Source organism: Delphinapterus leucas, chromosome 1 (assembly GCF_059928025.1).
Source record: "Delphinapterus leucas isolate spDelLeu-1000000601 "Yukka" chromosome 1, BTC_Dleu_Yukka2, whole genome shotgun sequence".
Lineage (NCBI taxonomy): Eukaryota > Metazoa > Chordata > Mammalia > Artiodactyla > Monodontidae > Delphinapterus > Delphinapterus leucas.
Window position 1 is genome coordinate 67,865,997 of NC_143129.1, and position 406,504 is coordinate 68,272,500.

Below are 406,504 nucleotides of genomic sequence, written 5' to 3' on the forward strand. Positions count from 1 at the left end.
ATGTGCATGGCAACTCTCCATCCTGGGTTTCCTGGCATACTCCAAGTTCTTTTGTCCGAAAGTCCTTAGAATGGCACGTGTCCTGGCTGGGTAATGAATCCTGCTTTTGAATATGGAAAATATGGTTACAGCAGGCACGTGGAAAGTGCCTTTTATTGCTTCCTGCTGGCAGATCAAAAGCAGAGGGGTTGGACTACCCCAGGAGAGCCTGTTTTACCCAGGGAAAGGGAGGGGCCTCAGGGCTCAAGAGTCTTTTGTTATTCTGTGCAGGTCAGGAAGACAGGGGGAGGCTACTGATAGAGAAAGCCAACCAGGGCTGGAGCAGGGCTGTGTCCTGAGAATTGGGTCCCAGAAAAGGCAAAGAAAGTGGTAACAGGAAAGAAAAGAAGCAGAGGCAGAAACTTCTTTTTTGTTGCACAAAGGAAGGAGGTGACCCAAGGCTCCTTGTGACACAGGAAGAAGCATATTTGGGGAAGTGAGAGTCTCTCTCTGTAGATCCCTTCAGATCAGAGGCCAATTATGGGTGGCCCAGGGCAAGCAAGAGGCTCTTTTGTGGTTCTAGTTCTTTCCACACCCGGATGGGGTCACTTGTGTAAAGGTGCCCCTCATAAGCATGTTGAAACCAAGCCCAAAGCCTATTTGTTTTCCAGGATCAGTCTATTAAGGCCTGCCTCCCCACTCCCAGGTCCTCCCACCCTTCAGCTCCCAGCTGGACGGGGAGGTCCCTAAGGGTTAATTAAGCCTTGGGCTAGTACTCAGGAGACCTAGAGTGAGTCTTATCCTGCTTCCATAATCAGCTCTGAAACCCGGGGAACAACACTTTTCCCCTCTGACCTCTGCTCTCTCAAATGGGGAGAAGAGAAGACTGACAGAATTATAGTGCTTACTACAGACAGACTGGTTACTTTGCCCTGAAGGTGATTCAACTAACTGACTCCACATTTAAAAAGGTTGAAAGTATTCATATTCCTCAGTGCTGTAAAATCTTTGTGATTCTACACATTTCATTCATTCATTCATTCACTTAAACATGTATTAAGCACCATTATATGTCAGCCATGCTAAGCAACAAATAGCGATAACTTCTGCTTACTGAGTCCCTACTATGTGTCACATACCATTAGATGCTTTAGATTGATCGTCCCATTTAATCCTCCCCACAGCTCTATGAGCTACTACTTTCATTATTAGACTAAGAAGAGTTTAAGCAACTTGCTCCAGTTCATTCGTCTTTGATTGTAGGTCAGACTCCAAAGCTGGTGTTTTGATACACTAATTCTGTCACTGCATAGATAAATGAGATGCAGTGGGTCCTGATCTCAAGGAGGTTCCAACCAGCAGCACTGTGGCCAGAAGGCCAGCTTGCAGGCTCTGAAACCCTTGACATTGTTCACTTGGTACATTAGAAGATGTTCCATCCATTTCAGAAAACCTGGTGAACCTGGACCACACAGCAAACCCTTTTCCTCTTCACGCCTCCAGCCATGAGTTCCACAGACCTAGCTTTCTACAGGAATTTCTGTACCATGAATATTATAAACTGAAGAAATAGCGCCCTCAGGTGTCAGGAGTACAACACTCTCCTGCACTCAGGAGAAAGGTACATTAAAAAAAATCTTAATCTATGAAACACTTGTTTTTGTTTTTGTGTTTTTATTTTTGCTTTCTATGACTTTGAAACATGCTGGGGAGAAACACGGGCCTCTCACTGTTGTGACCTCTCCCATTGCGGAGCACAGGCTCCGGACACACAGGCTCAGCGGCCATGGCTCACGGACCCAGGCGCTCCGCGGCACGTGGGAATCTTTCCGGACCGGGGCACGAACCCATGTCCACTGCATCGGCAGGCGGACTCTCAACCACTGCTCCACCAGGGAAGCCCCTGATCCTAGCTTCTTGACATGTTTCTTTTCTTCCTTTCTGTTTCCCCCTGCCCCCATTTCTTTTCTCTTTTTCTTACTTTAATACCTTCATTTGCTTCTCCCCACACAACTCGCCCTACCTGTTCTTAGAAATAGTTATATTTGCTTATAAACAATACCATCTTTATTTCTCTTTTTTATGGGATTTAAAAAATTTACCTCTTCTTTTCTGAGTGTGTACTGGGGGTAGGGGAGGGTATGCAAAGAGGGAAGCACCGATATAACCGAGCATTTAGAAGATCTGGATTTGTCTCCATCCATCCATCCCTTCCTGCTCTTTCCATAAAGGATTAGCAGTCACTTATTAAAACACATACAGTAAAAATGACACAATGTAGAGTTTGAGGGGATATGATGAAGGAAAACATGTGCAATAATAAAAGGTCAGGAGGAAGACCTGCACAAAGTAACGTGCACCATAGAGTCCTGTACGTTTGCTGAAAGTAGGTCACAAGGTATTTCATTGTGGAATCTCTCAGAAACCAAGGAAAAGAGGAAAAAATAATTAGTGATTGTATGTATCATATTCATTAGATGAAAACGATGAATTGTTCTTTGGAAGTATTGTGCTATCTGGTAGTGAGGCCTGACAAATTCTCCCATGGGTACTCATGAGGAAAGGACTGTGTTACAGTGGGAAACACTCCCAGCAGTAGCCCTACAAGAGCTACAGTAACACATTTCCTACAGTTGTTTCTTATAACAATGTTCAAAGGAAGGCTGATAGTGTAACTCCAGGGTACAGTTCAGTACAAACAAATCCAAACAAGGGAGGAAAACAATATAATCCAAGTAGGCAATTCTCTGCTACTCTGATACACTTCAAGGGAAAAATTTAGAAGAGCTAAAAAAAGGAGTGGACTGCATGTTCTTAGGAAATCCATCGCAGATACGACTCCTCCTGACTGGGCTTTTGATAAAACTGAGCAGAGCGTCAGATTAGAGTGTCTGGTTGTAACTTCCCGAAAGAATCTGTGTTGTTGATAAAAGGAAGATCTTGTGATTTTAATAACTGAAAGGGAGAAGAATAAAGTCCTTTAAAGAGCATGTAAGAGTCTATCCAGACATGTGACTGACTGGTGTCCACTTCATCTCAGCAGAGGGTGAATTTAGAGAGTACCTAGAAGCTGAAGCCAAAATCTCTTTAGTAAACAGTTTGGGATCTACTCCAGCTTTTGAAAGAAACAGAGAAGCATAAAAAAAAATTCACAAATTTTAGTGTGCCTAGCACATACTAAGATATTTGTTTAGAAAGCAGAGTCCTGGGGCCCAGCTCCAAAGATTTTGATTCCGTTGTTCTAGAGTGGGCCACTGAATCTACATTTTAAACTCAAGAAACAATTGGGACAGAGATACCACCTTAAAGTGGGGCTATGATAATTCTAATTGGGGAAAAAGAAAAAACAACAACTCAAAGTGGGTGCTAGTGATTGCTCACTTGGACAAAAATCTCTCGGTAAAACACCTTGACTTACACTAATTTAAAACTATAGCTTCCTGGTAAAATCTGTAGTACAAATTAGTTCATAATTGTGCCCCCCTCCCCCTCCCCCACCAAGTAACTAAATGCTCTAACCTGCTGTACAGAATGGCTGCTGCAGGCCAATTTTATGCGGGAAGATGTCTGCCAAAACTGATTTCATTTTAGAGTAAACTCAAGTTATCAGATCAGTTAGGATTAGGTTTGGCTGCATGGAATGGAAAAATCACAGTGGCTTGAACAACATGGAAACTTACATCTGTCTCTCAGAAATGAGTTTCAGAGGTTGGCAGTGCTGAGCAAGTATCCTGCTCTACAATGTCAGGGACCCAGTTTCCTTCCATTGCTCTGATCTTCAGCACGTGGCCTCTACTTCATGCCCAAGATGGTTGCTGCAGCTCCCACCATGGTTCTACACAACAGATAGCAGGAAAGAAGAAGGGCTAAGATGGATGTGCTCCCTCCCTTTAAGGATTTTCCACGTTTATACTGAGCACATCTGCTTACATTTCATTGATACAGAACTTGGTCTCACAGCCATATCTAGCTGCAAGGAGTTGGGGCTCTGGGAAATGTAATCTTCATTTTGCATGGCCACGTGCCCAGGTAAATTTAGGGGCTGATTAAAAAAGGAAGAAAAATAATTGGGTATTGGGGGACATCTACCAATCTCTGCCATAGCCATTTGTGGACATAGATTAGGTGACAAGGTCAGTTGCCAGTTGAAGAAATTCCTAACCAGTAACACCAAAGCCGTGTCACCTCCCTCAGAAAAGAGCCTTTCTGGGTCTTCCCTGGTGGTGTAGTGGTGAAGAATCCGCCTGCCAATGCAGAGGACACGGGTTTGAGCCCTGGTCCGGGAAGATCCCACATGCCGCGGAGCAACTAAGCCCGTGTGCCACAACTACTGAGCCTGCGTGCTGCAACTACTGAAGCCCAGGCACCTAGAGCTTGTGCTCTGCAACAAAGAGAAGCCACCGCAGTGAGAAGCCTGTGCACTGCAACAAAGAGTAGCCCTTGCTCCCCACAACTAGAGAAAGCCCGTGCGCAGCAACGGAGACCCAACGCAGCCAAAAATAAAATTAATTAAAAAAAAAAAAAAAAAAAAAAAGAACAAGCTCCAGAAGTTAAAAAAAAAAAAAAGAGCCTTTCTGATCTCAACACAGATGCTCACGCTTTCTGAAAGCGTGAGCAATTCGTAAGATACACACTGAAAAGAGGATGAGTCAGAATCTCTTTGCTTTTTTCCAACCTTCCTCTTTTGAAAGTTGTACACATGTAATATGTGCTCGTGACAAACCCAAGCAGCATGGAAGAGTAAAAAGCGCAAGTTCCCTCCTGCTGCAGCCCCTACCCCCTAATCCTACCTCAAGGGTAGTCTTGGTTATCATTTTGGGGTATTTCTTTCTGAATAAGATTTGTATCTCCCCTCAAAATTGTTAGCTGATTGATCAGGACCCCATGCTTATCCTGACTTTGTATCTAGCTTTGTTTTGTATCATTGTAGAGTTTACCGCTATCCATTGCAGTAATGCAGTGGGGGGGTCAAACATGACAAATGTTATAAGTTAAAGGGGATGGAGAAATCATAGTGTAATTCTCACAAGTTATTCCTTGGTTTATGTTGAAATGTAAATGGGGTTAGGCTTGCTATATTTTTTTTCCCACTTGACTTATGGAATTTTATTTATTTTTTAAAAATGCTTGATTCATGTGAAAGTAAATATGTAACTTCTCTTGGGGTCTTCAGTAATATAAACCAGAATATTTTCTTTTTTTGCTCTAGTCAGTTTGAGTGTGATTTTGCTGACAGTTAACCAGACAGTGTCCTCGTAGGTAACATCTAAGAGAACATGAAACAAATACAGGGAAAGTGAACCATCCTCCTTTTCTTTTCTTCTTTTAAATTTTTTATTTATTTATTTTTTGGCCACGCTGTGTGGCTTGCAGGATCTTAGTTCCCCAACCAGGGATTGAACCCAGGCCCCCAGGAGTGCAAGCTCAGAATCTTAACCACTGGACCCACAGGGAATTCCCCATCCTCCTTTTCTATCACAGCCTTGAAGGGCTCCAGTGGCACAGAAGATGGCAGAAGCCCTCAGCCAGGAATCATGGGGTCTGCCACGGTGGCCCCCTGTGGATACATCTGAAGGGGTCAGTGGAAGCAGTGATACCCCTCCCAAGGACAGTGGTGTCTGGGGGAGATTCCCCAGCAGAGAGGGCTCTAGCAGGAAGTGGGGAGGACAATGGCCAATGTGGTATAGTATAGTAATTGTCCCAGGCTTAGTTGATGTGCCTCCACCCTTTTTTTCTCTGCTCCACCTGCATCTCCCCCACCCAATTCTCTAGCCCCCTCCACACCTCAGGACCTTGGCTATGTGCTCAACAGAGATCCTCCACCGCTACCACTGTCCTAACAGTGCGAGCTGCCTCAGCCTCCCCCAGGAGAGGGCTTGGCTTCGGCATGGCCTCCGTCATGTTTGTTAGAGCAGTACCAGAGCCCTGATTCTTCCCAAATGCACCCCCAGTGCTATGGCTCCTCTCACACTTCTGGGTCCAGGAGAAGGTCACACTGGAAGGCAGGGGATCTGACTTTCTCAACAACTTCCCAGAAGGTCTGTGTAACTCAGCCCAGAAGTGCAGGGGAATTAATGTTCCATGCGGTGAACTGCAACAATGACAGAGGAGATGAAAGACCTGGTTGACATATCCCTCTCCTTTCCTCCCCAGAGGCACGGTTCTGAGGCACGGTGTTCCCACCTCGCTTGTCTGAATGACAGTCTGCATGACCGAGCAACCAGCTGTCTTTTCTCGTGCAGCTGAGGGCAGCTAATCAATGTGCCACCTTGTATTTGCTTTCACTCCTTCCCTGCTTTTGCCTCCTGCCCTGGGATTTGCAATAAAGCTGCAGCATGTGAGGTTTGCTTCTGGCTTTTTTTCTAGGGAACATGGGCTAGGAGAGTAACTGATGATATTTGTCATGAGCATATGTGAACTGTTCCCTGGAGGGAGGGTTATGAGATTTGGCAAATAGAAATACAGCACTGAATTCAGAAATACTGAATTCCAGGTAAACAGCGAAATATTTTTTTAGTGTGTGTCCCAAAGATTGCCCAAGACTTAGTTATGCTAAAATAATTATTTGCTGTTTATCTGAAATTCAAATTTAAATCTGCATCCTATATTTTATCTGGGAACCCTATCTGAATACACTGAGAAATTCCAGGGGAAGAGGCTTTGCAGGGTTTGAGGTAAGGGAACAGTGTAGGCAAAACTCTACAAAGCTGTACAAAGAATGAAACAACATAGCAAGAATGTAAAATGTGAAGAAGGGGTGCAATGGGAGATAAGAGCTGTGTCACAATGAAGAAACTTAGGTTTTTACATTGTTAGAGGAGAGGTGTGGTCACTTAAAAAAAATAGATCATTCTGACGAAAACTCTGAATGATGAAATTCTGAAGAAAAATTGGTTGAGGGGCAAAATGGAATGAAGGCAAGATGGCCAGTTGAGAGGCTGTTCAGTCATTGACACTGGAGAGATCAAGGGCTTGGACCCAACCTGTGGTGGCTGGGATGGAAGGAAGTTGATGGTTTTGAGAACCTCTGGGGAGATTAAATTTAAAAGTCATGGTGAATAACTAGATGGCATGGGGAGTGGTAAGGAAGAGGAAGGAATCTGCCGTGCATTCCAGCAAAGCATTTCTGCTTAGATAACCAGCATCATCAACGCCAATGAGAAGAACAGATTTGGGGGAAGAAAACCACGAGTTCAGTTTCGTACCCACTGAGTTTGAGAGGGTCTGCAGGCATTGCAGCAGAGAGATCCAAGGAATGGGTGGACATCTGGATTTGGGCTGGGATGGACAGGCCCACTGTACAACTCCAGAGGGCACCATTCACACTGTATACAGTGAGACTGGTGCCCCTGGGTACCTACCATGCTGCATCATACTGATCCTGTGGGTAAGGATGGGAGTGGGTGTGGGGAGATAACTCTCCACGGGTATCTCCCTGCACATCTTGTGGGCAGAGGTATTGGCTGCCTTTGTTCTAGACAATATTTTTAAGGAAGTTTGTTTAGCAAACAGCCTTGAAAGATAGAGAGGGCATCTCCCTCCAAAGTGCAGGGCTGCTTCCTGTCCAGTTATCAAGGATAATGTGTCCCTTAGGCAGACTTACTGCCCATTAGAAAACATTTGGTTCCCTAAACTCAGGGTTCCTTTCCTGTATGCAACCCATTGCGTATGCAGGTGACCTGGCCCTCTTCACATTATCTGGTGGGAATTGAGGCTTGGAGAGCCATCCAAATGCTGCTACTCTGCCCACTGCTATTGCTCTGAGGAATAAAATCCTTTGCCTCTGATTTAAGAATCTTGTGGGTGCTCTGTCAGCATCCATGAAACTATGGCAGGCTCAACTGCTGGTTTGCAGGGAGAGTAAAATGCCAGGTCCTTCACTGTTCTTGACAGTGGGGAGAGAGGAATGGTCAGGGCTGCACACATAAATTAGAAAGTCATCCACCTACACGTAAACATTCAGTGTGTGTCCTCTTATCTTTTTCTTCCTATTTTGTTCACTCTTCTCTATTTGTTTCTTCCTCTAAGTTCTAAGCCCCACTGGGGTGAATTTAGGAAGAAAGATGAGTCAGGCATTACAGGTCAGTTCACCCAGTCTTTCAAATTCCCTTCTCCTGTGTGTTTCTCTTGTTACAGAGGCTGGGGATCTAAATATTAATTTTCTAGTCTTCCTGGTATCTAGAGGTGGTAACTCACTCAGTGCTAGCCAATGAGATTTCAGCAAAAGTCTTCTGGAGGGGCTTGGAGGTGATAGTTCTAGGAAAGTGTTTGTTTTCCAAGTTTAAAGAGAGGAAAATTGACACAGGTGTAGTCATTTTTGTCCTTTGTTCTTCCCCTTCTTCTGGCCTAGAATGCAAATGTGATGCTTGGAGGTAGAGCATCCAACCTGTGACCATGAAGTAAAAATCATAAAAATAAAAACCGATATTCTTTTTTGGCCACGTTGGGTCTTTGTTGCGGTGCGCGGGCTTCTCACTGCGGTGGCTTCTCTTGTGGAGCACGGGCTCTAGGCACGCAGGCTCAGTAGTTGTGGCGCACGGGCTTAGTTGCTCCGCGGCATGTGGGATCTTCCCAGACCAGGGCTTGAACCCGTGTTCCCTGCATTGGCAGGCGGAGTCCTAACTACTGTGCCACCAGGCAAGTCCCATGACAAGGTTTTTAAAACAATCCTGAATGTTTGTTAGGCAAATGACATATGGCCCATGCACTCAAGGTACCAGTTCTGCTTTCAGTCTGCACTTGGATCCTGCTCTAGCTCTCCTCTCCTTAGACCCTCCTGTAGTGGGTGCTGTGGTGTGTTGCCCACATACCCACCCGTCACCCCCTTTCAGGACTGAGACACTCATTTCTTCAATTGCTCAGAGTGTTGGCAACTCACAGTCCCTCCCCGGCGATTGCCCTCAGCTGTGAGCACAGCTGGTCAAGGCAGGGGTATAAATGTCTAGCCCCTCTGCCCCAACCTGGGACAACTTCAGCTCAAAAGTTGGTGGAGCTGGGCCACCCCAGCTCCAAAGGACCTGTGGCAACAGTTGAGGCCTCTGATGTGACTGAATCACAGCTCATCTTCTCTTGCTACCCTATCCTGCTCCCTTCAGGGTTGACTCTAAGAGCACTCCCCAGTAAACTTCTTGTGCTAAGTCTCTATCTCAGAGTCTGATGTCCAGGGAACCTGACCTTTGGCAATTAGTGACAAGACTGGTCCAAGAAAGAAGACTGTTTATAAATTGGGTGCAATTATGGTGATGAACAACAAGGTTGAAGTGGTGGCCATGGGGGCCTGACCTGAGAGAGCTATTGAGACGGTGACTAGAATGTGATGTCCCTAGGGGTACGATGAACAGGCAGTCAGCAAGAGTTTTGCTCAATCTATACAACCAAAAGAAATCAAGAGTGGACGAGAGACTTCTGTTTCCTGGTTCCACATGTGATGAGCTTAGAAGTTGCCACTCTGTCTTGACAACAAGTAAAACAGACTGAAAAATTAACTCTTCTTGGATCTGTACAAGAGGGGAGAACAGGGAAGACAGCTGCCCCCAAGACTGGAGAGGCAGGCAGGTGAATACAGGGAGCCGCAGCTTCCCAGAGCAGAGACTCAGGAGCTGAAACAGCCTCTGGAGCCAGGGTCCAGGTAGGAAAACCTGAACCGTGAGTGATAAGTGCTGGAGACTCAGTGAGGAGAACTCTGAGAGTTAAAAACTCCAAGGGGACCCAGTCATAGGGGCTCCCACAGTACTGTGAGATTACCCTCCAGGAACTCCACTGGCTTCCCACAGTAAATACCAGAGAAAAATCCCCTCTGGCTCCCTGCAGGGGGAGGGAAAAAGGAACCATTTTGAAATATGCCAGAGCATTCTCTTCTTAAAAAGGTCTGCCTTCAGGGGAAACTAGTTAACCAGAGCCTAACCTGCTGGGGTATTATCAGAGCCTAATTCTAGTCCACTCTAGCCATCCTATCCCACCTAAGGGGGGAGGGAAAAACTAATAAACTCTTGTAAAGTTCATAGTCCAGAGACATAGGCTCATTAAAAGCCTGAGAACAGATCATAGGACTATAGGATGCTTCCCCTCCCCCCATACCTCATAACCATATTACTAAAGGCCTATTTACAGCAGTTCCTTTTACCCAGTAATCATGTCCAGCTGACAAGAAAAATTACAAGGAATACTAAAAGGCAAAAAAAACCCCCAAAACCCACCATAATCTGAAGAGACAGAACAAGCATCAGAACCAGACATGACAGGGATGTTGGAATTATCAGACTGGAAATGTAAAACAAATATGACTAATAGGCTAAGGACTGTAATGGATAAAGCAGAGAGCATGCAAGAACAGATGGGCAATGTAAACAGAGAGATGGAAATCCTAAGAAAGAACCAAAAAGAAATACTAGAGATAAAAAAAGGAAAGAATCTCTGAGCCAGAGGATATATCAATAAATCTGCAAAAACTGAAAAGCAAAGAGAATAAAGACTGGAAAAAATATAGAACAGAATATCCAAGGATTGTGGGACAAGAACAAAGGCATAATATATATACAGTGGGAAAAGAAAGAGAGAAAGGAACAGAAGAAATATCTGGAACAATAATGACTGAGAATTTCCCCCAAATTAATGTCAGACACCAAACCACAGATCCAGGAAGCTCAGAGAACACCAAGCAGGATAAACTCCAAAAAACCCTATACCTATGTATATCATTTTTAAACTACAGAAAATCAAAGATAAGGAAAAATCCTGAAAGAAGCCAGACAAAAAAGCAACTTACTATATGGGAGCAAAAATAAGAATTACATCTGACTTCTCTTCAGAAACCAGGCAAGCAAGAAAAGAGTGGAGTGAAATAGTTAAAGTATTGAGAGAAAAAACCCCAGCAACCTAGAATTCTGTAAATTCTATGAAAATATCCTTCAAAAGTGAAGGAGAAATAAAGACTTTCTCAAACAAACAAAAATTGAGGGAATTTGTTGCCAGTAGAGCTGTCTTGCAAGAAATGTTAAAGAAGTTCTTTATAGAGAAGGAAAGTAATATAGGTCAGAATCTTGGATTTACATAAAGTAAGCAAGAACATTGAACAAAGGAATAAGTGAAGGTAAAATAGAAACTTATTTTTCTTATTCTTAATTGATCTAACAGATAAGTTCAAAATAATAACAATGCATTCGATTATGCATACTAATATATATTATATATATGCTTATGTATACTTATATATAAGTGAAATGAATGACAGCAATGCTACAAGGGATGGGAGGGAGGATCGAGGATTATTTACATAGTCTTACCATTCAACTCATAATCACACTCCTTGGTATTTCCCCCAAAAGTTGAAAACTTTTATCCATACAAAAACCTGCACACAGATATTTATAGCAGCTATATTGACACTGCCAAAACTTGGAAGCAACCAAGATTTTCTTCAGTAGGTAAATGGATAAACAAATTATGGCACATCCAGACAGTAGAATATTATTCAGGGCTAGGAAAGAAATGAGCTATCTATAGAATAGATGGACAACAAGCTCCTACCGTAAAGCACCTCAAGGAGACGGTGGGCCAGAGGCTGATGAGAGCACGGTGGCATCTGCAAACAGAAAAACAGAAAGGTGGAGAACAAAGTGAATACCTGTACAGCAGAAATTAACACAACATTGTGAATCAACTATACTTCAATTAAAAAAAAAAAGAAATGAGCTATCAAGCCACGAAAAGACATGGAGGAACCTTAAATGCATACTACTAAGTGAAAGAAGCCAATCCAAAAAGGCTACATACTGTATGATTCAAACTATATGAAATTCTGGGAAAGGCAAAACTATTGAGACAGTAAAAAGATCAGTGGTTGCCAGCAGTTGGGGGGCAGGGACGAGGGGGGCATGAACAGGTGGAGCCCAGGATTTTGAGGGCAGGGAAAGAACTCTGTAGGATACCATAATGACAGTTACATGTTATTATATATTTGTCCAAACCCAAAGAATGTGCAACACCAACAGACATAAGAAGACTCTGGTCTTTGGGTGATTATGATGTGCCAGTGTAGGTTCATCGACTGTAACGAAGGTCCCCCTCTCGTGAGGGATGTTGATGATACGGGAGGCTATGCATGTGTGGCGGTGACAAGTATAGGGGAATCTCTGTACCTTCCACTCAGTCTTGCTGTGAACCTAAAGCTCCTCTAAAAAGATAAAGTTTTAATAACAATAAAAAAGGGTTTACCCCCATTATAGAGTTGACAGATAATTTTTTTTTTTGGGGGGGCTGTGTTGGGTCTTTATTGCTGTGCACTGGCTTTTCTCTAGTTGCGGCAAGTGGGGGCTACTCTTCGTTGCAGTGTGTGGGTTTCTCATTGTGGTGGCTTCTCTTGTTGTGTAGCATGGGCTCTAGGAGCGTGGGCTTCAGTAGTTGGGGCACGAGGGCTCAGTAGTTGGGGCTCACGGGCCCTAGAGCGCAGGTTCTGTAGTTGTGGCGCACGGGCTTAGTTGCTCCGCGGCATGTGAGATTTTCCCAGACCAGGGCTTGAACCCGTGTCTCCTGCATTGGCAGGTGGATTCTTAACCACTGCCCCACCAGGGAAGCCCCCTATAATTTTTTTTAAGTGGATCATTAGGAGACTGAGAGCAGCCACCACAATAAAAAGTTAGAAATCTCTTTTTCAGTTTTCAGACCTGAGCCAGTTTTCAGATCTAGAAACCATTAATTGAGGAGAGGTTGAATCCCTAGGGGGAAGGCCTAATAACCATGGCAAGTTACAAGGTTAAATGGGAATGATCCCTGCAGTCTTTCCCTGGACAAAAATAAGAGCTACTTAGTTAGGCAACTATGGACTGAGAAAAGGGTAGTATCCAAATATTCTGAGGACACGGGGTCCAAGTTGATATTGATACCTGGAAACCTAAAACATTATTGTGGTCTTCCGTTAGAGTAGGGGTGAGTGAGGACTGGGGGTCCTGGCCTCAGTCCAGCTCACAGCTGGTTTCTTGAGGTCCACAGACTGTCCCAGTGGTCATTTCCCCATCCTCAGTAATATAATTTGAAATGGACACTGAGGGTTGGCAGAAACCCCACATTGGCCTGTTCATGGAGAGGTGTCATAGTGGAGATGGCCCAAATCAAACCCCTGAAACTGTCCCCCCACCCCATCCAAATAGTAAATCAAAAACAATGTCACATCCTGGAGGAAGATAGCAGTGATTCATGCCATCTTTAAAAACCTAAAGGATGTGGGTTGGTGGTCACTAACACATGTCTGTTTAATTTATCACTCTGGCTTGAGATAGACCTTGGAGGATAACAGTGGAGTGAGGCGTCCTTTACCAAGTCATACCCTCAACTGTAGCTGCTGTGCCATATGAGCTATCTTTGCTAGAGTGAATTAACACTAATTTGTAGATGGTATGTGGCCATTGGATGTGGATTCCTTTCTAGCCCTATCAGAATGGAGAATCTGAAACAGTTCTCATTCATGTGGAATAGTCAACAGTATATACTCTTGCTGCTATAAAACTTTCCCTCCTTCTGTTATAATATAGTACAGAGGGACCTAGACTTTCTGGCCATGCTGCATGGTCATCACATCGGTCTACCTTATTAATGACATAGTGTTATTCAGACTATGAGAAAGAAATAGCGAATACATTGGAAGAATTCTTAACACACATGAGCCCTACTTTCTGACACTACCCTGATGAGTGTGAGGTGTGGAGTTGTTATGGCCTGGTAAGGGTGAGAAGGCTCCCCACTTGCTTTTGCTGGCATGGGTAGAGCCTTAGTTTTTCTGTGGTATTTGGCTGAGGTAGAGTGATTGTTATCTAAATGTTTTCTGTCTTGCTAGAATGTTCCTTTCATGGTCTTTAACTAAAGAGAACAGATATTTGTTGGGGCTGTTTTGGGTCAATGCCCATTTGTGATTCCAGGTTACCAGTTTCTTGAGCTCCAAGTCTGAGATACATGAAACAGAAAAGAAAACTTGGGAAAATAATAATTAAAAAAAGAAAACTCAGGGAACCCACCACTGTGTTGTTCCTCAGGTCCCATGGTCTCCAACTAGTCATATACCTTTACTCCACCTATCAGAGTCTTCTTATGTCTGAGTTTTTAGTTGTACATAGTGGCAGGAATAGGGAAAATTAATATTTCGTCTTCTGGAAAGTGGAAGTCCACATTTCATCCACAGAAATGAGATCTCCTATAACGTGGCATTGGGCCATGAGGGTCACTTTACAGCACAGGAGATGCAGAAGTGAGCCCATGACCAAAGGATTCACTGATCCTTCACATACAAGAACACTCAGAAAATGCCATCCTGATAGAACAAAGGAATGCCCTCCTGAAGGCACAGGTGAGGTGCTATGCTGGAGTTGATACCATGTGAAGATGGGGTGCTATCCTCCTGGATGGAGTATATACTCCCAACCACCAATCATTACCCATTGCAGCGTCCCCAGCAGGTAGACTACTTGGGTCTGGAGATCATGGAGTAAGAATAAGAGAGGTCTTACTTACCATTATCCCAAGTGGTCCACTTTGGAAACTTGTGCTTCCTGCTCCACAGTTCTGGACTCTGCAGATTTAGAGGTTCTGGCTCTCCCAGAGGGTGAGTGTTTCCGCCCATCTTCTTGAATTTTTTCATGCTGAGAAACCAGCAGGAAAAGACCCTGATCTTTAGGAGAAGATGAGTCTGTTGTTATGCAGTGATGGCAGAAAAGATCGTGGACGGCATGCCAGTGATCCTCTTAGACGTCATTTGGTTCTCCCTTGCCCAATTTTGCTGATAAATGGGCAAATGCAGCAGGCATGGCCTAAGAAGGACATTATAATCAGGGACTCAGACCCCTCAGGGATAAGGGTCTAGGTTACTCCACCATGTATGCCACCTGGACCAGCAAAGATGCTCACGGAGGGTCAGAGGAATCTAGAAGAGACAGTACAAGAAGGAAATTATAAGTAGCAGTTGAGACCAGTTGTAGCAGTAAGTTCTATCATTTGTTCCCACTAATCAACCTCTTCTAAGTTTTCCCCAGGTTAAAAAGGCTCACTAGAAAAATCCTCAGAGAGGGACTTCCTGGTGGCACAGTGGTTAAGGATCCACCTGCCAATGCAGGGGACACGGGTTTGAGCCCTGGTTTGGGAAGATCTCACATGCCGCGGAGCAACTAAGCCTGTGCACCACAACTACTGAGCCCACAAGCCACAACTTCTGAGCCCGCAAGCCACAACTACTGAGCCCATGTGCCACAACTACTGAAGCCCACGCGCCTAGAGCCCCTGCTCCGCAACAAGAGAAGCCACTGCAATGAGAAGCCCACACACCACAACAAAGAGTAGCCCCTGCTCACAGCAACTACAGAAAGCCCGCACGCAGCAACAAAGACACAACGCAGCCAAAAAAAAAAAAAAAATCCTCAAAGAACTGCTTCCAAAGTTTATACAAATTAGGTAGATTCAAGTGGCAAAGGGGTGGACTTTGGTGGATGCACTGTGTGCTGCCCAGATCCCTCCTCCCCCACCCCGGATGAAGCCCTCATTTCCCCAGCTGCTGAGAGGGTTGGCAGCTGACAGCCTGTGTCTGAGTACTGCTTCCAAGATTGCCTTCAGCAGAGAACTGCATCATCCACCGTCCTGTTCCCACATCTAATGACAAGTTGATATGGGTGGCTGTAAAGGCCTGGACAGTCAGGACAATCTGGGAGGCCATCCCAGGTCCAGAGCTCTCCATGGGATCGCCTGAGTGTTTCGTTGTAACTGTATCACACCCAACTTCTCCTTCTGCCCAACCCTGCTTTCTTTACTCCCCATACGTGTTGATTCCCGCGTCGCTCCCAATAACCTTATTGCATGCAAATGTTTGTTTCGGAATCTGCTTCCTGGGAAACCGGACCTGAGACACCTCCACAACACACACAAACAGAGGCTGCCCTGCCTGTGAACTGGCTTGCCCACAGGCTGTTCTTTGGATCTGGGGAGTACCACCAGTCACAGGACGATATCTGGAGGCTCAGAGGTTACACTGAAACACTGCCGAGGAAGGAGTCACTGAAGATTTTGTGAGGAAGGACCTAGGAGGAAGGAAGTACACAAGAAAAGGGAGATGGATATAAATTCAAAGTTTCCATCAAGTTTGGGGCCTGAATCAGCTGCCTGAGAGAGAGGGGTTGCAAGGAATAAAAAGAGGCAAGCCGGGCTTCCCTGGTGGCGCAGTGGTTGAGAGTCCGCCTGCCGATGCAGGGGACGCGGGTTCGTGCCCTGGTCCGGGAAGATCCCACGTGCCGCGCAGCGGCTGGGCCCGTGAGCCATGGCCGCTGAGCCTGCGCGTCCGGAGCCTGTGCTCCGCAACGGGAGAGGCCACAACAGTGAGAGGCCTGCGTACCGCAAAAAAAAAAAAAAAAAAAGAGGCAAGCCAACTTCATCAACTCCCAAAGTCAAGGCATGGGAGGGTCTAAAGCAAGTGGTGCAAGGGCCGCTAAACGGGCTATTGGCTCCTGTGTAGAGAATATCCTAGCGGCTTGGTGCCACTGCTGCCTCTCAGGCCGTGCAGGGTGGGGGACCGTGAGGCAGCCAGCCTTGAAGCCCTGAGCCACCACTCCTGTCCCTCGCCTTCCCTGTTCTCTGAACTGACAATCAGGGTTTTGTGTCCAGCCCCAGAGTGACAGCTTAACCTCATACCCTCCACCTTGTTCCTCTTTTTACGACAGAGTCAAGCCTTGATGACTTTCTCCTCCTCCACCCGTCAAACTTAGATGGAATCTAAGTTGAGAAGATTCTTAACTATAGAACTGGCATGATCTGACTGGGAGGCTGTCGAGCCTATTTTGAACCTTCAGAATACTGAAAAGCATATTTTTGCTCTGGTTGTGCCCAGATATAGAAGAATTAATACTATTTCCAAGGGTTCACAGATCAAGCAGGAACCCAAGGACTCAGGGGAAGAAAACTACCAGTGAGACATTCTTATCTATTCCAGTATGACCTTATTAACTAATTGCATCTGCAATGATCCTATTTCCAAATCAAGTCACATTGTGAAGTACTGGGGGTTAGAACTCCAAGATATGAATTTTTTTTTTTGCACGGGGAGGGACACAATATTCAGTGAGGACTGTCCTTTTCCTGAACCCCTGGTAAAAAGAATAGAAGTATGCTTGGGATGAAATGAGGGGTCAGGATGGCAGGAAATCTAAAGCTGTTTCAGACACATCTGGATGATAGCTCTTTGGGAGTAAGTAAAAAAGAAGAGCTCAAATGTGTTATTAAATACAAATTAAGCAGCAGACGTGTTGGATGATCACAAAACCTGATAAAAAGTCATATCTTCAGAAGACATTATCCTCTAAGTAAGTACTGGCAGCTAGCACCATACCTAAGCTTATGGAAGCAAAATATTTGTTTGATCAAGTCCAGAGGGCTATAACCTACACAGTAAGGGAATGCGCTCATTAGAATTTTTGTCTATGCTCTGCCTTTGGTATACACTTATGTCACAGAAATGTCCTCACACCACATCGGCCTAGAGAGTAAATGTAGTAATAATAACAACTAATGTTTATCAAGTGCTGATTTTGCACCAGGCACTTTTCTAAGAAATTTATCTGTGTATTTCATTCTCACAACAACTCTATTATTGCCGTTTTATAGATGAAGAAATTGAAGGTAGAGAGAGGTTATGCAGCTAGGAAGTGGCAGCATGAACAACAAAAGAAAAAATAGATAAATTGGACTTCCTCAAAACTAAAAACTTTTGTATATCAAAGGACATTATCAAGAAGGCAAAAAGACAATATATAGAATGGGAGAAAATATTTGCAAATCATATACCTGATAAGGGTCTAGTATCCAGAATATATAAAGAACTCTTACATCCCAACAACAAAAAGAAAAACAACATAATTTTTTAAGTTAAATAGGAAAGGCGGAGCAGGCAGAGGCCACTAAGATGTGCCCAAAATAGTGGAAAGCCAAGGAGAGCAAAATCGGGGGGTCAAAGGGAGAGACTGTTTTGAGAAGAATGAAGTGGTCAGGTGTATTGAATACTTCTGAGAAATGACGTGTCTATTGGATTTAGTAGCATGGGAATAGTTGTCAACTTTCCCACTGAAGGGTGGGGATGAAATCAGAGTCACTAATTTGGAGAGTGGGAATTTGATTTCTTCACCCCCTTGACTTCCACTTCACTGCAGGGTTGTCCTAGATTCTGTTCTCCTGACTTATCTTGGTACCCAGTGCCATCAGTGCTGCCCAACGCAGCCCCTATGCAACACCACTGCTGAAGATTTTGCCAGTGACAACAAAATATATACTTCCTTTCCGCCACCTCAGCTACTGATGTTGCTTCTTGCTTCCCCTTATGCTCAAGATCTCATGTCTGGAGAAAGCAGATTTGGGGAAAGTAGGATTGAATTGCTAGGAAGATTTTCCACTATTCATTCCTCATTTCTTCCCTGGATGACTTAATGTCCCTCCCTCTTCTTAAAAGATAACAGACACTATTCCCAGATTGGACATGGAAGCTATGGACAATTTTGTCTGTGGTCCAAGGGTTTGGTTGACCAGAGAACACATTCAACTTTATTTTCCACTCCCTGGTGATAGGGCAAAGGCCACCTCTCATACAAAGTCCCCATCAGTGGAGAGATGATTTACAATCAGCTCTCCAGGGGGAAAAAAGTATCCCTGATTTATAGCATATGCCAATTTCCATGGTGTAAATACTTCCAACACGGGCAATTTCAAGCTGCTGCAAGGTCATTGAACTCAGAGACAAGAGATGTGTAGAATCAGCTCTTACAGGTTGGTATAAAACTGACTCAAACACCAATGCACCCCTTCCTAACTTTAAACTTCTTCCTGGAAACTGGTCATCTTCTTTCTCCTAATTTATTCCTTCCAGAATTTATCAACAGATTTTGTTTAAGAAATGTGCTTGGCACATAGGAACTGCTCAATAAGTATTTGTGGAATGAATGAAAAAATAAATGGAATCATTGTTGGTTGCTTCACTGACCTCATGTTTACAGTGAAGGAAAAGTAGTTGGTTTGAAAGGCACCCTGAATTAGGAAGGGCACTACACTTGAAGTCAGAAAATCTAGGTTCAAGACCTGGCTCTGTCCTGTAATAGCTGTCTCCCTTAGGGAAAGTCCCTTAATGGCTCTGGGCTTCATTTGGATCATCTGTAAAATGAGGCTAAGAAGAACCTGCTGCATAGAGCTGTTGTAAGGATCAAATACAATAACATATAGTAAAAATTCTAGGGGGGCTTCCCCGGTGGCGCAGTGGTTGAGAGTCTGCCTGCCGATGCAGGGGACACGGGTTCGTGCCCCGGTCCGGGAAGATCCCACGTGCCGCGGAGCGGCTGGGCCCGTGAGCCATGGCCGCTGAGCCTGCGCGTCCGGAGCCTGTGCTCCGCAACGGGAGAGGCCACAACAGTGAGAGGCCCGCGTACCGCAAAAAAAAAAAAATAAATAAAACAAAAATTCTATGGTGCTATTTTATTGGCATCACGGCACAGCAGAATCTGAAATTTATAAAAGCTATGAATCAGTTCGTAAGGACACTCATCAGAAAGTAAAGTTTAATAAATGGAACTATAAATACAGGGTAGTGAGCACAGCCATTGGGTCAGACAGATGTGGGTTTGAAAACAGATTCCACCACTTATTTGCTCTGTGACCTGAGGAAATCACATCAATAAAATGGAGATAATTAATACCTACTCCACAGGGTTTTGGCAAGAATTATAATTAGACAGTATATGAGTCAACATAGACTAAGTTATGCTATGAATTCAACCCATAAAAGGTCATTGTTATGTCCCAATCATAATACATGTTCACTGTGTTCACTGCAGATGACCTTGGGGTCGTGTGGCTATGCTCTACAATGCTTCAGGGTCCAGGTGGACAGAGCAGCCACAATCTAGAACATTATCAACTGCCTAGGTAGAGGGAAAGTGGGTCTTGCACCAGTATGGAGATGATACACATCATTTCCACATGTATCTCCTTGGCCAGAACTAGTCACATACCCCCACTAACTCCAATTCGGTCAGGAACTACAGTCCTCCCTGAAATACTGCAGACAGCCTGAAATATTGAGTGGACAGCAAAATGTATACCACAGATGGAATAGATGATAACCCTTGGCCCACTTAAATGTTCCTTCCCACCCTCCTCCTTTCTAGGTATGAAGGAATAAAATGATTTCAACAAAAAAGCTTGAAATTTATTCGATCAGCATACATTGTGTAACTACTTAAGAGTTTCCCTTTGCAGTTTTATGAATGTGAAGGAGGGAGAAAAAAAAAAAAAAAACCCTGCTAGTTTAAAAATAGGCCCCAGAATTTCTTTAGAAAAAGAAGTGTATTTTATTTAACACAATGCTTAGAAAGCCATTTTATTGGGGGAAAATAGCCTCACAGCAGGGTGGCTGGGCTAGGAAAAGACCTCAAGCTAAATTACTGTCCATATTAAAAAAAAAGAATTTAAAGTTTCTTGAAGCAGCCTGGGAAACTTTCTAGAAAAGAGATTCGAATATTCAATTTAAAATAATCTGCTGTGGTACATAGCAAAGTAAATCCACCCCCAAATCTTCAACAAAAACCTGCTACACTTTGGGTAGTGTTTGTTATGAGGTGGAGGATTAAGAGAAAGTGTTTGTTGGGTTAATTTAGGACAAAAAGAAGAGAAAGCTTCAAGCTACATCAATAATTTATCGGACAACTATTACAAGAAACACAACCCCCTGAGGATTCTCAATTATTCTGTGAGGAAATGCTGAGTTTCCCAGCCCAGTAAATAGATATTTTAATTTAAATATTAAAGGGGAAAGTAGTCCCACTAAGATGAAGGAGATGGGGCTCTCCAGGCTGCTGCTATCAGATAAAAAAAAAAAAAAAAAAAAAAATAGTATAGGGACTTCCCTGATGGCTCAGTGGTTGAGAATCCTCCTGCCAATGCAGGGGACACGGGTTCGAGCCCTGGTCCGGGAAGATCCCACATGTCGTGGAGCAACTAAGCCCGCGAGCCACAACTACTGAGCTCGCGTGCCACAACTACTGAAGCCCACGCGCCTAGAGCCCGTGCTCCGCAACAAGAGAAGCCACCGCAGTGAGAAGCCCGCGCACCACAATGAAGAGTAGGCCCCGCTCGCCCCCACTAGAGAAAGCCCACGCGCAGCAACGAAGACTCACAGCCAAAAATAAATAAATTAATTGATTAAAAAAATTTGCATTATAAATTCCATTATGGGTATGAGAAAAATCATAGACCGGAACACGCTATACAAAACAATTCCCATGCTCCTTAAATAATTATAAATCAGAGCATATTCTTTCTTTCCTCACACCCTCCGTGGCTACTCACTGCACTTAATGTACACACTGCTTCGCGTGGCCTGCTGGTCCCACCTGAGCGGTTCCCTGCCTGCCTCTCAAACCACAGCTCCTGCCCTCATTCACCCTGCTCCAGCCACATGTCTCCTTGCCATTCCCCAAACATCTCAAGTCTTTTCCACCTCAGGGGCTTTACACTTGCTCCTCTTTCCTCCAAGAACTTACTTCTGTGAGCTCTTCATGAGTCAGCTTCTTCTCAGCCTTCACAACTAGTAAAGATGACTTCACAGAGATTCTTCCTGACTACCCCATCCAACATAACCATTTCCAGCCATCACTATGGCATTTATTAAGTGCCATGTGCCCATCACTACCATTTCTAGCACCATCACTCTGCTTTACTGTCTTCCTAGCACTTGCAACAATAAATAATCACCTTAGTCCATTCCCTTTGCTGGAATTGAAACTCCCAAGAGAGGAGGACTATCTTGGTCCATTTAGCTGTTATAACAAAATACCAGTTTTTAAGACTGGGTGGCTTAAAAACAATAGAAATTTATTGCTCACATTTCTGGAGGCTGGAAGTCCAAGATCAGGGTACCAGCATGGTCAGGTAAGAGCCCTCTTCTGGGTTAGACTTCTGTGTCCTCACATAGTAGAAGGGGCAAAGGAGCTCGCTCTGTGAGATCTCTTTTACAAGAGCACTAATCTTATCCACGAAGGCGCCACCCTCATGATCTAATCACCTCCCAAAGAACCATCACCCCCCAACCCCCCGCCACCTTCTAACACAGGGTGTTAGGATTCCAACATATAAATTTGGGGAGGGTGTAACCATAGCCAGGACCTTGTCTGTCTGGTTCAGCCCTGAATCCCCAGGGCACAGAACAGTGCCTGGTCCACAGCAAGCACTAAAGCACTCACTGTTAAATGAATCAGTAAATGGATGATTAAATCATGGGAAATACTTTAAATATTTTTGGCTGAGTTTACTTCTATCATGTATTTAACTTGGAGGACAGTTAAAGATCACACTACTCTACATTCCCATGCCTCTATCGAAAGAATTTATTCCTTCCATCTTTGTGCCTTCCCACTCCCAACAGGAAGCCCAAGAATTCTGGGCCACTCTTCAAGCTATGGAGCCGATTCTGTTCCTATTGTCTTATGCAAAAGCAAATAATTTAACAAACGAGAAACCAAAGCCCTCTACAGACAGACTGCATTCAGAGCCTTCATACTGAACTGTTGAGGACACATTGCAAACAGGCAGCCTGGTGCTGGAGTGTAGTTTCTCAGAGTACAGATTTGAGAGGATGCCCTCTCCCATGGTGTTGCCCTAAGCTGTGATCACACTGTGCACCTGTGAAACTGAGCTCCCAAAGTAACAGTTCCTTAGTTACAGAACCGTCTCAGTGTAATCAACATGGCAAATATTTATTAAGTGCCATGTGCCCAGCACTATTCTAAGCACTTTTATATGTATTACAGGCCCTCAATCTCATATCCTCATTTTGAAAATCCAAAACCTCTGAAAACAGGAAGATTTTGTAAGTCACTTGACATCAAACCTTACCTCTGGGAGGTTCTTCATGGTTTTTAGCCACCTTCCTTACTGCAAGTGTCCCTGTGTGTCACATAGAATTCCAGATGTTGTGGAAGGAAGACTTTGTGGTTCCAAAACCTTCCTGAGTGATAGGAGCATCTTTTGTTATAATATTTGATTTAGTCCCTGACTTTTCTACCTTGACCTCCAGGAGGGGAGAGAGACTGGAGACTGAGCTAATCACCGATGGCCAATGGTTTAATCAATCATGCCTATGGAGTGAAATCTCCGTAAGAATCCTAAACAGCAAGGTTCATTCAGAGTTCCCAAACTCCACAGGGACAGAAGCTCCTATGCTCCAGCCCTAGTCCTTGCCTATGTACCTCTTCACCTGGTTGTTCATCTCTATCCTTTATTATATTACTTATAATAAACTAGTAAACATAAGTGTTCTCCTGAGGCCTGTGAGCTGCTGTAGCAAATTATCAAACTTGAGGAGGGGGTCATGGAAACCCCCAATTTGTAGCCAAGTTGGAAAGAAGTGTGGGTAACCTGGGGACCTACTACTTGTGATTAGCATCTAAACTTCTAAAGGAGGGCTGTAGTCTTATGGGACTGAGTGCCTAACCTCTAGGGTCTGAGCAAGCTCTGGGTAGTTGGTGTCAGAATTGAATTGTAGGACACCCATTTGGTGCCAGAGAGTTGAGGTGGTTGATGTGGGAAACCGATACAGACACATTGATGTCAAAAGTGTTGTGAATAGAAGAAAGGTTTTTTTTTCAGCCATTGACAATAATTTAAGGACTTTTTTTTTTGAGGATTATTTAGAATAAATAAAAAGCTGGAATGACTTTTTATTGAAAGTAAAAAGAGAAGTGCTTACAGCAAAGGAAACCATAAACAAAACAAAAAGACAACCCTCAGAAAGGGAGAAAATATTTGCAAATGAAGCAACTGACAAGGGATTAATATCCAAAATATATACAAACAGCTCATGCAGCTCAATATCAAAACAGCAAACAACCCAATCAAAAAATGGGTGGAAGAGCTAAAGAGACATTTCTTTGAAGAAGACATACAGATGGCCAAAAAGCACGTGAAAAGATGCTCAACATCACTAATTATTAGAGAAATGCAAATCAAAACTACAATGAGGTATCACCTCACACCAGTCAGAATGGCCAACATCAAAAAATCTACTAACAATAAATGCTGGAGAGGGTGTGGAAAAAGGGAACCCTCCTACACCATTGGTGGGAATGTAAATTGGTACAGCCACTATGAAGAACAGTATGGAGTTTCCTTAAAAAAACTAAAAATAGAATTACCATATGACCCAGCAATCCCACTCCTGGGCATATACCTGGAGAAAACCATAATTTGAAAAGATACATGCACCCCAATGTTCATTGCAGCACTATTTACAAGAGCCAGGACATGGAAGCAACCTAAACGTCCATCAACAGAGGAATGGATAAAGAAGATGTGGTACATATATACAATGGAATATTACTCAGCCATTAAAAAGAACAAAATAATGCCATTTGCAGCGACATAGATGGACCTAGAGATTGTCATACTGAGTGAAGTAAGTCAGACGCAGAAAGACAAATATCATGTGATATCAATTATATGTGGAATCTTAAAAAAAGGGTACAAATGAACTTACTTATAAAACAGAAGTAGAGTCACAGATATAGAAAACAAACTTATGGTTACCAGGGGATAAGGTGGGGGAGGGATAAATTGGGAGTTTGGGATTGACATATATATACTACTATATATAAAATCAATAACTAAAAAGAACCTGCTCTATAGCAGAGGGAACTCTACTCAATATTCTGTAATGGCCTATATGGGAAAAGAATCTAAATAAAAGAGTGGATATACATATATAAAACTGATTCACTTTGCTGTACACCTGAAACTAACACAACATTGTAAATCAAGTATACTCCAATAAACATTAAAAAAAAAAGAGAGAGAGAGAGAGAGAAGTGCTTAAGGAGGCTAAAGGCTCTGGCCAAGTCCTCAAGGTCTGACAGGGAGGCCAAGGCAGCCTTTTCCCACTGCAGGGCTCCCCTGGCTACACATCTCTGGGGAAGGGCTCCCACTAACAAACCTGCTTTAACTCTCAACAAATTCTCTCAGGACTTCATGGGTAAACATGGGTAAATATTTTTAAAAGCTGGAATGTCACAAAAAATTTAAGTGGATCCCTTCTCAAAAGGGAAAAAAAAACCTCAGGAAGAGTTCCATAAATCTTTATTTTACTGCACCCTCTTCACAGAACCCAGTTCTGTTCTACTTCAACAAAAACAAAAAATAATGCAGGAGGCTACAAATAAGAGTTTATTTGGAGTCTTAAGAATTGTAATTTGGGAGGCATAGATTCAGGTAACTCTGAAAGAGTGTTCTGAGGAAGAGAAAGCATCAGGGACTTACAAAGAAGAACAGCCACCAGGCCGTTAAGAGTTGCCTGGAGAGAACTGTGATTGGCTCTGACTGCAGTCAGGAAATATTTGTCCTTAAGGAATAACAAGTTGTTTTAGTGTAGGGGGTCCCATAAGTAGATAGACTATCACAAATTATTTTAGGGTAAGGGTCCAATAAGTATCTTGAGTTTCTGGCAGGTGTTCTGGATGACATCATCAGGTCAAAAGGTCAGATTCCATCCAGGCTGAGACATGCATAAGTCACACTTTCTTGCTCCATTTTAGAGAGCTCTCTTAGCAACACCGACTCCATTTTGATTTTTCTTTCATACTACAGACAATCTAGTCCTCTCACATTCATCACACCTAAGCTTATTATGACCCTACATTCCACTTGGATTTCAGGAAATGTAATTTTGTTTGACAGGAGGCAGATACATGGCATGTGGAGGTAAATTAACCCCCTTTCATGGTGCTGGCTCCAATGCCCTGGAGGGGCTGTGGGTTATGGAAATAACTGCTAGGAAAGCAAAGGGATGCTCGGGAACAAAGAACACATGCAGAGCTGGCTCCCAGCCTCAGCCCAAGAGAAACATGCCTGACTTCCTAAAACATAATAGACAGAACTGCAGGGAACTCATTTCAATGCTTCATGTGCCAGATCCTTCTTAATAAGATGCTGACATTTCTTGAAGAAATCAACTTCAATTATGATTTTAAAAATATTAACCAATGGCATCCTCAAAGAAACTCATCAATGCTGAAGGTATATGCTATTTTGTTTCTATAAATTTATTTATTTATTTTTGGCTGCGTCAGGTCTTCATTGCTGCGCACAGGCTTTCTCTAGTTGCGGTGAGTGGGGGCTACTCTTCTTTGTGGTATGTGAGCTTCTCCTTGCGGTGGCTTCTCTTGCTGCGGAGCACAGGCTCCAGGCGTGCGGGCTCCAGTAGTTGTGGCACGCAGGCTCAGTAGTTGTGGCGCACGGGCTTAGTTGCTCCGCGGCATGTGGGATCTTCCTGGACCAGGGCTCGAACCCATGTCCCCTGCACTGGCTGGCAGATTCTTAACCACTGCACCACCAGGGAAGCCCCCATAAGGCAAATTTTTAAAGGACTTTTAATTAATTCTAGTTACTGTATCTGGTATTCTAGCAGTCACCCAGGTGACTAACACTGCCTTCAGTCACAATTTAACCTCCAAAACTAAATCATCCCCCATGTTATGAAAGCCTGTGATTATTGGAAATAAGGCACACGATCTAGTAAATGCGGCTTTTCTACTCTGCAAAATATCCTCACATTAAACATATAAATATTCATCAAACACTGGTTTAAGTAATGGTGTGTATGGAGCGAGATCTAAATGACATAAAGCTCTATATGCAAGCCACGTAATATCTTGACAATTCACCTCTATCTGTCACAACTTAGCTTTCATTTCCCTTCTTGCTTTTAGGAAAAACTATTAACAAAAAGCTAGTCCAGGGACTTCCCTGGTGGTCCAGTGGGTAAGACTCTGAGCTCCCAATGCAGGGGGCCCGTGTTTGATCCTGGTGGAGGAACTAGATCTGGCATGCAGGCTGAAACTAAGAATTCCACATGCTGCAATTAAAAAGAAAAAAAAAAGATCCCACATGCCGCAACGAAGATCTGGCGTGCTGCAGCTAAGAACTGGCACAGCCAAAATAAACAAATAAATAAATAGATATTAAAAAAAACAAAAAGCCAAGCCATCCCTATCACCCCACACCTTGCCATGTCACTCCTGCACTTTTTTTTGGGCGCACGGCATGTGGGATCCTAGGTATGTGGGATCTAGTTCCCCAACCAGGGATCGAACCCGTGCCTTCTGCAGTAGAAGCACCGAGTCTTAACCACTGGACTGCCAGGGAAGTCCCAATTCCTGCACTTTTTTGATAAGGGAAGATTTTGACTCCGAGCCTAAGCCTCTCAGAGGTTGTGGAGAAGAAACAAGAGGAACCTAGGAATAGCTGTTCTGAATTCAGTGCATTGCCTGCCACTTTAAGACCTCTGACCACAGTCAACTTCTCATTCACCACAAACTAGCTAGCCAATGATTTTTCCTTCTTTCCAGTGAAAGCTTTACCTACATAGGTAGCTTCTGTTTGCCTGGGAGATAAAACAGGTCACGTTAACATTGAACTCTAGCTCTATGGCCCTCATCTCTACTCAACACAGTGGGACCTCTATTGCTCTCCAAGCTTGTCCTATCACTGAGATGTCTCTCACAGGCTCAAAACAAATGAGCTCAACCTCCAGTGCCTGCTGAAGCCACCTCTGCCTGCACTGCTGCATAAGGGCCCTTCTTCTGTTGTCAGAACCATTAGTCCAGCCACTTTCAGGGGGCGCCACTGTGTTAAGCACTGCAGATCTGCACCAGCCCACAGCTGCTCCACTGTTGCCAAACATTATTGCCACCATATGCACTTCATGTGGTTTTGTTTTTGTTTAGTCACTTCTTCCCCTTTCCATCGTGTTCCATTTTTAGACTAAGGCATGAGACCAGGGGAAAGCACAGAGCTGGTCTGGAGAACAAATATAAATTGTAGATGCTTTTCTGAATTCATAACTGAACACTAATGTTATGTAACTGCACCAATCCCAAATACCCGTCTTTCTCACCTCTTAGTATTTGTGTTCTATGTTAATCACCTCTCTTTGAGTGATGGGATGCCACTCCAAGATTATAAAAAAAAAAAGGTATAAAAAGACTCTGGCTTCTATCTTGCTGGCCTTCTTTCTCCCTCATTTAGTTGCTTCAAGAGAAGCCAATTGCCATGGTGTGAGCTGCCCTACGGAGGGGCCCACGTGGCAAGGAATGGAGGGAGGCTTCCAGCCAGCAGCCAGCAAGAAACTGAGGCCCTCAATCCAACAACACACAAAGGACTGAATCCTACCAACAACCATGTGAGAGAGCTTAGAAGTGGATCCTTTCCCAGTAGATCCCTGGGTTGACTACAGCCCTTGGCGTGATCCATTTCCCCTACACAGCTGAACATGCCTGTCTCCCACCAATGGTCCTTCACACTCCCTTCAACCACAGCTGCCTTCCCAACACATCATGTCTCCGTGCCCACGTACATTCTAGGTCCTCTGTGTAAAACTCTTCCCTTCCTTCTCTCTCTCCCACCTTCACATTGTCTGCCAATCTTCTACCTATCCTTCAATTTTCAACTCAAGAACTGTCTCTGATATGAAGCGTTTCCTTGAGGGTAGGCCTAGGTTCCTTCTTCTGTGTTTCCTTTGCCCCTTGTATAGTCCTCCATATAGCACTAATGACATTGAATTATAATTTTTCTATTTGCTTACCTGCTAATTAACTAGGAAGAAATTTTCCTTAAGGGCAGGGACAATGTCTATTAATATTTGGTTTCTCAGCACCTATCACTGTACCCCCAGGGCTTGGCTAGCACTCAATGTATACTTGTGAAATGCATAAATTTAATACACAAATGCATACATAGTGAAAATTTTGGCATCTGGCAGGCAAAGTGGACATATATCTTGTTATAGGTACTCTTTTATTTGTACTCCTTAAATTATTATGATAATGATGTGAAAGTCTGGCTTTTAGTGTAAAGTCTAATTTAATAATTTTCTTCAGACTCACCGATAACTTCCTTTTCCTATTAATATTAGTAAATCATTGAAATACTAGGAAGATTACTCTTCTAAAGCTTAGTTGATGTGTTTTTGATTTAAAACACTTAATTCAAAAGATATTAGATAATATGTCTTTTTATGTACCAAGCACTATCCAGGCAGGTGGAAAACATGTCCTGTAGACTGACAGGAGTCAAGAATTATTTCCAAAACATCTGGAAAACCATTGTTATTCAAATGTAAGTATGCATGAAAGAGTGAAATACAAAACTTAAGGTAGTCAACAAAAGGGTTGCTTTGTATTACTATTTTTTTAAAGGTATTTTAAAAAAAATTATTTATTTTTGGCTACATTGGGTCTTTGTTGCTGTGCGCAGGCTTCCTCTAGTTACGGTGAGCGGGGGCTACTCTTGGTTGTGGTGTGCGGGCTTCTCATTGTGGTGGCTTCTCTTGTTGCAGAGCACGGGCTCTAGATGCCCGGGCTTCAGGAGTTGTGGCTCGTGGGCTTAGCTGCTCCGCGGCATGTGGGATCTTCCCAGGATAGGGCTCGAACCCGTGTCCCCTGCATTGGCAGGCAGATTCTTAACCTCTGCACCACCAGGGAAGCCCTGTATTACTATGTTTTAAAGTCTGGGAACATTTGATTAAAGTGAGGGTGGATGATAAGAAGTGTGAAGGAAAGGACATCTGATTAATGAAAAATAATATGCATGGGCATTTTCTCCCTGAAAGTAGGTGTAGGCTATGAAACTGCTCAGTAGCTGCTTAAGGAATTCCCAGACATTTTGTAAAGTTATTTTTTCAGAAGGCATGTTTTTTTAAACAGAGGCCACAGTGGAAAGCATTCAATTTCAAAAAGAGATTAAATGAAGCAATCTACAGATTTGCAGCATAGAAAGTAGGAACAGAAAGAGTGGAACAAAAGCTAACAATCACTAAGATAACAACTAGAAATTACTGAGCATTTACTATGTCCCAGGCGCTATGCTGGGTATTTTACATTATTATCTCATTTAATTGCCACAAAATCCAATGAGGTAGGAGGTATTATTTTCTTCTTTTTAATGAGGAGGAACTCATCCTATCACAGTCATGCTTAAGTGGCTGACTCCAAAGCTAGCTCTCTTCACCATGTCACTAAACAACCTACTATTTGAAACACGTATACTGCAAAGCAGAAAGTTCCTGAGCTATTGCAGACAGCCTGAGAACATTCTAAGGTTGGTAAAACTGTTCTGATACAATTCATTTTGTCAATAGCACGTAATGGATGCCTGCTGGATGCCTGGCATTGCACTCAGTGCTGGGATATGGAGATAACGTAGCCACAGCTCCTGAACTAGATGAAACTTGGGCTGGTAGCGACCCAGACAAATAAACAAGGGTAACGCCATGTAAAAGGGTGCGTTCCTCACCAGGATCGAACCCAGATGTAAGGAGAAGAACACTATTTCCCGATGGGTCTGTGGGAGATGGGGATCAGTTCAGGCTGTTCAAATATGGACAGAAAGTCCAGATGAGAAGCAGTGGGATTTGGATGGTTGATCCAGCCACTCCTGGCTAAGGGCTTTTCCCAGTTCTCCAATGTGGAGGGTTTGCTAAGAGCTGAAGCACCTGTTGTTATTCTTGAATGTCTCCATTCAGTTGTCCTCATTGGCTAAATGTTGATTTTATAAGGCTCTATGTGCAAAGAATTCTGTCAGATATTACTCATTAACTCAGTCATTCGATAAATATTTATTGAGTGCCTACTCTGCACTGCGGATATGGAAGTGGACAAGACAGACGACATTCCTCCTTTCCTGGAGCTTACGTTCTGGCAAGGGAGACAATGAACAAATACCTAACTAAATAAATATGGTTGTTGCAGACCGTGATGATTGCTGGTTGTTGGGAGGGGAAAATTTCCCCCTTCCTCTCTTGGTTTTTTTAGCTGGTCAAATAACTAAAATGACATAAGACAGATTAACCGGAGAAAAACAAATTTAATTAAGGACTGTGGGGAATCCACATACCATGAAAGATTCCAAAGACAGTCAGGCTAAATGAGATCTATATGTCATTCCAGACTAAAGAGAAAGGGGTAGAAGTCTGGGACTTCAAAGGGAAAGAAAGCAATTCAGAGGAAGATGAAAAACAGCAAACGTTTGGTAAACAAATGTTTTCTGCACCATACAGAAACAATAGGTTGCAGAGAGGAATTTTAACAAACAGACTTTGCTGGGTTCTGTGAAAGGAAAATAAAAATGGAGTAGGTATTGCTAAGAGAGGTCTCTAAAATGGAGCCAGGAGGCTACTAAAGAAGTATGACTTATGCACATCTCAGCTGGGATGGAATCTGACCTTTTGACGTGATGAAGTCATCCAGACATCCACAACACCTGCCAAATACTCAAAATATTAATTGGATCCTTACCCTAAAATAACTTGTGACAGTCTGTCTATTTGTTGGACCCCTACCCTAAAACAACTTGTGATTCCTTATGGACAAATATTTTCTGACTGCAGTCAAAGTCATCACAATTCTCGCCCAGCTACTTTTAACAACCTCGCGGCTATCTGGGGTTTTCTGGCTTTAACAATCCCTGACTCTTTCTTTTTCTCAGAACACTCTTTCAGGGTTACCCAAATCTGTGTCTCCTGAATTGCAATTCTTAAGACCCCAAATAAACTCTTTCCTTCTTTGCAGCCTCCTGCATTACTTTGTGGTTGACAGCTCTTCCCTGTCTAAAACAACTAGTTCATGTTATACTATAGTTATCTATGGAGATATCTCCCTTCCTGGAACAGGTCCTCTACTACTTTTAGGCAGTTAGGGGGAAGGTCAAAGGTTCTTCTCAAGTCTTTGGGCCTTGGTTGTTTTCAGCTCCAAATAATCCACATGCTTATAGCACTTGAAATCCTGCGCACTGAATTTCAATACAGCTGTCATCACTGCAGTGAATAAAGAAATAGGACAGAAACAGGATGTCCTACAGAATATTCAGAGGGCTCTTAAACTTAGCCAATTTTCTCTCGAAAAAGGATGATAGCTTCATCTTCTCAGCAAAGGTTCTAAATAGTAATGAATCAAATGAATGAATCTTGGCATTGTAACTCCTTTGAATTATCTCATGTTGTTCTATAGTTATGCAGTTAAAAGGCATTTAAAAAATCTTAGATTGGATGATGCAATCATACCAGAGCTTCTTGAAGGGACCAAAGAAGCACCAACATTGTTTACTAGGAAGAAAATGCCTCATGAATAAACAGAAATCTCCAAAAAAAAAAAAAATTCACACGCCAAAGTGGTACATCTTGGGGCAACTTATTCTGAACTACTGCACTATGAAAGAAATAAACAGGGTTGTCCAATGGAGAATAACCAAGGAAGACCTCTTAGAAAGAGTGGTCAGGGAGGCACCTTTAAGAAGTGACATCTGAGTGGAGATCTGGATGTGAATGAGGTAGCCATGCCCTCAGCTGAGGGAGGAGCATTTTGTGCAGACTTAACAGCCAGTGCCAAGACAGACACTGAGGGGAGGTGCTTAAAACTGGAGGTTTGTAGACCTTATTCTCATGCTCAGATGCATAAGACCAAGTTCTAGGCACCTGTGTTGTAATGGGGCTATAATAGGGCTTACTGTTATTTCATAGACTAGCGATAGTGGTATAGCAATAAACAAAAAAGATTTTGTAGTCCTCTTGCAAAAAAAGTATTCATGTTCTAAAACTTACAAAAGGCCCCTGTTTTGCATGTTAACAGAAAAACGGAAGAGAACCAAAAGAGGTATCAGATATCATCTAATCCAACTCATTTTAGAATCGAAAACAGTGGTCCAAAGAGGTGAGATGGAAGTCCCACATTCACATGACTTGATAGTGGCAGAGCTGAGATTAGAACTCCAAATTTGAAACTCCATATGCTTTTTTCCTTAACAGGTTAGGGATGAAATATTTGTAATTGGCAGGCACTCAAATCATTTGTATTAAATATTTTTTTTGAAAATGATAAACCTGATTTTCCTCCTCTCAGATTTCTCCCACTTAGTTTTCCATCTAGCTCGAAGCTCTCCCAAATTCAGTTATTAAAAAGGAAACCAACTTTGACTCAGGTGCTCACCCCCTTACCTAATGTGCAAGCAGTGTGTGTAACACCCTTTGGCCACCAGAGGGAACTGAAGGCTGCTACTCAGAGTAAAAGTTCTCGTTTCTGTACCCAAGTTCTGACGGGGGTAGCCTGAGAATCTTCCTGAGAATGTGGGGAGGCGGAGTTGGAGGCAGGAACTGGAGGCGGGGCTTCGGCTCACACACCTGTGGCCCCCACCTGCTCATGGCCCAGGGCAGCTGAGGGAAGTTACCTCACCTTTGTTGAACATCTCAGCCTCAGAGAGGCAGGTCCGCCAGAGCCAGAGCTGACAAACTCCTGCACCAGCACCAGCACCACCACGCGGCATTTATAACAACGATGAAAATGGGGGTTTGAGGCCAAGCCAAAAAGATGCGGACTCACCCTGAGGAGATGTGACCGAAGCTTATAATTATAAAGACGGCAGATTAGGTGATATGAGCTTACTTACCAATTCCCAGAGTATCAGAAAGAGGAAGCACCCCTGAAGAGAGCTTTGTAGGAGGAACAAAGGGAAATGCCACTTACATGGGGTGAGGGGTCAGCAAGGGCAAGACATTTGTGAAACCACTGCCTCCAAGCCTGATGACTTAGGCCCATAACTGGCTTCCATGAGTTCAAATTCGTGCATGGTGCTAACACATATATGCTGAATCTAAAAAAAAAAAAAAAAAAAAAGGTTCTGAAGAACCTAGGGGCAGGACAGGAATAAAGACGCAGACGTAGAGAATGGACTTGAGGACACGGGGAGGGGGAAGGGTAAGCTGGGACGAAGTGAGACAGTGGCATGGACATATATACACTACCAAATGTAAAATAGATAGCTAGTGGGAAGCAGCCACATAGCACAGGGAGATCAGCTCGGTGCTTTGTGACCGCCTAGAGGGGTGGGATAGGGAGGGTGGGAGGGAGGGAGACTCAAGAGGGAGGGGATATGGGGATATATGTATACCTATAGCTGATTCACTTTGTTATACAGCAGAAACGAATACGACATTGTAAAGCAATTATACTCCAATAAAGATGTTAAAAAACAAACAAATTAGCGCATGGAATCCTGATAATCCCTGAGTGTCTCTGTCTGAGAGACTCCTGGGCCAGGAGTAGTTTATAAGGTGTTAAATTTGGGGGCTTCTATCTGTCCCACTGGGACCCTTCCTGCTCTTCGGTGCGGATATTGAAGTAAACGCATACGTGGAAAACGCAGCATTTCCTCTCAGATGCCAGGTAGTCATATCCAAAGGTATTGAAGGAAGGCGTACGGGTGAAGAGACTGGTCCTTTCCTAGTAGTATGACTTAGACAACTGCTTAATTTCTCTAAGCCTCCGTTTTTCCATCCGTCAAACAAAACAAATCCCATTTAGGACGATTTCCCAGTCCTGACAGCGGCAGGGCGGAACGATAAGAAGGTGAATCAACATTCGGGTCCCAGCAGGCTGAGGAGCAGGCCTAGGGACACGCCCCCCCCGCCCACCACTCCCGTACTCCGATTGGTTCTCTTCGGAGGGGCGGGACTGGCTTGCCCGCGGTGGGCGGGGCCGGTAGCGCTGGTCGAGGCCCGTAACGCTGGGCTAGCCTTGGGCCTCCTAGGTCATAGGGCTCCGGACTCTCGAAGGGGTCACCGCCATGGCCGGGTGTGCCCGCGGGTCCGCGCGTGCAGTTCTCGCCTTCCTGCTGGCGCCTGCACTGGTGGCCCTACTGGTGGCGCCGGCGCGGGGCCGGGGTGGCCAGGGCCACGGGGACTGGGGCGCCGCCGAGCTGCTGCCGCCCCGCGAGAACGCGGCGCTGGTGGCTCGCTTCGTGACAAACGTCTGCGACTGGGGCGCGCTGGCCACCATCTCCACTCAGGAGGGGGTTCGCGGCCGCCCCTTCGCCGACGTCTTATCGCTCAGCGACGGGCCCCCGGCCAAGGGCAGCGGCGTGCCCTACTTCTACCTGAGCCCGATGCAGCAGTCGGTGGGCAACCTGAAGGTGAGCGGGCGGGGCCGTGTGGCTCCGCGGGCCGGAGCGCGAGCCTTTTTACTATAGCTTGAATTCTGCTTGCGAAGGAGAGCCAGCCTTGTAGAGTTAAGAATTTGAACCCAGCCCAAACCCCTGCCTCTTCTCTGCCGCGCTGGCCGGGCTGACACTGCAGCTTTCCAGTTGTTGGGCAACTAAATACCAGGAATTTCACACACGCCCTCGCCACCGCGCCACTCACTTGGGGCGAATTCTTTACCAGCACCTGGAGGACTTCTCAGCCCTGAGTCGTCTTGGGGCACGGTGTCTCATTAACTGGGCTCTAATTATTAAAAGTTTTACCGGGTGTAGAGGCTGTTGGGGAGTTTAGCACTTTGTGTAAGTGGCTTCGGGATTTCTCTTTGACACCAATTCTTTTGAGCTAAGGATTTTCCCTTCAGCAGCATGAAGCGAACAGACAACCTCGTGAATGATTATTGCAGTCTTTAGGCCTCGTGTGCACATGAGCTTCCCTAACACAGGTCATAGAGTGGTGGCCCATGAACTGATCAGGCCCACAAACTGGTTTTCTTTGGCCCACGCAGAGTTCTGTTTTGTTTTTAATAAATCTGAATTAATTATCAACATTCAAAAATGGAGATTGCAACTAAACGTCTAAATTTCTAACTTCTTGAAACATTGGAAGCTCTGTGGCACTGGGGGCCTGCATTCTTTGAGCAGAACCAGAAGCAGCTGCCTCCTTAGCCAAGACACATACACCCCCATTCACCATTTGCTTATTCCCAGCCCACTCTACTCCACTCCCTTAGACATTTGCTCAGAGCAAGCTCATTCCACTCCCACCAGTGCTGTTCAAACTTGGCTGCAAATACAGTCACCTGGGAAGACTTTTAAAAAGGCAATTCCAAAACCTTTTACTAAAAACACATTTTATAAAAAAAAAACCAAAACACCCCAAATCCCTCCCTGATGCTTCTAATATTGGGGGAGGGCAGTGAGAACCACTGCTATACATGAATATATTTAAACTTTTGCTGATACTATCTTCCTCATTTTAGGAAATGTGGAAACTCAAACTCAAAGGTGCAGAGACTCACTTGTGACTAGTCAGCTAATGGCTGTCAGGTGGAACTTGAGCTCAGGTCTTTGACATCTCTAGAAAAAGACAGTGGTGAGGCACTTGCCCAGGTTTTCAGGTTCGTGATTGCAGTGAAAAGGCATGGCCACATCAGAATTAGTCTGACTCTGATGCCATCAATTAACCAGTCAAAGCTGGTTTCTGCTTTCTACTTTTCCCCTCCTTCTGACCTCTGTCTTCTTCCTGTCTGCTCTTGTGTACCCTACCCACCAGATTTAGATGAACAAAATACCACTCAGCATTGCCGTCTGCCCAGAAAGCTTTAACAACATCTGGCTGCCTAGAGCTGCATAGGATTCACCTGGGTGTTTGTTAAAAATGCAGATACCTGGGCTGGGAATGGAGCCCAGAAATCAGCATTTTAACAAGCTCTCCAGTTAAGTGGTTCTTGGAAAGCCCTGACAGATGCCAGCCTATAAAATACAATCTTGGCTCCTTAGCTTGGAGGTGAACCACCCTTACTACCCCCAGCCCCTGACCTCCCCACACCTTGTCCCCAACCCCCTTCCCTCAGAAAACCTTTCTTTCAAGCAAATTGGGTTTTCACTACTCCCAGTTGTGTCTTACACTTTCCCAGTTCTGTGTTTTTGCAGTTACCATTCCCTTTACCTTTAATACGTCTTCCCACTTTTGTGCTGATTTGACTATCTTTTAAGGCTTTCTAGTGTTTCCATATCACTCCAGGCAGTGCTGACATCTTACTCTGAACTTCAAATACACTTAACTGTACCATTCACTTGGCAATTAGTTATGTGCTGCTTTTTGACCTCTTCTATGTCTTTGTGCTACATTTTAAAAATTTTATTTACATCTGACTTTTCAACCAGATTATAAACTTACAGAGAAGGGAAAGACCTTATCTGAGTCTCCCCCTCCCCTATTTTTGGTCTCCTATAGTGCCTTACCTAATAGTTTGTCGACAGCAAATACTTGGCCTAATGATTCCAAAGAGATCTCTTTATGACTCACTGTTTTGATGGGTCACTGTGAGGTGGCACAATTCCCCACACAAGACACTTGGGGTTTAAAACACTAAATACAGCATGTGAATTTTACTGTAATCTGTCAACAATGCCTTTTATGAAGCTGATTTCTGAATAAGAAAGAGTTAGAAATTTTGCTTGCATCACATTTTTGATCTAAGAATTCTCCTATTGCTAGAACAGGAATGAGCAGGTTCTCCAATTTTGAAATCACATGACAGTTTCTGCTAGCACAAGATAACCAAGAAGCATGATTCAGCTACTTTCTTGCTTAAGTTGTACAATTAGCTAGTTGAGCCACTGTGGTATTTTTATGCACTAGTTTCACATTAGTCTAATCCTTTAGTTCTTTCAGTGAAGACTAGAGATCAACCTTGTATTTGGGTGGTACTGTAATTATAATTCCTCTGGTGAATATGGGACAAATTAAGAGTTTAAGAGAAAAAAAGCGTTAAAATAATTCTTACCAAGTCAATTAATTTTAAATATGAAACAACCTCCAACACACCTTTTTTGGAGAGAGGGTAAAGATCAGTCTCTATCCAAGTAGTAATTTTCCCAAGTGGAAGGCGGTATTTTCCAATTCATTTTTTCATGGAAGAATGGTCAAGCTCTGGGGACGGTATGCAACTTGTGAAATCGATTACCTCTCCAGAGACAGTATTTCACATGAGGTCTTCATTTTCTCTCTACAGGAGAATCCATATGCTACGCTGACCATGTCTTTGGCAGAGACTAGTTTCTGCAGGAAATACGGATTTGATCCCCAAAGTCCCCTCTGTGCTCACACAATACTATCAGGAACTGTTATCAAGGTAAATAGTTATCCCACAAGAACAGATACTTGTTTTAGAAGAGCATCATGTTATTAACAATGAAGGAAGAGATATCTTAGAATAAAATAAAATTGATTTGTGGTTGAGATACAGAATTAGACTATATTCTAGTATGTAATTTCATGAAAGCTAACGGTTTTAGTCAGTTGCTTTCACATAGGTGTTCAATAAGATATTTATGAAGAAAATGAACTATCTTTTGAAGCCGAACAGATATAACAGCTATTAAGCGCGTATATGAGGAACACCTGCTCAGCCAAAGTTTCTACTCCTGACCATGTTGTACGTTGTACAATATTTCCCACGTTTGGGTTCCTTGTTTCCATATTTTAACAGTGGCTTAGAGCAGAGAGTGGATTTAGTAGGTTAAAAGGGGAGTACCCATTATTAAATACTAGAAATGAATTTAGACAGTTTGGGGTCAGTGCTAGAGGGCAGAGGTTAAATAAAATCGTGGGAAGGGCAAAGGGCGAGGTGTCATGGGAACTGATCTGATCGCCAAGCAGCAGACCACCTTCTTGACCTTGTCAATCATGAATACCTCATATAAGTTTTATCTGTGGTCTCAAAATTCTATGTGGATGCATCTCTAGAGTTGAGTGTCCTTCACTGGCAAGAGAAAGGGGCAGCAGATACTCTTGAGTTCCATTGTGCTTCTTCTAAAGACTTTTATCCTTTGTGTACCCTCATCTACGTGTTTAACGTGTGCATGTAATGGGATAAAAGTGCTAATGTTACATAGCATAACCACCAGTAGCATTTTATTATAGCACTTTGTGCCAATTACTCTGATAGCTCAAAATTGCTATTTAGCAGTGAAAATTGGTACTCATGATGGTTTCCCACTTTATTATGGTATGTGTTATCACCAACATTTGAAATCTCCATTGTTCTCTGCATTTCTTCAAATTTCCTTTACTTCCTCTTGATTCCTTAAGATCAGAATTTATAGTAGATTTTAAATGTTCTCAGCACGAGGGAAAAAAAAAGAAAAAGAAAAAAGATGAGAAAAAAATTGTGTCTATGTGTGGTGATGGATGTTAACTAAACTTGTGGTGATTATTTTGCAATGTATGCACATATCAAACATTATGTTGTACACCTAAAACTAATACAATGTTATATGTCAATTATAGATCGTTAATTTTAAAAATAAAAATTAAAAAATTAGAATTTATAACTAAATAAACTCTTTAGGATTTGTGGAATGCTAGAATCACACATTCTTAACAGCCAAGAAAACAAAATGTCACTGCTATGAGTAGGTTTATTTTACGTGTGTCTTTTAGGTGAGTGAAGCAGAAATGGATGTTGCAAGGAATTCATTATTCATTCGACACCCTGAGATGAAAACCTGGCCATCCAGCCATAATTGGTTCTTCGCTAAGTTGAATATAACCAATATCTGGGTCCTGGACTACTTTGGTGGACCAAAAATAGTGACGCCTGAAGAATATTATAATGCCACATTTCAGTAAGTATTTACATGTCTTTCATCTTTCTAATATTACAGCCCTTTTAGAAGGTCCTCAACCTTCTAAAGCAAGGGGGTCTTAACCATTTCATGTACCATGGATCCCTTTGGCAAGCTGGTAAGGCCTACAACTCCCCTAGGAATAATATTTTTTAAATGCATGAAGTACACAGGATTACAAAAGAAATCAACTATATTGAAATACCTTTATAAAAATATTTTATAAAATGCGTGGTGTAGTAATATGTTGGCTTTTTAATGAATACGTTAAATAATAAGGTCTAGCGCATCCATAACTTTTCTGCACTTTCAGAGTAGTGAGAACTGAATATATTAAGACATCTGCAGCAACTCTACCATGATGTGAGAGTATCTGCAATTTCTATATTTCTGTTGCTGGCCGTCACAGATACACTGTCACCACTGTGGTTTATTGCCTACATTCATCATTGAAAAGAATGATACATTTCAGTTAGAGCTTAATGAAAATGAAAACTTTTTCCATCCCAGTTTTTTCCCATCACAAACCCCCTGAACTCTATCTACAAACTAGGACACCAGGTGGAGATTCTATTATTTTTTCTTTTTTTTGTCTGCACCCCATGGCTTGAAGGATCTTAGTTCCCTGACCAGGGATTGAACCTGGGCCGTGGCACTTAACGCGTGGAGTCCTAACCACTGGACTGCCAGGGAATTCCTGAGACCCTATTTTAAGGCTATGCTTCTGGGGCCCTGGGTGGAGCCCAGTTCTGACCCGTGATGGCATTTTCTCATGAGAATCAGACCTGGGTGCTTCCAGACCATGAAGGATCCACATCGAGTCCGAGCACGTGACCCCTGTCCCCTCAACCCCGAGTCCTGTGAGCACCTGTGGAGGTGTGTGGTGTATCCCACCAGGAAGTGGATACTTAGAGGGAAGGAGTCATGGGAGAGAATGAACGAAAAGAACATAACCTGAAGATGGGAAAGGGACAGGAAAGAAGGGTCTGATCAGATTCTTTGAAATTAGGTCAGGGTTCAAATGAAGGAATACAGGAACTTCCCTGGTGGTCCAGAGGTTAGAACTTCGCACTTAGTTCCCCAGTTGGGGAACTAAGATCCTGCAAGCTGCGAGGCATGACCAAAAACAAACAAGCAAACAAAACAAAACAACCCCCCCCAAAACAAATGAAGGCATACAAGGGACTGATACTTTTCCCAGGCGACACAGGTCACTGTGGCATGTCTGGCAGCCTCAAGGTCTAGCGGATGGTGATGACAATAACAGTAGCAGTAGCGTTTGTTGAGCATTGCTGGCTGGTGCTGTACTGGCAGCTTTACATGTCTGAACTCACTGAACTCTCACTGCAATCCTATGAGTTAGGTAGTGTTTTTCTTCATTTATGAGATAGAGAGCTGATGCGCAGAAAAGAAAGAAACTGGCCTAAAGCCTTACAGCCAGTAAGCAATGGTGCTGGGATGCAAACCCCAGCATTCTAGCTCCACAGCCCTCAACTTGCTTCTAACCAAGATGTTTTGCTTCCCCTCTGGTTACCTTACTGGCAGCTGGCCAGGCTTCAATTCCAGTGTAATTTAAACACTTTCTACTTGTAACAGACTGACTGCTGTTTGTGGAGATTAGGGTGACATGCTAAGCTAGACCTGTAGGTTGCAGTTCAGGTTTGGGTTTAAATTCGCAGTATTCATTTATTCTGTCTTATTCTATTGTACAACAGTTCTGTGGTGAACTATTGACTTTCCACCATGACTGTAAGTCTCTTCACAGCAAAGCTCAGGTTTTAGTTTTGGTTTTTCATTCCAAACTGGACCTAGGACAGTACATGGCACAGAGCAGGTGTTTAATAAATACTGGCTACTTGTCAGGCTGATCATTTGAGACAAAGATTCTCAACTTCCTTGTTTGAATAAAGAATCTAACAGTCATGGTGTTTATTCCGCTGCCATGCATGCAGGAGAAGAGACCTGGGCCAGTGATTGTCTCCTGGACACGAAAAGCCATCTTACTTTATAGGAAGACAGAGGTAGCAATTACAACATTATGGCAGGGCAACAAATTATCAAGGAGGAAGGCCAGTAAGATAATAGGCCTGCTCTTTGAGGTTAAAGTTCACTTTTACAGGACATAACAATCTCTGAAGTACAGTTATCTTTGTATAAATAATATGCCTGAGGGCAATGCTTGCTTTAATAACAAAATAAAACTGGGTTTTCCCATAAGTCTCCATGCTGAATAAGTGAGTAAAATAGATAAATTTGAGGTTCCCACTTAATTGACACAGACGAGTGGGCCTTTTCTGCAGCTCAGAGTTAAAAGGGAGCACTCTCTCCTGTCCTTCTGAGAGGAGGACAGAAGACTAGCCCAGGGTGTGACCCATCCTGAGACAGGACTCCAGAATCCTAGGAATGGGCAGTGACTTGAAGGTGACCTTCCCAAACAGGTGCCTCTGACTCCATTTCAGAGTCCAGGAGTGGGTGCCCCACCATCCCACCCACCAGGTTTGCCATCAGAACTGTTCAGTAGCCCAAGAGAGTATACAATAGTCCTTGCCTTGCTGGACTCATATTGAATGGAAGGTTGATGTTCACCCAAAGTATTTGCGCTCATGCTTGAGTAAGCAGTTCTCATAAGTACCAGCAATTGCTTCCTCTCTCTGTTAAGTATGAGCAGCAGGCCTCTGGGCTGCCCACGTGTTCCCTGGCAAAGACAGAGGTAATGAGAGGTCACAGCCTACAAGCCTGCCCGCTCTGCCTTATCTGGAGCTGGATTTCCTGATGGCAGTGGTCGGGGCCGCAACAGGAAAATGGGTCAAGGTCACGTCCCCGGCTGGATGCTGGCTGATTGCCGCTCTTTTGCCCTAATGTTCAGGACCCCTTCTGTTCTCGACTGTTTTTGTCTTTTAAACCTTCAGATATTCTTGAATGAGATGATCACAGCAGCCACAGCTGCTGATGAATGTTTCATCCCGGCAGCGTTTGCTAAGTGTGTCAGCATCATACTTGGAGAGGAGGAGTGATGGCCGAGATGAAGATTCCTAGCTAGGCCTGACTCTAAACCAGAACTCAGGAATCTGCATTTTAGCAAACTCAGATGATTCTTTTTTTTTAATTGCAAATCATATATTTGATAAGGGGTTAATATCCAAAATATATAAAGAATTCATACAACTCAATAGCAAATAAAACAAACAATCCAATTACAAATGGGCAGAGGATCCGATTAGACGTTTCTCCAAGAAGACATACATGGCCAGGTACGTGAAAAGATGCTCAGCATCACCGATCATCAGGAAGATGCAAGTCAGAACCTTAATGAGATATCACCTCACATGTGTTAGAATGGCTGTTATCAAAAAGACTAGAAATAACAAGTATTGGTGAGGATGTGGAGAACGGGGAACCCCTATGCACTGTTAATGGGAATGCAAATTGGCGCAGCCACCATGGAAAACAGCATGGAGATTCCTCAAAAACTTAAGAACAGAACTAACATATGTTTCCAGCAATTCCATTTCTGGATATTTATCTGAAGAAAATGAAAACCCTAATTTGAAAAGCTGTATGCACCCCATGTTCATTGCAGCATCATTCGCAATAGCCAAGACAGGGAAACAACCTGTGTCCATTGATGGATGGATAGAAAAAGAAAATGTGATTGCTGTATCTCTCTATATAGATATAGGAATATTATTCAGCCATATAAAAGAAGGAAATCTTGTCATTTGTAACAAAATGGATGTACTTTGAGTGCATTATGCTAATTGAAAAAGTCAGACAGAAAAAAATACCGTATTATATGTGGAATCTAAACAACAAATAAGCAAACCAACAAAAAACCAAAGCAAAGCAAACTCATAGGTACAGAGAACAGATTGGTGGCTACCAGAGGCGGGGTGGGGTGGGGTGGGTGAAACAGGTTAAGGAGGTCAAAAGGTACAAACGTCCTGTTATAAAATAAACAAGTCATGGGAATATAGTATACAGCGTGGTGACTATAGTTTATAATACCATACTGCAGATTTGACGGTTACTGAGTAAATAGATCTTAAAAGTTCTCATCGCAAGAAAAAAAATTTTGTAACTCTGTGTGATGATGGATGTTAACTAGACTCCCGATGATCATTTCTCAGTGTATACAAACGTGGAATCATTATGTTGTACACCTGAAACTAATATGTTATATGTCAATTATACCTCAATTAAAAAAAGAAGTGATTGTATAAGTGTTCAAAAATATAGATGCAGCGTGGCATGTTTTTCTTTTCCTTTTAAATAAATCCTGTATTTAAATCTAAATCTTTTTTTTTTTTTTTTTTCTTGGCTGTGCTGGGTCTGTTGCTGTGCGGGCTTTCTGTCGTTGCGGTGAGCGGGGCTACTCTTCATTGCAGTGTGTGGGCTTCTCATTGCAGTGGCTTCTCTTATTGCAGAGCACAGGCTCTAGGCATGTGGGCTTCAGTAGTTGTGGTGCTTGGGCTCAGTAGTTGTGGCTTGCAGTTTCAGTAGTTGTGGCTTGCAGGCTCTAGAGCACAGGCTCAGTAGTTGTGGCACACGGGCTTTGTTGCTCTGCGGCATGTGGAATCTTCCCAGACCAGGGCTCGAACCCCCGTCCCCTGCATTGGCAGGCAGATTCTTAACCACTGTGCCACCAAGGAATCCCTAAACTTTTTTTTTTTAAAAAATATTTATTTATTTATTTATTTGGCTGCGCTGCGTCTTAGTTGTGGCATGTGGGATCTTTAGTTGCTATGTGCACGATCTTTGTTGTAGCATGTGGGATCTTTAGTTGTGGCATGCTAACTCTTAGTTGCAGCATGTGTGATCTAGTTCCCTGACTAGGGATAGAATCCGGGCCCCCTGCATTGGGAGCACAGAATCTTAGCCACTGGACCACCAGGAAAGTCCCATGGACTTTAATTTAAAGTATTAGATTTTATACTCCAATAAAGATGTTAAAAAAAAAGCATTAAATTTTAGATTATGGAACATTCATATAATGAACCATAAAGCAGTCATTGGAAGTGATGTAATTAGACATAGACATGTAAAGATGATCACAATATATTAAGTTTAAAAAGCAAGTTACAAAATTGTATGTGTCATAAATGCCATTTAAAAACATATAGTAAAAATAACATACTCTAGTAATAGAAAAAAAGTTCTGGCAAGACACATTAAAACCTTACAGTATATAATTCAACAATAAAAATATAGTTAATTCAATTAAAAAACAGGCAAAGGATCTGACATATGTATGAATATTAGTCAGTCATAAAAAAGAAGGGAATCTTGCCATTTGCTACAACATGGCTGGACCTTGAGGGCATTACGTTAAGTGAAAAAAATCAGATGAAGAAAGACAAGTCCTGTATGATCTCACTTATTTGTGGAATCTAAAAATAGAAATAAAAAATTTGAAAAAACCCCAAACCCTGAACTCATAGATACAGAGAACAGATTGGTGGTTGCCAGAGGTGGGAGGTGGGCGGGGGTGGGTGAAATGGGTGAAGGGGGTCAAAAAGTACAAACTTCCAGTTATAAAATAAGTCATGAGGATGTAATGTACAGAATGGTGACTATAGTTAATAATACTGTGTTGTATGTTTGAAAGTTGCTAAGAGAGTAGATCTTAAAAGTTCTCATCACAAGAAAAAAAACGTAACTATGTGCAGTGATAGAAATTAAGTAGCCTGGGGTAATCATTTTACTATACATACATATTTCAAATCTTTATGCTGTGCACCTGAAACTAATGTTACGTGTAAAATAAGCATAATACAAAATATACAGTTAGAAGGAGCAGCAAGAAATATGAAAATCTGAAGGAAGGAGAAATCACTTCAGCATAGTGGGATTAGGGAAGGTTTCATTGGAAGAGTTAGCATATGAGTTGGGCCTTTTAAAGATAGCAATTTGATATGTGTGAAAGGAAGAGACAGTATGCTAGGCAAGGGAATGACATAGAAAAAAAAGAGCAAGGAATTGTGAGATGGGGTCAAAGAATGGTGTTTAGTTTCACTTGGAGGATGGTAGAAGGTAATTTCGGAAGGTAGGTTTGGGCCAGTTTGTAGAAGACGTTGAGTATGAGATTAAAATGCATATATTACTTTGGATTAGAACAGAAGGATGTGTATGCTATTTTATGGTATCAGTGAAATGACCTCACCCACAGCGTTAGTCAGGAGGGTCCAAGTTATGTCTCTTACGTTGTTAAGAGATGACGTTTAAATTTCAGTGGCTTAGGAAAACAAAAGTCAAAGGTTTATTTTTATTTATGCAAATTCTGCCATGGATTTGCGCAATTCTCCAGGACAATTATCCTCTGTGTATTGGTGGCTCCGCAGTCTGGTCTCTGTGGACCCTGTGGAACCTCCATGTTAACACAGGCTTCCACAATGGCTGTTGCAAGAAAAAAGTTCTGAAAGCTTACCCATCTGGAACTAAGTTACTTTGTTCTAGAAGCCACACACGCACTGCTTCTGCTTACAGCTCATTGGCCAGACGAGTACCGTGGCCCTTCCTAATGCATGCGGGGCCTGGGAAGTATGGTCTCTGTGTGTCTGGAAATGGAGAGGACATGGATACTGAGGAGGCCTAGTAATGTCCACCACACCCAGACTGGCAGAAAATCACTGTGATTCAGAACAAGATTGTATTTACAAACAAAATAGAGATACGTAAGGTTTCTAATACTCTATTAACAGAAATTTCCCCATCTGTTGCATTTACAACTTTCAAGTGAAGGAAATATTGTTTACGGTTTATCCACCCACAACACATAATGAGAGGAAGATAGCTACTTATTTCTGTAGTCTGCCTGTTATTATCTCTAGGGCAGCATAAATTGGTGTATGTTGTATGGGGCATAAGCTCTGCCGACACACAGCTGACACCTCACTTGGCTTCAGCTGCAAGCTGCAGTCTAGCCATTATAGACCACATCTTCCAAAGGATGCCTCCTCATCAGAATGTGATGAGAGAGAAGGCCATGCTTAAGGAAAGAAGAACACTGATGTAATGTGTATACACACAGTCGCCTGTATGTGGTGTGAACATGTTACATGATCTACATAAATGGAAGATATTTTGAGAATGGAATGTAGAGCTAGTATGGCTTAGTCAAAAGTGCCTGAGCTTTGGAGTCAGAGATCAATAAGCTACAGTCCTAACTGTATGAACTAATTGCTCTGTGACTTCAAGCCTCAGTTTCTCATCTTTTTTTTTTGTTGTTCACACAAACACACGCTGTATTTTATTTTTACAAGAGATAAATAAACTGACACTGAGCATTGTAAATGGATGACCACAACAAAAGCAACAATGATTGCAATTACCAAACACGAAACACACTCACACTATGTCATAATATTGACATTCAGTCCAGGAATCCTCCACTGTAACAGCTCCTTTACTTTGCAGTGAAAATTGATTTGTATATTTTTTGCCTCTGAGTCCTTGTGGGATTTTTTTTTTTATTCAAACAGAAAGTCACAAAAATTATAATCATCCTCATCAGTTCACTCAGTCCCATGTAATTATTTTTTTTTATCTTGATCTTTTGTTAGCACTTTTATGAATTCATCAGTTTTCCATTAGAGTTCTGAAAATGCTTATTCATTCAGTTCAGCAGTGTAGTCAGTTACCAGAAACCTGTACCTGTCAGAGTCTTTTCCATGAATTCCTTGAAGATGAAACCCTTGTATAGGAACATTTCTGCAAAAGCATCAGAGTACACCCAGAACTGTCTGTAAATGACAAAGACTTAAAAATGACCACGTTAAAGATTTGATGAAAGTTCATAATAATGCAATTGACAAGGAAATTTAGTTATTTCTGAGATATACATTTTAAAGTAATTACCAGAATTATGACTTATAACATTATACCAGAACATATAAGCTTTTTAGAAATTTCATGTAATGTCTGAAACATTTATATTAACATATTTCCGTACAAATAACCCAAAGAAAGTTTAGTATTAGTTGTTTCTTTGTTTGTTTTTTTATACTGCAGGTTCTTATTAGTCATCGATTTTATACACATCAGTGTATACATGTCAATCCCAATCGCCCAATTCAGCACACCACCATCCCTACCCCACCGCGGTTTTCCCCCCTTGGTGTCCATACATTTGTTCTCTACATCTGTGTCTCAACTTCTGCCCTGCAAACCGGTTCATCTATACCATTTTTCTAGGTTCCACATACATGCGTTCATATATGATATTTTTCTCTTTCTGACTTACTTCACTCTGTATGACAGTCTTTAGATCCATCCATGTCTCAACAAATGACTCAGTCTTGTTCCTTTTTGTGGCTGAGTAATATTCCATTTTATATATGTACCACATCTTCTTTATCCACTCGTCTGTCGATGGGCATTTAGGTTGCTTCCATGACCTGGCCATTGCAAATAGTGCTGCAGTGAACATTGGGGTGCATGTGTCTTCTCGAATTATGACCTTCTCTGGGCATATGCTCAGTAGTGGGATTGCTGGATCATATGGTAATTCTATTTCTAGTCTTTTAAGGAACCTCCACACTGTTCTCCACAGTGGCCACACCAATCCACATTCCCACCAACAGTGCAAGAGGGCTCCCTTCTCTCCACACCCTCTCCAGCACCCGTTGTTTGTGGATTTTCTGATGATGCCCATTCCAACTGGTGTGAGGTGATACCTCATTGTGGCCTTGTTCTGCATTTCTGTAATAATCAGTGATGTTAAGCAACCCTTCATGTGCTTCTTGGCCATCTCTATGTCTTCTTTGGAGAAATGTCCACCCAGGTCCTCTGCCCATTTCTGGATTGGGTGGCCTCCTTCTTTAATATTGAGCTGCATGAGCTGTTTATATATTTTGGAGATTAATCCTTTGTCCGTTCATTCATTTGCAAATATTTTCTCCCATTCTGAGGGTTGTCTTTTCGTCTTGTTTATGGTTTCCTTTGCTGTGCAAAAGCATTGAAGTTTCATTAGGTCCCATTTGTTTATTTTTGTTTTTATTTCCATTACTCTAGGAGGTGGATCAAAAAGGATCTTGCTGTGATTTATGTCAAAGAGTGTTCTTCCAATGTTTTCCTGTAAGAGTTTTATACTGTCCGGTCTTAATTTAGGTCTCGAATCCATTTTGAGTTTATTTTTGTGTATGGTGTTAGGGAGTGTTCTGATTTCATTCTTTTACATGTAGCTGTCCAGTTTTCCCAGCACCACTTATTGAAGAGACGGTCCTTTCTCCATTGTATATCTTTGCCTCCTTTATCAAAAATAAGGCAACCATATATGCGTGGGTTTATCTCTGGGCTTTCTATGTTGTTCCATTGATCTATGTTTCTGTTTTTGTGCCAGTACCATATTGTCTTGATCACAGTAGCTTTGTAGTATAGTCTGAAGTCAGGGAGTCTGATTCCTCCAGCTCCGTTTTTTTCCCTCAAGACTGCTTTAGCTATTCAGGGTCTTTTGTGTCTCCATACAAATTTAAAGATGATTTGTTCTAGTTCCGTAAAAAATGCCATTGGTAATTTGATAGGGATTGCATTGAATCTGTAGATTGCTTTGGGTAGTATAGTCATTTTCACAATATTGATTCTTCCAATCCAAGAACATGTTATATCTGTCCATCTGTTGGTATCATCTTTAATTTCTTTCATCAGTGTCTTATAATTTTCTGCATACAGGTCTTTTGTCTCCCTAGGTAGGTTTATTCCTAGGTATTTTATTCTTTTTGTTGCAATGGTAAATGGGAGTGTTTCCATAATTTCTCTTTCAGATTTTTCATCATTAGTGTATAGGAATGCAAGAGATTTCTGTGCATTAGTTTTGTATCCTGCAACTTTACCAAATTCATTGATTAGCTCTAGTAGTTTTCTGGTGGCATCTTTAGGATTCTCTATGTATAGTATCATGTCTTCTGCAAACAATGACAGTTTTACTTCTTTTCCAATTTGTATTCCTTTTATTTCTTTTTCTTCTCTGATTGCCATGGCTAGGACCTCCAAAACTATGTTGAATAATAGTGGTGAGAGTGGACATCCTTGTCTCATTCCTGATCTTAGAGGAAATGCTCTCAGTTTTTCACCATTGAGAATGATGTTTGCTGTGGGTTTGTCATATATGGCCTTTATTATGTTGAGGTAGATTCCCTCTCTGCCCACTTTCTGGAGAGTTTTTATCATAAATGGGTGTTGAATTTTGTCAAAAGCTTTTTCTGCATCTATTGAGATGATCATATGTTTTTTTCCCTTCTGTTTGTTAATATGATGTATCACATTGATTGCTTTGCGTATATTGGAGAATCCTTGCATCCCTGAGATAAATCCTGCTTGATCATGGTGTATGATCCTTTTAATGTGTTGTTGGATTCTGTTTGCTAGTATTTGGTGAGGATTTTTGCATCTATATTCATCAGTGATATTGGTCTGTAATTTTCTTCTTTTGTAGTATCTTTGTCTGGTTTTGCTAGCAGGGTGATGGTGGCCTCATAGAATGAGTTTTTGGAGTGTTCCTTCCTCTGCAATTTTTTGGAAGAGTTTGAAAAGGATGGGTGTTAACTCTTCTCTAAATGTTTTATACAATTCACCTGTGAAGCCATCTGGTCCTGGGCTTTTGTTTGGTGGAAGATTTTTAATCACAGTTTCAATTTCATTACTTGTGATTGGTCTGTTCATATTTTCTGTTTCTTCCTGATTCAGTCTTGGAAGGTTATACCTTTCTAAGAATTTGTCCATTTCTTCCAGGTTGTCCATTTTATTGTCATAGAGTTGCTTGTAGTAGTCTCTTAGGATTCTTTGTATTTCTGCAATGTCTGTTGTAACTTCTCCTTTTTCATTTCTAATTTTATTGATTTGAGTCCTCTCCCTCTTTTTCTTGGTGAGTCTGGCTAATGGTTTATCAATTTTGTTTATCTTTTCAAAGAACCAGCTTTTAGTTTTATTGATCTTTGCTATTGTTTTCTTTGTTTCTATTTCATTTATTTCTGCTCTGATCTTGATGATTTCTTTCCTTCTGCTAACTTTGGGTTTTGTTTGTTCTTTTTTCTCTAGTTCCTTTAGGTGTAAGGTTAGATTGTTTATTTGAGATTTTTCTTGTTTCTTGAGGTGGGCTTGTATAGCTATAAACTTCCCTCTTAGAACTGCTTTTGCTGCATCCCGTAGGTTTTGGATCATTGTGTTTTCATTGTCATTTGTCTCTAGGTATTTTTTGATTTCCTCTTTGATTTCTTCAGTGAACTCTTGGTTATTTAGTAATGTATTGTTTAGCCCTCATGTGGTTGTGTTTTTTACGTTTTTTCCCCTGTAATTCATTTCTAATCTCATAGTGTTGTGGTCAGAAAAGATGCTTGATATGATTTCAGTTTTCTTAAATTTACTGAGGCTTGATTTGTGACCCAAGATGTGATCTATCCTGGAGAATGTTCCGTGCGCACTCGAGAAGAAAGTGTAATCTGCTGTTTTGGGATGTAATGTCCTATAAATATGAATTAAATCTATCTGGTCTGTTGTGTCATTTAAAGCTTCTGTTTCCTTATTTATTTTCATTTTGGATGATCTGTCCATTGGTGTAAGTGAGGTGTTAAAGTCCCCCACTATTATTGTGTTACTGTCGATTTCCTCTTTTACAGCTGTTAGCAGTTGCCTTATGTATTGAGGTGCTCCTATGTTGGGTGCATATATATTTATAATTGTTATATCTTCTTCTTGGATTGATCCCTTGATCATTATGTAGTGTCCTTCCTTGTCTCTTGTAACATTCTTTATTTTAAAGTCTATTTTATCTGATATGAGCTTTCTTTTGATTTCCATTGGCATGGAATATCTTTTTCCATCCCCTCACTTCCAGTTTCTATGTGTCCCTAGGTCTGAAGTAGGTCTCTTGTAGACAGCATATATATGGGTCTTGTTTTTGTATCCATTCAGCAAGCATGTGTCTTTTGGTTGGAGCATTTAATCCATTCACGTTTAAGGTAATTATCGATATGTATGTTTCTGTGACCATTTTCTTAATTGTTTTGGGTTTGTTTTTGTAGGTCCTTTTCTTCTCGTGTGTTTCCCACTTGGAGAAGTTCCTTTAGCATTTGTTGTAGAGCTGGTTTGGTGGTGCTGAATTCTCTTAGCTTTTGCTTGTCTGTAAAGCTTTTGGTTTCTCCATCGAATCTGAATGAGATCCTTGCTGGGTAGAGTAATCTTGGTTGTAGGTTCTTCCGTTTCATCACTTTAAGTATATCATGCCACTCCCTTCTGGCTTGTAGAGTTTCTGCTGAGAAATCAGCTGTTAACCTTATGGGGGTTCCCTTGTATGTTATTTCTCCTTTTTCCCTTGCTGCTTTCAGTAATTTTTCTTTGTCTTTAATTTTTGCCAATTTGATCACTGTGTGTCTCGGCATGTTTCTCCTTGGGTTTATCCTGTACGGGACTCGCTGTGCTTCCTGGACTTAGGTGCTATTTCCTTTCCCATATTAGGGAAGTTTTCGACTATAATCTCTTCAAATATTTTCTCTGGTCCTTTTCTCTCTCTCTTCTCCTTCTGGGACCCCTATAATGCGAATGTTGTTGCGTTTAATGTTGTCCCAGAGGTCTCTTAGGTTGTCCTCATTTCTTTTCATTCTTTTTTCTTTATTCTGTTCCGCAGCAGTGAATTCCACCATTCTGTCTTCCAGGTCACTTATCCATTCTTATGCCTCAGTTATTCTGCTATTGATTCCTTCTAGTGTAGTTTTCATTTCAGTTATTGTATTGTTCATCTCTGTTTGTTTGTTCATTAATTCTTATAGGTCTTTGTTAAACATTTCTTGCATCTTCTCGATCTTTGCCTCCATTCTTTTTCCGAGGTCCTGGATCATCTTCACTATCATTATTCTGAATTCTTTTTCTGGAAGGTTGCCTATCTCCACTTCACTTAGTTGTTTTTCTGGGGTTTTACCTTGTTCCTTTGTCTGGTACATAGCCCTCTGCCTTTTCATCTTGTCTGTCTTTCTGTGAATGTGGTTTTTGTTCCACAGGCTGCAGGGTTGTAGTTCTTCTTCTGCTGTCTGCCCTCTGGTGGATGAGGCTATCTAAGAGGCTTGTGTACGTTTCCTGATGGGAAGGACTGGTGGTTGGGTAGAGCTGACTGTTGCTCTGGGGGCAGAGCTCAGTAAAACTTTAATCCATTTGACTGCTGATGGGTGGGGCTGGGTTCCCTCCCTGTTGGTTGTTTGGCCTGAGGCAACCCAACACTGGAGCCTACCTGGGCTCTTTGGTGGGGCTAATGGCAGACTCTGGGAGGGCTCACACCAAGGAGTACGTCCCAGAACTGCCGCCAGTGTCCCTGTCCCCATGGTGAGCCACAGCCCCCACCCCACCCCACCCCCCGCCTCGGCAGGAGACCCTCCAACACTAGCTGGTAGGTCTGGTTCAGTCTTCCCTGTGGTCACTGCTCCTTCCCCTGGGTCCCGATGCGCACACTACTTTGTGTGTGCCCTCCAGGAGTGGAGTCTCTGTTTCCCCCAGTCCTGTCGAAGTCCTGCAATCAGTTCCCACTAGGCTTCACAGTCTGATTCTCTAGGAATTCCTCCTCCCATTGCCGGACCCCCTGGTTGGGAAGCCTGACGTGGGGCTCAGAACCTTCACTCCAGTGGGTGGACTTCTGTGGTATAAGTGTTCTCCAGTCTGTGAGTCACCCACCCAGCCGTTATGGGATTTGATTTTACTGTGATTGCGCCCCTCCTACCGTCTCATTGTGGCTTCTCCTTTGTCTTTGGATGTGTATCTTTTTTGGTGAGTTCCAGTGTCTTCCTTTCGATGATTGTCCGGCAGGTAGTTGTGATTCTGGTGTTCTCGCAAGAGGGAGTGAGAGCACGTTCTTCTACTCCGCCATCTTGGTTCCTCTCCCAGATGATTCTTTAGTACACTAAAGTGGCTGAAATTAACTTGAGATCTTAAACTTTCAGATCAGAAGTTTCTCTAGTCCTTCCCTGGAATGAATTAACTTTTATGATTTGTCAACTCAGTTTAATGAAATAATTTTTCTTCCCTTCTCTTCCCCTCTCTAGGTGAAGCAGCATATGGCGAATTTAACCTCATGTGCGAAGTTTCTTAGGAAGTTTCATGCAGACTTAAAGCGCTTAATGTTTCTTTATGGAAAGTTTCCCAGAATATTAGACAGTTTTCTTTCCTTGCTTGCATACAGAATTGAGATGGATTGTTACTGCATTTCTTGGAAGATGAGATTGCTGGATATATTTATATATATTTTTGTATTTTGAAGCCATTTTCATAGAGACATGTCATTCATTATGATCAAAGAAGTTTTGTTCCATCAATTCCAAATAGTTTGCCAATGGTGCTCCTTAAAGAGGAGTGGGTACCAGTTTTAGATTGCCCATTGGCATTTGTAAGTACCCAAGTACGTGTTTTTAATTACTGAAAACCACTGTGCTGGGGAGAGGTGTCATGCCTCCACGGCTGCTGCCTTAGCCTGTATTAAGGGCTTGGCTCCTGTTACAGGTGCACCTGAATAAATCTTGCCAAGACAAACAAACTGATGAAACACAAATAGAGCATCCCACTCATGGTCCATTTATGTCTGACAGTCCTGGGTGTTGTTGATCCAACACAGGGCAAGACTATTTCTTTTAAAGAAGTTTAAAAAAAGCTTTTGAAGTCTAAAGTGATAATTATCTAGGACAAAGGAAGTTCATAAAACTTCCTGAATTTGATTTAATCAAGCAAGTTCATAAAATTTTCTGAATTTGATTTCCCCAGCTAGGTGGACACAGTATAATTAGTTTCCTCCACTCAAAATACAGAGATACAAGCACACATTTTTTTTTTTTTTGCCCCAAAATGGGATTGCGAAGAAAGAAAAGAAAGGAGGGGATTTTGTGTGTAAATTGTTTCTGGTGTTCTTTTCTAAGTTAAGTTAACGCAGATATAGACCAGTTTAAACCAGGGCCCAAATCCATCTCCCAACCACTCTTTCTAGCTTTTTTTCTAATGCTACTCTCAAAAATGAACTAAGCCTTCCTCAACTGCTTCAAATCTCTAAATGGCTTCTAATGCTGTTACTACCTAAATCATGTCATCAGAGGGAAAACAACGTGACTTTTAGAAAAGAAATCACATTTCTTCAGAAGGGAAAAAACTGTTTGCTTTTATTACCTATATACATGATTTCAGAAGACTGTATGAGATCCTTCATAAAGAGCTGTGTCAGGAGTCAAGCAACTGAATCCTTAAATGGCTAAGAGAGGAAGTTGAATATGAGTTTGAAGACTACAAAATGAACTTATCTGAAATCGAGCAAACAGCTTCTCTTTAAGAAAAATGATGTATCTTAAACTGGGTAGAGTAGGTTTCTTATTCAAGGCATTAATAATTAAAAGCATTTTTTTCATGAAATATGTTGGATTTATTTTCTTACATAGAGATGTTAATATTTATTACATGTTTTTTCACTGTCCACTGTTGAAACCCTTTTGTGTTTTTATTTTATAATCAACTTCTGGCTGCTTCAGAGCTGAAAATGAACAATTTGACTCTTTCCTATTGGTAAACAGCTCATCATGTCTTAAAATTTGGGAATTGGCCAAAATGCAGCCTTTGTCAAGGATCTTCCCTCAGGGCCTTGGGTGCCAAGGTACCTTGTGATAGAATTAGGTTGAGAGTGTCTATCTGTATTTCTCCCTTTACCCAGTTACTGTGAGTTTTCTCTTCATCATTTGGTACCATGTAAAAACATTTGTATTCAGGTAAGATCCAATTATCCCAGTAGAGTGAACCACTTTTTCACGGAAGGTGCTGCAGATTCCTTCATAATTGAATGTGCAGATTGTCCCCATTATGTTATGATTGACCACCAGAGAGCACTGTGGACCACTTTTTGTGCAGACGCCAGTTCTTGTACAGTAAGAACAAGAACTTACATGCAGGGACACGTTCCAAGACCACCCCTCCCCCCGCCCACCCTCACCGTGGATGCCTGCAACCCAGGATGGTACCAAACCTATATATACTATGTTTTTCCCTATACATACATAAGATAAAGTTTAATTTATAAATTAGGCACAGTAAGAGACTATCTGAATTGCCAGCATCACTACTCTTGTGGTTTGGGACCATTATTAAGTAAAATAAAGGTAACTTGAACGCAAGCACCGTGATGCCAAGACAGTTGATCTGATAACCCCATTTGCTACTAACTGACGGGCAGTATTGATATACACAGTGTGGATTCGCTGGACAAAGGGCTGATTCGTGGTGTAAGATTTCATCATGCTACTCAAAACAGCACACACAATTTAAAACTTATGCATTGTTTGTTTCTGGGATTTTTCATTTAATATTTTAGGACTGAGGTTGACCACTGGTAACTGAAACCGCTGAAAGCAAAACTGGATAAGAGGGGACTACGGTATAGCAGAGCTAATCAAGCCCACCATGGGTTGGGATGGGGGAGATGGCCTCGATGAGATGACCCTGGAGTAAAGGCAGCCCAGCAGGGCAAGAGGAGAAGCTGAGGCCTGGTCTCATGCTGCTGCCGATTGGCTTCCATGGATCTATCCCTCCCTGTCAAGTGCTTCATGACCTGCTGCAGAACTGGGGCAGTGTCCTGACCCGAACCAAGTAGGAGATGAGTGTGTTGGTCGGTGACTAGCATTGGCCCAGAGAGCAAGGCAGGCCCTGATCAAGAAAAGAGAAAATCAGAAGTAGGAAGAGGGAGCAGCCAAGGAACCCTGAGCCGCTGAGTCCAGGGGGCTGTGCTTGGCAGATGTTGTCTTGGCCTTGGATCTGTGCTCAGCTGGTCAAGGCCATTTATTTATTTAAAATTTTATTTTATTTATTTATTTTTGGCTGCGTTGGGTCTTTGTTGCTGCACGTGGGCTTTCTCTAGCCGCAGCAAGTGGCAGCTACTCTTCGTTGCTGTTCGCAGGCTTCTCATTGCGGTGGCTTTTCTTGTTGCAGAGCATGGACTGTAGACACGCGGGCTTCAGTAGTGTGGCACGTGGGCTCAGTAGTTGTGGCACGTGAGCTTCAGTAGTTGTGGCTCGCGGGCTCTAGAGCGCAGGCTCAGTAGTTGTGGCGCACGGGCTTAGTTGCTCCGCAGCACGTGGGATCTTCCCAGACTAGGACTCGAACCTGTGTCCCCTACAGTGGCAGGCGGATTCTTAACCACTGCGACACCAGGGAAGTCTTCAAGGCCATTTATCTTTACCAGGCTGTGGCCAATAGTCATGGTTCATTCTGTCTTTTAGTCCAGGTTCAAATTCCTTTCAAGTATGAGGTGGAGTGGGGAAAAGTCCTTTATGACATGAGGCAGGGCTCCATGAGCCAATGCATACATATTCTGATTGGAGGTTGTTCATGTCATGTTTCCCTTCTTAGTAATATTCGGACTGAAGATCACAAAGTCGTTGAAGAGCAGACTCTACTTTCCTGTGGTGGGGCATGTTTTCAGTTTTAGTACTGAAAAAAATAACGTTCTACTTTGTGTAAAACTGGTAGGTCAATATTTTTAGGGAAATTCCAAACTGTCACTTCAAAACAAGGTGCTCTATATATTTTCATCTGAGAAGACAATGATAACCTTTTTGGAATTAAGGGAGTAACCAGTAAAACTGTATCTTTTCCTTAGTTTTTTTTCCTTACTATTTATTGTAAGATATATATTTTTGTGTGGAAGTTACACAGAATAAAAGTTTAAAACTTAATAATTTCACCAGCCAGCATGACAGCTAATATATATATTTTTTAACTTTTTTTTTGTTTGTTTTTTTAGATGTTGGGGGTAGGAGTTTATTTATTTATTTATTTTTGCTGTGTTGGATCTTAATTTCTGTGCGAGGGCTTTCTCTAGTTGTGGCAAGCGGGGGCCACTCTTCATCGTGGTACGCGGGCCTCTCACTATCATGGCCTCTCTTGTTGCGGAGCACAGGCTCCAGACGCAAAGGCTCAGTAGTTGTGGCTCACCAGTTGCTCCGCGGCATGTGGGATCCTCCCAGACCAGGGCTCGAACCCGTGTCCCCTGCATTAGCAGGCAGATTCTCAACCACTGCGCCCCCAGGGAAGCCGACAGCTGATATTTTGCTGTGTTTTCTTAGAAAACACATCTTTGCTTCCATGAAATGTTTAAATATAATTAAGATCATGCTAAAGTTGATTGTGTATCACGCTTCCTTCACTTAATCATAAGCTTATGTTACAGGAAACCATTCATAAAGATGGCTTAGAATGGCTGCAAATATTTCATCAGGTTGATCTACTTTGGCTACCAAATAATGGTCTATGTTAGCACTCTGTTGCTAGTGACAGAAACCCTAGTCAAAGTAGTTTAAGCAAAAAGAAGAGTTCATTGATCTTAAAATATTCCTTCAGAACTCGCTCTTCATCTCCTGGCTCCTCTTTCCACTGTGCTGGTTTTAACTCCAGTCAGCAATCTTAGAGCAAAGAGGATGCATCTTTCCCAGCCAGGGGAGCCCTTCCTGAATAATCCCTGTGTCTGGGAATGGGGTCCCCTCATTGGCCGAGACTCCATCCTATGTCTTCCCCTGCAGTTGGGGATTCAGCTCAGCCCTCGTCAGAACCATGGGGACTGGGAGAATTTTGAAGTGGAGGTCCTGAAAGGAAAGAAGAAGTTATGTTAACTGAGGTGGTGCAGTGGTTAAGAATCCGCCTGCCAATGCAGGGGACACGGGTTCAAGTCCTAACCCGGGAAGATCCCACATGCTGCGGAGCAACTAAGCCCGTACGCTGCAAGTACTAAGCCTGTGCTCTAGAGCCTGCGAGCCACAACTACTGAAGCCTGCGGGCCTAGAGTCCATGCTTCTCAACAAGAGAAGCCACGATAATGCGAAGCCCGCGCACCGCGACGAAGAGTAGCCCCTGCTCACCGCAACTAGAGAAAGCCCGTGCACAGCAACAAAGACCCAACACAGCCATAAAAAAAAAAAAAAAAAAAAAGTTGGTGAGACCTATTACACATTGCCCTTAAGGCTTTATATCAATGAATAGTCCTGCAAACGGTGTATGAAAGTGCTCACTCTGTACTGAATTTATAGGTAAAAATAATACTGTGTGATTTTAACTGGCAACTCTTAGGTAGTGTTACCACTACCTAAAAAACTCAATGAACGCTAGTTGCTTTTCTTTCCTTTGCTTCAAATATCAGTTGGTAACTATAGGTTGAGTTTTCTAAAAAACTAAAAGTCATGATTGTCATAGGACTTAATTTTATAAAATAGGTTCTTTCACAGCATTTTATCTAATCCTTGCAATAAGTCCAAGAAGTAAGTGGGACACGTTATTTCCCTTACTTTGGGGAGGAGGTTGGAGTCTCCAGATGGTCAGCCTGGGGGAGTACACACAGTTGCCTGTCAGACCCTGTCCTTAAACCTAGCTCTGTCTCCAAGAATCCAATGACCGCTCACCTGCTGGTGACATCTGGGTCCTTTGAAGAAATGTCTTAACATTTGTATTAGAGGTGTGTAGTTTTAAAAAAATGGCAAGGGCCATGTGTAAGAAAACCGTAGGTTTTCACAGGTAGTGTGCTGACATCTTTCAGGGCCACCAGTGGGGCATACAGGAGAGAGTGTGAGCTCTGAAGCCAGGTGGCTGCCTTCAAATCCCAGCTCAAACACAGCCGGCTGGCCTTAGGCAAATGCTTTGCAAGAGGTCCCCTGGGTAGGTAAGTCGGGGATGATACCTAGGGTGGGGGGCTGGTTATTAGCATTGTTTAGTCTGCATCATAATGTGGGATAGCCCAAGGCCCCTCATGACATGGTCAGGCTGTACAGGAGCAAAGGACCAGCCATTTTCTCAGTCATAACACTGCAGGAAGGTCTCCCCTGTCATGTGTCAGTCACTGGTCTCCACTGGGCCTTGGGGGACACCCTCCCCCATCATGTGCTGGGTGCGTGCCATGCAGGAGCAGAGCAGGGGTGGGGAGCTCTGGGGTCCTGTGATGAAACCTGGTCAGAGGTCAGCAGCCAGCTGTGGAGGAGCTGGGGAAACTGTAGTTTGACATGACAGTCGCTAGAGGTCCCTGTGGAACTGCATTGAACTGCCCAGGGAGGGTCAGCCCAGAGCAGAAAAATCCTACCAAATCCTCCCATCGTGGAGCCAGACCAGCTGCACCGCTGGAATTCCAGGCCCCCTTTGTCTTTTAACCATCCTGTGTTCCCCTTAAGCTGGTGACTGTCCTAAGGGACTGTAAAGGTCTAATGTTGGGACCCACCTGTCCCTCTCCAGCAGTCCCTAGAGGTGGGCCCCCTTCAGGCTAGTTTCTGGGGCAAGAAAACACAGGCCTATTTTTGGAGGCGTTGTTCCCCAAGGGCTGGGCTTAGAGAGGATTTCCCAGCCAGCCAGCTGCCTCTGCCCCTGCAAACTCAGTCAGTCCTTCCCCTTTGCAAGTGACAGAAATGCGATCTGCATGAAGTCAGAGCGTCTCAGGCATAATCAGAGCAGAATCCTGCAAACCAACAGCCAGAACCTCTTATGGAAGCCTGGTCACCGGGCCTGCTCCTGGGTCAGTGTGGGTGACCAGCCGGGAGCGGCAGAATCACAGCACCCAGACACACCCTGTGCCTCACCCTGGTCAGGGTTGGGGTGGGTGGGGAGATAACAGCTGGCAGGGCTGAAAGGGAAGGGGGCATTGGAGAGGCAGGAAGAGCGAAACCTAAATGTCAGTTCTGGATAGAAGACAACTTGGGAGGGGCATCTAGTCCAGCTCTTTCATCCCTTTTTTTTGAATGTTTGAATTTTATTTATTTTTTAATTTTCTTTCAGGTTTCTGTCATCTATATTTTATTTTTAAAATTTTTATTGGAGTATAGTTGATTTACAACGTTATGTTAGTTTCAGGTGTACAGCAAAGTGAATCTGTTATACATATACATATAGCCACTCTTCTTTTAGATTCTTTTCCCATATAGACCTTTACAGAATATTGAGTAGAGTTCCCTGTGCTATACAGGAGGTTCTTATTAGTTATCTATTTTATATATATCATTTTTAGGAGGATAAAAGTGTTTTATTTTTTTCATGTTTCAATTACAAATACAAATCAAGACCACTTTTTATGTAACAAATATTTACTGAGCCTCAATAATGTACAAGGCACTGTACCAGGTCTCGTGGGATTAGGTAGCCCTCCAAGAGCTGCTTGTCTGACAAAGGAACCCAAATATCTCTATTTCTCAGGATGTTTTTCAGTCTCAAGTAATGGAAAATCCACCTAAAAATTTAGCCCCTTCGCTTATGGCTGAAGACACCAACACCCAGAGAGGGAAAGCGATTTGGTCAAGGTCACACAGCAAGTTAAGGACAAAGCTGGGAGCAGATCCCGGGTCTGCGGATTCCAATAGCAGCAGCTGTCTGTGGCACCACACTGAGGGAAGACCGTTTAGTAGAGTCAGAAGTGAATCTAATCCACGTCAGAGGCAAAGAAGTTGAGAAAATTCACTGCTTCTAATGTAGTTATAAACCGGGCTCTTGGATGTCCTGGTGTCCCATAGTTTGAAGCTTTCTCATTTCAGAAGATGATTTTGTGTTTTCTCAGATGCCCAGGAGTGGACTTTTTTTAAATTTAATTTTTACTTTATATTGGGGTATAGTTGATTTACAATGTTGTATTAGTTTCAGGTGTACAACAGAGTGATTCAGTTATACATATACATATATCCATTCTTTTTCAGATAGTTTTCCCGTACAGGTTATTACAGAATATTGGGTAGCGTTCCCTGTGCTATGCAGTAGGTCCTTGTTGATTATCTATTTTGTATATAGTGGTATGTATATATTAATCCCAAACTCCTAATTTATCCCTCCTCCCCACCTTTCCCCTTTGGTAACCATAAGTTTGTTTTCGAAGTCTGTGAGTCTGTTTCTGTTTTGTAAATAGGTTCATTTGTATCATCTTTTTCGATTCCACATATAAGTCATGTCATATATTTGTCTTTGTCTGACTTACTTCACTTAGTATGATAATCTCTAGGTCCATCCTTCTTGTTGCAAATGGCATTATTTCATTCTTTTTATGAATGAGTAATATTCTATTTTATATATGTACCACATCTTCTTTATCCATTCATCTGTTGATGGACATTTAGGTTGCTTCCAGGAGTGGATTTTATAAGACTTCTGAAGCTAAACTCATCACCTCCACCAGCCCAGGAACTGGAATCACGTGTTCATAACAAACATGAGGCAGGTGCCCTAAGTTCTGACCTGGTGCTCAAGAGCTGCAGGATCTAAAAGAGGGAGCACACAGGGCCTTGCTCTGGGAGGTGGGGCCTCCCCTCCCAGCTGGAGGGCTTGCCTAACTCATCCCTCATCTGCTCCTCTCCGTCTCCCACCCTCTCCACAGAGGCTGGGACCCACCCCCCATTCCTAGAAAGATTTTGCCCCCAGCATCTGCCCCAAACATTTAACAGCCCTCTGGGGTCCTTTCCCCAGGCAATGATGGAAACTCTCACCTCCTCTGAATGATGTAAAAGGTAATAACTCTTCCCCAAACCTTCTATACCAGGGACATAACAAGTATCATTGTATTTATTCCTCCAATAGTCCAATGAGAAAGGAACTGTTAGCCAGTTTGGAACAAGGAGTTTCAAACATTATTAATGTAGTCAACAGCCAGGGAGTTAGTAAATGGTAGGGCTTGAATTTGAACCTGGGCCTGGCTGGTTTTTTTTTTTTTTTACATCTTTATTGGGGTATAATTGCTTTACAACGGTGTGTTCGTTTCTGCTTTATAACAAAGTGAATCAGTTATACATATGTCCCCATATCTTTTCCCTCTTGCGTCTCCCTCCCTCCCACCCTCCCTATCCCACCCCTCTAGGTGGTCACACAGCACCAAGCTGATCTCCCTGTGTTATGCGGCAGCAAGAGAGTGGCATGGACATATATACACTACCAAACGTAAAATAGATAGCTAGTGGGAAGGGGCCTGGCTGTTTTAAAGCCCATGTTCTTCCACTGCCACGGACCAGCACCCAGAAAAGCTGAGTTCTGGTTTTTTAGCTGATTCACAAAGCTTATTTGGCCACGACCAGCTTTGTGACCTTGGGCAAATTACTTAATCTTTCTGAATCTCAGTTTCCTTAACTATAAGGTGCAAACTGTATACCAGTATTGACTACCTTATTGAGTCACTGTGAAGATTAAATATGACAATGTATGTGAAAGTGACACACAAATGTAAGGCATCCCCAAAGCAGAAAAGGTTCTTTTTCCAGTGGAAGGTCTTTGACCATCAACAGTGATATTTAGTAGGTTATAATTCATCTCAACCCTTAATAGTATATCTTTAATTTTACCCACACCCCAGCTTATTTTTACCATCTCTTGTCATTTTTAAAATCTTTTATATCCTTGTGCAGTCTTTTCATTTATGTTTTTCTTGTGTTTGGACATTAGGCATGCTTTTCCTCCTTAATGTCTCCTTAAAGAAAACTTTGTGACTTAATTTTCTTAAGGACAAATAACCTTTTGAAAGGAAGGGCCCCTTAGGTAAAACTCCCACAAAGTAGACCCAGGCAAGATTGTGAAATTTACAAGTATGTCTTCAATGGCTCTGTAGTTTCAGCATCTGTAATATTCAAGGCCACTTCAATTGCAAGGTACAGGACCAAAGTCAAACAGCTTAAGAAAAAAGTTATCGGCTTATGAAACGGAAGAGCCCGTGGGCAGGCCTTTAGGTATGGCATTATCCAGGTTCTCAATGGATGCAGTAAGTTGTCAACCTGTCTTTACACATTTCTTGCTTTGCTCTCCTCTGGGTTGGATTCATTACTGGGCAAGCTTCCTCCATCTGGTGAGAAAGACGGATACCAGACATCCCTGATCCTCACAGAGAAAGAAGGAAGAAGCATCTTTTCCTGTAGCACTTCTGTGGGAGACAAAATCATGACAGCCTCCAAGATTCCACACTTTGGTGTATATGCCTTGTATATCTCCTTGATTATGGGAAGGACTTGTGAATATGATGAGATATCACTCCTGTGATTATATTATTTTATCCTGGGTGGCCCTGACCAAATCAGGTGAGCCCTTTATTTTTTATTTATTTTTTGTATATTTTTAAATTGGGGTTTAGTTGTTTTACCATGTTGTGTTTCTACTGTACAGCGAAGTGAATCAGCTATATGTATATATATATCCCTCTTTTTTGGATTTCCTTCCCATTTAGGTCACCACAGAGCACTGAGTAGAGTTCCCTGTGCTATACAGCAGGTTCTAATTAGTTATCTGTTTTATACATATTGGTGTACAGGTGAGCCCTTTAAAAGCAGAGTTTTGTCAAGCTGATTGCAGAGGAAGTCAGAGAGATGTGCTCTGGTTGGCCTAGGAGAAAGCAAACATCCATGCTGTGAATTGCCTATGGGGACCACGTAGTAAGGAAATGCAGGTGCTCTCTAGGATCGGAGAAAGTCCCTGGCCAATTGTTAGCAGGAAAATAGAGACCTAGTCCTATATTTGTAAAGAAATAGATTTTGTCAACAACCAGTGACCTTGGAAGAAGACCCTGAGCCTCAGATGAGAACTGTAGCCCCAGCCAACACCTTAATTTCATCTTCATAAGCACCTGAGAAGAGAACCCACTCATGCTGTGCCTGGACTTCTGACCTACATTACTGTGAGATAAATTTGTGTTGTTTTAAGTTACTACATTTGTGATACTCTGTCATGCAGCAATAGAAAGCTAACACAACTTCTGAAAATTCTAATGTATGAGTTAGGATCTTTTGGTTGCAAGCAACACAAAGCAACTCTGGGTGACCTAAGCAAAAAAATTTACCTGAACAGTGTTCATAGAGCCACAGAACATGAACAGTTCTTGGGATGGGTCTAAGCAGGAGAACTGAACAGGGGATGTTTCCAGGTCATTTTTCACTCTCTCGAGATTCAAATTCCAGGGAGAAAGAAGCTTACTGGCTTTACATGACAGCCTCATCAAGACTGTAACCAAGGGTGAATAGTTGGTTCTTTAAAGCAAAATGGGTGGAGTGAAATCAACAATATGGCTGAGTAAGACATCCCTCGTTTATGTTCCACTCTAAACAGCAACAATTTGACTTCCATCCATAGACCGAAGTGCCTTTGTGGCCGTTGTGGGACCCAGCACCATACACCAAAAGATCCAGGAGCCGTCTTGCCCACACATGTGTTGGGTAATAGGCATACAGACCCTGGTCCTGGCTGTGAACCGTACAGTGGCCCATGAACTGGCTCCAGCCCCTCTCAGTCATGGTCTGGGAGACCCTGGAAAACACTCTCTCAGACAATCACCCATAGACAAGAGACCCTTTGTGGAAGTCCAGGTTCCAGAGGAGAAGTTCCAGCACTCTGTTGGAACAACAACAACAAAAATACGAGTTTAGATGCATTGGAGTGGGTAAGAGGAACAGCTTTAATTTACTTGCATCATCCCTCCCCTGAGGTGGCATAGCTAAGGGATAAGTGGTATCTTCTCAGCCCTGTGATTTCTCCTACAGGGCAAAGTGAGAGCATGTGAATTAGCAGCTGGCTCAGAGTACTAAATCATTATCTACATGACTGGGGAGTAGGAAGAAACTGGGAGAGTGGCAGATAGGACTCTTGGGGGGCAATAAAGGGCTGCAGATCCTACTAAGTGCATTGTGGGCTCCATCAAGAAGCCAGTCCATGAACCACTGGGGATGTCTTGCCTGCAGATCCTCCCAACTGGCCCATAAACATCCCAGTGCTCTGTGCACCTCACCCACACACCTGGCTCCCTCTGTGCAATCCTGATGGTGGTGGTAAGAGCAAGCAAGCTAGAGAGCATGCACAGAAAGTCGACTTGAATCTGCAGGCCAGGGAAAGACCAGAAATTTAATCTTTAGTGCCACCCTTGGGAAAGCAAAAGGGAAGCTGTTGGCACTTGGCCTGGTGTGTCGTAAGATTAAGAAAAAGCATACAAGTTTATGAATTCTGCCATGAGAGGAAGCAAGGAGCAAGGAACAGGCATGTCCATGGAAGGTCTGAGAAAGCCTCAGCATCCCTAGCAGTGCTGATGGAAGATATTTCTCTCCCAAAGGTAATTAGTAAAGACTGGAGGAGGTGACTGCTACTTCAAATGTGAAGAGAGCAACACAAAACTTCAAGGAACATGAGAAACCAAGGAAAAACATGACATCACCAAAGGATTACAGTAATCTTCCAGTGTGGATCCTAAAGACATGGAGACTGTGAGTTACTGAATAAAGAATTCAAAACAGCTATTTTAAGTTTTTCTTATAGCTCTCATTGAGCTATAAGAAAACACGGAAAGGCAATTCAACAAAATCAGGAAAATCATACATGAACAAAATGAGAAGTATAACAAAGAGATAGAAATAATTTTTATAAATTATTTATAAATTTTATTATATTATTTATTATTTATAAATTTAATAAAATTCTGGAGCTGAAAAATACAATGAATGAAAAATGTAATAGAAAACATCAACAGCAGAATGAGTCAAGCAGAAAAACGAATCTGTGTGTTAGAAGAGAGGAACTTTGAAATTATCCAGTAGGAGGAGGAGAAAGGAAAAAGAATGAAAAAATAGTGAAGAAAGTCTATGTGATCTATGTGATACCATTAAAAGAAACAATTTGCAAATTATTGGAGTCACAGAAGGAGAAGAGGGGGAGAAGGGAGCAGAAAGATTATTTAAAGAAATAATGGCTGAGAGCTTTCCAGATCTGGAGAGAGAATTGAAAAATCCAAGTTTATGAAGCTCATAGGTCATCAAATTCAAAGAGATATTCTCCAAAACACATTAAAATAAAACTGTAAACATTCAAGGACAAAAAGAGAATCTCAAAAGCAGCAAGATAAAAGAAGCTTGTAACTTAAAAGGGAACCCCATAAGGCTGTCAGTAGATTTCTTAGCAGAAATTTTACAGGCAGGGGGAGAGTGGGATGATACATTCTTCAGGATAGATCACATGATAGGTCACAGAACAGGTCTTAGCAACTGTAAGAAGGTCAAAATTATACCAAGTATCTTTTCTGATGACAACAGTATGAAAGTAGAAATTAACAACAGGAGGAAAACTGGAAAATTCACAAAATGTGTAAACTAAACAACACACTTCTGATCACACAATGGGTCAAAGAAAAAAATTTTTAAATATATCTTGAAGCAAACAAAATGGAAACACAATATAACAAAAGTCATGGGTTGCAGCAAAAGCAGTTCTAAGAGGGAGATTTAGGAATTCCCTGGCAGTCCAGTGGTTAGGACTCAGAGCTTTCACTGCCATGGCCCAGGTTCAATCCCTGGTTGGGGAACTAAGATCCTGCAAGCCAAGTGGCACAGAAAAATAAAGAAGGGAAGTTTATAGTGATAAATACATACATTAAAAAATAAGAAAAAATTCAAATAAACAACCAAGCTTTACATCTCAAGGAACCAGAAAAAAGAAGCCAAAGTTATCAGAAGGAAGAAAACCACAAAGAGCAGAGCAGAAATAAATGAAATAGAGACAGAAAAACAATAGAAAAGATCAATGAAACTAAGAGCTGTTTTTTTTTTAAAAAAAAAAGTAGAACAGAATCAAGAGCCTGGAAATAAACTAACTCTCTCTCTCTCTCTCTCTCTCTCTCTCTCTCTCTCTCTCTATATATATATATATATATACAGTCAACTAATATTTAAGAGTGCCAAGAATACTCAATGGGAAAGAATAGTTTCTTCAACAAATAGTGTTGGGAAAACTGGATAACCAGATGCAAAGGAATGCAACGCTTACACCACTCACTAAAATTAACTTGAAATGGATTAAAGACTTAAGTAGAAGACCTGAAACCATAATACTTCTAGAAGAAAAACATAGGGAAAAATCTCCTTGATATTGGTATTGGCAACAATTTTTTGGATATGACACCAAAAGCCCAAGCAACAAAAGCAAAATTAACAGATTGGACCACATCAATCTAAAAAGCTTCTACACAGCAAAAGAAACAATCAAGAAAATGAAAAGGCAACCTATGGAATGAGAGAAAATATTTGCAAATCATATGTCTGAAAAGGCGTTAATATCCAGAATATATAAGGAACTCATAAAATTCAACAGTAAAGAAACCAAAGAACCTGATTTCAAAATGGGCAAAGGAACTAAATAAATTTTTTCCGAAGAAGACATACAAATGACCAACAGGTACAGGAAAAGATGCTCAATATCACTAATCATCAGGGAAATGCAAATCAAAACCACAATAGATATCACCTCACACATGTTAGAATGGCTATTATCAAAAGGACAAGAGATAACAAATGTTGGCAAAGATGTGGGGAAAAGGAAACCCTCATACACTATTGGTGGGAAAGTAAATTGGTGCAGCCACTATGGAAAACAGTATGGGGGTCCCTCAAAGAATTAAAAATAGAACTACCATCTGATCCAGCAATCACACTTCTAGTTATATATCTGAAAGAAATGAAATCAGGATCTTGAAGAAATATCTACAGTTCCACGTTCATTGCAGCATTATTCACAATAGCCAAGACAGAAAAGACTTAAGTGTCTGCCAACAGGTGAATGGATAAAGAAGATGTGGTATATATACACAATAGAATATTATTCAACCATGAGAAACAAGGACGTTCTGCCATTTGTTAAAACATGGGTGGAACTTGAGGGCATTAGGCTAAGTGAAATAAGTCACCCAGAGAAAGACAAATGTTATTTGATATCACTTACATATGGTATCTAAAAAAGCTGAACTTATAGAAACAGAGAGCAGAATGGTAGTTACCAGGGGCTTGGGGGTGGGAGAAAAAGGGAGATTTTGGTCACAGGTTACAAACTTACAGTTATGAGGTAAATAAGTTTTTGGTACAGCATGGTGAGGCGGCAAAGATGAGGTCCCACATAGGTGTTTGGGTGGGGTCCTGCAGGGATTGGCAGCCATTTCTGCTCCAACGGAGACCCCTCAGGAAACAAGTGCTGGCCTCCAGCTTCTTGTCAGTCCAAGACCAGTCAGCTGAAGAGGGGGTGGGCAGGGCTTGGGTGAGTGCACTGGGTCCTCAAGGCATGGGGAAGTGCTCCTCACTCCAGAGAAACCTTGGGAGTGACTGCCTCTGGAAACCCCAAGGACAGAAGCCAATCCTCCTTTTGTTCTTCTTTCTCTGGTGATCAGGAACCTGGGAACTGCTCCATTCACCAGTTTCTGGATTCCTCTTGTCTTCTTTTCAATAGTTGAGGCAGCGTCCTACTCAGTATTGGCCTTCCTGCCGTCCTGGATGTTACCATTCACCCATTCACCCACCCATCGAAAGTGTACTGAAAACTAGAGATTCAATCATGAGGAATAGCCAGATCTTTCTCACAAAAAAATCACAGCTGCTGGTCATTATGTCCTACCCGGACTTTCTCTCAGCTCCTGACCCTGTCTGTGTCCTTCTCTAGGTCCCAGCCCCATCCCACTGCACTCAACAGAGCAAGGCTGGCAGTAGTGGACAGCTATTGTTTTACACATGCCCAGAATCCTTTCCCTTTCTTTCTTCTATGACAAATGATTCTGGTAGGGCTGTTAATCATAGTGTCCTATCTCCAGTCTTGTCTTGTCTCCCTGGAAACAATGGTTGATCCAAGAGGTGAGCATAAGACCCAAGCTGGGCCAATTAGATCATTTCCTGAGATTTTTTTTTTTTTTTAATTTTTGAATTCTCTTTTATTTATTTTTTTTATACAGCAAGTTCTTATTAGTCATCCATTTTATATACATCAGTGTATACATGTCAATCCCAATCTCCCAATACATCACACCACCACCACCCCCCCACCACTGCTTTCCCCCCTTGGTGTCCATACGTTTGTTCTCTACATCTGTGTCACAGTTTCTGCCCTGCAAACTGGTTCATCTCTACCATTTTTCTAGGTTCTACATATATGTGTTAATATGCAATATTTGTTTTTCTCTTTCTGACTTACTTCACTCTATATGACAGTCTCTAGATTCATCCACATCTCTACAAACGACCCAATTTCGTTCCTTTTTATGGCTGAGTAATATTCCATTGTATATATGTACCACATCTTCTTTATCCTTTCCTTTGTCAATGGGCATTTAGGTTGCTTCCATGACCTGGCTACTGTAAATAGTGCTGCAATGAACATTGGGGTGCATGTGTCTTTTTGAATTATGGTTTTCTCTGAGTATATGCCTAGTAGTGGGATTGCTGGGTCATATGTATGGTAATTCTATTTTGAGTTTTTTAAGGAACCTCCATACTGTTCTCCATAGTGGCTGTATCAATTTACGTTCCCACCAACAGTGCAAGAGGGGTCCCTTTTCTCCACACCCTCTCTAGCATTTGTTGTTTGTAGATTTTCTGATGATACCCATTCTAACTAGTGTGAGGTGATACCTCATTGTAGTTTTGATTTGCATTTCTCTAATAACTAGTGATGTTGAGCAGCTTTTCATGTGCTACTTGGCCATCTGTATGTCCTCTTTGGAGAAATGTCTACTTAGGCCTTCTGCCCATTATTGGGTTGGGTTGTTCATTTTTTTAATATTGAGCTGCATGTGATGTTTATATATTTTGGAGATTAATCCTTTGTCCGTTGATTCATTTGCAAATATTTTTTCACATCTGAGGGTTGTCTTTTCATCTTGTTCGTAGTTTCCTTTGCTTTGCAAAAGCTTTTAAGTTTCATTAGGTCCCATTTGTTTATTTTTACTTCCATTACTCTAGGAGGTGGATCAAAAAAGACCTTGGTGTGATTTATGTCAAAGAGTGTTCTTCCTATGTTTTCCTCTAAGAGTTTTATAGTGTCCGGTCTTACATTTAGGTCTCGAATCCATTTTGAGTTTATTTTTGTGTATGGTGTTAGGGAGTGTTCTAATTTCATTCTTTTACATGTAGCTGTCCAGTTATCCCAGCACCATTTACTGAAAAGACTATTTTTTCTCCATTGTATATCTTTGCCTCCTTTGTCATAGATTAGTTGACCATAGGTGCGTTGGTTTATCTCTGGGCTTTCTATCCTGTTCCATTGATCTGTATTTCTGTTTTTGTGCCAGTACCATATTGTCTTGATTACTGTAGCTTTGTAGTATAGTCTGAAGTCAGGGAGTCTGATTCCTCCAGCTCCGTTTTATTCCCTCAAGACTGCTTTGGCTATTTGGGGTCTTTTGTGGCTCCATACAAATTTTAAGATGATTTGTTCTAGTTCCGTAAAAAATGCCATTGGTAATTTGATAGGGATTGCATTGAATCTGTAGATTGCTTTGGGTAGTATAGTCATTTTCACAATATTGATTCTTCCAATCCAAGAACATGGTATATCTGTCCATCTGTTGGTATCACCTTTAATTTCTTTCAACAGTGTCTTATGGTTTTCTGCATACAGGTCTTTTGTCTCCCTAGGTAGGTTTATTCCTAGGTATTTTATTCTTTTTGTTGCAGTGGTAAATGGGAGTGTTTCCTTAATTTCCTTTTCAGATTTTTCATCATTAGTGTATAGGAATGCAAGAGATTTCTGTGCATTAATTTTGTATCCTGCAACTTTACCAAATTCATTGATTAGCTCTAGTAGTTTTCTGGTGGCATCTTTAGGATTCTCTATGTATAGTATCATGTCATCTGCAAACAGTGACAGTTTTACTTCTTCTTTTCCAATTTGTATTCCTTTTATTTCTTTTCTTCTCTGATTGCCATGGCTAGGACTTCCAAAACTATGTTGAATAATAGGGGTGAGAGTGGACATCTTGTCTTGTTCCTGATCTTAGAAGAAATGCTTTCAGTTTTTCACCATTGAGAATGATGTTTGCTTTGGGTTTGTCATATATGGCCTTTATTATGTTGAGTTAGATTCCCTCTATGCCCACTTTCTGGAGAGTTTTTATCATAAATGGTGTTGAATTTTGTAAAAATTTTTTCTGCATCTATTGAGATGATCATATGGTTTTTATTCTTCAATTTGTTAATATGGTGTATCACATTGATTGCTTTGCATATATTGGAGAATCCTTGCATCCTTGGGATAAATCCCACTCGATCATGGTGTATGACCCTTTTAATGTGTTGTTGGATTCTGTTTGCTAGTGTTTTGTTGAGGATTTTTGCATCTTTATTCATCAGTGATATTCGTTTGTAATTTTCTTCTTTTGCGGTATCTTTGTCTGGTTTTGGTATCAGGGTGATGGTGGCCTCATAGAATGAGTTTGTGAGTGTTCCTTCCTCTGCAAATTTTTGAAAGAGTTTGAGAAGGATGGGTGTTAACTCTTCTCTAAATGTTTGATAGAATTCACCTATGAAGCCATCTGGTCCTGGACTTTTGTTTGTTGGACGATTTTTAATCACAGTTTCAATTTCATTACTTGTGATTATTCTGTTCATATTTTCTATTTCTTCCTGGTTCAGTCTTGGAAGCTTATACCTTTCTAAGAATTTGTCCATTTCTTCCAGGTTGTCCATTTTATTGTCATAGAGTTGCTTGTAGTAGTCTCTTAGGATGCTTTGTATTTCTGCGCTGTCTGTTGTAACTTCTCCTTCTTGAGGAAATGCCACACACATTTTCCACAGGGGCCTCACTATTCCACATTCCCTCCAGCAATGTACAAGAGTTCCAATTTCTTCACATCCTTACCAACACCTTGTGTTTTTAAATTTTAGCTGTCTTAGTGTGTGTGAAGTAATAGTTCACTATAGTTTTGAGTTGCATTTCCCTAATGACCAAAGATATTGTGCAAGTTTTCATGTGCTTATTGGCCATTTGTATATCTCTTTGGAGAAATATCTATTCAGATCTTTGGTAGATTTTTCCTTATTTTTTTTTCTAGTTTAGTTGTAGGAGTTATTTATATATTCTGAATACTATACCCTTATCAATATATGATATGGAAATATTTTTTCTATGGATTGTCTTTTCACTTTGTTGATAGTGTCCTTTATGCACAAAAGTTTCAAATTTTGAGGAAGTCCAATTTACCTATTTTTTCTTTGATTGCTTGTGCTTTTTTGGTGTCCTGGCTATTTTTGTACATTAATTTTTTCATATAAACTTTGGACCCAGATTATCTTGTTCTAAAACTTTTGTTGGCATTTGTCGAGGGATGGGTTGATTAATTTAGAGAGAGGGACTTTCCTGGTGGTCCAGTGGTTAAGAATCCACCTTCTGATTCTGGGGACATGAGTTCAATCCCTGGTCAGGAAATTAAGATACCGTGTGCCATGGGCAACTAAGCCCACACGCCGCAACTACTGAACCCATGTGCCACAACAAAAGTTCCCGCATGCTGCAACAAATATCACGCATGCCACAACTAAGACCTGACACAGGCAAATAAATAAATAAATAAAATAAAAATGTTTTAAAAATTTAGAGAGAATCGTGGTCTTCTTAAAAGGGAGATTTTTATCAAAGACCAGGGTACACCTTTCCATTTACCCAAGTCCTTTCTGTATTCTTCAGTAACACTTTAAGGTTTGTTTCACATAGATCTTACACTTTCTATCAAGTTTCTTTCTTGGTATTAATCTTTTTTTATTATTGTAAATTAGTCTAATGTTTAGATGCTGACAACAAGAGTGTTTGAAGTATTACGTGAGCTATAGTATTTTCTATGGTCCAAATTCAGGCCAAGTTCAGATCTGCAACCACAGATCTACTCCAACACTTTGCTTTATAGGTAAGGACGCTGAGGTCTAGAGATGCTGAGTGACTTACTCAAGGCTGCACAGCAGGTAGGTAGCAGAGATGGCACTATGGCCCAAGTATTCTGTCTCTCCATTTCGCCTGACTCTGAATCCAGAGCTCTGTCATCTTACCAACCGCCATAAAATACATGAATCTAGGAAAGAGGCGAATGTTCTTACATGCACTGGGAACTTGTAGTTGCCTAGGGATTGACTTCACCAATCAAGATAGGAGTTAGACAAAAATTAGACAAAAATTAGGAAAAAAGGAAAATAAAACAACGGTTAAGTGAGAAAAAAAGCAAAAATTCAGACAGACACACACTCGCCTACATGTGTGCACATACACCCCCCCCCCAAACCCTCAAACCTCCAGAGCTTCCTGCCTGTGAACCGAAAGGAGGAGTATGAGTTTCCTGGCCCTGCTGGCAGGTGCCTTCTCAAAGGCCCCATCGTCCTCCACTTCCTGAGGAGGCTGCAGCCAAAGAGACTGCTTTTCTCTTCTTCTTCCAGTCACGGCTGCCTCGGCCTCTGCCCCCAGGCACCATCCTGGGGAAGGACAAGATGAAGTGGATGGCGCTTGTTACGGTGGCCACCCTGCAGGCACACTTCCCAATTACAGGTAAGGCCGGATGTATCGTATGTATCGATGGCAAGGAACTTTTTGGAACCCTTTGTGCGTATGTGTCGGGGGTGGAGGGAGATAGCCGAGGGCTGGTGAGGCGCCAGTGTCTCCTTTAAATCCTGCCCTCCCCAAATCAATGAGCAGCTGAGAGGGGAGGGTCCGGCTTGATGCAGGCATCTGCCTCATTAAGGCCAAGCTGGGCATCAGCTCAGAGCCAGCTGCTCGAAAACACACCTGTGCAAAGTATGGATTTTTCCAGTGATAAAAAGAGAGAGAAAAGTCTGTGGTGGGGAAAGGATGAGGAGAAACTGAGGCAGGCCCCATGTGGACAAGAAGAGAGGGAGTATTTAACAGAAGCCGGGAGGGACCAGAAAATGTCAGCCAGGCCATGTTTCATGCTGAGCCACTTTTCTAGTCTTTATGTATTCTTTCACCCCCTTGCTGGCTCCGTCACTCAGCCCCTTTCCTTCTTCCTTCGCCAACAAAGAACATTGCATTTGTTGTTGGTTAGAGAGGGTCATGGCTGTGGCCCTGGCTGACCTGAAACACCTTGATGGGCCAGAGACTGACTGGGTTAATGAAGGAGGGAAGTGGCCTTCTTCAGGGTCTGTGTCTAGGCTTAGCTCTGACTTGGCCGCCTCTGTACCCTACAGCCAAGGGCTGCCTGATGACACACCCATCCAGGCTCAGTGACTAACCCACCGCCTCGTCTGAGGCCATAAAGCCAGAGATGCTGACAGAATGTAGGGGACAGATGAGAGGATGTGACTTGTTAAGTAGCCACCACGAGGAACAACCAACCAACAAGAGAACCTACTCCTCACTTCATTCCAGCCCTTAGAGTCCGGCTTTTCTAGAATCCTTTTACCCTTACCGTGTTTTCTAGCTCAGATAATAAGAAGTGGAAAGAAGACAAAATGGACTGCCTCTGGGCATTGGCGTCCTGGCATTTTTTACAAAATATGGGACAAGCTGTATTTGAATCTAAAGAAACCAGGAGAGTGGTCACAAACCAATGTCCTTCCTCCACTTGACAGCTCACCTCGGTGTGGGAGGGAGTTTGGCGACAAGGGTGGGAGGGCAGGAAAGGCCATTGGCACTTTTTTTTTTTTTTTTTTTCATTGGCACTTTTGTTCCTGCCAGGGAACGTGGCACAGCTGCCGCCTAGCACCTCGGGGGTTTCAAGGACTAAGAAATTGCGGGGTTTTCTGTAAGATCACAGCTCTCTTCTCAGAAAAGCCTTCTTGGGTATGAGTCACGCGGTGCCATAGGTAAGAACACCAGGGTGAGCCCAGAGCAGCCCATCCTCGTGTGCAGGACACAAGAGGACCCAAGACGTCAAAACGGCCTGTGAATTCAGTGACTTCAGAGGGAACCGCTGACAGCGGTAGATTCAGACCTTGGGCTTCAGGTTTGGGGCACGGCACTTGGTAGATAATTCTACCATGTGAAGTTTCCTCAGGGGTCTATTTGTGTTGGGTCTTGGGGCCAAGGCTGGGGCAATGGAATTAGAAGAGAAAATAAAAGCTGCTTGGGTGCTGGTGGCTGCCAGGAGTGGTAAACAAAACCCCACCCAGAAGACAAGATGGGGGCCATGCCCCATTTCCACAAGGTGTGTACAGAAAGAAAAGCCTTAGATTCATCTTTCAATGCCACTTGCTTTGCTGGTGTGGAGATTGAAATTTCAGCTATTTTTAGATAAGGTTCCTGGACAAAAGTTTTCCAAAGTGTCCTAGCCCTGTTGAGGGAAGGCTGGGGAGGTTTAGAGAGGCCTTTAACACTGAGGGCCACGAATGGCACCCGTGTTGGCTGAGAAGACACACTTTATGATTTCCTTTGGAAGAGAGGCTGCTGACTGATGGAATTCGAGTTGAGGTCTTCCCTCTTTTCTTGCTCAGTTAAGTTACTCATCCCCGAACCCTTTTAAAGCATCTTCTTTTTACTAAGACTTTTCCATTTGCATTTTCTTGCAAATGCCCAGATCATTAAGATCACGGCAAATAACGACCCAGTCCATCTACCTGAGGAGGTCTCCCTGGGTGAGTCTGCCAAGACGGTCAGCCGAGGCTGGAAGAGATTAAGATGGCGTGTCTAATGGCATGGGCAGACTTCTGCCTGCAGAGCCCTCGACTCCTCAGTGCCTCTAACTCCCTGCCTCACAGTGGTCAGTGTGACCTTGGTCCTTCCTTTGTAAGGAAATGCAGCTTTGACACAAAGTCTCAGGAAATGCGTGCTCCTAGGTGTGGTGGGAAGAGTCAGGCCAGTCACATTGCTGCCAATTTCCCAGCTGTGCAACCTTAGGCAAGTTACTTAACCTCTCTGGGCCTCAGTTTTCTCACCTCTAAAGTAAGAATAACCTTCATTGCAGAGCTGTGAAAGTGAGAAGTAAATGTTATGTGCCTGATATGTACTAAACAGTCAATACGTGAAAGTTGTATTAATTATTACATCCTGGCCTGTTTTCTTGTTCTCATTATCCAGGGACAGGAAATGGAAACCCATGTTTAGGATTCTTAATTTGCTCTTGATTGTGTTGTAAAGCAGCACTGGGCATTTCCTCCATCTGTTGAAATGCAGCTCATCCTTCTTTTGGTTTCTGAGCGAAGCTGTAACAGCTCAGGAACATAGCAGTGGTCCCTCCCAGCGGTGGGCCCAATTGTGAACAAGCATCAAAACTTTGCTGGGTCATAGGATGAGCATTACAGCTACCATTTCTATTTTTTTGAGACACTTATTCTGTAAGGGATATTCCCCCAGAGTGAAAACATGACTGACAATACATATAAGTAGTTAGGGGGAGCAAATTAGAGCACAGTCCCCCTGGTCATCACTGGCCAAGGTGGCCATCCAGAATTTGCAGCCAAATGGTTGGTGTGGTGGATGCACAGTGACCAGGGTATTTAAATGAACACTCCTCAAAACCAGACCTTTGCTTAAACTGCTTGAAGCTGGGCTTGAGGGAAGCTTTTGTGTGATGCCAGGAAAAGTTTTTCATCGATGGCGTTTTCACCAATGGTTTATTTTGACCTCTGGTCATCTGGCTCTGCTCATCCAGATGACCTACTTCATTTTCTACCTTGGTGGTTCTTAGATTTGCTGGCCTGTTTACACATTTGCTGTGGCAAAACATCCCCCAGAAACGGTGCTGGGCAACTCTTGTTTAAGTGAATGACCACTGCTGAATTTATTTTAAAATTCTTTTTATTTTTGCCTTTGTCTTTAAAAAATTAGATTTAATTTTTAACTGGATATACACTTTTACTTTGAAGAATCCCTGGGCACTGTATCTTGTTTTATTTTCAAGCATTCAGGCACCGTTAGGGAACTGTCTTGCTTTAGAGTTGTCCAAACACACACTCTGTAATCCTTTTTCTCCTGAGCCTTATTTACCTATGGGTCAGCTAACTGATTAAATAAATAGCAACGATAGTTCAAAATAAATTTCTTCTCTGCTTGGGCCAGGGCTAGTTCTTATTAACATTAAAGCGACGGTAGATTTAATCAATTTGAGCAAACATAAAGTCCATTTGGTTAAAAAATAATCAAACTAGTCATTTGATCTGTTAATTGAAACGAAACAGTCAGTTTAGTCACTGCACATACATAGCCATTCCTTCCAGTCTCAAACACAGTCTATGTTTTCTGAGGGAAAAGACGCTTCAGTCTTGCTCAGGGATGTGTCCTAGCACTTAGCATAGTGCCTGGAGCAGAGATCGCGCACAGTAAATATTTGTTGAGTGAACTGAAAGGTGGGTGAATGAAAGAAATCTAGACCTTTCCATGTGATTAAATTCACTTTAATGGTTTATGGAGGGGGGTTGTATATTGGAGTGGCATTATTTGGACCTTTCTTCTAGAGAACTTAGCATTAAACAAAGTACTTTAAAAAAACACAGAAAGTAAGCTGGTGGAGGGGACAGGGCAGTTTGAGTAAACAGATGGATTCAAAATGATTTACAAGGACAGTTTCAGACAAAATCCTACCGTTGTTAAAATTTTCTGGTTGGACTGTATGAAATTTCCTATATTCATTTATTTGGGACCTACAAAAATGATAATTTCATATGATTCATCTAACACTATATCTTGAAAATTAGACAAAGAAAGATGCTCATTTTTCTGACGTGGCTTTAACACTAGGGAAAAGCAGAAAATAAAGAAGGCTACCACCGTTGGCGATTAACTAATGAATTAATAAACTAATGAAAGGCACCAAGGAGAAAAATAAGAGTTTGTGGATTATAGCATAAATCGCATTCAATTGCCCAACTGCTTCAAAATATAGAAAGAAAAAAAAGAAAAGCAGGATATCTAATCATTATAGTCCAAATTGGTCTAAGTTACTAAGTAAATATCCCAACTAGCTATCATTTTTTTTCTCTCTCTTAATTTGAGGTATTTTACCCAAAATATCATAAAATCAGAGGAAGTTATAAATTTAAAAAATATTCCATTCCAGTATTTTTATGTGTTTAAATATCTTTATATAGTTGTTATTACAAAAACAATTTCAAGTGCTTTTTTTCCTTAATATTTTATTCTGAACATCTTTTTTGATACTTAGCCTTCATGATTGTTTCTAATCGCTATGTAAATGTCCATAGTTTATGCATCGTATTTTCTTTACTATTTCATTATTGTTGGACATTTGGGCTGTCTCTAATTTTTGTTATTATAGCTAATGCTGCAAGAAAATCTTTACATCTGTAGCTTTTAAAATTTCTTTTGAATTACTTCCTTGGGCTAATTTCTCCAGGGCTGACAATTAAAGTAATAGGTTAAAGTAAAGGAACATTTCACAGGATACTTTAGACTTCTGTTGAAGTCTAAACAGTTTTTCTGTCAAGGAAAGAGAGTTTTTTCCCTAACTCTCTGACCATCTGCAAGTGTTTCTTGTCTTTTCTGGAGCAGGCAATAGGGTGGAGGGAGAGAGGAGACCGTGGAACCAGAAAGATCTGGATACAAGTCCTGATCTGTGGCCAGTTGCCTACCTTCGGAGCCCGCTTCTTCCTCTGTGAGATGGCGGTAACCATGTCTACCTCATGCAGAGCACGGTGGAGTGGAGATACTGCTCGGAAGTGCCTACACACCAGAGGTGCTCGAAAAGCAGTAGTCATTATCATGTGTGCCTCAGTTTCCCAACCTACAAAATAAAGGATATCATTTTCCCAGTGGAAGAAAGTGGAAACCCTGGTACTAACATGCTTTCTTTGTCTTCCCTTGTCACTAAATTGCAGTAAACTTGGGCAGGAATCTCTTTAGTTTTCGCATCTGTGAAATGAATTGCGTATGGTCTTATAATTACCAAGTTTTCAAGAACGTTTAAGTTACCTAGCCTCCCACCCCACTGGTATTGGCTCATAGAATTAGGAACCTAAACTTCATTCTTCCCTGAAGCTCCAAATAAACAATAAACTTAAAACTTAAAAAAAAAAATCCGGACTTCCCCCTTACCACAATATTTTTAACTCTCCAGTGGGAGCCTCTGTTGCGAAAAATCCAAGGACAGATTCTAACATTTTCTGCCTTGTCCCTTATGCTTGTGCGTCGGATGCAGATTTATGGCCACACAAGGACTTTGTTGGTGAGCACTGACTTGAAGAGAAAGCAAATTGAGGTCTGAAGCAGCTAAACTGCAGTGGTGGAAATGTTAGAAGCTTCCACTGTCCGCTTTGGTTGCCTGTTATGATTTGTGCTACTCAGCAACTAATTTGCAGGCTCAAGGGGAAAAAAATAAATAGAAAGCATTCAAACAAGGACAGGCAGGATCCTCGCTGGTCCAGACCACTGTTCTGTTAGTACAGTCGTCCCTTTATATTTACAAAATGCTTTCCAGCACCTTCATTCATAACCATCCAATGGCAAGTAGCAGAAAAAGTATTGATTTTAAGATTCTCTTTTTATAAACAAAGAAAATGAGGTTCAGAGGTTTGGTGACTCGCCTCAGAGTAGAACCAGGCTCCGAACATGGTTTCTCTGATCCCTTGTTCAAGGTATGTGCTCTCGAATGTTCTATGCAGCCTGTCTACCAGGCCTGCTGTCAATTTGCAGTATTATACATCAGATGACTGAATTCTGAAGCAGATTTTTGAAGGTATTTCCCCTTAGTAAGCACGTATTATGATTTTCCTCTCAATTTCTGAAGAAATAATTGTTTTGATGCTGAATATTCTCATTTAAATATGTTTTTCTGCTGAGTATGAAGTATTTGGTTGTTAATATAGAATTGCATTTTTCTCTGGCCTATTATTACAGTTCTGAAATCATTTTCTCCCCAATTGGTAAAATCCATATTTTCTGTTTTGCTCTTAATAAAATATACCTATTTTGGAGCTTTTCTTGAGAGGGACCGGCCCCTTTCTGTGCGTGCAGGTACCGCCCCCCTGTCCTCTCTCCCGCCAACCACGTTATGCATAGGTGGAACTCAAATGTGTAAATTAAATCATATTTGAGAAGACTTGTCCTAAATAGTAGCCGTTAACCAATCTGTTTGGTAAGAATGTAACCTCATACAGTGTGTAAGGTTTTGTGGGGTGAGGTTTTCTGAAAGAATAGCACACTATTACACACAGATGCTGGGTTGAGATTTTTTTAATATAAATCCTCAAGGTGTGGGAGAATTACCTTTAAATGACAAATATCTATAATCAATTCTTAATTTCTTTTTTGTTTTTCATAAATTTTATTTATTTATTTATTTACTTTTGGCTGCGTTGGGTCTTCGTTGCTGCACACGGGCTTTCTCTAGTTGTGGCACGCAGCGGCTACTCTTCGTTGTGTTCTCTTGTTGCGGAGCACGGGCTCTAGGTGTGTGGGCTTCAGTAGTTGTGGCTCGTGGGCTCTAAAGCACAGGCTCAGTAGTTGTGGCACACGGGCTTAGTTGCTCTGCAGCATGTGGGATCTTCCCGGACCAGGGCTCGAACCCGTGTCCCCTGCATTGGCAGGCGGATTCTTAGCCACTGCGCCACCAGGAAAGCCCTCAGTTCTTAATTTCTTATGTCATATTTTAGCCTTGAGTCCACTTGCATCTGCCTGGGCTGAGCTCAGGGAGTGCAAACCCTTTTGCTGTTGACTGGAGCAAAGCAAACCAAGATAAGAAATCTGATGCTCAGGGCAGAAGCATTAAATTGCCAGATTGTGAATATCGGTGGCTCTTAGTGGGGCCGCTCCCCAAGCTGACTGGGAGGAGGGCTGGGAAAGGAGAAGTCTCTGAGGGGTTCTCCAGCTATTTGCAGGGCTGCTGGGTTCTAGGTGCATTGCCTTTGCCAAACCCTGGAGTTGGGGAAGATGGCTCAGAGCACAAACCAACACGACTATTTAGGATTAAACAAATCACCACTTCTCTCTGGCGCTGTAGATACTAGAAAGTCAGCTGTGTGTTCCTTCATTTCACCAGGTCCCCAGCATGAGATGTTGCACTGGCTCGAAGCCATCATGTGAATGTCGGCCCTGAGTTAGGACTGCCTTTTCCTCATGCAGGCTGGGAGTGGCAGTGGAGGCTTGGAGGGAGGAAGTATTACAGGCAGAGTAGAAGAGACAGCCTGGGATTGGGGCGGGGGCTTTTGATCTGAAGCTGTGGGAGGCTGACTGGCCAGAGCAGCGTGCTCCCAGGAGAAGGCTGCTGAACGGGGGCTGCAGCGTGGGACCAGCCTGTGCCCAGGCCCCGTCCTGTGGGTTATAGCTCGGCGCGGGTGTGGCACGCACATGTGCTGGTGTGTGTTTACCTGTGTGCTCTGCTGGGGGTACAGATGCCTGTGCCCCAGTGTGCATGTGAAGGTGTGTGTGAGGCTGTGTGTTTGTGCACGTGTTCCAGTGTGTCCCAGCGTGTGGGTGCATTGTGTGTGCACCTGTTTGTATGCAGATGGACGTGCCTTGAGTCTGCAGGTAAGTCTTTCTGTGTGCACCAGTGAGTGGCTTTCTGTGTATAATGTGTACATTTAAGAGGAGGATGGTGGCAGCAGGACAGCTCTGTAGAAGGAAGGGCAAACATTGCTTGAGCTTAGAACTGGCGAGCTAGGCAGGAGAATGGCAGGGCTGAGATTTCACTGAGCCCATTCCAGGCATTCTGTGCAGAAGGGAGTCAAGAAAACTTTTGTCCAAGCTAGAATCTCTAGGATCATGGAGAGGTGGGAGCAGCTCCTTCACAGAGGCAGAGACGTCTCAGGTCTCCCAACTGCCCTCAGAACTCTGCCATCTCCCAAGTAAGCCTGCTGTCTTTCTTTCTTTCCACCTTCCTCCCAGTTCCCTCTACTTAGAATGCCTACCCTACTCCCACCCTGACCTGTGGAAACCCTGTCTTCCCCTTATAACGAAGTCCAGATACCTGGGGATCTCCCAGACCCACTGTTGACATTGTTACCAACGTTGAGGTGACAAAGGAAGGTGGAAAATTGTTGTTCTCATAACTCAAGGTTAAAAACCCAACACAAATAGTTCCCTACGGTGAGCACTTCTCAGAGTGGGGGCCCAGCACACAGAGTTTCAGGAACATGTACCCGTCAGCAGAAAATGTCACCAGCTCCCCAAATTCTCACCTGTTCCTCCCACCGTGGCCATCCTCTGAATTTTGACTACAAGAGTCAAAATACATTTGATGCTTTTCTTTCTTCCTGCCCTCAGAATAGATAAGCAATTCAATAAGGTGGCTTGTGGTGACCTACTCTGGCTGTCGAGAGCTGGTATCACCAGACTGATAGTTATTTTTAATATCTGGTTATTCCAACCATCTGAATGGCACATTTGCCCACAAGGGCCTCCTTGCTCCTCTGTTGGGAAAGAGAGCGTGGAACTGGAAGGAAAAGGGAGGAGGTGCCTGGCAGAAAATGGTGCAAATGGCACATTTTTAGGCCTTACAGACCTTTCTAAGGCGACGAGAATTTAATTCTGTGTCCTTTCTTTTCTTCGCAACACCCAGTTGAAAATATGAATTAAAAAAAAAAAGTTTGCTCCTTTAAAATACTTCTTGATCTGCTGTTCTTGCTAAAGTACTTAGAATTATACATATCTTTGCACCATGGCCACTATCCAAAGGAACCAGCGCAACTGAGAAAACTGTTCATTGGTGGTCCGAGTGCTGAACATTTTGAGAAGTGGGGCACACTCACAGACTGTGTGGTGATGAGAGACCCCCAAACCAAACATCCCAGGGCCTTTGGTTTTGTGACCTACTCTTGTAGTCGCACGAGTGGATGTGGCAATGTGTGCTGGACCACACGAGGCTGATGTGTGTGTGGTGAAGCCAAAGAGAGCTCTTTCTAGAGAGGCTTCTGTAGAGTCCATCTAACAGTGAAGAAAATTGTTCTTGGTGGTATTAAAGAAGATACAGAAGAATTTAATTCGAAAGACTACTTTGAAAAGTATAGCAAGATTGAAATCATAGACGTTATGGAAGACAGGCAGAGTGGAAGAAAAGAGAAAATCTGCTTTTGTGATTTTTGGTGATCATGATACAGTTGCTAAAACTGTTGTTCAGAAACACCACACTCTCAAGGGGCATAACTGTGAAGTGAAAAAGACCTTTTCTAAGCAAGAAATGTGGTCTGTGGGATTGCAAAGAGGTGGAGGTGGATGTGGCAACTTTATGGGTCATGGAGGACACGTTGGCTGAAGAGGAGCCTGTGGTTGTGGAGGTAGGTGGTGGCAGCGGGATGACGGTGGATATCATGGATCTGGAGGTGATGGTGGCAACTATTGTGATGGTCCTGGTTATAGCCTTAGAGGAGGCTAACGTGGTGGTGGACCAGGATATGCAAACCAAGGTGGTAGAAATGCTAGCGGTGGCAGAGGATATCATGATTATAATGAAGGAGGACATTTTGGTTGTGGTAACTATGGTAGTGGAGGATACTATAATGATTTTGGAAATTATAGTGAACAACAGTAATCAAATTATGGGCCCATGAAGGGGGGCAGTTTTGGTGAAAGAAGCTTGAGCAGTCCCTGTGTTGGTGGTTATGGATCTGGTAGTGGAGGGGTGGACATGGAATCAGAAGGTTCTAAAAACTCAGCAGAAAAGGGTTGAAGTTCTTAGCAGGAGAGGGTGAGGAGTCGTCAGGAAAGCTGCAGGTTGCTGTGAGGCAGTCATCCCAAGTGCATTAGAGGAACTGTAAAAATGTGCTACAGAAGGAACAAGCATCTGTGGTCAGAAAAGTTATTGCAGCTTAAACAGGAAAACTTCTTGTTCAGGACTGTCGTAGCCACAACTTGCAAAAAGTGTAGCTGTTGATTACTGCAATGTAGTGTCAATTAGATGTACATTCCTAAGGTCTTTCATGTCTTGTAGATTTGTCTTTTTCATTTCCTTACATCAGGTATATTGTCTTATAAATTGTGATAGTGGTACCAGGAATAAAAATTAAGGAATTTTTAACTTAGACAAAAATAAAACAAGTCATCTGGTAAACCACTTGACTTATCAATGAGTAAATATTTACCAAGCACTCCTCTTGTGCCCCAAGGAAAACAAACAACTCTGCAGATGGTTGGCCCAACCAGTGCACTGATGAGGCCAGTGTCTTGGAGATGGATGTTGAGTGATTGAGAGCCCACAGGTGAAAGAAAGCTTCCCTAGTTCTGTAGGTCATGTTCTCAGGTTTTATGAAAAAGTCTTAATTTCCCTACAGGCTTGCTTCTTTATGGTCTGGTCTAATTTTCATCGTTTTGTGAGCCTGTGCTAATTTCCATGCTGAGTTTAGTAGCAAAGGAGGCGTATGTCAGGAGATACCAACCAAGACTATTTTGAACTAGGCTAGAGAGCTTCAGAAATTCCCCCCTTTGATTTCTTCAGATTAGAGAGAAATCTTTGTCTTTTCTCCCACTTCACTATCAATGCTTCAAAACCCAGACCTATATAAAATACACAAATGCTTTCTGGACAAAATGAATCTTGTCTGTTTTCTTTGGATTTCAGTGGGAACAATAAAGATTGAGCTACAAAAGGTTGGCAAAGAGGCTTATTATTTTTCTTTCTATTAAGTGTAGAGGCTTCAAAAGAACAGCTCAGAAAGTCAAATAATTGTATCCACCGCAGCTCACCCATCCATCTCCCTGCTGACCTGGCCTGTGAAATCCCCTTTAAAAACTTGGCCAGCTCTCACCTGCCCATTGCAAATGCTGTATTGTTAAATGTTCCCATCCATAATTCCACAAGGGAGGCCGCTATAAAGCAATTCCTTCCATTTCAACAGAGTATCTCGTCAGGAATAGCTCTCTGGGGTGAGGGGAAGGGTGCCTCTAATTTTCAAAGCTTTGTAATTTCATCTTGGAGAGGGAGGTACTTGGAAACCAAAAACGGATTGTGAATAAAGTTATAATCACAAACTCTTGCAATCCAAAATGGCCAGTGGGGAGGATGTGAAAGGGAAGGTTTGGAGAGCAGTTTTTTATATTCATGACAATTTCTTGATTTCTTTAGTTTGGAAAAAACACATCTGTTTGTTTCTAGCTATGGCTGTAAACAGAAAGCCTCAGACTCAAAGCTGATCTAATTGCTGGTTGGTTTCAGACCATAGCTTCCTCAGAAAATTCCTGTCAGCCATTTTGAAGAGCACAAAATGGCTCCTCTGTGCCAAGGGATAAACAGAGGATTTGGCTGCTACGGGAGTTAAAAATTTGGAGTGGAATATTTTGCAGCAGCATTCAAGCCTGGAGTAATTTCAACTTAAAAAAGAAAGAAATCTAACCTCAAAACTGGCTAATCATCTCAGATTCAGTGCAGCATGATCACCCAAGGAAGCAGGCATTGTGCCACTGGGTCCTCTCTAGGGAGTCCTCTCTATCGTCCTGGATGCTTTCCGCGTAGAGTTCCTTCAAACCCATGGTCTTTCTCCAAGTTTGACCCTATGACATTATCTTTCTCTCCCATCACCTTCATTCCTTTTCCCTGAAGGTTTTTAAAAAATCCTTTCCAAGGGAATATACAAATCACATGTAATGGGGTTTTGAATTACGTAAATTCAAACTAATACAATCCAAAAACTTAATAAGGTCTCAATTTATGTGCACTCTTTGCAATAATGTGACTCTGATTTTGTATTTATTCCTGTGGGAAATTAACTTGAATTTTGCAGAATCATCAGGAATGCACCTCTCATGTAGTGTAACTACTTCGTAATCAGAAGGGGCCTGTGGTAATATCGTGATTAGCAGAGGTGGGCATGGGGGATGCTGTCAGTGAGTTGTACTTTCAGTGATAAGAACAGTAGACGGAGCCTCTTGGGAAAGATTTTCTGTGACCCAAAGATGTTCTGTGACCTTGCCCTGGTGTGAAAGAATCACGGAATATATGAGCTGGAAAGGATAGATACCTTCAAGTTTCACTTCTGGATTTTACCAGGGAAGAAATGGTGGTCCAAGAGATCAATAAATCAGCCAAATGTCATGTAGCAGAGTCAGCTCTTGAACCCAGGACTTTTGATTCTCGCTCCAGCTATTGTTCCTCTGGGCCGCCAGGCTGCCCTGTTGTAAAGGAATGGTGTTTCCTGAGCTGGGCACTTGGGTCTCAGGTGTGTGGAACGAGGCCTCACATTGGAATGGCAACTGCAAGAGGGCTGCGGCTGGCTGGACCATGTTAGTTCATCCTAGCCATGAGGCCCTGACGGTGGCAGACTGGCCACTTCCATGAGCAGGGAGACAGCCTTCAACTATTTCAGGAGGTGCAAAAAAGCACTGGGTCATCCCTGCCGTGAGGAAACCCCGGATAGGGACAGTTGATGCTGCAGGGGAGCCTCATTTGATCAAGTTCCCATTGTTCTTAAGTTTTTTGCCCGTTAATGCCACAGGCCCTGACCTGCCCACCTACAAGACAGCGGGCTGTCTTGAGGGCCTTGGTTCACAGGACCTACTCTCCTGCAGCCTCTGGGAGAAAATAAAGTCAGCACTCCTCCCAGAATCCTGTCAGGAGCAAGGCAGACAGTAGACAGGCAAAAAGAAAGCTAAACACACACACACACACACACACACACACACACACACAGCCAGAGTGCTTTTTATTGGTATAAAATAAAAGTTTAATGAATGAACAAGTGACCCAAATTCCATATATTATTAGTACATATAGGTTCAGAAAATGCCTTATGTATGTAAATTATGCCTCAACAAAACTGCTTTTTAAAAAAGAAAATATCAGCCACATACAAGGGGACCTTCCCGTGCTAGATGAGGCCCTTGGAAAGTTTTGTGGAAGAGAATATTATAACAACACTTAAAATATACTTAGGAGAGTGTTATTGAATCATTTAGTAATGCAAGCGTTCATTTTCTAATTTAGCTATTTTCATGAGTGTGAATTTTCACTTATTGGATTATCATAGCATAGACAGACACGTTTAATTTTCTTAAGGAGGGATGTGCCCAGATTTTCCTGACAGTTGTTCACCAATGGACCACCTCCCTGGGGTGAGCAGGATTGACCCCTTGGATTTGGAAGAATTTCCTTTTAAGAGCTTTCTGTGATGCAGCTCTACCTGGGTGTCTCACCTCTCTGCCTGGCACCCCATTCATGATTAAGAGAGACAGATAAATTACCTCTTTGGGGCTTCTGTGGTGGCAGAGTGGTTGAGAGTCCACCTGCCGATGCAGGGCACACAGGTTTGTGCCCCGGTCTGCGAGGATCCCACGTGCCGTGGAGCGGCTGGGCCCGTGAGCCATGGCCGCTGAGCCTGCGCGTCTGGAGCCTGTGCTCCGCAACGGGAGAGGCCACAACAGTGAGAGGCCCGTGTACCGCAAAAAAAAAAAAAGAAAAATTACCTCTTTGTGCAGATAAATCAATGGCATCTTAAACATCTCTGCTGTGACTGCCCCGGGGCCATGGTGACCACAAGGACAGTGACCCACTGATCCAATGCCCGGGCAGCCAAACTCACCTCTATTCATGACAGGGCATCTGTTAGGTTAATCTAGCTGGAGAAAGAAGACTAAAACCAGTGAGAGAAAAATCAGGTAATCTTTCTATGAGTGAAGAGGGTATGGTTTTTTCTTTTTTCTTTTTTTTTTTTGCGGTATGCGGGCCTCTCCTGTTGCGGAGCACATGCTCTGGACGCGCAGACTCAGCGGCCATGGCTCACGGGCCTGGCCGCTCCGCAGCATGCGGGATCCTCCAGGACCGGGTCACGAACCCGTGTCCCCTGCATTGGGAGGCGGACTCTCAACCACTGTGCCACCAGGGAAGCCCAAGAGGGTATGTTTTAACGATACATTTCCTTGTCAGAAATTTTATCAGAGGTAGAAATAAAATGCAGAGCATAGCCGTGCCTTAATTCATCCTAAATGTATTTTCTGAGGAAGTACTATTACACGTCGGTGCTGCACCGTGATAAATCCCAGTTGCTGTGCTTGGAGACCTCACAGTTTCGAGGGCTGATAGATGTATCCGAATAGTCTGGTAAAGTGATATGAGCTGCAGTAACAGTTAACACTTGTTGAGAGGAGCTTGTTTTCTGTGTTGTTTACATGCATTAGGTCAGCTAATCCTGTGGGACTTTTATTGGTGTCCTCATTATGCAGGTGGGGAGCTGAGGCCCAGGGGTGCAAAGCTAGCAGAGCTGGACTTTGGCCCCAGTCAACCTGGCCCCCACTGTGAACCACATTGCCTCTGGGTGCGGGATAAGAGCCTACGTTTGTCATAAACTTAGAGGGAGGAGTTGAGGTTTGTTTGCCACAAAAAGTTGGAAAAGGGCAGATCTGGTGTTAGGAACAGGATGTCCTACCTCAGGAAATCAGGAAACACCAGCTAGGGTTCTTAGTAGTCCCCTGCCCATCCCTGGAAACTCATTCCCCACCCTCAGGATGGTTCTGGGTTGAGAGCCTGAGGGCACCTTCCACTCATGGCCCTTGGGACTGAGACACGTAGCCCATCCCCACTCCAGGCCCAGTACTGACTTGCCTCCCTGGGACCAGCTGCTCACATGAACCAACCTTCCTCATCTAAAGGAGCTGACTCCTAAAGGCCTTGTTCACTGAAGTTTATAACAAAGGGATTGTCTCCCAAACTGTGTTCTGCAAGATAGGAATGCTGTACCACAGAAAGAGGGGACAGGAGTATTGGAAACGCTAGTCTGAGCGAACTTAAGGAAGGTTTTGTTTGTTGTTGTTTCACTGCAGGACTTGTCAGAACCTTCTCTCTGCAAATGTGCCTTACACATACATCCCCAGGAGGAAGAGAGGCAGATACAGCATGCAGTGCTGTGCTAATTGATTTGACCCCATTTGGCATTTATTTTTTCAGGGAACCCCTATAAAATGGCCTACAGAATACAGATCAAGAAAAGCTCAATGGAGGACTATATTGAGTGGTTCAAAATGTGAGGGCTATCAGAAAGCTAGGCTGGAGGAGTAAAGGGATGCACTTTGGGGTCAAAGGATTTGAGTGGGTAGGACTTAATGCAAAGCAGAGGAGAGGAAGACACCCCAGGAAAGGGAAGTATATATCAAAGGCATGACAGCAGCATGAGTGCAAATGCCCAGGTAAGGGCTTAGAAGCTCCGTCCCTTTTGAGCAGCTCTCGTGCCCTACTCACACCTCCATGGCAATCAGGACAGGCAAATGATCGGGGGGACATTTTGGGGCACTGATTGGCAGGATTGTTCCAATGAAAAGAGGGGCCAATGATACTTTACTCTTCTTACATAACCTATGTATTAAATTCTGCAGCAGAAACTCCCAACAGCAGAGGAAAGTTTAGCACGTCCTTTGTAGTGGGTGGTGCCTGTTCATACCGCATTGGCCTCCCCCTCAGCACCTGGCCTGCCTTCCAGCTGTTGCCATCTGCACCTCTTGGCCCGAGGCCTAGCTCTGGCCCTGGAGTCTGCTCCACCCTGTGCACCTACAGGCTGCCAGTGCAGGAGAATTAATGCCCTGCTGGAGCAGCCCTCAGCCAGTGACTGAATTCTGACCCAAAAGGCTTTGCCGTCACGTGTGGTAACTCTGCACTCCCTGTTCCATGTTGTGTCCTCGAATTTGCCAGCATGATGAAGCCCTGTTGTTAACAGGGATAGCTAGCCAATAAGGCTTCCTTTATTGAGTTCCTTCCTGTTCCTGCCAGACTCCCATACGTATTTGCAATATCCATTTCCTAGGGCTGCTGTAACCAAGTACCACAAACTGGTTGGCTTAAAAAGCAAATATTGATTCTCTCACAGTTCTGGAGGGTAGAAGTCCAAAATCAGTGTGTTAGCGGAGTTGGTTCCTTCTGAGAGAGACTCTGTTCCACGCCTCTCCCCTAGCTTCTCGCTGTTTCCTGGCAATTTTTGGCACTCCTTGGCTTGTAGATGCATCACCCTGATCTCTGTCTCCATCTCCACATGACCCAGTCTGTCTTTGTGTCCAAACATCCCCTTTTTATAAGGACACAGTCCTATAGGATTAGAGCCCACTCCAGTGACCTCATCTTAACTTGAGCATCTGCCAACACCTTATTTCCAAATAAGATCACATTCACAGGTACTGGGTAGGGGGAGGGGTTTAGGACTTGAACAGTCTTTTACAGGGCACAGTTCAGTCCATAACACCTACCGATGCTTCCTTGGAACATCTCCCAAATAAAGTACCTGTATTCCAATCTTTGTCTCAGGGTCTGCTTCTGGAAGAACCCAAACTAAGACACCCTTTTGAAAACGGTACCTCAGGGGTATAGAGAGATTGTGAAACTTCCCAAGCACCATGTAACAAGTCCCTTGCTGTAATTATGATTTGAGTCATCATTTTAATTTCTTACCTAAATACAAGAAGATACTTCTCAACCTCTCCTAAGACTATCTGGAAGAGTTGTTTCTATGATGGCTCGATTTATTTGTTTTGAACACTGATTGTCATTCTCCATGATGTGGCTCAATGAGGAAGGGAAAGAGACATGTTAAATGCACCGAGGTCTTTGCCATTAGGTATCTCTAAGGGAAAGACACTTTTAGCTCAAGGCATAGGTGTTCGTTTCCAGCCTGGTTGACTGTCAAGCTCCTGCTGAAGTGACTGGTGTAGATGCAGACTGTGGGGTTGCTGAGCCAACTTGGTCCCCTCCCTCCCTCCGGAAGATGGAATAAACATGTCAGAGAGGAGGGTGATTCCCATCTCAGGAGCACCGGGGTTGCCCTTTAGAAAAACATTGCCAGCACATTCTGCAATCTCGAAATGAATCTGAATGGTAATTCAAGAGGCAGGGCTTGTTCTGGATTTTGAGACAGTTCTTCTACCTGCTCCAGACCCTCCTTTCCCAAGCTCCATCTCGACTCCACATAGCAGTGGTCTGGATGGCAGAGGGACCCTGACAGGAGGAAGGGCTAGGGTGGCAGCTGTGGCTGGCACCTCCTGCCTTCTGTGTGGTCTCCTTGGCTGGTGAAGGAAGAACAGATGAATTTGTGTTTCCAGGTAACAGCTGCCGGGGGCCCCAGCTGTGAGGCAGGGTGGTTCCAGTTCAGTTCTGAGTCAAGAAATGCTTCAAACATGTTCTTCTTGGCAAGAGTCACAAGGAATTGGCCATTTCTCTGTAGCTTTCTGCAGTCCATGAGCATTTGAGAAACTGGATGAGGCCCTGACTGCAAGGAAAGGCCTTGTGAGTGTGTTTTAGTTAAGAATAAATTTTGACTCTAGCGAGACATGCTTGTTTACAAACACAGGTATGTAGACCAGGACTAGGGATGACCTTGATTTTCTCTGCTGTTGCAAGAAGATTGTGTGTGTGTTGTGTGTGTGTGTGTGTGTGTGTGTGTGTGTGTGTGTGTGAGAGAGAGAGAGAGAGAGAGAGAGAGAGAGAGAGAGAATTAGGAGGTAGGAAAGGGACAAGAAAATGTATTAAAAGGATATTCAGGGCTTCCCTGGTGGTGCAGTGGTTGATAGTCCGCCTGTCGATGCAGGGGACACAGGTCCGGGAAGATCCCACATGCCACGGAGCGGCTGGGCCCGTGAGCCATGGCCACTGAGCCTGTGCGTCCGGAGCCTGTGCTCCGCAACGGGAGAGGCCACAACAGTGAGAGGCCCGCGTACCGCAAAAAAAAAAAAAAAAAAAAGGATATTCATGGCAAAGAAAGTAATTTCTAGGATTCCTTTTCTCTTCTTGCTAGCAACCAGCACCTCAGGGATCTCTGGGCTGTGGGTGTGGGCGGTTGTGAGAGGAGAGTGTTGACTAGAAGCAGCACAGCTTTTATTCTACTGCTGGAAAATGGCCCCCTCCTTTGTGAGAGACGGCCACTCAGTGAGGTTCACATCGTCAGCAAGGAGTCCTTCTTGCTCAGCTGATTTAGGAGAAAGGGACCACATCCTGAAGCAGAACAGTCTTCATTTATTTCAGATTCTTTCCCTTGTTGCCAACTTTCCATTTACCTTCAACTTCCATCTCTAACGATGTTGATCGCGTGCCTGCCTGCACCCGGTGTTTCCATATAAGGTCCCACCACACAGCCCATTCAGTCTTATGACAGCCCCATGAGGTACTCGGCAGCAGTGCTCCATTTTATGGGTGAGAAAACCAAAGCTCTAAGAGACTAGTCTCAGGACTGTCGTTAGTGAGTGGTGCCGCCTAGGTTTGATGCCTGCCATTCCCAGGGTCCTCACTGTGCTGAGCTCCACCATGAATACGACTGCAGGAAGAGGTGCCATCAGAGGAGGGGGCTATGGTGTGGGATGCTGAGACCAGGTCTGAATCTCTCTCTGGGCGATTAGGGCGCTCCTGACCACATGTTTCCCCATAGGCTTTAAGACAGACCTGCCTCAGGCTCTCTTCCTGGGGCACAGGGACAGCCATGAAGCCACCTGCAGCCTGCGCCTCCTGCCAGCACCATTTGCAGTTGCTCAGGGCCCACCCACTGACGTGTGGTAATGGGGTTGGATGGAATTGATCCAGCAGGGGCTGGAAAAAAAAAAAGAAAGCATGGCGATGTTCCAAAAAACTTTGTTTACAAGCAGGCAGCTACCCAGATTTGGGTCGTAGGCCATATTTTGCCACCCCTGGTTAAGAACAATGGGATCAGAAGTCAGATGCTTGAGTCCAAATCTACCTCCACTACTTCGTATGCCTGGTTTTCCAGCTCTGCGTCTGAAAGGAGGCCCTGTCAGTAAGTGTCTGCCCATCTCGCCTGATCCCAGCCCATAGTACCAGGGAGACACCTGAGGTGCCCTCCTTAGGCAGCTGCCCAGCTGGAGTGGGTGGTTGGCTCCAGTGAGCAGATAGCACAGGTGTGAGCTTAAAACAAAAAATGGCCTACATTTGCCGGGGGAGTATCTTCAAGGTCGATAGCTCTCTCACTAAAGAGAAATGGAAACCCCAATGTGATTTGGCTGGCCTGAGTGATAAATGCACTTGTTATTATTCTCTGATTCGCTCTGTTCATGGAGAGTTTAGTCACAGGAGTTTCTATTCTCAGGAACTCACAGCACATCACAACACACAGCTTAATTGTCCTCATAATAATTCTGCTCTGTATAACAAGCCTTTACAGGCAAGGGGTCGGGGGCAGTTATGAGAAATCATGTGTGTTAGAATTGCTACCCGTGCTTCGAGATGATCATCAGATAAAAGTTAAATAATAACACACGTACGTGTACAGGCCACCTCTCTAATCTTAAATTCAGGTTATAATAAAAGGATGGCATATTCTATTTTCAGCCTTCTTTAACCCTTGAAATTGTGTTGATTTTGAAAGTAAAAATCCAGCATCCTGTTAAGTTAAGGAAAGACAAAAAACAGATGAGAATTATAGAGCAGTAAGAGTCTGGCTCAAAGTGGTAAGAATTATTGTAGGACAAGAAAGCATTGGGACTTCCGGTGGGACCAAAGTGAGGCGGCGGGGCAGGGGCTGGCACCTCTCGCAGCAACCATGGCATATACCGGCTGCACCGTGCCTCTCATCGTGATGATTGTGTTCTGGGGCTTCGTTGGCTTCCTGGTGCCCTGGTTCATCCCTAAGGGCCCCAACCGGGGAGTTATCATCACCATGTTGATGACCTGTTCAGTTTGCTGCTGTCTCTTTTGACTGATTGCAATTCTGGCCCAAATCAACTCTCTCTTTGGACCACAGTTGAAAAACAAAACCATCTGGTACATCAAGCATCACTGGCCTTGAGGAAGAAGACCTGCTCTCCAGTGCTCAGTCATTGAGATCACAAAGAAAACTCGTCTAGATGCAAAATCACCTCCATACCCAGACCACCTTCCTTGAGTCACCCACTTTGGCCGTCAGCTGCCTTAAACGTTCACACAACATTTGAATATTTATTCTACAAAGCAGTACTTTTTCCTCTCACCTGTTTTACACTTTGATGAATGATGTGCCTATTGAATCTCAACTGTGCTGCCTCTATAAAATGTTTATGTAATCTTCCGAGATAGAAAGTGCTGTTCTTCTGAGAAATAACATTACTCTCTCCTTGGGAACTGTGGATCTGAAGATGGCTCCTGCCTGCTTACAATATGAGAATCGGCGACGTGTTTAAAAACTGTTACATGACGATAAGACTCCAGTGGGGCAGTCAGTAGGAGAACATGTTCAGAGGGAAAATCTGTCCCACCAGAACTATACCAAAGCATATTTTCATGTTGAATTTCTTATTTCTGCCCTCTTTTGGAATAAATTATTTTTCTGCTTTCTATGGAGAAAAGAAAAAAAGAAAAGAAAGCATTGGGTGATGTCAAGATCTCATCATCAGGAAAATGGAAAGCTACATCATAAACGTTGTCTGCCTGATCCTAAGCCTTCTCATTGTAAAGGATGTATTGTCTTCTCAGAAGCAGTAATCTCCTTTGGGACATGAGTAAAATAAGTTGAATTCAGTTTCCCTTTCATGATATAATGAGTATTTCTCCAGTGCAGCATAAGAAATAGAATATCACCCAGGAGAAACTTACATAGGCAGTGATAATGTGGAAAAATCTAATAAAGAAAACCCACATGCCCCATGGAGGAGAAGCCCTCTGTGTGTGTGATCGTCATCTTGTGAGTGCTTCGATCACACTTTATAGTTTTGCCAAGTGCTTTAATGTAAATTACTTCAATGAAAAATTCATATCCCTTTGAAATGTATAGGTTAGCCCCCTTTTATTGGTGGGGGCTCTCTTTAAGCTAAAGCTTAAAAAAGATAAGTGATTTGCTCAAGATTAGTTATATTGGTAGAGCTGGAAATTGAATTTCATTCTTCTGGATCCAAATCCAAGTTCTTCTCCCAGGAAGTTAACGTGTGGACAGGTTGTAGGTATATCTGTGGCCTGGAGCAGTGGCATGCAGCGGGGTGAGCAACCTTATAGAAAAGAATACACTCAACTAAAATTTGCATACGAGCTTCCATTATTACACACACTTTCATTTTCTATTTATTTTCCTCTTAGAGGTCAAAATTTCCATTCCTGATTTTAACCCAAAGAAGGGCTAAGTAAATTCCATGGGCCACTCTTGAAGAAGGCAAACTGGAAAAAATATACAATGCCAAATGACTAGCCTAACAGGGTGTGGACACCTTGGTCACCACTAATTCTTGTACAGTTTAACCCTAGTGACAATTTTGCAGGAACAAAATAGCTACTGTTTTTGGTATTTGGCCTCCAGGTGTGTCAAATACCTTTTGATTGAGGTATTTGACAGAGCAGGGCTTTTCAACCTCTGCACTATGGCATATAGGGCTGGATAATTTGCTGTGGGAGGCAGTCCTGTGCCTTGTAGCACATTTAGCAGCATCCCTGCCCTCCACCCACTAGATGCCCATGGCACCTCCAAGTTGTGATAACCCCAAATGTCTGCAGATGTTGCCAAAATCCTAGGGGGTAAAATCTGCCCCTGGTTGAGAATCGGTGGATTAAAGTCATCATTTTTGTAGGTTAATCACTCATTGATGGGTTAGGCCCTGATGGACCATCTAGTCTGACTTCATTTTGGTCATTAAGTTGACCAGCACAGGAGGCTAGCAATAGATCCATTGCTAATCACTTTCCCCGACAGGGCTGTCCTGTGAGAATGGCTTTTTGACAGCTCTTCCCAAGGGCAACAGCTATAAATCATGGAAAGCAGCCACTTGACATTGGGTATCCACAGTTGGCAAGTGCCTCCTTCTGTCTTCCATTTGCATTTCCATCCAGGCGGTGGGACTGAGGGAGGTCAGTTTCAGCAGGAAGTGCATAGATTTAGGAGGCAACCAGACGTAAATCGAAATTCTGGCTTTATCACTACCTAGCTAGGTGACCCTGGGCAAGTGACTAAACCTCTCTGAAACTGTCTGCTCCTTTATAAAATCAAAATAACTCTACCTACCTTAAAGAATTTGGGAATTAAAGGGCTCAGATGGAGCTAGGCACATAGTAGCACTGTAATAAATATTTTCTATTACTATAAATTAAAAGGGAATGAATGCCTGAACAGATAAAGTTAGAAATGTCAAATGGAGTGTCTGCCAGTGGCCAGGTCTGTCTGAGCTAATCTCAAGTGTTTTCTGATGATCTCTGAAGCATGTGCCCATCTCGAGCTCCCTCAAGGCCCTCTCCACCTGTTCCCTTTCCAATGTCCCTGTTCCTCTGACTCTTGAGGGACCTGAGTGTTCTAGAACAAATAGTCAGAAAGGTGTGGATTCATGTAGAGATATGTCAAAGCATTGTTGGTTTTAGCAGCTGATCTGTTCTGGGGTGTGAAAAACAACAAAGTCACTAAGCCACAGAGGGACTGAAATGTGAACAGATGGGCAGATGGGAAGGCAGCTCTTCACCTGAGCAGCACGGAAGTTGCTGCCCTGGCCGGGGCTGGAGGAGAGGCTGGAGGACAGGAAGGGTGGCAGAGAGCTGCCATGGCCAGGATCCCAAGGCCAAGCTGCTAGCACCCATCACACATCTGCAGCAGGGTCTATACTAGGCACCAAGGAGAAAGGGCCAGACCCTCAATAGGATATTTGGTCAGGACAGCCCTGGGTAAAACGACAAAGGAGACTTTTTTAGTACCATCTCTCTTCCCCTCTGCATCATGGAATTTATGCTTGGTAAAGAAGCTAGGAGATCTCCTTTGTCCTAATCCCTTTAGTTCACTGGCCCCAAGAAAGGAGGTAGCAGAATCATGAAGCTGGGGGTTGAGCCAGAAAGATGCTGGAGGTGGAATTCAGGTCATGGATGGGGTTCGGTGCCCCTTCTATAGGGAGTTCTAGGTTTGTTCCAATTGACAGTTTGTGGTTCTAGATCTTCGGCCCAGGATGGACTGCCAGCCCAGTGTTCCTTCTGCTCTGCCAGGCTCCTTCCCCCATCCCTGTGTCTTATTTTAACTCTAAATTCTAGGATAATAGGTATCCAAGGAGATGAGTACTGTTTCTAGATCAAATACCAACAATATGTACAATCTTTGTGTCCTTATTTACTTGATGCTGCCCCTAAAAGTAGTAATTCACCACCAAGAAACGTTCTCCTGTCCTAGAATACTAAAGAAAATGAGAAATAAGCAAAAGATGACTTGGAAGTCAGCAATTCTACTGCATCCTATTTAAAATTGGGTGGATTTTAATACCTGCTTTTAGAACCTACAACACACACACTTTTATTTATTTTATTTTTGGCTGCGTTGGATCTTCGTTGCTGCACACGGGCTTTCTCTAGTTGTGGTGAGCATGGGCTACTCTTCGTTGCGGTGCACATTGCAGTGGCTTCTCTTGTTGCGGCACACGGGCTCAGTAGTTGTGGCTCGCGGGCTCTAGAGCGCAGGCTCAGTAGTTGCGGTGCACGGGCTTTGCTCCCCGGTATGTGGGATCTTCCCGGACCAGGGATCGAACCCGTGTCCCTTGCATTGGCAGGCGGATTCTTAACCACTGGGCCAACAGAGAAGCCCAACACACACACTTTAAAACACAACATTTTTCATATTTTAATGAGTACGAGGTCAAAGCATACTTATTGTGGAAAACTTAGTAAATATAGAAAAGAGAAAACAAAAATCATTTTAAAAAATTTTGCTACCGAGACTCATTAGTATGTTGGTGACTATCCTTCGAGGTTTGAATATGTGCATTTAGTTTTGTAACTTTTTTTTCACTGAACAATAAATCATAGCCATCTTTCCTTCTTGTTAAGTATTTCTCTATATCAATTTTAGTGCCCATAGAGTGCCATAATTTATGCCACCACTGCCTATTGTTGGACATTTAAATGGCTTCACATTTTGATGCATTATGAACAGTGCTGCTGTGGGCATTCGTGTGCATATATCTATACCCACATTTGGGGTTAGCTCCTTGGAATAAATTCCCGGCAGTAGACTTGCTAGGTCTCCCCTCCCCTCAGTGTCCCTGCTTCCTGGAGCCTGCCTCTGGTGCATTCACGGGCCCAAACTTTGCATCACCCACCTTCCTCGTGAAGCTTCCTAAACTCCAGGCCTGTCTCCATCTGTTGGAGATCTCACGTGTGACAGGATACACATCACACCCCTCCTGGCCTGCTCTCCAAAGGGCAGAACTGATGGCCGTTTGTAACCATGGTGGTCAAGACCAAGAAGGGTTTCTCTACCTCTCCTTATCAGTCAGACTTCTCCTCCATTCCCCACTGACACCATTATCATCAAACATACTTCATTAGGAAAAGGAAGGGAAGGCGGAAGTTGTGGAAGAGGAATGAGAGAATGGAAGAGAATTTGCAAAAAAAGTACAGCAACAGAGTGACGAGTCTTGGCTTTGAAGGCAGACCATCAGCATTCGAATGCTGCTCTGCCATATTCTAACTGTGGGACCTTGGACATTTAACTTAACTTCTCAAAGCCTCAGCACCTCTATCCGTAAAATGGGTGCAATAACACCTATCTCATATGGCTGTTGTGAGGATCCAAAGACGTAACCCGTGTTAGCCCTTAACCCAGGGGCAACACTGAGAAAGAGCTCAACTAAGCAACATCTGTCTCTCTTTTTTTTTTTCGCAGCTTTTTATGGAAGTAGAGTTGATTTACAATGCTATGCCAATCTCTGCTGTACAGCAAAGGGACTCAGTGTTACACACATAGACATGCTTTTTTAAATACTCTTTTCCATGATGGTTTATCCCAGGAGATTGGATGTTGTTCCCTGTGCTAGACAGTAGGACTTTGTTGCTTATCTATTCTAAATGTAATACGTAGTTTGTATCTACCAACCCCAAATTCCCAGTCCATCCCTCTCCTTCCCCCCTCCCCCTTGGCAACCACAAGTCTGATCTCTGTGTCGTAACAGCTGTCTCTTGACGCTTACTCTATGAAGCAGAAAGGGGAAAGCTGGAGAAGGAAAGGGGAAGCTGGAAAGAAAAGAGAAGAAAAATTAAGAAAACGGAGGGAGGGGAGGCAGGAAAGGTTTGAGGGTGGCAGTGGAATCATTTTCACCTGCCCAGAAGTGGAATATGTATGGAATCCAAAAAATACCCAACCCCTTCCCCCCACCTGCCATTCCCCATCGCCTTCCTCTCTGCCCCCAGTAGACCCCATGGCATCTGGGGAACGAAGCCTTCTGTAACTGTGGGACCTGCTCCTCCAAGCTGACACCATGCTGGGTGTCCCTGGGCAAGACCGCTGGCTCAGCCTCCTTCCCTCACACCCACCTGCAGCGGGGTCCCTTTGAGATGGATTTGAGTGGTTTCTCACATCCCACTGAGGGCAAAATGAACTGTCAGTTCAAAAAGAGGTTTTGGGGAGATGTGGTGTCCCCCACCTGGGGCTAACCCTGGCCAGGGAGGTTGTCGATGACTTGAAGCTGAAGACGACAGCCTACGTGAAGGGAGAGGAAAATTCCCCTCCCTGCTAGTAAGAGGCTTCACAGAGCTCACCAGCCTGTTGTTTTCTTGGTGTTTCTTTTTCTGGTTTTTTTTTTTTCTTCATACGCATCAGCTTCTGAATTTTACAAGCTGTTGCCCACCTTTATCTCTGAAAGCAGTGGAACATGCTGGACTCGGAAAAGTAAGTGACAGTGAACCGGAGAATAATGGATGGGGTGATAGAGGCAAGGTCTCCTGCTTTCCTCAGCGCTGTGAGGGTTAAGCCTTTCTGTTAAGCCACGATGACTCCTAACCTGCTCACCTCTTCTTTCTCTCCTCCCCCGTCACAGATGTGGAATGTGACAGTCTTAACGCCTAAGACAATTTTAACAGTATGTGCTTCTAAATTCCGCACCCCCCTGCCATTTTTTATTGTGGTAAAATACTCATAAAACTTACCCCCTTAACCATTTTAAGTAGACACTTAGTGGTATTGAGTATATTTGTATCATTGTGCAGCTACCACCATCCATCCATCCACAGAAGTCTTTTCATCTAGCAAAACTGAAACTATACCCATTAAACAATAACCCTCCCTGCTCCCCTCCCCCCACCTCCAGGCCACCACCATTCTACTCTGTGTCTCTATGAATTTGACTGCTCTAGGTACCTCCTATAAGTGGGATCATACCATATTGCTCCTAGTGTATCTGGCATATTTTACTTAGAATAATGTCCTCAAGAGTCACCCATGTTGTAACATGTGTCAGAATTTCCTTCCTTTTAGAGACTGAGTACTGTTCCATTGTATGTATATATCATATTTTGTTTATCCATTCATCTGTTGGTAAATAATTGGGTTGCTTCCACTTTTTGGCTAGTGTGAATAATGCTGTTATGATCATGGGTGTACAAATATCTCTTCTAGACTCTGCTTTCAGTTCTTTTGGGTACATACCCAGAAGTGGAATTGCTGGATCCTGTGGTAGTTCTATTTTTAATTTTCTGAGGAACCACCAAACTGTTTTCCACAGTGGCTGCACCATTTTACATTCCCACCAATAATGCACAAGTGTTCCAATTTCTCTACATCCTCATCAATACTTGTTATTTTCTATTTTTTGATAATAGCCATTTTATTTTATTTATTTATTTTTTGGCTGTGCCACGCAGCCTGTGGGATCTTAGTTCCCCGACCAGGGGTCGAACCCACATCCCCTGCAGTGGAAGCACCGAGTCTTAACCACTGGACCGCCAGGGAAGCCCGATAATAGCCATTTTAATAGAAGTGAGGTGGTCTAAATTTTTTTAAAAGGAAGAGAACCCAAAGCTAGGATTTCAGAATTTATAAATATAGAATAAAATATACTATTTAAAAATGACAAGTTAATTTAACAAATTAATGAGTTTAACACATAAAAATATAATAACTGCTTATATAAGTTCCTTCTGAGATGTCAAAGGAGAAAAGAGAGAAGGAGAGGAGAAAACAGAAAGAATGGGAGAAGAAAAATTAAGTAAAATTGGGGCAAGATGAGGAGAAAAGGTGAAAGGGCTTTGAGGGCAGCATCTAGAATAATCTTTTTGGCATTGTGAGGCCATTGGCCCTCCAGATGCGCCCCAGCCCTCCCGCCTGTATGTACGTATTTTTCTGAGGGACATGGATTGCTTTCTGCAGTGGTTCTCTGTGTTGGGAGGGACACAAAGATGAGCAAGCTACTGTTCCTTACTTGGGCCAGAAGGTCAGAAAAAGGGTGTGGAGACGGGGAGCATCTGGCGGCTACACCGGCTCTGCGTCCAGGCGGAGAGGCCGGCTTCCTCGCTGGGTTGCCTGTGCCAATACCCCAGCGCGGGCACAGATCAGAGGCAGGGCTGGGTGGCATTCAATCTTGTGTTTCATGCACTTATAAAGCCGCTTTTGAAGGAACGAATGCATCACGGTTCTTTCGTTTCAGGGAAAGCGCCTGTGAGAGAGCAGGAGGTGGGGAAAACTCAGAGCTGGGAGGGGCCGCCCTGGGCTTTGGTCCAACAAAGCCGCCGCTGCCCAGCAGCTGGGCTCTTGCCCTTTGAAAACCGATCGGCCAGGAGCCCCTCAGCCTCTTTCCCTCGGGCCAGTCACATCGCATTTTACAGATCCTCAGGAAAGAAGACCCAAGTCCCTGTCCTCTGGGTTTGTGTCCTGGCATCCCCGACGTATCAGTTTTCTGGGCAAACACAGGCTCTAGGTGAACAGCAGCATTTTGCTTCTCTGGTCCCTGAACGGGGTCACGCTTCCATGGAATTCCACGACCAAACCAGATGAATAGAAAGAAAATGAGCAGAGCCGACTAAGTAGACAGGGCATTGCTGGTGTCTCAATGGGAGTGTCACCTATTCACAAAGCAGGCAGGAAATCTTTAATTAACCCTGTTTCCAGACACAAAAGCCCGTGATAACATTTTATCCTATTTGAATACGTATCTTCAAAGAAGGCGATGTGGGAGTGCTTTTATTTTTGTTATTGGACTGCTAATTTAACACCATGTATATTTTAAACTGTCGTACAAGAACACAAAACCTGTACCTATAAACACAGAGGATGGGGGAAAATCCTTCTTGGAACTCTCCCTTCTCTCTTCCATTTTTATTCCACAGTGGCACACTCCTCTTGAGAAAATCCTGCCCTGGATTTTTATTAGTCTTTTGTAGGCAGTCAGGTATTAAAACCTCACAAATCCATTATGTGCTTCTCAGCCCTGCTTTTCAAGTTGCCTCTCCACGAGGTGTGGACTAATGAAATGGAGGGGGAAGCAGCTACTTTCTCCCTCTTAGAAGAGGCTGAGCCCAAAGACAGACCATCCTTCAGAGACCCTCAGGGCAGGCTTCCTCCCTGTACTCACCATATTCTTACTGCCCCAAGTTTTAATTTAGAGCTATTTGAATTACCAGAATATGCTCCCATATGTGGCATAAAAATATGCCTGCACATATAGAAAGGGATATATTGGTTTTGCTCCATCAGAGAGGGTCTTTTTCTATTTTGTAAAAAAAGTCTCAAGATTACCATTATGTCATCTTAGCAATGAAATTGTTTACAAATTTTTGTTAGTACATATGCTAATAATATCTAATATTTTTCTAATATCTAAAAATAGAGCCGTATTCTGATTTCCACTTTACAAGGCACTCTCATAGTACAGCGCCTCATCACAAACCCTTTGAGACAGGGATTGTCATTCCCACTTGACAGATGGGGAAACTGAGGTTCTGGGTGGCTGACTGAGTTCCTTAAGGGAACACAGCTAGAAAGCAATATTGTGGGACAAGGACCTGCATCTTCCAACGCCCGGTCCAGTGCCCGTTCCCTTTGGCCCTGCTGCCTTGTCACAAAAAACACTCGATAAAGCGTTGCTGGAAGGATGGTGGGTCCGGCTCTGTGAGATTAGTGACCGCTTTGGTCAGAATGGCCAAGTGTGGTTATCAGTTTGAGCCCGGACAAAGGCACCAGGCTGAGGCTGCCGGTGGGTCCTGGAAGCTTCCTGTGCCCCCTCACAGTGGGCGCCAAGGAGCACCCACCTGAAGGAGGGGTGTTGATAACCTAGGGCTGGCCTCTGCAGAGATGCCTCTTTCTAACTCATGCAAAAGTGTACAAACAGCTGGCCGTGGCCCGGCGTTAGTGGTCAGAGCTCTTTCACAAGGTGGGAGGGGACTTTCCTGTGCTGACCCTCTCAGTAGGCGGCAGGTCCCACAAGCCAGAGAGAAAGGATGTGGTAGCAGAGACTGGCCTCTGCAGCGTGGGAAACAGATCTGCATGCCATCGGAGGGGTGCCTGCCAGAGTGTACGCTCTGCCCTGAGCTCAAGTCGGGCTCTGGATGGGGGCCTGGGCCTGAGGAGATCAGGGCTCTGGTCCCAGTTCTGCCACAGATCCCTTTCTGTTTTATTTCTGTATTTCTGTTGACACAGTATGTTCACAGAAGCAATCTCTGTGGAGTCCCACCACAACCCTGTGGAGTTGGCCCGTGATGCTCAGAGAGGTTCAGTGACTTGCCCATGGTCCACAGCACTTTGGCCCCCAAGGCCAGGGCACTTGCCACCTCCCTTCGTTGTGTCTCAAGAGCTGCAGTGATTCAGGCAGGTCCTATGTCCCTTCTGAATTGGATTTCTCATATGAAAAATGAGGGAGTCGAGGCCAGAACCAAACCAGTTTCTTGATCTTGCTGTGATCAAAACATGTTTTTCTTTCCACTGACTTTTCCATGTTGCTCATTTCTGTGGCGGACGATGCCTCTTCTCTCGTTATCTCTTGGGAGCAGCAGAGCTGAGGCTACCTGCCCCTCAGAGCATGGCGGTGTGTCCTTGAAGGGGTCCGAGGGGCAGTGTGGACAGGGAGGCAAGGGGAAGGAGGCTCTGGAATGTGGTGGACCACAAATCCTGCCCCTCCCCCATGACAGCCCTCCTGTCATTTTCTTTCTTTTTTTTTTTTTTTTGGCGGTACACGGGCCTCTCACTGTTGTGGCCTCTCCCGTTGCGGAGCAAGGCTCCGGACGCGCAGGCTCAGCGGCCATGGCTCACGGGCCCAGCCGCTCCGCGGCATGTGGGATCTTCCCGGACCGGGGCATGAACCCGTGTCCCCTGCATCGGCAGGCAGGCTCTCAACCACTGCACCACCAGGGAAGCCCTGTCATTTTATTTTTGTTTAATGTCTTGGTTGTTCAACCTTCTTGTCTTCTTTCCCCCATACCCACCCTATGGCCATACTGGTCTCCTCTGGGGCTCAGCCAGAGGGAAGCAGAGAGCAAAATTCATATCGTTCTTGGTGGGAAATCGTTAAATCCCACCCAGAGTGTCTGTGGGGCTTTGGGGCTGGAAGCAGGCCAGAAAGGAGGGCTTCCTGAGCTCCACTCCTCGTGTTCTAGACCCCTGCCCAGGTTTTAACCACCAAGGAAGCCATGCCAGGCGGGAATCCTCCCCACAGGAGCCTGGCACTCCGTGTGCCAGCCAGCCCTGCAGGAGGAATAAGACATGGGCCCTGATTGCGGGGAGCTCCCGGGAGAGGCAGATGTATAAACAGATCATTTTCTTGAGTCTCCAGCAATCCAAGGCCAGGATTGAGTTTCTGCAAGTACAGCTGCTGAATCGTAAATCATTCTACTAGCTGTAGGGCTTCCACCCCGTCATGTCCAGTGAGGAGAGGCAGGCGGGGAGGGACAGGCCCACTCACACCACCCCTGACCCCACTCTGCCGTGGCCCGGGCCATCTGAAGATCTGCTCAGGCAGGGACGTCATCCTTGCAACACTCAGACCCTCGCTTGCCTCTGTTTTCCTGAAGTAGCAACGGTGGGAGTTAAATGTAGGACGTGCTTTCAGGAGGCTCTGGCCAGAGGGCTCCAGGTGGCACCTCATCCTCCGGGACCTCCGCCCTGGCCTCTGGGGTCCCTGAGGGGGAGGGACAAGAAGGGGGGCTGCTGAGAGCCAGGAGCCCTGGCTGTCCCTGAGACTGAGGTGGAAGCTTAAGGGGCCCCCATGCCCACAGGCAGCATGGGGAAGGGGGAAAACAGAGGGAGGACACAGGGCAGGGTGGGCAGGTGGTATCTGAGTGATGACTGAGGGTAAAGGAATCAGAGTCCCGAAGAGCACGCTGCTCTCAGAGAAACAGGAAGAAAATAAAAGCGGGTCACTGGCCGCTGTGCCAGAGCACAAGGAATGAAGACGGGAGAGCTGTGCCTGCAGCCTGCACACTGACCAGCGTAGTCCCCACCTCCCATCCCACTTCTCCACACAGCCCCGGCCCGCCCGCCCCTCAGGCAGAGCTGGGACTGAGGTCCTTTGCCCCCAGTCCCATACACTGGGTGGCGGCAGTGCAGGGCAGAGGGACACTTGCTGTGGGCAGCCCGGGCAGCTGCTGTTTAGGAAACCTCCTGCTGCGGCCAATCCAGTGGGCAAAGGATTTCTCATGTCCCTCGGGAAGTGGCTGAGGTGACTCTGGGCTGGAGGAGGGAAGGGGACCGACACCTCTTCTCTGACTCAGTTCATGCCCCGAATTCAGAGCCGAGGAGCACTGCTGGAAAGTGCTGTGCAAATGTAAAATACTTTCAGTGTCATGGTCAGCATCATGACTGGGCACATCGTGCGCCAACCCTCCAGCTGGCCTCCAGAAGCAGGTGCTCCGCGGCGGGTGATGTGGGCCTTGCCACCTCACAGAGCAGCACCTCTGCCTACCAGCTGTGTGACTTTGGGCAAATAACTTAACCTTCGTGATCCTTGCCTCCTCTCCGTAAGATGGGGAGAATATGACCCATCTCCCTGGTAGGGTTCTGAGGATTAAATACACTTTTATAACCAGTGCTGGGAACATAGGAGATAGTAATAGATACCAGCTCCCTTGTGGGGGAAAAACTAGCATGAATGTTTTAAAGGGCACGAGGACATCCGAGGTTGGTGGGAAAGCAGAGTAGGAAGGAGAGGGTGGCTATTCTTAGGGTCTAGGTGACAAAGCCCCAAGAGGGGCTCGGTCTCCTCCACTGGGCGCTGTAATTGATAAGTTAAAGGTATTCGAATGTTGGCTAGCTGCTCGATGGGTACAGCTGTGGGGAGTATTAGATCAGATTGGGCAGCTCAGAAAGGGCCCAAACCAGGGCTCACCCCAGGCCTCTCCCTCCCCCCATTTTAGCTACTCATCCACCTTGAGGCAAAGTTGGGCTCTGCCCTAAAGGACTGTGGCAGCATGTGTAGGAGAAGCCACTTCCCACTCCCCGCCACCCCACCTTCCCTTCCCAGGCTCTCTCCCAGTAGAAGAGACCCAAGGCCTTTGGGACCTGAGTCCAGAAGGATTCCTTAAAGTCACTCCGGCCCTGCACGATGCTGGGAGGCCTGAAGCCCAGGCCTCCCTGGGCTGCTGCTTCCACAGCAGCTGGGTTTCCTCTGCTGCCTGTCACAGCTCTGCTCTCTTAAAGGTCAGCACCTGGCCCCAGCCTGCAGGGGCTTTGCTTCTGGTCAGGGCAAGAGACGGGAGAGGGATGTGGGCAGAGGAGGGGAAGGAAGGGAGTGCCAACCCAGTGTGCAGAAATGTGTTTGGGAGACACTCACAGAGGAGAGAGGCTCACTCAACCTAGGTACGACCCGAAAGTCAGTGACTTGACAACCAAGCAGCCTCTTGGCTGTCGGTGGGGAGGACCCACCTGCCTTCTTTCTTTATCACCAGTACCTGCAGGAGCTCAACATTTTGTGAGCACAGTTCTGAAAGATCACGAGAGAGAGGAGATGTCATTTTGACCCCTTCATCCCAGAGCAGTGGGGGGTGGGGACTGAAGCTGCTGTGGGTTCAAGATCGTCCTCAAGTCAGGCGACTTTTCAGGGGAAGGCCTCTAAGTCCTGCTGAGACAGTTCAGAGCGCTGAGCCTCTTTCTAAGAGTGGTCCACAGGGTGACTAGGGCAGGTCCCCAGGGAAGCAGGGTGCGTAGGTTGCTTAGGCAGGGCTCACACCCAATGAAAGGTACAGAGAAGCCTGCTGCCAAAGGCCGGAAACCAACTTCAGTGGAGGCCCGTGGTCCTTCTCAGCACCCAGTATAGGGCTTTTCCCCACCTGCCCTGTGCCTTAGTATCCCCTGTAAAATGGACAAGCAGGATTTCCTGATGAGCCTCGTGGGGCTAAATGAAGTGATGATCTTGTGATTCCCTCTGCTTTTCTGGGAGACAGTTGGGACAGTGGTGCCATTTGTGATGTGTCTCCACCTGGAGTACTAAGTATTAGTCAGTTCAATAAGCTACTTTTTCTTTTTCTTTTTTTTTTCTTAATGTATTTATTTATTTATTTGGCTGCGTCAGGTCTTAGTTGCGCGGGCTCTTCTACGTGGCGCGAGGGCTTCTCTCTAGTTGTGGCACGTGGGCTCTACAGTGTGTGCTCAGTAGTTGCGATGCACGGGCTTAGTTGCCCCGTGGCATGTGGGATCTTAGTTTCCCGACCAGGGATCGAACTCTCGTCCCCTGCATTGGAAGGTGGGTTTTTAACCACTGGACCACCAGAGAAGTCCCTCAATGAGCTATTTCTTAAGCCCCTAATGCTCAGTCCTGGATTGCATCATGAACTTACTGCATCTATCCTCAAGAAACTTAGGGTTTCAGAAAGAAATAAGACATTTCACACAAAATAATCAGAGCAGTAATTCTGAATTTTTCTTTCAATCTCAACCCATGTTGGATGACACTGGAATCTGTGCTCCCTGTGGGCTCACAGAAATCCCACTCTCACCCTACTCCCAACTTTCTCCCCTGGTCAAGAAAACTTTTGGAAAGCAAATAAATGAAAATGATTTTAACAAAGGCATAATTTGACTCCACTCTAAATTTTGTAATAGGTGTAAGTAAGTTATTTCCAAGTTTTTGTATTCTATCTATTATAAATAACAATGTTCTTATCACACCTCTTAATGGATAATGGTCGAGAACCAATGCACTAGGCACTGAGTCTCAGGCAATACTATAATTGTGCTTTATACCAGCCTTATTGTTGACTTAAATATTCACATAAATCTTACATGTGAAAACAAGCTATAGGTTGGAGTTTTTTCACATTATAAAAATTGCCAAGAGTGCCTGATAAAAGCCAAATCTTTTTATAGCAAAATAAGTATATATTTTATGGGGAACACAGATGCATCTTCACATTTGATTTGAAGCAGAGTGGGTGGAAGAGTTAAAAGGTTTCAAAAGGTCCGCTTAAACCATTCTCTAAAATGTCTCTATTTTCTCTAAACTTACCTGAGAAGAATATTCCACAGTCGCCCTTGTTTACATGCTCCAGAGCCTACTGTCTTAGGTTTAAGAGGTTCCAGACTAAACTTTTAGAGCTGGGAGAGATCTCGAGGTGGCTCATTGGCTGGCTGAACAGGAAGAGACCTCCAGCGGTGATGGGGGGCTTGACTGGGAAGGGGGGTGGTCTCTGAAAGGTGAAGCAGCACTATAGTGGGCACAGCTGCTACGGTTTTCTTTGTATATTAAAGAGTACCGTGGGGGCCTTCCCTGGTGGCGCAGTGGTTGAGAGTCCACCTGCCAATGCAGGGGACATGGGTTCGAGCCCTGGTCTGGGAAGATCCCACATGCCACGGAGCAACTAGGCCCGTGAGCCACAACTACTGAGCCTGCGCATCTGGAGCCTGTGCTCCGCAACAAGAGAGGCCGCGATAGTGAGAGGCCCTCGCACCGCGATGAAGAGTGACCCCTGCTTGCCACAACTAGAGAAAGCCCTCGCACAGATACGAAGACCCAACACAGCTAAAATAAATAAATTAATTAATAAACTCCTACCCCCAACATCTTCAAAAAAAAAAAGACTAGCGTGGGTTCGTGTCAACTCTTTTTCCAGCTAAATTAACCCTTTTTTCTTTACTCTTTATTCCACTCTTCAAGCTGTTTCCCTTTGTCATTTCCCTACTGAAACTTCTCCAGTTCTTCTCCATTTGGCACACGTTGAGAAGTTCTAAACCAAACACCAAATGTTCAGGGAAATGTGAGAACTGTGTTTCTTTGACTCCAGGGCAGGCTTGTGTCTTAACCATAGGGCTACCCTGACAAATCACCCTTACCTGGCCCAGGTCTACTATCTTTTCAGATCCATTGGATGTCTGCCTAATTGGGTCTTGGCCTGGGCTGGGACTGGGGTGACAGACCACAGGGCAGTGGCCATGGAGTAACATGGTCCAGCCAGTGCGTGCTTCTGGATTCTGAGTAACCTCTCAGCATGGAGCTAGGTGTTTTGGTTTGAGGCATGGGAGACAATGGAGAAGTAGAAAACGTGGCGCCACAGTCAAGAAGCTCACTCCCAAATGGGCAAGGCAAGACCCATGGTCAAGAGCAGTAAAGAATGTAGTCGTGATAAATGGTTTGGTGCAGAACAAGAATTGGCATTTGCAGGCAACCTTGACTGATTGGTAGAACCTGGATCCGTGTACTGACAGGACAGGGGAGGGGTCCCGGGTGAGGGATCAGCTGTGGTCTGGGCATGGAGGAGGTAGGTGTTAGTGAGGCAGCACAGAGGCAGACCTGGCTGGGGGGCAGAGATGTGGACAGGGGACACAGGTGGAAGGTTGGGTGACCAGGGTATGAGGCGCTGAAGCCACATGGCGGCGGGGGGAGTGGGAGTAGGGGTGAGAGGTTTGCAATGTGATGCAAAAGCAAAGCGGAACTTCTAGGCAGGTTTTGAAGGAGAAGGGGAAGGAAGGGGGGCATGACCACCAATGGGCTGCAGTGTGTGGCGGATCGAGGTGGATGTGTCACATCATGTAATTGCCACCGTCTTGTGGTCACAGAAGCATGGTTGTGGAAACTAGATAGGCAGATCTAGGGGGACCTTTGAGCTAATCGAGACTGACCTCCTTTTCTTTTGATTTCTTTCTGGTTTAGTTTTCATTCCAGTTAATGCCCCTCCCCTACCATTTTCAAAGTCATGCATATTTCATTTAGAAAATGTTTAAAGTACAGAGAAGAATAAAGAAACAAACAAACCGCGATCATTATCCATCTTAGTAGAATAATCATTGTTACCAGGGTCATCGATTTCTTTCCAGTCTTTATTTTTATGCCTTAGCTTCTTTACATGGTTGGGATTAAGCAATGTAAATAATGCAACTGTTCATTAGCCATATGGGTTTGAATATTTTTAGGGCCAGGGTGTTTTAAACCCTTTTAGTGACCAGGATCTCATTACATCTTTAAGCATACTATGCCTTTTGAAAAGAGAGATAGCTTTAAAAATGTTTTTCCATTTATGAAGTAATATATGCTCACCTAGAAAATATGCAGAACTTAAAAGTGTAAAAATTTTAATCATCTATAATCCTATTGTCCAGAAATCACCTAACCTATTGTTGATATTTTACAGTATTTCCTCCTAGTATTATTCCAAAATAATGTGCATTTTAAAAACAAAATTGGAATCACATCATACAATTTGGATCTTGCTATCTTCATTTACCATAGCATACAAGTTTCCATTTTCTGACAGTTGTGAACATTATATTAACCTAACATTTATTGAGTACTTGGAAGAAACAAGGCCATTCAAAGCATTTTATATATATTCACTCATTTTAATCTTCACAACAGTCCTTGAAGATAAGTACTATTTTTCATTCCCATTTCACAGACAAGATAACTGAGGCACAGAAGGTGGAATTTGAAGCTGGACATTCTGACTCCACAATCAGCACTTCTGCCCACCATATGGCCTCTCCAACCCGTTCTAAGCGAAGCTTCTTCTGCTGATCAAGTACACACACACACACACACACACACACACACACACACACACAGTGTGTGTGTATCATGGAAACTCTTTTCCATGAGACAGACTTTCAAATATTGAAAGCATCTCTGAGGTCCCCAAGTCTTGCCTTTGCCAACCTTAACATCCTCAGCCGTTCTTCATGGTTTGAAAGTCCTTCGCCATATTCCCCTTCACTCAGGCAGGTCCAAGTTCTTCTGTGTCCCTTTTACTGGGCAACTAGAAACAAAAGTAAGGCTATGAGGTAATCTGCTCAAGGCTGGTTGCAGCCAGCCTCTCAACCTGTGTGCTGGACACTGGACACCTGCCAGCGTAGCCAGAAGTGCATTGGCTTTTACGTATAACACCTGAACTACCATAACAGAGTGCTTTTTCCAAATCCCTTGGCCCCTCACAGCTCCATGGCCTGGCTTGTCCAGCCTTTTGATTCTTTGCCTGGTCCCACAGAGCACATCCCAGAAGAGAGACATCTAGGGATTTACAAGGGCCTTACTGCGGCTGGGTTGAGAACTTCCAGGACAACCTGGCGGGGATCAAAATGACAGTGTCTGGCCGGCCTGGGTCAGTGGGGCGGGAGGGGAGACCCAGATCTGGCGGCAGGGCTGGCAGCTGCCCCAGTAGCACCTGTGGTTCTCCAGACGGCTTCCCAAGAAAGCATCAGCAGTCCCAAGAGCCAGTCTGCGAGAGTCTGAGTGGGTGGGAGGGGGCAGTGAGGAAGGGGTCTTCTGGGTGGGTGCCGGCACAGCACAGATGGCACAGCCAGTAGGGCTCTGCCCCTTCCCTGGGTCTGCGTGAGAACAAGAAACGCAGCTTTGCTTGCCTGTCACCTGGCACTGAGTTGAGGTTGGCGTCAGGACTGGCTCCAGGTAAAATTGCCAAGATCACGGACTTTGTCCTTAATACCTTTTTCCCTTTGGGGTCTCCTGGCCTGGTCAGTCCTCCTTTCTCTCAGGGTCCTGATAGAGGAGAGAGAGCAATGTGATAAACAGTTTCATAGTAAGGCATTCACAGTGCACAGAAGCTTAATGTGTTACCCCTCTCAGGGTCATTTCCGTTCTATCAGAGACCTCTTAGAGACCCAGATGCCTCCATCTGAAGGTATTTTCTGAGAGGGGACTTCCTGCTGTCCCTCAGAGTACAACAGGGTGGCCAGCAGGCTCTTCACCTCTGTGCATTAAGAACAAATATACACACGGGTAGTGATCCTTTATATCCTTGTGCCTTGATTTCCCCATTTGTGAGAAAAGGATAATAATAATGCATCCCTCCTAGGGTTTTCTGAGAATTAAATGAGATGGTGCATGTAAAGCTCTTAGACTTAAAGCTGGAACATAGTTAGCTTTCAATATATGTTAGCTCTTATTATTAATGTGAGTTATTGATCTGATTATAAAGCAGCTTCGCATTTCTTATGCCATTTTATCCCTATGACCACCCTCTGAATTTAGTTTTATTGCTCTGATTTTATAGGTAAAGAAAGGAAATTATGTATGCAGCTAAGTAAGAGTGGAGCAGAGCTGAATGCTCTCTGAAAGGGTTGTTCATTTCCCCTGCTCGGCAGGGTTTAGGGAGAGCCCAGGGGCACAGCCCTGGGCCTGGCACCCTGGAGGCACAGAGAAGCCCCAGAATCAGAGCCCACCTTGGGCAGCTCACCAGAATCTCAGAAAAAGTGCCAGCAGCCTGGGAGAGGTGCCATTTCAACCCATAATATTGTACTTAGCAGTGAAGCTTCACTTCTAACCAGCTCCCTGTCTTCCGAAGGGGGAAACCAGGGTGGCTCTTTCTGTTCCAAACACATATAAAATAGAGAAAATAATATAATGAGCTGTCTGTACATATTTCAGTACGTATCTCTAAAAGTTAGGGACTTTCTAAAAAAACATAACCACAATACCATTATCCTAACTACACAAATTATAATTCCTTAATATAATCAAATATATGGTCAGAGTTTAATTTTCTCCAATCTTTTTTTTTTCCTTTTTCAGCATTACAGTGTGTTTGTTTGAAGGAGGAGCCAGCTGGCTTATATGCTGCTTCATCTTTTATATCTATAGTTTCCTTCCCCATACCCCGTCCTCCCCACAACCCTCTTTATTTCCTTGAACTGAATTGTTGAGGAAGCCAGGTTGTTTATCCCATAGAGTCTCCCACAGTCTGGATTTTGCTGACTGCATCCCTGTGGTGTTGTGTGACATGTTCCTCTGCCTTCATTTATTTGGTGGAGTATTCCTATAAAGTCCTCATTAACTATTTGGTTACCCTGATAAATACCAAGGATAAACGCTTATTTATATTGATTTGTTATCTTTAGATAAAATGATGGATACGATGCTTGTGATTGAATTCAAAATAATCCCAGGAAGGGGGGAGTGGGTAGGCATGTAGAAAAGGAAGAGCCGTGAGTTGATCATTGTTGAGCTCGAGTGATAAGTGCACAGAGGGTTCATTCCACTATTCTACTTTCGTGTGTGTTTGGTATATTTTATAACCAAACGCAGGGTTGTTTTTTTTTTTTTCGGTAAAAAAATATTAAGGAAGGACTTGGTTCCCAAGCATCCTACAAAGGAAAGCAATGAGTGTGTTGGTTGGTTCTAGTGTCATGATGACTGCACGGACTTAAACATATTTACGTGTTTTAATCCATTGCAGCCATTTTCTTATGGATGCTTAAGTGGTTCTATCATTGGCCAGTGAGAGCCTCTTCATGTTGGTGCCTAAGTTCTTTCTGACCCAAGTCCAGTGGTATTTGATAGCATCCTCGCTTTCAGTATGACAAGAGTCCTATTTGCATTGTGCATCTCCTACCCAGACCTGGGCCATATTTCCACGGTAGGGCTCTGTCTTTCCCTAAGAGTCTTTTCTGTGCCTGGCCACTGTTATGAAAAAAGATCTCTTAGAGGCTCCAGTTAGACTCTGTCACCAGTAGCAGAATTTTCCTCTCTACACACCAAACAAGCGTGCCTTTGCCTCCCTTCACCTCCCCACTGCCGCTCCACTCCCACCCCACCCGAGCAGGTGTCTCGGCGATGCGTTGACAGTGCTGGTGGGTGGGTGGAGGGGAAGGGAGATTAAAATCTGACTTTTAAGGCTCAGGCAGTAACTTGCTTGAGGCTGGCTCCCCCTCCCCAGCCTCAGCCCCACCCCCAGACTCAGAACCAGAGGGAAGGAAAGGAGAGCAGTGAGAGTTCAGTATCTCTATCTATCTATCTATCTAATTTAGGCAGGTTTATCTCGCGCAGTAAATCAGAGAGAAACGTTTAGGGAGGAAGCAGTGGGCTACTCCGGTTTACCTAGCTTCATCCAATCTGCTGGGGCAGTTGCGGGGTGTGCAGAGCAGGCAGAGCCCTCCAGAGACAATGTCAGACGAAAGGGCACAGAGAACTAGAGGAGAATCGGCCAAGAACGGCCTTCAGATACGTGAGGTGCCACCAAGTAGAAGACAGCCCATACTGGTTAACGTCCAAGGGCAGAACTAGACCCTGTGGGTCAGTGTGACAGGGAGGCTGGTGACAAGTAGAACCACCCAGTGATGGAGTGAGAAGCTGCCACATGAAGCAGGGAGTTCCCTTCCGAATGAGAGTTCCGAAAGGTCTGTAAGAGCTCCAGTCAGGAATGTTTGGGAAGGGGGTTCCCATATGACGACCGGGCACATACTCAAAGAGAGAAGAACATGGAGTTTTTGTGGCAGAGGAGAAAAGACCCAGGGCTCACGGTTGGACACGCCAGCTGTGTGAACTTGGTCAGTTCCTTCCCACTCTTTTACACAGTGGGGGTAATAATCACACCTCACCCTCAAGGCTACGTTAAAGAAGAGGTGAGCTGAGAAACTCTGGGGATCCCTGGGGGTATGACTGAATGCTTCTCACATCTCTGCTGGGGAACCTGCACATAGGCAAGAAGCAGCTGCATTTGTTTTCAAAACAATGTCCAGGTTGAAACTGCTCCCAGATGAAGTTGCATGATAGAAAGACCCAGCGTGAAGGAGTTGGCTAGCAAAGGGAGGAAGAAGCCAAGCTTGGCCCCCGGGGCAGTGGATGGAGGCTGTGGGGGGAAGCTGGTCATTTCAGAGGATAGAATCACCCAGAGGCCCAAATAGTGAGTCTGAATATGGAAATATTGCTTTTCAAATAGAGGTCTCAGAATAGAGTTCTCTGTAAGACTATAGCTGTGTGTGTGTGTGTGTGTGTGTGTGTGTGTGTGTGTGTGTAAAACTTAAAGGAAACGAATGGAGGCAGCCACCTGAGGAGTCCACACCTGGCACCCTTCCAGGCCTGACCTATAGAATATTTACTTGAGCTGGAGGGTAAAGGCCCGAGGAGCAGACCTGCGGGGAGGCCAAAGGCAGGGGCCAGAGTGGAGGGTTTCCACGCACCGGCGTGCGTCCCATAGCTCTGAGTGCTAGGCTGCACAGGGCGTGGACCAGGCCAACAGGACAGGGAAGTTCTAAGCCGTGGGGCCATCCAAGCCTGTCTAGCAGTTATGCTGTGCGGGAGGGGCATGACCAGACAAGATGGGCAGCAGTCTTTCCCACGAATATGTACATTTAAAGCACTTCCTATACATGCCTCTGTCCCCTTTGATTTTTATTTCTTTGAAAAAAACCATGACAAATTAAATATAAAAGTTGCAGGAGGACCCGATTTTAATGATGGCAAAATCCTAGTAGAAGTGTAATTACATCTTTTCTAACCTGGCTATAAAACAGCGATCTCGGTTATGTTGTTACTGCCCCCTTGACATAAGTCCTAAATTTTTCCTTCTTAATTTTGCTGCATTTCAATAGATAAAGTCAGTTTTGTTAGACTTGCTTTTCCCTGTGTGCACACACTGTGTGTATGGGTGTGTACAGCCACACTTAGCAATAGGTATGGTTCTGCCAACCTGGGCTGCTGCCTAAAACACTTCCTAAGTTTTTTATTGTGAAAGTTTCTCAGAATATCATTGAAAATAGTACTTCCAGGAAAATATAAGTGAATATATATTTGATCTCAAAATGAGGAAACATTTTCTAAGCATATGACTAAAAGCAAAAAAACTGATGTTGTAAATTGCAATTTCTATGTGTCAAAGACACCAAATGAAAAGTAGACGACCAAGTGGAAAAATATCTGCAATATATACAATGGGAAAAGGGTGAACATCTCCAGTATGTAACATGCTTTTAGAACTCACTTAAGAAAGAACATCAAAAAAAAAAAAGGAAGAAAGAAAGCAAAAGTCATCCCCACACCAGTCCTAAAACAAGAAACACACATGAAAAAAAATGTTCAATGTTTAATAATCAAAGAAATGCAAAATGTAAAATTAGAATCTGCTTTTTGCTTACAGGTAGGCTGTTTGGGGTTTTGTTTGTTTAATGATCATACCCAGTGCTGGTGAGACCGCAATGAATTAGAGCCTTTCAAAAACTGCTCAGGGTAAATTGGCACCGCCTTTCTGGAAAGTAATTCAGCCCTAAACTTAAAGAATTTCAAAGATATTTATTCCTGGTGGCTGCATTTTCCTGTGTCTTAATTTATTTCTTAAGAAATAATCAGAGGGATGAAAATATCTATGTTTAAGGATGTGTATTGCAACACTATTTATAATACAAATCAACAATAACCTAATTTCTAATAATAGATAGAGTGGCTAAATAACTGTATATAACAAAAGTAGCCATAAATAAGGTAGTCCTAAGTAAAATCAAACAAACAAAACCCCTAAGGTTTTGAAAAAAATGCATTAGAATAAACATTTAAAAAAATAACAATATGTTAACAGTGATTATGTTTGAGTGCTAGGGTTGTGGGTAAGTTTTCTTTTTCTTTTTCATGCTTTTCTATATTTTCCAATTTTTCTATCATTAACATTTCTATTCCTGTTATCAGAAAAGTTATATAGAATATAAAAATTATTTCTCTCACTTTTGAATTGAGAAATCAAATTCATCCTGATGTTACCCAATGACCTAAGAAAGAGCAGGTTTGGGGCAAGAGAAGTAAGGAGTCCTGCTTAGGACAGGCTAGAACTGACTTGTTCATTAGATCTCCAAGTGGATGTTCAAGTCTAGATTTCGGGGGAGAGTCGGGGTTGTAGATACAAATATTGGGGTCAACAGCATATGGATGGGATTTTAAAGCCCTGAGAATGAATGATGAGATCACAAAAGGAATGAGTTTAAGAAGATTAGAGAAGAGGTCCAAGGCCTTACCCTCAAGACTCTCTAAGACACCTGGGAGACACAGAGGCATCAGCAAAAGAAACGGTGCCCCTGCTACCACCGTGGTGCCCAGAGCAGGCACTTAGAAACATTTCTGCAATGACTAAAGGAACAAACAAATGAACTCCAGGAACTGATTTATTCTAAAACCTCAGATCATTTGCCTGCACCCTTTCCTTTATCTCTCCCTCTCCTTTCAGGCCCAATTCTTGAATAATGGGGGTGGGGGGCATGCATCGTTCTTGAATAAAACCATGTTTGGCTAACAAAAAAATGCCAGATTTAAAAAACGCTGATACAACGCTTATCACCATCAACAGTAGCCACTTCAGCGCACTGGGAAGTAATCCAGCCCTGGAGGCCAGGCTGAGACTTAATTCCTTTCCCCAGTGAATCCCCTTGAGTAAATGTGCAACTGAATCTTACAACCGAGAATCAAGAGTCTCCATCTTCCAGTTAAACTGATTAGTTCTGTGGGCCTTTGGTTTAGAGCCAACACGTTTGGACTATTTAAATGGACTCAGCCCTGCAAAGGGATACATCTTGCTTGCCAAACTTTTTAAAAAAGATTTATTTCCAAACCAGATCACATCTTTTTAGTTTTAGGAACTCCTTCTTTTGTTTTTTTTGTCTTTTTTTTATGTTTATGGCAGCTTTATTTATAAGTGCCAAAACATGGAAGCAACCCAATATCCCTCAGTAGGTGAATGGATAAATAAACTGTGGCATATCTGGAGGATGGAACATTACTCAGTGCTAAAAAAGAAATGCGTTATCAAGCCATGAAAAGACATAGAGGAAACGTAAATGCATATTACCAAGTGAAAGAAGCCAATCTGCTAAGGCTATGTACTGTATGGTTCCAAGTATATAACATTCTGGAAAAGGTAAAAATATGGAGATAATAAAAAGATCAGCAGTTGTCAGGGTTTTCGTGGGGGAAGGGATAAGGGATGAATAGGTGTAGCACAGAGGATTTTTATGGCAGTGAAAACTCTCTGTATGATACTATAATGATGCGTACATGATATTATATTTGCTCAAACCCACAGACTGTCTAGCACCAAGAGTGAACCGTAATGCAAACTATGGATTTCAGATGATTGTAATGTGTCAGTGTAGGTTCATCAACTGTAACAGATGCACCACTCTGCTGGGAGATGTCCATAAGGGGAGAGGCTGTGCATGTATGGGGGCAGGTGATACAAGGGAAGTTTTTTTTGTCTTGTTTTGTTTTTTTGCGGTACGCAGCCCTCTCACTGCTGTGGCCTCTCCCATTGCGGAGCACAGGCTCCGGATGCGCAGGCTCAGCGGCCATGGCTCACGGGCCCAGCCGCTCCGCGGCAGGTAGGATCCTCCCGGACCGGGGCATGAACCCATGTCCCCTGCATCGGCAGGCGGACTCTCAACCACTGCGCCACCAGGGAAGCCCAAGGGAAGTTTTTCAAAAGGAAAAAAGTAAAGAAAGTAAATGTATAGCATTTTATTTATTGCCTTAAGTTTAAAGCACTTTTACATATGATATTAAATTTAGAAAACTGCTTTACGTTAAATTATTATGTAATTTATAGCTGATAAAGCAGTTTGCTTTTTTTCCATGCTTGAGAGAGTGGCTTCCGTCCACTGCTTGGAAGGAAAGAGAATATTTTATTTTTTAATCCCCTTCATTCACAATGGATTAGCTAGGTGGAGGATCTCTGTCTAGGAAAGACCGGTGGACCAGGAACGGAGGTATTAGCTGCTATAGATTTGTTGGTTAGAATTAGCAGAAGGAAGGGCTGGCAGTGGAGGTGGGAAGAGAAAAGGCAGGGTTCCCTAGTCTTGGTTTTACCTGCTTGGGAGCAAGGTAGTGAGGGTGGAAAGATCAGCCCTTTCCCGGGTGTGAGTCCAGCGATGTGGGCTCACTGTGTAAGTCACTGGACTTAATTGAAGGAAGGCAGCTCTAAGACAGCCCTGCTGGGTTACTAGGAGGCTGACTTGGAAGAGTCTTTGCATTAAACTGATTGATAGTCTCTCCGAGTCCGGGAGAGGTGTTTTGGCTTCAGGTCAGAGCTCTCATCAGACGGGCCTGCGCTGTGAGAGGTTTGAAAAACGGTTCGGATGAAAAAATTGACTCTTTAATAATAAATTATAATGATGCTTTGTATTTATAGCGCATCATTCAACTGAGGGAGCTCTAAGTTCTTTATGGATATTAACTCACCTTTCACACAATAGAGAAAAGATAATTTTGTCAATTCAGTATTTTTGTATTTTTTTTTTTTTCTTTTACTGGGGGAAGAGGTAGCTATTACAGGGATGTTTTCCTGTATTAATCTGGAGGCAAGAAGTCTTCCTTTTTTTTTTTTTTTTTTTGCTGGAAATCTTTTCTTATTGGATATCACATAAGAAGTTAAAAATGAATAGTGATGCCTAAAATGTGTGTGTATGTGCATTTATATGTCTATGTGGTTGTAGTATCTATATAAATATTTAATGTTTATGGTCTAAGCCTTCTCTCTCAGTTGTCATGAGCTAGAATTTATTAGTTACTGAACAGGGGGGCTATTATTATTTGCTTTTGCACCTAAATGATTTAAAAGTCAATTATGAATTGGCTGAGGGGATTGGAGAACTATGCCATGTAATGTGGCCTCAGCAATTTCGATTTGCTACCAAATGTCTGGAATGAGGAAGTGTCTGGGGTGGGAAATAGTCCACAGACATACCATATGGGTATTAAACCAACCAGCCAGAGGCCTTAGGTCACTGGGATATAGCAACTCTGCTGAGTTTCATGTGGCTGGGTTAGGAGGCGGGGCCAGAGGGTGCTGGGGCGTATACAGGCGGACCCATAAATCTAGGAATAAAGCAGAACCCCAGGACTGGCCAAAACAATGACCGAAAACCAGGCAAGCCCACAGAGACACTGGTCACAACAAGCCAGCCCTCAACACTTAGGTCTGTACTCTACGCCCCTAGCGACAATTAGAGCAAGCGCCAACCGGCTCTAGGGTCCCCCGGGAAGGGAATGTAAACATTTACTGCATTTCCTATTTATCTGCAAAGTGCCAGTCTTCTGAGTCACTAAGGCAGAGAAGCAGGATGGAAGGCAGTAATAACCCAATGCAACAGAATCATTTGTCGAATGGAAAATTCCCCTAAGGAATTCACGTCCTTTGAACATTCCAAATGGGAGGTGGGAGTTTTCCAGTGGTAAACAGAGGTGGCAAATAGGTGATTCATACACTGGGGCCCTCCACTGGGGACTTTATGGCTTTGTGTTTGCATGAAGGGATGCTGAAAATCAGATTATGTTCACCTCAGAATTAGCCAGGAGCAAAGGGCAAAACTTTCTTAACAGGCTTGGAGTCCACAGTAAATTTTAAAAAGCGAGCGTGCACCACAGTGAGCATTCATCATAAATCTTCGGTTGCCTCTGGGTTCTGGCCTGGGTGCTAAAAAGGATGAAGTACTTTTGGAACAAGAGCCAGGCCTTCTGATGCCTTTGTATGTTAACTAGCTAATCAAGGTGCTCCAGCCTGTCTGGCTCTTGCTATCCAGTTATTACTCAGTTGGTTTAACAGTCCCCACCCTTGAACATTGAAATTGCTGCTCGGCGTATATATATGTATGCGTGTGTATATGTGTATACATGGGTACCTATGTGTGTATATATATGTATGTGTATGTATACATATACATGCACACGCATGTTTTCCCTCATAAATGAATAAATGAAACGGAATTACACTTTATTTTCAGTATCTAGGTGACCCTTAAAACTGAGGGGAAAAGGGGATTGGACAGGCAGGGCAGGGAAATGATTATTTTGTAGGTGAACTCTAAATGAAAATTTCCCCCAAAACATTAGTTCCAAATTCTAATATTAAAAAAAGTCTAAAGTAGTACAACATAAAGATGGACTTAAATTTTTTTTTTTTTTTTTTGCGGTATGCGGGCCTCTCACTGTTGTGGCCTCTCCCATTGCGGAGCACAGGCTCCAGACGCGCAGGCTCAGCGGCCATGGCTCACGGGCCCAGCCGCTCTGCGGCATGTGGGATCTTCCCGGACCGGGGCACGAACCCGCATCCCCTGCATTGGCAGGTGGACTCTCAACCACTGCGCCACCAGGGAAGCCCCTGGACTTAAATTTAATACACAAAACCATGTAGCGCCTTGGGTCAGTCCAAAGACAAACTGATTTTTTTTTTTCTCCTAAAGGCGGTCAAAGTTAACCTCGCAAATGGTCAGAAAAATATGAAGAAGGAGGGTTCTTTTCTTTGTTCATTTGTTTGATTTGAGGTTCTCTAAGTGAAGTGATTGGTACCAGTCGTGAGATCTGTGCTGAGCTGCAAACCCCAAAGCTGCAACCTGAGCCCCCAGTGAAGTTAATTAAGTTTGAGTCTTGGGCTGGTTGATGCCAGAATCAATCTAATGTGTTGTCAGCAGGCTAAGCCAGAAGAGCAGAGCTCCAACGAGGAATTTCTATGCAGTAAATATCACTTAAATTCCACTCAAAGTTGGAGCTGGTGTCAAAGTCCAAGAAAGCAATATTCCCTGGCAACTGCTGTCAGGAGTGTGTTTGTGCCTGGCTACGTATCATCTGAACACTCAAATTAGCAGAGAAGAAGGATAGTGAGTTAATATCATCCAGCTGACTGCTCAAAGAACTGCTTTAACGGTAGCCAGAGAAATGTGGAGAGGGCACAACCAGTCATCAATGACCTCCAAATGACTAGATGCTCATAATTTTCTGGCAGCCTGGGCTAGATAAATAATTCCTGCTGTGAAATAAATAAATTCCCTGAAATATTTCAGGGAAACCAATGCCATCACTTCCCGGTTGCTCAGCTACAAGGAGCTGGAGAAACACTGTAGGAAGAGTAGAGGAAAGGCGGCAGGGAATCTACCCACTGGTAGATGTCTGTCTCACTGCCTGCTTGTTTATGAGGGGCTGGTGAGCCCAGTGAGGTTGGCGTGGTGGGGGGAGTGGGAGGTCTTCCAAGAACTCTGAATATGAGGCTTGTAAACATATTCCGCCTCTGGACAGGTCTTTGGAAGGGAAGGAAGGAGGCTGGGAGAGAAGGAAGGAAGGAAGGAAGGAAGGAGGGACAGGAGAGAGGGACAGAGGGAAGGAGGGATGAAGGAAGGAGGGAAGAGGATATATGGAAAGGGAGATTGGAGATGGGAGGTAGAAGGAGAGAAAAGAGAAAGGCAAGAGACAGTGATATCTATTAAAAAAGGAAATCAACAAAAGATCAGAAGAGAGAGAGCAAGAGGGAGAGAAGGATAGAGGGAGAGAGAGAAAAGAGAAAGGAATGAATACTATGTAGCTCTAAAGTAATAGGCACCTTTTTTTTTTTTTACAGAACACACACTGCAGATAAATACTGCAATCTTCAAACTTTTTCAGTAATTGTATTTCTCTTATTCTTCCCCTCTGCTTTGTTCTTACATTAATTTAAAAATATTTGCTTTTAAAACACAGACAGTTGAAGTTTGGGGTTAGTGCTGTCACCCTCCGTTTCCAGTGGTTTGAAGGTAGAACAACCACAGGCGAAATTCTTCCCTTTCTTCTCCAACTTCCTTCACTTACCCAGCTTCCTGCTTGCCCGACTTTCTTTCTGCTTTCAGAAAAGGGATGAGGGGCTGAGAAAATTAGCTTTGGGGAGTTCCAGGTATTTGGGTTCTTAACTGCTTCAGGAGCCAGCACCCTTGCCCAAAGGAGAGACCGCCAGTCCTGAGCCTGAGAGCCACTTCTCCCAGGGAGTTTGCTAACAGGACTATTTCCAAGCCATTCTTGAGGGAAGCCACACCAAGAGACGTTCAGCACTAGAGCTGAATTCCTCCTCCCCTGAAGAAAAACAGGGGTGTTTAGGAACCCTCACACCCCACGCAGCAGGGAGGCAGCCTGTGTACTTGGCGCTGTTTGTGAAAAGCCAGTCCCAAACACAGGCTGCGGAAATAAATCAGCTGCCTTCCGGGCACAGCACAAATCGAGAACGCAGAAAAACTGTTACTTCATCCTTGTGTGGTTGCACTCCTGGGGTGATTTTGTTCAAGGAGACTGGCATCTGCCAGGGGGAAATAATTATAAACTTATTATTTCCGTTTATAAATTAAGCTTCTCAAAGGAAGGGAATGTAAAAACAGTTTTATTACTGCCCAGTGAAAAGACAATTGCTATCGGCCACAACTGGCACATTCTGGGGAAAAACAATGCACAACCAAACACACGACATAGTCAACTACAGGGGTTTCTTTTTGAGGCAGTTATAAAAGGCCTGTGTCTTATTAGCAGTGTCAGGATTTCTGGGGGTGTCTTGCTGTCCCACGGAATGAGAAGGCCGTCTCCAGGGTGGTGTCCTTCTTAAGTCAGAAAACAAAACATTAAAAACAAACACACAAACAAGCAAACAAACCTTTTCTTTTTCACCATTACTCTGACCATCCCCCTTTAAGTTTGTAGGACTTAGTACTCCTGGAAAAAGAAACTTCTTTAGCTGAAATGAATCACTGGTTTTAATTCTGGCAATAGGGTGACATTCTCCTTTTTTTATTTTATTTTATTTTTGGCTGCTTCAGGTCTTTGTTGCGGGATCCTCATTGTGGCATACAGCTTCTTTCGCTGCAGCATGCGGGCTTCTAATTGTAGCACAGGGGCTCCAGAGGGCATGGACTCTGTAGTTTGCGGCACGCGGCCTCTCTAATTGAGGCCCGTGGGCTCAGTGGTTGTGGTGTGTGGGCTTAGTTGCCCCACGGCATGTGGACTCTTAGTTCGCCGACCAGGGATTGAATCCTCGTCCTCTGCGTTGGAAGGCAGACTCTTAACCACTGGACCACCAGTGAAGTCCCTGGCATTCTCCTTAATTTAATAATTTTAGGAAATAAATTGATGTAGATTCAGATCAAATTTCAACCACTCATTTCAATGGGGTCTATTTTTTTAAGTTTAAAAGTTTGATGTTGTTCCAAAAAATAGTGACTCTTTGAACTTGATGTTCAACTAATAACTTAGTGCAATTTCAAGTTCCCACTAAATTGGAGGCTAAACTGCAGGCTCAAGAGAAAAGAGATGCAAGTTACAAACCTAGATTCTAAATATCCCAGCAGACTATCTCTGTGAAACTGACTTTTTTGGTGTGTGTGTGTGTGTGTGTGTGTGTGTGTGTGTGAATAAGTGTATGTGTGTTACCCTCCCTTTCCTGCTCTCCTTTAAAAAAAATAAATGATGACTTTTTCAGGTCTCTGTTTCCAGGTATGAAGGGCTTTGGCCATTTGAAGTCAGATGAGAGGCAGGAATGCGCGATACTAATTGGGTGCATCCTGGTGTGCTAATAGAAAGGGCAGGCAATGTGACTGCGGGTTTCTGAGTTTGCTGTCTGTACCTGGCCTTTCTGGGGATTGAGAAAGGCTTGCTGGCCTCAGGTCACAGGTTACACTGCAGACTTGACTGCAGTTCCCTGGATGATTCCTGTACCAGAGTGGACAGTGTGGCCTCTATGCTAACCAGCCCAGAGTAGCTCATGCTCAGTGGTCACACAGGAAAGCCGCACACAGACACTAGGAAGGATTGCCAGGATGGCTGGGTGACTGCCCGTCCTCCAGAAAGTTGGATCAAGCAAATGGAGCAGTCCCCAAGTCCTTAGGGCCAGGGCTGCTGGCAACACGTCATGCAAGTCTGTGTGAGGCGACAGGGAATGATGGCACCTTGGGAAGGGACCATTTGATGAAAGATGAAAGGTGGAGAGGTGACAGAGAAACAAAAGCCTGGTGCGGAGAATCAAGGGGAATGCAGGGAGGAGACCACTGAGAGAAAAACCAGAGGGAAGAGGTATATCAGCCTGAGGATAAGATGACACAGGAGAGGGGAAGCAGGAGGAAGGCTGGAAGGGCTTCAGCCCCGCAAGCATGGTGGTCAGACCTTTCCACGGGGAAGAGGCTCGGTCTGGCTGCCTTCTACTTGCTGGTCACATTCTTCTGACAGAGAGAACCTAGGCTGGGAAATGGCCCAGGTGTCTCTTCTCTGTAAATGGGTCTGGAGGGCCCTGGCAAACCTCTCCCAGCAGGGGCTTGGCCCCGGCCCAAAGGAATATTTCACCTCCCTTCCTGGTTTGGACACTTCTGAGAGGCAGGGCGCGCCCTCTCCCATGGGCTCTTGTGCGTGTAGACCCACTCATTGCACATGCAGACACTCCCAGGTCCTGATCCAGGGCGCACCATCTGTGTGTTTGGAAACCCAAGGGACACCATTTTTTCCAGCATTGCCACCCGTTGCTAAGGTTTTGTTCCCTAAACCACACTGGTCCAGCCGCACAGTCAGACTCAGTGCCTGGCACACACAGGCCTCTCCTGTGAGCTGTGTTTTGGGACGGGTTCCAGGAATGCTGGCCTGTGACCCCAGAGCAACCCAAACCCCAGCCTGTCCTCATCCTGGGATGTGAGAGGGGAATGCCAGTCCCTGAGTTGGATGAGCAGACAGATGTGCTCCCATCTGCCTTCTGGGCTTGAAGGGATCCAGGCGGGGAGAGGACCTGGGCTCGGCTCTGACCAGCCTGTGATGGAGACAAGCTCCGTGTGATTTCTACCATGCTAAATGTTCCCTTTCCTCCTGTGGGCTTCTACTACTCTGTGAATTGGCTGGAACTAGGCTTTAACTCCAGGATCCCATCAGCTACCTACCTCCTGTTGGTGTGTGTATGAAGAATGCAGAATAATTTAGATATTCATTGACTTAAAGTGCATCTAAGGGGGGATGGGCACCACGATGGGGAGAAGACTAATAAAAGGCATCAAAAATGTATTTTACTATTTTCTCTTATTTCAAAATTGTATATTCTTATATAATATACTGTAGAACTTGGAAAATAGGGAAAGGCATAAAAAAGATTTAAATTACCCATAATTTTTTTTTTTGGATGTACGCGGGCCTCTCACCGCAGTGGCCTCTCCCGTTGCGGAGCACAGGCTCCTGACGCGCAGGCTCAGCGGCCATGGCTCACGGGACCAGCTGCTCCGCGGCATGTGGGATCTTCCTGGACCGGGGCACAAACCCGTGTCCCTTGCATCGGCAGGCGGACTCTCAACCGCCGCACCACCAGGGAAGCCCTAAATCACCCATAATTTCACAAAACAGAGATGAAGCCACTGTTGACAGTTTGCTCTGTTTTCTTCCGTTTGCTTTTCTATAGTGATATCTGCATCTCTGTCTATATGCTTATAAATCTAGATTTAGAATCAAGTAGGAAGGGCCATAGCGTGCTGCAGGAGCCCCATGGGCTCTGGTAGTAGATCTCATTGATTCCTGGCGGTCCTGGTGAGACGTCCTGAGGACCCAAACTATGGAGTAATTGAGAGAGCAAGAGAGGAGGTGACATCCCAGGTTCCCCCCATCCTGCCCCGCGTACCCACACCGGTACCTCCACCGGAGAGGAGGGAGGGCAGAGGCTGGTTGGAAGCCACAGGGTGAACTCCCTCTCATGGGAGAGAGCCACCGTCAGAGGTGGCAGCCCACGTTTGCGCGCGTCCCCAGCGCAGCAGCTGCAGGGGCGGCAGGCTTTGTGGGGCCTTTGATCCATGAGAACAAAGTACGTCACAGGCGAGTGCTCGCGGGGCGTGGGCAGGGCACACAAGGGTTGCCAAAGTGACAAACACACCTCCAGGAAAGCTTTCCAGCTCTGGCTGTGCTTCAATCCAGGCAGCAGCCCCCCTCTGTCTCATGTAGGACCTGCATAGGAAGCTTGGGAATGCACGTGGCCCTTCCCCCTGGTGCTCCCAGCTCTGACCCAGCTCCAGCTCACAGGAGCTCAGAAATAAGTCGCCCGAGGGCTCCTCGGGACTAGTCGGCAGCCCCTCGAGGTGAGAAGCTGGGCCCTTCCTGTACCTTGCTGCATACAGGGGCGGATTTTTCTGACACCCACTCACGTTTCTTTTGGACAGCTGAGACATAAAGCCCTTAGTCTTTATCTTACTTATTTTTCTTGTCAAAGCTTTCGGGGATTAGAGAGAGACGGTTGAAAACACAGGAATGAGGGCAGGAGCTCACTCTGGGCTCAGCTCCAGAGCAGGGATTGGGGTGAATCCCAGCTGAATTTATCATTTATTCATTCGTCGAACACTTAGGATCACCTGCTTTGTGCTGGCACTCGCTAAGGATTGCAGAGAAAGAAATATAAAGAAGAATATAATACATTCCAGATCTTGTGGAGTTTAATTTTTAACAGGGACAGACCTGTCATCAAATAATTAGTGAAAATGTGTCAAAAGCTAGAGTCTGATAAGTCTGAAACATTACCATAAACTTATTTTAAAACATAATGTTAGCCACATTTTGAAACAATACACTCCATAGGATTTACTTCAACCTCCAGACAACTTATCAGGGAATTCTTCTAAGTTTAAAGCAATGAGTGCAATTGTCAATGTGAAAAAAACACAAGAAATACACTACAGAGTGTCCAGAAAGCTTGGAAACCCTGACAAAGTACTGTATTTCTTGTACCTTTTAAAAACAAGATTAACAATTGGATCTATTTCTTTAATTTAGAAGTATTTCACCTGAACAGGTATCTGAAGGTTGAAGGAGAACATATTGAATGTAATTTTTGAAAATGTAACTGATATTCTGTTTGACAATAAATTTAACTCATGATTCCTGATTTTTCGGGCACCTGTAGATTAGAAACAGGTGCTGTGGCAGGGAGATTAGTTCTGCCTAAAGGAAGCACAGAAGTTTTCCCAGAGGAGGTAACATTTGATCTGAGCCTTGAAAGATGAGTAAAAGTTTTGTTAAGCTGAAGAATTTAGTGGAAGGATGAGCTGGGCAGGCTTGCTGGAAGCCGTTGGCTGGCCCTCCCAGAAGGCTTATCCTTTCTGGGTGAACCTCGGCCTGTTGTTTGCTCAGGTGGCAGTAGGATGCTGCCCTGGGTGGCAGTCCTGCCTGGCAGGGCCTGGGCCCGTCCACAGCCTGGAACCCACCCGTGAGAAAAGGCCCTGGCAGTCTTCCTCCCTCGGAGGCTCTGGGGCTGCAGCATCCCATCCTACTCACTTATGCTCATGCCAAGGCCATGCACGCAGGGACACCAGGGAAGGTGGAGGGCATTTTGGGAATCTGACACTTTGTGACGCCTGCTCATTAAGAAATCTTAAGTAGTTTTCTTCCTGATGACTAGCTTGAACACTGGATCACAGCCGGCAGGAACCACAGAGATTGTTATATAAACACCCTTATTCTGGAGGCGAAGAAACCAGGGGTGAAGTAACTTCCCTAAGGTTGCATACTTTGGGTAATAGCATTAGCCCAGGCTCCCATAAAAACTGTCTACCAGGCTTCTTCCAACTCATAGGTTCTTTGAAATGTAGGGGGCAAAATTCATTCATTTTAAACATTAATGGCCATCAATCAATCAATGGGCCTCTTAATCATCCAAACAATTATGCAATGACTGAGTGCCAGTGATGTCTACCACTAGGCTTCCTACAGTGGTAGAATCTAAAGAACTAGGAGCCAGGCTCTTTCTTTGCCCTTGAGCATCATGCAATCTAGCTGAGTAGGAAAGAACCCCTTAGACACAATGAGAGTAACAAAGTGCGCTTGGTGCTAAAAAATAATTAAAGCAATGGAAGTTGGTGTAGGCTGGAGCTCTAGGAGAAGGAAGCCTTAGGGGAAGGGGAGAGCTGAGAAAGGCTTGGAAAGGATTACTAGAGGGAAGGAGAAAGGCAGGATCCGGGTGGAGAGCTGTGGGAAGCATTTGGGAAAACTCGCGAGTGCCTGTTTATATACAAGCCTACGCTCACTCCTACACTCTCCCAGGCTCCCTGCTTCACCTCACAGTGGTTTTCATTTTCTAGGATTGGTAGGTGGTTTTGCCCCTTCTCCATCCAGGATAAATCAGTGGAGAAATAGAGGGGTGAGATGCCAGCTCCGTTTCGGCTGCAACATTGTTTCTCCTTCGCTGGTCATTCTGGTATGTTTGGAAAATTGGACTTGTTCTCTGGCCAACTAACGCTGCAATAGGAAGTAAAGCATGCTTCAGGGTGCCCAGGCCCCCCATCCTATTTCCACACAGTCCTGAGCAAACCACTCAGAGTCCCTAAATTGCTCAGAGCAGCTGTGGCTCTGGTACCAGGAGCAAAGGCCAATGTTAAGACAGTGCTGATGCGGTGTGAGATGCCCACCCCAGCTCCTGACGCCACCCAGGCTGGTGTCTCACTGCAGCTGTTCAGAGCCTCCCAAGACACAGGTGGAAGCAAGGGCTTCCCGGGGCAGGCCCCAGCACTCAGCAAGCTGGTCCTCAGCAAATGACTGGATGTGAAAAAACCGGAGCCGGAAGGAGAAAAATAAATTATGGGACTGTCCTCGTTAGTATATTTTAAACAGAGCAGAACTCCAGGCAGCCATGTTAGGGACGGCATGATGTCCACGTGAGATCACACATCAACACGACGAAATGTGGGGAATGAACACAAGACGGACCTGCCATGTCGGGGCTGTAATCCCTTGAGTTCCTCTGACAAAAGTGACCGAGTGTGGAGGCACTGGTCGCTGTTGGGTTGCTCTGTGTCTACGACAGGGAGCCTTGGGGCTGCCTTCCTTCAAGGAGCAGCCTGTCTGCAAATGCTCAGGTCGGGGTGGATGCATTCATAGAATCTTCCAGACCCAACCAACCCAGAAGGCAGTGGTGCCGGCAGTGAAGCGTATAAGAGAACATGGAGCAGCATGTTAAAATGCAGATCCCTGGACCCTCCTTTAGAGACTCTAATTCAGCCGCTCTGGGGCGGTGCTGACACCGGCCCCAGACCAACCTGGCAAGCACTGCTGAGGGCTTTGGCTCTGCTGCCAGCCAAGAGGGGTAAAGCAGCCCCTCTTCACCCAGGAACTAGCTCATCTGACTTTTTCGGTCCTTCGCAGTCAAAATTCTCTGCATTGGTATTTTTCATAACACCCTGTTACGCGACCTGGTTCGTTCAAGCCAGAGGAAACCAGGAGAAGCCGACAGGGGTTATCTTCTGGGTCACTCCCCTCCCCACTGTGGCCCCTCACACCTGGGGTGGGTGACAGAGAACACAGCCCAGACACGGCCAGTCCCCGTGCGCCCAGGAGCTCCACAGAGAGCTGCCCCATCAGAGGGGCAGATGAGCTCCAGGGCTCGGTTTCTGCTGGGCGTGAGCACCGGGAAGGCCCTGACACTGAGTGTTCAGGGCTCCAAAACGAAAGCAGCCGTGGATTCTGAGAGCAGCGGCTTTGACATTCGGAGTCCCCCTGTGTGAGAACAGAGAGACCCCTGTGCCTCCTCCTGGCTCTCTGAGAAGGGGAAGTAGCGCTGGTGGGACTGAGGCTCTCCGCGGGGGAGTTTTATGTCTCCAGAAGGGCCTTCGGATGGGAAGGCAGCGGCGTGTCCTCAGGGCCGTGCGGTGGACACGTGTGGGCGTGTGCCGGGACGCACAGAGCCAGGCCTTCTCCTGGTCACTGTCTGTCCCTCCCCGCTCCCCATGCAGGCCCCAGGGCCTGCCTCTCCGGGGGGACCCCTGGACAGTTGTCCCTGGCGTCTGGGAGGTAGCCCCTCAGGCCCCAGCCCCCGAGCCGGCACGGATCCAGCCACCCCCGAGCGCTCCCAGCCCCAGGCCGACGTCCCCGCAGAGGCGGTGGGGCTGGGGAAGGGACCGCAAGCGGGGGCGGGCGCATGAGCGTGTGTGAACAGTTCAAGTTCAGACGGGAGATCTCCGGCGATAACCCAGGCCCTGGATGGCGCCGCTCGACAGGAAACCTCGAGCGAGGAGACAGCTGTGGGCCGAGGGGAGGAGCCGCTGCTCCCGTAACCGCACTGCGAGGCGGTGGGAGCCGGGAGCCCGCCCTGGCCGCGTGGGGAGGAAGGGTCCCAGAGCCCTGCCCTGCGCCCAGGGTTCCTCTCCCTCTGGGGAATTCGGCTGGTGACTTGGGGTGCGGTCTGGCACACCTGGGCTTTGGCTGTGGTTGGACAGAAGAGGCCAGCCTCGGAGTGCACTGGGTGGGTGGGCTGTGACAGCCTAGGCAGGACCCACCTCTGTCGGACGTGGGTGGCCAGGGCCCAGGGGTGTGAGCACGACTACCTCTAGAGAAGCCCCGGAAGCCAACCCCTGCTTCTCCCGTCCCCTTTAAGGGGGACCTCCCCACGTGGAACAGTGAGCTTGGCCTCAGAAAGCTCAAGCTTGCCTCTTTGGGAGTTGTTTACCCCATAAAGTACTTGTGTCTGATTTCCAATCGAAATAGCATGTCCTCCCCAAATCTCGGAGAAGCTGAAGCTTGATGCAGTGCGAAGCTGCTCAGCGGGGCCTCATCCTGGGCTTCACCCCCAGCCTGCCACAGTATAACAAGAGAAGCCCATCACAGGGTCTACAAAGGTGGAGGAGGCATGGCCCCGGATTCAGGGAGCCCTCAGCTGGAGGGGGCATCAGTCAAACAGATAGATACACAGGTTTCTGCTGTGGGTGCTGCCGGAGCCCCGAGGGGGTACCCTCAGTCGTCTGGGGCCAGCAGGATGGTTTCCAGAGGGCGGATGAGGGCTGCAGGGATGGCCCCTCTGCCTCCCTTCTGTCCTATGGTCTTCCTTGGATTGTTCAGGCAGCTCAGCTCCTGATGCCCAGAAACCTGCTTGGCTTCTTGGGTACCCGACTCACAGCGAGCAGTGGTATGGCTGGAGCGAGGCCGTGGGTCAGAGGTGCTTTCACCTGGCTGGGCTGGTGCTCATGTCAGGGATGGGGCAAGGAGGGACTTGCGTATGAAAACATCTCTTTTCTGCAGCACTGGATAATAATAGCAACAATAACGATTGTGCTATTCATTAGCAGTAATTGTTTTGATGTTCATGCATAAATGTATTAAAATTTCCCAAAATGCTACTAGAGTGAAAACTTCTGTATATTTGAAATACTTCCAAATGCCAGCAAGTCATCACTGGAAATGTACTGAGCCACAGCCAAGTTTGAGGTGCTTTGCTAGATGGATGAGTCCCTGTCCCTCCACTTTCTGCTTGTTTAGAACTGTGCCGCACACACGTGGTTTGACTTAAGGGTTCACATTATTTGTTTTTGTTTGGGTCGTTTAATATTATAAATGTAATACACTATCGTAGAGTTTCAAAGAGCACAAAAAGCTGCAAAGTAGAAAATAAGTAAACTTTTCCGGACATCCTCCTCCACTCATTCCTCTCCAGAGTTAACCATGGAAAATATATTTTGTGTATGTAGCTATCCGGATATATAGATAGGTAGATAGATAGATATAGATACTTTTTTACTGTGGTAAGTTATAAATGATATAAAATTCCCATTTAACCATTTCTAAGTGTACGATTCAGTGGCGTGAAGTACGTAATGTTGTCAACCATCATCACTATCTGTTTCCAGAACTTTTTCTTTTCTTTTTTTACTGTCTTATAGACTTCTTATGTTTTAAAGACATTACACACTTAATAGTGATAATAATTAATAATACACTAGTTTTGGTGTGTAGTTCTTTGAGTTTTAAAATTTGGGTAGATTCATGTAGCCATGATCACAAACAGGATACAGAGCAATTTCCCTCCCCAACTTCCTTATGTATTTTAGAGTTTTATATATTCAGAATTCAATCCTCTTTCATGTGTGTGATTCAAAAATATTTTCTCCCGGCCAGTGGCTTCTCCTCAAACAAAGGGAATATACTTAACAAATTATGTGCAAAAACTTGTATGCTGAAAAGCACAAACCATGTTTACAGAAACTAGAGTTCTGAATGGAGAGATTTATCATAATCACAAATGTTTCTGGAACTTTTTCATCTTCCCAAACAGAAACTCCATCCAGATACGTTTTTATGTCTGTATAAGTATACATATGCAGCCTACATAATATACCTCTTGTTTTTTATACACAAATATTAAACACACCATTCCAGAGCTTGCCTTTCACCTAATTATCCTGAAGATCTTTCCACAGCAGCACACACAGAACTATCTGTTGTGTTTGTTTTTTTGAACTACTATACATGAATACACCAAAATTTATTTATCTGGTTTCTGGCTGGTGGACGTTTACCTTGTTTTTCTTCTTTTTTTCTTTTTTCTGCTCCTGCAGATAATGTTGTAATAAATATCTTTGTGCATATATCTCTGCATACCGAAAGGGCTTATCTGCAGAATAAATTCTCAGAGAAATGGCAAAATCCTGCTTGGAATTTTTACGTGAGAGTTTTGCTCTAGAGTGGATTTCTTTTAAACGGTGCTAACGTTCACGAGCCTAATGAGAGGGCTGCGTGCTGTGTGAAAGAACAAAGCCCTGGCGAGACATGGCCTCTCCTCCAGGCTCTGCTCCACGGGCACCTTGGGACCTCAGGAGAGTCACTTCACCTCCTTGACCTTCAGACTCTTTATCTGCAAAGTGGAGCACATAAGATCTGCCTGGCTTCACTTCACTTCACTCTTGTTAGGATCAAATGAAATCAAGAACGTAAAAGAGCTCTGTAACTGGAAAGTGTAGAGCAAATGTTTGGTATGACCACAATTGTTATAGTGTCAATCCCTGGAGTCAACCGGGAAAGCCACGGGTCCAAGCTGGCAGCAAGAGGGAAGAATGAGTCCTTCTTTCTCCCTCTCTCTCGATAGGTATAGATATAGATGTATATGTATACATACATGCATATATGTATATATACACATATACGTATATATTTCTGCGTGTGTGTGTGTGTGTGTGTGTGTGTGTGTATCTTGCTTATAACTGTGCCTGGTACAGAGCAAGTGCTGTCCACTAAAATGAGAGGCTTGTCCGTGGGCCTTGAGGGGCTGCTGGGAAGGTGGAATGAGTGGAAAGAACTGAAACGTGTATTCTGCTCACCAAGGGAGATCACTACCTGTCATTTTTTTACTCCCAGAGCATTGATGAGGGCGTCGTCTCCCTGGGGTCTCCTCAGCGCCCCGTGCATCTCTCCTAATGGGAAGATCCGCTTACGTGCTCACTGCCCTACTCAGCTGTGAGGCTAGATCTGTGTCTACTTGCTCCCCATTGCCTAGCACAGTGCCTGCACCTTCTGCTAATAACGATGGCCTATCACGGTGTTTTGAGTACTTACTATGTATCAGGCACTGTGCTAGGTTCTTGCTTACATGCAATATGCCCCCTCCTTACGATGACTCAGAAGTTAGGAATTATGGTGGCTGTTTTCAGAGAAGGAAACTGTATTAGTCTGCTAGGGCTGCCGTAACAAAGTACCACAGACTTAGTGGCTTAAACAACAGACATTAATTTTCTCACAGTTCTGGAGGCTGGAAAGTCTGAGCTTAAGGTGTCAGCAGGGTTGGTTTCTTCTAAGGGCCTCTGCCCTCGGCTTGTAGGTGGCCGTCTTCTCTCTGTATCTTCACGCGGTCTTCCCTCTGTGCGTGCCTGTGTCCTAATCGCCTCTTCTTATAAGGACACCAGTCATAATGGATTAGCGCCCACCCTAAGACCTCATTTTAACTTACTTTCCTCTTTAAAGACCCTGTCTTCAAATACAATCACATTCTGGGGTACTGGGGGTTAGGGCTTCAGCATACGAATTTTGAGGGGACACAATTCAGCCATAACAGAAACAAAGGCTTGGTGGTCATAGGTGTAATGAACGATGAGCGAGCAAAAGAATGAATGGATTTGCATCCATCCCTTCAGCAGAAATAAACCACTCTCTGCATGGAAACCATAGCTTCGTTTATGGGACGAGGGCAGAAAAAGATAAAGTGACTACATTCGGGTGGATGAAGGCAAATCACGGAAGACCTCACAGAGCAGGCTGGCCCCCTGGGCGTGCAGCTTGGATCTTAGGCCCATCCTGCAGCTCACCTGTCTTGCATCTCCAGCCAACCCAAGGGCCCAAGGCAACTGTGAACCCAATTGGCTTCAATCTTTTTCTTTTAAATTTTATTCATGTTTTTGAAATTACAAAAATAATGTGTATTTGTTGTAAAAAGAGAAAACCCTACAATTTCTCCTCATCTCATGAAGAGTAAAATCCACTGACCAAAGAGGTTCTAACTAATGCCCCCCCCTCTTGCCACCTTCTAACCTCATCTTCTAGCACTATCCCTCTTTCATGCCACCCTGGCCACACCCACTTCCTTTCTGTTCAGACACACCAGGCTTGGGGTCACCACAGGACCTTTGCACCTGCTGTCCCTCTGCCAGGAGTGCCCTTCCTCCCCAAACCCTCACAGCTGTGGTCTTCTAACCAGCTATGAAAAATGGGATCCATCTCTTTGTCATTTTGTACTTTTATTTACCTGACCAGTAGTGAGATTGAGTGTCTTTTTAGATGCTTATAAGCAATTTATTTTTCCTCCTCTGAGAATTGCCTACTTTTATATCTTTAGCTGATTTTTCTCTTGGACCAGTTGTCTTAGCTTTCATTTTTCAAAGTATTACTGACTAAATTCTAAACCTATAAAAAGCTTTAGGAATGAAGCGGTTCATCACAGAATGTTTTACAATGGTGAAAAATTGGAAACAAATGGCCATCCATTGGGGAATGGTTAAATAAACAGTGGAAGGATTATGATGCAACCTTTAAAAAGAATATTCAGTAAAACTATAAAGTAACATGAAATACGAATATGTGAAATAACATGGAAATATAATTTTAAATTATAACACTAACTGAAAAAATGTTTTTTTCAGGGAACAATTTTTTATGTAGGATGATTACAATTTATAAATAACAAACACTTTGGAAGGCAATCTGCCATCATGTTAACAGTAGCTGTGTTTGAATGTGGTATTACGGGTGATTTTGATTTTTTTCTACTTTCCTGCACTTTTATAATGAGTAGATTTACTTGAAAATAAAAAGTGATCTCAGAAAAAAATTTTAAATTATTGCACAAACATAACAAATTTAACGGAAATAAAAATAGAGAAAGGGAGATATTTACTCATAGCCCCGTTATCTCTATGAAATCAAACAGCTCCCTTTTTGCCCCATCCCCTTAGACTCCTTGCCTATGGGGAAATAATTTGTAGATGATTGTGACCAGATGATTAGCTTTACAATGAAACATGAATATTTGAAATGCAGCACTGAGGAGGGAGTTGAGGAGACTGGCAAATTAAAGCGATTAGCGGTACTGATAAATGACATAGACTTGTTCTGCAGGTCAAGGTGATTAGGATGTCTCCAAGTGGGTCAGCCTCTCTGGGCATTGACCAGTGTGGGTCCTGGCCTCACATTTTTTTTTTTTTTTTTTTTGTGGTACGCGGGCCTCTCACTGTTGTGGCCTCTCCCGTTGCGGAGCACAGGCTCCAGACGCGCAGGCTCAGCGGCCATGGCTCACGGGCCCAGCCGCTCCGCTGGCATGTGGGATCCTCCCGGACCGGGGCACGAACCCGTGTCCCCTGCATCGGCAGGCGGACTCTCAACCACTGCGCCAACAGGGAAGACCCCTGACCTCACATTTGACAGCAGGTCAGCTGTACCTGTTAACCCCCTAGGCCTTTCAGCCCCTTGCCTCCTCCAAGAAAGAAGGTCATTTGTAAACTCAGGACATCAACTACTAATATGGATCCTCTGAGAAGGAAGGTCTCCACAGCCTGGTGAGGATCCCTTCTCCCCATCCCTGAAGACCAGTAAGTGGTCCAAGGGTATTACCAAATGGTGGTTAGGACTCTGGACCACATGGTGTCTGGATTATGGATTCAAACAGGCCTGGGTTCAACCCTGGCTCTAGACCTGAGGCACATTATTAAACCTCTCCAAGTCTCAGACTTCCCAGCTGTAAAATCATAGTTGCTGTAAGGAACAAATCAGAAAACTCACACATGCTTCCTGGCACAAAATAACTCTTCAGCTAGTGGTTATAACTATTACCCTGTGTGTCTAGCCTATATTTTTCCTGCTGCAGTGAAAGTTAGTTGCTCAGTGAAAGAGAGCAACTCCCCAGGCCCTCCCCTGGGTGCTTATGAGGCTGCGGTCAACAGGCTGAGCATCACACCCAGCAGAGGTACCCCCTTTGCTCTGCCACTGCCTTCCTGAAAACACATGACTTCCTGTTTTCTAAATTCTTAGCCTGCAATGTCATCACCGATTGTGTCTGAGTCTGGAGATGGGGCTGGGCAGCAGCAGGACCCTGGGCTCAAGGTTGGAGATGCAAAAGGAGATCAGGAGTCTTGGAAGCTGCTCCTACCTGAATCATAGGCTATTAGTATTGATGCCATTAGCTCCTATGTAGTGAGAGCTTACCAGCCCGTCCCATTTACCTCACCCACCCTGGGAGATAGCTATGATTATCCCGTGTTCACACAGCTAGTTAAGCAGCAGAGCCAGGTCTCAAGTTGCCTACCTTCAAAGGATTAACTCTTGCTGTGATGCTAAAGTGCTTCGTATGAAGGCAGAGACAAGCTGGTCATGGGTGGGATTTTAAAGGCCCTATAGACGTGGGAGAATCTGTGTTCTTTGTGCTTCTGGAGGCAGAACTAAGACCAAAGTTGTTTTTTAAAAGCTCCGAAAATTTGAGCTCTTCACCAGTAATTGATGGGTGGTGAGCTCCTGGTCACCTGAGCTATTCAAGCAGAGGCTGGAGGTATTAGAGAAGAAACTCCTGCTAAAGGTAGGAAGCTCTCTGAATGAGAGAAACCCCAGACGCACCGGGATAAAGTGGAGAGACTTTGCATCAGACGAAATTTGGGAACTTTCTAGCTGAGTGATCTTTCTGAGACTCAATTTCCTCCTCTGAATAGAACTGGCAGTCATTCTGCCCATATCATACAGAGTTGTTCTGGGGATTAAACCAGGTAACAGGAGGACAGAGTTCTCTAAACTGGACACAGTGCAAATGTAAGTTACCTCGTTATCATTTGGTGAAGCCAGGAGTTCTCAGGATAGCCACACACTATTGAGCTCCTGTTTTATACCAAGTACTTTATACATATGCATTGTCTGGTTTTATCATATACCCTGAAAGGTGGGTCGTTCCATCTTGAGCTGGGGAAGCTGACCAGGTTCCGTCCCCAACCTTGGCCTGATGGGACATGATGGGGTGGGAAGTCCTGGTCCACTCCTGCTGCTGTTTGTACTTTCAGAGCCTCTATCGTGGCAAAGAAGTTCACCTGAGACCCCTGGGCTCAGCACGTGCCAGCAGGCAGGGCGCTTTCTCCACACACTCTTACTCATTTCATCTGCATAACTATCCTGGAGTCAGTCTTACTATTAAAACCCCTTCTGCAGATGGAGGAATTGAAGCTCAGAGCGGTTAAGAGAGCTGTCCCAAACCACAAAGCCAGTAAGAAGCAGATTCAGAATTTAAATCTTAGCCTTTCTGCTCTAAGGCTTATGTTCTTTCCTCTTCTCAAGTGGCCTCATATGTGTTAGGTGAGAAGGGGAAATAAGCAAGTGAAACCAAAATGCATCATCTGTGCTTTCCAGGGCTTGTCGGGGAGGGAGACACGATGTGAAAAGTTCACAAACTGCTGTGACAGTGTCAAAAGCCAGCAAACAGTAAGGGCTGTGAATTCAGAGCTAGGCGAAAACTCTGTGTCCTACACCTAAAGGTGAGGTGCACCTAAGGCAGAAGGGTTAGACAAGTAACTGGAACTGGGAGACTCAATAATCCCATCCAGCTCTGCTGCTAATCTGCAGGTGTCCTCAGGGGAGGTACTTTGTTCCTCTGGTCTCAGTTTATCAACCTGTGAAATGCACTCAATAATAGCACCCTGCCTACCTTCTGGGATCTCATGAGAATCAAACTTGATCAGGCACAGGAAGTCGTTTTAAAAGTACAGATTGGGGTTCAAATGGGAGGTATCCTTATTAGTTGGATGTGAGGGAGTTCAGCAGATGCTCTGCTCCTAAAAAGGACTTACTGGAGGGGGAGATGGGTACAAGTGTGTGTCTGCAGCTTCGGGCTACAGCAGGGCCAGGTTGATTAAGTCCTGTTCTCTCTGTTCACGGAAGCTTCCAGTCTGCCTGAGAGACAGAAAAACAACACAATTCAAATACATCTCACCCAGAGAAACCAGACCCTGTAAGGGCAGGTGTCTCCTCCAGGCTGCCTTCTGGGGCCCCAGAGTCTTCCTGTTAATGGTCAGTGCCATGAAACTTTCTGAACTCAGGGCTTTTATGAAGATGACAAAAGGGTGTATAGAGGTGGCTGGGCTCACTGTCACTAATAAGACTCATAACGTTTTTGATGGCAATGAACGTATGGACAGATACGCTGTGATCTGACTCCGGTTTCCCCTGGAGTCTCACAGGGCGTGTCCCAGGCATCCTGTGTCAACCAAAAAATAATGCAGGAGGCTGCAAATAAGGAAGGAGTTTATTTGGGGTCTTAAGTACTGAAATTTGGGAGACACGGATTCGGGTAACCCTGAAAGAGTGTTCAGAGGAAGAGAAAGCATCAGGGACTTAGAAAGACGAACAGCCACTAGGCTGTTAAGAGTTGCCTGGAGAGAAGTGTGATTGATTCTGACATGAGTTGGAAATTATTTGTCCTTCAGGAATCTCAAGTTGTTCTAGAGTGCGGGTCCCATAAGAAGATAGACTGTCACGTGTTATTTTAGGGTAAGGGTCCAAAAAGTGTCTTGAGTTTCTGGCAGGTGTTCTGGATGACATCATCAGGTCAAAAGGTCAGATTCCATCCAGGCTGAGACGTGCATAAGTCACACTTTCTTAATGGTCTCCTGGCTCCATTTTAGAGAGCTCTCTTAGCAATGCTGACACAATTTTGATTTTCCTTTCACACCTGCTACCCGGCAGGAAGGCTCCAGCTTATCATGCTGTCGGCCCACTTCACCAGTGCCTACTTGATGGATGACAGTGTGATGACAGGGGGGCTGGGAAACACCTGGAATCCAGGTTCCCGGTTCAGCCAGGCCCTGGCCATCTGGAGCGGCCCCAAGTTTGTGGTGGGGATTGCAGTGAGCATGCTAGCAGGCAGTCTCCTGGCTATGAGCAAACACAAGCTGCAGGCTGGATCCCCTTTTGTCCCCAGTGTTCTAATCTCAGATCCACTGCGGGAAGTACCTGAGTATGCAGGGCCAGCTCTTCTGAAGCTCCAGCCTGCTTTTTCTCCAGGTGACATTAGGGTCGTGCTTTGCCCTGGAGTAACTGGAATCACCTCTAAATCGCCTGTCTCAGCCTGGCCACCTGGTGTGAGGCCTGATCCTGGAGCACCTGTAAGACCACTCCAACCCTGCAGCACCTAGATGTGTTCCAGCCCAGCTGGGCTTCAGTTTCCGTATTTGCCATGTGTCTGTCCGGACGCGGGGGTCCAGGGAGCCTGGGGCTGTGGCCCGTGGATTGGGTCACCCGTTGCACCTGGGTAATGTGGACTGGGGCTGGGGAATTGGGGAAGGATTCCCTTACTCAGCTTTGCTGAGTCTGCCTTGTGCAGGGGCCCACGGAGTGGCTTGTGGAGGCCCAGGTTGGATGGGAAAAGGATCATGGCGTCAGGTTCCACCCCCAGCTCTCACCCTGCAGCTCAGCTGGGAGCATCGCTTTCCTGCTTTGTAAATAGGGTCTCCTGCTTTGTCAGTAGGGTGAGATCCCCTTTCACAAGGTCACCATCATGTCCAGGCCTGGGCTGGGAGGCTACTGCTAGGTTTTGACCCTTTCTTCCTCAAATAAATGTATTGGTGGTGATTTGGGAAAAAAAAATCACGGTGATAACAATGGCTGATGTATGGAGCACTTATTACCTGCCAGGTCCTGCACCCCGTGATAATTATCTTAATTAAGCTTCACCATCACCTAATGAGACAGGTAATATTACTATCCCCATTTTACAGATGAGGAAACTGAGACTTAGAGAAGTTCAATAATACACGGTTCAGAAGTACACAAAAATTACAGTGCATGTGAGTCTTTAATTTTGTTCTTTGTCTCTGTTTGGCATGGAATTTATACTTGTTATAGGGTATGGCTGTATCACTATGGAAGGCTGCACCCGAGTGATGCTGCAGCTCTGAATCTCAACCCTGCTGTGCACTGGCCCATGCTCATGCCCAGGCCCTACCCCAGACCAATTAAATGAGAACCTGGGGGCATAAGGGAGTGGGCTAATTCTAATATGCAGCCAGGATTGAGAGCGAGAACGCTCAATCAGTATCTGGGTACTTGTTCAAATGCTGGGGTTCTCTGGGGTGCTGTGGACTTGGGACAGGGGATGGGGAGCGTGAAGTAAAACAGCTTCTCCACTTGTCTAGGAAAACAGCCACCATATAACGCCATTAAATACCTCTCTTTGGGACCGAATGTGGTGGGGATAGAAACAGCGTGACAAATGGCTCACGGAAGGAGGCGAACAGGTCTCTCTGCTTTGGGGATGGTGGGGGGCTGGGAAGAAGCTGGAACTGGGAGTGTCTGTGGCTCCTGCCTTTGAGTTGTCATTTTGGAAAGCTGCCTGCTGTTCAAGGGAAGCCCCTCCACCCTGGGTGTGGCCTCATGAGCTAAGCCATAAGCTCCATGAGAGCAGGGACTCAGAAGACCCTACCCAAATGCTAGACATCATTAGCCTTATGGAGGAAATTTACAAAAACACCTACCGATACATTCTCTCATTTGATCCTCACCACACCCTCAAGATAGACATGATTATCCACCATTTTACACATGGTGAAACTGAGGCCCAGAGAGGTAAGGGGACTTGCCCAAGACCACACAGCTACTTAGTGGCAGGGGAGGGACTAGAACACATCTGATACCCAATCCAGGGCTCTTTCTATTTCAATATCCCCTGACATCAAGCAAAAGGTCAATAAATATTTAATTAGTCACGTGATTGAACTAGGTCCTGGGTCCCCTCAGGGAGCTTTCTGGATGACCACTGCCTTCCTCAGTCCCGTTCCTCCCTGCACGGGCACAGCTGGACTAGGCAGAGGGAAGCTTCCTACCCTGGGAAGCGTGTGGCTATTAATACCCTTTCCTCGACCAAACGACACACAGCACACCTGTCTTTGGTCATAAAATCATGCTGCTCTTTGAAAAGGAAGAAAGAAAGAAAACCTTTTTCTATTACTTATCTCTGGGGAGGCGCCCAATCCCCTCCCCCACTGCACTGGCTCTGCACAACACCAAGAAATATTTCTTCTGGTTTGTTATAAATTTACTATCCGGTAATTTTTCTCTTCTCATTTTATGTGACAGGCAACTGAGCGATTGTCTCCCAACCCTTTTTCTGAATCTCAGCCACCCCCATAAATTGCCGCTGTCACCTCCTCTCCAGTCCTAAAAGGAAAAACACTCACCCCAGCTTTGGTGGCCTTTGCTGGGGGCTGGCTTGTCTCCTCGAGGACTTCGGACACCCACCTTTGGTCGGCAGGGGCTTCCGGCACTGCCTCAGGGCCGGAAGGCAGGCCAACCTCGTGTAAGGGGCCTGGCATCTTCCCTGAAAATTCCATAGATCTAATGAATGTCTCCCCTGTGCTCTGTGCTCTGATGCTGGGGGTGAAGGAAGAGGCAAGCATGAAGATGCGGCCATTGTTCTCCAGCACTTACTCCAGCCTAGATGGAGGGGAATTTCATGATCCATCAATCCATCAGCACACTGAATTCTCACTAGGGGCTGTGATGGCGGAACCTGAGTCCCATTCCAGCAGCTGAGTGGAGCGGGTGGTGCTAGCAATGGTAGGCGGGGAAGAGGAACCAGCCCCAGCAAAGGCAGGTGGGTAGAGCAGGAGGGGCAGTGTGGGGAGAAGGCGTGCTGGGGCCTGGACCTGGGCTGCTAAGTCAGGGCTGGACTTTGCTCAGGAAGACTGGCTCGTAGATGGTTTCTGAGAAGGGGCTATGGGAAGTTTACAAAGAGATCAGCTGCTCGGCGCCAGGAGGGCCCCAGAGTTAGGGAAGGAGTAAAAGGTTTGAGGACAGAGGGAGTCACGAGGTGGAGGTGGGGACTCTGGAGCAGGCTTGCATCACCTGCTCCCAGGGCTTGTGGCAGAAGCACGTGGGGGAAAGGAGAGGAGACATGCTGCCTGGGCTGTCCTGGGCTGCTTCTCATTTGCTGTGTGCGTGCTCCTGGCGAAAACTGAGCTTCTCTGTGCCTCCGTGTGTCCGTGTGGGGCTGTTGGGAGGATCTGACAAGTTATTACATCAAAGTGGTGTCCGGCACCGAGTAAACACTAAAGAAATGTTACAGTTTTCACCCTGGTCAACAGAAGAGGCAGCTGAAATAGGGTAAATAACCTGCCCCAAGTCACAAAACTAGTAAGGATGAGACCTTGTTCCAGTGCACGTTATCCCATTCCCGTAGCCCCGACGTAGTCCTGCAGGCGGCCATGGGAGGGCGCCCCGGGCCCGGGAGAGACTGTGGCCGCGGGACCGCTGCTTCTCTTGATACCAGGCAGGGGCGGAGTGAGACTCCTACTACGCCCCGTTTTACACCTGAGTTGCTGCACACATACCTGGTAGGAAGAACAGTGTCTCCTCACTCATAGTTCAGTGAGCTTTCAAGTAGAAATGCTAACTTTTATTTAACCAGAATATTTACCGTACCTCTTTCCCCAACTCCATTGTACTCCAGTTTGCATAGGAAAGTTTGACCAAGGTTGTTATGGCAGTAGGGATTAGGGGCCCCTTGGTAATTTGGGGTGGCTTCCGGAATGCATGGTTCAGATGGGGCTCACACCCAGCTGGGCTCCCGTGCCGTGAGGCAGCCGCCCTGTGCACAGTGGACAATTTCACCTTCCATTCACCTTCCTGCCTTCCAGGCTTTGTGGCCCTACCGGGGTGCCATGTCCACTGTTGGGGCAGGTTAGGTTTTCCCAGGGGCTGGTCCAAGGTGGGGAGAGAGGTTGTGCAGGTGGGGTATGGAGAGTGGACCCAGCACCCTGTCGTGGTTTCCTTGACCCTTCAGGGGACCCCTGCCTCCCCGCCCCCCGCCCCCGGGGGTTGTGAGGGCATGTTCCGTCACCTGAGCCTGACTGACCAATCTCATCTCTCGACACAGCGGCACAGAGCTTTGGCCTGCTCGATCCTAAACTATGCTACCTGTTGGATGGGATCCTCTTCATCTACGGTGTCATTGTCACTGCCCTGTTCCTGAGAGCGAAGGTGGGTACCACTGGGTTCTGGGGGGAGGGCATGGGCTCCCCAGCTCGGTGGATGTTCAGAGGGCCTTGGTGCTGGGAAGTCTCAAGCGTGGGTGGTACCTGAGTCTTGGTGTACATGGGCAAAGCAGGGACCAGCCAAGTGTGCCCACTGCGGGGGGGGTGGGGAAGGGGGGGGATGTCTGGCTGAGTGGGACAGAGTGGGATGGTGAGCCTAGTGCTGGCCCCTTAGTGAGGAGACATAGAGATGTGTGAACATCAAAGCGTCCCAGGGCAGGGTTTCTGCTGGCAGGAAAGGGGGTTATGCTTCAGGCAGTGAAGAGCAGGGAGGTGGGGAATCTCTTTCCAGATTCTGCTGTCCAACTTCTGACCCATGCTCGGCCAGCCTTTTCTCTTCAAACCTGTTTGCTTATCAGTACGAGGGAGGGTTGGCCCAGAGCCTGGGTTTTCACCTAGTGCCCTGCAGACCCTGCATTTCTTGGAGGGGCTGGGACTGGGGGTGGCCGTGGCATGGGCAGAGGGTGGAAGGACTTCCTGAACGGAGGCCTCAGTCGTTATGACTTCCGTGCCTCAACCCATTTCTCTTTTGGATTTTGGACTTTGCAAAAGATTTTATTATAAGAAATAGTGTCTTATGGATTTTCTTAAGTTTGAGCAACGCTGCCCTAAATGATCTCTCAGGGGGTTCCCAATGCTCTGAATCTGCAAAACCGCGCAGTTTCAGCTGAGGGGCGTGAACTGAAAACAGATCGAGGCCATGCGCCCGGGGCAGGTCCTCAGGACACAGTGCCACACGGAAAGCACCCTGCTGCAGAGGTCAAGTTAGAAGGTGGGACCTTGCACAGCCACCATCCTCGTCGAGGTGTCCTCCGAGCCCCTGAGAGGAAGGGGCCTGGAGAACCTCCCGGAACCCAGGGGGCGCGGCCCGCGAGCCCGGCGCTTCTGCGCACGCGCGAGGGCGAGGGCCAAAGACCGGAAGCTGCGGCTAGTGCCGCGGGCCAGGGCGGTGGCTACGCATGACCTTCGGGAGGTGTAAGGACAGTTGATCTCAGAAAAGAAGCTGCCGCGCCACCGGCTCCCGCAAGGATCCAGCCCCCCCGCAGGCAGGGCGCGCGCCGTTGGCCGTCGAGGAGCGGAGCGAGGCTGCCTGCGCAGAGAGTAACACGCTCTCTCTCCTCTTCTCCATCCAGTTCAGCAGGAGTGCCGACGTCCCCGCCTACCAGCAGGGCCAGAACCAGGTCTATAATGTAAGTCCGCCTCTCCCGTAGAGCCCGGTCTAGAGAAAGTGCAGTCCTCTGCTGGGACGTGGGGAAAACAGCGGCCGGGGCTCGGTTGTAGGTCTCGTCCGCGGCTGTCAGCCTTGCAAGTTGTTTTAACCTCCCTGGGGCTCAGTTTCCTAACCCCGAAAGCGGGGATAGTCATGGTGCCTGCCTCGGGGGGGTTCTCTGAGGATGCGGCGCGCTAGCGGTGTGATGCACGGCAAGCGCCGGCGTAGTGTAGCGCCTGCCCCTAGCGAGCCCCCGCCTGGCAGCGGTTTCGCAGGCTGGAGGGGTGGAGTGGAGGAGGAAAGTGTAGAAGCTTCCCTTTGGTGGAGAAGCGACTTCACGCCCTCCGTGCAATGGGACTTTGAATCGATGATCCACCCCCGCCGCCATGGTAATAAGTTCTTTGAGATGTTCTCCGAGATGACGGTAGCCGATGGATCTCCCAGTCCGTGCTCCTTTGTGAGCCACCGCCCAGAAGGAACTCCCAGTCCTACTGGCCGCATCCTCCTGAGCTTCTGTTTCCGGTCTCTGACGCTTTTCTCTCTGTTTCAGGAGCTTAATCTAGGACGAAGAGAGGAGTATGACGTCTTGGATAGGAGAGGGGGCCTGGACCCTGAGATGGGGGGGAAACCGGTAGGGCCTTGCTGTTTCTGTGTGTGTGTGTGTGTGTGTGTGTGTGTGTGTGAGTGAGTGAGTGTGTGAGGGCTCTGCTGGGCAGTGAGGAGAGGGCTTCTCAATGCCAGCGCACGCTGCCAGTACGCTGGACCCTGACGTGCGAGAGGCCTGGCCATGCAGACAGATGGGGCCCCGTTTGCCGCTGCCCCTCTCCGCCTTCGCCCTTGGCTCCCTCCTGCATCGTAAGGGGCCTCACACACATTAATGCGGCAAGCAGGCCCTTATGCCGGGCTCCCAGCAACTCTGTCCTTTTCGGCTGTAGACTCCACACCCTGTGGGGAGGGGAGCGGCTGGAGGAGGCCCGAGTGGGGTCTTAAGAGCAGAGCTCAGCCTGGGCGTGAGAGAGCGTGTCCGTGTGCACGAGGGAATCCGAGGCGTGGTATGGCTGTGAGGGCCTGTGAGTGGCAGAGCACAGCTGTGGGAGCACGAGGAGGGCACAGGCGGATGGCAGAGCCCACAGAGAGTGTGGGGAAGGGGCCTGGGGAGGGCGCTGAAACTCTCCTGGCCTGGATCCCTGTTTCCCCATCTCTAACTTCTTCCCCTCGTCTCTCCCGGCAGAGGAAGAAGAATCCCCATGAAGTCGTGTACAATGTGAGTAGAGGACGTGGCACAGTTTGCATTGGAAAGTTGGAGGGTAGGGCTGGAGGAGGGCTCTGGATGAAGGCTTTGCTCCCTTCTCCGTGGTCTTTGCCTGACTTGACCTTCACTTCCCTGGCCAAGTAGTGCCTCACCTGCTTGCTGCCTGCAGTGGCTGCTCGTAGTATGGCCCCTTGGCTTGCCTTCCTTCGGCCCCTAAGCCTGCCGCGGGAGTTCCCGGATCAGCCTGGTGGGACCTGGGGGGACAGTGAGGTCAAGCTGGGCAAGCCCCTCTGCGGGGCTGCTGTTCCTAGGGGCCGGAGGAGTGTCCTGAGTGTGGCCTCTTGTTGAAAACTTCACCATCCTGGGTGTTGATCTGGGTCTGCCACACGGGACCATCACAGAGGGTCAGCCACTGCAAAGAGAGCTACTCTCCCTCCCTCCTGCAGTTGGCCCACGCACAGCCTCGGTGTTGGCTGTGTGAAGAGACAACTTGCTCAAATAGATGCTTCTGGGGGCTCTGGGGTGAACCGTTGCATTGTCCAACGTGCGTGTCCTTTGGCTAGGACTCCACATCTTATCCTTTTGAACCTCTCTTGAGCTTCTGAGCTCAGTGCAAAGGGCTGGCAGCTCAGAGAAGATTCCAGAGGGCTGAGGAGGGGGAGAGGGGGTTGGAGCTGGTTATTGGCAGAAATGTTTGAGTCTCTGGAGCCTTGAATGTGGAACCCCCCCACCAACTGGGGAATCCAGAGGTTTCCTTTTGTAGGGGAGCCCACTGTTTGCTACATCAGTTGGTAACACCGGTGTCTCACGCCCTCTTCTTCAGGAGCTGCGCAAAGACAAGATGGCGGAGGCCTACAGTGAGATCGGGATGAAGGGCGAGGTGAGTGATGCTCTTTCTTCATTCCCAAGGATTGGGTGGTATGGGGGCTGCTCCAAAGAGTCCCATCCCTTCCTCCTATCACCTGCAAAAGCCCACGTGGTGGCTGCCAGGGGCAAAGGTTAGTCCAGCTGTCATCCATTTGATAGTATATTAGGTACTCAGAAAGTGCTGATACCCTTTTAGGATTAAAAACCAAGTTAAATACTAAGATGGTCCATGCTTTGCAAAAACAGGCCAAGTCTGTCAACGTTCATAATAATTATCAGGTGAGTAATGTGTGCCAATGTATGTTCAGCACTTAGGATGGTGGGGCCCCTTGTTCATAAATGATTAAGAATTTCCATTAGTGAGAGCAGAGCTTTGAACCCGTCTAGGTTTGATCTCCGTGTGACTGCATAGGTGGCGTGCCCACAAAGCTGGCCTGGCCAGTGCTTTACCAGGTAGATAGTCTCATTTAATTCTCACAATAACCCAATGGGAAATGTGTACCCGCCAGGCACAGGAGGTCCAACAACTTACCCAAGGTCACGTAGCTGGTGATGAGGGAGCCAGAATTTGAACGGACTCTACAGCCCGAGCTTGTACCCACGACCTAGTTGCCGTTCCCAGTGAGCATTGATGACTAGCCAAGAATTTTCTTAAAGATTTGTTTTATTGAAGTATAGTTGATTTACAATGTGTTAATTTTTTACTTTATAGCAAAGTGATTCATTTATACATATATCTCTATACTCTTTTTTCATCTTCTTTTCCGTTATGGTTCATCACAGGAGATTGAATTCAGTTCCCTGTGCTATACAGTAGGACCTTGTTTATCCATCCTATGCATACTGGTTTACGCCTGCTAATCCCAGACTCCCAGTCCTTTCCTCCCCCACCCCCTCCCCCTTGGCAGCCACAAGCCTGTTGTTCTCCACGTCTGTGTCTGTTTTGTAAATAAGTTCATTTGTATAATTTTTTTAGATTCCATATATAAGTAATATCATATAGTATTTGTCTTTCTTTGTCTGGCTTGCTTCCACGACCTGGCTATTGTAAATAGCGCTGCAGTGAACATCGGGGTCCATGTATCTTTTTGAATTATAGTTTTCTCCAGATATATGCCCAGGAGTGGGATTGCAGGATCGTATGGTAACCCTGTTTTTAGTTTTTTGAGGAACCTCCATACTGTTTTTCCTAGTTATTTTTTTTGGAATGTTTTTCCAAAATTCTCAAGAATTTTGAGAGCTGCACGGAGGCCTGTTTACTCCAAGCAGTGGCAGCGTGGCCAGCTCCAGTGCGGCCCAGATCCAGGAATCTGATGCCTCTGAGGATCTGAGTCAGGCACAGCAAACCCGGGCCCCATCAAAGCCAGGCCTCAGCTTACTCTGCGGAGGCCAAGGTCTGACCAGTGACCTGAGGACCCTTCTCTCCCGGGGCAGGGGTGCTGACTGGGAGACAGTCACCTGTGACTCTCTGGGGGTCCTCTGAGGAGGACTCTTGAGCAGGAAGGCTGCTGCTGGCTCTCTGACCTTCTAGCCTTTTCTTGTCTCACTCCACAGAACCAGCGGCGAAGAGGCAAGGGACATGATGGCCTTTACCAGGTGAGTGCTGCTGGCCCTTCTTCCCGGGGTGGCACCATCTAACCAGAGCCAAGGTCACGCTCCCTTGTTTTGCTGTTGGCAGTGCCAGCTCTTGTCAGCAGCTGGGCTGGGTGAGCCCAGGGCACCCATTCAGGCCTGTGGTGACTCTTCTGCTGGTCAGCCCCTGGGGCGGGGCTGGAATTCAACCATTCAGGCAAATTACTTGGTTCTAGTAAGGAGGCCGTGGGAGCCCCGGGGGGAACTGGGCACAGCAGACAAGCGGCAGCTGCCCAGAGGCTGTGTGGTCTTGAGCAAAGGGCAGATGGAGGCAAAGGACACCACACAAGCCATTTCCTGCCTCTTGCGCCGCTGCTCTGGGCCCTTGCAGAAGCCTTGCTCCGCCTCGTATCCTCACACCTAATAGAATGGGAAGATGGGTGAGAAGATTGAAGTAGACAAGTTAAGAAAAATAACTTTAAATAGAAAATGTAGTCAGGTGCCTAGTTTTTGCAAATCAGGGTGAATAATTATGCACACTAAGCACAGCCAACCTACTTCTCTAAAATATAATCCCCAGTGGGTTCTTACTCGGTTCTTTGTGCCTCACTGGGGCTGTTCACAGCTTGCTTGATTGACTCCGAAGTTTCAGGCTACCTGGCTTCCCTGAGTTCAGAGTGATGGCAAAAGGGCCCCCAAATTTTACTGCGTGTCACTGCTGTTGATCTGTCTCCTGGACCAGAGAGGGAGACGTTCCAGTGAGATTGGGACCAGCCTGCCTGTTCCCTGACAAAGAACATGACTGTAGTAGCATGGCCTGGGAAGGAGGCTCGGGAGGGCGGGGGCCAAGGAGCCACTCTCTCCCCCGTGACAAGTCCCGGCTTCCCGGAGGCCCGGGTGTCAGGGACAGTACGCTGTCTGGAGCAGGTCTGAGGTCTCCCCGCTGATTCCCAGCTCAGTGTCCCAGCTGGGCGACTCTCCTTCCTCTGTGGTCTGACAGGCAACTTTGTTGTAGGGCACAGTACTTGGGAAGCCGGGAGGAGGTGAGAATTTAGCTGGGAAGGAATTGCACCAAGGCCATTCCCAGTGGGACACAGGACCATCTCTGCTGCAGCTGCATGGGCCAAGGCCCCACCTGTGGCATGAGGGGACAGTTCCTGGGCCTCTGAGCTGGGCGGGAGATCACAGGCCAGGCTGCAGCAGGCGCCTGTTGGCCTCCAGGCAGGCTCATGCCCACACAGAGCTCCTGACCCCCTCTTCTGTTCTGATTTGCTTTCCCCAGGGACTCAGCACGGCCACCAAGGACACCTATGCTGCCCTCCGCATGCAGGACCTGCCCCCTCGCTAACAGCACCTGGGATTTCACCACTCACAGGCCAGACCTGCAGATGCCCAGATTGTTAAAGACACAGGATCAAGTATTTACAAACCAGTTCACTCATATTTCTCCACCACCCAAGGATTCTTCTTTATGATCGGGATGCTTCAAGTTGTAACATGTCATATCCAATTGCAAACTGTCACACAGAATTTCCTCCCTGGACACTGGCAGGGAGTGCGTCCCCCAGGCCCTGTCCTAGAGGAGCTTGCTGGGAGTGCAGCATGTTCCGGGGTTTTCTGCTTCCTGGAGGCTGTGGGCAGGCCCCGTCCCCAGTGGCTCTGGGCTCTTACCTGGGGGACGGGCACCCTCCTCCTCCAACACAGCTGAGGAGTTCAGGCTGTGTTCTGTAAAGTCGCCAGAGAAACCACAGATGTTAGCGCGTGTCCTGATGGTCTGCATTGTTCTGTCAGTATTTGAGTGGCTTCGCTCCTGCTGTAAACTTCGCTTCTGTTGTCAGCGTAGCCCATCATTCCACGGTAACTGGTGATGGGCCAGGGAGGCTGTGGTGCCTCCCTGTGAAGGCTGAGGGCACAGGGGAAGGGGGGGGGCTAGGTAGCAGCTGGTGGTGGCTGAAGAGGGGAAGCAGTGGTGGATCAGGGACGGGAGCAGGGCAGCCAGAGGCCTGGGGGCGCAGGAAGGGGCCCTCCTGCAATCAAGCATACGTTCCCCGTGATAGAACTTGAGTGCCAGGGCCTGTGGGGACCAAAACACGAAGAAGCCCAGCCTTGCCTTCCCGGAGCCCACACTCTCACAGGGAAGCGAGCTGTGAAGAGTCCGGTGTGCAAGAACACAGCAGTGTCATGGCTGACTACGAACAAGGTGAGGGGGCAGTGAGACCACATTCTTTGCAGGCACTTGGGCACCTCACACTGAGTGAAAAGACACAGCCGTATTGGGAAAGGCCTCAAAAGAAGACTCCGCTCCACTCAGACCCAGAAAGATCCCAAAGGACAATGGCACGGTGGGAAAAGCCTCAGCTGACTTACCTGGAACAGGGCTGTGTGATAAAAGGGCACACGGCTATGGATGGAAAACCCTCTTTGCTCTGCTCGGTCTTAATTTATACTGGTTTGCTAGAGCCTTACTTTTTTGCATAATAAATGCTTCAGTGAAAATGCTGCTTTACCGTAAGCTTTATTTCGGCAGTCAAGCCTGTAATGGTCATTTAGCGATCAGCCTGCTGCTGGGAGAGAACAGGATGGCTCCTTGGAAAATGCAGGAGAGCCAGGTGCATACAGTGGCCCAAACGGGCTGTGCTTGGGGCAACATGGTGTCCGGATACGCCAGGAGTCCTTATGCAGGAACCAGGAGAAGGTGATGGGGAGCTCCCTGGGTGCAGGGCTCACAGCACTGAGCTAGCTTGTGGCGTGCCGGGAAGAGCAGGAGAGAGGCCAGCTGAGCATTAGGGCATCAGGAAGAGGGAGCATCGTTGTCAGAGGGTGTCTGGGGGTTATGAACAGCTGCTGATGCCACAGCACAAAAACCTCAGTCTGGGGAATTCCCTGGCGGTCTAGTGGTTAGGGCTCTGTGCTTTCCCTGCAGGGGGCCTGGGTTCGATGCCTGGTCAGGGAAGTAAGAACCCCCCCCCCCCCCCCACCAAGCTGCAAGACACGCACGTGGCCAAGAAAACAAAAACAAAAACAGAAACCTTAGTCCGTAGGGTTTGGGGAAGGAGAGGGGACAACAGAGGTCTTTTAGGTCAGGTTCTCCCACAAAAAGTGACCCTGTCCCCAGCAGTATTTCCTCTAACTGCAGTGGCTGTTTATAAGGCCCTAACTCATCAAGCCACCAATTAATATTGGGTAAAGACTTTGAAATCAGAAAAGACTTTGAAATCGAAGGCCACGGCTATTAAAAGCCCCTGAGCATTTGGGATTCCAACAGGAGTGATGTGCATCTCTGCCAGGAGAGAAGGCATTCGATTCATATCCTGGCCCCAGAGGGGAATTCAATTCCATTCACCAAGTATTGACCTAGCACCTTCCTATTCTGTGCCCAGCGCTTGGCAAGCTACCAGGGAAGCTAGAGAAGTATCATGAGTCAGTTAGGGACTTAAAATTTTGTCATTGTATTTCATCCACACCGTGTAAAGAACTCGGCACCACAGTGCACTGTGGTGACACACACAGGACAGGCAGGTGGAAGCGGAGTGAGGGAGGGGTGAGTAGCTGCCAACGAAGGGGTGCGGACAGAGCTCGGCAAGGCATGGGGGAGCTGTGGAAGGTTTCATGGAAGGAACAGGGCTCTGAGGAGGGAGAGAAGGGCTGAAAACTATCAGCCCTAATTCTGTAACCTGGTCATGGGGCAAAGGAATGGGAAAATTACACCATGTTGTTTTAGCTGCCCTTCCACTGACTGAAGTTCACAATGACAAGTGAGAGCCTCATTGTGGCTGCTGCTGCTTTATCGTCTATTCACTGGGCATCTTATAACACGTGAAGTTGGCTTCCTCTATTAGTCAACGTTAAGCCTCAACCTCATACCTAGTTTTAAGGTCAGCTGAGTTTCACACGGGCTGTGTGACCCACATGGCTGGCCTGAAGACAAGAGTTTGACCCAATTCGATCAAGATTTTGACTCAAGAGGTAGGAGGAAAGCTGGCTGTAAGCTATGGGTGTGGGAGCTGGCCCAGGGTGGGTGGGGCAGAGGACTTACTGGGCTCCGTGCAAGACAACTACACAGAGAAGGCCACCAGGAGAGGACTCAGTGGACGTGCTGGCACAACGAAGCCCCAAATCAAGCCGAGAACGGCCCTGGTCTTCGCAGAGAGAAAAGGCTGCAGTTGGAGAATTCATACCCTCTCATGGGTAGTTCCTCTTGGTAGACACCACTGGAGTGGGTTAGAACATAACAACAACCTTTTTACAAAGGACTACAGGGTAACAGAATGGAATCAGTGCTTTTATCCTCATGCCTTAGCCTGTGACAAATGGGTTTTGCCTTCTGAAGTCCTCATGCTTGTGAGCCCGCTGCTGTCTCTACCAAACAGCCAATTCCTGTTAAAACTTGAAATTGTTTTAAGAGTAACTTTACAAACTGAAAAGCAAGTTATAAATACAAGACAGGGTGGAATGGAAAAGAGCGAGGCATTCTTTGACGTAGGAGCAGAGGAGAAAAGGACCCAGTATTTGTCTTCCCATTTTGGGCCCCTTTCAAGACAGCAGCCATACCTTGAGACCATAGCGCAAGCTTTCTCTTTCAGTCTCTCTCCGTCTGCCAATTCAAGGGGGACGCACAGACTCAGTTCATACACACTAGTTAAACAGGATGCCTCCCAGAGCTCTTCAACAAGCTGGTTTTCTCTCTGTGGGAAATTCATTTTAAGATTCAAATTTTCCCTTTTATGCAGTCAACTAATTGCATTCACACACTAAATGTTGGCTACAAGAAGCTATATAGAGGGAGCTAAGTTGTGTACCCTCAGACAGGAGAACCAGAGGGCCAAGTTCAGGATTAGCTTCCTTTCAGAGGACCCCAGAGAATGACTGTTCAGGACCTGGGAGGAAATGCTAGAGGGGCATGGGGGTCTAAACAATAAATTTGGAAAAGTCAATTTCAATGACAGTTCCGCAGTCAAATACACAGTGAGAGGGGGACCTCTGAAGAGTTCTCTCACAGATAATCAACTGATCACACAAAGCCCTGGGGGTCTGAAGGCGACCACTGCTACCAGACTCGGGGGCCCAGGAAGCCACTGGGGCCTGGGGAGAGAGCAGTGTGGTGGCCCCAGCGCCCCACGGAGCACAGGGGGAAGCGTGCCGAAGCCAGGGTACGGGTGGCGGAGGAACCAGTGTGCTTACAGTGATCCTGGGATGCCTGAGAGCACCTGCTGGAAAAAATAAGTTGGAAGGCTTAGTTGAGAAGTCTGTATGGGAATGTGTGAAGCATCCCGAATACCAACGCAACAACTTCAGAGAAACTCAAACAATGTGAAAACACTTGGAAAATGGTTTAATGATGTTTTGCAACAGAAATGAACTGTACAGTTACAGTAAGTTTAATATATATAAAAAATTACAGCAGACAAATGCATCTACACAAAATCTACCATTTTCATTCTGATTCACTGTCACCTACACAACCTCTCCCAAGCCTACAGCCCCCTGCAGGCAGCCCCAGGAGGGGGAATCATATAAAGGGCACTTTTAAAGAGACAGCACCGCTCATATTCCCCACCACCTCCTCAGGCCTCAGGAGGTATCAGCTAATTCCCCCAAATGTAAATTGCTTGTGTTTCGGGTTTTCAAAACCAAGAAAACGTGTGTCTCCCGGGGGCCCAGATAACGAGGCCCCAGACTCCCAAGTTATGGGTTGATTCTTGTAGCATGTTCCTATCCGAGGGGAAATGGCTAACCAGGCGTCTGGGACAGTGAGGCTATACAATAGCCACCAGATTGCAGAGTTATCTAAGGAGAAATGTAAAAGGACTCCCAATAAACTACTTAGGAATTGTCACTGCCTCATTAAAGCTGCTGGACAATTTTGGAAAGAATCATTTACACCACATCTTAAGTTTCCACAAAAGAGAACTCAAACTCACATTTTAAAGTTAAGTACATAAAACAAAAAGTTTTGGGAGGCCAAGGGGTCAATTCCCCCTTGTGTCCCTCCCTTGACAACAGTGGAAAAACACCCCTGAATCAATATTTAAAAAAAAAAAAAAAAAAAAAAAAGGAAGAAAAGAAAAAGGTGGGGGGAGTTAAGATATTTAAAGACAGAGAGAAAGAAAACAGCTTTAGAAAAAAACCCAAAACAACCACTGTCTCTTTAAAACAAAACAAAATCCCAGTTGGGACCGATAATCAGCAAATATTCAATCCAAATTGACCCCGGTGGAAGTTTATTACTGAATATTATGTACACTCAGAACTTTTTTGTTTTCTTTTTTATTATGAACACCTAGGCAGTGAAAACTGTTATGTTACTACATACATAGACACACCCAAAACATACAAAAATACTATTGTTTCAAACTACTAAGAATAGGACAGTTCAGTTATCTTCATGCTATGACTTTAAGAGCATTACACTGAAACAAACAAGAAGTTAAACGACATTTTTTTTTTAATATCCCAGAAATATACCAAAATATACATCTAAGCTTTGGAATTACTGAGGTTAGACTAATGCAAGTGCTGGGTAATCGTACTTAATACACAAGTCTAAGGTTCTGCAGGAAAGAAATTATCTTTGGTATCTGCATCAGGCTAATATTATTAACATTTGGATTTTGCTTTGGGATAGAGCTTGTATGACCCTAGAACCAAATCCCCCCCCTCCCCTAATCAACTGAGATTAAAAAGATCCGTGTAAAAAGTTCCTTCATTTGCACCCACCACCCCCCAAGTTAAAAAGTCACAGGCATCTACCTAGCACAAAAGGTTGTGAAATACAATGCATAGTTGCACAGTGGTGCTGCAAAAAGGAAACTACTGTAAGAAGAAATGAAAAAGCTTGATAATCCTTCTGCGTGTTTTCTCACAAACAGGACAGCCACTTCCAAGCAGTTCCAGTAAAGGAAAAGAGAGAAAAGGCTCAGAAGGGCACCTTGGCGAGTATTCACGGCACGGCCCCAGAGGTTAAAGCACCCGGCAGAGCAGCCAATCCTGCACCAGTGTCTTCAACTTCCCCCACTCTGTGGAGTCCAAGGCGCCCAGCAGCAGCCCCGGGCTCCCCGACCCTGCGCTAAGCCCCTGCAGTGACCATGGCTGTCATAGGGAGGACTATCGTGGTGATGGGCTTCTGCCTACCATTTTGGAAAATCTGAAATGCCAGTTTGTTCCATGGCACGTTCACAGGTTGGCAGGAGCCAAAGCTACCAAGCATGTGCCTCTGCACACCCTGGAACACCGGAAACAGACTCCCTGCCCTTTCAGTGCAGTCAGGGGCCCCCCCTTCCCTGCCCCGGGCCTCGCTCCTCTAAACACCAGGACGCCACAGACTGGATTGACGCTGAAGACTTCCCTTTTCTTTGGTTTTTTTGTTTGTTTTGAGTTTATACAATCATTAAAAAATCTTTGGTTTTGGCTGGAAATTTAAAAAACAAAACAAAACAAAACAAAGAAACCACCCTCCCCTGGCTTATAGCAGCAGTAGTAAGACCTGGCAAAGCTCTTTTTTTCGACATTGGGGGTGGGAATTGAAGGTTGGGAACTACATTCAAAGAAAAGGTGAAGGGCTGGGGGATGCAGCTTCTAGACAGCCCATTGGATATAAGATTGTCAAATAATAATAATATTAATAACAATAAAAACTTAAATATTTGGGTTTCTTTTGGTCACGTCAAAGGAAAAAGAGTGAAATGTGTATGCAGCAGTCAGCTTAAGGGAGCCTTTGGTGTCTTCCCTTCCACCCAAAGTCCTGAAGATAAGCAGAGCCCTGAGGCCTCACAGGGGAAGGGGATGGCCTCCCCGCACCAGGGAGAAGGCAAGTACTGGAGCGGAGGTGTGGCCAGCAGTCAGAGATGGGGGGTGGGGTCGGGGTGTGGCCGGCTGGCCAGCCCCTATGAGCGGGGTGGCAGGGAACAGATGTTAAGAGACCTGGGAAGACCCCCTGCAACAAAAAGAAGGAGAAGATTGCAATTTGCCCTCAGTTTGCAGTAGCTTTTAAAGCAGCGACATTCAGAGGCTTTGGGAGGTCCCACCCTAGGCTACAGGTCCCGTGATGCTATAGGCCAGAGTTCAACATTACTTAGAGGAGGGAGGGCAGACTTGGCAACTCTGTAGGGTTTAGAGAAAGTTTTAAAGCAAGTTACTCAGTCACGAGTTAGAAATGAGGTATACAACAGCTCCTGGACTCGTGGTGGGCGGAAAACCCCACGCTTATTCACCTCGCCTCTGCCACCACCACCACAGCTGCAGGGACTGAACTACGGTCTAACGTGGGGGAGGGCATTTCCTCGGAGTGACACCTCCTGTGGACTGAGTAATGCACACAGGCCCCGCGAGCAGAGGTAAGAAGCCGGAAGAAGTCTGCGTCTCCACTTTGCCCGCACTCAGGGGAGACACGACACACCATTTACGCTGTCAAAAGCCAATGTTATAATACAGTTGCAACGTCTTTGGTTCTCTCCTTTCCCCCTCCCAACTGTTTGCAGTTTTACACGCAACCAGGCTAGTCCACTCTACTCTCATACAGTACGTGCCTTCCGCAGACCCACGCAGGATGAGAACCAAAGACGTGGCACCCCACCTGCCTACAACTACAGCCTTTCCTAACAGGACTGTCTTTCCAGCTTCTGAAAGTGCTTTCCCTTTCCTGCTCTATTGCTCAGACTTAGAGACGCTGAGGGACTGGGTAGGAGTACAGAGTCTTCTCTCTCCTTGGCTCTGTCCTTTTTCATTCGAAGGAGATCCCAATTTTAAAGAAGTGTTTGGATGTCTCATTTTGGAAACAGCACTGTACCCAACTGTCTGCCTGCAGACTTTGGGACATCATGTGAGCGAGCTCAATGCCACTGCCAAGTTACGAAAGAAGCCTTAAGCTGCTTTTGTGAGGTTGTGGCTGACTCCATGAAAACAATGATGAACAAGTAAACAAAGAAAATTCGGGGGAACTTTGCAGCAGACCTCAATAATTTTTTTTTTTTTTTTTTTTACAGTAAATTAGATTTGGGGTCTGAACTTTCTGACAGTGTCCTGGGTTTGAACCGGAAGGTGGCACGGCCCTGTGAGGAGTGGGCTGATTCAGGGACGCAGAAAGAATCGTAAAGGGCACTGGCCCTGCCCTGCCCACCGTGGGAGCTTCACTTCCGGGTGCAGTGGCGGTCCATCATGTATGCCTTGTCTTCCCTCAACTGTTGTTTCAAGTGCTCTTATCTTCAATAGCCTTGATACCTGCTTCCTGACCTACCTAGCGCTTTGAAAAGTCACACAATATTAATACCACTTTTATATAACGTCAGAACAATAAGATTAGTAAAGCTGTCATGAAGTTCTGCAACCTGATCATTTTCTGTCGAGAGCAATAAATTTCTTATCCCTCCCCTCTTTTCCGTGTCTCGTCAATAGTACACCAAAACAGTGAACTACTCAATTCCCCAGAGCCCATATGTAAAAACATTCTGGAACAATACAGCTCTGTGGAAGAATAAAGGAAGGCCTTTTGGATTTCCATGTAATCTTGCTCTTGAAAATGCTTATCCTTCACAAGTGACAGAACAACTAAATATCGTCTGAACTCAAACAGGCTGTACTGGTTCTCTTTATAAGTGTTAGATAAAGGGAAATAAGAAAAGAATTCTACCCCCATCTTTTGCCACCCCCCCTAAATTTCCCAGCAGTTCCAAGAATATCACTGCCACACTTAGCAACTCTATCCATCTTTACAGAGCCAGCAGAGTGAAACTAAATAAATCTCTTTTCCAAAGCCAGGATGACCAATAAGACTTCCTTCAAAAAGTGGGGATGGGGAGGGAGAGGAGAAGGAAAGAGACAAAGGTAAAGCTTTTCCAAATTTCAGCTTTTTGTTCCTATTCCCTCTGCCTGTGTTGAAAACGTAAGGATAAACAATGCAGTGTCTTTGGTATCCAAACCGAACCCCACTTAGGTTCTGTGAGATGGATCACTTATTAAAAAATAGCCTTTCTGGACATAGAGTCTATATCTGAACTCAGGGAGCCGAGAAAGTTTGTCCCAGAGTATGGCCAGAAAGGACTCTTAACTGTGCCTAAACCAGCAACATTTCTCATTCACATCCCCACTAAGAACAATACTCTTCTCAATCTCACTAACTAACCCATCCCTAAAGGTCACACCGTATCACAGGTAAGAGGCGAGCAGGTTGGCTTTCAACTTCTTGATCTGGTTTCCTTCTGTTCGCATTTTTGGTCGAGACAAAATTAGCCTTGGTATGAGAAAAGGAAGTGAGGTTTTAAACTGTTGTGCTACTAGCACAACATTCAGTAACATGACAGAGGGCGACAAAAAAACAAAAAACAAAAAACCTGCTTAATTTTCTTAGATTAAGATGCATCAATCATTCATTTCTCCTTTCCTCTCCAAATTAAATGGTGCTTCTCTACTTCTGCCTCTATTTCTCAACCACACACCCCGACATTCACACACTCATCCTTCTCCTAAGCTCTTGCTACGTACAGAGGTAATGAATCATCAGGAGAGGCTGGCGGGGTATGGGGGGCCTGGGCAGCCACAGGAAGGGATGTAAATGCCTTCGAGGACCCTGAACTGGACAACCCACGTGTAACCTGCACGCCACCACACACTGCACTGCAGGCCAGACCGCAGAGAGGCTGACGAATCCCAAACCCAAACACAGGGATGATCAAGTTTCCTTTGGCAAGACAGAGATAAGGAAAAGCGAACACACACACACACGAGCAATGCAACGTTTTCCTTCTAACATAATCACCTTCTTCTCTCCCCACCCACCCTCCCTAACCCTATAAACTGTAACCTATAAACAGGATCCCAAATGCATACAGCATCAATCATGTTTATCAATCATAATAAACATCAGTTCGACTAAATGCTACAGCTAGAATTATTTCCACTATTTATAAAGTTTTTTCTTTTTACTTATTTATTTGGTTTTTAGTTTAAAACCAGTTCTGTAACAATGCTAAACTATGCTGAGGTATTTTATGGAGGGGCCAGAAGCTAGCTGTTACCCACGAGCATTACCTCCCAGATTAAGGTATCACCATTCAAAGAGAAAAGGAAGAGAAGGAAGAGAGGAAAGGAGATCCAGATTACAGAATCAACGTAAGAGCTGCTAAGGTTTGCTGCTTGGAGCAAAGGCTGAGAGTAGAAGAGCCCACACATGGAACTGCTTCATGAATAAGGATGGTCAGAAGAAAGCAACTTCACAAATCATATGGAAATCTGGGTGTAAACCTGACAACTCTGAGAAAAGACATATTCCCTGCCCTTTGGATGGAATCCTTTCAAATACCTTACTGAAAATTTCAGGCGTGTCCCATTGAATCTCTTTAGATGAAGAAAAGAATGAGGCAGAACAGGATTAGAATCAGCCTTTAATGATGAAAGCAGTTTACTTATCCTATTTCTGACCAAGTTCACATTTGTACTGTGTGCACCATCTATGCAAATAGATGGCCAGGGCTGTGATTAAGCTAAATGCTTTCACTAAATGCCTTTCACACACACATACAAAAATGAACTCATAATGGTTATGATCAAATGAATCCATCAATTCTTGCCCGTTTGAGTAATTTTAAATTTCAAGTTTTGAGTCTTTTTCTCCATTAGTATTGATGGTCTTTTTAACATTTTCAGCTCCAATAAACACGGTCTGAACGAATAAACTTTAAATTCATCAATTTTACATGCCGATTAAGGAGGAAGTACTGGACCAACTCTCATAATTAATTGTTGAGGCCCTTTAACGGAGGGTTCTCAGATCGCAGACTGACTTTTGGGGGCCCCTGCGGGTCCAAGGCCACAGCAGACTGCCGGCAGGAAGTGTGGACCAGGCGCCGCCCCGCCCCGTGCGCTCACGGGCAGCCCTGGCGCTCAGGGCTTGCTGACTGCTCCCTGTGTCCGCTCTCTCTCTTTTCTTCCTACCGTAACGATTTCACTTTTTTCTTGGTAAAGAAAGTTTTGTGAGGATGACATGGTTTGGGAACAACTTTAGACTATGAACAACAAAGAGCTTCTTTTGTAAGCCAAGTGTTTATTATACACTAACTGCAATGTTGACTATCAGGATTTACAACTTTAAAAATCTACATTAATTTCCTACATTTTCAAATGTATCCAGCTCTCCCAGCAATTTTTAAATAGAAAATTTAATGATAAAGATTGGGCTGAATTTAAATATTGTGTCAAGCAAGTATCTGTGCTTCTGAATATAGACAAGGTTTCCTCCCACCTTCCCAAATAAATGAGGGATAATAGAACAAAATAATGTAAAAAAGAGGTACAATTGTGCTTTTCTCCCAAACAATGAATGAACTGTGTAGAACTGGCAAGATAATCTCACTAAAAATCTTTTAATTAATATTATTTGCCCTTGTAAAAAAACGCTAATTTCTAATAATGCTACCATGAAGTACAAATCAGTATGGTCCTACACAAAACGAAAGTTGGATTCCTTTGGTTCCATTCCTCAATAATAAGTTGAGTAAATTAGGATGGTATTGATCTTTCTTACCAAATAAATAAAAGCAAGTGTGTTTTATATCAGGTAATGAATGGATAGGAACAATTTTTTTAATTCTAAAAAGCTGCCTATGTAACTTCAGAAACATTTAAACTAACATAGCACTCAACATATTTCTTAAATCAGGAACAATAATACTGTTCCTCTGAGAAGCCCTTTTCCAGGTCTTTCTGCTGTCCTTTAGATTTATACAGAGTACAAATAAAGTTCACAACCAAATTGCCCCGCTGTGATAAGCAGGATTCAAACAATTACATTCACCACTCCCTAGGGAGGGCCCATTACCATGGGCAAATATAGTATCGCTATAAATGCGTTTAGAATTAGTCTTTGGCTTAATATGTGTTAACCAAATTCAGGGATAAAATAAAACTTGCATAAACATTAAGGGGAAAAAAAGAAGAATGAGACACCTATCTGGCCCTCCCTCTTTGAAATGCAGAAACGCTACCAAACATCTCTAACATCTCTTTTTGGTCAAATGGTCCCTCTTAATTTCCAGACTCTCCCATATGAGGTGACTAAAAGTTAAGTCTGAGTACCTTAGCTTAGGAGATTCATTCAATTCAAAAAGCATTTCTTGAGATGATAAAAAAGATGATATAAAGTAAAAAAGGACTAAAGGCTGAGTCATGACAGAATATGATCAGTAGACTATCTAGGGATGATGATGATGGGAGTCAATTTTAAGTTAAACACCCATCAACAAGCTGTTTTAGTGTTCCATGTGTACATGTGTAAATGTACCTTTCATTTCACAACTTGTTTTTAAATAAGAGAAAAAAAGAGAAAAATTCTAAAAGTTACCTTTGTCTAAGGATTTATTTCTTCTTTTAAACACAGGTTTTTATGCTGGTTTAAATTTTATCTTCATAAAGTGATCCACAACCCCACATACACAGAGGCAGAATCCCCCTCTCCCGAATTAACTCGAGAATATAGACAGGGCAGGGAAGAGAAGACCATCGTACTGACATTTAAAGCTTAGTATCTTCTTTTTTAATATCGAAGTCTCTTGGTGAATCTTATTTGGGAGAGGGAGCATTTGTGAACCACACAGGAGAACAAACAAACACAGCCTTTTCCTTGCTCTTCCTCTTAATCCATTGGGCTTGAGTCCCTTGGGTTTCAACACTTCCTTTGGTAGCGATTTTGGGAAATTAATGCTACAACCTCTAATCCAGTATGGTGGGTATCAGCACTTCCCTCCCTGAATCCTTCCTCCTAACTTACCACTCCCAAGGGAGGGACTCATCATTACGGGCAGCTACAGTATTACTGACAGCCCTAAAATCATTTGCACAGACTAAAATTAGAGATGTCAAATCAGGATAAAAGATTAAATTCAACTACATCAGAGAAACAGTGGGATGAAGAGGAGAAAAATTAGTAACTGACACTGCCATTCTATTTACACACCAAACTAAATAAACTACTTAAAAAATCAAGTTAATGTCTGCCCAGAGGATATTACAACTTACCAACACAAAAGGTTAAAACAAGCAGCAACTTTTATATAAAATTAATAAAGACAAATGAAAAAAGAAATTGTCAGTAGCATCTATCTCCTCAATGTGTCTGAACTGCACGATATAAACTAGTCCATTAGTACAGCAGCTTGCTAAAAATTGACTTTGGTTCAAGCTTAGTCAAAAAAACAACATTAAAAAAAACATACCACACACAAAAACGGTGGATGGACATTTGTTAGTTTCCCTGCTTGCAGTTCATTGATTTTGGAGGGATTTTAGGAAGGTGAAGGGTAGTTAATTAAATACTTTGTGAAATAAAATGGGAAGACAGAAGGAATAGAAGAAAAATTAACAAGGGAACTAAAACATTTCTGGTCTTTTAATATTAATATGCCTGTCTCCCACTTGGATGATCACAAACAAAAATGCACATTGTGTCTGAATCACTGCCTTTCCCAACATCGTGAAGAGACAAATACACAGAATCCAAGCTCCCTTGTGGATATAAGCAGAGCATGCAGAAGAAAAATTACCTGTAAGCTCTCTCTCAGCCCCCAGCTCGAAACGGGGAAAAAGTGCAGTCATAGGACCACTGGAGATGTAAGCAAGCACCCACAAACACCAGATGGGAACCTTTCACTCCAATAAGAAGGGAGCTCAGATGAGCTGCACTGCAGTGATCCAGTCTTTTGGGAACTTTTTGGATACAGATACTATAATAACAGAACACTGACAAAAAGGGAAATCTCATTTCCAAGTTACCCTCATTCCTCTTCATCTACTTCCATAAACACTTCCTTTTCATGGGCTCATTTACATCGTCTAGAAATACCCTGAAAACAGTTATGGAAGCTAATCGCCTTCTACAATGAACAGAGACGTGTACTGCCATTTAGACCTACCTAGCAGGAGCATCACTAACAAACCAAGGAGACACTTGAGGTGTGTGCAAAGTTCCTGCTCAAAGTCTTTCAGAGGTTCTACAGATCCCATGCCCGGCTAATGAGTGCCTTCTCTAGTCAGAGAACCAAGGAGAGCGTCAGGGCTAGAGGAATTGATAAGCCATCTGGTGAAAGTCTGTAGCTAACCTCAGACTCTTCTCATCACACCTCTTTTGGTGATCTATAACCAATGGAAAACAGTCTAGTAGAGTTCCTTCAGAAAACAAAAGAAGGGAAAAGTTTCCCAATTTCAGTAAGTTATTTTGTTCTTTGCCAAGTAAGTTAAAGGAAGTTTGGATGAAAAACTTCCACAAAATGGAAAAAACAAACAAACACACCAACAGTAGAGCATTTCAGGAGATAAGAAGTCAGGAGAACCACCAAGTTAGGTGTCTGCAGTAGTCTTTGCTCTTCGGAACCAAATCCTGCCCTGCAACATGTACAGCCATTCCTGTTGAAAGTAGCAGAAAGCAGCACTGTTGCACCACAGGATCTGGGCCTCAGGTCATTCAATGATTTGGGGTGAGTGAGAGCTACAGTTCAGCAGGAATTCCTTCCTACGCAAAAGTGCTCCAAAGGCACCACCTGATGGGGGGGGAGGGGGCGTGTGTGGAGTGGGAGTGTTTGCACACACTGCCTTCAGCTTCTGCACCAAGCCTCTTGCATAAGTGGCAAAAGAAAATAATTTTCTAGCACCTCTGTAAGAGTCATCAAGGATAAGGAAACCAGCAAGAACATTCCCCGCAATTAAGAACGTTAAGTCCCCCTTACCCTAAAACCCTCCCGCCCCACAGTGTGGGAGCTCACTGAAATAGGATCCAGGAGCAAGAGATAAACATGTCCAAACTATATATATATATATAAAAAACAATAACAACAACAACAACAACAGTAACAATAGAGATACAGTAATACAGGCCTGCCTAAATTGTACCAGTTAAGAAAGGAACCCCCAACACGATACGATTATAAACACCTTGTTATGACTTAATGGCCTGTACAACAGACCCATAAAAATGATTTTTTTTTTAAGAAAAAAAGAAATTTAGACAAACAAGAAATCCCCTTCCTATATTGGAATTGGTAACCCACCTTAACTCGTCATCATGACTGCTGGAAATGATAAGTAGTCCTTTCACTTATTTTTTTGTTTGTTTGTTTTTGATTTTTTGTTTCTGCCTTTTTTTTTTTGTTTTTTTAAAATTTTTGGTTAGAAAGTTCTCCAATCCATGAAGCAATCCTGAAAAGACAGTGTTTTATTACAAAATTAGGCAAATGTTGTCCCATTTCCATCCTTTTTTTCCGGCATGTGTTTTTTCTTCTCTCCCTCCTCTCCCTTGCCCTTGCAACACGGCAAGTGGAAGCCCATCACGTGTTTCAGTCTCAGCCAGGCTGGCAGCCAGTTGCACTCGGAGTGAAGAAGGGGGCTGGTGGTGTCGCTCAGCCCAGCTCACTGTGCCTTGGAGGCGGTGGTGGTGGAGGCAGCCCCGCTGGCAGAGGCCGCTGTGAAGAGAGAGGTCTGGAGGGGCTCAGCTGAGGTGGAGGTGGCATGGAGGCTGGCTACAGGTCCAGTATTCCCTGCAGAGGCTGCAGCGGCAGAGACCAAGCTAACTGGGTTGCTGGTGAGCAGAGAGAGGTTCTGAGGGTTCAGGAACAGAGGGGCAGTCACGATGTTGGGGGCTCCTCCCGCATTGGCAAATACCAGGTTCCCAGTTGCATCCAGTGACGTTATTGGAAGAGAGCCACCAGAAGCAAGAGCTACAGACAAACCCCCCGCAAAACAGGCAGGAAGGAGAACGTTAGCATCATCCCAGAGAAGCCAAACAACACATCAAATGTACTGAGTTTTCCCACAACCCAGATGGAAAAAGCGCATCCCTTAACTGAATTTTTTACCCTTAATTACAGCACTATATTGTCACCAGCTAAAGTTTATTTATAATTTTGAAAGAGCCTAAGGGACTGAAAACTCTAATTTTTTTTTTTTTCCTGCGGTACGCGGGCCCCTCACCGCTGCGGCCCCTCCCGCCGTGGAGCACAGGCTCTGGATGCGCAGGCCCAGCGGCCATGGCCCACGGGCTCAGCTGCTCCGCGGCACGCGGGATCCTCCCAGACGGCACGAATCCGCGCCCCCTTCGTCGGCAGGCAGACCCCCAACCACTGCGCCACCAGGGAAGCCCCCTGAAAACTCTAATTTAATGAGCATGATCAGGATAGGTGAGAGGAGAATCAAAGAGTCATGTTTCTATCTTGAAATCTCAACTTTATTCCATCTACCTAGAAATATTTGTTAAATCCAATAATTTTGTTTTTAATGAAGATCACTGCCTTTAGATTACCTCCATTCAAAAAACAAACTAGCTACAGTGATTAAGGCGTTAAAATATAGTTAGCTTTTATCAAACAAACTGGCATTACTGATAAATTTGAGCACTTTATACTGTGATATACAAGATAAAAACTGTCTTTCGAAAAGACTTTAGTTCTAAAATAAGTTATATATTAACAAATAAACTATAAGGTGTGATTCATTTCTTACTTCAAAACATTTAATTTCTATGACCTGCACAAAGGAGAATGATGAGTCTCTGTAGGAGGAAAGCAGAGCTATACTGATGCAGGTGGGTTCTAAGCTTAGGACTTGCTTTAATACGTAAGAATTTTTCTGTGATGCTGTTGCTTCTCCTTCATCATCAAAATTTTCATTAAAATAATTGGGCACTCTAATATCTTTTCCTGTATCTGACAACCCCCCACAATGCCCTCACTCATATAACCACATCCTCACATGTATATTTGAGGCACATGTATTTCCTAGTGGCATTAAAAATGATTGATTTCTTACATAATATATAAAGAAAGAGAGAGGAGCTGAGGGAATGTCCTTGACTTTGAACATGATGACACAAAGAGTACAGAACAGTGAGTCTTGGTGCAGCTTGGTGTTTTCTGAGATTCCAGGCTTAGGGTCACAGTCCAGTTCTAGATCTTCCCAGACAGTACCTGTTCTGTACTCAGTTATGCCCTATGGAAGGCATCTTGCCTTTTTAGTATCACTACAGCCCAGAGGTACACCGAAATGCAAGAGAAAACGTGATTTATCACAAATCTTACTCCAAAAAGAAATCCTTTTATAATAAAAGCTTTACAGATCTAACCATCAATTTCACATATGATTTAGTCAATGAGAAAGTCAATATAATGTAAGGTAATCTAGGTCATGTTTTAGATTTGTCTGGAACTAATACTGTCTACAGTATACTGTAGAGATATCATCCATGAAACACTAATTTTTTTTTTTTGCAGTACGCAGGCCTCTCACTGTGTGGCCTCTCCTGTTGTGAAGCACAGGCTCTGGACGCGCAGCCTCAGCGGCCATGGCTCACGGGCCCAGCTGCTCCGTGGCATGTGGGATCTTCCCAGACCGGGGCACAAACCCGTGACCCCTGCATCAGCAGGCGGACTCTCAACCACTGTGCCACCAGGGAAGCCCGAAACACTAATCTTTTTTTTTTTTTTTTCATTTCTTAATTTATTTCTTTACTTTTAAAATTTTTTTTATTTCTTAATTTATTTCTTCTTTTATTTATTTATTTTTCATCGAAACACTAATCTTAATTGAAGTTCGCTAACAGCTTATTTTTGGCCCCAAGAACTCTCATTTAAGCCCAAATTATTTTAAGAAAAATTTCTCAGATCAATATAGTGATATCTCAAAGTGTTTCCTTGAATCACGTAACAGCAAGCATCTTCAAACACAAAGCTCAGACGTTAAACAAATCAAACCCTTCAATATATAGAATGAGTGGATTTAGACTCATTTTAGACTGGATAGCATGCTAAGGCCAAAAGGGACCCATCTGGGCTTGGAAAAGAGACATGAAAATCCAAGAGAATATATGCTCTATAATGATGGGGATATAAAAAGGGAAGAACCTACCAAGAATTAAAAGTACTCCTGAAGTCTGCATGATGTGCTCCAATGTTAATTCGTTATAGGGCCTTCTTGTATAAGGCTCTCTTAGGGGCGGGGGTGGGGACTGGAGAATTTTTGTTGGTCAAGTTTGCCTGGGGATGGGTCTTGGATGACTATTTAGATAAATGTAGGAGGAAATTCTGCCTCCAAGTCTATTTACATAAGAAGATAAATATCAGCATTAAAGTCCTTGTTTCTTTCTTTCTTTCTTTCTTTCTTTTTGGCCACACCACGCAGCATGTGGGATCTTAGTTCCCTGACCAGGGACAGGACCCCCCGCGCCCCCTATAGTGGAAGCTCGGAGTCGTAACCACTGGCCTGCCAGGGAAGTCCCAGTCCTGGTTTCTTAATACACCAAACTAGGTATATTTCCTGTTCTTACAGACCGACACCTATATTTCTCTTACAAAGCTGTTTACAAGGACACATTCTTGGTCCTCAGGTTAGCGAGCATTATCAATTCAACTAGCTCTTCCCATCACTTTCACCTCTAGCAAAGCAGACTCCCACCATTAAAAAAAAAAAAAAAAAAAAAAGGCTAAGTAAGGAAAAAAATTCTACTGACCTTGAATAGTTGCCAGTGTACTGTTGCTCATCAGAGCTGGGCTGAGGGCACCACCCAGGGTCCCTGGATTGAGACTGAGTAAGGCGCCTCTGAAAGTACAAAAGAGCAGTCACTTTATCACAATGCAGATGCCTGTGCCAGTCTGACAACATACCCAAATGGATAAGAAAAAGGAAAATACAACTGGGGAAGTATATGGAAATGTGTTACTCTCTTTACACTCTTACATAGTGTGGTTAGTACTTCCAAGTTACTGCTTTCCTTGACGCTCACTTGTACAAAGCAAAACAAGGTTATGGTCCACACAAAATGTAAAACTTGCAGTCATTTTGACTCTTCGAATTACTTCATTCTCCTTTTTTCCAAAACAAAAGGGAAAAAATACCAGAGAAAGGAATATATTTACGAAGTAATTCTTATTTGTTTGATGGTAATATAAAATTAGGAATCCTATTACTGTATCTCTTATTTATGTTTGAGAATTAGAAAGCAGACAGTTCAGGGCTTAATGGAGAAAGCATAAGAATAAGAGTCAGGAATCCTGGGCTTTCTTCCTGGTCCCATCGCTCAGGTATAATCAGTGGCCTGGTGTTCTGTATCTTCATCTAGAAATAAAGGTATGACTACTGTCCTTCCAGAGTGTTAAGAAACTTAATTCCAACCATAATCAAAATCCTTGTGCTACTACTATAGAGCAACCCATTTCAAAGAGATTATGGCTTTAAATGATTTTTTGTTTTTGTTTTTTGTCTTTTTTTGCATTTAAGATAGTGATGAAAAAGTATTCCCTATAAGTTACTCCAGGGATGACCTCCTAGCTGTTTCTCAGATGTAAACAGAATGAGAAAGCACCTTACCCAGCTGCAAACTGTGAGGGTGCCATCAGGCCTGGGTTTAGTCCTGCAGCCGCAGCCATGGCAGCAAGACTGGCATTTGCTGGCAACTGTGCAGCTCCTTGGAGGGCAGCAGCTGCTGCTGTCTGCAACCCTGATGCTGTCACCATCACCTGGCTGGTCCCAAGAGGAGAGGACAAAGGAGTGGAGGTGGTGTGTGTTGTGCTGGTCTCACTGGCACTGGATGCCTCAGAGGTGGAGGCTGAGGCAGAGGGGGAGGGACTCAGAGAAGGGGAAGTGACTGCTGAGGAAGCTGGAGGCGCTGTGGAAATCACGGCTGCGGTGTTGTTGGAGGTGGTGTCTGTAGTGCCTGAAAAGGGAATCATATTAGAAAGTGACCTTCTGTAAATGTTTTTGGAAGAATGGCTGCTTTATTCAACCATAATCTAGAATCAACTGAATAATTAATTTACCATCCAGTAACCTCTAAACGTGTCCTTTTTCATTAACCGAGTTTAGTGTTTCTAGGGAAATTAACCACAAAAACAAACATTTTAAGAACCAAAGCCATGAACCTACTTTAAGAGGCAAGAGCAATAAAGTAACCATAAAACAAACAGGGAACACAGCTTTCCATTTCCAATTTCCTATTAAAAATTAAAAAAACACAGAAGCTCTAACTACAGAACACAACTGCTCTGGGGAAGAAATGTACAAGCAAAAAAATCCAAGCTTCTGAAAAGCATTTTCATTCAGAAATCTCCTTAGTAGTCTCTATAGAAAAATCAAAACAAAGCAATGAAATCAAGAAAAACTAAAAGTTACACATTTTTCTCAAATAAGTATCAATAACATGTACAGAAACAGTACGAAAATAACTAAAGGCATATGTCCAGATGCCTTTTTTTTTAATTTTTAAAAATTTATTAAAAAAAAAAACATAATGGTACAAAAGGTTGAAAGTAAAAGAATTGGAAAAGATATACTGTGCAAATATAAGCTAAAAGGAAATTATATAATAACAGATACAGTAGACTTGAAAGCAAAAGCATTACTAGAAATAAACAAGGGCACTTCGTATCAACAAGACCAATTTACCAGGAAGTTTTAAATTTGTATGTACTTAACTTCAAATTTTATAGAGCAACAGAGCTACAAGGAAAAAATAGACAAATTCACTACCATAATAGGAGATTTAACATACTGCTGTCATTCATTGATAGAGGATAACTCTTTCAGAACCAGTAGACCCCCCCCCAAAATTAGTAAGGATATAAAAAACTTAAATAACGTGAGCAGCAAATTTGATTCAACACACAGATATATAGTCACTACACTCCAAAACTTTAAATTACAAATTATTTTCAAGCACGCTTGGAACATTTTTAAAACTGACCATATTGTGCTATAAGGCAAATTTTAACAAATTTCAAAGTATTAAAATTATACAAAGTGTGTTTCTTGGCTTGTAGTTAAGCTACAAATCAGTAACAAAAAAGTAACTAGAAGTTATGAAATACACTACTTCTAAGTAACTCCCCAAAAAACAAATCACAATTGGAGTTAGAAAATAATCTGAACTGAATGATAATAAAAATATTACATACCAAAACTTGGATGTGACTAAACCTGTGCTTACAGGAAAATGTATAGTCTTTTTTTTCCCCAAGGTAACAGCAGTGTTTTTTTTTTTAATTGCACATATGTCTATAAACCTAATAAATAGGTTTTCTCTATTTTTTTTATACAGCATGTTCTTATTAGTCATCAATTTTATACACATCAGTGTGTACATGTCAATCCCAATCGCCCAACTCATCACACCCCACCCCACCTCCCCCGCTGCTTTCCCCCCTTGGTGTTCCTATGTTTGTTCTCTACATCTGTGTCTCAATTTCTGCCCTGCAAACTGGTTCATCTCTACCATTTTTCTAGGTTCCACATATATGCATTAATATACGATATTTGTTTTTCTCTTTCTGACTTACTTCACTCTGTATGACAGTCTCTAGATCCATCTACGTCTCAACAAATGACCCAATTTCATTCCTTTTTATGGCTGAGTAATATTCCATTGTATATATGTACCACATCTTCTTTATCCATTCATCTGTCAGTGGGCATTTAGGTTGCTTCCATGACCTGGCTATTGTAAATAGTGCTGCAATGAACATTGGGGTGCATGTGTCTTTTTGAATTGTGGTTTTCTCTGGGTATATGCCCAGTAGTGGGACTGCTGGATCATATGGTAATTCTATTTTTAGTTTTTTAAGGAACCTCCATACTGTTTTCCATAGTGGCTGTATCAATTTACATTCCCACCAACAGTGCAAAAGGGGTCCCTTTTCTCCACACCCTCTCCAGCATTTGTTGTTTGTAGATTTTCTGATGATGCCCGTTCTAACTGGTGTGAGCTGATACCTCACTGTAGGTTTGATTTGCATTTCTCTAATAATTAGTGATGTTGAGTAGCTTTTCATGTGCTTCTTGGCCATCTGTATGTCTTCTTTGGAGAAACGTCTGTTTAGGTCTTCTGCCCATTTTTGGATTGGGTTGTTTGTTTTTTTAATATTGAGCTGCATGAATTGTTTATATATTTTGGAGATTAATCCTTTGTCCGTTGATTCGTTTGCAAATATTTTCTGCCATTCTGAGGGTCAGATGCCTTCTTTGCATTAAAAAATTTAAGTGGCTATTGGGTAATGAAAATCAGCTCTCAAAAAGTCTATTGTGGTAAACATTTTCTTCTTCTTTTTTTTTTGGCCGTGCCACACACCTTGTGGGATTTTAGTTCCCCAATCAGGGATTGAATCCGGGGCCCCAGCAGTGAAAGCACCAAGTCCTAACCACTGGACCACCAGAGAATTCCCAACATTTTCTTATTTGAGGGAACAACAACATACAATGATATTATGATTCTCATAAAATTTAGTATGAAAAATGAAGATCTAGAAAATTGTTCTTTGAGAGGCCTAAAAAAAAATCAAAATGCCAAAATTTCTTTTTGCTGTAAGGAGAACAAACATTTGAATACAAATAACTAACTGACATTAAAAATATCACTGACAGCTAAAACACATTCACTGAAATGGTTTACTATTATAGATGAATATTGTCCAACAGAAATACAGTACATATGTAATTAAATTTTCTAGTAGTCCCATTGAAAATAGTAAAAAGAAACAGGTGAAATTAGTTTTAATATTATGCTCTATTTAACCCAGTATATTCCAAATATATTTCAACATAAAATCAATATTTTAAAAATTTAAGGAGTTTTTTTCATACTAAGCTTTGAAAAGCAAATCTCAATTTAAACTAGCCACATCTTACATGTATAAAAGCCATGAGGCTAGTGCTTACCATATTGTATGGCACAGGTCTAAAATATCTCTAGAAGTTAGGCCTAGTGTTATTTAAAGAATATCAAGTCGGGCTTCCCTGGTGGCGCAGTGGTTGAGAGTCCGCCTGCCAATTCAGGGGACAGGGGTTCGTGCCCCGGTCCAGGAAGATCCCACATGCCGCGGAGTGGCTGGGCCCATGAGCCATGGCCGCGGAACCTGGGAGGCCACAACGGTGAGAGGCCCGCGTACCGCAAAAAAAAAAAAAAAAAAAAAAAAGAATATCAAGTCCCTTTGCCTAAAGCAGAAATAACTGATAAGGCATAGGACAGATAAAGAAGATGCCAACTATTCCCAATGAGCTGTAATTTTGATGCTATCTAACATCATCAAAGTACAGAACAGGCCCTCTGACTTCAGTAATCAGTAAATGCTACATACAAAAAAACCGGTTACCTAAACTAGTTGGAACTTCATTTAGCGAAAGTCACTATGTTCTAGGATATAATCAACCACATATATGTGTAGAGCAGAACCTAAGTGGTATTTTCTCAAGATAGAGAACTGAAAAAGACCAAAAACATCTATAAATTTTCAATATAATACTTCTATGAGGTATAAAAGACTTCAGAGATGAAAGAAGAACTACACCAATCAAAATAAGTGTTTCAAACCTATAAGCATATTGGAAAAAAGATCTATGTAAAAGAACTTTCTTTGTGATAAAATCTAACGCTAAGCCGTAGAAGATTCTCTTCTCTCATAATAGCTGTATTAAAAATTCAGGCAGTTTTGTTCTTTTAAAATCTATTTTGAAGCCTTCTTCTGGTCTATACTAAGAATACCTAGAATTCATCTCTCATTTTAACTGTTAAGGAAATGTTTCTTTCACATATTGCAGAGCTGGGAGAAAATTAGACACCATCTATTTCAGTACTGACTCTACTTTTCCCACCTCCTATCATGCTACACAAAAGGGTTATGTGGTCTCTGAATTAATCAGGTAAACATATCTTTCTTACTGTTAAGTGAAAAGGGAGGATTTACTCCTTTTTCTGTCCCTCTCAAAAATATAAATAAGATGATTCCCTCTTTACCGCTGCTGTTCCAAAGTACAATTACATCTTTGTGGATATTATTAATCATAGTTTCATTATTCAGTTCTAAATCTATCAGACCAATTTATATCACTGAGCTATTGATGCTGTGTTGGGTCCTATATGTTTGGCAGATTCATACATACTTTTTCACTTTGACACTCTTTTCCTAAGACCTGCCCCCTGTTCTATAGAAAGGTATATATCTTCTCTCATTTCTCTTCTACTGCTAGTAAATTTCAATATAATTTCAATCTTTTCTTGACCAATTTTTCAGCTTATCTAACCTGATTTCACTTACGGGCACTACTTTCTTTTCAAACTTCTGAAATGAACTTGAGGTCAAAGGCTTAAAGTAGCCTTTTCTTCACTCTCCACTGCCATTTTCAGACCATTCGGTATCACTTTCTTAAAATCCCGCATATATACGAAGAAAATCCCAATAATTTCATCAGTGAATTTAACCTGGGCTAAGAGATGATGACTCCAGAAACCATTCAAAGTAGCTCTTTCTGGTTGTTATCCTCCAACCACATTCTAGGTGTCTTCAACATGAATGTCATATGAGCACTAGAGTATAATAATGGGATCTTCAAATGAATTCTCCCAGTGAATCACCTCTTAATCAATATATATCTTTTATCTATATTCTTGGCAACTTAATTACTTGGGCAACTTTGATCAGGGAAGTGATGCCTGCTGAGCTTTCGCATCCTCAAAACAGAATTAGACGCCATCACCACCTCACAAGGTTAGTAGGAAGTTACGTGCAAGAATATAGTGTGTGGCACAACCTCCTGTTTCCCACCTCATCCTTTTTAATTGAAAAAAAATTTTTTTAATTATTGAAGTATAGTTGATTTACAGTACTGTGTTAGTTTCAGGTGTACAGCAAAGTGACTTAGTTGTATGTGTGTGTATATATATATATTCTTTTCCAGATTCTTTTCCATTATAGTTTATTACAAGATATTGAACATAGTTCCCTGGGCTAGACAGTAAATCGTTGTTGTTTATCTATCCTACATTGGCTTGTATCTGCCAACCCTTTTCTCTGTATCGTTCCAATTTTAGTATATGTGCTGCCAAAGTGAGCACCCACCTCATCCTTTTTAAAAAATAGATTTAGTGAGGTACAATCTGTATGCCATAAAATTCACCCAATTTAAGTGTAAAATTCAATGATTTTTAATATATTGACAGAGTGGTACAGCCACCACCCCAATCTAGTGTATGACTAAAAAAGATCCCTTGTGCCTATTTGCAGTCACACCTGTTCCCACCTACAGCCTCCAGTCACCTGCTTTTTGTATCTGTAGATTTACCTTTCCCAGACATGTCACATAAATGGAATCATACAACTTGCAGTCTTTTGCATCTAGCTTTCTTCAGTTAGCATACTGCTTTCAAGGTTTATCCATGTTGTAGCATGAACCAATACTTCCTTCCGGCTGAAAACTGTTACACTACATGGATAGACCACATGGTGTTTAATTCATTCATCAGTTGATGGGCAATGGCTTGTTTCCAGTTTTGTGGGTTTTTTTTTTTAATTAGTTAATTAAATAATTAATTAATTTTTGCCTATATTGGGTCTTCATTGCTCAGGCTTTCTCTAGTTGCGGCGAGCGGGGGCTACTCTTCGTTGCGGTGCACGGGCTTCTCATTGCAGTGGCTTCTCTTATTGTGGAGCACAGGCTCTAGGTGCGTGGGCTTCAGTAGTTGCGGTACACGGGCTCAGTAGCTGTGGCTCGCGGGCTCTAGAGCACAGGCTCAGTAGTTGTGGCGCATGGGCTTAGTTGCTCCATGGCATGTGGGATCTTCCTGGATTAGGGCTCGAACCGGTGTCCCCTGCATTGGCAGGTGGATTCTTAACCACTGCACCACCAGGGAAGTCTCTCCAGTTTTTGATTATTATGAATAATGCTGTTATGATAATTTGTGTAAAAGTTTTTGTGGAAATGTTTTCACTTCTCTTGGGGGAAATGTCGGGTGGGATGGTAATTTTATGTTTAAAGTTTAAAGACAATGCCGAAGTGTCTTCCAAAGTGGCTGTATCATTTTACATTCCCACCAGCGAAGCATGAAGGTTTCAGTTTCTCCACATCCTTGCCAAGACTTATTATTTTTGGTCTTCTTGATTATAGCCATTCTATTGAGTATGAAGTAGTATCTCATTATGATTTTATTTTTTTATATGAAAACATTTATTATATTCAAAAGATAAATTTATAATATGTTACACATGAAAAACCTACAAAGCTCCTATGTAGGACAGCTTCTTAGAACATAAAGGTAATTTTAAATTACTATGAATGTACAACATTTTATAGTATAAGCTTCTGTCTGTTTGAACAATGTAATGATTGTTCTCTAGGATTAAAACAAGATTCTGCAGTAGTCATCTCTGTAGCTATACAGTAACAGCACTCTGCTGAGCAATAATGTTGAACATCTTTTCATGTGCTTATTAGTCATTCCTATATCTTCTTTTTGGTATAATGTATATTAAAATCTTTTGCCCCTTTACAATACTAAGTTGCCTGTATACTTACTATTGAATTTTAAGAATTCTTTATATGTTCTAGATATAATTCCTTTATCAGATATATGATTTACAAATGGAATATCTCTCCATTCATTTTTCTGGAGAGTTTGAGAGAGTATATTTATTTTGTGTCTTGCAACAACACTGAATTCATTACTAGTTCTAGTAGGCTTTTTGGTGTGTGAATTCCTTGAGAATTTTATACATATAGGATAATGAAAACAAAGTTTTAACTTCTCCCCTTCCAAACTGGATGTTTTAAATTTTTTTCCATTATTAAGCTGACTATAACCTCTACTACAATGCTAATTAGAAGTCTGCTAGAGCAAACATTCTTGCTTTATTCCCAATCTTAGCGGGGGAAAGCATTCAGTCTTTCTGCATTTAGTATGCCATTACCTGGAGGCTTTTTAGTAGATGCTCTTTATCAGGTTAGGAAGTCCCCTTCTATTCCAGGTTTTTATCATGAATGGGTGTTGGATTTTGTCAAATGCTTTTTCTATATCTAGTCAGATGATCATGAGGTTTTGGTCCTTTCTTCTATTACTATGGTGTACTACATTAATTTATGTTCAGTTATTAAATCAACTTTACATTCCTGGGATAACCCCTTGGTCATAATGTATAATCTTTTTTATATGTTGCTGGGTTTGATTTGCTAAGATTTTATTGAGGATTTTTGTGTTCATTTTCATGAGGGATATGGGTTCATAATCTTTTTCTTGTGATAACTTTGTCTGGCTTTAGAATCAAGGTAATATTGACTTCATACAATGAGTTGTTCCTCCTCCTCTATCTTCTGGAAGAGACTGCTAAAGGTTAATTCTTATTTCTTTGTGAAATATCTGATAAGAGTTCACTGCTAAAGCCCTCTGAGTCCAGGAATTTCTTTTTGATCCACTTACTTTACTTGTTTTAGGTCTTTTAAAGGTTTTCTATTTCTTTTTGAGTCAGTTTTGGTAATTTGAGCCTCAGAATTTGTCCATCTCACCTAAGTTGCCTAATTTTGGGGGGCAAAAACTTGTTCATAATATTCCAGAATGCTGCACGAGGTAGCAATTCCATTCTTAAATATATACCCAAGAGAACTGAAAACAAATAACCACATAAAAACTTGTATTGAGCTTTGTGATGACCTAGAGGGTGGGAGGGAGGCTCCAGAGGGAGGGGATATGGGGATATATGTATATGTATAGCTGATTCACTTTGTTGTACAGCAGAAACTAACACAACATTGTAAAGCAATTAGACTCCGGTAAAGATACAAAAAAAAAAACAAACTTGTATTGATACACACATACTCATAGCAACAGTATTCAAAATGGCCCCAAACTGGAAGCAACTCAAATGTCCATCAACTCCAGAATAATAAAGTATGGTATATCCATGGAATGAAATATCACTCAAGTATTAAAAGGAATGAAGTTCCAATATATTCTGCAATATGGATAAACCTTGGAAATATGCTAAATGGAAGAAGCCAGACACAAAGGGTCATATATTACATGATTCCATTTATATGAAATGTCTGAGACAGGTAAATTCATAGAGACAGAGTAAGCAAGGGGAGAAGTGAATGGGGAGAGACTGATAATGGTTATGGGATTGCATACAGTTCACTATGAAATACTACTTTGGAAAAAGAATTGGAGGCAGAGCTTGTTTAGTTGAGTTTTTTTTTTTTTTTTTGGCGGTACGCGGGCCTCTCACTGTTGTGGCGTCTCCCGTTGTGGAGCACAGGCTCCGGACGCGCAGGCTCAGCGGCCATGGTTCACGGGCGCAGCTGCTCCGCGGCATGTGGGATCCTCCCGGACTGGGGCACGAACACGTGTCCCCTGCATTGGCAGGCGGACTCTCAACCACTGCACCACCAGGGGAGCCCTAGCTGAGATTATTAAGGGCTGTGGAATTTTTACAAGTTCTTAAGACACAGAATACATATCTTTCTGGAGCAGTACAGTCATGATCATTCATTTTCTATCGTAGAAAAGTTTACCAGGTACAGCCACTATGAAAAACAGTATGGAGGTTCCTCAGAAAACTAAAATACCATACGATCCAGCAATCCACTCCTGGGAATATACCTAGAGAAAACTATAATTCAAAAAGATACATAGGCTTCCCTGGTGGCGCAGTGGTTGGGAGTCCGCCTGCCAACGCGGGGACACGGGTTCGAGCCCAGGTCAGGGAGGATCCCGCATGCCGCGAAGCAACTAAGCCTGTGCACCACGGCTGCTGAGCCTGCACTCTAGAGCCCATGAGCCACAACTACTGAGCCCGCGTTCCACAACTGCTGAGGCCCGCACACCTAGAGCCCATGCTCCACAACAAGAGAGGCCACCGCAATGAGAAGCCTGCGCACCGCAATGAGGAGTGGCCCCTGCTCACTGCAACTAGAGAGCCCGCGTGCAGCAACAAGGACCCAACTCAGCCAAAAAAAAAAAAAAAAAAAGATACATGCACCCCTGTGTTCATAGATAGCAGCACTGTTCACAATAGCTAAAACATGGAAACAACCTAAATGTCCATTGACAGATGACTGGATAAGGAAGATGTGGTACATATATACAATAGAATACTACTCAGCCATAAAAAGGAATGAAATAATGCCATTTGCAGCAACATGGATGTAACCAGAAATTACCATACTAAGTGAAGTAAGTCAGAAAGAGAAAGACAAATACCATATGATATCACTTACATGTGGAATCTAAAATTTGGCACAAATGAACCTATCTACAAAACAGAAACTGACTCATAGACACAGAGAACAGACTTGTGGTTGCTGAGGGGGAGGTGGGAGGGAGAGGGATGGACTGGGAGTTTGGGGTTGGTAGATGCAAACTATTACATTTAGGATGGATAAACAACAAGGTCCTAATGTAGAGCACAGGGAACTATATTGAATACCCTGTGATAAACCATAATGAAAAAGAATATAAAAAAAGCATGTCTCGGGCTTCCCTGGCGGTGTAGTGGTTGAGAGTCCACCTGCCAATGCAGGGGACACGGGTTTGTGCCCTGGTCCGGGAAGATTCCCACATGCCGCGGAGCGGCTGGGCCCGTGAGCCATGGCCACTGGGCTTGCGCGTCTGGAGCCTGTGCTCCGCAACGGGAGAGGCCACAACAGTGAGAGGTCCGCGTACCACCAAAAAAAAAAAACATGTCTCTATGTGTATAACTGAGTCACTCTGCTGTACAGGAGACTGGCACAACATTGTAAATCAACTATACTATAATAAAAAAAGATTTAAAAAAATTAAAAAAGGGAAAATTTTTACCAAGGACCTATTATGTACCAAGCACTATGATAGATACTGGGAAAATAAAAATGACCATGGCAATCACAAAACATTTCTCTTAGAAGAGGGCAGACTAAGGGTATGTTTATTCCTTCATTTCTAAAATGCTATCCCAAAAGATGGTAAAGTAATAAAAAAAGGGAGTGAGAGCTCTGGGAGTGAGATTTCAGAGAACTTGAGAATTTGATATATTTGCAGAAATGAGAAAGAGGTTAAAATTGGGTTGTAGAGAAACCAACCATAGTCCAGAAGGGCACAGTAGAAGACTATGATAGAGGTGGGAATTATTTACCCCAGTGGAGCCCTGAGGGGATTTCAAGCTCCGCGTTGTCAGTACTGAGGCAGGAGTAGGAAACAAGGGCAGAGAACAGGGTGACCAGTACCTGTTCACACACCAGCTCTGTCAGTGGGACTTTTCCTCCCCCCACCAGACTTATCACCTAAGCACTAACTAATGTCACCTACTACTCTTCAAAGAAAATAAAAATCTGAGTATGGAAGGTTACGAACTTTAGTGTAAGCACTGGCATCCCTCTCATTTGAGGAAGGTGTAGGGTACAGCCTGGTCTGCCTGCCTGCTTTCCACCCACAGGCCCTGAGCAAAGTCTGGCAGTTCTCTCCCCACATTCACAGCTCACAGCTCCCTTCCAATCAGGGGAAAGGATGCTGAGTAACAGAAGCTACACAAGGGCAGAAAAAACCTTACAAGCTACTGATATTAAGTACTAAGGCCTTGCATTCATCGGTATGACTAAATAATCAAAAATTAACAGACAATGAAAAAATCCACAGCACAAAAGAAATGGAACAAAATAAATAAGCAGAATTGAGGCCAGAAGAAGCAACTTAAATACAATTCTAATTTGTACTGTATCTACAAATTAAAAATAGATTGCTATAAAAAGGCAGAATCAGAACAAAGAAACATTCTTAGAAATTAAAAATATGATTCTGGAAAAACATATAAATGACAACAATAAAAAATGAGAACACAGGAACAGTTAGATAAAATTCAGGATATATTTCCAAGAATGAAGTATAAAAAGTTAAAAAATGAAAAACACAAGAGAAAAGTTAGAGATATATAGGATCAATTTAGAGAGTTTAAAGTCTGTTTAAAATACGTTCCAGAAATAAGGAAGAAAAACAAATTACCAGAGTTAAAGAAAGACATTAATTCAAATTGACAATGCCCACTGAAGGCCAAGGAGGACAAATTTAAAAGGCCCATGCCTTGATACCTTCTAGTGAAATTTCAGAACTCAAAGGATAAAAAGATCCTTAAAGTTTACAGAGGGAAAAACAAATGATCAACAAATCGGAGTTAGACTGAAATCAGACTTTTCATTGGCAACACTGGATGCTAAAATACAACAGAGCAATACCTTCTAAGTTCAAAGGAAAAGTAATTTTGTACCTAAAATTCTATTACTGTACAAACTACAAATACTGTGAGGGCAAAATACTTTTCAGTTATGCATGTACTTGGAAATTTTCCCTCCCACATAATCTTTCCAAATAAAGAAAAAAATTACTTGAGAGTGTGCACCAGGCAAAACAAAAAGGAATCAAAGGTAGAGGGAAAAAAAAAAAAAGAAAAAGGTAGAGGGAGACATGGGCTCTCAGAAATATTGGATCTAACTCAGGAACACAGTGAAAAGATTAAAATAAGCAATTATAGGGATTCCAAGGAGAAAGTCTTCAGGAAGAAAGTAGATGCATTAGATAAGCTGTATGATTAAGATACTGGATGTCTTTCATAAATAATATGAGTGAAAGAATATGCTACTTCTGTCAACTGAAAAAAAAAAAAGCAACATAGAAATGTCAGAGGAAAAGAGGCTATAGTAAGGAAGTTATGGTCCAAATAGGAAAAAAATTAAAATGAGGCATGATTTTCAGCAACTGCTGACAAGAGGAAGAAAAGAAAATCCATTTGACACTGACTCTTGTAACCTTCTCTTTCAAGGAGCAAGGTTTAATTGTCATAAGATTACATTTTTCACCCTAATCATATGAGCTGTCCCTGAATGATATTTATACAAATGTAATCTTATTGTATTCATTTTCTATCGCTATTTAACAAAGTACTACAAATTTAGCAGTATAAAACAATTGATTCAACTTTGTTGTACAACAGAAACTAACACAGTATTGTGAAGCAATTACACTCCAATAAAGATCTATTTAAAAAATAAATAAAAAGGAAAAAAAAACCCCACACATTTACTATCTCACAGTTTCTGTGGGTCAGGTGTGCAGGCACAGTCTAGCTGGTCCTCTGCAAGGCCACAATCAAGGGGTCAGCCAGACAGTTCCAGTCAGGAAGCATGACTGGGGAAGAATATGTTGCCAGGCTCACTTGGGTTGCTGGCAGAAATCATTTGGCAGAATTTGCTTGCCGCTCTAGACTAAGCCGCCCAGCTTCTTTTTGGCTGTTGGCTGAAGGCCACCCTCAGCGCCTAGAGGTCATCCTCAGTACCCTGATTTGTGAGCTTCCTAACATGGTTGTTTATTTCTTACTTCATCAAACTGGTGAGGAGGGTCTCTAGAGTAAGTCTGGGAACAAGACGGGGTCTTACAAAATGTAATATAATCATGGAGTGACATCCTATCACCTTTGCCACATTTTATTGATGAGAAGCAAACCAAAGGCTCAGCCCACACTCAAGGGGAAAGGATTACACAAAGGCTGGAACACTAGGAGGTAGACACCATGCTGGGGGAGGGTCACCTTAGACTTTGTCTGTTACAATTATAAAGGCTGATTATTTTTTTCTCTTAATTTAGATTTATCAAGTGTTGAAACTTATTTGCTTCTGATCCAAACATTTTTCATTTTGCAACTTACTTTTTGTGTATACATAAATTATTTTATTTTTTTAAATTTATTTAAAAAATTTTTATTGGAGTATACTTGCTTTACAATGTTGTATTAGTTTCCACTGTACAACAAAGTGAATCAGCTATACGTATACACATATCCCCTCCTTTTCGGATTTCCTTCTCATTTAGGTCACCATAGAGCATCGAGGAGAGTTCTCTGTGCTATACAGTAGGTTCTCATTAGTTACCTATTTTATACATAGTATCAGTAGTGTATATATGTCAATCCCACTCTCGCAATTCATGTTGCCCCCTTCCTTCCCCGTTGGTATCCATACATTTGTTCTCTACGTCTGTGTCTCTAGTTCTGCTTTGCAAATAAGATCATCTATGCCTATAAGCGCTGATCATTAATTTAACATTTTTAGAGACTTCTGCCTTTGACCATAAGAGTAAATGATAGCAAACTTACCCTTACACTATAACAAGAATAGAGAAATATATGAGAAAATGTTTTAGATATGAGAAAATAGGCAGCACAGGGCTGTGATCCCTGAAGAAAAGGAAACAAATGATGTGAGCCCTATAATCACCTGGACTTTATTTGGAAACACTTTCTAAACTGCTGCACCAGAAGAGGAAACTAAGTAGAACGCAGCAATTTCAATGATTTGAGGAGACAAAGACTGTCGCTGGATGCTGAAATGGCTGGAATTTGCAAGGGAGAGTACTGGAAAGGAAGAAACTAATAGAGAAAGAACTCTAGAAATGTGCATAGGGGTTTCCTAGAATCTTTGGTTGAATACTAAATTGCACACGCACAGGGAAACCCCATGAGTCCAGGCAGGGAGGCTGTAAACTGAATGATCCTTGGAATTCATGCAGGACAGGGAGATAGTCCAGTTCCAACTACACAGACAGTAGAGATTATTGAATATCTGGGCATTTATTAGAGACCTCAGAAGAGTCACACCTTAAACTAGTGAAGGCTACTCTAGGGCCAATCTAATAAAGCTTAAAAAATAAGACTTGAAGGGATCAAGCTGATCTGTAGTAACCTATCTGTCTGCCAAAGCAAACTCAAAAACTCTTTAAAGGAAGCCATCAAAATCCAGATGTATAACCCCTTCTCTTGAGTATAGGCAGATCTGTGAATATGACGGGAGATGTGGTAGCCACTCCTTTAATTGGGTTATATCATATGACAAAGGTGAGAGGACTGACTACCTTATATTGCATAAGACCCTCCATAGCAGCTGACTGGAGAGAGATTCTCGTGTTGCCTTTGAAGAAGCTGCCATGTCGTGAGAAGGTCATGAGGCTAGGACTTGGGGTTAGCCTGTAGGAGCTGAGAGTGATCTAGCTGACAGCAGCAGAAAAAATGGGGACTTCAGTCCTATAACCACAAGGAACAGAATTCTGCCAACTAATGAACTTGGAAGATCTTGGGTGTCATATGAGGTCACAGCCCCAGCCAGCATCTTGATTTCAGCCTGGTAAGTCCCTGAGTAGAGGACCCAGCTCTAACCCATGCCTAAACTTCCAACCTACAGAACTGTGGGATAGTAAATGAATATTGGTTTAGGCCACTAAGTTTGTGGTAATTTGTTACACACCAACAGAAAACTAATATGCTTGGAAAGAAGACAATAGTGTCTGCTCTTACCACTTCCCTCAGCTGGAATTTCTAGTCTATGCAATATTTATCAATCAAGGTGAAACAAAACCTATTTCACTGTTATAAATGATGAAAAATAGCCCTTAAGTATATGAAATGATGTTCAACTTCACACGATTAAAAAACTGAAATTTAAAGTACATTGAGATACAATTTCTAACATACCAGGTTGGTAAAAATTAAAAAGTGTAACATTCTGTTGTGGAGGCTATGGGGCAACTGGCCCTCTCATGTATTGTTAGTGGGAATGAAAATAAGTACAATCTTTTTGGAAGGCAATTCGATAGTATCCAACAAAACAACAGTATCCAACAACACATAGGTGTGTACCTTTTGACCCAGCAATTCTACTTTTCGAAATTTACCCTCAAGACACATTTCCAACAGTACAAAAATACATATCCACAAGGTTATTCCTAAAGCATAGTCTATAATTACAAAATACTGGAAACAAACTCAATGTCCATACAACAGGAATGGGGTTAAATAAACTGTAGTACATACACATAATAGTCTACAACAATGAAACAGAATAATTAAGATTTCTATGAACTAACGTGGAGTGATTGTCAGGATATTTTGTTAAGTGAAAAAACTGAAGTGCAGAAGATCACCTAAGTATGATACCTTTAAAGCAACAAACAAGGGTAAATTAAAAAAGAAAAAAATCTCTACTCAATAGTTCAAAACAAACACAGGAAGGGCATAGATAGGAATGGGATGGAAAGGATACAGAGAATTATGATAGAAGGGAACGACATTTTTCTGAGGAGAACTTTTTGTATAGTCTTACCTTTTAAAACCATGTTAATATCTCATATTCTTAAAAAAATCACAAGGATGGGAGGAGAAACACTAACACTGAATACAAACAAAACAAATAAACTGACCTGAATTTCAAATGAATAATGTTACTACACTGAAGAGGATATAAAAAGAACTAACCAAAATAACTTTTGAACACAGTATTTGGGCTTTATGCCTTTAGGCTTAAGACGAGAACTCTAAATTGAACTGAATTAGTAGGTCTTTTCTTTTCAGAGGCATGGGTTAGCAATTTTGAAACCACTTTCTTTTCACTATAGGATTGAACAGTTAAGTAACTTGTATTGTTGATAATGGGAGCCAGGTTACACATTGTCACTGAGAAGGGAGTTAAAATATGGAAAGAGGTTAGGATAGAAAAGAACGAACTACAGGATATTGGATTGGAATTGGAGATATCAGTATGAACTCATGGATTTTAAGGAGGCTGATTCTAGGCCAGAAGCAGAGAAACTTTAAGATGAAGGTGAACATCTTGTGTGCTAAGAAATAAGGAAGCACTCAAAGAATGCTAGGGACATGTCAAAAGGGCACAGGAGCCACCTTGAAGTAGTTCCCATTGGCTAAATCTGGGACAATCTGAATATTACAATAAAAAGTGATAGTAGGATTCTAACCTACTGAATACAGAATGATTTCTGAGTCCATATTGATACAGATAGCCTGGATCTGTTATTACTCATATAATTCCATCATTGCTTCCACATTTATTAGTTGGCTTTCAACTGTAAGGATGAACTTATCCTTTTCCCCTATATTTCTTGTTTATTAAAAAATAGACAGTAAAGTATTCAGGGGAAAAGGGCTTATCTGTAACTTGCTCTTACAACAGTTCAGAAAAAAATCACATACAGAAACACAAAGAGAAAAAGGAGAAAGCAAACATAGTAAGATTTTAATATTTGGAGAATATTAAATTAATATTTGGAGAATTAATATTCTCCAAATATTATATTAATTCTATTAATATTTGGAGAATATTTGGAGAAAGACATTTAGGATTTCTCTGAACTATTCTTATAACTTTTCTGTAAGTTTGAAATTATGTTAAAATAAAAAATTTAAGAAAAAGCTATATGTACGAAGGTGTTCATTATAGCATTATTTGTAACAGTGAAAACTTCATTCATTTAATAATTACTGGGTATCTTACACTCTACGTAGTGTGCTGGACACGAGGAATACAATAGCGAACAAGCAAGACCAGTCACGTGGCTTAGAGACTGAGAGGCTTCCTGGGATGTAATATTTGCAGGGCTCAAACTGCAAGAGTTGGTCACCCTCGGTTGAACTTAACCATGATGGTAACATATGGAAATGGTTATGAAATTACAGTACAACCATTTGATATAAGGGCAAGAGTAGAAAAGTAAAAACTATAATAACAGAGGAAGATACTTATTATTAGATGTTAAGCTAAAAATAAAGGATACAGTATAAATACTATTAGAATCGTACATCTATGTACATATAAAAACAGATATAAAGACAAAATAAAAATAGTACTCATGGTGATTGTGTCTTTCCTATTTGAATTTCCTATGTTAAATATTTTAATGATTAAAGAAAAATTTCATTCCAAAAGTTACTAACATTTCAGAAAACTGTCATAATTAAATCTAAACAAATGGGCCAAGTAATTGAGTTTAAGAAAATCTGACTAGGCAGTTAAGATCACCAAAAAATAAAAAAAATTTTAGCTAGTTTTGAGCATGTATATCTTCTTAAAATTACCTTCTGCCTCAGATTTGTGCCATTTTTTTAAAGAAATCTGCAAACCTATTGCTCTTAATGCCTGAACCATTAGGAATTTTTTTTTGGCAAAAGATGGGTATCTTTAAACCTAATGTAATATGACTTATGATTTGTTTGGAAGGTAAAGTACACAATTTACCAGCCAGTGGCAGTCAGGGTAGACAGTAAGTTCCTCAAAGACAGGAATTTCATGTTCCTGGTGCCCAACACAGCGGCAACCAATCACCAACAGTTTGCTTTTTAAGCTGAGGTGCTGAATACTATACACTCTTGAACAGAGGTTTTTAATTTGCCTCTAAGGCATCCAGAAATGGCAAGGCTTGGTAAGGTGGGGACTGATGAGGTTTGTGATTTATAAACCTCCTTGTAATCTTACTAAAAATTGTGAGTATGTCTACTTTGTGAGGGGAAAAGTTTATAGCTGTCACCAAAGTTTCAAAGAGGTCAAAGACCCAAAAGAGGTCAAAAGTACTGTTCTGAATAAACAAACAATATTATGAAATTTTCTAATGACTTAGAAATTTAGTAACTACATAAAGCCATTTATTCAATTTTTATATCATGGTTAGGTCACTTAAAATATGAGTGAAAAAAACCAAATTCCCCAACTCTAGGTTAAATTTAAGCTTGAATATGAAAGATCAAAAATCTATCCAATGATTTACTAGCATATATCAACCTGGTGAATAATTACAGAATGTCTTCTGCTTTAGGTATCACTAGATAACTTCTGATGACAACACTAATTTATTTTAGATGTATTTGGAAAATGTGCCACGTAAAGGGAAAACATTTATTTATTCATTTTATTGTGAATGTGCCAAGCACTGATATTTCAAAGGGAATATTCAGATCTTTTGAGAAGTACAAGGTCTACTGGAAAAGAGAGAAGTATAAAATATAATTGTTTATAATATAGGCAGGTAGAAACAAATAGTTTCCTGAAGAAGCTAAAGAGTATATCCAAGAAGAGTTGATATCTAAGCTGGAGTAGTTTCATCACTAACAGAAAGAAGTGGAGGCTGGGATGGACAACATTTTACGCTATGGGCATGTTTACAAAGGTAGTAGGAGTCCTCTTTTGTGTTGAGGATGGGATGGAGAAAAGACTAGTGAAAGATAAGGTCCAGGCTGGATATAGTCTATGAATTCATGATACATTTGGACGTTTTCCTGATTGTAAAAAGCTGCAGCTATTAAATGTTTTTAAGGAGAGGAGGAGTTAATTGAAAAAAAGTAACTCTGGGACTTCCCTGGTGGTCCAGTGGTTAAGACTCCATGCTTCTACTGCAGGGGGTGTGAGTTCAATCCCTGGATGGGGAACTAAGATCCTGCATGCCATGCAGTGCGGCCAAAAAAAAAAAAAAAAAGTAACTCAGGAAGCAACGTAGAAGGCAGACTAATGTGGGAAAAAAAAAGATAAAATCTTTATGTGAAAGTATTCTTTCTGGAAAAATGTATTATGCCTGATTTCTTTTTAGAGTTCAGGTTTTCATATATAACTTTTTTTAAAAAAGCAATACATATTTTTAGTTAAAACCTTAATTTACAATTTAATGGCAGATTCTCATAGAAACTTAGCATGGGCCTATCATTTGCCTAACAGCTGCACCGCCTGGCTGCTGCTTACCTGTAACAGAGAGATTAGTTACCGCAGCACTGGTTAAAGGAAGGACTGGATTGACTGTGAGGGTAGTTGCTGCGCTGCTTGTCACAAGGCTTGGCGTGGTTGCCACCTAGAGGTCAGAAGTGAAAATATGCAGAAGCATTTAAAAATCAAAAATTAAAAATTTAAGTCCATATTGTAGATTTATGTTTCCTATAAAATTTTTAAAATTCCAGATACAATAGAATAAAATAAAAGGGGCTAAAAAGAAGTGATTTTATTAATTACTCTTTGATCTTGGAATTGAGAAAACTGGCTTATGTTGAAAGGTTCCTTTTGAATAGATGGTTTTTCACTGATGTTTACTAATGGCTTTGCCCAAGTTTTAAAAAGAAATTAATAAAAACAAATTTCCGTATTTCAATAGTGTTTAGCAAGACAGAAATATTATACCAGTTATAAACTTAATCTAAACAAGAAAACTATTCAAGGAGATCATGGGATCTGGGGTTCTTGCATTGCTTCTATTTTCAACTATGTGGGGACAAGACTGTCTTGGTTTTGTTTTTAATGAAATGATATTAAGGAAAGAATGTAAAACAAATTTTTAAAAACTGACAGTTTGTTTTTGAAATAAGATAAATATTTCTACATTTTTGTAAGAAACACTGCCTTCCTTCTATCCTTCCCTCCTTCTAGAATAAATCCAAAACACAAAATAGTCACCTACATAAAACAAAACTGTACCTAATGACTATCTTTTTTATAACTACTATCTCATGAACTTTATGATTAAAGCCTCACCATTTAACAACCATAGGCTTCACTTAATAAACTAGTAAGTGCTATTAATGATGACCTTAGTTTGAAAAGCCTGCCAGTATAGAATAATATTCAAATAAATTAAAAATCAATTAACAAGAAAGTATCAGAAATGCAAACTCAACAATATTCCCATCTTTGGAATCCTGGTTGGAAATGTGGCATCATATTTACAGTTGTCCTAAAGATCAAGGGAGTCACATGACCACTATATGTCCCTTCAGTCTAGGAATACTTTACTCAGTGAGGTTATAAATAAAAGGCCCACATGTTTGTGAAAATCTGAGACAATTGTTTTAATACAAGTTCAGAGCTAAAGGTTATCTGGGAATTTATTGTCACTTAATCATGTATGTGTAAGTTTAATAAATTGAGCTTTAGAAGCCAACATGAATAAAGTGCAACTAAAGATTTTTTTAGATAACTGGAATTAGCCGCAAATTTACTCCCAGTTACAGAGTAACCTAATAAACTACATCAGAGAAGAGAATAATAGAACTGCAGAGAAACAGGAAAGGATTAAAACTGTTTCCTTTAAAAAAGAAAGATCAGTAAGTTCTTGGGTTAATAATGACAAGACATTTAATTACTTTTGTAACATTTAAAATATAAATTTATATATCTTTTTTCAACATGAATATACACAATAAATTCCTATAATGAAATAAATTCATTTGATAGGGTATTTGTAAAATTGTAAAAATTAACCCTTGAGCATGCCTCCCTATTTTTCATCCTTACCAGTGAGGTCGGGCTGGGGAAAATTGCTTTGATAGGTGAGCTGCTGGTCCCACCACTGCTCGGTGGGTTGATTCTTTTTTCTTTCTGGCGGCGGTTACAAAACCAAACACGTATCACCTCCTTTTCCATATTAAGTTGATCAGCAATCATGGTGATCTCTTCCGAGGTAGGCTTTTGATTCTGAAGAGGGGGAAAAAAAAAATCACCTTTTGGAAAAACTTTTTGAACTACTGACATAACCATGTCATTAAATGAATAAACAAATGGGGAGGAGGAACAATAAGAGAATGAAATTGGGATATACAAGGCCATATTATTCCACTTTTAACAAAGAACTTCTACAGACAGACATTCTAATGAACATGTATTCATTAAATGCAGTCATGTTAACTTAGAATAAGTTATTATTGAATATTTATATATTTTTTATTTTAAGGGCAATTAATCGTGAATGAAACCAATACCTTATTTATTAGTGGGAATTTAAGAACTTCCCCAGTGCTTCATGCACATAATCTCACTTGGACAATGTGAGGCAGGCCATAAGCCTGTGGGGCACGAAAGGCAGTTATTTTACAGATAAAGGGACTTCAGCTTAGGAAACCACGTAACTTGACCAATCACACAGTTCATAAGTGGCAGAGCAGATAAAGACTCCTGTTTCAACGCTCCTTCCATGGTGCTCAAGGCTTTTCTGCATTAGAGAAGTCAAAATTTTGTTGGAAGCTTTGATTGTGATATTCTCTGGTACCAGAAAAACAAACAAACAAACAAAAAAAACCACACCAAAGACCTGTTGAAATAACTTGAACTCTATAGCTCATCAAGGCCTTCAGTGTTCTGGTTCCAAACACTACAGTTTAGCCAAACCAAACTACTTGTGTTTCCCCTGATATATGTCATGGCTTTTCTCTCTGGATGCCTCTGCTGGAAGCGCTTTCCCCTCACCTCTCCCTACCTGTGGAATTCCTATGTATCCTACAGCTGCTGCCTGCCTCTCTCACTTTGAGTGCTCACATGGATCTCTAAGCCTGGTCTCTCCTGAACCCTGAAGCACTCTGGTTTTGTTTCCTTATGTTCAGTAACTTACTTGTTCTCATTGTCTCCAATACGTTTATAAGCATCCATTAGGGCTGAAGCTTATAAGTCCATATTTTATGGTCTACGGCAGCGGTCCCCAACCTTCATGGCACCAGGGGCCAGCTTCATGGAAGACAATCTCTCCACGGACAGGGGTGGAGGGTGTGTGTGTGTGTGTGTGTGTGTGCGTGTGTGTGGATGGCTCAGGTGGTGATGCAAACGATGGGGAGCGGCAGGTGAAGCTTTGCTCACTCGACCGCCACTCACCTCCTGCTGTGCGGCCTGGTTCCTAACAGGGAACCAGGGACCTCTGGGGACGCCTGGTCTACGGCACTTAACAATAGTATTATACAGACAATCCTATGTATATGAAAAGTAAAAACCTCACTAACCTCCAAGAAACTCTTCTCTAAGGCCACACGGATGTTGGTCTCTATGCTGGTGCGTTTCTTCCTCCTACGGTTCAAGCCCTCAATTCCCATCCCTGGAGAATTCAGGGCACTTGGGCTGGAGAGAGCCGAATCAGATGAGAGGTTCTCTGTAAGAAAGAAGAAAACACATAAATCAAATCAGCTGAGCATGATTCATGCACACAATACATGTATTAACAACAACAATAAAACTGACCAAAGTATTTTAGGCTAAAAGCAAGTATGAAAGGTTTTCATAACCTACATTAAAATATTGTTCACTACCATGGATCTTTCTGCTGTTCTTATTGGCATTCTTTGTCTCAGGATGGTTGACCATACTGTCATTGCTATTCTTTGATTCGTTTCTGAGAAAGCAGAAGTTTACTATTCCTATCCTTACTCTCAGCTCTACCTCTTCTGAGTTCTGCTCTTATGTTTTGGTTTTGTTTGCTTATTTATTTATTAGCTCTAGGGATAAAAGAAAGAAAGCTCTTTGGAAATTATCAAATGTTTAACATTTATCTTGCAAATGACCTCTCATTTTATTTCACTGGTATTCCTCCCCTTCCCCACAAACCAAACAAATAATGAAACATTTCTAAACTATTTAAACTTTAAACAAGGTTCTGTCATTTAACAGTTTAATGACCCTGAGCATGTTACAGACATCTCTGAGTTTCCTTCCACTCTCTATATAAAATGAGATGGAGGGGGCAGACCAGTGGTTCTCACCTGTGGAACTCAGAAAGAGTCCAGATGCTGAGGCCATACCCAGAACTACGAAATCAAGACTGTCCAAGGTTGCGAGTTACAGGTTTGTCTTTTCCAAAGACCTGAATTTTGTTCATATCTACGATGAGAACCATAGTCTAGGGGATCTCTAGGGTTTCTTACAGCTCTCATAGTCTATGATTCCGTGACTCAAAATTCAAAATTTCCAAAGGGAAACTTCAGCACAAAACACATTAAGTTAAAACTAACAGCTCAATTTGTGTATAAAATTGGTGGTCATTTTTTAAAAATTGAAGTATAGTTGATTTACAATATTGTGTTAGTTTCACGTATACAGCAAAGTGATTCAGTTACATATATTTTTTCAGATTATATTCCATTATAGGCTATTATAAGATATTGAATATAATTCCCTGTGCAATATAGCAGATCCTTGTTGCTTATCTATTTTATGTATACTAGTAGTTTGCATTTATTAAACTCATACTCCTAATATGTCTCTCCCTCCCTCTCCCATTTTGGTAACCGTAAGTTTGTTTCTATGTCTGAGTCTGTTTCTAAATGTATACAGACTCATTTGTATTATCTTTTAGATTCCACATATAAGTGATATCATATAGTACATGTCTTTGACTTACTAAATTTAATATTCTCTAGGTCCCCTCTTCAACTTCCTTCAACTGTCTCTCACCCTGGGCTCAAATACAAGAAATATTCCAAAGCTAAAAATTATTGCTGATTATGTATCTTGTAATTACTAGCCTACTTAAATGAATTAGTTCTCTGATTTATGTAGTCATAATTTATATTGATCCTCCAAAGATTGTGAGCGTCAAGGTTCTGTAGTACCAATAATGTAATAAGAAATATAAACCCCAATTAATAAAACAATCCCTCCTATACAATTTCAATGAACAATGAGGAAATGTTTTATGCATTCACCCACCTGCATCATTTAGCCACTTCTCCAAAAGTGGCTTTAACTTGCACATGTTCTTAAAGCTGAGGTTCAAGGCTTCAAAACGAGAGATGGTAGTTTGGCTGAAGTCATTTCCATACAGTTTACCCATAGCGAGCCCAACATCGCCCTGCAGAGTAATACAGAAGAGGAGAGGGGAGAGAAAGAGAGGGAGAAACGATTCATCTAATGTTATGGTCTTCACTTGAGGGTGCTGCTTCAATAACTGTTCCAGACAAAGAACCAACAATCATTCCATTTACTGGGTCCTACAAAAACATCCATTCCTAAGCTGAGCACGGTATTCCAGTGAGGACTCTGTTAGTTAGGTCTTGACCGTGACAACATTCAAAACTGTTCCATATTCCCTCCATCTTGAATCTCTTCTTGCTACCTTATGTAATAATTGAGATATCAAGTGTTTCTACTAACTCTCAAAAGGTAGTGCTGAAATTCTACCAAGTCCCTTAATTGATGCAACCAAAGTGATCTAAGTAATCTTTAAAAATCAGTTAACCTGTATCACCTACAGGGTTAATAGATATAACTGTCTGGATAACCTTAGGTATTTCTGAACTAACCAAACTTCCCATAAATCACTTTAAAATTTAGAAATAATGCCTCATTCTTTTATTTTTTTCCTGTAAAGCATTTCTGGAAGCAGTGAAAAAAATCTCCTTTCCACCCTTAGTTTGGATTTCAAAGTTTGTTACAAAAACCAGGTATTCTAAAAAGACTACTTTTGTAACCATTATAGAGATAGAAATTCACAGTAGAGAGGTTTGACCCATTTAGTCAAACCTTTATGGGCACTGGAAACTTGGTAACCTTACAGCAATAGAACAATGATCCCCTGAATATATTACAAAAAATATCTTTCTCTATAAGCCTATAACCTTTGAAATGTATAGAGTGCTTTTCCTCCAGCTGAATCTCTCTTGTTAAAGCTGAAAAAGGCATATCTGAATAGTTATTGTATATATAGATAACAGAAGCTCATGGGGTGGAAATAATTCACGCTCTCATTTCAGTTAGTTCAGTGACAGGGCAGAAAAGCAACATTTCTGGTCCGAAATACGACATAGCTAATTCCACTAGAGACAGCCAACTCCCAACTATCCTGACAACACTCATTTTGAATTAGGATTATCCCAGTCCTTTGATTTCTCTCCCCTACAATCCATCTTTTGGATAGTACATTGTTTATTAGCACCTGCATTAGGGGTTAGTCAGGGAAAAGAAAACATTTCTTTTTAAACTCCAATTTCTTACTGGGGAGCAACTTCTGATAAAAAGTTTAATAGAGGAGAAATGTTAGAACTGTAAGATAAAATGAGACATTGAGAATACCTGAACTCCAACTGATCTATATTCTAATATTTCCCATAGGATAGATGGGCATTTAAATAACCACCAGCCACATGTGGTTATTTAAATTTAAATTAATTCAAAATCAGATAAATTAAAAATTTAGTTCCTTAGCACTACTAGCCACCTTTCAAGTACTCAACAGCCACATGTGGATAGTGGCTATTGTACTGGATGGCACAAATACAGAACATTTCCATCATCACAGAAAGTTTTACTGACACCTCTAAATATACTATCTCACAGAAGTAGAGCAAAAGTAGACTGCTTATTGATTTCCTTCCAATTGTAGTAAAACCCAAAGAACCAGGACAGTGTGAGTAGAGCATAAGTGTTATCCATTATCTCTATATACAAATATATCTATAAATATATTTATAGATTTTATCTACAGCATTATCTCTATACATTTATTAAAGCTGACTTCATTTAGTGAACAAATATTCACTAGGTGCCTACTGCATGTCAGGCATTAAACTATGCTTTGTGTGTCACATATATTCATGTCTTGGTCACTTTATTTGTTTAGATTACAGCTTCCTAGAAAACTAAGGCCAACTAAACCCTGTAACTCTTTGAAGGTAAGACCTGCTGTAGAAGTCAGATGGTAATAAATGTTTTCTGACATTATAATTGCATAATTCACTAAAAATTGTTCACAAACTTCTGTAATACCTTTCTATGAAAAGTAACAATAATGACAATATAAAAAAATGAAATACCTATTCAAAAATCACATCAAAATAAGAAACAATGCCTTCAGTTGGTGGCTGGAAATAAAGCTAGGCCATCAAGTAACTAAAACTATAGCAATAAATGACAAATCCACTTAACTGAGATTTATAATACAATTGTACTTCACACTTAAAGGATTTCATTGACTAAAAATCAACAGGTACCTCAGTTAATATACTAATTTTCACTAATTTGATATAAGCTTGGTTTAGTGCTTTTATAACTCACAACCATCTTAGGTTCTCCCCCTCACAAAAGTAAATGTTTGAATTAGTTGACTCATACCTAATCTGAACTATATTATATCCCTAATCTGAACTATACTGTATCTGAACTATATTACATGTATATATTTTAAAAAGCAAAGGAAAAAAGAAACAAAGACTGGGATTAGGATATAATTAACGTATCACATGTGATGGATGGTGTTAGACTATGGCATGCCTTCTAATTATGTAATGACATCTACAGTAATCCTTAATAACCAATTATAAAGTTAGAAAACAACTACTGTTTAAAACACCTAATAACATGTATATTTACTCAGAGAACAGAGATTTGTTTGTTTGTTTGTTTCAACTAATGACTGGAATGTCTAACTTACCCTCTGTGTGTGTGTATAAATAAATTAGATACAAAGCAATGTTTAAAAAACTATAGTTGAGGTATCTGACTTTAAAAAAAAGGTTGATCTTCCCATTCTGCACCAGTAATTATGTGCCTTAGTCCACACAGTCAAGGCCTGTGAAATGTTGCCACTGCTAAAGTCAAAGTCATTTTGAAAAATAAGGAAGAGCTGTGCCAAATAATAGAATAAAACCATACAGCAGAACACCAGACCATAGGGAAGCTCTTTTATAGAAAAAGAAGAGAGAGAGAGAGAGAAAGAGCAACAACCCTGGCAGTATGTTGGGTCAAATGCCACAAAAAGGCAAACCACTATCTGGGTAAAAGTTAAAGATTTTTAAAGGCCTTAACACCCCTGGCATATCACTCAGGCAACAATCTCCTAGGAAACGTAAGAGTATGCTGTGCTAATAGCCTAAGAGCTGAAGCATTGCTAAACATGCCAACCTTTTACTTATTTAAGCTTATTAATTTACCCCTATTGATCTAGTTCTATCTTTTAGCTTTTTTTTTTTGAAAACAAGCCACATGGTTTAGATGTTTAAAAAGTACTAAAATCTTTCTGAATTGTAATTTGTTCCTTCACAACTGAGACTCCTCACAAATATAAGTGCACTTTCTCTAAAATTACATCTATTAAAAAAAAACATTTTATGTTCTCAATAAATAGTTTCTTTGAGCAAAAATAAATTACCAAAGAAATATAAGGAATAAAAGTCTGTTCTTAAAAACACAGGGATGTCATTTTGGAGGAGCCCAGTGACCGCACTAGGCTCACTAGTGAGTAGGTGGCACACTACTGTACTTTCAACATAAAATAATTTGGATAGTATTTAAGTGGTGGCTTAAATTTCAAACAGTAATTATATTCTCTGCGAAAAAACCATCATGTTTCTCCTGATTCCATTAAAATGCCCAATCCAATCTATACTTCAGTAATTTTATTTCACCTAATGATCCTATATCATTTTACATAAATGTCATTCAGTTTAATTCTTTTCCTGCTTTAAAAAGTATTACTTGTGACAGGTTAATTAAAGAGTGAGTCAGTAGGAGTGCTTGGGCAAAAACCCATATACCCCAACACCTGTTTAAACCATTAAGCTTATTATACTTTAAAAGCCGTCTGCTAGGTGACATTTTAAAAAATTAATTTGGAATTTTCATCTTCAACAGATTCCCATTTGATGAATCAGTCTCAGTTCGGGCTTATTTTGTGTGTGTGTGTGTGTGTGTGTGTGTGTGTGTGTGTGTGTGTGTGTGTGTGTGTGTGTGTGTGTGTGTGTGTGTGTGTGTGTGTGTGTGTGTTTCCACCACCCCTTTCTCTCTTCCAAAAAATGGTTTTAAACAAGTCTTTCAAACATTTCCCCTTTCAGCTACTATAAAAGATCTTGTAATCTTTACTTCGCTCAATCTTACACATATGTAGCACGAAGGTCTAGAACCAGATGTTTTTCAAATAACAAAGCCCTCAGTATAGTTATATCATCCTCCAACATAATCTTTTAAATTCTCACCATGTATTGGTATTATTCTAATTTCAGAGGCCTGTGTTCTGAGAGAAATCTTAACGATTTTAACCTAACAATAAATTATAAATTTATAAATGAATACATACGATGAAAGTCTAAACTTATAAATGCAGAAAATGGCTAACAACAAGTTACAGTCTAAAACTGAAAAAGAAGGCTGAGAAATATATTGTTCCTTAGAAGTCTCTTTGGACATGGAAAGCAAATATTTGGACCCAGCCAAGGAGGGAAATCTAAGTTAAAGGTGGGTTCATCTTACCTGAGTGAATCCAAGTTTGATTCGTCTTTGTTTGAAGGTCTTGGCAAATTGCTCAAGCTCCTCAAGGTCACTGGGCTCCTCCAAGCTGGGAGTATCAATTCGCTTTGGTGTTGACTGGCTCTGTGGAAGTGTCTGAATTGGGGTTGCTGCTATTGTGCGTGTTGGGGTGGCTGGCTGCTAGAGAAGGAACAAAAGAATAAGAACAAACATACACCAAGATATTTAAGTTTATATCTGGAATGGCTGCAAGTAAACAATTTAAGGAAATGGCTGTATTCAAGAACTATGAAGACCATGTGTCACTGTAGAAGGTACAACATAATACCCAGTGAGAAAAGCAGAGTGTGATGCTATATACACTACAGTTACAGTTAAGGTTAAACATGTAAGTCTATGGAAAAGACTTGAATACACAAAAATGAAATCCATTGTCTTTGGGTTTTCAAATGGCTTGAATACATGCATCTCATGCCATTTAATAAATCAGTCTTTATTTTTAAGAATCTATATCATAATAAACATGCCACTTAAACTATAAGTTTCAAAACAGCAGAGACCATACCCATCTTATCACTATCATATCTCCAACTTGTAACACAATATTATAAAAAACATATAAGATTATTAAAACTATTTTAAGGGGGAAAAGTAAATCACCCACAGTTTAAATAACAATAGCTTCACTTCAGTCTACTTGTTCAAGTTTTCATCCATAGAGCTACATTTTTTATGCTGTTTTTAATTTGTTGCACTAAATTTAATCTGTAAATGTTTCTCACAAATTACAATTTTCAAATCTCTACTAACAAGGCATACATCCCACAGATCGGAGTAATTTTTAAAATATGATCAATACATTGGAATGGACCATAGGGCATAAAATCGAAGAGTAAACTTTTTTTATTTAATTGAGGTATGACTGACATACAAAAAAGTTGTACACGTATAATGTATACATCTTGATGAGTTTGAAGATAAATAAACATCCATGAATATATACCATCACCATATACAATGCCCTAAATTTATCCATTACCCCTAGAAGTTTTCATCCTCCCTCAGATCTACGTTCTTAACCTTAACTGTAATTATGGTAACATAATTTTATACTCTGCTTTTCTCACTTAACATTATGTTTTAATTTTTTTCCCTATGTTGTTTCAATCATCGTAATTATCATTTTCAAAGGCTGACTGAAAGGCAATATTATCATAATTTATTTAACAATTTCTTCATTGCTAGGCACTTTTTCATTTGTTTTCACTAACAGGTAACACCACAATGAAAAACTCTTGTGCATACAGTTCTTTTTTCCACCTTTGTAATTAGTTCTTTGAGATAAATTTACAAAGGATTTTCTATAACTGGATAAAGAGTTCACCATAAACAATTTCATGGCTTTTGGTATACATCATACATAATGCTGGTTCTCACTATACCATGTTCTCCACATGATTTGTTTTAGCAGTTTTAAAAAATGTTTTGCTAACTCAGGGAGTAAATTGTACTTTGCTGTTTCCTTAATTCATATTTCTCTTATTACTTAAAGCCAAATTTTCCCCACATGTTATTATCTGTATTTCGTTTCATGTGAATTGAACTTACATCTGTAACCCATTTGTAATGACATCCTTATTCTCACCCTTATCCTTAAAGAGCTCAATCAAATGTTATAGATAAAGCCTTTGTCTGTTGTATTAATACAAGTAATTTTCCCAATCTGCTTTTTTCCTTTTATTTTTCAGTGTACATAAGTCTTAAATTATAATTTGGGTGAACTTTTGTTTTTTTCCTTTCTAATATCTTCTGTTGCTTCAAATCTGAGAAAGCTTTCACTTATTTCTAACTTGGATAAAATTCCTTTTAATATTCTGCTAGCTTCTTCTATGTCTTTTAAAATATTTAATTATTGAAATCCATCTAAAGTTTATTTGCAGACATGAGGGTATAATCTATTTTTTTTTTAAAGAAAATATTAAATCTCCTTATTACACAAACACAAGGCTACACTGTTTTACTCACAACCCCTGAGTAGAACCCACCCTTCTGAGTATTCACTACTGGGATGTGCTGCCCTGACTCTGCATCATAACTGCTCAGTTAACCCTTCCTGTGAACAGAAACCCAGGTGAGAGATTATAGGACAAGATTACAGATGAAGTCCATGGCTATGTGCTTTTCTCTTGTAATTTAAATGGGTCATATACCCCTAACTCTGACCCCATTAGTAATATGCTTTCTCCAACTGAACTAACTGGCCCTGAAAACTGCACAAGAGGAATTACACAGGCCTACACCTCGGGTAAGCTCCTCTCTATCATCCTGCTTCAATGAAGACAACAAAATTTATCTCTCTGGCATGTTGACAGTGAGAAAACTTTAATATGACCATCTGGAGGAGCCCAAAACTGTACCAACCATACTAGAGTCCTATGTGGTTGTAACTTCCCACTGAAACTGGTTGATAAGTAGAGGTGAGTCTCAACTATCAGATGGTTGCTTCATTTCTAGGCTTGAAGTAGGCCCGTTCTCAAATAATATAGGACTAAAAATAGCCTGGGTATCTTTTGGTGGGGTGGTTACACATAAGTTACCCCAACTCCAGAAACCTCAGGCTGGACTGGGCCAGAGCTAGAAATAGTCAGTGAGCAGGAGTCCGGATGAAGCTACAACAGCCCTGCCACTGTTTACAAAGCTCATAGGCCAGGAAGGAATTGCTGGTACAGGCTTTTTTCCAACATCATTTTTATAATTCAGCTTATTCACAGTTAAGTGCACCATTTAAAAGTGTACAGTTTGATGTGTTTTGACTACTATATAGTCATATAACTGCTACCACAATTAAGATTCAGAAAATTTCCATCACCCCCAAAAGTTTCATTGTGTCCTTTGCTGCCAATCCCCACCCCTAGCCCCCATCCCCTGGCAACCACTGACATGATTTCTGTCCCTATAGTTTTGTCTGCTGTAAAATGCCATATAAATTGAATCACAGAGTATACAGTCTTTTATGTTTGGCTTCTTTCACTTAGCATAATGCCTCTGAAATTCATACATGACGTTGAATGTATCAGAAGTACATTTCCTTCTATGGCTGAGTAGCATTCCATCATATAGATATGCCAAAATTCATGTTATCTATTCACCAGCTGATGAATGTTTAGGCTGTTTCCACTTTGGGGTGATTACAAATAAAACTGCTATGAACAGTCAGTCACACACAGGTCTTTGTGTGGACAAATGCATTCATTTCTACGAGTAGAACTGCTGAGTCATAAGGTACATGTATATTTAACTTTATAAGAAACTGCCAAGATGTTTTCCAAAGTGTCTGTACCAATTTGCAACCCCACAGGCAATATATAAGAGCTGTAGTTGCTTTATATTCTCATCAACACTTGGTATTATTATAGTCTTTTTAATTTTGCCCATTCTAATGGGTGTGTAGTGATATTTCTTTTGCATTTTCCTGATGACTAATAATTTTGAGCATCTTTTCATATGCTTATTGGGTATTTACGTGCCTTCTTTGGTGAAGTATCTTCAAATATTTTGCATACACTCCCTTTTAAAAAAAACCACGTTGTCTTATTGAGTTGTATGAGTTCTTTATATATTCTGGATACAAGTCTTTTATTAGATAAAAGTTTTAAGAATATTTTCTTCCAGTCTGTGGCTTTTCTTTTTGTTTTTTCAACAGAAGCTTTTAATTTTTATGAAATTTATCATTTGTTTTCTTTTACAGTTAGCGCTTTTTTTGTTTTTTCAACAGAAGCTTTTTTTTGTTTTTTCAACAGAAGCTTTTAATTTTTATGAAATTTATCATTTTTTTTCTTTTACAGTTAGCACTTAAGAAACCACTATCTTACACAAGGATACAAAGATTTTCCCCTAAGTTTTCTTCTACAATTTAGGTCTGCAACCCTTTTCAAATTAATCTTTGTGTATCATTGTGAAATAAGGAGTAAGGTTCATTTTTTTTTTTTTTTGCCTATGGCTAGCAAATTGTTTCAGCACCTGAAACAAGACTTTCCTTTTCCCACTGAAATCCTTAGGCACCTTAGTGGGAAATCAGTTGGCTCTATGTGTGTGAGTGTCCTGGACTTCTGTTCCATTTCTATTCATATGCCATTACCACACTGTCTTTATTACTGTATTTTATAATAATTCTTGACATCAACTTTCTTAATTTTCAAAATTGTTTGGCTATTCTATGTCCTCTACAATCCTGTACAAATGTTAGAAACACCATGCAAACTTCTACAAAGAAAGCCTGTAGATATTAATTGGGACTGTGTTGAATTTATAGATCAGTTTGGAGAGAACTCACATTTTAACAACCAAAGTCTTCATGAACACATTATATCTCTCCATTTATTTAGGTCTTCTTCAATTTCACCCAGCAAGATTTTGTAGTTTTCAATATACAGGTTTTACAAATGTTCTGTTAAATTTATCCCTAATTACTGTAAATATTTTTCTTCTTAATTTAAATTTCCAAATGCCTGTTGTTAGTATATAGATTTTTGTATATTGACTTTGTATCCTACATACTTGCTAAACTCAACTATTAATTCCAGCAACTTTTTTGTAGATTCCTTGGATTTGGATTCCTTGGATTTGGATTTTCTACATAGACAATCATGTCATCTACCAATTAAGACACTTTACTTTTTCCTTTCTAATCTATATGTCCTTTATTTATTTTTCTTGTCTTATTGCCTTGCTAGGCCCTTCAGTGCAATGCTGAATAAAAGTGGTAACAGTGGACATCCTTGTTCCTGATCTTAGGGAGAAAGTATTCAGTCTTTATGATGGTTTATTTGTAGATGCCTTTTAGCAGGCTGGGAAAGTTACCTCCTAATTCCTAGAAGAGTTGTTATCATAAACAGTTGTTGAATTTTGTCAAATCTAGTAATTTGTTAGTATTAACTGATAACTTCCACGATTATGGACAAAGAGAATCAGAGATGGAAGGGGAATTCAGGATCAGCTAGTTCAATCACCTAATTTACCTATGAAGAAACAGAGGTGCAGAGAGGTGAAATGACATGCTCAAAGTCACAGCTAGGAAAGAAACAGAACTAGATCTAAAGCTTAAACCTCTAGACGCCTAGACCTGCCTAGACCCTCTAGATGCCTTAAACTCTGGTAAAAATTAGCTAAAGCAACATCTAAAAGTTGAGATGGAATAAAACACAGAGATAAGAGCTTCTTTGCAGTTTCTGAGAAGGAGCAAAGGGCAATGATGGGCTTTAACTCAGGCTCTAGGTCTAGCTCAAGCGGTAATCTCTACTGCCAAATATCAGGGTGGGGAGGGTGGTCAAACAGCCAGAACTCATTAATCATTTGGTGCTAACACAGTTATTCTTTATGAAAATATAAGAAAATAGGGACTCCTTGAAGATTTTCAAAGACTACATCAATTTGGTAGCACTGCTTTATCAAGCTGATAAGCCTAGCTTTGAAATTTTGGTGAGTTTTTGAAAACTATTTGAATTATTTTTATTAAGGGGTTGTGGTTTTAAGTTAAACAAATCCCCAAAGAGTCTCAAGACAACAGGATAAAAGAAAGCAACCCTCATGGAAGAAAACCGACCTGGGAGGTGAGGGTGATGCTTGGCTGCGACTGTAGGAGGTTGGCTTGGCTTTGCTGAGGTAGTTGCGTTAAAAGATTTTGCGCTTGCAGGAGACCTGTAAAACACAAACATGTTATGTCAAACATTAAAGATTACCTTGAACAAATGGCAAAAGAAAAAATGAGAAAGTGAAGTGAAAATTTCCAACTGATCCCCAGATAGTCTTACTGGTCTTAAAACTCTTAATGTCTTATTTGCCTAAAATTCAGTCTTGTTAAATACAATTTGGGCAAGAAGATATGGAACAAACTAAAACTGGTAGATGTCTTTAGCGTAACCTCTCTGATTGGCAAGTTCTTTATTTTACCAAGGAATGGATGAAAGTGAAGAAGCATTCTAAATGGAAGCAGCTTGAAACTCCAAAAAAAAAAAAAAAAAAAAAAAAAACTCAACTTCTTAACCCAGAAGCCATTAGAAACAGCTAGTATATGCTGGGACAGAGAACCATCTAGTTCATTAAAGGTGCAGGCTATCCTATCCATTGAAAGTGGAATAGGTTATTTATACAACAAAAGATTTTGGAATGAATGATCAAGAAGAAAAAAGGCTAAAAAACAGAAATAATGAGGAATCAATAGAGATGCACTAATGTTCCTTGAGTTGAAGCCTTGATACTCTGATACTGTCTATACTGATTCCATTACAAACATGATTGAACTTTATACAGCAGTAACACAACAATATTCAGCACTAAAAGGCCTTGAAGATGTTTTTTATAATTCACAAAATTTGCACAGTTTCTAACATGACACCCTCTCCTTCTTAAACTTTAAAAGAAAACAAGTGATTGTTAGAAGCGTATACTTACAATGCTCAGCCCATTCTTTGAACACATTCCCATGAAAAACTATCAAAACATAAAAGCAATTTATCCAATGTATGTTCAGCATGTTGAAGGATTTAATTTAGAATTTTGGCCAAACCCATGGTCCTCCTTACTGATTAAACAGATGAAAGGCAGTGAAGGATGACCTTCAATAATTAGGTATGCATGACAAAAAAAATATTTTTCTCAACATGAATACTGAGCTTAAAGTTAAATAAAATTTAATAAAAACACTGTTCTAATGGACAGCTTCTGGGCCAAAATGACAGCAGTCAGCATGTATCTCACACAAGTGGACAGCCTTGGTGTACCGTACCACTAATAAGCTCTAAGGAGGCGCTCACCCTGCTGGCCCTGGGGCGTCTGTGAGATGATAAACTGCGCTGGTTGCAGGTTGGTGGTTGGATGTACCAACACAAACTGTTGCAGGTTGAGATTCTGCTGCTGAAGTTGTTGCAGTTGTTGCAGATCCTAAAAAATTAGGATTAAAACATGGATTGGAGGCTCTGAAATAAAAGCTTGCTTAATCTTAAGGTTCCCAGATGATGAATTCTGCCATCCAAATAAAGAAGAGTTAATATTTGACATTCTTATAAATTCCCAACAAGGATATGCTCTGGGTGCATTCACAAAGCATGTGAAGAAACCTGGAGCTGCTACAAGGACTTGTTATTTCTGTGGGCATATATTGTGTCGTGACTTATGCTGTATCTAATTTTCAATAGTTATTTAAAATTCCCTCAGAACAAATGCTTATGGTTGTGTTTTTAACATGTAGAGACCAATATGGGTTTTTCTCTCAAGTGAGAAAAGAATAGGTTGAGTTTTTAAGTGTTTGATTAGAGTTTTCTCTTGTTAAGCAAAAATTGAGAGTGCTACATCTGAACTTGCATCAATAAATTAAAAGATTTATAATGATTCATGAAATGTGGCACCAGCCTATCTAACTCAACTGAGAAATCAGTGTAAAAATTAAAAAAAAAAAATAGCTATCCATATAAAAATCTGATCTACAACATATTAAACTTGCTTATATTGGCCTAGTATTTTATAATTTTCAACATACTTTCATGTATATTATCTTATTAGAATAATGTCAACATAGAGTCTCACAGCTTAGGCACTAAAAACATTTATTTGGTGATGAAAAAAATGGCCAAAATAAAAACATGATCTTGATAAAGATTGTATATAACAGTCATAAAGATTAGCCTGACATCTACCTGTACACTTTTAGTTAATTGGGTCTTTTTTAATGTTTAGTCAAACTCTAGCTACAATTTAAGTCTATTTCTGAGCCTTCTCTGGGGGGATAAAGATAATTATCTGCACTAGACTCATAATAACTCTTCATACATTTCACTGATATGACTACTTATACTTTCTTCCTCTCCTTGAGATAAAGGATTTCATTTACCTTTTTTCCTCCTTGGTAGAACTGTCTATGCCTCTTAAATAAATTTTTATTATCTCTGGATACTTTGCCCTAGAATGCGAAAATTAAAGCCAAACAACACTCTAATGCAATTCTGCACAGAGCTAATCACTCTAGCAGAAAGATGACGTGCAGTTTCTCTCACACATGGGTGGCAACATTCACTGCAGAGCACATGAAAGAACCCATGCCTGCTGTAATTAGTTAATTAAAATAAATACAGTAATCCCCTGCTTCAGAAATATGCCAGCCAATTATTCAAGAATTGTCACTTAATATAAACAGTCAGTTATTCAAATAATCAGTTATGTGTTTATAATATCAACTCAAATAAGCAAACAAATGTATTATTTCTAGTTCAGTGGTAAAGAAGGCTACACCACTTACCTCACACTAACAATCAGAAAGTAAGCTTAATACCAAAGAAAACCTGCCATTTTATTCCTCCCTTCCTGCCCCAGCTATGAGAGTTACTCACTCACCTGTGCGATCTGGATGGGCTGAGACAGGGGGATCTGAGTCATGGGCGTGGCGGCGGAGGCTGAGATGGTGGCCCCAGCAGCACTGTGCTGTTGGCTGGCGGAATGCTGTTGCACTGCAGCAGCCAGCAGCTGTGCCTGTGCCTGTGCCTGCTGTAGTAATAACTGTTGCTGGGCTGGCGTCAAAGTCAGCTAAACAAAATCAGGACAAACAGTCGGAAAGGGTTGAAGGAGACTGGCCTCTAATGCCAGGCCACTGTTTTGAAGTAAGCAACTCAAGTGGTATTAAACCTTAGCTACCCAACTTCACATGGTTAGCATGAGGCTAAAATAAAATGTTCATTAGCCATCAAGCTACCAGGACTAGCAGACCATTTAAATTAAAATGGTGGTCCTCACTCTGGACTTAATCATTCAAGCTTGTCCAAGGCCCTAGGGTTCAGGCAAAAAAGTAATTAACTAGTAAGCAAGAAAAAAAAGAATCAATGCTGACAGGATATGAAAAGAAATTTACACCCAACAGAACAGCAAGTGATTAGTCAGATGAATGAGGAACAAGGATGCTGGATCTGACCAGGAAAGAACTGATAAGGCCCAGCTGCTTCCCATTAGCATGAATCCCTGCCATATTCCATCATTTCATTATGTCCTAAGATATGACTAAAGAATATGAGGTCCATTTGTTTCTTTTCCAAGTCCCTACAGCCTCCTCCCCAACAGCCTTTTCTGTTATTGAAAGCATTGGGTCTCTGCAACTTTACATCCTCTTTCCAACACATTATCTCTGTGAAACAGGTGGTGACAGCCGCTCTCTTTACATGCAAATGAATCCTAATACCCAAGTTTAATAGAAGCTCCAGCCATTCTGAACCTGGAATCCCAAGTGTCTCCAACTATTGTAAACACTAGTCACTCAAAACAAAACCCAAAGAAAACAGGAAATGTATTTGAAGATTTAAACTTGCTTTCATAGTGCAACTTATTTCAAACACACTTAAAGTGATAGTATGTTCTACCTTCTTTTTGGTGACATGTTCTGATCAAACCAAGAAGGAATATTCTGAAGCGCATGTACAGTCACTTAATGGCACAATCCTCTTTCAAAAAGGGTCTGATACAGTTTGTGCATTAGAGATATAAGAATCAAAATCAAATCATTCAAAAACCCAATACGCTTCGAGATACACATTTATAAATATTTTATATAACATGTAAACATATATTAATCTCTACTGATGGGATTTCATAAACAAGTTTGCAACAGTTCTTAAAAGAGCCTTCCACCACTGCCAAAACAAACTTAACTGAAATGAAGGAAATAAAAAATTTTGTGGGTTGACATGATGTGAATCGAATAACAAATAACTTACCACTCCTCTCGACCCCCCCAAAAAGATAACTTAATAGACAAATTGTCAACATTGGAAAAATATTTTTAATGATGTCTCAGAGCGAAGACAGCTCAAAAGTTAAAAGCTTAATATATTTGCACAGGCCAATTTACTATCGATAAAAACAGATGACATTTATTGAATGCTACTACATGCCAAGCACTGTTCTATGAGTTTTATGTATGTTATTACTCTTAATCTTTAAAACAATACTGTTAGATAAGTATTATTAACATCTTCATTTAACTGAAGGAAAACTGAGGCACAGAGAGATGAAGTAATTAGCCAATACAGTAAACTACAGAGCCAGGATATGAGATCAGAAGTTTCATTTTAGAACGCTATATGGTAACTTAAAATGTTTTTCTTTTGTAGGTACTAATCCATTACTCTGCAGTGATGTTATAACTCCAAACTGACAACTACAATTTCATCACTGTAACTGTCTCAACCATGGGATCGTGACGCCACTGCATGATGAAGCAACGGTTGAAACGTGAATTTTAAAAAGTCCTTAGTTTACCCGGAGCATATCTGCAATAGTAAGAAAAAATACCCTGAACACTCGCGACAAAGATAGTTCCTTTCTCAGAGCTGCTTACGGTGCAGGAAGTTCCTTTAAAGACATAACAGTGCCAGGCATAGCCGTGTTACTACGGTCTGCTACAGCCAACAGTTCTAATCAGATATTGACCAATGGCAGTTTTTTTTTTTTTTTGAAAGATTTTTTTGGATGTGGACCATTTTTTTAAAGTCTTTATTGAATTTGTTACAATGTTGCTTCTGTTTTATGTTTTGGTTTTTTGGCAGTGAGGCATGTGGGACCTTAGCTCCCTGACCAGGGATCAAATCCACACCCCCTGCACTGGAAGGCAAAGTCTCAACCACTGGACTGTCAGGGAAGTCCCCCAATGGCAGTTCTGACACAGAGAAAGTTTGTTACAAATTTCTCAGTGAAAACTTACCCCAGTTATCTGTCCTCCAGCCAGCATGAGCTGGGTCTGGGGAATGGCTGCCTGCACTGAAGGCTGCTGGGAAGGCTGGCTTGGCTGCTGTGAATCCCCCGATTCTTCATTAGATTTAGACTAAGGTGGGGGGGGGAATAAAAGATTTAAAATAGTTGATTTTAAAAAAATGTACTCACAATTCCATGTTTTAAGAATTATTTACAATACAGACTTATCTAATCATGAGTTTTCTGATTTCACTCTTTTCCTTTCTTCTAAACCTTTGTATTTTCCTAATTTTACGTATTAAGTTTTCAGACTTTTTGTTCCAATATCAGCAAAGCTGCAATTATAATTTTTAAGAAGAAAAAATAATTTGGTCCTCCATGAGTCAAGAGAATTTTTCACAAACCCAAATCCTCAACTCTGGAAGTAAGGAGTAAGTGAAGAATACAATTTCAACCTATGTTTACATTAGACAGACCCTCCATTCCAACATTTTGACATGTCTTTGGTGGTCAGTCTAAAACTTCCTTATATACCATCTTATAAATTGATTACTTGACCCACAGAACTTTTCGTCTAATATTTTGAAGAACTATAAATTTAGCATCCCCCATCAAGTAACACACAAACTTAAGAGAGAAAATGCTGCAGTCAAGAGGGAAAGAGAACATACTCCTGGAAAGGGGCACTGAGAGAAAATTTTATGGTAATTAAAACTGGTTATGCAGAGCATGAAAATTCTGCATAGATTTGCATATTTCCCACCACCTGTTTTGGGGACTGCAGCAAGGCTAATTAACATAAAGGCTCTGATTAATTCTGCCAGTCATTGAGAGATAATTACAGTGCAAGACTGTAAACATTCCGCACTGGAGATTCAGCCTGTTTGCCAACATCTCTCTAAGGGATGAAAGTTTACCATGGAAACCAAGGCAATTTTCCGCCTCCTCTCTCTCAGAAAGGAAGGTCACATTATCTCCTTTTCTTTTCTCTTCTTGTCTCCATGTGTTACTAGGTCCATACTCTACTCGGTTTCATGGAATGCTCAACCCAAGGTCTTTAGTCATTAGCAACACTGAAATCAACCTTCCAGAATACTGTTTTTTCCTCTTGACTGTTAGTTACCTAAGCACTATAATGAAAGGAAGCAGCAGGTTGATTGAAATATTATGGAGTCATGCATAATACTTGAACTTTGCACGTTTTACCATATGGTTCATAGAAACAAAGCACCCAGATTTAAGTGTTGTCTTCAAAATTTTGACTGTATGAAGCCCATTAATGTTTATAAATATGTTTAATTGCAATCCTCAAACTCACAACATTTTAGAGCAGAGAGGACCTCTGGCGATCTTCTAAATTTCCCCACTTAAATACATGCAGTTGCCCCTTGGCATCCACAGAGGATTAGTCCCAGGACCCCCCATGGACACCAAAATCTGTGGATGCTAAAGTCCCTCACAGTCAGCCAGCCCTCTGTACCAGCAGATGTGGAACCTGGGGATAGGGAGTGCCAACTGTATAAGAAAAAAATGCGCCCCAGGAGGTTAAGTGACTTGCCAAAGTTCAAACAGCTAGTTAGTGGCAGAATGAGAATTCAAACCTAGGACCTCTGTCTTTCATTCCAGTGCTCTTTCCTATACTATAGTGTTTTCCTAAGATATGAAAAATGATAAATAAAAATACATTTGGAAACAAAAGGACATTTAAGGTATTCTTTTGCTTTGTGTTTAGGCATGTGTTATGGCTGTACAACTGAGAAACATTTTTACCGAACTTACATATAAAACTTTAAAAGTAGACTTTTCTTGTTCACCTTTGGACATTCACAGTGGAATAATATAAAATGGATTTTCATTAATGGCAACTATTATCATTATTTAAATCTTTATGAGATTCAGTAAGAAAAAAAGTAATAATTCTATGTATTTTCATTATAAAATTATTGTATACTCATTACAGAAAATTAGAAAAATATGGTAAAAATGAATAGAAAAATTGATCCATAATCCCATTTCCCAGCTTACCTGTACATTTAAAGACTGAGCAGCAGCCTGTAAACTTGTTCCAGCGAGCTGGACCTATTAAGTAAAGAAATCGGGGAAGTTCTAGTCTAATACTGTTGACATCCATCATTAGAGGTGGTCATCAACAAGCCTCTACAATTGTACGTTTTACTGAGTTAGAACCAAGCGTTATTTACAGTGTATTCCTTCCCAAAGTATATAACCTGATCTAACTGTGATGAAACATCAGACAAATCCAAATTGAGCAACATTGTACAAAATAACTGGATTGTTATATAAACTAGGATAGAATAAATGGAAACCAACCCTAGAATGGCAGCAGTGGGAATTAGAAGTAGGAAACATGAACAGTATTTCAAGGTGCTACATAGGATCGTGGCAACTGACTGGATATAGATGAAGAAAAAAAAAGTCATGTATTATTCCAGGTTCAAATTTGGAAGACTCAGAAAATGGTAGTGTCATTAACATGAAGATAAGAATTCCATTTTGGATTTATCACACAGCATCAAGATTTCCTGAACTTAAATATAAGTGTTGGTATGGAGATCAGTATAGAGTTCAGAGCTAACTAAAATTAACTGAGTGCGGTGTCCTTTATTTAAACTGAAAGTCCTGTGAGTTGAAATAAGAACCCTCCCCCCAAATAAAAAACAAAAAAGAGAGAAAAAAGAGAAAAAAGCACCTAAAACAGAACAAAATCCAGAGGTTTCTGGAGAACACACTTTAGACATAGTGTAACCAAGGGAGAACTATATGAAAAGATAGTATGTTTAAGATCAAAGGCTAAGAAGTCAGTCAAAGAGCCAGGGGAAAGAGTTTCAGGTACAAAGATTTAAAGGAGATAAAGTTTCTTTGTAATTTTATTTAAATCATGATGTTTCTGGGTAAAAGTCTGTTGAGGAACAAGATATTTACAAGTCTTAAAGTATCTCCTCATTATTTACTAATTATGAGGAAGAAAGTTACCTTTACAGTAGACAAATCTGAGACTCTACCTTAATCAAATGATCAAATTCAGTATCACAATAATGGGACAAGTTGACATATATATAAACACACAAAATGTATGTGTACAAACACACACAGATTAAGAATATATGGTAATAAAGTAACAATTAGTGATGCCAGATGAAGAGCTTTTGGTTGAAAATTGTTCTACGGTTATAACTTTTCGATAGATTTGAAAGTTTTCAAAATAGAAAGTTGAAAATAAAAAGTGAGAGCATCCCTTTACAACTCCATTTAGCTAGCTCCCAACAACCTTTAAAACTTGGCTCAAAAATCATCCTCTCTACGATAATGTCTTAGACTACACAGGATGAGTTAATCATTTCTTCCTCTGTATTCCCATATATTTTACCATTCATTCATTAATTTGTTCAACAAATGGTTATTGAATATCTACTATTTTATGTCCATATGTGCTTTTCATTGAACCTCTACCACTAATACCATCAGGCACTATCATCACTAAAGTCACTACCACCAACACTGCTGACCAACACAATTTGAACACTAAATTGGTTCTAGGGTTTATCTGAGGTAAAGATCACCAAGTTACACAAAGTATTGCTCTAATAAGTCATAAATAAATTTATCATAAATAAATCTTGATTTATGTTAATATAAATCAAGGGGTTGAGACACTCTGATAATCTATCTCCCAAATGTTTTCATTGTTTTATTTACTTTCCATTTTCAACCAGTTCCCACATCCCAAAACTCTTGGGGAGTCAATGTTTGTTTTTATATTCTCTTTCCCTATACCTTAAAGCTAAAATGTGGATGAACAGAATCCACAGCCTGTTTTAGACTTGGGAGAAATTCATGTAACATAAGGGTAATAAAGTTGAACCCCAAACCAGGGGGTTCACAGTCAAGCAAAGGCTCTGAGTAGCCCAAATCAAAATGGTTTGAAACTGTTTTAAAGAAGGGCTATGAGCTGTGAGCTCAGGGCCTTACATAGCAGGTCTCAGGCAATGGGAGCTACATCATTTTGGATGACTTTGTCATTTACTACCTTCAGTCAGCCACCACAGACCACACTCACAAAAACAGTAACCCAGTTGTCATAAATATATTCTGTTTGTAACAAGGAACTCTTTTGTTCACACAGCTGTGGGGTCAATAGCTATATAGTCAACTAATCTATAGGATTCCATACTAACCATTCAGAATGACATGATTAGATGCTGATAGCACCAGGCTTTAATCAACTTAAACAGTCCCACATTCTGAAATCGCTTCCCCAGGCCCTAGCATTCCATGCCTCCGCTTTTTACTCTCACATATGGTTGAGCAGAACATTCTACCTGATGGAGATGTCCAAGGAAAGCCTGGGCCTGGGCTGTTGAGATTGCTCCTCCAACAGGCACAGGCTGCTTCTGAAAGTCCAGACCATTGGTTTGTGTGCCTAGAAAGCAAGCAAAATAATATAACTATTAAAAATACAAAAACTGAAATAAGCACCAGACTTTTCTTAAAGAGGTGCATTTATCAAGCACCTATTTTGTATAAGCATTTTTCTAAGTACCTCCAAGGAGGAAAAGAGATTCAAAAGAACAAGGAAATACAGTAAAATGATTTTTCTTCTAAAGGTAGTACTGTAGGACAAGTACATGAACACAGATAAAGCTTAAGAAACAGAAACAAAATTATAAATAATGAATTACAATCATAAGATTGTGTTAGTTCAGAAGGGAAAGCAGTGACTGGAGAGCAAGTGGGGTCAGAACAAGCATGAAACCTAAGGTGGCTTGAAGAAGAGATTATCATTATTATACTGTCGTGAAGACTGGTAGAGACAGAGTTCTAAGGGGGGTACCAAGGCTCTCTTCTAGTCTCTCCCTTCTCAGTACTTGGCTTGGACAGAAGAAATTCACAGGTGACTTTGCCAAGACCGAGATGAATTTACTCTTAACTTAAAATGCCTTAATAAATGACAATCTGACAGTAAAAGCAATCATTTACAAGATAAACAAAATGGTTTTACTAATTTCTTCAATCCCAAAGTATAGATTGTGGCGTGCATCTAATTAGCAAGGGCTCTGCTATCATTATAATTTTCTAAATGTTATGCCAGTGCCTTTAACCACACATGCTGCAATCTAATGTTAGAATAGGACTAATCTATGGAAAGACATACCACCCTAATACCCAGAAATATTTTCTAAGTGATATAATACATTGTTTTAAAATTACTATATCCAGCTCTTACTTAGAAATAACCAGAATACTTTGTACTGAATAAAATATAACAGACTATGGAAACCTGCAAGAATCATTGAGTCATGTGAACATGGTACTGAGCTTCCATTTCCTACCACTGGAACACCTCATCTTCTCATCCTCACCCCTGTGTGTACACATAGAGCAGACCAGTTAAAAGAGTACAAGTTAGAAACCTCAGGCAGTATTTCTAAAAGGGTGCTAACTGCTGCCATTATATATCCTAGCTAACTGCTAGCAAATGTATCACTTTAATAGAATAATTAGGTAGATCACATGACTCACAGAGCTATTTAAGGTTTCTTTGAGATAATTATTAAAAAAGTGTACATATATTTCACCTCCTTGAAAAATCCCATAGTGATTGTTCTCTTATGGTTTTTCCTAAAATTTCTCATAGATAGGAAATACAGAACTACTTAGACACATACAACTAATGGAATTAAAAGAGTACATGCTTGTGTCAAGTAGTGAGAAACTAGTATGAAATAAAATTTAAGGTAACTAGGGTCACTTCGATAAGCCACATAGAGAAGTTTCACTATTCTAAAGTTGCACATTTTGTCATTAGCTGCTGTCTCTATCTTGATGCAAGAAATCATTACTTAAACATCAGGATTTTAAGATTGTGCATCATTAGAGAAACATGCTCAAGATATATTAAATAAATCAACAACGCTAAAAGAAGATTTTGAAAAACAGAGACAAGCACTTAGAGATTAACATATCACCAAATGAAGATGTCTTCCAGAACCAAATATTTCACTCTCATGGAGACCATAAAAATTCCACACACTGGTTCCATTTTCAAGTTCTCATAAAAATGATAACAAGCTTCTTGTAAATCACAAAGAACTATATAATGCAAGACTGTCTCATTTCTGGTATCCCTGCTACATAGCCTACTCCAGTGTCCTACAGGTAACACTATTTAAGTGCCCTGGCTCAGCCTCTTGGGGTTGGGGAGGGGTGGCATAAAGGTATGGTATCCAAAGCATGGTTTGGTGAAAAAAGTACTTAGACAACAACTGAGATAAGCAGAGGTCTAAGGCAGGTATTTTTAAAAAAACTAAGGTGCTGAGGCTCCACTGGGAGGTGAGAGGTAGAAGAAAGTAGACATTACATAAAAATCATTCTTGTAGAACATAACGACATAATCTGGGCTAAAGAAAGGAGAGGGGAACAGATACACACACACATGCACCCTAATCAGACTTGAGTATGAAGACAGTATGGAGAGACAGGGATGCTGGGAGCCAAAACCAAATGCGAGCCTGAGAAAACAGCAACATCCAAAGGAGCAACCAGGGAAATTAAAAGGTTGGGGGAGAGGGTGAATTACATAAGAAGTTTAACATAAGATATAGTATAGAGTTTGAGAAACCCTAATAAAACATCTAAGAAAGGTGCTCCAGAGGAATTTAGAAATGACAGAGGCCAGAGCTGAAGAGTTTATAAGGTTGTCTCTAGAACAGTATTACTGAGGTAAACTTCACAGATCTTGTATACAACACCTCCTTGGTGAAGAAACAGAGATTAAGGGATATTAAATCAATTGCTCAAGATGTCATAGCTAGTTAGTGGAAGAGGTAAGACAAGGAATGGGTCCCTGATTGTACCTAAATTCACTCACAGATAAGTGGTAGTTGATATTAGGAAAGTAAAAATGTCTATTAATTAAGAATGGATATATGTATAGATCTTCCTTAACTAACGATGGGGTTACATTCTGATAAACCCTTCCTAAATTGAAAATATCATGAGTCAAAAATGCATTTAACACACCTAATCTACAGAACATCATAGGTTAGCCTGACCCACCTTAAATGTGCTCAGAACACTTAATGTTGACTATCTCATGTAACTTACTGAATAATGTACTGAAAGTGAAAAACGAATGGCTGCATAGGTGCAGCATGGTTGTAAGTATATTGGCTGTTTCCCCTCCTGATCATGTGGCTGACTGGGAGCTGTGGCTGCTGCTGCCGCCCAGCATCTAGCCCAGGAAAAGATCAAAATTCAAGATTCGAAGTATGGTTTCTACTGAGTGCATATGGTTTTTGCACCATCATAAAGTTGAAAAATCCTAAGTTCGAATCATGGTAGACTGGAGACCACATATAGAGAAAAGAAGGTTGAAGATAAGAGGGCACCTACATTGGTGATGTAAAGACAAAGAGTCAGAGGAAGCAGTTAGAAAAGTAGGAAACAACCCCCTCAAGACCAGTGTGCCTCAGGAGCCAGAGAAGACAGAGTTGCAAGGACAGGGTAGTTTAGTACTATGATCAAATGGTAAAAGATAAGGATTAAGTACTGAGAAAAAAGAAAGAAATTAATCTAAAGAGAACAGAAGAAAGGCATTAATAAAGGTAAGACTAAAAATTAATGAAATAGGGGGAAAAACACATAACAGAAACATCACTTCGGTTCTTTCAAAAGAATCATATAACTTACAAACATCTGGTAAGTTAAAATAAAATAAAAGAGAAGGAGCAAATAATTTAAGGATAACAGAAAGGGCACAATCAAAAAATGTCACAGAAACCAAAAAAGATATTGTGAACCAATAAAATTAAAACTTAGAAACAGATAACTCTCTAGAAACTATAACTTATCAAGATTGACTCAAGAAGGAAAAAAAAAAAAAAAGCCAAAGAGTCCCACAGCATTTGAAGAAACTGAATTAGTAGATAAAAATCACCCCAAAAAGAAAATGAAAAGCCCAGACAATTTTACTCTGCTTGCTTCCAAAAATCCAAGGAAAAAATAATTCCAATCCTATATACCTTTTCCAGAATGGGGTTAAAAAAAAGGAAACACTTCCAAACAATTTATGAGGCCAGCATAACCTTGATACCAAAACCTGACAAAGATAAGTATGAAAAAGAAAAAAGAAAAAGCGAAAAACAAGCCAGCTGTACTCATTAAATATATGGAAATATCCTAAATAATAATAACAAAAATAATCTAGTAAGAGAAAATATTGTGACTAAGATGCATTTATTCCAAGAATGCAAGATTGGTTTGGGGTTAAAAGAAATTCACATAATATGATTACCTACATTCACTGAAGGGGGAAAATCATACAATCATCTCAAAGGATGCAGAAAAATGCTTACATAAAATTCAATATCCACTTATGATAAAAATTCTAGGTGTAGGAACAGAAAGAGGCTTCTCTAACTTGACAAAGAGAACATTAAACGCACTCCCTTTAAGATTAAGAACAAGATAAGGGTGTTAGCTATTGGAAGGCTTAGCCAGCAAAATAAGGCAAGAAAACAGGTAAGTTGGGAAAAAGAAATAAAACTTTCTTCTTAGATAATCTGATTATGAATATAGAATATCCTAAGGAATATAACAATTTATTATCAGAATAAGACAGTTTAATAAGGTTGCAACACACAAAATCTATTTAAAAATTGCCTTTGTGGGCTTCCCTGGTGGCGCAGTGGTTGAGAGTCTGCCTGCCGATGCAGGGGACACGGGTTCGTGCCCCGGTCAGGGAAGATCCCACATGCCGCGGAGCGGCTGGTCCTGTGAGCCATGGCCGCTGAGCCTGCGTGTCCGGAGCCTGTGCTCCACAACGGGAGAGGCCACAACAGTGAGAGACCCATGTACCGAAAAAAAAAAAAAAAAAAAAAAAAAATTGCCTTTGTTATACACCAAATGAAAAAAATTTAAACAATTTTATTTATAGCACTTAGAAAATATAAAGTCCTGGGAATAAATCTCTCAAACTACAGCAAGTCCTATAAGCAGAAAATTATAAAACTTTATTTTAAAATAATAAAGAAGAGATAAATAAAGGCTCACTTATTGAAAGACAACATTGTAAAGAAATCAGTTCTTCCCAGATTCATCTATGGATTCAAAGCAATTTCATATCAAAATCTCAACAAGTTATTTTCTTTCTTCTTTTCTTTCATTCTCTTTCTCGGGGCGACGTGTGTATAATTGACAGGCTGAATCTAAAATTTAAATAGAAAGGCAAAGAGCCAACATGTTCTATAAAACAAAAAGTAGAGGGACTTGCACTATCAAGATAACAAGACGCATCACAAGGCTATAATAATTAGAAGAGTGTGATATCAGTGCAGGGATAAACAAACAGATCAGAAAAGAGAGTCTGGAAACAAAGCACATATCTTTGGACACTTGAAACGTGACAGAGGTGGTACTGCAACTCAGTGAGGAAAGGATGCAGTTTTCAATAAATGGATAACTAGGTATCAGTTTGGGGAAAAAATGAAATTATTATAGATCAATGCATACCATACCAAAAATAAATAAATAAATAAAAATTAAAAGAAAAAGGACATTTCAGGAGGATTAAAACCTAAGTGTGAAGTGCAAAACTATTACATTTTTAGAAGACAATGTAAGAGACTGTCATTATAACCTTGTTAAAGGGGAGGATTTCTTTACATGACCGCAAACTTGAAAAGACATAAATTTAACTACTTACAAGCTTTGTTCATTAAAGGACTATGTAAAATTAATGAAAAAGAGAAAATATTTGCAATACATACAAACAACAAAGGTTTAGTATCAGAACAAAGAACTCCTATGAATCAATTAAAAAGAAACCCAATAGAAAAATAAAACAGGAAAAAGAAATGAATAAGAATTTCACGAAAGAAGAAACATAAATGGCCCACAAACGCAAGAAAGGCTATTCAACATCCTTGGAAACTAGGGAAATACAATAAAATCCCAATGAGATAGCATTTTACACCCACTAGATTGGCTAAAACTACAAAGTTGGTTAATAGCAAGTTTTGGCGAGACTGTGAAATTCTCGTCTGTTGTTGGTACCAGTATAAATCAGTACTAACGCTTTGGAAAACTGGTTGTGGCTGGCAGTACTGAATAACGCTGGAAAAAGTTCGGCAACTACACTATTAAGTAAATACTCTAGAGACTTTTTCACACATATGCATCAAGAGATAAGTACAAAATTATTTATAGCAGTAATGTTTATAACAGCAAAAGTCTAAAAACAATGAAAATGTCCATCAGTAATAGAATGGATAGAAAAACTGTGATACATTCATATAATGGGATTATATATCCAGTGAAAATGAATTCTAGATATACGTACCAACTTGGATGAATCCCCAAAACATCATGTTGAACAAAAGAAACCAGTCATAGAATATATATAGTATGATTCAACTTACAAAATGGAAACAGGTAAATCTAAGTAATATATTATTTGAGGATAATAAATACATAGATGAAAAAAATGGAAAGAAAAGCAATGTGATCATTAACACTAAATTCAGGATGATGGTAACCTCTGTGGTAGAAGCATATGATCAGAGTGGACCTACAGTGGCCTTCTGGGACATGGTAACTGTTTTGTGGCCAGAGTGGTAGACACATAAGTGCTTAAACCATATGTCCATGTTTACATACAGGTTTTTACAATTACTGCTTTTATATTAAAACAGTAAAAGAAAAACATCAACAATGACCAAAGAGTTGCAAAAAGTTTTGGGGTCACATCCAGATAGCAAGAAGCAAAGAAAAAAGCAGATGGTAATGAAGTCAAGGTGCTAAGTTGGGCTCATTTATTCCAGTAAGTCTAGCAGTGGTGGGAGCGAGAGAGGATGGTAGTTCAAAGGGGTAGACAGGGTGGAAGGAAAGGTTTATAGACAGATGAAACCTGAGTCTATTGAAAGATTGAGAGGAAAGATTCTATAGGAAGAGATACACTGAAGATGTTAAGAACAAAAAGGGGCAGGAACCTGAAGGATATGAGAAGAGACCGAATTAAGAGGGAAATGTAGAGGATTATAATAATGGAGAAGAAGAAGATGGATATTTCTTTCTTTCGTTTTTTTTTTTTTTGGCCACACCACGTGGCTTGTGGGATCTTAGTTCCTCAACCAGGGATTGAACCCGGGCCCCCGGCAGTGGAAGCGTGGGGTCCTAACCACTGTAAAGCCAGGGAATTCCTGATATTTCTTTCTTAGACGCAAAAGAAAAGGAGGAGGTGGTGAAAACAGAAAAAATGTAAAGTGATGAGGAGGAAGGTGGTGGGGCTAAATCAGATAGCTAAACTTTCTAAGTAATCAAAAGGTAGTCATTTTCAGAAAACAAAAACAGCAAAACAGAAATAAGATAGGGAAGTTCTGGACAAGAGAAAAGATTTGGGAATATGTAATGAGGAATGTGACAGAGAATCATTAGAAGTGAATCCAAGGACACCAGTTACAGTGAAGGCCCAGCTGAGAGATAGGTGAAATTTACATGGAGTTTAAGAATTGGCAAGTCCTCATCTCCCAGGAAGTTCTGTTTCTTTCTTGGTAGTCAGCAGTCAAGGATGAAATATGCAAAGGTTTCCTCTCTTGACAAATAGTTCTTACTTCCCAGATTTGCAGAGGTTTCAGGCTTTTCAACTCCTTTCAGTGCTCAGATCATATGCTACCTTTCTTTATGTTTCCCACCTCTCAAAACACAAAAGGAATAATCTATAACTTCTATTTACTACTGCAACACATTTGATACTTCTTCAACATTTTGTAGGAAGGAGGAAAGAGATAAAACTAAGCTACAAAACACACAAACATACCATGCTAAGGGAAAGAAATCAGACTCAAAGGGTACATCTGTATGATTTCATTTATACAACATTTTAGAAAAGGCAAAACTGAAAGGGACCATCAAAAGGAATGAATAAACCTCCCTGCTTTACAAATTAGAAAAATAAAAAATATACAAAATCACTTCTACTGAAATAACTGAGCTGGACAGTAATTGGGCCCAGATTGAAACACAGACCTCCTTGCCTCTCTTCCCGTTGCTCGTTCTACTACACCATTGTATGACCAAGGAGTCCAACTCAACCCTGACTGGTGAAGATTATTAACTAAGTGACTAACCAGTAATTGCATCAAGGTCAGGCTCATAAAGAGATAGGAGATGATGAGGTGTAAGAATTTTGAACCTTTGGTTTCCACCTCACAGCTTGTTACTCCAGCTATTTAACTTTACAATAAAAAAATTTTTTAATGTACCAAATCAAACTTTACAGTTCATGAGAAATAATACTATATTGAATAAAGACAACTTTTGGAAAAATATGTCTCCAAAACACATCAAACACATCAAATGTTAACAGATACATGAACCTGTATTTTTCAAATTCGCTATCATGAGTATTACAATTAGTGACAACAAATTTTTGTTCAATTTCACTTTTCCTAAAATAAGCTTCCTTTCAATTTATCCTTCAGTGTTGTCTCCAAAGCAGTCAGTCTCTAATGTGATCTGTCTTTTAAAAAAGACTGACTTCTTAAAACTGTAACTGTTTGCAGATGACATGATGCTATACATAGAGAATCCTAAAAATGCCACCAGAAAACTACTAGAGCTAATCAATGAATTTGGTAAAGTTGCAGGAAACAAAATAAATGCACAGAAATCTCCTGCATTCCTATACACTAATGATGAAAAATCTGAAGGAGAAATTATGGAAACACTCCCATTTACCATTGCAACAAAAAATAAAATACCTAGGAATAAGCCTACCTAGGGAGACAAAAGACCTGTATGCAGAAAACTATAAGACACTGATGAAAGAAATTAAAGATGATACCAACAGATGGAGAGATATACCATGGTCTTGGATTGGAAGAATCAATATTGTGAAAATGACTATACTACCCAAAGCAATTTTACAGATTCAATGCAATCCCTATCAAATTACCAATGGCATTTTTTACGGAACTAGATCATCTTAAAATTTGTATGGAGACACAAAAGACCCCGAATAGCCAAAGCAGTCTTGAGGGAAAAAAACGAAGCTGGAGGAATCAGACTCCCTGACTTCAGACTATACTACAAAGCTACAGTAATCAAGACAATATGGTACTGGCACAAAAACAGAAATACAGATCAATGGAACAGGATAGAAAGCCCAGAGATAAACCAACGCACCTATGGTCAACTAATCTATGACAAAGGAGGCAAAGATATATAATGGAGAAAAGACAGTCTCTTCAATAAGTGGTGCTGGGAAAACTGGACAGCTACATGTAAAAGAATGAAATCAGAACACTCCCTAACACCATACACAAAAATAAACTCAAAATGGATTCGAGACCTAAATATAAGACCGGACACTATAAAACTCTTAGAGGAAAACATAGGAAGAACACTCTTTGACATAAATCACAGCAAGATCTTTTTTGATCCACCTCCTAGAGTAATGGAAATAAAAACAAAAATAAACAAATGGGACCTAATGAAAGTTTAAAGCTTTTGCACAGCAAAGGAAACCGTAAACAAGACCATAAACAAGACGAAAAGACAACCCTCAGAATGAGAGAAAATATCTGCCAACGAATCTGCCAACAATGGACAAAGGATTAATCTCCAAAATATAAAAACTGCTCATGCAGCTCAATATTATAGAAACAAACAACCCAATCCAAAAATGGGCAGAAGACCTAAACAGACATTTCTCCAAAGAAGACATACAGATGGCCAAGAAGCACATGAAAAGCTGCTCAACATCACTAATTATTAGAGAAATGCAAATCAAAATTACAATGAGGTATCACCTCACACCAGTTAGAATGGGCATCATCAGAAAATCTACAAACAACAAATGCTGGAGAGGGTGTGGGGAAAAGGGAACCCTCTTGCACTGTTGGTGGGAATGTAAATTGATACAGCCGCTAGGGAGAACAGTATGGAGGTTCCTTAAAAAACTAAAAATAGAATTACCATATGATCCAGCAATCCCACTACTGGGCATATACCCAGAGGAAACCATAATTCAAAAAGACACATGCACCCCAATGTTCATTGCAGCACTATTTACAATAGCCAGGTCATGGAAGCAACCTAAATGCCCATCGACAGACGAGTGGATAAAGAAGTTGCGGTACATATATAAAATGGAACATTACTCAGCCATAAAAGGAATGAAATTGAGTCCTTTGTTGAGACGTGGATGGATCTAGAGACTGTCATACAGAGTGAAGTAAGTCAGAAAGAGAAAAACAAATATCGTATATGAACGCATGTATGTGGAACCTAGAAAAATGGTATAGATGAACCGGTTTGCAGGGCAGAAGTTGAGACACAGATGTAGAGAACAAATGTATGGACACCAAGGGGGGAAAACCACGGTGGGGTGGGAATGGTGGTGTGATGAATTGGGTGATTGGGATTGACGTGTATACACTGATGTGTATAAAACTGATGACTGATAAGAACCTGCAGTATAAAAAAACAAAGAACTAATACTAAACTTTCTTTGGGTTATTTGTATGGAAATATGTTAATATAAATGTTTCAGACATTACATGAAATTTCTAAAAAGCTTATATGTTCTGGTATAATGTTATAAGTCATAATTCTAGTAATTACTTTAAAATGTATATCTCAGAAATAGCTAAATTTCCTTGTCAATTGCATTATTATGAACTTTCATCAAATCTTTAACCGTGGTCATTTTTAAGTCTTTGTCATTTACAGACAGTTCTGGGTGTACTCTGATGCTTTTGCAAAAATGTTCCTATAAAAGGGTTTCATCTTCAAGGAATTCATGGAAAAGACTCTGACAGGTACAGGTTTCTGGTAACTGACTACACTGCTGAACTGAATGAATAAGCATTTTCAAAACTCTAATGGAAAACTGATGAACTCATAAAAGTGCTAACAAAAGATCAAGATGAAAAAAAATTACATGGGACTGAGTGAACTGATGAGGATGATTATAATTTTTGTGACTTTCTGTTTGAATAATAACAAAAAAAATCTCACAAGGACTCAGAGGCAAAAAATATACAATTCAGTTTTCACTGCAAAGTAAAGGAGCTGTTACAGTGGAGGATTACTGGACTGAATGTCAATATTATGACATAGTGTGAGTGTGTTTCGTGTTTGGTAATTGCAATCATTGTTGCTTTTGTTGTGGTCATCCATTTACAATGCTTGGTGTCAGTTTATTTATCTCTTGTAAAAATAAAATACAGTGTGTGTGTGTGTGTGAGTTGTGAAAAAAAATGGATGAATGAATGGTTAAAGAAGATGTGGTGTGTGTGTGTATATATGTGTGTGTGTATACACACACACACACACACACATATACCCACAAAAAAAATGGAATATGACTCAGCCATTAAAAAGAGGAAATCTTGCCATTTGTGACATGGATGGACCTTGAAGGTACTATGCTAAGTGAAATAAGTCAGACAGAGAAAGACAAATACTGTATGATTTCATTTGTATGTGGAATGTAAAAACCAACCAAACAAAATAAATAAATGAGCAAATAAAAATAAACACTTAAAAAAAAGACTGACTTCTGCTTTTCAAAATTCTATCCAGGAGTGCCTTTATTTTTTTTGGTAGAGGGAGGACAGTCTTCTCATTATCCTAAACCTGTTGTCATTTCTCCACGAATGAGAATGGATATCTATGCCTTATGAACACTTATTTTAAAATGTATAAATGAGGGATGAAATACAACATACTAGGGAAGGAAGGACAAAGACAGGAAGAGAGGAGGTGTCAGAGAGAAAACTAAGGTTATACCCTCACAATAGGATCAAAATGCAGACACTCTCCACCATCCTCTTTATCTCTGAAAGTCTAAGTTATTATTCAACATCCAGCCCAGAATCTACTTTCTTTAGGAGGACTTTAAGGGTCAACCTAACTATAATCCTTCCCATATTATAACTCCTATACAACTCAGTTTTTTTTTTTTAAACTGTTTACAGCTTTAATTTGCTTAGTGAACCACTCCTGGTTTACTAAGGGCTGGTTATCTAAAGATAATATGAAACTATCACAAACTATAAATTGAGTCCTTTTTTAAAATTGAAGTATAGTTGATTTACAATATCGTGTTAGTTTCAGGTGTACAGCATAATGATTCAGAGTTTTTGCAGATTATATTCCATTATAGGTTATTACACAAGGTATTAGGTATGATTCCTTCCTTGTGCTATATAGTAAATCCTTGTTGCACATCTATTTTATGTATAGTAGTTTGTATATATGAATCCCATATATATTGAGTCCTTAATGCTTAAAGCAATTTAAAAATATATGTACCTTTTTTCTTTATTTTTAAAATTAATTTTTATTGGAGTATAGTTGATTTACAATGTTGTGTTAGTTTCTGTTGTACAGCAAAGTGAATCAGTTATACATATAGCCACTCTTTTTTAGATCCTATTCCCATATAGGTCATTACAGAGTACAACCTAGTTTTTAAGTAAGTACATTTAATCCTTACTTAAGAGATAACATTTAATATTTTCCAAACAGATCAACCCTTTGAGGCCTCAAAATTAAAACTTACAGTAATATTACACTTTAATTATCTCTTCAGGATCTAGTTATATCTGAAGGAAACCATGATACTTTAAAAAGGAAATAAAAATCTCTTTTTTTCTAATGTCAGTGACCTCAGATTTTTTTTTTGCTAAATGCATTGGTTTGAGAGGTAGAACACATAAGAATAAAGTACTGTCACTGCCCTCAAGCAAAGTGAGGCAGGATATGGTATTTGCTCTAAAAAAGGCGCAACGTGCTTTGAGAGTTCTATTGTGGCTAAGAGGGAGAGAGGAGGTTTTAAAGGGGGTCTGGCGTTACAGAGTGAGGCCTGAACCACCAAAGTGAGGAAAGTAAAATTCGAAGGGTTCAGATGTAAACACACCTTATTACTACCCTCTACTCATCTCATTATTACAAGACATTCTGACCATAATACAGGGGGAGATGCAAAAAGACACAATTGGGCAGGGTAGGGGAAAGGAAGGATTCGGTTTGTAACATTATTTCCTGAGGAAAAATGAATGCAGAGTTGCTACTTTAAAAGTATACTATTCAGGGCTTCCCTGGTGGCGCAGTGGTTGGGAGTCTACGGGTTCGTGCCCCGGTCCGGGAAGATTCCACATGCCGCGGAGCGGCTGGGCCCGTGAGCCATGGCCGCTGAGCCTGTGCGTCCGGAGCCTGTGCTCCACAACGGGAGAGGCCGCGGCAGTGAGAGGCCCGCGTACCACAAAAAAAAGAAACAGGTAAAAAGTATATTATTCAACTCATTAGTAGGCTCTAATAGGGAAAAAAAAAAAAAAAAGGAAAATAACAAGTGTAACAAGGATGTGGAGAAACTGGAATCCTTGTACATTGACTGTGGAAATGTAAAATGGTTCAGCTGCTGTGGAACAGTCTGGTGGGTCTTCAAAAAGATAAACATAGAATTACTATATGATCCATCAATTCCACTGTAGGTATATACCCAAAAGAATTGAAAACAGGTACTCAAACAAATCCTTGAACATGAATGTTCACAGCGGCACTATTCACAATAACCAAAAAGCGGAAACAACCCAAATGTCCATCAATAGATGACTGGATAAACAAATCATGCTATATCCATACAATGGAATATTATTCAGCCACAAAAAGCAATGAAGTACTGATACACGCTACAGCATGGATGAACCTCGAAAACATTTTTCTAAGTGATGGAAGCCAGGCACAGAAAGTCACATACTGTATGACTCCATTTATACGAAATCTCCAGAAGAGGTAAATCCACAGAGACAGAACACAGATTGATGGTTGCCAGGGGCTGGGGGGAGGGGAAAATGGAGAGCAACTGCTTAATGGTTTCCTTTTGGGGTAATGAAAACATTTTAGAACTAGATACAAGTGGTGGTTGCAACACTGTGAATGTACTGCATGTCACAGAATTGTTCACTTTTAATGGTTAATTTTATGTTATATGTATTTCACCTCAATTAAACAAAACCAAAAATGAATCTGCAGCTGTAGGACAAATCTGACAGTACAAACCTTACTGCCGTATCAGTTCCCTTGCCTATAGCAGCCAGTCTCATCTAACTAATTGGTTACTTACACTCCACTACAGGCCAAGTAACAAGAGAGTTACCACTTCTAATGGAATTGTTTATGAAAATAAGAATAACAATTTCTTGAATGAGAGATTCTGGAACATGGGGTTTGTGAAAGCTATTTTTCATCACTAAGCAGCTGTATTTTGTATAATATCTACTATATTATAATCTGTAATGAAAATCATATTATATACTACTACTTCAATTAAACGTATACAATAAAGAAAAAAGTATATTTTTCAGATTTTTATTTGTCAGTAAATTTAAGGCAGTCAAAGTGAAATTTAACAACAGTTAAATTACAGATGTCCTATAGGAAATAAGGACAATATCTGTGCCTGTCACTACCATTACCTTGATAAGTAGCACAAATTCCAAATGAAGTTCACAGAAAGTCGGGCAACCACTGGGCATAACTAACACAAATCACAGCTAAAAGATCTTCAAGGAAAAATTAGCTTCTATGTGTGTGTGTGTGTGCGTGCGCGTGTGTGTGTGTGCGTGTAGGTGGTTTCTTCAAAGTGAGTCACCATAAAATGGGAAGAACCTGGGATAATGGAAATCTAGAATGAGCATCACTTATGGCTATAGAAAAATTCTATGTTACTACAAAACAAGATGCATAATCAGAACTGATGCTACAGATCATCCATGGGATGGATGATTACTACATATCTGCTAAAAACTTCCACTGCTATTGTATATTCTTCATCTCCTAAGAAATGGTATATGTTTTGGGACTTCCCTGGTGGTCCAGTGGTAAAGAATCCGCCTTCCAATGCAGGCGATGAGGGTTTGATTCTTGGTCGGGGAACAAAGATCCCCCAGGCCGCGGGGCAACTAAGCCTGCGTGCCACAACTACTAAGCTCACGTGCCTCAACTAGAGAGCCTGTGCTCCTCAACTAGAGAGAGAAAACCCACAGGCCACAACTAGAGAGAAGCCTGCGCATCGCAACGAAAGATCCCGCATGCCTCAACAAAGACCCCACGTGCCACAACTAAGACCCAATGCAGCCAAAGAAATTTAAAAAAAAAGAAAGAAAGAAAGAAATGGTATATGTTTTACTTTTCTGTTGTTTTTATGTAGATGACTGCACATGAGTGATGCATGATAAGATTTCTATAAATGGTTGATGTTTGTTGAATTAAGTTGATCAGGATGAAAGGTTCTATTTAAACAGATTTTTATTAGTTTTATTCTTAATTGTTGAAAAATGATTTGTGATCTACCAACTACTGAGATCAAGTCTTTTTCAAATAACTTAAACATGTTACATAACAGGAATACTCTGAGGACCAAGAAAACCAGAAGGAAAGTCCTTATTCTAAAATTCTAATATCATAGTAACAACGTTGTTTACAAAAATCTAGCAAATATTTGCTCTGTTCCATCTTTCACCTTCCTCATAATCTAGTCAAATGTTCCTTACTCATCTTTAAGATGTGAGCCTGGTAAATGGTGGCAGTTTCCTGCCTTCTTTGGAAACACAAAAATTCCCTGGAAAGCTGCAGGGAAACTCATTATCCTGATTTTATCTGATGTCAGCGTTCCTGGTTTGAATTATGACCCTTTGCTACCAATCCTTCTTACATTGTTTATTTATATGGATGAAGTATCTACTCCCAGACTTTTTTATTGCATTCTATTCCCTGGTTTCATTTTCCCAATATCACAAGGACATCCTTAATTGCCTCTGTTCTTAACCCTATCTAGAGTGCTTTCTTACCTTCCCTTCTACCTAAAAATTTATTATCTATATCCATTATCTATAACTTATCTTTAACTCCTTCACTCTCCCATTTCTCTACCTTAAAAAAAAGGGTGGGGGGACCTCCAAGATAGCGGAGGAGTAAGACGTGGAGATCACCTTCCTCCCCACAAATACATCAAAAATACATCTACGTGTGGAACAACTCCTACAGAACACCTAGTGAACGCTGGCAGAAGAACTCAGCCTTCCTCAAAGGCAAGAAAATCCCCACGTACCTGGGTGGGGCAAAAGAAAACAGAAAAAACAGAGACAAAAGAATAGGGACAGGACCTGCACCTCTGGGAGGGAGCAGTGAAGGAGGAAAAGTTTCCACACACTAGGAAGCCCATTAACTGGTGGAGATGGGGGGATGGGTGGGTGGCTTCGGAGCCACGGAGGAGAGCGCAGCAACAGGGGCGCAGAGGGCAAAGCAGAGAGATTCCCACAGAGGATTGGTGCCGACCAGCACTCACCAGCCTGAGAGGCTTGTCTCCTCACCCGCTAGGGCGGGTGGGGGCAGGGAGCTGAGGCTTGGGCTTCGGAGGTCGTATCCCAGGGAGAGGACTGGGGTTGGCTGCATGAACACAGCCTGCAGGGGGCTAGTGCGCCACAGCTAGCCGGGAGGGAGCCTGGGAAAAACTCTAGATCTGCCTAAGAGGCAAGAGACCATTGTTTCAGGGTGCCCGAGGAGAGGGTATTCCTTTCCTGTCTGCCCACAGAAGGCAGAACACCGCCTAAACGAGCTCCAGATACGGGCGTGAGCCGCGGCTATCAGCTCGGACACCAGAGATGGTCATGAAACGCTAATGCTGCTGCTGCAGCCACCAAGGAGCCTGTGTGCGAACACAGGTCACTATCCACACCTCCCCTCCCGGGAGCCTGTGCAGCCCGCCACTGCCAGGGTCCCGTGATCTAGTGACAACCTCCCCGGGAGAACACACAGAGTGCCTCAGACTGCTGCAACGTCACGCTGGCCTCTGCTGCCTGAGGCTCACCCTGCACTCCAATTATAACTACCATACCCCTCTTCACCCCCCCACCCCCCGCCTGAGTGAGCCAGAGCTCCCTAAGCAGCCGCTGCTTTAACCCCGTCCTGTCTGGGTGAGGAAAGTAGCCTGAGGGCAACCTACACACAGAGGTGGGGCAAAACCAAAGCTGAACCCCAGGAGCTGTGAAAACAAGGAAGAGAAAGGGAAATTTCTCCCAGCAGCCTCAGGAGCAGCAGGCTACATTCCCACAACCAACTTGATGTACCCTGCATCTGTGGAATACCTGAATAGACAAGGAATCAACCCAAAATTGAGGTGGTGTTCTTTGGGAGCAACTGTAGACTTGGGGTTTCCTGTCTGCGACTGACTTGTTTCTGATTTTTATGTTTATCTTAGCATAGTTTTTAGTGCTTGTTATCACTTGTGGATTTGTTTACTGGTTTGCTTGTTCTCTTCTTTTATTTAATTACTTTTTAATTTTTTAAATTACTTTATTTTTTTAATTATTATTTTTTCTTTCTTTTTTTCTCCCTTTTCCTCTGAGACGTGTGGCTGACAGGGTCTTGGTGCTCCGGCCTGGTGTTAGGCCTGAGCTTCTGAAGTGGGAGAGCCGAGTTCAGGACGTTGGACCACCAGAGACCTCCCAGCTCCATGTAATATCCATCAGCAAGAGCTCTTACAGAGATCTCCGTTTCAACGCTAAGACCCAGCACCACCCAACGGCCAGCAAGCTCCAGTGCTGGACATCTCATACTAAACAACTAGCAATACAGGAACACAACCCCACCCATTAGCAGAGAGGCGGCCTAAAATCATACTAAGTTCACAGACACCCCAAAACACACCACCAAACGTGGCCCTGCACCCAAGAAAGAAAAGATCCAGCCCCACCCACCAGAACACAGGCACCAGTCCCCTCCACCAGGAAGCCTACACAAGCCACTGAACCAACCTTACCCACTGGGGGCAGATACCAAAAATAACTGGAACTACGAACCTGCAGCCTGTGAAAAGGAGATCCCAAACACAGGAAGTTAAGCAAAATGGGAAGACAAAGACATATGCAGATGAAGGAGCAAAGTAAAAACCCACCAGACCAAACAAATGAAGAGGAAATAGGCAGTATATCTGGAAAACAATTCAGAAGAATGATAGTAAAGATGATACAAAATCTTGGAAAGAGAATGGAGAAAATACAAGACATGTTTAACAAGGACCTAAAAGAACTAAAGAGCAAACAATGATGAACAACACAATAAATGAAATTAAAAATTCTCTAGAAGGAATCAATAGCAGAATAACTGAGGCAGAACGGATAAGTGACACAGAAGATAAAATAGTGGAAATAACTACTGCAGAGCAGAATAAAGAAAAAAGAATGAAAAGAATTGAGGACAGTCTTACAGACCTCTGGGACAACATTAAACACATCAACTTTTGAATTATAGGGGTCCCAGGAGAAGAAGAGAAAAACGAAGGGACTGAAAAAATATTAGAAGAGATTATAGTTGACAACTTCCCTAATATAGGAAAGGAAACAGTCAAACAAGTCCAGGAAGCACAGAGAGTCCCATACAGGATAAATCCAAGGAGAAACACACCAAGACACATATTAATCAAGCTACCAAATATTAAATACAAAGAAAAAATATTAAAGGCAGTAAGAGAAAAGCAACAAATAATATACAAGGGAATCCCCATAAGGTTAACAGCTGATCTTTCAGCAGAAACTCTGCAAGCCAGAAGGGAGTGGTAAGACATATTTAAAGTGATGAAAGGGAAAAACCTACAACCAAGATTACTCTACCCAGCAAGGATCTCATTCAGATTTGATGGAGAAATTAAAACGTTTACAGACAAGCAAAAGCTGAGAGAGTTCAGCACCACCAAACCAGCTTAACAACAAATGCTAAAGGAACTTCTCTAGGCAGGAAACACAAGAAAAGGAAAAGACCTACAAAAACAAACCCAAAACAATTAAGAAAATGGGAATAGGAACAAACATATCGATAATTACCTTAAATGTAAATGGATTAAATGCTCCAACCAAAAGACACAGACTGGCTGAATGGATATGAAAACAAGACCCATATATATGCTGTTCATAAGAGACCCACTTCAGACCTAGGGGCATATACACACTGAAAGTGAAGGGATGGAAAAAGATATTCCATGCAAATGAAAATCAAAAGAAAGCTGGAGTAGCAATTCTCATATCAGACAAAATAGACTTTAAAATAAAGACTACAGAAGAGACAAAGAAGGACACTACATAATGATCAAGGGATCAATCCAAGAAGAAGATATAACAATTGTAAATATGTATGCACTCAACATGGGAGCACCTCAATACATAAGGCAAAGGCAAATGCTAACAGCCATAAAAGGGGAAATCGACAGTAACACAATCATAGTAGGGGACTTCAACACCCCACTTTCACCAATGGACAGATCATCCAAAATGAAAATAAATAAGGAAATATAAGCTTTAAATGATACATTAAACAAGATGGACTTAATTAATTAATATTTATAGGGCATTCCATCCAAAAACAACAGAACACACTTTCTTTTCAAGTGTTCATGGAACATTCTCCAGGATAGATTATATCTTGGGTCACAAATCAAGCCTTGGTAGATTTAAGAAAATTGAAATCATATCAAGTATCTTTTCTGTCCACAATGCTATGAGACTAGATATCAATTACAGGAAAACATCTGTAAAAAATACAAACACATGGAGGCTAAACAATATACTACTAAATAACCAAGAGATCACTGAAGAAATCAAAGAGGAAATCAAAAATACCTGCAAACCAATGACAATGAAAGCACAACGACCCAAACCTATGGGATACAGCAAAAGCAGTTCTAAGAGGGGAGTTTACAGCAATACAATCCTACCTCAAGAAACAGGAAACATCTCCAATAAACAACCTAACCTTACACCTAAAGCAGTAAGAGAAAGAAGAACAAAAAAACCCCAAAGGTAGCAGAGGGAAAGAAATCATAAAGATCAGATCAGAAATAAATGAAGGAAACGACAGCAAAGATCAATAAAACTAAAAGCTGGTTATTTGAGAAGATAAACAAAATTGATAAACCATTAGCCACACTCATCAACAAAAAAAGGGAGAAGACTCAAATCAATAGAGTTAGAAGTGAAAAAGGAGAAGTAACAACTGATAATGCAGAAATACAAAGGATCATGAGAGATTACTAACAAGAAACTATATGCCAACAAAATGGACAACCTGGAAGAAATGGGCAAATTCTTAGAAAAGCACAATCTTCCAAGACTGAACCAGGGAGAAATAGAAAATATAAACACGCCAATCACAAGCACTGAAACTGAAACTGTGATTTAAAATCTTCCAGCAAACAAAAGCCTAGGACCAGATGGCTTCACAGGTGAATTCTATCAAACATTTAGAGAAGAGCTAACACCTATCCTTCTCAAACTCTTCCAAAGTATAGTAGAGGGAGGAACACTCCCAAACTCATTCTACGAGGCCACCATCACCCTGATACCAAAACCAGAGAAAGATGTCACAAGAAAAGAAAACTAAAGGCCAATATCACTGATGAACATAGAGGCAAAAATCCTCAACAAAATAACTAGGAAACAGAATCCAACAGCACATTAAATGGATCATACACCATGATCAAGTGGAGTTTATCCCAGGAATGCAAGGATTCTTCAATATACGCAAGTCAATCAATGTGATACACCATATCAACAAATTGAAGGATAAAAACCATATGATCATCTCAATAGATGCAGAAAAAGCCTTTTGACAAAATTCAACACCCATTTATGATAAAAAAACTCTCCAGAAAGTAGGCATAGAGGGAACTGACCTCAACATAATAAAGGCCATATATGACAAACCCACAGCCAACATCATTCTCAATGGTGAAAAACTGAAACCATTTGCTCTAAAATCAGGAACAAGACAAGTATGCCACTCTTGCCACTATTATTCAACATAGTTTTGAAAGTTTTAGCCACTGCAATCAGAGAACAAAAAGAAATGAAATGAGTCCAAATCGGAAAAGAATTAAAGCTGTCACTGTTTGCAGATAACATGATACTACATATGGAGAATCCTAACGATACCACCAGAAAACTACTAGAGCTAATCAAAGAATTTGGTAAAGTAGCTGGATACAAAATTAATGCACAGAAATCTCTGGCATTCGTATACACTAATGATGAAAAGTCTGAATGAGAAACACTCCCATATACCACTGCAACAAAAAGAATAAAATACCTAGGAATAAACCTACCTAAGGAGATAAAAGACCTGTGTGCAAAAAATTATAATACACTGATGAAAGAAATTAATGATGATATAAACCGATGGAGAGATATACCATATTCTTGGATTGGAAGAATCAACATTGTGAAATTGACTATACTACCCAAAGCAATCTACAGATTCAGTGCAGTCCCTATCAAACTACCAATGGCATTTTTCACAGAACTAGAACAAAAAATTTCACAATTTGTATGGAAACACAAAAGACCCCGAATAGCCAAAGCAATCTTGAGAAAGAAAAATGGAGCTGGAGGAATCAGGCTCCCTGACTTCAGACTATTTTACAAAGCTACAGTAATCAAGACAGTATGGTACTGGCACAAAAACAGAAAATATAGATCAATGGAACAGGATAGAAAGCCCAGAGATAAACCAACGCATATATGGTCACCTTATCTTTGATAAAGGAGGCAAGAATATAAAATGGAGAAAAGACCGTCTCTTCAATAAGTGGTGCTGGAAAAACTGGACAGCTACATGGAAAAGAATGTAATTAGAACACTTCCTAACGCCATACAGAGAAATAAACTCAAAATGGATTAAAGACCTAAATATAAGGCCAGACACTATAAAACTCTTAGAGGAAAACATAGGAAGAACACTCTTTGACGTAAATCACAGCAAGATCCTTTTTGACCCACCTCCTAGAGAAATGGAAATAAAAACAAAAATAAACAAATGGGACCTAATGAAACTTCAAAGCTTTTGCACAGCAAAGGAAACCATAAACAAGACGAAAAGACAACCCTCAGAATGGGAGAAAATATTTGCAAACGAAGCAACTGACAAAGGATTAATCTCCAAAATATACAAGCAGTTCATACATGGTCAATATAAAAGAATACAAACAACCCAATTCAAAAATGGGCAGAAGATCTAAATAGACATTTCTCCAAAGAAGATATACAGATTGCCAACAAACACATGAAAGGATGCTCAACATCACTAATCATTAGAGAAATGCAAATCAAAATGACAATGAGGTATCACCTCACACCGGTGAGAATGGCCATCGTCAAAAAATCTACAGAGAGTAAATGCTGGAGAGGGTGTGGAGTAAAGGGAACCCTTTTGCACTGTTGGTAGGAATGTAAATTGATACAGCCGCTATGGAGAATCGTATGGAGGTTCCTTAAAAAAGTAAAAATGGAACTACCATGCGACCCAGCAATTCCAGTACTGGGCATATACCCTGGGAAAACCATAATTCAAAGAGTCATGTACCACAATGTTCACTGCAGCTCTATTTACAATAGCCAGGACATGGAAGCAACGTAAGTGCCCAACGACAGATCAATGTATAAAGAAGATGTGGCACATATATGCAGTGGAATATTACTCAGCCATAAAAAGAAATGAAATTGAGTTATTTGTATTGAGGTGGATGGACCTAGAGTCTGTCATACAGAGTGAAGTAACTCAGAAAGAGAAAAACAAATACTGTATGTTAACATATATATATGGAATCTAAACAAACAAAAAAATGGCTCTGCAAACCTAGGGGCAGGACAGGAATAAAGACGCAGACATAGAGAATAGACTTGGGGACACGGGGAGCGGGAAGGGTAAGATGGGAGGAAGTGAGAGAGAGGCATTGACATATATACACTACCAAATGTAAAACAGATAGCTAGTGGGAAGCAGCCGCATAGCACAGGGAGATCAGCTCTGTGCTTTGTGACCACCTAGAGGGGTTGGATAGGGACGGTGGGAGGGAGACGCAAGAGGGAGGGGATATGGGGATATATGTATATGTATAGCTGATTCACTTTGTTGTACAGCAGAAACTAACACAACATTGTAAACCAATTATACTCCAATAAAGATGTTAAAAATTTTAAAAAAGAGTGGTCGTGGGGGAGAGGGTTTCTTCTACTCTAAGCTACTTCATTTACCAGTGCTCTGAAACCCAACACCTCCCTTCTCCTCAGGAACTTTGATTCCTGAATCATCCATCCTTTCTTTACCACTCCCCTCCTAGTAGTTTTCTCCTACCTTATAAACAGACTTGACCTCCTCTCCCATTCTTTCCTTCCTTTTATTCAATATATCATCATCATCACCATACTCATACTCATAGTAAATACCAATTATTGAGCACTTACTGAGTTACACATCTACTTGCTTTCAACATCAATTCTATGCAATGTATTATTATTATCTATTTCCATATTATAGCTAAGAAAACCATGGCACATAAGGAAATAATGTGCCCAAGGTAACATAACTAGTAAGTGAAAGAACCAGGATCTGAATCCAGATGGTTTGGTTCCAGGGCCAAACTCTTAATCACTGTGCTACACAGCTTCTCATAGAGCTTCTAGTAAAAGAGTTGCCTACATTTATCTTTCCTTGCCTCAACTATTCACTTCTCTATCAACAGCAATTTTTTCCCCTGCCACTTACCTAAAGGTACTTTAGGTACCTAAAGTACCTAAAATCTTTTAAAAAGTCCCTAGTATACAGAACAGATAAACAACAAGGTACTATTGTATAGAACAGGGAACTATATTCAATATCCTGTAATAAACCATAATGAAAAAGAATATGAAAAAGAAATATATGCATAACTAAATCACTTTGTTGTACAGCAGAAATCAACACAACATTGTAAATCAACTATACTTCAGTAAGGTAAAGTTTTTTAAAAGTCCCTAGTAACTACTAACTGTCAAATCCAAAGGTCACATTTTAAGCTTTCTATGTCTCCACCTCTTTGCAAGACTTGATTACAATGAACACTAACTCCATGAACTCTGCTGTCTGTTCACTTCTTTTTTAAAAAAATATTTATTTATTTATTTGGTTGTGCCAGGTCTTAGTTGCGTCAGGCAGGCTCCTTCGTTGTGGCATGCAGGCTCCTTAGTTCTGGCATGTGAACTCTTAGTTGTGGCATGCATGTGGGATCTAGTTCCCAGACCAGGGATGGAAACCGGGCCCCCTGCATTGGGAGCGCAGAGTCTTAACCACTGTGGCACCAGGGAATTCCATGTTGGGTTCACTTCTGATCTCCACGGTTGCCCTTTCTTAGACCACTTAAGCATTGTCCAAAGGAAATTTATGTGATGATGGAAATGTTTTATATATATGCTATCTAATGTGGTAGCCACTAACCACATGTGGCTACTGAGCACTAGAAGGGTGGGTAACTTGACTGAATTTTTAATTTAATTTTAATTTAAACAGCCAAATGCAGCCTGTGGCCATCGTACTGGACATCCTACTTCATGTGCTTCTCTTCCTCTGTCTGCCCTTTCTATGTTGTAGAAGAGTTTTACCCTTGGTCCTCTTCTCAGCTATTCCACTCTCTTCCCAGCAGTATCTCCCTGCTAAGCACTTTCACATCTATATAAGCAACCAGATTTCTTTCCTCAGGAACATATCTCTATCTTCAATTACTCACTTCTTCACCTGCAAGTACCATATGGCACCCAAATGCAACATCTTCAAAACTGAATGTATCACCTCATTGTCAAGTCTACTCCTAGCTCAGGCAGTCCCTACTCAGGTAATGATGCTACGTCTATCCCAGTCCCAAGCCAAATACAGGTATTCATTTTAGATTACTCCCTTTCTTGCTTGTTTTTTTTTTTACTCCCGCTCAATCTCCTCTCCTCCTCTCGCAAATGCTTATTAAATCTGACCCCTGGCTTCCACTGCCACTGCTCTAAGCCAGAATGCTATATAATGGATCTAACTGAAACAGTAATGGAGTCTAGTTTTTTGCTTCAAGCAAGATTAAAGTATAACATGGCTGGAAAAATCTTTTATACTTAGAAAAAAAGAACACAAAAAAGTGGCATGATAGGAAGCTAAACTGCTTTGTAAGGAAGAAGGGAGAATATTACTATCTCACAATCTGTGCCTAGAGCATCCTTTTAGAAACAAATCTTATTAATATTCCAAATTCTATTGGTAATGAATAAAAATGAAATGGATACTACCTTTAAAATCTTAATTTTTGTTACTGGGTTATCACTTGGTGAAAAGATCAATTGCTCATTCACTCAGTTAACAAAAGTATAATCTTAATTCAAATGTCACTTAGTATTCTCATAAGCTCTGCAGTATACCCCAAAACAACAACAAAAAATTCCCCACATGCAGCAAAGGGCAGGGCCAGGGCAAGTTTCTCATTATGTAGTGGTCAGAATCTCTTAGAAGCCATGTACTTTAACTGACATCTACCAAACCAAACACTAGAGGAGAGCCATCTTTCCTATAAGTGTTTGACTTTTTGCTTCTAGACCACCAAGAACAGAGTAATATATCCTCCATCATGCTCCTGAGGCTCCAGAAGTGCTCCAGCCAATTTCAATGACCTGTGGAACTACCCACTATTTAAAACATCACTATGAAGGAAGACCAAGAAAAATCAGTATCGGTATTGGTATTTCCACCCTGAGGCTTATAAGAGCACTTGGGCCAGTGCAGAATGAAGCCCACACAGTAAAATACGTAATACATTAAAAATAATAACAGTAATAAGAATATTAGTAATAACCCATGGATAAATGTAAGTTCAAAAGAAAATGGCCCTGTGGAGTCTGAAATGTACAATTGCTATACTCTGTTTTGATGAGAACTTTATGTGAGGCCTGTTCCTCAGTGAATTTCTGAGGCTTCGACTGAAAATGCTGGTATTTCATCTGGAAATATTTTCCAAAACTAGCGCTGCTTCAAGACATCAAGATTCTTCAATTATTATGAAAAATAGAGATATATTCACTGGTGCCCTGGTCTTTTCAACATCCTTTGTCCTCATCTTGGAGAAAATGATGTTTGATCATGCTCTCTTAAGAATATAACTCCCTAATATTAGCCATGGCACTAATAAGTCCCACAGAACAGATGCATCATTGGTTGCTAAGAACTTCTGATAGTATTTTTGGAATGCCACTTCATAAAGGTATATTAGGTTGCATTAACAAATTTCTTTGACTTTTTCAGTTGCCAAAAAGATCTTGATATTATCCTGGGAAAAAAAATCATTTGAATGAAAAATCTAGTGAACCAGGTCAGGATAGGAAGCCTTAGCTCCACCATAATTCAGGTTACAAAAAAGACTTACAGTTAATTGACCATAAACTCAGTGAATCAACAGGTTAAAACTGAGTCCTCTGAAAATTGAGTCCTTGTCTGGTTATAAGGTGAGTCGGTTGCTTTAAAATAAAACAACTTTTAATATTTCAAAACAGTTAAATATTATCAGAAAAAATAACATTCTAGATTTTAAAATTTTAATCTGATGTCATTTTTAACTTTATTAATGATAAAAAAATAATTATAATAAGCCAGTGGTAAGTTTTAAAAAATAACAATAATAAGCCAGTGGTAACAGCACTGGCTGCACTGAAGTCTGTAACACTAATTCTGAGGATGACTAAATGATAAAGGATTTAGAAATCACATGGCACGATGGGAAAAATCTGAAAGAATTAGAAACCTTCAGTACAGCTTTATTCCTCCCATGTTAGCTTTACTGTTTCTTCATCCTAAACATATGCTGTCTACTACCATCACATTTAGATCCTACCCAGCTTCAAGGTCCAGTTTAAGTCCCACCTTCTTCAAAGCCTTCCCTCATCCTCCCAGCTAGAAATGATTTCTCCCTACACTGAATTCGCATAGACTCATGTCTATGAGACATTCTTATGAATATTCTTATGAATACTTCTTATGAATATTCTATTACATTTCCATACATGTAAGATAAATTTCCTGAGAACAAATTAATATTTTATTCAACTTTAGTGATCCTACTGAGTATAGTACAGTGTTTTGCACAGTGGAGACAAAACAAAAGGAACAACATAGCTCAAAGGATAAGAGGATGGCTCTGCTCACTTTTATAGATATGTGTTTATAGATATGTGTGACTTTTGTCAAGGGACTAAAAACATCTAAGCCTCAATCCCTGATCTATAAAGAGAAAAAAATAATGCCTCATATGGTTGTTATAAGGATTAAATGAGACAATCTATGTAAGTGTTTAACACATCTAGTAAATACTTAATGAATGACAGCCACTATTATATTAAATTATTACTTTATAATGAATTGTAATACTTTATAATATATTACTTTATAATAAGTCACTTTATAATAAATGTCAAATAAATGAAGAAGACGTAGAATAGGGCAATGACTTCCAGAAGAGCTTTCATTTTTAAAAGATGAGGAAAATCATTTTAATCTGTGTTACTGGTAAGGGCAGAATTCAAAAAAGTATAGATAACAGAGTTGTACAACAACAGAATACGGTGCATTAAAAATTAACTGTTCCCTAACAATGGATGAGTCCAAGCACAGGGTAGATGACCATCTGTCAGGAATACTGATGAAAGAAGTGTGCCCTTTGATTAAAAAGTGAGCAAGCCTTTAAAATTTGTCTAATATTTTTTACAATAAAGAAAATGCTTTGGTTTTTCCTACTGATGTTTATAAAACTTTATACAGCCGCTTTACTTTTCCAATTGTCATCTATAATACAGTTGGTCAGATTTAATTTAGGATAAAGTGCTGTGGCAGGCAGAACAGCCAACTCAAAGACATCCACATCTTAATCTCAGATGCTGTGAATAGTTACCTTACATGGTAAAAAAGATTCTGCAGATCGGATCAAGTCAAGGGTCCTGAGATGGGGGGAATTTATCCTCGATTATCTGGGTGGACCCAGTGTAATCACAAAATGGTCTTTATAAGAGAAAGAGGGAGGCAGGAGAGTCAGAGAAGATGTGATGACGGAAGCAGGGGTCAGAGAGAGAGAGAGAGAGAAAAGAGAGAGAGACAGAGAGGGGAAGACAGACAGACAGACAGACATAAAGACACTTTACTTCTGGCTTTGAAGATGGAGGAAGAGGCCATAAACCAAGGAATGTAGGTAGCCTATAGAAGCTAGAAAAGGGAAGGAAATGAATTCTCTCCACAGAGCCTCCAGAAGGAATGCAGCCCTTCCAAACCCTAATTTTAGGACTTCTGAACTCCAGAGCTGTAAGATACTAAATTTGTGTTGTTTTACCTAGCAATTTCACTATTAGTTATATACCCCAAAGAACTGTGTGCCAATGTTCAATGCAGCATTAATTCACAATGGCTAAAAGGTGGAAAAAACCCAAGTGTCTATAAACAGATGAATGGATAAACAAAATGTGGTACAAACATACAATGGAGTATTATTCATCTGTAGATTGTGTAACATAGATAAACTTGAAAATATGCTAAGCGAACTAAGTCAGACACAAAAGAACAAATGTTGTATGATTCCACTTAATATAAAGTATCTAGAATAGGCAAATTCAGAGACATAAGATACACATCTGTTTTCTTTAATTTGAGCTGACCCACAAGAAGCTTATTACTCCTTTTTATTTATTTTAATCAATTCCTTAAAGGTAACTATGTCAAAACTCATTCACTCTACTCATACTCCCAAATCCATTTCATTCAAAATCTTTGAGGTAGTATGAGATAATGAGAGGGAGGGGATATATGTATACATATAGCTGATTCGTTTCATTGTACAGCAGAAACTAAGACAATATTGTAAAGCAACTATACTCCAATTAAAAAAAAGAAAAAAGAAAGAAAGGTAACGAAAGGCTCACAGTCTTTGCAATCACAAATTACTAAACAGTTCTGAATTTATTTCCCTTATCTGTAAAATAGGCATAATACTATTTACCTTATAAGAGTATTTTAACAATTATGAAGTGTATATAATAAAGCAGCTAGCCTTGCACATATAGTAAGAACTCAACAAATGGTAACTGCTGCTATTATTATTACTATTATCTTTGCCTTCCCCTCCGATGACCGCCTCAACTACTTAAAAGAGAAATAAGAAAAATGGAACAATCTGACATGAATTATTCCTCATTTTCCTTCTCCTTTCCACCTCAATTTTCTGTCATTGTTTGATCTTAGCTTCTTCTCCCCAATATAAAAAAAGGGTATATCTTTTTCCATTTTCAAAGTTAACCCTCCATTCTGTACTTTTGATCCTAACTCCTTCCCCTACCTCAGTTCCATCAGTTGTTTTTCTTTAATTCCTTTCTCTCTGGTGGTTCCTTCCACCTGGCCTATGAACATACTCAAATTTCCTCAAAGAGATACCACTATGGTACTTTCCTATACCTCTTCTTGAATTACCTTCTCTTGAATTATCCTGAATCCGTCACCTGCGTATCTGTCTCATCTCTAATGGATTGCTAACTCTTCAAAGACTGAGGGTATCTCATTTATTTGCATTAACATCTTTTAATAACACCAAGTATAGTATTTTACATATAGGACAGGCACAGACTTAAATAAATGAATAAGCCTAAGCAACAGATTTTCTGTGAACATATAAGGGCTGTTTGACAAAAGCGCATTGTCAGATTTAGCTGCTCAACCTAAATAAATCACTCTGGTTGGAGAAAGGCAAAGAAGTAACGTATCAAATACAATCTTAATTTATAATACCATTCTCTTAAAATGTCACAAAATCAAAAATTATTTTTCCTGAAATGTTTAAAATTGTTGTAGTCTACACGAAAGTATTCTGAATCCAGAAAATATGAAACTTTGGTTTTATTATAATGCTAGTGTTCTTTCCATTGAAAAGTTTTCTTGTTATTCATAAACCAACAAAAGCTAAGAACCCATATATTCTTTACAGTTAAGCAATCTGCAGGTTTGTTAGTTATATTTTAAAATAAAAATCCATTTATAAGCAAGTAATTATCTGAATAAACTGTAATTTTATTCTGTTTTATTATTTTTTATTTTTTGACTGCACTGAACGGCATGCGGGATCTTAGTTCCCCAACCAGGGATTGAACCCTCGCCCCCTGCAGTGGTAGCGCATAGTCTTAACCACTGGACCACCAGGGAAGTCCCAGTAGACTGTAATTTTACAACTAATGTATCAGACATGATACTTAGTATGCAAACTGGAACTCAAATGTATTTTTATGTTCCTGAGCTAACCAACTGACATCAGTGGGAAATGCTAAGAACACAGTGACAGACCCTTAACATTTGAGAAACTGGACATTCAAGGTTATCCTCAAGTGAATGTAAAAGCCCATAATATGGAAGTAATGTGTAATTTCATAAAGGCAACAAATGTTTCAGTCAACATACAGAAAGTGAGTCACCACGCTCCAGAGTTAGGATGACTGATCATCTCATGTTTGATCCAATTTCTCTTATTTCATTAGCAGTAATTCTTGTGAAAAAGGAATAAAGATTTTCCCTATTTGTAAAATCAACTACCACTGCTGCTGGTGGAAATAAAAAAGTCTAAGAAAGCACTAGTTTTCAGCCACAAAATCAGAGTCTTAGAGACATTAAAAAGTAAAATATCTAAATTCATAGTGCTTAGCTCTATGGTGAATGAGTCTGCCATGCAATCCATATTAAAACAGGGCAAGAAATTCATGGGACTGTTTCAGCAAGTGTTCCAGCTAGAATTTATCTTACATAGCTCTATAAATGGTTTTAGACCCAAATATATATATACAAAGCTTTGCTTAAATTTTCAGTTTTATTTTATTACAGTTCATGGGAGAAACCATATGCAGGGTGTAGATCCTAATCCTGCCTTTATTTCCTGGCTGGTTTTGTGCCTCAATTTCCTATTCCTTGAAATAATACCTAACTTGCAGGGCTGCCATAAGAACTCAAAACTCAGGTAATGCATACAGTGCTTAAGATTTTTAAAAACATGTCATCAGGGTTTTATTAAATGTGGTGCTCAATAAATGGTAGCTACTGAAACTTCTATTATAGTAAAGGATTCCCAAAGAATCCGATATAGTGGTTTTTCAGTGTTCTCCAATCATTCTGAGTCTGTTTCTCTTCCCTTAGAAATACATGCCTCTTCTTTGAATCTGAATTCTTTAGGCGTGGGTGTCCTGCTCACTCTCTTCTAGTGTCTTAATGGGATCAACTGCCCTATTTCTCTCTGCAAACAAGTCCCACACCTAAGCTAGATGGCCACAATACTGGCAGAGGGACTGCTGCTACAAAAAAATGCAAGGCGGAGCCCAAACAGGGGACAGAAAGGAGACTGGCTGACACTTCAGACAGAACAGAATGCTGCCCCTCCCCTTCGCGGGATGTATTTACAGCAGCCTACCCGGCTAGCCTCAGTTGGAGTAACTTGAGAGACATGTTAAATACAGCAGGAAGCCCCACTGCTCAGTTTCACATAAAGAGACAGGTATGCTTTAAAGATTAAAAGATTAACAAGTATCTCCAGGTACCAAAAAATTTTAAACGAAAGATATGTAGGCAGGAAGCTGCTGCATTGGTTCAACTCATTTACTTCAAATTAAAAGGTGTTATGGCCAGTAGGGGTGGAAAACAAAGACAGTCTCCAAGAGTGACTCTCATTTTTACTATCTCTCATAGTTAGGCATTTTAAAAATCACGAGTCAAAGAGGCAATGCTCTCTGCTAGTAAAAACCTAGTGAAACTATTACTTTCTGGGTATCCCTGCCCATAATTCCCTTCTTAAATGGTTGATAAAGATATATAGTCAAATGTCGAGTATGGGCTGTGGAGACAATCTATCCTTTACAGACTCACCTTCCTCCCATGGGGGCCTCAGTTTCCTCATTTTTATGGTATTAATTTTCTCTTGATACAGGGTTTAATCAAGAGTAAATTTTTTTAAAAAAACTTATGAAATAAAAGGATGTATTAGAAACAGGTGTGTGTTTTTATCTATTCACAATACCATTACTTCAATACAATTTATACTGAATGTGGATAAGATTTCCCATTTTGATTAACACCTATAACAAGAGCAACTTTTTTGTTATAGCCATTCAACTTTTTTGAATGGCTGTGTAGCTGGCACCATGCTTAACACATTTCCTTTAATACTCACAATGACTTATGAAATTTATTATCCTCATTTTATAGGTGAACAAATTAAGTCTTTTTCAAAAAGACTGGGGAAACTGCCTGAAGTCACACAGCTTAGTAAGTGGCTAGTAAGTCATTCCCAGAACTAACTGACCCAAAGGACTAGTCTCTCAACTACTCTGTAGTTTCTCTGATATATGGCAGCAAAAGATGAAACAATCTGCAGAAGTTAGATAATCTTAAGTCAATACAATCCCAGTTCCTGCAAATATTAGCTAATATTTGACAACTCAATACTCAAATTGGTCTTTATTCACCGAATACAAGTCACAGTTAAATGGGAAGTTTCTTCTTTTAGCTCTATTACATCTAATTAAAAAGCTGGATCTGAGAACGATCTTGTACCTGTGTTGCCATCTCCACTCTCCATAGATGGTTTACTGGTTTCTGACGGATTGTTCATTCTTGAGTCTGCAATAAATCAGAAGAGAATAGGTTTTGAAAATATTGGGGATGTGGTTAGGGAGGCAAAATTGTGGCAAAGGAAAAGGTCAAGAATATTGACTATTGTTACAGTCCTACAGTTCAAGGAGAGATGGTATCAACATTAAAACATTGCAAACTATAACAAAATTTTATCTGAAAGAAATTCAGGATTCCCTTAACTCTGAAGTGATCCACAAATAAATTGTCTTTCTAAAGAACCTTAAGATTCTGCCAAGAGAAATAACAGAAATCTAACCTGCAAAAAAAATTATAATAGAGTATAATATAAAAAAGAGGAAAAATGTTTTATAATATGAAGCATAAAGTATATTAAATAAACAAAGTTGGGGCAGGGAGGAGGAGAGAAGTACCTCACAAAGTAAAATATGTTATTCCCAAATAAAGTTTCTTTTTTCATAAGTAAAGATATTCATTAATTGTAACCTAAATAATCTACTGGTAATCTTGATTACAGACTGGACAATACCTCAACCTAACAGAATAAAATGAAAACATGTCTAAGAAAAATATCTCCATATTTACTCCCCACTCTCTGCCCCAAAACAAATTAAACATGCATCAAAGTGAGAATATTATCAAATTCAAACCTCAATCATAAACCAGTACAAGAAGCTGGACTACAAGGCATAACAGATACATCTAATAACTGCAAAATTAAATCACAACCACACCCAGTTAAAAATTATACTGCCTTGATATCCTAAATGAATGCTTTCATAGTAATACATTTTCATCAAGCAATATTAAGTATCCTAGAAGATATGCAAGAGGAAAGACAAGAACAAGTCTGCTTTTCTTCTACCTCTCCTAAAGGGTAAAAGCTATACATTTAATAGGTATCTTATTCTACTTCTCCTGTGAACTCAAACTTAGCATATTTATAGTCAAAGAAGTTTACTATCAAGCAAGCTCTACCTTTTCCCTCAATGGGTTAAGAACCATTTAACTATAATTATTAGCAGAGAATAATACTTAAACTATATATTATATTCAATTTTTTGACTGAACAGCCCATTTTGTCATCTGCTTAAATGTTTAACTAGAAAATCAAAACAATCATTAGTAGTCCCAACCATGTTGTCCATGGTTACTTTATCCACATGCATAACTGATGAGAAAGATCAAGAATCCTTCTCTCATAAATTTCATTTCCAACCTGGAAGCTGTGTAATAGCTTTTAAAATAGTTTTTGAAACAAATGCTTGCCTTATGGGCTTAAGCAGTTCTATCATATATTTGTTTTGTTCTTCACATGTTCAAATGGTTCAAATTTGTATGTCTGTGGTCATAAATGAGGGTAGTTCTATAACTTCCTTCCCCCTACAGAAGAATTTAAATATCATCTGAAAGCATACTAAGGTTTGAAAGGAACAGGTGTACAGCTTAGTAAACATCAGCTTTCTGAATGACTTAACCAAAATCTTATGAAAGTCAACAAAAACCACAACAAATGTAATAGAATACACCATTAAGCATACATGCTGCTCAATGCTTCCTTTAGAATGTATTTTAAAAGAAAGTGGGAAAAAATGATGAAGCAGTTAACATTCATCAGAAGGGTAACAATGTTTTCCACATACCATAAAAACAAAGCTGTAGGCATAATTCTCAACAAGTCATGACCTGCACAACTCATATCCTGATTTCCACATCTAAAAATTATGTCACAGGTATTTTATGTGAATCTTCTATGCATTTTCTATCAAACTGTCAAGAGTTTAATACACATAAGCAAAAATAAATAAAACCAAATCCTGATTAATTGAACAACTATGAATGTTGTACACTGGAATGGAATGGAAGAATGTTTAAATGATATTTACTGTGAACTGAAAATTACAGATATAATGTCTAATTCTAAAATATAATGCTAAAAATATTTCAGAAAGGTACTTTCCTTTCCTTTCTTGAGTTCCCAACTTAGTAGATGTAAAAGAGTAAATACAAGTAAGTTCTTTTTTTGATATGTGAAGTTTGTTTTTTCCCTCTGGGCACACTGAACTGACTGTATGAGTCTAATACACAGTCTACAGGTTGCTCTTGGATTGAATTCTTGACATCAGTTTGTTATTTTAGTCATTCACCCTTTTAATAGTGATTTTTATCATGCTGTACAAGTATTAGTACTACCCTGGGTTTAGCCCATGCCTTCCAGCTAAAAATTCAAACATTTTCAGAACTATCATTTTATTTTATCCAGAGCTACTGTGATGGTGATGGGGGGCAGCCTCAATTTTTCAAGCAGGAAAAATTACCTACAGGAAAAAAAAAAATCATTTGTAGAGGTTTTAAAACTAAGATACCAGAGACCTGGAGTTCTTATCATCACCTGGAGAGGTGACCAGAGTAACCCAAAGAGGTTTCAACAATTTTGCATACAAACAGAAAAAACTCAACACAAAATATGGCCACCATGGTCACAGTAAGTCTAAAAAACAAAGTGCCTCAATCTATTTGAAATCTTAATCACCAAAGAGAGTTTATATATTCAAGCCACACATCCCCCTCCCCAAATCTTGTTGTTCTAAAGGAAAAACTCTAAAAACAGGCTTTCCAACACTTAAAAATTATTTCCTGAAGAACAGGAGTTGATTTTTTTTTAAATAAAAAAGGCTAGTATTAGCCAAAATTTGAAAACAGTTAACAGTTTCTAAAATCTGGAAATTGATCAACAGTCCTATTGCAGTAACCATTCCAATTACCTTCTGCATTAGCATTTATGGGAACAACTATGCACTATATGGCTCCATCTTACTTTTCACTAGGCATTTTTTATAGAAGACATTCACATTCGGTATGCAAAACTTTTAAAATTAATATGTACATATTATTTAGGTACACTTTATACCTTGTTTCAGATTTAGACTGTTTTTAGAACTACATGAAATGCTCTCAATAGAAATTTCCAAAAAGCAAAAATGTCCTCCATTCCAGTTGAACTCTAAATCCACACTATTTACTGAAAATATCCTCTGAACCAGAAGAGCTAGCGGTAGGGAGGGACCTACTGCAAATTCAAGCAGGCTTGTGCTTTGCAAATGCTTTCCTCCTTCCCAGCTCAATCCACTTCTCCCCCCTCCCCCGAGTTGGTTGCATATGCGATTAAGCATTTATGCATAGTCAACTCCACACATGCTATTTCCATATTAAAGCTTATAAGAAAGAACCGGGCTGGTACCCACCTAGAACATAGTCACTGCAGTCCAGCATTGCTGTGAAATCTTCTAGAGGTTCAGACAGTCCAAAGCAAGGAAGAAACAGGTAGCGGTTTGGGGTAGGGGAAAGAAGGTGCTATTATTTCTAACAAATCTACACTATATTCTTAAAAGAACAAGGGTGGGAGGTGGAAAGTGGATTGGGGGAGAAGCGAAATACAACTTCAGTTACACCATAGCAATCTTCAACTGAATAAGGAAACTTCAGTTGCTCACAGGAGTTTTAGCCTCTCCTACCAGCTAGGACTGACATTGTCAAGGCAACTGAAGCATGAAAAGTTCCTCTTTTTGTAATAAAATAGAAACAAAGATTGCAGCTGGCAGTTTCCATAATGAAGCTTTATCAGTATGCGCGTGATTAGGGCCTTATGCAAATCTCGCCTCGTTAGCACAGCAGCCAGTACTTTGAAGTCCACGAACAATTCATTTACAGAATACACTGAAAGCACTCCCTGCATAATTTAAATCATTGCATAAATATTTATCAGTCCATTTGCATATTAATTGGCAGTGCATGAAGGGAAAAATTATCTCCTGAGCGCCAGCATAATAATTAGGAGGATAAAATGAGATTTCTTCCAATGGCCTGGCTTCTTGGACCTAACTTGAGATAGTACCGGGGGAGAAGGGAGGGACAGGAGACAGAGTTCTGTTAAAATGCCACTGAAATGACACGTACAAATTAGAAACAACTCTACAGACTTAAGCACCTTTAATCTTATTCCTGCTGGCAACAATGACTTCAGTAATAAGGGGATTTGCAAAAAGCTTTCTACACAATCCAAATAATCCCAAGGAAACAATTAGCAAGGTAGAAGCAGAACACAGGGCTGTCAAGATGGTGCTAGCCTACTGATAGAGAATTTTCCGAACATTAACATACACTGTCAGGTGAAAGTCCTACTTTAAAACGAGGCACCAGTATAAATCCGGAAGCAGTGTAGGATCTATAAAATTATCTTCCAGAGTATGAAAATTCATTATCTACAAATCCTTTTATACTACCAAATTAACCAAATAGATTAGTTGAACGCCACATATCATACAATATTCTTCCCCCATCAGAATCAACCTAAAGTGTATGACAGTCTGTTATTTACAATATCAATCATCAAAAAATGGGTCATGTAAATTGTAGAATTAGTATTTTCAAGTAAATTTCACTTAATGTATATGAATCTATAGACTCAGAATACTTACAAAAGAATATATTTATTTAAAGTGAATTTACAAGGTAAAACATCAACCCCAAATTTTTTAGGCATTACCATATGACAACATTCCAATGTTACCATCACAGACAATTCAGGAGATTTGTAAAAACCCATGAAATAGGCATTATTACCCCCCTTTTAAAATACAGAAACTGAGGCACAGAGAGCTGAAGTAGTTTATCTAATGTCACACTAATAATCTGGAGTCAGGATTTAAAACCAGATTTTGCTGACATTAAAATTTGAGCTCTTGGCTACTATTATACCTATGGACAAGTTATACATTTAAGGAACTGGTAGGCATGGGGGGCTTGAATCAAGCAGCAGACTAAAATAGCTTACTTTCAGTGTAGTAAGGAAGCCAATAATTGGTGACAACAATTTTGTGTTTAAAGGTCAAGGGTATATGGATACACAGAAGAGTGCACTAGACTTGAGGCGAGTTCTCAAGGGTATTATTCCATTAACAATTGCTTTTATTTAGAACTAATCTTCAAGGATGCCAAGTGTCTGATTTTTTAAAATATGTATGTACCTTTTCCCAACATTAAGGATGAAATTAAATTCAACATGCATATGAGGAAATGAAAGACAACATTTCTATAAGGGACCTTCAAAAGATTTCCCTGCAACTCAATAACTTTGCTAGGAACAGAACCAAAAACCTTTCTTAACTTTTAGATCAGCACTCTATTTATACTGCTAGTTTTTCTATGTTTTACAGAACCACAAAATCCATAAAAGGAGAGGGTTTGGGGGAGAAATTTAACAATGATGTGTAGTACCCATGAGACTTTCCCTCTTTGAACCTTCCTTTTCTCATCTGTAAAATGATACTATCTTTTTCATGAGGTTGCTGTGAGGATAAATGTGCTTGTGCTTCTCAGACTAGACCCTGGACTGGAGCATGAGGTAGTTGTGCCAGGGAAGACATCAAGACACGATAAACATGGTGCATCCTTTAAGAACATTGATTTTATTCAATAATGAATCATAATACTTTTTAGTAAAACAATCAACAATATATTATGGAACAGAATACAAAATTCAAAAGAGTTTTTTAAGGTAGAATGTATTGGATGATACAACTTCTACTTGGTGGGAAAATATGAGAAGAAATGATGAATGTGAATAAATGTTTCTTTCCTTCCTCTTTTGCCTTCATCAAATTTTACATTTATTGCCTGTATTTATCATAGAATCTCTCTGCATCTCACCATCTACCTTTTCGTACTGCATGCAGTTAAAACCTCTAAACTACCTTTCTTATGCCAGTTAGGTCTTTCATACATTAGTTAAGGATGACTTATAGCGACAGCCAGACAATCACTGCCAACGAAGGAGTATTTGCTGGAAGGTACCTTGCAGGGCAGGATTTCAGCAGTATAATAATCCTCCTCCCCCTCAGGCCAAGAGTCCCACAGGGTCTCTGCACAGCAGGCCTATAGCTCACTAACTCACACAGGTTACTATGCAAAGTGGGACCTCCTTCCCCTCTGCTGCACAACTCACTATCTTCACTGCAGGAAGAGGGAGAGGGGCAAAAGAAGGAGGCAGCACTGAGATGCAGCTATCCAGAGTGACAGGAAGCCTCACCTTACCCAGGCAGCTGACTCGGTCACAATGGTGGGGGTGAGAAAACTCCTCTCCTGCCACTCTTGATCTAGGTACTTTGTGCATTCTAGAAGTCAGGCTTAAATACTAGAAGGTTGTCCAGGCCTTCTACAGTTGGACTGGGAGAGGGATGGCCACCATTTCTCCTCTACAGTCCCTTAACCGTGGAACAGCTGATCTGAAAGAGGGAAAGAGCTTTTCCCACAAAGTCTCAAATGTTCACCTCATTTGGTCCTCTGTCTGAAATATCAGATTAAAACTTAACCTAAAAAGAATACCCTTTTTAAAAAGGAAAACCATTTCTGGGAAGTTTGTAGGATTGTTATTCACACTTGAGCATGAATTAATCCAATTAAATTGCTTTCCTTTAAGACCTAGTTTAGGAGTTGATTAGTGAGGTAATGGTTGTTTCCATTGGAAAACAGGCCAATAAACTTTTTTTAAAAAGAAATTTACTTTTTCTTGAAGTATGGTTGATTTACAGTGTTTCAGATGTACAGCAAAGTGATTCAGATATGTATATATCTTTTTCAGATTCTTTCCCATTAAAGGTTATTACAAGATATTGATTATAGTTCCCTGTGCTATACAGTACATCCTTGATTTTTACCTATTTTATACATAGTACTGTGTATATGCCAACCCCAAATTTCCAATTTATCTCCCTCGCCCATCTCCCTTGGTGACCATAAGTTTGTTTTCTATGTCTGTGAGTCTATTTTTGTTTTGTAAATAAGTTCATCTATAGAATTTTTTAAGTTTCCACATATAAATGATATATGATATTTGTCTTTCTCTGTCTGATTTACTTTACTTAATATGATAATCTCTAGGTCCATCCATGTTGCTACAGATGGCATTATTTCATTCTCTTTAATGGCTGAGTAATGTCCACGGTGTATATATATCCCATCTTCTTTATCTATTCATCTGCTGATGGACACTTAGGTTGCTTCCAGGTCTTGGCTGCTGTAAACAGTGCTGCTATGAACATTGAGGTGCATGTACCTTTTTGAGTTAAGAGTTTTCTTGGGATATATGCCCAGGAATGGGATTGCAGGATCATATGGTAACCCTATTTTTAGTTTTGAAAGGAATCTCCATACTTTTCCCCATAATGGCTATGCCAATTTACACTCCCACCAACAGTGTAGGAGGGTTCCTTTTTCTCCATACCCTCTCCAGCATTTATTATTTGAAGACTTATTACTGATGGCCATTTTGACTGGCATATGTGAATGATGCCCCCTAAGGCTGCAATACAGGGATTTCAGTGCTTAAAACAACAGCAACAACAACAAAAAAAACCCCAAAATGGAATGTCTACCACTTACTAAAAATTTAGATGGGCAAATACCAAGAAAGAATTTACTTTATCAATTTGGCTATTAAGCACTGCCAAATAACTAGAGATCTGAAGGATAATCTTATTTCACAAAAAGTAAACTGAGGCCTAGAGAATGACTCTTAGGTGACACAGCTATAAGTAGCAGAGAAAGTGGGGGTGGGGGGTATATAATACGGAAGTATGAGAGGAAAATAAGTACAATAAAATATGCTGAAACTCTTACCACATGACACAGGTGAGATCTGTAGTTGCTGGTCAATTAAAAAGGTCAACTTAAAAATAAAACCATTTATACATACTTTAAACATTTCATTTTAACACAAAACACAAAACTATACATTCATTCACCAACCTTTTGATGTTGGACTAAAGCCTTTGCTTTAAGTTTGGATCCACTAATTTGAATTTCCTCTTCTTTCTGGGATAAATCATGCCCTTAATACACACTCTAATATTTCCAGTTTCAATTTCTTTAGCTTTGTTTTTCAAGCTTATCACATTTTCACATTTTATGTATGTGTATAAAATAAATATTAAAAACTCAAGAAAAATTTCATGAAACAATGCTCCTTCCTAGGTGTAATGTACTGATATGTTCTAATACATTTCTTCTTTTTTTTTTAATTGATTTAAACCTGAGTTGATTTCATGACCCATGGACTGAAAAACTGCTTTAAAAGACACGCGAAGCAATCTGAGTACAGAATCTTTTTCCTTCTTACTTTTTTTTTTTTAAAGAATAATTTATCCCTGATATTTTACAGCTCCCTTGTTCTCATCTAATTCAGCAGTACTTTTTTTTTACTTATTACCCTTTATCAGATCTTTTCAAAGCATTCAACTTAAGCTTTCACAGAAACATCACTTCTCTTTCCCTTGATTTATATAATAATTATTTAAATTGTGTGATTAAAATAAGTATAAACCAGCATGAAAAGGCTTGAGAGCACAAACGTGTAAATGACTCCTGATACCCATACAGCTTCAGCAGCAGCAGCAGATATGCACAGACATACTAAGGAGTAAGCATTCAGCATGCTGTCGGGGAATCATCAGTATGTTTCAAGCAAGAATTCTCAGGGCATCAGTTAATTGGGTCAGTCATTTAAGAGGTGGTTTGTTAAGGAAGCTACCACACTAGAAAGCAGCTAGTATTAAGTGGCTCATGCTCTGGTGTCTTCCGTAACCTGTGCTATCTTATTTTTCTACAGCCATGCCATCGCTCATTTACTGCTCAGTCCAACACTCCGGCATCTTTTCAGTAAACATAGCAACATCACAAAATCCAATCCTGAATTGCTTAGCTGTAAAAGCTTAAATCTTGTGTAGCTTTACTAAAGTTTTACCATTACACTAAATTTTTCTGTCTAGTCTATCTTACCATCCTGTTTCTTTACTTCTATAACTGTCTTTTATTTGTTCTAATGTAAAGAGTTTTGCAAAGCCATTTATTTCATGTATGAACACATTCAACAAGTATTTTACTAAGTGCTGCCAGACACCAGGATAGGAATTGGGTCTACAACGCTGAGCCACAGAATGCTTACAATTCAATAGTAAGCAATCATCTAAATACAGAATTACAAAGTGTGAAAATTCCATGGAAGATCAGGTGACAACATGGCTTTAACACAGGCCTATTATTTGTCTTGACATACTTGGCTACTATTAGAGTTCTCTAACTTCAAGAAATGGAATGTGACTTTTTCTCTGATTCCATTTACTAAATCCATGAAAAACAGGCTTTGTTTTATTTAAAACCACATGCTGCTTTGTTTATTGTCATTCATCCTTTGAACTATTTTGTTTCACTTCTGATATTGGTAATTTGCGACTTCTCTCTTTCTATCTCTCTCTTACTCCCAGGTTTCATAAATTTGTGTGAAAATACAGGTAACAAGTATCCCAAAGTTCTACATGAGATACAAAATCTAAAGATATACTCCTTCACTAAACTAATTAAAATGTTCTTCAGACTAATCGGATGTTACTAATATCTCTTACCATTAACAGTACAGTGGCAGTCATTCCATAAACATTTACTAACTCTCAAACTGTCTGAAATACCGTTCCCTCCCTATATCAACTAGTGAAAAGTCTATCTATGCTATAAAGACAGGCTCAAAAGTTATGACCACAGATCTTCATTCCCCTCACTGTCAAGTAACTATGTTTCCCTGAAATCATATAGCAATGATAATATCCCTCTCTTTTGTTTTTAACTTTGAAATAGTTAGAAATTCACAGGAATTTATAGAGACAGGTCTCAGGTACTCTTCATCCAGTTTCCCCCACTGGTTACTACATCTTATATAACTAACAGTACCATACAACTAACAGTACAAATCCAGGAAACTGGTATAGAGCATATGTAAAGTTCTATGTTATTTTACTGTCACGTGTGTAGATTCATGTAACCACCACTGCAATCAAAATACAGAACTATTTTTTCACAAAGAATTCCCTGCTGCTACCCCACTATAGGCATATCCACTCCTCTCCCTCTGGCTATTCCTAGTCCTTGACAATCACTCATCTGCCATCCATTTTTCTAATTTTGTCATTTTGGGATTATACAAATGGAATCATACAGTATATGACCATTTGAAGTTGGCATTTTTTACTCACCATAATGCCCTTAAGACCCACCCAAGTTATTCTGTGTATCAACAGTTTATTCCTTTTCATTGCTGAACAGAGTAGTGCATGGTATGGATGTACCATAGTTTGTCTAACCATTCACCAATTAAGGGACTTTTTCGTTGCTTCCAGTTTGGGGTCATTACAAATAAAGCTGCTATGAACATTCATACATGGCATGTACATAGGATCACAAGCTCCACCCTGGGAGGAAGTATTTGCAAAAGACATATCTGACTCTCATCTATAATATACAAAGCACATTCATGTACATATTTTTATGTGGACATAATTTTTTTTCCTCTGGGATAAACGCACAGAAGTGAGATTGCTTGGTCATATGACAAGTATATATTTAGTTTTAAAGAAAATTCCAAATATTTTCCAGAATGGCTGTACCATCTGACATTCTCAAAACAATGTATGAGAAATCCAGTTTTTCTAAATCTACACCAGAATTTGGTAGTGTCATAACCTTTTATTTTAGCTGTTTTAATAGGTATGCAGCGATATGTCATGGTGGTCTTAATCTGCATTTCCTCAATGGCTTATGGACCATCTTTTTATATGCTTATTTACCATTCATATGTCCTCTTCAGTGACATGTCTATTCTTTCTTGAATTTTTTTAGAATGCAAAAATCTCTCTCTCTTTTTTTTTGGCTGCACCATGTGGCTTGTGGGATTTTAGTTCCCAGACCAGGAATTGAACCCAGGCCCTCGGCAGTGAGAGCATGGAGTCCTAACCACTGGACCGCCAGGGAATTCCCCCCAAATATCTATTTTCTAATGGATTGCTTTTTTTTGGGTTCAGTTTTGAGAGTTCTTCATACACGGTAGATAATAATCTTTTATCAGATATGTGCTTTGCAAATGTTTTTCCTCACTGTGGAGCTTGACTCTTCATCCTTTTAGCAGAGTTTTGCACACAGAAAAACTTTTTAATTTGGATAAAATTTTCAGTTTATTTTTCAGTTTATCAATTTTTTTCTTTTATGGACTGTGCTCCTGGTGTCATGATTAAGCACTTTTCACCAAGCCCGACATCCTGAAAATTTTCTTCTGTTTTTATCCTAGTGTGAGGTTTAGGTTAAAGGTTCTTCCCCCACCCCTCCCCAAATCATTTGTCAAAAAGACTATTCTTCCTCCACTGAATTGCTTTTGTACTTTAGTCACAAGTCTATTGGCTGTACTTGTGTGGATATTTCTGGGTTTTCTATTCTATTCCATTGATCAATGTGTCAATGCCTCTACGGATCAAGCCCTGAGGTTTGATTCCTACAGCTATATAAAAAGTCTTAAAATTAAAGACTGATTCTTCCCACTTTATTTTTCTTTTTCAAAGTTTTCTTAGCTATTCTAATTAGCCTGCATTCCTGTATTAATTTGAGAATAATCTTATCTATTAAAATCTTAACAGAATTAACAGATAGATGCTACTATATATAAAACAGATAAGGAACAAGGACAATATCTTGTAATAAACTATAATGGAAAAGAATCTAAAAAAGAATACATATATATATATATATGTATCTCATTTTGCTGTACACCCAAAACTAACAACATTGTACATCAGAATTTCAATCAAAAAAACAAAAATAAAAGAATCTTAGGGGCATTTTGAGAGGAACTGCATTAAACCTGTATATCAATTGGGGAAGAATTTATCTTTCCTATGTTGAATCTCCTAATCCGTGAACACAGTACATCTCTCCATTTCCCTATATCTTCCTTGATTTCTCCCATCAGCATTTTGTAGTTTTCAGCATAAAAGTCCTGAACATGTTCTGCTGGATTTAAAATTAAGTATTTTTTTTTTTAGTCATTCTTTTAGGGTAAGGCTGCTAGAAACAAATTCTCTTTGTTTTCCTCTATCTAAGAATGTCTTGATTTCTCCTTCATTCCTGATGAATATTTTTCCCAGATATAGAATGTGAGGTTTTGAGCTCTTTCTGTACTTGAAAAATGTTACCCTGCTGTCTCCCAGCCTCCATGGTTTCTGATAAGAAATCCATTATCATTGGAATGTTTTTTCCCCATACATAAGGTGTTATTTCTCTCTCACTATTTTCAAGATTTTTCCTTTGTCTTTAAGTTTACGTAAGTTTTATGATGTGTCTTACAGATTTCTTCAGGTTTATCTTGTTTGGAATTTGCTCAGCTTCTTGGGTGTGTAGGTTTATGTCTTCTGCCAAGTTTGGCAAGTTTTCATCCATTATTTCAAGTACTTCTTGGCCCTGCCTGCTTTCCCCTCTCCTTCTCTTACTCTAGTTGTAGTCTTTTTTTTGTCATAATCCTATAGGTACTTGAGGCTCTGTTCATTTATTTGTTCTATTTCTCCTTCTTGTTCAGATTGGGTAATTTCTACTGTTCTAGCTTACAGATCACTCTGTCCCCTCCATTCTGCTGTAAGCCTACCCAGTGAGTTTTTTATTTCAGTTACTATGGTTTTCAATTCTAAAATTTCCATTTAGTTCTTTTTTTTAAAATATAAATTTATTTATTTATTTTTTGGCTGTGTTGGGTCTTGATTGCTGTCCGCGGGCTTTCTCTGGTTGAGGCGAGCAGTGGCTACTCTTCCTTGCGGTGCATGGGCTTCTCATTGGGCAGCTTCTCTTGTTGCGGGCTCTAGGATGCATGGGCTTCAGTAGTTGTGGCTCACGGGCTCTAGAGCGCAGGCTCAGTAGTTGTGGCGTGCGGGCTTAGCTGCTCTGTGGCATGGGGGATCTTCCCAGACCAGGGATCAAACCTGTGTCCCCTGCATTGGCAGGTAGATTCTTAACCACTGCGCCACCAAGGAAGTCCCTCCGTTTAGTTCTTTATATTTTCTGTTTCTTTAATAAGGCTTTCTGCTTTTTCACTGAGACTTTATATTTTATTTTTTATTTCTCTCCTCTTACTGTTTTGGTGAAGAAATTACTAGTGGAAGTGCTTTAAAAAATTATGGGAATATGTGAAAAAGAAACAGAAACCAGCCTGAAACGTCTCCCATGGACAGACTTTTGGACAATTTGAACAAAGTAAATAAAAATAATAATGAATTATAACCATTACTCATAGGAATTCATGAGTCCATGCTGATATAAATAAATAAACAGGGAGAAGAGAACGTTCTTCCTTACAGTAGAATGTCAAGAAAATTAACATTTGGAAACCATCATAGCAGTAAGTTCAGTCAAGCAACAACCGATACTAAATCTAGAGGGCAAAAATTTGATGACAAAAATTTACAGTTTGCCCACAAAATATATATTAATTACAAAGGGAAGAAGTGTAACTTGCAGTAAGTAAGCTTGGTAAACACCACCTTAATCGAGTGATCAAAGTTAATATCACTAGTCAGGGGATAAATCAAAATTGTGCAACCCCCCCCAAAAAAATGAGAACACAACTTCACTTCTGTGATATTCCTGCCACAGACACATAACCTGAGGAAGTATCATAAGTCCCAGTTCAAACACATTCCACAAAATGTATTCTTCCAAAGTGTCACAGTGCTGAAAATCAAGGAAAGACTAAGAAGAATACTAAAGAGACAACGTGACAACTAAATGCAATGCATGATCCTGGACTGGATTCTTTTGCTATGAAGGGCATTTCTGAGACAACTAGAAAAATTTGGATATGGTCTATGGATTAGTTGATAGTAATGTATTATTGTAAATTTCTTGAGTTTATGTTTGTATCATGACTATGTAGAAGAATGTCCTTATTTGTAGGAATTATACACTGAAGTATTTGGAAGTGATGGACCATCAAGTCTGAGACCTACTCTCAAAAGGTTCAGGGAAAAAGTTACTTGTATTATTTTGCAACTTTTCTAAAAGTCTAAAATAATTTTAAAGGAAAAAGAAAGATTTAGCAAAGAAAAAAGGGAAAACGAAAAGAGATCAACAAACTACCATACACAGTTTTATTATCCTAGTGGAGTCTTGCTCTCCCCACTCCTCAGAAATTTCTGATCACAAGATGTGTATTAACACTGGCAACACTATAATTCTTACAGAATTGTGAAACATATAGATAACCTAGCATGAGAGTGCACTTGAAACAAATTAAACAGTATTCTGATGGACATCTCAAAATATGAAGGAGTCTACATTCTAAAGCTCTACATTGAATTAATGGAAGTTCAGTAAAATTTATACTCAGATCTAAGCACTGAGTATTGAACAACTTTCCACAGTTGGTGTCGTATCACTTATTTATTATCCAAAGAAAGAAAAAGAGCTTGAAATCCATTACAACCAAAAACTCTATTAAATATTTTAGAAACTCAGTTAATTTTACATAAAATCTACCCAGGCATAAGAAAGTATTAGAAAATGAATTTTAAATGTGGTGTCATAGATATATTGTCATGTTCTTTTAAAACTATTTTAGTGGCACTACAATGTGTTATGTCTAAACTTCCCACTTAGGAGACCCTGAGCAAAGGACGTCACATCTGTTATGGGTTGAACTGTGTCTCGCCCAAGATGTTAAAGGCGAATACCCAGGATCTGTGAATGTGACCTTATTTGGAAATAGGGTCTTTGGAGATGATCAAGTTAAGATGAGGTCATTAGGATGAGCCCCAGTCCAATACTATTGCTGTCCTTACAAAAAAGGAAAATTTGAACACAGAGACAGATACATACAGAGGGCAGACAAGAAGAGAGGCATGGTACAGATTCTCCTTCACAACCTTTAGAAGGAACCAACATTGCCAACACCTTAATCTTGAATTTTTAGCCTCCAGAACTATGAAACAATAAATTGCTGTTGTTTAAGCCACCTGGTTTGTGGTACTTCCTAGTATCCCTAGGAAACTTAACACAACATTTGAAAAATGGGAATGATTATGCTGTCTCCCAAGACTGTTCTTAAAATTAAAATGAGAATATTAGTTATTTTGAAAATAATCAGGAATTATAAAAATGATAACTGTATTATTCTAATATCTTGATAAATATTCAATAAATACTACTAAAGATTTTTCTCCTGTTATAACAAGAAATTTTAAGTGATGCTTTTGAATATTTCCATGTTTTTTAACTAACTTTTAATCCATAGGCCAGAAAATTATCTTTACTGTACATGGTAAGAACAGTTTTATTAATGTTTGAATTAGCTGAACATGGCTGAAGTAGAATTTGGTTTCCTTTTTCTTCTTTTTTCTCATGTTTTAATCTTTAAATAACATTTCTTAAGAAGTATGAGTTTTCTCTTTTGAAAACTTTTTTAAAAACATTTTTTTGCAATATGATTGACATACAAAAAGCCATACATATTTAATGTATACAACTTTAATGTATACAAACTAGATAAGTTTGGAGATAAATATACATCTGTGAGACTACAACTAAAGCCATAAACTTATTCGTCACCTTTAAAAGTTTCCTTTGTGTCCCCCGCCCCGTTTTTTAATTAAAAATTTTTTTGTGTGGGGCAAGAGCAAGTAACTAAGATCTACCCTCTTAGCAAATTTTAAAATATATAATACAGTACTGTTAACTAACTATAGTCTTCTGAAAACTTAAAATCTAACTACCCGCCCCCCGCCCCAAGAAAGAAAACCCACTAATGCCCCTCTGGCCACATAAGCACTATACAGCAATCCCAGGCAGCTGTGATTCAGAGCACTGGAAACAATCAACAGCACTGGGATGGCCAAAAGTGGAGGACAAAAGAATATGAAGGGTTTAACAAGTTGACCATCCAAAAAAAACCAAGACATAGATTTGTGCATAATGCTTTCTTCTCTTTGCTCTACTTCCTGTACCGCTGTACTTTTCCATATATTAAAAATGAAAGCATGCATGTAGATGTGTATAGCATATGCCCAACAGAGTAGGAATTCAATTAATGTTTGCTGCCCCAGCCCTACTTCACCTCCTTCCCTTCTACTCAGAGGATGATGAGTAGTTTCAAGTAATACTTAGGGTAGTTAATAACTTTGTAATCTCATCATAATGTCACTGTATCAATAAATTTCATACCAGCTTCACAAGCTCCAGTTAGTTAGAATTTAACTAAAAAAATAATAAAATTTGTCAATGTATCTCACCTTTTATAAAGCTCTAACACATGACCATCTAGAATAGAAAGGTACCAGAAAATCTACTTTACATTATTTCTCATTTTGAATAGTAGAGATTAAAATGCAAATAAATTACAATTCTTTGGTATAAGATCTCCACATTACCAGGAATAAAACAGTTATGTGACATGGGCTACTACAAAATGTACTTTTTTATATCTCACTGTCTACATTCTGTGCACCCCCACCCTCTTTTGGCCAGGCAGGTCGTGGTGGTAATTTAATGAAAGATTCCTGGGGAAAGGTGAATTTCAAGGGATAAATCAGGTTTTAAGGCAAAGATTCTCCTGGTTTGGGCAAACTCACGTACTCAAGGTATTTTACTAAAGAAGAGGAATTTTCTTTATACTTCCATCATTACATCTTCATTTAAGATAATCAGCTTTTGTTTATCCCAAAGCCAACCAGACACTTGAAATGTCTTAATTTCTGACTAATACTCTTTGCTATAACATCAAAATTTTTTCATTAAGGGTGTCAACTAATTTTGAAAGGTCTGTTTTAAAAATATTTTAGGAAAATAATCATTGTTTGATGATCAACTATAATAAGTAAAAACACTGGAGAGACAAATGTTCAGTCTCATTAAATATACCTCTGGACTTGCTCAAAGTAGTTTAGTTTAAACATGTATTTATAATATACAAATATTATATATTTTTCGAGGAGGTATAAAACTTACACCTTGCAATTACATTATAAAATAGCTAATATGATTTCTATAGGTAAAATCATTACAGAGGAAGACACGGTTTTATGGTTTCTCTACACTACCTCAGTATGTCTCTAAAGTGCTCAGATTTTTGAATGGGTGAATTAAGAGAGGAAATAATTCCATAATTAGTATCAGTAAACAAGGGATAGGTTGGATTTACGATTAACTTTTTATTCCAAAAATAAACAGACTTCATAGTTTAGTAATAGGCTTTGACATCAGAGAAAACTGTGTTTAAACTCCAGTTCTAGAATTCTAAAATTCTAAACTATATGACCCTTCCTAAGCCTCAGTTTCCTCATCTGTAAAACAGGTGCAACCATACTCCCAAGGGTTCTCCTCAGATTTGAACAAAATGTATCCAAAAGCTTCAATGGCCCCTAGTAGTTAATTAGTGGTTGTTAATATTATTGTTAATAGATAAAATATTTTACGTAGAATAAATAAAACCATTTCTTCTTTGCTGTTGCTACAGTAACATATTCAGTTACACAAAAGGAAAATCCATATGAAATGTCACTGTGGTTTATTCCCTTAGGCATGTTAATTTATATTTAAGGTACTTAAAAAAATGAGAATTTTTAAAAGGCATGAGACTAGGAGTCTAGATTCTGATCTCAGCTCTACACTGGCTAAGGAAGCACTGAACTTCCTTAAACAAGTTACTTCATCATTGGTAAAATGTAGGTTATAATATTTTGATTATAGATTAATTTTATAAAACTATTATTTACAAAGAACTTCTATTAAACTACCACATAGGGATTATTGCTAATGTTATATTATCACGATAAAGATGATACTTAACATTTACCCTATTTGCATTAATTTCACAACTTTTTCAAAAGAAACCAGAGCCTAATCTAAGTATTAGGGCAATCCTAAACTATTTTCCATTGAGGGCTAGGGCACAGGCATTCTAAGCATAACTCAATTATATCAATAAATATCAAACAAATTTCAGAGTTAAAAATGAAATATATATATTTAAGTCATTTTTATAGTCATTCCACAAAATTAAAGGCAATCATCATAACACCTGGATTTATCAGAGGCCACTAAATTAATAGCTTTTATTAGCAGAAAATATTTACCAGGTATAGAAAGACTGCATTCTTTCTTTGAATTGATTCATTGAAAACTGAGAGTAGTTTGGTAATTAAAAAGTCAGGAAAGCTCTTCTTACTTTTCCAGTCTATGAATACAAAAAGAGAAAAAGGCAAGACTGAGTAAGTCGTATAAAATAACCTAACACTTTAAGTGGGAACAATTACAAACAGTGGAGAACGCTGGATTACCCATCAAGGTATGGTTAGCTGCCTAAACATAAAGTGATTAGAGGCAGGCAGCTCTCTTTTGCCTACTTCCTCATCTACAAAATGGAGTTACTAGCACTTGCCCTTACTTCAGAAACGTGGAGGTAAATCAGAAAGTTCTTGGAACATGTATTATAAGGGGGTGGTCTTTCATGAAGCTAGATAAAAAAGCCTACTTAGTATTTTCTTTAAAGGGTATATTTCATTAACTTAACAAAAGACCCCCAAATCCAACACTAACCTCCCTCCAAATTCACAAGTATCTATTTCAACTGGCTACACCCACACACATAGATGATAGACATAAATGAATATAGACTGCTATCACTGTATTCTGGAAAAAGGTGCAAGATTACATTTTGTCTTTGAAAAATGAGAAAGATCAATACTTGGCACACACAGGTGTGTAAATTTACCATCACTGGTTGACCATCACATTCTTTGCCATGAGGCCTCAGAACCCTAATAGTAGGTTCAAGCAGCCAGCCTTAACAGATGAAGAGGAGATGGTACGTGCACTGACTCTTATTTGCCAACTACCTCTACTACATAGCTTTGTTTGAATTAGTACAACTAATCAGTAATTGGTATAAATTAGTATAACTGATCGAGTAGTATAACATTTATGAAAACCATCTAAGTTTTATATAACAGTACTCATGTTAACTAGATCATATAATTTTTTTCTATACATTCTGTGATGTTCCTAACTACTTCATGAAACTTTGAACCAAGAGCTTAGTTAAGTTCAATGGTGCAAACAAAATCAAATATGTAAATCGTTGAAACTATCTTCTTAAAAAGGAGTTATTTTTGTGAGAGAAGGGGCTTATAGTAGCTCATAATACTTGAAAATAGAGATCAACATTAAAATTCTGCCACCATTCTCCAACAGTGGTCAAAAATTTACTAAGACATTTTATTATGTTATACAACTGAAAAGAAACTGAATGTTTTCTCTCTCTTGAAAAAGAAGTCTGATCTATATGTACTTTAACTTCTTTAAAAGAATTTTAAAATTGTTAAGTTGTAAGAGGATATACCTAAAACAAAAAGCAAAACAAAACAGAAACACATGAACAACTAAATACACAAAACAAATATAAACTTCAGCACATCCACCAAACTCCTCCAGAGCAGGAACTATAATGAATAAGGAAAACCCACCTACCCTTCCTCCTTTAGACCAATGTGATGGTTACAAACTGACAAGCTCTTTCTGGCTGTCCACTGGCACATCTACAGACCTCTCATTCTTTTGAAATTTCCCCAACTTAAATTGGATGCAAATAAGCCAGGTGTGGTCCCTACAAAAGTAATCCTGCTAGTCCCTACTGAGCTGCCATAGAAACATGCACAGCTGGCAATGGCAAAGAGGTTGTGTACTGGCCTCAGACTAGCTTAAAAAGTTTCAATACTCATTGAATGAAATAACAATTATGGTATCTTAGTAAAGAACAAATACAACAACAACAACAACAAAAATCCCTCTTTGCTTGAAACATTAAGCAAAATAATGGAAAGTATTTTCTTCTAGTCCAAAAGTGGCTTTCAGCCTGGCAGCAGCTATTAATGTGTCTGTGAAAAGTTACAACTACCAATGGCAACCATTCTTTTACCAAAGAAATATATTTTATGAGAGTACTCCCTGTAGGTCACTCAACGTAATAACCAACATCCAGAGAGAAACAATACAAAGTCTAATCTAAACAGTAGTAAATACCGTGTATCTTTTCCTTAAATAAATTCAGTATGACTCTTCACTGGTTTTACTAAAAATAAAGGTTTTTACAGCAGTGATTCTCAAAGGGCAGTACCTAGATCAGCATCATCAGGAAAATTATTGGAAATGTAAATTCTCAGTCCCCTACCCCAGACCTACTGAATCAGAAACTCTGGGCATGGGAGGTCTAGCAATCTGTGTTTTCACAAACCCTCTAGAAGATTCTGATACACGCTAAAGTTTGAGAACCACTGATTTACAGTGCCAAATTTCAGAGGAGGCTGAAATATGAAATAGAAAATGCAATGCTGACCCCTTGGAACTAAGGCATAGTAACAAATGTAAAGGAAAACTCACTGGCCTCCTGAATTAAGTCTCTTTGCTAGTATCTCACTGTCTAAAATATACGCAGAAATTAACAGTGGTACATCATGTCTGTCTTTCCTACACATGCCAAGCACAAAAGGAAAATCAGAAGTGTCTGTTCCTGATTACTCAAGGAGAGGAGGATCCTTGCATATAAGACTCAATCCACTGCCATTCCCAGCCCATTACCAACCACAACCCATTTCCAATCACTGAGGTCTTCAGACACGGGGCAGCGAACCTAACCATTTATTACTTTATAATAAAAGAGAGATATCTTTTTTTCAGATATCAAACATGTATGTAGGGATGAGCCTGAAGTTTGAGTCACAAATTTTAACCTTCCTCACTACAGTTGGCCCTCCATATCTGTGGGTTCTGCATCCACGGATTCAACCAACCAATGTAGATCGAAAATATTAAAAAAAAAAAAAAAATTCAGAAAGCTCCAAAAAGCAAAACCTGGCAACTACTGACAGGGCATTTGTATTATATTTACCACTATTTATGCAGCATTTACATTGTATTAGGTATTATAATTAATCAAAAGATGATTTAAAGTACTATTATCAGAGGATGTGTATAGGCTATATGCAAATACTTTGTCATCTTATACAAGGGACTTGAGCACCCTTGAGTTTTGGTATCCACAAGGGTCCTGAAACCAATCCCCCCAGTGCCAAGGGATGACTGTACTTGTAAAAAAAATTTTTAAGAAACATACATGGATGCAGTTCTTCCTTAGTATCTAACATATTAGATAGTTCATGTACTACAAAATACTCTTTTCATTTTTCTATTAACTTCTGTATAACCATTTATAATTCCTTCCCTATTTCCTTTAAGACAATGGGCAGCACTTCAAAAAAAACTCAGCCCAGGTAGTGACATTAACGTGATCAGAGAGATATATAATGGAGAAAAACCACTGGGTAAATCAAATATTCCATATATCATTAGAATCAATTCAAGCCAGTTGAATAGTTTTCTGAAGGTCATAATTTAAACTAAATTGTTAAATACCTTCAGTATTATACCTGCAGAATGTACTTTAAAAATCATATTTTAAGTAAATTGAAGACAGGTCACAATTTACAAAAAAAACACAAAACACAGGAAATTCAAAGGAGAGTGTGTATGTACCTACTCCCAGGATTATTCAGTAATCTCTTTTGTGATAAGAAGTATGATGAAACTTACTCAAAGGTCAGATTCTTGACTTTACGAACAAGGCAGGAAGCAGAAATGAATATACATTTGACTTGTTTTCTCCTGCTTGTTATTTTCTTTTCTTAAATTAGAAAACACTTGAATTATAGGAAGATTTTTACTCAAATATTCAAGGAACATTTTTACTTAAGGGATAAATTCAAATCTCAATTTCTAAGCTTAACGTATTTCCAGCAGTCTCTATTCTTTTGGAAAAAGAAATATAAAGAAAACAAATCCTAAGATCATCACTATTGTCATATAATTAAAAAAAAAATTCTACATCAAAGCAGCAATACAGAATAAATTTAAGTAGGAAACTGATTCACAGGCTCCTCTTTCTCTTTGTTAAATATTGGTGTTCCTTCAGGCCCACCCTTGGTCCACTGCTCACTATACCAGTGACTGCCAAAGTATTGTCTTTGTGCCACTAGTGGGCCAGAACTAATCCAATAATGCCAATTTCATTGACTTTGATGTTTGACTGTGCGCTACATACTAGTGGTGCATGCTGGTTGCCATTCCAACTCTCCCACGTGGATAAGGGCAATGATAATCAGATCAAGGGAAAGACCTGAATGCTTAAGTCCCCCTAGTTAGTGACTCGTTCAGGAATGAACTGTATCCCAGAAGTTTACTCAATTCTGGCCGATGAAATCAAGGAAAGAGCTCATGAACTTTTACTCTCACTTTGAATACAGACAGTAAGCAGAGACTCTCCTTCCTTTGGACACGAACAAGGAAGCATATTTTCCTGGCTGCTGCTGGAAGTTGTTTTGCAACCATAAGGGAAAGAACCTGAGGGCACAGAAACACAAAGAGCCCAGTTCTACCATGCCTGAAGCTTCTGATCTCTTAATCTTGTGAGCCAAGTCAAACCAAATATTTGGGAGTGCGTGTGTGCACATGTGTGTATACACACATGCAATTTTCTAACGTGAATTTGAGAGAAAGCCAGTAGGACAGTGAAACAGGCATGCCAGATCTCAGGAGCTCCAGGCCAGCAGCATTTCTACAGGGTAGTCGTACTTCATTTTGCCTACTACGAAAGGATGAGAGCTCCTATAGTAATGTCACTCAGATAATCTTCTACTACCCCAGACCATTTGGGAGACAAAATGAGGCTATTAAAATTACCTATTCTAAGCTTGAATTTGCTATTAAACAGATTTTATTTTCACTTTAGAAAAATTCCCCAACAATAAGCTAACATGCTATGGAAGAATGTTATGCTTAGTGCGAAAGAGGGAAGCACCTAGCACCTCCTCCCACCCTGAAAAAATATCAATAAAACCTTAAAAAAAAAAAAGTATTGTATTGTAGACCACCCCTAACAATCTCCTTCTACTTAGAGAGACCATCATCTTCCAGACAACTCACCACTCTGGCTGAGCCCCTTCTTACAAATATACCATTCCTTTGTACTACGATAATCTCAATACTTAGAGAAAAATTAGACAGGAAGATGCAGAGTACAGGCCATTAAAGAAAATAAAAGTGGCACAACTGATCATAACATAATCAGCTTGTGCATACTACCAATGGACATTTTCCAAGGTTTTCCCTTATCATTTAACAAGAATAGTTTAAGCACCATTGTCCTCTATCACTAGATTTAGAATAAAATCTAACATAAAAGGTAACCTTTATCTCTCCTGGTTCTTACAAACAGCAAAGGATAAAAATCTTAGAGTTTTAGAGCAGAGAGAAATGTTAACAACAATCGATGCAATCCCTTCATTGTACCAACTAAGAAATTGTGTGCAAGTTTGCATGATTTATTTTGGAACACCCTGTGAGTGATGGCACAGCTGAAATTCAGATCCATTTTCTGATTTTTAGTCCATATAAGTGCTCTTCACATTGACCACCTCCCTTTTAGAAATGCAAAAATATTTTCCAACAATTTTATAAAGTCACTTTTTAAAAAGTGATCAATGTCATGTCAACCTTTTTAAGTATACTGACTACTGATCATTATTCTCTAACAGTCACTTTATAATAAGTGTTTATATATTCATTCATTAATTCATTCACTCAACAAATAACTTTAAGAAATTATTATGTATAGGGCTCTGTACTCTGCTCCACAGGGCCAGAAAGATCAATCAGACATGAAAAGCTATCAGACTGAAAGCAATCAGACTGAAAAGCTAGAACAAGACATTAGAAATCTATAATTTAAGTAAAAGCTGAGAAATGTTTTTACTTTTTGTTAAAAGGGAACAAACATATGCATATTTTAAGAGAGAAATATGAAAAGAGATTTCATGTAGATTTCATGAAAACTACATTTTCTCTTACAAAAGAGAAAATGTAGTTTTCATGAAATTTTAAGGATTCCTTACTTATGTTGAAAACCTATAAGTAACTAGATATTTACAGAATAAAGTTTATTTTTAAAAAAGTAGATTAAATACTTAAATTCTGTAACATAATTTGGGGTTTGGGATATTGCCTTTCAAGTTCCATATCTAAGACACTATGATCCTTTGCCATTATCTCTTGTCTCCTACGTAAAAACCTAGATTTATAATTCAACTAAGTTTAGTTCCACTGGCTGAATACAGAATAGGGTAAAAATCAGGGTAATTTACAACAACCGAGTCAGTAAAAGATAGGAATTTAAGTTATGACAATCCGGTGTGATTTTTAACGCCATCATAAAATTAAAATTAATTACCACAAAACGTTAGGCCATGTTAGGCCACCAACATAAATACACAGGGAATTCCCTGGTGGTCGAATGATTAGGACTCCTCGCTTTCACTGCCGAGGGCACAGGTTCGATCCCTAGTCGGGGAACTAAGATCCTACAAGGCGGCGTGGCCAAAAAACAGAAAGAAAATGCATAAAATGCATGCACCACCACAGGGATGTACACCAAGCTCACGGGCCTTACAGCCTTTGCAATTTCTGTTCCTTCAGTCTAAGATGCTTTTGCCCAGGTGGCTTCTTTTTATTTGTTATTCCAGTCTCTGACTGAAAGTCATCTCCTCAGCGAAGGCTTCCACCATGCAATGTAAAGAACATCCCCCGGCCCCCACTGCCCTGTCACTATCACGTCACCCCATTTTATTCTATGTTCTCATAATTTTAAAACTTATTTACTCACTCCACTAAAAGGCAGGTTTTCTGGGCGCAGGCATCTTTTTAGTCAGTCTTATTCACAGTGGCAACCTTAGTGCATGATAGAGCACGAGAGGTGCTCAAAAGTATCTGTTGAATGAATGGTGCCTATAAAGTCAGTAAGAATTAGATCAGGGATATCAGCTTAAGTCCACAATAAAACAAACTCCTTGAAAGAAACTATTTCCAAAAAAGACAGGACTATGTGCTCAGAGAACTCATCTACTGATCTTTAATAAGAGCAGCACTCCTAGCAAAACCCTACTATAAGTATACTCCTGACAGCAAATCTGAAATTCAAAAGTTAAAAAAAATTCTGTCTAGCAAATACTTCTTTTTAAAAGTCAGGGCCATAGGAGAAAAAGACTAGCTTCTGGTTTGTGTTCTTGGCCATTTAAAAAGTAACAAGTTTCATTTTATTTACTATGTTTCCCCTAGATTAGCAGGGGTTCTCAGAAACAATAAATTTAGAACTGTCTTCTAATTAATGAACGTGAAATCTGGGAACATTCTTAGTAGAAATTCCAGATTCAAACTATAAATCAAGACTGACATTCAGGATCTTGGTAAACAGGGGTAAGCCTAGTTAATACCTAAATTAAAATTTGCTCAGCAGCCTATAAATAGACACAAATCTTGCAAGAAACTCAGCCATTCCAAATCACATCTTGGAGACAGACTGTGCCTTTTAACTTTGCAAAATAAGACTAATCATGTTGGGAGTCCTGTTGAGCTTCTCTTTGAAAAATTCTGAATAAGAAGTCAATCCCTCTATTTGCTACGGCTGAACAAGAAAGCACACTATTACAGGAAAACGGATGAATCATTTATCTGTTAGTCAAGCATTTACTATGCACCAAGGTGTTAAAAGAGGTGTGTAGTTTACTTAGATTTACCCATGTTACTGATTTCTTTGCTCACTATTCCCTCTTGCATCTCGGTCTTTCCTTCTGAGTTCAATGTCCCTCCTTCTTAAGTACATCCTTTAAAAGTCCCTTTAGTGAAGGTATGATAGTAGCCAACTCAGTTTTTATTTGTCCAACAAAAGTTATTTCATCTTCATTCTTGAATAAGAGTTTAGCTGGGTAAAAACTTTAAGGTTGGTAGTCATTTTCCCTCGGCATTTTACCTTTCATTGTCTTCAGGCTTCCATTTGTTGCTGCTGAGTACTGTGAAAGTGTGGCACTTTTATGGGCAATTATCTATTCTTCCTCTATTAAGACATTCTCTTTAAAGCTGATTTTCTGCAGTTTCACTATAATATATACAGGTATAGAATTTTTATCTACCCTGCCTGGGCTTTTATCCTGCTGCCTAAAACTGAGAATTCATGCCTTTCATCAGTTCTAGAAAATTCTTAGCCAGTGTGTATTTGAATTGCTAATAGCTGAGAATCATCTCTATTATCTCTGGAACTACTGCCACAATTAGATTCAGTTTAAACTTCCTCATTCTATTCTCCGTACCTCTTAACTTCTCTTTCATATCTTTCATCTATAACTATTGCTATTCACCTGCTTCTTTTCCTCACATCTGTCATTAACTCGTTCTTCAAAAAGTATACCTAATCTACTCTTTAACTTGTTCACTGAGTCTCTAAATTTCATTAACTATTTTTTTCCTTTCTAGAGATTATCTCTTTGCCAAATCTACTTAGTCATTTTCACAGTTTGTTTCTTGCTCATGTTTTCAATCCCCTTTTATTACTAAAACATTTAAAAATTAAATAGTAAACCTGATTGATTCCAATAATCTCAAGTCTGTGGGAGGCAGCAGGGAGTCTACTTCTATTGTTGGTTGTTTTGCTGCAAGTCTGATGTTGGCTTGTTCCTTCCTAGGTTCTGTAATTTTGGGCTATAGACTCATATTTAGAAAACTAATCTGGAGGAGTCTGAGAAGCATAGGTTGAAAGTACATTCCTTCAGAAAGGCCATACATTTGCCTCTGCCCAACCTGAGGCACTTCTAGCCTGGGATCACTTTTATTTCTTGGCTTTGGGTTTCCCAGACCACACAGACAGTATAAATTTAAACTTCAAATCTGTATTTAAAAAGAACTAAGGTTACAGATTCTCAGGGAAGACTTGTACATAGATGTAAGGTTAAGAGACAAGCCTTCATTGCAGCACTCTGATGGTAGATGGATTTTTTTCCTGGTCTACCCTTTAGCTAAGGGTGTAGGTCTTTAAGAATTCCAAGCTTTATGCGGGGATCTCAGCTCCATTTCCCCACCCTGAAAAGTCCAGTCTTCTGTCTAGAACAGACATTAAAACACAAGGCTCTGGAGGGCGGTTTGAACAAAGGCCCTTAGGGCAGCCCCAGTGTTAATTTTTGGTGACCATACATTTTCCTCTTCATGGACCCTGTGGAAATCCCTCATATCCTTGAGCTTACATGAAAAACATGTAAAGGGATGTTATAGGCATTTGTAGGAGTCTTGTAGAATTTCTCTGAATAATCCATTACAGTGCCAGAGGTCTCTGAGAATAAGGTGTAAAATAAACAATTTCAATCTTCAAAAGCAAGCTCTAAGTGTTGTTTGCTCCTCTGTGTTGCCATAGCACAGTGTATCCTCTATCACAGCTCTTCCTTTACTCCACTCTTGTCACTGTGGTTTAAGGTCTCCTCCCCTGCCCTGATTTTAAAAGACATTTCTAGTGCTCAGTAATCCAAGGTAATGTGTCAAAAATGACGTTACCTCAGTGATTCCTGCCTTGGCTACAACAAGAAAATAAGAATCAGCAGACTGTTTCTTTAGCTATACTATAACTTTGGTGATAAGGGTCAAGCATAGTGACATGGTTTACAAGATGCTCTCTAAATTTTTTAAGAATGGAGATCTACCAAAGAAAGGTTTTGAAATATGCTCTTAACAGGACAGCAGGAATGGACAATTATCGGCTGATTCTGGGCCATGTGTCACAGTAATCTAGATGGTGGTAGCTTAAACTCAGAGATAGAAGCTACAGGGACATATTCTACACATTTTTTAGAGGTAAAACTGACAGGTGTCTGATTTGATGTGAGGGATGAGAAAGGGATTGACTCAGGCTACAGAAAATGAACCAGAACAAAGAGATGAAAGTTACAACAAGGGGACATATTTCAAATTAATATTAAGGGAGAACTATTTAAAAATTAGCATATTTACTTAAAAAAAAATGGAATGATTCTGATTATACCACTCACAGTTAAAACTTTTTCATTGTATTTCATTTGATGGGCACCAGGAAGTCAACTGCAGCAATTATCCAGGACTTCTACTATCTGGCCATAACCTTCTCTTCCAACCTGACCTTTCACTATTCCTTTACCTTCCCTAAACTTCAGTTAAATGGAGTTACTCACGCTCACAATTTTCTGTGACTGTTCTGTATTTTCTCCCCTTTGTTCCACTTGTTCCTGCGGTCAGAAACCCCTCTAAGTATTCAGATTCTACCCATCCTTCAAGATCTAGTTCCAATGCGGTTCTTCAATGCAGCCTGCCATAAACAGCCTTCTTGAAAAGAGTTTCTGTGCCTTATTCAACTCTGGAGCTTTCTGAAAATCTACCACAATGCCTTTTCTGAAGGCACTGAGAAATGAATACTTGATGGGGATGCTAGAGAAAAAATTAAATTCCTTGAAGGGAGGCTGAGCTTGAACTCTGATTTCCCCTCTAAATTTTAAGATTTTGTGATTCTATAACACCTCTATTCAAACAGTCTTAAGATGTACCTAAAGAACTATTTGCTTTTAATATGTTAAATATTTATTGAACAGTCTTCTTGTACCAGATACTGTATTAGGTAGGCTTCAATGAGATCCCATGTAATCCTAACAAAATTCTCTGAAGCAGTTATCCTTTTTAACTTTAAAAAAAAAATTTTTTTTTAAGCAGTGTTGTTTTTTTTTAAATTTTGGCTGCGCTGGGTCTTCGTTAAGCGAGGGTGGGCTACTCTTCGTTGCAGTGCGCAGGCTTCTCATTGCGGTGGCTTCTCTTGTTGTGGAGCAGGGGCTCTAGGTGTGCGGGCTTCAGTAGTTGTGGCACACGGCCTTCAGTAGTTGTGGCACACGGGCTCTAGAGCACAGGCTCAGTAGTTGTGGTGCACGGGCTTAGCTACTCCGTGGCATGTGGGATCCTCCTGGACCAGGGCTCGAACCCGTGTCCCCTGCATTGGCAGGCGGATTCTTAACCACTGCGCCACCAGGGAAGTCCCCTATTCTTTATTTTACAGATAAGAAAAAGCAGATTCAAGCAGATTGTCCTAATACAAATGCTATAAGAGTGGCAGAATAAAGGTACAAACTTTAACTTGAAGCCTACTGCCCTTAAACCAACATCACAGCTGCCAACCAATTTAGAATTTAATTTCCACATTTAAATAAAGAAAAATACATTGAAAATATCACAGACGTGAATGAATCCAGTAGAGACAATAAATAAAACAAGTTATTCTTTGATACTTACAACAACAAAAAAATTTTTCAGCAACGCAAAACAGCTCACCTACTCAGCAGGTTCAATTCAATTCGACAAGCATTTATTTACTGTGAAAGGTGTTAACAAAATTCTGAAAGAAATAGTCTAAGAATAACATTAGAGAGTCTATCATTGTATGTATTAGAGTTCATGGTGGCATGGAAGAAGATTCTATAGCTTAACACTAAAGATGAAACATCAAGTTATGCCCCATTTTTCATTAAAAAGGCTCTTTTAAGAGAGAAATATAACCTAATATTTCATAAACTCCTCTTCGCAAGCAGTGTTCTATAGGAGCAGGGTTTCCCACTTTTGCCTCCAGATCAGACTATGGAGAGGTAAGGATCACCAGCATTAAAATGTATAAAATCTTAGTTTCACCAAAAAGTTTTTTTTTTTTAAGTTTCTTGGACTATTACAGTGGGAACAGCAAAGTAAGTATAGTATATTATTTTCAAATAACTGAAAAATAAACAAGAAATGGATTTTAAGGCCTGATCATTATCATTCTGTCAAATAACAACAGAAAGCCAGAGATGCAACGTGGTCTAACAGAAAGCAAAAACTGTGGAAGCCAGAGCACTGGGCTTCTACCTCTCACTTTTCACAAATTTATGCAAGCAAAATATGAAGCTAGCTAGTTAAACTCAGAAGTTAGTATATACTATTTGTTAACTAGCATGGATGCCAAGGATGTTTCCTCATGGAAAACAGAAGACTACTTGAAACTTTTCATCCTAACAAACTACAGAAGCTAGCAAATTCTCGTCTTCTACCACATGTTGATACCTGGGCATTTAAACGGCATTCTTGTGTCCAACTTTTCAAACACATTAGAAAGATGAAAGACCTTAAAATGTCCCTTCACACAAACAACAGTCTAGCCTCGGATTGCCAAATGAGAAAAAGCAACTATTCTGGACTCTCCACTTTCACATTTTCACAATACTGCTGCCATTTCTTCTTACAAATAATCACCAATACCCACAATTCTGATCTTGGTACCTTACTCATTTATCTATCTATCCAATCATCTGTTCATCCTAACAAACACTGAATGCCAGCCATCCTGTGTATCTCTGACATCTAGCTGAGGGATCAGCAAATGTTTTCTGTGAAGTAAATATTAGAGGTAGTAAATACTTTAGGCTCCGTGGGCCCATGATTTCCAGCACAAACTCTTCTTTTTCCTTCTGTTTTTTTAAACAACGCTTTAAGATAAAAACTATTCATATAGCTCAGAGGTCTCACAAAAACAGAGCGGTTTAGATTTGGCCAAATATTTATGATTCAGTGGATGCCCAATAAATATTTCTGAATAAAATTTAAGTTGAATAAGATTTAGTTCCTTTCCTCAAAAAGCTCATGATGCAGTGGAAGAGGGAACAAGTAGTGATTCAGTACCACATAACATGTGCTATGAATGAGGTACACGTAAGATAATAACAGGTTACTGCTCAGTACATGTTAACATGTACCAAGCACTATTCTAAGTATCTGACATATACTAACTAATCTACTTTCATAGGAACAAGCTTATAAGGTAAGTTCTCCTATTACTCCCATTTTACGTATGAGAAAACTGAGCAATACAGAGATATTTAGTAACCTGCCCAAGGAGACCTAACCAGCAAAGAGTGGAGCTGAAGTTTTAACCTGTCTAGTCTGTCTCTGGAGCAAGTCCTGCATTTAAACTCTTAGCTAAGATGCTAAAGGGGCTGAGAAGAGCTATAACATCTAAATCAGACAAGAAGTTCAGAGTACAGTTCGCTGAGAAGCAGAAACAAGTGAAAAAAAGAGTACTGGGATGGAAAAGTATAGAAAAAGTAAAACATGGGAAGGGAAAGAGGTGTGATACGTATTCACAAGTCCAGGAAGCAGCAAATGGTATACATGAGGAGGTGAGGAAGTGTTGGGAGGTGAGGTTAGAGAGGTGAGCAAGGACAATGTCATCAAGTCCCTCATATTTAAGTTTCGACTTACCTTAAAATACTTAAAAGTTTAGATTTTGACCTTAAACCTTTAAGGGTTTTAAGCAAGAGTAACATAATTGTTTTTTAAACTTTTTTTGGTAGTTTACTTGGTAGCTGTATGACTATAAGTTAACAGGGCGTAAGTCTGAAAACTGAACCATCACGTGAACCCAAGGCAAGAGTGGGGGCTAGAACGAAGGCAGTAGTCCCAGAACGGAGAAGAAACCAGAATGAACAGCATTAAGGAGGCAGCCTTGCTACCAATTTAAATGCTCAGTTGGGTGAAGGAGATGAGCAGAATGACTGCCAGCTCTGGCTCGAGTGACTGAGTAGGTGGTGGTGCTGAGTAGGAGGAAAACATGAGTACAAGAAGGGAAAATGTGGGAGTGAAGGGGGAAAAGAATGAGCTTGGATATGTTTAATTTGATATGCCTATGGGTTCTCAGAGGTTCAGCAAGTAGCTGAATTTATAGATCTGAAATGAAGAGGAAAGGTCCCTATCTTCTTCTTTTTTTTTTTTTTTTTTTTTTTTTTGCGGTACGCGGGCCTCTCACTGCTGTGGCCTCTCCCGTAGCGGAGCACAGGCTCCGGACGCACAGGCCCAGCAGCCATGGCCCATGGGCCCAGCCGCCCCGCGGCACGCGGGATCCTCCCGGACCGGGTCATGAACCCACGTCCCCTGCATCGGCAGGCGGACTCCCAACCACTGCGCCACCAGGGAAGCCCCTTCTTCCTTTTTTTTTTTTAAAAAAATTATTTTATTATTTATTTATTTTATTTATTTTTGGCTGTGTTGGGTCTTAGTTGCAGCACACGGGGTCTTCTTTGTGGCGTGTGGGCTCTTCTGTTGCGGCGCACGGGTTCCTCTCTAGTTGTGGCGTGTGGGTTTCTCTCTCTAGTTGTGGCGCACAGGCTCCAGAGCACGTGCGTTCTGTAGTTTGCACCACGCGGGCTCCTCGTTGAGGTGCACGAGCTCAGTAGTTGTGGTGCACAGGCTTAGTTGCCCCACCGCACGTGGGATCCTAGTTCCCTGACCAGGGATCAAAGTCGCGTCCCCTGCACTGGAAGGTGGATTCTTAACCACTACCACCAGGGAAGTCCCCCCTAACTTCTTCCTGATCAAACTATTCCTCAACACACTGCCTCACTCCAGAATGATTCCACACACCAGGCAATCCTCCATGTCACTTATAAACTGTCACCTCTATCCCTCATTCTAACCATATCACAATTCTAAAAACCTCCATAGTGATGTCAAAAACTGTCGGTCCTACAGACAAATGCTAAGGATCTCTAGATCTTCAAGCTTCAACTTTTCTTTATCGAACCAGCAAACTAAATCTTCCTTATTCGCTGCTTTGTTAACCTATCACCTTGCCTGGTGTACAAAAGAGCACCCGCAGGGACAGGAGTACAGCAAAAAAAAGACACCTAGAAAAGAAGATTCTTGGTAATAGTTTTAATTGCAATTTCTAATCTAAGCAAATGTGCATTACACTTTGTTCCCTCCAGGATAGGGGAGGGAAGACATACAGTGTGGAGGTTACAGCAAGGATTGCGTCATTTTAGGTTCCTGATTGCATGGTGAAAGGTTAACGTTGCACAAGCAGTGCGGTCAGTTTAAGGAGATGTTTGTATGCATCATGGTGAGCTAATTAACTTGAGCTAAATTTGTATTCATATTTGTTTCCTGGGGGGTGGGGTGGAGATATTATAATCGCAGGCTTCTATTAGCCAGTGGCCTTTATTACACCTTGTACTAGACCATTGTTTCTTAACCTCAGCACTATTGACATTTTGGGTTGGGTAATTCTTTGCTGTGGAGACTGTCCTGCACAGTAAAGGATGTTAGAGGCAGTGTCCCAGGCCTCTAGCAAGATGCCAGTAGCACCCTTCTCCCAGACATGGTCAAATATCTCCTGAGAGGCAAAATCGCCCTCATTTCAGAACACCGCTTTAGACCCACATAAATTTACTTAACACCCTTTTTTTGTGTGCTTCCCTCTCCAGTTCTGAACTCTCCTCTGGAACTAATCCTGATTCCTGGAATGCTCTTCCACATTCAGCAGGCCAATCTTTTGTTATTCAAACAACTCTTAAAACCCCCTTTTTATAAGCCTCAAGCACCACAATTATGTCCCAGAATTCTAAAAAGCATGAATATTTACATGCTACTAGAAGGCATTCCCCACTGGATCTGATCTTCAGTTTGCCAGGATTTGTCTAACAACATGCTGGTTAACTGTAGAGGTGCTTTAATAGTTTTCATTTGTCCAATATCTAGTTCTCTAAGTCTTTACAAAGTTCTAGTATTCTTCAACTTAATAGCCATCATTTATTGAGCCCTTACTGTGGTTCAATAACTGTTCTAAGTCTGGCTCTACAACCCCATCGTCAACCCCTAGGCGACCCTGCCTCCCAAATGTTCATCAAGAACTCTGCATGTACTCTACCTATTCAAGATTTTATGATCTCAGATCATACACAATCTCAAAGTTTTGTTTTTTTATTCCATGTTCTTTTGTTTTTCCTATTAGAGTGTTAAGAAAAACAAACTAGAGGGATGTACAGTTTGCATTGACCAGTAGTATCCTGTCTGACAGAAGCATCAAAGAGCATCCTGTGAGCCCAGCACATGGCCTAGAACATAGTGGTTCTTCAGTAACTACCTGGTTGAATGGATGCCTAAAACATCCTAAATTTGTATAATAATCCAGACTGAAGTGCTTTGATTATTTTGTCTTTTTGATCTTTAATTATGCCTCTTCTGGAACTTCCTTCTTTCCTGAAGCACTGCGTCCAAATCTACATACAATATATGGAGATATTTTGGCACAATATATTTTCTATGTTTCTAACAACCTTCTCTTAAAATTCAGAACTAGTCTTTCGGCTGTAGTACATCAATCTGCTATCTTCAAATAATAAACAACAATAATTTAAAAATTCTCTCTCCTAGTAATAGCTTGAAAACCACCATCCTACAAGTGTAAACTGGAATATTTTCCCCCCACACATATCAGTACATTATTTTAAACTTGTACACTATAGCTCTTTTGCCATTTTTCCTTATTCAGACAATTGCGGTCTTAGGCATTTTGCTACTGGAACAACACTCCCAAATACCTTACGTACATTTTGAATAAGACCAGTCTATAAATGGATCTCTAGAGAACTTATATTTCTTCATCTAAACCAGACCCAAACGAAGACTAAACACTCCACCCTCCTCCTCTGTGGATGTAATCTTAAAGCATTTAGGATGGTGGGATGGGGGTGGGGACACTATTTATATAAATACCTTTGATAACATGATTTGCATTAGTGTTACCTGGCACTTTAAAAGCACTTAATAGTCGGCAGTCCCAAGCGCTCCTACTTTATTGCTGTAACACTTAGCATAGTAGCAAGTGCATATGGACACTTAATAAATGCCTCTGGCATGAGGATTGCTTGAAATCTAAGAAGCTGATAATTTAGCACAATTAATTTCTGGGAAGGGGTTAGAAAGAAGGACGATCTTCTTTTTTATGCTTAGCTAGGACTGGGAAAAATAAAAGCCTAAGACTGGAAAGAACAGGCAACGGAAAGTATTTCAATGAAAAGGGAAGGGAGGTCAAAACATTCACGAAAGCCTAAATTAATTTCAAAGAAAAGAAAAGCAAAATTGTTAACCCACCTTGACCCTCACCTTTAAAAGACAGTAAGAGTCATGTAAAAACCTAATGTGAACTATCTTTTTAAAGATACTTAAAAGTTTAAAGATACTTTAAAGTTACTGTTATAGTACTGTCCATACCTTTAGGTAATTTGGGCTGACACTGGCACAAAAACAACTGACAGTAGAAACTTTTGTTGAGAGCCTAACAACATGTTTGCTAAATGGGAAGTGTGCAGTTATTTTTCCACATTCTCTGAATGAAGAGACTAGTTATAAAAACTTAAAAATAGCCCCAAGTAACAGAATAAAGTCACTTAAAAAAAATCAAGCTCAAACGCCAATCATCTTTGCTACCTATAGCATCCACTTTTTTTTCATAAGACCAACAAAGTTTTATTTTTCTTAGATTATAAACTTTTATACTATATTTTAAAATACAAATCATTTTATCAAGTCAGAATTCTTAGCCTGTTTCCAAACATATAGTTTCCAGTAATCACTACCTTTTCCTCACTCTAGACTAGTAAGCCTGCTTGCTAAGTCTTCCACTTAGTCCCATTCATCATCCAACTCCCATCAACATTTGTTTCCTTAGGAACATTTATGCTGTAGTTACCTCTACCAAGAACCGCATTTCTCCCCTACTCTAAATCATATCTCTTCTCATCTTTTAAGTATTCCTCAAGCTCTTATAACTAAATAATCCAATATTTCTATATTTAATCTGGTTTGCAAGGGTAGGTCACAAGTTACTCCCTTAACTCTGTTATATATTCTATCACAGTGGGAAGGACATCTCTAAGGAAAAAAAAAATGGTTCAGCATAAACCTACATTTGAAAACTATAACAGCTCTTGGTCTGCATCCTAGGGCAGAGATTAATTGTATTATGTCTGTACAACAAAGGACTGAATTTCTTTTTTAAAATCATATTTGCTAAGTCTCATCCATGAATGACATTTGTTACATACCACGGCCCTCCACCAAATATCTGGTAAGTATTCTGCTGTTATTGTCAGGAAGAAACAGAAGAACTTAGGGACACAAATCTTGTTCCAATGGCATTTGAATACCCTTAACATGCATAATTATATAAAAATTAAAGAGTTTAATCACAGTCAAGTGAAAAAATATCTTTCAAGTGAACACTTCATTTATAAAGTGCTTGGTTTAAAGTAGGGCTCAAAGACACAAATATGTACCCATGTGAAATAGGTCTTGAAAACCAAATCTATGTTTAAAATTATTTTAAATTCCATTATCACAGAAAGATAAATGAAGGGGGGGGGAGTAGCCAATTAAAGTCTACAAAGTGTCTGGCATATATGCCCTCCAACATTTGCTGAATTAAAGCAAAATCCCTAAGTCAGCATGTCTCCTTTTGGGAAACATGTCGGGGACAGGTACAAATGGAGTTCCCAGACAATCTGAAGAGACTCAATTCCAGATTAGAAAATGGCTGATTTTTATCTTTAGTTTCTATACTGTGTTGAATGATAAACATAATATTATCGTCATCTTTGAGTCCTAAACAGATTACGTAGTGTCCTAAGATTTCTTGAAAGTAATATTTATGGACCAGTGATGTATATACCTTGAGTCTATAGGAAAGACAGACTCTAGTCATTTAATCACTATTTATTAATTGCCTGCCATGTGCCAGGTGCTGGGGATTCTGGGGGTTCAGCGGTGAGTAAAACAGGCAAGGTTCCATCCCTCCTGGGAGTTTTCTGTCTCATCACAGAGATATATAATGACAAATTATGATAAATGCTATAAAGGAAAAGAACAAACTACAATTAGACCATATATCAGGAAGCAGTTTTTCTATGGAAACTGTCTTTGTGTTGAGGTCTGAAGAATGAAGTGGGAATTGACCAGGCAAAGGGAGTGGTGGAAGGTCAGAGCATGGCACCTGTGAGAATCTGAACAAAGGGCCTGGGTGGCTCAAGAGAGGAGAGGGAGGAAAGAGGGGAGGCTGGAGAAGTAGGCATGTGGGATGTTAGTCTTTATTCTAAGAGCAGTGGGAAACAATTTTAAGCAGAATGACATGATTGGATTTCTATTTTCAAAAGATCATCCTAGCTTCAGTGTAGAGAATAAATTAAAGGAAAGCTATGGGAGACTATTATTATGCTGCAAGACAGAGATGATGACTATTAAGACAACTATTAAGACTAGGGTAGCCAAGAATATGGACTGAGAAATGGGCAGACTTGGGAGTTATTAAAGGACATAAAACAGGCCTTGGTAGTAAGGATTTGGGATGTGAGTCCAAGGTGGGTGTTGGAAATGACTCCTAAGTCTCTGGCTTGGGCATCTAGATGAGTAAGGTGATGCTATTCACTGAAATGCAGGACACTAGAGAATGACATGTAGCATCAGTTAGTGGTAACCGAAAACATAGGGATGGATACATTTGGTAGGTTGTAGAGTGAAAAGAATATAGGCATCCAGAACTGAGCCTTCATGAACTCCAATGTCTAAGGACAACAAAGGTAACAAAGCAGAAGCTACTAGAGAAATGAGAGGAAAACCAAAAAAGCATGATTTCACAGCTTCCGGAGGGGTAAGGTTTCAAGAGAGAGATAATGGACAAGAAAGTCAAATGCTGTTGAGTGCTCGATTGAGAAAAGGTCTGGAAAAATGCCCACTGGATTTCATGACCTAAAGATCACTGATGATCAAACAAGAATATTTCAAAGAATGGTGAATTATTCCATGGCTCATATCAGAAGAACATAACAAGTAGACATTCTGCTCACCCCTGTAATAAAACCTCTCTCGTTTTCCCTTCCTTATTTCTGACCATCCTTTCTTGCTTTGCACTCTCTCCCCTGCCATCAATATAACTTTCCTTCTCATCTTTTCTTCCATCTACTGATTTCTTTTTTCTCTATACTTTACTGTGTTCCCTCCTTCATTTGATTACAATATGGAACTGAAAATATTTCATTTTTTAATTGAATACTTTCTAGTCTTTCTGTCCTTTGTTAAAAACATTTCACAATTCAGACTCATGGGGGTGAGGAGGCTGATGGTAAAGCTTAGCTGCTTTTATTTATAAACTTTAGAACAATTTCTCTCACAAGGTACATCAATGGTTTCAATAGGAAAGGATTTCTGAAAAAACGGAACTCTTCCTATATAAGAATAGTCTTCTAGTGTAAGTTAAATATTTTGCTCCTGTATCACTTATTTTGGGGTGTAATGTAGTCAAACCACCATCTCTGTTAAAAATTTTAAGATAAGCAAATTATTAAGTAGGATTCATCTAAAGTGGTTTCTCCTGAACATTTCCAGGGCAACAAAGGTATTCTTATACAGAAGCTCTGAATGGAAAGTAGTTAAGGCATAAGTGCTGTTTCACAGAACCATCAATCAGTCATTATTAGGGTTTTTCATTTGTTGTTTAATCAATCCTCATTACTTACGCCATCCTTTTTTGGGGGGTATGGGGGGGTGAAGAAAAATGGAATTTAAAATTCACCTTACTAGGACACAATGCTGATAAGCTGGTATTTTATTTTTTTAATTAATTTATTTATTTTTGGCTGTGTTGGGTTTTCATTGCTGCGCGGCCTTTCTCTAGTTGGGCGAGCGGGGACTACTCTTCGTTGTGGTGCGCGGGCTTCTCATTGCGGTGGCTTCTCTTCTTGTGGAGCACAAGCACGGGCTCTAGGCGTGCAGGCTTCAGTAGTTGTGGCACGTGGGCTCTGGAGTACAGGCTCAGTAGCCGTGGTGCACGAGGGCTTAGTTGCTCCGCGGCATGTGGAATCTTCCTGGACCAGGGATCGAACCTGTGTCCCCTGCATTGGCAGGCAGATTCTTAACCACTGCACCACCAGGGAAGTCCCTAAGCTGATATTTTAAAATGTCTTTGTTTCTTAACCTAGACTCTTCCAGGCAGTCTTCAAATGTAAAGATTCTGTAACTCTGCCTGCATGGTTAGGCTCAAGCAAATACTAACACTTTAAAAAAATGGAATGGAAAACCTGAACGGCTGAATCAGAACAGTATCTAGCCTCGTCTTCCAGTTTTAGAAAGGATGAGTAGAGAGATTTCATGGCTACTGTGGCCCACTGTAATATTACTGCAGAATGATGTACATTTACTGCTATAATAGAGTTGTAAAATAAGCTGCAAAATAAGTGTCTGGTGTAAGAAAACACTACTGTTGGGAGCATGCTCTCTCCTCATCAAGCTGCTCCCTGCTTGCCAGGGAGAACAGCCTCAGCTGAGGTTGCTGGGGGCTGCTGGTAAAAACAATAATAATACCCCCACCACCCCAGTATCTCATTCAGTCCTCACAGGGTCAAACGGAGGGTTTAGGACACTAAGGTCATGTGGCTGGAAGTACCAAGACCAGAACTCCCCCACAGGCCTGACTCTGAGGCCACTGTCTGTCCCTCTGTGATGCTAGCTTCTTCAGGGACCTTTCCTTACTACCTACACACCATTCAGGGGTCCCATCCCAGCCTTCCTGAGCTTAATGCACCTTATGTGCCAGTTCCCTCTGCATCACCATTTACAGATTCAGATTTTACTGGCTAATATTTAATGATGTTTTCTACCATAATTCCTCATCCCAATCAATTTATCTGATATCCTATCCTATCCCTTTCCTTCTTTCATAATGTCTACCTGTTGTTAAGAGTGTGTCAACGGAAAACACCCATTCTTTAGTAGAGTAACGAGTTTATGGGTCTATTCTACTTATTTTTGGATGAAGATTTTTGTGATTATCTGAAATGAGGTCCCAGGCAAAGGCACAACTAACCCCAATGGCTTCTGATGTGTATACACAGCTACATGTATTCACCAAGTTTTCTGAGCACCTGCTATATGCTCTGTTCACTGTTCAGGTGCTGGGTATAGAAAGGAGAACAAGCCAACACCTGTGCCCTTGTGGAGCATACATTCCAGTGGGGAAAACCATAATGGTTTTTAAATACACATAAAAATAAATACTAAGGAGAAGAATTACTTAGACTAGAGGAAATGAAGCTATTAAACAATGAGACTGGATTTCTTGTGTGATTTAATCTGTCCAATTATTACAGACATATCAAGGAAAGTTACTAAACAGTAAAACGTAATCCCTAATTTGTGGGGGGCGGGGGGAAAGACAATCATTGAGAGAATGACAAAATAAAATGCAATTAAAATTAAACCACCCCTCTATGCTCTCTACAAAAATACTTTCACCTCTCTGTTAGGTAGATTGATAATGCTCCTTATCTCCACCTACATTACTTTCCTCTTAGAATATGCGCAAGTACTTTCAAAAGAAAAGAAAAAAGAAGAGGGGAGGGAAGAAAACACTATTTATCTCATCATATAGTTCTTCCACCATCAATAGCTATTATACTCATTTGACTAAAGTTAGCCCTGGAATTTATCAGTTGCAAATCTCAGGACTAAAAACAGCATGTTCCAGAAAAACAGTATCTTTTAAAAGACAAGGAAAAAGATGGAAAACAGGAAAGGATTGTAAAGGAAAATGACGAGACTGTCAATATTCTTAGATGAAGATGTTTGCATTAATGGAAAGTGACAAGCATTCCTGAAAGAAAAGGATTTATAAGAAAGCATAATTTTACCAAATTCATGGTTTAGACAGACAACTGAACTTATGAACAAATAAATAAGAACCAAACTACTTTAATTCCCCAACCATTTTGGTAACACAGTTGAGTCTACAGAGAAATAAGCCTACTAATTAGCAAACATATTAAATTACGTTAAAATTCAAAGTAGTGGGTAGACATCTGGCTTCTAAGGCAGAGTATAGAGCACCAAATAGCAACTCATCTAAAAGCAAGGCCAATAAATAATAGGAATAGGTAACTTCTTATTTAAAAATCAAAACTGCTTCTTCAATATTCCCACATCTCCTATAGAAATTTACCAAAAAAGGTAAATTTCAGGCGATACTCAAAGATCTAGAAGGAAAGGAAAGAAACTGGGGAAAAAATTACCTAAAATAAACAAACTGAGTATTACCATTATTTCTACAGCCACATGGATTTTCGATAGCTTCATTCTCTACCCAGGCACATTTTAAAAATCCTGCATAGGGAATTCCTTGGTGGTCCAGTGGTTAGGACTTGGCGCTTTCACTGCTGGGGTCAAGGTTCCATCCTTGGTCTAGTTGGGGAACTAAGATCCCACAAGCCGCACAGTGTGGCTCCCCCCCAAAATATAAAAAATCCTGCATAAAGTAACATGTGAACCACAATGAACACAATGAAGTAAAGGAAAATATCAAATTTATCATTGCTTGGCTATGATTAGGAACAAGAAAACCTAGGTGGGGAAAAAAATCTTTCTTAGTTTGCAGCTGGTGGTCATTCAGAATAAATCAGGAGTTTGATTTATGATTACTACCTTTGTTATTTTATATAGAGATAAGTCATGAACAGTGTGCTTCTGGTCCAGGCTCAGTTATTTAAGAGAATTTAGTAGGACAAGCAAATTAAATACTTATTTTTAACTATGACTTTTATACCTCTGTCAAACCCAATAATCTATTTCATGATGACATTTCTAAATCCCTAATTTTATTGTTCTATGCATGTGACTGATAGGAGAGAGGAAAGCAGGAAGAATCAGAGAAAATGGACTACAAGTTCAAATTCTTATCTATACACTACTCCCTCCACCCAGGCAAATGAGTAAATCATAACATGGGTCATCCTAGCTCTTCCTACAGAAGCCTATGAGGGCTCCCAATTACTTTCCCAACAACCGCCACACTTCTACTAGGTAATAGGGGAAGGACAGAAGCTACCAGCACTGAGGCCAAGAGAAAGAAAAATCAATGTTTTAAAGAACAAGTCGAAAATGCAATCCTTTTAATGCATCTTAAAATGCCTGATGTACAAATTTTGGAAGGCCTAATGCTTTTAAGAAAGATTAACTGCCCATTTCAATATGCTTGGTTAAAATGGGGCAAAATTTGCGTGTGTAAATTTTCCGAAACAAGAGTATACAGCTCTCCTGATGTTCAAGCAATATAATCTCCCATGATCTAAAGAAGAGAAAGCAACAAAGCTCTCTGCAGACTTGGAAGTGGGACTGAGTTCTGAATATAGCTGGATTTTTTTTGAAATTTTAATGAGTAGGAAATATACTTAAGGAGCCAGAGTATGAGCACGCCCCACACACCCAAAAAAAGGAGCATTATCAAGCAAAAAAAAAAGAAGGAAGCAGGAGAAGAAAGACAAAAAGAAAAGGAAGGAAGGAAGGAAGGAAGGAAAAGGGAGAAGGAAAGAAAAGGAAACAGTTAACTGGAAAAAGCATTTATTCCTGATGAACAAATACAAGAACACAGAAAACAAACTTATTAATGGCAAACATTCCTAGTCTTAGAAAAACTTTACAACGTTCATTCTAACAAACTGTTCTATAAAGTGCCAGAAGGTAAACATTTTCATTTTTATGAGCCATTCAGTCCTGTCACAACTATTCAACTGACTGTTGTAGCGCAAGTGTAGCCACAGATTCTACACAGATAATATATAAACAAATGGATGTGGTGGTGTCCCAATAAAACTTTATTTATGGATACAGAGATTCCCATTTCATTTAATTTTCATGTGTCATGAAATATTATGCTTTTCATTTTTTTCCATTTAAAAATATAAAATTTCTTCTTAGTTCATGGGCCATACAAAAACCGAGAGCACACTGGATTTGGCCAGAGGACAACTGTATGCCTATCTCTGAATTATTTCCATCACGTCAATGTAGAAATAAAAATTGACAAATGTACATAAAATACTTTCCTGATATTTCATTCATTTCTTTTTTCCATCCCCAGTTCCAAACCTTCTACAGAAACTTTCTGAAGTCACCGTTTCATCAGATTCCTTCCCTACTTGCACATCCCTCTCCCCAGGGTACAGCCTGCTAGTCCCTTGGATGTTTTTAAATCAAAATCTATCCATGTCAGAAAAAAAAAAAAAAGCCACCCATCGCAATTTTTTATAAATCCTACTTCCTTGAACTACTGTAAAGCTCCAAATCTTTTCATGCTCAATCTTTCAATAAATATAGGTTTGGTCAATCTTATTATACCCTTTCCTCTTTCAGCCATCATTTAAGTCTAATTCTATACAATGAGGTCCCTGTGAGGTCACACACAGCTGTTAGGCTGCCTTATTGAGAAGGCAGGTTTTAGTCACAAATACATTTAATGTTTAAAATTTTGCCAGTAACTGTTCAAATGGCTTCTAAGGAAACTCAGGAAAAGAGCTGGTCTATTACTTTAAATTGTTTCTCTCTCCACTTTCCCAGTTAGGTTTTTTTTTTTTAATTCTTTATCATTTACTTTATTATTTTTCTAATTACTATTATTATTGTTATAATATCATAAGAACATTGTTTCAAATGTTTTAAAAACTTAAATCTCGGGCTTCCCTGGTGGCGCAGTGGTTGAGAGTCCACCTGCCGATGCAGGGGACACGGGTTCGTGCCCTGGTCCGGGAAGATCCCACATGCCGCGGAGTGGCTGGGCCCATGAGCCATGGCCGCTGAGCCTGCGCGTCCGGAGCCTGGGCTCCGCAACGGAAGAGGCTGCAACAGTGAGAGGCCCGCGTACCGCAACAAAACAAAACAAAACAAAATTTAAATCTCTTTACATTTAAAACCACGAAGTCCTAAAATGCTAAATTATTTAAATAATTAAAACAATATAAGCATACATTCAACTCTTAACAATGTAATATCTGACGTATGTTAAAATCAATACTAACATGGAAAGGTACAATCATAAGCCTGGAAAGTGTCAAGAAGTCATTAATTTCATTTAAGTGACCCTATGTTTGGGAACTGTGTAAAACTGTAATCTCTGGTACGGGGATCTTTCAGATTAGCATTGAGAAACATTCGGGAGTTAGTGAAAAGCCATGTGGTGGGGACAGAATTGTGTTCTTGAAAGGTGATGGGCGGGAGATGAAGCATTCAATAAACAATGAGATTTCACTCTCCATCTCTCCCCATCCATAAATAACAAGTGTTTAAATGCACCTATATTAAAACTCTTCCCAGTGAATTCAGCATAACAGTAAGAGCAAAAAATGCCACAGTTCAGCAATTTGTGTTTGACTGTGAAGGGATTTCTCTCGAAGACAGATGCCGCCCCAAGGAACAAAAGCAGAAAAACAATCCAACGTATGACCAGAGGCAAAAGCAAGAAAAGATTAGAACTGCAAGTCTCACCCCTACCCCTCCCACCCCCCACCCCGCTGAAACTCCCTGGCTACATCTTTAGAACATCCTGCACAGACAACAGAAATGGTAATTTCCCACACAATACAAAGCAAGAAGCTCTTTGCCTTTTATTCCGCTACCAAGTATATAAACCAAAGGATTTCTTGCAAACTACTGGAACCCCAAAAAAACAAGAAACCAAGCAATATGGTTCCTAAAAAGCAACAACCAGGGTCCATTAAAGGTCAAAACATTTCTTCAAGTAGTTAACCATTTAATTTTTTTTTTTTAACTTCAAGTGCACTAGCCAGGTTTTAATATTAAGAGAAATCCTTAGGACCAAAAAAGTGAGTTGAATATACAATGTAGTTTTATTTGAATGTTGTATGGGAGAAAAAGAGAAATACCCAGAATCTCGCATGGAATTTTCAAAATAAAATGTTACTACTGCTCCTGCAAAGGAATTATTTCTTTGATTCTTACAAATGTTTTTAACCCCAATGAATCACTTCTGTAATCCTGTAATCACTTCTGTAAAAAGGCAGATCCACTCTCTATATGTTAAGTCACAAACTGCCCACCATTAGTTCAACATCAGATAAAAAGAAAACATATTGTCGGAAGTTCAAATCTTACTCTTCACTATATTAAAAGTTTTAATTTAAAAATACTGGAAAAAGAAATAATATGCCTTCTCCCCCCTTCATCACTCTCCCCTCTTCCATCTCTTTTGCCACCTCCACAAATCACTTACTGACTTTCCAATTTCTTCGAAAAAATAAAAATAAATAAAACCATAGTCCAAGCCTCCAATCATCAGATATTTCATCTTTTCAGTGAACTAAGGAGGTCTCTGGCTATTTCAGTAGACTTGCTAACCTGATAATGTTTTTCTCAATGATTAACAGTAGGCAAATATGCTGAATCAATCACACACTCCTTTGCAAAAGCAACTGACCTGTCAGCAATGGTAAAGCAACTTTACCATAAGCAAGCTAAATTTCAAGTGTGTAAAATTTGAAATTTCAATAACTTTTCTCTGAAATTTAACTCTGTTTCTACATAGGTAATTCCCTTTTTTATTTGCCACTTTAAGCTGTTTGTTGTTGTTATCATTTCTCAGTTCCATCCCAATGAAAAGTAATATAAGACAACAAGCCTAGAGGTAAGCCATGTACACAACACCAAAAAGCAAACAACCAAGGCGAAGTAGCAGCAGATTAGTAAGAGTTTCTCATTATTACAAGAACTGTTCTCAGCAATTAAATTTATTCCCATCTGCCTGTCTTATTATGTTTGACAAAGAGGGGAGAAACTAACTCACCAATCTATAGTGAGTGTAAATCAAAGTTATTTTAAAAATGCAGGATATTAAAAGGCACAGAGTAGAAGAAGAATAACAGTGAAGACTTTGGTTCCTTCCACCTGCCCTGGATTCTTGAGTTGCAGCTTCTCTAACAGCTAATTTTCTCTCCTTGTGGGGTTTTACTTGGTGTGCATTGCTCTCCACTTCCTTTTCTACCCATGTAGTTTTTTAAAAGGAGATAAAGCAACTGTATAAGAATGCTTAAAGACATCAAAGACCTAAAGCTTCACTGGTTGCGTGTGGCATAGGAGGAAGAGGAGGAAAACGTGAGGTAATGAGGATCTACTGTATTTACCTTATGTGCAGGGCATGTGGACAACAATAGAAACCATGCAGGGTGCACGTTTTGTCAAAAAAGAACATGGCAGCCTAATGGGAGGCCTTTGTTCTTCAAAAGGGTCTCCTTTCCCCCTTTTGTGCTTCACTTAATTCAGGGCATCTGAGCTGCTCTTGAACTTGACAGACTGAGAGAAAGAAAGGGAGAAGAGAGGGGGAGTCAGACACACAAAGAGAGGGGGAAAGGGAAGACTTCAAAGAGAATTCATTTGAAAAAATTAGTTCTACTGCCAGTTTTGATGAAGTTTTGGAACTTTAAAGGAGTTAGAGAGTATCATTCAGTGTTGAAATAAATTTAATTTTCCCAGAGATTGTAATGAGTGATAAAGTAGATAAAGAACAAAATGACTTATGTCCAAAGAACTCGTCACAAATTTCTTCTGCTACACTGTATTTCTTGAAACAATAGTTTAAAAAACATCTGATTTTCAACGATTACATGAAAGACAGCATTCCTCAAGCAGGACCAGTAATTAAATGATTTTGAAGTTTAGGGGAATTATACTTGAGTGATAACAGTGCAAAAGAACACAAAACCATCAGCGCCACCTGCAGGATAAATACAGATGAGAATTCTACAACATATTTCAAAGCCTAAGATTTTTTAAAACAAAACATTCCACAACTAACCTTTGACACTTTCACGTCAAGAATTTAAAAAATTTTAAAAAGCAGTGAATAACTTCAGATGAAGAGCAAAACCCTAGGAACCTTTGGCCAATTTTAGGTATTCATGAATATAAATACAGAACTGCTAAAAGTTATGTATTAAAACAAAAGGCTGCTTCAAAACAATAAAAGACCTGGCTATAAAGTAGGATGACTGTCCCATGGCTTTAAAATATTTTTTGTTTCCTGATTGTAAAACATACATTCATTATAAAACAATCAAACATGTCTGAAATTTAGGAAGCTATCCTACTCCCCCTTAGGTTTCTTTTTTTTTCTTCCAGCTCTTACATGTATAATTTTCCACAGTATGCCATATGTGCTTGTTTGGGTTTTCTTTTTTTGTACAACTTCCTCACTCATTTAATATACTTTATACCTCCTTTCATGTCAGTCCGCATATCAGATTTTTTTGGTGGTGTATAATAATCCACCATACAGATGTACTAAGATGCTGTTGATAGGTATTTGGATTGTTTCTGTTTTTTCCACTTTACAAACAAAGCTTTAAGAAACAGCTTATATGTGTACAGACTATGAAATAGACAATTTATATGTGTCTTTGCTTACTGGTATAAATGTTTCTGCAAATTAATGGCCAGAGGCAGAATTTCAAACATTTAAAATTTTAATATTACCAAACTGCTCTCCAAAAGTTGTACCAAGTTATCTTCCCAAAATTATGTGAGACTGCCTGACCCTGACCCTAGACAACAACCATCTTTTTAATATTCGACACTCTGATAAACACTGCTTTTGCTTTAAGTCATTTTAGAACTTTCACATATAAATAGGCTCCTTCAAATTGAGAAAACAGTACATTTATTCCCAATATTTACTGATGAAAATATATGCAGAAGAAGCATTACTTTTAAACTATCTTCAGAGCCAATTATTACTTTATAAGTCATATCTCAATTTCATCTTACAACAGAATTACTGCCCAACCTCATTACTCATCACAATGCATTCAGAAAACACTGGATATTTCCTAATCTGCTCTCAGAAGAAAATGTGGTACCAATAAGATTTAAAGAATTTGCTGCAGGTCTCAAAGGCAACTGTAAAAAAGGTAGGGTCACATAAACAAACGAATGACCTTTTCAGGGGAACTACTTTGAAAATAGAGCTTTCAACTGGATTTATGTACATGAGCATGTGTATGTGTCGCTTATAGTATATCTGTTTAAAAGTAAGCACAACCATTCTAGTCACACCTTGTATAGACAAGAAGTTGTACAGGTCTGTGGATGTTAACAGAATAACTGTAGGTTTAGCACTAAAATAAGATGAAATCTGAATTTTAATCCCTGAGGCAGGGTTTCTCAACCTCAGCACAACTGACATTCTGAACCACATTCTGCTAGGGGAGGAGGGCTGACCTGTGCATTGTGGAGTGTTTAGCAGCAAAACCTGGCCTCTAATAACTAGTGCCATTAGCACCATCCTACAAGCTGTGACAACCAAAAACGTCTCCAGACACTGCCAAACGTTCCCTGGGGAGCACAATCACCCCCAGTTGAGAACTACCACCCTAGGCTAACTAAACTATCACATATATGTCACTTCTGCATGCACTGTCCCACCAGTTTGATTTTAAAGTATAAAAATATTTAAAATACTAATTATTAAATACTAATATTTTAAATACTTAAAATACTTATCAAATTCTTATTACTCTTCATGGCACTCTGCAACGATCAGTGAATATGGCAGCACCAGGAGACAGAGAATTTAAAAAAAAAAAAAAAAACCACTCATCTAACTACTACCATATTACTAGCTAACAATGATGTTTCATGGTGACTTAATGGAAAGAACACTAAATTTGTAAGGTAACAACTTGACTTATTTTGATCACGTGTACTAACTATCCTGTTGATTCTACCTCCAAAATATATCTTGAATACATCATTCTTTGCATCTTCCACAACCTTCGTCTTAGCCAATATCATCTCTCATCCAAAGAGCCTTTAACTGCTCTCTCAGCTTCTATTCTAGACCCCTCCAATACATTCTCCATCCATTCATTCATCCTTCAACTAATATATTTACTGAACATCTGCTATCTGCCTGCCAGTCTATGTACAGAGTATTGAGTACCATTCACAAAACTCTCTTACAAAATCCTTTACCTAGAGAAACTTAAATTCTAGTATAAAACACATCAGAAGATGGTCAGGTGCTTTGGAGAAAAAGAAAGCAGGGAAGGATAAGCAGGGTGGGGTCTAGTATTAAATATAGTGGCCAGGGATGGATTCATCAGTTGTATAAAGACCTGAAGGTTAGGAAGTGAATGAACCACACGGATATATCTGGAAAAGTAGCCCAAGCAAAGAGAACAACAAGTATAAAGGTCCTCAGGTAGGAGCATGCCTCTGCGTTTTACTCTGTATGAAACAGGAAACCACTAGAAGATCTGGAGCAGAGGAGAGCCATGCTGTAACATTTTAAAGGAAAAGACTGGCAACTATGTCAAGAATAGGCTGTAGGACTGCAAAGGTGGAAGCAGAGACCAGCTAATTCATATGAGATTTAGACCAAAGCAGGTAAGTGGAGAAAAGAAGAGGTTGGATTTAGGATATATTATTAATTACAGTGATTTGTAAAAACGTTAAGTTGGATTGTGCCATTCCTCAATTCAAACGCCCTTCAATTACCACTTTCTTCCCATTGTACTGTACATAAAATGAAAAATCCTAAATATGGCCCAAAAGGCACTATATAATCTGGTCTCTGCCTGACTCTCCAGCCTCATTTTACTACTCAGTAACCGAAATGTCCTGGCCACACTGATCTTTCAGTTCCTCTACGACCCCAAACTCTTCTCCACTCAGGAGGGCAGGGGGACAGGGGCGCAGCGGCGGGCTTGTTCTCTCTGCTTGGAATGAATGCCCTTCTCACCCTTTGCCTTGACTCTTCGCTCTCACTCTCACATTTCAGTTCTCAGCTTAAAATTCACTTCCTCAAAGAGACCTTCCCTGACATGCCGCAGTGAATTAGCTTCACTGCCTTCCCTCATTATGTTCTCTCAAAGTACCCCAAAGTACTTTTCCTTGATAGGACCACCCCAATTAGTAATTATAACCTTGGTTTAATTACACCTAATGGTTAATGTTTGTCTCTTGAGACTGCAGGCTATAAAGAGCAGGGACGCATGTCTGTTCCACTTATCATCATATCCTCAGGATATGGCACAATACCTGGTACCTGGCAAGTACAAAGAATACTTTTTGAACAAATGATAGAGCTTTCATCCCAGCTCTGCCAGATATGATCTAGTCACTTAAGTTCTCAGGACCTCAACGTCCTTTCCCCCTTTTTAATCTTATGACTCTAAGAAGATCATAGAAACTAGAGTAAATGAGACAACGAAATAGGAAATCACAAGGAGTCTTAAGAACAGTTTTTCTGAAACAGTCAGGGAGTGGTGGGAGTGGGACAGATAAATAAGGGAGGGCCTTGATTATTGGGTTATGAAGTTCAGACTTTCTTCAGCAGCCAAGTGGAGAATGCTACAATCAGAACCATGTATTTGGAAGTTTAATCTATCTGTGGTGTACAACTACCTGAAGAAGAGCCTAAATGCAAAAATTTAATTAGACTCCAACAGGTAAATAGGGCCTCAACTAGTTTTAAAAGGTAGTTTAATGAGAACACAAATACATGTATTAATGAAGATTCTTAGCATTATTATTTAATAACTAAATTAAGCTTATGCTTGTTTTAGTTATGTTTATACAGAAAGCAAAAAAAAAAAAAGTGATCCAACAATGGAAAATACTTTCATTTTCCCATTCATTCATTACTCACAATGCAACCAGATTAATCTTCCAAAAGCATGGCCCAGATCATATTACTCAAAAAACTTCAGTGGCTCCCCACTGTCTACTGAATTAAGTCCAAACACCTTAGCCTGATATTTAAGACCCTACACAAACTGGCCCCAACTTACTTACTTTTACTCCTCTGTATTCTAGGCAAATTGAACTACTTTTGCTCCAAACACTGTTAGCTTTTTCTGCCTCCACCAGATTTTGGTTCACATTGTTCCGTCTTTCTGAAATGCAATCCTACCCTCCACTCCTAATCCGCCTGTCACACCCTACCTTCCTTATTCAGAATCCAGCTCACATGTAACTGCCACTCAGTCTCTTTCTCCAGACCACCTCAAGTACAAAATGATTTCCTCCACTTCTACAGTCACCCATACCCCCAGTGCTTTGTAACTCACTGCATTTTATCTTCAGTGACTTTTCCCTTATATGTTTGATGGCCCCATTTAAATTTTAAACAACTTCCAGCCCCCTCCTTCTGTGGAGCTAAGACAGGTATATTTGCACATAAAAACAGACAACTATATTTATAATTTGTAAACTGTTCTAAGAGCCTATTCCTTTTGAGGGCGGGAACTGTTTCTGATTCATCTTTTGTTTCCTGTAATTCTTCGAGCCAAGTATGTGCTTAAACAATTTTGTTGAATAAAATACTCATAAATTTTAGGTTGAATATAAAATTTGTCCTTATTGCTCAGGTCTTGTTCATTGAGGCCACATTACAAGACAGAAGCATTTATTAAGCACCTGTACTGTAGTTAGCTACTGTGCTAAGAGACCATGGGAATGATTAAAAATAAGTATAAAATGCTATGCCTATCCTAAGAAGCTTATGGTATTGTTAGGAACATAAGACATATTTCCAAAGAAATTAGAAAAAGAATAAAAGTGCTATAAGACACCATCAAATTGTAAACTATGAATTTCAAAAAAGCTGGTATGGATAATAAGTACCATGGGAAGTCTAGAATGGAGAGATCAAAGTTGGCTAGTCTTGATGAAGAATGCTTCTGAGAGGCTTGGCTAGAGGGCATGAAAAGACAAGATTATCCAAAACAATGTGTTCCCCCAGGTTGTTCCAAGAGCCGTATCCATCCCTATATCTTGTCTTTAAAAAAAAAACAAAAACATACCTCTAACATATAAATGTGAGCGTGAGCTCAATGGCTCCATTCTCTGCACAAGTGCCATATGAAACATCCAGAAATTCAAAAACAAAACCATCGTTTTCCAAAACATGAACTCATTTTCTACATTTTCCTCACATGCAATGTTGGGGGTAAGTTGGGGGGAATCTCAAAGATGACCATTTTAAAAAGTCAAATTAAATTCTAAAAACAAACTGCAATAAATCTTTATGGCCCCTTCCTAACTCATTCTGTCAACTGGATACATTTTAGAATAGTTGACTGGAAGTTGCTCTTGCTCCTGTTCAAATGTTTCAAATTAGAGAAGTCGTCAGGACATGGAAGCAACCTAAATGCCCATCAACAGATGAATGGATAAAGAAGATGTGGTACATATATACAATGGAATATTACTCAGCCATAAAATGGAACGAAATTGGGTCATTTGTAGAGATGTGGATGGACCTAGAGTCTGTCATACAGAGTGAAGTAAGTCAGAAAAACAAATATCATATATTAATGCATGTATGTGGAATCTAGAAAAATGGTACAGAAGAACCTATTTGAAGGGCAGGAACAGAAGAGACACAGACGTAGGGAACGGACATGTGGACATGGAGGGCAGGGAGAGATGAATTGGGAGATTGGGATTGACATATGTGCACTGCCATGTGTAAAATCCATAGCCAGTGGGAACCTATTGTATAATGCAGGGAGCTCAGCTCAGTGCTCTCTGGTGACCTAGATGAATGGGATAGGGGGACAAGGGTGGGAGGGAAGTCCAAGAGGTAGGGGATATATGTATACATATAGCTGATTCACTTTGTTGTACAGCAGAAACTAACACAACACTGTAAAGCAACTATACCCCAATTTTTTTTAAAAAAGTCACTTATAAACTCATTTAAATGAGAAACAGTATATCATAATGGTTTAAAATAAAGTTTAGACCCTGAAGCCAGCTGGCCTGGGTTCATAACCCAGTGTGAGTAGTCTTCCTCTGTGCCTCAGTTTATTCATCTTTAAAATGAGAACAAAAATAGCTAACTCATAGTATTGTCATGAGGACCAAATAAATTAATGTATTACTAAGCATTCTAATCTAGTCTACAGTGAGCAACCAAAATACTGCTACCTATTATTATTATCCAAAGGAACTAAGGGCACTACTTAGGTAATAATACAGTAGTAAACAAAAGGTACCAGCTTCAAAAGTGAAAACTGGACATTTCTATATATAAAATTAACATTAAAGGAAATGCAGAACGTATATACACATGGAAACTCAATGTACAATGGAGCTGGCATGGCAAGAAAGCAGAAGAAAGGGGAAAATTCAACAAACTGTGCTGGGAGAGATAGAAATCCACACACCAAAAAAAAAAAAAAATGTCCTAACAGCATACACAAAAATTGATTCTAGAGAGTTTAATGGACAAATATGAAAAGATAAACTTTAAAACTTTGAGAAAATATAAGAGAATGTGAACATGGAAAAGAGAAAGATTTCTTTAGTAAGACATAAAAAGTACAAACCACAAAAGAAAGGCCTGATAAATCCAACAGCATTGAAATTAAAAATGTTTGTCCATCAAGAGTCCATGTAAAAAATGCAAAGACGAAGCACAGATTGAGAGAGGATATTAGAACACACATAACTAACAAAGGATTAGAATCCAAAAGATCCCGATAAATCAGTAAAAGACAAAACAATCCAATTTTTTAAATGGGCAAGGTATATTAACTGGCAATTCACAGAAGAAACACAACGGCCAATAAGCATGTGAAAAGGTGCTTGTCTCATTAACAATAAAGAAAATACAAATTAAAACCCTTATGAGATACCATTTCACACCAACTGGGAGTGGCAAAAATCAAAATATCCTGGCAAAGATGTGGAACAGTGAGAACTACAGTACCAGGAAGAATGTAAATGGATAGAATGGGAAACAGTAGAAATGTCCATCAATAGAAGAATGAATAAATCAACTGTGGCATATTCATTCAATAAAATACTATACAGTGGTGAAAATGAACTGCGGTAGATTATCTGCTACACTGTCCACAATCACTCTTTGTCCTGTATCCATGACACTTTACAATGTGACTTTGCTGCTCCTCTCATCAAGAGCTGCAACCCTCAAATCTGGGATGGCCTTGACAATAGAATGCAGTGAAAATTAATGTTGTGCCAGTTCTAAGTGTTGAGGCCTCGCATGCTTCCTCTTGCTCTTATAACCCTGCTCTGCAGCCTGGTGAACAAGACTGGGCTAGCCTCCTGCAGGATGAAATATGTGAAGCAGAAACAAGCTTCTCCCCTCAATCATCTGAACTTACCCAAACTTCAGCCAACCCAGCAGCAAGTCATAGATACATGAGCAAGTCTAGCCAAGATCAGTGCAATCATCTAGCTGACCCACAGTCTCATGAGCAATAATAAAAGGTGGTTATTTTAAGTCAGTAAGTTTTGGGGTTTGCTACAAAGCAATAGATAACTGATACATGTATGGATTGAAGCTGTACGTGTTAATATGAATAAATTTGACAAATAATTTTGAGGGTAAAAAGTAAGCTGCACAAAAATATATAAATGTTATTGTACTGTATATATAACGTTTAAAAAGCATTGTTTAGGGGCTTCCCTGGTGGCGCAGTGGTTGAGAGTCCACCTGCCGATGCAGGGGACACGGGTTCGTGCCCCGGCCCGGGAAGATCCCACGTGCCGCGGAGCGACTGGGCCCATGAGCCATGGCCGCTGAGCCTGTGCGTACGGAGCCTGTGCTCCGCAACGGGAGAGGCCACAACAGCGAGAGGCCCGTGTACCGCAAAAAAAAAAAAAAAAAGCATTGTTTACATAATTCAAAGAGTCATGAGTCATGTACCACAATGTTGCAGCTCTGTTTACAATAGCCAGTACACAGAAGCAACCTAAGTGTCCACTGACAGATGAATGGATAAAGACGTGGCACATATATACAATGGAATATTACTCAGCCATAAAAAGAAACGAAATTGAGTTATTTGTAGTGAGGTGGATGGACCTAAAGTCTGTCATACAGAGTGAAGTAAGTCAGAAAGAGAAAGACAAATACCATATGCTAACACATATATATGGAATCTAAAAAAAAATTTTAAAAGTTTATGAAGAACCTAGGGGCAGGACAGGAATAAAGACACAGACGTAGAGAATGGACTTGAGGACACAGGGAGGGGGAAGGGTAAGCTGGGACAAAGTGGCATGAGAGTAGCATGGACTAATATATACTACCAAATGTAAAATAGATAGCTAGTGGGAAGCAGCCGCATAGCACAGGGAGATCAGCTCGGTGCTTTGTGACCACCTAGAGGGGTGGGATAGAGAGGGTGGGAGGGAGGGAGATGCAAGAGGGAGGAGATATGGGGATATATGTATATATATAGCTGATTTACTTTGTTATAAAGCAGAAACTAACACACAGGTGTAAAGCAATAATACTCCAATAAAGATGTTTTTAAAAAATGGCATTGTTTAAGAGAGACTACATACATATGAGAATGGTGGTTACCTCAGGGTTTGGAGAGAGGAAAATGCCACTGGTGAGAGGTACACAGGGGCTCCCTATGTGAGACTTTCCCTAGCCACCCTATCTAAAATTGTACCCTCCCAGCACACCCTGCCTATATTACCTTGCCTGCTTTATTCTTCTACTTAGCACTTAACATCGGCTAATTCCATAAAAGCAGGAATTTGTATTGTGTTTGTCACTGTCTGCCCAGCTTCTAGAACAGTGATTGGCAGAAATTCTGATTTAAAGCTCCCCAGGTAAGTGTAATGTACACCCTGGATTGATAATCACTGCTTTAGTGAAGGTGGCATAGTAGCAGTTAAGAACAGGAGGTGACAAACTACAAGCTAAGGGCAAAATCTGGCCGGCTATCTGTCTTTGTATGGTCCACAAGCTAAGAATGATTTTTACCGAAGAACACGTGCAATCGATTTGATAGAAACACTTAACTTTGAACCCCAATTAAGTGAAATGCTATCCCCCCCACAAAAAAATAATTCTGTTCTTCTCATTAGTAGACCTGTATTACAAAAAAATGTGCCCATTTATTATTATATTTTGAATTTCATCAATTTATGTATGGAACTTTGTTTTCTCTCTTGTTACGTAAGTATCTACATCATATCCTTGATTTTGCCTCTTGGCCTATGAAGCTTAAAATATTTACTATCTGGTCCTTTACAGAAAAGGTTTGCCAGCCTCTAATTAAGAGCAACAGCTCTAGATGTTAAATCCTGTGTAAATTTAGGCAAGTTCTTAAACTCTCTGTGCTTTACTTTCCTCATCTACCTGAAAGAGCTGGGGTTAGAAATAATATAAGTAATATATACACGTGTGCCTGGTCATTAAGAAGAGCTCAATAAATACTGGATAGTATTATTAGTGAGGAAGAAAAGAAACAAACAAAAAAGTAAGCAAAGAGGGACTTCCCTGGCAGTCCAGTGGTTAAGACTGTGCTTCCACTGCAGGGGGTGAGGGTTTGATCCCTGATTGGGGAACTAAGATCCCATGTGCCACGCGGCATGGCCAAATATAAAAGAAATAAAAATTAAAAAATAAAGTATACAGGAAGATGTGCATAGGTTACATTAAAATTACTATGCCATAAAAAAAGTAAACAAAGAAATTAATACAATTATACAAGTCTTTGCAATTTATACTAAGTTCTATGAAGGAAATAAAAGATTGAGACAGATTAATAACCAGGTTGTCAAAAAGTGCCCAAGAATCCCACACAGTGTGGACATTCAGAAAAGAAAGCAAACTATGAAGGAAATATGAAGGGGGAAGTTGCTGATTCTTGTCCCCTTAAGTCACCTCCAGAAAAGATGGAGATGAACTCGGCTATGAGAAACAGCAGAAAATGAGGTTAAGTTGTATCTGTGGTCACTTCTGGAGTCACAGTACAACTAGAGGCAGCAGAGCATATGGGTTAAAAGTAGGGCATGAGAATCAGCTTGCCTATGTTCAAATCTCAGCTCTGACACTCACAGCTTAGCTATGAAACATTGGACAAGTTAAGAACCTAAGCCTCAAGATTCCTCTTTTGTAAAACAGGGGTTAAAGACACCATCTGCCTCCTAAGACTCCTGAGTATTAATAACAGTTAATCACAGTGCCTGGCACGTCATCAGTGCTCAATAAATGTTGGCCATTATTATTACACGAGTTGCCAAAGTCTTGTCTAAATAGATCCCTTAATGTTTTCTAAAAGGCCAATCATTTACAGTCTATGTTTTCCATTTTCTCTGCCTCTTCTGCCTCAAATAGTGTTTTAATAAAGCTTTTATTTCACTTCTCAGCAAATTTCTTTAGATTTGAAGCTACTATATATCTTCAGCCCTGTATATTTCCATCATTTTCAACTGAAAATCAATACTGGGGCTCAAAAGAAAGATATTTTTCTAGAGGAAAGAATTACAGTAACTGACATTAGGCCAAAACACAGTCCACGTCTCATCATTTGGACATAGGTATGTAATGTTACTATAGCGTTCTTCCTCGTTTTTATTTTCCAAAGAGTAAAATAGAGCCAAGAGGCCTCAAAAGAAGTTGTTTTAAAGCTATCTTCCTCATACTCATATGAGCATTTGCTGGTTTTCTGTTTAAATCAAAGAAAAAGTAGTGCCAATGTCAGATTTTAAAGTAAGAGACCATTTGACGCCCAAAATGAGACATGATTCCTCAGCACCACCTATTCTTGTACAAAACAATAAATGGTTCCCTGCAGGACACAGTCTACAGCTCACCTTCCCAACTTAATAACAATCTTATCACCAAAAGTACCTTGAGCAAAAGACAGCATGGAGAAGTAGTTCTGTTATAAATTTAGGAACAAAATTAAAGGTCCTAGGGAGACATTTTCCACAAGCACATCCAGACAGTGAAAAGGACTGCCACATTCAAACAGGATTTTACTGCTTTATAAGCATGTCTCTCCCTGAAGCAACTCAAAATTATGACTGACTCAAAATAAAGATGTGTGTAGCTATAACCAGTGTACCCAGACCCTAATATATCAGTAGATATTCACTGAGGCTCTTCAGAGCAGGAAAGTCATTGTACTGCTCTATCCCAAAGAGTTCTTCATATACAACAAGCAAAAGATAGACAGATATAGAAAGATAGAAAAAAATCACCTTTCTTTTTATCCACAGGCAGCTCAACCAAAGACCATCATTTCTTACCTCTTCTGTTTGCATAAGTGAGATAATATGGTATTAACAGCACTGAGCTGGAAGTCCACGATCTGAATTTTAATCTCAGCTATCACTTATCATATGCTTGACCTTCAACAAGTCACTTTACTTCTGTTGTTTTCAACTTACTTAGGAACTCAAGGTTATTTGGTGTGAATATCCTCACCAATTCTTCATCTAAAAATTCATGTTACCTCCATCTATTCTCCTGCCTCAGCAAAAAAAAAAAAAAAAAAAAAATCATTAGTATTTCGCTGTCAGTTAGGACCCTATCAATTCCAAGGGACAGAAACCTAACACAAATTGAGATAAGTTAAAAGAATTGGGGGGGTGTTTAATCGACTCGAGTAACTGGAATAGCCAGAAGTAGAACACATTACAGACACTGAACCAAAATCTTCAAGACCTGATCTCTCTCTCTCTCTCTCTGTGTCTCTATTATTATTCTGACTTCATTCTTGGGCTTCACATGTTAGCCAGAGAAGTGCAGCCACTCTTGCCTTTCATCGGCCTAGGGTAAAGTGGCAGCAGGCTTCCTCCCATAGCTCACGCAAAGGCAAAAGCTGTAATTGGCCCACCTTGAACCAATCACTTGACTGCGGGAATGCCAGAGCAGTTAGTACCACCCATTAGGCATGGACTGTAAGTGGGTAAGGAGTAAGTCCCTCCAAGCAAAAACAAAGATGTTCTTTACTCCTCACCCAAGCCAAATCCCCCCAGTGAGGCCCATTCCCATTTCCCTCCCCCATCAGCTATGTCCTCCGCCCCCGTTATCTTCTTCCAAAAGCAAATCATCTCCTTGAAACCTTCACCTTGATGTTTGGTACATCATTCAAACTCTTAATGCAAGTGAGGTATCACTTTCTCTTCTTCATCTCCTAAACCCAATCAGTCACCAATTCTCAAAGATTCCACCTCCTTAGTTTCTTTTTTCCAGTCCTCTTCCTCCCCAGCTGCGTGCAACTGGTCTCCCTGCCTCCAGTCTCATACCACTCCAATCCATATTCCATACTATCACCTGTGATCTTTCTAAAGTTCAAGTCTAATCGTATTTTCCTTTCTTCATACTTTTTAATGTTCCCTTGTTTCCTGCAGCATAAAAACCATCTTATTTCTGACCATCTTCACCACATAATCATGCCAACTACTTGCAATTTCCAAAATTCAGTAAGCTGTTTTTCATCTGTTCTATTGTTCACATTGCTCTCTAGAGTGGAATTTTCCTGTGCTACTTCATGGATTCAAGGGGTTTCCGCTACTCTAAAACACCTGGGTAAACAAGATACAGCTGTTTCTACTTGTATGAAACCTTTCCTAAGGTACCCACTAGGACTTCTTTGTTTGTGCCCTCAATATACCCAATATAGTTCTCTCTCACAGCACCTATAACACTTCATTGCACTTACCTATTTACAGACTTGTCTCGTTCCTATAGTTTTTAAAAGCAAACATGGCTTAGGATCATTTGAAAAGCTCTGTAAAAATACAGATGCCTGAACCTACCAAACCAAAATTAGGGCCCAGCCATGTACACTGTGAAAAAGCTTCAAGGTGATTAATGTTACCTGCCCCTATCTCTCTAGTTAAAAAACCACTGACAGATGACAATCTGCTTAAGGAAAACAATTCTTACTAATATATCCAGCTCTTCAAATTGTTCTTGGCAGTAGGGAAACAATAAATGTTATGGAATGAAAGTAAGTCTTACACTTTGCTGTGAATCAGTCACGAAAAATCACCCAATGGAAGAAAATGAATCATAATATATCATTTTGGCGCAATCCAATTAAATAATTTTTTTATACATTGGGTGGGGGGATGGGGAAAGGGACAGAGGAAGAAATTACCCAAACCACCATCTTCTCTGATAATCAAGAATGGAACATTATCCCATACATTCAATTGCTGAAGCCAACGATAAATGTTTCTGATTTTAACTTCAAGGTACTCTATGGTTATGAGTCAGACTCTAAATAGTACTTGCTGCTTTTTAACAATGAATAAAACTAATACTGCCTTCTGCATAGCTCTCTACGCAGCAAGAATCAAGATATATGTGGAACATAGCTCTGGTAAGAATTAAAGTTAGGCAATACAAAGAAACAGAATTACCCCTACATTAAATCCCATTTAATAAATATTTTCTGCCTCCCTTCAAGGCCACATGCTAGTTTATTTGTACTAGTAAGGTGAGCAAGGGGCACAGTGGCTGCCCTCACCTAAAGCACATTATCAATGTTGCTCAAATTCACATTAAATAAAATTGAGACTGCCAAATGTTTTATTTGTATACCATCATAACCTTTAAGTCAGATTAATACTCTTATAAAACTTTTAAAAAAGAATACTAAGGCGTTTTCCTGGTTTGTAGCAGCATCATCAAAAAGATTTCCCTTCAAAACCTGAATAATGTGTGAACAGGCTTTTAAAAAAAACTGCAAGTCCCACTGAAGCAATTTAATTCACCATATTATACAGGAGCCTGAAATATTTTGCCACAGGGACCCGACCAAGCAAGAAGAGAGTCTGTTCTACATTCTCGTCAAAATTCAAACTGATAAAACTTCCTAGATGCAGCTAGAGGCTGAGTGTTACTGAAGTTGTCTTCTTTTTTCTAGTTGTATTATAAAAGTAAGGAGCAAACAGGAAAAATTAAATAATACAGCAAAGACATAAAAACTTTCCCTCAGCAAACATTTTCTATTCTTTTCCTCAGTGAGACAGGCAAACCTACCACGAAGTTAAAATGGAAAAATAAATCTAAGAGGAAGAATTTTATTTCTTTAAAGTAAAAAAATCCTTAACTAAATACAGTTCCAAGTTTCACCCCTCCCCCCAAAAAAACTAGAAAAAACAAAGGATGAAACATGATAATGGAAAAAAAATGACATCTTGTTGTACAAGAGAGTTAGTAAGTTATTACAGAATTCACAGAGGCTAGAAGTTTTGCTTCTGACCTTCAAGTACAAACTCTTGGGCTGACGAGAGATAGAAAAATAATAATTCAAACTGTTTAAAGTACTGTAGGCTTTTCTTTGAAGTAAAACTCTTTTGGCCTCATTAACTGAACTTGTCCCTTGATAATCAAGTCTGTCCAAGTTTCAGAAGTATTTCGTGAGTAAATTCATCATAACGTGTACCTTGGGCCATCCCATTTTAAAATATGCATTGCAAAGAACACTGTACTGCAATTAAACAAGGCCATTTTTTAAAACCCCAAAAGCCCAAATAGATTATGTAAATGTGAATTAAATGTATACATAAATCAGTCAATACCCAAAGATCCTGGTAAAATGCCAGCCAGCACAGTCTTTGGCATAAGAAATATTAGAAATGACATCCTAGACGGATACACGCTTTTTCTCTAGTGCCATAAACTAGTCATCCATGTTAACTTGACTCTGCTATGAGCAAAAAAACTATCAAATTTAGTTACATTTTAAAAGAATTTTTAAAGCTTTTTTATTAGCCAGAAATACCTTAATTCATTTTCCCTCTTGTGGCTCAGTTATGAACATCCTTTAGTTTGGAGTTTGCAAAAAAGTAAAAATCCACATCTAATAAAAGCTGTAACTTAATTACACAATTATACAGAATATAGATAATAATCTGGTTTGTGTTCTCAAATTATCAACAATGGATTTTATTATGGTGCTGGTTCCCCTTCAGAGCAAGGAAAAATTAACACTGAAAACAGACTTGGGAATCTTAGGTCCCCCTAAACACTTCATATTAGTGATCCTTGCATGGGCTTCTTCAACATGTGAAACTATGCAGGAATAAGTTTGGACAGCTCTTTGGAAAAGCACAATTGAATCCCCCAAACAAGTCTCTCAAGGAGGAATTAGTGGGGACTGCTGTTTTGTAGGTATAGTCTACAAAGAAATTGCAAACACCTGTGCTTCTCTTCATTTGCAAAGACACAGGACATGAAACCTGGACTGTTGGTTCTAAATATACTCTCTACAGAGGTCTGTTCAGATAATCCTAATAGCATGGCCTTCATTTGTAGAAGCATCATGTTATGAGATAAAAGATAAGAAAACATTAAAAAACACGGAGAAAACTGCCAACCTTTAGAAAAGAAAAACATTTGATTCAAATAACCAATATATAAAGAAGAAATAGGAAAAAATTTAATATTATCTTATACCATATCTACTTTCTCATAATTCTTAATAAAATACAGATAATTAGTTTACATTATCCACTGTGAAGCCTACAACACTGATATACTTGCTGATGACAAAAATGATGTAGTGTTTTCACCCACCTTGCAAAAAACCTACTGAAACATACCCTATGATCAGATCAACAAACCCTGGCCATCAAATCAGGAGAATTTCCAAGAGGTATGACCTTTTAGTGGAAAAATGTCATTTTCCTAGTACCCAATATAGAAAAAACAAAGAAAATCAAAATGAAAACTCTCCACTAATATATTGAAAACTATGTCTCCAAACTCTTCTCTCCATACTTAGCAAAACAGTGATAAATACTGGCCTTAATTTATTTAGGTACAAATGAACTCATGATTAGTTTTAAAGCTAAAAACCTCATAGTCTGCTCATGAGATTTTCTTGTAATACCTCTAAAACATGCACACGCACAGATCTCACTATTATTATCTGAAATGCTGTTATTTAAATCTTTACTGATTTACTGAGGAACACAATTCTGAAATTACTAAAATAATGTATTAATTTGCTTTAGAACCCTAGCAAAATAGTTTGTATACGTGTATTCATTTTCAATCTAGCCTAAACTGAACATAATCAGGAAAATTTGAAGAAATAAAATAATTTACAATAAAGAAGACAAGGTGATATTATGAGATATATATATATATATATATTTGTGTGTGTGTGTGTGTGTGTGTGTGTGTGTGTGCGCGCGGTACGCGGGCCTCTCACTGTTGCGGCCTCTCCCGCTGCGGAGCACAGGCTCCGGGCACGCAGGCTCAGCGGCCTTGGCTCACGGGCCTAGCTGCTCCGCAGCATGTGGGATCTTCCCAGACCGGGGCACGAACCCGTGTCCCCTGCAGCGGCAGGCGGACTCTCAACCACTGCACCACCAGGGAAGCCCTATGATATACTTTTAAAATAATGCCCTAGTACACCAGAATATTGAAGTATGTATTATAATATATTCTAGGCCCTTCGATTTCCCCTGTTGATGAGATTACTGGAAACCATTTTTAGAGTCAGTTTGATCCACTCTGTTGATACAAAGAAGGCTTCCAGAGTCTGCTAAATGAATAGCTATGCCTAAACTCATAGAAAACCAACAGACTGTACCCTTGTTACTTATATGCAACAATGTTCAGCCCCAAAGTAGTATCCTCTTGGGGGAATGCTAACAAAAAACTAATTCTCTCAAATAATATTACATTACATTTTTTCCCTGATGTTCCTATGGTGACATCCTCAAGAATAAAAATACTATTAAGCATCCTTTTCCCTTCTTACCTAACATTTAAACAATAATTTAAATTCTGAGAAGCACCTACACACATTCTAACCATACACAATTAAAACAAACAGGAACAACAAAAAGAAGACAATATTTCCCAAGCCATGATTATTGCTTTCTTTCTATCTGACCCATGGTGGACAATTCCCAAAACTATCAGCACAATCCAAACACCCTTAACTAAAGATTAAATGTCTATCCATTTGTTCTTCATCTGATATCCTTTTCTCTTTTTTATTTTCTCAAAAGAAAATGCCAGAACAGATCGCCCAAAATGATAGATAAGGTCAAAATACTGCTAACATAAGCAGTTATGCTAGGAATTATACCGAAAACAGGACAGATACAAGAACCTGATCATACAGTGCTCCTTTTCACTGAAGCCTTTGCATTATTCTATACAAACAAGAATAACATGTCAACTACAAAGGTAAACACACCCCGTTAATAAAATGAGTATTCAGCAGCAAGTGAGGAGCAAAGATGATAACAAAGAGCACCTTGCAAATTATGCTTTCACTCCTTCACAGCTCATCACAATGCTCCACTGCACACACAGTCCATCCTCACCCTGGGTGAATCAGCTTCCTCAACACTAATGACTGTTACTTCAATCACTCACACCAATGGTCAGATCTGGAACCCCATCATCACCCAGAACTGTTCCTCCTCTAATACTTCAAATTCTCTCAACACAACCCCACTCCTCCTGGATCGCTCATTCCCTTACTCTCATTAAAGACCTATTCTCCGACTCATCCAGACCTCCTGTCCATCCATTTTCCCCTAGGCCATCCATTTGCTCCTGTCTTCACTTCTTTCTTAATTCCACTGAGACCACAGGGTCCATTAATGACTTTCTTGTCAATACGTTCCACTCCCTTGTTTCCTTGTCCTTCTGTTGTACATCTCAACAAAACCCCCAGTCCTGGAGAAATACATCTGACTGGCTTCTCCACTCATACACCTTGGGCTGCTAAGCACTACTGGAAAAATAAAAACAATAGGAGGCACAGCCCTACAGGCTGGTCCTCCACAACCCAGGAAGTTTCCTCATAAATATCTCTTTAGAACCCAGATTTCAATGGGTTGAGGAGGGAATTAAAGGTGTGTAGCAAAGGAAGGGAGTTCAGCATTTTACATTATGTTCAAAGCAGCTTGGGGATAAGAGGAAAGAAAAGGCTGGTATGTAGAGGGAGCAGAAACAAAGGAGAAGTCACAGCATGCTGAGGTTTAAGAGGGCTGGTAAGGAGGGAAAGTTTGGAGGGGTTGAGAAGATGAAGGATGTTGAACATTCCTACAGAGGCAGAGAAATGGATAAGATCCATTGATTCAAATTTTATGAAAATAATATATTTGCTTCAGTAATACAAATAACAATGAAAAGGGCTTATCTCCAAAGCAACCCAGAGTTTAACTTCTTGCATTAGTAAAAACCCAAACTCTGAAGTTAGATAGCCTGGATTTGAATCCCAGCTCTTCCACTTCCTAGTTATGTTATTTCCTAAGTAAGTTATTTCATCTTTCTGTGCCTCATCTGTAAAATGGGGATAATCATACCTACACAACAGGGTTGTTGTGAGAATTAAAGGAATACACAGAACATACAAAGTGCTTTGAATAGCGACCGGCATATAACAAGCACCATATTAGATGTTAGCTATTATTCTGGCTAAAAACTTAAAACGCTACTTAGATGCTCTCTTGTGTTCACTTAGTACTAGAAAGAATGTACTGGACTCCCCCTGCCCACCCCCACCTTGCCCCCATATCCCCAACCTAATACCTACTATCTTTCAGCTCTGGTCTTCTTCGAAAAGTCTTCCCTGACTCTTCCTCTTTCCCTCTCCCTAAACAACTGGGTTAAGTGAATCTCTTCTATTCTTCCATAGCATACCAGCTTTACAACCTTCACAGCATTTAACACAGAGTATTAGCTTTCAGTTGACTCGTCTGTTCCCATCCCACCCCTCCCCGCCAACCTGCCACTGATTTGTGAGTTCTTGCAGGATGGGGGCTATCCTTTCCGATTAAAGTTCAGGGGTTAAGAATAAGTGATATATGTAAATCAATATAACATGGTGTCTGATGGGTATTAGACAATAAATGTTAAATAAATGAATAAACCAGTCACTCTAGCCTTAGATGATTGTTTTATACAAGTTCATCTACTAACTTAATGCCTATCACTTATAAACATGCTGCAGTTAAACACTTAAGTTAAAACACGTAACTACTCTGAGTTCTTAAAAAGCACTGCACACAGAGGAATTACCACACACCAAAGAAATTACCACACACAAATTTCTTGCAATGTTTTCTAAATTCAGTATATATGCACATTACTCACACAACTTTTTCCAAAATAAACCTGATAATGGGCTAAAAGAAGTAAAACTGTTTGCTATATATTCTGTAAAGCAAAATATATAACTTCCAACTACACATGTCTTTTCACAAACCACAGGTCACTGGATTACCAGAAATTGATACTTCCCCCTCACTGGTGATTATTCTACATGTACTTTTAGTTTAAGCTAACTTTCTGAAGCATGTTTTTTCAATTATATGTATGTAAAACATGTATCATTCCAAGCTATTTTTTTCTCTTCTAAGTCATAAAGATATGTTTTACTTACATTATTGACCAACAAGAGAATTCCTACCCAAATGTTAACAGTGTGGTACAGCATGTATAATGGATCATTATATTATGGACAGAAAAAAAGAACTTATAAATAATTCAATGTTCCAACTGCTAAGAAGGTAGAAGCCTAATAAGTACTATATAGCTCAAAATGAAATTCAATTGGGGATGTAAAATTTTCAGAAATTTTGAAACAAAAAAGAAAGAGGAAGAGAGATCTGGAATACAGAAAAGTTGAGGGAGAGAAAAGGAAATCTGGGTAAAGATTAAAATATATGCACTGTTTTTTTAAGGGTCCTTTACTAACCCAAACTCATTTTAAAATTTGGGGAAATAAAAATTGAATCATGTCTATAACCTGATTTACTTACAAAATTACATTTAGAATGATATTTAATGCTAAATTACATTTAGCATTAAACTGATGACTGATCACACAGTCATCAACTTCCTTATATTTTTATGGCAACTAAAGTTATAAACTAATCAATTTAAATCTACAACACCTCACTTTTATTAGCCTATGAGAAACAGACAAAACTCTGGCAGAAGAAATTATCAACATAAAAGCAAAGGAAAAATTAAAGACACTGTCTTCCTGTCTTCCAAATAGTGCTAGGAGATACAGAAATCACTAAATCACAATTTTTAAAAAGCCACTATACAAAAGCAAACACATTTTACTTGAAATCTAAAATCTGGAATCTCCTTTCAACTCTAAGACCTTGGGTCAAGTAACTTAACTCCTCTCTAAATGAAGGAGAGTCTTAGGATTTTAAATGCCTTCCAGATCTCACAATCACAGAAATTACCTTCTATGTATTCTTTCATTCTTCATCAAATACATTTTACATTTTCTTTCCCCCCACACCTCTTCTCCTTAGGGAGATAGCACAGGAAGTGGCTCTAAGTGCAGGTTACAGAAGTAACACTCTAGGGTTTGTACAAACCCCACTTAGTTAGGAGCTGGATGATCTCCAACAAGTTATTTCAGTTCCCCAAGCCTGTTTCCTCATCTATAAAACAAGGGTAATACAAATATCTACCCTCATAAGGTTGCTGTGAAGATTAAAAAGAAAGTGCTTACAACAGTCCTGGCACACAGTAAGATAGCCAATTAAAGCTAGCTACATTATTGTTTTATTTTGAAGGTTTTTAAAAATGGTTTTACTCCTGGACTTCCCTGGTGCTCCAGCGGTTAAGGCTCTGCGCTTCCACTGCAAGGGGGCGCAGGTTTGATCCCTGGTCGGGGAAGTTCTGCATGCCGCAGCCAAAAAGACATTTAAAAAAAATGCTATTACTCCTTCCATTAAGTGGATAGATACGTAATAGTTTACTTAATCCCATTTAGGTTGTTTCTAAATTTTACCTTTTTTAAGTAAAGGGGATATAAACATCTTTGTGCATTAAGCTTTTTCCAAATGTAGGGAATTTCCTTAGGATGTACCAAGAACTTACATCACTAGATCAAAAGATATGGATGTTTTAGGGCTGTAAAGAAAGGTTGTATAGATGTATACTTCCACCAATAGGTATGATAGTGCCCAATTCGCTGCACTCATGTCAATCAGCACCAAAAATCATATTTTCATTTCTTATAATTTGATTTAAAATGTTTCTCAATGTTGTTGTAATTTGCATTTCTTTGATTAACTGTAAGGCTGAGAATTTATTCTGTTTATTATTAAAAATGCTATAAGAATGATCTCATTCAATAAAAGTTTTTTTTATAAGTAAAGAAGAAAAAATTATAAAACACATAGAAATAAGGAAATTAAGAAGGGACAGAAGAATAAAGCAAGTGTACATTTAGAATGTAAATATGTAAAGTTATTAAACTGAAGTATAATTTGGCACTAAAATTCCTAGCAGCTAAAAGCAAAGTAGAAAATGTTCTGAACTCTGCTTTGGGAGGGTCAAGGTCGGGAGACAGCAGCATTCAATTCCACAAGAAAAGCAAAACTTTTTTCAGGTATTTAGGATCTAAAAGATATTTCTTAGCTGGGTCTTCATAAAAAGGATACAAAATGACTTAAGGACAACAATCTCAACAGCAATAAATGACAGAAGGGCTCATTTGCTGCAATTGCATTTCTACCTTACATTTCAAAAATACAAGAAAATTATTCACTAAACATAATTTTGGCACATGAAACTTAGTATTACAGTCATTTCCCAAATTACTACTACACTGCTATCTGCAATTACTGCTTCTTCTAATCTTCCACTTTTATCTTGACAAATCTCTAGCATTGAAGGCTTGATCAAATTGAAACAAGCTTATTTACAATTTCTCAAATTCCTTTATTTTTATATGTGAATCTTGGATATTAACAATATGGCTTAGCTGACATCAACATTCTTCTAAATCACCTTGCTTGCTTTTATACTTGCAAGAAGAAATAAACTTAGACTCTCAAAAAATATTATCTTGCCATAAATGGGTATGAAAAATATAGTTCAGACTGAGTGATTTGATATAAACAATTTTACAATAAAATCTTATCCCATGTTTTTGAAAATATTTGGGTCACTGAATGGCCTTTAGCCATACTGGAATTTATCTGAAATATTTTAACAACCATTTGAAATAATCATTACCCCAAATTCCTTCACTTTTATTATTTTTTAAATTTATTTATTTTATTTTTGGCTGCATTGGGTCTTCGTTGCTGCGCGCAGGCTTTTCTCTGGTTGCGGCAAGAGGAGGCTACTCTTCGTTGCAGTGTGCGGGCTTCTCGTGCAGTGGCTTCTCCTGTTGCGGAGCACGGGCTCTAGGCACGCGGGCTTCAGTAGTTGTGGCACGCGGGCTCAGTAATTGTGGCTCGCGGTCTCTAGAGCTCAAGCTCAGTAGCTGTGGCGCACGGGCTTAGTTGCTCCGCGGCATGTGGGATCTTCCCAGACCATGGCTCGAACCTGTGTCCCCTGCACTGGCAGGCGGATTCTTAACCACTGCGCCACCAGGGAAGCCCTCCATCACTTTTAGTGTAGAGTTCTAGCGCTTCCTAAAGGGTAACACATATACAAAGATCCTCCAAAGAAAAGTTTTGCTTTGTTTTTGCTTTGCAAGAATATGTTTGGACACCAAGGGGGGAAATCGGGGGGTGGGGAGTTGGGGGGGTGAATTGGGAGATTGAGACTGACATATATACATTAACATGTATAAAATAGATAACTAATAAGAACCTGCTGTATAGCACAGGGAACTCTACTTCACTTCACTGTACAGTAGAAATTAACAAAACATTGTAAAACAACTATACCCCAATAAAGAATATGTTCCTATTCTTCTCTCCCAGATTTCTCTAAACTATAGACATTAAAGCTAAAGAATACTGGACACAAAGACCTGTGATCAACATCGGATAATCCTATGTTATAAAATGCTTAAATAAATATTGTAGCAAAGTTAATAACGTCACTATCTTTACATGAGTGGGTTCTATATGAAAGGAAACAGATGTAATAGCAAAAGGTAAAGGATGGCAGAAATGACATTAAGAAACTTCATATACTTATTTCTGAAATTCTGCCTGAAGTCATCACTTATCACAGATTTGGTCATTCATTTTCTTCCCACCCCAACCCAGGCCACCTTAAAAAATTGTGAAAACAGATAGAACCTTCTTCATCTAATCCATGGCTCCATTTTACAGATGTAGAAATTTTAGCCCAAAGAGATTAACATCACAGAAGTAGACAGTGGCAAAAACGGTAGTGGAAACTTCAAAATTTGGACAAGAAATCAAGCATTCTGGCTTCTTATATCGTACAGAATAATGCAAATATTAGTTAGATGCTACTCTTCCATCTCTCAATCAAGTACCCTAAGTATCTGATGTCAGTGCATTCTTTCTTCCTATTAATGTCATGGAGTTTCAATGACTATGAACAAAACTGTGCTTTGTGTTCTCATGACAGCTATGATATGCTTCAGAGACTTTTTAGTTTTTCTAACATTTGATATTTCTTCCTATCATGTTTGTGTTACTTCCTAAAAGATGTTGCTAAAAAATAACTAGGTAATAAATAATATTAAGATCCCTCCCTTCAGAAAGTGAGTTCCACGAAAAGGAGAGGTTTTTCCTCATTTCATTTTCACTTCCCAGGCCCAAGATATTGCTCTAAAGACTACCTTTTTTAAGGACAGTATTACTTCCCACACATATTCCACCAATTTAATGTATATCTAGATGAGCAGTTCTCTAATTTTCTTTTTTTTTTAATCTCAGGGCCCTTTTACACTCTTAAAAATTATTGAAGGCCCTGTGGTATGCCAATTTTTAGGATGACCCAAAACAATCCCCAACTCTTGGTATTCGTGCCCTGTGTAGTCCTCTCCCCTTGAGTGTGGGCTGAACCAAGTGATCTGCTTGTAAGAAATAGAATATTACAAAAAGGATGCGATTACTACTGTGATTTCTAACACTCCTTTCCTGCCAGCACTCTCTAGCTCTTCTTGTGTGCTTGCTCTGATGAAGCAAGCTGGAGAAGCCCACATGATAAGGAACTGAGGTCAGCCTCCAGCCAACTGCCTGGAAGGAGCCAAGGCCCTCAGTCCAACTGCCAGTAAGGAACTGAACCTAGCCAACAGCCATGTGAGTGACCTGGGAAGCAGGTCATTGCCCCGCTGAATCTTCAGATGAGATTACGGTTCTGGCCAACACCTTGACTACGGCCTTTTGAGAGAATGAAGCAGAGGACCCAGCTAAGACATGCCCAAATTCCTGACCCACAAAAACTCATCCTTTTCCTTTTCATGCTACCCTCCAACCTAAGGTGTATTCCCAATCTCAAAGCTCCAGAGCTTATATTCTCATATTGTTCCAGCCTTCAATTCAGCAAGCCTTATACAGGGAGGACCTTTTGCTATCTCAGATGTCCAGTGCTCAGGATTCTCAGAGCCAGGATGAGTAGAACATGGGAAGACACATGAAGACTCTACTCTGGGTCAGTTATGAACAGCAGATACAGATAAGAGAGCAAAAGAAGAAATAGTTCTATGTAAGAGCTGCTAACATCTGTATCTTTTACTAGGCCTATCAGTATGCTCGTGGTAGTGAGCATGATGCTAATTATAATACATGGGACATGTTAAAATGAAGACTGCCAATCCTGAAATGAATTTAATTCAAGAAAATAGTTTAATAAATATTTACTCAATATCTTCTATGAGCTAAATACTGTGCTAAAATGAGGTACTAAAATTAACAAAACTTGGCTTCTTCAAAACCCTCAAGGACCCCAAAGTCTAATGATTACTTGAGATGGAGAACTTAAGACAAAAATTAAGCAAAATCTACTTTGCAAAGAATAAAAATTACAGGTAACATTAAACATCGTGTTCATTTTGCTGTTTTGTTTGATATGAATAAATTATTTAGGCTTCCACAATTTACTGCTTATCTACTGACAGTATTTTAAAATCAAAGGAGCCTTTGCAAATGTGGATAATCATTTGCCTCCTATGTTTGTAAATTTGTATGACACATTAAAAATGTTAGCACTTGTTCATACTTGCTTTTCTACTATGAGGGTTCCAAGTCATCAAAAGATCTAAAAATAATAAGAAATAACATATACAATTTTTACAGATCCCAGGATAGGAAAAAAAAATTGTGGATTCCATTTTCCAGGCAAAGTGCTCAGCAATCTATGTACATTATCTCATTTAATTCTAAACACAGCTATGTGAGGAAGAATATTTACAGATCATTTCTCAGAGACCAGGTTTTCTTCAGTGCCTAAAATAATGCCTAGTATATAGTAAGCAATGAAATTTGCTGAAGGAAGAAAGTTATTGGTCATATATTCAAACCAATTTGTCAGATTCCTGGGCTACTATTCTTAACTACCATGCGATAGAGCCCCAGTTAAAATGTAAAACAGAGCTGGAAATAGACGCAGGTGAACATCTGTTACACAGTGGCACTAAAGAACAAAGATCTGGTCTCAACTAAGTGACACCTCCTCAAAATTCGACTGAGTCAAATAAAGATAGAATTCATTTTGAGAGACTAAGGACTAAGAGCGAGAAAGAGAATATGCCCACATGTTTGCATATTAATATGTATTAATATTAATTTTGAATTTTGTCTATAATGTACAGATATAATATTTATCCTATGCAAAAGCGGCCATCATAAATATATTACTTTATCTGAAGTATCGTTTCACAACAAAACAATTACAATTAGCACAAACTCCTAAAGGTTTTGTACTTTGTTACTTTGCTAGTAAAAACAAGTAACAATTCCAAATATGAAAACTTGGGTCCATATAAATTAAGTTGTGGCTCCTGATTTGGGTTGATTTTACACAAAGGGTAACTAAGTAAAGTTACCCTTTACTATGAGAAAGCTGGTCTTGGAATCTTCTGTGATTTGGGTTCTTACACCAGCAGCTTTTCATCTATTTTTCAAATACCAGCTTTAACAGTCTTTCAGCATCATAACAAGGGCAAGCAGCTCTTCCAGGAGGTCCAGAACAGAAAACTGGTACACACACACACACACACACACACACACACGCTTTCCAAAGGTATCCATGTCCTATTTTACTTTTATATCACTGTTCAGAGTGCTGAAAGTTTCATTCATGGCATTTATTTTGACTGTCACTAGATAGGCTGAACAACTCAGAATTGATACCTCAACTCCAAAACCAAAAAGCATGAAAACTATGCTTCTTAATTCATACAAAATTAATGTCCACAATGCTTTATAAAAGTGCAGGGCTTCACTGGTGGCGCAGTGGTTGAGAGTCCGCCTGACGATGCAGGGGACACGGGTTCGTGCCCCGGTCCAGGAAGATCCCACATGCCGCGGAGTGGCTGGGCCCGTGAGCCATGGCCACTGAGCCTGCACATCCGGAGCCTGTGCTCAGCAACGGGAGAGGCCACAACAGTGAGAGGCCCGCATACAGCAAAAAAAAAAAGTGCAAAGGAGCAAGAAACACTTAAACACATAATTATCTCTAAAATTATTTTGCCACCCAACAGGTAACTTTGTTTCCAAAAACTTGCAGAAAAGCAATTGACAATAACAAAGAATTTCTGCTAAAAATACCTTCCTTAACCAATCAAACAGAGAAGTCAACTAATGTTAGCTAAAAACTGGAATCAATACCCTTAAATTATTTTAAACAAAGTCCACCACTTTCTAGTGATGTTAACTTTGGAAAATTACGTAACTTTCTTGTACATTAGTTTCCACATCTACAAAACAGAGATTCAACAATACCTATATCATAGTATCACAGTTGAGGTGAGGATTAAATTAGATAATTCATGTAAAACACTTAGCACAGTGCCTGGCACATGGGCCAAAACCAAATTTGATAACTTGTTATTTTATACTACCCAGAACCATTCTATCTTAAGCTAATACTGCCAACTGAGGTTGTCTGTTAATTTTTCAGCTCACACAACAAACCCTGCTGTCAACTTATTTATCCACAGCAAATTCTGCTTTCAAATTCTTGTAACAGCATCACTTCATGTGCTCAAGTAACTTTTTGCTGACCTCACTATGTTTACTACCCAGCAGTAGCTAGAAGCAAGGAGGTTTCTGATTCCTTCTTTTTAAATACAATATTTAGTTATTTCACCTGGCACTAGAAGAAGGATTCTGTAGACCATTTGGAGACATGCCTGTAGGAAGACAAATGAGTTATAAATGGAAGATATCATTCTGCTAAGGTTATTGCTTTACACTGGCCAATGAGGCAGATGAGTAAAACAGGAAAGGAGGAGAGGTTAACTGCTATCTCCTGGGTGACAATTTCATTACAAAACAAGGAGTCCCTAATGCAAGAGTTCCAGAAGTTGAGTTCTGAATCAGAATGGATATTCCCATAAACATAATGTTGAAGAACTCTGGGGAAGGACTTTAAACCACTGCAAAAAAGAACCTTCATCAGGACCCTGGGAACATTTGTTAAAGATGTTTGTGCAAAAGCACGAGAAAAAGTGAGTTAATAGCTGACTTTCAATTATCCATGAGACACTTATCTTGGAACAAATTAACAATTAATACACAAGCTTACCCAAGGCATAAACAAATCATTTATCTGCTGTCATACATATTAAATCAGGAATGGCAGGAATCCCTTCTCTACTTAACTATTTCATGATCTTAAATATATCTTCCTCCTTTAAAGCAATAAAATTACCAAATATTACATATATATATGTGTGTGTGTGTACAGGTATATGTATATAAACACTCCTAAATTACCTCTAAATCATGGCCAGTATTCAACTCTATCCTTTTCCCTAACGTTAATTTCCTCACTACCCTACCAAAGCACACATTTTCCAATTCATCCTTTAGTTTTTTATATTTCCGCCTTGAAGAAGGTTGTCTTTATAGCTGAGGCTCTTAATCAGGGTTCATATATTTATAATCTTATTCTCAGTGAATTGCCTATTCATATACTTTGACCATTCTTCTATTGGGGTGCCTGTCATTTGTTACTGATGTCTAATGATACTTAATAAATTAAGAAAAATTAACTCTGTCATTCTTATAGGCTACTAATATTTCTCCATATAACTTAATTATATTTGTAGAGGCTTTTGGGAGGAAGAACCTTAAATACTTTACATAGTTAAACCTATCAATCTTTCCCTTGTATGGCATCTGAGTTGTACGCCATGTCAAAAAGCTTTTCCATGCCTAAAACTAAATAAAAATTCCTACTTTTGTCTTAGTACTTTTCTGAGTTTTTCTTTGAACATTCAAATCTTTAATCTCTCCAGAATTCATTTTTGTGTATAGTATAAGGTATGACCCTGACACACATTTTTTTTTTTTCAAATAGGCAACCAACTGTCCTAATACCACCTGGTCGCTCTACCGAATGTCAATTTCCATCACTCCAGGCTCCTAAACTCTGGTTTAATGCTGACAGGAAACTTTCATGTCTGCATTAAAGTGATCACTTTTCAAAGCTTGCTGTTGTTCAAGGAGCTATGTATTCTGCTTTGAGCATTCCCAGCACCTGCTAGAATTAAAATAAAAAAGGGGTCAGGGGATGAGAGTCTCAACTGTGACTACAATGCCAAAATATAACCGTTAAGTCACCACAGCTTTCTTTGTGTATGTACACCTGTAGTATGCACTAAAATCACCACCTGAACTGTTTCCCATGGACAGCACTTTTAGATAGGCTCTTTTACTCTGGCAAAGTTTTGAAAACTATACAAGATAAGCATCATTTATTATAACTGGGAGTTAACTATGCCTTACCAGCATGGCAAACAAGAACACCACAGGGGGCTTGCCTCGTGGTGCAGTGGTTGAGAGTCCACCTGCCGATGCAGGGGACATGGGTTCGTGCTCCGGTCTGGGCCGCAGAGCGGTTGGGCCCGTGAGCCGTGGCCACTGAGCCTGTGCTCCGGGGAGAGGCCACAACAGTGAGAGGCCCACGTACCGCCAAAAAAAAAAAGAACACCACAGGGAGTTTAGATCCACAAACAATACAAATATCAAATTTCAACCTTTCCCCCTTATTTAAAAACAGCTTTTAAGTAGTCTATTTAACCTAGTGTTCTCTTTCTGTCAGTGGCAAACAATTAAAAATAGAAATGGGAAGCCTAGAAAACAAAAATTTTTCAGGATGTGCCCAGCACTGTTCAGGGCAAAATACATCCTAACCGGCAGAGAAGGTACGTCCTAACCATTAGCATATTTAATTAATTTCTTTGGCCTTGACCAAAAAAGAGTCATTAAGCAACTCTTCTGATTACAATTTGGCTTCTCTTAAAGTGAGATAATGTACTGCTGAATGGCCAAAAATTCTGGTCCACTTCACAATTATATTTCTCATAACAGATTTATAGGTTAACACAAACAGGCATTGTTTCTATTTCTGTCTATTCTGTATTTGGTTAGCAAGAGTCAGTTCTATTGAACTCAATTACCTGTAAGTATGGTAACGAAATCAAGTTACTGACAATCAGGCTGCCAATGAGTGTGCCCATGTGGTATTACCCTTTGAGGTGCTGCCTGAGTAGCCATCTCCCTGAACAAGATCATCTAACTTCAATGATAAGCACCAACAAATATAATTTCAAACCCAGTGCATATGTATTCTGAAAAGACTTCTTAATAACCTACATTGTGCCCTTAACTCTGTACTAATGTGAACAAAACGGATAAACTTCCTGTCCTCACAGAGCTTATAATCTATACAAAGTTGAAAGAATATTTATGGAAGATTGCCTAAAGGATATGCAACATCTCCATCCTTTTAATTATTCCAAAATCTCTTCCCCTTTTAAGCCACACTCTGTTTTGAATCCTCCTCGTCTCCCCACCACGTTAAGTGTCTTTATTAATGATGATGCATCTGGCCTACAGAGGGGCCTTATGAAGTTTGTTGGTGCATGCATAGTAGGACTACTGTAAGGCCACTGTTCACTCCATTACATGGGGTCCTGTTTGTAAGGTCTCTGAGGAGCCATTTCCTTCTCATCTTAGTGTCAGGAGTTCTGCTTTTTTAAAACAAAGGTTTGTTTGCTTTCAAATGTTATGAACATAAATTGCCTGGGTTTCTTTTTTTGCACCATCTACAATGAAGCTTAGAGAAATATTTGTGCCCCACTGAAAGCAAATATTAGATTTTTACATTAGAATTTTGATTTTATTTTATATTTTTATTTTGCATTTCTTGCTATAGTTTATGAATCTCTACAAACCACATTAAATTTTGAGGTGGACAAAATGTAACAAATGGATAAATTTTGCATTAATGCATCATAAGGAAAATGTTCTTTTTAAATTTAATGGATCAGAAAACAAACTCACATGAGAAGTCAAGGGAGACAAAGGATTTCGAGAGTATGATACACAGATTTAAAAAATAAAAACCACCGGAGCCTGTGCTCTGCAACGGGAGAGGCCACAGCAGTGAGAGGCCCGCATACCACTAAATAAATAAATAAATAAATAAATAAATAAATAAATAAATAAATAAATAAAAACCAGTCAACTCTCAATTAACATGGGGAAACTGGAAAGGGAAATTAAGAAGGGAAACAGAAGAAAGATCAGAGAACATCCCAAATAATTTTTTTATTTATAGAAATTAGATCAATGTAGTTAAAAATGACTTTGTGTAAACTTGAACTTATTGTATGGTTAAAGTTACATACAATATTTAGAAATATTTATTATTCCACAGGTATCACTCAAAACAGTAAAAATAAAACAGTCAAAATTGATAAAGAAAACATTAAAATTACTTGATAATGGCCAAAAGGGTACACCTGGAAAAACAAACAGACTGTTGTTATAACCCATTTCTTATCTGAGCTCTTCCTCCCCACCCCCAAATATTAGGAAAAACCCTATGCATGGCAACAATCTGAGTCTACTGACCTCTCAGCTTTCCAATTACCTGGCATAATCTAGGCAGGTGTTTAAACCCCACGACATGCCAAGATCATGTTTTTGCTAGACAGCCTCTTTCCTTCAAGGTCACTGTCATCTTTCCTAGCAACCAAGGGACTCTACAATGATGTCACTGCTGTATGTCAACTGGGGTTCACACATAACATTGTTGAGCCATCTCCACTCAGAAGTTAAATTACCTTCCTCCTCATTGTCAGCTTCCTGAAATACCCTGTTCCTCAAACCCCAGAAAACTCCAAGCTTGCTGGGAGGTTAGACTCCAGTTCAATCTAGCACTGAAATGATTTTAAGTCCTGTCAGTTCCACGTTCGTAGGTAGTGAATAAATTCCTAGACTTCCCAATCTGCATTATCTTTCCATTCCTTCTTCACCCCTGTCCTCCCAAATATCTGATTAAAAATTAAAATGCCTTAAGAGCAGGCAGAGTAAAAAATTAGGCTCACTCTAATTCCCTTCTGTTAAAAGAAACATTTTTGTGCAAAGGCAAGGCATAGCTCTGCTCTCCAGGACCACAGCACCACAGATGACCTGCAACTATTCCCTCTCTATGAATGAACAGCTAATAGACAGCTGCCAGTAAAGCATCTGACTATCAAGGGGGTACATACATCTAGCACCAGGCAGGGGTCAATGAGAGATCACACAGAATATATGTAGATGTTTTTGCTGATCATTTCTCATTCTTTCAAAAACGCACTATTTCTTATAAACTATGGTTAGTCTGCAAACCAGCTGGTTCCAGATAAGTAAGATTTGGTTGTTGCTGAAGCACTGATAAGTGGATGGGAAATCATCAACAGATCCAGGGTAAGGAGGGTAAATGCTAATTGTCACGTGGAAGAGAACTTTGGCACGCTGGATGCTCCATGAAGGCAAGCAGTATGACTGTTACAATCACAAACTTGACAAACAGCACAATGCCTTGCAAACTGTAGGCATTCAATAAATATCTACTATGAATAAACTTGTTAAATGAAATAGATTATTCTGTAAAGTACTACAAAGAGGCTAAATAACTAGCCCAGTGGCCCACAGCCAGTAGGCGGCAAAGCCAGCATTCAAACCCAAGTCTGTCTGCTTCCAGAGCTGATGCTCTTTTCACTTCATACGTGCTTCCTCTATCAGGAGACTGATTTGCCAAGGATCTCTGGTAGAGTACTTGAAGCCATAGGATAAACATGCTTGTCTTCCTGGAAAGTAAATTTTACTGAAAAGCTGAATAATTTAAAATATTTGATATATAAAACAATCACCAATACATAACGAAAGAGAATAAAGAATTCATAGCTAATAATTTTAAATTATATGGGCCACCACAGTTTTTCCCAGGTTCTCTCAGGATACAAGTTCATTCTCCTCTGCTATTAAAGGTATATTGCTAGAAAAAAATCTGAGAATCAAAAACATCATTCAATAAATATTTGTTGAGTATCAAATACATAGCAAGCATGTGTTAAATGTCAGGGATGAAATGTAGTCCCTGAGGCACAGAGATTAAGCTATTATAAAAAAGAGAAACAAGTTAACCCATAACTAAAAGTAGTAACTTAGATGCCAGAATAGGATCTACAGAAACAGAGGAGAGGTATCTAACTCAGACTGTGCATGTTTGGAGGACATGGTGGAGGCTGAGGGAATGTTTAAGTGTTCCCAGGGTAGACCCCAGCTCTATTCTCGTCCCTAAACTGCTATTCAAAAGAGGTATGGGAATTAATTGCGGGGGGGCTACTCATGGAAAGAGAATATTTAAGAAGTTATACATTTTCATGAAAGGGCCAGAACTAGTGTAATACAACAAGAGAGAGAAATCACTGTTTTATCATTAATTATTAGAGAAATGCAAATCAAAAGTACAACGAGGTATCACCTCACACCAGTCAGAATGGCCATCATCAAAAAATCTACAAACCACAGATGCTGGAGAGGGTGTGGAGAAAAGGGAACCCTCCTGCACTGCTGGTGGGAATGTATATTGATACAGCCACTATGGAGAACCGTATGGAGGTTCCTTAAAAAACTAAAAATCGAACTACCATACGACCCAGCAATCCCACTACTGGGCATATACCCTGAGAAAACCATAATTCAAAAAGAGTCATGTACCACAATGTTCACTGCAGCTCTAATTACAATAGCCAGGACATGGAAGCAACCTAAGTGTCCATCGACAGATGAATGGATAAAGAATATGTGGCACACATATACAATGGAATATTAGCCATAAAAAGAAACGAAACTGAGTTATTTGTAGTGAGGTAGATGGACTTAAGAGACTGTCATACAGAGTGAATGAAGTCAGTCAGAAAGAGAAAAACAAATATCGTATGCTAATACATATATATGGAATCTTAAAAAAAAAAGAGGTTATGGAGAACCTAGGGGCAGGACAGGAATAAAGACGCAGATGTAGAGAATGGACTTGAGGACACGGGGAGGGGGAAGGGTAAGCTGGGACTAAGTGAGAGAGTGGAATGGACATATATACACTACCAAACGTAAGGCAGATAGCTAGTGGGAAGCAGCCGAATAGCACAGGGAGATCAGCTCGGTGCTTTGTGACCACCTAGAGGGGTGGGATAGGGAGGGTGGGAGGGAGGGAGATGCAAGAGGGAGGAGATATGGGGATATATGTATATGTATAGCTGATTCACTTTGTTATAAAGCAGAAACTAACACACCACTGTAAAGCAATTATACTCCAATAAAGATGTTTAAAAAAAGAGCGATAATGCATAATAAAATTTCCTATAATATAAAAAACAAGTAAATCAGTTTTACATTACATTTGAAAAACATACAGAAAAAATGTAATAAGATGTTCGACTTAGAGCAAAACTATGAAAATTAAAACAATGTTTCATCTATCAACATATCAAAAATTTAAAAGAGACACTGCAGGAAAAATTGATACTATAAAATATTGTACATAAAATATGTAGTACAGTTAAAAGTATAGAATGGTACCTCTCTCAAGGGCAATCTGACATGTACAAAATTTTTAAGTGTGTAATTTTTTTATTTTACAATTCTATTCCTAATGATTTATCTTTAAAAAAACAAAACAGAACACTGTATCTACAACTATGGAAAAAATCTAACATACACCAAAAAAGAACAAGTAAATAGGTTGGTCCATCAATACAATAAAATAATGTGTAACCATTAAAAAGGATAAGGTAAGGTGTGGAAGGATATTTGTGAAAAATTATTAGGTAAAAAGGCAGATTAGGTTAGTTTTTGAAGAACTGAAACCTGCAGACATGTCAATATTTTCCAGTTTTATAAGACAAGGTGAAAACTGCCCCTCCACTGACTTCACTGGGCCTCTTTGACTAACCTAAGACGACTCAACCTTGATCAGCTACAGCCACTGTGAGTAATAATTCAACGATCATGCTATCGCTTGTTATTTATGCCACTAGAAGTCACTCAACTAAATAAAGTTCAAAGATCTTAAAAAAAAAAAAAAGATTAGCCTTGAAATTACCCAGAGGTTGTACCTAGCAAATAAAAAGGACTGTTTATTTACCTGGGTAAATCTTAAAGAATAGGGAACCATGTTTTTAAAAAAAAAAAAAAAGTAGGATGTACACTGACTCTTTTTTTTTTTTTTAATCAATTTATTTATGGCTGTGTTGGGTCTTCGTTGCTGCACGCGGGCTTTCTCTAGTTGCGGTGAGCGGGGGCTACTCTTCTTTGCAGTGCGCAGGCTTCTCATTGCAGTGGCTTCTCTTGCTGCAGAGCATGGGCTCTAGGCGTGCGGGCTTCAGTAGTTGTGGTGCATGGGCTCAGTAGTTGTGGTTCGTGGGCTCTAGAGCACGGAGTTCTGGTGCACGGGCTTAGCTGCCCCAAGGCAGGTGGGATTTTCCTGGGCCAGGGCTCAAACCCCTGTCCCCTGCATTGGCAGGGGGATTCTAAACCACTGCACCACCAGGGAAGTCCCTCCTTTTTAAATTATGTACACATACATGAGAGGGGCAGGCACACCTGGGGTATGAGCATGGATGTGGATGCACTGTGCATCTAATTAGGGTACATGGGTCTGCACACCCACAGGAGCATTCCAGGAAAGGGGTTCAATCACTGAATCAGCACCATACTGGGTCTTATAGCAGGATGGAACTATTAAGATGTGATTCCAGCATCATGGAACTGGCAATGGCTCTGACACTACAGTCTAATCCTCTGAAATCACACCATGATTTCTTCCAGGAATACTCATAAAATTGTTAACTTGTCTTCTCAGGCTTCTGTGATGTTTACGATGTCTCTCATAACATCAGAGGATTTTCACCAATTCCTTCCTAACAGTGATTGGCATATGAGTTAATATATATTACAGTCTGCCAAAACAGACTTCTTGGCTGACTGCATGAAGAAGCACTCAGAGGGAAGTACCTCTGCACCGTGGTGTAAAGAAAAATGTTTCAGACACAAACACTGTAACAATAAACAGGGTGATACGGGGAAGGATTAAGCAGGGTGTATATGACAGGGAATACCAATACCATTAAATGACTAACTTATCAGAAACAATAATCAACTGTCATGTTTCTTCAACTGAAAGCTGGCTTAATTACAGCTTGGTGGGGGGAAGGGGAGTAGTAAACAAATCCCCAGTACTTGCCAGCATATCAATTTTAAGTCACAGCTCATTTGAGAAACATTAAAATATTTTACACACGTCCTGATTTCCTATCTAGCCAACAACAAAAAAAATAAATGATGCCCCAAATGAAAATTATCTGGATGTTAACATCGGCAAGTAGCTTCAGTTTAAAATATAATTCCAAAATGTTCAGGATTTATGGATTACCAGAATCAGCAATCTATATACAAACAGCTTCAAAATATTTTTATAATCAACAACTGGATATGCTTGAAAGCTAGGTTAATATTAAATCTGCTAATCAATTGTCCATATCCCCAAACTGCAAGATGGAGGTGAGTGCACCACTGGCTCTAGACCACACAATCTGGAACTGGGAACTGCATAAGAGCACTAAGGATAAACTCAGAAGTAGTTGCTAAATAGTTCATCATTCAACTTGACTGGAAGCAGAAGTTAATGGTTAAGAGCATAGTAATGCTCTTAATTGCATACAGCTATACCAAATAGGTCAGAGACCTAGGTGTACCACTTAGCCTCTTTACACTGTATAGTTTTCTCACCTGAAAGATGAAGAGGATGACACCTGCACACACTTCATGGGGTCATTGTGAAGATTAATATGAAAATGCATGTAAAGCTTAGTAACTGGCACAAAGACTTGGTAAACATTATTTATTACTGTTATCACTAGAAATTAATACATTTGTTAGAAGTTATGGAATCTCTTCCACAAATTTTGCCTGTGTATTTGGCCACTAAAACAGGACAAAGATCATGAAAATAGCCTCATAATTTGGAAATCATCTTCAGCTCTTCAGCTAAATCTTACTCTTCCTGGACCAGCCAGGCCGAACTTCAGTTCCTTGAAAGTGCCGCATTTTCACTGTTTCAAGAATTATGTATATGTTGCTCCCTTTGCAACATTTTCAACCGCACTTCCTACTCCCAGACTTGAACTGTTAACTTTCAGTCACCCTTCATGTCTCAGTGTAAACACTGCTTCCTCAGAAGCCCTTCCTAAATCCTTTTGTCCAGATTAGGTGTCCCTATCTTACGCTTATGTCCCTATCTTATTCAGAGTATTCTGAATCTCCCATATTTTACTCAATTAACTGTGAACAGTGTTATTTAATGTATGACTTGCCCAACATGCTGTAAGCTTTGAGAGGACAGAGACAGTATCTGTCTTATTCACTACTCTTTCTCCAGTGCTGGGTGCATGACAAGGAATAGAAGAAAGCTCTATATTTATTGAATTAAATGAATGCAGAAGGACCAGTCAGGTTGGTTAATTATAATCCAGTTCATGCTCACATATTACAGTTCCTGATTAGCTTACTGTTCTTGTTCATTCACATTCTAGTAAGATGTTTCAAGTTTAAAATCTAAATACTACCATTTCAGACTCCCCATATGTTTTAGCTCTGCTGCTGAGTTAGGATCAAGCCTATCATGTTCTGTATTCTTAATACGTCTATTAAAATGGTATTCAGATGGAAGCCAAGCTACTGAAAGTATCTGTTGTGTTTACTGGTTTTCACCCAAAAACATGTTTTGAAGAACGCCACAGCTTAAAAAGAAAAACAAAGTATGAAAATAAAACATAATTTGTCAATTTAGAATCCTATGGGCCAGAAAAGTTAAGTGATTTGTTCAACATCATAAAGCTAGATAATGCTACAAACAGAATAAGGATCCAAGTTTCCTAGTTCGCTGTTTGTCTTTCCACTATGGAGCCTTTACGGTGCATTGAGAAGTTGAAGATACTGTAAGCAATAATTCTGAAATGAAACAAGCAATCATTCAATGCTACTGAATCATTTTTTACAAACTTTTTAAAACTATGGATGACCAGACCTCTACTTTTATTAGAAACTCAGGTGGTAAGGTCTGGGCCTCTGCATCCTGAAAAAGTTCCATGGACAAGTCTTATCCCAGCAAAGATTGAGAACCCCTAATTTAATCAATCAAGCATCATTTGCTAAATGTCTACTCTGTCCCTGGCAGTGTGTTCCTGCTCTCAAGGCTCTTAGGAGGAGACAAGATTTACTTATATAACTCAATTAGAGAAAAAAATAAAGACTGTGTATAATGAAGTGCTGAATTAGCTAAATGAACACAAATTAAGTGCTAAATTCAGACAAAGTAGGACAGAAGCACAGGCTTGAGAGATCAGCTATTTGTGGAGATAGACTAAAGGACGGATAGGTCCCGTATGATAAATAAGGATAACTGTTTTCAAACAGTGCACCCAGCAGGAGTCCTAAGGATCCTGTGGAAGGGTCTTAAGGGCCACAGTGGAGAGTAGAGGGAGGATGCTTTCACTGCCCCTGTGCCCATCTCAATCAGAACAGCTCCACTCTTACCTTTTAACATTAAGCTTCTGCCTAAAATTCATTTTGAAAAGAACTCCAATGGCCTTTTGTTTGAAAACTCTCGTATTTACAAATGTAAAAGAAGAAGAAGAAAACAATCAGTGGTGAAGTAATTTGTCCCAGTCACCTGGGGGAACCCAGGTCTCCCAACTCCAAGTTCCACTTTCACTATACCACACCACATACCACGACATTCCAAGGGAGGGGACAGTGTGAGCGTGTGAGCAAAGGTTCTCACAGAGCATCCCAAACACCAGACTGACCAAAACAGTGGGCTTACTTTCAGGTCATATGACAGAACTGTGAAGTGGGAGAGGAGAGGAGAGCCCACGCTTCAGAATAAATATAGCCACCCTCCCAGAACAGCTCTTCAACACAAAGTTTTACGGCGATTTTTAAAAAACTTAAAACCTGATAAAAGAAACTGTTTGTGGTGGGCCTATAAGGGGACTTCCTGGTGGAATTGTTGAGTCATGCTATTTAAGGAAGTAGTAAAAGATAAGAATGCATAGGCAGGGATGGGTGTGAGATAAGAGAATGCCCTGAAATCAAGGACAAGTTTATGTTTGCCACAATGCAATACCTCCATTGTGTAGTTTTCAAGAGTATTGGGGTGTACCTCCCTCTCCCCAGGTGCTGGCTGCACATGGAAATGTACAACCTGCAGTATGGTGTCCCACAGAATCAATCTAAAAGCTAAAGCTTCTCCCTCTCTACAGCAGCACAAGTAATAAAATTGCTGATTTTACTCTTGTGCTCATGTAAGAAAAACTATTACAGTACTTTAAAAGTGCTTCTGCTATCAATTTGTTATTCCCCACAGCATCCCTGTAACAATGGTATTATCATCATCTTATTGTTGAAACAACTATTGAAGCCAGTGTCAAAGCCAAAAAGAGATGCCTAGAATTTACAATGTTCAGACTCAATGCTCAGTCCACACTCAAAGTGGCATGAGCATAAATCTCAATCCTATTATTTGTATGTTTATCACACATTTAATTCAGTAAAACTTTCTTGATTTTCACAATAAACTTGCAACCTCATAAGAGCCACCCAATCATGTCTCAAACGACAGGTCTACAATTGAATTCATCGCCTATTCCCCCAAACGGTTCCGTCTTCCAACTCCCCTACTTCTGTTCATGGCACTGCTTTTGATAATCTAAGCTCAAAACCCTGCTATCCTCTTTGACTCTAAGTAGCTGCTAAACACTTTAAGGACTTTGATTATGGCTCCTTGGCCCAGAGCAAAAAACTTCAGTGATTCCTTACTGCCAAGCGAATGAAATCCAAACTCCTGCATCACCAACCCACAGCATTCAGAGCTCTCCAGAACAGAGTCCCAACCTGCCTTCCACCACTCTCCAATATGCAGCCTCAGTAATAGCTAACCTAGAAGTCTTGCTATTCCCCAAACACGTTCTGTGCTCATTAAGCACATAACCTTGGGAAAGTCACTTAATCTGGGCTTCATTTTACTCAAAAATAAAATGGGCATAATAATATTTCCTGAAAGGAGCAAATGAGTTAATGAAAATGAGAGTGCTGCTATAAATTTCAAGGGACTATAAAAATACACACAGTATCATTATGTCATGGTTACAGTAATTTTATTGTATTTATACCTGCCTTGCTCCAGAAAGGATATAACGTAGCCCACATAAAAGACAAAATAACAGGAGTTTAAAGATGGAAGCAATAAAACAAATGCAAAACAAAACATTAAGGGCCTAAAATGGAACTGGGAATGAGGCTAAGAAAAATTATGGATACCATAATTGCCTATCTAAACTTTCAGATTAATAATTTGGTCTAAACACTGTAGTTTGATTTGAAAAGGAAATAAAGTCAATTAGTTCAGTGTCCAGAAGACTAAAAACAAAACCATTGGTCAGAAATAAGAGAGTTCTTACTGTAAAGACTAGGCAAGAATTTCTCCCAAAGGTCCTTATTTTGCGTGATGTAACTGGACAACATTCTCAACATCTTTACTATGGATTATCTATTTTCATTACATCATTGTTAGAGTGAAAGCCTCTTCAGGTCTGGTAATTGCCTTATTATGTTTGTATCTCTATAGCTTAAAGCAATTAGTCAACAAACCACATACCTTAATTTTTATATACTGGTTTCCATGGATCCAATCTCTCCCTTCCTATTTCAAATCAACTTGCACACCACCATATTAATCCTAGAACACTGACCGCTTTTGTCATACGATTCCTTACTTCAAAAACCTCCAATGGCCTCCCTGCACATAGAATACCTCATTTTTTACGTATACAGCACAATCTTGAACACAACCTCCCCGGCAATGTCGTCCCATTCCTCTAAATTCTTTTCACCCTTTTAAATTCAGCTTAAAAATCTCACCTTCTACTAAAAGTCTGCTCTGACTAGCAGCAATGTGGTAGAGGGAGAGATGGGGGCACGGGGAGGAGGAGACTAGAAAGTCTTGTGTTCTCATCCATTACTCAATAGTGAAGAGACTGTGGGCAAGTCACTAAACCGCCTGAGAATAATGCCTCCTCATCTGTAAAGGTTTTAGGATAGATTGTATCTAAATTACCTTCCAGCTACAACAGTTCTAGGATGCTTTGGTTGGACACACTTTGATTTCTACTCTGATCATTATTATCTATTATATATTTTAATATGTAATTACAATTATCCCTTGGTAACCACAGGTGATTGGTTCCAGAATCTTCAAGGATACCAAAACCCAGGGATGCTCAAGTTCCTTATATAAGAGGGTGTTATATTTGCATATAACTTATGCCCATCCTCTTACATACTTTAAATCATCTCTAGATTAGTTATAATACTGAATACAATGTAAATGCTAAGTCAATAGTTGCCAGGTACAACAAATTCAAGCTTTGCTTTTTGGAGCTTTCTGGAATATTTCTTTCCAATATTTTCGATCTGCAGTTGGTTGAATTCACGGATACCAAACTCACCAATGTGGAGGGCCAACTGTATATACATTGCTTTAAAATTTTTCCCTGCTAAGTAAATGCCACAGCAGAGTCTTCCACAGCAAAGTCTTATATTCCCTTGTTAGCCCCAAAGACAACTGGCATAGGGACCACGTACAAAGCAGCAGATATTTTTTTGCAAGCTAAGAAATGTTTAAATAATTATTTTTAAAAGGTTGATTAAAATATACTTGCCTACTGCAGTATGAATCAGCAAAAAAAAAGCATTTTTTCACTAAGCAGACTATTAAAATAAGTATACTAAAACAAGAAAATAGCTAAGTCACTTTTCTCTAAAAAATATATTCACTCTGCAGATTAGAAAGCTAGTCAGTACAACTCCGTTTCTTGAGGAGATGACCACGTGTTAAAAACAATTGAGCTGTTTTGTTTTGTTTTTTGGCATGTGGGATCTTAGTTCCCTAACCAGGGATCAAACCCTCAGCTCCCTGCCTTGGAAGCTCAGAGTCTCAACCACTGTATGGCCAGGGAAGTCCCAAAAACAATTGAGCTGTTTAACATACACAACAAAATGTTCACTTCCTAGCCATTCCTGTTTATACCTTCTGTTGCAATGAGAAAGCTCACCAGTCCAAAGAAAAAAAGGCCTACCCATAATTTTTATTATCTTACCAACTTAATGATTTAACTTTATATACTAAAGCTATGACTCCAACATAAAAAACCAATAAAGTTACACAGAGAATTATGAAATAAATCATGTGACAAATTAAACTGTACTTGCAAGGACTTTCAATATCACAGGCTGAGTAAATCTACTACCAACATTCACACTGAGCTAAGTTTGGTGCTTCACATTGTCATTTTAAAAATTAATATTATGTATCCCCTTCTGGATGAATATCTAGTTTCCTGGATAGTACTTTAAAAAAGAATCTGATAAATCTAGAGGCTTGCTGATTTTTCTTTTGCTCATTGCTAGGCCTATCTGCAAAATCTAGGCAACACTGAAAACTTGAGTATTTGCTTAACTGGGAAAAAAACAAAAACAAAGGCGTTTTATCAGTCACTGAGTACAAATATCTTATCAATGCTCAATAAATTAATATCCTGCGGTAAAAACACAGAACTCTATAAACAGAGCTTCTTCACATCAGAGGTTCTGAAAGTCAAGACAATTCTCATATTCCAAATTCTAAATATACTGTACATGGATCAGTAAGTCAAGCACTGGCTCCACTCATGCTATTTTTATTTCCATTGCTATTACCGCCGAAAGAGTTTATAAGGGCTCACTGCCAGTTTAGAACATAGTCAGAAATATTTCAGTACAAAATAAAACCAATTTATTCCTAAGAAGAAATATAAATCTATTAAGTTATTCAACTATCTTTATTTACAAAATGTCAACAATGTGCAAAAACATTCAGCAAAAGAAGATGGATAAGTAATCTGTGAACCATAATTATTACCTCTTTCAACCCTGATTTCACTCAAAAAGATATTTTTAAGCAACACAATCAGGATAAGAATTAAGCAAAATTCTAGCCCAAAGAGTTCCCTATAAAGAGGAAAAGGACAAAAGGATTCATTTAGGAGGGATACAGAAACTCAAATAAGGCAGATGTATAACAATCAAATCCACACTCTAATACCTAATATTAGATTTCCTTGAGAAATAAGTAATAAACATGTTTGCTCAGGCATTTAACATTAAAGGAGCCAAAAGAAACAAGAACATGGGTGGCCAAAAAGAGACATGTTTTGTCTGTGACTTGTTCTGCAAACAGTAATTATTTAAATAGTTCTAAATACAATCATTTCCATTAGGAAAACACATTCCTGCTTAAAATTAGGCTTCATAGTAAGTCTTTACTAATCACAAAAACTGTAACTGAACCAACACCTGTATAAAAGCAAATTAATGACAGTCATACACCAGTATTTTAAAAGAAAATTAATTTTAATAGTGCTTGAAAGAAGACTAAAGCTGTGGGCTTTCAACATTAAAAACAAAACAAAAATAACTGATAACATTAAGGCAATCACTACTACATTATATTGTAGTCCTCCTAGTACAAAGGAACAGACATTCATGAAAGTGAGAGACCAATTTTAAAAACACAACTTAAACACACAAACCCACACACCTAAACTCAAGATCAAGCAATACAGATTCAAGAAATTTTAAATGTTTCATTTTTAATGGAAAATACTTATGAAAGGCAACATTCAAATTTCCAGTTCTGTCATTTTAGAACCACCTGCTTAAGATATTCAAGGCTCCTTTAAACATCTTTGGTGGCTTTATAAGAGCAATTTAACATTGAGTCCTAAACTTATTCCAAAATCCACTGACCAGATGAACAACAGATTAACAATTACTTCAACCTATGCAGCAATGAAACACATTTTATTCCTTCTTCTTTATACTGCCTATCGAAGCAGAGAATAGTGAATTTAAAATACGGCAGAATACGACACCATTTAAACCTGAATAATAGTCGCTATTTGTTTTTTCCTTGACTACTGGGATTTTTGACAATGACAAAATGAAAGGAATTAGAAATTAGTTTGGGGCCGAGGTTGAAAATTACTTGAACAGTAATGGCTTGGAAGAACGGTCCTTTTAGAAATTAAAAATATTTGGTCAGCTGTCACATAAATTTTCAAGACCTAAATTCATAAGTACCATTATAATTACTAGATGGGGCAAGTTAAGAAGGAAGTAACAATGGGTTTTCTGAAAACTCGTGGGAAGCCACCTGACAGATACAAAAGGAGACAGGCAGGTTATAAACTTATGAAGGCTCAAAAGTAACCTAAAATACTCTATCAAGCTTGGCTCACAAGTTAGAGTTAGGAATAAGTCACAGCAATTCTACCACATTCCCAGGACATTTTAATCATCACTTTAAGATAAGCTAGTTAAAAATATGATGGAAAATGTCAGACAGGAAAATCTTATAGGTCAAAAATCATATGTGGAATCACTATCTCACAGTGGAACAATTTTAAAAATCACTAATCAATCAAAATAAAATGCACAACTTGTCTAGACTAAATTAAGACAATCCAAAAAGAATTCTGAATTATTTTTTAAAAAATCTGTTTGCAAAGCACATGCTTTACTGTAAGTATTCTACCTTATCTTAAACACTATAATTTCAACGTAACAGAATATACAGCCCTCATCCTCATCAAGTTCACTTTACTCATTGAAATAGCTACTAAGGCCAGTATGATCTCTCCTTTATCCCAGGCTATGCTCTGATTAAATCAAGAAACACAGCTTCTTACCGGAGTTTGGGGGATTATAAAGAACCTATCTAAAGCATGCTCATGGATCACTTCTGTGATTATGCTTATTTAAAACCATAGTCTCCAAATGAGAATTTGAGGAAATGAATTTTTACAATAGCATGGAAAGCCAACCAAAATATAAGTCCAGTTAACAATAGTCATCCTTTCCTGTATCACAAAAACTGTAAGAAAAAAATTTTGTTTGTAAAAGGCAACGTACATTTTATCATCTTGGATAAAATATCTACAGCCTTGGTAGTGGTTAAATTGCAGCTATAAAGGAAACTGTCCTGAGATAAATGGTTTTCCTATGAGAAGGTTTCACTGCTACACTTCACCTCGGGACAATAAATCAAATTAGCTGCACCTTGTCCTCTGTTCAATGACATCATCAGTTTGACCACATCTTGGGAATCGGGTGCAAACACATATGCTATTGAAGGCATGAAATCATATTACTGTTTTTTGGTCTATCCAACCTCATGCTTCAGGTCTCTGAAGCAGTTATTCACCTGAACATTCTCACGAAAGCTACAGATTTTTTTTTTCCTGCTGCATTCAGGGCCAGCATAGTGGAGGTAAAAGAATAGTAAGAACTGGTTATTTGAAATTGGCTTGCTTTTAGCCCATTAAATCTAGTATTTTGTTGTCAATTAAACTGAAGACTAATGTCTCACAAAATATGTATCTCGCAACTGACCATCAAGTGCCTTAACATAATTTCAAAGATTAAACACATTGGTGTTAAACAACACTTCTCTGATACTTTACTAGCCAGGGTTAAAAATCCACCAATGAGAAGCAACACCATGTTTTTAAAAAACACATTAGAACTATACAAAATAAAAAAGAAAGAAAACTTTACCGAGGGAAAGCCCCCAAATCAAAATTACTATTTCTTTAAATAGCAAAAGTTTATCTGCCTTTCACAGACCAAATGTCCTAAGTCTACATAAAACATAAAATCAATCCTGGCAACTTAAAGAATGAGGGGCCGGTGTGCCGGGAGGGGAGTAAGTTCCAAGATCAGGGTAGACACAGTGCCTGTGTTTATTCTTCTATTTTCACTCATTTAACCATGACACAAACACTCAAAAAAAACCATAACCCCATTTCTGTTTTCAGGAGTGCTACAATTAAAATAAGCAAGTCTATGACAGTGATAGCACAAAATTAATATCAGCCCATTTTAAATTAGAATGAAGAGGCTGAAAAGGGAAGATAGCACTGAGGAATTTTGAAAGTGCTGTTAATTGGAATTTCTAAAATACCTACCTATTCTACAACTCCTAGAAAAAACTACTGGTTTCTACAAATCCTGCAGACCTTTACAAAGCCTGAAAGTGTTTAACTTGGGGGTAGGAGCCAAGGGGCAGGGGTGAACTAGCCCCAAAACAAAGTGATTTATTTGTATTAAACCAAAATAGGTTTCATTCGCCTCTGAAAATGAGAAGTCATGGATTTTTTTTTCTTAGGCCCAATATTACGGCAAACTCTAAGAAAGTCTTTTTAAGAGAAAACAAAACACGACAGAGCTGATGCTTAGCTCGGAGCTGTCTGAACGCTGCTAAGGCCCCAAGAGGGTTTGTTTTGCCCGCGGAGTAGGGGTATGTGTGTGGAAGTTGGTGGGGGGGCGAGAGTCATTTTGGTTATTAGTAAATAAATCAAGCGGCAGAGAACATGAGGCCTAGGCCACTGCTAGAGGAGCCAAGGCCTAGCTCTCCCCCTTCTCTTCCCAGCACAGCCTGGGTTTGATCTCAGAGCCCTGTGGATTGCCAAGGAAAAAAAAAAAAGAATCATATCGAACCACAAAAGCACATGGGGAGAATGTAAAATATAAACACGGCGTTGGGCTGTGAGTGGCTGTTATTAAAGGTCTGAATTACTAAACATGAGAGGCGGGGAAAGCCAGGCGGCCATTTCAATAATATAAACCTCCCCGAATTAGACATTATTCAAATGAGAGAGGTTCAGCTAACCAGAGAATCGAGAGGACCCAGCACCCAGCAAGAAAACAGGAGTACAGAACCAGGGAGGGGGATCCCCGCCCCTACCCAACTCCCAGCCGGAGAGGGGAAACCAAGAATATTATCAACTTGTCAGCCCAGCCGGCTCTGGGGCAGGGGCAGGAGGGCAGCGCTTTACATCAGAGGTCCTGGGAGGCCTGCGGGCGCTTCTGGGGCCTGGGAGCGAGAGGCGCTCGAGGGCCCTGGGCCCCGTCGGTCCGGGTCAAGCGCAGAGGCGGAGGGGGAGCGGGAAGGGGCAGGGGGAGACAGAGATCAGACCGCGCCGAGCACCTTCAGCCCAACTCCCTCGGGAATCCACGGCCGCCCGGGGACAGGGGGCTTTACCAGGACCCACTGAGACCCCTTACCGCTGGCCCGGAGCACATGGGGCGGCCCGGCAGGACCTGCCCCTCGGAGGGCAACTTTCCCCAAGGTCCGCTTTCAACCCAGTCCGCCCCCAAGGAGGAGAAGCGGACCCCTGCGCGGGCTCCCCACCCCCTCCGCCCCGAGGCCACCTCGCAGCGCCCGCGACCGCTCACCCCTACCCACCTATAGCGCAGGCCTGGCTCGGGTCAGGCCGCTACACTGGACATAAGTGGGGCGCGGCCGAGGTGCCCGAGTTCGTGACCCCCGGGCTCAGCCCCGCTCGGACCCCGGTGCGGCGGCGGGGCTCGGGCGCCGGCAGAGCGCTCTCCACAGGCGCACCCCCGGCCGCCCTCCGGGCCGCCCCCCGCGTGGGCAGCGCCCCCCCGCCCCGGCCCGCTCCCGGGGGTAGGACGCGTGCGGCTGTCCGGCCGCCGGGGTCCGCTCCGGCCCCGCCGCCTCCCCGGCATTGTGCTCGCCGCCACCTCCATTCCCCCTCCACGCCCCCCCCAACCCGCGCCCGCCCGGCCCGGGTCGCCCGCCCGCGCCCCGCCGCGCCCCGCCGCGCCAGCAGCTATGAATATGTAAAATGTCTTTATTGTCCTCTCCCTCTGCCCCGGCCCCGCGGCCCCGCCGCGGACCCGCTCGGGTTCGGGCTCGGCGGCGAGGACGGGCGGCGGCGGCGGCGGCCGGCTGAGAAGGAGGGCCGGTGCCGGCGGGCGGGCGAGCCGGCAGCGGGGTGGGCTGGGGCAGGAGGAGCGCGGTGGATCGCAGCCCCCTTTGCCCCTTGTCTTCCCCCTCCGCCTGGCCTCTCCGAGCCTCTTTCCCCCTCCGTTCGGCGCCCGGCGGGGGTTCCGTGCTCCCCGGCCCCCCATCTCCCCGCCGTTAATTATAATAATCCTGAGTACTAATAAATTATGCTAAGTCGCGGGGGGGGGCAGCGGGAGCCGGGGTTGAGTATGAATATGAATATGTAAAATGCTGTAATGATTACCTGCTGCTGCTGCCGCCGCGGCTGAACTCTCATCTTGACTCGCTGCTCCTCCGTCCGCCATTTTGAATATTTTAACCAAAATCGCCCGGTCGATAAACCCTCCCTCGCTCCGGCTCCCCTCCCCCCTCCCGCCCTCCATGCCTCCTCCCTCCTCTCCGCCCCCTCCCGCTCCCTCCTCTCCCCGGGCGCGCGCCAGGGGGCGCGCGAGGCCGTCCCCTTGGAAGAGCCCCACCCCTTCGGGCGCTCTGCGCACGCGCCCCCTGGCCGCTGTGGTTCTTCAGTAGCTAAAGCGCCCTCAACCTGCCAGTCACCCCTTCGCTTCTTTTTTCCTTCTGGGCTCTGCACATGCGCGACTTTCTCCGCGCGCCTGAAAAGCAGTCCGCGCATGCGCTACTTCCCCTTGGCTACCTCCCGTTGCGTAATCTGTGAAGGGTAGTACAGGGAGCAGTTGAGCCTTGTTACTATCATTCCTACTCCTACCGCCTCACTCCCCTCCCAGTTTTACTCCGGTTTCCCCCAGTGGCATTCTAAAAGAAGCGCAGGGGACACAGCGGCCAAGAGGGTGGAGAAGCATGGAGTATCGGTGGGCGAACCAGCCCGCGTCTTCTACGCTGCGGACTTTTTAAGGCTTTCCACGCTGTTGAAACACTGACAACAAAGGAGGGGCCGTTCCCCTCTAGGTAATTTCCGGCCCTGTGGGCAGGTAGGGGCGGAAACGCCTTCCGCGGGGAGCAGGGCTGGAGGCACCTGCTGGGCCACGCGCGGGCATCCCGCTTTAAATTTGAATCCGAACTAGTCCCCGCCCCCAGCTCTGCGAATGCTGGAGACCCGGCCCCGGTAACGCAAGGGGGAGTGTCCTGTGGTGGTTTTAATTAGCCCCAAATCTGTTCTGCTCTATTTGTGTCTAACACCCGGCTAGCTTCCTCGCTAGCTGGGAGTTTTATTAAGTCGCTAATTCCCGCCCCTACCCTTGTTTCACGCGCCTCGATCGCCGCTCACCGGATCGTAAGAAATAGCCGACCCCCCATCCTATAGATAGGCATTCTCCCTTTCCTTTCGCTTAGGAACATCTTTTAAAACCTAACAGTAAACTGGAAACCGACGACCTAGTAAATAAAAATGTCGAAATCAGCGGTAGCTTCATCATGAATTTTACTTTGCTGCTTCTCAGAGTAAATATGATAAGTAGGCGTTTTCCGTTGTAAATATCTTTCTTTGTAACTAGTCATAATGTTCTAAGATTTCTTTATCTTTAATGGTAGATTTTCCTGGACAAGACCCTGGTCTAATTATTTTACGAATTTTTAAGCCCTATGATTTTCCCAGTTTTTTTTAAAGAGAAGTGTACTGTATTTCATGGTTACCAAAGTAAAAAACAAAAACAAAAAAAAACTAGATAGTCTGTCTTGAGAAAAATGACTGTAAAGTTTAAATTGGGTAGGATTACAGATTCTACACTGAGAAAAAAACTGATCTCTAGGAGATAGCCAGCAGTTATTTTAATGGCTAAAGTTTTAATCATGGGTCTTAGCCTGCTAATTGAATTTCTTACACTGTGGAAGTACAGTTAAAGCTATTGTCAATGACAGCCAATGAATTTCGGGTGGTATTGATTTATTCATGGCAATTAAGCCCTAGGGTGTATGCATGACTGTTTAAGCCAAATAATTGGGCTACCCTATAATCTAATTATTTCAAACTACACCAACCAACACAGGGTTAAGGAAATGCAAAATTTAATCATGTTACAATTAATCTGTAAATATGGCCTGAGTTATATTCACCAGCATTACTATACGGAAAGTCTCAGAATCATCAACCTATTTGAAACAAGAGTTAAGAACATGGCCCTGGTCTGAGGGCAACAAATTTGAAATCATCTTAACTAAAAGAAACGAAGTCAAATACCCTTATTTAAATTCTTATCTTCTGTTTAAACTTTGTTTTGCTCTTTATTTCAAAAAGTAAATTAATATGACTTTCAGAAAGTAATTGAAGCCAGTGCATGTGCTATTCATTTTTTATTATTTTATTTCCATAAAAGGAAATTTTTATGGAATGAATTGTTATGTAAAGAATAATAGCTCTGTGAGGAAAAAAAAAAGCTTACATAGTCTGTATCAATGATTCATTTTCCTCCTGATGATAATATTTATGTTTCCAAATGTGTGCCCTGGGCCGAGCATAGTGGTTACTCATAAACATTTGTTGAATAAAAAATAATGAATAATACAGTTTTATATGTTAGGATTTATTTTAAAAATTGATCAAGCCATTTATTGAACAAATATTTATGAACATCAGCATTCTGCCATAAACTTTACTAGGTGCTAAGGATATGAAAACATGTAAGATACTGCTTTGACCTCAGCAAACTCAGTGTATCAACTATTTTTAATCCTCACAACTCTGGGAAGTAGGAACTCTGTTTATCCCCATTTTCCAGGATGGGGAAATTAAGACATAGACGTTATATAACTTGCTTGTATTAGGGTTCTCCAGAGAAACAAAACCAATAGGAGATATATATAACTTTATATATATGAAAGAGATCTCTAATAAAGAATTGGCTCATACAGTTACAGAGGCTGAGAAGTCCCCAGATCTGCAGTCTGAAGGCCTGAGAACCAGTGGTGTAAGTTCCAGTCTAAGTCCAAAGGCCTGATTCAACTTTATGTTCTTTCTACTACGATCCTAATCCCCTAATATCCATTTCCATACATGTTCCCTAGATTTGTTTCTGTATAAATTAGAAGACTCAAGGAGTTCTTTTTTTTTTAAATTTATTTAATTAATTTATTTACTTTGGGCTGTGTCGGGTCTTCGTTTCTGTGCGAGGGCTTTCTCCAGTTGCGGCGAGCGGGCGCCCCTCTTCATCGCGGCCTCTCTTGTTGTGGAGCACAGGCTCCAGATGCGCAGGCTCAGTAGTTGTCGCTCACGGGCCTAGTTGCCCCACGGCATGTGGGATCTTCCCGGACCAGGGCTCAAACCCATGTCCCCTGCATTGGCAGGCAGATTCTCAACCACTGTGCCACCAGGGAAGCTCCTCAAGGAGTTCTTTTGAAGTGCTGTGCACTCCCTCATAAATCAAATAATACCCAGTTCATGATGGGCAGCTCAGGTCTCGTGGTAATTTGGTGGCCCATGGTTAAGCATTCAGTCTCTACTGAAGTCCAGTAGCAGGCCAAGAACTATTTCCCCAAATGAGAGTAGTTATCTATAGAAGATGGCAGGGCTTTGCTCTAAAATTATAATGGCCTGAGGTGCAGTTCAGTTGTTGGGGCCTAGCAGCATCCCTACCTACCACTGACACTTCAAGCACCTTTGGATCTGCTGGATCCTATGGCCCAAGTGGCAGAGCAGCTTGCACAGCTGTCTGGACCTGTTGCAGAGCTTTCTCTTATTCTGGGTCTCATTCAAAACGACCAGCTTTTTGAGTCACTTGGTAAGTGGGTTGGAGTAACACACCCCAAGGAGGGCTTTTTTGCACCCAAAATCCAAAGAAGCTCACTAGGCATTGTGCCTCTTTTTCAGTTGTAGGATATCTTGACATGCCCCACACCAGTGGACCCCTAGAAATTTCACTGAGGTAGAAGCCCCCTGAATTTGTGTCAGACTTGTTTCCCACCCTCTGACACGCAAATGTCTTACCAGTAAGTCTGAAGTAGTTGCTACTTCTTGCTCGCTAGGTCCAACCAGCATGATGTCATCAGTGTAATGGACTAGTGTAATAGCTTGTGGAAGGGAAAGGAGAGCAAGATCCAGGGAACTAAATTATAATGCACAGCTGGAGAGTTGACATACCTCTGAGGTGGGACAGTGAAAGTTTATTTGCTGAAAGCAAACTGCTTCTTGTGGGTCTCATTAACAGGGATGGAGAAAAAGGCATTTGCCAGATAAATAGCTATATCTCAGTTTCCAGGGGATGTGTTAATTTGCTCAAGCACTGAAACCACATCTACAGCAGCTATAAGTGGAGTCACCACCCAGTTAAATTTACAGTAATCCACTGTCATTCTCCAAGATCCATCTGTCTTCTGTATAGGCCAAATGGGAGAGTTAAGTGAGGATGCGGTGGTAATAACCACCCCTACATCTTCCAAATCCTTGATGGTGGCAGTAATCTGTGCAATCTCTCCAGTAATGCAGTGTTCCTTTTGGTTTACTATTTTCCTAGATAGAGGTGGGTCTAGTGGCCTCCACTTGGCCTCTCCCATGTAATAGCCCTCATTCCACAGGTCAAGGAACCAATGTGCAGATTATGGAGCTGCTTCCATTTTCCAGGATGGGGAAAAGTGAGGCATAAAGGTGGTAAGTAACTTGCCCAATGTCTCACCACTATTAAACAGTAGAGCTGAGAATCAAACACAGGTCAGGGGGACTTCCCTGGTGGCGCAGTGGTTAAGAATCCGCCTGCCAATGCAGGGGACATGGGTTCGATCCCTGGTCCAGGAAGATCCCACATGCCAGGGGGCAACTAAGCCCACGAGCCACAACTACTGAGCCCACGCACCATAACTACTGAAGCCTGCGCGCCTAGAGCCCGTGCTCCGCAACAAGAGAAGCCACCGCAATGAGAAGCCCGTGCATCGCAATGAAGAGTAGCCCCCCGCTCGCCGCAACTAGAGAAAGCCGGTGTGCAGCAACAAAGACACAACACAGCCAAAATTAAATAAATAAATTAATAAATTAATTAATTAGAACAAATAAAATTCCATGATTAAGAGAAAAAAACACAGGTCAGGGGCTGTACGCTCATAACACTATGCCGCTTGCTTTGGATCAGGCAAAATCCTGGAGGTGCATATAGTTCATGTGGGAAGAGAACATATTAACACATAATGTCCTTGTATGTAATCTCATTATAAAAATATAGACATGGATGCAAACTTATGTTCACACAAAAACATATACACAAATAGCAACTCTATTATAATTACCAAAAACTAGAAACAATTCAAAGGTCCTTCAACAAGTGAATGGATAAACAAACTGTGGTACGTTCATAACGTGTAATACTATTCAGCTGTAAAAAAAAATCAAATTATTGACAGGTGCAACAACTTCAATGAATCTCAAAGGCATTACACTGAGGGAAAGCAGAAAAATCTCAAAAGGGATCATATTGCATGATTCTATTCATATGACATCCTTGAAATAACAAAACTGTAGTGATAGATCAGTATTTGCCAGGAGGTAATGGTGGGAGAAGGCATAACTGTAAGGGCATATGGGAGGCTTTTTGTGGGTAGTGGAGTTGTTCTGTACCCTAACTGTGCTGGTGGTAACACAAATGTATGCATATGGTTTCATATATATATATATATATATATAAAATCACACATACACAAGGTATAGAAGTAATACAAGGTTATGATGAGTCTGCCTAGCCTGCCTAGAAGTTACTGTTACTAGATGTTCCTTAGGTAACTGTGGTAATGTGTGGCTGTGAATATATCAGTCTAACCTGCTGAAGGGTAACACATAAGCCTTTGCAGCCAGGTGTGGCCATGCAACTAAATTTTGGCTTTTGAGTTTTAAGGAATTGTTGGGTGGGCTTTCTGGGAGAGCTCCTAAAAGAAGCAGTTCCTTTGTTCTTCCTTTTTCCCTTCACGCTGCTGGAATGCAGATGTGAAGACTGAAATTCCTGCAGCTTTCTTGGGCAATGGAGTACCATTGTTCTCAAGAGAGCAGACCGTGTTAGGAGAAACAAGCAAATCAGATCTTCTCCACAGCTGAAGGGAAGCCTGGGACTGGGACTGGGCCTGGTACAGACTTCCTTGTACTGAAGTTAACTCTTGGTGCTGCTACATAGTTTTGTTAAAGACTGAGGAATCCAGGCTCTGGGAAATGTATTTTAATGATTGTAATTACCTTGGGTGAATAAATGAAAAATTATCATATTTTTATAGACATCTCCAACATTTTAGCTTTGCATAAAGATTATCATTCTAATATAGCAAATTAATTTCTTTAGTGACCTAGAGGTGTATTTCCTAGCTAATTAATCTCATAGCAGGGCTTTCAAGCCATGTTTCATAAGCCCTTAGGGCTGGCCTTAAGTTAGGCTGAAGACCAACCCCTCTACCTCCTCTTTAGCTGGGGTGTCTCTGCTTTATCTATATCAGAATTCAAGATAAGATTTCATTTTAAAACATGGTATCACTGCTTTAAAAAAAATTATATATATATGTATATAGATATACATATATATATATATGAAATTTACTGTCCTGGAAGATTCAACCAATATGTTTCATTGCTTAAAGGTACATATGCTATGAATACTTCCTTGAAGTGGAGCAAGCTTGGCAGCAGTGACTCTAAAAAGCTTTCAGGATAAAATGATCGTGACCATTGTATAGGAAGCATTAGGACCTTGATCTCCTTTTTCTCCATTTCTTACAACATACCCAGAATTTTTCCCAAGGAAGATTTTGACCTTGCCTCAGATATTTCCATGGTCCTCCTCCATGAGCATGTGGAGACGACCTCTATTAAATTAGTGAAAATATCCCAATCACATCTTAACTTTCATAAAAGGATGTCAAACCTACTTACTGTAGCTGTCTGCTGCAATTTATGTTTCTACTGTTAATGTACAATGTACCGTATGTGTACTTCTCAGAGAATGTACACTGAAATCTTTACAATTCAATGCTTATCAAAAAGCTCAGTATCATTGATGGAGAACTATCTGATGGATATACAGCCCATTGTTCCCTCTGGCTCAGGGTTAGCAAATTCATGGCACTACTCTTACAGCCGTCCCTTCCAAGCCCCTGGCCAACTTCTTTAATCTGTAACCCTTTGCTATGCTGACCCTTGACTGTTGTTCAAACATGATTCTTTCCAACCAGTGCTTCAGGCAGTCATTGCCATCTCATCAGTGTTGGTGTGCAGGATGAAATCCACTTCTAATTCCAGCTCTAGATACTCTTAAAAGCCAAACTGTCAGAGAGCTGTGCACTTGAAATACATCATTTTGTCCTCTTGTAAGATTCTTTCCTCGAATTATGCTTTGGACTTATGTCATCAGGCTACATTAAACTTATAAGGAGGAAAAAAACTGAGAAATGTATCATGTTTACTGTAGGAATGTTTTTGGAGGGTCTGTCTCCTTTCTGAGGAGACTTTCTTAGTATCTGAAGGGCAGAGGTGAAGTAACTTGTCCAAGTTCATACAGCAAGGAACAGAGCTAAGAGTTGAACCAAAGACTGCCTGATCCCATACCCTCTCCTGGACCCCAGATCTGTTCTGTGCCTTGGCTGCCATCTGCCTCCCCAACCTGCCTCCTACTGTAACTAGACATTCAGCCCTTTGCTTTGTTTCCATGTGTTGTTGTCTATTTTTTCCCCTGCATTCATTGATTCCATTTCTGCCCTTCCTGTTTTTTCCTGCTTCTTCCCATCCTTCCTTGTAAGCCTTTTCTAAATAAACTCTTCCTGCATTTACTCATCAACTTCTTATAGTCTGACATCTGCTCCAATCATTTTCCTGAAATTACTTTATTAGAAGTCACTGATGACCACCCAACTGCCAAATCTGATAACACTTTCAGTCCTCATCTTGTCCCGTCTCTCAGCAATTAGACAACAGTGATGGTTCCTTCCTTCTTAAAACCATCTCTCTAACTCAGGCTTCAATGACAAATTGCTCTCCAGTGTTTCATCTTATCTCTCTAAACATGTCTTGGTTTTCTTCACTGGATCCCCTTCTTCCTCCCTTTTAGTATAAGTACCCTCCAAGGATCTGCCCTTGTCACTCCCTCACTGCTGCAAGCCTGTTTGATGTCATTATCTATCCCCACAATTTCAATTTCTGTTATCTCTCTGAAGTCAACCCCCAAATCTACACTTTCAGTCCTGACCTCACCCCCAATGTCAGACTATGTTTGTAACATTTGTCTCTTTCACTAGACTATAAAGTATGCAAGGGCTGTGCTATATAGTCCTCATTATTTTTTCTTTTCTCTTTATGCTTATTGTTACAGCACAGGCCTAGATATAGTATATGCTTAGCAATTTCTAAAAAAAATTTTTTAAAAAGTTTTTTTTGGCGTACTTCCCCCTATATTTTAGTGGCCATCCAATACATGTAAGAAGCCTTTATCCTCTCCCAAGCATTCATCGAGTACCTACCATGCACTTGGCATTACTCTAGGCAAAACATTTCCTTTTGTTTTTTGGAAACCTTGGGGTGAGTACACATTTAATTCAACTTTTTTATCTTCCAAGTCTAACTCTGTAACTCTATGTTTTATCTACTCTAAGATGCACATTTTTTTTCACCTTTTAATATCTTTGAAATCAAGATGCATCTTACAAAGGATATGGTAACAAAGCGCTATATCGTAGTTTAATTGGCAGCATTTTTAATGGTATATAAAATAATGGTACATCTTACAATCAATGGCTTATTAAATCTATGAAATATGATACTTCATATAGAAAATTAAGGTTTAGAAACTTCACTCTAATGTTTAATCATCCAAGAAATATTTAATTATTCTGACTATACTAGACTTCCTAAGGCAGGAAAAGAAGTATTTTAAAAGAATTTTCAATAATAAGGGTTAAAACAAAAGGAAAGGGACTTCCCAGGTCACAGAAGTTTCACACATCCCAGCATTTCTCTACTCTAAATATACAGCAGTGATAGATAAACTACAAGGAGAAAAAAACAAAAAGAAGTGGACCCAAAATCAGTTATCATTTCCGTGAATCTGGAAGAGTACATAAGTGGCTCTGCTGCTGGGGGCCTCGTGGGCTGCAGGCTAGGTAGAAGGCAGTGGTGCCTAGGACTTTAGTGCCACAAAGAGAAAGAACCAGAACTAGGCTCATGACTTGAAACATCTTTGCCCTGCCCCCCAGTGTGCGCGCGCGTGCGCGCGCCCACCCACCCACACACACACACACACACACACCTTTTGTAATTGGTGGGTTTTTGTTATAATTTTATCTTCCGTAAGTCATCTTACATAGATAGATCTGACATAAATCAAAAATCAAAACTACAGCATTTTATGGTACACGGAACTCTCATGTTTACTCCATTCCCCACTTCCCCTCCTCTTTAGGAAGCCATTTTTATTTATTTGTTGCTTATCCTTCCAACATCTCTTCTTGCAACCACATAAATTCTTGTTTCTCTCCCTTTCTTACACAAAATATAGATACCTTATATACTGTTCTGTACCTTGCTTTTTTCACTTAACTGTATATTCAGAAAAACAGGATTTGGAGATTTTACTCATCTTTTCGTGGCTGTGTGTACTTCATTGTGTGCACAAACCGTGATTTACTCAACCAATTCTCTCTTGCTGAATGCAGGCTATTTACAAACATGTCCTGTTACTCACAAGCAACCTTCTACCTGTGGCATTTCACACTCCCACACACTTTTATAGATGAAGGCCGAGTAAAATTGCTGCTTGACCGCTGCCTGGGACTAAGGCTTTATAGGAAGTTGAGGAGTTAGCCAAGTAGGAAGACCAAGACACAGCCTTGCTACCAGGAAGTGAGTAGAATTGCTCCCTGGGTTGTTCTAGCATTGCAGGAGCCTCTAAGCACCATCAGAAGACCTAGTTATGGTCTAGAAGTTTGGGAGGTGGTGTGGAGGTAACTACAAAACTATTAAACAGCCAAAGAAAGAGACAGAGGGAGAGAGAGAGAGAGACTTCAAAACCAATATGTATATATGTATGCATATAAATATATATTGAATATATTTCAAAAACAAAACATATGTGTGTATTAATATACATCACATATATTTTAAAAATTTTAAATTAATATTAATTAAATTTATATTAATTTATTTAAAACTCATATTTAACTTATATTAAAGCAGTTTATCCAATTTTTAAAATTGGGTCTATACCTCAAACCTAGACCAGGATCATTTCTCAATGGTTCGCCCCTTAAGGACAGCCTCCACCTCTCCATCCAGGTCCCCTCTCTGGGCCATGGGTAAATAAATGGCTCTATGGTCACAAATACTATTTTTCCTCTGCAGGGACTCATTCCATGGCTGTAGAATGAAAAAAAATGAAGTCACAGGACAATAAACACCATGTATATTAATATATGTAACTCCATGGTTATGGGGATGGGAGGTTTTTGAATAGCAGGGTCCAAAAGAAAGAGAGCAGGAGTGCTTTCCATTGAGACCTAGATAGGAGAGCTGAGAAAAAAAAAAAAAAAAAACTCAATGGTTCAAAGATTTAAATGTAAAAAACAGAAAGAAAAGTTCTAGAAGAAAACATAAATGAATTCCTTTACAAGAAAGATACTTAGCAATATTATTATCAGAAAAATTGGAATTTAAGGCAAAAGGAATAAAAATACATGATAACAAAGGCTAATCCATCAAGAAGCTGTAACAACTATGAATTTGTATGCAACGAGCAGCATACCTTGACATGTATAAAGTGAAAACTGACTTAATTATAAGAAAGATTAGCAAAATCATAAGCACAGAAAATTTTAATACAAAAGTCTGTCCCTATTATCACTTATCCAGAAATGTAAACTAATCATGATGCCCATTCATTCCCCTCTCATTACAACCAAGTAAGTCAGACCTCTCAGACTGAGCCCAAACTGTATATATCATTAATGCTCAACTGTGTCTGGACATACCTAGTAGAGTGACATAGATCAGCAGATGTCTGTCTGCTTGAAGGTCTAAAGAAACTTCTGGGAGAAAAACTATCCTAAATGATCCTGGCACTTTTCAGCTTGACCATATATCCAAATCCATCTTGGTCTTTTAAGGGGATAAGCAACTATGATTTGAACATGGCATCCATTACTCAGGTTAAATGTCTGGCTCAGATTCCCATGAGCACTCATCTATGGATTCTTGTGGAGAGGAAGCTCTGGAAGCAGAGGTGATATTCAAAATATTTAACACCTAGTATGGTACAAGCATTGACCAACTAGAACAGACGACCAGCTCATCAGAGTAGATGCCAGCTATGCCCCATGCCTTACCTGATGAATTTCAGCCCTGTCTATAAAGACCATCTCATGCAACTTTCTCTAGGACATTGAGACATGAGGAGCTTTGATACTCCTCTGACAGAGTTTAATGCACAAAACTGAGAGAGAACTCTGCCCCACTCAGCAAATCAAGGACTGCAGTGCTTTGGGAAAGGGACCAGCAGCACCAACTGAAAGCAATAGTAGTGCTTGGAGAGGGATGCTTAAGTAAACAAAAGGGTATAAAATAGGGGATGCCTTGGGTAACTGATCAGATGTGTTTGAGGAGGGAATAGAATATGATGCTTAGGTGACTTCTGGCATCAGCTAGATCTGAGGTCAATCCCATTCTGCCTGTCACTCACCGTTTAACCTCAGGTAGGAGACGTAAATGCCTTGTCTTCAGGGTCTCCTCTGTAAAATGGGGATCACAGTGCTCTCTCCATGCTCCCTGTTGTTGCAGGTGGTGGGAGGATCATGGGACACACCCACAAAGTCCCACCAGAAATACCCACGGGGACTCGTCCTACATGGGTTGACAGGGCAAGAGCCAGCAACACAAGTCAGCATCTTGAGCACAGGCAGGAACAGGGAGAGAGCAAACTGGGATTTATTGAGCTACTGCTCTTCTCTTTTATTTCACTTCAGGTCCATAGATATTATTGCCAGAGATAAAAGGTACAATTCCTTTCCTCAAGAAAATTTTAGGTTAGTGAGCATTCACCAGTGTGGGTTAAGTGCACAGTATGAAGTCCACATAGATCAGGTGATCTCAAAGTAGACGCATCTGATACCTAACTCAGACGCGAATTAGGAGCCAGTGGGAGGAAGGAAAGCGAGGAGTCTTCGACAACCACTAGCTTCCCGGCTGGGAGGTTGGAAGGGCCCTATAAAGACAAGACACAGGGCTTCCCTGGTGACGCAGTGGTTGAGAGTCCACCTGCCGATGCAGGGGACACAGGTTCGTGCCCCGGTCCGGGAAGATCCCACATGCCGCGGAGCGGCTGGGCCCGTGAGCCATGGCCGCTGAGCCTGCGCGTCCGGAGCCTGTGCTCCGCAACGGGAGAGGCCACAACAGTGAGAGGCCCGCGTACCGCAAAAAAAAAAAAAAAAAAAAAAAAAAGATAAGACACACAAGAGGGGAGCTGGAGCTGCAGGTGAGGACTACAGTTTCCAAATAGAGGGCATGTAAGATGGAGGAACGTGTTAAATATACATGATCTCATTTAAATAGTATGCCACCCTTGAGAACGAAGCAACATTTTCATTTCATCAGAGAAATTTAGTAACTTGCCCAAAGCCACCTAGGCAGAAAGAGTTGAACCCATGACCACCTTACATCTGCTTTTCTCACTAAGCCAGGCTGCCCCAACTCGAGAGTGAAAACCTAGCGTTTCTCATTGCCAGATAGTTCTGATTGCTATTTGCTTTCTCATCTATTTCATATTATGATAATGTTTTCCTGGAATTGGATGATATAATACTAGAAATTGAAGATGTTTATTCGCTACAAAGATTACATATGTAGGCTTCCTGTCATAATCAAGGGAAGTTGCTCACATCATTTATGATTTCCAGTCTTCTCTGCATATGATAACGCTTATTTTAGGAAATCTGTTTTTACTAAGCCTGCTGACCTTCAAAAGGAAAACAAGCAGAGGCGGGACAATGATATACCCCTTTGATATTTATCGCATCTGGAGTCTATCTAAAATTAGTTTGCTGGGAAGCATTGCATGTGATGAATGGTACAGTATTTAAATGATGATGTGGATGTTCTCCCTTGTAGTAAAGCAACTTATTCGAACAAAACTATTTTGTTTCATTTCTTCATACAAAATTCATGTTTGAATTTCATCTAGGCCCTAAAATTTTAAATTTCCATAACAAGTTTTATGCATTATTAAATTTTATACACCACTGCATTATGCTTTTGAAACTGATTGTACAATCTAATTAATTCAGAATATTAACTACGATTTCCATAAGATAAATAGAATAATGGTGATCGGGGTGAGATGGAGGGCTACAATCATCCCTTCCCCTCTCCTCAGGATCTCAATTACATGTACACTAAAAACCACTTCTCTGGAAGTTCTTCATCCAGTAACTTCAATTTGGGGGAACACAGCCAAGACCCAAAGTTCATTTAAAATGCCTCCAAATAAACAAACTAACTTCTTAAAGACTTGCACTTCATTTCTAGGCAAACCTTTCTGACCCTCTGTCAGAAGTTAGAACCCAATTTGCTTTTTGCTTTTTTTAGGCAGAATTTTCGCAAGAGTCAGGTAACTTCTAGATCCAAAGCAGATTGAATATCAGACTAAAATGATGATGGGGGTAAAGAAGATTCCTAGAAACTGTCTCCCTGAGAGAAGCAAGAAGTGTCTATTGACAGCTAATATCAGTGGAAGAGAGACAAACTACCAAAAGCGATACAAGAATTCAGAAAGCATGGCAGTCTAGGCACAATTTATTTTAGGAGAGTATAGCCCTACCTACGTCAGGTTCTTACCATGCTATATACAAAAGTAATCAGTGTTCATCATGACTCGGAGACATCAAGGAATGGTTAGACTCATCTTTGCTTCTGCTTAAGAAAGTGACAAAGTATACAGTGTATTTTGGCAGGCTTTCCATCAGAAAGAGTAAAAGGTTATAAATGTTAAAGGGCTGTTTCAATCATTTGGAAAATTGACTTACTTGGCATATCATGGTTTCCTAGCAATGTGAAATAAGTGAGCAATCTTATTATGTATTATAATTGAATCCCCTTTTGTTTGTTTTAGAAAAATAAACCACAGAGACCACGTTGATATCATATCAAGACATATCTAGATGTCTCAAGACCCAACTGGCCTATGGGTATAAACGAGGTCAAATTATCCACAATAATCCCCAAATTCCTATTCCCAGCACCAATCCCCATCACTGTGAAACAGCACATGCCATTCGAAGTTGGCCTTTCATGTTCCTCTCTGTGCAGAGTCCCTGTGCCATTCATGCAGGAGCAGGCAGCCTCCCAGGGCTGTCACAACCCCAAGGCCATGGGCACACCGAACAGCTTCTGCACCCCCCTGCGACCTTGAAGGCTGGTTGTTCAGCTGATGTGGAGACAGGGCATCTCACTGCACTGCTGTATTGAAATCTGTCAACCAGCCCAGAAGCATCCCTGCTTGGGCCCCAGGTCACACCAAGTGACTAAAGAAAAGGACTCCTTGGGCTTTGAATCATCCCTTCTCTCTTCTGAGGCCTGGCTGGGGAACAGGCACCATTCTTAATTCACTTTCCCCTGTCTTCTCTAGTATCTACCCCAAACCTCCTCCAATGCTTCTCCCTAACACACATAGTAATGAACACAGATTCCTGGGGCTGCCAGCTGATGGGTTCAACAGACACACTCTGGAAGGTGGCCTTGGGATTCATGCCCCATAATGTGTTTGAAATTTTTTAATTCTTTTTTTAAAAAGGCAATAAATGAAACAGTAAGATTTTTTTGAATCATTGAAACTTTCCCTGAAACCAAATCTTACTCAGAAACTCAGCTCCCTTCTTCCCTTTCCCCCTTTCCTGGGAGCTGCCATATTTCTTTAAGCCACACAGCAGCCTATTCAGGCTGAGGGCCCTGCTTTCGTAAAATCTGACCTTCCCTCCTCCCCCATTATTATTCCCTTCACCAAGTGGATTCTCAATTCATTCTTCACTATTCATCATTTCACAGAAATATTTTAAATCACTATTTAGAAATAACGTTACATTCTTTAAAAGAGCACACCTTTGGCCCCCAAGCTTTCCCAACATCATTGGCAATCCCAATTTTGTCTCCACCCAACAGGACTCCGTGCTACTTCAGGAGTGCATGCAACTCAGGAACGCAGAGCCTGGACATCATTTGGTGAGGGAAACTGCACACTCCATGTGCTCACTGGGCCTGGAAATCCTGTCTCTGTATTTAGAGAATTCATCCAATGCAGGGATGTCTCTCTAAAAACCCCTACACTGAGTTCTTTTGTTACCAGGACTTGAAGCAGACAGCCAGATGGATTAATTGAGAGTAACAAAACTCTCATCATGGCATAAACTCTAGATAGTTTTCTAAATAACTTCTGCATATTTATTTATACTGATTAAAAATAATGTTGAATTAGCATAAAATGATTCTATTGCTAACTCTTCAGGACCTCCTCATGATGTGACTGAAAGGAGAATCTTTATCCTGATTCTATCTGGATCCTCCTTATAGTCTGACAGACCCATGTTTGATCTCCTGGAAAACATGTATCAAAAGTAACCACGTAACCCATGACGTAGAAGTTCGAGTAACTTTTAATATCTTTGTTGGCTATTTTGTGAAATGCCTTTTCAAGACTTTTGCTCATTTTACTGCTGTATTGTCTTATTGATCTGTAGGAAGGCATTGTATACGAACCTTTTGTTGGCTAGATGTGTTGTAAATATCTCCTCCCATCCTGGTGTGGTCATTTTCACGCTCTCAGTGATGTCTTTGATGAAGGGACGTTCTAAGTTTTGATGTAGTTCACTTTGTCAATCTTTTCCCTTATGGGTGATGAACCATCCCAGTTTGGCTGGAACTAAAGGGTTTGCCGGGACATGGGATGTCAACGTTAAAACAAGAACAGTCCAGGATAAACCAGAATGGTTGGTCACCCTAGGCTAGGTGGTTCGTGTTGTTTGGTGGGGGGTGAGGGGTGAGGGAGGGATCCTGTCAGGTCACAAATATATTTTCTAATGTTATCTTCCAGAAGCCTTATTGTCTTATCTTTCACATTTAAACCCAATGTCAATCTAGAATTGACTTTTTGTGTGTGGTGTGAGGTAGAGGTCAACATTCATTTTTTTTCCCAATGGATGCATATCAACCGACCCAGCACTATTTATGGAAAAGACCCACCTTTCTCCATTGTTGTGCGGTGATACCTTTGTCGTAAGTCACATGTCATAAATCAGTTGTGTGACTTTGTTTCTGGACCCTTTATTGTGGTCCATTCATCTATTTTCTCTCTCTGTGCCATTATTGTAGTAATTTATTTAGCTTTGTGATAAGTCATGGTATATGATAGCATAAAGGTCTTCTGACTGTCTTCTTTTTCATTAAGATTGGTCCTTTGCATTTTCATATACATTGAGCACCAGACTGTTGGTTTCCTAAAAAAATATGTGTTGGGATTTTGACTGACGTTACATTAAATCTCTAGATTACTTTTAGGAGATTTGACATCTTCACAAAACTCAGTATTTCAGTTAGTGAAAATATTATATACCTGTATATATTTAGGTCCTTTATTTCTCTCATCAGTGCTTGGTACCTTTCCTAAATACGTTTTTAAATCAACACATTTGGGGCCCCCATTCCAAACCTAACGAATTAGCATCTCTAGGAATGAGTTGTGGTTATGACCATGAAGAGTTTGGCACGTATTCTCCAGACTCGATTTAATGTTTAAACAAATATAAATAATGGGTATCTATTCCTTTGAGATATAAACATAATTACCCTAAGACTCCTAACTCACATTTGGTGCTAACTGCAATGCCTGTCATTCTACTTCCCTCAGTATAGTATTGCAAATTCCTGGAAGCTTATGGTCTCATGGTCACTTCTGACACTGAGCCCTTCTCTCTTTGACCTCTGGATCTCACTTTTACCCCCACTGCCAGGGTCTCTTCTTCTCTTCTTCACAACCATCTAAACAATCCATGGGCCCCATGGTAGAATTTAACCCCTTTGCCTACTCACTTCCTTTATCATATATCTTGAGTAACCTCACTCTGTACCCTCTGCCTATCTCTGGCCCACCTTTACACATCCAAAGATACATTTAGATACTCTGATAAAACAAAAGCCATCCATTCTGTCTCACATTTTAGCAACAAAGAGTAGTGAGGATTTAAAATTTCTGTCTTTCTTGTACCACTCCTGTTTCCATAAGTCTCTCTGAGTAGAAGGGACTAATTGGAGTCAATTATTTCCCCATATATAAAAATTATTTTAGAATTATCCCAACTCTCAGAGGTAGATGGCTTCTTATATACATATTTACACAACACATACGTATACATCAGTGTGTTTATATTGGTGTGTATATGTGTATATATGTATATACACATGTATATATATATATATATATATATATACAATGTGTGTATATACACACATTTAAATGTATTTTTAAACTATTCTCCATATTGAATTCAGTTATGGTCATTTTAAAAGTGATTCTCCTATGTTTTTCAGGTATACAATCATGTTATTTGCCCATAACAATAATTTAGAAGAGGCAACAATTAGGAGAAAAAACTATATGCTCTTAGAAAAGTGATGAGCACTTTGTGGCTTATGGCTACATGCCTTGCATTTTTATTTAATTTCATAGAAAGACTGAAAAAGGTCCCCACTTGGCTTGCTGCTTCTTTAATGGGTCTAAATATTCATATTTATTGACTAAAAACAGCCCTAATTTTTTTCTGAATTTATGCCATTTTTATGAGGAGAGAGAAAAAAAGACATTTTCAGGTAGAAAGAAATAAGAAAGTGGGGGCTGAACTTTTTATGTTTTTATAATGATTCTTCCATAAACGATTGCTTACCACAGACTTAGAACTCAGGGATTAATTATATCCATTTGCATTTTAAAAAATGCATTTACTCAAGAGAGTGCTCAAGAATATTTCCCCTTAATCCTTAGGAAACCCCACAGATTGAACAGATACTTCTGGACCTTAAGACTCTTCATCCATGTTGATCCACAGAAGACCATTGCTTTTGGAGAAGATAAAAAGTTTTGCTCCCAAAATGGGCTATCACAAAAGCAAGATTTGTGAATCAAGCTACTCCAAACAGATTTCTAACTAAGTTATATATTATTAATTTTAACCTGCTATATACAGCCTGTACCCTCAAGTTTCCTTCTAGGATAATTAAATGCCTTTGCATTCCAAACGTGAGGAAAAATATGTACTGACAATGAACTTGGCAGAGCGGAGGTGGAAGGAAGAGGAATAGTGGTGTAGGCAGAAGAAAGCTGCTGAGGTTACAGTCTCAAAAGAAATTCTAATCTTTGTGGTGGAAATAGCAGAAGTTCCTAGATTTTGAGCATTAGAAGCCTTCTTTTTGAGGTGCTTGGAACTCTGACACAGTTCACTCTGAAAAGTGTCACATATACATTCCCAGAGGGATTTGCATTATTCTCATCTACACTATCAAGCATTGTGCATACACAATATGACAGTTTCAAGTCTTAGCACAGAGTTAGCAGTATATTATTTTGAGTCATAGCATTCTTCTCTTATCGAATGTCATCCACACAGCATTAGCAGCTTTTGAGTTATCATTCCCTTGAAATTTTCTAATTGTTTTATACAAAAAGAAATTGCAACATCTCATTGGTAAAGGAGGCAACTCTTGAAGAGGGAGGGCTTGTACTCCAGCTCTTACGTTCATTTTGAAGGAAGATGGTGACCTAAGGAAATGCAGGTGTTTATCTCTTGCCCTAAAATAATACTGTTTCTGACTGAAAGTGTTTTCTGACTCTTAAAGCTTACCAAACTCTTTTTAAAATAGAAAGTGAGTCAAAAGTCCTAGAGTGCTCATTATAAACCAGTTTTCCAGCCTCAGGAACTAATGTCTGTAGAGCACAGCTTATGAATCATGGTTTTTGCTTTTTATTTTATACATGTTAACTCATTTAAATTTTCCAACAACCCTGAGAGGAAATGATAGAGCCCACTTTGTAGATGTGGAAACTGAGGCTCAGAGGGTTTCAGTGGCAATCCACTATTTACAGATCAAATGGTGAAGCCAAGCTTCAAACCCAAGTCAAACCCCGGCAGCCCAAGGCGGTACTTGCTCTGCATCTTAAAACTACTTTCATTGTCTATGCTCACCTTAAAAATTCCAGGAGCATTTAGTGTATGCTATTAGAATAACAGCTGTAGGCAGTGTTGGCAAGATACAAACCACCGTCAGCACCTCATATATCCTGAACAAAATCTGCACAGATTTTCTGTAACAGTAGTAATGCACAGTAATAACAATAATAGCACCCTAAATTTGTACAACATAGAAGAGTTTGCAAAGCACTTTCACACGTTATCTCCATATATTGTAGATGGTCTAGACCTAGACTTTCACACAGATTTCAACTTCAGTGTCAATCCCAATGACTGGTAGCAGCTGCCTCGAATTTTGTGCTGAAAAAGATCCTGAGGACCATTCCAGGGTCAGTAGGAATCAGGGCCACGATTGATTAGCCACGTCTGCCATGTCTAAGCTGTTAGATTAATGGCACATTAGTCATATGTTTGCTGTCTCTTGTCTGATCTAGTCCACTCTTTTTACAAAGGAATAAATGACTTCTTTACGGTCACAGAATAAGTGGCTGAGCTGAAGCCAAAGCTCAGGTTTCTTTCAATCTGTTGTCGTTACAATTATACCACATTGTATGTGAAGACATGTAAATAGTCTGGAGTTTAGTATTCAAATGGACTGGAATTTATTATAAAGTTTTGAGCTCAGTAATGTTCAATCTAAAACAAAATCAATGATTTCTCGAGCAGAATACAACAAAAAAATTGATGCCACTTATGAATAGTCATGTAGGAGTGGCCTCAGGCGTGCAAGTACATACTGCACAGGTGAGGCTAAAGACGTGCTGGGCTATTGTCAGCTGTGTGCTGTTACCTAACTGATAATACCTGGAAGGTCCAAGAAACTCAAAACCCTATTTCAAAGGCCAAGGACCTTTTGATAGTGCCAGAGTGGCATCAATATGACCTTGGACGTCACGCCAAGTCTCCAAGCTGACACAGCAATAAGTGTGACCAATCTTCTAGTTAATTTAACATCTCCCTCTGGCCTATGGCAAAAGCACATTCAGCTTCTTGAAGAATTTTACTAATGCAGTGTTAAACACAATTTAGCATAAAAAAGGAAGAGAAGATTAGTAATTATACATATGCAAGCAGGAACACATAGGTGACCCTTGGGAATGAGAGCAAAATCTCCCAGGTTGTTGTGGCTTTTTCAGAGTAAAAGTGGCACAGGCTGTGAAACCATTGACTGCAATGAGACTCGTAAAGAACAGCTGTACAACAGAGAGACTGTACTGTCCCTAGCGTAGGTCACAGGTTCGGACACTGTGGCCGCACTCTCCTCTGTCAGCAGTGTTATCTCCGAATACAGAAGACAAGGAGGTACATATTATGTAGTCAGCTGTGGCCATCAAAGGCCAAACAGCTTTTCCTTCCAGCTGGAGTAACCTGCCTGACTACCCAATACCCAAGACCCAGGGCAGTCGAGTGGCAGAATACCCCACCCCACTACTTAGCCACAGCCAGCTCTGAGAGAGCAGACAGGGATTTCTTATAGCTTTACACACTGCCTTTGTTGGCTGTTTCCAAGGTGACAAAGTGTTCTGTCCTTTGCTGTAAATAAAGACAGGGGCAAAGGGATCCAACCCATTCTTCCTCCTCTATTAGCTTCTGTCGAGTTCAGCAGCATGCTTCTTATGAGGGGGATGTGAAAGCCCAGAATCAGGCCTTCCCAGTTGTTGTTGTTGTGTTTGTTTGTTTTATGTGCCTGTGGAACTTTGCTGTCAGACATGAAGCCTTGCAGCTGGCATCCAAAGCCCTCTGATTCTCACTCCTACTTCATTCCCAAATTTCTCAGCAGGGGAGGAATACATCCAAATACTGTTGAAGATTGGTATTACATGTTCCCTATTAGTCCCTGAACCTCCCTGTGAGATGACATGTTCCCAAACCATTGACACAGGCTTGGCCAGTGACATTCTTTGGCCAAATGTACCCTCAGAGGAAGTGACATATGCTGTGTCTGAGTAAAGTTTTAAGACCAATCTCATAGCTCTGCCACTGCTCTTTTTTCCCTTCTGCTGTGAGAATGGTAATTAGGTACCCAGGTAGGGGCTGCTACTTCAGCCTAGATCCCAGAATGAAGGAGATACACAGAGTACTGCCACAACCAACCACAGCCGACGTGTAATAAGGGTGGGAAATAAAATTTTGTATTTGTGAGCCACTGAGATTTTGGGGAGTGCTTGCTACTACAGCATAACCTAACACAAGCTGACTAATTACACAGCGGTAAGCATGAAACAGAAGAAGTAAACGAGCAAATGGGCCACATAGGGACTGCATCAAAGTGGAATGCTCACTCGGGTCTGAAGGGCATAGCAGTGATTCAGCTTCAAGTGATTATTGCCTTGTCAGGAACACAGGCCTATCAGACTTTCCAATTTTTAAGAGTGTATCAGGAATCGGGGGTGGGGGAGGTGAAGGATTGGGAGTTTGGGATTAGCAGATGCAAACTGTTACATATATAGGTTGGATAAACGACAAGGTCCTACTGTATAGCACAAGGAACTATATTCAGTATCCTGTGATAAACCATAATGGAAAAGAATATGAAAAAGAATGTACATCTGTATAACTGAGTCACTTTGCTGTACAGCAGAAATTAAACACAACATTGTAAATCAACCATACTTCAATAAAATTAAAAAAAAAGAGTATATCAGAAATCTAGATTTTAATGTGATTCTACCAGTTTTTCAATATTTAAACTAAATTCAGGCCAAATAATGCACATGCTATAGTGCAAAACTGGGCGTCAGGTTCCAGTTTGTAAATTCCGTTCCAAGCTAACCGTGCACCATGGCGCAACTGGTCTATTTACTGCTCTTCAACGCCACCCTATTCCCTCCTCCCTGCTGTTACCCCAGCTGCGTCCTCCCATTCTCCCACCCCTCTCTCACCCGTCTCCTACATTCCCCTCTTTCAAGGCCTTTGTCAAGTTCTTCCTCCATTTCCCCAACCACACAATCCATCCCTGAACTTACAGTCTATATCATAGTTAGCATTTTGCATGTTTCTCCAATGTTATTTATCTTCTTATACACATTCCATCCTTTGAGAGTCTATAAGCCCAGTGAAGACAGAGACCCCACAGCTTATACTTTTTGGCATCCTTAGTGCCTTAAAGACTTAATAGGTACAAAATTAATGGTTTTATACTGATAGCCTGTTGGTTCATATCAACTCCCACTGTCAATTATCTCCTTCTGAGGTTCTTGAACACAAAGGATGAAGCCTGGAAGTAGCCAGATTCTAGACACCTACATTCCTACTTTTCTCATATTAAAGGTTATAGCTCATTAACAAACAAACAGATAAACAGTAAGTCAGGTTTGAATGCTGCACACACAAATCTTGTTAATACCTAGGCTTCTTTGTAGATTAAGTTCTCTCTGCTGTGATATATATAATTAGGGATAGAATGTCAGTGTTAATCTGATTCACCTGAGATCAAGTTATGTTTTATGTTGACCATTCTTCTAAGACCTCTCTTATAACTTGTCTTATGCCAACAACCAAAATAAGTTATGGCATCCAGCTGAGTTCTTAAAGAAGGACATTAATTTTTCAACCTGCTGGGACGTCCTATCAAGTACTTTCTGGTGTCCTACTGCATGCCATAGCCACCACAATGTTTTTGGTAAGCCTTAATATGAGTTTGTTGAATGAAAAAATGAATTAATGAAATGCTTTAATAGTGCAGGTGCTATTTCTCCAGCATAGAAAGATTAAGTTCCCACTACTATCCCCTATTCTTTCATAATCCAAATTGGTTTAACCCCTATAATTTTCACTGCTTTTGAGGTAATTCTAATAATCTTCCTAATTTCACTGAGAACCTAATTTAAAGACTAGAAGAATCTAGTTCTTTAATTAGCAAGTACTTGTAACAAGTGTTTTCTTATATTTTAAAACTGAGTCGTTCATTGCATTGAAAAAGGGCAAAATAACACCCAATGGTATTAAACCAATTATTAGAAGATAAACTACCAGATTTGTGCTAGGAAATTAATACCAGAACCAAAACTAATCACTCGGAAGTGAATCACTTCCCTTTGGCAACTGAAATTAATTTAAACAACTTCCTCCACTCCCATTCACCCCCCATTCCCCCACCATGGTTTTGCCTGACATTTCTTTCAAATGCTAGTGAACACCTCACTTTGTCAAATTAGATAAATCCAAGCTGCTGGTATTATGCGACTTTGAAGCCATATGGCCATATGTCTAGGATGTTCCAGGACACACTGATTTCATGTAATTTTAATCTTTTTAATAAAGACAATTTGTTAAATATGTAACTAAATATAAAGACATTTTATATAATTGTAAGACTTCATACAGTTAAATTCACAAGTAAGAAAATACACTCTATTACCATTCAATTCAATTCAACCAATGTTTACCGACTACTCTATGCTATGCCAGTCCCTAAGTTAGGTCAAGGAGAACTAGAGGTTAATAAGACATAATCCATGCCCTCAAGGATCTTACAAAGAAAACAGTAAATTACAATTTGGTGATTTGTGTATAACAATCAAAAAATATTCCAATCACAAGGAAACATAGTCTGGAGGTGGGACAGTGGCAGGGAGGCTTCCCAGAAGAGGTGATTCTTTGGCTGGGTTTTGAAGGATAAATAAGAGTTCACTGGTATCTCAGGGGATAAGCCCTGGCATTCCAAGCAGAAGAATAGCCTGTATGTATCCTTGTTTAGGAAATTAGGATCATCCTCTAGTGATAACAGAACCAAGAGCCTAAAAGAGAGCTATTAGCCTAATGATATTTACCATACTTCAGAAATATCTCTGGAATTTTAATTTTGGCTTAAAATGTTCTCTAGTTAACATCGGTTGGGAAGAAAATTTATTATTGGGTATATTATGTTTGTTTTAAAACTATGTAAAAACCACTTCTTGGATGTTTGTTTGCTGGCAATGAACAAGAAGGATCATTATTTTCTTATTCTCAAAAGAAACCAGTATCCTGGACAATAATCACTTTTAACCATTCAAAGGAGAAGACCTCTCTCAGGCATCTTCAGTTATTCATGTAGCATGTGTACACCGGGCACCCACCATGGACAAGACACTTGGGCATTGGGTCAAATGCTCCATTGTATGTGACTTTTTCTGTCCTTGAGGAACTTCTCATCTAGGAGAAAGTAGTGGGGGATCCCCTGGGGGAGATGATCTGGATCTCTGCACTTGGGGTGAAGACCTTTCAGAGTTCACGAGATGAATAGAGAAACATTTGTAGGCAGCTTTTTTGAGATCACGGAAGATCTTGAAAAGCCTCTCAGATCTACTCCCACTGACATGATTGAGAGGGAAAGGTAGACCCAGCACTGACAGGTGCTCATTTACACCGTAAGGAGGACGATGAATCCCTGCCTTGCTGCGAAAGCCTCCTAAAAAGCTGCCCTAATGCAATGCTGGCTGCAAGGAACTCAAGAAAGAATAGCCAAATGATTGGCCGCATTTCCTTTACCTCCCCTTCCATCTTCTGGAGGCCCAAGTCTCCTCTCAGCCCATTTCACCCCCTGCTGCACTTCTCTCCACTGCACCTCTTAGCTGGGATATTTTTAGAGCCTGAACACAAACCAAACATAGTCCGTTTTCATGCCACACAATGGATGCCATGAGTGGCCTCTGAGCTGAGCTGAAAACTACCTGCTGGTGGGGTCAAGACAAACCTAAAAGGGAGAGCTTGGTTGGTTGGAAATCACTAGTTTGTAAAATCACACAGCATGTTTTCTCTTAGAAGACAATTGATGCACCTGCTATTTGCTCTTAAACTTTTTCTCAAAAGGAAAGAATAATCTGCCCACAGCGTTAATGGTGGTGTTGTTGGGGGCAGGGGGAGAGGGAGTCATTAGAACACAATTTGGAGTTTGCAATAGCCCGATAGTCCACTACCTGGCCATGCTCTCAGATGCAAAGGAGAGTCTGAAAGTTTGGAGAAAGACAGTTTCTTCCAGGCTGGAAGCATGCAACAAGTCCTGCTGACCAAAAGGAGAGTCTTCTGCTGTACAAACCCAAAGTCACTAATAATTATAAGGACTTCTATGCAGTAAAAATGCACCAAAATAGTGCCTTCATGGAATAAGTCTTTGAGAACTGGAAAAGAAAAAATGAAGTGTCTCTCACTGAAGAGGAAAATTAGGATGATCTTGTTATTTTAAACAGACTTCTTAGACTTTAATCTATGTTTTCTCCCACTCCCACACAGTGTATTCCTAAAAATCTGCCTGAAAAATAGACACGTATTAGAGAATAAATGGAGTTATGTGTATAATGAGAGTTATACACACATTTTCAGAGTGTTAAAAACATCCTAAAGACTATAATTTCACCCTCCCTTTTAGACAGAATCTTTAGTGATCTATTTCAAGCATTTTATTTTGCTGTTTTTTTCTTTTCCTTTATAATTCAATATATTGAATTGGTTTTTGTTTACCTTGACCACATTAAATAAATCCAACTGACATCTGTTTTAGGCCGAAGACTGACCACTTCAGCATAATGCTTTTCATCCTTGTCTCAAGTCTATTAAATTAATGAGAACTTTGCTTCCTATCACCAATAATAGCACTTTGATTCTGTTCTCCAGTAATTAAAAAAACTTTTTATGTATATTAAAGTAAAATATGCATGCATATATACTCAATAGTATTGTAACTTTTAGAATTTAAAAGTGTAACCATTAGCCCCATCTCTTCCCATTCCAATGCCTATTCCTAGTGGCAGCCATATAAAAAACCTTTTAGTTGTTTCTTCTGCTTTTTTTTCTTTCTAAATATGGTTATACTGCTAATTTTTTCAAAATTTTCTATTTCAGATATTATTTTTTTACTTCCAATGGTAGAAGATGAGGATTTAATTTCCTTATACCACCCCACCATCACCATACACATACTTCCTCAACTTCTGTCTACAAATAGAACTATGTCACTATTATTTTTATTAAATCAACATTCAAAATTATACTAAAAAATATAAAAAACAGAATTGATATTTTTGTTGCTAGGTAGACTTAGGTCACAGTTGAACCACTCAGTCTACTTTGATTATGTTTATTACCAGGCACTACTTTCTTGCCCCCTAAAGTAAATAATTGTTTTGTTTTTTGTTTATAGTACTTAGTTGTCCATGTAATTATTTCTAATTCATCCCTAAACTTTCTAAGAGGAATATGGTACTCTTCTCAGTATGATCAACATCAAGAAATTTATCAATTTTGTGAAGCTATCCTTCCGGGGCTTTCATCATCCTGTCTGACCTGCACTGGGTGCTCTTGAAGCCCACTTATCCTTGAATTTGTCTTTGCCTGCAGCCCAAGAATCCCCTTCACTCCACTCCTGTGTCGTATCCCCTTCTTCCTTAAGACCACATTTTCTTCTTCCTTGGCTTATCCCCTCAATCTTTTGGAACAAAAAAGTAGCTTCCTGAGAAAGAGTACATTTGAAATACTTTTATTTTATGTTTTTGAGATCTCAACCGGTCTTAATTCCACCCTCTAACTTAATTAAATATTTAGCTGGGAATAGAAAGCCAGGTTGGAAATAATGCTCTCTCAGAATTTTAAAGGCATATTCCAATGTCTTCTAGCTTTCATCACTGCTTTTGAGAAGTCCAATTCCTAATTCTTTGAATCTTTCCCGCCCCCCCGCCCCGAAATCTTTCAAGCTTTTCTTTCTCCCTATAGTAGAGGAAATTTTATTTTATTATTTTATTGATAATTTCCTCTCCTTTGTTCCTTCTTTCTCTTTCTGGATTTTTTTGTACATTGCAGATTAATCTAAATTCTTGTCTTTTTTTCTTCTATTTCCTATTTGTTTCTCTCTTTTTTTCCATTTCCTGAATATTTTCCCAACTTGATCTTTCAACCTTTCTACAGGACTTTTGATTTTTGATGTATCAGCTATTTTATTATTAAGAGATCGTTCCCATTTTCTAAATGTTCTTTTTCCATAACATCATATTCTTCCTTAATAGGTGCAGTATCTTTTTTTTTTTTTTTTTTGCGGTATGCGGGTCTCTCACTGTTGTGGCCTCTCCCATTGCGGAGCACAGGCTCAGCGGCCATGGCTCACGGGCCCAGCCGCTCCGCGGCATGTGGGATCTTCCCGGACCGGGGCACGAACCCGTGTCCCCTGCATCGGCAGGTCACTCTCAAACACTGCGCCACCAGGGAAGCCCAATAGGTGCAATATCTTTTTCTTTGATGGAACATATTACTTACACCTGTTTTGGAATTTACTTCTGCTCTCTGCATTGTCTTTCTTCTTAGTTTTTTTCTGCCTTTTTTTTTTTTTTTTTTTTTTGTCTTTCAAGTTATAGGATTTCCTTGACTGTCTGTTAGTCAATTGGTATTTAAAATGAGGCACTAAAAATCTGATTGAAAGTTCTATGTGCCTGGGCAGAGATTGTTAATTAATGAGTTAACCATAGGAAACTACTATTCATCAGGAGATCCAAATGTTAGTATCTGTAGGTCTGTTTTTTGGGGATGGTCAGTTTCCCCCGAGGAGATTCCTCTAAACTTCTGCGAGTGGTGGGTAGGTCCAAGATGTATGTTTAGCTGACAACACTCTGGAATTCAAGCAAAGAATATGGGGGTTCTTACCATTCAGTAGTCTGACCTTCAGTTAATCCCTCTGTTTTCAATTTGGTGCCTTCCTCCCACCTTTATCAGTGCCAGGTGTCCCTAAGGTCAGAGCCTCTCTGCTTCTACCTGTAGGCACTTCTCTGCTGTTGGAGTTGGGGAGGGATGTCTCACAGTTACTTAGGCTGAAGGAAGAGACCTGGGGATCTAAGTGCTCTTAACAGAAACTTTTAACCAATACTCTAGCCGAGAGTTCTATCCCACATGTAAGCCTTTAGAATGACCCGTTGTCTTGAATTCCTTAATTCTATCACCGAATAAGTATACTTTTTAAATAGATTCTCTCCTCTGCTAAATCAGAAACCACTCATTCATTCATTGTCCCTCTTCCTAAAGTTTGTTGATATTGCTAAACTACCTTCTCTTCCATTTTCTTTCTCTTTGTTTATAACTTTTAATTTCTTTACTGTTATTTTAGTTGGGTTGTAGGAGGAAACAGAGATGAAAGGGATGTTCAAACATTCATGTTTAACAAGAAGTCTCTAATATTCTATTTTTTAATAACAAAAAAGTTAAATAATTGCGCAACCCAAACAATTGTAGAACCGAAAATGCTGCTCTTGAAACTGAACAAATTGGCAGTCACCACGACTGTGTGAGAATTCAAAACATCCTCCTGTTAGTACAGAGTTTGAATTCCACATATGAAAGGCTGAATGTATAGTATATTAGCTGTGTGAAAGCCACCCGACATAGGGTCATAATGAGCAAATTATGCCAAAGAATTTGAGTTATTTCTATGACTGAGTGATGGGTCATAGAGACAAAGGACAATAACGATGGGAATTTAATTTTTTTCTTATAGTCAGACTAGGAAGATGTGGTCTATCCAAATCATACTCAATATTTTAATATGTAAAAGCCCGTAAAAAGTTTTCTTACTTTTGAAAAATTATATTCTTATATTTAAAGAACATCTACAGGGACTTCCCTGGTGGTCCAGCGGGTAAGACTCCACGCTCCCAATGCAGGGGGCCTGGGTCCAATCCCTGATCGGGGGAACTAGATCCCGCTTGCATGCTGCAACTAAGAGTCCACATGCCACAACTAAGAAGGCTGCATGGCGCAACTAAAAGATCCTGCATGCCACAACTAAGACCCGGCACAGCCAAAATAAATAAATAAATACATAAAATAAGTATAAAAAAAATCTACAAACATTAAAGAAGTAAAACAAAAAGCAATATTTCACTACCCAAAACTGTTTTACACATTTTTCATGTAAATAAGTACAAATATTTTAATAGCTGAAGGTTATGCCATTGTATTATATACTATAATTTACTTAACTGACTTATAGCCAGGTTATTTCCAAGCCTGGGGATATTATGAACAAAATTGTAATGAATACCTTTGCTATATACACTATTGCTCAAGGATTTCTACAAAATAGCAAATGTAATTTAAGTTATCTATTGATTGAGAAAATACATAATGGCCAAAATCCATAAGAATCTAATGACAATTTTAGATGAATTTGTGATTTATGACTCCTAATAGCTTTAAGACACATTTTAAAAATAGAAATACACATATGCATGAAACATTATATACAAAAATCTACAAATAATGAGAGATATACAGAAACCTAGGTATAACTCCTAGCCCAGGTACCCTCCCCACACACAAAAAATTCATGACACACTAGTTCGGAATTACTGGGGAGACTGTGTTAGACAGTATCCATTTGGTTTTAAGCTGTCAACGAAAGCATATAATTAAGGACTGTCCCACAGAACTTAATTCTAGGCGTCTAAGATCTTCATCAACAATTTAGTTGATGGGGGGCTTCTCTGGTGGCACAGTGGTTGAGAATCCACCTGCCAATGCAGGGGACATGGGTTCGAGCCCTGGTCCGGGAAGATCCCACATGCCACGGAGCAACTAAGCCTGTGCGCCACAACTACTGAGCCTGTACTCTAGAGCTCGCGAGCCACAACTACTGAGCCCGTGTGCTGCAACTACTGAAGCCTGCATGCCTAGAGCCCACGCTCCGCAACAAGAGAAGCCACTGCAATGAGAAGCCTGCGCACCGCAAGGAAGACTGCGCACTGCTCGCCGCAACTACAGAAAGCCCACGCACAGCAACAAAGACCCAACGCAGCCAAAAATAAATAATAAATAAAATAAATAAATTTTAAAAAAGTTAGATGATGGATTTTTAGTATGCTCATTATTTTTTCAGAGGATAAGTTGAATAGGGTTGTTTGTGAAAGTTTCAATATAAGGCAATATTATCTTCTAAAAATAAGGAGGGAAATCTATTTATCAAAGAAGCAAGCTCCCCCTTATGAAAAGCAAACATGGCCCAAGAAAAAGGCCTCGTGGTTTTAGTGGGCCATAAGCTGGAAAAGAGATATTCTTTTTTAGATAATCAGGGTAACAAGATATAGTAACAGGAGTAATACCTTCAAGGCCAAGGTGTAATCCATCCAGTGTATTTCCAGTGGCCCAACAAGAGTTAGTGGCATGAATTTTTACCCGTATACCTGACTCTCCCAAACAAACACAGAGTCAGAATAAATTAAAACTAACTACTGTATGTACTTCTCTATGTACAATTCCTTCAGTGGTGTGTTTGATTGTAACAGGTCATGTCAACTGAGTCTCACCCGCCCCCTCCCTACAAAGCATACAAACCTGTGTTTTCGTCTAAATACTCTCTCTCTCTTTTGCTTATTTGTGTGGTTGGTTGCTTGGCTTGTCTCCTCCAGCCTAAGATAGCAACTAGGTCTGGATGTTACTTCTCCCTGACTCCCTGGAGGATGGCAGTGGCAACGTATGTGAAGATCCTTTAACCAAAGCACATAGGTGAGCGAGGCAGAAACAGCACTGAGTTGCCAAACTGCCCCAGCCTACAGATTTTACCACAAATTTATGTTAAGCCAATGGGTATCCAAACTAGCAGGCCTCTATCAGCCTGCGTTCTTTTTTTAAAATTTTTGGCCACACCCAAAATGTGGGATCTTAGTTCTCTGTAGCCCCTGCATTGGAAGGCGGAGTCTTAACCAGTAGATCACTGGGGAAGTCCCCCAGCCTACCTAGTTTTAGGGTAAGAGCTTCAATTAAATGTCAAATTCATTCTACCCTGGGGAAAATCAGTGTCTAGCCTTACAGAGGCTGGGTGGATGCAGACCACTGGTAACAGAAGCCATCTTAGCACAGCACAGCCTGACCTGGAGTAGCCAGAGGTGCCCTGGTAGCTCTGATGACTTTCTGGGGACTGGAGCAGCTGGTGCACCACTTACCCTGCCCTGTTCAGCCCGAGTTGAAAGGAGGGACTCTGACTACCAGACAAGGGAGGCTGGGGTGGAGTAGGGTGCAGCGCTGCATCTTGCGAGGCTGGTCCTAGGCAATATGTAAATGAAGGAATTCATTCTAGCCCTTGTTTTTCAGGTAGTTCCCTCTGGGACCTTACTTATGCCACTCTACCTCTCTGAACCTCAGTTTTACTTTCCGTCACTGCAAATGCAATATCCTCCTTGAGGTAAATCTTTTTGAGGATGAAATTAATAGTAATGATAGCTGACATCACTTGAGCGCTTATCACTGCATGTTTTCTGTGTCCTTCTCTAATTCTAACATCTGTATCCGTTCTGGATTGGGCCAGTCAGCTTCAATGGATTAATTCTTCTCCTCAGTCTGGATCACGTTTTCCTGCCTCTTTCCCTGCCTAGTAGTCTCTGGGTGCCAGGCGTTATGAATTATACATTGCGAGGTGTTAGATATTTGTGTATGACTATACATCACCTTGAGCTTTGTTCTGGGTTGCAGTTACTTACAAATACTAGCTTGATCCTTTTGGGTCTTGCTTTTATGATTTGTGAGGTGGGTCCAGAGCCGTGCTCAGTCTAGTGCTAAATAGTGCCCACTCCTGGGACGAGACCTTCCGGAGGACTCTACCCAATGTGCCATGAATTATAGATGTTTTCAGTCTGGCTGAAGAAACACCTTTCAGGCACAATTCCTGGTCTTGGGTTAACAGCAGGCACTGCTCCCTCTGAGTCTTTCCTATGGCTCCTTCCCTGTAACCAGTGTCCTGAGCTGCATCCTCCCTCCCTGCAGAGCCCTGGGATGCTCTTTCTGGGTAGCTCTCTCCTCTCTCATTTTCTGTCCTCTGCACTCTGGCTGCTTCGGTCTCCCCCGACTCTCAGTTCTGTTGCAGAATCACTGTCCTTTGCTACCTCATCTCCAGTGTCTTAAAACTCTTGTTTCATATATTTGGTCTTTTTTGTTGTTGTTGTTTCAGACAGGAGGATGAAATCCAGTCTCTGTTACTCCATCTCAGCCAGAGGCTGAGGCAGAACTTCTTGTTTGAAGTCCCCTAAATCTGGGTTAAATTGCTGACTTCGTTCCTTAAGACTCATGTGACGTCAGTCAAGTCACTGCTTGAGCCTCAGTGTGTTTTTTGTTAAACGGGGGTAAACAAACTTCCTCCATTGGCTGCCACAAGGACAGAATGAGAAAAGTGTCTCTAGCACATCGTATGTGTTGGGAAAAGAGAGGCTGAGTAGCCAAGAGATGTGGAAGAAGACATCTTGGAGAGAGGCCGAGAAGTGAATAAGGAGAGATGAAGTGGAGGGAGCCGGGCAGGGACCCCTTGGGTAAAGCAGATGGGAGGAGACGGGGGAGGTAAGCAGCTAGCAGGGAGAAGGAGAATGGAGGCCTGGGGTGACATGACAGAGAAGTAGGGGAAAGGAAGGAATTCCGTAGCCACACAGGTTACGTGATTTGGGTGCTGCACAGAGGTGCCAGCCCAGGGGTGAGTGGGGCTTGAAATCAAATCCGAGCTCAGCAATCCAGGTGTTTCCCCAGAGGATGCACCTCTGTCTTCCTCCAGAGGCTCCCCCTCCACCAAGCTGTTCCCTGTGGGGTTGCATCTGCCCAGAAAACTACGTTTTCCTAATTTGCACAAAGGTGCTATGTAAGCTGTGAGGTCCCGTCTACGAATGCTGGATAGTGTTGGGAGACTTGTCAGGGTGGAGTAAAACATCTCTCTCTCTTTTGGGAACTTTGGACAGTAAAGAGCTTAATGTCATTTATCCATTCATTTATTCACTTGTTCATTCATTCAACAAACATCATGGCTAGGCCTAGGCCCACTTTGAGCTAAGCAGTGTGCTGGGGCCCGGGGATCAAATGATGAACAGGGCAGAGTCTCTGCCTTCTGGGGAGGGGGTGGCACAGGCTGCGTTGTGTGTGGCCTGTGGGTGGGGCCAGAGGAGAGGAACAGAGTCGAGGTGGGGATGAGACTACCTGTTGCAGAGCTGGCCCCAGGAGCTTGGCCAGCCAGCCAGGTTACAACATCCAAAGGGACAGGACAACCTCTGCCCTGTCTTCCCAATGACTCTCGTTCCTTCTCCCCAGCTGCCATACCTGGGGGAGAGGGATGCTGGCATTAAGTTAGGGCCAGTCTGGGGAGCCTGAGGAAGGTATGCGCCCCCCAGTATTGGGAGCTTTCTTTAGAACGTAGGGTCCTCAGTGCTTGGCACCAACCTTAAGTTCCAGTCAACAACCTGGACCTTCTCCCCATGGGTACAGTGCAAAACTATCACAAAATCTGTCGAATAGATAAACTAATCGTGCGATATAACAGGCAGAGTCGCACTGGGATAGAGTGGAAAGTAAATCTCCCAGCTGCCCAGTTTTCTTGCCCAGAAGCTAATGTTATTATCTGCTTGTATGTGTTTCCGGAGATTCTCTGTGCATAGGAAGCAAACACGTACATATACACATGCTGACGCTTTTTAACGCAAATTCTGGGTATAAGGTTCCAGCCAGCTCATACACACACAATGTGAGAAAAAAGGAAGATAGTAAGTTAAATTCCTGAAGTCCTGGGTCACTGTTTTTGACCCTTAGAAAGTCCTGTCTCCCCTGCCATCTCCCCAGCTTGTTTCTGCTGGCAGGTTCCTGCTCAAAACCTCTGGGTTTGACTTGGAGGCCTTGCTACCCACACTCCAGTTCTCAGTATCTCCTGAGCTTCCTGTCCACGTGCCAGCTCACCGACCTTCTGGGATGTGGAAGTTTACCCCAAGTGAGGCGAAGTCCTCCAAACTTTCAGCGCCCATTGCCCTTATGTATTTGTTGTAATGAAGGGAAACCTGACCACCTTTCAGGGCTGTGCTGAGAATGTAGAACTCCCTTTTTAACCACAGCCTGAAAATGCCAGTGAACTTTTTGTGGTCATGCTCTGAGGCTCATATGATCAGCGTGTGCTTCACTGTGGATTCGGCAGTATCCTCTGAAAACACCCTGCTGCTGACACTGTGCAAACCTTCTAGGCTTCTGTACAAACCTCAGAAGACTGACTTAGGGCAGAGTTATTTTTAAGCTTAATATCTATTCATACTTATTTAAAGTTTTATACCCTCTACACAAATTTTGTTCAAGGGAAAACTCAATACATAATGTTGACCAACTAGACATTCTTAGACAACTATTAGAAGAAAACATTCACTTGAAAGTCAAGTTTTTACAAATTATAGAGTGGCTGCTTGATTTTTCACAATATAAATAGTAGGAATTGTTCTCAGAGATATTTAATATCCAAGTTGTGCTAATTTAGCTTGTACTAACTAAACAGAGTTAGATAGAAATGCTTGCTTGAAAAGCCTCAAATTTTTTCTCTATTTCCATTTTTTCTGTTTATCCCTATCTCCTCCACTTATCTCCCTTCCTATCCTTCTTTAGTTACCTTAGAGAATTTTAGAAAAGAATTTGAGACCTTGGAAAAGATCTTACAAGGTTTTTGTTTTGTTTTGTTTTTGGTTGGTTTCTTAAATAACCCCTGCTCATCAGAATCCACTGGGATGCTTTTTCAAAAATGGAGATTCCTTGGCCCTACCTATCTCTGGAAAGTTCATTTCAGGTGGTCTAAGATGTGGAGTCTATACTTTTAAAGGCTTTCCAAGTAATTCCAAGGGCAATCCCAGCAAAGAATCATAGCTCTCCAGCCTGTGACAGGGTTCAGCTCATTAAGCCCTGTGTGCACACATGTGTACAGATAACATGTGTGGGTCAGGCACTGTAATAGGTGCTTGGAATAAATCAGAAAACCAAGCAGACAAAACCCCTGTTCTTGTGGAGCTTATACCGTAACATTTACTAAAACAAAACAAACCCACCCAGACCTCTGCACTGTCTACCAACTCCGACTGCACACATAAATTCTGTCTACCCTCTTGCAAGTGTCTGTACCCTGGTCATAAGGGAAGCCAGAGAAAACATGGAAAGATAAGAGCCATCAATCATTTCCTCCCACCTCATACTGTCTTGGAGAACTTGCCCTTAACCCCTTCTCAGAATTTCTGCTCCCACAGGTCCTGCTGAGTGATTCTGGAGCCATGTGACTCCTGCTGTAGCCAAGCTGCTTGGACCAGGGGCAGATATGTGATCACAGCTGGGTCAATCTAATTCTTCCTCTGACAGCTTAGAATGTACACTTAGAAAATTCAGTGGGGTTGCTAATGCAAAGGCCTGTAAGGGCCAAGCAGGTAACATAATGAGTGATGCTGGTCAGGTGTAAAGAAACCAACAGCACAATTTCTGTGGTAGATAGCGCATGTCCCATGATGTTGGGATCAGGTATCTTGCTATGGATTGAATGTCTGTGTCCCCCTAAACTTTATATGTTGAAACCCTAATCCCTAATGTGATGACATTTGGTGATGGAACTTTGGGAGGTAATTAGATCATGGGGGTGGAGCTCCTATAAATGGGATTAGTGCCCTTATAAGAAGAGACAAGAGAAACTTTTCTCTCTCTCTCTCTCTCTCTCTCTCTTCTTTATGTGAGGAAACCAGGAAGAGGACTAACCAGAACTCACCCATGCTGGCACCCTGATCTTGGACTTTCGAGCCTCTACAACTGTGAGAAATGTGTTTGTGGTTGAAGCCACCCAGTCTATGGTGTTCTTGTTAGAGCAGCTCCAACTACTGGAGACAAATACAATAGGGAGAGGTGAGAATGGGACAGGTTGGAGAGCACATGCTCCATACAAAGCTATTATTCAACTCCAGCCAACTGTTGCCACATGTAAACCCAGTTTGCTAGGTTGTCTGATGTTTACAGAAGGAGTCCAACATTCAGATTTTTATATGAAATCTCACAATTTAAGAAAGTTGAAATTATTTTGCATTAAAAAAATTGTGTTGTCCAAAGCATACCCATTTGCAGGATATATCTGCTATAGAACACCAGCTGGCAACCTCTGCCTCTTCTAGCAGACTGTTGGAAAGGAGGACAAAGAAGTGTGGTAGAGCAGGGGTCAAGGCTGCTATGTTCAGTCCACGTGTCCGGAGAAGCGGAGACAGCCAAGTGGCAGGGAAAATAGGGTGGTAATGACAAAAACAGAGATTTTTTAAAAGAAATGTGGTAGAAAGATATCCTGGTTTCTGACAGTCTTCTAGTTTTTTATTCCAGTCCATTGCTTCTGAAGCTTGGGTTCTGTAAGACACCCTTGTTCCCTTATAATAAACTACAGTTTTTCTTAAGCTTCTGTTAAATTCATCAGTGATAAAGAGTGCCAGGGTGGACAGCAGTTGCTTAGGTATTTAAAAAGGATTTCAAGGAGATGTCAGCTTCCAAGTTATCTTACGTAATAGTGCAAAAGTTTTCCACCTTGCTCTCTCATCTTCTCTTGAGTTGGGGAGTAGGTTGAGAGGAGGAGATCCTGGAACCTCTTGGTTAAATCCCATGTGGGAATTACACTCACCCAGCCTGTAACTGGCTCCTCTAATTTCCTTCAATTACACAGGGCTAAGTAGTTGAACATTACTGCTGAAACAGCCTTCTGTGCAGCTTCTTCATAAGGGGACATAAGTGGCCAGATCTGTGGGTGGACCCCTCAGATCTTGGGGCTAATAATAGTAAGGATACTTAGTAATTGCAGACCTCTCATTTAAAGCACTCAAAGTGCTTCATAAATGGTAAGAGCTTGATATGCTAATAAGATTTCCAGTACATAAATAAGCATGTGTTTTCTCATAAGCATACTTGGAGCCTATGAGTTCAGTCAAGGCAGGGTTCCTTCTTCAGATCTGTTTATTTCTTTGAAGCTATTATTATGTAGGCAGGGAGGACCACCTCCCACCCCCATATTTCTCCTTGCTGCTTTATATTACTTTTGAAAGGAGAGAGTGAAATGGAAATATAAGCTAAGTGCACTCATGTATAGGAGGTTTCATAAGGAGCCTCAGCTCTGGGGCTTCAAATCAGGAAACTTTTGGTAAAACATCTGTAGCTTTCAGTCTCAAACCAAGTGTTCTGGGAATCTACTGCTGTGTAAAAAATAACCCCCGAAGTTAAAACTAAAAACACATCTATTGAAGTACTGATAGATGCTACAACATGGGGGGAACCTCAAAAACATGTTAAGTGAAAGAAGCCAGACACAAAAGGTCATATATTGTATGATTCCATTTATATGAAATATCGAGAATAGGTAAATCCATAGAGAGAGAAAGCAGGTGAGTGATAAACAGGGGCTGGGAGCAGGGAGGAATGGGGCCTATGTGCTTAACACACATAGGGTTTCCTTTTAGGGTGATGAAAACGTTTTGGAACTGGATAAAGATGATGGTTGCACAATATTGTGTGTAATAAATGCCAGTGAATAATACACTTTAAAGTGGTTAATTTCATGTTATGTGAATTTCGCTTCATTTTAAAAAAATAAGTAACACCATTTAATTATATCTCATGATTTTGTAGGCCAAGGATTCTAGGAGGGCTCAGGTGGGTTTCTGTTCCATGTGATTAAAAGAGGTCACTTGGTAGGATTCAGGTATCAGCTAGGCTGTTCTATAGGATCCAGGACAGCTTTGTCACTCCCCTGGCGGCTTGGTGGGGACTGTTGGAAGAGGGGGTTCGGCTAGGCCTCTCTTCCTCTCCATGTCCTCTCGGGACTCTCCACATGGTCTCTCCAGTAGGGTAATCAGACATGGCAGCTCAGGGCACTCGAAGACCACTGCAGAAGCTGTCAGTCCTGTGCCAGACCAAAACTGACATAGTGTCCCTTCCACCATACCTGTTGATCAAAGCAGCTAGGCCTTCCCTGATTCAAACGGCAGAGTAAATAAACCCCATTTCTCAACAGAAAGAGTGTAAAAAATTTGCAGCCATCTCTAATCTGCCTCTCAAGTTTCCTTTCATTGGTGAGGTCATTAAAATTGGTTGCTGAGGGAAACTCAAAACTCAGGACCTAGACCCCTGATAATGCTGAACAGTTACATTTTCCAATATATTTTGTTTTGAAAATTGATGGCAATAGTTAACAGTCAATAAGCATTTACTGAGCATCCATGATAGACAGAGCTTTGTATTGTAACAGCAGTTACATAAATATTGTAATCACAACTGTAGAAATCACAGCCTTGGTTTTGTTAAATATGATTAGGCCATACTGAATGTGAATGTCTAGAAGATAAGGTCAAGGGCAATACTATGCTAAGATCTGAGACAGGAATTTACCTTGAACCAAGGTCTCTTTGGTGCTGTGAATCTGGTCCTTGGCCCCCTTGACTCCTGACTTCCTGATGTGACACATGATAATTGCACTTACCATGGTCTTCAAGGCCATGAGTCCTGGTTCCACTCTTCTGTTTATCTTGTGTTTGATTTGCTGCTTTTTCCTTCTCTGAACCCTGAGTGCCCTGCCTTGCTGCTCCTAGACATTGTATGGGAGTCTGACTTGGTCTACTTCTAGCTCCCCAAGCTCTAACTCGAGGCTCTACTATCATTGCCCAACGGTTCTACACAGAGCTAGCTAGCATTAGCACACCTTCCCAAAGCTTTGGCTTACGGGAAGAGACCTAAGAATCATCATGCCAGTAATCTCTAGGCTTCTTCATTCCACTGAGGAGTTTTTTGTTTTACATATCCATGGCTCTCCTGGAAGGGGTCCCTAAGCCCACTGAGGAAAATTGAGCAGGATTTGGCTGTGTTGTTGGTAGAGGCAAGAACTTTGAGAATCAGCAGTAGGAAAAAGCTCCTTGAGTTAGTGATGTGTTAGAGAGAGAGAGAGAGAGAGAGAGAGAGGGAGAGAGACAGTCTATAAGTCACCATGGTAGATGGTATTTCAGCTTGTTAAATATTTCAGTTCCCTCCCCATAGGAGGGCTATGCATCATCAAGCTTGGGCCACAAGACTTACTTTGGCCAAAGAAATGTGAGTGAGGTAGCCAAGTGACCCCTAGTGATCCTCGCTCCTGGTATCCATGCCCTTGTGTAATCCCCTTCTACACTGAGTCAGGGCCAGCCTTTGTGATCAATAGAATAAGCAGAAGTGATGATGTATGATTTCAAAGGCTAGGTTATATACAAGGCATGGTTGCTTCTGCCTTCCTCTATGGGATCACTAGGTCTGTGAAAGGTCATCCACTATTCTGTGAGGACACTAAAGCAGTCCACGAAGAGATGCACGTGGAGGAGACTGAGGCCCAGACAACAGCCAGCACCAACTTGCCATCTTTGTGAGTGAGTCACCTTGGAAGTGGATCCTCCAGCCCCAGACAAGCCTTCAGATGATGCCGTGTCAGCTACAGTCTCATGAGAAACCTTGAGAAAACCATACAGCCTGAATTCCTGACCCACAGAAACGGTGAGAAAATAAATGATTATTGTTTTAAGCCACTATGTTTTGAAGTGATTTGTTATGCAGCAGTAAGTAGCTAATACAATGAATGTAAGTAATGTGGGTTGTCTCCCACAGTGTGGAAACATTAAGAGCCAGCTAGTGGTTGCCAAGTTCTCTCTTCTCTCTGTCATGACACCAGCTGTGTTCCAGATAAAGGCTGCTTCATCAGTTTGGATCCTAGAGTAAAGGCAGCATAGAGCTCAACCACAGCTGATCCAAGATAGATGTGTTAATGCTTGAGCCAGAAATAAATCTTGGTGGTTATAAGCCCTTGAGGTTTTAGAGTTGTTTATTATCACAGCATAATCCAGCCTAACCTGGCGGGTACAGCTACAGATTGTCCATATTCCAAGTTAAATTCAAACTGCTTTTTAAAAAAGATATAGATTAATGGAAGCTCCCTAGAGGTAGAGGAGAGATCTGCTGTATATTTGGGATAGTAAGTTCAGGGAAGAGAGAAAGAGAGATTCTATAGTCCCGTCCTCTCTCTCTCTACACCTGTCCCAGACTCTCTGATTGAGAATCACTGAGCATCCCAGCCCTGTCCCCCCTTTCAGCAAGCCCCTGTATCTGAGAATGGCTGCCTGAGTGGTCTTATGAGAGTAGGTGGCTTGTGCCCAGTGGTTCTGCCTTTAAACTAGGGCCATAACTGGCTACCAACAGTCATCCTTCCTGGGCTGCTGAGATGAGAAAACGAAGGTGCCTGCCTAACTGTGAGTGTGTGCGTTGCTCAATAAGTGCTAGTAGCCATTCAGCATTGTTGGGTAACAGTTTATGGATGAGTTTGCAAAAACTCCAGATTTTATTGACTTCACTAATAATTATATCCTCTTAGGAAAGGAACCAGCTAGAGGAAGGGGGGAGAAAAGAGTTCAAACTCATTTGCAAAGTTGTACGAGTTTTCCCAGTTTAGGATTTACTACTTATGAATTCTCCTGAGACGCTAGCCTAGAACACCATATGTGTGTCAATTTCCTAATTAAGAGATACCAGACATGGAGAGGGGAACCTGTAATATGTGAGCATTACTGCAGTATTTGCCTCAAGCTGATTTGTGAGGTGCAACGGGCATTGCCAGGTTCAGCCTCCTAAAGTTCTGGTACCTTGAGAAAGGGCCAGAAAATATTGCTCTGAGGGTCAGAGAGAGAGAAGCGGGAAGCCATTCACCCACTGATATAATAACTTCTTGGGGAATTGTGGGAGGAGCTCTCTGGCCTCCTACAAAGAGGGATGTAGAATCAGCCAGTGCCTCCCTAGCCTTCCTATCCCCAGAGGTGACTCATTTTATCTTTCCCTATCCAGGGCACCCCATTCTGGAGACTTCCATGACCATTTGGTGCTCATCCCTAAATCCTCTTCCCCACGGCTGACCTCTCCTGAATTCCAGGCCTGAATTTCTAACTTCCTCTGGATCTCTCCCTCTGTGCGAATGTCTCTCTTACACACACCTCAAACTTCTGCATCTACCAAACCAACTTGCTCCTAATCTTTTGTTCTTCATTTCTCTTCACTCACATCACTCTTGTAGTGTAGTGACCCAGGCTAGAAACTCTGAAGTCCTCACTGAGAATTTCTGTGTAGGCTAAGCCTCAAAAACCCTCCCATGTCCACAGCCCTTCTCCAAAACAGTTCTTCTAAACTGGGTGCCCCGCTGGTACTATGTGACCTGGCCTCCTTGGCCACAGCTGATTAGATCAGAGGCCCCCCCGGCAGCCAAGCCACGGAAGACACTGCCTCTCAGAGACGTGGATATAAGCTGAATTGCTGAGACCTCCCTCTCAAAGTTTGAACTAAAGATTCAGAGAGCAAGTCATTATTCAGTAGGGAGGAGAAGTTACAAGACACAAAGGAACGATCATAGGAGCTAACGTGAAGGCATATGTGTCCCAAGGCTGTGAAAGCTAGGAGGAAGCACAAGCCGTGGGGAAAGAGAAGTCCTGAGCCGTGAGCTGCAGAGCAGTAGGAGACCAGTGACTGACTGCTGCTCACCAATGTGGTGTGAGGAGGCAGGACCTCTGGGAGGCGATTAGGTTAGGAGGGTGGAGCCCTCATGAATGGGATCAGTGCCCCTATAAGAAGAGCTATGCGAAAGCTTGGTCTTGTTCTCTGCTCTCTGCTGCCTGAGGACACAAGAGAAGACAGCTGTCTGCAAACCAGACACGGAGTCTGCAAGCACCTTGATCCTGGACTTCCCAGCCTCCAGACTGTGAGGAATAAATGTCTGTTGTTTACACCATCAAGTCTCTGGTAATTTGCTATAGCAGCATGAACGGTTCCTACTGCGCTCCATCAGAACTCCGTGGCGTCCTGCGCCGAATCGGGGATGCTCTTCCTGGGCCATTTCGTCAGCTCTAAGGCGTCACCTTCCACCATGTGCTGAAGACCTCAAACCTACCTCACAGTGAAACCTCTCCTGAGGTCTAGGCCGTCAAGTGGTAAGACCCATAATAGCTTTCCTCACCTCGCCTGCCTACTGGTCTTAACCACTACATTAGTCATACCATTAGTCATAGCAGGAGGCACCTGGCCGGACAATTCAGTGCAGACTCTGGAGTTGACTGCTCAGGTCCACCACTGACTAGCTGGTATCCAGGCATAAATTGTTAACTCCTCAGTGTGTCAGCTTCCTCATCTCAAACACAGAGGCTCATGATGGTACCTACCTCATGGGTTGATCTGAGGATTAGATGAGCTTAACAGATCTAAAGTACCTACAAGAGCCCGTGCCACATAATAAGCCTTCAATATATCAGGAACCAGCTTATTCCGTGCTTGTCACTTTGTTAATTTTGTTCTCAGAGTAGCTTTACGAGGTTTTGAGGGACTTATCCAACTCCAGAGCTTAAACCTTACGTCAAGACATACCGCACCATTAGCCTTGAACAACCCCTGGCAGAGCTGGGCGTTCGCCCCTCTGTGTTGTCACCGTACTCACACCAGGCTCAGCTCACCCCACTCACTGTCTCATAGCTGTGGGCTTGGGCATCAGCTCTCCACTAGGTCACCAGCTTCTTCTTGCCTGTGAAGACGGAGCTTTATCTTGTTTCCCCCGTAGAATGCCTGGTTCAAACATACACGTGCATAACGCTAAATAAATGAACTCATGAACATGTTCATAGAAGTAGTTACTCTGCATTCTTTCTTCTTCCAAAGCAATTTGTATTAAATTACTTTTTAATTACAAAAGCATCATATGTTTATTATAGAAAACTCATGTTTACACCCAGAGAAAGAGAATAACATGTATCTTTAATGTGATCCTTCCAAAGGTAATGTCCTCATCTTTGAGTCAATACCGTCAGTGATTCACACATTTTTTAACTGTTTAATTTTAGAATAGTTTTAGATTTACAGAAAAATTGCAAAGATAGTCCAGAGAGTTCCCACATACCGCACACCCAGTTTCCCCTGTTATTGACATCTTACTTGTTGTATGGTACACTTGTCTCAATCAACGAACCAATATTGCGATACATTGTTATTAACTGAAGTCCACGCTTGATTCAGATTTCCTCAAACGTCCTTTTCCTGTTCCAGGATTCCGCCCTGCGTTTAGTCCTCACGTGTCCTCAGGCTCCTCTTGGCTATGGCCATTCCTCAGTCTTTTTAGATCTGGAAAATACCCAGTCGACTGTGTAGCTCAGGTCATCTTCCCCAGCATGGCTCTTGTTGGGTGCACTTTCCCTGGAAGGGATTTTCAGATGAAGTCTTGGGGGACTAAGGGAGAGCCACAGAATTTGTTGGTGGAAGAGCCTGATGTCCAACCACTTGGAGAGAGTTAAGGGAAGCCAGGGTGAGGGAGGAGGGGGACACAGCACAGCTTAGAGTCCCCACACAGCAGTTGCTTATTAGCTGGTGGTCTAATTAGGCCAGTTTTCTCGTGGTTTCTTCTCCCAGTCATTACATGAGGCCTCCCTGCGCCAGGGACCTTATTCTCTCAGGTGAGGTCTACCCTGCTCTTACCTGGTCGACTCTCAGTGGAGAGAAGCAGCTGACTTCCTGTGCTCCCCTGCCATCCATCCAGCCCCTGCCTCACAATCATGTATTTTCATGGCGGTCATAAATCTAGGGACATCAAAATTAATACCCCATCTTGCCCCTGGGTCAGCGTTAACCACATTAGCCACACTCAACGCCTCCCATACTCCCTTTTTAAAAGAACCTCTTTCTATACCTCGTTCCTTCTTCTCTCGCTACACTCCCCTCACCCAGCTGCTTTCCCAACTCTTGACGGGCCAGGCTGGGGGACGGTGGGGGATTGGAAACAGACAAAAGAATGTCTAAGCTTGTCACCTCTGGTCTATTTCTTTTCAGTTCCTAAGCTAACTTCCAAGTGGGCAATTGCATTAGTCATCCCCAAATCCAGCCCTCCCTGGGGGGTCGACCCCCTGAGCACTCTCTCCCTTACTCTTTCATGGGGCTGGAACACAATTTGTACAAAGCCTCTGCCCCTAAATTTCCAGTCTGTACCCTCTCTGGAACCTTGTCCCTTCCCAGAGACCAGCCATCCTAGTTTAACCTGAAGATGCAAAAGCTTCCAGAATATAGCCTTTCTCCTTGTCACACCTTCCACCTTGCAGCCAATTAATGACACAGAAAGCTAGCGGCTGCTGCTGCTTGGAAGAAGATGAATTAGAAGACGGCTGGCGGGAGGCCCTGCTGAGAATGGGGCAGGGCCCTGGGCTAAGATGGGATGGAATGTGCAAAGGGATTTATGAAAGCTTGGGCTGGATGTGGAACTGTGTACAACCACACGGAGCTGCAGTGCTGGTGATTAAACACTAACAAAAAGGTCTGTCAATTTTCCCTACAAATTTGCCATTTTCTAAGAGTAGCTCTGACTGTCCTGTGGACAGGGCATGGATAATTTTCCTTGGATTGTTCACTGTATCTCCTGACCTGGCTCGGCACCCAAATACACACTGAGGTATTTGAAATAGCCACTACCTGCCCCTGAGGCGTTTCTGTCTCTCTCAACAAATGCACTGACACCTCCACTTTACATTCATGCCATGCACCGATGGGTACTCCACCATGCACAATCCCTTTTTTTGAGAAGAGACGTTTTTGCTGTGAGGCTAGTGGTCAGAAATGAGAAATTTACTTGGTATGGGTAACTTTTGTTTTAAAGTGAAGTTGCAGGAAATTCACTCTCTGTCATTAGTTATTCATTCTGGGCTGAGGGCTCTCAAAAATTAATTTTCATGACCCATTTGCTGTGCTAACATTCACTGGGTGCCTTTTGTGTGCCAGGCATGATGCTAGGTGGTGGGGATACAGAGAGGGGCAGCACACAGGCCTGCTCTCGGGCAACTGGATGGGAGAGGGAAGCAGACATCTTAACAGAAAAATTACGTGTGTGCAAAAGGAGGGTGTGTGCCATGATAGAGGCCTCAGCAGATCGCCCTGAAAGGACAGAGACAGAGCATCTAACTTGGGGGAGGGAAGTCAAGGAAGGTTTCACAAAAAAGTTGACATTTCTGCTAAGTTGAATACGTAGCGTATTCTGATACCCAGTGGTGTCCTGCAATTCAGTTACACTGCAGTTAGCACAGACCCCACAGATTAGGGGCACAGCCACTTACAAGACTGCCCGTACTTCAGACACCAGTCACAAATTTAAGGGGTCTCCAGGCCATGTGCACTTCTACCTGATTGGCTGTAAACGCAGCGGTTCTCATGACTCCTTCAGGTTCCATAATTTGCTAGAACAACTGACAGAACTCAGGAAAGTGCTGTATTACAAGTACAGTTTTACTGTAAAGGATACAGATCAGGAGCAGCCAAATGAAGAGACACACAGGCCGAGGTCTGGGAAGATCCTGTGTCCTCTGCTCATGGAAAGAGGGCACAACACCCTTTCTGCACATCAAAGTGTTCACCGACCAGGAAGCTCCCCTCAGCTTTGGTGTCCAGAGTTCTATTATATAGGCATAGTTGGTTAAATCACTGGTTCCAAAACTAAACTCAATCTCCTGTCCCCCTTGCCTCCCTGGAGGTTAAGTTGGCTCAAAGACATAACCCTATGATCACACAGTTAATCTTCCCAGTGACCAGCTCCCATTCAGAAGCTATCTAAGGGCCACGATGAGTCACCTCATTAACATAATGATAGCACAGTGATCCAAGGGGCTCATGAATAACAAAGACACTTCTATCACTCTGGAAATCCCAAGTGTGTTAGAAGCTGCATGCCAGGAACCTGGGGAAAAAAGTCAGACAAATCCTTTATAAAATGAATTCTTTACACCAACATATGGTATGCTGGGGAGAAATTCCATCAAGGGATTAAAGGTTGCTGCAAGTGTAGACTTGAAGATCATTGGCCTAAACTGACCAAAAACTAAGCTGAAGATATCCCTTAGCACCTGTAGATGGGGTAGCAGGTGAGCTTAGCATGTACTGAGGATAGCATGAGTTATCTTCATTTCTCTTCTCCCTCTTCCTCAGTTTTGCATCTCTCTCCACTTCTTTTTCCTGCAGTTTCTTTTCATCAGTTTCTCCAACCTTTCCTGTCTGAATTGCTTAAAGTTGTGGTACAAAGCCCCAAAGCCCACTGGAACCACCATTACCTCTGATAGCCCTCCTTTCTAACTGCCCCACTCCCCAAGGCTGCGAGTCAAATGTAAACCCAGGGAGCCCCACTGCTGTGTCTCATACCAGTAGCCAGAGGTGAAATCCTGTGGAAGTCATATTATCTCAGATTTTATATTCTTTAAAGCGCTCACACCTCCAAAACAAAAATCTGGAGTTTTTACAGAGGAAGAAGAGAGGAAATAACATCCCTTAGGATCTCTGTGATGTGAGCTCTGCCTCACATCATGCTCTTCCCTTTGTCACTGGATTCTTCCTCATCCTCTTTGGGGAGGCAGGAAGGAAATAATCATTGTCCTTGCTTTGCAGACTTAAGGTTTGTCCCAAAAGGATGGCCATGAAAGAAAGAAGGATTCCTTGACAGCACACACTCTCTCTCTCTTTGTAGGGGTTGGGGTGCTGGTAGGAAAAAATTATGAAAAAGACGGTAAGGATCAAACTCTAAGCAAATAAAACAACTTCGCTCCAGGAGATAAAGATTTTAAATCAGAATTCTCATTCTTCTCAGGGACACTGAAATTGGGTGAAGAAGGACGAAGATTTTTTAATTTTCTTAAGGAGTCCCTAGATAGCCCCCACCTCATTCATTCATTCAACAAATATTTATTGAACATCAACTATGTGTCAGATACTGTTCTAGATGCTTGGAATATATCAATAGCAAGGAGTGAAACTGAAAAAAGTCCCTATGCAAATAGTCTCTTCCATAAATGGTGTTAAGAAAACTGGACAGCCACACGCAAAAGAATGCAACTGAACCACTATCTTACACTATACATGAAAATTAACTCAAAATGGATTAAAACTTGAATGTAAGACCTGAAACCATAAAACACCTAGAAGAAAACATAGGCATTAAGCTCTATGTCGTCAATCTTGGCGATGATGTTTTGAATCTGACACCACAAGCAAAAATAAATAAGTGGGACTACAACAAACTAAAAGGCTTCTGCACAGCAAAGAGAATCTCAACAAAATGAAGAGACAACCAACTGAATGGGAGAAAACATTTGCAAATCAGATAAGGGGTTAATATCCAAAATATAGGAAGAACTTAGACAAGTCAATAGCAAAAAAAACCAAACACTCCAATTAAAAAATGGGCAGAAGATCTGAATGGACATTTTTCCAAAGAAGACATACAGACGGTCAACAGGTACATGAAAAGTGCTCAACATCACTAATTATCAGGGAAATGCAAATCAAAACCACAGTGAGATATCACCTCACATCTGTTAGAATGGCTATTATCAAAAAGACAAAAAATAACAAGTGTTGGCAAGGACGTGGAGAAAAGGGAAACTTTGGCACTCTTGGTGGGAATGTAAGTTGGTGTAGCCACTATGGAAAACAGTATGGAGGTTCTTCAAAAAATTAAAAATAGAACTACCATGGGCTTCCCTGGTGGCGCAGTGGTTGAGAGTCCTCCTGCCGATGCAGGGGACACGGGTTCGTGCCCCGGTCCGGGAGGATCCCACATGCCACGGAGCGGCTGGGCCCGTGAGCCATGGCCTCTGGGCCTGCGTGTCCGGAGCCTGTGCTCCGCAACGGGAGAGGCCACAACAGTGAGAGGCCTGTGTACCACCAAAAAATAAAAAAATTAAAAAAAATAGAACTACCATACAATCCAGTAATTCTACTTCTGGATATTTATCCAAAGAAAATAAAAACACTAACTCAAAAAAAAAAAAACTGCATCCCCATGTTTATTGTAGCATTATTTACAATAGCCAAGATATGGAAAAAACCTGTGTCCCTAGGTGGATGAATGGATAAAGAAGATGTGGAATATATATACAATAGAATGTTATGCAGCCCGTGAAAAGAAGGGAATCTTGCCATTTGCAACAACATGGATGGACCTTGAGGGCATTGTGCTAAGTGAAATCAGTCAGACAGAGAAAGACAGATACTGTATGATCTCACTTACATGTGGAATCTTAGAAAAAAAAAAACAAAACTGAACTCATCAGAGCTGCAGAGAATAGATTGGTGGTGGCCAGAGGCAGGGTGTAATGGGGTGGGCAAAATGGATGAAGGGGGTCAAAGGTACAAACTTCCAGTTATGAAATAAATAAGTCATGAGAATGTAATGTACAGCATGGTGACTATAGTTAATAATACTATAGCAAGTATATTTGAAAGTCGCTAAGAGAGTAAAAGTTTCACCACAAGAAAAACATTTTTTGTAACTATGTGTGGAAAGGGATGTGAACTAGACTTTGTGGTGATCATTTCACAATGTATATAATATTGAATCATTATGCTGTACACGTGAAACTAATATAATGTCGTATGTCAATTATACCACAAGAAAAAAAAAAGCAGGCAGTATACTTTAATAATTTCCAAGATGTTATACGAATGCCCTAGACAGAGCTGAGATAATCACTGACAAGTTAACAAAAAATAAGACAAAGAGTTTCAGATGTTTCTATTAGTTAAGTGAAATAATCTTATGAAAAATGTTGTTTCTCACAAGATGTTGCTCTTACTTTGCAGTAATTAGTTTTGGAAATGCTTAAGCTTCCTTTTTTTGAAGCTGAAATAAAAATTGATAGCAATTTTTAGAAAAAGAAGAAGAAAAGAAAAAGTCCTTGTGCTGGTGAAGTTTACAGTTCTTTTGAGGGAAGGAAAACAAACCAATAAATATATAATATGGCAGATGGTAATAATTGCTGTGAAGAAAAATAGAACTGGTTAAGCAATTAGAGAGTGATGTAAGGGAGGGGATTTTACATAAGGACATCAAGGACGAAGCACTGCAAGGTGACATTTGAAGTGAAATGAGAAAGTGAGAACACTGAGGAGAGAGTTTTCGGTAGAGGCAACAAGTACAAAGACCTTTAGGAACAGTCTTTAATTCTCACAACAACCCTAGAAGTCAGTACTATTGTTATCGCTTTTTTTAACTCTGCTTTTCCAATTTCCTCTTACTCCTCCCCTTTCTCCAATCTCTCCTCCAACTTTTCCTCCTTCCTTTCCGTCCCTGAGTTTCTCCCTCTTGACAGCCTTATCCAGCACTACCTTGGAGTAAGCCCAATCTTGTCCAGAAAATGCTAAATTATTTTTTTAAAGTGGGGGAGAAGGGTAGAAAGAGAAAGTCTGTCTCCGTGAGTGACACTCAGTCTACGTGTAGCTGCCATGTGGCCAGGGCACACTGCTGAGAAAGGCCTTCACTGGTTCGGGGCCACCTGTGGAGCAAACCTCAGCTCTTCAAACCCTGGGGTGAAGACGTTCTGTCAGTATCTACTGCCAGTTCTGAGGAATATGGACAGCAGGACAGGGGATGGAGAGGAAGGGACTGCAGAAAACACATTTCTCTATTTGTCAGCAGCCAAACTGAAAACTCACCAGGATTTGCCAGGAAAGATGTCCTGTTTCATGAATTAAAATCAGAATGCTGGGCTTCCCTGGTGGCGCAGTGGTTGAGAGTCCGCCTGCCGATGCAGGGGATACAGGTTCGTGCCCCGGTCCGGGAAGATCCCACATGCCACAGAGCGGCTGGGCCCGTGAGCCATGGCCGCCACTTCTGCAATAGAGGAAATAGAAGCTGTTCAGCTTGTATAAATTTTCAGAACATGCATTATGTTTTTTAAAACAAAGTGAAAAATCTCTCTTAACAATGACATGATTTCCACAAACTCTTCTCTTTAACCTTATACCAAAAGATATGCAATGACTAAGTCTCTTGACCTTTGAAGAAAATTCCCATTCATATGTGCCAAGATCAACCTTGCCACATATATGAAGTTTACGATGTCTTTCAAGACTCTTAAGGAGAGAACTGCCTGGTGCAGGTAGTGTCTGCCTCAGACAGAGACTCAAGATGGATTGAGAAACAGTCTCTCTCTAATTTGTGTCCTCTTTTCTGTTCTCATATTCCTAAGTTCCTCTCCTCTCTCTTGTCTCCACTGTACAAAACCTACACTGAGGAATGTAAATTGGTGCAGCCACTATGGAAAACAGTATGGGAGTGCCTCAAAAAACTAAAAATAGAGTTGCCATATGATCCTGCAATCCCACTCCTGGGCTTATATCCAGAGAAAATGGTAATTCAAAAAGACACATGCACCCCAATGTTCACTGCGCTATTTACAATAGCCAAGACATGGAAGCAACCTAAATGTCCATCAACAAATGAATGGATTAAAGAAGATGTGGTACATATATATAATGGAATACTACTCAGCCATAAAAAAAGAATGAGATAATGCCATTTGCAGCAACACGGATGGACCTAGAGATTATCATACTAAGCGAAGTAAGTGAGACAGAGAAAAACAGATACCATATGATATCACTTATATGTGGAATCTAAAATATGACACAAGTGAACTTATCTACAAAACAGAAACAGACTCACTGACATAGAGAACAGACTTGTGGTTGCCAAGGGCGGCGGCAGGGGAAGGATGGATTGGGAGTTTGGGATTAACAGATGCAAACTATTATATATAGAATGGATAAACAACAAGGTCCTACTGTATAGCACAGGGAACAGTATTCAATATCCTGTGATAAACCATAATGGAAAAGAATATGAAAAAAGATGTATATATATATATGTGTGTGTGTGTGTGTAACTGAATCACTTTGCTGTACAGCAGAAATTAACACAACATCGTAAATCAACTATACTCCAATAAAATAAATCGTAAAAAACCCCACATGCCATTCTTGCTTACAATCTCTCTACTACCTCCTCTGTACCATCTGCACTTTATGTCTCTGCTGTAGTTCTCGCCACGTTGTAGGGTGACAGTTCATTTCCACATGGCCTCCCCTATGAGCCTGCAGACCCCCCTCTGGCAGCCTTCTGGTCTCATTCATCTCTGCATGGTCCAGGCCACTTTGCAGGCACAGGAATATCGTATGAACGGCTGAGCAAGTGAGTGAGCGGGGGCTAATTTCTGAAGAGGATTTGTAGCCCTGCCTGGGTTTTACTCTGACATTGATATTGGAGCCATTGCAACGGCTTTTCTTGAGACTCTTCTGAACCTTGAAGACTACACTTGGTGCTCATGGTCATTCACCTCCTGGCTACATCATGATCCTGTCCTCATCTTTGTGTTTTGTCTGATTTAGATTAAGAGGTCACTGGTTTGATGCATTTCAAATGGCAAAACCCAACTCTGAGTGTATGTAGTCAGTGGCAAGCTGTTAACTCCCAGCATGTGCCAGAATCATCTGCCCAAGTTGGAATGATGCCCTGAGAGTCTTAGATTATTTGTATATCATAGATAAAAAGGGGGGGAGGAGTGCGGAGAGGAAGGTAGACAGGGACGAAGGAAGAAATGAAAAAAGAATGGAGACTGTTTAGAAAGGAAAGAGCTGGAAAATGACTTCATTTATTCATTCACTCATGCATGTATTGAATAAGAAAATTTATTGAATAAATGTGTGAACTATTAATTGAGCCCCCCTTATTCCAGGCAGTCCTGGCTATAAAAAATACGAGAGTGAACATGGTATTTGTGGTTGTAGGCCTCATTGTGTTTATGGTTTAGCACTCCTGGGGAGCCTGGGGAAATGCATGGCCCAGGTCATAGCTGGAATACCTAGCAGCTTCCCCCAGTTGCCATGGAGACCCCAGAGAGAAGAGGAAGCTGCTAGCACCATCCAGCATCTTCCAATGTTCTTTCTTCTTGGCCTGAGCCGTGGCCCTTTCTCCAGCCGCAAACACCACCTACACTGGGCCTGGGGGAGAGGGAAAAGGAGAAGCTGACCTCTGGTGGCTTCAGGCTACAGGTGATATACACCATGGAGGAGGAAGAACTTGGGTCTGTCTCAAGGCTGGCCAAGCAGAGCTGCCATGAAGAAAATTATGAGGTGAACTAAACTTTAATTTGATTTTTATTTGGTTTCAGCAACCAATCATACGACAGCAATTTTCCCAGTTCTGTCACTGGTTGGAGGAATGCTCTGAGAACATCTGTTTTACTAACAGCAGCGACAATGAAAAGCCAATCCTATATTTGTCGAGGGGCTGCCTTCTAAGCACTTTCACTGATCTTATCTGCTCTCCCTTCCCGCAGCAGTGCCAGAGAAATGGTGTTGACTGGTAATTAAGCTTCACTGCTGGCCTCTTCTGCAGCTCTCCCCACTGCTGCCTACTCGGCCACCTGCACTGCCGAGAGGAAGACCAGCATGGCTAAGGCAGGAGTGGGGCGAGCGAGCAGAGGGAAAGAGCAGGGGGATACCATTCATTCATTCATCGTCTTTTGTTCGGCACTGGCTGGGAACTCAGCACCCAGCTGGCTTAGCACCATGTGCTCTGAGCTTTCAGGGCTTAGGAAAGTATATAGAGAAGTGTAAGCAACAGGAAAAAAAGGGGAAAGCATTTCTGGTTGACAGAGAATTCCATTTTTCTGAAAAAGTAGAAAAATACAGAAATTTCCTATTTTTCCCCAAATCTTTTCCCTCCTTTTTCCCCTTCCTCTTGCTGAGATGCTTAAATTGTTTAAAAAACAGACAATTTATTCTAATTACTCGACAGAAAGTATACAATAAAACAAGGTCCAAATTGACTGTATTTTAGGCACTAGAAGTGATGCCTAGAAGTAAATTCTAGAGGTCAAATGGAGAAATAAAATACTGAATATCCATGTAATGGAATATTATTCAGCCAGTGAAAGGAATAAAATACTGATACATGCTTTATTACGGGTGAACCTTGAAAACATTATGCTAAGTGAAAAAAGCCAGTCACAAATGACAACACATTATATGATTTCACTTACATGAAATGTCCAGAATAAGCAAATTCATAGAGACAGAGAGTAGATTAGTGGTTGCCAAGGTCTGGGGGGAGAGGGGAATAGAGAATAACTGCTAATGGATATGGGGTTTCTTTTTATTGAAATTTTTATTGGCGTACAGTTGATTTACGATGTTGCGTTAGTTTCAGGTGTACAGAAAAGTGAATCAGTTATACATATACATATATCTACTCTTTTTTAGATTCTTTTCCCATATAGGCCATTACAGAGTATTGAGCTCCCTGTGCTATACAGTAGGTCTGGGGTTTCTTTTTGGAGTGATGAAGGTGTTCTGGAATTAGATAGAGGTGATAGTTGCACAACTTTGTGAATATTCTAAAACCACTCAATTGTGCTTTTTTTTTTTTTCTTTTTTTTTTTTGCGGTTCGCGGGCCTCTCACTGTTGTGGCCTCTCCCGTTGCGGAGCACAGGCTCCGGACACGCAGGCTCCGGACGCGCAGGCTCAGCGGCCATGGCTCACGGGCCCAGCCGCTCCGCGGTATGTGGGATCTTCCCGGACCGGGGCACGAACCCGCGTCCCCTGCATCGGCAGGCAGACTCTCAACCACCGCGCCACCAGGGAAGCCCAACTGTGCATTTTAAATAGGTGAATTTTGTACTATGGGAAATATATCTCAATAAAGCTATAAAAATTTTTTTACAGCCCTGGTAACTGAGTGTGATCTCAGGGTCTGGGTCACCTCACAATTAAATTCCTGACCTTTCGCAGCCTATGTAAGTGATTTGCGATGCCTAACTGTCCTCTGAGATAGGAAACAAGAAGTGTTTAATAGAGGCGGTAGGGGAGGGAAGGATTGGGAGTCTGGGATTAGCAGATACAAACTATTATGTATAGAATGGATAAACAACAACGTCCTACAGTACAGCACAGGGAATTATATTCAATATTCTGTGATAAACCACAATGGAAAAGAATATGAAAAAAGAATGTGTACGTATATAACTGAATCACTTTGCTGTACAGCAGAAACTAACAACATTGCAAATCAACTATACTTCAATAAAATAAATTTTTTAAAACAGTGTTTAATAATGGGATAAATAATGGGGTACATCTTTAAAACACTGCATTGGGAGGACTTCCCTGGTGGTCCAGTGGTAAAGAGTCCAATGCAAGGGACGCGGGTTCGATCCCTGGTTGGGGAACGAAGATCCCACATACCATGGGGCAACTAAGCCCGTGCGCCACAACTAGAGAGAGAAAAAACCTGCACACCACAGCTAGAGAGAAGCCCGTGAGCCACAACTAAGATCCAATGCAGCCAAAAATAATAGTAAATAAAATTTTAAAATACTTTATAAAAAAATAAATAAATAACTGCATTGGATGAGAAAAGTAAGAGACTGCATGGCATAGAACAGCACTTTGCAAATGGAAGCACGTTACACACGCATTAGCACTGTGTATGCAGTGTGTGGGCATACATACATATTCCCAGACATGTGGCGAATATGGGTACCTGGAAGCTGGGCTGGAATGATGATCAGGTATAAGGAGATGGGTCTTAAATGGGTTGATGATGATAATAATGTACCAAAATCGAAGGGTTTGATGACTTTCTGCAGTTATTCAAATATTGCAGAAAAGATACTTATAAAAGAAGCTGGGGAGATACATCACCTAAAGAACAATGTAAGGCAAAAACATAACAAAGAGTAATGTGTTGCTCAAGTTATAAGTCCATTGGGAAATTCATTCCCTTTTAAAAATAAAACAAAATTATCTTCTCCATTAAAGAATATTATATAAATCAAAAATAGGAATAGATGTATTTATTTCTATTGTTTTTAGCTAGCCTTTTGGGGGTTATATTTGAAGTTATTCTCACACCGTAACCCAATATCGTAACCCACTTTTTTCAGTTCATGTCATCAGAAGTATTTATTTATATCATTATAAGTTCTTAATTAACATCATGTAGGTCAGAAAACTCTCTGCCTATGTATGTTGTTAGAAGAGAACAGATTCAAAATGACTAACAATCCAAAGGGGAAGCGGGCGGGGGGGAAGGATACCTTAGGAGTTTTGGGGATCAAAATATACATACCACTATATATAAAATAGGTAACCAACAACGACCTATAGCACAGGGAACTATACTCAATATCTTGTAATAACCTAATGGAAAAGAACCTATAAAAGAATATATGTGTGTGTGTGTGTGTGTGTGTGTGTGTATAATGGGATCACTTTGCTGTACACCTGAAACTAACACAACGTTGTACTGAATAAATCACTATATTTCAATAAAAATTTTTAAAAATGACTAACAAAAAATCACCTACACAAAAAGCTAGGCAAATTTTGATTAATCTGAATACTTAGTGAATGAATTCTCATTTATAGAATAAGTCTTTACCTTAAAAACCATGCAATGTTCTAATGGGGAAAACAGGAGATACAGTTGAAAAGCTCAACAGCCCAAGTTAGAAAGATTAGATTTTCCCCAGTAGTCTCTTAGCAATGATTTTTTAAAAACTATTCTCAGGATGAGGGCAGATACAGGATGGAATTAAGAGGTCAATTGGATGGTTGAATGGGGTTGTTTTAAACTCATAGCTGAAACAATCATCTTGAAAGACTAGGTACCAGAAAGTGGAAAGGTTTTTTAAATTACAGAAGCTGACTTTGAACATCAAAAGCCAACTCCAGAAGGAAGCTGGGCATAACATTTATCCACAAACCACAGAATAGGGAGGAATGCACCCAAATAAACTACCTCCTGAGAACCGTTTATTACTGAGATAAGGAGCTCATAACAGAATGTAAATCACCTTTATTACTGTGAACACTGTTTAGTTCAGTTGGCACTTTTGTTTTGGGTAGCCAGCCTTTCTTGATGAAGGAAGCAACATGTTGATTTATGTGCTGGCACAATGTCCTTCTCTTGTTGCAAACCAGCGCTCTGAATAGCCCTGACAAAAAAGATGGTTTTCTATCCCGAAGGAGGAGGGAAGAGAGAATTGGGAAAGGAGAGCAAGAGAGGGCAACACTGTTGAGCTCCCTTGTGAGAAGATTTAGAGCCCTGACCACTACCCCTACTCCCCTCTCCTCGGGTTTAATTCCAGCAGCTGAGTGTAGGACAAGATTGACAGAAACCTCAAATAGTTGAGGCGGGGGAATGGGGCCGGAGATAAGCAGGCCCTTATGCCTTGCTCCCCAAGGTGTAGCCTAGGGGAATGGCATGACTCTTAAAGAGAGAGCCCTCCCACCCCCAAAATGTGGCATGGTGCCAGCAATGGTCACTGTAGATGAATGAATTACTTGGGAACTACTTCACAGCATCTTAAAGGTCTTGAGGTCCAAATATCTGTGTGGAGGGAGAAGAAATGTGAGATGGCTAGTAGGCCACAGAGGCCTTGGTTGGGATGAGTGGGCAAAGTGGTCTATCTGGTGTTCAGAAGTCATGGCAGTACTGGACATCTACTGCAAAGGCCAAGAGGAAAGTCACATGGCCGTGATAGCCTGCAGAGGAGAAGACAGCCTTAGGACAAACGTCCCATCCTGTACCTCTTGCTGTAGGGCCCTTAGCTACACCTCTTACTCTCTGCATTCTGCAAAACTTAGATGTACTCCTTCCAGCCCCCACTGGACAAGGAAGACAAGGGGCAGACCTAGAGCTGACCAAGTATTCCTTCCTTAAAACGTGGCTGAGGGACTTCCCTGGTGGTCCAGTAGTTAAGACTTTGCCTTCCAATGCAGGGGGTGTGGGTTCAATCACTGGTTGGGGAGCTAAGATCCCACATGCCCTGCGGCCAAAAAAAACCCAAACCAAAACATAAAACAAAAGCAATATTGTAACAAATTCAATAAAGACTTTTAAAATGGCCCACATCAACAAATTAATCTTTAAAAAAAAATGGCTGAGCATTCAATTGAAAAGTGGATTGAATGGGCAAGACTAGACTTTTTTTTTTTTTTAAGAGATTTTTTTTACATTGGTAGAAGTGCAGGCTTGATAAGTTCAGTTAAAGGGAAATAAAGCTATATTTTGTATCTCTAGGTTGTGAGTGTATCAGTCAGGGTAAGCTAGATTACGCTGTAGCATCAAATAACCTCCAAATTTCAGGCACACAACACGTCTACCTTGGGTCAGCTGGGTCCTCACATCAGGACCTGTGCTAATGGAGCTGGAGCGTGGCCATTCACGGAAGGGAAGAGAGCCGTGGGGTCTCCCGTCAGTGATTAAGATGCCCTCGTCCACAGGCGACACACATCGCTTCTGTTAGTCGCTCTCCAACTCACTGGCCTGAGTCAGTCACAGCGCCCCACCCAACCAGGAGCGCCCAGGAAGTATTTTCCTTTTCTGTGTCCCAAAAGTGGGGACCTGAAAATATTTGGTGAACAGCACTGATGACTCCCTTAGCACGTGTAAAATTCTTACCTACAACATGATTTGGGACTTAAAAAAAACCCAAAGGTGAAAAAAACAACAAAAAACAAGATAAATACAGCATAGCAGATTAGATCATAGAACCTGGGGTTGAATTCTGATTCTGCCACTTGAAAACAGTGGTGTGATCTTGGCTAGGTTACTTAACCTCTTTAACACCTAGGTTTCCCTAGGGTTGGTGTACATATTATAGAAAATAACTTCCTGGCACATGGAAGTGACACAATAAATAGCTATAATTTTACTCTTTTAAAAAAATCATTTTGCTTCTTTCTTTTCTTTATAGTTGACAATCCTAACTAAGTAAGAGTTCTAGTTAGTTGGATTCCAACTAACTGAAGTGTTTTATTTTAAGTTCATTTGTTTTTAAAAAATATAGTCAAGGGGGGATGGATAAATTAGGAGTTTAGGATTAGCAGATATGAACTACTATATATAAAATAGTTAAACAACAAGGTCCTACTGGGTAGCACAGGGAACTATATTCAGTATCTTGTAATGGAATATATATATATACATATATATATATAAAACTGAATCACTTTGCTGTACACCAGAAACTAACACAACATTGTAAATCAACTATACTTCAATTAAAAAAAAAAGATAAAAGAATATAGTTGACACTCACATATATACTCACATATATTTACAGTGGCGACTTTCCGGGGGTTACTTTGAATGATGGGTATCTTGACCCCCATTCTGAAATGGCCCTAGATTGTTGGGTAGAAGCAGTGCTCCATGACTGACGTGGTCTGCATTCAGTTTTGTGTGCTTATGGTTGGTAGTGATTGGAAACGACTGCTCTCCCACTTCTCCCCCACCTCCACCATGACTGACGGATGTGAAATTAAGAAGATAACAATGGGAGACAGATGTGAGGGAAACAGAGCAAGACAGCAGGCACACACCCATCTCCAGTGTGTGCACCTCAAGCCAGCATCAACATGATTCACATTTAACCCTGTCAGATTAACATGAGTAAATGGTCCTACCATTTCTTTAGAATGAACCCAGAGCATAGGGTCTTATATTCTATGTTTTGGTTTCAGCATGGAAATGCCCCCAACAGAAACCTGGAAATAGCAGACCTCTCTGTTTCCTCTTCCTACCTCTCTAAGGAATTTTAGCATCTGCTCTCTACAGAGTAGAGAGAGAGTGAAGTGCTTCTCCCACAGCAGGTGTTTCCATAGCTGTCTCCTCTCCTCTGACTGCTTCCTTCTCCCATCCAACTCCAGACCCCGTCCAGAGAGGTGGAGGAAACACAGGTACCACTCAGAGATGTGTTCACACATCACTATATACCCTCCCTACTTTTGTCTTTCTCTTCTCAAGGGAGAGGTTCAGGTTTGGGCAGCAATAAAAGGAACACTTTCAGAAGGCACACTTCTCCCAGAGTGTTTGTGTGTGTGTGTGTGTGTGTGTGTGTGTGTGTGTGTTCTTTTTAATCACTGGGGGACCAAATACTGCAGTTGAGAGCAAGATGCTAGAGGAACCAGCCAGGTAAATAGGCCTGGCCTGAGGGAGAAGGATTTTTTTTGTAGCTATGGTTCTTAGCATTTCAGAATATCCACTGTGCACCCTGATTATGTGGTAAATTAAGCTCAGAGAGTGAGGACTCCCTTCACTTAGTTGTGTTGCCAGGTCACCTATCCCCCAAACAACCCAGGGAATAAAACAAAACAAAGGCCCTGAAATAATTTTTTTCTGTAGACCAAACAATCCCCAGTGCACATTTTGCAGAGGGAATAAAAAAATGTCCTTCAAGGAAGGACAGCCTCAGAAATTGTGCTCCCTTTTAAAATTAATATTAAAACCCAGTGGCAAGGATGCGGAGAAAATCCCTTAGCATTACCTTACAAAACACAGGATAAGGTCAACCATAAATAGCAGAGTCCCTCTCTTAACTTGGTTTGAAGGAAGGGTGAGACTGAGAGAAAGACACATGGAATAAAGGAACGATTTCACAAGAAAGGGAAAACAGAATGCTGAAATAGATTAGAGGTACCTGCAGAATGAGAATTCAGACTTCCCATAGGACACAGATGTCCTCCGTGAATCCTGTCTGGAAATGATGGTGGAAAGCTGAGATTCCAGGCTGCAGCAGAGCAGAACCAGGGAAAATTCTTTAATTTACAAGGTGAAGCCTGGAGTGAGCAACTTTTAATCAGGAAATCAGCACCAAGGTTGACCAGCAGCCTTGGAAATCACCTGGATGGAGAGCAAAATGTGTGTACGTGTGTATGCTTGTGTGTATGTGCACCTGATCATTTGTAGATACATAATGAGGGAGGGAATGGTTGAAAAATCATTGATCCCAGAAATACAACCTGGGCAGTCCTGGGCAGGGCTAATCCCACTGAGGTCCCATTCTGAAGGTGCGGGAAAAGGGACAGGAGTGTGGGAAGCTTTACCTGGCCTGGATGGAATGGATGCAACAATTAGGTGGGTCCAGTTAGACATGGTGTCTTTGTACACCACCTGAAGGGTTTGTTCCCCTGTGACTTTACAGAGACAGCAAAACGATTCACTGAGAATGACAGTGCCCACATTATTGGGACCTCTGACGGCAGTTTGTATCCATGACTGTCATCATCAAGCTAAGGAAGCAAAGGGATTATCTTATTGCAATGATGGTTTGAAATGTTATCTTTTTAAAAAATGATTATAGGGAATTCCCTGGCGGTCCAGTGGTTAGGACTCTGCACTTTTTTTTATTTTTATTTTTTTTTGCGGTACGCGGGCCTCTCACTGTCGTGGCCTCTCCCGTTGCGGAGCACAGGCTCCGGACGCGCAGGCTCAGCGGCCATGGCTCACAGGCCCGGCCGTTTTGCGTCATGTGGGATCCTCCCGGACCGGGGCACGAACCCGTGTCCCCTGCATCGGCAGGCGGACTCCCAACCACTGCGCCACCAGGGAAGCCCAGGACTCTGCACTTTGACTGCTGTGGCCCGGGCTCCATCCCTGGTCTGGGAACTAAGATCCTGCAAGCCGTGCAGTGCGACCAAGAACAAAAAAATGATTACAAAAGTGACCTATGTTCTTCCATGTGGTTTTGATGGTAATTCTTACTTTCATCTCCCTCCAGATTGGGCAGGACAGGCCCCATCTCTACCCTGTTGCCAACATTCCACCCCTCCCCCCTTCTTTGGTTGGGTGATTCTGCATCACTTCCTGATTCTCTGCTGCACCTGAGTTTGCTTACATTCCAGTTCTGCATAGCAATGGTCACTCCCTTTTCTAGGTGGGCCTAGGATGGGACTTATCTGGGCCTTATCTCTGTGGACTGTTGTGACAACTCTTTGGAAACAAGAGGCAAGACTGCAGGGTCCTGTGTCCACTGTGACACAGAGGAGAAGAGAGAGATACTCGTCACCCACCCTTCAGTGCAGAAGGTGTCAAGATGAGGATAGCAGCAAGTTAAGGCCAGCTTCATCACCGGGAGGACCCGGAGTATTCCCACAGCCCTGGCTCCAGATGGGGAAGCAGAAGGAAGAGGCCCAGCAGCAGAAGGCTGCCTTTCAGGGCCGGCGCTGGCCCTAGGCATCACGGGAAAGTACCGGGGCCGCAGATGTAATTGACGGGAGCAGAGCAGAGCGGGGCAATGGCAGAGATAGCTCAGAGGGCCTCTTCATCAGCACACAAGGACCCCTTGGGAGCCCCCCTAAATAACTGGTGGGGCTGTGGGAGGTGCGGGGGGTGAAGCATGGAGAGATGCAAGGCCCACAGTGGTAGGTTGAAGCTAGATCCAGAGAAATGCTGTTTATTTCTGTTAACCTGACCCTGTCTTTGACTCCAGGCTGATGGGACTTTGGATACACAGGCTATCACTTCAGGGTTTTTATATAAAATATATAATAAAAATATTTTCTCCTGTCTACAATGATTTTAAGTCTACTCTTAAAATGTAGAGTCTTCCTGAACTATGTTTTAAAGATTACAGAAACATAAAATAAACCTGCAGAGCCAACTGGATGAATTCAGAATAGACCTGGCCATTACTCACAGACATTGTGAAAAATTAATCTTGCCAAGGTCCTGGGAGTGATCAGACTCTGTGGCGTTGACCCCCACTTACAAAGCTCATAAAATACAAATGTAAAAACAAAGATGCCCATTTATTAATGCACATTTAGATTTATATCCACCAAGGTGAGTAGGTGTTCCTGACCCTTGGCCTACAGATTCTCTCTCTGAAGAAAAACTACTGTGGATGCTCATTTATAATCAGAAACATTCTAGGTGAGTGTGGAATCAGGAAGAATTGGTTATGTGATTCAGCGGATCCTGGCAGCAGGCTGAGCTAGCCTGAGGCGTCTGTCTCCACAGTGGGGATATATGTGCAGGCCAGAATGGAGAATGGGACATGATCATTAGTGGGCCCTCCCCACACTTGCTTTTGTCACTCTTTTGTTTCCAACTCCCCTTCTGCCTATCACATCAGGTTTTGAGGGAAGCAAACCAATTTTCCAAAAGGCAATATTTCTGTTTACTCAAAAGAAACGTTCTAGGTCATCAATATGTCGAATGACCAACTGACCAAATTCTTGTTTCATCAAAGCCCTGCTTTTATTAACTACTTATGGAGCTTATAACAGATTTATTGTATGATACTGCTTCAATATTCTTTAAAAAAATTTTTTTATTGGAGTATAGTTGATTTACAATGTTGTGTTAGTTTCAGGTGTACAGCAAAGTGAATCAGTTATACATATACATTTATCCACTCTTTTTTAGATTCTTTTCCCATTTAGGTCATTACAGAGTATTGAGTAGAGTTCCCTGTGCTATACAGTAGGTCCTTGTTAATTATCTATTTCATATACTGTAGTGTGTATATGTCAATCCCAATCTCCCAATTTATCCCTCCCTCCTTTCCCTCCTGGTAACCGTAGTTTGTTTTCTACACCTGTGACTCTATTTCTGCTTTGTAAATAAGTTCATCTGTACCATTTTTTTAGATTCCACATATTCATATGATATTGCTTATATGTGGAAACTTCAGTACTCTGTGAAGATTTATTTTTGGTTTTGTTTGGTGCAGCTCATGGGAACTGCTTCACCACAGCTCTTTCACTGAGAATTTGTCAGGCTAGCTCGGTTGAATTCCTGTTTTATGTTTTTCACCTTTTAGATCCTGTACTTCTCTAACATACAACATTTTATATGTTAATGGGTGAGCTCACCTTTCAAACAGATTATTGCCTTCTCTAGTTTTGAGTCCTTATGCCTAACTTGGATTTTATAGGCCACATGCCTAAATTTATACATAGACCTCATTTCATGCAAATAATTTTGCCAGATTCCACATTTGTTGTGGATATGTAAAACTAACAAGCAGGTAAAAATCTTTGTTCAAAAGACTGATAAAGTCAGCAAAAATAGGGAAGGGCAAATTGGTATAAAATTGTGTTTAAAGGGCAAACGATTCTTTCATGTATATGACATTAAAGTGAAAGGAGTCTGAAGTCTGAAACATGCACAAAATACTTATTTGATTGAACTTATTCATAAGGCTGTGATTAAGAGTAGTAGGAAAGGAAGTGGGCTAAATGTATTTGCAGAGAAAAACCTACCTTATTATTTATAAAACCCTTGACACTGGATTTGTGCACAATGTGTGAAATTTGAAATACACAAGATCCTTTCATTACTTAATCACAGAGACCCAAAGTGCCAAATACCCTAGAAACTAGCCAGCCTCAGTAACATGACTATAGCAAACCAGCTTGTGGTGGGATCCATACAGTAAACTGTTCTAGACCTGTTTTAAGGTACCAGACTTGGCAGTTTTGGGTGAATTAATCATTCAGCAAATTAATTTTCAACACACTGGCTTTTGGTGAAATGGTCAGTTAGGGACCTGACCTTTGGCAAATTCATCTTTGACCAATTGATTTTCATCAAATTTACCTAAAGTTCTTTGGATCTATTACCACCATCAGTTAGCTTAGTATTAACTCTCCAGTTGTAGGCATTCCCAGCTCACTAAGATGATTTAGTAAATCCCCAGTTGAACCCTAGTGTGTTGATTTTATAGTTTACTCTGAAGGCAAGCATATTTTTAACTTCTTGGAAAACATGTTAGTAACCTATGTCCATGTTTTTGATCAGTATTTAGCTCTCACTTTCTATTATGCTACTGAAATATTCATGCCATACACAGAGTTAGGGTGTGTGATCCTCCTGCAAGTCATTTCCTGGGGGTATCCCCAGACATTGATTCTCAGTGAGGGTAATACAATTGGAAGTATTTTGGAAATTTATAGGGTCAGTTTTGTTTGTCACAATGATTGGAAGGTACAGCTGACTAGGGATGCTATACTTCCTGAAATGCACAAAGTAATTCCCCATAACAGTAGCTGTCTTGGGGTCTCATATGACTTTGGAAAGTTACACTCAACATTTATGTAGTTGAAAATCCTACAGATAATTATCTGAGCCTAGAGTGTAACTGTGTGAATCAAGGGAAGATAGTATTTTGTTTTTACCAAAAGTTGTTCACAATTTCAGAAATGCATGTTTCTGACAACAATACTTCACATGATATTGAATCACCAATTTAACCCCAACTATATTAATCTGTATTTGTAGCTGTTGCATTCACAATGATTTTAAGTAAAGGTGCAAGCATCTGGCTCTTTGCTATGTCTTCTAGTGTAACTGTGTATTAGTATTTACATATTTAAATTATTTTACCTTATTATGTATTTTTTAATTTTTTCTTTATATTATAGGTAGGACATTATATTGATTTTAAAAATTATATGTGTAAATTGGTTATATTATCTAAAATTTTCATTTCTAGGCAGTAAAGGGATATTACTAAATATTTCTTATAAAAGGGAAGTACTGTGTCTGAGAGGGCTGTCTGAGACTTTCTTTCTCCCTGCCCTGCTCCATTTTCAGATCCTGGCGCTCTTCCTTCTGTCTCTCTAATTGTGCTCTGGGAGTGGAAGACGCTCTGTAGTCAGCCTTGGCTTTTAGGCAGTAAAGAACAGCCTTCAAGATGAATTGACCTCAGAGTCCTCAGGGGCTCGGAGGTCATCAACTTCCTGAGACTTCCTGTGTTGCAGCATGAAACATCTTCCTCCACCCCCCCAAACCTCCCCATCACAACCTGGCAGCCAGAGGTTCCACTGTGAAAACACTTCTCACTCACTGACAAGACAGCAAAGTAGGAATGGTATGTTTTAAGAGAACACCAAAAGCCTGCACGAGGTTAACGTAACTCTACTTTGGACTTTTAGCTAAAATCTACAGCATCTCTCAAAAATTCCTGTCCACTTAGAAACATGTCACCTGCCAGGAGTAGCCTACTATAGCTTCAGTGCATATTACCCGAGATTAGGTTAGCCAGATATTATGCAAGAGAGGGCAGGTCTCTGCAGAAACAGGACCCTGGTGTGGGAAGGGAGAGAGAGTCAGGTCTCTGGTCTGGTTAGCAACTGGCATGGGCCCTGCAGGTGAAACTGCACACCTCAGATGGGACTTGAACCCATGGGCTGGGACTTGAACCCAGACAAAACTCATACTGGGACTTGAACCCACCACTGTCTTTTATTTGAAATCACACACCTGGTCTCAGGACTTAATGAAGCTCAGGTTCTTTATGTCTTGTCACAGAAAGAATTCAGTGAGAGACAAAGTGATAGGTAAGAAGTAGATTTATTGAGAGAAGTACACATTCCATAGACAGAGCATGGGCATTCCCAGAAGTTGAGAGGCCCTGAAATATGGGTGGTTAGTTTTTACAGGCTGGTTAATTTCATAGGCTGACGAGTGGAGGGTTATTCCAACTATTTTGGAGCAGAGGCAGAGATTTCCAGGATATGGGCCACCACCCATTTTTTGGCCTTTTATGGTCAGCCTTGGAACTGTCATAGCACCTGTGGGTGTCATTTAGCATATGCTAATATATTACAATGAACGTATAATGAGGCTCAAGGTCCCCTGGAAGTTGAATCTTCTGCCATCTTGGACCTAACTTGTTCTAACCAGTCTTTGTCGTAACCTCAAGAGCTATGTCATTCTTTTAGAGGTGGTGTCCTGCCCCCTTCCCTCCTGTTTCACAGGGGTTCCCTGGAGAGGGCAAGGGCACAGATTCTACCAAGGGATTTTCAAAGGCTAGTCTCAAGATATGCCACTGACAGGGAGGAAGAGAGACCGTTTCCCAGGAATATGCCTGGAAAGCCAACATTACTGCTACATAAAGGTGAGGTTTACAATAAGGGTAGCAGGTAGGAAGTAAAACAAATAGTTATCTGTGTGGCTAAAGTCACAGGCGATTTTGAGTCTCTTCCTTTTCCGTTTCTATATTTCATAGAAAACAGTGAATAATAGTACCCTGGCTGGAGTCTGGCTCCTCAGTCACACTGGGTGTGACTCCCAGAGCTACCACTTAGGAACTGTGATCTGGGCAAATGAATTAACCTGTATAAGTTTGTTTCCTCAAATGCAAAATGGGCACAATGGTAGAACTGACTTCATAGAGTAGGTCAGGGTATTAATTAGCTAACACACACAGAGAACTGTGGTACTCAGTAGCTAAAATAACTATCGTGACCAATGCTTTGGAAGAGTGGGCTTCTCTGGGGTTGGTCTGGACCAACCATGAGTAGAGCCTCTGAGACGGTCACTGCCTGGGTCACCTTGGGTCTGACTCTCCCGCGTGAGGGAGCCACGGGCATTTGGTGCCATGGACATCCTGGTCAAGCCCCCTCCTGCCCTGAATAAACATATTAAGAGGGACCAGACCCGCACTAAGAGAGTCCAGGAGGTGGGGGCAGAAGCAAAGCAGGACAGAATGAAACCTGGCCTGGAGAGGGGTCATACCGGAGAGAAATGACAACTGTGGTCAAACCATGGCTTGGACAAACTTGTGACTCAGGGATATTGGTCATCCGTGTGCTCTCACTTCCCTTTCAACCCCACCTCCCTCCTTGTTTCTTTCAAAGTGATGATATCATGGGCCAGAGCAACAGAATATCTTTACATGGGATTTTCCCTTACCTTCCATCAACTACCAACACAAATCCCAACTATAAATTGCCTACATTTATTTTAAAATACATTTCCTCAACCTTTTCAACCACGCTTGGAAATTCCAGCCACTTTCACTTTGGTGATTCTTTTTTTTGTCCTCCGTTAATCAACCAATATTTACCAAGCATGGGTTATGCATGCTAGACAACAGTCAAGTCCTAGAACTGACCAGTATGGGCTCTCAGGGTTACTTTAGGCACAACAAAGGCTCGTTTTGGGTGGCAGGATAGGAAACTTGCTTCCCATTGGGAAAGTCATTGGTGGCTGTGTTACCCAAAAACTGGGTTTGCCTCTTGGTTGGTGTCAAGTCAAAAGACACAACCAAGGGCTTCCCTGGTGGCGCAGTGGTTGAGAGTCCGCCTGCCGATGCAGGGGACACGGGTTCATGCCCCGGAGCGGCTGGGCCCGTGAGCCATGGCCGCTGAGCCTGCGCGTCCGGAGCCTGTGCTCCGCAACGGGAGAGGCCACAACAGTGAGGGGCCCGCATACCGAAAAAAAATAAAAAAAAAGACACAACCAAATCAAAGATAAGGAGAAGGAAGGATTTATGACTACTTGCAGCAAGTAAGGAAAACACTGGAAATCTTTCCCAAATCAGTGTCCCACTGAACAGCAAAATTGGGGAAGTTTTAAGCTAAGGATACATGCATATTCATGAAGAGGCTTGGGCTGAGGAGAATTCAGCATAGAATTGGGGCAAAGGTCGGCAGAATCCAAGCTTTAGTTGACTGAAGTCTGGAGGGTCGACATCATCATTCCCTCTTCCACCTGGGTGGGGGTCCTTAGTTCCTGCAGAACTTTAAGTATCAGATTGTTATGTACATTCCTTGAGGAGGAACTAGGGCTCCGTTATATTGCTGAACTATTATTTCTTGACTGCTTTTCCTTTTTTCCAGCATTCCCTCATTTCCCCTAAGATCATTAATTACTGAGACCCATCCAAGGGCAAGCATTGTGGCCAGGCTTAGATCACAAAATGGCTTAGGCCAAAATGGATTCTCTTCTATCAAGCAAGCCATTCCTGTTTCTCTTTCTCCAGGGACCACTTAGCTTATCTGCTTACAGCTGCATTACCAACTTCTGAAACTAGGGACCATGAATGAATTCATGGAACCTAAGGGATGATGATGTTGACCTTATCTGACCCTCATGACTTCAATCAACTAAAGCTTGAACTCTGTTGACCTCCCAAGCCCCTTCATGAATATGCATGTACACTTAGCTCAGAACTTCCCCAATTTTGCTATTCGGAGAGTCTCTGCTTTGGGAAAGATCCCCGATGTTCTCCTTACTTACTGCAAGTAATAAATCCTTCCTCCTCCCACTCTTTGGCTTGGTTGTATCTTTTGGCTCAACACCCACCGAGAGGAGAACCTGGTATTCAGGTAACATTGTCTCATATTTATTCCATGCACCACAGAATCCAGAAATTCAACTTTGTAGTTCACTGGAAACACAGAGGTCTCTGGGAGTTTGTTTCCTACTAACCAAACTTACAGGAGATTGGTGTATAAATCTGTATCACCAATTTTCCTTTGCAAAGGGAAATACACCTAACCAGGGACATCCCGCCTATCACATAGGGTGTTAGGAATTGTTCCACTGTTAGCAACAGAGCTCTGGAATAGCAGTGACTTAAAAAAGATAGAAGTTTATTTTTCTCTCATGTAAATGAAGTTTGGAGGTGGGTAATTCAGGGATGATCTGCTGGCTCTGTCTAGTCATCAATGCTCCTGACTCCTAGAAGCCAAACTTGTTGTGTGTTTACCATTCACAGGTCACTTTAAGGTCACAAGTTGGACATTGCATGTCCAGCCATTGAATCCACAGTTCAGGCAGGAAGGAAAGGAAGGGGAAGGCCAACGGGGACTCCCGACTGATTCAACAGTCCTTTTTAAGGGGCTTTTCCCAAAGGCCCAATGTATTAGAAGCTAGAGCTTAGTCATAGAGTTACTTAATCTCTGTAAGAGAAGCTGGGAAATTCAGGTTTTTGGCTGGGCATTTCATCACCCCCCCTCCTCCCCAAATCAGAATTATGTTACAAAGAAAAAGAGGAGAGAATGAATATTGGGCAGACAGCTAGCAATCTCTGCCATTATTAAGGAAACAAGATTGGACTATATCACAGCAGCTACAGAATCAAAGATTAGCCAATTAGGTAATTTCGAGTGATTTTTCATCTGGGCTATGGAAAAGATGCATGAGCATCCCAGCCCCACCCAGGGTTATTCCTTCCTGGAATGCACTGTCCATTTCTCTTTTGTGGGATTGAATAAACACAGATAGAGTCTTAATAACATTCTTCTCCTCATACTGTCCATG

At 41.1% G+C, this 406,504-nt stretch overlaps 3 protein-coding genes, 1 long non-coding RNA gene and 1 pseudogene across 14 annotated transcripts; 3 read left to right on the forward strand and 2 right to left on the reverse strand.

Annotated features, from left to right (window-relative positions):
* Positions 1-10,188: 10,188 nt before the first annotated feature.
* Positions 10,189-34,598, reverse strand: LOC149750527 (uncharacterized). The gene is made up of 4 exons (XR_016393226.1): positions 34,209-34,598; positions 33,543-33,669; positions 14,479-14,887; positions 10,189-11,560 (listed from the first exon to the last, which is right to left on the reverse strand). It is a non-coding gene; the product is annotated as an uncharacterized LOC149750527 (long non-coding RNA).
* Positions 34,561-54,771, forward strand: CREG1 (cellular repressor of E1A stimulated genes 1). 3 transcript variants are annotated; one of them, XM_022560097.3, is made up of 4 exons: positions 34,561-34,986; positions 37,791-37,910; positions 39,221-39,405; positions 42,315-43,698. In XM_022560097.3, the coding sequence occupies exons 1-4, from the start codon at positions 34,642-34,644 to the stop codon at positions 42,322-42,324; spliced, it is 660 nt and encodes a 219-aa protein (XP_022415805.1). In that variant the 5' UTR covers positions 34,561-34,641; the 3' UTR covers positions 42,325-43,698. The 3 variants fall into 3 exon arrangements, with proteins under 3 accessions (XP_022415805.1, XP_022415807.1, XP_022415806.1); XM_022560098.3 differs by lacking the exon at positions 42,315-43,698 and adding an exon at positions 53,424-54,771 and having other exon boundaries at positions 34,564-34,986; XM_022560099.2 differs by lacking the exon at positions 42,315-43,698 and having other exon boundaries at positions 34,562-34,986; positions 39,221-39,409.
* Positions 54,772-73,515: 18,744 nt separating this feature from the next.
* On the forward strand, positions 73,516-151,225 carry CD247 (CD247 molecule). Of its 2 annotated transcripts, none has more exons than XM_022560045.2 (8): positions 73,516-73,650; positions 143,672-143,775; positions 144,962-145,018; positions 145,589-145,669; positions 146,270-146,302; positions 147,114-147,170; positions 148,712-148,753; positions 150,012-151,225. In XM_022560045.2, exons 1-8 carry the CDS (start codon positions 73,593-73,595, stop codon positions 150,075-150,077), a joined length of 498 nt encoding a protein of 165 aa, XP_022415753.2. In that variant the 5' UTR covers positions 73,516-73,592; the 3' UTR covers positions 150,078-151,225. The 2 variants fall into 2 exon arrangements, with proteins under 2 accessions (XP_022415753.2, XP_022415754.1); XM_022560046.2 differs by lacking the exon at positions 73,516-73,650 and adding an exon at positions 142,336-142,390.
* On the forward strand, positions 73,658-94,408 carry LOC149750528 (V-type proton ATPase subunit e 1 pseudogene; annotated as a pseudogene).
* A 479-nt stretch (positions 151,226-151,704) lies between the features above and the next one.
* Positions 151,705-338,293, reverse strand: POU2F1 (POU class 2 homeobox 1). Of its 8 annotated transcripts, none has more exons than XM_089911659.1 (17): positions 338,182-338,293; positions 244,487-244,552; positions 212,350-212,450; positions 210,035-210,088; positions 208,020-208,139; positions 205,667-205,855; positions 204,094-204,220; positions 202,884-202,978; positions 197,285-197,461; positions 192,752-192,893; positions 191,053-191,198; positions 189,581-189,760; positions 188,042-188,147; positions 169,064-169,409; positions 168,207-168,295; positions 164,758-164,905; positions 151,705-153,414 (listed from the first exon to the last, which is right to left on the reverse strand). In XM_089911659.1, the coding sequence occupies exons 1-16, from the start codon at positions 338,240-338,242 to the stop codon at positions 164,805-164,807; spliced, it is 2,100 nt and encodes a 699-aa protein (XP_089767785.1). In that variant the 5' UTR covers positions 338,243-338,293; the 3' UTR covers positions 151,705-153,414; positions 164,758-164,804. The 8 variants fall into 8 exon arrangements, with proteins under 8 accessions (XP_089767785.1, XP_089767771.1, XP_089767776.1 ...); XM_089911645.1 differs by lacking the exon at positions 151,705-153,414 and adding an exon at positions 262,513-262,613 and having other exon boundaries at positions 154,039-165,423; positions 338,182-338,265; XM_089911650.1 differs by lacking the exon at positions 151,705-153,414 and having other exon boundaries at positions 154,039-164,905.
* Between the last annotated feature and the right edge of the window lie 68,211 nt (positions 338,294-406,504).

Coding starts and splice junctions, on each gene's coding strand:
- CREG1 (XM_022560097.3), top strand. CDS start 34,642: ATGGCCGGGTGTGCCCGCGGGTCCGCGCGTGCAGTTCTCGCCTTCCTG. Junction 34,987..37,790: donor AGTCGGTGGGCAACCTGAAG/GTGAGCGGGCGG, acceptor TTCTCTCTACAG/GAGAATCCATATGCTACGCT. Junction 37,911..39,220: donor TATCAGGAACTGTTATCAAG/GTAAATAGTTAT, acceptor TGTGTCTTTTAG/GTGAGTGAAGCAGAAATGGA.
- CD247 (XM_022560045.2), top strand. CDS start 73,593: ATGAAGTGGATGGCGCTTGTTACGGTGGCCACCCTGCAGGCACACTTC. Junction 145,670..146,269: donor CTGAGATGGGGGGGAAACCG/GTAGGGCCTTGC, acceptor CTCTCCCGGCAG/AGGAAGAAGAATCCCCATGA. Junction 147,171..148,711: donor AGATCGGGATGAAGGGCGAG/GTGAGTGATGCT, acceptor CTCACTCCACAG/AACCAGCGGCGAAGAGGCAA.
- POU2F1 (XM_089911627.1), bottom strand. CDS start 338,242: ATGGCGGACGGAGGAGCAGCGAGTCAAGATGAGAGTTCAGCCGCGGCG. Junction 244,553..338,181: donor CGCGGCGGCAGCAGCAGCAG/GTAATCATTACA, acceptor GATTTATTGCAG/ACTCAAGAATGAACAATCCG. Junction 208,140..210,034: donor CTCAGTCTTTAAATGTACAG/GTAAGCTGGGAA, acceptor CCCCCACCTTAG/TCTAAATCTAATGAAGAATC.